Source organism: Somniosus microcephalus, chromosome 11, assembly GCF_052327205.1.
Source record: "Somniosus microcephalus isolate GS21.2 chromosome 11, FLI_Smic_1.0, whole genome shotgun sequence".
Lineage (NCBI taxonomy): Eukaryota > Metazoa > Chordata > Chondrichthyes > Squaliformes > Somniosidae > Somniosus > Somniosus microcephalus.
Window position 1 is genome coordinate 55,010,523 of NC_140997.1, and position 576,716 is coordinate 55,587,238.

Consider the following 576,716-nt stretch of genomic DNA (forward strand, 5'->3'; position numbering starts at 1 on the left):
GCTCTGCCACTGTTGGTGGAGTAAAAGAAGGGGGGTTGCACAGAAGGCGAGAGTCGGAGGACCAAATGGTATGGAGGGGCTCTATGGCTATAGAAGGTTGCAGAAGTAGTAAGGAGTGAGGCCATGGAAGGATTTGAGCATGATGATAAGGATTTTAAATTGGATGCACTGAGGGGTAAGTACACAGTGTAGGTTAGTGAGGACAGAGGTGGTGGGCAAGTGGGATTTAACTGGACAGGATGTGGACAGCTGTGTTTTGGCCAGGTTGGAGCTTATGGGTGGTAGAGAATGAAAGGCCAGCAATGGAAGCATTGGAGAAATCAAGTCTGGAGGTGACCGAAGCATAGATAAGGATTTCAGCACCAGGGGATCGGAGATAGGGGCGGAGGTGGGCAATGTTGCATAGGTGAAAATAAGGTGGACTTGGTGGTGGCGAGGATGTGGGCTATGAAATTCAACCCAGGGTTCATGCTAAACAAGTGGCCAGAGAGGGGAATTCTATCAGTGGCCAAGGAATTGAGTTTATGGTGAGCACAAAAAAATTATAGCTTCAGCGTTCCTCATGTTCAGCTGAAGGAAGTTGTGACTCAAACAAGTCTTGATGTCATACAGGCAGTCCAACATGATTGTGGAATCAAAAGTACTGGTGGAGATATAGACATGGAAGATGACCTTGTATCTGCAGATGATGTCACCGAGAGGTAGTGCATAAAGTAGAAGAGGGGGGCAATGATAGGTCCTTGGGGGACTCTTGAGGTGGTAGTGTGGGATTAGGAAGAGAAGCTATTGCTTCATCTAGATAGGTAGGAACGGAACCACAGATTTGGGGGGGGAGAAGAAAGTCAATTGTGTGGAGAGGACAAGGAGGGTATAACATACTGTAGAGTTTTTGTTTTAACATTCTTTACTCTTTAGGGTAATCAGAGGCAAAATCAACCAAGGCTTTAAACTTTTCTAATGATTGATTTTATTAACATTAAAATACAACAAGTTTTACAGATAGAGATTCATACAACCTTTAAGTCAGAAGTGCAGCTCGAAACTCCGAATGGACAAATCTTCTGCTTCGGGAGACCGAGAGGTTAATAACCCAGCGACATCCTACGTAGTGTTCCTCTGGTCTGTTTTGTGGACTGTCTCCTTCATTCACTTTAGAATGGCAGCTTTTATAACATTCTTGCTGACACAAACAAACTTTTCAGTAACTGTCCATTCTCTCTCTCCCATGGTGACACAAGACGGATGCTACCAAACAGCACCTGGTGTTTACGACGGTTTACCAGTCTTTCAAGGCCTCTTTATTTGTAGTCTTCCAGACAGTCTGAATAACACTTTTCAAATTTGGCCAACCTTTCCAGCATGCCGCCTTAGTCAGTTTAACAGCTCCTTTGTTAAATTAATACTTTAACCAAGCTCAGCTCCTTTTATGGGTAATTAATCCAGATTTCTAGTCAATCCTTTCGTTTCCTTAAAACTGGTATTGAAAAGTCCTACATCCTTCAATACCATGGTTACAGTCACAGAAGATGTCATTCATGACTTTGGCTAGGGTTGCTTTGGTGTTATAAGATGGGTGGAAGCCAGAATAAAGGGATTCAAACAGGGAGTTTTGAGAGAGATGGGCATAGAGTTGAGAGGCAATAGCGTGCCCAAGGGCCTGAGAGAAGAAAGGGAGATTAGGGAGGCCAGGGTATGTCAAGTGTGGGTGTTCTTGGTAGTGGATAATGAATAATAGGATAGAATCATGGAATCTTACAGCACAGGAGGCCATTCGGCCCATCATGCCTTTGAAAGAGCAGTCCCATACCCCAGCTTTTTCCCCCCAAACTCTGCAAATTAGTCTTCTTCAAGTATATGTCTAATTGCCTTTTAAAAATTTCTATGGAATCTGATTCCACCACTCTTGCAGGTAGTGTGGTCCAGATCTTAGCAACCCTCTGTGTGAAGAAATTTCTCCTCATTCTCCACCCCCCCCCACCCAGTTCTTTTGCCAATTATTTTAAATCTATGACCTCTGGTTAGCGACCCATTTGCCAGAGGAAATAGTTTCTCCCTACTTGCTCTATCAAAACCCCTCATAATTTTGAATACCTCTATTAGGTCTCCCCAGTTGGTAGCACATTCGCCTCTGAGTCAGAAGGTTGTGGGTTCACAGTCCCACTCTAGGGACTTGAGCACATAAAGTTAGGCTGACACTCCAGTGCAGTGCTGAGGGAGTGCTGCACTGTCGGAGGTGCCGTCTTTTTTTTCGAAGAAGAGCAGGGGAGTTATCCACGGTGTCCTGGCCTCAACCAACATAACACAAACAGATTATCTGGTCATTATCACATTGCTGTTTGTGGGAGCTTGCTGTGTGCAAATTGGCTGCCGCGTTTCCCACATTACAACAATGACTCCGCTTCAAAAGTACTTCATTGACTGTAAAATGCTTTGAGACGTCTGATGGTCATGAAAGGCGCTATATAAATACAAGTTTTTCTTTTTCTTTCTTAACCTTCTCTGGTCTCAGGTGGTGGTTTTGAAGGGGACAGGAGCAGTGCAAAGATTAATCGACACATAGAACAGACTTCTGGATCTGGTGGCTGAGATGAAAACCCTGGAATTATTTAAGTAGTATAGTTGGATGTAGTGATTAGGGAACTAGAGGGTATTTTTGAATGGATGAACTATGAGGGGCCAAATGTTCACCTTCATCTATCTTATAAATATCTAACTGCTGTACAATTTGTAGTCTTATTGAATCCAGTATATAAATCATAGCTAAATGCTTCGATTCTAGTACGAAGGATGACGATGTGAAATGTGCAACTGCAAACGCTGATTTTCATGGAATTCAGCAAAACTATGGCCAAAAAAACCCCACCTGGAAGCGTGCGCTTGTATAAGGGACAGGCTCCAACTCCCATGACGTTCGTTGCCGTCACGCCCCCGCGCGGTGTGCGACGGGAAGTGTACACTCACGGTGATGGGGGAACTACAGCTCCCAAGATGCTTTGCGTGCACGTTGCCGTACGTACTACGTGCGGCGGTTGCCGGTTGAGTGGCGGGCGGGCGCTGTCTCTCCTGAAAGTGGAGGCGCCGGGTCAGAGCGATACTACCCGTCCCATACAGAGAGCGGCAGATGGAGTGGTGCGCGCCTAGGACTCTGCTCGCACTGGCACTGCTGGCCGCGGCTTCACCGGGAGAGCTGGAGGTGGACGGAGGCTGGTGAGAGACCGAAACTGCGCGTCCGGTGGGGGGGGGGGGTTACTGGATCACCGAAGTGTAATGTATATACCTTTAAGGGGGGGAACTACTTGTTACAGCTCATGTATACTGCAGTAACCACACCTGTATATAGCACTGAGTAGTAATCTGTACAGTTCAGTTCCAGAGTGAGCCGCGTTGAGTAAACACTTGTACTGTTCCCCTGCCGTCTTGTGCCTTATTACTCTCGGGCACAACATTGGCGACGAGACAAATTCGATCCTACCTGCAACTCTGCATCACCTCCCAGGGATTCGTTCCTGGAGACCAGTAGATTGGAGGTCAAGGCCAGAGACACGGGCGTCGACCACGGGCAACCGCCCAGTCATCCAGCAGAGACTCGAGAATTGCGGGGGAGGCTGTTGAGAGCCAGGCTTGGCTTTCCAGTCGCGGTGGTCCAGCGAAATGGGCTGGCAACAGGTAGTGCGGAGACCCTTCCCGGACAGCGGCGGGCTAGAGCCCGACCGAGCGGCACAGCAAAGGGCCGAGCAGCGTCGACGGGGGAGAGAGGGCAGAGCGCACAGGGCGCAGCCGGTGTTCAGGGGCTGAGCAGCGTCGAGGAGAGGGAGAGAGACGCGCAGAAACCCGCGAGGCGCCGCCATTGCCACGAGGACCGCTGAGAGCGGCGTTGGCAGCAGCGCAGGAGAAGCACGCGAAACCTACAGGGCGCCGCCATTGCCACGAGGACCGCCGAGAGCGGCGTTGGCAGCAGCGGGGGAGGAAGGAAAGCGCGGGAAACGCCATTTTAAACCACACCCAAAATGCCGAAGAGTGGCAGTATCACCGCATTTGACAATGAAGTCGAAGATTGGACTACATATGTCTAACGCATAGAGGTATACTGCAAGGCAAATGAGGTGTCATGACAAGAAAGCGCCGGTATTGTTAAATTTAATGGGTGCAAAGACGTATGGCTTATTACGAAATCTAGTAACCCCAGCGAAGCCAGTGGAAAAGAGTTTTGGAGACATAGTGACGATACTACAGGAGCATTTAAACCCCACACCGCTGCTGATAGCAGAAAGATTCAAGTTTCACAAATGGAACCAGCATAAGGATGAAAGCAATGCTGAATATTTGACAGAACTGCGCAAACTATCGAAACACTGCCAGTTTGGAACAGGACTGGCAGATACCTTAAGGGACAAGTTTGTGTGTGGGCTTCAAAGTGAAGGAACCCAGAAACGGCTTTTATCTGAAAAGGACCTTACGCTGGACAAGGCTTTCAGCATTGCGGTATCATATGAAGCAGCAGCACGGGGCGCTGCAGCGCCCCAACAGAGACCGCAAGAATATGGCACAAACGAAATGTCATACAGAACAGAGAAGGCTATCGCTGCGGCAGAACAACACACGACCACAATGATTGCTGGTTCAAAGACAAAGTGTGCAGACAGTGTGGAAAAGTAGGACACATAGCACGAGTCTGCAGGTCGGGAAAGAAAACCAGTAATAAGAAATCTCCAAAAGAAAAGTACAAGAAGGTACATAAGGTGACGGAGAATAGTTCAGACGAACAAAAGAGTGATACCGACTCCGAAAACAAGGAGCTGAGTTGTCTGAAACGACATAATGTGATCAACACGGAGGATCACCGAACCATTTGGGTCACTCTCAAGATAGCAGGAGTCCAGGTAAAAATGGAATTGGATACAGGATCAGCCCTAACAGTCGTAAACCGACGGGATTACGAGCGGCTATTCTCACACATACATACCCTTGAGAGACACACACATTATTTTGAAGACGTACACTGGGCAAAAAGTCTACCCCAAAGGAAAAATAAGGGTGACCATTATATATAACGGTAAGGAAACACCAAAACTAGACCTGTATGTATTGCAAGATGGAGGACCACCATTACTGGGACGTGAATGGATCCGGAAAATACAGCTGGATTGGCATTCCATACAAGCACTAACTGTGGCTGCCAAAAAGGATGACGACGTCACACCTGGGCGACTGTCAAAGATCCTAACCGACGCGCAAGAAGTGTTCCAGCAAGGACTCGGAACACTAAAAGGCATGACGGCAACAATTAAAATCGAAGAAAACGCAAGCCCCAAATTTTTTAAGGCCAGACCTTATGCGAGCCGCCCAGCCGTCGAAGCAGAGCTGGAGAGTTTGGAACGTTCAGGAGTACTGTCCAAGGTAGACTGGAGTGAGTGGGCTACACCCATCGTCCCTGTGATGAAAAAGTCGTTGAGCAGCACGCCTGGGGAACCAAGGAAGGTTCGCATCTGTGGGGGACTTTAAGGTAACAGTGAACCCAGTCCTTCACACCGTGCAATATCCACTTCCGCGGATTGAAGATATTTTCGCCTCGCTATCTGGAGGGAAACGCTTCACTAAGATTGATCTGGCCCAGGCGTATCTGCAAATGGAGGTAGAAGAAGCATCAAAAAAATACCTCACAATCAACACCCATAAAGGTCTCTACCAATACAACCGGCTGGTATTCGGGGTAGCATCAGCTCCGGCTATTTGGCAAAGGGCAATGGAACAAGTGTAGAAGTGCCTTACTTCTTAGCTCTGGGTAATGACTCAATACACACTTGGATTCATCAGACGGACAGGCCTTTTATTTCACTTCTTGCAAGGGGAATCAGCACCTCTACTCAAGGGGTGAGGCTACTATTCCAATGATACAGCGTAAGCGTTCCATATTTATACAGTGTAACAAACAAGTTTGATTGACATTCCTTTGTTCCTCTATCAGGATACATGTTAGATTAATCATCAGGTAGAAATAACATATTGACAGAAGGATCCTGGACACATAAGTCAACCGTTAATCTATAACAGGGCATGAATCGTGTAACCGGAGGTCCTCTTTAATCATATATTGGGAGGCTAGCTTTGCTTACGGTCACAAGTTATCAGGTCATTGGTACATCAAAGGAACTCATTATTTCACTTCTACATTCTCATTAGGTGGGCAGACATCTGTTCTTGGCTGTAGTCCGAGTACGTGCAATAGCTCTAGTTACACATCGACACTTGCCCAGTGTCAAGTCTGAAAACTTTTACCCAGCAAGCACTTGAAATTAACCCCTTATATCATGTAGATTTCCTCAAGTCCTGCAAGGGATCCCAGGGACCCAGTGTTATTTGGACGACATCCTGGTCACGGGCGAAAATGACAGATCACCTCGCCAACCTGGAGCAGGTGCTCACTAGATTGAAGGAATATGGGCTCCGAGCTAACCGCCCCAAATGCGAGTTTAAAAAAAAACAGACCTCGTATTGTGGCCACGTTATCGATAAAGAGGGGTTACATAAGTCCCCAGAAAAGATTGAGGCAGTAGTCCAGCACCAGAAAACGTGTCACAACTGAGGTCGTTCCTCGGGCTGGTAAACTACTACCATAAGTTCTTGCCAAATTTGTCGACAATACTACACCCACTGAACACCCTACTGCAAACTAGGGTGCCATGGAAGTGGAGTGACGAATGTAAACGAGCTTTCCAGAAGAGCAAAACACTAATCACATCGAAAGAGGTATTGGCCCATTTCAACCCAGCACTACCAATTCGGTTGGCGTGTGATGCGTCGCCCTACGGCATTGGAGCGGTGCTGTCGCACAAATTCTCAGACGGCTCAGAGAGGCCAATAGCCTTTACGTCATGATCACTAACCTCAGCCGAGCGTAACTACGCCCAGATTGACAGGGAGGCCCTCAGCCTAGTGTGGGGAGTGAAAAAGTTCAATCACTATCTGCACGGGCAGAAATTCACCTTGCTGACTGACCACCAGCCTCTTGTCTCCATTTTTAATCCGAAGAAGGGCGTTCCGGTGATGACTGCGCAACGACTACAAAGATGGTCACTCTTTCTAGGGGCGCACCACTATGAGATTGAATATAAGGGCACGAAACAGCATGGAAATGCTGCTGGGCTATCACGCCTGCCACTGCCTACTGTGGAGGAAGCACCACCAGTGGATCCTATCGAAATATTTCATTCGACTATAGTTGAATACCTATCGGTAACTAACGCTCATATAGAACAGGAGACCCGAAATGACCCGACACTGTCTCGGGTATATGATTTGACAGTGAAGGGATGGCCAGCACGTGGCGACTCACTGTTGCCAGCATTCTCGACAAGAAGAGAACAGCTGTCAGTGTGCCAGGGGACCTTGATGTGTGGATCCCGAGTGGTAATTCCACCCAAGTTAAGGGATAGAGTGCTCAATGAGCTTCATGAGGGTCATCTGGGAGGGGTAAAAATGAAAAGCCTTGCCAGTGCTTATGTGTGGTGGCCGGGAATCGATAAACAAATCGAGGACCTGACCAAGAGCTGCTCAGGATGCCAGAAAGTCCAAAATGCACCACCACATGCCCCTCTACACCCATGGGAGTGGCCCTCATCTCCATGGCAACAGGTGCATATTGATTTTGCTGGTCCATTCATGGACTCAATGTTTTTAATAGCCGTGGATGCGCACTCGAAATGGCCGGAGGTCATCAAAATGTCCTCCACCACCACGGAGAAAACTATTGCAGTCCTACGGACCATTTTTGCCAGGACCACAGTTTGTGTCCGAAGAGTTCCGGAGGTTTATGAAAAAGAATGGGGTAAGGCATTACACATCCGCCCCGTATCATCCAGCCACAAATGGATTGGATGAGAGGTTCGTACAAACCTTTAAGAAGGCAATAAAGGCTATGTACAATGACAACATTCCGCTGCAGCACAAGGTGGACAATTTCCTGTTCGCCTACCGGAATGCGACACATGCAGTCACCAACCAGGCCCCAGCCATGATGTTCTTTAACCGAAGGTTAAGATCTCGCCTGGATTTGCTCAGACCAAACGTACGAAGAGATGTTGCGAGTAAGCAATTCCAGCACATCCATGAGAAGCCAACAAGTAGCTTCAATGTAGGGCAACCAGTCTTGGCCTGCGACTACCGAACAGAAAAATGGCAGCCAGGAACGATATGCACACGGCAGGGCCTACTAATGTACACAGTGGACGTTGGGGAGAACATTGTGAGACGCCATGCTGACCAGATCCTAGAGTCACAGGAACAAGTCAACCCCATGCCTCGCCCATACGTACCTGGTGAGGAACCCGACGTACAGGTCGCATCTACCCCAGAAACAGTAGCATCGGAAGCTGATGACCCAACCGACGACAGGGTGCCAGAATCGCCTCCGCACCGAGAGCGAGACACTTGGGAAAGGGGCTATCCAGAAAGGATCAGGAAGCCTCCCCAAAGACTGAATATATAAATGGACTATTTTCAGCTAACGTTGCATGTTAAGTGTTAATTGTAATTAGTTTGATATTTAATTGTTAAATGAGTGTTATGGTACTGTTAATCTAAAAGGGGAGGAATTGTAATGTATATACCTTTTTAAGGGGGGAACTACTTTTTACAGCTCATGTATACTGCAGTAACCACACCCGTATATAGCACTGAGTAGTAATCTGTATAGTTCAGTTCCCGAGTGAGCCACGTTGAGTAAACACCTGTTGTACCGTTCCCCTGCCGTCTTGTGTCTTATTACTCTCGGACACAACATTAAGGAGCCATGGGAAATGAGTTATAGCCCATGACGTGGCTGGCCTGGGAACATCAATGATAAAGTTGTCGTCCCCCCCCCCCCCCAGGATCTATCCTTCGCACCCTCCTGTTTCTCATCTACAGGTTGCCCCTCAGCGCATCATCCGAAAACACAGCATCACTTTCCACGTGTACGTTGACGGCACCCAACTCTACCTCACCACCACCTCTCTCGACCCCTCCACTGTCTAAATTGTATCACAGCTTGTCCGACATCTAGTACTGGATGAGCAGAAATGTCCTCACAACTAAATATTGGGAAGACCGAAACTATTGCCTTCAGTCCCTGCCATATAATCTGTTCCCTAGCCACTGACTCCATCCCTCCCTTGTGGAGTAACTTCAAATCATTCAACACAAATCTGAGATTGAGAGTCCAAACAGCCTTTATTTGCACCGGTGGGGAGACCTGCTTGCGCCTTCGTCAAGCTTCTCCAAATTGTTACAGCAGTTAGATATTTATACATACAGTTTGATGTGCTATACATTGTTCCCGCCTACCTTCTAGAATGTTCTGCGTTATAACATCAGTTTTATCTCTTATCAGCATTTGTTTACTGGCCCTTTGTCCTAGTCCTAAGAATCGTTGACTTCGTGTCTGCTTCCTGATCTACTTAATGTCCTTGGGATATTGGCCCAGAAATTCGGGTCGGGGGCTTCCCGCGGGTGCAAGCCCCCGACCTGCACTTACCTTGCGCGCCGGGAGTTGAGCTGTGGGCCCCGTGGAATTCCGATCCTGGGTCTGCTCCAACTGCCGGCGCGCAGTGCTTGCGTATCCCAGGGGCGCAGTTAGTTCGATGCGTCCCCTGGGATCACGTGGGCCATGGGATGCCCATTCATAAGTTTGACAGGAAGAGCTGTCAAAACTTAGAAATACTACGGGCCCCAAAACATCACTAAATCTTCAAATAAATTTTTTTTTAAATCACATTTTTTAAATAAACTATAAATTACATGAAATAACTATTTTAAACAATTTAAATTTTTGAGAAAAATAATTTTATTTTCTAAGGGCTAAAAATAAACTTACCTTTCTTTAAAGTATTTAAAAATAATAAACCTGTGGAAAAAATGTTTTAATTTTAATTAATTCACCACTTACCTTGTAAAAAGCAGGCCTTACGCCTTATTTTTAAATGTGTAACTTCTGGAGACTTACCCTCCCGGGAAAACCTGTATATAAAAAAAAAAAAGTAAGTTCGATGCGCACGCGCAGCCTCTCCTGCACACGCGTTCGAACTCTGAACCTCTTCGTTCAGGGGAACGGAAGTGTCGGTTTCCCGCGCATGTGCAGTGCATGCAGGAAACCGGCACTTCCATTAGGCCTACGGGTGAGTACCCCGTGCGTACTCACCTGGGGAGACCCGAATTTCTGGGCCATTGTTCGGCCGTCTGGTTTCTAGGGCGGTTACACATCTTGAGAATCCCCTTTGTCTTGCAACATTTGCATTTCTATGTTTTTGATTGTACCTTGTAGCCAGCCCAGTTACGTGATTATGTGAGGTAATGCTATGCACTGCCTTTCCTGACCATTTTGTATAGAGCCAAATTCCCAACATGCACCAGCACTCCACACCAACCCCCATACATCATCTTTCCCCCTTTCAATCCCCCTTTTGGCCCTAGGTCGCCATACGGGTACTTACAACTGACATGGATTCTCAAGTTCCCCAATTTCCGCCTTTTTCATGGCTCTTACTAATCTCTCTACCTTTTGCTTTCTACATTTGCGACAGCAGTTTAATAACAGGTATATCATGACTATCACCTGTAGGCATACCAGTATGTGTGATATTCTTGTGCAGGCACACCCTTGGATATTTAATAATAATAATAATTCAACTTTATTGTCATTGTACAACGAAATGTGATCTTGCAAGCTCCCATGAGTCCAGTACAAATAACATTAACATTAAACGTAAATAGCACCGTCCTGGGAGAAGCAAAGCCGCTGCGTCTGTGCGCGCCGCCATTCCATTTCCACCATTCCTCCTGTCCGACAATCTTCAGCCCAACGCCCGGGCCTGCTCACCAGCCGCCCCTCCCGGGGCTCCTTCCGTGACCTTCTCACCAACCACCCCTCCTCAGGGCTCCTTCTGCACCTGGTCTTCCCTGATGGTCACCCCTCCAGGTACTAACCAGGCCTGGCTCTGCTTAGCTTCCAAGCCTTGCCAGTGACCCTGTCCCTAGTCCCAGGAACAGGACTCCCAATTCCAGATTGTTTCATACCATGGAGCGTTGTCCAAGTTTTTGATCTCCCTCTCAGTTTTCTTGATTCCCCACTGTAACTTGTGGTACTGCTTAACCATATTGTCTGGTTTGTGGTTAATCTCAGATAAGTGCTCTGGAAGTTCTGGGATTTTAGGTCCTTCAGGTATTATGTAATTTCGCAATTCCCCTTTAATGTTTTCCGTGGCATTGAGGGATACTTGTGGTCTCTTATATATTGGCATGAAATGCTGGTGCCCAATTGTCTCGGGAGTTTGGGGGTAGAAGCAGAAGCTTGCATTGTAGATTGGGCACCCGAGAGGCCCATAACTGTACTGTTTATCTTTTGTGGTCACACAGTATTCCCCTCTGCCCCAGTATGCAACATGAGTTGGCTCGTTTCGGGCCTGTGATATTTCTACAGTACAATTTGTAGTCTTATTGAATCCACATCGTGCCTGTTCTCCAGTCCCTACTGGCTGCGGGCACATTACTGCGTTTTCATAGGATATACTCGGATCAGGCTTCGTAATTGACATGCCGTCATGTTGCCTGAGCTACTGGCCAAGTCTTTCAATTTCTTGTTGCTTATCCAGCTGGTTCATGTTAGCGCGGACTTGGCCTGTTAGCCATGACCCATAAGTGTGACACAACATTTCCGCCTTAGTTTGCCCTTCATTATACTCAGTGGAATTTATTAGACGGTTAGTGGTTTTTGCGTGGGCTTCTAGGATATGGGTAATTCCCAATAGGGTTTCCACCATGTGGGTCCCTAGCTGACTCTCTTGTTGAGCCTCAGTGTTTGTCTGCTTCAATACCTGTTTCAGTTTTTCACTCAGACTTTCGAGTTCCCTATCTACTGCCTTGATGTCTAAGGCATTAACTAGTGATGTCCCTGTGTTAAATACTGCTCCCGCATCTCCTAGCACACTTCTTTTCCTTCTAACCCTCCTTCTCCGAGTTCCCAACGCCTGGGTAGCTTGGTCTATAACATTTTGTATCAGGTTTTCTGGGCTTGTGGGCTGCACCACGCTGGGGGATATATTGTTGACAAATTCAATACCAACGGTACAAGCTCATGGCGCACATTATCATAATCTGCCATTGTCCACTAATGCCAGTCCTCCTTTTGGTGCTGGGGGTGCCTCTGGACATTCCAAGGGTTTTGGCGTGGTGGTGGCTGTGGTTTGTAACGTCGTTGGTTTTGTTGTAGATGATGCTGTAGGCGCTGGGGTAGTTGTTGTGTTTGGCTTGCAGGCCTTCCACCTGGGATTTTCTCCTGCTCCACCCCTGCAGGGTGTCTGCTCGTTTTCAGGGTTTCCGGGTAGAGCCAGCACCATTGTGGTATCGCCCCTCTTCCAGCAGGCCAACCACTGGCATTCGGTCTCGTTCCAGCCCTCGAGGCAGACCGGTTTCCCCTCTGTGCAGGGAATGCACATTGGTGTTTGGTGTATGAGCGTCCCGTTGTTACACCAGCGCGTGCCTCCCTCTGTGTTGCCGGTTAATGTTAAAGCTACAGCAAATATCAGTAGTAACTCCATCGTGGTGGTTTACCTGTGGGAACAGAATGTGGTCTTGGTCGTCACCAGGAGTTAGTGGCTATCTATAAAGCAGTTTCTTATGCACTATATTTTTTAAGCTGGGACCAGTGTTTCCACAGTCCTTTACCATTCATATCCACACATGCACACGTATCACTGGTCATTAACATTTTCTAGGGTCCTGTCCAACGCGGGCGACCCCTTCCTTAAACATTTTTAGATAGGCTATATTGTCTCGGGTAAGACCTGCCACTATTCCTGAATGTGCTTGGATGCTCTGGAATTTCCTTTCCCCATATTCATTAGCCGATTCTCCTTTGTTCTGTGTTACCCCCATTTATCTTGCATTTTTGCTTTACTAATCATTCGACATCCTTACTATTTTTTCTTTTTCTGGGCTATTATGAATTCATTAGCTCTCTTACTTAATTTGCAATACGATCGGGTTATTATTATCACTGCCTTCTCTCTGTTTTTCTTTTCGCCTTCCACCATTTTTTTTATTTGGCGGGGACAGCGTTGGGATCCCAATTACTTGCTAGCATTCTGGCTTATTCTTTTTCTTATTATTTTGGCCACATGTTCAGTCAGGGACCCTTCTGGTCCCCAATCCATCTCTTTATCCCCCATGGTTATTTGTTGTCAGCGGTATCTTCCCTTTTTTTTTCCCCAAGACTCTTCCCGAGTGAGACAGATACTTGCAACTTATACCGACTTTCGCAACATTACTCTATGTTACCGATTCAGTCTAGATAACACAGTGTTAGTAAGAGTCGAGTCCTTTCACCTGGGGTTGTTATCCATAGGCTGCGTGGAGTCTCGTTCAGACCTGCAGATTCGGATCTCTTTGGCAGCCGACATGTAGAAAACTTCTACATTGTCCTAACTATGGGCGGTAATTTTAAACATACTCACGCGGTTGACATGCTTCCGTCTGCCGTCTGCTGCAAGATCCTGCCGACTACGCCAATTGTTGTGGAGCAATTTCAAATCACTCAACACAAGTCCAAGATTGAGGGTCCAAACAGCCTTTATTCGCACCGGCAGGGAGACAGCCTGCTTCCGCCTTCGTCAAGCTTCTCCGAATTGTTTCAGCAGTTAGAAGATATTTATACATACAGTTTGATGTGCTATACATTGTTCCCGCCTACCTTCTAGAATGTTCTGCGTTATAACATCAGTTTTATCTCTTATCAGCATTTGTTTACTGGCCCTTTGTCCTAGTCCTAAGAATCGTTGACTTCGTGTCTGCTTCCTGATCTACTTAATGCCCTTGGGCCATTGTTCGGCCGTCTGGTTTCTAGGGCGGTTACACATCTTGAGAATCCCCTTTGTCTTGCAACATTTGCATTTCTATGTTTTTGATTGTACCTTGTAGCCAGCCCAGTTACGTGATTATGTGAGGTAATGCTATGCACTGCCTTTCCTGACCATTTTGTATAGAGCCAAATCCCCATCATGCACCAGCACTCCACACCAACCCCCATACATCATCTTTCCCCCTTTCACCCTGACAACTCTGAGGCTGAACCAGACTTTTCGCAACCTTGGTGTCCTATTTGACGCTGAGCTGAGCTACCAACCCCATATCTGCTTCATCACCAAGATCGCCTATTTCCATTTCCGTAACATCCCTTCCTCTGCCCCTGCCTTAGCTCACCTGCTGCTGAAGTCCTCATCCATGCCTTTGTTACCTCTAGACTTGACTATTCCAATGCTCTCCTAGCCAGCCTACCACCTTGTACTCTCTGTAAACCTCAGCTCATCCAAAACTCTACTGCCCGTATCCTAACTCGCACTAAGTCCTGTTCACCCATCACCCCTATGTTCGCTGACCTACATTGGCTGCCGGTCTGCCAACGCCTCGATTTAAAAATTCTCAGCCTTGTTTTCAGATCCCTTCATGGTCTCGCCCCATCCTACCTCTGTAACCTCCTCCAGTCCTACAACCCTCTGAGATCTTTGTTCTCCTTTTCTAGACTCTTGTGCATCCCCGATTTTCATCGCTCATCCATTGACAGGTGTGCCTTCAGCTGCCTAGGCCTAACCTCTGGAATTCCCGGCCTAAACCTCTCTACCTCTCTTCTCTCCCCCCTCCCCCCCCCCCGCCTTACGACACTCCTTAAAACCTACCTCTTTGATCAAGCTTTTGGTCACCTGTCCTAATATCTCCTTATGTGACTCGATGTCAAATTGTGTTTGATAATCGCTCCTGTGAAGTGCCTTGGGATATTTTAGTACGTTACATGCGCTATATAAATACAAGTTGTTGTTGTTGTACCATATTGGGTAAGAAAGCTGTCAAGATCAGAGAATTGTGAAGGCTGAGGTTCAAGATCAAGCAATCATACTGACAGACCCATTTAACCACATTGAATTATATTTAGTGTTAATAGGTCAAATTTTTATACCAAAATGAGTTAAATTCACTCCTAATAAATTAAATTATACAGGTGAGTAATTAAAACTGGAGACACAGAGAGATCTAAGGGTGGGAGTAGATTAATCTTTGGGAAATAAGTGTTAAATGGCAAGATTCTAAATGGAGTAGAGGAGCAGAGAAGTCTTGGTCTGCTGATATACCAATTGATAAAGGTGACAGCGCAAGTGGATAAGACCATAAACAATAACAACTTGTATTTATATAGCGCCTTTAATGTAGTACAATGTCCCAAGGCGCTTCACAGGAGTATTATAAGACAAAATCAATAAAAAACAAACAAAATTGCGCAGGCAGCGCAAGGAGCGCACGTCAACCCAAGCACCCCACCCACCGGCCCCTTCAACCACCGTCTGCCCCACCTGTGACAGAGACTGTAGGTCCCGCATTGGACTAATCAGTCACCTGCAAGCTCATTTTTAATGTGGAAGCAAGTCATCCTCGGTTCCGAGGGACTGCCTAAGAAGAGAAGAAGACAAAATATTTGACACTGAGCCACATAAGGATAAGTTAGGGCAGGTGACCAAAAGCTTGGTCAAAGAGGTAGGTTTTAAGGAGTGTCGTAAGGGGGGGGGGGGGGGGAGAGAGAAGAGAGGTAGAGAGGTTTAGGCAGGGAATTCCAGAGCTTGGGGCCTAAGCAACAGAAGGCACGGCCACCAATGGTTGAGTGATTATAATCAGGGATGCTCAAGGGGGCAGAATTAGAGGAGCGCAGATAGCTTGGTGGGGGTTGTGGGACTGGAGGAGATTACAGCGATGGGGGTGTGGTGAAGCCATGGAGGGATTTGTAAACAAGGATGAAAATTTTGAAATCAAGGCATTACTTAACTGGGAGCCAATGTAGGTCAGTAAGCACGGGTGATGGGTGAACAGGACTTGGTGCGAGTTAAGACACATGCGGTGCGAGTTGGGACACAGGCAGCCGAGTTTTGGATGACCTCAAGTTTACGTAGGGTAGAATGTGGGAGGCCAGCCAGGAGTGCGTTGGAATAGTCAAGTCTGGAGAAAAAATGGAAAAAGAAATGAACGGCTCGGGTCCGGAGCGGCAGCCAAAGTGCACACGCGAATGGACACACGGAAAAACTCAGGTTACATAGGCCTGGTTATGTAGTAATTAATGGGACACATATTTCCTGGTAGCAGGGAATAGGTTGGAGACAATTAGTAGGGAGGCCAGAGTCAAAGTCAGAGGTTCCATGGAGGGACAAAGCCAACGTAAGCAGGATGGGGCTGGTACGGAGCGTCAACGAACCGCTGTCCAAAGCAGGCGAGTGAAGTCCAGAAGCTATTTGAAGGGTAGAGAGTTCGAGGATGGAGGTTGTTGCTGTAGGAATGAGAGTTGGTAGTGGTACAATAAGATGATGGCGAAATTGACGGTCACCGTAGATCAAAGCGGCGGAGAAAAAGTAAAACCACAAGCCAGTGACCATCAAAGCTGAAAACCAGTGGAGTGAGCGGACAGCAAGTGAAACAGCAGCTGCTAGCTAGAAGCCAACAAAACTGACAAACCAGTAGAACCAGTTCATCAGAGACAGCCACAGTTTAAAAGTTATTTAAAAAAATATCTTTTAGCAGCAGAGATAGAGACACAGCAGGTAAGTCTTGCAGTGTAATCCAGTGTAGTCTAGATGTCCAGAGAAGTCCAGGAGATCGGAAACCAATTTGAGAAGAATTCCAGCAGCTTAAGACTTGAAGCAACTGAAAAGCAGAGCAGAGTCACCGCAACCGAGTCAAACAGTGTAGTCAGTAGAGCAGCATAGTCCTGTTGGCAGAGGAATCCAGGAGATGGAAGACAAATAACATGTGAAACAAAGGCTGGGGGAAAAAAATCCAATCTGCCAGGCCCGCTCCATCTACACATAGTGCAGATACATAGACCATCGACACCCCCACTTTACCTCACATCATGCAATCACCTGGAAGTGGGGAAAACTCAGGTCAATTTAGGAAAAACTTTTCAACAACTTGCATTTATATAGCACCTTTAAAGTAAGTGGGTTTTAAAGAGGTTCTTAAAGGAGGAGGGAGATGGAGAGGTTTAGGGAGGGAATTCCATTGTGGGGCCTAGGTGGCTGAAGTCACGGCCACCATTGGTTGGTGAAGGTAGGGGATACAAAGAGGCCAGAGAAGGTTCGCCTGGGGGGGGGGGGGGGGTGTTTGTGGGGCTGAAGGAGGCTTGGATGAGCTGAAGTTTATGGGGGCTGGAAGTTGGGAGGCTGGCCAGAAGAGCATTGGAATAGTCGAAACTGGAAGTGACAAAGGCATAGATGAGCTGGGGCAGAGGCAGGTGATGATGTGGAGGACTTCGTAGAGGAAAGGGAGATTGGAGATGGGGTGCAAAGACAGAAGGTTCAACAGTGGGTTTTTTGAGGGCGATGATGGTGGTTTTGAAAGGGAGTAGGACAGTAGGTGAGGAGAGGGAAGCATTTAAATTTGCAGCTAGCATGGGGCTGGTGGGAAGTAAGTTGGATGGTCAGCAGTTTAGTGGGAATGGGGTTAATGTAGCAGGAGGTGGGTCTTATGCATGTGATGAGCTCGGAGAGGGCGTGAGGCGTCAACTTAGATTATGTGCTCCAGTCTCTGGCGTGGAACTTGAACCAACAACCTGACTCAAGCAAGAGTGCGACCACTGAGCTGAGGAGCAAAGAATGCAGTGATTTGCCTACTGTGTGGCTCCAGTGTCAACTTATAATTAGAAAAAACATTCTCTGCAGGAGACTTTCTTGCCTCCACTTTTTCTTAGAATAAATTTACAATGATGTATAAACTATTTGTGTTTTCTGCTCTCAACCTACAGCCACCTAACTGCGAATGTACCAGCCAAGTCTCCAGGAGCTGTTTTTCATGATAGGTTCTGCAAATATTAAATGCTTCACTCTCATGCTTTACAAAATTGTCCGAACTATTTGATTGAATTACAGCCTGTAATTCTTTGCCAGTTGTCTATTGTGCAATTGCACAATAAAATGCTAAAAGATTTGATAAAACCAGAAAGATTCTGCTAACAGATCCTCACTGTATGATAGACCAGTTTCTTTGATGTCATATAGTTTTGGGTCCTATATCACAATCACTGATTAGTTCCTGTCTCAGTTTCGTAATGAAAGCTTCCATGCAGTATTCATATAATGGGCAGTAAGCCAAATTTTGCACAGATATATATGTGTGTGTGTGCTACTTGATGGCAAAGCATTCAATATACAATTTATGTTGTGTTTGGAGTTACCAAATAGCGTTCAATCCCATGGCTGCATCATGCTCACTAATGTAGTAAATTTTCATATTTATCAATTTGCCATTGTATATTCTCTTCAAATCCCGTGTCGTATAAACACAATAGAGGCACGTTTAAATTTATTTTATTTTAGTATATTGTAGTTGTAGAGTGAACTTTAACACCCTAATACTATATGAAACAGTTTTCACCTCTCCAGAAGAATTTGTCTTGTCACTTTGAAATGGCCATTAACAATGATTTACAATTAGAAATTATGAGCAAGTGTAACCCTAGTAGCTGTGTATTTTGATCGGTGTCCTGAAGTTAGTTCAGGTGTTTGAACTGTTGTGTTCTTGTGATTATTGGTTTGCTAACACTGGCATTGCTAATGTATGTCCCGTTTCAGGAATAGACTGTTTTGGTTCCTTTCTGAACTGTCAATTAAAAAATTTTTTTTTTTTTTTACAGTACCTGTGAGTCACAGTGCTAGAAATGTAGACTAGTGCTCTGGCAGATTATTATATAATAGTCCTTTGGAAACCTTGCCTGTGGCATTTCAGGAAACTGAGTTGATTATAAGAAAATACTCCCAGTCCCGAAGGCTGAATAAATTATACACGTACAGTTCTGTAAAATAACAGTGGTCTATATATCCATGTGAATGGTATAACTATTTTAAATATATGATGTATATAATTCAATATTTGGCAGTGAGTTAAGTGGCCAAAATTTGGTTTTGAGGTTCAGATGTCGCTTGGAAATCACTCACGGTTTGAGGTTCTTGAGTATCTAACTAAAGAAAGAAAAACTTGCATTTTTCTTCATGTCCTGAGGATGTCCCAAAGTGCTTCACAGTCAATGAATTACTTTTGAAGTCACTGCTGTTTTGTAAGCAAACCCAGATCATATTACAGCCTTCTGAGAATCTGTTGCCGATTTACCGTATTGAATGTTTTAATCATGTTTGCCAACTGTAATGTCCAATAACCTTGGATCCAACATTTTTGCACCTCATTTTTGCAGGCAGACAGACCACTCCACGCAGATGGTTGGCAAAGGGCCCTGCAATGTGGAAGTGAGAGACTCTTTGACTTATTCTGAATTTGTTCACCGGTACGTTTTTACAGCTAAGTACAGCACACCTTCCCATCCTCTCCCCTCTTGGAGTTTTGAGTACAGGCCCTATTGCAAAATCTGTTTCATCTGCTTCAGGCACCTCCATTTCATCTTTTTGACCTGGAATTTGCTGAAAACTTGCGCCATAGTAATGGTGCATCTACGGTGCACACGATTATTCTAGCGCAGATGTTCTCGAAAATTATGGCGTGAGTGACTTGCGCCACTCAATAATTTCCTGGGACTTTTGAACCACTCCGCTGTTGCCTCTTGCCGAAAACAGATAGAAAGCGATTATCATAGCTCTGCCCTCATTGAAACCTATCACGATCACGAAGTTGCCGCATATAAGCCATTCTTCACGCTGCTGCCACTTAGACTGAAAACGAATGGCACTGGAGACCTGGCAGTAGCGTGATTTATGGACTCGTGTTTGAGGAAGCAAGTTGGTTCATTTCCCAGAGGTTGGGAGTCTTTGTGGAGCTCGGCACAGGCCACACATAATTCTTGCCTATTTACCCAAATTAGCATGTAATTATCAGGAATCAATCTAAGCAGTCTACAGGCCGGATATTTCCCTTGATCAATACAGAGCTGTCGACTTGGGACATAGCCTTTGCGAGAGATATTCACGTCTCCTGACTCCATGAATCCAAGCAAAACCCTGCTCACAGACTGTCATTTTTATTTCGGCAGCCACTTAAAAGCTGCCCTTAAAAAGACCGTATATTTGATGCACGACCCGACACACCGACCTGAAATTAAAAGTCCGCCCAAATAAATAGTAGTTTTTATTAATCAGGAATTGAGGTACTAATTCAACCAAGATCCTCTGAAATTGGAAAAAAATTAGAAATGTTTCTGATGCTCCATTAGCAACGGGATCAATGCATTGGCCATTGACCGCGTCGCTTCTGATTCGCTGCTGTGCTCGCTGCGACATATTCCAATTAGTTCTCCAGAAAACTTTGGCATAAATTTGCCACTGGAGGGCCGGGGCACACAATGATCTCACTTACGGCAATTGTTGCCAAAGCCGCCACTGCAGCGAATGTTTGCTCTCTGGTGACTTGGGAAATGAACAACAAGGATGAGGAATTGAACGAAGGAGAATCATTTTTATATGCGAAATGGGTGAAAGGGCCATGTGGGGTCCACAGCTATTTGTGTTTGTATTTCTCGTGTCCTAGTTTCTCATGTTTGAAAATGGTTGTTCTTGGAACTGCTGTCTCGTTGATGGGTAAATCGTAAATGAGAAAACCAAGCTCAGTTCATACCAACAACTTAAAAAAAAAAAAAAAAAGCTAATTAATGGGAGCATTGATTTAAATTTTATATGTGCCGCCCCTTCTCGCACTCAGGAGCCAATGAAGACAAAATGTTTGGATGTTCCAATGCTAAAGTAAAATGTTCTTGTTTTACAGGTACGCCTTTTCTAAGCCAGTGATTATCCGAGGAATCACACAGAATGAGGTGAATGATCTTTGATGATGTGCTGTTTTCTGTCCAAACTTAACTGAGTGAGAAGCAATCTTGCTGCATCTTGAAATTCTCAGTATATTTCATGTTTGATAGATGTGTGCATTCAAAGCAAATAAGTGTTAGTACAGAATATATACTCCAACACTTAGAATCATAGGGGGAGAAATTCGGTATCGCCCCCTTTGGGGCGCAATTATCAGCTGGGCGCAAAGTTTAGCGCCTGGCGCTAATTATCGCCTCTGACTGCAAACTTGGCTTCTATCGCCCCTGTAGGTGATTGGAGCGCTAAATCAGGAGCTACACACCTCTCTCAAGGCGCTAACGCCGAGGAGCGAGGCATTACCTCAGAGCGCTGGTGAAGCTCGTGATGTCAGTCCGCAATGGAACACGGACACACTGGCACCAGCCAGTTCTTAAAGGGGATCTTGCTCTCCATCCACACCCTGCTCATTGCAGCCTTGAATCTCTGCCTGGAGAGACCTGTACATCAAATCTGCTGGAAAAACAATGGAGAGGCCCAGGGAAATAGTTCAGAGTGCAGCCCCCATAGGCTCTTCTAAATCGATGCAAGGAAGGTCAAATCAAAATGAACCTGCAACGTGCTGCTCAGTACCCAAAACTCCTTCACACAGCGTTGAATCTCTCCAGAAGTGTCTCCCTCTCTCTCAGAATGCGCGGTGCAAAAATGTCGCCGACAAAAAAAGGCAGGAAGCGGTCGCCTTTAAATAGTGCTCCCCCAGTCCCTTCCCGACTGCAAAACGTTCCTCTCAACCTGTCGTTGCTATCGGCAGGCGGAAAGGCAGGGGGCGCCACTCAGTGTCCGGTCTGGGGTGTTGCACGCTCAACTGACGCTACAACAAAATGTCTGATCAATTCCGCGAGCGGCGCAAACATCGCCGTGCCCAGGCCCTAGTTGCTTTGCAAAGCAACCACATTTTTCCCCCATAGAATGATACAGCACAGAAGGAGGCCATTCGGCCCATCCTGCCTGTGCCTGCTCTTTGGTAGACCTATCCAATTAGTCCCACTCCCCTGCTCTTTCCCCGTAGCCCTACAAATTTTTTCCCTTCAAGTAATTATCCAATTCACTTTTGAATGTTATTATTGAATCTGCTTCCACAACCCTTTCAGGCTGTGTATTCCACATCACAACAACTCGCTGTGTAAAAGAAATGTTTCCTCAGGTCGCCTCTGGTTCTTTTGCTAATTACCTTAAATCTGTGTCCTCTGGTTACCAACCCCTCTGCCACTGGAAACAGTTTCTCCTTATTTACTCTCTCAAAACCATTTGTAATTTTGAACACCTATATCAAATCTCCTAACCTTCTCTGCTCTAAGGAGAACAACCCCAGCTTCTCCAGTCTCTCCACATAACTGAAGTCCCTCATCCCTGGTACCATTCTAGTAAATCTCTTCTGTGCCCTCTCTAAGGCCTTGACATCCTTCCTAAAGTGTGGTGCCCAGAATTGAACACAATACACCAGCTGAAGCCTCACCAGTGTTTTGTAATGTACTCCTGGTCCCTGGCCAGGCATATGGAGTGAAAATCCCCTCTTTGGGGATCTGGATGATTTACTGGACTTGAATACCATTCTTTCAGTTCAGGGGCTTTTTGGAGCCCATTCAAGCTGTGCTCTTCCCTCTTTTATGTTGGTATCTAAAGTGAAATGAGTTTGATCGGTCAGTATGGTATGGCTATGAATTCCCAGCATTAAATTGCCATTCAGTTCAGCATTGACTCAGCAATTCAGAGTTTGAAGTAGAAATGTCACACTAATAGCATAATTGATAAATAATGGTTACCTCTCAACATTAGGCTTCATATCAGCGTGGTCAGCTTCTGCTGGTTAAGTGTACTATACAACTTGCTGTAGGATTTTGGCTCATATATTGGGGAGTTAAATAAAACAAATGGACACATAATGACCACAACAACACCATCCTACCCAGACTGCACAGCAAGAGATAAAGGAAACTGCATTTGAGTAGCGCTAATATCACATCTCTTAAACATCCCAAAGTTCTTCACGTACTGCACATTATTTCTGAAGTACAGTCACGGTTATGTAAGTGAACATGGCAACCATTTTGTGTACAACAAGCTCCCACAAATGTCAATGAGATGATTGACCAGTTAATCTGTTCTTGGTGGTGTTGCTTGAGGGATGAATGTTGGCTGGGACATGCTATGGGATCTTTAACATCCACCTGAACTACTGGAACCGGGAGAAACAGGAGCATCTCCCCACCCCTCCCCTGCCAGAGAGGACAATGCATTCTTGCAAGGTTGACTTCTCTGAAACACTAAAGACAGTTCTTTTTTTTTTCTTGTGTTTTCAAGAAAATGGCCTACAGTTTGTTTTCTGGGACTCATTCAAGATGCAGTCAAAGCCAGCCTAATACACCAGCCACCTGCTGACTGTTGCTGTGCTAAACAGAAACATATATAATTGTAGTCTGCTGTTGAGTGGAAGCACAGTTGTACACTGAATACCAGGGCTGTAATTTAATCTCGTGTTCAAGTTTTAAACTCGTACTCAAGCTTTAGTTATATGGTTCATGATGTAATTTGCACTCATCTTTTAAATTATAGTCTTCTTATTCACTCCCAAGCTCTCCATTATTCCACACGTCATGTGATGTTGAAATATGGGGATGTCATCATTATTAAACCAACAGCAGTTATTAGTGTCAGATACCCCGACTGGAAACCATGAAATGCCAACCCTTTCTGAAAGCTGTACTGTGACCTGGCATTTTGTGTGTTTGTATTTTGCAGCAATTCCGGGCTCTCTGCTCAAAGCAAAGTCTCCTGCAGGAGTTTGGAAATCGGCTGGTGAGACTGAGCACAGCAAACACTCACTCCTATCAGAAAGGTACACTTGCTTTCAGTAAACACATTCCATACCCCTTTCCAGGCTAAATATAATTCTAACCTTGTGCCCTTGCAGCTTCTCCAATGAATTAGTTCAATGCATTTTGCTTGCATCTCCCTTTTATTTTATATCTATAGAAGTTTTTCACCTATCATGCTTGCGTCAGCTCTTGGCTAAAGCAATCTAAAACCGATCTCACAGCCCCACTCGCTCCCCATAGCCCTGTAGATTCCTCTGCTTCAAATAGTTATCCAATTTTCCTTTGAAAGATACAATGGTCTCTATAAAAAACATAGAAACATAGAAGATAGGAGCAGGAGTAGGCCATTCGGCCCCTCGAGCCTGCTCCGCCATTCAATGAGATCATGGCTGATCATCCAAACTCAGGACCCTGTCCCTGCTTTCTCCCCATATCCCTTGATCCCTTTAGCCTTAAAAAATATATCCAACTCCTTCTTGAATATATTTAATGAATTGGCCTCACCTGCCTTCTGTGGTAGAGAATTCCACAGGTTCACCACTCTCTGGGTGAAGAAATTCCTCCTCCATCTCAGTCCTAAATGGCCTACCCCTTATCCTTAGACTGTGACCCCTGGTTCTGGACTCCCCTGCCATCGGGAATATCCTTCCTGCATCTAGTCTGTCTAGTCCTGCTAGAATTTTATAAGTTTCAAAGAGATCCCCTCTCATTCTTCTAAACTCCAGCGAGTATAAGCCCAATCGACCCAATCTCTCCTCATACGTCATTCCTACCATCCCAGGTATCAGTCTGGTGAATCTTTGCTGCACTCCCTCCATGGCAAGAACGTCCTTCCTCCAATAAGGCGACCAAAACTGCACACAATACTCAAGGTGTGGTCTCACCAAGGCCCTGTACAACTGCAGCAAGACATCCTTGTTCCTGTACTTGAATCCTCTTGCTATGAAGGCCAACATACCATTTGCCTTCGTAACTGCCTGCTGCACTTGCATGCTTACCTTCAGCGACTGGTGCACAAGGACACCCAGGTTGCACTTCCCCTTCTCCCAATCTATTGCCGTTCAAATAATAATCTGCCTTTCTGTTTTCGCCACCAAAGTGGATAACCTCGCATTTATCCACATTATACTGCATCTGCCATACAACTGCCCAATCACCCAACTTGTCCAAATCATACTGGAGTTTCTCGGCATCCTCCTCACAACACACACGCCCACCCAGCTTTGTGTCGTCTGCAAATTTGGAGATATTACATCTAGTTCCCTTGTCTAGATCATTAATATATATTGTGAATAGCTGGGGTCCAAGGACCGATCCCTGCGGTACCCCACTAGTCACTGCCTGCCACTCGGAAAAAGACCCGTTTATTCCAACTCTTTGCTTTCTGTCTGCCAACCAGTTCTCTATCCAAGTCACTAGCTTACCCCCAATCCCATGTGCCTTAACTTTACACACTAATCTCTTATGCGGGACCTTATCGAAAGCCTTCTGAAAGTCCAAATACACCACATCCACTGGTTCTCCCTTATCTATTTTACCAGTTACATCCTCAAAAAATTCCAGTAGATTAGTCAAGCACGATTTACCTTTTGTAAATCCATGTTAACTTTGTCCGATCCTGTCACTGTTTTCCAAGTGCTCTGCTATTACATCTTTTATAATGGACTCTAGCATTTCCCCCACTACCGATGTCAGGCTTACCGATCTATAATTCCCCGTTTTCTCTCTACCACCTTTTTTGAATAGTGGGGTAACATTAGCTACCCTCCAATCCATGGGAACTGTTCCAGAATCTATAGAATCTTGGAAGATGACCAGCAATGCATCTACTATTACTACTAAAACAAAATGCTTTTGGTCATTTATCTGCCTGCATTTTCAGGGAATTATGAATTTGAACCCCCAGGTGTCTTCATCCACACCCTTCAGCATTTTTCCACTAAGTGCATACTCTGATTCCTTGTTTTTCCTTCCAAAATGTATTGCCTCATTCTTTGGCAAGCCCCCTACTTTTGTGTTGTCAGCAAATTTTGAGCTTGTGCTCCCTATACCCAAGTCTAAATCATGTGTGTGTGTGTGTATATATATATATATATATAGACACCAAGATGCTTAATGCCTCATTGTCCAAAATCTGTACTGTGACGTATTCTTCTCTTCCTCCCCTTCCCCACCAATCACATACATCAATTCCTCCATGCAAGGTGCAAGCAATTCACAGTTCCCTGCCAGTGTTCTGGAAGGTTTGAGAATAGTGTTGGTCAGTGCTCACTCCATTCAGTGTCCCACTGGATGACCTGATTTTCGCACTGGTACAGTCATTGTGATAGCTATTGTCAGTAGACCCGTTTTCTTACTGAATTTATTGAAAGTGTATGTGCGAAACATTATGGCTAGAACAATATTTTGTTGCCTCTCCTGGGTTCCATCTGCTAATCATCATTCCTGTCTGGCCGCTATAATATATGGGCCCATTAGGACTTTATGAAGAGCGTTTCAGTCACCAGTGAGGAGCTACTATGAATTAAATGTGAACCAAAATATCTACCTAACGCTATGCAATATGTGTTCTAGTATATTTCTTAACTTCCTCCCCCCAAAATGTTGTAAGTATAAAACATTGAGTATCAATAGAATATCTGCATTTGTCATGAAATTAAATATAAACGCAATGGAAAGCACACCTGTGTCTTTTCCCCTGGCTCGCGCCCTCTCCACTCAGCATATCTGATCGACCTGCTTTATTTCCCAACTTTCATCCTCTCCTCAGCACAGAGCCTAGCTAATTGAAGCAGAGTGGAGGGAATGGCCCCAAGTCACCACCACTCAGGGTATGTGCATTGGTACTCCAGGTGAAGCAGCACACTGTCCTCTGTAACTGTTCTTTCTCTGTACTGGCATGTCTGTAACTAAATAGTTTCCCTTCTCTTCCTCACAGTTGATGTTCCTTTTAAAGAATATGTTGAGCACATGATGAAGCCTCAGTCTTTGGATTCTTTGGGTAGTGGTGAGTTTTTCTTGGATCATGTAACTCTGACTAAAACATTATTAATTCCAAAAGCCGTCCCTTCATACACACCAAGACCAAGAGGGGATACAGAGGAAACAACAGACAAAGAAAGATTAATGGGTCAACAGGTGGTGTCCTCGGATCTTTCTGTTCAAACAGGAGGTTTCTGCACTTTGGCTCGTCATATTTTGAAATTAATACATCGCATCAGTTGCCAGTTCCAGAATTATTGTTCAAACTTGGGACATTAAGTGAATCAATAACAAAAGAGAGTTTACATCTGGTACCATAACTTGCCTCAAAACTCCCTTTTAACAAGAACCATTTCAAATGAAGATGTAACGTATATTTTTGTATCACATTGAGCCATGCACAACTTGTAGCCTGGTTACCTGCTTCCGAACCTCCATCAATACCACTCCACTCTGATCGGCAGGAGTCAAAATGAGAGCAGCCTGAGCTGAGCCCCCTTCCGATTTTATTCTTGCATCTGTGGGGAGGCACTTGAGCCCCCCATGACAATGTGGCCAAGATCAGGAACTTATTGTGGGGGAACTGAAGCTGCATTCCACCAGTGTCGTGTTACATCAAATAGGTCTCCAGCACACTGCACCACCTACTATAGATGAACGTAGTGTTAACTAAACTATGTGTGTTCCCCACGAATCCCCTTATCATAAACCACTGAGGTGAACGTACGGTTACAGTGGGACAGCAGTGAGTCCAGTGATCGAGGCCTGCGCTCAGGAGCTGTTTAAATAGTATTTGTGATGTTTCCTGTTTGAACAGATACATTCTACTTCTTTGGAGATAACAATTTCACAGAGTGGGACTCACTCTTCAGAACATACATCCAGCCTCCATACCAGCTACCTGGGACCACAGGAGCTTACAGCTTTGGGATAGCAGGTTAGTCCATAGCTTCTGCACTGCTGATTCTGAAGAAGACAAACCTATTGCCGATAGATCATTTTTATGGCATGTGTAATAATTGCATATGTGCAAGCCAAAAATACACATTAATATAGTGGCCAGAACAGATGGATGTGGCAAGCAGAGAATTACTTTGATGGAGTAGTAAATCTGGATATAGTTTATACTGGACTGACTTCAAACTGGTGCAAGGCTGTGAGATTCAAGCTGGCAGGAATGGGTGCAGCAAAGCCCTGGGGATCAAACCAGTGGTGAAGAGAGGGCAAGGTCACTGGATCAGAGCCAATTGTGGGAGCAAGAACAGTGAGACCACTGGGTCTGAGCCATTAGACACAGGAAGACCCGAGACCTGGGCTGGTAACAGGAGCAGTAAAGCAGCAAGACTGATAATGTTAGAAAAGAGGTTAAAATATGAACTTTTAAAATTTAAAATCAAGCAGCTTCCAGAAAGCAAAGCTGGGAGCACGTGTCTGACAATGGAACCTGAATTGAAGCAGGGATGTGCACAAGATTGAAGCATGCTTAATAGTCAATAGATATATTTCAATCTTTTCCTAATCTCGAGAGATCAGGAGTGGCCAGTGACCACACAGCTGATTACAAGAGGCAATACTACAAGGACTGGTTGAAGCAAGAACCAAATGGCTTACTAGACAGTTCCAGCCTGCTTTATCTTCAGATAGTAGTTTTGTCTGGGATACCACGTATATGGAAGGCCAATCTTTGCTATGCAAAATAATGGAATCCCTACTAAAGGAGAAAATAGAATAACATCTAGAAACAAAAAATATAATAACGAATAGTCAACATGGATTTCAAAAGGGAAAGTCTTGCTTGATCAACCTCAGTGAATTTTTTGAAGAGGTAATAGAGAGTAGTAATGCAGTAGATGTAATTTATCTAGATTTTCAAAAGGCCTTCGATAAGGTACCCCATAATAGACTGATGACTAAGGTCAGAGAATGCGGAGTCAGGGGACAAGTAGCAGAATGGATAGCTAGCTGGCTTCAAGACAGAAAGTAGGATAAAGGGTAGCTATTCAGAGTGGCAGAAGGTGGGAAGTGGTGTTCCACAAGGATTAGTGCTGGGACCACTGTTGTTCACAATTTATATTGACGATTTAGACTTTGGAATCAGAAACACAATTTTTTAATTTACGGATGACACCAAATTGGGGGGATAGTCAATACTGAGGAGGACTGCAACAAATTACAGGAAGACATTAATAAACTTGCAGAATGGGCATATAATTGGCAAATGAATTTCAACACAGATAAATGTGAGGTATTACATTTTGGTAGGAAGAATAGGGAGGTCACTTATTACTTGGAGGGTGCGAGTCTAGGTGGGGTAGAGGAGCAAAGGGATCGCAGAGTACAAATACACAAATCATTATAAGTAGCAACACAGGTTAGCAAGGTCATAAAAAAAGCAAACCAATCACCTAGGGTTTATTTCTAGAGTGATAGAATTTAAAAGTAGGGAACTTATACTAAATTTGTATCGAACCTTGGTTAGACCACACTTGGAGTACTGCGTAAAGTTCTGGTTGCCATATTATAAAAAGGATATAGAGGCACTGGAGAGGGTGCAGAGAAGATTTACAAGGATGATACCAGAAATGCGAGGGTATACATATCAGGAAAGAATGAACAGGCTGGGTCTCTTTTCTCTTGAAAAAAGAAGGCTGAGGGGTGACCTAATAGAGGTCTTTAAAATTATGAACGGTTTTGATAGAGTGGATACAGAGAGAGTGTTTCCACTTGTGGGGAAGAGTATAACTAGAGGCCATCAATATAAGATAGTCACCGAGAAATCCAATCGGGAATTCAGAAGAAACTTCTTTACCCAGAGAGTGGTGAGAATGTGGAACTTGCTACCACAGGGAGTGGTTGAAGCAAATTGTATTGATGCATTTAAGGGGAGGTTAGGTAAGCAAGTGAAGGAGAAGGGAATAGAGGGTTATGCTGATTGAGTTAGATGAGGAAAGACGGGAGGAGGCTCGTGTGGAGCATAAACGCCGGCATGGACTGATTGGGCCGAATGGCCTGTTTCTATGCTGTATATCCTATGTAACAGACTCAAAGCCTCCAAAAAAGGAGGATGGAAAAATCAAGAGGGATGAATTCCCTCGGGCTACTCTTGCTCACATAGTAGCTGGTTTCAGAGAGTCGCAGGTAGAAACCTGGGAGAAGGTTGCTTGTTTGCATGCAGATGGTATGTGGAAACCAGAGAGTCACTCGGAGAAATTGCCCAATAAGGAGGGAGTCTCTTAATGACAAAAAAAGTGGTGAGACTTTAATCTGGGAGAGGCCTCATTACTTATGAAAATTATTTGCTATGTCAATCCTAACCTCTATTAAAGGACTAATTTTATCCTGGGAGCGAGGGAGCTTCATATTCAGTAATATTCTGCCGTCTTTACCAAGCATATCCATAAAGGGTATGAAGAAAGCACGTTTAAAATCTGTGTTATCGGGGTCAGCACGCATGGGCTTGTTGATGAACTTGTTCTCATCCTCTTGATTGTATATAATTTGGAATGGAATGAAAGAGAAACTAAGAAGTGTTTTTTTGGGGTTGGAAATTGGCTTTCAGGTGCAGGTACAGGAGTGCCATTCCACTGGCATGGAGCAGGATATTCCGAGGTTATATACGGACAAAAGGTGAGAATTTCAGTCCTCAATGGAATTCATTACCTGCAGAAGCAGAATAATCATAAACATTATTAGGAATAGAATCATACAGCACAGAAGAAGGCCATTCAGTCCGTCATGCTTGTGCCAGCTCTTCGAAAGAGCTATCAAATTAGGTCCCACTCTTTCCCTGTAGCCCAGCAAATTTTTCCTTTTCAGTGTTTATCCAATTCTCTTTTGAAAGTTACTATTACACCTGCTTCCATCACCCTTTCAGACAATACCTACCAGACTGTCATAACTCGTTAGGAAGACAGGTGACCGATGCAATTTATTACAGAGAAGTGTGAGGTGATGCATTTTAAGAGGAAAAAAGGATTGGGAGCATACACTCAATGGAAATATGCTGAAGGGTGTGAAAGAACAGAGTGACCGAGGGGTTTAAATGCATAATTTCTTGAAAGTGCCCGTGCAGGTATGCAAAGCCATAAAAAAAGACTAATAACATTTTGGGGTTTACATATAGAGTACAAGAGCAAAGAGGTTATGATAAATTTGTACAAGGCAATGGTTAGGCCACAGTTGGAGAACTATATGCAGTTTTGGGTACCCCATTATAGAAAGGACATTAAAGTCATAGAGTGTACAGCATAGTTTCAACAGGATGATATCAGGGTTGAAAATTAGTAGAGATGAGACTTGAGATACTTAAACTATTTCCACTAGAGCAGAGGATTTTAAAATTATGAAGGGTTTTGATAGTGAATGGGGCAAGACCATTTCTTCTGGTTTAGGGAGATAGTGACAAAGGGGTCATCAGTTTAAAAAGTAGAGAGGTTAGAAGAGATTTCCTTGCGCAGAGAGTTGTCCAAGTATGGAATGCTTTGCCACAGGGAGCACGAGGCAGAAACGACTGCAGCTTTTAGATAAACATTTACAGTAGAGGAAGATACAGAGCTATGGAGATAAATTGGGGCAGTGGGATTAGTTTTCCTTTGCTTATAACACAGCTGGCACAGACACAATGGGACGAATTGTCTCGTGTGCTGTAAATTTCTATGGTTCTAACTTATTTTCAAAGACCAATCAAAAGTTATTTTTTCAAAGGAAGAAATTCACTGATTATAAAGCCATTTGTTTCTGTTCTCCCCGTACAGCTAGTTCCACCCTAGATGACGCACCATGATAAGTGATTACTCAACCTTGCACCTGTATTTTCATTGTGTAATTTATGTAGAATCAGACGATGCATATTAAATAAAAAAATTAAGAGTTTGAACAGCTGTCTGAGTGTATACCACTTGCCTGGCATTTAAACTGTGGAATAATTTTTTAATTCTTTGGTTTTCTAGTTTGTCCTCCCCGCTCCCCAGTTCTTTTGCCTTCCACATTTGAGAGTCCTCACTGTTCAATCATGCGCACTGTTACAGTTCCAAAGGCAATGTTGTGATTAATAATGGAGTTAGTGACAGCTGTCAATAAATACTCCTAAGATGTGGCTTTATTCTCAAGTATTTAACTGACAATCGCACATCTCTACAAAAAAAATGTTTTTAAATGGTTGCAATTTTCCAGTAATGCATCATAACTCCTGTTGCCACCACATCATTTAATATTGGTTTATGGATAAGACTGAAATCTCATCCCATAATGTCTGTCAGATAGGTGCTTCTATGATTATGTTCAGCCACATTTCCTCTATGGTATAAATGTATGTTGTATCTTTTCCTTGGTGTTACGGCGTCAATTGTGTTAAATGAGGATGTAATGCCGATGTTTGACTACTAATTGTATGTTCCACATGGCCTGCTGATCACAAACTGAGATGTTAGTGTTTCTGAAGTTCAGACATTGGTTTCCAAGCTTCTGCTCCCAGCACCCCTTACTGCTTATTCAAAGGGTTTGTCCCCTTTGCTGGGAGGCAGTTGGCTAATGGGCTATTGATACATTCGTTTTGTATTGATCAGTTTTTGTGATAAACTAGTGGATTCTTAAATAGACACTGCAGCAAATGTCAGTAAGTTATACTGATACTGATATGAGCTTGTACAAGATATTTGTGATTCTGTTTTTCAGAAAGTTGTACACTTTAGACCTGCCTTTAGTGAAATGTACCTGAATACTAATTTATAAATACTCATGTTCTGGGTCAATCCATTTGTTCTAATTACTTCTTAAATATTTTGGACAGCGCTGGTTTCTTTACCCACCAGAAAAAACACCAGAGTTTCACCCGAACAGGACTACCCTCTCGTGGATGTTTGACACGTACCCACATTTATCAGAAGCGGACAAACCAATAGAGTGCACCATACACCCTGGAGAGGTGAGCTAAAACAATGTACATTTTATACAATGCAATTACAAACAATTAGCAAGGACAACAACAAAAACGTGTATTTATAAGACAGCCTTTAATGTACGCCTCCCTCTTTCTACCTTCCGTAAACTTGAGGTCATCCAAAATTCTGCTGCCCATGTTGTAACTTGTACCACATCCTGTTCACCCATCACCCCTGTGCTTGCTGACCTACATTGGCTACCGGTTAAGAAGCCTCGATTTTAGAATTCTCATGCTAGTTTTCAAATCCCTCCATGGCCGCACCCCTTCCTATCTCTGTAATCTCCTCCAGCCCCACAAGATATCAATGCTTCTCTAATTCTGGCCTCTTGAGCGTCCCTGATTTTAATCGCTCCACCATTAGCAGCCGTGCTTTCATCTGCCAAGGCTCTAAGCTCTGGTTTTTTTTTACCTCCGCCTCTACTTCTCTTTCCCTCTTTTAAGACGCTCCTTAAAACCTACCTCTTTGACCAAGTTTTTGGTCATCTGCCCTAATATCTCCTTATGTGACTCGGTGTCAAATTTTGTTTGATAACGCTCCTGGGAAGTGCCTTGGGACATTTTACTTCGTTAAAGGTGCTATATAAACACAAGTTGTTGTTGTTGTAGAAAAAACCATCGCAAGATGTTTTACAGAGATTCAAGGGGTAAAAATGGACGCTGAGTCAAAGGAGGAACTATTAAGAGGCGTGACCAAAAGCTTGGTCACAGAGATGGGCTCTAAGAAGGGTCTTAAGGGAGAGAATTCCAAAGTGTGGGAGCCTAGGCAACTGAGGAACAAAAAAGGGGTTGGTTGTGATGATTCCACAGTCGAATATCCTCTCAAAACTCAATGTCGAGGCATGTAGGTGAGATACTAGATTTCACTGATTTCAATTCTTAAAGGTTGACATCTCTGCTATCCTGTATCCAATAGTGCACTGGGCCTAAAGCCCACCTCATTTATAGTGTGTCATATTCTACCTACATTAAGACCTTTTCAGTGTTCATTGAAATTTGTTCTTCCTGTTGCAGGTGCTGTATTTTCCAGATCGCTGGTGGCATGCAACCCTTAATATCGACACCAGTGTCTTCATTTCCACATTTTTAGGATGAATTCAAAGAAAATTCATATGACTCACCATTTTCTTTCAACCCTCCCTGTATCTACACTGAATTGAGAGACCATAAACCTTCTTCCACTACAACTACCCTCATTTGGTATAGCAATGAACAGGACTGGAAGCGGCCATTGCAGTCCATCTGGCTGGGATTTGTTCATGGCATCAATATGGTTATGAAGGAGCTTTTCATAACCAAATATTTCCAAGAGTCTCTGCTCCCCTACCCCTGTTTTTTTTTTGAGGGGGATGGGAGAAAGAGAAGGAAAAAAACTCTCAAGTTCCAAGGGTCTTTGTGTTGTGGGCGGGAATGTTGGTCAGGGTGCTGCTTTGGGACAGGCCAAATCCTTTGACCACTAGAGAATCCATTGAAGACCACTGTTTGAAGCAAAGTTGCTGCTGATGAACATAAAGGTCACCTGAGACTTTTAAGAGATGTCAGCAATGTACACACAGATGGCATTGACTGAGTGAAGAAAATACCAGTCTCTATTAATGTTGGATTACTATTTCAATGCTGAAATCCAAAATGGTAATTCAGAGGTGTCCAAACTATGGCCTACAAGCCCTGCTTTTCCCTCCCACAAAACCATGAATAATTACTGCTAGCTGTGTATATGCTAACTAAATGATTCCTACTGTAACTAGAGTTGTTGCAGATATTATGCTGTCTCCTAGTTTATGAATATTTCCTGGAAGCATTGCCTTTGGACTTTTAGGAGATGAAATGCATCGACTTGCTGTTGGCGTAGTCACCACTTCCTGAGAAGGTTGTTAACAGGGAAACATTTCAAATAAGACATTGAAAATAAAGCATGGCTTTAGTTAGCAACAAGGCTAAATGCATGAGCCTAATAATGTACTTCAACAAAGGGCAGAAGATGAACTGTTCTCGTGCACTGTGCATTTCTTAACTTGCATTTATATAGCACCTTTCACGTAGCAAAATGTGCCAAGGCGCTTCATAATAGCATTATCAATCAAAATTTGACTTGAGCCATAGGAGATGATATCGGGACAGATGACCAAATGCTTTGACAGGTAGGTTTTAAGGAGCATCATAAAGGATGAGAGAGGCGGAGAGGTTTAAGGTGGGTGTTCCAGAACTTAGGCCCTAGGCAGCTGAAAGTACGGCTGCCAGTGGTGGAGCAATTAAAATTGGGGATGTGCAAGATGCCAAAATTGGAGCAGCGCAGAGATCGCAAAGGCTTGTATGGGTTGGAGATGGTTACAGAGACAAGGAGGGGTAAGGCCATGGAGGGATTTGAAGAGAAGACTGAGAATTTTAAAATTGAGGCATTGCCAGACTGGAAACCAGTGTAGGTCAGGAAGCGCAGGGCTGATGGGTGAATGGGACTTGGTGCGAGTAAAGATGGGCAGCAGAGTTTTGGATGAGCACAGATTTACGTAGGGTGGAAGATGTGAGGCCAGCCAGGAGGGCATTGCAATAGTCAAGTCTAGAGGTAACAAAGGCATGGATGAGGGTTTCAGCAGCAGATGTGCTGAGACGGGGTCGGAGTCACTATGTTACAAAGGTGAAAGTAGGCAGTCTTGGTGATGGAGCGGATATGTGGTCAGAAACTCATCTCGGGGTCAAACACAACACCAAGGTTGCGAACCGTCTGGTTCAGCTTCAAACAGTTGCCAGAGCGAGGGATGAAAACGGTGGCCAGGGAACGGAGTTTGTGGTAGGGACCGAAGACAATGGCTTCAGTCTTCCCACTATTTAGTTGGAGGAGATTTCTGCTCATTCAATACTGGATGTCAGGCAAGCAGTGTGACAAATCCGAAACATTGTAGGGGGCAAGAGAGGTGATGGTGAGATAGAGCGGAGTGTCGTCAACTTACATGTAGAACCCGACGACGTGTTTTCTGTGATGCCATTGAGGGGCAGCATGTAGATGAGAAATAGAAATACAAGTGACTGAAGTATCAGTAATTCATCAAATCAGTCATGCATGTTATTAACGTTTAATGACTAGTATTGTGCCTTTTACTAGATTAGTAAAAAAGTGACCCCTGACCTTGCCAAATTCTATGAAATACAACTATACACAAATTTTTCAACTATCCAAAACCTGCCCCCAATCAGATTCCAGAACACTGCACTCTGCCCACCTCACCTTCCCAACTGTCTTCAACACAAAATTAACTTAATAAATTCTCAAACTGAACCAACTCCCATGTTGACTTCTAAGTTCATGCCCTTATCACTATGAATTATCGATTAAACAACCCACCAAAACAAAAAGTTTGGACACCCTGCGATAAACAGTTGTAAAAACACAGTAATTTATTTATCTGCCAGACAGGTGACTGAAGTATGAGTAATTCATCAAATCAGAGTCATGTTATTACAGTAATTGCTAGAGGAAATCACATATACATTAAAGGAATAATTTACCAATCCTACTGCAATTGAATGGAGCACCGCTTGGAGATAAGACTACTCTAGCACCAGTTCTGACATTAACTCCCCACGTGGAGTAAATAAATGACTACATATTGTATTGTTTACAAGTTAATGCCTCATTCCAGGAAGGATCAAAATTAAGTGCTCAACTCCTAATAACAGTGAAATGGTGAGGGTGGGAAGAAGTCACTGTATTGAGTCATTTGTCCCTAATCTATAATCCCTGCATTGTGCAAATATGCCTGAAAAGCCACTTCTGTATACTTTATACAAATTAATGTGTAAAAGTTTAACTTTAAGCAGAGGCTCTTGGGAGAAAGTACAATTTTAGCACTACTGTCATTGCAATAATTTATTTAGTAGGAACTCATTTATTTTACAAGTGAGCAACCCTATGAGAAAAGTTAATGGACTGTGCAATACATGCTACCTTTATGCCTTCAAATGACTTCTCATATTACAACATAGCTTCCCCTCCCAACACAAAAGTGGAGGTGATTTACAGATTAACCAAGGTAACTATGGACCAGTGAGAATGTTAGATGGAAAAACGTGACTAGGCAGTTTTGAGATGTATGTTCTGCATGTTTAAAATGTTTCTTTCCCCTACATATTAGTACTGAATGTCATTGTCCTGTACTAATATTTGGCCAGACTCCAATAGTTGAATACAAGCAAAACATTTCCATGGCACTTTTCAAAGGCTCCCCTGCGTTGCTTTTATATTTCAGTTTCACATATCTCAGAGACACAAGGATGGCCACACTAGTGAACCAAGCAGATTCTGATGGACTATGGAGCCAGTTCTCAGACATTCACGTGATCCAGTCACTTTCTCAAGAGGAAGCTTGCAGTAAAAGTAAAAAATGTCGTAATAAAGATGCATTGGACCACCCCAGTGAAAAATTAATGTTTGTAAACATAGAAAGAAGCCTCATTCTCAGCATGTAGGGCTGTGTGACTCAGAGGAAACTAAGAATGCCAAAACTATGGTGTCTTAAAGTGGTCTGAGCGGGAAGATTAAATTCTCTTCTTGAAAGTTTCCTCTTTACTATTGAACTTGAGTCTAGACTCCTACCAATGTGGTTCTCTAACCCTTCAAGCATGCCACTCCAGCCACAACAAGGGTATAGCCTTTACTCTGCATCTTCTGTATCACAATAACGTGAACCTACTAGTAGGGGAAGCATAGGCAGCACCTCATATCATCACATTGGGACAGTACTGCATTATGACATTAACTTATTGAACAAATGTACAGTAATTAACTCCAAATAGAATTACTGTTCTGCAAAAGAGTACAAGTGAGGTAATAAATCTCACTAGAAAAAACAAGCATGAATGAAATCCAGACATCTTAGCATCTAAACATTTAGCAAGTCCAGACCGAGTCTTACACCCCCACCCCACAAATAGTATTTCACCAAGGTTTTCTAGCACCCTCTCTCAATATTCCTTTAATATGGAAGAGTAAAATCACATTACTCCATTTCTAATTTATACAGATCAACATTTGTCTGCTTGATACCACTCAGAGCATATCTGCACATTTGGGCCTTACGCCTCAGTCCATAGACTAAAGTAGAGTTTCAGCAGTTTAGTTATGCCCCCAGAGGGCAGAGTTCTTTCATACAAACAATAAGGAGCCCAGTGTAGACAGTGTGTGAGTGAGCGTGTGAATGTCCCCGATCACCGGCCCCGCAGGCAGCCCGGGAGAGTGCGGCTCGCCACAATATCAGGGCCAGGGAGCCAGTGTGTGGGTGAGCTTGTGAATGTCACTAATCACCAGCCCCGCGGGCAACCAAGGAGCAGCTCACCACAATATCAGGCCCAGTGTAGACAGTGTGTGAGCGTGTGAATGTCCCTGATCACTGGCCCCGCAGGCAGCCCAGGGGAGAGCGGCTTGCCACAGTATCAGGCCCAGGGAGCCCAGTATAGAAAGTGAGCGTGTGAATGTCCACGATATACCTGTCTTGGAGACGGTACAACAAAGGTTAACTAGACTGATTCCTGGGATGAGAGGGCTGAACTATGATGAGAGATTGTGTAGAATGGGTCTATATTCTCTGGAGTTTAGAAGAATGAGGGGTGATCTCATTGAAACATACAAGATTCTGAAGGGGATTGACAAGGTAGATGCTGAGAGGTTGCTTCCCCTGGCTGGAGTGTCTAGAACTAGGGTGCATAGGCTCAGGATAAAGAGTAGGCCATTTAAGACTGAGATGAGGAATTTCTTCACTCAAAGGTTATGAATCTTTGGAATTCTTTGCCCCACAGGGCTGTGAATGCTGAGTCTTTGAGTATATTCAAGGCTGAGATATAGATTTTTGGACTCTAGGGGAATCAAGGGCTATGGAGATCAGGCAGGAAAGGAGTTGAGGTCGATGAGCAGCCATGATCTTACTGAATGGCGGAGCAGGCTCGAAGGGCCGTATGGCCTTCTCTTATGTTCTTAATGACAGACAGGAAAAGATTCTCTGGTCCAGTCATCCTATCCCACACAATGCTGGTACCTTGTGTATCACAATATATATACACTCTTCACCCCACCAAAAACCATGTCCCAATGAAAACAGTCATATGACTTGAAGAATCCAATTTAATACAATGTAGCTCCTACATCACTCCTGAAATTGAGTCTTGGATAGGAAGAGAACTGAAGAATGTCTCCCTCCAGATCACTCTTGCACACCTTAGTGAATGGGTCAGCTTTATCAGAAGGCTGGGAGGTGATCTGCCTGCTTCTAGCTGGGGATGATAGAAGAGATGAAAGCAAACCCAAAAGGGAGTAACTATAAAAAAAAAAAATAGTACTTCTGGTTCCAAATACATTCTTCACATTCAAGAACAAAGAGAAAATCACAGTATTAAACACAAATTAATACCTCTCATAGATGTATAGAAGAAACTCCTGTTACTTTATTAGATCACATGGTTTTACTCCTAGTCAGATACTGATCAGGTAACATTGTCAATTAACAACTTCTGGAATTCATTACAGAATGTAAAACTTTCTAACCAGTATGACTAGTCAACACACTGTTAAACAAACATTGTCTCTTCAAGTCTTACAGACATGGTATTAAATCCAATCCAGAATAAGAGGTTTTCCCCCTCAGTCAGCTAATTAGATAGAAGTCTCAAATCCACAGCAAAAGGTGACTTAAAATGTCTCATTCAGAAAGTTTACATGTCTAGGATGCAATTCATGAAAGATTACTTTGGGGTATGTTTGAAGCTACAATAGAGCAATGGACTCGGTTAGTTTGTTCCATACTTGGCTGGGATTCACACTCAAATTCCTATTCTGGCCAAGTCTTCTGAAGATCGCCATCCCTAGACTGTGATCGGCAGTCAGAAAACTCGCTGTATGTTAGGCTGTCCTCCTTTCTGGACTATAAATAGTGTTGATGAAGCATGGTGGCAAGAGGTAAGTAAGAGGGATGAGTTTAGGGATTTCATTATTTTTTAAAGTGAAGCAGCCTGTTCTGGCTTTCAAAATATGGCCTTCCATGGTACAGAGCAATGCTGTGTGAATAAATCAACAAGTCAGACCAGTCACATTCTCTGGCTGCAGGAGGACCACAGAGAAATGACACACACTTTATGAACTGACATTGGTGCAGTGGAGTATTCTCTGTACAGTTTGAGGTACATAAAAGAGTAATTTGAGCCATGCTTTAGATTGCATCCAACCCAATCTACATACAGTATGAACTAGCACAGTGCAATGCGAACTGAGTTTTTACAACTGTTTAATTCTGTGTCTACTTAATAAAGCATACGCAAAACACAAAGGAGACCTCGCAGCTGGCTGGAAACCAATAGATCAACCATTTAATCTTCAAAGTGAAACTGAACAGAAATCATAACAGTTGCAAGTCTCCATTCATCCACACTATATGAATTAAAACAAAAAGTGTACATTTACTATATACAATGATCAACTGAAACCAAATAATATAACATGAAGCTGACAGAGCAACTGTATATGAAGTTAGAATATCCCATTCAACACAAAGCAGGTACACAAGACAGGAGTAATTTCTTATACTCGAGTTCCTGATCGTATTTAGGGATACCATACAGACATACACTGGCCATGGACTAATCAGGGATCAAAATTCCAGTGGAGGTGGAAGTAAACCAAAGCCATTACACCCCCAGGGTGGATGCTTGTAGATCATCTGACTCCACCCCATCACCTTCAATGCAGCTGGATGCCACCAGTGCTGAAACCCATAAATGGTTTGCTGTGGTAGGTCACCACTATCACCGTTTACAAGACCACAGATAAGCAGTTTGGGGGGTGGAGGGGGGGGATAAGAGACATCTCAATATTGGCAGTTACAGAGCTGAATAATTTACATACTAATCAAAATTCCAATTATTTATAATTTTATTAACATAATGAATACCCTCTTTAAAAAGGAACTTAACATCCTAGAAGCACGAATATTTCAATACTTGCATTCAGATGTGCTAGATATATTCTGATTTTCTGAAACGTATCAAAAGGAAATAAAATTGTTGGGAATCATGGTTACTAAGTGAAATACTGATATAAAGACGCCCGAGTCAGGGAGCTCCTGGGCTAATAGCACACTTCCTTTTTGAGAAACTTTTTAAAGATAGAAAAAAAAAACACTACATGGGGCAATTAATTAAGATTTGCAGTTTTCACCAACAGTTATCTTCCTATTTAAAAGAGGGATGAGAAAACCCCAAAGATCTATTGAATAGGTTACGCACCTTTGAAATCCAAGTTTTGCTTCAGTATTCACTGACTGTGTGCAGGCATTTTATTCACATTTGCTGCAAGTGATTAGTTTGTCCTTAATGGACAAACTACCCTGAATGGCTTATACTGGCCACATTACTGTAGGCAGACAGGCGAGTGTTGCTATAGTCGCTAATCTAAAATGATCCATGAAGGAAAAAGTCTCCAATTTCTAGTGAGGTCACAACTTCTAGAAACTTAAACACAGGCACTGTCCCCAATTCACAGGCTACTACCTCTTGTCCTTGGGGCTCCTGATCTATCACTAGCATGTCGTGCAGGCGTACATTGATTAATTAGGGACCCACAGAAATTTCAGGAAAGAGGGAAGCAAACCACTTGTCCAACTCTGCAGGTGACTGGTCAGATTAGGGTGTGGCCATGAAGAGCAGCTCCAGAAAAGTCTTTGGCCCACACCCCCTACCTGTAGACGCATACCACCTGTCTGGAGCGAACCCAAGACCTGAAATCAGTCATAAATTCTACAGCCTGATCCTACACTGTACTCTTGAGATACAGCAGCTGATGAGTGTAGTATTGACAGTGACCATGGAGAACTCTGCAATCTGGATCCCTGCTGGGTGAACCAACCTACCAGCTGAAAGACAAAGCATTATGGCAGCAAGGCAATCTAATGTGGGGGTTGGGGGAGCAAGGAATAGAATATGAACTGTGCATAAAACAAGTTTAAATCTGCCCTCTGAAATGTAAATGCAGGACACAAATTACATGTTCAGTCATATAGGCTGCTCAGTGCCCTTGATGTGAGGGACTTTCATTTTTCAATGAGATCAGATACCAATATTTCACAATCAAAAAACACATCTCAATAGCCTATAGAACAGAACTCAATTCAATTCATTCATCCTTCATACTTAAAGACAAAAATAGGCAAAGAAACCAAAACTGTGTGAAAGAGACTATCCTCACTGCACCAAGCATTACTAAAGAGCCAGTAACACTTTAATAATTGTTCTAGGTTCAGATTTTCTGTGGCAAATGAGATTTATATACATGCACGTAAAGAAATTTAAACACAAGCAAAATGATAAGTGTCCCTTCAGGTACAGAGCCACAGGCGTCCCCTGCACATCCCCTTTCTCTCCCTCGGTCTCCGTGGCTTGCTTACTCTCACTCATCTGGTTAGTACAAGTCATCGAGTTGCCGCTGCAGTGCAAATGTGCAAGTCCTGATGGTGTTAAATCCAGTTCAGTATTCTTCCACCCAGCCATTTTCTGATATAAATGCATCAATTACCTCCTTCATGGCCAGATTTGGAATCAGTTGTTCTTGGGTCAAAGGGCTTCGAGTCACAGGATCAAAGTGGCCAACCCGCTGAAAAAGGGAATATATAGATTAAATGCATGTGTTCAAGTACAGTAGATGGCCACAAATGTCACAGTTCATCAATTTTCCCTTTCCCTACCTGAAGGTGTTCCTCTATATCTTTCCTGTCATACGTGATCCCACTGGGTGTGATGCATGGCTCCCTCATCAACTCAAAGCTGATCTTTCCACAAAGGTAGTCGGGGATATCTCGCTTCTATACAGGACAGAGTGGATCACATTAGACACAGTATAGGAATAACAGAGGAATTTCTGTTAATTACAATATATATTATTTCCTAGTGACAAACTGTTAGTCACTCAATAAACAGTGATTGTCATAATAATTAATTTGTGAGTGTAGGTATTGTGTTGCAACGATATGTAGCAAACTGGGATTCGTTTACAGCTTTTAAATTCATCCCAAGTTCCCATTATTTACTACATAAATAAACAAAATCCTTTGATTAAATCAAATATGTAATAACTCCAATTATACATTATTTTGCCCATTTCACTCTGAAAGCAGAACTATTTAAAAACAAAGAGATTGGATGGATAGGCTTGAATTTATTTAACACCTTTCACTTCCAAAGAGCTTAACAGCCAATGAATTGCTTTTGAAGTATAGTCATTGTTGTTTTATAGGCAAATGCACCAGCCGATTTGTGCATAGCAAATTCCCACAAAAAACATTGAGACAAATGACCAGTTAATTTGTTTTGGTGGTGTTAATTGAGGGATGAATGTTGGCCAGGAAAGCAGAAAGACTCCCTGTTCTTTGTCAAAACAGAGCCATCTGATCTTTTATGTCCACCTGAGCATACAGATGGGGCCTTCTTTTAACATCTCATCCAAAAAGCAGCACTTCCAATGATATTTAACTCCCTCAGTACTGGTCAACATCAGGTCTACTTATGGGAGTGGTCATTAACACTGAACCCAAGTAGTATATCTAGCACAAAAAAAACCACAGCAATTGGTTCATGCCCATAATTTTCAACAGCATGAGGCTGCCGATCTCAGTTTGTTAAAGCGAGGTGGCTTGCACAGGCAAGATGCTTCCTGACAGAAAATTTTGGACTAGAGAGTGGGTAAAAAAAAAAAAAATCACCATTGCCAAAGACCGATCAGGTGGTCAACTGTGAGTCACGTAAGCAAAAAGAGGGAATTTAAAAAAAAATGTAGCTGGAGTCATTTGTTTTCATCAGAACAATTATGATTTAATATGGTGGCATCCTATTCATGGTCTCAGTCATAACAGTCACTATAGAACCATCTTAAATTGTGCACAATTAAATAGTCAGTGAGTCTGACAGAAATTTACAAGTAAAATTTAGCAATTAACCAAATTTGGCAAGACTACAGGAAAATAGGCAAATCTGGTCAAATTACACCAAATTTAGAAAGGGCTCAAAATCTGGGTGTTGGAAGCACATTTAAGATCAGATCATTTTAAACTATTGTAGTCACAAGAACTTCATACTACCAGTGGCAGGCGTATTGAATTATATCTAATTGGATTTTCATGTATCTACTGCTAGATTGAACAGCACAGAAAATGGAAGATCATGTTTCAGACAAACTTTAATACCTGAAGGCAAACTTGATGCACTCAGATCAAATAATGATGCACTTCCAATGGTACACAGCAGCTCAAATTTGGCATTTTGTATATTAATGGCTAGTGGCGACATTTGCATGATTATCTGCAAATAAAAATCTGTAGCTGCAATTTCTAATTATTTTGCTCATCCAAAGTTCAGAAAATGGGGATGAATAGGGTTTTCAGAAGCTGCTGCCCTACCGTAGCTTTAAGTAACAAAACCTCTGTTGGGATTCTGGGCCTTTAAATCAGTCTCCAGTTGCAAGTATAAATAGGCAACCTGCTTCCAGGTGTCTAGCAATGCAGGTGCTGATCTGGCTATTGGTCAAGCCTTCCTCCAATTTGTGAATTTTAGTCACAGCCTAGCCAACAGACGACAAACCACATCTTCGCCAAAAGCCCAGGCATGAACAAGATAAGGAATTAGCCATATGGTGCAGCAAAATACAGCACCACCACTGATAAAATGAAAGAACATAATGTGGTAATTAATTAAGTTTCCTTTCCTTTGTCATCTAGATTCCCCACTTTATTTTTCCCCCGTCACTGCCCCATTGATACATCTGTTGCCCGCCTCCTTTGTTTCCTTTCTCTGTTCCCCCTTCTAACCCCAAAAGGCAAAGAAAAACCTAAAAGCAGATTATTAAATACATACAAACATATGAAAAAGGACAGGAAAAGACAGTCAAACCTGTCCCAACCCGACATGGTGCAACCAACATGCACCATCAACTACCCACATCCCCACCTCCCCCTGCCAGGTAATCTCCTAGGCAAGGCAAACATAAATTGAGGGGAAAAAATAGACCAATTCTCTTTTCATCTACCCGGTTGGTGGTACACAGAATGTCTCAACTAATGCAGTGCTTCTCTTTACCTCTCATGCTGATCAGACCAGCTCCTAGACACTACTTTGTACAGTGTGAATGCATTTGGGGAATTGGGTACTATGAATAATAAATGTTTGATGCCAATAAAAACTATCAGTGTGTCTTGGATACATAATGGTTGGAAGCATCAACAAATCTCTAATTTCCCCATTCAGCAACCTACCTTTCTCTTTTCATCCACCTGGGAGAATAAGTCATCCATTTCATTCATGTACTTGTCCTGTGAAATACAAGCAAAATCAGTCGTTAAGCATGAACATAAGCACAGCAAATCATAATGGTCAGCTATACACTACCATACAAGGCACAGCTGCGGGATAGATTCGCTATGAAAAGGCAAAACAGAAAAAGCCATGTATTTCTGTGATTCATCAATTCAGAGGCATTTTACACACAAAAGGGAGAAAAAGAAATTGCTGCACATTCATAAGTAATATACTCATCAGCTTGTGCAGCATATCTTAAAGGTTGTTTTTCTTTCATTTGATTCCCTGCACTGTGGTCAAGCAAACAGTGGAAAAATCCAACTACGAGAAGAAAATGACAGGCAGGGACGCAGGTGAACGTCAGATTTGAAAGCCGGGGTATTGAAGCCAATGAGGCAGCCGACAAAAATCAAGCACTTCTGTCCAATACTTAATTTGGTTTGGGCTTCTTTAATTCTGTCACAAACAAGAGGGCTAAACCCAGCTTCACCACAGAAATCATACAATATACGATGATTGTTCAGTTGGTCACCAGACAGTTTGCTTGAGGGAGGAGCCAAGGATTAAAGTTAATATAGGCTGTGCAATAAGTTGTGTCTGATTGCGTGTTACAGTCACAATCTACATCTGATAATTGGAAGTGTTTTTTTGCACTAAAAAATGTGAATTATCCAATAATTTGAATTAAGTAATGTCCTTAACAAAAATGGGAATGATCAGATAATTTGAATTAAGGGACTTTAAAACCACTATTTAAAATTTATGAAGCTCCAGTTTGCTGTTGGACTGCTTACTTGTTCTTTTTCATCTTGTTACTTTAAACACCAGATTACACACACACACTCAGTTGTAGCAATGCAGGATCAGGACTTCAGTGAAACCTCATTCCATCCACAACCAGTAAGCGTGCACAGATCTTTTCATACTTCACAAAACCAGTATGAGAGCTCAGGTCTTTCCATACTAGACCATTCCAGTATGAGAGCGAGCTGCTGAACAGTCATTCCCTCATAACAACAGAAAATGCTGGAAAAACTCAGCAGGTCAGGCAACATCCGTGGAGAGAAATTTGAGTTGACGTTTCGGGTTTGACCCTTCTTCAAAACTGGAGAGAAAAGGAACTAGATCGAAGGCAGGGCTGCAATCGGACAAAAGAATAAAAGAACCAAAAGAAGTAAAAGAGATTAGAAGCTAGACGAGATGGTAATAGGCTGGGATTAGGTGTAAAGTGTACTGGCAGGGCAAAAGATAGCTGCCAGGTGTGAGAGAGAAACAAAAGGAAAGGGGGGGGGGGGGGGAAAGGAGTGGAAAAATATAAGTAAAAATGAAATAGGGGCCAAGGTTATGATCTGAAATTGTTGAACTCGATATTGAGACCGGAAGGCTGCAGAGTGCCTAATCGGAAGATGAGGTGCTGTTCCTCGAGTTTACGTTGAGCTTCCGTGGAACAGTACAAGAGGCCAAGGACGGTGAGGTCCGAGTGGGAATGGAGCGGTGAATTGAAATGACAGGCGACCGGAAGCTCGGGGCCACCCTTACGGACTGAACGGAGGTGTTCCGCAAAGCGGTCACCCAATCTGCGTTTGGTCTCCCCAATGTAGAGGAGACCGCATCGTGAGCAGCGAATACAGTATACTAGATTGCGAGAAGTACAAGTAAATCGCTGTTTCACCTGGAAGGGGTGTTTGGGGCCCTGGACAGTGGGGAGGGGGGAGGTATAGGGGCAGGTGTTACATCTCCTCCGCTTGCACGGGAAGGTGCCAGGCAAAGGGGAAGGGCTGTTTGGGGTGATAGAGGAGTGGACTAGGGTGTCTCGGAGAGAGCGGTCCCTGCGGAATGCTGAAAGGGGAGGGGAGGGGAAGATACGTTTGGTGGTGGGATCACTTTGGAGGTAGCGGAAATGCCGGAGGATGATCCGTTGAATGTGGAGGCTGGTGGGGTGAAAGGTGAGGACAAGGGGAACCCTATCGTGGTTCCGGGAGGGAGGGGCAGGGGTGAGGGCAGAGGTGCGGGAGATAGAACTGACACGGTCGAGGGCAGTGTCAACCACGGTAGAGGGGAATCTTGGGTTGCGGAAAAAGGAAGACATGTCTGAAGCACTGGTGTGGAAGGTGGCATCGTCGGAGCAGATACGGCGGAGGCGGAGAAACTGGGAGAATGGAATAGAGTCCCTCACATTTCTTATACCAAATTTCACCTTTGGTCACTACATTCCATGCATACCACCAATTCAGCATAGAACAAAGATACATACAAATGACAACAGAATAACAACAGACTAAACAAACAAGCACTTAACTCCTCATTTTATCACTGTCATAAATTTATTACCATAAACACACGCGACCTGCTTCCCGACATAATAGGCATGCAGGTCAGCCTTCTGATCCGTGCAGATACATTTGCTTTAAAATCCCTTTACACAATTTACAACCCTTGCTCAGCAGAAAGCTGTTTTAACTTTTAACTCATCGTGTGCTGGTCTCACAGACAGCTCAGAAAGAATAGCGAGGCACCCAGGTAATGTGAAGCCTCACTTCCACAACTGCCTTTACCAAATCACTGACATTGAGCTAGAGCCTTTGAAGAGAGAACCTCTGAAGAGAATTAACTAAGCCAGATAATGTCTGTAGTTAAGGAAACATCATCTAAAAAAAGCAATTCTATCATAGCTTTAGCAAAATAATTTATCACTATACAAATTAGCAAAGTTTAACCACTGTAAACATATATGTTTTGTTACTGCTACTGTTCACTTGTTGTATTACTGTACTATTTACTACATTTGTTTGGCAGCTAAAGCCCAAAACAAAGTCTAGAGCAGTGTCATTCTGCTGCCTTTCAAAGATTGGGAGGATCCCATGGAGGCATGGGATAAAATCTGTGTCTTAAGCATCAAAAAATGATTTTCTGTTTGTTATCCCAGAGATGCTACAACATATCAGAGCAAGTGAAAACATTCTCAGGGAAGTAGAGAGCTAGGGTTTACCTACGAGAGTAATCTGAAGCACTAAAGTCAAAAATATCTAAGAGTAAAAAACAGGTAAACGAACCCAAAAACACATTTCCCAACACTAAATGCAGTATTACTGCAATATAACATTCAATAAGGACTGAATTATATTTTAGACATTGGGTGAAGAAATAAAGATTCAAATGTACTAGCCACTCTGTTTCCTACATTACAACAGTGACTACACTTCAAAAGTACTTATTTAGCTGTAAAGTGCTTTGGGATGTCCCACGGTCGTCAAAGGTGCTATATAAATGCAAGTTTGTTCTTTCTTTAATCCCATGACTGAAATTGTATACTTTAGTCCAGTACATATCGCAACACTTTTGCCTTTGGTTTTCGATTAGTTTAAATAGCAAGGGTTTAACATAAAAACTGCTCCATTGTCACATACAAGTTACTGAGCTCGAGACATTCAGTCTGCATGAACCAGGCAAGGTTAATGATCACAAATTAGTTGAGAAAGGATTCTCTTTGATGAGGTATCATGATTAAAATATTGACGGATGCAGCATTCGTTATACTGGAATGAAGTTTTAGGGTGTTGCTCGCTTTGTTAAAATGAAGTAAATGCATGCGTTACTGGCCAGTGTCGGGAGCGGTGAGAGTGGAGTTTCAGTGAGTATTTAAACTCACTTTCGCGGGCTTTTTTTCTACACAGGCCATTGTCGGGAGCGGTGAGAGCAGAGGTTCAGTGAGTATTTAAACTCACTTTCGCGGACTTTTTTTCTTTTCCCCCAGAGGCTTACCAATCTCAGACCGGCGGCGGCGTTCCAGAGCGTCATGATTCAAAACGTGATGCGGGCAGGAGGAAGCAGTTGATTGGGTGAGTACTTATGCTACTCTATAGTTTGACAGTTAAGGTTCATAGTTTATAAAGTTTAGACGGTCTTAATTTTGTGGTTATAGTTTCTAAGGTCTCTGTTGTGTAGCGCGGAGTGCTAGGAAACAAGGGCCCTTGAGTATATCATTTAATTGTAGTATAATTGGTGGTATTGATTTAATTTTAATTAATTAATTAAAGGGTAAGTCATGTCAGGACAGCTCGGCCCCGTGGCATGCTCCTCCTTCCTGTCTCCCTGACAATGTGTGCAGGAAGTGTATCCAGCTGCAGCTACTGGCAGACCGCATTGCAGCGCTGGAGCTGCGAATGGATACATACTGGAGCATTCACGATGCTGAGAACATCGTGGATATCACGTTTAATCAGTTGGCCACACCGCAGGTAAAGGCTGCACAGGCAAGAAGGGAATGGGTGACCGCCAGGCAGAGTAGTAGGCGCAGGCAGGTAGTGCAGGAGTCCCCTGTGGCCATCCCCCTCTCAAACAGATATTCCACTTTGGATATTGTTGGGGAGGATGGCTTATCGGGGGGAAGGCAGCAGCAACCAACTTCCTGGCACCATCGGTGGTTCTGCTGCACGGGATGGGAGGAAAAAGAGCGGGAGAGCTGTAGTGATAGGGGATTCTATTGTAAGGGGAAATAGATAGGCGTTTCTGCGGCCGCAAACGAGACTCCAGGATGGTATGTTGCCTCCCTGGTGCAAGGGTCAAGGATGTCTCAGAGCGGCGGCAGGGCATTCTGGAGGGGGAGGGTGAACAGCTAGTTGTCGTGGTGCATATAGGTACCAACGATATAGGTAAAAAAATGGGACGAGGTCCTAAAAGCTGAATATAGGGAGTTAGGAGGTAAATTAAAAAATAGGACCTCAAAGGTAATAATCTCAGGATTGCTACCAATGCCACGTGCTAGTCAGAGTAGAAATAGAAGGATATTTCAGATGAATACGTGCAAGGGGCAGGGATTCAAATTCCTGGGACATTGGAACCGGTTCTGGGGGAGGTGGGACCAGTACAAACTGGACGGTTTGCACCTGGGCAGGACCGGGACCGATGTCCTAAGGGGAGTGTTTGCTAGTGCTGTTGGGGAGGGTTTAAACTAAAATGGCAGGGGGTTGGGAACCTGTGCAGGGAGACAGAGGAAAGAGAAGCAAGGATAGAAGCAAAAGACAGGAAGGAGAAAAGCAAAAGTGGAAGGCAGAGAAATCAAGGGTGTAAATCAAACATGGCCGCAGTAAACAATAATTCTAAAAGGTCTAAGAGTGTTAAAAAAACAAGCCTGAAGGCTTTGTGTCTTAATGTGAGGAGCATTCGTAATAAGGTGGATGAATTAGCTGTGCAAATAGATGTAAACGGATATGATATAATTGGGATTACGGAGACATGGCTCCAGGGTGACCAAGGCTGGGAATTCAACATCCAGGGGTATTCAATATTCAGGAAGGACAGGCGAAAAGGAAAAGGCGGTGGGGTAGCATTGCTGGTTAAAGAGGAGATTAACACAATAGTAAGGAAGGATATTAGCTCTGATGATGTAGAATCTGTATGGGTAGAGCTGAGAAATACCATGGGGCAGAAAACATTAGTGGGAGTTGTATACAGACCCCCAAACAGTAATGCTGAGGTTGGGGATGGCATTAAATGGGAAATTAGAGATGCATGCAATAAGGGCACAGCAGTTATCATGGGTGACTTTAATCTATATATAGATTGGTCTAACCAAATTAGTAACAATACTGTGGAGGAGGAATTCCTAGAGTGCATACGGTTTCCTGGACCAATATGTAGAGGAACCAACTAGAGATCAGGCCATCTTAGACTGGGTATTATGTAATGAGAAAGGATTAATTAGCAATCTTGTTGTGCGAGGCCCCTTGGGGAGGAGCGATCATAATATGATAGAATTCTTCATTAAGATGGAGAGTGAAATAGTTGATTCAGAGATTTGTGTACTGAATTTAAATAAAAGAAACTACGATGGTATGAGGCGCGAGTTGGCTAGGATGGATTGGGGATGTTACTTAAAGGGTTGACGGTGAATAGGCAATGGCAAACATTTAAAGATCGCATGGATGAACTACAGAATTTGTTCATCCCCGTTTGGCATAAAAATAAAACAAAAAAGGTGACTCAACATTGGCTAACAAGGAAAATTAGGGATAGCATAAGATCCAAGGAGAGGACATATAAATTGGCCAAAAATCTGAGATAGTAGATTGGCGGTTAGGATCAGACCAGCCATGATCTTATTGAATGGCGGAGCAGGCTCGAGGGGCCGATTGGCCTACTCCTGCTCCTATTTCTTATGTTCTTATGTTCTTAAACCAGAGGATTGGGAGCAGGTTAGGATTCAGCAAAGGAGGACAAAGGGCTGAATTAAGAGGGGGAAAATAGAGCATGAGAGTAAGCTTGCAGGTAACATAAAAACTGACCGTAAAAGCTTCTATAGATATGTGAAGAGAAAAAGATTGGTAAAGTCAAGCGTAGGTCCCTTGCAGTCAGAATCAGTGGAATTTATAACGGGGAACAATTAAATACATACTTTGGTTCTGCCTTCACAAAGGAGGACACAAATAAACTCCCAGGAGATGTTGGGGAACATAGTATGTCCTGTCTACAAAAAGCAGGACAAATCCGACCCGGCCAATTACCGTCCCATCAGTCTACTCTCAATCGTCAGCAAAGTGATGGAAGGTGTCGTTGACAGTGCTATCAAGCGGCACTTACTCAGCAATAACCTGCTAACTGACGCCCAGTTTGGGTTCCGCCAGGGCCACTCAGCTCCTGACCTCATTACAGCCTTGGTCCAAACATGGACAAAAGAGCTAAACTCAAGAGGTGAGGGGAGAGTGACTGCCCTTGACATCAAGGCAGCATTTGATCGAGTGTGGCATCAAGGAGCCCTAGCAAAACTGAAGTCAATGGGAATCAAGGGGAAAGCTCTCCATTGGTTGGAATCATACCTAGCACAAAGGAAGTTGGCTGTGGTTGTGGAAGGTCATTCATCTCAATCACATGACATCACTGCAGGAGTTCCTCAGGGCAGTGTCCTAGGCCCAACCATCTCCAGCTGTTTCATCAATGACCTTCCCTCCATCATAAAGGTCAGAAGTGGGGATGTTCGCTGATGATTGCACACTGTTCAGCACCATTCGAGACTCGTCAGATACTGACGCAGTCCGTGGCCATATGCAGCAAGACCTGGACAACATTCAGACTCGGGCTGACAAGTGGCAAGTAACATTCGCACCACACAAGTGCCAGGCAATGACCATCTCCAACAAGCGAGACTCTAACCATCTCCCCTTGACATTCAATGGCATTACCATCGCTGAATCCCCCACTATCAACATCCTGGGGGTTACCATTGATCAGAAACTGAACTGGACCAGCCATATAAATACTGTGGCTACAAGAGCAGGCCAGAGGATGGGAATTCTGCGGCGAGTGTCTCACCTCCTGACTCCCCAAAGCCTTTCCACCATCTACAAGGCACAAGTCAGGAGTGTGATGCAATACCCTCCACTTGCCTGGATGAGTGCAGCTCCAACAACACTCAAGAAGCTCGACACCATTCAGAATAAAGCAGCCCGCTTGATTGGCACTCCATCCACCACCTTCAACATTCACTCCCTCCACCACCGGCGCACTGTGGCTGCAGTGTGTACCATCTACAAGATGCACTGCAGCAACTCGCCAAAGCTCCTTCAACAGCACCTTCCAAACCCGCGACCTCTACCACTTAGAAGGACAAGGGCAGCAGATGCATGGGAACATCACCACCTACAAGTTGCCCTCCAAGCCACACACCATCCTGACTTGGACCTGTATCGCTGTTCCTTCACTGTCGCTGGGCCAAAATCCTGGAACTCCCTTCCTAACAGCATTGTGGGTGTACCTACACCATATGGACTGCAGCGGTTCAAGGCGGCGGCTCACCACCATCTTCTCAAGGGCAATTAGGGATGGGCACTAAATGCAGGCCTAGCCAGCGACGCCCACATCCCATCAATGAATAAAAAAAAACATAGGGTCTAATGAGAGGGAGGAACTGAATCAAATTAGTATTTGTAGGGAAATGGCGTTAGGGAAATTGACGGGATTGAAGGCCGATAAATCCCCAGGGCCTGATAATCTACATCCTAGGGTACTTAAGGAAGTGGCCCTAGAAATAGTAGATGCATTGCTGGTTATCTTCCAAAATTCTATCGACTCTGGAACAGTTCCCATGGATTGGAGGGTAGCTAATGTAACCCCACTATTTAAAAAAGAAAAAACGGGGAATTATAGACCAGTAAGCCTGACATCGGTAGTGGGGAAAATGCTAGAGTCCATTATAAAAGATGTAACAGCAGAGCACTTGGAAAACAGTGACAGGATCGGACAAAGTCAACATGGATTTACAAAAGGTAAATCATGCTTGACTAATCTACTGGAATTTTTTTGAGGATGTAACTGGTAGAATAGATAAGGGAGAACCAGTGGATGTGGTGTATTTGGACTTTCAGAAGGCTTTCGATGACGTCCCGCATAAGAGACTAGCGTGCAAAGTTAAAGCACATGGGTTTGGGGGCAAAGTATTGACTTGGATAGAAAACTGGTTGGCAGACAGGAAGCAAAGAGTTGGAATAAACGGGTCTTTTTCCGAGCGGAAGGCAGTGACTTGTGGGGTACCGCAGGGATCGGTGCTAGGACCCCAGTTATTCACAATATACAGGAAACTCCTTTTTAATCCGGCACCGACGGGACCGGCGTAGTGCCGGTTGATCAAAAAGTCTGGATTACAGAGAGGTATACTTACTAAGGTACGAGAGTCCCGTACATGGCCACAGATCCAGGCGTCCCTGTTGCATGGCAACAGGTGCAGGAACCCCAGTTACACGGCCACAGATCCAGAAACCCCGGTTACACAGCCACTAATATGAAGTAAAACTTACTTGAACCTACTCCTGAATTTTGCCGGTTAAGAGAGAGATTTCCGGTTATTTAGGTGCCGGTAAAAAGAGAGTTTCCTGTATATTAATGATCTAGACGAGGGAACTAGATGTAATATCTCCAAGTTTGCAGATGACACAAAGTTGGGTGGGCGTGTGTGCTGTGAGGAGGATGTAGAGAAACTCCAGTACGATTTGGACAGGTTGGGCGATTGGGCAGATGCATGGCAGATGCAGTATAATGTGGATAAATGCGAGGTTATCCACTTTGGTGGCAAAAACAGGAAGGCAGATTATTATCTGAATGGTAATAGATTGGGAAAAGGGGAAGCGGGAAAAGGGGAAGTGCAACGAGACCTGGGTGTCCTTGTGCACCAGTCGCTGAAAGTAAGCATGCAGGTGCAGCAGGCAGTTAAGAAGGCAAATGGTATGCTGGCCTTCATAGCAAGAGGATTCGAGTACAGGAGCAAGGATGTCTTGCTGCAGTTGTACAGGGCCTTGGTAAGACCACAGCTTGAGTATTGTGTGCAGTTTTGGTCGTCTTATCTGAGGAAGGATGTTCTTGCCATGGAGGGAGTGCAGCGAAGATTCACCAGACTGATACCTGGGATGGCAGGAATGACGTATGGAGAGAGATTGGGTCGATTAGGCTTATATCCGCTAGAGTTTAGAAGAATGAGAGGGGATCTCATTGAAACTTATAAAATTCTAACAGGACTAGACAGACTAGATGCAGGAAGGCTGTTCCCGATGGCAGGGGAGTCCAGAACCAGGGGTCACAGTCTAAGGATAAGGGGTAAGCCATTTAGGACTGAGATGAGGAGGAATTTCTTCACCCAGAGAGTGGTGAACCTGTGGAATTCTCTACCACAGAAGACAGTTGAGGCCAATTCATTAAATATATTCAAGAAGGAGTTGGATATATTTCTTAAGGCTAAGGGGATCAAGGGATATGGGGAGAAAGCAGGGACAGGGTACTGAATTTGGATGATCAGCCATGATCGCATTGAATGGCGGAGCAGGCTCGAGGGGCCGAATGGCCTACTCCTGCTCCTATCTTTTATGTTTCTATGTATCCCATTGCCCGTCAAGATTTAATATTTTGTTTGCTTGACTTCTTAAAAGAAATGTCTTTACATCAAAGAGAATCCATTGGGTGAATGCCCCAGTTCGAGCAAGAGTACACCCGGCTCTGTTAGCATTTGAAGCTCATGTGTAACATCTTATCCCAAAAGATACAGTTCAAGACTGTATTCAATTTACCAAGGAACATGTGAAAGTGCATCTCATTCATCGAACAAGCTGCTCCATTCCAACAACCCAAGAAAAATAATTAATGGAAGCATTCTGAAAAGGATATAACAACAACACTTCATGGACTAATTCCAGTCCTCTCATTCAATATCATGACTATGTTTTTGACCCTGTGAATAATTTTAATTGTAAATAAACCTAAACAATTATTTAGCCTGTATAAAATTATCTAAATATATGTTATTTACTGACACTTGAAGATAGTGGACATCATATATATCTTCCAAGAAGCAAATTGCTGTGATTAGGGTTAATTGTTAGACCTGGGGCACTTTGACTCAGTTCATTGCAGGCACAGTCTGGTTACAGAACCTGCCATGAAGCCATTAACACAAGAAAACTGTGTTGGAAAAACTGAACTATAATGCACGTGTCCAATTTTCCATTTATTAAAATAAACCAGAGAGAGAGAAAATCATTTCCCAAGCTATGAAACAAGGTGTGGATTCTGAAAAGGGAAATAATCTGTATAGAATAAAAGTGGTCCAGTGCTTAGAGTGAAACCACTCAAATAATCTCAACTATGAACCACAACATTCCTTCACCAGATTCAGGAAGACCCAAGATTGTACCATTATAGTGCTCAAGCAGTAAACACCGACAACAAGGAAAAGCAGGCCTTACATGTCTGGCTTCTATCTTTGCAATTTCCATTCGGGTTCGGGACTCATCCATGTTCTCTTCATGGAGTTTTCGTTTACATTGTTCCAATTCCCTGTTGGACGGAAAAAAAATAATACTGTAACTACCAGTAAATCCCCCACACACTAGAACCTGTCATAGTAACCTACTGCAAGAGTTTATTTCCAGTCACCAGAGCAGTAAAACTGCTTTGATTTTGGTGGGCTCCCTAGGTCAAAGATCCAGGGTCTTTCCTGCGTACTCTTACCATAATGCCACCGGGAGTTCATTAGAAGGACTCAAGACACTCCAGGTCCTGGCTTTGCACGGGAGATCCTACATAAAGGCAGCAAAGCCCCTACCCACTACTTACAAGATTAGCTATGCAAGGTGGGGTGGGACCAAGGACTCCTAATGCAAAGAATTCATACAATCAGAGTATCCAGGCTAGGATTATGGCATGGACCTGTGAAGATTTCACTCTAGCACTTTTCTAAAAAAAAACATTTAAAAAAAAGCAGCTCCCTTAAAAAGTGTTCAGAGGAGGTGTCACTTTACCCATCAGGGGTTGTGAACCCCCTGCTCCTAACCTGGCACAGTACGGTGCAGTTTGTGGCCTTCAGAGCAACAGGCAGGCAACCTAGTTTAAACCCTCATGACCTCACTCTTCCCAAATCTGTAGCCTCCTCCAGTACCACGACCCTAACACCACCCCCCTCCCCCGCAAAATATATTGCCTTGTGCATTCCCTCCATTTCTACCATCATTGGCGGCCATGTCTCCACGTAGGCCCAACGCTCTGGAATTCTCTTCCTAAACCCCTCCATCCCCTCTCCTCCCGCAGGACCTTCCTTAAAGCCTACTTCTTTGACCACCCCTCCTAATATCACTTCTTTCGGCTGTCTCTAGTTTTGTCTGATTATGCCTCTTAGTGCCTTGGGACGTTTTTTCTACATTAAAGGTGCTATATAGATGCATGTTGCTGTTGAGTTGCTTAAACAAGCTACAATGATATGATCTACTAGTGTAAGTACATTCCCGGCAGCAATTCATAATGCTTGAGGCTCCAACAGAACGTGTGAAATTAATGCCAGAAGAGCAGTGGGAAACCCAACTGAAATCTGAAGGGAAAAAACAAAATGCTGTTCGTGTGAGGTTCAAATTCACACTGTTATGGTCTGGCAGCAATGGTATGATTGAAATAAGACGCATACCATAAATCTGAAAATCAAATTACAAAAAAATGAATTTAATGCAGTTTGGGATTGCTGAGATGGATACTTCCATTAGCTGTAGGTTAGTACTATTGTAGTGGCATGTCTTTGGCAGCAGAATTGCTCATCTGATTCCACCACAAACAATCTGAGGAACGTGTTTTCTTTTTAAAGTCAGGAGCAATAGTTTCTCTACCCCATATTTAATGTAGTTTAGACGCCTACCTTTCATATGATCCATTTTCCAGGCAACAAGGATGACAAGAGCACCCAGAGAAGCCAAAAGGATTACAGTACTAGGATAGGAAGTGGAATTGTCACAAAGTGCTATATTTGGGGATAACATTGTTCATCAGTGTAGAGGAAGCTTTTCCATGCATGGAGCCACTGATGTACCTGTCCTGAGAGTGCACACTGCTGATAACAGGTGGTAAAAGTATTCCACCGCACCCCACCCCTTCCCAGTAATACCCCTAACCTTAATGTGCATGAAATTTAGCACGCTTTTTCAAAATATTTAGAAATTAAGCCTATTTAGTGGTTCTCTGGCCTGTGAACTGAGGCACTCAAAACTAACCACTCCATACCTTTCCTTTTCCGAGAGGATCAGTTTGGTGAGGTAGTCATGGAGGTCATTCTCCTGCTGAATTCTTCTGTCTTCGATGCTGTTCCATCGCTTCTTCTTCGCTATCCTCAGAGCACTTGGAATGTCATCCCCAAAATTCAGCCTTTGTTCTTTTGCTAAATTATAAGCTGGAAAAAGGGAGTTTGTATACAAGCTATAAAAACAGAATGCAACAAAAATTACCCTAGCTTCCCAAGAATGAGCAGTGCTCAAATAAGGGCAGCCATTACTTAATGGTTTTTACATTTTTCATACTTTTAACATACTATGAACTAAGGAACTGAATCCAGCTTTACTAAGATAAAGGTCTGTTCAGAACAACTACTAATTATAACTACTCTTTGGGATTAACAGCATCTCACCTCATGATCTCTCTTTAATTTTCATCAATAACAGCAGCCTGTTAAAGATCACAGTATCCCCTTTAAAATCTCAGGAACAGAATTTACAGCAGCATCAATTCAGAAGGTTTTTTTTTTTTTTTTTTAAATTGTAACTTGAGAATAGTCTCTCAAATTGAATACTTGCAGAATGGTTACTAAGTTCCTCCTCTTTTCTATTCACCACTTATCCGCTCATATGGACTCATGCCATGGAATATCTAAATAAGGAAAAAGTCAGTGTACATTTACGCACACAACATATGCGCACCTATGTACTTTCAAAAAAAATAATAAAGTATTTAGTAAAGCTCTTCACCAGCCCAACAGTGGTGTGGCTCCGTATGTCAAGAGCAGATTACAGCACCAGTGTCTTGGCATAAATAGGACTTTTTCCAGCTTGTATAGGGCACCCAACTGTCAGTGAAAAAGGATTTGCAAAGGCAATAAATTTAACCCTTAGACCACTTGAACTACTTGGCCCGGTCACCTAATTTAAAGCTTCAGTTCACACACAGAGGTAGATAAAACCCTATTACACCAAGAATACTATTAAAGTTTCCAAAGTAGCTTCATTATAACATTTTAAAAGTTTACTTCTATTTTGTTATATTTTTCCTCTGTATTCTCTTTGCTTCAACATTTGCTTTAAATATTACAAAAATGTCTTTCATTTTTTAAAACTTGTTTTTCTCCCATCATTCCACCCTCCTTCCTGGACCTGGGACCTGAATGGTTGGAAAACTGGTCTTTGAAACCGTTTTCCAGCTCATCAGAGGATTAAGCATCAACATCTGACTCGGTCACATCACTGAGTGACATGTTTTTGGAACTACCCTTCACGAGTGCAAAAAGCCCTGATGAGATAACTTGTCCTAAGGAGTGCTCACAGTGAAACAAGTTATGTTTTCATTCCTTTCTTACACTCCTCTACCAGACTGATGGGATAAACGTCTCTCCTCTTGGAGTGAAGCTGTTAGGTCCTTTATGAAATTACTTGGAGGCAATCTCAACCCAGCTCCGTTAAGCATTTAACCATAACTCAAAATTGCACGCATCTGGTAGTGTCATTCTCAGACAACCGCTGACGGTTGGGATAAAGAGTGTCACGGTGGTGTATTAGGGTTGTTCTTCTGAGGGTGAGCACATTACTGAGAGAGGACAACGAGCCCTGACATGAATCAGTCATTCATGAAAAAAAGACTTATGAAATAATACTGAGCGGCCTACGGGTGGCGCTGTCCAGAGAGAGTATAAATACTCAGGCATGGGCCCAGCTTGCGCAGGACATTCTTAACAGGAACTAGTGAAGGACACAACTAGACCTCCATGTTGTAAAACAGTTGATTAAAGCTTTGTTTAACGCTTAGACCAAGTGCCCAGTAGTTTTCTTACGTTAAGCCCTACGCTGCATCTGGCCTGTACACCACCCGAGCTTGGAAATGCTGGACCATTGGCACGATAAAGTGAGAACGTTTTTCACTCCCCAACACTGGTATCCTTATCCTTGTTGAGCACAGCTAACAGACTGCAAATATCCTAAGCAGAACTGTGTTTTGATTATCTCACTTAATCAAAAGGTCACAGTAGAAATATTCATTACAAAAAGCCAATGTATCTATATAAAAGTCTTGAGTTGGACAGTGAAGGCCCAATTGATTAAAAAATGTAATGGTTAAAGAAGCACTGATATGTTCTTATACTTGTGGAGAGCCAAATCTCAAGAAACTAAATGGTAACTGCTTTCTAAGGTCATTGCTAAGCAGCACTTAAATGGCAAGAATAGAAAGTTTCTTTGAAAACTTTAAAGCACTGAAATTGTTGCGAGGTCAACAATCAAGGACACAGATTCAGGTCACATGACCAGCTCTATACGGTGGTACAATTTGCACCCGCAATCATCCACATGCTGAGTTCCCAATCGCTAGCAGCTCTTAACCATAGGACCACAAAGATTAGCTCCCTCGTCATTCTTACTGACTCAGTTCAGTAAACACTTGTGCATTGATTGGCTATGAAGACCAAAAGCAGGACCCCTGACCTCGCTGCAGGTTGCCGATAGCTTCATCATAATTCTCCATTTCCAGTTGGCACTGCCCCAAGAAGAAGTGGGCTTTAACAGACTGGCTGTCTAACTCCAGGGCATGTTTACAGTCTGCCACCGCCTTGTCAAACTGCTGCATCTTCACATAACAGAGAGCGCGGTTTGTGTAGTACACAGCCACAGATGGGTTACGGTTCTGAAAAACAAAGCCAAGAGATGGAAGCAAATACCATGAGAGTAATGAGGTAAACTGGAAAGTTACAGCTCTAATCAGCAAACTAAACAGCACTACACAATGAAATCAGTGCTTCGCACATAAAGATCACTGTATTATATTAAAAAAGACAGTGAATTCCTTTGAAATCTTAATCAGAAAGAACCTGGTAATCGGTGATACTGTTTCTCATTCTGCTTTTTCAGGCAATGGCAGCAATAGAAGTATAAATTTAAAAAATCAAAGCAGAGGAAAATGTTGTATGGGTAACAGAGGATTAGATGGTAATCTAATCAAGGTTCCAATGACTGACAAACTAGTGTCTTACAACATCATGGAACCCCTCCAAATCATTGGGTCCCAGGTCAGTATGTTTCCTCTGTGTTTTTTGGGGGGAAAAGAGAAGAAAGAGAAAAGGTATGGGAAAGAAGCCTATTTTTTTTCCTGGGCTAAAGATTCCTTCATGTGTGGCTTATAAGTGAAAACCTTCCACTTCCATCCAGGAATTTTCTGTCAAGAATGCACTCTCTTACCCATTTCAAAAGGACCCTATGAACTTTTAGATACATCCCAGGAATTTGACCCAGTCATCCAATGATGATGTCTCTTGACTGCATTGCAAATTTGCAAAGACAATCTCCCAAAGTGCCCAACTGCTGTAAAATGTGCAAGAAAGGTCATGGCATCAGAAAATAGGCTGATAACCCGAGTCCCATGTGTAGTTTTTGTTTTGGATGCAGCCAGACATATGCTTTATCTAAGTTTGATGAAACTCCTGGATCAAGAACTTCTAAGAAACTAGTGAAAATGAGTTTAAAATCAGATCCTTCCCGATGACAGGGTTCTGAGCAACAAAGTCAATCCAAGGACTGAAGTCTATAACCACCGGGCATCTGCACCAGACATGATACAACCAGTTGTGATCTGGATGGCACTGTCTGAAAGGGTGGTGGAAGCACAATCAGTAGCAACATTCAAAAGAGAATTGGCTAAATACTTGGATAAAATTTAACAGGGCTAAACGGAAAGAGCAGGGGAGTGGGATTAACTGAATAACTCTACCAAAGAGCTGTCACAGGCACAATGGCCTACTTCTGTGCTGTATCATTCTATGATTCCAATTTTCCAAAGGTGGCCATTCTGAGTCTCCAACATTTACTGTATAAATCCAACCTAAAATGAGTAGTAAGTGAGGGATAACAAGTGCATATATTATACTTGGATCATCATAGGGCATTTGCTAATGTTCTGTATCCATGGCTACCCATGCTCATCATGTGAAACCATCTCAGAATTCCCCAAAATTTTTAATGGAAAAAAAAAAGTTCAAGTGGACAGGACCTGATACCACCTTTAAGACATCTTCCCTCTCCCTCCTCCTCCTCCGCACCGCACCCCCCACCCCAGGTAACAACTTCCTGTTTAGCAGACTGATCATAAACTGAAGACATAATTAAAGTTATATTTTATATTTGCCACCAATACTGCTACTTAATATATAAAAATCTGCATATTAAAAGCAATATTTAAAATAAAATGTATGCTAAGTTTCTTTCTCATTTAAGCAGATGTGGTAAGGAAAGGCAGATGGAATTTAATGCAGTAAAATGTAAGCTAAATGTAGCTTGATAAAGGAAATAAGAAATATTTATATATTTTAGTGGAGTCACTCACAGCGACATCCAGAAGAATATATCAACAGGTGGAAGGCACCAGTAATTTTTTTTTTAAACCAATGCCTCCTTTTAAATAGGGAGGACATGACAACCAAACTCAAACCTACCTCTTTTGGTCACCTGCCTTAACTTATCCTTATGTGGATCGGTGTCAATTTTTTTTTGTCTTAAAATACTCCTGTGAAGCGCCTTGGGACGTTTTACTACATTAAAGGAGCTATATAAATACAAGTTGTTGCTGTTGTTGACTATTAAATGCAGCGATAGTTATAAAGAATACATCATATGGTGACCGCCAGTCCCAATGAAGAGAAAAACACCAGAAACTAGTATTCAGGAGACCCATTTTGAAATAGGCCAACAAGGCATAGAATTGGGTGAAGTCCATTTGCACAAGGATATGGTAACAAATATTTCTGGAAAGATGGAAGAAAATAAAGATCTTTGTGTGTTTAGCAATCATTCACTAAACATATGTCGTCAATACATAATCACTCTTAGCAAGGCTACTCAAATCCTGGCAAACATCTCAAGGGCACTTGACTAGAAACAGAAACAAGTTTTTTTTTAAACCCTATATAATCCATCAGCAAGGACAGATTTGTAGTATTGTTTGGAGTTTTGAGCATTTTATCTTCAAAAAAGGGTATTGATGTTTTGGAGCGAATTCTCAAAAGAGTAACAAGGATGATCCCAGTACTCAAATGGTTATTACGATAATGCGGCAGAATGTATTTCCTTGGAGAAAAGACTGCGGGGATATGATCCAGGCCTTTAAAATGGATGATGTGAATGCAATCAGGTTATTTACCTTAAGCTGCGATCATAGGACTAGAGTGTACGACTGTAAAATTACCCAATCAAAAACAAGAGAAATAGACACACAGAAGATTGCAATTAGAAATAGTTAATGATTCACTGATCAACTCCTTAAAACAGAGCTAGATAAGGGCCCAGAAATTCGGGTCCCTACGCGCGAGTACGCACGGGGTACTCACGCGTAGGTCCAACGAAAGTGCTGGTTTCATGCATTTGATTTCACTTCATTTGACAAGGTGCCACACAAAAGATTATTGCTTAAGATAAAAAATCACGGGATTGGGGGTAATATTCTGGCATGGATAGAGGATTGGCTATCTAACAGAAGGCAGAGAGTTGGGATAAATGGTTCATTCTCAGACTGGCAATCAGTAACTAGTGGTGTTCTGCAGGGGTCAGTGCTGGGTCCCCAACTCTTTACAATCTGTATTAACGATTTGGAGGAAGGGATCGAGTGTAACATATCAAAGTTTGCAGATGATACCAAGATGGGAGGGAAAGTAGTGAGTGAGGAGGACATAAAAAACCTGCAAGGGGACATAGACAGGCTAAGTAAGTGGGCAGAGATTTGGCAGATGGAATACAATACTGGAAAGTGTGAGGTTATGCACTTTGGCAGGAAAAATCATAGAGCAAGTTATTATCTTAATGGCAAGAAACTGGAAAGTACTGAAGTACAAAGGGATCTGGGGGTCCTGGTGCACGAAACTCAAAAGGTTAGTATGCAGGTGCAGCAAGTGATTAAGAAGGCCAATGGAATGTTGGCTTTCATTGCTAGGGGGATAGAATATAAAAATAGGGAGGTATTGCTTCAGTTGTACAAGGTATTGGTGAGACCGCACCTGGAATACTGCATACAGTTTTGGTGTCCATACTTAAGAAAAGACATACTTGCTCTCGAGTCAGTACAAAGAAGGTTCACTCGGTTAATCCCGGGGATGAGGGGATGGACATATGAGGAGAGGTTGAGTAGATTGGGACTCTACTCATTGGAGTTCAGAAGAATGAGAGGCGATCTTATTGAAACATAAAAGATTGTGAAGGGGTTGGATCGGGTGGATGCGGGGAGGATGTTCCAGATGATGGGTGAAACTAGAACTAGGGGGCATAGTCTTAGAATAAGGGGCTGCTCTTTCAAAACTGAGATGAGGAGGAACTACTTCACTCAGAGGGTGGTAGGTCCATGGAATATGCTGCCCCAAAAAGCTGTAGAAGCTACATCATTACATAAATTTAAAACAGAAATAGACAGTTTCCTAGAAGTAAAGGGAATTAAGGGTTACGGGGAGCGGGCAGGAATTTGGACATGAGTCTAGGTTCAGATCGGACATGGCCCTGTGGGTAGCGGATCGGGCCCAGGGGCCGTGTAGCCTGATCCTGCTCCTATTTCGTGTGTCTAATTCTGTTAGATTCAGGAGATGGTTCTGTGATAGTAGATTGGCGGTTAGGATCAGATCAGCCATGATCTTATTGAATGGCGGAGCAGGCTCGAGGGGCCGATTGGCCTACTCCTGCTCCTATTTCTTATGTACTTCCGTTCCCCTGAAAGAAGGGGTTCAGAAGTCGAACGTGTGCGCCGGAGAGGCAGCGCGTGCGCATTGAACTTACGTTTTTGTTTCCAGGTTTCTCCGGGAGGGTAAGTCTCCAGCAGTTACACTTTTAAAAAGCAGGCGCAAGGCCTGCTTTTAACAAGGTAAGTGGTGAATTAATTAAAATTAAAACATTTTTTCCACAGGTTTATTATTTTTATAAATACTTTAAAGGGAAGTACATTTTCTAACGGGGCTAAAAATAAAATTAATTTTTTCGAAAATTTAAATTGTTTAAAATAGTTATTTCATGTAATTTAGTTATTTAAAAAATGTGATGTTTTTTAAAATTTATTTGAGGTTTTAGTGATGTTTTGGGGCTTATAGTATTTATAGGTTTGACAGCTCTTCTTGCCAAACTTATGAATGAAGCATTCCCTGCTACCATTGGCTCTCCATGGCCCACGTGATCCCAGGGGACGCATCGAACTAACTGCGCCCCTGGGATACGCAAGCACTGCATGCCGGCAGTTGGAGGAGGCCCAGGATCGGAATCCCATGCAGGCCCACAGCTCAACGGCCGGCGCGCTAGGCAAGTGCAGGTCGGGGGCTTGCACCCGCAGGAAGCCCCCGACCCGAATTTCTGGGCCAATATCTTATTTATGAAATGGACTGTGAGTTATAAGGATAATGTAGACTCAAATTATTAAAAACTCCATGCAACAATAAGCTGTTAATCCCACGGTCATGGAAATGTCATTTGATCAAATGGCCATTAGTCATTTCATTCTTTGTGATGCTCAACGTGCCAAATACATGTCAAACTGGTCAAATAAGACTTGGTCCAGATCTCTGGAACCAGATCTAGATCTGCAGCTGACAATTCCTATTTTCATACCAGACGTATTTTTTGGCCAGTGCTTCAATGATGGTCGCAAAGAAAGCCAATGGAGCTGGAAGGCGAAACGGGTTGACTGGGGTCGTTAGTGTCACGATAATGGTTGGTGCATTAAGTTGCCACAGAGAAAATCATTTGATGACAGCATTCATCTGAATAATTCCTTCCACAAACCTAATGTCAGAATCGTGTCAGCATTAGAATATTGAGGCATTATTATGTCTTGATGCAAGAGAAGGTTAACACAGAGTACTTCAGCTGATTCAAGATGGTGTCCATGGCGGTCGCAGGGTAAGCGCTCTCCGAGTCGGTCGGCCCACTCCCGCTACAGACGCTGTGCATCAGCGCTGATGAGTTCGGCAAGTCGGCGGGGGAGGCAGCAGAAGCAGCGATGGAGGCCATGACGACCCGCTGTAGCACGGCGGCCGGCAGCGCCTCGGCGGTCGAACCGGTAGGGGGGGGGGGAGGCGGCCAGCAGACCGAGGGCAGGAAAAGCAGGCCCTGGAAGGTCGGACACCGCGGGAGGCTCGGAGGTCAGACCGGGTGGAAGGAGAGCCAGGGAGAAGCAGGCCCCGGGACGTCGGTACCACGGCGGCTGAAGATTGTCAGGCAGGAGTGCGGGAAAGGCGCAGCGAGGCGAGAGCGGACCCTATTGTGATGGCGCCAATGAAGATGGCTGCCGTCCTTGCGGGCTCCGTGCGTACAAGGCAGCTAAGTGTCCTTTGCTGCTTGGTGCGCTCGGCTCGTTAAGAAAAAAGCATTTCACTGACTGGATTTCACTTGTTGTATTTGGTTATGTGACAAATAAAATTGAAATTGAAGTAGATGGCCTCAGAAAAAGACTGCAGTCCAAATACTGGAGTGATCTCCAGAGAACCAAGGTAGCTACTGTAATCTGGGAGTGTCCAATACACAGTCCAAATCAGGCTTGCCTCGCATTCTTAATCAGCCCACGGAGTTCTTCCTTTTGATCCTTCCACCAGTGGAAACAGCTGATCTGCTAACGGGTTTGTGGCAATGAAACAAAATTATCAGCAGGGTTACCAGCTTTGCCAGCACTGGACGAACATGCGGCTCCCACTCACAGCAGTGCTGCTTTCTTGCTTCAGTTGAATCCCACCTCCGGATTCTACTATGCAGCAGGTCCCTACTGAAGGGGGAAAGCAGTACTACAGGGAGTAAAAGCTACCCATTAATCCAGCACACTCCTGCTGACAAAAGTTGCTGGCACGGCCTACGATATTTTTTTTAAATTTTTTTTTAAATTCCCACAAATCTTCCAACAGATCAGCCGTTTCTCCTAGTGGATTTTGCAGGATTGAGCGCTTTTCATTAATAGTGCTCACTTCCCCCATCTGTGGCTCTGTACTGGGTGTAGAAATGGGACAATAGTCCAGATTGGATCAACTGAATGGCTCCGGTTCTCAAAGGCGGAGCGGAGAATAAGCAGCCCAGCCACCTACAGGTAGCCACCAACCATATCTCTGACTCCATCCCATGCACATTGGAGCATCATTGGCCTCTCTTCCTCTGCCCAGATGCAGTGGCCACCCACCTAAATGCCAAAGCTGCTGCTTCTACCCACTGCCCGAGTCCCTGCCTCAAACTCAGCCATTCACCCGCGCTCCAATACTGCTGCCTCCCACTCGTCACAGGAACATAGACAAAAAGAGAAAGACATAAATAGAGGAGTCAGAGAGGGAAAGACACTGAAAGAAAGAACCTTCATTTCTACAGCACCTTTCACACTCTCAGGACATCCCAAAGTGCTTTACAGCCAATGAATTACTTTGAATATCTACTCACTGTTGTTTTGCAGACAAATGCAGCAGCCAATTTGAACACAGTACAATGTTAGCAATGAGGGCAGTGGTTTCCACTTCACACCAATGCACCAAAGTAATAGTGTAAATGTACCCTTAAACAAACATGGCCCACTCGCTAGTTGTCTAACAAAGATCTGGCCCATTTCTTCTAATGGTACTAAGATTGATAGTCTTGAAGATTGGTAGTTTTGCAAAAAGTTAACCTTTCCTACAGAGGAAAGAACACCAATGAGATTACTGCAAGGGTAAAACTATATATTAAAGGGGAAGATTAATACAAAAAAGGATAGGCTCCCTTGAACTGTTCACCTGTTGACAACCTGGGCTATTCAGCAGTATGTGATGAATATATAAAGCAAAATCCTAACCTTTAATTTTGTCAGTTCAGACCATAAGGGCAAGCGTTTCAGGAATTAAAAAATTGGCAGTTAAAAGGGCTGAACCTGCCCTCTTATTGAAAAAATATATAATTTTGTTCTCAAATGTGAAGGACATTGAAGATGGAGAATGGAACAGTTGCCCATTTTTGCATTCAGTGTCAGCATCAAGCACAGCAAGGTCAGAGATCGCACAGGTGAAATGCAAAAGAAATAAGTTTTCCTTGGGCCACAGCAAATTGTAATCAATTGTGACAACTGCAGTTCCACGAGCATAATTTCTACTTAATCCAGTTTACAGAAAAATTACAGAAAGAGCAGACTATGCATCAACCCGCTGGTCACTGTTCAAGCATTACAAGACAATAAAAGTGCAGTGCTCATGGTGATAATCAATGCTCACTCAAGCCCAGGACCAAACTATTATTATATATTAAAATGAGTAAGTGGGCCACAATATTCTATTTCAAAATGTGTGTCAACTGCCCTTAATGTGACATTTTTCATGGTAAAAATGTCAACATATACATAGAATTTACAGCACAGAAACAGGCCATTCGGCCAACCTGGTCTGTGCAGGTGTTTAAGCTCCACACGAGCCTCCTCCCAACCCTATCTTTCTGTCCCTTTCTCCTTCTAGCTTCCCCTCAAGTGTATCTATGCTATTCACCTTAACTACTCCGTGATAGCAAGTTCCACATTCTAACCACTCTCTGAGTAAAGAAAATCCTCCTGAATTCCTCATTGGATTTATTGATGACTATCTTATATTTATGACCCAAGTGGAAACATCGTCTCTATGTCTACCCTATGAAGCCCCCTTCATAATTTAAAAAGGCCTCTATTAGATCACCCCTCGGCCTTCTGTTTTCTAAAGAGCCTGAGCTTGTTCAGTCTTTCCTGATAGTTACAATGTCTCAGTTCTTGTAATATCCTTGTAAATCTTTTTTGCACCTTCTACAGTGCCTCGATATCCTATTTATAATAGATCTTTTTGTAATTTACCTGCAATAGCTACTACACCTGTAGGTAGTACTGTGATAAAAGGTTTTCAATGTAAAATCTTCTACTTGTGACCAAACGTTACGTTACGTTACGCACAAACTATATCTTTGGGTGAGCAGAACAGGGTCAGCAAGAGTTGGAATAAAGTAAATAAATCTCTCCAAAAATCATGATGGTAAATCTCTCCAAAAAAACGGAGGCCAGTAATTCTCTCTAAAAATCAGGGTAGTAATCGTTTGTAAAACAAAAAAAATCACACCCAAAGTTTTGGAAAAATCAGCAGCACAAAACAATAATAAAATACCTAGCAGCAAAAAGGTGTTTAAAAACAGATGAAGTAAAAGTCGACAATAGCAAAAGGTGAAATAAATCTGAAGGAGTAAAAATCTAGGTCACTAAAAAAAAAATGTTTTCAGTTCAGGAGCAGCTCAAGGTGTGGTAAATGGGATGTAGTAAAAATGCTAATAAATTTAATGGTATTACCATCACCAAGTCCCCCACCATCAACATCCTGGGGGGTCACTACTGACCAAAATCTGAATGGGACCAGCCACATAAATGCCATGGTTACTTGTGCTGGTCAGAGGCTGGAAATTCTGCAGCAAGTGGCTCACTTCTGACTCCCCAAAACCTCGCCACCACCTTCAAGGCACAAGTCAGGCTGGTAATGAAATACTCTCCACTTGCCTGGACGGGTGCAGCTCCACCAACACTCAAGAAGCTCGACACAAACGCTTGATCGTGCCCCCCCACCCCGCCCAGGAGTCCGCAAATTCAACACTACAGGATATCAACTAGGTCTAATTATTTTCCATTCATATCTTTCATGCAAGAAGTACACCTCACATCCTTTTCGGCAAATTCTACAATTTATATGAGGAGGCTTTCATTAAAATAACTAGAGCGCCTGTCAACTAATTACTGAATATTGTAATACGGTAATGTTGATACTAGGCCCCTGGGAGTAGGTTTTTTTTAAAAACAAAAGAGCACTATCCCAGCGAGATCGTCGGCACTGGCTGCAGCTCATGACAGTAGCAGGTGGTTATGCCGAGTCATGTCAAACAAGGAGGCTAGCTGTTATACAACGCACATCTGGCTTTTCTTCGAAGGGCACAACTGCTTACATCAACTAAATAAGAGCAGCTGATGTTAAATGCAACAAAATCTGCTATAGTCACATGCATGACACAATCCACATATGATTCATCTGTCTCCCTGTATTCTAGAACTGCTTCTACCCAGTAATGTCCTAATTAGTTCAAACAAGGGGGAAGTTACCTTCCTCAATTCTATTTTAAACAAAAATGATCAGAAATGCATTTAAACCTCCCAAAGCTCTATAAATTTAAATGGCAGGGAAAGTCTAGTGGGAGACACGTCTCGCTCAAAGTACTTCCTCTTTTTATATTAGAAAATACTACTCTTCCCTGATGCTTGATATTTTTGTTTAATCACTGACATGGTGATCCTCGAGTTGAGTTACCCTAGCGATGTTCATTATGGGGGACACCCCCGTGCATCGCAGAGCAGCTCCATTACAAATGACGGGGGCATGGGAGGGATGGGGTGTGCGTTTAAAGCAATTGGAGGGTCTCTCCTAAGCCACCGGGCCCTGGGACACCACATTACTGGCTGGATTGTCTGTGTAATTGACGTCAGAGGAGCAATCTGGCAAGGAGGGAGATACTACTCGAGGGTCCCCAAACCAAAAAGGAAAATTGACATTTGAAAATAAAACACACTAGAGAAGCTTCAGGTAAAGGGATTATTTTCCAATATCCTCCCTCTAGACGTTCCTTCTCCTTTAATAGGAACGGGAGTCGGCCATTCAGCCCCTCGAGCCTGTTCTGCCATTCAATTAGATCATGGCTGATCTGTATCTTAACTCCATCCACCCACCTTGGTTCTGAAAACCTTAAAAAAAGACCAGCATTTATGTAGCGCCTTGGACGTCCCAAAGTGCTTTACAGCCAATGAAGTACTTTTGACGTGTAGTCACTGTTGTAATGTAGGAAATGCGGCAGCCAATTTGCACACAGCAAGCTCCCACAAACAGCAAAGTGATAATGACCAGATAATCTGTTTCTGTGATGTTGATTGAGGGATAAATATTGGCCAGGACACCAGAGATAACTCCCTGCACTTCTTCAAAATAGTGCCATGGGATCTTTTACGTCCACCTGAGAGCGCAGACGGGGCCTCGGTTTAAGATCTCATCCAAAGGACGGCACCTCAGACAGTGCAGCACTACTCCCTCACTACTGCATTGGAGTGTCAGCCTAGATTTTTGTGCTCAAATCTTGCCTGGATGAGTGCAGCTCCAACAACACCCAAGAAGCTCGACACCATCCAAGACAAAGCAGCCCGCTTGATTAACACCCCATCCACCACCTTAAACATTCACTCCCTCCACCACCGGCGCACCGTGGCTGCAGTGTGTACCATCTACAAGATGCACTGCAGCAACTCGCCAAGGCTACTTCGACAGCACCTCCCAAACCTGCGACCTCTACCCACTAGAAGGACAAGGGCAGCAGGCGCATGGGAACACCACCACCTCCAGGTTCCCCTCCAAGTCACACATCATCCTGACTTGGAAGTATATCATCGTTCCTTCATTGTCGCTGGGTCAAAATCCTGGAACTCCCTAACAGCACTATGGGAGTACCTTCACCACACAGACTGCAGCGGTTCAAGGCAGCAGCTCACCACCACCTTCTCAAGGGCTACTAGGGCAATAAATGCTGCCCATGCCGGCGATGTCCACATCCCATGAACGAATAAAAAAGTCTCTGGAGTGGGTCTTGAACCCACAACCTTCTGACTCAGAGGTGAGGGTGCTACCAACTGAGCCACTGGCTGACACTCAATACTGACACTTAATACCCTTGCCTAACAAAAGTTAAGATAATAAATGTTAACTGGTACATTTAATTCAACAGAATTAAATATATAGAAAATCTTCTTACCGAAGTTGATACTGGCCAATCAATATATATTATTTCTGATTCTGAAACTATATAAGCTATAATTATCATGCAACTCTGTGCTGGCATTTGATGCCAGTGCTATTGGTGATACAGGTACTACCTGTGAAAGGAATCACCAAGGATACTTCATGGCAGGTTGCCCGATATGGAATGTATCCAAGGAGATCATGGCAAGTTGTGCAAATCTTGCTAACACGTGTGATAAATCCATAATTAGTAGTTTGTCATCGGCCATGTGGGTAGTGTAAATTAAATAGCAGGAAACTTTATAGCTTTTTCAATTTCCATCCTGTGCCACTGTAAATGTGAAGGCTGATTTCATACCATCCACAACTTTGTGTGAACCATCTTTTGCCTCTCCCGCCAGAAGATTTTGTCCATCACATTGAAAATATCATAGCTAGGATGAACATTAGGTGCACAGACTCAAAGTCTTGCTGTATACTTTCATACTATATATTGTGTTTCTAGCTGTGACTTTCCACTCTAAATATTACCAGAATATAAGTAAAATTTCATCAGTGCCAGCATGCAGCCTTACCGATCTCCACCAGCAACAGGGGCACTCTCTCCGCTTCAGTTCCTTCCTGACCTGCCAATTTTAAAAAATATTTATATTTATAGTGCTAGTGAGCCACGGAGATAGAAGCTTAGACTGGCTCCGTGACAAATCATTCAACGCACAAAGTTTGAGAGCACTGATGAGACAGCATAGGGAAGAAGACCTAATCTTCATACCTAGATTATACAAATGAGATGCCACTGAATAACAATTTAATGGACCACACGTGCTATAAAACTTGACATACTGCAAGCTATATATTCCAGATACAGATCATCCATGATCGCACCAGAGCAGGATTAACAAGACATCTTATCAAAACACATCACATTTTTGTTCCTCCCCCGGCCAAGAAATTCAAAGGAGTTCACATGGTATTTGGCTGCCAAGTTTAGAAGACAAATAGGGTTAGACTTAAGGAGACAATTTAACTAAAATAGGCTCTGAATATAGCTTTTTAAAAACATTTTATAAAAAGGAAGAATTGAGAGAATCTGGGCTGCCACTTTCAGTGTGGGACGACATTATGTTGGGAGACACAGTAAGTTGTGTAGTTGGGAGCAGGAAGTTACAAAGGGACATAAACAGACTAAGTGAGTGGGTGGGTAAAACTATGGCAATGTGAGGTCATCCACTTTGGATCCAAGCAAGACAAATGAGAGTATTTTGTTAATGGTGAGACTTGGAGCTGTGGAGAGCAAAGGGATTTAGACACAAATCAGTAAAAAGCTAGTGCACAGGTACAAAGAGCAATCAAAAAAGCTAATGGAATGTTGGGCTTTATCTCAAGGGGGGGTTGGAATACAAAAGTGATGCTTCAGCTGTACAGAGCCTTGATCAGAGCCCATCTAGAGTACTGCATTCAGTGTTGGACACAGCACTTCAGGAAAGACATATTGGCCTTGGAGGGGTACAGCGCAGATTCACCAGAATGATACCAAGGGTAAAATTATGAAGATAGGTTGCATAAATTTGGTTTACATTCCTTTGAGTTTAGAAGGTGGAGGGTTGAGGATCAAAGGGTTGGATGTCCTATTCCTGTTCCTAAGCAAATGGTAGTAGTACATTCATAACCACCTCAAACCTAATCCTATTCCACAGGTTCCTATGGGACAGTAAAATGTACAAATGGCTTACTATCTCATCAGTGTAGATAATCCAGAGGGTGACAGGAGCATCTTAAAAAATAGACCAACATTTTAACAGTGATCTCTAGAGGGATGAGTGTTCAAAATAATCTTTAAGAAAAACGCTCAAATTCTGTATGTTAAAACATAGTGGTATTGCGATACTGTGGGCAAAGCAGAGGGAGGAAGATGTCCAACGCTTCAATTAAAAAGTTGAGACATCACAAAGCATCTTCAAACTTAACCGAATGGGAGAAAGAGAAGGCGTTGCAGCGTGAAAAAGAGTCAACAAAGAACTGATTTTTGTTATTCAATCTGTTCTAATTAAGAAGAAATTGCATCATTAGCTTGTCTCCAGAAATAAAGAGGCAGTGTCATCAAAAAATGTTGTGTACTTTGTTTCATGTGGAATGACCATGCATTGTTTGTAAAAAAGAGAATTGAGCAGAATTTGCATCTAATGTTCATATAGCCTAAAAGATTTATCAAAAACGTCATGACACTGTGCCCCTTAAGTGTAAATCTTTAAGACTGCACCCATGATTTTGGCATTCTGTCAATTACTGATTAACATGCATCACTGTAACAAAGACTCAGATACCCAACCACATGTGGAAATGATGCAAAATGAATCATTTCTCTTCTACATTATTGTGATCTAACACACATACATACCAACTGGCCAGCTAATAAACTATAGACTAAAACAATACTTCTGTCTTTGCAGGATTACAATAACAGTGTACATTAGTAGATCATATACCACAGCTACAGTATTAAAACAGCTGAGGGAAACAAGAGAGAGAGAGAATTTGGAGCCTGTTACTACAGGGTGACACAATAATGATTCCAATGACATTTTAAACAACCAAGAAAAAATCTTAGGTAGCTTATGATCGATCACACAAACCCCAACATACACATTTCATAGATGAACTCCAAAAACACTCAGCCTTCTATCACAGGCCCTACAATTATGCAACAAGTTCAAAAACATATCTTTAGATTGTCATCAACTTTGGACCAGGTGTAATGTAATTTATGTTGCAATTGATAGAGAAATATATTTCCCTATGAATATGTATTTTACATATGCACAGAATAAATGCTATACACGCTAAATTTTGATCCATCAGGTTTAGGTTGCAGCAGCACTGAATATGGCAGAGGAACAAACTGGTGGACTGTATATGGAATTAGCTAGAGCCTGAATACGATTGTTAATCCTGAACAAGTCACATGAACCATTGCTCTTTCATTCTGGTGCTTGATATTCATAAATCCCAAATACTAAAAGCAGGAATGACAAAGCAGAATGAATGAGAGGATGCCAGGCATTTCATGTGCTATTGCGCTTTGAGCTGTTATTGGGGAGTTTGTTTGAAGCCGAGCTGTTTGCTCGGTGGCGAGACTCTCACTCTGACACTGGCCGAGATACTCACTATGGCCTTGCTGTAGGAGGCCGCGGCTTCTTGATACTTTCTGCTGAGAAAGAGGCGATTCCCTTGCTCCTTCAGCTCCTGGGCAGTCAGGCTCTTCTCGGGGCTTCCGGACATGCTGTTTCTCCGGATCCCTGGTGAGTCACCACACACGCGGGAAAAAGCCGGCTTCCTGCCGCTGCTGACGGGCCTGCAGCGGGCGGACACTCCGAGGCTCTGCAGCGGGCCCAGGCCGGAGACGGGCCGAGTTAGGAGGAGGTCTCTCTAATCAGTTGCTCTCTTTGGCTAACCAGACTTTCGAGGCGGATGTCCCGGGATCTGGGCCCGGCTGTCCCTGCCGATTGGAACCACTTTCAGAGTCCAAAGCCGCGAGCGCTGTTTGTGTACAAGACGCACGTAAACAGCCACGCTCAATGACGTCTTCCATCGCCGCCCACCAGTGACGTCTTAAAGCCAGTGGCATCATCTCTATGTGCCGCCACAAGGTGAGATATTCAGTTCGGGTAAGGTGACGTCATCTTTCTGCACTGACAAGAGAAAGCGTTTAAACGCACACAGCGGATGCGACCGCACGGTGATGCTGGAGCACCGCCATCTTGCTAATGGAAGTGACGGCTTCACAGCCTCAGAGATTCAAAGTCAAATGAATGGAGGTGTACATGTGGACGCGTTTCGTGAATTGAATTAAATTAAATTATACAGGTAAAATTAATTATATGCATACATTTAGTAACAAAATAGTCAATGGTATGAATCTGCGAATGATTGGCACAAAAGGGGAGCCGGGCCGAAGCTCTGTTCGGGGCTCGGAATCTGGAAGTTTTGAGTTTGTCAGCGACTTTGGATCTGACGCAATTTTTGTAGTAAAGTGAATGCTCTGCAGTGTAGCAGCTCAAACGTCCATTCAACATCAAAGTTTGGTTTTATCTGAGGTCTGATTTTGTTTCCTAGGAGTTGACGCAAGTTTTGAACATACAGAACAACAACTTGTATTTATATAGCACCTTTTAACGTAGTAAAACGTCCCAAGGCGCTTCATAGGACGTTATCAAACATAATTTGACACCGAACCACATAAGGAGATATTAGGGCAGATGACCAAAAGCTTGGTCAAAGAGGTAGGTTTTAAGGAGTGTCTTAAAGGACGACAGAGAGGCGGACAGGTTTAAGGAGGGAATTCCAGAGCTTAGGGCCTAGGCAGCTGAAGGAACGACGGCCAATGGTTGAGCGATTTAAGATCAGGGATGCTCAAGAGGGCAGAATTGGAGGAGTGCAGATATCTCCGGGTGGGTGGTTGGAGGAAGAGATTACAGAGATAGGAAGGGATGTGGCAGTGGAGGGATTTGAAACAAGAATGAGAATTTTAAAATTGAGGCGTCGTTTAATCGGGAGCCAATGTAAGTCAGCGAGCACAGGGTGATGGGTGAACAGGATTTGGTGCGAGTTAGGACACGGGCAGCAGAGTTTTGGATGAGCTCAAGTTTACAGAGGGTAGAACATGGGAGGTCAGCCAAGATTGCATTGTAATAGTCAAGTCTAGAGGTAGCAAAGGCATGGATGAGCAGGATTGCATAAGTCATCTTCTGTCACTATGCAGATCCCGCGTTGTATGTTTAAGGAGAAATGTTTAATTTCCTGAGATTTTTTTTCATCCCAGGCAAATCTTTACAGTTCTAGGTCTCAGTGGGTATTAGTACAGCAATGTTTTAAGCATGTAAATCTAGTTCGGTATCATTTTAAATGACAAATTTCTGTAACCCTACAGGTTGAAGCTGCTTAGTGAGTGAAGCCATGTCTGGAAATGGAGGACTGTATAACTGTAAGGATCCTGCTGTATGGAGGTCTGTGTTTGCTCTTTATTGGGATGTGGTTGAAGCAAAGGCAACAGCATCCATAGGAGCGAAGGCAGGCAAACTGGCTGTGCTGGATAAATGGTGAGAGGTAGACCTTGCATAATTTAGAAGAGAGGACAGCAAAGGCAGAGAGACAACATCTGCTGAGGGAGACGGCTGTCTCTGGTTTATTCTGTCTTTCTCTTTCACTTGTTCTGCTGTTTTTTTTTATTCTGGCAAATTTATGCACTCAGGCCTGAGATTAAGACTTGTATATTTAGAAAACTGCAGTCCACTCATTTGAACCTGTGATTTTCAGTGTTTCCATTCGACCTTTTGCTTCATGCTTCCTCCATAGCCAGGTGTGATGGGTTAATAATTAAGGGTGACGGTGTGCTTCACAAAGAAGATACACTTTAACTTGCTTCAATACTTCCGTATGACCATCTTAGTTGGAACAGTATAATGCATTATTATAACACCTTTTTAAGATAGGAAAATATTTTACATTTCTATAGTGCTCACTATGTGTAAAGATACATCTCGAAGCATAGAGAGCAGGGGTAGTAAAAACAGAAAATGATGGAAATACTCAGCAGGTCAGGCAGCATCTGTGGAGAGAGAAACAGTTAACGTTACGGGTCGATGACCTTTCGTCAGAACTGGAAAAAGTTGGAGTTGTAACAGTTTAAGCAAGTAGAGGCAGGGAAAGGGGGAGGGGAGGAAAGAACAAAAGGGAAGGTCTGTGATAGGGAGAAGACAGGAGAGATTAAATGACAAAAGGTTTGATAGTACAAAGCAAAAGGAGATGGTAATGGGACAAGTAAAGAAACAAAAGATGGGCCTAGAAGAGGTATAAATGGGAATAGCAGAAACAACAACAGCTGTCATCTGAAAAAAATAGGGGCAGAGGTAGTGGTCTGAAATTGTTGAACTCGATGTTGAGTCCAGAGGTTGTAAAGTGCCCAATTGAAAGATAACGTGCTGTTCCTCAAGCTTACGTTGAGCTTAGTTGGAACAGTGTAAGAGACAGAGGATGGAGAGATCAGAGTGGGAGTGGAGTGGAGAATTAAAGTGACAGGCGACTGGAAGCTTGGGGTCACGCTTGCGTTTGGTCTCCCCAATGTAGAGGAGACCGCATTGTGAACAGCGAATACAGTATACTGAATTGCAAGAAGTACAAGTAAATCGCTGTTTCACCTGGAAGGAGTGTTTGAGGTCCTGGACAGTGCGAAGGGAGGAGTTAAAAGGGCAGGTGTTGCATCTCCTGCACTTGCACGGGACGGTGCCGTATGAAGGGGAAGGGGAAGGGGTGTTAGGGTGATTGAGGAGTGGACCAGGGTGTTGCGGAGGGAGCGGTCCCCTCAGAATGCTGCAAGGGGAGGGGAAGATGCGTTTTGTGGTGGGATCATACTGGTGGTGGCAGTTTCCCTTTTGCTCTGTCCTCTCCTCCCCCTTTCCCTGCCTCTGTACTTGGTTAAAATCTGTTCCATCTCTAACTTTTTCCAGTTCTGACGAAGGGTCATCAACCTAAAACGTTAACTTTGTTTCTCTCTCCACCGATGCTGCCTGATCTACTGAGTAGTTCCAGCATTTTCTGTTTTTTATTTCAGATTTCCAGCATCCGCAGTATTTTGCTTTTGTAGAGAGCAGGGGTTTGTGAGTGGCCAGTGAGTTTGGCGGGGTGGGAAATAATAGATTCAGGAAATAGCCAAATCACACTCAAAGAAGATGGTCATACGGAAGTCTTGAAGCAAACTAGAGAGATGGCAATGCAGATTACTGAAGATGTGAATTCCAGCGTATGGAGACAAGATGACTGAAGGAATGGTTGCCTATGGTAGAATAGAGGGAATGAGAAATAGGCTGGTATTGCTGAACCAGAGTTCATAACAGGACAAGGGACTGGAGGAGGTCATAGAGGTGGGGAGAAGCAAGGCAATGTGGGGTGGGGAGGATTTGAAGGTGAGGACAGGAATCTTAAAGTTGTTTTTCTACAATGCAAAAAGCCATTCGATTTTGGCGAGGACAGGGTTGATGGGGACGTGGGCCTTAGTGTGGATGAGCACACGAGCGGCCGATTTCTGAATGTATTGTACTTTATGAATGGTAGATGTGGGGAGGCTGACAGGGAGAGCATTAGAAAAGCCCAGCCAGGAGATGATGATAAAAGCTTTCAGCGTTATAGAGTAAGATGTAGAGTATATAAAGAAAGACTTGCGTTTATATGGCGCCTTTCATGACCACCGGATGTCCCAAAGCACTTTATTATTATTTTATTAGTTCATGGGATGGGGGCGTCGCTGGAGAAGGTGGTGGTGAGCCGCCTTCTTGAACCGCTGCAGTCCGTGTGGTGAAGGTACTCCCACTGTGCTGTTAGGGAGGGAGTTCCAGGATTTTGACCAGCGACGATGAAGGAACGGCGATATACTTCCAAGTCAGGATGCTGTGTGACTTGGAGGGGAACTTGGAGGTGGTGGTGTTCCCATGCGCCTGCTGCCCTTGTCCTTCTAGGTGGAAGAGGTCACAGGTTTGGGAGGTGCTGCTGAAGAAGCCTTGGCGAGTTGCTGCAATGCATCTTGTAGCTGGTACACACTGCAGCTACGGTACGCCGGTGGTGGAAGGAGTGAATGTTTAAGGTGGTGGATGGGGTGCCAATCAAGCGGGCTGCTTTGTCCTGGATGGTGTCGAGCTTCTTGAGTGTTGTTGGAGCTGTACTCATCCAGGCAAGTGGAGAGTATTCCATCACACTCCTTACTTGTGCATTGTAGATGGTGGAAAGGCTTTGGGGAGTCAGGAGGTGAGACACTCGCCGCAGAATACCTAGCCTCTGACCTGCTCTTGTAGCCACTGTATTTATGTGGCTGGTCCAGTTAAGTTCCTGGTGAATGGTAACCCCCAGGATGTTGATGGTGGGGGATTCGGCGAGGGTAATGCCGGTAAATGTTAAGGGGTGGTGGTTAGACTCTCGCTTGTTGGAGATAGTCATTACCTGGTACTTGTGCGGCGTGAATGTTACCTGCCACTTATCAGCCCAAGCCTGAACGTCGTCCAGGTCTTGTTGCATGCAGGTATGGACTGCTTCATTATCTGAGGAGTTGTGAATGACACTGAACACTGTGCAGTCACCAGTGAACATCCCCATTTCTGACCTTTATGTTGGAGGGAAGGCCATTGATGAAGCAGCTGAAGATGGTTGGACCTAGGAAACTTCCCTGAAGAACTCACTGCAGCGATGTCCTGGGGCTGTGATGATTGACCTCCAACCAGCACAACCATCTTCCTTTGTGCTAGGTATGACTCCAGCCAGTTCCCATTGACTTCAGTTTTACCAAGGCGCCTTGATGCTACATTCGGTCAAATACTGCCTTGATGTCAAGGGCAGTCACTCTCACCTCACCTCTGGAATTCAGCTCCTTTGTCCATGTTTGGACCAAGACTGTAATGAGGTCTGGAGCCAAACTGGGCATCAGTGAGCTGGTTATTGGTGAGTAAGTGCCGCTTGATAGCACTGTTGATGACACCTTCCATCATTTTGCTGATGATTGAGAGTAGCCAATGAAGTACTTTTGAAGTGTACTTTTGAACTGTTGTAATTAAAGCAAATTTACAAACAGCAATGATCTGTTTTTGTTATGTTGATTGAGGGATAAATATTGTCCAGGACACCAGGGATAACTCCCTTACTCTTCTTCACAATAGTGTTATGGAATCTTTTACGACCATCTGAGAGAGCAGACGGGGCCTCGGTTTAACGTCTCCTCCAATAGACGGCACCTCTGACAGTGTAGCACTCCCTCAGTACTACACTGGAGTGTCAGCCTAGATTTGTGCTCAAGCCTCTGGAGTGGGACTTGTACGCACAGCCTTTTGACTCAAAACATAGAAACATAGAAGATAGGAGCAGGAGTAGGCCATTCGGCCCCTCGAGCCTGCTCCGCCATTCAATGCGATCATGGCTGATCATCCAAATTCAGTAGCCTGTCCCTGCTATCTCCCCATATCCCTTGACTCCCTTAGCCTTAAGAAATATATCTAACTCCTTCTTGAATATATTTAATGAATTGGCCTCAACTGCCCTGTGTGGCAGAGAATTCCACAGGTTCACCACTCTCTGGGTGAAGAAATTCCTCCTCATCTCAGTCCTAAATGGCTTACCCCTTATCCTTAGACTGTGACCCCTGGTTCTGGACTCACCTGCCATCGGGAACAGCCTTCCTGAATCTAGTCTGTCTAGTCCTGTTAGAATTTTATAAGTTTCAATGAGATCCCCTCTCATTCTTCTAAACTCTAGCGAATATAAGCCTAATCAACCCAATCTCTCTTCATACGTCATTCCTGCCATCCCAGGTATCAGCCTGGTGAATCTTCGCTCCATGGCAAGAACATCCTTCCTCAGATAAGGTGACCAAAACTGCACACAGTACTCAAGGTGTGGTCTCACCAAGGCCCTGTACAACTGCAGCAAGACATCCTTGCTCCTGTACTCAAACTCTCTCACTATGAAGGCCAGCATACCATTTGCCTTCTTAACCACCTGCATGCTTACCTTCAGCGACTGGTGCACAAGGACACCCAGGTCTCATTGCACTTCCCCTTTTCCCAATCTATTGCCGTTCAGATAATAATCTGCCTTCCTGTTTTTGCCACCAAAGTGGATAACCTCGCATTTATCCACATTATACTGCGTCTGCCATGTTTCTGCCCAATCACCCAACCTGTCCAAATCGTACTGGAGTTTCTCGGCATCCTCCTTACAGCACACTCGCCCACCCAGCTTTGTGTCACCTGCAAACTTGGAGATATTACATCTAGTTCCCTCGTCTAGATCATTAATATATATTGTGAATAGCTGGGGTCCTAGCACCGATCCCTGCGGTACCCCACTAGTCACTGCCTGCCACTGGGAAAAAGCGAGAGTGCTACTCACTGCGCCACAGCTGACACTATGCCGGGGATGTAGTCATGGTGGCAGATTGCATGTCCAAGGAAGCTGAGTTCAATGTAAAGAAACACATCAAAATTCTCCACTTCTGTTCTGAGGTTGCTGCCAGAGAGATAGATGGAGTTGAAATTGGAAGCACATTAATGTCTGCAAGAGCTAAAGAGCGTGACTTCAGTTTTGCTGATATTAAGCTGAAGAGATTTAGACTCGGTCAGTTCTTAATGTTGGATTGGCCATTGTAGGTGATAGCAACAGCCAACCATGGATTCAGTGGAGGAGATAGTGAGGTAGAGGTGGATGTCATCATGTATGTGAAAGCTGACTCCGTGCTTTTAAATAACATCACCAAATGAAAGCATGTAAATGGAGAAAAGGGGGCCAAGGATGGAACACTGGGGTACCAACTATGACCATTTGGACATGGCAGGAAAAACCATTTTGCAGTGATGTAATATCAATAGCCTGATAGGTACGAGTGGAACCAGGAGAGCGGGGCCATGGCCAGTGTGTTGATAAGCTAATGATGTCGGTGAGCATGAAGCTGAGAAGGGCCAAAAAAAAAAGAAAGAATAACTTGCATTTATATGGCGCCCCTCAAGACATCCCAAATTACTTTTTGATTTATCAATGTTTTATAGACCAATGCATAAGCCAATTTGCACAAGCAAGCTTCCAGAAACAAGAGCCCCGATATTTACTCAGGATTGTGAAGAAAGTGGAGGATGGAGGATTTCCAGACGGGAAACCCAGAAGTAAGGGTTTCCCGGATGTCCTGCAAGATTTAACTGGAGGACGTCTTTTACATTTTTTCAGTAGGTTTCTTGCCCGACTGCCAGCCTGATTGACAGGCTGACTGCCTGTCAGGTGGGAAAGCAGACGAGAATCGGAAGGCAGGTAGGTGGGGCGGGGAGGAAGGATCGGAGGTCAGAGATTGTGGCAGGGGCAGTGATCCGGGGTGGGAGGGCTGGAGATCGGTTGGGGGGGGGGAGGTGGTTACAGAGGGTAGCTCGTCAGGCCTGGAGGAAACATTCCTGTTCCTCCTGGTGCACAAGCAGTGCTGTAAATGCACTTACCTCATGGATCCAGCCCACCTCGCCTCCTTTAACCTGCCGGAATTCCCAAGCCCCAGGAAACCCAGCCATCATTGGTTAAAAATTTTAAAATCTGTTAAAATGGAGGCACATAGCCTCCTTAAAAAAATGTCAGTGACCAACCCGCCTCCTGAGCATGGACTGCTCCCCCAACCCCCAACCCGTCTCCATTAAACCAAAAGTGGGCAGGTTGGGGTCGGGTATGAAATTTCTACATTTTTTACTTCCCAGCCATTCTTGAGGGTTTAAATCACCCCCAATAAATGACCAAATAATCTGTTTTGATGGTGTTAGTTGAGGGAAGACTTTTGCCAGCACACCAGCAGAACTCCCTACACTTTAATCAGAATCATAGAAAGTTACAGCACGGAAGGAGGCTATTTCAGCCCATCGTGACCGCGCCGGCCGACAAAGAGCTAATCCCACTTCCCAGCTATTGGTCCGCAGCCCTGCAGGTTACAGCATCCCAAGTGCACATCCAAGTACTTTTTAAATGTGGTTAGGGTTCCTGCCTCTACCACCCTTTCAGGCAGTGAGTTCCAGACCCCCACAACCCTCTCTGGGTGAAGAAGTTTCCCCTCAAATCCCCTCTAAATCTTCCCCCAATTACTTTAAATCTGTGCCCCCTGGTTTTTGACCCCTCTGCTAAGGGAAATAGGTCCTTTCTATCCACTTTATCTATGCCCCTCATAATTTTATACACCTCAATAAGGTCTCCCCTCAGCCTCCTCTGTTCCAAGGAAAACAGACCCAGCCTATCCAGTCTTTCCTCATAGTTAAGATTCTCTACTCCCGGCAACTTCCTTGTAAATCTCCTCTGTACCCGCTCTAGTGCAATCACATCTTTCCTGTAATGTGGTGACCAGAACTGCACGCAGTACTCTAGCTGAGGCCTAACTAGTGTGTTATACAATTGAATTATAACCCCCCTGCTCTTGTATTCTATGCCATGGCTAATAAAGGCAAGCATTCCATGTGCCTTCTTAACCATGTTATCTACTTGGCCTGCTACCTTCAGGGATCTGTGGACATGCACTCCAATGTCCCTTTGGTCCTCTACACTACTCAGTGTCCTACCATTTAATGTGTATTCTCTTTCCTTGTTAGCCCTCCCCAAATGCATTACCTCACACTTCTCCACATTGAATTCCATTTGCCACTGTTCTGCCCACCTGACCAATTTATTGATATCTTCCTGCAGTCTACAGCTTCCTTCTTCAGTATCAACCACACAGCCGATTTTAGTATCATCTGCAAACTTCTTAATTATACCCCCTATATTCAAGTCAAGATCGTTGAGATATATACTACAAAAAGCAATGGACCTAGTACTGAGCCCTGCGGAACCCCACTGGAAACAGCCTTCCAGTCACAAAAACACCCATCAACCATTACCCTCTGCTTCCTATCTCCGAGCCAGTTTTGAATTCAACTTGACACTTTGCCCTGGATCCCATGGGCTTTTAACTTAATGCTATGGGATCTTTTACATCAACCTAAAAAGATAGATAAGGCCTCGGTTTAATGTGTGTAGGAATGGTGTGTGACCTCTAGTAGGGATGGGGAAAAATTCATTAAAATACTTGCTCACTCACTATGCCAGGTATTTATGGGCAATGCTTAATGTTTTAATTCAGGTTTCAAGAAGAATTACCAGAAGCTGTCTGTAGTCGCATAGAGAAATTCCTGACACATGCCGAGCTGGTTCAATTGATGGAGTGGAAACTGACAGTAAGTGTGCTGGGCAGGGTGAGGTTTATATGTCAAATGTTTCAGAATGTTTGTGTATCACTACAAGACATTCAGGAGTGGGAACTCTGCTATTTCTTTCCTTCATCCATACCTAGAGGAACAGAGGTTAGTTGTGGTCGCTGGGCTGAGATCAAACTTGACACGTTTGGGTCTGTGGTTTTGTGTTTCGCTGGGGTGTTACCCCCTGACCAGGCCTTTGGAGGAGCTCTCTTTTCATGTTTAAACCCTGGAAAAGTACTCCACCCCCCCCCCTTCTACTAAGACACAGCACAATAGAGTAGCAGAGAAAATCCTGCCTTTTAGTTGTCACTAATGCTCTGTGGTGGGATTAAAACCTGATGTAACTTGTTTCCTGTCTTCAGGCTCTTTATCAGCACGGGGGAAATAACTATTATCTGTTCCTTCTCTTCTTGGTTCTCCCTAAACAGAGATGTCCTGAGGATGTCTCATGGTGCTATATAAATACAAAACTTGCATTTAGACTGGGAGGTTCCAAACCCCACAATCCCCAGGAAAACTGTAAACAGTATTTTGCATAGGTTAAAATGCTGCATTATTGTACGGATAACGTTTCCCAATGGACTTCCCTTCTGTCTTTGTGCAGTAACAAAACTGACTTCCCATTGCTTTTTTAGATTTCAAATGCCCACGGTCGCAGCTGTGTAAAGGCTAAAGACCATGTGGCAATACCCAGAGTTTACTCATTGGAGTCACTCCTGGTACTACAGACATACAAAAATGACGGGCAGAAAAAATAAATTACCACCTGATCCAACAAACCTGCCCCACAGATTTGTGACGTATGAAGAATCATGATTAGATACCCCCCTACCCAGCAGCAGCCATGTAATCTAGAGGGAGAGACCAAATCGAAACCCAAGGCCAATAAGGGAGAAAAAATTCTGGAAAATTCCTTTGGCAGTTGAGAACCAGTCTAGGAGACCACATTGACCATTCTTGTATTACCTGATATTTCACCTACCTTTTTATAAGATGTAATCTCAGCCCCAGCCAGTAACTGGTCCAGCTCGCTCTTGACGGTTTGCAGAGTCAGCAATTTGTTCCATAGGTCTTCTGGGAAAAGAAAAACTGCCTAACCTAATCTGGCCCTACCCTTGCATAACTTATATAGATGACCACTGGTCTTCCCGAATCCATCGATAGGAACACAACCTAGTGCTTTAACTATTTTATATACCTCAATCAAATTACCCATAAGTTTACCCATCTCTACATAGAAACATAGAAGATAGGAGCAGGAGTAGCCATTCGGCCCCTCGAGCCTGCTCCGCCATTCAATGCGATTATGGCTGATCATCCAAATTCAGTACCCTGTCCCTGCTTTCTCCCCATATCCCTTGATCCCTTTAGCCTTAAGAAATATATCCAACTCCTTCTTGAATATATTTAATAAATTGGCCTCTACTGCCTTCTGTGGTAGAGAATTCCACAGGTGAAGAAATTCCTCCTCATTTCTGTCCTAAATGGCTTACCCCTTATCCTTAGACTGTGACCCCTGGTTCTAGACTCCCCGACCATCGGGAACATCCTTCCTGCATCTAGTCTGTCCAGTCCTGTCAGAATTTTATAGGTTTCAATGAGATCCCCTCTCATTCTTCTAAACTCCAGTGAGTATAAGCCCAATCGACACAATCTCTCCTCATACGTCATTCCTGTCATCCCAGGTATCAGCCTGGTGAATCTTCGCTGAACTCCTTCCATGGCAAGAACGTCCTTCCTCAGATAAGGCGACCAAAACTGCACACAATACTCAAGATGTGGTCTCACCAAGGCCCTGTACAACTGCAGCAAGACATCCTTGTTCCTGTACTCAAACCCTCTCGCTACAAAGTCTAAAGTGAATAGACCCAGCTTTTTAAATTTCCCTTCGTAACTATGGTTTTTTAAGCTGGGAATCATTCTTGTGGCCCTCCTCTGAACCTTTTCCAAAGCCTCTATATCATCCAACATATGAGGGGACCAAAACTGGACACCATATTCTAAATGTAGTCTAACCAAAGTCTTGTACAATGACAAAATGGTTTGCTTTGTTTTATGTTGAATAGTCCTATTATTACAACCTAATACCCTGTTTGCTTTGGCTATGGATTCTTGGCATTGGTCATGAACCTTTAGAGAATGATATACTATAATGCTAAGATCCTTTTCTCTCCCATCCGATTTCAGTTCTGTCCCATGTAAACTCATCTTGGTTGAATACCAGTTGTCAGAGTTTGGCCCATTCCTCCATGCGCATCAATATCTGCTTCCAGAACTTCATTCTCCTCCACAGTATAAAAATGTGTAAGAGCTCTGCAATATCTTCACGTTCAGATATTATACCATTGCAATTAGACCTACCATTCTTGTGGGTAAGCCAGCATACTTTAGTAAAAGAGAGAATCTGGTTGTGCTAGGATACTTGGAAGGAAAGCCAATGTATCCTACGTATGTAGATATGGGAGGACACTGGGCTGAAGGAACATACAATGTCTCAGGATGTCTCTTTGTCTTGAAGATGAATGTACAGTATCTCTGGGTATAAAAACACCAGGGCAGAAACCTGCATTGTCTGTAGATGTAGCTGACGGTGCTATGGTCGAAGGCACTGTGCTGTATATTTGAGCATGGCTATCACAGGCGAGTGTAGATTTAACTCCATTTATGAGATGGCCCAGTTATTTACTAACTCTGTTGACCTTCAAATCTTTGAGCTTAAAAACCTCATTCAACTTGACTCCATTTTAATTTGACTTTTCACTCCCTTCCGCCCTACTACTTGTAGCGAGGCAAGTTCCGCCCAACACTGCAGCAGATGGTAATGAGTAATTCCTCGGACTTTGTGGAGTCATGCACACGGAAAGCTTTCAAGCTCCTTCCTGACGTACCAGCTGCAATCACAGAGATCAGTAAGCTGAAAGCATTAGGGCCCGCCACTGCATCAGGTAGGAAAGTTAAAAAAAACTTGTCAGATTACTTGCATTACTATTCATGCGGTACATTTGTATTCTAATGGAAGCTTTTCTTTTGCTCATGCTTAGCTGTGCTGGTGACTGGTGCTCCACAGGAAGTTGCATTCATGGCTGCTGAAGCGGTGGAGTCAATCCCAGGCTTGGCCCCCATTAAGTACACGCTTAAACACTATATCCTATACCTGGACAAAGTGAGGGTGTGTGCAAGACAACTCAACGAGAGTAAGTTTCTCCCATTTTCACAGATGTACACTATCATCACTTGCTGTGTGCCAAAGGAAATCCTGCTGGTGTGTGAATGTAATAATGCTGAGGATATGCCAAGAGTTAACGTTGCATACACTGGTCTGAACAGGTTGATGATGTGTGTACTAATCTATTAGGGAAATGTGTTAAAAGTATTCTCTTGCAAAGGCCCTACTCTGTATGTATAATGCACAAGGTGAATGCAGGGACTAGAGGAAGCGGTTGATGATTGAATGAGAGTTATGAGCAGACTGTTGTACTGTGATCAAATAAGTAAGGAAGCCTTACTTGAAGTCAAGTATGGTGCTGAAATTGATGGTCTCTTGTTTTGAGTGGTGTTCCGTGTATAGCTCCTGTTTCCCTGTATGACAACAGTGACCATGCTGTTCATTGGCTGGGAAGCACTTTGGAATGTCCTGAGGCTGTGAGCGGTGCTCTATAAATACAAGTTCCATCTTTCTTTAGCCACATCTCTGGCAGGTCAACCTGCTCCGATACGATGATATGGTTTTGTTGGATGAAGTGGTCTATTTGGGGAAAAGCAGGACTAAGCTTGGGATCTACCAGTGCTGTAGGCTTAGATCATACAATTATCAATTACACATATCAAGAGACTAGTTTTGACCAAGCACGCTGTCCTATCAGTTTCTTTCACTGAGACAGCTCACAGAGAGTTGACACTTCGGACAAAGTGAGGGAGAAATTTCAACAAGAATAAGTTTACTCCCATCTCTAGACTTACAATGTAAGTAGTGTTTATATAAGTAATGGTAGTAATTGGTGATGATTACAACCCTGTTCTTCACACGTGCACCTACCAGAACTCTACAGAATAGCAGTAAATAAATGAGGGGTTTCGCTATATGTACTGTAGCTGTTGTTTTGATGAATTTCAAAATTAACTGAATGTCATCTCTTGGTGCGATTTTATACTTTCCACTCTGAGACATTCAGTGGCTGTGCCCAGCGGTGCAGTCCTATTAACCACTGCCGTTGAAGGAAATGCATTATGCTGTGATGGCCTGTGTTTCAGTGTGATGTGACATGACAGTAACTTGCTTTTGCCAAGAGGTAACGGTGCATTCACCTTTTGCAGATGATTCGGTGAAGGACTGGACCCCTCACAGAATCGAACAGTGTCTTTGGACCTGGGCTGTGGCCCAAAGTATCAAACCCTTGTTGCTGAAGGGCATCGTGCTACATCAAAATGAAACAGTGAATAAAGAACAAGTCACGGCACCGAGACCTGTGAAAAGGCAGAAAACGCAATGATGAGTCAGTCAGTCCCTTATGAAAACAGCCGCATCGTGAGTGAGAGACATTATGTTCCAGCTTTACACATTTGGTTGGTGCAGCAAATGGTGCTGAGGGTTGAAACCATTCAGAAAAGGCAGACACTAGGGAGTGATATTGGGCCTGGAGGAAGGGCAAGCAACATCATCATCCTTCAGCATCATGCAGCATAAAAGCATTCTTGCTATTTATCTACTCTTGCATCTAGCATATCCGTCACACTTGAAAGTGTTGCATGTGCAAAGTTTATGTAACGTGTGTACCTGATTGGCTCATAAAATGGCAAAAGAAAATCCCAACTGAACAGATAGCCGACCTACCAATGAACAAGGAGCAGTTTAAAAAAGACTAAAGAAAGCCAGTCATTTCTTATCAAGGTTTCTTCTGACCTTGATAACCTGGCCTATCCTTAATGGGTGGAATTGGAGATTTATAACCAACTATACAGAAACTTTAGTACGATAGCAAAATACTGCAGATGCTGGAAATCCGAAATGACAACAGAAAATGCTGGAAAAACTCAGCAGGCCAGGCAACGTCCCTTAGGTTTTGACCTGAAACGTTGACTCTATTTCTCTCTCCACGGATGTTGCCTGGCCTGCTGAGTTTTTCCAGCATTTTCTGTTGTCATTTCTATACAGAAACTTTGTTCACCAACAATGTGTAACCACTAATTGACCTCACACTATGCCTATTGAGCAATTGGGCTTCTGGTCTTAAAGGGACAGGCCAGGTTAAAAATGGCTCCACCTTGGCAGAGAATAATACATTGCATGTTACATGGTATATGCTCCCGTCAGTGTCCTCCAGCTTACCTCAAACAATGTTATAGAAGATCCGCTTGTACAGGTAAAAAACCAGAGCGATGAAATAGTGAATCACAGGTAATGATTGGAAGATGTCTGGGTGAATTACATGTTTTCCAACATCATGAGTTGAATCATTTCCTGTTTCCCACTGCTTCCATTCTATGGATACTGCAAGCTTGTGTGCAAAAAGAAATTAAATTTCACAATGACAAATGTTGCTGAGATGATGTATGATATTGGCACTAATCTCTGGTTGAAAAATAAACCACCACAAATAAACTTCAGATTCTAAACTGGAGGGCGCAGAACATGCACATATGAAAATTTCAAGCTTTTGTCAGGCTGTAGATTTTTATCAGCAGTGTCATCAATACAATTTGATGAAAATATAGAGATCATTTTGAGCAGTTTTTTATATATTAAACCCAGCAGAGCCTGCTTATAATGGGAATGAACATTCTGCTTTATAGAGCAGTGAATTGTGAAAACTGATGGCCCCATTCACAAGATCTTTGCGCCAGGAATTTCCTCAGGGGTTCTGTCGATCAGTTGTCGATACTTTGGCGGAAACCCCGTTTACGTGTCTATCCAGGGTTTCTGTCACAGTCACGGCCGCCAATCGGGAGAACCCCCGATGAAATTCCTTTTTAAAAGGTTTCGCTTCAGTGAAACAATCACAAACTTGAAGTCTGGTGGGAGTGATTTGTTTTTCCTCAAGTACAGCTCAGCTTCAGGCGAAGCGTGTAATCTGGAAAAAATGAAGATTGCATCCCTTTGGATTAGACTCTTGGGGATGAACTTCTGCGGGAGTTCTCCCAGTTGTGTTTATGCTGTTTTCCTGAGACTTCCATGGCTCTTCCAACCAAAGTTACAGCGGGCGAGTGGGAGAAACCCTGTGGAAATTCACTGCCTTAGAAACACTCTCTGAGCATTGAGCAGTTTAGAGTTGAGCTGTTTACTGTGACTGAATTTGCTATTTTCTCCAAATTCCTGACCTGGGAACATTTTGCCATTCCAAATTATGCAATCCTCCTGTTACTTCTGCTTTGCTTTATAACACAACATTTTTCCCTTGTTTACTCAGTTGTACTACCACTTCATGCCTGCCATCTGTAAATTGATATTGCTCCATGTACCTGAGCTCACTGTAACACCACACTGCCACCATCGATGCACTCTGTCTGTAGTGGCGTTATAACTAAATGTCGTAGTTAATTGTGACTTTAAGTAACAGTGAATCATAGATCACACTTTTTTAGCTGAACTCTTAGAAAGTGATTTTTTTTTTTAAAACTACTGGCCTCTTCATCTCACTTGCATTGTGGTATTTTAAAAAATAAATTGGGGAGAATGTATGCATTCCTTTTCTAATAAAATATAGTTGAATAGAAAGAATAAGTGTGTGTTTCTGGTAAAACTACCACCCACAGCCAGACACCAGTGGAAAGTTTACAAGGTCAGTCATGTCCACCAACCTCATTCAATCCATTGTACAACATTAGATGTGAGAGTCATCCAAAGCGAAGCCTGCAGCAAGAGCTTTTTCAAGGATCAATGTCAGATGGTGGTATGGCCTATTAGTGCATTATAACAGAGCTTTCAACAACAGCGACAGCAACTTCCATTTATATAACACTTTTAACATCGTAAAACATCCCACGGGGCTTTGCAGGAATGCGATCAGACAAAAAACTGACACTTTCAGTAAAGAATACTGTACAAATGATTGTGCTTAAGTGAATATTCATTCTAAATGAATAGTAACTGGTAGTTTTCAATTTCTATCTCTATCTATTGTAATCAGCAGGAGAGAGCTTTTGACTTAGTGATACCATCCCCGTCTGAGTCGGAGGGTGTAAGGTTCAAACCCCGCTCCAGATAGTCCCAGTGCAATCCAGCTCTGAATTCTTGGTTGACATTCAGCAAGATACTCTCCTCCAGTGGGTGTGTGTGGCCCCCTTCATTGTATGAGCTGTGAGCCCATAAAACCCTAACACTGTCGGTTGGTATAAAGATGGTTATGGCCATTTACAACTGTTAAGAAGCCTGTGAATTTTTCCACTATTTCACACCCTTCTTCAGGGGAACATAAGAAATAGGAGCAGGAGTAGACCATACGCCCCCTCGAGCCTGCTCCACAATTCAATAAGATCATGGCTGATCTTCGACCTCCACTCCACTTTCCCGCCCAATCCCCATATCCCTTGATTCCCTTAGAGTCCAAAAATCTATCGATCTCCGCCTTGCATATACTCAATGACTGAGCATCCACAGTGCTCTGGAGTAGAGAATGCCAAAGATTCCCAACTCTGAGGAAATTTCTTTTCATCTCATGAAGGCAGTGGAGGCCAATTCATTAAATATATTCAAGGAGTTGGATATATTTCTTAAGGCTAAAGGGATCAAGGGATATGGGGAGAAAGCAGGGACAGGGTACTGAATTTGGATGATCAGCCTTGATCGCATTGAATGGCGGAGGAGGCTCGAGGGGCCGAATGGCCTACTCCTCCTCCTATCTTCTATGTTTCTATCTTGCTCCTAAATGGCCAACCCCTTATCCTGAGACTATGCCCCCTAGTTCTAGACTCTGCAGCCAGGGGAAACAATCTCTCAACATCTACCCTGTCAAGCCCTCTCAGAATCTTATATGTTTCAATGAGATCACCTCTCATTCTTCTAAACTCCTGAGCGTATAGGCCCATTATACCCAAACTCTCCTCAAAGGACAGCCCTCTCATCCCAGGAATCAATCTAGTGAACCTTTGTTGTACCCCCTCTAAGGCAAGTATATCCTTCCTTAGGTTCTTCAGGTGTGGTCTCACCAAAGCCCTGTACAATTTCAGCAAGACTTCCTTACTGTTAATCCAACACCCTTGCAATAAAGGCTAACATGCCATTTGCCTTCCTAATTGCTTGCTGTACCTGCATGTTAACTCTGTCTCCTGTACGAGGACACCCAAATCTCTCTGAACACCAACATTTAATAGCTCCTCGCCATTTAAAAAATATTCTGTTTTTCTGTTCTTCCTACCAAAGTGAATCACCTCACATTTCCCCACATTATACTCCGTCTGCCACCTTCTTGACCTGTCCATATCCCTTTGCAGATTCTTTGGCCGCGATTTTGCCGGCACTCAGGGTGGATTTGGAGGTGGGTCAGAGGTTAAAGTCATTTTGATTGACGGCGGGTTCCGCACCTGCCGTCAACCCACCTCCAAACAACCTTCCCAATTGTCGGGTCCCCGATTTGCAAACGGGCCCAACACCTAGCGGCGGGATATAATTGCAAAATACTGCAGATGCTGGAAATCTGAAATAACAACAGAAAATGCTGGAAATACTCAGCAGGCCAGGCAGCATCCGTGGAGAGAGAAACAGAGTTAACGTTTCAGGTCTGGGACCCTTCATCAGAACTGGAAAAAGCTGGAGATGTAACAGATATTAAGCAGGTGCAGAAACCGGGGGGGAGGGGTTAGGAGGGGAGGAGGAAATAGAAAGAACATCCTGTACTTTTGTAAGAGGCAGGAAAGATAAAATGTTGCAAATGGGAATGGCAAAAATCATACTGCATGAAAAATGGGGGCAGGGATAATTATCTGAAATTGTTGAGCTCAATGTTGAGTCCGGCAGGCCGCAAAGTGCCCAATCGAAAGATGAGGTGCTGTTCCTCGAGCTTACGTTGAGCTTCATTGGAACAATGCAATAGCCCGAGGACAGAGAGATCAGAGTGGGAGTGAAGCGGTGAATTAAAGTGACAGGCGACCGGAAGCTCAGGGTCACCCGCACGGACTGAACGGAGGTGTCCCGCAAAGCGGTCGCCCAATCTGCGTTTGGTCTCCCCAATGTAGAGGAGACCGCACCTAGCGGCGGGAAATGGATTAAAGCCAATTACCTGCCTATTACCAGGTACTTGTGAGTAGTTTTCAGGCTGTTTTTTGATTTTCTAGCTTCTGGGTCGGGTTTCACGATGTCTAGACAACACGCCAGGTAAGTGGTCTGGTCTAATGTTTGTGAAAAGATGACAGCTGCAGAAGTGGTGTGAAGGATGCGATGTTGCACATGGTGAGTTTAAGAGCAAAGAAAATGTTGGTTACTGCATTTTTAATACATATACAGATTTCTTTAGCTTACAAGTTTTTAAATCCAACTGTATGTCCAGTGCCACCTCATTGGGACAACCTCTCTCACCAGTGACAGATCGCTTCTGTCATCTCACCTGCAGCTGCCATCTATTCCAGCAACATCGGAGCCAATGAAACAATCAGACCTTGGTCCTCTGAATCCTTCCACAATAATCACCAACCTTCGGCGCCATCGCCTGATGCTGCCCTGAACACAGGGCACCAGCCCCTGACAAAATTGCTGGCCGGGAGCCCAGCGAAGGTATCACCATGGCCAGACTTTCTTCACTTGATGCTGTAAATTCTGGCTGCCACATGATGTGCCAGGTTGACACCATCCCACACCAGCACCGTGAAGCATCCCTTTAATGTCCAAGCCATTCCATGCACACACATCACTATAGCGGGGGGTGGGGGGAGTTATGACTGAACAACCACTGGAACTCAGTAACACACTTCTCAATGTGCGCTCAGATCTGTCCAATAAGGGGCACTTTTTGAAAAAGAGATTTCACTGCATGACAACACATTACCAGAAACTTCACATGGACATTGGCTAAACCTCTCAAGTGCCCACCCTTGTGTGTTGTTAGCTGGTATGCTTGCAGTAGAATGAGGGTGAGTGTGAGGGGTGGCTAGTGAGATGGGGAAGTGATAAAGTAGATAGAGGTGTCTTGGGTGGAGGTGCAAGGTAAGTTGGTGTCCTGGGGAGGTGTCTTCCGCCCTTGGAAGGGATGAGAACCTCCCTGAGTACTGTGGCTCCCTCCATAAGCATATGGAGGGAGTCATTGGAGAGCCTGGGTGCAAGAGTTCACCTTTGTGCAGTGAATGTCAGTGTTTTCAGCACCTCCATGCTGTCAAACACTGAAAAATCATCTGTCATAATAAAATTGTGCATGGTCCCTTTAAGGAAACTGGCAGATGACGCGTCATCAAATTACATCATCAGACCCGCTTCCTGTTAATTGGCCGTTGGCCTTAACAAGGCCAATCAAGGGAAAATCACGTCTGTAGAGCGGAGGCAGCTGGGGGCGGGACCGGAACCAGCTGACACGCACCCATCCCGACACCGAGGAGAAAATTGCGGCCTTTGTGTCCTCCTCACAGCTGACTTTCCCACCTAACTTTGTATCGTCAGCAAACTTGGATATATTACAATTCATCTAAGTCATTAATATTGATTGTAAATAGCTGAGGTCCCAGCACTGATCCTTGCAGCACCCCACTAGTAACAGCCTGCCAACCTGAAAATGACCCGTTTATTCCTACTCTGTTTTCTGTCCGTTAACCAATCCTCAATCTATGCAAATATATTACCCTCAATCCCATGAGCCCTTAGCTTGTGTAACAACCTTTCGTGTGGCACCTTATCGAATGCCTTTTGAAAGTCCAAATACTACATCCACTGGTTCCCCTTTATCTACCCTGCTAGTTACAAATTCAAAAAACTCGAATAGATTTGTTAAACACAATTTCCCTTTCATAAAACCATGTTAACTCTGCCTAATCATATGATTTTCTAAGTGCCCTGTTATCACTTCCATAATAATTTTCCTGACAACTGATGTCAAGCTAACTGGCCTGCAGTTCCCTGTTTTCTCTCTCTCCTGTGGCAGTGGGAAGATACAAAAAACAACAAACAAAATCCTAGTCAGCACTTTTTTTTGTCAGGATCCACGTTAAAGTCCAAATTACAGGCTTGTATGTCACATGACTTGAGTTATTTTTCTGGATTAAAGGCTGCCACTGAAACTTAAAAATAATGACATGGTGGCTTGGCTGCCGCTCCTAGATAGGTTCCTCGGCCGCGAAATTCGACATCCTTAGCATCGGCTGTTATGGCCGGTTTGAAGGAAGAAATGGCGCTCGCCACACTTCCACCCACTTCCGGCGTGGCCAGCGCGGGTCGCCATCTTGGGAAGGGCACTAGCACGGCCGTTGCCTGCGTGAGTCAGAAGAAATAAAATGCCAATTTGGACATCGCCGTTCCACTGTAAGCCCTCTTCTAAACACACACAGCTGAAGGTGCATTCAGCTCCACGCCGCCCCAGCACTACTTAAAAGGGACACAATACAACTTTGAGGTAAGTTGCTTTTTCCTTTTGTGCTGGTTCCTGTGCAGTTTATTTGAGTAGTGGCTTGGTGTAAGACATTGAAAAAGTTGTTAAAGTGTGCATGAGTGCTGCTGGACATTGGAAAGGTGTTGGCTGCTGCTGGGAGGCCGATGGGTACACCACTTGGTCCCAGTCATGTGGGCTTTACTTGTCGTCCCCCTCGCACTGCAGCATGACAGGGAGATGGAGCAGAGGCAACAAAGACAAGCTGCTCACAGAAGGAGGAGGAGGGGGAAGAGGGATCTCAGCAGGGGGCCTTACCCACCAAGGGTCTTCAGGGAGCACTTCTCCTACCTGCACCTAAGCCAGGAGTAGTGTGTTCAGAGGCTCCGCTTCACCAAGGAGGTGGTCACAGAACTCTACCACTTGGAACCAGACCTGCAGCCTCAGAGCAGAGCGATGATGGCTCTGCTAGTGACCCTCAAGATGACAGTGGCCCTGAAGTTTTTCACCAGCAGGTCTTCCAGGCTGGAGCAGGCGACAAAGCAAACATCTCGCAGTCCGCCAGCCATCGCTGCATCCGGGAGGTCACAGTGGCTCTGTATTCCAGGAGAAGGGACTTCATTGTCTTCTGTCAAAACAGAGAGAAGCAGGAGGAGCGTGCACGTGGCTTTGCCAGGATATCAGGCTTCCACATCGTGCAGGGTGCCATCGACTGCACAAATGTGGCTTTGCAGGCGCCGCATATCAATACTGAAATGTACTGTAACCGCAAAGGCTACCACTCACTTAATGTGCAGTTGCTGTGTGACCATGCCCAGCATATCATGATGGTGAATGCCCGGTATCCTGGCCGCAGTCATGATGCCTTCATCCTGCACCAGTCCGCTCTGCCAGCCACCACGTTGAACCCAAGGGTGGCTGCTCGGCGACAAGGGATATCCACTCTGCACCTGGCTGATGATGACCCCTCCACAACCCCACCACTTGTGGCCAGCAATTATATAATTACAGCCATGTTGCCACGAGGAACCTCATCGAGCAGAACATCAGGGTGCTGAAGCAATGGTTCTGCTGCCTTGGCCACTCGGGAGGAGCTCGCCAGTGGTCGCCAGAGCAGGTGTCCCAATTCGTGGTGATCTGCTGCATCCTCCACAACTTGGCCATCATGAGGGCACAGCCCTTGCCACCACAGGTTCTGGAGGAGGAGGCAGCCTGCAAATTCCCATTCCAGACGGGCTGTCCGGGAGCGCATCATTGTACTCCGATTCCCCTGATGTAAAACCCAGATCCCTGTTGCTCAACACTTCCCCACCTTACCATCCCTCTGTCACAGAACATCACAGCATCCTCTTGGACGCAATGCTGAAATAAAAGCCAGCACAAAGCAAACATTCCAAACATAATTTATATAAATGAATAATTCCAATATATTACAAAGTCAACTAATCACCTTTGTGCATTCCCTTAGTGTCTGTCTTTCGTGTTCCTTTGCCGATTCTAGTGCTTCTACGCAGTGCTACCCCAGTGGCTGCAGCATGGCTGGTAGAAGGCTGCTGACTTTCATTGGGGGAGACTGCAGATGGCCTTGCAGGACGACCTCGAGCAGCTCTGAGCTTAGACAGCCCGGCTGTAGACTGCACCACCTCGGCAGCACTCTGGGTTGGCTGGCTGACAGGCAACTGCAATCGCACTGGCAGCATAGCAGTGGTGGGAGCATAAATGCTTTCATCCTGAGAGAGGACAGCAGGTTCTTGCTCCACGGAGCCACTGCCAATCCCCCGGGGTGGTGGCTCTGCATTCCTAGCCATCTGTTGGAGCACAGATTGCTGGACTGCTGTGAAACCCTGGAAGCCCCTTTCCACACTTGTAAACCCAGCCACGATGGCAGCAGTCTGAGCTTGCGCGGCAGTACTCAGACATTGCATCGCTTCCACTTGTGCTGCAATGGAAACTGAAACATCACCCATCAGACCCTGCATCATGGTTGGGTCCATAAGTGATAATCCATAATCCTGGAGTTGCCCATCACTTCCATCCTGGAAATCATGGGCTCCAAGCTCTGCGCAAAGCCCCATGCAATGTTAGAGCTGGACTCCTCCATGCTCCTTGACAGTGACAACAGGCTCTCTGGCAGGCCTGCCATTGCACCAAGTATTTCTGTGTGCATGCCCATTACCCTTCTTCTGAAGGCCGCCCCATCATAATCCTCATCTGAGACCTCTGCAGCAGAACACTTGTGCAACCTTGCTCTCCGGAGAGTGGCACCTGCACTACCATTTCCCTCTGCTCTGGCTGCAGGCCACTCATGTCTGGTGACTCACCATGTGCAGATCCCGTCCCCATACTACCCACTAAAGTACACGCAGTACCATTTTCTGAGCTGGTGCCTGTGAGTGTCAGATCGAGTAACAGAGCCTCGTCTTCTCCATCACTCTCCTCCTCTACTTCTTGCTGCACAGGCTGGGCTGCTGGCAGTCCTTGGGTATCTGAAAGGAGAAAGGCACAAGGGTCTGGTTGTGTTGAGGGGAGAGGGGTGGGAAGCAAGATGTCCATGCTTACACCATCAGCAGCTTGTAAGTGAGAAGAGATTGTGGGATGAGGGGTGAGTGGGATGTGAGAAGAATGATTAGGTAGGAGCATACCGTCAGCATCAATGCTTTCAGCCTCGCCCAGCACCATGGGGGTTAGGTTGTGCAGCTGTGCTTGCCCCCTCCCCCACTCCCACCCACCTGCATGTTCCTGTTCTCTCCTGTTATGAGCCACCTTGGCCTGCAAGGGAAAGGGAAGTGTGTGAGTGAGTGTGGGTACAATGTGTTTGGGTGATGTGCCTGTCATGGTTGAATAGCTGGCATTGTGTGCAAGGTGTGAGACGTGGGTATGAATCTTGCAGCAGTGGTAAGTGTGTGAGGGTGAGGTGAAGCTTTGATTGTCAGGTATGAGTTGTTATAACTAGAGATTGTTGGTAGGTGAGTGATGGGAGTGTGGTGCATTGAGCAGTGTGTGAGGCTAGTGGTGCAGTTGGTGGGATATTGCATTTGAAGATACACTCACTGACCTTGACCACTCGAGTGAGGTCATTAAACTTTTTCTGGTACTGGATCCAGTTCCTGGGGGCAAGACTTAGCACTGATGGCTTCTGTGATTTTCTCCCACTGCCTTCGCATAGTGTGTCTGGAAGGCCACCTGCCCCCCTGCGGGTAGAGGACCTGTCTCCTTCTATGGACCCCCTGCGCCAAGGCCTCCAGTGCTACATCTGAGAACCGATGTGCCCTTTCTCTCCCCTGTTGAGACATATTGCTCCAGCCCCAGCCACAATGCTGTATGGTAGTTCTGTATCAGAGCACCTCCCATTTAAGAAGTGCAGAACAGCCTTTGACTCTGCAGGCAACCTTTAAATAGAGAGCAGACTGCACAGAATATTGGGACCCTGTTGAGCACTGAGCCAACCAGCAGCACATTTAGCACTGAGTTCAGCGCTGCAATCATGGTAATGAGCAGGTAGCACGAATTTCGCATGCTGCCTGCATTACTTTCAACAGACGAAGGCAGATCACACATCGCAATCCCCACGCCCGTTTTCGGGCGTAATCGAATTTTGCCCCCCTTGTGTTTTCCAGTTGGCCTGAGTCTGTTTGCTTAGCTCCTAGTAACTTGCGAAGAGTCTGATTTATTTCAAAGCACCCATTCGATATTAACTAATAAATTATTTTGTGTTCTCATTTATGAGAAATCTTTTATAAATCAGAATGTAATTACCCTGATTGGATTAGCATCGAGGTGAAAATCTTTATGGCAATGATGTAGCTCAAACTGGAGTAGCGGGGAGAGAGACACCGGGGAGAGACACACCGGGGGGTGTTTTCTGCTGTGCGGTGATCTTATTGTGAAAGATTGGAGTAGATTACAAAGTGGGCAACATTTTTTTTATTTTCTAACGTACAACTCTTACCTAAGACAGTGCTTCCCTCCAGTGCAGAGCAGTTCTACCAGCCCTATCAGAACTGAAATTGATGCTCGTAAAGATTCCTGCAAGCTCACTTCCTCCTAGCTGATCTGCTTGCAGCTGTAGCTTCACGTGCTCCTTCCACTTGTTTATGCCCATTTTGAAAAAGTGCCCCTTTAAAATTTCAGACGGCACTAGAAGCACTTTAAAATCGAGTAACTTGCCAAAAACCACTATAAACTACAAGCAAAATGACTGCCAAAGCTTTGCAGCATTCTAAATACGATCAGGTGAATATCCCTTTAAGTAGCATTGTAGAGCCCATGATTTGTTCAAGGCTTATTGGAGGGTAATTATTTGAAGATGTTTCACACAGAGTATGTTGCCCTCTATTTGACCTCTATTGACCCACTTAAATTTTTTTAACGTCATATACCTTTTATAATTCCTTTGCAGACAGTCATGTCAATCAATCTGTGATCATGGGAGCAATCGCTCCAACACTTGCAGCATCAAATCACAATAGCACAAAGACAATCCCATGCAGAACGTAAACTTTGTGGCCTGGAGTTTCCGCTAGGTTGTGCTGGTTTTTTCAGTGCAATTCACCCAAAATCGGCCAAACCAGCGCAGAGGATCGAGGAATTTCAAGCGCAGATTACTTCCAGCGCAAAGCGAGTTTCCGCGATCTGTTAACAAAACATCGCACTGGAAGCTGGCCCCGCCCACACAACTGGCCACGCCCCCAGATCGAATTCATCACCATGGTCAGTCAGAATCAGGGGAATTTATAATGGGGAACAAAGAAATGGCAGACCAATTAAATACATATTTTGGTTCTGTCTTCACAAAGGAGGACACAAATAACCACCCAGAAATGTCGGGGAACATAGGGTCTGATGAAAGGGAGGAACTGAAAGAAATCAGTATTTGTAGGGAAATGGTGTTAGGGAAATTGATGGGATTAAAGGCCGATAAATCCACAGGGCCTGATAATCTACATCCTAGGGTACTTAAGGAAGTGGCCCTAGAAATAGTTGATGCTTTGCTGATCATCTTCCAGCATTCAATGGAATCTGGAACAGTACCCATGGATTGGAGGGTAGCTAATGTTACCCCACTATTCAAAAAAGGTGGTAGAGAGAAAACAGGGAATTACAGATTGGTAAGCCTGACATCGGTAGTGGGGAAAATGCTGGAGTCCATTATAAAAGATGTAATAGCAGAGCACTTGGAAAACAGTGACAGGATCGGACAAAGTCAACATGGATTTACAAAAGGTAAATCATGCTTGACTAATCTACTGGAATTTTTTGAGGATGTAACTGGTAAAATAGATAAGGGAGAACCAGTGGATGTGGTGTATTTGGACTTTCAGAAGGCTTTCGATAAGGTCCCGCATAAAAGGTTAGCATGTAACGTTAAGGCACATGGGATTGGGGGCAAGGTACTGACTTGGATAGAGAACTGGTTGGCAGACAGAAAGCAAAGAGTTGGAATAAACGGGTCTTTTTCCGAGTGGCAGGCAGTGACTAGTGGGGTACTGCAGGGATTGGTCCTTGGACCCCAGCTATTCACAATATATATTAATGATCTAGACAAGGGAACTAGATGTAATATCTCCAAATTTGCAGACGACACAAAGCTGGGTGGGCGTGTGTGCTGTGAGGAGGATGCCGAGAAACTCCAGGATGATTTGGACAGGTTGGGTGATTGGGCAAAAGCATAGCAGATGCAATATAACGTGGATAAATGCGAGGTTATCCACTTTGGTGGCAAAAACAGGAAGGCAGATTATTATCTGAATGGCAATAGATTGGGAGAAGGGGAAGTGCAACGAGACCTGGGTGTCCTTGTGCACCAGTCGCTGAAGGTAAGCATGCAGGTGCAGCAGGCGGTTAAGAAGGCAAATGGCATGTTGGCCTTCGTAGCGCGAGGGTTTGAGTACAGGAACAAGGATGTCTTGCTGCAGCTATACAGGGCCTTGGTGAGACCACATCTTGAGTATTGTGTGCAGTTTTGGTCACCTTATCTGAGGAACGATGTTCTTGCCATGGAAGGAGTTCAGCGAAGATTCACCAGGCTGATACCTGGGATGGCAGGAATGACATATGAGGAGAGATTGGGTCGATTGGGCTTGTACTCACTGGAGTTTAGAAGAATGAGAGGGGATCTCATTGAAACTTATAAAATTCTGACAGGACTGGACAGACTAGATGCGGGAAGGATGTTCCCGATGGTCGGGGAGTCCAGAACCAGGGGTCACAGTCTAAGGATAAGGGGTAGGCCATTTAGGACAGCAATGAGGAGGAATTTCTTCACCCAGAGAGTGGTGAACCTGTGGAATTCTCTACCACAGAAGGCAGTAGAGGCCAATACATTAAATATATTCAAGAAGGAGTTAGATATATTTCTTAAGGCTAAAGGGATCAAGGGGTATGGGGAGAAAGCAGGGACAGGGTACTGAATTTGGATGATCAGCCATGATCGCATTGAATGGCGGAGCAGGCTCGAGGGGCCGAATGGCCTACTCCAGCTCCTATCTTCTATGTTTCTATGGTGAGTTTCTGCTAATTGCGCCCGTTTGCGGGCCTTCGAGGAGGCTCGTAACATTAAGCTGAGGTTTTTTTTAGGTGCAAATACACTAATACGCACCTTCTAAAAGCTTTTAGATATTAAAAAATATTTAATTTACTAAGAAACTGACTACTGTACACCAATGAAACTAGTAAATGGTTCTGTGTAGTTTTTAAGTAATTTTCAGTTATTTAAAATCAGGTTACTGACAGGTGGCGGACTAGACACTGATTAAAAATGCTAGTTTTTTGTGATAAGCCCATTTTCAGCTGTATTAATAAAACTGCACCAGGTTACCACTCTTAAATATATCAAGTAACATTTTTAAATGCAAATTTTTAGATAAAAAATTACGCTCTAAAACGCTGCCCGATTGCGCTGGTTCATGGAAGATTTTATGTTCGGCGATATGCAAATGAGTTTGAGCAGAAACCTGAGCCAAAGAATCATTTCTGAAAACTGACGCAATTTTGAACGCAATTTACGCCCAAATTGCCAATTGCGCCCAAAGCGGAAACTCTACCCCACATTGTCTAACATACAAGCACCCAACACATTTTAAAACCACCGTTGTATACAAATCAATTGAGAACTAGATCAAAAAACCTTTATCTTAATTCCTGGTATAAAAAAGTCTATCTTTTCTCGCAGCCAGACCATCCCAAAACTTCCATCTTGTAACCAAGTTGCTGTTCCATTTTAAAATATATTTAGATATGAGTGAATTTCTCATAGTGCTCCTCATGGTAAGTCACAGGATATGCTGCTTCACAGGAACAGGAACATTATACCACATAATACAAAATGTACTACCCTGCTGCTAAACTGTAGACTATTAAGTATAATTGCTTTGCATTGTTGAAATCAATGTTCGGGTTAATTGCAGGTCAAGCTGGTTTTCTTTTCAGTGCGATTGCTAAGGTAATTAGAAGTTTTACACATTCTGATTCAAGGGTCAGTAAACGATAGTCTGTTGCTACGGGAGTTTCTCTGTAATTTATCTGTAGATTCCAACTAATTGGCTTTCTTTCTCTTTTGAAATACTTTATTTTGAAGTATGATACAGAAAAAACTTTGATACAAAAGCTAAATACAGTACTCCGGATGCTGGAAATCTGAAATACAAAAGGAAAACTGCTGGAATCGCTCAGTAGGTCAGGCAGCGTCTGCGGAGAGAGAAACAGTGATTGCAATGGGCAAAACATACTGGCCACACAGGCCAGCAGATTTTCTATGGCATTGCTCAGCGTGAATCAACGGTAATGCTATTCCAGGGAGAGGGCTGGTCGCTGGAGTGTGAAAGTGGGAGAGGAGTGGACATCTCCAGTGAAAGAATTTGAAAAGAGGTTTGTAAGTCATCAGCCCAAAAACAGTGAAACGAGTTGTTTCTTTGATTCGTTCCTGGAAAATTATATATTTGTTCCTTGCTCATTCCATTAGATAAATATTCCACAGATCGATAAATAAATCTATTTGTATGAACAAATCATTGTTTTTGATTTTCAGTCTAAAATAAAAGAAAGGCAGCTGATGTGAGTGAATAGAATACTTTCCTAATTATAAAGATTCCACTTGGAAATTTGACATTCTTTTAAATTTCATTTGTCACACATGTTACATGCTGCAAAGAAGCCGTGAATGTTGTAACCTAAACTGTGGTCAGGAAAACTACCTCAGAAAGAGCTGAAGAGTTAAATGTTTTACCATGGCAGGTACCTTGGAAAGAATCCAAATGTTCATGCAGTACCATGTTTTGAGGTTCTTATGTAGATTAAAATTACAGACTTCTGGGCATTTCTATCACTGGACTGAAAGAGGCTTACAAATTGCAAGTTCTGACATGTGTGATTGTTTGTTATACTCAGAAAGGAAGGATCTTTAATTGAGATGGGCACTTCTACTGCTATTGATCCCACCCACTGGAAAGTGCGTCAGCATGCATTTCTGATCAAATGGGACCTCCACCCATTTTTCAACACCAGCTGCCCAAATAATGTGATACGGTGAGGAAAATCCTTTTTAGTAGGACCATATTAGGCTAGTGTAAAGGCCTGCCAGAAGAACATACTCAACACTGAAATGGTGCAGATCTGGTTATGTGGATCTGAACAAGATTTTTCAGTCCCCTAGCATATCTTCGTTCCTATGCCACTGACCTTAGCAACTAGAAAATACACCCTCACACATCATTAGGAATGCATGTTGCCAATGCAATCTACCCAACAATCCAAAGTGATTTTTTGTGCTAATTAATTTAATTGTTAATTACTTTGAATTAAGCAAAGTGGGAAATTAGCGTAAAAAAATTAAATCATCAGCTAATTTGAATTAAACGACTTTGAATTAAGACTAGACTGCATCATTGATCACTCATGTACAACCTCAGCTTATTTTCTAGCCTTCTTTTAGGCTCTCTGTGTTGTTCATTTTATGCCCTAGTAAGAAAAAAAGATTTAACTTTGTCTCCTGTAACATCTCTTTATCAACACATCTGAATACCGACCACAACTACTTTTATTAGTCACTATTGCAGATCGCAGATCACTTGGTCGCAGATAAGGCCATCTCTGACCACTTCCTCGTATCGCTCTCCACCCACATCCCCCTTCCACCCACCATCCCCCCCCCCAACACTGCTTCCTTCGGTGTCCGCCCCGGAAAAAAAATTCTCCCAGCTCTCTTCCAGCTGCAGTTATGAAATCCCAACTGTTCAGTCTTTGGCCCTCCATTCACCCACGATATTTCTGCAGCTACTGATCTGCTCAACCACACCCTCACCACCACCTTTAATGTCCTAGTTCCTATTAAAACAATTACTCGCTCTCACCCTGGCTGTTCTCCCTGGTACGGCCCTTATCTTCGCTCCCTTAAGTCCAAGGGACACAGACTTGAACGGATATGGCGGACAACTGGTTTAGCCATTCACCGCCAGATCTGGCTGGACCACATAAAGCATGATCAGGTCCTGCTCTCGTCTGCCAAAATTGCTCACTATTCCAGAATTATTCTGGAATGCAAAGATAAACCACGGCTTCTATTCTCCGCTGCTAACCGTCTTCTTAAACTCCTCCACCCTTACCTCCAACAAGTGTGAGGAGCTCATGGACTTCTTTGTCTCTGGGATTGAGACTATCTGTTCAGCTGCCTCGGCCACTTCCCTTCCTTCCCCTAGCCCACATGGCGAAACTTCCTCCAAGGTTCCCCCCTGCTCTAGCCCTGAACTCACATCTTTCTCCAGTTTCTCTCCAATCTCCCCTCAAACTACCGCCCCATCTCCAACCTCCCTTTCCTCTCCAAAGTCCTTGAACGTATTGTCGCCTCCCAAATCCATGCCCATCTTTCCCACAACTCCGAGTTTGAATCCCTCCAATCAGGTTTCTGCCCTGCCACAGTACCGAAACGGCTCTCATCAAAGTCACAAATGACATCCTTTGTGACGGTGACAAAGGTAAACTATCCCTCCTCGTCCTTCTTGACTTGTCTGCAACCTTTGACATGGTTGACCACTCCATCCTTCTCCAACGCCTCTCCACCGTCGTCCAGCTGGGTGGGACTGCACTCTACTGGTTCCATTCTTATCTATCTAATCGTAGCAAGTGAATCACCTGCAATGGCTTCTGTTCCTTCTCCCGCATCGTTACCTCTGGTGTCCCACAAGGATCTATCCTTGGCCCCCTCCTATTTCTCATCTACAAGGTGCCCTTTGGCGACATCATCCGAAAACACAGCGTCAGTTTCCACATGTACGTTGACGACACCCAGCTCTACCTCTTCTCTCGACCCCTCCACGGTCTCTAAATTGTCAGACTGCTCCAGTTCTGGATGAGCAGAAATTTTCTCCAATTAAATATTGGGAAGACCAAAGCCATTGTTTTCAGTCCCCGCCACAAACTCCGTTCCCTAGCCACTGACTCCATCCCTCTCCCTAACATCTGTCTGAGGCTGAACCACACTGTTCGCAACCTTGGTGTCATATTTGACCCTGAAATGAGCTATCGACCACATATCCGCAGCATAACTAAGACCGCCTATTTCCACCTCCGTAACATAGCCCGTCTCCACCCCTGCCTCAGCTCATCTGTTGCTGAAACCCCCATCCATGCCTGTGTTACCTCTAGACTTGACTATTCCAACGCACTCTGGCTGGCCTCCCATTCTACCCTATGCAAACTTGAGGTCATCCAAAACTCGGCTGCCCGTTTCCTAACTCGCACCAAGTCCCGTTTACCCATCACTCCTGTGCTCGCTGACCTACATTGGCTCCCAGTTAAGCAATGCCTCAATTTCAAAATTCTCATCCTTGTTTTCAAATCCCTCCATGGACTTATCCCTCCCTATCTCTATAACCTCCTCCAGCTCCACAACCCCACCCCCCCCAAGATATCTGCGCTCCACTAATTCTGCCCTCTTGAACATCCCTGATTATATAATCGCTCAACCTTTGGTGGCCGTGCCTTCTGTTGCCTAGGCGCTAAGCTCTGGAATTCCCTGCCTAAACCTCTCCACCTCTCTTTCCTCCTTTAAGATGCTCCTTAAAACCTACCTCTTTGACCAAGCTTTTGGTCACCTGCCCTAGTTTCTCCTTATGTGGCTTGGTGACAAATCTTTTGTCTTATAATACTCCTGTGAAGCACCTTGGGGCATTTTACGTCTGTTTTACGTTTGTTGTTGTTGAATCCCCACCGCAACTACTTTTATTAGTCACTTTTGAAACCATTTTATACAGAAGCCATACTGCGTATTACTGTTAATACCTAATGCCTTGTTTACCTTCTCCACACCCTGATGGTTACTGTTTATTCCTTAATTGTCCTCCAAGACCTTAAATATGTTGTACACATAACTTATCATCTGGTTCATCATTCCTTATTTTTCACATGTCCTCTAACAATCTTTCGAGACGCTGTCTACAATGTGAATTTTCATTTTTCACTGATGTAGCACATTTAGCTAATGATGTAACAAAGAACCTTTCTTTCCTTCTTTATTTTCTTAACACAATCCAAATCTCCTTTCAGTAATACCATCTGTTCTTTTAACAAACATTTTTCTTAACATTTTATTCACATCAAAGGTATAGTTTCATCGGAGTCTGTTTCTTGAATTATATATATCCTAATTCTCTGATCTTTTTATATCATTAACTGCATGGCTTTTACTATCATGCCTTCGATCAATCCCTTAATAACCTCTCACTGAATAGTTGATTAATGTAAATACAATACTGCTGTTCAGGTTTCTTTGTACTAATTATGTTTCAATTGAATCCCTTTGCTAGTCTCTATGAAAAGAGTCCTTTGTGTTGAGTTGCTAAACCAATCTCGCTCCTCAGCATCTTTTGTTCCGTTCCAATTTTCTTTTTCCCATTCTGTCTAATATTTCTACCTTTTCCAGCTAATTTTCTCCCCTTTCCTCATCCTCTCTTGAAGACATTGGAGAAAACTTTCAATTTCGGCAGGGGCCATAAAACCGGTGGTATCGGATCAGCCGGCCATTATACACCTCGCTCGGAGTTTAATAGAAAGGAAAATCGGGTGGGATGTATAACGAGCGGCCGATCCAATATCGCCCGTTTTAACGTCCCTGCCAAAGTTGAACGTTAACCTCATTGTCTCCTTGTGGCGTCTGGTAGCTCACCCAATTGACCATTCTCCATGTATGAGCCTGGATAATGTGCATCAGCAAGCTATTTGACAGCAAGGGGCATCAGGAATAAGCCTTATCTTGTTCACACATATGCCCTTCTAGCAGCGGTCGTTACTTGGCAATCAGGAATAGAAACCAATCTATTTGCCCCTCCCTAACCTAAAGGCACTGAGGCCAATTTGTACCGCCACTCTCTGAGATCAGCTAGCTCAGCATTGTTTGGGAATTAAACCTGGAGGCAGAGCTGGACACCACGTTTTGCAGTGTCAACGTGACTCAGTTGATACCACTCTCACCTGTGGCACTATTCAAAGAAAAATGGGGAATTCTTCTGTCAACCAACACCACCAAAAAGCAGAATAACTGGTTATTTGTCTCATTGCTGTCCTTTGGGCATTGCTTTGTGTTACATTTTCCATTACCCAATTACAGTGGCTGCATTTCATTGGGAGTTCCTGTGAGACTTGACAAAGTGCAAGTTATTTTCTTTTCTTTTATGCATCCTCTATGCTCTTACTGTTCCTCTTTCCTTAGCACCTACTTCCCATACCAGTTCTTTCCTTACCAGCCCAGATTACCCACTCTAATCTCTGAAGTGGGGCTTTAACCCACAACCGTCTGTATTAGAGGTGAGAGTTGTATTACTGAGCCAATAGTGGCACTGTCACTCTGAGAGACTTGAGCATATAATCTAGGCTGACACTGAGGGAGTGCTGCACTGTCTGAGGTGTTATCTTTCAGATGAGACATTAAACCGAAGTCCCATCTGCCCTGCCAGATGGATGTAAAAGATTCCATTGTACTATTTTGAAGAAGAGCAGGGGAGTTCTCCCCGGTGCCCTGGTCAATATTTATCCCTCAACCAACATCACTAAAAACAGATTATCTGGTCATTATCACATTGCTGTTTGTGAAACCTTGTGGTGTGCAAATTGGCTGCTGTGTTTCCTACATTAAAACAGTGACTACACTTCAAAAGTACTTAATTGGTTGAGGTTGTGAAAGGCGCTATATGTGTCTGTTGTGCTCAAATGCCTTGGATACTTATTCCCCATATTATCCTGAGGACTACCCCGTGCCTGATGCCTTCTTCATCCCCCAATACAGCCGGTGGAGTATCAAGGCTCCACGTTTAGTTAAATTAGTGGAGCTCCGCTTAATACAACGAGAACACATGAATTGCTACGAGCCTGTTCGAAATGGACATTCAGGATAGGCCTGGGAATGGTGGTATTTTGTTACTGGGTGACCACCCTTCATTTGTCCTGCTTTTTTTCCCCTGTCTTCAATGGTCAGATCATGCAAGTCCAATGTCTGTAAGTTCTTAAAAAAAAAGGCATCAATTTTCAGGCTGCTGGTAGTCCTTCACCAGCTGCTGGCGGCCACCATTGTAGTCGCCAACATCCTACGGCATCATGTGCCACACACCGAGTGGAACACTGAAATATGTGAATGAGTTAACGTTGCATTATCACGAGATATGATGAGGGCATGGCCACTGGCCCATTCACCTTAGCACTGGCAGCACTGTGCCAGAAAACAAAATGGGCCCTATTAAGTGACAAGTTTAATGTCATGTCTCGATCCCTTTCACCTTCACTTTTAGCTATATCTAATTATACTATGGCATCCATATGTTCTTCCAATACGTAGTACCTTGCACTTGTCTGTATTGAATTTCTTCTGTCACTGTTCTGCTCATTTGCAGATTCCATCAAACTTTTTTTTTAATGTTCCTAGCTGCTTCCTCATACTCAACTTCCCCATCTCCCAGTTTAGCATCATCTGCCAATTTAGCCAATTTTCATATGACTTTTGAGTCTTAGTCATTAATGTATGTTAAGAATGGGAGGTGTCCCACCACCACCCTGGCCTTTCCAATCAGAACCTCCCTCCCATTTCGCCATCACTCCCCTAACAAGTTACATTGCGAAAATCCCACTACTTTAAGTCCAAGTATCAGCTTTTCAAAAGGAACTGAACAAAGGCTTTTTGGAAATCTAAGTATATCATACGATATGGTTTTTCACTGTCCATTTGGGATACCACTTCCTCAAAAGCCAAGAAGGTTGGTTTAGACAGAATCTTCCTCTTCTTGAAGCCATGTTAGTCGTTACTAAATTATCACTGGTCAGGTACTCCTCGAGTTTTCTCCTTATAATTGATTCTACTATTTCACTAGTTATTGATGAAAGGTTGATGCATCTGTAGTTTCCTGGATTAGATTTGTCTCCTTTTTTGAGTACGGGTACTATGTTAGCTTATTCAGAGTCTAGTGGGACCTCCCTTGTATTCAGTTTTGTATGAAGTACCAATGGAAATTTTTTAAATAGTATTTCCACTAGTATGGCATTGTGATCACTAAGGATGTAGATTTCCAGTGAAATAGCTAATAATGGTCATCTTTATCCCTAGTAATCACAACGCCATACCAGTGGAAATATCTTTTTTTCTATCCACAGGTACCTCTTCATACAAAACTGATAAATCAACATCTTCTTTCAAACATATACAAACAGACCTTTGTGATCAAGATCAATATTTATTGAGACATTTTGGCTTGAAAACATCCGTATGAAATTTAACATGTTAGACTTAACCAGTTTAACCAGACTTAATAGGTCAAAGTAAGGACGGTGTAGGTCATTGCCCACAATATAATTCTTGTCACTTCATTTTTTTTCAATATACCTTCACATCCCATTTGATGAAATGCACATAAATTACAGTGAGGTTCTTAAGAAAATGGAGAGCGAGTAAAATGAATTTTATGTGAGTTTAAATTTGGGCTTTCTAACCTATTCCCATTTAGACCATCATACCAGATATGGATGGTCCTAGCTGGACAAGCAGCAGGAAGCTTACCAGTGCTGGGTTCTTGTAGCCAGTAACACTCCAGCTGTATTCCTATGCACACTTGGTGGTTCCTAAGCCTTGGCTTGTTCCAACCTGCACCTAAATTCTCTGGGCTTAGGCAAGTGGGGTGCATCCCCTTGGGGAAGTAAGTGTGCCCTCCCCATCAGGTTAAACAGAAGCTCCACTTATACAGATGTTTCAGTGGCTTGGCTTGGAGATTCTTTAGCACTGTTGGATTTCCACAACATCTGGCTCACCAAAAAAATATTTTCAATCTTCCATCTATACTCTCAAAATCCCATAATTTGCAAGTGTGTGGTGTTTACTCATTGTCTAGTCGTTGAGATACAAATCCTGCCAATCACAATGATGATAAAAATCGGTAGTCACAAGGTCAGTTTTAACAGTTGTTCATTAAAGGTCCATTTCATGTTTCTTCATTCACAAAGAGGTTCCGTAGCCAACTAAACCTCTCTGTTGGGACAGGTTCCAAAGCTGTCTGCTGAGGTGTGGCTGCCTACGGTGGAGGTGGGATCTGCACCCCCAGGAGATCATATGCAAAAATGTTCCAGAAAATTGCGAATATGACAAAGATGGCGTACGAGAAAACCATGACCCACCAGGCGCACTGCTGGTGGAGATTCTCCTCGTAGCTGCGCAAGATGATGAGTCCCATACTGATTCCCACCACTGCACCAGCCAGATGTGCCATGAAGCTGGGCTGGGGCCCAGAAGAGGGTAGTGGAGGGGAAAAGCGGAGCCATACTGCACGTCCAACCTCAGAGCTCACTGCCAAAAGGAAAGAGAACACAAGTTTAAAAATTCAAAACATGGAACAAAATAACTAGACAATCTAAGCTACAACACTGTCCTTTTGTTACCTATATAAATTTTCCAAACAAAACATGAATTACATTATTGCAGTCCTTTCCATGTGAATATGAAGGGGATTGGCACCTTGGAATTTTAACAAGAGCAGACAGGAATCAATCTGGTTAGTTGAGGCTCTGTACAATGGGAATGAATGGGATGCTGTTTTTTCTTTGTCATCCAATGCCTGGATCAGGGTATATGTTCACCTGAAGTTGACTGTATTGTCAAGCCTACTGTACCAGAAGGGGGAGGGGGGAAGATTTTGAGGTGTCCCGCTCGGTGGAAACAGGGTGATAGCACCCCGAACATAGTGGGCTATGACTTACCGCCCCTTTCCATCGATGGTATGGCCGACCTATATTCCCAAGGACCCACTGCTGGGAGGTCGGAGCGCCCACCTGAGTCAGGCCGTACGATCTTTTAATATGCAAATTGGGGTGTGACGATGGACTTAGGACTTAAGTGTGTGGAGCGTGTACCATACACACAGTTTCTGCTGGTGCAGCCGAAGAGGAGCCCAGAAGGTAAGTTTTAATTTATTTCTGTGGGTCAAGGAGGAGCAGGAGTCCTCTCTGGGCTTCACAAAAACAACCTGGGTCCTGCTGCACCAGTTCCTCCCTGACCTACCTTTTTCTGGACCCAAGCTGGGGGTGGTAAACCAGCACCCTGGGCCAGCCCTATGTTAATGTGGGCTGGCCCACAAAATGGACCGGGTCTCCCATCGCCACTACTGGGCAGCCAGCCAATGCGCTCTGCCAGCCAGCCCTCCGAAAACCACGTGGGGAAAAATCTACCCCAGGGACCTTCTATGTGCCAGTGTTTACTGTCTTTCATTTTGTGCTTGCCAATCAGAATATATGTAAGAAGTCACACAACACCAGGTTATAGTCCAACAGTTTTATTTGAAATCACAAGCTTTCGGAGCGCTGCTCCTTCGTCAGGTGACGAAGGAGCAGCGCTCCGAAAGCTTGTGATTTCAAATAAAACTGTTGGACTATAACCTGGTGTTGTGTGACTTCTTACATTTGTCCACCCCAGTCCAACACCGGCATCTCCACACCATGGCTACAATCAGAATATAAACAGTCAAAATAATTACTTAGCCTAAAGAACCAAAGAGCCCTGGTCCTGATAATGAGTGAGCACTCGTGTAAGCCTGTGTAGAACAAGGTACTCTCAATAGTTTCAATGTTCACTCATTATTGTGGTTATAGTTATTTGCCATATTAGATATAGGGAGGTAAATAATTACTGCAGGGTACAAAGCCCTTATAAAATCACGGTACTTACTGCAGACAAGTGCCAAGATCATTCGGAGCAGTTTATAGGGACACCTCATTCCCGCCCAGTTCTGAAAGATAATAGTTAACATGCTGTAACATTCTCTGGGTCCGTTATTCTCTAGTTATTCTGTAAATTCAAGGTTCAAGCCCCAGTCAAGGATTTGAGCACATAATCTAGCACTGAGATAATGTTGGAAGTGCAATCTTTCAGATAAGACATTAAACCAAGGCCCCCATCTGCCCTCTCAGGTGGACATAAAAGATCCCTTAGTGCTATTAGAAGAACAGCAGGGGAGTTCTCCCGGTAACGTGGCCAACATTCCTCTCTTAACCAACACAACCAAAAGCAGATTAACTGGTTATTTACCCTTGTTCCTCTGCACAAATTGGCTGCCACATTTGCCTACAAAACAACAATGACTACATTTCAAAAGTAATTAATTGGCTGTAAAGCAATTCAAGACGCCCTGAAGACATGAAAGACCTGAAATAAATGCAAATCCTTTCTGTTCCTGTCCATCGCAGTGACATAAAATTTGTTTATCACTGCAGTTCAAAATATGGTACAACAAACTTCCTGTTGACATTAAGGAAAACTTAATGAAAGTGGAATAAGATCAGCCTCACACACTGTAGCTTTATGTATCATCTAAAATAATTTGGGTGGGTTGTGTTTCCACGATATAACACACACCTGGGTTTTAATGGGAAATTTGCAGTTTGTGCTGATATCTGAAAACGTTGGCCCAGATTTTGCGATAGGAATAATGGTGAGACTGTAAGCGTTCACCGTTATAACGGAGTAAATTGGACAGCAACTTCCGGCGTCCGCACATCCGCAGTTAAACGTGAAAATCCGGAAGTTGCTGTCAGAGATACCCCGCTCCTCCACAGGGTGTGCTGTAACAGTCCTCGCCGATAGACTCGGCACTGAAATCAATGCAATGGCATGAAGTCGGAGTACATACCCACTAGTTCCCCACTAAAGATGCCAGAAAAAGTTAGGGCTGGTGCATTCAGGAGCAAGTGATTTTTTAACACATGATAAGTGACAATTACTGCCAAACAACCTCTCTGGCCCTGATTTAATTTTACAAGTGTGGAGTTTCATTCCTTCATAAGTTAATTAGTGTTAAAGACTTTAAAAAATAAAAATTTATTTTTTACATTTTCTGTCTGTCTCTTTTATCTCTCCTTTTCCCATCTGTCTTTCCTAATCTTTATTTCACTCTCCGTGCATGATTTAAACCTAATTTATACTTCCTGCTTTACACTTCCTGGTTTAAACTCTGTGGCCGGGATTTTGCTCACCTCGGCGGGTCCAGGGTGGGCGACGTCGGTGGCGGGTCCCGACCCTGCTGCTGACTCCATCCCGCTGTCCAGTCCAATTAGAGGAAGTGGGTCTGGTGATGTCAGTTCATGACGCGTCATCAGCTGGTTTCCTTAAAGGCACCATGGCCAACTTTATTTTGACATTTGTGCTGTCAGTGTTCTACAGCATTGAGGTGCTGCAAACACTGACAATGACTTCACAGAGGTGCAGGGCTGCACCCAGGTTCTCCCATGACTCCCTCCATAAGCATATGGAGGGAGTCATGGGAGAGCTTGGGTGCAGAGCACGTAGACTGGTCCTCTTCCCTTCCGATGGGCGGAAGACACCTCCCTAGGAGACCAACACAGCATGCTGAATCTGTTGTAGAATTGCAGTGAGGAACAACTTGTGGTTGAGGAAAATGATTTCTTTCAGGTGGGAGCTTTTACTGTACATTTGAAGCTGTCAAGTAATCAGCTGTATCAATGGCCACTGAACCCCCGCCTCAGGTTAACAGCCGTGGTCGCTGAACAGCATGGTTCCCGTGGCCATGAAGTTAAAGTGAAAAGGTAAGTTAAAAAAGCCTGTTAATGATCTGTCAACTAGATGTTAATGAGATTAACTGGGTCCCCCACCGCTGCCTGTTGGGTCTGCTCAGCGCTGACAGACCCAACACTGGGAAAGGTGCGTGGCGGCGGGTTGACAGCGGGTCTCGAACCGCTGTCAAAAAAAAACACTTCCCGATCCACCATCGATCCTGCCTGCTGACCCGCCGGAAAATTCCGGCCTGCGTGTCTCACTGAGGATTCCTCAATCTGATTGGTTGAAAAGCCTCGCTGTTGCTCTCCCTGCTCACACATGCCACAGATCCCCTGAAGAGGGCGCAGCGCTGGATCAGACGCCGGATGACACCACGTTGCCGCTCAAAGGCCCCTGAAATCTTTGTGGGCAGATGTCAGCGAGGTGAATGGAAAACACCATTCCTTTGCCATTGACTGCAAAATCCGTGCCAAAGTGTTGCTGCCTTGTTACATACTTAAACCGTTGAATTATATCCTGTGGTCTGGATTTTGTGGTCAGCGGCAAATGAACAATGCCAGTTGGTCGTTACACTTACACTTGTCCACAGACTTTCTACGGGCTTTTACACTGGAACCTGCAGTGATTAGAAATCCAGAACAATGCAGCACCCACTACAGGGGATCTGGGACCTGTATGAACAGGGCAAGCAACAGCATGTCTCCTTAACCAATCAGATTGAAGAACTGAGACATGCCGAGTCCGAACCAGGAAGTGTCAGTTAGAATACAATGTCAAATAATGTACTGAAAACAAAATAAAGAGAGGGAAAGAAAGATGGGATTAAGAGAGAGAGAGATAAAAGGAAAAATTTAATTTAATTTTTTTTACTTATTAAAATCTCCAACAATAATTAAAATCTGAAGGAATGAGTCTCCACACATTTAAAAGTTAATTTTCAGTGCCAAAATGTTTGACATTAATTAAGACTTATCACGCCATTAAAAATTGACTTATCCTGGAATGGACAAGCCCTAACTTTTTCTGGCGAGTTTAGTGGGTATCTATCACGTAAGTACAGCAACTTCCCGCCGTTCCACATACTCAAGATACTGTTATATCGCAGCGTCTGGAGGAGCAGGGCAACTCGGGCAGCAACTTCCTGATTTCTCAGTTTAGCTACACGTGTGGTCGCTGGAATTTGCTAACATTTGTCTTACAATTTCTGAAAATAAACTTGTTATTAAAATTTTTAGACGGAAAATGGTAATGACAAGTCAAGGAAACACCAAAAACCTTTGTTTGTTTAGCATTAATCATTACATTTTCTGGTTTAATGTACACGTCTATATATATAAATAAAAGGATATGTCTGTCTGTCTGTCTCTCTGTCCGGCTATACAATCAAAAGTTATAGAGCGTACCTACACGTGTGTTACATCAAAAGAAAGCTTACGATTCCAGAACGGTCGTAAGCATATTTACGTTTTGGTGAGACAAAAATTGTGCCCGCAGTATCCAAAAAACTTTCAAAATTCCACTCATTATCTGCTCATTAGCATTGGGTGACGTCGAGGTCGACCAATCGTACGGTCGAGCGACTCGACGGTCGACAAATCGCTGCATGGCGGGGGCAGGTTCCTGGCACGTGCGGGCGGGCCCTCCTAGAGTCGAGTGACGGATATTGACCAATCCTACGCTTCGGTGACCTGACGGTCGACCAATCGGTGCGTGTGTGGGCGGGCCTTATCGTTCTGAACCGAGGTGAGTTGCCGCTATCTTGATTCCAAACTTTTCATTTCTTTTTCCCGCTTCCTGCGTCTTTAAAAAAAAAGTTGCTTTTAAAACACATAGTTTTTAAAAAAAGTTAATTACTTTCTAAATCTTTTATCTAATCTCATTAATTTTCCTTCCTTTCCCGTTTTTGCAGGTAGGCCTCGAAGCCTGGGCGTCTGTTGCCAGCCATGCTGAACCCTAGGCAATTGTTTTGTGGCACCTCACCCCCCACCCCCCCGCTGGGCCTGATTCCGAACCAGCGACCAGCCATCTTGGTAAAGGCTGGCTGGGCTCACTGCAAGCTCCTCGCGCTTCATTCGCGCTGGCGCTGCACGGCGCACGCGCACCTCCACACAGAGCGCGGCCAGAGGGAAGCGAGCAGGTTAGCGGGGGGGGGGGGCAGCGGGGCTCGGGAGGGGAGCGGAGAGGGTTACCCCGGCAACTGGGCTCGCCAGCTGCAATCGGCCGTCTCAAGCCGCTCAGGCCCAGTCCCGGTCCCGGAGATCGGGAGGCGGAGAGGGGAGGAGGGTTACCAAGGCAACCGGGCCCGGCCAGCCGCAATCGGCCATCTCAAGCCGCCTCAGGCCCGGCCTCGGGAGGGCGGGGCTCGGGCTGACCGGGGCGCTGCGCTCGGCATGTCAGTGCGTGGGGCGGCACGGAGCTCAGCTCCCCCCTCCCTTTCTCTCCCCCTCCCCTCCTCTCCACCCCCTCTCCCTCTCGCTCACTACCCCCTCCCCTCCCCTCCCCCCTTCCCCTCTCCCTCTCCCCCCACCCCTCTCCCCCTCCCCCTTTCCCTCCCCCCTCCCCTTCCCCCCTCCCCCTCCCCTCCCCTCCCCCCTTTCCCCCCTCCCCTCCCCTTTTCCCCTCCCCCTTCCCTTTTCCCCTCCCCCTCCCCCCCTTTTCCCCCCCTTCCCCCCAGTCGCGCTCTCTCTTCCCCCCAGTCGCGCTCTCTCTTCCCCCCAGTCACTCTCTCTCTTCCCCCCAGTCGCTCTCTCTCTCTCTTCCAACAACAACATGCCCTCAAAAGACCCTCGGCACCGCCGGGCACTTCAGCTAGTTTAAAATAAATGGGTTAAAAATTAACACTAAAATAGTGGAGAGAAGAATTTCAGACAGGCATGTTAAGATTTTGTATGCTGATGTCCTGCAGCCTAACTTCATGGTCTAGATGTTGGCGAATTGCAGAATCAGCTTTTTTTGACAGAACTTTTGATGGCACAAAACTGGTTGACAAAACATCAACTCCATTTAAAAAGATTCGAAGATTGATTTTTCATATTTATCAATCAAGGCAACAAAGAAAAAACAACAATGTTAAACTCCTTTAAACAAGGCATTTGAATGTAAATACTTTGAATGCAATGTGCTGTGGAACTGTTTGATTTTTGTTGCAAGTTAATCAGTTAAAGAAGCATTTTTCACAAAGTCTGGACCCTTAATTCGCTCTGTAAAATCATGTGCCGAAATCTAGGTGCTGCTATTGGTCGAGCTGTTGCCTAATTTACATCTCACCAAATCAACGCCGGCTGCCAGTGTCATTTCAGTAAAAAGCCTAGTTCCGGCTTCAGCCACCAGATGGCACCAACATGCTGTTGGCCTGCTGCAACTGACCAACAAGCTTAGACAAGTCAAATAATTAGAAGCTGCATCTGACCTGAAACTGTTATGTATACAACCCAAAGGTGGAACCAAACGACGGAATGACCCCTGCTGCCAAGTATTGTGCCCTCCCCACTGTAAATATTCTCTTTTGCTCCTTCCTTGCTTTCTGGATAATGTCCTTGAGTTAGCTGTGCAATTTCTTGAACAACTTTATTTTTGTAAGTATTTCACTGTTACCAGTTTGCTGGGAATCCAAGTCTTGAAAGTTTTCTTTGTTTTAATTTATCATTCATTAACCCTACCTTAGCTCCTCTGAAGTTTATAATTTACATTTGCAGTGTCTTAAATTAGATTTCAGACGACTATTTAACAGTGCAAGAAGGCGTGGGATTGGCTAGCATATTAAACAATATTCAACTTCCAGCAAGTCATGACTTTGACACCACAGGAAGGAACATTTGAGTTTACAGTGACTCAAAAATTGATATTTTCGTCATATGCACTGTGCTGAGACTAACACATGTATCAGTCAGGAGCTATGTGTAATGACAACAGGTTTGTATGGGAGGTGAATCATTTATACAGCTGCTGTACCTGTCTGAAATGCTGAACACATGGATACCAGTTCCTCTACCAACAACACAGGCTTCCTGCTGTCAGATTACAACAGCTGTTTGCTGTGGTGGATGTACAACTTACCCAGTTTACAGCAGCTACAGAAGTTACTCACAAATCTTCCTCCAAACAAAAGGTGTTGCCATGGGAGCCTGTATGGGTCCTAGCTAGGCTTGCCTTTTCGTGGGATATGTGGAACATTCTTTGTTCCAGTCCTACTCAGGTCCTTCCCTCACCTCTTTGTACATTGATGACTGCAACAGTGCTGTTTCCTGCTCTCGCCCCGAACTAGAAAATGTCATTAACTTTGCTTCCACCCTTCCCTTGCCTTCACATGGTCCATCTCTGACTTTCCTTCCCTTCCTCGACTTCTCTGTCTCCATTTCTGGAGATAGGCTATCGACCAATATCTACTATAAGCCCACTGACTCCCACAGCTACCTGGACTACACTTCCTCCCATCCGACTTCCTGTAAGGACTCTATTCCATTCTCCCAGTTTCTCTGTCTCTGTCGCATCTGTTCAGCCGATGACACCTTCCATACCAGTGCTTCCGATATATCTTCCTTTTTCCTCAACCAAGGATTCCCCTCCACCGTGGTTGACAGAACCCTCGACCGTGTCCATCCCATTTCCTGCACTTCAGCTCTCAACCCCGTCCCATCCCTCCCACCCTCCACCTCACCTTCCACCCCACCAGCCTCCACATTCAACGGATCATCCTCCACCATTTCCGCCACCTCCAGCGCGATCCCACCACCAAACGCATCTTCCCCTCACCTCCCCTCTCAGCATTCCGAAGGGACCACTCCCTCCGCGACACCCTGGTCCACTCCTCTATCACCTCCAATTCCCACTCCCTTCCCAACACCTGCCCTTTTACCTCCTCCCTTCTCACTGTCCAGGGCCCCAGACACTCCTTCCAGGTGAAACATCGATTTACTTGTACTTCTTGCAATTTAGTACACTGTATTCGCTGCTCAGGATGCGGTCTCCTCTACATTGGGGAGACCAAACGCAGATTAGGTGACCGCTTTGCGGAACACCTCCATTCAGTCCGCAAGTGGGACCCTGAGCTTCCGGTCACCTGTCACTTTAATTCTCCGGAGCACTCCCACTCTGATCTCGGCCTCTTACACTGTTCCAATGAAGCTCAACGTAAACTTGAGGAACAGCACCTCATCTTCCTATTAGAGACTTTACAGCCTTCTGGACTCAACACTGAGTTCAACAATCTCAGATCACAACCTCTGCCCCATTTTTTCAGATGGCAGCTGTTGCTGATGATTCTGCTATTCCCATTTACACCTCCTCTAAACCCAACTTTTGTTACTTTACTTATGCCATTACCATCTCCTTTCGCCTTGCACCATCATCCCTTTTGTCATTTAATCTCTCCTGCCCTTCACCCTATCATAGACCTTCCCTTTTGTCCTTTCCTCTCCTCCCCACCTTTCCCTGCCTGTACCTGCTTAAAACCTGTTACATCTGTAATCTTTTCCAGTTCTGATGAAAGGTCACTGACCTGAAACGTTAACTCTGTTTCTCTCTCCACAGATGCTGCCTGACCTGCTGAGTATTTCCAGCATTTTCTGTTTTTATTTCAGATTTCCAGCAAACACAGTATTTTGCTTTTGGACAGAAGTTGCACACAAGCCATGCACTACTAGACAAATAATGAGTGTTACCTTTTACTGGGGAGGTGCTCTACATGTACAAGAATTGGGATGAAGATAAAACGCAACCAAACATTGCCAGGCATGATGAATTATTAGATTTGTTAATATAATATGGGCAGAACCGTGATCAGCAGTTTCCCTGTCTCGCTGGGTTAACTGTTTCAGTAAGGGGTCAGCTCACACGCTGTGATATTGAAAATAATATTATTACAGTAATGGGACTACTCAAACATTAACAAGTTTACTACTGTAACAGTAACCTAGCACTTCTAAATGAAACACTTAAAACACAATTCTGCATCAAAGCAGGAAAGTAATCACCCAAGCTGCTCTCACCCTGTCGTCCCATTGTATTCCTCCTATTTGTTCCATTATACTTTTTATTTGAACTTTCAATTGAACTTTTTTTTTACCTATTCTATCCTGATTCTATTATTGTAACACTTTCCCCAGTTTCTTTTTCTTCTGCCTCCTTGCCCTTACTGTCCATTTTGGAGGTAGGGACAATATTTTTTTTTAATTTTGCTGGATGAATTCTAGCTTTAAAGACCAGTTTGCAACCAATGAAAAGGCCAGATTAACATGGGTGTCAGCAACCCTGCAATCCAACAGAGCCAAAAGGATAAACTCAATCACAGAGCTGCAAGGGTTAACTGTACCAGCTTTCAGATTCTTTCACTTGTACCTACGCTTGGTGTCACATTGTCATTACATTTTGATTTATCTTGTATTCTTTGTTGGAGTCCTGCACTGTGGGCTTTCGCCCTTTGCCTGAATTTCTCAAGATAACACCAATCCACTTTTGGGTTCAAAAAAAGGAAGGTAACTCTAAGTGATATTACAATAAGTCAAAAGTCCTCAACCCCAAATGAGCTAGTTAACTATTTTAAAGGATATAGAATTATAGAATCATAAAATAGTGCAGCGCAGAAGGAGGCCATTCGGCCCATCGAGTCTGCGCCGGCTCTTTCGAAGAGCAATCCAGTTAGTCCCACTCCCCCGCTCTTTCCCCATATCTCTGCAATCTTTTCTCCTTCAAGTAGTTATCCAATTCCCTTTTGAAAGCGATCATTGAATCGGCCTCCACCACCCTATCAGGCTGCATTCCAAATCCTAACCACTCGTTGCATAAAACGTTTTTCCTCACGTCGCCTCTGATTCTTTTGGCAATCACGTTAAATCTGTGCCCTCTGGTTATCGACCCTTCAGCCATTGGAAACAGTTTCTCTTTTTTTTTACTCTATCTAAACCCTTCATGATATATATATTCTCCAAGAATTGTAAACAAAGCTTACATAAGTAGTTTCAATCTGGTACGGTAGCATAGTGGTTACATTACTTGACTAATAATCCAGAGTCCTGGACTAATGATCTGGAGTTGTGAGTTCATATCCCACCACAGTCGCTGGGGAATTTAAATTCAGTTAAATAAATAAATCTGGAATGAAAAGCTTTGTGCTATCCGGCACCGACGGGACCGAGCTGTTGCCGGTCCCTCAAAACTGCCGGACAAACCAGCGTTAATGTTGAAGCATACGGAGCTTTTCATCTCCGTATCTGACAAACACTGTTGCTTAGCAACAGCTTCTAAACAGTCGGCCCGTACCTTGGAAGCGTCTCTCTGAAGCTGTTGCTAAGCTACAGAGACTTTGCAGAGCCTGACTTGAAAAAAACGCCACGAGAAGGAAAAAAACCTAACAAAACGGCTCCTGATTTTTGCCGGTGGCTCGAGCTTGCTGGACATTTAGCCTCCGGATAACACAAAGTTACCTGTATCAGTAATGGTGACCATATAACTACAAGATTGTCATAAAAACCCATCTGGTTCACTAATGTCTTTTAGGGAAGGAACCTACTGTCTGAGCCAGACTGGATAACTTAAATGGCCTAGCAAGCCACTCAGTGGTATCAAACCGCTACAAAAAAAGTATACGAATAATAAAACCGGACAGACCACCCGGCATTGACCTAGGCATTGGATTGACTAGACAAAGGCACATCCAGCCCAGTCAAGCCTGTAGAGTCCTCCTCACTAATATCTGGGGACTTGTGCCAAAATTGGGAGAGCTGTCCCACAGACTAGTCAAGCAACAGCCTGACATAGTCATACTCACAGAATCATACCTTTCAGCCAACGTCCCAGACTCACAGATGCCGGTCTTCAGTCAATTCGATTCACTCCACGTGATGTCAAGAAACAGCTGAGCGCACTGGATACAGAAAAGACTATGGGCCCCGACAACTTGTGCTCCAGAACTAGCCAAGCTGATCCAATACAGGTTGAACACTGGTTTCCGCCAAAGTGGAAAATTGCTCAGATATATCCTGTCCACAAAAAGTAGGACAAATCCAATCCAGCCACTTACCGCCCCATCAGCCTACTCTCAATCATCAGCAAAGTGATGGAAGGTGTCGTCGACAGTGCTACCAAGCAGCACTTAGTCATCAATAACCTGCTAACCGATGCCCAGTTTGGGTTCCGCCAGGATCACTCGGCTCCAGACCTCATTACAGCCTTGGTCCAAACATGGACAAAAGAGTTGAAGAGATTTTAACTCCAGCACCTCATTTCCATAATGTAGATCTTACTCCACCAGCACCCAGTGGGATTCACTGCCTGGTTGGCAAGTGTGAGCTGAAATTTGGGCGGCAGGTGGAGGCCGTCTGGGACCCGACAGAATGGTCTCCGATAGTCAGGTAAGTGGGTCAGGTAGCAACATAGGAACAGGAGTAGACCATTCAGCCCCTTGAGCCTGTTCTGCCATTTAGTTAGACCATGGCTGATCACTACCTCAACTACCTCAACTCCATTTAGCCGCCTTTGCTCCATATCCCTTGATACCCTTACCTAACAAAAATCTATGATCTCAGTCTTGAAAATTTCAATTGACCTAGCATTCACAGCCTTTTGGGGGGAAGAGTTCCAGATTTCAACTGTATGAAGAAATGCTTCCTGTTTTCACTCCTAAATGGCCTAGCTCGAATGTTAAAATTATGCCCCCTTGTTCTGGATTTCCCCACCACAGGAAATATTTCTCCCTATCTAACCTATCAAATCTCTATCATTTTAAAGACCTCAATTAGATCACCCCTCAACCTTCTAAACTCAAGGGAATAGTTTATGCAAGTTTATGCAACCTGTCTTCATATTTTAACCCTTTAAGCTCTGGTATCATTCTGGTGAATCAGTGCTGAATCCCCCTCTAAGGCCAATATATCTTTCCTGGGGTTTGTTACCCAACACTGGTCCTGTTTGGGGAGTACCAGGAACTAGGAGTTAAATTCAAAAACAGGATCACAAGGGTTTTAATCTCTGAATTATTACCTGAGCAAATTGGCATAGGTAAAGCTGATTAGGGAGGTGAACACGTGGCTAAAGAAGTGGTGTGGGAAAGAGTGGTTCCATTTCATGGGGCACTGGCACCAGTAGTGGGACTGGAAGGAACTGTACCATTGGGACGGGCTCCACCGGTCTGGGACCAGGGTCCTAGCGGAAAGGATAAATAGGGCAGTCACAAGGACTTTAAACTAGTAAATGGGGGGGAGACCTCAGGTGGAAATTGTAGTACAAATAATAGTTCAAAAACAAACAAAAGGGAAGAGAGTAGAGTAACAGTCAGAAATTGTGGTTTAGGCACTACAGGTAAAGGGAAAACTAAAAGATGTAAAGTGATTAAACCAGGAGAGAGAAACAAGAAACATGTGAGTAAAATATTAGAGCTGAAGGACAGGTTAGGGTGTGTGGCCCAAATAAGCGTTCTTTATACAAATGCACAGAGTATAAAGATTAAATTTAATGAACTGCAGGCGCGAATTCAAATTGTAGGGTATGACATGGTAGCCATTACTAAGACATGGCTGCAAGATGGTCAGTACTGGAAACTAAATATACCAGGATATAAAGTCTACAGGAAAGATAGAGAAAATGGTAGAGGGGGAGGTGTCGCCTTAGTGATTAAGGTTGAAATCACTTCAATGATGAGAGGATATAACGAGAGGTAAGCAGGCAGTGGAGACTTTTAGGGTAGAATTAAGAAATAGGAAAGAATTTAGGACTGTAGTGGGAGTTGTGTATAGGCCTCCTGGTAGCAGCTGTGAAGTGCTAGATTGTATAAATGCAGAGATTAGACAAGCGTGTAGCAAAGGCAGAGCGGTTTTAATGGGGGATTTTAACTTTCATATAGATTGGGAAAAGCAGACTAGCACCTGTCAGAAAGGTAGTGAATTTCTTGAGTGTGTCCGGGATAGTTATCTACAACAATATGTCCTAGTAGCAACAAGGGGGCAAGCCATATTAGATTTAGTAATGAGTAATGAGCCAGATTTAGTTAACAGTCTAATGGTGCGTGAATATTTATCCAATAGTGATCAGAACATGATCGAGTTCAATGTAATGTTTGAAAGGGAAAAACCCGAAACAGCTGCTAAGATTCTAGGTTTAGGTAAGGCCAACTTCAACAGGATGAGATGGCGACTGTCCATAGAAAACTGGGCAAATCTATTAATGGGTAAAATAACAGAAGATCAGTGGGAGAATTTCAAAAAAAGTGAAAGCATAAAATTACAAAGGGATATTGATAGATTAAGTGAATGGGCAAAACTGTGGCAAATGTGAGGTCATCCACTTTGGACCTAAAAAGGATAGAACAGGGTACTTTCTAAATGGTGAAAAGTTAAATACAGTGGAGGTCCAAAGAGACTTGGGGGTCCAGGTACATAGATCATTAAAATGTCATGAACAGGTACAGAAAATAATCCAAAAGGCCTTTATATCTAGAGGACTAGAATACAAGGGGGTAGAAGTTATGCTGCAGCTATAGTTAGACCACACCTGGAGTACTGTGAGCAGTTCTGGGCACCACACCTTAGGAAGGATATATTGGCCTTGGAGGGAGTGCAGCGTAGGTTTACCAGAATGATACCCGGACTCCAAGGGTTAAATTACGAGGAGAGGTTACACAAATTAGAGTTGTATTCCCTAGAATTTAGAAGGTTAAGGGGTGGTTTGATCAACATTTTCAAGATATTAAGGGGAATAGAGAGAAACTATTTCTGCTGGTTGGGGAGTCTAGGACTAGGGGGTAGAGTCTAAAAATTAGAGCCAGAAGGGCAGGCAAGCAATGAGTTTCCATACACCTGCCAGTAACAAGCTGGAACTAGCCACTGGGAGGTGTGAGAGTAAACTGAGTAATTTGCCTTCAGGATGTCCTCTGCATGTACAGGAATTGGGGTGATGTTTCCTTTTCCTAATAGTTATGGGCCAAAGGCGGGTATATGGAGTTAGGTCACAGATCAGCCATGATCTCATTGAATGGCAGAACAGGCTCGAGGGGCTCAATGGCCTACTCCTGTTCCTATGAGCAAGAACCCTGTCTGTCTGATTTCCTAAAACTGACCACCGTACACCAGATAGGGACTGACCAAAGCAAGCCTGGGGCAGGGGAGGCCCAAGGTTTACTGATGGGGCCCAGTGGAGTGCTCCTGCTCCTCCTGACCCACAAGGAAATTTCAAGTACATTTTAAAAACCTACCTTACTCACCCTAATGCAGCTCCCTACAGCTTTGGCCTGGCAGGGGAGCCACCACTTCTGCCCCACTCATGCCTCATGTAAAAATAACAGTCAGGCCTTGATGACGTTATCGGAGCCCCATCAGTATATTTAAAGAAGGACCCCGTCAGCTTGGGGCGGGTGTCCTTGCTGCCCGAGATTTAAAATTGCATTCGGCCAGATCGGGGCGGGAACGGAGTGGGGAAGTCACCCCACTCTATTTTAACTACCTTCCCACCCAGTTTCCTCTGGGTGGGAGTGGGGAGTGGGGGGGGGGGGGGATTTTAACTATTAGGAAGAGGAAACATCACCCCAATTCCTGTACATGCAGAGGACATCCTAAAGGCAAATTACTCAGGTTACTCTCACACCTCCCAGTGGCTAGTTACAGCTTGTTACTGGCAGGCATATGGAAACTCATTGCTTGCCTGCCCTTCTGGCCAGGAAATGGTGAAAGGAGTGGGGAGGAACCTAAAGAAAGAGAAAAATATACTCCTGGATTTTGTAACTGAAGCGATTTCTTCTCTGATTATCTCACTAACAGAAACTGCTCCTGACCTGTGGCAATAACACTCTGCATCCATCTGCACTGCCATGGTGCAGTCCTGCCTTCCTCTGACAACCTGGCAGAGATTGGGAACTCACTATGGGAGTGTAGACCCTCTGCAAGGCACAACACCGGATTCAGGATTTGTACTTTGCCAAAAAAAAGCACATGCTGCTGGAGTGCATAACCTTTGACCTTCAATGTAGCTCAATATTACTGTGGTTTATTTGTATTGTTTTGTATAACTGCTATAGGAATAATAACACAAATAAAACTATTACCATGACAACATTGGCCAAGTGTGCGGAACAGAGTGCGTAGACGCCACCAGAGGCTCCTACCAAGGGTGCCCTCATGTCAGTGATAGAAACGGTCAAGGAGCCTGCAACACAAAAACAGAATGGTACATAAGTAATTAGATTCACGGAATTCCTCTGTGTAAATCCAATCAGCCAGGACAGCATTTTTAATATACCAGGGAGCCGATTCTTTGAGCAGAAAGCATCCATGTTCCACCTACAAATTAAGTTTGTGACCTGTTCGAGTCAGGACCCAGCTTTAGCATCCTCAGCACCTACAGAATTATGCCAGTGACATTTCCAACTTTCAAAGTTCCCTTTTGACTTCTGACTCATTTGTTTTATTTCTTATGCTGCGTGCTTTAGTGTACAGAACTCTTATCTGGGTCACTGTCCCCAGCCTGCCCACATATCCTACTGGTCTTTTTCTCACACTTTTTAACTAAGTGGATTTTCCCCTCCCACCCTAAACTAGTTTAAATCTTTCCCCACTGCCCGAATTACCCTTTCTGCAAGGACAGGGGAGCCTCTCCGGTTTAGGTGAAGGCCATCTCATCCGTACAGCCTTCCCTGATGCTACGTCTGGTTTCCTGGTGGCTAGTGTTGAACCTACATCTGGTTCCCTGATAGCTAGTGTTGGATTTGTGTCTGGTTACCCAAGGGCTATTGTTGGGTTTGTGTTTGGTTCTCTGGTGACTAGTGTTGGGTCTATGTCTTATTTTTGCATGTTTGCAGTTCCCTCTCATTCTAATTTTGAGAATGCATCTAATGGCTATTAGAAGGTCTGAGGCCAGTACCCTTGTGGCTAATGTTCTCTAATTTCTTGCCAGTCATGTTAAGTCTGTAACCAGTTCCTTACTGGGTACTGTTCACTTAGTGAGGAAGATCTTGACTATGTGATAGTGTCCAACGGGCGATAGTAAGTCGGCAGAACGTTTTACATCTGTCCCGATTTTTATTTCCATTCCATTTCCATCACACAAAGTCAAGATGTACCCAGGTGACCTCCAAACTACCCAAGCTGTGGTTGTTTATCCTTCTTAATCCAATATTTATGGGTCTTTGTATCATTATCAAATCCTACAATTCTGTTTTCTGAAAGAATAAGGACACCCTTTGAGCTGGAGACCTCTAGTGGGCATGAATCAATACGACAGCAAAACCCTTACATCACGACTGAACTCAACCGGATGTTTCCGATGTATTGGAAAATTCATTGTGGATCTTTATTTTTTTTCTTCATTACTTCCCACTAAGATGTGCCTCAGTTAATATTCACTAACTGTGCACATTACAAGCCTTCGCTATTTAACCCTCTATTCACCCAATGTGCTTATTGGGAGTACCTATGGTGTGGAGATGCCGGAGTTGGACTGGGGTGGACAAATGTAAGAAATCACACAACACCAGGTTATAGTCCAACAGCTTTATTTGAAATCACAAGCTTTCGGAGCGCTGCTCCTTCTTCAGGTGAAGTGGAGAAATGCATAAAGACACAGCTTATATAGTCAGAGAATCATGTCAGATGTTTACAGGTAACCTTTCCAACCTGCTGTGATTTCCAGCCAAAAAAAATGTTTTTTGTCTGTTTTTTTGTTTTTCATACAGACCCCAGCATCTGCAATATTTGACCCCTTGTGACCCCACCTCATTGTTCTTTGATGTAATGTTTCCCTGACTGACCTGTTTGGACACCATTCACACCTTTGACTGCTGTGATTATCTCTCTGCCGAGTTGTGATAAATGGCAGTTGGAAAGGTTACCTGTAAACATCTGACATGATTCTCTGACTATATAAGCTGTGTCTTTATGCATTTCTCCACTTCACCTGAAGGAGCAGCGCTCCGAAAGCTTGTGATTTCAAATAAAGCTGTTGGACTATAACCTGGTGTTGTGTGATTTCTTACATTTGGGAGTACCTAGGCAAGGAGATGCCTTTGCAAAACATTTACTTAGTAACAGTGATTCTAATATCAGCGCTGTGTGTTTACAGCTTGTTACTATTTTTAATTTCAGATTGGTTAATCAGTGGGTTAGAAGTACAGTACACCTCAGGGCAGTTTCATGATGTAAAAAAAAGTTAAAACTAGCATACTGCTCTTGCAAAATATGTCCAGCATTCCAATCAGTAAGATTGTGGGTGCATCGTCTGCTGGTTTCATTAAAATGCCTCGCAAGTTTTAGCAAAATATTCACCGACCCTTGTCCCCAAGGTGTCTTGTGAAAAACAGGTGTTCTTTTGGTGTGAGACACCCACAGAGTGAAAAGGAGAATTTTGCTATAATGTTTCTGGTCTGCTCCAATTAATCCCAAAAAGATGAATAATTTGTGGAGTTTCTTTGAATGATAATGAGGTTGCTTTAAGCATGGCCAGAGGTCATAGTCTTCATGAGATAATTTTTATTAAAGTGAGGAGAGATAAAGAAATGTCTCAGGAATAAGCTGAATCAAAGTTCTAATAAAGAAAATGCTATTAACTCGTTCTATACTGAGAACTCCAGTTGGGTAAAATTTCCACTGGTAATTCCCAGAAGGATGTCAAATGGTGATGGGGGCGCCACAACAGTATAGAGGGAATTACTCCAGGCAATGGCAAACCAGTTAAATGATTAAGGTCCAAAAAGGGGAAAAGACAGTGGGGTAGATCTTGATTTGGTGCGATAGTGTAAAACGGGTGATAGCGAGTCGGCAGCCCGCTTTACATCTCTCCCCGATTTTTATTTCCATTGACTTCAATGTTCATTTTGTACACTAACAAAATACTCTCAATGAGGAAAGAGTGGAACTGTAATGCACAGTTTCTATCACTAACCAGTCACAGGTTGGTTTGACAGGGGATAAGGAAAGTTTCTCCATTGAAATTCTCAGAAAGCAATCAGACAGGCACAGGGAATTTCCTCGCGGCTGATCCTGCTCCACCACCATAACACTGCCGGTAGTGCAGCAAGCTGCCTTTCCGGCAAATTTACAGCAGTGGGGCAGCACCTGCCATGAGGCAATTCCAGCAGCCGACGGCTGAGACTGAAGATAGCCAGCAGCTTGAGCGCCAGGGAGGCGGGTCAGATGGTGCGGGGCTGCGCATTGAGACTACGATACCACAAATACAAAGTAACTTTTCTCTGGTTTGCCAGCAGCAGCGCCTGGGAGATCAATCATCAATTCTGAGAGACTCCCAGTCAATCCAGGAGGGATGGCAACCCTATGATACATCCTATTGGGCCTATGAAGATCCTGGGCTACAGATACAAATTTGCCCCAAGTGAAAGGGTAGCGAAGCTGACCTTATGTTTGGACTGAACTTATGTGCTATTGTAGGAATGGCTAGATTCCTAACTAAAGGACTGAGGTCGAGTCAGTCTATCAAACAAACGATGTTTAATACTAATCAACAGAGTTTAAAACGAAAACACAGGAGAACTACATTACAGGTCTGTACTCTTTGCTGGCTCCACGAGGACTGGCTAGGGCGGCTCCCCAGCCTGACGTCATGACGTCATCACGTTTTCCCACCGCTGGAGGATCACGTGACCAACGTGATGATGTCATCGCGTTTGGTCTCATTCTTAAAGGGACCGCGCTATGTACATGCAATGATATGAACAAAGATATGTTGTATCCGTGTGTTAATAGAGACACGGAAGGCAGGAGTAGGTTTCACAGGTGTTTACTGAACAAAGTCTGGAGGTGAACTAACAGATACAAGACAATATACAGGCTTATATAGCCCGAGTGGCCATTACCAGCATTACAGTACACAGGGGGCTCTTAAAGGCACATACACCACAATTCCTCCCCTTTTAGACAACCAGTACATAATATTTTAAGTAATCATTAACATGTTACAAGAACAATAATCTACACATTGCTGCAGTTAATCAATTATAAGTCAGTCTTTCTGGAGGCTTCCTGACTCGGTCCGGAAAACGCCTCGGTGGTGTAGTAGTTTTCGGTGGTGTAGTAGGTTCTTTTGGCAAGGCTGATTCGGCTTGAATGCCAGTGTCGGGTTCATCTGGTTCCAGTATCACTGGATCGGAGGTAGATACTATGGGTATCTCTACTTCATCATTAGGCGTATAGAGTTGTGGTGTAGGTTGTCCCTTTTCGGATGACGCTATGATCTGGTCAGCATGGTGCCTTATTATGCTTTCTCCAATGTCCACGGTATACATCAGCGGTCCTAGTCGTGTGCAAATAGTTCCAGGCTGCCATTTCTCGGTACGGTAGTCCCGGGCCAAAACTTGTTGACCTATCCGGAAGGTTCTCGTTGGCCTTTCATTCATGCCTTGAAATTGCCGGTTCTCCACGTCCCTTCTGATGTTTGGCTTGATCAAATCCAGCCAGCAGCTTAGGCTTCTATTGAAGAACATCATGGCGGGAGTTTGGTTTGTAACCACATGTGTTGCATTCCTGTATGCAAACAAGAAGTTATCTACCTTATGCTGAAGTTTTATGTCTTCATTACCCATGGCCTTTATGGCCTTCTTGAAGGTCTGGACAAACCTTTCAGCCAATCCATTGGTGGCGGGATGGTATGGGGCGGATGTGTAGTGCTTAACCCCATTGTTTTTTAAGAACTTCCTGAATTCTTCGGACACAAATTGCGGTCCATTATCAGAACAGATCTGTTCAGGCAGCCCATTCCTGGCAAATATGGTCCTTAATACTGTGATGGTTTTTTCCGTGGTGGTGGAGGACATCTTTATTACCTCCGGCCACTTGGAGTGTGCATCAACCGCGATTAAGAACATTGAGTCCATAAATGGACCAGCAAAGTTGATGTGTACCCTTTGCCATGGAGATGAGGGCCACTCCCATGGATGTAGAGGGGCTTGTGGTGGGGCGTTTTGGACCTTCTGGCATCCTAGGCAGCTCTTGGTCATTTCTTCGATGTCTCCATCGATACCTGGCCACCACACAAATGCTCTGGCTAGGTTCTTCATTTTCACTCCACCCAGATGCCCCTCGTGAAGCTCCTTTAGCACTTTATCCTGGAGTTTGGGTGGAATCACCACTCTGGATCCACACATCAAGGTTCCTCGGCACACTGACAGCTGTTCTCTTCTTTGCGAGAATGCTGGCAACAGTGGTTCGCCATGTGCTGGCCATCCCTTCACCGTTAAATCGTAGACTCGAGAGAGAGTCGGGTCATTTCTCGTTTCCTTTTCAATGGCAGAATTTGTTACTGGTAGACATTCCACTATGGTTGAGTGGAACATCTCCACTGGGTCTACTGTAGTCCCCTTGAAGTCCCCACAGATGCAAATTTTTCTCTGTTCTTCAGATTTATCATTATTTAACGTTTTCTTCATGACCGGGACGATGAGTGTTGCCCACTCGCTCCAATCTATCTTGGATAACACGCCTGTCTTTTCCAAATTCTCCAGCTCTGCCTCGACTGCTGGACAAATTGCGTATGGCACCGGCCTTGCCTTAAAAAAACTTGGGAATTGCTGCATCTTCCACCTTTATTGAGGCGGTGACGCCTTTCAAGGTTCCTAGTTCCTGTTGGAACACTTCTTTGGCGTTGGCCAAGATGTCTTTTAATCGTTCAGGTATGATGTCATCATCATTTTTTTTCTTACTGGTCACCGTCAGTGCCTGAATGGAGTGCCAGTCCAAACGTATCTTCCTGATCCATTCACGTCCCAACAGCGGTGGACCACCATCTTGCAGAACGTATAAATACAACTTCTGTATTTCCTTGCCGTTGTATACAACAGGCACCTTTATTTTCCCTTTGGGGTATACTTTCTGCCCCATATATGTTTTCAAGATAATGGATGTGTCTTTCAAAGGTATATGCGGAAATAGCCGCTCGTAATCCCGTCTACTTATGACGGTCAGAGCTGATCCTGTATCTAGCTCTATTTTAACTGGGGACCCCGCTATCGTGAGGGTAACCCAAATGGTCTGGTAATCTTCTTTGGCAATTACATTATGTAATTTGAGAGAGCTTAGTCTCTTGTTTCCGGAGTCGCTATCGCTCTTCTGGTCTTTGGAGCTACTGTCCGTCATCATTTGTACCTTTCTGTACTTTTCTTTATTGATTTTTTTTCTGTCAGTGGATTTTTTGTTTCCAGATCGGCATACACGTGTAATGTGTCCCATCTTTCTGCATTGCCTGCATGCTTTGTCCTTGAACCAGCAGTCCCTCTGGTCATGGGTGGATCTGCCGCAGCGATAACATCTTTCGAAACCCCGTGTCATTTCATGGGTGCCGAAGTCCTGTGGCTTTTGCTGTATCTTTGCAGCTCCTCTTGCTGCTGCTTCATATGATACAGCCACATTGAAAGCCTTGTCCGGTGTCAAATCTTTCTCAGAAAGTAGCTTTTTTTGTGTTCCTTCACTTAGGAGACCGCAGACGAATTTGTCTCGTAGAGAATCTGCCAGTCCTGTCCCGAATTGGCAGTGTAGGGTATCAACAATCTCCTTAAAATCCTTGTCCATCGGTTTGGCTGGAGTGATTAAGTTTCGTAACAGCCCGTATGTCCTTGCGCCCATTAGATTTAGAAGTACCGATGCCTTATCATCTTTTATTTCATTTGCTGTGCAATATTTCTCCACTCTTTCCACATATGTGGTCCAATTCTCTATATCGTTATTGAAAGCATTAATATTGCCAGCCTTAGGCATTTTGGGGGGGAAAATGGCGCCTCCCGCGCTTTCCCGCCGCTGCTGCTGCTGACAATGCTGTTTTCCGCGGTTTTTATTTACAGGTGGAGACTCGTTCCCGCCGGACTCTCTGGGACTTTTCCCTCCCTCTGCTTGTCCGAACGCCGACCTGCTTTGCAGCGCCGGCCGTCTCCCGAGTGCTCCCCCCCTCTGTCTGTGTTTGCCTCCGCCTTCGCTGCTCGGCCCCGCTGCAGAGCCAGCCGATGGAGCCCCAGCCCGCCGCCCAGGAAGGATTATTGCAGTACCTGCCACCAGCTCGGCTAGCTGGTGAAACCACAGTTTTTGTTTTTTTTTCTTGCTTTTCTTTGACTTTCGTCTGAGGAATCGATCTTCTTGAGGTGCTGCCGAATTGCAGGTAAGTCCGTTTCCACTTCGTTGCCACTGTTGTATCCGTGTGTTAATGGAGACACGGAAGGCAGGAGTAGGTTTCACAGGTGTTTACTGAACAAAGTCTGGGGGTGAACTAACAGATACAAGACAATATACAGGCTTATATAGCCCGAGTGGCCATTACCGGCATTACAGTACACAGGGGGCTCTTAAAGGCACATACACCACAAGATACAGATTCATTCTGTAGCTAATAATTTGTTAAAGATAATTATGTACATTGGATCAGAGTCCCCCTGGTGGCTCCGCCACATGCGCCCCCCCAGAATTGTCTTTAACAGTAAAAGTCAATCGACTAGGAGGTCTGACAAGCCTGTCAGAGCGACTCCTGTATTCTTGGAGTGGACGTTGTTTAACAGCGGGCGGGCTGGCGGATGGAAGCCTTCAGTCTGGCGTGGATGCAGCGGGAGGTCGACCACGTCGTGGTGGCTGTGCGGTCTCTACTGGCCGGTCGATGTCCAGGTGTGCCGGTTTGAGACGGTCAATGGATATGTGGTCGGGTTTGCCACCGATGTCGACAGAGAAACTCTTGTCGCCTGTCTCCAGTACGCGAAAAGGGCCTATGTAAGGGACCTTGAGCGGATCCCTATGGGCATCATGACGAATGAATACAAATTCAGCATTCTTTAGCTCCACTGGTACGTGTGAAGATGGAAGGCCGTGATGTGAAGTTGGGATAGGCGCAAAAGCCCTGGCTGTTTCCCGGTGGCTGCTGAGTTGGTCGGCTGCGGACCACGGCTCAGTTGGAAGCGGCAGGAAATCTCCCGGTACGCGGAGTGGCTGGCCGTACACGAGCTCCGCGGCGGACGATTGCAGGTCCTCTTTGGGTGCTGTGCGGAGACCCAACATGACCCACGGAAGCTTATCCACCCATCCGGCGCCTTGGAGGCTGGCCCTCAGCGATGCCTTTAACGATCTGTGGAAACGTTCGCACAAACCATTTGCTTGCGGGTGATAGGCCATGGTGCGGTGAAGCTTGGTGCCGAGACCCTGGGCCACAGCGTTCCAGAGCTCGGAAGAGAACTGTGGACCGCGGTCTAAAGAAATGTCCGCCGGAACACCGAAACGTGCGATCCATGAGGAGAGGAATGCTCTGGCGACATCAGCGGATGTAGTGGACGCCAGAGGAACTGCCTCTGGCCATCTAGTAGTACGATCGACCATGGTGAGGATGTGTGTGAACCCCTGCGATGGTGGAAGCGGCCCGACGAGGTCCACGTTGACATGGTCGAATCGACGTTCTGGTACTGCGAACGTGGCCAATGGGGCCTTAACGTGACGTTGCACCTTAGATGTTTGGCAGACGACGCAGGTGTTAGCCCAGTCGCGGATATCCTTACGCATTCCTCTCCAGACGAACTTAGCCGACATTAACTTTTGAGGTGCCTTCACGCCAGGATGCGAAAGCCCATGTATGCCATCGAAAACTTTGCGGCGCCAGGAACGATCGGGCGGGGATCTCCCATGGAGCCATCGCAGAGTAACGAGGTGCCTACAGCGTGGAATAGCACATCGGTCGGTTGGAGGCTAGAGCTGTCGGTGCGATACGCCTGTGTTTCAGGGTCGGATGCCTGATCGGTAGCCATGAGGGCATAATCGATGCCCAGCTGGACCGCCCATACGGTCGCGCGAGAAAGGCAATCAGCTACCAAGTTGTCCTTGCCAGCTACGTGTTGGACATCTGTCGTGAATTCTGAAATGAAAGTTAGCTGTCGCTGCTGTCGAGCCGACCACGGTTCGGCGGTCTTGGCCATGGCGAAGGTCAGTGGTTTGTGATCTACAAACGCAGTGAAGGGACGTCCTTCTAACAAAAAACGGAAATGGCGGATAGCCAGGAACAGCGCCAGCAACTCCCGGTCGAAAGTGCTGTATTTGCGTTCATTGCGCCGGAGTTGGCGGCTGAAAAATGCCAGTGGTTGCCACGTCCCGTTGACCCACTGTTCCTGCACAGCGCCTATGGCATAGTCGGAAGCGTCGGTGGTAAGGGCGATGGTGGCACCTGGCAGAGGGTGCGCCAACATAGTTGCATTGGCTAGAGCGGTTTTAGTGTTGTCGAAAGCATTGTCCATTTCGACCGTCCAGGCTATTGTATCCTTTCTGGCCTTGCCTTTGAGGGCCTCGTAGAGGGGCTACATGAGTCGTGCTGCCTTGGGCACAAAGCGGTGGTGGAAATTCACCATGCCCAGGAATTCTTGAAGAGCCTTGGTGGACTGCGGCCTTGGGAATGTCGTAATTGCTTCGACCTTTGACTGCAGCGGAATTGCGCCCTCCGAAGTAATGCGGTGGCCCAAGAAGTCAATCTGTTGTAGGCCGAACTGACACTTGGCCGGGTTGATTATGAGGTCATGTTGGCTGAGGTGCTGAAAGAGGGTGCAGAGATGGCATACATGTTCCTCTTTGGTAGAGCTGGCTATCAGGATGTCGTCAAAGTAGACAAATAAAAAGGGAAGATCCTGCAGGACCGAGTCCATTAGTCGTTGAAAAGCCTGTGCGGCGTTCTTGAGCCCAAATGGCATCCGTAGAAACTCGAACAGTCCAAAGGGAGTGATGACAGCCATTTTCTGGACGTCCTGAGGGTGTACGGGAACTTGGTGGTAGCCACGGACGAGGTCGACCTTGGAGAAGATTGAGTTTCCCGCCAAATGGGTGGAGAAATCCTGTATATGTGGGATCGGGTACCGATCGGGAGTAGCGGTGTCATTAAGGCGTCGGTAGTCCCCGCATGGCCACCATCCACCGCCGGGCTTCGGGACGATGTGGCGAGGCGAGGACCAGGGACTATTCGACCGGTGAATAATCCCCAGCCGTTCCATCGTGGCAAACTCTGCCTTCGCAGCCGCGAGCTTACCGGGTTCCAGGCGCTGAGCTCGCGCGTAAACCGGAGAGCCAGTCATAGTAATGTGGTGTTCGACACCATGCTTAGTGGCCGAGGAGGAGAAAGTGGGCTTGGTCAGCTCCGGGAATTCACCTAATAGGCGAGTGAACTCGTCCGGCGAGGACAACGCGCAGGAGACAGTGTGCGATGTTGTGGAACTGCGGAAGCAAGGGACGGAGTGGAAGGTAGCCGCGTTGACCAATCGACGATTTCTTACATCCACCAAGAAGCTGTTGGCACATAAGAAGTCCGCGCCGAGGATGGCTTGCGAAACCTTGGCTGTAATAAATTCCCACTGAAACAGTTGCCCGCCGAAGCACACCTGGACCCGCCGTTTGCCAAAGGTACAAATGGCCCCGCCATTAGCTGCCTCGAGGGAGAGGCCGTGCCTCCCAGACTGAATGTCGAGTGCTGAGGCAGAAAGGATGCTACACTGCGCCCCGGTGTCACATAAAAAGTGCCGGCCTGAGAGGGAATCTGTAGAGGAGCTTTCCGGAATTTCCAATCGCCATCGCAGCTGCGGAACATCCCTCAGACTCGGTCCTCCTTTTCTGGAGTTGCTGCTGGTGTTGATGTCGGGTTTTTTTTAGGCGCAAAACTGCAGGGAGGCCGGCAACCTCTGGCTTTCGCGCTGAAACGGGCGTGGTAAAAGCACAAGCCGGGGGATGGAGGCGTCGGGGCGGTGTTCACGGGGGAGGGGTGCCTCGTGGCGGCACGCCTCATGGCGGCGCAGGATCGCTGCGTGACCGCATAAATTGTATCTGCTTCTGCAGCAAGTGCTGCGCAATCTGTGGCTTCCGATCTGGCGAGGGCAGCCTGAACCTGCTCGGGTAGTTGACTCAGGAATAACTCCCGAAAGAGGAAACATTGTGGTTCTGAGCCAAGGAGCGTGAGCATCTGGCTCATTAACTCAGATGGCTTGGAATCGCCAAGCCCGGGCAAAGCGAGTAGCCGGCGGGCACGCTCCGCCTTTGTGAGCCCGAAGACCTGTATTAACCGCGCTTTGAGAGTACTATACTTGCTGTCAACTGGGGGTTTTCGAGCAGGCTGATGATCCATGAGGCCGTGGAACTGTCGAGTGCGGAGACCACGTAAAGGTAACGGGTCTGATCCGCAACTATGTTTCGGAGATCGAATTGTGCTTCTGCTTGGACGAACCAGGAGGCCGCCTGTTGTTCCCAAAACTGTGGGAGCTTCAAAGCCACGGAGTTCGCTTCCATGTTTCATCGCGCTTCGCTTCTTCTGCGAAAATTGTTCATGAAAATTCGGGGTCACCACTGTAGGAATGGCTAGATTCCTAACTAAAGGACTGAGGTCGAGTCAGTCTATCAAACAAACGATGTTTAATACTAATCAACAGAGTTTAAAACGAAAACACAGGAGAACTACATTACAGGTCTGTACTCTTTGCTGGCTCCACGAGGACTGGCTAGGGCGGCTCCCCAGCCTGACGTCATCACGTTTTCCCACCGCTGGAGGATCACGTGATCAACGTGATGACATCATCGCGTTTGGTCTCATTCTTAAAGCGCTATGTACATGCAATGATATGAACAAAGATACAGATTCATTCTGTAGCTAATAATTTGTTAAAGATAATTATGTACATTAGATCAGAGTCCCCCTGGTGGCTCCGCCACACTATCATATAAATGGTGCTGAAGGATTATCAGTTTGTTTTTTAAGCAGCCGATTAATAGCATGTAAACTATTACTGTGTTCAATGCCTATATTTTCTGATTTTCTTTCAATGGTGGTATTACCCATTTATTTTAAACAGGTTAACACCAGCATTAAAATAACACCAATCAGAAAATCTAGAGTGAACTTTTTGAAATATACGTATTCATTCTTGGGATGTGGGCATCGCTGGAAAGGCCGTCATTTATTGCCCTGAAAAGGTGGTGGTGGTCATACTCCGAGTAGTTTGATAGAACTCTTCACACGACAGTTAAGAGTCAACCACGTTAGTGTGGGACTGGAGTCACATATAGGCCAGACCGCATAAGGATGGCATGTTTCCATCCCTAAAGGACATGAGTGAACCAGTGGGTTCTTAAGATAATCCGACAGCTTCATGGTCACTTTTACTGACACCAGCTTTTTATTTCCAGATTTATTTTAACTGAATTCTAATTCTCAAAGTGCCATGGTGGGATATGTATATTCTCTGGAATCCAGGCCTCTAGATTACTCATCGCGTAGCATAACCACTCCACACTGTACCTGAATTGTCGTCAACATTCCAAGCCAAGGAACTTACACTAGCCTGATACAAAACCAGTTACCTCAGTTTGTTCTAAAGATGGAAGATTAATCAGTCCCAGCTTCAGGTCACTAAGGTTCAAATATTTGATTAAATCGTTGAATGGAAAATATTCATGTGCGAGAAACATGCAGTTTTAATTTAATGGGTCGGTCAGGCAACGGGCACTCATCCTGCTGTCGGGTCAATCATTAATTGAATAAAAGCAAAAGTTCATTTTTTGCTACGATTGTTCCCTCTGTTGGATAACTACATGACAACTCAGGAAACGTCACAAAAGCGTTATTTTTCTTTCTTCATAAAATTAAGCATGTGCAGTTTTATTTGTTGGCACTGGTCTTAAGCATCAGGCTTAAGTTCAAGGAAGCGACTTTAACCCTACCCGCCTAGCAGAAACCGAGCGGTGGGCTGTTAAAATCGCCAGGTTACTTAGCTGCCTTGGAGATGCTGGGAGGTGGCAGTTCCCGATTTTAACCTATTCAACTGAGCAGGCACCCAAAGGTGGCAGGGTCCTTACTTACATATGCACGTCAGGTCCCGATGAAGTCACCGGGACCCAACTGCAATTTTAACTCACAAGGAAAGCTTAGGCCTTTCCTGCAATGGACTTGCCCCCACCCTCCCCGATCGCGAGACTCCAGCAGGACAGCCCCGGCAGCCGATCCCACCATCTACCTAGTCTCAGCGTGTGCCCCTTGAGCCGTGCGATTTTCCACCGCTTCCCAGCCAGAACAGGTGGGACGTCAGCTGGCGGGATTTAAGTGAGGCCGGGAGTTAAAATACCCTGGGCCTAAGTTCTAGAGCAGCTGGTGAGTTTCTAACTCCCACCACTACCCATCCACCTAAAACTGGCCCGGAGTTAAAATTAGGTCCCAAGCCTAGCAGCTGCAGCTACTGTCTGAACATCTCGCACTCACTTGGCTAGCCGAGTCACCCCAACCCTGTCTGAATTCCCAATGTTAGGGGGATTTCCATGTTGGGGGCACCTGCACAAGTTGTGGTGCAGCTGGGGCACCCGCTAGGTGTGGAGGCAGAAGATTGGTGGAGGAGACAAGTCTATGGAGAGAATAGCTGGAAGCTGCAGGTGAAGAGTAAGGCCACTATCCTTAGGGCAGTCAATTGCTTTGTGACCGGCTGCTGTAAGGAAACCAGCCTTTCCATACTTTGGTCGGCCCCACTTCCACCGCCCAGCAGTGCTACACGCCCAATTCATACAGGCACACAGTATTTTGGGGGCATCAGAGGCGGAGCTGAAATTTAACTGGACTGCATTATTTCACTGGTCTCATCTCCTTCTCTGACGTCAGCTGCAAATGGGCCAATCAGCCATCGTAACTTCGGCAGAAGATAGACAGAAACCCTCTCTATGCTGGTTTTCCATCAATGTTATGGTGGCCGATTGAGAGAACACCCTGATGAAATTCTCGCAAATCGTGTTTTGCAACAAGAGCTACCTGCTCTGTGCACTGCCACTGAGCAGCCTACAGTAGCAATGGCATCGGCAGAGGAGACCTGAGGTACAGAGTCAGCAAACACATTTGGAGCATCTTTCACAAACGGTGGCATTGATGAGATTGAAACAATAAGGTCCACTGTCCAAGACTCAACAAAAGGCCAGTTTCGACGCACATGGAAACATTCTATGAAAAGGCATCAAGAAGGGATTCAAACCACTTGTACTAATGCAACGGTCTCTAGTCTGGTTGCTTTTAGTTCCACTGAGAGTGCCGTATGGATCTTACTCCATTGTTGAAGGCTTGATTCCAGGAGTTAACACAAGGCTGAGATCACATCCCTGATATTGACAAGGGTGGGAAACCGAGTTGGGGGGGGGGGGGGGGGGAAACTGAGCTTCGAACGGGAAACCCAGGAATCAAAGTTTCACCGCATGCTGTTGAGTTTTGACTCCACAGCGTGCGTATGTTTTTTGACAGGATCCCCGCTCAGGCTGACTTCCGATTGAAAGGCTTGGCTCCCAGTCGGGCGGGGAACACTCGGGAGCAGGCCGTAAGTAGGGAGCCTACAGCTGCTAGTGGGAGCGTGGGGGTGGGGGGGTTCAATCCCCAACCCCAGGGGGAGGTCCAATCCCAGGGACGCAGGTAAGCTTGTGGGGGAAGCACTCCTGCTCTTTCTGGCCTACAAGCAGTGCTGTATGGGCACTTACCTTTTCCCTGAAGCTGTCCTTGCCTCCCTTGATCTGTTGGGTTTCCCAAGGCCTGGAAAACCTGGCAGGCCAGGGTTAAACCTGTAAGGGAAGTTAAATGTGAGGCTCCCAGCCTCATTATAATATGGCTAACCCGCCTCCTGGGAATGGGTTGGCTACCCACCCCCTGTCCCGCCTCTATTAAACCCGGAAGTGGGCAGGTTGGGGTCGAGTTTGAGATTTTAAAAGTTTTTACATTTCACCTGACGCCAATCCACCCATTTTTGGGGATTAAAATTCACCCCTGTGGCAAAGCCATCGAGAGACTCTTGCAGTAATGTATATAATTGCCTTTAACAGGGGCTTGTTACCTTTAAGTGTTTGCTCTGTATAAACAGCGCGGGTTCGGTAAAATGGCGATCCAGCGCGATGATGTCATCACGCAGGTCACGTGACGTTCCCAACGGCAGGAAACGTGATGTCATGACGTCAGAGGGGAGAGGCGTTCCCTCTCAGCCCTCGTGGAACCAGTTGGTGTACAGACCTGTATAGAGTTTCTCCTGCGTTTTTGTTTGTAACTTTTACTAGTGCATTAAACCACGTTTGGTTAACTGCTAGTTTCAGTCTCAGTACTTTCGTTAGGAGTTCAAGCACTCCTACATTGGTGACCCCGAATCCTCGTGGACGTTCTTCGCGGCGGGAACGGAACGCAGGGCCATGATGGAAGCCAACACAGTGGCTTTGAAGCTCCCCCAATTTTGGGAACAACAGGCGGCCTCCTGGTTCATACAAGCGGAGGCGCAGTTCGAGCTCCGCAATGTCGTGCAGGATCAGACCCGTTATCTTTACATGGTCTCCGCACTCGACGGTGTCGAGGATAATCAGCCTACTGGAGAACCCCCCGGCCACCGACAAGTATGTCGCCATTAAGGCACGGCTAATGCAGGTATTCGGCCTTACGAAGGCAGAGCGCGCACGCCGCCTACTCATGCTGCCCGGGTTAGGAGACTCCAAACCTTCGGAGTTGATGAGCCAGATGCTCACACTCCTGAGGTCTGAACCACAATGTTTCCTGTTCCGCGAACTGTTCCTCAGTCAACTGCCCGAACAGGTGCAGGCGGCCCTCGCCAGATCGGACGCCGGGGATTGCATAGCGCTCGCCGAAGAGGCGGATAAAATATACGCGGTCCGACAACAATACTGTGCCGTTGCGAGACGCACCGCCCCAAAGGGCCCTACCTCGACGCCTCCAACAACTGGTTTCTGTTATTACCACGTTCGGTTTGGCGTGAAGGCCAGAAGCTGCCGTCCACCTTGCAGTTTCGTGCCCAAAACACCAAACAAGCAACTGCGCGTCAAGAACACCGACTCCGGGGCGTGCCCCGCGGCCACGATGGCGATCCCGGGAAACTACTTTATTTAACCGACTCCATCTCGGGCCGTCGTTTTTTGTGCGACACAGAGGCGCAGTGCAGCATCCTTCCCGCGTCAGTCCTCGACCTTCGGTCCGGCAGGCGTGGTTCTCCCCTCCAAGCTGCCAACGGGGGTGCAATTCGTACTTGCGGGACACAGCTTCAGTGGCCAACGCTTTATATGGGATTTTGTCACCACCAAAATTTCACAGGCACTCCTAGGCGCCGACTGTTTATGCGCCAATGGCCTGTTGGTTGATTTTAAAAATCGTCGGCTCGTTCACGCCGCCACGTTCGACTGTATTCCCTGTGTGCGCGGCACGGTCGCACCGCACTCGGTCTCCTGCACCCGGCCACCCCCCGACATTTTCTCCCGCCTCCTCGGGGACTTTCCAGAGCTGACTAAGCCCACCTTCTCAGCTTCGACCGCCAAACATAGGGTGGAGCACCATATGACGACGACCGGCTCTCCCGTCTACGCCAGGGCATGGCGGCTAGAGCCCAGCAAGCTCGCGGCTGCTAAGGCGTAGTTCGCCGCCATGGAAAAGTTGGGGATTATTCGCCGGTCGAATAGTCTCTAATCCTCGCCTCTCCACATTGTCCCTAAGCCCGGGGGTGGATGGCGGCCCTGCGGCGACTACCGCCGCCTCAATGATGTCACGACCCCCGACCAGTACCCCATACCGCACATACAGGATTTCTCCGCACATTTGGCAGGGAATGCGATCTTCTCCAAGGTCGACCTCGTCCGTGGGTACCATCAGGTACCGGTGCATCCCCAGGACGTCCAAAAGACAGCGGTCATCACCCCTTTTGGCCTGTTTGAGTTCCTCCGCATGCCTTTTGGACATAAACGCGGCGCAGGCATTCCAACGCCTAATGGATTCGGTGCTGTGGAATCTCAAATTTTTGTTCGTCTATCTGGATGACATACTGATCGCCAGCGCCACAAAGGAGGACCATCTCAAGCATTGCGCATTCTCTTTCGTCGCCTTCAGCAGCACGGCCTCATTGTCAACCCGGCCAAATGCCAGTTCGGCCTGCAGCAAATCGACTTCTTAGGCCACCACATCACTTCAGAGGGGGCAATGCCGCTTCGGGCTAAGGTGGAGGTGATCGCCGCATTCCTGTGGCCGCAGTCCGTGAAGGCACTCCAGGAGTTCCTGGGTATGGTAAATTTTTACCATCGTTTTGTTCCCAGGGCTGCACAGCTCATGTGGCCGCTCTACGAGGCCCTCAGAAGGAAGCCGGGAAAGGAGCCCGTAGTTTGGACGCCGGAAATGGACCGCGCTTTTGGGGACATGAAGACCGCCCTCGCGAATGCGACAATGTTGGCACACCCCCTGCCAGGAGCCACCATCGCTCTCACGACTTACGCGTCGGACTACGCCATAGGGGCCGTCCAAGAGCAATGGGTCGACGGCACGTGGCAACCACTGGCGTTTTTTAGCCGCCAGCTGCGACGGCACGAACGCCAGTACAGTACCTTTGACAGGGAGCTGTTGCCGTTGTTTTTGGCCATTCGCCATTTTTGTTTTCTGCTCGAAGGGCGCCACTTCACTGCGTTTGTCGACCACAAACCGCTGACATTCGCGATGGCCAAGACTGCCGAACCGTGGTCGGCGCGACAGCTTACATTTATTTCTGAATTTATCACCGACATCCGGCACATGGCCGGCAAGGACGACGTGGTAGCGGACTGCCTTTCCCGCGCCACCGTCCAAGCCGTGCAGTTGGGGATTGATTATGCGAGAATGGCGGCCGACCAAGCTGCCGACCCGGACACTCAAGCCTTTCGTTCTGACTCCGGCGGGCACCACTTTACTCTGTGACGTCTCCTTGGGAGACCCCCATCCGATTGTTCCGTCCACCTGGCGTCGGAAAGTTTTCGACACCATACACGGACTTTCGCATCCTGGCGTGAGGGCATCGCAGAAGTTGCTAGCATCCAAATTTGTCTGGAGGGGGATGCGCAAGGACATCCGCGACTGGGCGAACACATGTGTGGTTTGTCAACGAGCCAAAATACGACGACACGTCAGGGCCCCCTTGGCCACCTTCGAGGTACCGGAACGTCGGTTCGACCACGTCCACGTCGACCTTGTGGGGCCACTCCCGCCGTCGCGGGGTTTCACACACCTTCTGACGATGGTAGATCGCACCACGAGATGGCCAGAGGTGGTTCCTCTGACGTCTACCACCTCTGCGGATGTCGCTCGAGCCTTTATCTCGTCATGGGTAGCACGCTTTGGGGTTCCGATGGATATTTCGTCCGACCGCGGTCCACAATTCTCATCTGAGCTTTGGAACGCGGTGGCCTCAGCCTTAGGCACCAAACTCCATCGCACCACGGCCTACCACCCGCAGGCGAATGGGCTGTGAGCGTTTTCATCGTTCATTGAAGGCGTCGCTCAGGGCCAGCCTCCTGGACGTGGCATGGGTCGATAAACTGCTTTGGGTTATGCTGGGGTTGCACACGGCGCCAAAGGAGGACCTGCAGGCTTCGGCCGCGGAAATGGTTCACGACCAGCCGCTCCAGGTATCAGGCGAATTCCTGCCGCCCCCTACACAGCCGTGGTCTGCAGCCACTCAGCGGGAAGCCCACCGGGAAGCGGCCCAGTGCTTCCAGCCAGTTCCGACGTCACAACACGGTTTTCCTGCCTCCCACATTTCAGTGGAGTTGATGAAGGCCAAATTCGTGTTCGTTCGTCAAGACGCCCATCGCAGCCCGCTCCAGCCTCCGTATACGGGTCCTTTCCGGGTTTTACAGACAGGGGCTAAGACTTTTTTGGTCGACCTCGGAGGCAGGCTGGACCACATCTCCGTCAATCGCCTCAAGCCCACGCACTTGGACCTTGAACAGCCAGTCGAGCCCGCTCAGCCACCGCGTAGGGGTCGACCGCTGGCTGCTGCCGCACCTGACCAGGCCGCTATCCCCTCCAGCTCACCAGCTGCTCAGCGTTTTCCTCTCCGGGAATTTAGGAGTTGTTCAAACAGGCTTGTCTGACCTCCTCTGCGATTGACTTTCCTTATTAAAGACAATTCTGGGGGGGCGTATGTGGCAAAGCCACCAAGAGACTCTTGCAGTAATGTATATAATTGCCTTTAACAGGGGCTTGTTACCTTTAAGTGTTTGCTCTGTATAAACAGCGCGGGTTCGGTAAAATGGCGATCCAGCGCGATAACGTCATCACGCAGGTCACGTGACATTCCCAACGGCGGGAAACATGACGTCATGACGTCAGAGGGGAGAGGCGTTCCCTCTCTGTCCTCGTGGAACCAGTTGGTGTACAGACCTGTATAGAGTTTCTCCTGCGTTTTTGTTTGTAACTTTTACTAGTGCATTAGACCACGTTTGGTTAACTGCTAGTTTCAGTCTCAGTACTTTCGTTAGGAGTTCAAGCGCTCCTACACCCCCACAATTCTGTTCAGAGACAGCCGTCTTACACACTGGCCCAAAATTCCACAAGGGATCTCCCTGTTTTCCCACCGTAACTCCAGCAGTAAACCAGCAGAATGCCAAGAGAAACAAAGGGGAAAATTTTGCCGGGGTGGGGGGGGGGGGGGGACAGCGGGTGCGATCGGTGGCGGGTCAGGTGGAAAAATGTTTTCCCGCCGCCACGCACCTTTCCCAAATGTCAGGTCTGTCATCGCTGAGCAGATCCAACACACAGTGGTGGGGGAGGCAACTCAGGTCATTATGACCTTGTTAACAGAGGATTAAGAATTATTTTCAGCTCACCTTCAGAGTTTACCAGATCGCCCATGGGGTCTACGCTGCTCGGGGATCACGTCAGGTAAGCAGGGCGGGAGTTGAATGGCCATGGAATCATCTCATTACGTGACAGCTGCAAATGTGCTATAAAAGCTCCCATCTCACAGCTGTTCACTTTCCAAGCTCAGAAGCTGTTGCTTAATGCATTTGGAAGACAGATTGAGCTTTATGCAGCTTGCAAGTGTTTGGAGCAAACTCTCTATCCAGTGTCACCTCATTGGAACAACCTCGCTCACCACTGACAGATCGTTTGTCATCTGAAGTTCACCTGCCATCTATTACATCAACCTGGGTATGGTTTATACTGTCACACCTTGGTCCTCAGAATCCCACCACGATCAGCCCCAACAACACCAACCTTCTCCGCAATCACCTGATGCTGCACAGGACAGAGAGCATCAGCACATTGCTGCCCAGGACACCAGGGATGTCTTCACCATGGCCAGATTTACCTCACTTGATGCTGTACACCCTGGCTACCACATGATGCACCAGGTTAGCACCAACACCATAAAGCATCCCTACAATGCCTAAGCCATTCCTTTCACACTCATCACCATTGCGGGGAGTACCGTTATGTCTCACCATTCACTGCAACTCACTAAGCCACTTCCAAAGGTTCACACAAATCTGTCCAAGAACGCAAAGTGTTGAAAATAAAGATTTCAATCTTTGACAGCACATTAACAGAAACTTTACAAGAACATCGCATAAAACACACAAGTGGCTACCCATGTGTGTTGTTAGTTGGTATGATTGGACTAGGATGAGGGTGAGTGTGAGGGGTGGCTAGTGAGATGGGGAAGTGATAATGTAGATAGAGAGGAATGGATGGAGGTGCAAGGTAAGTTGGTGTGAGTAAGGATGTGCAGGAGTAGGGTAGGGAAGGCAGAGTGCTGGGGATGTTATGAGTGGCACAGCAGGATGAGGTTGAGTGTGGCTTTGCAGTAACGTTGTGATCTAATGAGATAATTGAAAGGTTTGCGCCACTGCAGCCTGGTCCTCCTGATGACATCCCTGCTTGTGCCTGTTAGATCCGTGATTCAGAGGGTATGCGGTTCTTCAATAACCACACGGATGCTGTAACTTAACAATAAACAGGTATTTACTGGAGGAGGGTAGTCTCAAGACTGGGGGTACAGAGGCATGCGCAAAGCTTATATACAGGTGTGGTCACTGCCGGTACTACAGTATACAGGAGCTGTAAAAGTAGTTCTGTCTTAAAGGCACATACACTACAATTCCTCCCCTTTTAGATTAGTAGTACCCCCTAATATTCAAATAACAATTAACACATTAACATGTACATTAAACAACAATAGTCCATTTATAGATTCAGTCTTTGGGGCGGCTTCCTGACCCTTTCGGGATAGCACCTTTCCTGAGGTTCTTGTTCTTGGTGCAGAGGCGATTCTGACCCCTTTTCATCGGGTAGTTCATCGGGTTCCACTGCTACTGGTTCTGAGGTAGATGCTACCGGTATGTCGGGTTCATCCCCAGGTACTCGAGACATGGGGTTGACGCGTTCCTGTGACGCTAACATCTGATCGACGTGGCGTCTCACAATGTTCTCCCCGACATCCACTGTGTACATTAATGGCCCCTGCCTTGTGCATATCGTTCCGGGTTGCCATTTCTCTGTTCGATAGTCACGGGCCAAGACTGGTTGCCCTACATTGAAGCTCCTTGTCGGCTTCTCATTGATGTGCTGGAATTGTTTGTCCTCAACATTTCTTCGCACATTTGGTCTGAGCAAGTCCAGACGAGATCTCAACCTTCGGTTAAAGAACATCATGGCCGGGGTCTGGTTGGTAACTGCATGTGTCACGTTCCGGTAGGCTAATAAGAAATTGTCCATCTTATGCTGTAGTGGAATTTCATCATCGCACATGGCCTTTATCGCCTTCTTAAAGGTTTGTACGAACCTCTCAGCCAATCCATTTGTGGCTGGATAATATGGGGCGGATGTGTAATGCCTTACCCCATTCCTTCTCATAAATTTTTGAAACTCTTCGGACACAAACTGTGGTCCATTATCAGAGCAAATCTGCTCTGGCAAACCGTTTCTGGCAAATATGGTCCGTAGGACTGCAATCGTTTTCTCTGTAGTGGTTGAAGACATTTTTATCACCTCAGGTCACTTTGAATGAGCATCCACTGCTATTAAGAACATTGAGTCCATGAATGGACCAGCGAAATCAATATGCACCCGTTGCCATGGAGAGGAGGGCCACTCCCATGGGTGTAGAGGGGCATGTGGTGGTGCATTTTGGACCTTCTGGCATCCTAAGCAGCTCTTAGTAGGTCTTCGATTTGTTGATCGATTCCCGGCCACCACACATAAGCCCTAGCAAGGCTTTTCATTTTCACTCCCCCCAGATGACCTTCATGTAGCTCATTTAGCACACTCCCCCTTAACTTGGGTGGAATCACCACTCTGGATCCACACATCACTGTCCCCTGGCATACTGACAGCTGTTCTCTTCTGGATGAGAATGCTGGCAACAGTGAGTCGCCATGTGTTGGCCATCCCCTCACCGTCAAATCATATACCCGAGACAGCGTCGGATCATTGCGGGTCTCCTCTTTATCCGCGTTCGTTACTGGCAATCGTTCAATTATTGACGAATAAAATATCTCGATAGGGTTCGCTGCTGGTGCTTCCTCCACAGTAGGCAGTGGCAGGCGCGATAGCCCATCAGCGTTCCCATGCTGTTTCGTGCCTTTATATTCTATTTCATATTGATTCGCCCCTAGAAACAGGGACCATCTTTATAACCGTTGTGCAGTCATCACTGGAACGCCCTTCTTAGGATTAAAGATGGAGACAAGTGGTTGGTGGTCAGTCAGCAAGGTGAACTTCTACCCATGCAGATAGTGGTTGAATATTTTTACTCCCATACTAGGCTGAGGGCCTCCCTGTCAATCTGGGCGTAGTTGCGCTCGGCTGAGGTTAGTGACCGAGACGCAAAGGCTACTGGCCTCTCCAACCCGTCTGGGAATTTGTGCGACAGCACCGCTCCAATACCATAGGGTGATGCATCACATGCCAACTGAATTGGTAGTGCTGGGTTGAAATGGGCCAACACCTCTTTTGATGTGATCAATTCTTTACACTTCTGGAAAGCTCGTCTACGGTCGTCATCCCACTTCCATGGTACCCGTGTTTGCAGCAGGGTGTTCAGTGGGTGTAATACCATGGACAAATTTGGTAAGAACTTGTGGTAGTAGTTTACCAGCCCGAGGAACGACCTCAGTTGTGACACATTTTCCGGTGCTGGAGCCTTGACTACTGCCTCAATCTTTTCAGGGGACTTATGTAACCCCTCTTCATCGATGACGTGGCCACAATACGAGATCTGTTTCTGGAAAAACTCGCACTTGTGGCGATTAGCTCGCAGCCCATACTCCTTTAATCTGGTGAGCACCTTCTCCAAGTTGGTGAGGTGATCACTGTCATTTTCGCCCGTGACCAAGATGTCATCCAAATAACACTGGGTCCCTGGAATCCCTTGCAGGACCTGATCCATTGCCCTTTGCCAGATAGCCGGAGCCGAGGCTACTCCGAACACCAGCCGCTTGTATTGATAGAGACCTTTATGAGTGTTAATCGTAAGGTATTGTTTCGAAGCTTCTTCTACCTCCATTTGCAAGTACGCCTGGGCTAGATCAATTTTGGTGAAGCGTTTACCTCCAGATAGCGAGGCGAAAATATCCTCAATTCGTGGAAGCGGATATTGTACCATGTGAAGGACTGGGTTCACTGTCACCTTAAAATCCCCACAGATGCGGACCTTCTTTGGTTCCCCAGGCGTATTACTCAACGGCCTCTTCATTACAGGAACGATGGGTGTAGCCCACTCGCTCCAGTCCACTTTGGACAGTACTCCTGAACGTTCCAACCCTTCCAGCTCTGCTTCAACAGCTGGTCTGATCGCATAAGGCACTGGTCTGGCCTTAAGAAACTTTGGGCTTGCATTTTCCTCTATTTTAATCGTTGCTGTTATGCCTTTTAGTGTTCCTAGTCCCTCCTGGAACGCTTCTTTTGCGTCAGTTAGCATTTTTGACAGTCGTCCAGGTGTGACGTCGTCATCCTTTTTGGCCTCAACCTTCAGTGCCTGTATGGAATGCCAATCTAATTGTATCTTTCGGATCCATTCACGTCCTAGCAGTGGTGGTCCTCCATCTGACAATACATATAAAGGCCAGGAAATACGTAAAATGGATATATATGTCACTTTCACCCTTATTTTTCCTTTGGGGTAGACTTTTTGCCCCGTATATGTCTTCAAGACAATCTCTGTAGCTTTCAAGGGTATATGTGAAAATAGCCGCTTGTAGTCCCTTTGGTTTATGACTGTTAGGGCTGATCCTGTGTCCAATTCCATTTTCACTTGGACTCCGTCTATCTTGAGTGTAACCCAGATAGTCTGGTGATCCTCCATTTTGGTTACCTTATGTAGTTTCAGACAACCCAGCTCCTTGCTTCCGGAGTCTGTGTCACTTTTCTGTTCGTCTGAACCACTGTCCATCACCTGGTGTACCTTTTTGTACTTCTCCTGTGGAGATTTCTTACTGTTGGTTTTCTTCCCAGACCTGCAGACTCTTGCTATGTGTCCTGTTTTCCACACTGTCTGCACACTTGGTCCTTGAACCAACAATCCTTCTGGTCGTGTGTCGATAGCACCTCCCTGTTCCATAGGACATTTCATTGGTGCCATATTCTTGCGGTCTCCGTTGTATCTCTGCAGCGCCCCTTGCGGCTGCTTCGTGTGATACGCTGGACAAGGCTTTCAGTATGGCAGTAAGATCCTTTTCTGATAGAAGCCGTTTCTGGGTTCCTTCACTTTGTAGCCCACACACAAACTTGTCCCTTAACGTATCTGCTAGTCCCGCTCCAAACTGGCAGTGTTTCGATAGCTTGCGCAGTTCCGTTAGGTACTCAGCATTGCTTTCATCTTTGTGTTGGTTCCTTTTATGGAACTTAAATCGTTCTGCTATCAGCAGCGGTGTGGGGTTTAAGTGGTCCTGTAGGATTTCTACTATGCTTTCGAAATTCTTGTTCACCGGCTTCTCTGGGGTTATTAGATTTCGCAGTAACCCATAAGTTTTTGCACCCATGGAATTTAACAAAACCAGTGCTTTACTAGCATCTGGCACTTCATTCGCCCTGCAGTACACCTCAATACGTTCCACATGTCGCCCAATCTTCGACTTCATTGTCGAACATAGAGATACTGCCACTCTTCGGCATCCCTGGGTGTGATTTAACTGTCAAAAATGGCGTCTCCCGCGCTTCCCCTTCTTCTCCGCTGGCACAAAATGGCGTCTCCCGCGCTTTCCTTCCTTCCCGCGCTCGCCCTTCTTCTCCACTGCGGCTTCTAAAAATGGCGTCTCCCGCGCTCTTCCTTCTTCTCCGCGGCTCAATGGCCTCTCCCGCGCTCTCCCTTCTTCTCCCCGCGGACCCTGTTCAGCCCGTGAGCCTTGGCTGTGCTCTGCGCGTTCTTCTTTTAATTTTTTTTATTTTTTTTTCTCGACACCGCTCGGTCTTGAACCCGGCTGTTGCTTTACTCTCTCTCCGTTTTTTTTTTTTTTCCTCGACGCCGCTCGGTTTTCAACCCCCGGCTGCGCCCTGTGCGCTTCACCCTCTGTCTTACCCCGTCGACGCTGCTCGGCTTTCTCTCCGCCGTCGGTTGGCTCCAGCCGCCGCTGCCCAGGAAGGGTCTGCGCTGGACCTGTCGTCAGTCTCTTGCTGATCGTCGTGGCTGGGGAACCAAGCCCGGCTCTCCACAGCCTCCCCTGCGATGTTCACTCTCTGCCTGACGACTGGGCGGTTGCTCGTGGTTGACACCCGTGTTCCTGGCCTCGACTTTTTTTTTTAGTTGCAGGTAGATTCGAATCGACACTCGTTGCCACTGTTAGATCCGTGATTCAGAGGGTATGCTGTTCTTCAATAACCACACGGATGCTGTAACTTAACAATAAACAGATATTTACTGGAGGAGGGTAGTCTCAAGACTGGGGGTACAGAGGCATGCGCAAAGCTTATATACAGGTGTGGTCACTGCCGGTACTACAGTATACAGGAGCTGTAAAAGTAGTTCTGTCTTAAAGGCACATACACTACAGTGCCCTCCTGTGCAATGTGTAACCAGGCTGCGTTGATCTCCTGGGGAGATCGCTTCCGCCCATTGGAAGGGAAAAGAACCTCCCTGCGTACTGTGATTCCATCCATAAGCATATGGAGGGAGTCATGGGAGAGCCTGGGTGCAGCCCTGCACCTTTGTGCAGTGCTTGTCAGTGTTTGCAGCACCTCAATGCTGTAGAACACTGACAGCACAAATGTCAAACTAAATTTGCGCATGGTCCCTTTAAGGAAACCGGCTGATGACGTGTCATCGAATGACATCATCAGACCCGCTTCCTTCAATTGGCGGGCTTAACAAGCCCAGTCGGGAAAATCATTTTGGACAGCGGGCTAGAGCCGGCAGCGAGGCTGGGATCCGCCACCAATGTCGCCGGCCACGGACCCGCCGAGGTTGGTAAAATCCAGCCCAAAGTAAAGAGAGAACACTTGCAGAATTTCAGGGTCACTGTTCCTTGCTGAAGTCCATGTAGGTTACACATCAGTGGTAGTCATGTTCCAGCAGGTAATACCAAGGCCTGTATGACTGCCTCCTATGGCCTTGAACTTTTTGTGTTCATGGTCTCTGCTCTTCTTCCTCCAAAGTGCGGAGCATTTGAACTTGATACAACTTCTGTACTGCAGAGTCCACTGTATGACTCCTCCTTGGGTATTATCTGTTGCTCCGGTCATCACTGGAACTCTGCCTTCTCCCTCCAGTGCTTTAACACCAAATTTAAATGGAGTGAATTAATATAGTGTGGCAATTAAGTCAATCCTTAGTAAATTCGTTAACTGCTGTTAAATAATCAATTAACAACAAAAAAGTGTTAATATCTAGGAGCTGGTTTAGGAGCCTAGGCAAAAGATAACACCCACTCAATTAATGTAAAAATCACAAAATTACTTCTGCATAATCTGCAATTAGCCTGTGTGTTAGCTGTAACGCACAGAGCAAATTAAACACCATAGATAGATACAGCATGCTCCTGATAATATCCATATCCGCAACCCCTTACTGTCAGGCATTCTGCGGAGAGACTGTACCCGATATGAATAAACACAATATGCTGCCAGACCATGTGTGTGATCAGAGCATGGAACGCCTCCTCACAGTTTCTCTAGTTGGCTTGTTCTTGGCTTGCCAGGTGATGCAAGCCTAATCAATTGGATTTGACAGTACACCCATCATCAGACTGATTAAATGTGATGGAATAAAGCAGCAATTCTGTCCAAAATGTCAGAATGGAAATACCTTCAGGTGTCAGTCATGGCTCAGCACGCCTCAGAGTCAGTAGATTGTGGGTTCAAGCCCCACTCCAGGGACTTGAGCACAAAATCTAGGCGGACACTCCAATGCCGCACCGAGAGAGTGCTGCACTTTTGGAGGTGCCGTCTTTCGGATGAGAAGTTAAACTGCTCTCTGTCTGCTCTCTGAGGTGAACGTAAAAGAAGAACAGTAGGGGAGTTATCCCCGTCGTCCTGGACAATATTTATCCCTCAACATCAATAAAACAGATTACCTGGTCATTTGCTGTTTGTGGAAGCTTGCTGTGCGCAAATTAGCTGCCGCGTTTCCAACATTACAAGAGTGACCATACTTCAAAAGTACTTCATTGGCTGTAAAGCACTTTAGGGCGTTCTGAGGTCATGAAAGGCGCTATATAAAAGTTTTTTCTTTTTTTCTTAAAGCTTAAATCTTAAAGCAGTAAATGTGGGCAAATCCCTACTTTTAGCACTTTAATATTGTTATAATTTAACACCAAATTATCCTACTGGAAAAGTTTTAAAAAAAAACTTATTTGCTTTCAATGTATCACCACACTTCACGTGACTACAGCATTCTTTGTTTCTTCATTCCTTCCATTTGTAAAAATAGCAAGCTAGCTCATTCACATTGACCTGCTAAACATACTGAAAATGAACTTTCAAAAAATGTCTGCCTGTATTACAAAAATGTATTTTTAATCTTCCACTTCAGAAACACTATAATGGGGGGGGGGGGGGTGTAATATTGGTCAGTAAGGGTAATAAACTATGTCACTAGGTCACTTAAGGCAAAGGGTTCTTTTAATAGTCAATCAGCTCTTGGCTAAAAATTGCTCCTCAAAAGAAATAATCATCAGACTGTAGTCATAAAACTAGAAAACATGAATCTAAAATTAACAAGCCCCCAGCAAAACTTGAGATTAAAAGGATTTTTTCCCCCCACACAGATTTGCAGAGATGTGGAACAGAGTCTTGAATAAAGCAATTAATGTTTCATTGATCAACATTTTTACTTTTTATCTTGCCAATTTTCAGTCGGTGCCGTTATTTCTCTCCCTTTCTTTCTGCTTCCTACTTCCCAATGGCCACTGAATGCCTTCCAGTACCTTGCCAAAGTGTTCATTGCTCCTCCACAAGCCTTGACAACGAAGGTCAGTAAGACTATTTGACCATAAGCACATCATGGCCAAACGCGATCCTTTTGTCATCCAATGCCCTAACAGTTCCAACAGGACTCTGGATTGTAATTTAGGGGCAGGAACCCTGGCTGATTTTCCCCCCTTTAATCAAGGCCTCTGATGCCAGTGGTAGTACCCCTACCACACTCTGGTTGAAATCAGATAACTCAGCAGAGACTGGGGATCATATCTGTGACCTATATAGCTCAGCTACTCATGGGTAAACCTACTAAGCCATCAGGAAGCCAGTTAGCATCTTTAGAAAATAACTGGACCAAGAACTGGTTGGGAATCAAGTTGAGGATTGTAAGAATAGCTTCTGATAGAGATAATTGAAAACTGTGTGGAACGTGGAAATGACAAGGCGGCAACTAGCCTCAGATGTATCCATAGGATGTAAAGTTAGACAGATAGGGCGGAACTTTCAAAGGCTCGGCGCCACCTGTAGCGCCTCACACATACAGCAGGTTACTTATCAGAAAATTATGGGCCTTTTACCTGTAATTTCAGGCCATTAATATTAATGAGTGGATAATTCCTGGCAACACAACCACAATTTACTGATGAGCCACCTAATTCATGCAAGGCCCTACCAGTGGTGAGGCTTTGGAAAGTTCTGCCCATACTTGGAATTTTCTTGATTTACCATTGAAGGACAAGGAAAAAGTTTGCAGAACTTATAAGTGGGTTGATTAGAATCCACGATAGAGCAGACTGTGCAGCATCTGTGAAAGGAAGGGCTTGATGGGCTGAATGGCCTGTTCACATTCTGTGCTTTCTTATGCTCTTATTTTACTTCACATCCATGGCACAGTGAAACACTGCTAGGAAGGATTCTGTCTGTTGTTGCTTGATTAACTATTAAGTTATTTCTATATTTTTCCTTTATCCCTCTTCTATTCTCCAGAGTGCAGCTGACCTTAAGATCTCTGAGGGGGGGGGGGGAATTTTAACCGAAACCTGAAAACTGACAGGATCAGGTCGAGCTTGAATTCAATGGACGGTAAAATCAGGCAGGGTGTAAAACGGGCAGCCTACCTGATTCATTCAGTTTCCTGCTGGGCGGGTTAGGTCAAAATTACACCCAGATCTGTCAATGTTACTCTCTAACCAATCCCCAGTGGTTTTTGCACACTACCATTAGGGGATGTCCTAGCCTCCAGCTCAGTGCTTGCCCCTCATGGCACAGCATAGATTTTGTTCCCAACCCATGTGGAATCAAGGAAGACATCACACCTTACTGTTCTGTGGCTGCATCACCAACCATGGCTTGTCAGAGCACATCTTTTATGGACTCATGAATTGCTGAAAGAGGGGTTCTGTTCTTAGCAGTTGCTCACATATATAATAAAATGTGTTCCTGTTCATTGGTTCAAGAGATCCGTTTGCTTTAGCATTTCCAATTTGGGTTTTCTGTGGCTCTGTAGACACAAAACTTGGTACAGGGACATAGAAAGACCAATGGGTGTCTCCACAGTAGGTGACGCATAATACTCCCACATATTCTTACAAATCAAATTGCATGTCTCAAGTTTATTCTCAATCTCTTTCCAGCATAATTAGTTTTGAGTATGGAAGTGGCCAATCTACTAAAATCCCCAATCAACAGCAAACCACAGGAGAGGGGTGCTTTCAATGAAAAGAGAGGAGAGGGGTGCTTTCACTCTAGCTCATCCAATCATTCCATTAAGTAAGTGCACATTAAACACTTATTCCTATTAGAGGGATAATAAACTTCACCTTTGATAATCAGATGCTGCTTTTTAGGCAGCCCTAAAAGCTGCATTCTGAACCAGAGGACCTTGAACAAATCCAATTTTAAGTGGGTCAATCCATCAAAGAGAACAGAAACGCTTAACATGAAACACTATTCTGTTGCCTTTATCATAAGGCCACTCCTACCCTCTCTATAACAGATAAACACTTTGGGGACGAAATTAGTCCGAGCCTATTTTCGGGCGCTGCGCGAGTACCGCATGCCCAAACAGAGCAGCCCGGGGCAGTCCCGGAATTGGGTCTCTGGCCTTATTAACATCTTCGGGTCGAGCTGCCAACGCCTGCGGTGTCTCCTCAGGCACCAGACCCATGAAATAAAAATGAATTGTGGGACACCAGCACCAGCCCTCCAGTAAATTCCAGGAAACGGGTTGGATCGGGTAACCGGGGGGCCGATCGCCAGAACTGTAGAGTCGGCGGGCAGGAGCACTCCTGTTCCTCCGGACTCCACAGAAAGGGATTTTTTTGAATACATTTTTTAAATACTTTGTTAATAACCGCAGGGGCCGCTGAAGAATCCTGAGTGGAGCAGGCCCAATGCCTCCCCTACTCATCGGTAACAAATTTTGCAGAAGCGTCCTTCAACGGGTGATAGGCCTCTCATTAACATATTTAAGGGGTCTAACGCGGACGCCTAAAAAATGGTCCTCACACATTTAGCAGAGGGACCAATGCCTGCAGAGATTGGGCACAGGACGTCCCATTGCTAAACTGGTATGCTTTTGTAACCGATAAACAGAAACAATGCATACCAATTTCTACCCCTTTGTGTTTAACGTATTAAATGTAACATCAAAGCACTAGATCTGGTGAATTCTACTGAAGGTTCATATTTTAAATGTTCAGAGGCTCAATATTCATGTCGTCGTGATACTCAATTCTAATGCCATATCACCATTAGGCTCCAAGGGACCGGATGTCCACTTATCATTCAACAACCAGGAACCACTCATCAACATTGTATCTTGTCCTTTGTGTGCTGTACATTTCAATAGCATTTTATTTGCATTATGTGTGTTTTGACAGAATCCTATGTGCATTGTCACATTACTGACAACAAATTTGATAATACAGGTGTGAAAATACTGCGCGGTCACATTCTGTCCCCCAACCATAAATCATGGCGTTAAACTACCAACATTTCAGAATCAGCTAGCTTTCAGTGCATTGATATCACAAGACCAAAGCACATGAAGCCTGATGCCCACAACAACCATAAACATTATGATCACACCCGTTAAAAACCGTTTGGTGCAATGTTACAATTTAAAAGTTTAAAACAGATTCCCACTATTTTTGTTCAGACTATAACGATAATGGTGGTGAAATAAATAAAACATTCTAACACCCACAAATTATTTAACTTTGATATTCAGGAATTCAACTGTGAGCCACTATATTTAATCCATTTGTATAGTATTTCTAAATGATTCTAATCATGCTCTGTTTCACTGGTGTTCTCTACACAATGCACTGTGTTGCTGAGTCTATGTAACCTGACCATTTGTAAATCTACATTTTGGCAATGAGAGCAGCCTCGTGAACCTCATTGAAATAAAACACCTTTGTAGAAATGGAATGATTTAATGTCTGGTGGAGCACTGACTAATGGAAGAGGGATTTGGATATAAATTTCTTGTCTGTTCTTAGGTTATCCAGTCAATGTCTGTCCATTATTGATGATTTACAGTAATTTTACAGCAAACATCCACAAATTATGTTGCGTCACTGTTCCCCAGTCAGACCATTACAGTTTTAGGCTAGTTTAGAGACACAAATCAATATGACAGGCTACACTCATAGCACTACATATACATACATACATATATATCAGCCACTACAGCTTTAATTGGGAGAATAGCAATTGATTTAATAAAGGATACAACAATGATTAAATATTCAATCAGTAATTAGGTACATCAGGAGCAAAACTGGAATGTTTCTTACTTCTCGCCAGTTGCCATTATTATTTGTGTGCAGGATCCAAGTTGGCCATACATAGTTTTCAGAGTTTAAAAAGAAAGACTTGCATTTATATAGCACCTTTCACAACCTTGGGATGCCCCAAAGTGCTTTGCAACCAATGAAGTACGTTTGAAGCGTAGTCACTGTTTAAGCAGCAGTGATTACGACTCCACTTGTTGATATGTCTCTCCCAGCATAGCACAAACTCCAGTGATACTTAACTTTCCAGATAGCAAAAATACACCCAAATGTATAAATAGAATATAAAGAAAAAGTAAAAGTTGCTAAATTTGAAACAGGCAAATTAATAAACATAACTAAGCATAATAATTTTTTTCTACATAACACTGCACTAAAATCAGTGCCATTAATTTTTCAATGTCCTGTAACTGAAGATTGTGAATAATGCCATCAAATCACTAGCACTTTATAGGTCAAATTCCATTTCTGCGCACAGTACCCACCCTAACTCGTGTAGTCTTATCACAACCTACCCTACTCAGGACATTCAAATTCCATTAATAACAACTTGCATTTAGCCCCTCCAAACTCAGAATCATCTAGTTAACTTAACCTTTGCTCAGAATTAACCAGCGCATCTAACCTCTCCTCAGTATCACTCAGGCCCTCTTTGTAATCTGCCCTCAGGGTTACCTCGCTCCTACACTTCCACAAAGGAATAGTGAGGTTCCCCCTCTTGCACTCCCTCCCCCCACATACACGCATACCCTTAGATCACCATTCAACATTATCTATAATTTCTCTTGCTACTATATCATGTAGTGATCTAGATGTGCATGTGGAGATTCAGAAGGCCAGGATTAATAATGTAAACTGTCACATAGCTAACTCAAACAATTATATTCCAGGCTTGTACTGTACCATTAGAATAATACCAGACAAAGGCATCATTTACAGCAGAGGATGAGATACTGAACATGGTTTTTGGAGCTAGACAGAGAATACTAAACAGTGGAACTGTAGGAGACCCACTTGTAACTACATTATCTTTATACCATGACTTTGGTAATACACACACACGGGTGATATAACATCACAAATATCACTACTTTTAATTACAAAAACAAGCCGGTTTCATTAAGTTGTAATAATGATGTTGGCCGTTAGCAAAAAGTATTGGGAGGTATTTTGGCAGGTTTATATTAAGGCCTGTTTACAATGGAGCTTTGATATCCTTATGTTATGTCACTTCTTCCATATGAATTTGTTTAACTTTACATTCAAAGTAATTCCTCTATCCCGAGATAGAGATGCTTGTAATTAATTTTCTCCTGCATCAGATATAATGTCTGCTCCAGCGCAAACCTACCCTTGACAGCCAACACATTCAGCAGAGCTTTCAGAGCAGGTAGTTCCCCCTCAAGAGGCCTCAGTAGAATAACACAGCCACATTACAGCAACTATTTTACACTGCTTTTATTAACTCCCATCAAACCTGTGCTGAGGTTGCTTCAGTTTCATCTCATGCAATGTACCAATGCAAGATCTGTAGAAACTGAAATCAACCCATCAACAGATATGGGATGAGACACAGCTAATCATCACCATAAAGTCACCTCACAATGAGATGGAAGATGGAAGAGAATAGCTGCCAAAACACCATCGCATTAACAACACTACCCATGCATGGCAAATATCATCCACCATATGAAGGGATTCTCAGTCTTTGCACAGCAGTTTCACACTAAATAAACTCTTCCAGACAGTAATTTCCCATTGATTATTTTATTATATCATTTTATTAATAGCTTTTTTGCATTTTAATTTTTTTTTAAATAGCAAAAATGACAAGATTATAATGACAAACAGAATGCCACATAGTTCACAGCAGAATACGAAGAAAGAAAGAGTTGCATTTATATAGCGTCTTTCACGACCACCGGACCAGAAATAGCTTAATGAGTAAATGGCCTGGATAACTTGTAAATGGCTTTGATGCTGACAGGGTGTGAAGCCATTTATTTATGAAATATATTTTGAGTCTCTGGCCTAGAAATTCAATCACACAATGTCTGTATTTAGGGCACTAAATGGCTTCCTAAGCTTCCAATATAGCGGGCAGGAAGCGAATGCTCATTACGAGCAACAAGTGTGGCACCCGCCATATTGGTACACTCCAAAAAAAAAAGGCATGAGGAGACCGTGCCCAAAACATGCATTAGGCCCCTTTGCATATGTTGCGTTCAGGAAAAGGTGATTACATGTGGCTCAACAGGCGATCCTTTAAGGGACCGCTGCAGGCCACAACTAAAAAGATAAGATATACTTACCCGAATATGGAGCTGGGAGGTGCTACAGTGCTCCACCCAACTCCACATTAAACTATGTGGGCAACTGCTGGCCACCGCTTCCTCTCCAACCCCACCCATCATGACTTTGAACATCCAGATCAACACTTACACCCTCCCATATCACAGCCGCCGCTACCCTCCCTCCTGACCCCAGCCAAGGCTACCCTCCCACCCTCCCTCCAGCCCCCAGACACCGCTACCCTCCCTCCCTCCAGCCCCCAGACACCGCTACCCTCCCTCCCTCCAGCCCCCAGACACCGCAACCCTCCCTCCCTCCCTCCCTCCAGCCCCCAGACACCGCTACCCTCCCTCCCTCCAGCCCCCACTACCCTCCCTCCCTCCAGCCCCCAGACACCGCTACCCTCCCTCCCTCCAGACCCCAGCCACTGCTATCCTCCCCCCTCCAGACCCCAGACACCGCTACCCTCCCTCCCTCCAGACCCCAGCCACTGCTATCCTCCCCCCTCCAGACCCCAGCTACCGCTTCCCTCCCGACCCCAGCCACCGAATCCCTCCCTCCCTCCTGACCCCAGCCAACACTACCTTCCCTCCCGACCACAGCCATTGTTACCCTCCCTCCCGACCCCAGCCGCCGCTACCCTTCCTCCCGACCCCAGCCGCCGCTACCCTCCCTCCCGACCCCAGCCGCCGCTACCCACCCTCGCTCCTGACCCCAGACAGTGCTACCATCCCTCCCTCCTGACCCTCCCTCCCTTCTGACCACAGACAGTGCTACCCTCCCTCCCGACACCAGACAGTGCTACCCTCCCTCCCTCCCAACCCGACAGTGCTACCCTCCCTTCCTCCCGACCCCAGACAGTGCTACCCTCCCTCCCTCCCTCCCGACCCCAGACAGTGCTACCCTCCCTCCCTCCCGACCCCCGACAGTGCTACCCTCCCTCCCTCCCGACCCCCCGACCCCAGACAGTGCTACCCTCCCTCCCTCCCGACCCCCGACAGTGCTACCCTCCCTCCCTCCCGACCCCAGACAGTGCTACCCTCCCTCCCTCCCGACCCCAGACAGTGCTACCCTCCCTCCCTCCCGACCCCAGACAGTGCTACCCTCCCTCCCTCCCAACTCCAGACAGTGCTACCCTCCCGACCCCAGACAGTGCTACCCTCCCTCCCTCCCGACCCCAGACAGTGCTACCCCCCTCCTTCCCGACCCCAGACAGTGCTACCCTCCCTCCCTCCCGACCCCAGACAGTGCTACCCTCCCTCCCGACCCCAGACAGTGCTACCCTCCCTCCCGACCCCAGACAGTGTTACCCTCCCTCCCGACCCCACAGTGCTACCCTCCCTCCCTCCCGACCCCAGACAGTGCTACCCTCCCTCCCGACCCCAGACAGTGTTACCCTCCCTCCCGACCGACCCCAGACAGTGCTACCCTCCCTCCCTCCCGACCCCAGACAGTGCTACCCTCCCTCCCTCCCGACCGACCCCAGACAGTGCTACCCTCCCTCCCTCCCGACCCCAGACAGTGCTACCCTCCCAACCCGACAGTGCTACCCTCCCTCCCTCCCGACCCCAGACAGTGCTACCCTCCCTCCCTCCCGACCCCCCGACCCCAGACAGTGCTACCCTCCCTCCCTCCCTCCCGACCCCAGACAGTGCTACCCTCCCTCCCTCCCTCCCGACCCCAGACAGTGCTACCCTCCCTCCCGACCCCAGACAGTGCTACCCTCCCTTCTTCCCGACCCCAGACAGTGCTACCCTCCCTCCCTCCCGACCGCAGACAGTGCTACCCTCCCTCCCGACCCCAGACAGTGCTACCCTCCCTCCCTCCCGACCCCAGACAGTGCTACCCTCCCTCCCTCCCGACCCCAGACAGTGCTACCCTCCCTCCCGACCCCAGACAGTGCTACACTCCCTCCCGACCCCAGACAGTGCTACCCTCCCTCCCTCCCGACCCCAGACAGTGCTACCCTCCCTCCCGACCCCAGACAGTGCTACCCTCCCTCCCGACCCCAGACAGTGCTACCCTCCCTCCCTCCCGACCCCAGACAGTGCTACCCTCCCTCCCTCCTGACCCCAGACAGTGCTACCCTCCCTCCCGACCCCAGACAGTGCTACCCTCCCTCCCTCCCGACCCCAGACAGTGCTACCCTCCCTCCCTCCCGACCCCAGACAGTGCTACCCTCCCTCCCTCCCGACCCCAGAAAGTGCTACCCTCCCTCCCTCCCGACCCCAGACAGTGCTACCCTCCCTCCCTCCCGACCCTCCCTCCCGACCCCAGACAGTGCTACCCTCCCTCCCTCCCGACCCCAGACAGTGCTACCCTCCCTCCCGACCGACCCCAGACAGTGCTACCCTCCCACCCGACCGACCCCAGACAGTGCTACCCTCCCTCCCGACCGACCCCAGACAGTGCTACCCTCCCTCCCGACCGACCCCAGACAGTGCTACCCTCCCTCCCGACCGACCCCGGACAGTGCTACCCTCCCGACCCCAGACAGTGCTACCCTCCCTCCTTCCCGACCCCAGACAGTGCTACCCTCCCTCCCTCCCGACCCCAGACAGTGCTACCCTCCCTCCCTCCCGACCCCAGACAGTGCTACCCTCCCTCCCGACCCCAGACAGTGCTACCCTCCCTCCCTCCCGACCCCAGACAGTGCTACCCTCCCTCCCTCCCGACCCCAGACAGTGCTACCCTCCCTCCCTCCCTCCCGACCCCAGACAGTGCTACCCTCCCTCCCTCCCGACCCCCCGACCCAAGACAGTGCTACCCTCCCTCCCTCCCGACCCCAGACAGTGCTACCCTCCCTCCCTCCCGACCCCAGACAGTGCTACCCTCCCTCCCTCCCGACCCCAGACAGTGCTACCCTCCCTCCCTCCCGACCCCAGACAGTGCTACCCTCCCTCCCGACCGACCCCAGACAGTGCTACCCTCCCGACCCCAGACAGTGCTACCCTCCCTCCTTCCCGACCCCAGACAGTGCTACCCTCCCTCCCTCCCGACCCCAGACAGTGCTACCCTCCCTCCCGACCCCAGACAGTGCTACCCTCCCTCCCGACCCCAGACAGTGTTACCCTCCCTCCCGACCGACCCCAGACAGTGCTACCCTCCCTCCCTCCCGACCCCAGACAGTGCTACCCTCCCTCCCGACCCCAGACAGTGTTACCCTCCCTCCCGACCGACCCCAGACAGTGCTACCCTCCCGACCGACCGACCCCAGACAGTGCTACCCTCCCTCCCTCCCGACCCCAGACAGTGCTACCCTCCCTCCCTCCCGACCCCAGACAGTGCTACCCTCCCTCCCTCCCTCCCGACCCCAGACAGTGCTACCCTCCCTCCCTCCCTCCCCCAGACAGTGCTACCCTCCCTCCCTCCCTCCCGACCCCAGACAGTGCTACCCTCCCAACCCGACAGTGCTACCCTCCCTCCCGACCCCAGACAGTGCTACCCTCCCAACCCGACAGTGCTACCCTCCCTCCCTCCCGACCCCAGACAGTGCTACCCTCCCTTCTTCCCAACCCCAGACAGTGCTACCCTCCCTCCCTCCCGACCCCAGACAGTGCTACCCTCCCTCCCGACCCCAGACAGTGCTACCCTCCCTCCCTCCCTCCCGACCCCAGACAGTGCTACCCTCCCTCCCTCCCGACCCCAGACAGTGCTACCCTCCCTCCCGACCCCAGACAGTGCTACCCTCCCTCCCTCCCAACCCCAGACAGTGCTACCCTCCCTCCCTCCCTCCCGACCCCAGACAGTGCTACCCTCCCTCCCTCCCGACCCCCCGACCCAAGACAGTGCTACCCTCCCTCCCTCCCTCCCGACCCCAGACAGTGTTACCCTCCCTCCCTCCCGACCCCAGACAGTGCTACCCTCCCTCCCTCCCGACCCCAGACAGTGCTACCATCCCTCCCGACCCCAGACAGTGCTACCCTCCCTCCCGACCCCAGACAGTGCTACCCTCCCTCCCTCCCGACCCCAGACAGTGCTACCCTCCCTCCCGACCCCAGACAGTGCTACCCTCCCTCCCGACCGACCCCAGACAGTGCTACCCTCCCTCCCGACCGACCCCAGACAGTGCTACCCTCCCTCCCGACCGACCCCAGACAGTGCTACCCTCCCTCCCTCCCGACCCCAGACAGTGCTACCCTCCCTCCTTCCCGACCCCAGACAGTGCTACCCTCCCTCCCGACCCCAGACAGTGCTACCCTCCCTCCCTCCCGACCCCAGACAGTGCTACCCTCCCTCCCTCCCGACCCCAGACAGTGCTACCCTCCCTCCTGACCCCAGACATTGCTACCCTCCCTCCCTCCCGACCCCAGACAGTGCTACCCTCCCTCCCGACCCCAGACAGTGCTACCCTCCCTCCCTCCCGACCCCAGACAGTGCTACCCTCCCTCCCGACCCCAGACAATGCTACCCTCCCTCCCTCCCGACCCCCCGACCCAAGACAGTGCTACCCTCCCTCCCTCCCTCCCGACCCCAGACAGTGCTACCCTCCCGACCCCAGACAGTGCTACCCTCCCTCCCTCCCGACCCCAGACAGTGCTACCCTCCCTCCCTCCCGACCCCAGACAGTGCTACCCTCCCTCCCGACCGACCCCAGACAGCGCTACCCTCCCTCCCGACCGACCCCAGACAGTGCTACCCTCCCTCCCGACCCCAGACAGTGCTACCCTCCCTCCCTCCCGACCCCAGACAGTGCTACCCTCCCTCCCTCCCGACCCCAGACAGTGCTACCCTCCCTCCCTCCCGACCCCAGACAGTGCTACCCTCCCTCCCTCCCGACCCCAGACAGTGCTACCCTCCCTCCCTCCCGACCCCAGACAGTGTTACCCTCCCTCCCTCCCGACCCCAGACAGTGCTACCCTCCCTCCGGACCGACCGACCGCAGACAGTGCTACCCTCCCTCCCGACCGACCCCAGACAGTGCTACCCTCCCGACCGACCCCAGACAGTGCTACCCTCCCTCCCGACCGACCCCAGACAGTGCTACCCTCCCTCCCTCCCGACCCCAGACAGTGCTACCCTCCCTCCCTCCCGACCCCAGACAGTGCTACCCTCCCTCCCGACCCCAGACAGTGCTACCCTCCCTCCCTCCCGACCCCAGACAGTGTTACCCTCCCTCCCGACCGACCCCAGACAGTGCTACCCTCCCTCCGGACCGACCGACCGCAGACAGTGCTACCCTCCCTCCCGACCGACCCCAGACAGTGCTACCCTCCCTCCCGACCGACCCCAGACAGTGCTACCCTCCCTCCCGACCCCAGACAGTGCTACCCTCCCTCCCTCCCGACCCCAGACAGTGCTACCCTCCCTCCCTCCCGACCCCAGACAGTGCTACCCTCCCTCCCTCCCTCGCGACCCCAGACAGTGCTACCCTCCCTCCCTCCCTCCCGACCCCAGACAGTGCTACCCTCCCAACCCGACAGTGCTACCCTCCCTCCCTCCCGACCCCAGACAGTGCTACCCTCCCAACCCGACAGTGCTACCCTCCCTCCCTCCCGACCCCAGACAGTGCTACCCTCCCTTCTTCCCAACCCCAGACAGTGCTACCCTCCCTCCCTCCCGACCCCAGACAGTGCTACCCTCCCTCCCGACCCCAGACAGTGCTACCCTCCCTCCCTCCCGACCCCAGACAGTGCTACCCTCCCTCCCTCCCGACCCCAGACAGTGCTACCCTCCCTCCCGACCCCAGACAGTGCTACCCTCCCTCCCGACCCCAGACAGTGCTACCCTCCCTCCCAACCCCAGACAGTGCTACCCTCCCTCCCGACCCCAGACAGTGCTACCCTCCCTCCCTCCCGACCCCCCGACCCAAGACAGTGCTACCCTCCCTCCCTCCCTCCCGACCCCAGACAGTGTTACCCTCCCTCCCTCCCGACCCCAGACAGTGCTACCCTCCCTCCCTCCCGACCCCAGACAGTGCTACCCTCCCTCCCTCCCGACCCCAGACAGTGCTACCCTCCCTCCCTCCCGACCCCAGACAGTGCTACCCTCCCTCCCTCCCGACCCCAGACAGTGCTACCCTCCCTCCCGACCCCAGACAGTGCTACCCTCCCTCCCGACCGACCCCAGACAGTGCTACCCTCCCTCCCGACCCCAGACAGTGCTACCCTCCCGACCGACCCCAGACAGTGCTACCCTCCCTCCCTCCCGACCCCAGACAGTGCTGCCCTCCCTCCTTCCCGACCCCAGACAGTGCTACCCTCCCTCCCGACCCCAGACAGTGCTACCCTCCCTCCCTCCCGACCCCAGACAGTGCTACCCTCCCTCCCTCCCGACCCCAGACAGTGCTACCCTCCCTCCCGACCCCAGACAGTGCTACCCTCCCTCCCTCCCGACCCCAGACAGTGCTACCCTCCCTCCCGACCCCAGACAGTGCTACCCTCCCTCCCTCCCGACCCCAGACAGTGCTACCCTCCCTCCCGACCCCAGACAGTGCTACCCTCCCTCCCTCCCGACCCCCCGACCCAAGACAGTGCTACCCTCCCTCCCTCCCTCCCGACCCCAGACAGTGCTACCCTCCCGACCCCAGACAGTGCTACCCTCCCTCCCTCCCGACCCCAGACAGTGCTACCCTCCCTCCCTCCCGACCCCAGACAGCGCTACCCTCCCTCCCGACCGACCCCAGACAGCGCTACCCTCCCTCCCTCCCGACCCCAGACAGCGCTACCCTCCCTCCCTCCCGACCCCAGACAGCGCTACCCTCCCTCCCTCCCGACCCCAGACAGCGCTACCCTCCCTCCCTCCCGACCCCAGACAGTGCTACCCTCCCTCCCTCCCGACCCCAGACAGTGCTACCCTCCTTCCCTCCCGACCCCAGACAGTGTTACCCTCCCTCCCTCCCGACCCCAGACAGTGCTACCCTCCCTCCGGACCGACCGACCGCAGACAGTGCTACCCTCCCTCCCGACCGACCCCAGACAGTGCTACCCTCCCTCCCGACCCCAGACAGTGCTACCCTCCCTCCCGACCGACCCCAGACAGTGCTACCCTCCCTCCCTCCCGACCCCAGACATTGCTACCCTCCCTCCCTCCCGACCCCAGACAGTGCTACCCTCCCTCCCGACCCCAGACAGTGCTACCCTCCCTCCCTCCCGACCCCAGACAGTGTTACCCTCCCTCCCGACCGACCCCAGACAGTGCTACCCTCCCTCCGGACCGACCGACCGCAGACAGTGCTACCCTCCCGACCGACCGACACCAGACAGTGCTACCCTCCCTCCCGACCGACCCCAGACAGTGCTACCCTCCCTCCCGACCGACCCCAGACAGTGCTACCCTCCCTCCCTCCTGACCCCAGACAGTGCTACCCTCCCGACCCCAGACAGTGCTACCCTCCCGACCCCAGACAGTGCTACCCTCCCTCCCGACCCCAGACAGTGCTACCCTCCCTCCCTCCCAACCCCAGAGAGAGCTACCCTCCCTCCCTCCCGACCCCAGACAGTGCTACCCTCCCTCCCGACCGACCCCAGACAGTGCTACCCTCCCTCCGGACCGACCGACCACAGACAGTGCTACCCTCCCTCCCGACCGACCGCAGACAGTGCTACCCTCCCTCCCGACCGACCCCAGACAGTGCTACCCTCCCTCCCTCCCAACCCCAGACAGTGCTACCCTCCCTCCCTCCCGACCCCAGACAGTGCTACCCTCCCTCCCTCCCGACCCCAGACAGTGTTACCCTCCCTCCCGACCGACCCCAGACAGTGCTACCCTCCCTCCGGACCGACCGACCGCAGACAGTGCTACCCTCCCTCCCGACCGACCCCAGACAGTGCTACCCTCCCTCCCTCCCGACCCCAGACAGTGCTACCCTCCCTCCCGACCGACCCCAGACAGTGCTACCCTCCCTCCCTCCTGACCCCAGACAGTGCTACCCTCCCTCCCGACCCCAGACAGTGCTACCCTCCCTCCCTCCCAACCCCAGACAGTGCTACCCTCCCTCCCTCCCAACCCCAGACAGTGCTACCCTCCCTCCCGACCCCAGACAGTGCTACCCTCCCTCCCTCCCAACCCCAGACAGTGCTACCCTCCCTCCCTCCCAACCCCACAGTGCTACCCTCCCTCCCGACCCCAGACAGTGCTACCCTCCCGACCCCAGACAGTGCTACCCCAGACAGTGCTACCCTCCCTCCCGACCCCAGACAGTGCTACCCTCCCTCCCTCCCGACCCGACAGTGCTACCCTCCCTCCCGACCCGACAGTGCTACCCTCCCTCCCGACCCGACAGTGCTACCCTCCCTCCCTCCCGACCCCAGACAGTGCTACCCTCCCTCCCTCCCGACCCCAGACAGTACTACCCTCCCTCCCTCCCGACCCCAGACAGTGTTACCCTCCCTCCCGACCCCAGACAGTGCTACCCTCCCTCCCGACCCCAGACAGTGCTACCCTCCTGACCCCAGACAGTGCTACCCTCCCGACCCCAGACAGTGCTACCCTCCCTCCCGACCCCAGACAGTGCTACCCTCCCTCCCGACCCCAGACAGTGCTACCCTCCCTCCCTCCCGACCCGACAGTGCTACCCTCCCTCCCTCCCTCCCGTGCTACCCTCCCTCCCTCCCGACCCGACCCGACAGTGCTACCCTCCCTCCCGACCCGACAGTGCTACCCTCCCTCCCGACCCCAGACAGTGCTACCCTCCCTCCCTCCCGACCCCAGACAGCGCTACCCTCCCTCCCGACCGACCCCAGACAGCGCTACCCTCCCTCCCGACCGACCCCAGACAGCGCTACCCTCCCTCCCTCCCGACCCCAGACAGCGCTACCCTCCCTCCCTCCCGACCCCAGACAGTGCTACCCTCCCTCCCTCCCGACCCCAGACAGTGCTACCCTCCCTCCCTCCCGACCCCAGACAGTGCTACCCTCCCTCCCTCCCGACCCCAGACAGTGCTACCCTCCCTCCCTCCCGACCCCAGACAGTGTTACCCTCCCTCCCTCCCGACCCCAGACAGTGCTACCCTCCCTCCGGACCGACCGACCGCAGACAGTGCTACCCTCCCTCCCGACCGACGACAGTGCTACCCTCCCTCCCGACCCCAGACAGTGTTACCCTCCCTCCCGACCGACCCCAGACAGTGCTACCCTCCCTCCCTCCCGACCCCAGACAGTGCTACCCTCCCTCCCTCCCGACCCCAGACAGTGCTACCCTCCCTCCCGACCCCAGACAGTGCTACCCTCCCTCCCTCCCGACCCCAGACAGTGTTACCCTCCCTCCCGACCGACCCCAGACAGTGCTACCCTCCCTCCGGACCGACCGACCGCAGACAGTGCTACCCTCCCTCCCGACCGACCCCAGACAGTGCTACCCTCCCTCCCGACCGACCCCAGACAGTGCTACCCTCCCTCCCGACCGACCCCAGACAGTGCTACCCTCCCTCCCTCCTGACCCCAGACAGTGCTACCCTCCCGACCCCAGACAGTGCTACCCTCCCTCCCGACCCCAGACAGTGCTACCCTCCCTCCCTCCCAACCCCAGAGAGAGCTACCCTCCCTCCCTCCCGACCCCAGACAGTGCTACCCTCCCTCCCGACCGACCCCAGACAGTGCTACCCTCCCTCCGGACCGACCGACCGCAGACAGTGCTACCCTCCCTCCCGACCGACCGCAGACAGTGCTACCCTCCCTCCCGACCGACCCCAGACAGTGCTACCCTCCCTCCCGACCGACCCCAGACAGTGCTACCCTCCCTCCCGACCGACCCCAGACAGTGCTACCCTCCCTCCCTCCCGACCCCAGACAGTGCTACCCTCCCTCCCTCCCGACCCCAGACAGTGCTACCCTCCCTCCCTCCCGACCCCAGACAGTGCTACCCTCCCTCCCTCCCGACCCCAGACAGTGCTACCCTCCCTCCCTCCCGACCCCAGACAGTGTTACCCTCCCTCCCGACCGACCCCAGACAGTGCTACCCTCCCTCCGGACCGACCGACCGCAGACAGTGCTACCCTCCCTCCCGACCGACCCCAGACAGTGCTACCCTCCCTCCCGACCGACCCCAGACAGTGCTACCCTCCCTCCCGACCGACCCCAGACAGTGCTACCTGTGGTAAACCACTGTTATAGTTATCACTGTATATTGTTCTCACTGTCACATCACTACACGAGGTCGCCTCTTGTCGCACTGTTATACCTGGGCTGACCACCTCCGACTCCGCCCATTACCTGCCCAGGTATAAAGGTAGCTGACTGGCTAGTATTCCTCCCTGTTGGATCGGATCACCCACGAGGGTGGGCTCTGTTATTTAGCCAATAAAAACCTTCAGTTACGTTCTTAACTCGTCGCCTTTTATTGGACTAATTGATAGGCATATCAATTTTATTGACTAAATTTTAAAGATGTCTGATAATGAACAGCAACAGCAAGGAGCTCACCCAGCAGCACAGCAACAGCAGCCTCCAGACAACGGGCCACACCAGCCGGCTTGGCTGCAAGCCTTGAAACCACCATACCTGGATCTAAACCCACAGGCACCAAACGCAGCCCTCAACTTCAAACACTGGCTGGACTGCTTCGAATCCTACCTGGAAGAATCCGGCGCCCCGCAGAGATCCAAACTAAGACTTCTGAACGCCCAAGCGAGCCCGAGAGTATACGCACTCATACAGGACACGACTACGTACGAGGCCGCTATCAACCTACTGAAACAGCAGTACCGCAGCCCGGTAAATTACATGTACACCAGGCACCTCCTAAGATCCCGCCCGCAACAGCCAGGAGAGTCTGTAGCTGAATTTTTACGGGCGCTAAGAGCACTCGGCAGGAACTGTGACTTTAAAGCGGTGACGGCTGTTGAAAATACGGAAGATAATATCCGCGATGCCTTTGTGAAAGGCCTACGGTCCGACTACTCACGGCAAAGACTGCTTGAAGCTAAAGACCTCGACCTGGACAAAGCTGAAGCCCTCGCTCTCTCCCTGGAGGTGGCCCATCAGGACCAGGAGGCGTTTTCCAGGTACTGCTCGCGACCCTGGGACTCGGGCCCGACCCCTACCGCAATACCCTTCGCAGCGCCGCCCCCGGGACCTACCTCAGCGTCGGCGTCCCGGACCCGACCGGGCCCGCCACCCCCGGTACCGGCTCCGACATCGGGCACCCGCGATCGGGCCGCCGGCTGCTTCTTTTGCGGCCAGGAGAAGCACCCGAGGTCGCGCTGCCCAGCCAGGAACTCTACCTGCACAACCTGCAGGAAGAAAGGCCACTTCTCTAAGGCCTGCAGGAGCGGATCTTCAGAGGCCAGCAGTGCCTCATGCGAACTGTGGGGGCGGCCATCTTCTTTCATGGCAACTGAGGCCAGTATCCCCACACGTGAGTCATGGGGGCGGCCATCTTTGATCAAGGCAACCGACCCCAATAGTGCCTCATGTGAGTTATGGGGGCAGCCATCTTCTCCGCCATTTTGTCCTACCTCGTGGGAGACGCCATTTTACCCACCACGCCCGACTGCCACCGGGCCCCCGGACCCGACGACCGCCTCGCCCGCAGACGACAACGACTCACTTACCTACACGCTAGCCTCCGTCACTCTGGATCAAGCCCGCCCACACCACCTGTCCAAGTCGATGATGGACATCAAAGTAAACGGCCACGCCACGACCTGCCTGTTCGACAGCGGAAGCACGGAGAGCTTCATCCACCCAGACACGGTGAGCCACTACTCCCTCCCTGTCCTGCCAACGCGCAACCGAATCTCGATGGCATCGAGGTCCCACGCCACGGACATTAGCGGCTACTGTGCTGTGACCTTGTCGGTTAAGGGTACAGAGTATAAAAACTTTAAACTCCTCGTCCTCCCCCAGCTCTGCGCTGCCGTCCTACTAGGGCTGGACTTCCAATCCCACCTCCAAAGTGTAACCCTAGCATACGGTGGACCCCTCCCCCCACTCACAGTCGACAACCAGCGAAGGTTAAACCGCCCACCGCGTAACACCTGCAGCCTATCCACCCTCAAGGTGCCGCCACCTTCCCTGTTCGCTAACCTCACCCCCGACTGCAAACCCGTCGCTACCAAGAGCAGGCGGTACAGCGCTGGGGACAGAGCTTTCATTAGCTCTGAGGTGCAGCGTCTCCTGAAGGAGGGCATCATCGAGGGGAGCAACAGCCCCTGGCGTGCCCAGGTCGTGGTCGTTAAGACCGGCGATAAAAATCGCCTGGCCATCGACTACAGCCAGACCATAAACAGATACACCCAGCTGGACGCATACCCCCTTCCCCGCATATCTGACATGGTCAATCAGATTGCACAATACCGCGTATTCTCGACCATCGACCTTAAGTCGGCCTACCACCAACTCCCTATCCACCCCGAGGACCGCCAGTACACCGCCTTCGAGGCGAATGGGCGCCTATACCACTTCCTTAGGGTCCCCTTCGGTGTCACCAACGGGGTCTCGGTCTTCCAAAGGGAGATGGACCGGATGGTTGACCAGAACGGACTGCAGGCCACATTCCCCTACCTAGATAACGTCACCATCTGCGGCCGCGACCGGCAGGACCACGACGTGAATCTGGAGAAATTCCTCCGTACGGCCCAACGGCTGAACCTCACCTACAATAAGGAGAAATGCGTGTTTAACACAGCGCGCCTTGCCATCCTTGGCTGTGTAGTAGAGAACGGAGTCATCGGCCCCGACCCCGAAAGAATGCGCCCCCTCATGGAGCTACCCCTCCCCCACTGTCCAAAAGCACTTAGGAGAACCCTGGGGCTTTTCGCCTACTATGCCCAATGGGTACCCAATTATGCGGACAAAGCCAGACCCCTCCTGAAAACCACATCCTTCCCCCTCACGGAAGAGGCGTGCGCGGCCTTCTCCCTCATTAAGGGAGACATAGCCAAGGCCACAATGCACGCAGTGGATGAGTCAATCCCCTTCCAAGTGGAGAGCGATGCATCCGACTTCGCCCTAGCCGCTACCCTTAACCAGGAGGGTAGGCCGGTAGCCTTCTTCTCAAGGACCCTACAGGGCCCCGAGACCCGACACTCGTCGGTCGAGAAGGAAGCCCAGGCAATTGTGGAGGCAGTACGGCGCTGGAGGCACTACTTGGCAGGCAAACGATTTACCCTCCTCACCGACCAACGCTCGGTTGCCTTCATGTTTAATAACAAGCTGAGGGGCAAGATCAAGAACGACAAAATCTTGAGGTGGAGAATCGAGCTTTCCACCTATGATTATGAGATCTTGTACCGGCCCGGTAAACTGAACGACCCCCCAGATGCTCTTTCACGCATTACATGCGCCAGCGCGCAAAGTGATAGACTTCAGACCCTCCACAATGACCTCTGCCACCCCGGAGTCACCAGACTCTACCATTTCATTAAGGCCCGCAACCTGCCATACTCCATCGAGGAGGTCAGGACCATGACCAGGAACTGCCAGATCTGTGCTGAGTGCAAACCGCACTTCTATAAGCCGGACAGAGCAAGCCTGATCAAGGCCACCCGCCCCTTCGAGCGTCTGAGCATCGACTTCAAGGGGCCCCTACCGTCATCCGACCGTAATGTGTACTTCCTCAACATCGTTGATGAGTACTCCCGTTTCCCCTTTGCCTTCCCCTGCCCAGACATGACCAGTAACACGGTCATTAAATGCCTGAACAAACTCTTCGCCTTGTTCGGGTTCCCGAACTATATACATAGTGACCGGGGCGCCTCCTTCATGAGCGAGGAACTCCGTCAGTTCCTATTGGAGAGGGGTATTGCAGCAAGCAGGACCACCAGCTACAACCCCCGAGGGAACGGCCAGGTGGAAAGAGAGAACGCGACGGTATGGAAGGCCACCCTCTTAGCCTTAAAGTCTAAGGGCCTCCCAACCTCCCGCTGGCAAGAGGTCCTCCCGATTGCGCTGCACTCCATCCGGTCACTACTTTGCACTGCCATTAACACCACCCCCCATGCCCGAATGTTTGTCTTCCCCAGGAAGTCGACTACGGGAACCACCCTACCAACCTGGCTGACCTCTCCGGGACCCGTCTTGCTGCGAAAGCACGTGAGGGCCCATAAAACGGACCCCCTGGTCGAGAAGGTGAACCTCCTGCACGCCAACCCCCAGTACGCCTATGTGGCTTACCCAGACGGACGGGAGGACACTGTCTCCTTACGAGACCTCGCACCCTCACCCCCCCCTCCCAACCCCCCGAGTCCAGCCGAGGTAGACGGCATGCCGGAACCCCACGAGCCTTTGCCGACTACGCAGACACCAGCTTTAACACCGGATAATGTAACACCGCCGCTGCGACGATCGGAGAGGCTAACGAAGCCTCCGGACAGACTGACATACCAGAGCTGGTAATACACTTCACCCCGCCGGACTCTAATCTAAACAAGGGGTGAATGTGGTAAACCACTGTTATAGTTATCACTGTATATTGTTCTCACTGTTCTCACTGTCACATCACTACACGAGGTCGCCTCTTGTCGCACTGTTATACCTGGGCTGACCACCTCCGACTCCGCCCATTACCTGCCCAGGTATAAAGGTAGCTGACTGGCTAGTATTCCTCCCTGTTGGATCGGATCACCCACGAGGGTGGGCTCTGTTATTTAGCCAATAAAAACCTTCAGTTACGTTCTTAACTCGTCGCCTTTTATTGGACTAATTGATAGGCATATCACTACCCTCCCTCCCTCCTGACCCCAGACAGTGCTACCCTCCCTCCCGACCCCAGACAGTGCTACCCTCCCTCCCTCCCAACCCCAGACAGTGCTACCCTCCCTCCCTCCCAACACCAGACAGTGCTACCCTCCCTCCCGACCCCAGACAGTGCTACCCTCCCTCCCTCCCAACCCCAGACAGTGCTACCCTCCCTCCCTCCCAATCCCACAGTGCTACCCTCCCTCCCGACCCCAGACAGTGCTACCCTCCCGACCCCAGACAGTGCTACCCCAGACAGTGCTACCCTCCCTCCCGACCCCAGACAGTGCTACCCTCCCTCCCTCCCTCCCGACCCGACAGTGCTACCCTCCCTCCCGACCCGACAGTGCTACCCTCCCTCCCGACCCGACAGTGCTACCCTCCCGACCCCAGACAGTGCTACCCTCCCTCCCTCCCGACCCCAGACAGTACTACCCTCCCTCCCTCCCGACCCCAGACAGTGCTACCCTCCCTCCCGACCCCAGACAGTGCTACCCTCCCTCCCTCCCAACCCCACAGTGCTACCCTCCCTCCCGACCCCAGACAGTGCTACCCTCCCGACCCCAGACAGTGCTACCCCAGACAGTGCTACCCTCCCTCCCGACCCCAGACAGTGCTACCCTCCCTCCCTCCCGACCCGACAGTGCTACCCTCCCTCCCGACCCGACAGTGCTACCCTCCCTCCCGACCCGACAGTGCTACCCTCCCGACCCCAGACAGTGCTACCCTCCCTCCCTCCCGACCCCAGACAGTACTACCCTCCCTCCCTCCCGACCCCAGACAGTGCTACCCTCCCTCCCGACCCCAGACAGTGCTACCCTCCCTCCCGACCCCAGACAGTGCTACCCTCCTGACCCCAGACAGTGCTACCCTCCCGACCCCAGACAGTGCTACCCTCCCTCCCGACCCCAGACAGTGCTACCCTCCCTCCCTCCCGACCCCAGACAGTACTACCCTCCCTCCCTCCCGACCCCAGACAGTGCTACCCTCCCTCCCGACCCCAGACAGTGCTACCCTCCCTCCCGACCCCAGACAGTGCTACCCTCCTGACCCCAGACAGTGCTACCCTCCCGACCCCAGACAGTGCTACCCTCCCTCCCGACCCCAGACAGTGCTACCCTCCCTCCCTCCCGACCCGACAGTGCTACCCTCCCTCCCTCCCTCCCGTGCTACCCTCCCTCCCTCCCGACCCGACCCGACAGTGCTACCCTCCCTCCCGACCCGACAGTGCTACCCTCCCTCCCGACCCCAGACAGTGCTACCCTCCCTCCCTCCCGACCCCAGACAGTGCTACCCTCCCTCCCGACCGACCCCAGACAGTGCTACCCTCCCTCCCTCCCGACCCCAGACAGTGCTACCCTCCCTCCCTCCCGACCCCAGACAGTGCTACCCTCCCTCCCTCCCTCCCGACCCCAGACAGTGCTACCCTCCCTCCCGACCGACCCCAGACAGTGCTACCCTCCCTCCCGACCGACCCCAGACAGTGCTACCCTCCCTCCGGACCGACCGACCCCAGACAGTGCTACCCTCCCTCCCGACCGACCCCAGACAGTGCTACCCTCCCTCCCGACCGACCCCAGACAGTGCTACCCTCCCTCCCTCCTGACCCCAGACAGTGCTACCCTCCCTCCCTCCTGACCCCAGACAGTGCTACCCTCCTGACCCCAGACAGTGCTACCCTCCTGACCCCAGACAGTGCTACCCTCCTGACCCCAGACAGTGCTACCCTCCTGACCCCAGACAGTGCTACCCTCCTGACCCCAGACAGTGTTACCCTCCCTCCCTCCCGACCCCAGACAGTGCTACCCTCCCTCCCTCCCGACCCCAGACAGTGCTACCCTCCCTCCCTCCCGACCCCAGACAGTGCTACCCTCCCTCCCGACCGACCCCAGACAGTGCTACCCTCCCTCCCGACCGACCCCAGACAGTGCTACCCTCCCTCCGGACCGACCGACCGACCCCAGACAGTGCTACCCTCCCTCCCGACCGACCCCAGACAGTGCTACCCTCCCTCCCGACCGACCCCAGACAGTGCTACCCTCCCTCCCGACCGACCCCAGACAGTGCTACCCTCCCTCCCTCCTGACCCCAGACAGTGCTACCCTCCCTCCCTCCCTCCTGACCCCAGACAGTGCTACCCTCCTGACCCCAGACAGTGCTACCCTCCTGACCCCAGACAGTGCTACCCTCCTGACCCCAGACAGTGCTACCCTCCTGACCCCAGACAGTGCTACCCTCCTGACCCCAGACAGTGCTACCCTCCCTCCTGACCCCAGCCACTGCTATACTCCATCTAGGCCTCTATGTCCTGTGCACCTCAAGGAAAACAATTTCATTGATTACGGTACTAGAAGACAATGAAAGATTCATATTTCCATGTTGCTGACATATTGGTTAGTGTCACGGATCACTGCAAGATAGCATTTAGAATAATGGTCTACAGAATCTCATTGGTCACACTTGAGAAAATAGCCCATGAGCGGACTAATTAAATGAAGCGGCACTGGCCTGTAAACGATTAAACCCATTAAAGTCGGCAGGAGTATTAGAACAGATTCAATTAATTTCCCCACACTGTTCCTCGGGCATATGTTAGCTCCATCAGCATACAGTGGACAGTTAAAATCAATAAATGACGCGTTCAAAAAAAGATAAACGTTATGTGCAGCTGCCTGCACTTCATTGGCATTCGCGCAACTATTCTTTTGGGCTTTTGCATTTGGGGATAAACCGCCCCCACAACACAGATACACTCACACGTGATCACCTCCTACATATGCTCTCCCTGCACTACAATACAATACAATAGCCAGAGTCCCAAAATACAGCACTGCTGACACACACACCACATATACTCGCTGTTCCGAGGTGATAATTTTGTCCTGAAGCTTAAATACTCTGCAAATAAACGTGTGTGACAGTCCTGTCAGTTCCTTGAGTACAGTGTGTCTAAGGAGTGTGAGGAACACGGCGAGAGGCTGAAAGGAGATTCCTGGCCTTGGCGAGTGTCGCAGGTGGCGCTGTGATGTTGCGGGAAGCAGTTGTGTCAGTTAACAGGTTCAATGCTTTTAATGATTATGTCTTCAGAGCCGGGTCTGAGAATGTATCATTATTAAAGCCGTGCAGCCAGTGGGCTAATTAACCAAGGAGGCAAGCTCTGCGTCAGCCGTGGCCGTGTGGCTGAAGATAGTTAAATGTCGTACAGCATTAAACTGTACCCAAACTGAACCAAAAGCAAATTTATCTCTCTTATTAGTCTCAGGTAAATACTGGCCAAATGTTGAAATATGACCTCACGCACACTTAAGCTGGAGAAATGAGGCTCTGGCAAGCATTAAATAATTACACTAACGATTATTCTCCTGTGTAATTGAAAGGCTTTGCATTTCAGGAAGCGTGGAGGCACTTAGTATCTACAAACAGCATGCGCACTGCCTCGAAACAGAAAGTATAAATCAAATAGACCACTTGTATTGATCGGAGCGAGGAGGCTTGCCTGCAACTGCAGAATATTATGAAATGAATGGAGCTTTTATTCTCCGATTAAGTTCAGCTGCAACAGTCGGTTGTTGGGTCTCCAACAGAAACGGAGTTCCCGTCGGCTCGCAAGGAATGGCAGCAGGAAGCCTGTCTGGTGAAAACAAATCATTGAGGGCTTATTCGGGATGCGGGGAAGCAACGAGTGATCAAAAAAATGTTGTTCCTGGTTTAATTGCTGCACACTACTAATTCATATACCAATTAAACATGAATAACACTTGTTTTTAAACAAAGACATCCATTCAGGCAATATTGAATGTGTCAGATATGTGCCTTACAGATTGAATATTCAAACATTTTATTTTTTGTGTATAACAATGCAATGATATTGACTTCTGTCTTCAGGCTTTGAATATCTGCACGCCCTCTTTATGGTGGAATCAATTTTTCAACTGTAATTTATAGTTTTGCCTCATCCTATTTAGAACTTGCAGTGTCAACCTGTCGGTATGAGAAATACAATGCAGCTATCGGGGTAACTATCTCTCGAATTATCCCTCTCTTCTGTACGGAAATGCCTGACCTTCTGTTCAGTGACCTTCTGTTCAGTGCCCTCCCTCCCCCGATGTCACAGCCGAGAATTAACTCTGTGGGAAATGACTGGTGTCAAACCTACAACAGTACACTGGTATCGTCACTGGAGTCCATATGATACAATATTAACCTGAAGGTTACAGACGTGACTGAGACTCTGTTGGAATGACTGAAGCTGAAGAATAATTGCAACACAGAAGGTCCTTTCTGTAACCCATGAGGCAATGGTTTACCCTATAGCTTGAAGTCAGCATTTATTTTAAGTCCCTTGACTTAAATTTATTCCTAAAATGCTGCAGAGAACAAGGAGAGACAGGACAAGAGACTTAAAAGAAGCCAAACTTTGCACATCCCAATTCCTCGGTCTGCCTCAATTGTATGTTCTAAAGTCAAAATTGTGTAATGTGATAAAATGCCTCAGGAAAACTTTCCACCCGTTTTCTACCAGTTACAGCCTTTACTTTGTGCCCAAAATAGGCAAAGGTCTCCTCTATCGCTCACTGAACATTAACACTGCTGATGTCAATTGTCCAAGAATGTTCAATACTTCCCATAGGTAACTTACTTCTTTCAGTCCAAAGGTACAATATAAAGGTGCAGTAATGCACTGTGTGTGTACTGAATACAGTCATATTGCAAAACTACAGAAGTAAGGGGAAATGATACCAAAAAAACTTCAGCCTAAATTTGTGCATTAATTCTCGAGCTAAATATATCTAAAAGCAGGAAATACATGCACCCTTTTTCAGCAACCTATGGCTTATGCTTGATGATGCCAGCTAGCAATTGTTTCTAATCTTACTTTCCACTGATGTCACTTGCTGAAGATTATTTCCTGTTAATGCCACTTACTAAAAATTGTTGCTTGCTGCTGTCACCCACTGATGTCAATTAACTGGCAATTGTGTTTGGCTATTCACATTTAGTATCTGACTCAACCTTATTCCTCTTTTTAGATGTCAGAAAATTCTCCTTAGGATTGTAATATATGGGGGTAGAACAAATGAAGGACAGAGGTACAATGAGTTGCTAGTCCATGAGCTTGCTTTACTAGGCCAGAGCGAACTGACCATGCTCATACTAAACTATGTGATAATACATTACACCGCGTTCCCCTTAAAAAAAATGTACGTATTCCCCTTTCAAATACAACAAAACTATGGTCCCACCTTTCCCAGCATCACATGTACCACATAACAAAAACTCCTGGCTTTTTTTCTTTTAAATGAACTACAAATCCAGTTTAATAACAGGTTTGCAGAGCTTTCCTGATCTCCTTACTGAAGGTTTTGGTGTTTAACCAATTTTCAGGCTGATTTGTTTTAGTTCCGAACTCAAAGATGATCCTGTTTCTATCTCAGATTTGTTTGAGCCTGGTACCTCAGTTACTGAAGTCTGAACTGAGTCAAACTCATGTATGTGTTCATGATCAAGTGGTTCAAGATCACTGTCCAATTCAGGCCTTTAAATAAAGCTTCTTGCAATTGATTTCATACTGATGATCCCTGGATGTTCAGTATGAAGTTTGGCCAGAATTCTATCTCTCAAAGAAGTAGGTACCACCACTCTATTTCCCCACTTGATACAACCTTGCTCACAAGACAATTCAGTACGACGGTTATGGAATGGTTTCAATTCTGTGTCCAGACACTGATCAGTCCATCCATTCAAGGTGTTTTTATACACTCTTTCAGTACTGAGTCCTTTTGAGTCTCATCTGCAATCTCAGTTGCATTTACAGGAAAGTCTTTGTCAACTGCACCTAGCGAGAAAATAGCACCTTCACTCCCAACATATGAATCTTCATGTGAAAACCTGGACAAGGCATCTGCAATTGCGTTTTGCTTTGAAATGCGATATTCAATCGTGTAGTCATATTGTGACAACACTGCCCAATGTTGCATTCTTGATGCGACCATTGCAGGGATGGCAGATTTGTGCCCCAATATTGCTAGGAGCGGTTTGTGATCAGTTATCAGGGTAAACTTTCTGCCGATCAGGAACTGTTGAAATTTCTTGATTCCAAACACTATGGTGAGTGCTTCCTTTTCAATTTGCACGTAGTTTCTTTCGCTCTTTGTGAGGGTTCGCGATGCGAACATGATTGGTTTCTCTTGGCCATCATCCATTACGTAGCTTATGACAGCTCCCATACCATAACTGGAAGCAACACACGCTAACTTAAGCTCATGCTCTGTGTCATAGTGCACAAGTAGAGCATTGCGAGAGAGACTTCTCTTATAAGCGTCGTAAGCTTCCTGTTGTGCTTTTGTCCACTTCCACTGGACATCCTTCCTGAGGAGCTCGTGCAATGGAATGAACATGGTCGCTAATTCAGGTAAGAAACGTGAGTAGTACTGGACCATTCCAAGGAAAGATCTTAACTCAGACATGTTCTGTGGCTTTGGAGCAATGATGACAGCATCGACCTTTTCCTTCACTGGTTGCAAGCCATTTGCATCAACTTTCAGACCAAGGTACACAACCTCGAGCTGCACAAAAGCACATTTGCTCATTTTCAATTTGACATTGTGGGCCTTCAACCTTTGAAGCACTAAATCTAACACTTCTAGATTTTCTTCCTCGCTGCTTGATGTGATCAGCACATCATCTTGATTGCATAAGCAATTTAGAATTCCTTGCAAAATCTTATCCATCGTAGCCTGGAAAATTTTGGGGGAGGACTTTAAACCATACGGAAGCTTGGTGTATAAGTACAGTCTCTTGTGTGTATTGATGGTGAGATACTGTTGACTCTCTTTGTTAACATTCAGCTGAGCGTAAGCGTGCGAAAGGCCAAGCTTGGAGAAGATCTTTGACCCAGAGAGGGTTGCATAAAGTTCTTGTGATGTAGGTAACGGGTACTGCTCATCGTCAACTGCTTGGTTGATAGTAACTTTGTAGTCACCACACAAGCGTACAGTTTTGTCTGCTTTGGGCACTACCACAATCGGGGTAGCCCATTCACTTTTGTCAGTTTTTACTAGCACTCCGCTCTCTCTGAGTTTCGATCCCTGAACCTAAATGGTGGCCTCAATATTGGGCCTCGGGCTTCATTTCCATGAAATGGGTGAGCTGTGGTGCGGAAGAGGCAGCTCACACGGCGGAGCGTGGTTGAAGCAACACTAGCAGCGGCCCTTCAGGTAAATGAGGAAGGGGGGCGATCAGTAGCCAGGGGAAGGAATCGGTAGCTGGGTGGGTGGGAAATGGGAGCTGGGGGAGGAGGGAACCGGAAGCCGGAGCTGTGGTGGGCTGTCTGTCGTAGTTTAGAAACACAATTGCAAGATTGTATTAAGGGAACAACTAAGCTGCAATGAATGCCTTAACCCTCCTGTCCATTTTCTGTGGCAGGAATCCAACACCCACCACCTGTTCCTTCAGTGGGGAATCATTAAATTTTCTGGCAGCACTCAAGTCAGCCACTCTCAGCAAGATATGGAGCTAAGAGCAGCAGGTGCTGAATTCTCTGGTCTTGCAAACCATATCTGCTGGGTTTTCTTCTGAGAATGGGAAACCCAAACCTGCAGTGTTTGACTGACTACCTGCTGCTGCAATGGGAGCATTTGTAATTAAGCCCATTATCACTCTATAGCACTTTTCCCAAGCCAGATCCAAAGATCAGACACAGCCTATTACATTTGCCTCATGTTTCTACATGGATAATTTCCTTTATCTCCTTATGGTGTGTCACCATGCCATCCAGCCTTTTTCAAGACCTTATAGATCACTTTTCCTCTACTCATGTTACAGGAAATCAAGTATTCTTGGTATGTTAATCTCGTGCCTTGAGCTCCACAAATTCCCGATGGCGGGGGAGTCCAGAACCAGGGATCACAGTCTAAAGATAAGGGGTAAGCCATTAAGGACTGAGATGAGGAGGAATTTCTTCACCCAGAGAGTGGTGAACCAGTGGAATTCTCTGCCACACAAGGCAGTTGAGGCCAATTCATTAAATATATTCAAGAAGGAGTTAGATATATTTCTTAAGGCTAAAGGGATCAAGGGATATGGGGAGAAAGCAGGGGCAGGGTACTGAATTTGGATGATCAGCCATGATCTCATTAAATGGCGGGACATTTGGATAAACATAATTATAATTTAATAGGACAAAGTCAGCATGGTTTTATGAAGGGAAAGTCATGTTTGACAAATTTGCTTGAGTTCTTTGAGGAAGTAACATACAGGGTGTTAAAGGGGAACCAGTGGACGTAGTGTATTTAGACTTCCAAAAGGCATTTGACAAGGTGCCACACAAAAGATTATTGCTCAAGATAAAAAATCATGGGATTGGGGGTAATATTCTAGCATGGGTGGAGGATTGGCTATCTAACAGAAAGCAGAGAGTTGGGATAAATGGCTCATTCTCAGACTGGCAATCAGTAACTAGTGGTGTTCTGCAGGGGTCAGTGCTGGTCCCCAACTCTTTACAATCTATATTAATGATTTGGAGGAGGGGACCGAGTGTAACATATCAAAGTTTGCAGATGATACAAAGATAGGAAGGAAAGTAGTGAGTGAGGAGGACATAAAAAACCTGCAAAGGGACATAGACAGGCTAAGTAAGTGGGCAGAGATTTGGCAGATGGAATACAATACTGGAAAGTGTGAGGTTATGCACTTTGGCAGGAAAAATCATAGAGCAAGTTATTATCTTAATGGCAAGAAACTGGAAAGTACTGTAGTACAAAGGGATCTGGGGGTCCTGGTGCACGAAACTCAAAAAGTTAGTATGCAGGTGCAGCAAGTGATCAAGAAGGCCAATGGAATGTTGGCTTTTATTGCTAGGGGGATAGAATATAAAAACAGGGAGGTATTGTTGCAGTTGTACAAGGTATTGGTGAGACCGCACCTGGAATACTGCATACAGTTTTGGTGTCCATACTTAAGAAAAGACATACTTGCTCTCGAGTCAGTACAAAGAAGGTTCACTCAGTTAATCCTGGGGATGAGGGGGTGGACATATGAGGAGAGGTTGAGTAGATTGGGACTCTACTCATTGGAGTTCAGAAGAATGAGAGGTGATCTTATTGAAACATATAAGATTGTGAAGGAACTTGATTGGGTGGATGTGGTGAGGATGTTCCCAATGATGGGTGAAACTAGAACTAGGGGGCATAGTCTTAGAATAAGGGGCTGCTCTTTCAAAACTGAGATGAGGAGAAACTTCTTCACTCCGAGGGTAGTAGGTCTGTGGAATTTGCTGCCCCAGAAAGCTGTGGAAGCTACATCATTAAATACATTTAAAACAGAAATAGACAGTTTCTTAGAAGTAAAGGGAATTAGGGGTTACGGGGAGCGGGCAGGAAATTGGACATGAGTCTATGTTCGGAACGGTCATGGCCCTGTGGGTAACGGAGCAGGCCCAGGGACCGTGAAGCCTGGTTCTGCTCCTACTTCTTGTGTTCTAATTATGTGTTAGATTTCAGGAGATGGTTCTATTCCTGTTCCTGGCTGGGGTGGAGATCACCTTTTACAGAAGGTAAGTACTGTAGAAAATATAGGGACAGTGATCTCCTGGACGAGTTTCGATCGCCTAGATGGGTCGGAGCGGAGTTTCCCAGATTTTTTTTCTCCCAAATTGGCCATTGGGTTTTTTATCTGGTTTTTCGCCTCTCCCAGGAGATCACATGGGTTCGGGAGGGATGTAGAGTGATAATAGATTTGAGGTTAGGATCAGATCAGCCATGATCTTATTGAATGGTGGAGCAGGCTCGAGGGGCCGATTGGCCTACTCCTGCTCCTATTTCTTATGTTCTTATGTTCTTATGTAACAGGCTTGAGGGGCCGAATGGCCTACGCCTGCTCCTATCTTCTATGTTTCTATGTTTTCCTATGAAGAGCAGGATCCTGTGGGATATTAGCCCACCGCTGGATGCTCTGACATCCTGCTTTTCCAATAATAAACAACAAACAGCAGCACCAAGGACAGACACCAGTACAACCTCTCACGGCAAGATGAACTCCCAGATAATCTGCTTGACCAACGGTAACAATATAGGTGTAAATTTTCACATCGGCTGGGTGGGCGGGTGGTAGGACAGACACTTGAGCTGCCTGTCCGAAGTCCTTGCCACAAGACTTGAGTTGTTTTGAACCTCATTTGATTATTGCCAGGCCTCGCAGGCAGCTCCTCGAGGGTGGTGGGGGATGGGGCGGAGTCAAATGTTGTATCTTAAAAAGGGAAGGGGAGGCAATTGTGGGAGAGAGGGCATGGTTGGGCCATTAGGAGGAATATTGGCCCTGAAATTGCGGTGTCTGTGATGGAGTACTCTTGAGAGTATGCCGTCGTATTCCCTTTGAAATGCCCGCGCAAGTTCCGGATTTCATCAAGCACATGTGTAAAATCCGTAACTTGTGGCCTGTCAATGTACACATTGACAGGCCATCTGCGGGGGTCCAAAAAAGCAATCGCTGGCACAGAGTTTGGTTATTTGCCCAGCGACTGGCCAGCAATTGCCCATGTAAGTCTTACGGTTGATGCAAGCAGGTGTAGGGCCTGCTTGCATTAGCGTAAGGGGATATCAAAGGCTTAAATTAAATATTTTTAGATCCTAAAATATGCACATACACTTTATTAAATGAGCTTATGCAAATACTGGCCTGGATTACAGTCTTAAAGATGTATAAAATTATCAAAAAAATTAATTTTTATTGAGGTTGGTGCAATGAAGGAATTTATAAATAAAATTCCAATTCTGTTAATTGTATAAATATTAGATTTGAGATTCCATTGCATATCATTAGGGGATTTCCTTTGTAAATGATTGCAATAGAATTCTCCTTTTTCATTGGAGGACCAGGCCCATGTGATCTCAGTATGCTTCCGAACTGCCTGCATCCCTAGGATCCGTAGGCCATTACACTGCCTTCCACCTCGAGGCCTGAGACCGCAACTTTTTGCAGCGTGGCCACCAGGAGGAGAATTGTTTCTCAGGTCGGAGGCATACTTCGGAGGTACGCCTCCGACCGCAATTTCTAGGCCATTCATGCCCGACAAAAATAATTTCAATACTTACCTGGGCTGTTTTCTGAGCAGCCAGCAGCACTCCCTTTAAGGGCCATTGGTAGACCACTCAACGCCTGGTACAAATGGGCAGCACATGCTCCACCCATTAGTACCTCAAAATTGTGCCATGGTCCTACATATGTCATAGGAATTCGATGAGCATATTGCAAGTAGGCTCCTGCCTGCAAGAGGCAGGCACTTGGGCCACCCATATGAAGGCCCAACAAAAATGGCAGCAGCCACACTGGGAGCAGGAACCGGGTGGTAAGTGGCACATTGACATTATCGGCGTGCTACCACCCTCTTCCTGTCAGATGGAGGCCGTGAAAACCAGTCCCATTATCTGCATTGCAGCCAGCAGCTAGAGTTTGCTGGGAACCAACTTCCAATTATTTCTCAATAAATGAGAAGTATTGACATCACCACTGTTATTCATGCCGTGAGAATTCCAACATAGACCAGACATGGAGCCTCCTGATAGCTGCAATGAGAGTCACTGCTGACACAAATTCTGCGTGAAAATAGAATAAAATATTACACATAAAACTTAAACAGCATATATTAGAAATAATAAGGTACCAGAGGCCTATAGCAAGGCTGTAATCTAATCTCAGAGGCCAAGATGAGGCTTATAATTGCTTTGCTCTCTTGGTTTAATTACATCATCTGAAGCAGTCCTGTAATCACTTCCCGGTGTCAATTACTCTAAATATAAACCACCTGATTAGACTATAACATGGAACCAATGCTAGATATTCATTATTAATCTATATATATGTATAGGAATACAATATAGTACCACTAAAATTGATTAAAAGCAAGCGTTTTTAGTAAAACCTTATTCTTCTGTCAGCTAATCCAACTACAATCTAGCATAATAATTATATGAAGTACACAGTCTTCCTGTCTTGTAATATACAGCTGTAAGGAAAACTTAGTATACTTAATAATACCAGTAAAGCATTAAAACAACTGCAGCAGTGACAGCAGAGGCAGTCTCCAGTGAAACTCAACCCTCGATACTCCAAAAATGATGGAATTGAAACGCTCTATAAATTATACATTAAATAAGTGATGGCTGGGATAAAATCAGAAAATGCTGCAAAGGTAGCATAGTCAGCCAGCATCAGAATAAGATGGCGTAATGATTCAGGTTGTGCCTTTCATCAGAACAATGACTGAAATTGGGTTCAAAGTTATAGCACACTCAAGATCCAAATAACTGTGGAATGTTCACAAGCTGTCTCTGATAGTTTAAAATATCATCTGAGCCTACCAAGTACATTGAATAATTGCAATATACTTCCAGGCTTTTATTTATTTATAATACACACCCATGTAGCTTCCTCAGTGATTTGATGTGTAAGTGCACACTCCAGTATGATACTGAGCCACACAGACCAAGAAGGTCCCAAGTTTGGTCCCAGGGCTTGCTGATTTAGATGATCTCAGCTGGGGTAGAAGTAGGGTTGCTATAATAGGCCTCACCATTCCCATGCAAGGAAAAGTGAACAATCAGCCAGGGTTCCTGCTCCTTGTTGCTGGGAATTCAGGTATGTGCGGACGTTGAATGATAGCAGGATGGGCTTGGCTGTCCCCTACAGTTGAATAGTCTGCTGACACTCAGGTGGGTCACTTTGACCGATGGGGAAGATGCACAATGGGCAGTTGATCTGATGTAGCCCATTTTACACTATCATACAAAGTCAAAATAACCTTCTCACTTTCCAGACACATAGGGGTAGATCTTGACGTTTTGCGATAATGTAAGATTGAGAGAGATGTAAAACAGGCTGCCGACTCACTAGCACCCGTTTTACACTATTGCACAATGTCAAGATCTACCCCATACAGGAAGAATGGTAAATTGGGAAATTACAGGAAGTTTGTTGATGGCATGGAACATACTTCAGCTTGAGTCAACACCTTCCGGCGGGGGGGGGGGGGAAAGTGGAAGGAAATGGAAATAAATACACATACACAGAAAGGACCACTCCTTTTACTCAGTCACACAGTCTTCACATAATGTGACTTGAACCGTGTCAAGTGTGGCTGAAATTAAAGTTCCTCTATTGATGAAGACACCCACTCAAATTAACAGTTGATTCTTGCACAGCTTTGAAGCAGCTGGAGACATGACGGCCTTTGTGGCAAAGACAGTTTCTCTTAAGAACTATAATCAGTGTCTGACAAGGCAAGATTTTAGTTGAGAACACAGCCGAAGGGCAGAGAGCGCATTTAAATGTGCCAGCAGAATTTAAATGAGAATAATGAACAGCAAAGGATGTGATTGTGCGGAATATTTCAACAGAACCAAATTTGACAGGTTATACTGTGTGGGAAAAGCAGAGCTGGCTATACCAGGCTTTAATAAGGCAGCATCAGATGCTATAGAAAAAGTTGATTATTCTTCCAAATCAAGGACTCTGATCATTTAATATATTAAAACAAGAAACTCTTCTGCCTTGATTAAACAGGTTTCCGATAGTATATTATGTTTCCTACTCTAAACCCAGGATTCAAAAGCAAGCATACGAAAATAAAGAAAGCCAGAATCCTTAAAAGTGAAATACAAACTGAAAGGATTGCCTGGGTTGCTCTTTGTATGTTTCAAATACATCATTGCAAATGGCACTCAGACACACTTACTTCCATGTTGAGAGCTTCTTTTTTATATTGGCTCCGGTGCCCGAGAACAGGGAGGCATTAGCTAAGCAGCTCTGGCACTAGGGAGGGATTGAGTGTTCTTATTCATTTTTAATAAATGTTAAGGAGAGATACCATGGGAACCAAACACTTTCTGGTTGAATGCACCCATTACAAGTACCTTTCTACTGGTTATGAGCATCTTCTGAAAGTTGGAACAAATGCACCTGCTAAGAAAGGAGCAGCACCATAATTTCTAATCTTGTAATAACATGCTTTTATAAAGGAGCTGGATGATTGTTCGGCTATGAAAGAGAGCGACAAGGCTATACAAATAAGTTGCGGTAAAAACGTAATTCCACGAATCCGTGCTTGAAAGGACTGCAGCCTCAGAGAATCAACGCTACAAGTGTGTTATAGCCCTACCTCTGATTTGTGGTTCCTTTGAGTGTGACTCCTCACTGAACGTGTAGGATTACTGTTGCCGATATTAGCGGATGAATGTTTAATGCATCGTAAGACATCCTGTCCTACATTTTAAATAAATGGGTTAATGCCTGCATTAAAATAGTGGACAGAAGAATCTCATACAAACACGTTAAGCATTTCTCCACTAATATCAGAAATAGTAGTTTCTAGGCTTATAGCCTCAGTCCTGTTCTGTTCAGATCGCTGAAGTGTCACCGGTACAGTATAAGTGGACAGTATTTAGTAATTTAGACTCATATCCTGCAATTTTCACTCAATTGCCTTTGGATGTCAGGAATAAATGTTAGTGTTTTCCCTTTCTCAGAAGGAGCTGGCTTGATGTCTAATTACCATCGTTCCTCTGGAAGTGATCACAATATGGATACTCTACACACCATGCAATGATGGTGGAGACTTTCCTACTTGTCAATTCTATCCATTTTGTGGATCAGGGCTTTTCAAGTAGCATGTGTATGAATCCATGCCTTAATAAGGGCTGTCTGAAGCACTAGCTTGAGAGGCTTATGAAAATGCTAAGTGGGATTCCCCTGATGTACTGCAATCTCATATGAAACCACAACTGGCATGCTGATAGGGTTAGATGAAGAGGGGTGGGGGGAGGCTTGTGTGGAGTGTAGACCAGTTGGGCCGAATGGCTTGGCTCTGCTCCATAGACTCAATGTAATTCGTTGTAATGTATTTAATTAACTTATTAAAAAAATCTGCAAAAAAAATCCATTGCATCTTTAATTGTCCAGTTAGTTTTGTTGGCTAAGATTTATATAAGAATATAAGAAATAGGAGCAGGAATAGGCCACTTGGCCCCTCGAGCCTGCTTCACCATTCAATAAGATCATGGCTGATCTAGGGCTCAAAGCCACTTCCCAGCCGCTCCCCGTAACCCTTCACTCCCTTATCTTGCAAAAATTTGTCTATCTCCACTTTGAATGTATTTAATGACCCAGCCTCCACAGCTCTCTGGGGCAGAGAATTCCACAAATGTACGACCCTCTGAGAGAAGAAGGTGCTCCTCATTTCAGTTCTAAAAGGGCGACCCTTTATTCTGAAACTATGCCCCTGAGTTCTAGATTTCCCCATGAGGGGAAACATCCTCCCTGCATCTACCTTGTTGAGCCCCCTCAGTACCTTATATGTTTCGATAAGATCACCTCTCATTCTTCTAAATTCCAATGAGTATTGGCCCAGCCTGCTCAACCTTTCCTCATAAGTCAAACCCTTCAACTCTGGAATTAACTTAGTGAATCGTCTCTGAACTGCCTCCAATGCAAGTATATCCTTCCTTAAATAAGGAGACCAAAACTGTACGCAGTACTCAAGGTGTGGTCTCACCAATACCTTGTACAGTTATAGCAGGACTTCCCTGCTTTTATACCCCAACCCCCTTGAAATAAAGGCCAACATTCAATTTGCCTTTTTGATTACTTGCTGTACCTGCATGCTAACTTTTGTGTTTCATGCACAAGGACCCCCAGGTCCCTCTGAACTGTAGCATTTTGTAATCTCTCTCCATTTAAATAATAGTTTGCTTTTTTATTTTTCCTGCCAAAGTGGATAACCTCGCACTTTCCCACATTATACTTCATCTGCCAAATGTTTGCCCACTTCTCTAGCCTGTCTATATCCCTTTGCAGATTCTTTGAGTCTTCTGCACAACTTGCTTTTCCACCCATCTTTGTATCATCCGCAAACTTGGCTACATTACACTCGATCCCTTCATCCATTAAGTTGCCTAATTTCCTCATGAGCAGTTTTAGCTGGGTTTAATTTTTTTTAAATTTCATATTAAGTTTTTCATATTCTTATGGGGTGGGAGAGAGGAATTATTCTTATGGGGTGGGAGATAGGAAAACACACCGCAAATATATCTTCAACACAATATTGAATTGACCTGTGTTGCTTACTGCTTGTGGGACAATATCAGCTGTTCTGGTTAAAGCTGGTTAGCTGTTGCCTTCAGAATGTTGGCTCTGAATTTCAGCAAGCTTCTCTCAATCTCCCACCGTAATTTAGGCAAAAGATTAGCTGAATTCCTGGAAAAAACAGTATAAATGGCTGTTTTTAACCATTTTTGACAATTCTCCTGGAGTTCCGCCAGTCTCCCACTGGAGGACCCCATGGACATTCCAGGTGAGTATATTTAATTAAGACATAAGCAAATGATTGTGTGATAATCATTGATTATCTTGTCATCATCATCATCTGGCATGGGGTAGCTGACATTCATTTTAATGCAGCTTAAGTGTTACAGGGAGCCATCTTTCGGATGAGACGTTAAACCAAGGCCCCATCTGCCTTCTCAGGTGGACGTTAAAGTTCCCACAGCGCTAAAAGAAAGACTTACATTTATATAGCACCTTTCACGACCACCGGACGTCTCAAAGCACTTTACAGCCAATGAAGTACTTTTTTGGAGTGTAGTCACTGTTGTAATTTGGGAAACGCAGCAGCCAATTTGCGCACAGCAAGCTCCCACAAACAGCAATGTGATAATGACCAGATAATCTGTATTTGTTATGTTGATTGAGGGATAAATATTGGCCAGGACACCGGGGATAACTATTGGAAGAAGAGAAGAGGAGTTCTCCCCTGTGTCCAGGCCAATATTTATCCTTCAACCAACACCTAAAGCCGATGGTGAGGTCTTTTATTTCATTGCTGTTTGTTGGACCTTGCCGTGTGCAAATTCACTGTCGTGTTTCCTACTGTACAACAGCGACTACACTTTAAAAGTGCTTCATTAGCTGTAAAGCACTTTGGGACGTCCTGAGGTTGTGAAAGGCGCTATATCAATGCAAGTCTTTGTTTTTTCTTTCTATGTTTGAATTACAGTTTGGACTGCCTCAGATTTGGCTAGACTCTATCGGCAAGCTTTGCCAGTGTTCTGCCAGGTCGCTACATAGAACACTTTGTAACAGTAGGGGAGAGTTTCCACAGGGGTTCTCCTGCTTGTCCCTCATAAGAAGAACATAAGAAACAGGAGCAGGAGTGGGCCATTCGGCCCCTCGAGCCTGCTCTGCCATTCAACAAAATCATGGCTGATCTTCTACCTCATCTCCCCTTTCCTGCACTATCCCCATATCCCTTGATTCCCTTAATATTCAAAAATCTATCGATCTCGGTCTTGAATATACTCAACGACTGAGCCTCCACAGCCCTCTGGGGTAGAGAATTCCAAAGATTCACCACCCTCTGAGTGAAGAAATTTCTCCTCATCTCAGTCCTAAATGGCCGACCCCTTATTCTGAGACTGTGATCCCTGGTTCTAGACTCCCCAGCCAGGTGAAACATCCTCCCTGCATCTAACCTGTCAAGTCCTGTAAGAATTTTGTATGTTTCAGTGAGATCACCTCTCATTCTTCTAAACTATAGAGAATGTAGGCCTAGTCTACTCAATCCCTCCTCATAGGACAACCCCCCATCCCAGGAACCAGTCTGGTGAGCCTTCGCTGCACTCCCTCTATGGTAAGTATATCCTTCCTTAGGTAAGGAGACCAAAACTGTACACAATACTCCAGGTGTGGTTTCACCAGAGCCCTATATAATTCTTCATTCTTATGCTCAAATCCTCTTATAATAAAGGCCAACATACCATTTGCTTTCTTAATTGCTTGCTGTACCTGCATGTTAACTTTCAGTGATTCATGTACAAGGACACCCAGGTCCCTCTGAACACCAACATTTCCCAATCTCTCACAATTTAAAAAATACTCTGCTTTTCTATTTTTCCTACCAAAGTGAATAACTTCACATTTCTCCACATAATATTCCATTTGCCATGTTCTTGCCCACTCACTTAGCCTGCCTATATCCCCTTGAAGTTTCTTTGCATCCTCCTCACAACTTACATTCCCACCTAGCTTTGTATCATCAGCAAACTTGGATACATTACATTTGGTCCCCTCATCCAAATCATTGATGTAGATTGTGAATAGCTGAGGCCCAAGCACTGATCCTTGCGGTACCCCATTAGTTACAGCCTGCCAACCCGAAAATGACCAGTTTATTCCTACTCTCTGTTTTCTGTCCGTTAACCAATCCTCAATCTATGCTAGTATATCACTCCCAATCCCATGAGCTCTAATTTTGTTTAATAACCTCTTGTGTGTCACCTTATCGAATGCCTTCTGAAAATCCAAATACACCACATCCACTGGTTCCCCCTTATCTATTCTGCTAGTTACAACCTCAAAAAAACTCTAACAGATTCGTCAAACATGATTTCCCTTTCATTAATCCGTGTTGACTCTGCCCAATTCTATTATTATTTTCTAAGTGCCCTGTTACCACGTCCTTAATAGTAAATTCTACTGGTGTCAGGCTAACTGGTCTGTAATTCCCCATTTTCTCTCTCCCTCCATTCGTAAATAGTGGGGTTACATTTGCTACCTTCCAATCTGCGGGAACTGTTCTAGAATCTATGGAATTTTGGAAGATGACAGCCACCTCTTTCAAAACCCTAGGATGTGAGCCATCAGGTCCAGGGATTTATCGGCTTTCAGTCCCATTAATTTCCCCAGTACTAATATTTTACTGATACTAATTTCTTTCAGTTCCTCATTCTCGCTAGACCCTTGGTTCTCCACTATTTCCGGGAGGTTTTTTGCGTCTTCTTCCGTGAAGACAGACACTAAAGCCGCGAATTTAATGGAGGAGGCGGGTTGGAGTCGGGTTGCCTGGTGGGCAGGTTCTGGTCCTGCTGCCAGTTTCAGCCGCTCCCCAATATAGATTTTGAGTTAAGTGGCCTCATTAAGGCCGCCGTGCGCGCTACCCAGCCCAATTAGTGGGAGCGGGTCTGCTGCTCGCCTCTGCTGACATCACTCATTCATTTGTTTTTAATGTAGCCCTAGCTTCTCATTTGGTTTCTGCTGCTCTGGGAATTGTCCAGCTCATGATGACTACTGCAAGGACAAAGGCTTCACCAAGATTTGCTGAAGACTCCCTCCAAGCTCTTGTGGAGGGTGTAAGAGGGCGTAGGGACATGCTGTTCCCTCGCGATGGCCGGAGGAAGCCTCCTCAGCAAACAAAGGCAGGCTGGCTGCGAATTGCTGAGGAGTTCAGCGCTAGATCTGTTTGCTCACGCACATGGGTCCAGTGCCGGAAACGCTTCAATGATCTTCTGTGCTCATCCAAAGTGAGTATCACATCACACTTCACTTCAATCTGCTTCCCTTCTCCTCTCATCACCAGCACTCTGCATTGTCAGCCTGGTCCGCCGCATCCCACCTTACCCTTACTTCCCTTGCACCCTTACCTAGCCCTCTCGCTATGTACAGAATCACTTCACCATCCTACTATGCACCCCTCACACTTGCTCTCACTGTTATGCAATGACAACAACTAACAACGCACAGGGAGGCTCCTTCCTCTTGGCACCTCACTCCATCTTGGTCTCCCTCTAAGCTTTTATGTTATGGATTCTTCATAGTCACTCCATCGATCTCGATGAAACTCAACTTGTGTCCCTCCTTGCAGGAAAAGATAGCCCACAATATGAGGGAGAGAGCGAAGACAGGAGGAGGGCCACCATCACTTGCGACGCTGACAAGCACTGAGGAGGCTGCTCACGAGATAGTTGGAGGTGGCGAGGAGCTGGAAGTGGGGGACAGAGAGATGGGTGCATTAGATGAAGCTAGTGACAGAATACATTTTAAACCCTCTCTTTAATATTTCATGATTGACTGAAATGGCAAATGATGTTCATAGAGATTGACTTTTGATCATCTGCACAATAGGATGTGTCTGCTACTTAAATATCGATGTCTAACTCATGCCTTTATTCTCCCACAGGACCATTGGTAACCCTCCTCCCCACTGTCCAGGAGGAAGAGTCGGACGAATCCTCAGAGGAACCTGCAGCCTCTGAGGGAGCAGCATCACCAGAACTCAGCGCACCCGGCACAAGCGCAGAGACGCACACCTCCATGGGTCCATTGCCACATAGAGTAGTGTTGTCACCTGGTGTATCACAGCTCACAAGTGAGCATCAGCAGATGGTGGAGACAGCCACAGCAGTGGAGAGTCCTCGTCGGAGGTCGCAGGACTCTCCTAGCTCTGCTCAGCTGCATGCAGACACTGTGCCTCTGGGGCCATCCAGAAAGAGAGCAGTGCTGGAACTTCAGCAACAAGTGCAGGAGTCTCTGACAGGTTTTGCATCCATGGTAACTGCGAGTGTGCAGAGAATGGAGGAGTCCATCTCAAACATGAGCACTGCCATGGCGGAGGCAATGGTGCATGAACGTGCTGAAATGGAGAGGGTGGCAACCTCCTTGGAAGACATAACTGGCTAGACTCAACAGAGCATGGTGACTCTTCTAAATAGATGGTCTGCTATGGAGGATAAATAGGCATCTATTGAGGAGAGACACCAGAGGTACATGGACGTCCCCGTTATGAGGACCGTCAGTACAGAGACAGCTCCTCATGGCCCCACTGAGGTGCAGCAAGGTGCTCTCCAGCCACTTGCTAGCAGTGAAGTGCAGGTGACCCATGAGAGGGATGTTGGTGGCCGACAACAAAGAAGTGTGGGCTCCTCTCCAAGCGGTCACACCACCATGCCACTGCAGAGCCCTCGGTCAGAGCCCCAGATTCCCCACCCAAATGAAATGGCCATCTCAGCCCCTGCACAGCCGCAGGAAGAGCAGACTGTGGAGGAGACCTCCCAGGCTCCCAAACCCAGAGGACACCCGCCAAAGGCGTTTAAGCAGGCGCAGCGTCAAAGTGAACAAGATGCCTCTACATCTGCTGAAGCAGCAGGGAAAGCACCATGTAGAAGCACGCGTAAGAGGAAGTTAACACACAAATAGTCACAAGGATAGTCACTTGGGTGTTTTATTGTGTGAAAAAGTACTGCTTGTCATCCAGATTGTGATTGCATTAAACAAAAGTGATGGCAAAGATTTGAAGTATTGGCCTATGTGTGCTGAGAAATGGAAGTTGCACAGTGAGGGCTCAGGGCTACTTGCATTTGTAATGATGGTGGTGAGAGTGATAGGAAAGCATCGTTTATTGGACAGATGATGTATGGGGTGTTAAGCAGCTCGTTCTGACATTCATCTTCATCTGCCAGCCACCTGTGGTTGAAGCGTAAGCCTACGTGAATCTGGCATGGATGAGTGCATCCCTTGCCTGATGGCCAGCAATGTGGTCGCCTGCTGCTGGATTGGCCACATGCGGCTCCGCAAAGCATCGCACCCCATCCTCCTCCTCCTCGTCCTCCTCCTCTTCTTCCGAGGAGGCTCTGCACTGAGCCACTTGTACCTCAGGCAGCGCTAAGCCACGCTGCTGTGCGATGTTGTGCAGGGCACAGCAGACCACGATGATTCTGGACAACCTGGCTGGTGCATACTGCAGGGCTCCACCAGATCTGTCGAGGCATCGGAATCGCATTTTGTGCAAGCCGATGGTTTGATCTATGATGCTTCTGGTCGAAATGTAGCTCACTTTGTACCGCTCCTCAGCCTCGTTTGATGGCCTCCACATCGGTGTCATGAGCCATTTTTTCAGGGGGTAGCCCTTGTCGCCAAGTGGCCATCTGGAAAGTTGGGTAGGCGGATTGAAGAGCTGATGCACAGTTGACTGCCGCAGGATGAAGGAGTCAGGCAACTGGCAGGGTACTTTGCGCAAACAAGCATGATGATCTTCCTGTGGTTACACACCAGTTGGACGTTAAAGGAGTGGAATCCCTTGTGGTTGACAAATACAGTTGGGTTGTGATGGGGTGCCCTAATGGCCACATTTGTGCCGTCTATGACGCCTTGCACCCTTGGGAAGCCTGCCATATTTACAAAGCCAACCGCACACGCGGTCGCACTTGCTTCATCCGTGGAGAAGTGGATGTAATTGTGTGACTTTGCAAAGAGGTCATTGGTAACCTGCGTGATGCAGGTGTGTGCAGCCGACTGGGAGATGCCGCTGATATCTGCAGCTGATCCCTGGAAGGAGCCCAAAGCAAAGAAGTTGAGTGCGGTGGTGACTTAGACAGCCACTGGTAAGGAGTGTCCACCCGCTCCTCTGGGCTCCAGGTATTGGTGCAGCATTGCGCAGATGTCAGTGACTACCTCTCACGAAAGTCTCAGCCTCCTTTGGCACTGCTGCTCACTCATGTTGAGGAAGCTCATCCTCTGCCCGTAAACCCTGTGTTGGGGGTATCTCCTGCAGCGAGGTGCAGCCCTGCGCTGATGCCCTCTGCCCTGTGCATCATCAGGTGGCTGAGGAGAAGGTTGGCGCTCCTGGTGTTGGCGCTGCTGCTATGCCTGGTTGTGCTGCTGCCACGGCTGCTGTTCCTCCGAATCTGATGACCAGGATGAGAGGATATAAATGGTTCCCATACCGCTGGAATATATCTCAGTCGAGGAACAGAGGTTGTTTGCGCTCAGCCAAAGTGACCAGAGGGTATTCCAAAGAGGTCACACCGCAGATGGATTTCAGCTTGAACACTCACAAGATAAGTAGAGCTGCAAAATGTGTCCCAAAACCTCAAAGCACTAAGTTGTGGCAGCTGAAACTCAGAGATGTTGCAGGACTGCTTTTAAGCTGTTCGAGCAGCTGCCAACAATTCAGGTCCTTGCTAAACCTGGCACAATGCAGCTGGCGTGTTTGCCTTGTGAAGGAATATACTATATAACCTTTTTAGAAAAATATACTATATAGCCTTTTTAGAAAAATACACTATCTTATGAAAGAATTCTGGCCTCGTTGAGATAAGACAATGGTTGACTCTGAAGAGTACCTTATAAGGAACTCTACCTTATAAATTCTTTAAAACATGACCAACTGGGTTTGGAAATTTAGAAACCTAACTATGAAATAGCTATGAAAGAATTCTGGCTATTCAAATAGGACAAGTTGTTGACCCTGAATAAATAACCTTATGAAACAGAAGAATGGGTGGCTCCGAGTAGCTGGCCTTTTGGGAACAGAACAATGGTCAACCATGGATAAGTGATTTAAATTAAACCTCGTAAAGATGGCACACGAAATAAGGGACATCTGCCTTCACACCTATATGGTAAAAACTCCCAATAACTATTGCCAATGTAGCAGTAAGAATTGCAAGAGGTCAGCAGAAAGATGAATAGTGATAATTAACTTGGATCAGCAGAAACCTTATGGGATACAACTGAAAAAGGAAGTCTCAAATAGGATATCAGACTCGCTTTAATCGGGCAAAGCGATTCTCGACTACAGAGGCGGCTCTGTGGTCTTCCACTCTTTGTACCTCGGGGATCGAAGGTAATTTGATATTGATGGATATCCTGTATAGAAAATTTTAAGAACTGTAATACTGTAGTGAAGTTAAGATTTAAAAGTAAGATTCTCTGTTAAAAAGATCATACTTTTTCTCTTTTTAGAACTGTTAACGTTGCGATTGACTGATTCACCAACTGTAAATTGCATGTCGGTTCTTTTAATAAATCTCTATATATTTTTAGAATTGTCTCACATAAGTCTCATAAGTATATCAATAACTCGCAAACCCAATCTCTGTGCAGTCTTTGGTAGAGAGGTACATTTCTGAAGGAGATCTCCGGACCCTCATAATATCCGAGACATTACAGTCTGGCTAAACTTATTAAAAGTGCTATCTGGAGGACGGTAACATTCTCGAGTTGCTCCTTTTCTTTAGGGAGAGATAGCCCGGACTTTTAGACCCAGTTAAGCATCTTTAGGATTCGGCTACCTCAAACTTTAGTTGAAAGTGAACATCTGAGAGATACACCTGATCCGGGATAGCCCCGAAGGGGTTAGGGCTAGTAAATATCATTTCAGTCTGACGACAGGCAACACGCAGAAAAAGCTGCAAAATCACAACAGCCAGTTAAAATAAGATTATCAAGGCAGTTAGCAAGCTGTTAACTGCCTCTCCCACCGTTTGGTGTCGGGTCAGATCAGGAATCGCTAACCCGACACTTGCCAAAGTACCGTGGAGGCGGGATGACAGCGGGTTCGCAATCCGCCATCAATCTTTTAGATTTTCACTACTGACCTGCCTCCAAACCCGCCCTCTGACCTCTATTAAATTCATGGCCAAAGTATTTGTTTAATTTCTTTGCCATTTCCTTATTCCCCATTATAATTTCTCCTGTCTCAGCCTATAAGGGACCCATGTTTACTTTCACTAATCTTTTCCTTTTTACATACCTATAGATGCTTTTACAGTCTGTTTTTATGTCTCTTGCTAGTTTACTCTCATATTCTATTTTCCCTTTGTTTATCAATTTCTTGGTTCTCCTCTGCTGAATTCTAAAATTCTCCCAATACTCAGGCTTACTATTTTGGCAACATTATAAGCCTCTTCCTTTGATCTAATGCTATCTTTAACTTCTCTTGTTAGCTATGGTTGGACCACTTTTCCCATGGGGTTTTTGTGCCTTAAAGGAATGTATATTTGTTGTAAATTATGTATTAATTCAATAATGCTAGCCATTGCTTGTCTACCGTCATACCTTTTAATGTAGTTTCCCAATCTACCGACGTAATTTGCTTTGTTTAGACTTAAGACCCTAGTTTCAGATTTAATTAAATCACTTTCAAACTTAATATAAAATTCTATCATATTATGGTCACTCTTCCCTAAAGACCCCTTTACTGCAAGGTTATTAATTAACCCTTTCTCATTGCACAATACTAGATCTAAAATAGCCTGTTCCCTAGATGGTTCCTCAACATACTGATCTAGAAAACTATCTTGTATACACTCCATGAATTCGTCCTCCACATAATGTCGCCAGAAGAGCCATGGAAACCCCAAAAAAGTGCATAAAGGCTGCTTACACCATTTTTCTGGGGTTTCTGTGATACCTCTGCTGAAGTTACTGCAGACAAACACCAGAAACCCTACAGAAATTACCCCCAGTGTGATGCTGCTGCTCCTAGGGGTTTGAGGAGTGAAAGAAAAATCAACAACCTGCAAAGGACATTGGTCTATATGGAACAGCAGTGATAATGGTAACAGAGGAGCCTAAGCACATATGCAGTTGGCTTATTGCATGTAAAATTATCTATGGAATCAGCAGAAAATAATTTATGAACCAAAGGCCAGGTGGGTTATATTCTGCCTGATGATGTGAGATGAATTATTGCTAACTGCTTGGGAAATCACCAATTCTACTTATACCACATGTCCGATACCGTGTGTTACACTAATTGGTGCTGGTAACAGTCATGACCTCACATGACCCAAAAGTTATGCAACATAATTAGTGTTACGTCTGCTTTACTAAATAAACAGCTGAAAATAAACATTATACAATTCACTTAGGTAGAGCTGTGGAAGAGACCATAGAGACATAGAAGATAGGAGCAGGAGATTTGGCCCCTCAAGCCTGTTCCACCATTTAATGAGATCATGGCTGATCATCCAAATTCAGTAGCCTGTCCCTACTTTCTCCCCATATCCCTTGATCCCTTTAGCCTTAAGAAATATATCTAACTCCTTCTTGAATATATTTAATAAGTTGGCCTCCACTGCCTTCTGTGGTAGAGAATTCCACAAGTTCACCACTCTCTGGGTGAAGAAATTCCTCCTCATCTCAGTCCTAAATGGCTTACCCCTTATCCTTAGACTGTGACCCCTGGTTCTGGACTCCCCCGCCATCGGGAACATCCTTCCTGCATCTAGTCTGTCTAGTCCTGTTAAAATTTTATAAGTTTCAATGAGATCCCCTCTCATTCTTCTAAACTCTAGCGAATATAAGCCTAATCGACGCAATCTCTCTTCATACGTCATTCCTGCCATCCCAGGTATCAGTCTGGTGAATCGTCGCTGCACTCCCTCCATGGCAAGAACATCCTTCCTCAGATAAGGTGACCAAAACTGCACACAATACTCAAGGTGTGGTCTCACCAAGGCCCTGTACAACTGCAGCAAGACATCCTTGCTCCTGTACTCGAATCCTCTCGCTATGAAGGCCTTCTTAACCGCCTGCTGCACACACGCCCACCCAGCTTTGTATCGTCTGCAAACTTGGAGATATTACATCTAGTTCCCTCGTCTAGATCATTAATAAATATTGTGAATAGCTGGTGTCCTAGCACCGATCCCTGCAGTACCCCACTAGTCACTGCCTGCCACTCGGAAAAAGACCCGTTTATTCCAACTCTTTGCTTCCTGTCTGCCAACCAGTTCTCTATCCAAGTCAGTACTTTACCCCCAATCCCATGTGATTTAACTTTGCACGCCAATCTCTTATGCGGAACCTTATCGAAAGCCATCTGAAAGTCCAAATACACCACATCCACTGGTTCTCCCTTATCTATTCTACCAGTTACATCCTCAAAAAATTCCAGTAGATTAGTCAAGCATTTGTAAATCCATGTTGACTTTGTCCGATCCTGCCACTGTTTTCCAAGTGCTCTGCTATTACATCTTTTATAATGGACTCTAGCATTTCCCCCACTACCGATGTCAGGCTTACCAGTCTATAATTCCCCATTTTCTCTCTACCACCTTTTTTAAATAGTGGGGTTACATTAGCTACCCTCCAATCCATGGGAACTATTCCAGAGTCTATAGAATTTTGGAAGATGACCAGCAATGCATCTACTATTTCTAGGGCCACCTCCTTAAGTACCCTAGGATGTAGATTATCAGGCCCTGGGGATTAATTGGCCTACAAATACTGATTTCATTCAATTCCTCCCTCTCATTAGACCCTATGTTCCCTGACATCTTTGGAAGGTTATTTGTGTACTCCTTTGTGAAGGCAGAACCAAAGTATGAATTTAATTGGTCTGCCATTTCTTTGTTCCCCATTATAAATTCCCCTGATTCTGACTGCAAGGGACCTATGCTTGACTTCACCAATCTTTTTCTCTTCACATATCTATAGAAGCTTTTACAGTCAGTTTTTATGTTCCCTGCAAGCTTACTCTCATATTCTATTTTCCCCCTCTTAATTAATCCCTTTGTCCTCCTTTGCTGAATCCTAAACTGCTCCATGTCAAATTGACACATATTACAACAGAAACAACTACATCCAGAGCCATATTCAGTCACAATCATAGTAATAGCCCCAGACATAGTTATTCTAGTCAATAGTTGTGGAATTGTATGTGGTGAAAGCTATGAAGTTTTTTTACTGTGCGTTAGGACTCATTATGTTGTGAGTAAAGTGCGAGGTCCATTTCTTTCAGCTTGAGCCATGGTAGAACACTATGGGTGAATTTGAGGTTCAGACATATGTAGCCTGTGTGAAGATGCCCAACTAGAAAAGTAAAGAGTGTGGCTGTATTGTCAATCAGCAAATTACTGGAATTGGTATGTAAGATGGAGCCAAGTCTAAGCATGTCATTGAGATAAATATGCCCAGCATGGAATAACTGTGTGGTTAGCAAACATGATTCTGTTCCACTCCACTTGAAACATCTGCTTTTGTTTGTACTTTACATAGGAATATAGGAACAGGAGTAGGCCAATCAGCATCCCGAGCCTGTTCTGTTATTCAATTAGATCATGGCTGACCTGTACCTCAACTCCATTTACCCACCTTTTCTCCATATTTCTTGGTACCCTTACCTAACAAAAATTCATCGATCTCAGTTTAGAAATTCTAACTGACCACAGCCTTTTGGGGGGGGAGAGAGTCCCCGATTTCCACTACCATTTGTAAGAAAAAATGCTTCCTGATTTGACTCCTAACTGGCCTAGCTCTAATTCTAAGATTATGCCCCTTAGTGAAATTCCCTTGTTTGTAAGTGTTCCCAGAACTCAATATCAACCTGCCAACAAAAGACGAACTAGAAACTCTATGGCCTCTAATACAGCCTCACCTGAGTTATCGTGTAATATATATCAATGTTCAGCTCAGGATTGTGATGGAATCCTCACCACTCGCTTGGATGAGTGCAGCCTCAATAACACTCAAGAAGCTCAACACCTTCCTGGACAAAACACTCCACTTGATCAGTGCCCCGCCCCTGAACTCATTACCCAACACCTCCCCCACCCCCACAGGTGCACTTGGCTATCTACAAGATGCACTGCAGCAACTCTCCACGCTTACTTTGGCAGCACCTCCCAACTTCAGAATCTAAGACAGACAAGGGCAGCAATGTCATGGGAACACCATCACCTGAAAGTTTTCCTCCAAGTTATGAACTACTGTGGCTTGGATATGTACTGTCAGTCCTTCATTATTGTTGGGTTAAAATCCTGGAATTCCCTACCTAACACTTTCATAGGAGAACCATCACCATAAGGACTACAGCGATTCAAAGAGAAGGGCCACCACCACCTTCTCAGGGCAACATAGAGATGGACAATAAATGCGGCCTAGCCAACATCACAAGAACAAATAAGAAAAATGTCAGTCTCACCTGAGCAATACTGTTATGTGTATTTATACTTGTGTATGTGAGCCTTACCTGAATGAAACTGTAGTGTGTAGATTCACCAAAGGGCTGTCTCACCTGCTAGCACACCTGCCAGGTACAACAGTCCAATTCGCATAATCCCATGGACCATCTCGAGTGGCACTCCAATCATCAGCTGCAAGAAAGCATTGAACCCCAGCTGCTCCAACCTGTAGTAACCACAAGAGCCTGTGTTAAAGTCAAACTAACTTGCTTTTAGAGGATTTATAAACATTATAAACATTAGCATTCAATGAGCTCAACTCCCAATTATGTTTTATTTTTATTAAAAGCCCATTGTTCTATACCTGCTACAACTTTATGAAATCAGCTAAGCATGATCCCACTGATATGCAACATTTTGCAGCAGAATAAAAATATTTATAACAAATGAAAATCAGCATGCCTTTTCGAAATCCAAACAATACTTGAGCATCTTTTTTTTTTAATTCATTGATGGGATGCAGGCGTCGCTGGCTGGCTAGGCCTGCATTTAGTGCCCATCCCTAATTGCCCTTGAGAAAATGGTGGTGAGCTGCCTTCTTGAACCGCTGCAGTCCATATGGTGTAGGTACACCCACAATGCTGTTAGGAAGGGAGTTCCAGGATTTTGGCCCAGTGACAGTGAAGGAACGGCGATACAGGTCCAAGTCAGGATGGTGTGTGGCTTGGAGGGGAACTTGTAGGTGGTGATGTTCCCATGCGTCTGCTGCCCTTGTCCTTCTAAGTGGTAGAGGTCGCGGGTTTGGAAGGTGCTGTTGAAGGAGCTTTGGTGAGTTGCTGCAGTGCATCTTGTAGATGGTACACACTGCAGCCACAGTGCGCCGGTGGTGGAGGGAGTGAATGTTGAAGGTGGATGGAGTGCCAATCAAGCGGGCTGCTTTATCCTGAATGGTGTCGAGCTTCTTGAGTGTTGTGGAGCTGCACTCATCCAGGCAAGTGGAGAGTATTCCATCACACTCCTGACTTGTGCCTTGTAGATGGTGGAAAGGCTTTGGGGAGTCAGGAGGTGAGACACTCGCCGCAGAATTCCCAGCCTCTGGCCTGCTCTTGTAGCCACAGTATTTATATGGCTGGTCCAGTTCAGTTTCTGATCAATGGTAACCCCCCGGATGTTGATAGTGGGGGATTCAGCGATGGTAATGCCATTGAATGTCAAGGGGAGATGGTTAGAGTCTCGCTTGTTGGAGCTGGTCATTGCCTGGCACTTGTGTGGTGCGAATGTTACTTGCCACTTGTCAGCCCAAGTCTGAATGTTGTCCAGGTCTTGCTGCATATGGACATGGACTGCGTCAGTATCTGACGAGTCTCGAATGGTGCTGAACAGTGTGCAATCATCAGCGAACATCCCCACTTCTGACCTTATGATGGAGGGAAGGTCATTGATGAAACAGCTGAAGATGGTTGGGCCTAGGACACTGCCCTGAGGAACTCCTGCAGTGATGTCATGTGATTGAGATGAATGACCTCCAACAACCACAGCCAACTTCCTTTGTGCTAGGTATGATTCCAACCAATGGAGAGTTTTCCCCTTGATTCCCATTGACTTCAGTTTTGCTAGGGCTCCTTGATGCCACACTCGATCAAATGCTGCCTTGATGTCAAGGGCAGTCACTCTCACCTCACCTCTTGAGTTCAGCTCTTTTGTCCATGTTTGGACCAAGGCTGTAATGAGGTCAGGAGCTGGGTGGCCCTGGCGGAACCCAAACTGGGCGTCAGTTAGCAGGTTATTGCTGAGTAAGTGCCGCTTGATAGCACTGTCGACAACACCTTCCATCACTTTGCTGATGATTGAGAGTAGACTGATGGGACGGTAATTGGCCAGGTCGGATTTGTCCTGCTTTTTGTAGACAGGACATACTTGGGCAATTTTCCACATTGCCGGGTAGATGCCAGTGTTGTAGCTGTACTGGAACAGCTTGGCTAGGGGCGCAGCTAGTTCTGGAGCACAAGTCTTCAGTACTATTGCCGGAATGTTTTCAGGGCCCATAGCCTTTGCAGTATCCAGTGTCTTCAGCCGTTTCTTGACATCACGTGGAGTGAATTGAATGGGCTGAAGACTGGCATCTGTGATGCTGGGGACCTCAGGAGGAGGCCGAGATGGATCATCCACTCGGCACTTCTGGCTGAAGATAGTTGCAAATGCTTCAGCCTTGTCTTTTGCACTCACGTGCTGGGCTCCACCATCATTGAGGATGGGGATATTTTTGGAGCCTCCTCCTCCTGTTAACTGTTTAATTGTCCACCACCACTCACGACTGGATGTGGCAGGACTGCAGAGCTTTGATTTGATCCGATGGTTGTGAGATTGCTTAGCTCTGTCTATCGCATGTTGCTTCCGTTGTTTGGCATGCAAGTAGTCCTGTGTTGTAGCCTCACCAGGTTGACACTTCATTTTTCGGTATGCCTGGTGCTGTTCCCGCATGCTCTCCTGCACTCTTCGTTAAACCAGGGTTAATCTCCTGGCTTGATGGTAATGGTAGAGTGAGGGATATGCCGGGCCATGAGGTCACAGATTGTGGTTGAATACAATTCTGCTGCTGCTGATGGCCCACAGCGCCTCATGGATGCCCAGTTTTGAGTTGCCAGATGTGTTCGAAATCTGTCCCATTTAGCACGGTGGTAGTGCCACACAACACGGTGGAGGGTATCCTCAACATGAAGACGGGACTTCGTCTCCACAAGGACTGTGCGGTGGTCACTTCTACCAATGCTGTCATGGACAGATGCATCTGCAACAGGTAGACTGGTGAGGACGAGATCAAGTAGGTTTTTCCCTCTTGTTGGTTCCTTCACCACCTGTCGCAGACCCAGTCTGGCAGCTATGTCCTTTAGGACTCAGCCAGCTCGGTCAGTTATGGTGCTACCGAGCCACTCTTGGTGATGGACATTGAAGTCCCCCACCCAGAGGACATTTTGTGCCCTTGCTACTCTCAGCGCTTCTTCCAATTGGTGTTCAACATGAAGGAGTACTGATTCATCAGCTGAGGGAGGGCGGTAGGTGGTAATTAGCAGGAGGTTTCCTTGCCCATGTTTGACTTGATGCCATGAGACCTCATGGGGTCCTGAGTCAATGTTGAGGACTCCCAGGGCTACTCCCTCCCGATTGTATACCACAGTGCCACCACCTCTGGTGGGTCTGTCCTGCCGGTGGGACAGGACATACCCAGGGATGGTGATAGTGGTGTCTGGGACATTGGTTGTAAGGTATGATTCGGTAATTATGATTATGTCAGGCTGTTGCTTGACTAGTCTGTGGGACAGCTCTCCCAATTTTAGCACAAGCCCACAGTGCTCCTTTCCTGTAGCCCCTGCATTGGGGAAACGTGTATCAGGTATTGGGCCCAGATTGGCCAGTACTTTGTCCCCAGTAACAGAGCCCAAGGCCACTTCAAGCCTTAGCCTAAACTGTGCGCCCAGTGCTGGCATCTGTGCTACACCAGCCCAATGCCACTCTCCCACATGCTAACTGGCCAATCCCACCAGATTAGAACATAAGAAATAGGAGCAGGAGTAGGCCAATCGGCCCCTCGAGCCTGCTCCGCCATTCAATAAGATCATGGCTGATCTGATCCTAACCGCCAATCTACTATCACAGAACCATCTCCTGAATCTAACAGAATTAGACACACGAAATAGCAGCAGGATCAGGCTACATGGCCCCTGGGCCCGCTCCGCTACCCACAGGGCCATGTCCGATCCGAACCTAGACTCATGTCCAAATTCCTGCCCGCTCCCCGTAACCCTTAATTCCCTTTACTTCTAGGAAACTGTCTATTTCTGTTTTAAATTTATGTAATGATGTAGCTTCTACAGCTTTTTGGAGCAGCATATTCCAGGGACCTACCACCCTCTGAGTGAAGTAGTTCCTCCTCATCTCAGTTTTGAAAGAGCAGCCCCTTATTCTAAGACTATGCCCCCTAGTTCTAGTTTCACCCATCATCGGGAACATCCTCCCCGCATCCACCCGATCCAACCCCTTCACAATCATATATGTTTCAATAAGATCGCCTCTCATTCTTCTGAACTCCAATGAGTAGAGTCCCAATCTACTCAACCTCTCCTCATATGTCCATCCCCTCATCCCTGGGATTAACCGAGTGAACCTTCTTTGTACTGACTCGAGAGCAAGTATGTCTTTTCTTAAGTATGGACACCAAAACTGTATGCAGTATTCCAGGTGCGGTCTCACCAATACCTTGTACAACTGAAGCAATACCTCCCTATTTTTATATTCTATCCCCCTAGCAATGAAAGCCAACATTCCATTGGCCTTCTTAATCACTTGCTGCACCTGCATACTAACCTTTTGAGTTTCGTGCACCAGGACCCCCAGGTCCCTTTGTACTTCAGTACTTTCCAGTTTCTTACCATTAAGATAATAACTTGCTCTACGATTTTTCCTGCCAAAGTGCATAACCTCACACTTTCCAGTATTGTATTCCATCTGCCAAATCTCTGCCAACTTACTTAGCCTGTCTATGTCCCCTTGCAGGTTTTTTATGTCCTCCTCACTCACTACTTTCCCTCCCATCTTAGTATCATCTGCAAACTTTGATATGTTACACTCGGTCCCCTCCTCCAAATCATTAATATAGATTGTAAAGAGTTGGGGACCCAGCACTGACCCCTGCGGAACACCACTAGTTACTGATTGCCAGTCTGAGAATGAACCATTTTTCCCAACTCTCTGCCTTCTGTTAGATAGCCAATCCTCTATCCATGCCAGAATATTACCCCCAATCCTGTGATTTTTTATCTTAAGCAATAATCTTTTGTGTGGCACCTTGTCAAATGCCTTTTGGAAGTCTAAATACACTACGTCCACTGGTTCCCCTTTATCCACCCTATATGTTACTTCCTCAAAGAACTCCAGCAAATTTGTCAAACATGACTTCCCCTTCATAAAACCATGCTGACTTTGTCCTATTAAATTATGATTATCCAAATGTCCTGTTACTGTCTCCTTAATAATGGACTCCAAAATTTTACCTACCACAGATGTTAGGCTAACCGGTCTATAGTTTCCAGCCTTCTGTCTACTGCCCTTTTTAAATAAGGGTGTTACATTAGCAGTTTTCCAGTCTGCCAGGACCTTTGCTGAGTCCAGTGTGACATCAATTCGAATCAATCAATCCTAACATCAGTCATCGTCTCTTTCCCCTACAACTAGTAGGTTGTACCAAGACCATGTTATTTACGTTGGGGAGGGAAATGTCATTGAATAACAGCTTTGTAGCTCTTTAACCACTGTATACCTGAATGTAGAATCTGGGACAGCACAGACAGAGGTCCTGGTACTAGCAGTGCCACTCACCCCCAACAGAAAATGTTAGAGTTTGAAGCAAACAGTTAAATGGCTCTGGATTGGATGTCTCAGTGGGTCTGGGAAATCGTTAAGCCACAACAGGGACTGTGTATGGACCAATCTGAGATAAAAATCACAAAAAGTGGAGGCAGAAAATAGATGATGTGGTTCTCACAAACCAATCAGAATGCTATAAAGCAACAAACGTCCTTCGAAATATTATAAGCAGCTAGTTGGAAGAATTAATCGTGTTTCCAACAAGTCAATTTGATTGGTAGGTTGAGGCACACGTTGTGTGCACAGAACAATCAAATTGCTAGATGATTATACAGTTTCAAATACTCAACGGGCCAGATTTTGCTGGAGCGGGGCATTTCGCAGCGAGCCCTGTTAGTTAGACTTGTTCGTGCACGTTTAGGTTTCAAAAAATTTTGCCCACAAGGTTGCTGGAAGTGTGAGCTGATAATGGCATGGCGAGGGCAACAGGGCATCTGGGACGTTGGTGAACGATGCAACCAACAGCATATCTCCTTAATTAATGAGACGTAAGGATTAAGAAATAAACAGAGGAAGGACTGAGAAGGAAGGTGAATTAGAGTGGGCGAATTCAATGTCAAATCAGATACAGAAAGAGAAATAAAGAGAAGGAAATAAAGATCGGATTAAGAGAGAGAAAAAAAAGACAGAAAGGAAAAGTAAGGAAAAAAAAGTAAAAAGTTAAAATTTGACATTTAAAAATCTCCAAAAACAATTCACAATATGAAGGAATGTGACTCCACACTTATTTCTGGGCAACAGTGATTGATCGGCAGTCATTAACAATTAGCAGGTCATTAAAAGGGTACTTACGCTGTTAATTACTAGACTTAACTTTCTGTGGCCAGTTTAATGGGCAAATAATGTGCAAACTTCATGAAAATCACAGGGAAGTTAAGTGCGAGGTGCCGTTTCAACAAAGCTAATGGCAGAGCAGTGCAAATCGGCCAGCAACTTGTGGTGATTCGCAATTCACAGAGTATCTCTTCCTTGCAACATGTTGCTAGCTGATTTGTGCATTAATAACACATGCGTCGTTCAGATGCTGTTATTTGTTCAACAAAATCTGGCCCAACATGTTTAACCATATCTATGGAGGAAGAATTGGTCTGGTCTTTAAAAGATAGTGGGCAAACAACAGGAAACTTTCAAAAAGGAGATGATTAGACAGGACATAGTCCCACACGAAGTGAAGCTGGAGTTTCTTGGATCAATAAGAAACTAAAATTAAAAAGAGATTTACAAAAGAGACATATGACAAATCTAGGGCTAATATTACAAAATAAAATAAGCAGAGTATAGAAACTAGAGAGGGGAAGAGAAAAAGATTAGAAAAGCTGAGAGGGAGTTATGAAGGAAGATTGCCAGGGAAAATGAAAGGATATAGTAAAGGATTTTCTAAACACATTAAAAATAAAAGAATTGTTAAAGAATCGGTAGGGCTGAGTAGAGGAGTAAAAGGAAATCTTACGAAGGAAGTACTATGAGTACTTTGCGTCTGTTAATACAGAAGTATGCGATGATGGAATAAAAAGATAATAGAGGAGAAGGTAGAACAATTAGATAGGATACTGTAGATAAGGAAATCATAAAAAATTGTTGGTGGAACTCACAGTGGAGAAGGCATTGGGTCCCAATGGCATGCATTGTAAAATGCTGAGGGAAGTCAGAAAGTTTAGGCCACAATCTTTTCTGCGTCCTTGGGTATGGAACCTTTGCCAGAGAACTGGAGAGTTGCCAATGTAACACCTCAATTCAAAAAGGGAGATAGGGATAAACCAGGTAATTACAAACCAGTCAGTTTAACATCAGTAGTGGGTAAGATTCTAGTGGCATAATATGGGATTAAATTAATACTCAATTAGAAAGACTTAATTAAGGACAGCCAGCACAAATTTGTTAAAGGCATGCCATGTCTGACAAATATAATGGAGTTCTTTGATGAAAAATAGTGTATTGATAAAGGAAATGTGATGGATATTGTGTATATGGATTTTCAAAAGGCATTTGATTAGGTGACAAGACGTTTATTGCTAAAAGTAAGATCTACAGTATTAAAGAGAATTTGGCAACATGTCTAGGTACTTGGCTCAAGGACAGCCACCAGCGAGCAGTGGTTAATGGATGTTTTTTGGATTGATGGGATGTTAACAATGGTGTCGCCCAGGGGTCAGCGTCAATATATATCAATGATATGGACATGGGTATAGGGAGCACAATAGCAATATTTGTAGATGAAACTCAAATAGATAGTGTGGTTAATTGTACAGAGGGCTGGAAGAACTTCAGGAGGACATCGACAGGTTCATAGGTTGGGCAGATTAATGGTGGAGGAAGTTTTTTGCATTTTTATAGGGATGCAGACCAGGGCGCAGGTCTGGAACCTCAGGTAGGCCCTATTTCTGCTACCGAGCTGACCTGTATGCTAGGTTCATCTCAGCATCCAGGTCGCTCGGCATTAGAGAGGGCAGGGCTCAGGAAATTCCCGGCATGGGGGCCAACTTTAGGAAGGATGATAAGGTGATGGCGAGGGCAGAGAGAACATTTACTAAGATGATAGAGAAGTTATAAGGGAACACTATAAAAACTGAGGCGCTTTTCATTATAACAGAGAAGGTTAAGAGGGAACATAGGAACAGGAGTAGGCCATTCCCTCTTGAGTCTGTTCCGCCATTCAATGAGATTATGGCTGATCTGCAACCTAACTCCATATACCTGCCTTTGGCCCATATCCCTTAATAACTTTGGTTAACAGAAAGCTATCAATCTCAGATTTAAAATTAACAATTGATCTAGCATCAATTGCCGTTTGCGGAAGAGAGTTCCATTAACCACTGCTCGCTGGTGGCTGTCCTTGAGCCAAGTACCTAGACAGTTTGGCAAATTCCCTTTAATACTGTCGACCTTACTTTTATCAATAAATGTCTTGTCACCTAATCAAATGCCTTTTGAAAATTTTGAAAATCCATATATACAATATCCATCACATTTCCTTTATCAATACACTATTTTTCATCAAAGAACTCCATTATATTTGTCAGACATGGCATGCCTTTAACAAATTAATTGTGTGCAGAAGTGTTTCCTAATTTCACTCCTGAAAGGTCTGGCTCTAATTTTTAGACTATGCCCCCTAGTCCTAGAATCCCTAACCAGCGGAAATAGTTTCTCTCTATCGATCTGATATAGGTGTTCAAATTTATGTGGTGTTTTGATAAGGTTACTAGGGAAAAACTATTTCCATTGGTTGGTGAGTCAGTAAGTAATGGGTCACAAATTTAAGATCATCACCAAAAGAATGAAATGAAAGCTTAGGAGAATTTTTTTTTGCAGAGGTTTGTTAGGATTTGGAATACCCTAGCAGAAACAGTGTTGGAAACAGAATCCATGATTGCTTTTAAAATGGAAGTGGATAAATATTAGATTTTTAAAAATGGTATGGGGAAACGGCAGGAGAAAAAGACTAAGTGGAAAGCTCTTTCAAAATCTGACATAGGTATGACATCCCGAATGGTTTTCTTCTGTGCTACAAAATTCAATGATTTTAATGGCAACTCATGGGAGACAGGAACAAAAGAGAAAAAACTTAAAACTCACAGTTTGTGAAGTCATCAAACCCCTTGTGTTAATCCATTTGAGCTGTTCTATACTCAGTGTAGTTTGCTAAAGACCTCTATCTTTTTGTAAGCATTGTAATTAATCCTTTTTAACAATACCTCATTCAGCAGACTTAGAAAGCATAGGTATAATTGGAACAAAATCAATCAATGATACTTGATGACATTTATTTGCTCAATTCATGCTATTGGATCTGACCTCAGTTGGGATTGTGGGGGAGCTATTTGGGTCAGGGGGGCGTGGGCAGGGGGGAATCACCCAGCATTTGATCCTCCTCATCACTAGCCCATGATAGCTAGTCAGGTTTGGACTTGCACATTCTTTGCAAGTGTTGAATAGTCAATCAGTCTATCATCTGTCACAGCCCATGTTCACACATGAAGAATGGTGACTTGAGTGAGACACAGGGGGGATTATACCTCGGCGTGAATCATTGCATTCAGCAGAGGCCAAGAGAAAAGTGGACAAATAAATTTCATCAGAGTTGCCAAGTGGTTCTAATTTTTACAGGCTGAGATACCCATGCACTTACTCGTACCTTTCCACCCTTCTCATTGCCATGCTGCGGTTGACTAGAGGCTAAAAGCATATATTTTATGTAGATTTTCCCCTGCAGTAACATGATGAGATTCTACTCTTGTTATGTCATGAATGATGATTGAAATTCATAAAGCCACAGGCAGAATTCTCCATTTATTTTAGTGGAGCAGAACTTCACCGTGTTGAAGAGAGCTGGACCTGTTTCTGGCTGGCGTGGAGGTCACCTCGTAAAAGAGGTAAGGACCTTGTAACGTTAATCAAGGCTGGTGTGTTCTCCTCGACTAGTTTCAATGGCCTAAGAGATCGGAGAAGAATTTTCCAGATTTTTTTCCCCCTAATTAGTCTGGGTTTTTATCTATTTTTTCACCTCTCCCAGGAGATTACCTGGCTCCATGGTGGGCTGGGGAGTGTATGTATTGTGCGGCATAAGGAATCACAATTGTATGGGATAGACTGGATGGACCAGTAGGTCTTTTCCTGTCCATCATTTTTTGAATGTTTTTATGTTGCTACTGGTAAAATGTTTGATCTCCGACAATTTACATTCAATAGTTTTAAAGCACAAAACATGAGCAGAAGGAAAGTCCGAGAGACACTGTTAAGTGTACTCTTTATTTATAACTTTGAGGTTTATGTAGAAATTCAAAATGCAGTCATCTTTTTAAGATATGTGCTGAATATGGCTGACCGTACATAGTTAATACAAAGCATCCTTTCTCATTGGTCGATGAAAGTGATTTACCATGAAGCAGTGCAACAGCATTTTACCCTTTGACACCACCAACTAAGTCCACTATTTTGATTTTATACAGGGAATTCATAAAACAGTCCGTGTCAATTCATATAATCGTCCATGGCTCTCTTCATGACTGTCACACTATTTTCCAATGTAAGGTGGAGGTCCTCAGCAAGTAACGTTATATGAAATATCCCTCCTGTCCTCTAGAAGAGCTGGCCATCAGCATCAAGAGATTCCACTATGGACCTCAAACAAACAAGGTAAACCTATCATAATTCATTTCTCCCATTGGGGAGGGGAAATGTCTCAAATGTCAAAAAGTTTTCCATTAAATAGTTAAATGTTTAAACTCCAAGGCCTAGAAATTCAGTTGGGCGCGCCAGCCGTTAGCGCCTTAGGAGGAGTAGATCTCGAGCGCTAGGCGCTTATCGCCCGGGCGCAGCGCGATCTGCGCCTCTCCCCAACTTCAGGACACATTTAGCGCCGGCGCAAAGTCTTAGCGCGCGCCCTGCTGCGCGCGCAGATCATGACGTCATTTAATAGTGCAACGCCCTTTGTGCGCCCCAAACCGGAACTTCACTCGCGCCGGCCCATTGTGCGCCGGGCGGCCCGAGCGACTGTGAAGTGGAACGGTACACAGGCCAGCCGGGCCGTGGGGAGCGCAAATTAAAGGGCACTTACCCAGCAGTATAAAGGCCAGCCATTTTGCAGCATTCACTCTTGAGCAACGGTTTTTTGGACAGAGACCAAGGAGGAGAGTTTACTGGTTTGGACCAACACTTGGACAGGTATTTTTGGCTCAGGCCAGAGCTTACCAATTATCTTTGCCTTCATTCAGAGCTCAGTGTTTGCCAGCATATAATGGGGGCTGCATTGGGTGGCAACGCAGAATTTCAGCCTTATGCCAGAAGGGCTTACAGACGCCGTGAGAGAGTGGCAGCCCTGGCTAGACGCAGAGGGGGCAACAGGCGTCGGCCTTACCCACGCAGGGTATACCGCCAGCAGACCTCCTATCTGACCATGTCTGCCGCGATGTGTGTTAGGAGGCTGCGATTCCGAAGGGAGGTGGTTGCAGACATCTGCCGGCTGCTTCAGAGAGATCTGCAGCCACAGCTGATGCGCAGGACGTCTCTGTCGGTGGCAGTGAAGGTGACGGTGGCTCTCAACTTCTATGCCTCCGGCTCCTTCTAATCCGCTACTGGGGACATCGCTAACATCTCCCAGTTCGCCGTGCATTGCTGCATCCGCCAGGTGACCGAAGCCCTTTTCAGAAGGAGACATCAATTCATCTCCTTCCCCATGACCCTGGACAAGCAGCAGCAGCGTGCAGTGGGGTTTGCAAGAATAGCGGGCTTCCCCATGGTGCAGGGCGCCATTGACTGCACGCATGTGGCTTTGCGGGCACCTCTTGAGCATGCCGAGGAGTACCGCAACCGGAAGGGCTACCATTCCCTCAATGTACAGCTGGTGTGTGACCACAGGCAGCGCATCCTAGCTGTCAATGCCCGCTTTCCAGGCAGCAGCCACGATGCCTTTATCCTGCGACAGACAACTGTGGCTGACATGTTCCAGGCACAGCCTCCCCCAAGAGGATGGCTTATCGGGGACAAAGGCTATCCTTTGTGTACCTGGCTCATGACCCCGCTCCGCGCGCCCACGACCCCTGCTGAAGAGGCATACAACGAGAGCCATCAAGCGACGAGGAACCTCATAGAACAAACAATCGGCGTGCTCAAGCAATGGTTCCGCTGTCTCGATCGCTCCGGGGGAGCCCTCCAGTATTCGCAGGATCGAGTCTCCCAATTCGTCGTCGTTTGCTGCATGCTGCACAACCTGGCTATCCGCAGGACTCAGGCACTGCCACCTCACGTTGGACCACCACCTCAGGAGGAGGAGCAGGAGGAGCATGAGGACGATGAGAACGAGGAGTACCAGCCCAGGAGGGACGCACAAGGTCCAAGGGCCGCCCGTCGGCGGCTTATTGAACGTCACTTCTAGGCCCCCTGTCAGGGAATGGCTTGTGCCAATGATAGAACATGATTGCAGCCGCTCCGCAAGCCCTCAGCCGGTTAAGGCAACAAACACTTCAAAGATCAAACATGGACAATGTGAATAAATAAAATGCTTTATTGTACAAACTCTGGGCCCTTCCCACATGAAAACCAAAAACAGACGAAACCCCCAAAAAACACTCAAACACATTACTCGCTCCCACAACCTGGAGAGGATTAACAAAATAGGGCAACTAAAATGGCCGTCATTCTCGGCCTTCGTCAAAAACAAACATCACATCATCGGCCTTCAAAAAACAAACATCCAATTCTCGGCCTCAAGAAACAAACACAAATGGCCACACATTCGACTATTTGGCCCGCTAGGGCGATGCCTTGGCCATCTTTGGGTGGCCCCTGCCCGCCCTGCTGCTCCGCCTCAAAGTAAGGCCATTGGCTGCTGCAAGGCTGGGGGCAGGCTCCTGAGGGGCACATGTCGTGACGGCAGATGCCCTTGGGGGTCGGCCTAGTCAAGGTCTGGCCGTCGAGCGGTCGGCTGTTGATTGCTGCAGCTGTGGCTGGCCAGCATCAGTCGCTGCAGCAGCTCCTGGCAGCTCCACTGGGGGAGTGGCAGTGGCGGCTGGAGGAATGGCGGCAAGCTGGCGGATGGCAGGCGCTCGCTGGTCGCCTGAGACACTGGCACTCGCCCGGGCCAGCACTGCAGCATGCGCACCAATCTGCCGAGGGACAGACCGCTGTGCTGTTGCAGCGCGCCGGGTGCCCTGGCGATGCCTGGCTGACACAGCGAGTGTGGCAGCAGTGAGTGCCCGTGTTGACCTGTTCACTGACCGCAGCAGAGCAGCCAGTGACTGGACGGCACCACTAATCACCTGGCCAGTCGCTGACAGATCTGCCCGGTATTCCGCCCGACTGGTGGCCTCTAAGGGCCCGAACTCGGCCACACTCCGAGAGAGGGAATCAATGGGCTCAGGCAACCGTGCCACTGCCGCCATGAGCTCTGTGTGCCGGCGCTCCGAGTCCGCGGAAAAGTCTTCGAGGCGTTCCATCTCCTCGGCGAAGAGCATCTCCTGACTGGAGGCCGGACTCTCCCTCTGGGGAGAAGGCCGCCGAGCTGGCCGACCCTTCCTGCGTTGCTGGAGGCCGCTGGGCCCAGCAATTGGACTCCCCTCCGACGCATCCCCCCTCTGGGGAGAAGGCCGCCGAGCTTCCACCCCCCTCCCGCCCTTCTGCAGTACGCAGGTCCCAGGAGCTCCCCTCCCCTTCGACACTTCTGCCACGCTGCCCTCCAGGGAAGACGTGTCCCCTACATTGGCCTGGGTGGCCGCGGCTGAGGGTTCCCCTGATGGGCCGCCTTCCTCTTGCTCCTCCTCCTGCTCCTCCTCGGAGGGTCTGTCACAAGCAAGTTGAGGGACCTCCTCTTGACCATCTGAAAGCAGGAAGGCACAAGAGTAGCTTTAGAGTGAGGAGAGGGCGTCAGTGCGGGATGCATGAGTGGTGGCATTCAGCGCATTGGTCGGACAGTGGCAAAGGATGTAGATCTGATGCGCAAGTGGGACAAGAGAGGTGCAAAAGGTGATGTCCTTACCATTGCTGGCCAGAACAGGGTCGGCATCTCCACATGCAACGGGCCCAATCACCCGGCCACCCATGAGGCGCTCTACGCGATGTTGCAGGTTGGTGAGTGGCTGGATATGGGGTCGTCCTCCCCCGGTCGCAGTCCGGCTCTTGCGATTATTCGCCAGCTTGGCCTGCAAGAGAAAGGACGGCCTCTAAGTACAGTGTGTCGCCGTGATCTTGTGTGCACTGCCTCCCATGGTGGAATAGCCTGGCCAGTGTGTCGCCATGATCTTGTGTGCACTGCCTCCCATGGTGGAATAGCCTGGCCAGTGTGTTAAGTGCAGAATGTGCAATTGATGCTCATGCCTGTGCCATAGCTGCTGGATGAAGGCTGGCCATTAGAGCTTTCAGGTCCCTTTGCCCATAATGTGAGGTGCACATGCAAGGATGAGGAGGTCATTGGAAAGGGTACTCACCCTGACAATGCGTGTGAGGTCATTTAACTTTTTGCGGCATTGGGCACCGGTCCTGGGGACGTCGCTGTTGGCTGACAGCTTGCTGGCGACATGCCTCCAGGCTCTCCTGTAGATGCGGACCGTCGCCTTCTTGCCATTGTCCGGGTACAAAACATGGCGCTTCTTCTCCACAGCAGCAAGCAGGACACTCAGATCACGCGCTGAGAAGCGCTGCGCACGTTCACGGGCCTTCTCCATGTCTTCAGGCGCTATTTGGGTCCAGCAGCAGTGTTCAGGCCTAGCTGGAGGGCTCCACTATCCAGGGCGTGGCAGCAGACACAGTCGACCCTTCCCCCTTAAGAGCTGGCCGGCGCCAGGGTGTCTGCTGTCAATCACGAGATGGCCGCACCTGCGCTGCGCCCGGCCTCGGCGCTATCGATCACCACCTCCGGCTTAGCGCCCAAAGAGAGGCGTCCAGCAGAAGTTTTAGCGCTCGCCCGAACTAGTAGGGCGAAGCTAATGAATATCGGAGAAGTGGCCTAGATTTGGCGGCGGCCGCAAACTTTAGCGGACGCCCCACTTTAGCGCCCCAAAAGTGGCGTCAATGAATTTCTAGGCCCAAGTCCTTGAAAACTCTTGCATTATCCCAAGGGCTTAATTCTAGCTGATAGTTATTGACATGGGCTGGAATTTTCCCTTCTGAGTTGGGTTGGGTGCGTGCGGGCCACGTAGCAGGTTGGTAGCGCGATGTCTTGATCAGCCCACTCTTCAGAGCTACTTTAGCGTAATGGCCCCTATTAAACCAGGCATGCGCACTTCCCGGCCCTATTAAAGTGTGCAGGGTCTGATGACGTCATCAATGACTCATTTCCAGCGCCCATATTTAAAGCAGCCTTGCACACAACTCAATTGAAAGTTGGTAAAGGAGCATTGGAAAGGATGGAGTTATTGTGCAAAATGAGAACTATGAATACCCAAAGGCAAAGGGCTGCACCTCGTTTTACAGATGCCTCACTGCATATTCTGGTCGAGGCAGTAAGAGTGTGCAGGGAGGTTCTTTTCCCAGCAGATGGACGCAAGTGACCTCCCCAAGAGACCAAAAGGGCCTGGCTGGAAATGGCAGAGGGGGTCAGCAGCAGGGAGGTCATGAGGAGGACCTAGATCCAGTGCAGGAAGAGATTCAATGATCTCATGAGATCAGGAACGGCGAGCGCAATGCCACACTCAACTTCATCCTGATGTGCCTGTCACCACATCCCCATCACTCTGCCTTCCCAAGCCTACTCATGCACATCATTCCTCACACCAACATACCTTCCAGATCCACCCATCCCTCTCTCTCTAAGTACATACTCATATCCCCATCTGACTAACCACATGTCACACTCACCCTCATTCTAATGCAATCATAGCAAGTAACACCACAGAAGGAGGCCATTTGGCATTGGAACCCCATTCTCTCATAGTCACCCTCTACAGATGTAAGCAATCCATTCCTTACACTCATTCCATCACTCTCACTCAAACTTCTCTTCTTTCCCTCCTTGCAGGAGAAAAGAGCCCAGAACAACAGAGAGAGGAAGAGAACCGGAGGTGGCCCTCCAGTCTTCGCGTACCTAACAGCAGCAGAGGAGGGGCTCTGGAGATTTCATGAGTGAGAGAGACGTTGGCGGTGGGAGACTGAGAGAGGGGGACACCCCAGCAACCTGGTGACAGAATCACATCTCATAAAGCCACATGGCATATAACAGTTACTCATACGGTGATTGATGTCAGCAGCCAGTGAAATGTCATCATGTGCATAATGGTAACATTGTAGGAATGGTCAAATTCCTATCTAGAGATTGAGTTCGACGCAGGCAATCAATCAAAAAGGTTTTTAATGTCAAACTAACGAGTTTAAACAGATTGATGCAAGAGAACTATGAATACAGGTCTTACCAGGTCGGAAGCTCCACGAGAACTGCCTGGCCGGTCCCGTGGATGGCGTCATGACGTCATCACGTTTTTCCCGCGTTTGGGTGATCACGTGATTAGCGGCATGACGTCATCGCGTTCGCCCGCGCTCTTAAAGGGACCGCGAGCTGTACATGCAAACAGTATACAATGGTACAGATTTAGTCTGTAGCTAACACATCGTTAAAGGGAATTATGTACAGTTGTTCAGAGTCCCTCAGTGGCTCTGCCACATGCACCCCCCCAGAATTGTCTTTAACGGAAAAAGTCAAACGGTGAGGGGGTCTGACAAGCCTGTCAGAACGACTCCTGTATTCCCGAAGCGGAAGCTGTTGGACGGCGGGTGGTCTGGTGGGTGGTTGCTCTTGTTCTGGCGTGATGACAGTGGGCGGCCGGCCCCGTCTTGGTGGCTGTGCGGTCTCGACGGGACGGTCAAAGTCCAGGTGTGCCGGCTTCAAACGGTCGACCGAAATGTGGTCCGGTTTACCACCGACATCCACCTTGAAGGTTTTGTCTCCTGTCTCTAACACGGGGCCTTGAGCGGATCGCGGTGGGCATCGTGGCGGATGAACACATAGTCGGCTTGTTTCAGCTCCGCTGGAACGTGAGAGCCCTGAACCCCGTGATGCGATGTGGGAACCGGCGCGAAACATCTGGCTGCTTCCTGGTGGCTGATAAGCTGGCGTGAGGCGGACCATGGCTCCGTTGGTGTTGGCAGGAAATCTCCTGGCACTCGCAGCGGTTGACCATAAACGAGCTCTGCCGCGGAAGAGTGAAGATCTTCCTTGGGGGCCGTGCGAAGGCCTAACAGGACCCACGGCAGCTTGTCTGCCCATCCAGCATCTTGGAGGCTGGCCCTCAGTGCGGCCTTAAGCGATCTGTGAAAACATTCGCACAGACCGTTCGCTTGTGGGTGGTAGGCTGTGGTGCGGTGTAATTTGACACCGAGTCCTTGAGCCACCGCATTCCAGAGTGCGGAGGAAAACTGTGGTCCCTGGTCTGAAGAGATGTCAGCAGGCACTCCAAAATGGGAGACCCATGAGGAGATGAACGCCCTGGCCACGTCCGCCGAAGTGGTAGATGACAGGGGAACCGCCTCTGGCCATCTGTTGGTGCGATCTACTATGGTCAGGATATGCGTGAAACCCTGTGAAGGTGGAAGTGGTCCTACCAGGTCCACATTAACATGGTCAAACCGCTGCTCAAGAACGGCAAAGGTAGCCAATGGAGCCTTGACGTGGCGCTGTACCTTGGCCTTTTGGCAGACCACGCAGGTGTTGGCCGAGTCGCGGACATCTTTATGCATGCCCCACCAAATGAACTTAGATGACATTAGCTTCTGAGAAGCCTTCATGCCCGAGTGTGACAACCCATGTATGGCGTCAAACACCTTGCGGCGCCAGGCGACCGGCACAATAGGGCAAGGGTCCCGAACAGAGACGTCACACAGCAACGTGGTACCAGCCGAATGGAACCTGACGTCGGCCAACTGGAGGCTAGAGGTGTTGGTGCGGTAAGCCTGCACTTCTGGGTCTGAGACTTGGTCTGCTGCCATGAGGGCGTAGTCGATGCCCAGCTGGACCGCATGCATGGTCGCACGGGAGAGGCAATCTGCCACCAGGTTGTCTTTACCGGCCACGTGCTGAATATTTGTGGTAAATTCAGAGATGTATGTCAGCTGACGTTGTTGTCGAGATGACCACGGTTCGGCGGTCTTGGCCATGGCAAACGTCAGTGGCTTATGGTCGACGAAGGCTGTGAAAGTACGTCCTTCCAACAAGAAATGGAAATGGCGGATGGCCAGAAAAAGGGCCAGTAACTGTCTAAAGTACTGTACGCCCGCTCGTTACGCCGCAGTTGACGGCTGAAGAATGCCAACGCCTGCCACGTCCCGTTCGCCCACTGCTTCTGAACGGCGCCGATTGCGTAATCTGACGCATCGGTGGTGAGGGCGATGGTGGCTCCTGGTAGCGGGTGCGCCAGCATGGTCGTGTTGGCCAAGGCACTCTTGGTGTCGGTGAATGCCCGGTCCATGTCAACCATCCAGCTCACCGGATCCTTGCCAGACTTGCCCTTGAGGGCCTCGTACAGGGGCTGCATGAGTGCTGCCTTAGGCACGAAACGGTGGTAAAAATACCACCCTGAGGAACTCCTGCAGGGCCTTTATGTTCTGCGGGCGAGGAAAGGATGTCACCACCTCTACCTTCGCTTGCAAAGGAACCGCCCCCTCTGAGGTAATGCGATGTCCCAGGAAATCGATTTGGTGCAGACCAAACTGGCACTTGGCTGGGTTGATAATCAGGCCGTGTTGGCTGAGGCGTCGAAAGAGGGTGCGGAGGTGAGAGATGTGTTCCTCCTTATTATGACTGGCGATGAGGATATCGTCTAAGTAGACGAAAAGGAACTTGAGGTCCTGCAGCACTGAGTCCATGAGGTGCTGGAAAGCCTGGGCGGCGTTCTTCAACCCAAACGGCATCCTTAAAAATTCGAAGAGACCGAAAGTGGTGATGACTGCGGTCTTTTGGACGTCTTGCGGGTGCACCGGGACCTGGTGGTAGCCTCGGACAAGGTCAACCTTGGAAAAAACGGTGTTTCCTGCCAAATGGGCAAAGAAATCCTGGATGTGGGGGATCGGCTATCGATCAGGAGTGGTGGCGTCGTTTAGTCGCCGATAGTCGCCGCAGGGCCGCCATGTTTCGGTACGATGTGCAGAGGCGAAGACCAGGGACTATTCGACCTGCGAATAATCCCTAAGCGTTCCATTGTTGTGAATTCCGCCTTCGCGACCGCTAGCTTGCCAGGTTCAAGGCGCCGGGCCTGCGCGTGGACCGGGGGGCCGGTGGTGGTGATGTGGCGTTCCACACCATGCTTCGTGGCCGGGGAGGAGAACGTGGGCCTGGTCAGGTCTGGAAATTCGTCTAGCAGGCGAGCAAACACATTCGGACTCGGGAAAGCGCAGGAGACGGTGCGCGACATGGTGTTGCTACGGTGGCAAGGGATAGAGTGAAACGTGGCCGCGTTGATCAGCCGCCGGTTCCTTACATCGACCAGGAGGCCGTTGGCGCACAGGAAATCGGCACCGAGAATGGCTTGCGAAACCTTGGCCATAACAAATTCCCAGAAAAACCGCTGGCCGCCGAAGCACACCTGGACCTGCCGTCTGCTGAAGGTCCGAATAGCTCCGCCATTAGCCGCTTCGAGGGGAAGGCCGTGCCTGCCAGCCTGTACATCAAGGGCTGACGTAGGTAGAATGCTGCACTGCGCTCCGGTGTCGCAGAGGAATCGACGACCGGAGAGGGCATCTGTGATGAAGAGCAGCTTGCCTGCATTGCCGATTACCATCGCGGCCGCGGGGCACCCGTTAGACCCGTTCTTCATTGGACGGAGTTGTCGTTTTCTTTTTAGAGAAGCTGCAGGGAGGGCGGCAACATCTCGCCTTCGCGCCAAACCGCACATAGTAGAAGCACAGACCCGTGGGCTGAGGAGCTGGGGCGGCGTCTGTGGGGGATGGGCGCCTCATGGCAGCGCAGTACTGTTGCGTAACTGCGAATATTTTGTCTGCCTCGGCAGCGAGCGCTGCGCAGTCTTCGACCTCGGATCTCGCCAAAGCCGCTTGCACTTGCTCCAGTAATTGGCTGAGGAATAACTCTCTGAAGAGAAAGCATTCCGGTTCGGAGCCGAGGAGTGTGAGCATTTGGCTCATCAGCTCGGAAGGTTTGGAGTCCCCGAGCCCGGGCATAACGAGCAGCCGACGGGCGCGCTCTGATTTCATGAGCCCGAAAACCTGTAGCAACCGCGCCTTGAGGGTCTCATACTTGCTGTCAGTTGGGATATTCCCGAGAAGACTGACGATCCGCGAGGCGGTAGAGCCGTCGAGTGCGGAGACCACGTATAAGTATCGGGTCTGATCCTCAACGATGCCTCTCAGGGCGAACTGGGCTTCGACTTGGATGAACCACAAGGTTGCTTGTTGCTCCCAGAACTGCGGCAGCTTCAACGAAACAACATTCGCCTCCATGCTGTGTTCCTTTTGCGAAATCCGTTCACAAAAGTCGGGGTCACCAATGTAGGAATGGTCAAATTCCTATCTAGAGATTGAGTTCGACGCAGGCAATCAATCAAAAAGGTTTTTAATGTCAAACTAACGAGTTTAAACAGATTGATGCAAGAGAACTATGAATACAGGTCTTACCAGGTCGGAAGCTCCACGAGAACTGCCTGGGCGGTCCCGTGGATGGCGTCATGACGTCATCACGTTTTTCCCGCGTTTGGGTGATCACGTGATTAGCGGCATGACGTCATCGCGTTCGCCCGCGCTCTTAAAGGGACCGCGAGCTGTACATGCAAACAGTATACAATGGTACAGATTTAGTCTGTAGCTAACACATCATTAAAGGGAATTATGTACAGTTGTTCAGAGTCCCTCAGTGGCTCTGCCACATGCACCCCCCCAGAATTGTCTTTAACGGAAAAAGTCAAACGGTGAGGGGGTCTGACAAGCCTGTCAGAACGACTCCTGTATTCCCGAAGCGGAAGCTGTTGGACGGCGGGCGGTCTGGTGGGTGGTTGCTCTTGTTCTGGTGCGATGACAGTGGGCAGCCGGCCCCGTCTCGGTGGCTGTGCGGTCTCGACGGGACGGTCAAGGTCCAGGTGTGCCGGCTTCAAACGGTCGACCGAAATGTGGTCCGGTTTACCACCGACATCCACCTTGAAGGTTTTGTCTCCTGTCTCTAACACGCGGAAAGGACCAGTGTATGGGGCCTTGAGCGGATCGCGGTGGGCATCGTGGCGGATGAACACATAGTCGGCTTGTTTCAGCTCCGCTGGAACGTGAGAGCCCTGAACCCCGTGATGCGATGTGGGAACCGGCGCGAAACATCTGGCTGCTTCCTGGTGGCTGATAAGCTGGCGTGAGGCGGACCATGGCTCCGTTGGTGTTGGCAGGAAATCTCCTGGCACTCGCAGCGGTTGACCATAAACGAGCTCTGCCGCGGAAGAGTGAAGATCTTCCTTGGGGGCCGTGCGAAGGCCTAACAGGACCCACGGCAGCTTGTCTGCCCATCCAGCGTCTTGGAGGCTGGCCCTCAGTGCGGCCTTAAGCGATCTGTGAAAACATTCGCACAGACCGTTCGCTTGTGGGTGGTAGGCTGTGGTGCGGTGTAATTTGACACCGAGTCCGTGAGCCACTGCATTCCAGAGTGCGGAGGAAAACTGTGGTCCCCGGTCTGAAGAGATGTCAGCAGGCACTCCAAAATGGGAGACCCATGAGGAGATGAACGCCCTGGCCACGTCCGCCGAAGTAGTAGATGACAGGGGAACCGCCTCTGGCCATCTGTTGGTGCGATCTACTATGGTCAGGATATGCGTGAAACCCTGTGAAGGTGGATGTGGTCCTACCAGGTCCACATTAACATGGTCAAACCGCCGCTCAAGAACTGCAAAGGTAGCCAATGGAGCCTTGACGTGGCGCTGTACCTTGGTCTTTTGGCAGACCACGCAGGTGTTGGCCGAGTCGCGGACATCTTTATGCATGCCCCACCAAATGAACTTAGATGACATTAGCTTCTGAGAAGCCTTCATGCCCGAGTGTGACAACCCATGTATGGCGTCAAACACCTTGCGGCGCCAGGCGACCGGCACAATAGGGCAAGGGTCCCGAACAGAGACATCACACAGCAACGTGGTACCAGCCGAATGGAACCTGACGTCGGCCAACTGGAGGCTAGAGGTGTTGGTGCGGTAAGCCTGCACTTCTGGGTCTGAGACTTGGTCTGCTGCCATGAGGGCGTAGTCGATGCCCAGCTGGACCGCATGCATGGTCGCACAGGAGAGGCAATCTGCCACCAGGTTGTCTTTACCGGCCACGTGCTGAATATTTGTGGTAAATTCAGAGATGTATGTCAGCTGACGTTGTTGTCGAGATGACCACGGTTCGGCGGTCTTGGCCATGGCAAACGTCAGTGGCTTATGGTCGACAAAGGCTGTGAAAGTACGTCCTTCCAACAAGAAATGGAAATGGCGGATGGCCAGAAAAAGGGCCAGTAACTGTCTAAAGTACTGTACGCCCACTCGTTACGCCTCAGTTGATGGCTGAAGAATGCCAACGCCTGCCACGTCCCGTTCGCCCACTGCTTCTGAACGGCGCCGATTGCGTAATCTGACGCGTCGGTGGTGAGGGCGATGGTGGCTCCTGGTAGTGGGTGCGCCAGCATGGTCGTGTTGGCCAAGGCACTCTTGGTGTCGGTGAATGCCCGGTCCATGTCAACCATCCAGCTCACCGGATCCTTGCCAGACTTGCCCTTGAGGGCCTCGTACAGGGGCTGCATGAGTGCTGCCTTAGGCACGAAACGGTGGTAAAAATACCACCCCGAGGAACTCCTGCAGGGCCTTTATGTTCTGCGGGCGAGGAAAGGATGTCACCACCTCTACCTTCGCTTGCAAAGGAACCGCCCCCTCTGAGGTAATGCGATGTCCCAGGAAATCGATTTGGTGCAGACCAAACTGGCACTTGGCTGGGTTGATAATCAGGCCGTGTTGGCTGAGGCGTCGAAAGAAGGTGCGGAGGTGAGAGATGTGTTCCTCCTTATTATGACTGGCGATGAGGATATCGTCTAAGTAGACGAAAAGGAACTTGAGGTCCTGCAGCACTGAGTCCATGAGGTGCTGGAAAGCCTGGGCGGCGTTCTTCAACCCAAACGGCATCCTTAAAAATTCGAAGAGACCGAAAGTGGTGATGACTGCGGTCTTTTGGACGTCTTGCGGGTGCACCGGGACCTGGTGGTAGCCTCGGACAAGGTCAACCTTGGAAAAAACGGTGTTTCCTGCCAAATGGGCAAAGAAATCCTGGATGTGGGGGATCGGCTATCGATCAGGAGTGGTGGCGTCGTTTAGTCGCCGATAGTCGCCGCAGGGCCGCCATGTTTCGGTACGATGTGCAGAGGCGAAGACCAGGGACTATTCGACCTGCGAATAATCCCTAAGCGTTCCATTGTTGTGAATTCCGCCTTCGCGACCGCTAGCTTGCCAGGTTCGAGGCGCCGGGCCCGCGCGTGGACCGGGGGGCCGGTGGTGGTGATGTGGCGTTCCACACCATGCTTCGTGGCCGGGGAGGAGAACGTGGGCCTGGTCAGGTCTGGAAATTCGTCTAGCAGGCGAGCAAACACATTCGGACTCGGGAAAGCGCAGGAGACGGTGCGCGACATGGTGTTGCTACGGTGGCAAGGGATAGAGTGAAACGTGGCCGCGTTGATCAGCCGCCGGTTCCTTACATCGACCAGGAGGCCATTGGCGCACAGGAAATCGGCACCGAGAATGGCTTGCGAAACCTTGGCCGTAACAAATTCCCAGAAAAACCGCTGGCCGCCGAAGCACACCTGGACCCGCCGTCTGCTGAAGGTCCGAATAGCTCCGCCATTAGCCACTTCGAGGGGAAGGCCGTGCCTGCCAGCCTGTACATCAAGGGCTGACGTGGGTAGAATGCTGCACTGCGCTCCGGTGTCGCAGAGGAATCGACGACCGGAGAGGGCATCTGTGATGAAGAGCAGCTTGCCTGCATTGCCGATTACCATCGCGGCCACGGGGCACCCATTAGACCCGTTCTTCATTGGACGGAGTTGTCGTTTTCTTTTTAGAGAAGCTGCAGGGAGGGCGGCAACATCTCGCCTTCGCGCCAAACCGCACATGGTAGAAGCATAGCCCCGTGGGCTGAGGAGCTGGGGCGGCGTCTGTGGGGGATGGGCGCCTCATGGCAGCGCAGTACTGTTGCGTAACTGCGAATATTTTGTCTGCCTCGGCAGCGAGCGCTGCGCAGTCTTCGACCTCGGATCTCGCCAAAGCCGCTTGCACTTGCTCCGGTAATTGGCTGAGGAATAACTCTCTGAAGAGAAAGCATTCCGGTTCGGAGCCGAGGAGTGTGAGCATTTGGCTCATCAGCTTGGAAGGTTTGGTGTCCCCGAGCCCGGGCATAACGAGCAGCCGACGGGCGCGCTCTGATTTCATGAGCCCGAAAACCTGTAGCAACCGCGCCTTGAGGGTCTCATACTTGCTGTCAGTTGGGATATTCCCGAGAAGACTGACGATCCGCGAGGCGGTAGAGCCGTCGAGTGCGGAGACCACGTATAAGTATCGGGTCTGATCCTCAATGATGCCTCTCAGGGCGAACTGGGCTTCGACTTGGATGAACCACAAGGTTGCTTGTTGCTCCCAGAACTGCGGCAGCTTCAACGAAACGACATTCGCCTCCATGCTGTGTTCCTTTTGCGAAATCCGTTCACAAAAGTCGGGGTCACCAATGTAGGAATGGTCAAATTCCTATCTAGAGATTGAGTTCGACGCAGGCAATCAATCAAAAAGGTTTTTAATGTCAAACTAACGAGTTTAAACAGATTGATGCAAGAGAACTATGAATACAGGTCTTAACAGATCGGAAGCTCCACGAAGACTGCCTGGGCGGTCCCGTGGATGGCGTCATGACGTCATCACATTTTTCCCGCGTTTGGGTGATCACGTGATTAGCGGCATGACGTCATCGCGTTCGCCCGTGCTCTTAAAGGGATCGCGCGCTGTACGTGCAAACAGTATATACAATGGTACAGATTTAGTCTGTAGCTAACACACCGTTAAAGGGAATTATGTACAGTTGCTCAGAGTCCCTCAGTGGCTCTGCCACAACATTACCCATTCTTATTATAACACTTCTAATTCATCTCTCTACTCTCCCACAGGTCCATCAACTGCCCCCCCTTCCCCCCACTGTCCAGTCGGAGGAGGATGACGACTCTTCAGAGGAACCTCCAGCCTCTGAGGGTGCAGCATCAGCAGCTCCAAGTGCAGCGAGCACCAGCGCAGATATGCACAGCTCGGTGGGTCCTTTGTGCCATAGAGTAGAGTTGTCACCTGGTGTCTCACAATTCACAAGTGAGCAAGAGCAGATGGTGTTGACAGGGACAGCAGTGGATGTAAACGTACATTTTGACCTTCATCACCCCACTGCTTTACAGCAAGGTGCTCTCCAGCTCCTTGCTATCATGGAGGTGCGGGTGGCCCATGAGAGGGATGATAGTGAGAGGGGACATGGAAGTGGGAGCTCTTCTCAAAGTGCTCCCACTTCTCCCCCGTTGTCTTCCCCTCAGTCAGAGCCCCACATGCTTCCTCGGATCCCTATGACCAAGTCTGCCCCTGCAGAGTCACAGGAGTGTTATGTTCATTAATAACTAGTCATTTTTATTAAGAACAGCTAGCTTTTGCTAGACACTTTATTGAGCACACGTGGACTAGGTACAGTATCTGTAGAGGCCTCCATCTTGACTGCTGCCTTGTGGGTAGCCTAGTGCATCGTGGGTAGCCCACTCTTACATACATACAGCACCACCTAGTGTACCATTCCAGAATGACAGGTTACTGATCATTACATCCCCCTTTATTTGAGGTTAAACAAAATCAGTATCAATCAATATCAATCAATAACAACATAAACATCTTCAACAGTCAATACATTTTCAATGTAGTTTTCTTTGTACTCAAAGATTAAGTCTATCAGGCTTTTTTCCTTCACGTGTGGATCTTCTCAGCACAGGTAAGTCTGATGTGTTTTCATGAGAGCCTGTATGTGTATTTGCGTTAGATTGTTCTGGTGGTGAGTGACAAGATTCAGTTGCGGCATTGTCATCGATTTGCTCTTCGATAGTCTCTTGTGTTTTTAGGAGAGAACGGCGGTTCCTCCTGAGAATCTGTCCTTCCTCAGTTCTAACAGTGTATGACCTTGGTCCTACTTCCTCAAGAACTGTAGCTTTCCTGTTCCATGCATCTGGATCCTCAATCCTGACAACATCATCCCTTGTCAATGGTTTCAGAGTTTTGGATGACTTGTCATAGTATGATTTCTGTTTCAGCTTTAACAGTTGAAGTCTCTGTCTCAGTTCCTTACTCTGCTTTTCTTCTGCACAGCAAGGTAGTGTGGTACGCAACTTGCGACCCATTAGGAGTTCAGCAGGTGAAGAACCAGAGTCTAAAGGTGAGGCTCGGTAGCTCAGCAGGGCGAGATAAGGATCAGACTTGCTTTCTGTCGCTTTCTTCAGTAGCTGCTTGAGAACTTGAACACCTTTCTCTGCCTTACCATTCGACTGAGCATACAAAGGATTGGATGTGGTATTGAAAGTCATAATGTGCTGCAAACTGTTGCCACTCCTTACAGTTGAAGCACGGACCATTGTCGCTAACGGCAATCCTGGGAATTCCATGTCTGGCGAAGATGGATTTCACATGCATTATGACACTGCTTGCTGTGGTGCTTGAGAGCAGCGCCATCTCAGGATAGTTAGAATAGTAGTCAATCATTATTAGATAGTCTTTACCATTTAAATGAAAAAGGTCCATACCAACCTTTTGCCATGGTGCTGTTGGTATGTCAGCTACTATCATTGGTTCCTTTGCTTGTTTGTTTTGGTGTTTCTGACATGTCTCACATTTGCCTATCATGTTCTCAATGTCCTTATTTATGCCAGGCCAATAAACAGTGTCTCTTGCTCTCCTTTTGCATTTTTCAATTCCGAGGTGTCCCTCATGAATCTTTTTGAGCATGTCTTGACGTAGAGTCTGTGGAATGACTATTCTGTTCTGTTTTAGTAATAGTCCACTTGCGACACTCAATTCTGACCTTATGTGAAAATATTTTGGACAGGAACCTTTTGGCCAACCATGATGAATGTTCTCTATTACTGTTTGTAATACTGTATCTTTTACTGTTTCTTCTGCTATTTGCTTTGATTTTGTGTCTGACATGGGCAGCGCAGCAGTGACCATACTCACATGAACATCCATGTCTTCTTCAGTAGAGCTCACGACTCATTGTGGGTGCTCGGGATAGTGCATCTGCTAACACTATGTATTTGCCTGGTGTGTAGATCAGTTCAAAGTCATATCTTTGCAGCTTCATCATGAGTCGTTGAATCCTTGGAGACATCTCATTCAGGTTATTTTTTATGATGGCAACCAGTGGGCTGTGGTCTGTCTCAACTGTGAAGGTGGGAAGTCCATATATGTAGCCATGAAACTTTTCTAGTCCAACTACCAAGCCTAGACATTCCTTTTCAATCTGGGCGTATCGACACTCAGTATCAGTCATAGACCTGGAGGCATAGGCAACAGGCTTCCAATCTTCACCCTCTGCTTGTAGCAAGACCGCACCTAGGCCATCTTTTGATGCATCCGTTGACACTTTGATTCTTTTTGTTGGGTCAAAGAAGGTGAGTACAGGTGTGGTTGTCAGCACTGTTTTGAGGTTTATCCACTCTTGTTCATGTCTTTCTGTCCATGCGAACTCATTTGTTTTACGTAGCAGGTCTCGCAGACAGGCTGTCTTGGCTGACAAGTTAGGAATGAACTTTCCAATGAAGTTTATCATCTCCATGATGCGTAGCACTCCTTTTTTGTCAGTGGGTTGGGGCATTTTGAGTATGGCGTTTACTTTTTCCATTTCTGGCTCTATTCCTTTACCAGATAGATTATTTCCTAGGAAAGTGACTTCCTGGATGCCAAACTGACACTTGGCTTTGTTGAGCTTCAGTCCATTCTGGCGTATGCTCTGTAGCACTTTAGTCAGTCTCTCATTGTGTTCTTTCAGTGTGGAGCCCCAGATGATGATGTCATCAACATAGACCCGAACTCCTTCCAGACCTTCAATTATGTGTTCCATTGCTCTATGAAACATTTCAGATGCAGATATTATCCCGAAAGGCATTCTGAGGAAACAATATCTGCCAAATGGTGTGTTGAAGGTACAGTATTTGGTGCTCTCTTCATCCAGTTTTAGTTGCCAAAATCCTTGTGAGGCATCGAGCTTTGTAAAGTATCTGGCACCTGACATTTCACTGGTGATTTCTTCTCGCTTGGGAATCTGGTAGTGTTCACGTTTTATGTTTGCATTTAAGTCCTTTGGATCCATGCATATTCTTAGATCATTGTTCTTTTTCTTTACACATACCATGGAGTTAACCCAGTCTGTTGGCTCTTCGACTTTCCTGATGACTCCTAGTGTGGTCATTCTGTCCAGTTCATTCTTGAGCCGGTCACGCAGGGGTGCTGGAACTCTTCGTGGAGCATGTACCACTGGCTGAGCATCCTCCTTTAGCTGGATCTTATAAGTGAATGGTAGAACTCCAAGTCCTTTGAACACATCCTGGAAATTATTCACTACAGAATCCATCGAGTCATCTGGTCTGCTTATGGCACAGTTTATACGGTAAACTCTCTTGATCAGTTCTAAGTCCTCACAAGCTTTGTCACCCAGTAATGAATCAAGTCCTTCAGCCACAATAGAAAACATGAGATGATGCACTTTGTCTTTGACTGTCACTTTAAGTCTGCATACACCTAAGCTATCTATTTTCTGTCCATTATAGTCCTTCAGTAGTACTGACTTTTTCTGTATTTTGGGCTTTTCTTTCATATTGTTAATGTCACTCATACTGATTAAGTTTGTTTTTGCCCCAGTGTCTAGTTTCAATGTAACTAATGCTCCATTTACCTGCAGTGGGATCATCCATTTGTCCTCTTTTACTGCATTAACTTTATGTTCAGCATTGTTAATTCCTGAGGGCTGCATATTTTCTGTATCCTTTTTGATATTGTCACATGACACCATTCCTACAAAACATGTCTCACTTAAATCAGTGTCCTCAATCACATTAACTCGTTGCCCTTTCTTTGTTTTTACTTTTGAAAAGCATTGTTTGGCAAAGTGATTCTTTCCATTACACTTTGTGCACATGTTTCCAAACGCTGGGCATTGTCTTAACTGGTGTTTGTAACCACAGCGTTTACAATTAAAAATTTCTTCCTCCGATTGCTTTTCATTTCTGTTCTGCCCATGTTTCTTCCCCTTGTAGGACACAGCACCGACAGCAGCATTATCACTCATTGCAATCGCATCATTATTGATTTCACTGAAAGTCTTTGCGTGCTTTCGAGCTAGCTCGCTGGCTTGGCATATTTTCACAGCAATTTCCAATGTTAGTTCGGTTTCTCTCAACAGACGTTCCCTGACTTTTTTTATCATGAATACCAAACACAATCTGGTCACGAATCATGGATGCTTTCAGCTCAGAGAAATTACATGTCTGTGCTTTCAGTTTCAGATCAGTCATAAAGCTATCAAAAGTCTCCTTTTGCTGCTGTGTCCGAGAACGGAAGATGTACCTCTCATAGGTTTCATTCTTTTTGGGAGAACAATGTGTATCAAACTTCTTTAGTACATCGTCTAATTTTTCTCTGTTCTCCTCTGGATTAAATACAAATGTATTAAATACCTCTATCGCCTGTGGGCCTGCAACCGTGAGCAGCAACACTATTTTCCTTGCATCTGGCTTCGTACCGTGCCCGATGGCAGCAATGTAGAGTTCGAATTGTTGTTTAACAGTCTGGCAATTGTAGTCGATATTTCCTGTGAGTTTCAAACGCTCTGGTGGCTTCAAATTCTCCATGTCGCGTTGCACAATATTCAGCAGATCTTACCAATCCTGGTACCATGTTATGTTCATCAATGGTGTGGAGATGCCGGAGTTGGACTGGGGAAAGCTGTTGGACTATAACCTGGTGTTGTGTGACTTCTTATGTTCATTAATAACTAGTCGTTTTTATTAAGAACAGCTAGCTTTTGCTAGACACTTTATTGAGCACATGTGGACTAGGTACAGTATCTGTAGAGGCCTCCATCTTGACTGCTGCCTTGTGGGTAGCCTAGTGCATCGTGGGTAGCCCACTCTTATATACATACAGCACCACCTAGTGTACCATTCCAGAATGACAGGTTACTGATCATTAAAAGGAGGAGCAGACTTTGGCGGGGCCATCACAGGCTTCAAAACCCAGAGGACGTCCACCAAAAGTGTCTGACGAGTTGCAGGGAAGTGTGCAACCTGCAACTACCTCTGCTGAAGCCATAGGGGTTGCATCTCGTAGAAGGACACGGAAAAGAAAAATGACACAAAAGTAGGTGCACAAGGGTACGCACATGGGTATATCAAAAAATGTTAGTGGTAAGTTTCAGTTGTTTTGATGACACATAAATGTTTTTGTTTGCACCACTTTCAGGTCTTGTCCATTTTCCCTCAAACCTTGGAAGTGGCTTTGTCACTTGGAGTGAATGGTGAGACATTACTTAACCTCGAGCACTGGGGCTTTGGTTGAGAGGAATGGCTTGGTCATTGTAGAGATGCTTTATGATGTTGTTGTGGGGGGTGGGGGGGGGTGTGTGCGAACTTAGTACAGCATGTGGCACTGATGTGGCTGCATTGGAGCAAGTTAACTAAATCTGGCCATGATGAGGCCATCCCAGGCCTCCTGGGCAGCAATGTGCATTTCTGCTGATGCCATCTGCACCTCAGGTTCCTCCTCCTCTTTCTCGTCTTCCTCCTGCTCCTCCTCTAAGAGGCTGTGTGCTGTGCACCATGCTCCTCTTGTACCTCCAATCCTCGCTGCTGTGCTGTGTTGTGCAGGGCACAGCAGACAATGATAATTCTGGAGACCCTGGCTGGTACGTACTGAAAGGCTCCTCCAGATCTGTCAAGGCATCTGAAGCACATCTTCAGCATGCCTATTGCTTGCTCTGTGACACATCTGGTGGAGATGTGGCTCTCATTATAACACTCCTCGGCCTCGGTACTTGGCCTCCTCAGGGGTGTCATGAGCCACGTCTTCAGTGGATAACCCTTGTCTCCAAGCAGACGGCAGGTAAGTCTGTTTGTAGGTATGAAGAGCTGAAGGAGGGTGGACTGGTGCAGCACGAAAGAGTCAGGATACCTGCCAGGGAATCTGGCACACACATGCATGATCATCTTTTTATGGTTGCAGACGAGCTGCACATTGAAGGAGTGGAAGCCTTTGCGGTTCACAAACACTCCTGGGGTGATGAGCGGGTGCCTTCATGGCCACATGTGTACAGTTGATGATGCCCTGCACCTGTGGGAAGTCAGCCAGAGCCGCAAAGCCGAGCGCCCGCTCAGTAACACTGGCTTCGTCAGTGGCAAAGTTGATATAATTGGCTGACTTGTGAAACATGGTATCAGTCACCTGGGTGATGTTTCTGTGGGCAGCCGACTGCAAGATCCTGCAAATGTCTGCTGCAGATCCCTGGAAGGAACCTGACGTGAAGAAGTTGAGGGCGGTGGTGACTTTGACCGCCACTGGCAAGGATGTCCACCAGGTCCTCTGGCCAGCAGGTCTTGTTCCAGCAAGGTACAAATGTCTGCGACTGAACCTGAGCCTCCTGAAGCACTGCTGCTCAGTCATGTTGAGGAAGCTCATCCTCTGCCTGTATACCCTGTGTTGGGGGTATCGCCTCCGGCATGTTGCAGCCCTGTGTAGACCCCCCTCTCTCCTGTGGAGCATCAGGTCATTGAGGAGAAGGCTGCTGTTGTGGTTGCTGCTGCTGCTGGTGGGGCTCATCTTGGTCCGATTCTGAGCACTAAGCTGATGTAGTAGATGGCAGGTAAAGTGGGGATCAGAGGTTCAATCCCTCAGTGTTGTGATAGTGAGTAGCAATGTGTTGAGAGCGGCTTCCGAGGTTTCAAAAGTGACCTGCAAGCTGCAGACACTGAAATCTGTGGGCAAAATGGAGTGAGCAAGAACCTTTCCATGAGACAAGTAATGAGGTGTAATGGTATAGTATTTATGTGCTTTTCCCAGCTCTCAATGAATGAGCTCGCCAATGGTCACTGAGCTTCCACCTCCCCTTCACAGGCGAGGCACCTGACCTCCGTGAATCCCGTGCTCTTGCAGTAAAATTCAGAAGCTGGCGTTAAAATCACTCTTAAGGGTCTGTAAACAAGCACTAAATGATTTCAATGAGGTCGCCTGGCTCTGTGGATCAGGTCCATGTTGCGCCTTCAAAGCCGCCCAAGTTAAATGCTCGAGGCGGCGGGATGACAGCGGGTTTCCGACGCGCTCGCTATTTCCGGCATTTTTACTGCCAACCCGCCCCCAAACCCGCATGCGCGGCAACGGGAAAATTCCGGCCATGGTTACCAGGTATATGGAATAGCACAAATACCAAACAGGCCTGTTTTGTACTGACTATGGCTTTATTGGTAACATTTTTGACAAGAGGAATTTCACCCCCCACCCCACCCCCCATAATATGGGCTGTAGACATGAAGGGCTTGAAGTCAATTCTCGGGGCGGAAACACAGCAGAGCAAGTAACGTGCCCGCATGGGGGTGGCAGCAGGCAGGCTCAGCCAATTTTAATGGCTGGGCCTCATTATCATGCCACTTGCTGACTTCCCAACCAAAACAGCCAGGAAAGTTGGCAGGAACCAGGTGCCCAGCCGTTAAAGCCGGGCGGCACAAGGCCACTTCTGGGAAGCCAAGGGTACAGTCCCCAGCGCAATATAAGCATTCCTGCTCCTCTTGGCCCACAAGGAAACTAAAAAAAATGTTTTAAACTTAATTCGCTAGGCCTCGCCTGGCCCTGGCTGCTGTTCTCGACGGGTTTGGCCTAGCGGGGAAGCCACCACTGCTCCCCTGCTCAGGCCCCAAGTTAAAAATGGCAAATCGGGCCCAGATGTCAACATCTGCATATTTAAAGAGGACCACACCAGTTTGAGGCATTTGTCCTTGCCGGTTGCAATTTAAAATTGCAGTTGGCCAGGTTGGGATGGGATAGGGGTGGGTAAGTCCCCCACTCCATTTTAACTGCCCCCCTCTGCCTGGTTTCCGCCAGGAGGAGTAAAAATCGAGCCCAAAGTATTTTTATGAAAGATATTCTTTATTATTTATATACAGGGGTAAATTTTATGAATCAGCACTGCCAGTGCAGAGGCTGATATGATGGAAGGGCACATCAAGGAATTTGGACACACAAAAGCCAGCCCAAATTAATGGATGAACAATCATGTGGGATGTGCGGACCTCCGTGTCTCTCTAGATTTATAATATATACTATTAGAAATAAACAACATCATCTCTGTGCAGGATACCTGGCCAACAGTGTGCATATTGTGAAAGCTGCAGAGCAAATTGAATGTTCAGTGTTATGTCTGTTGAGTTTCCATGTACAAGGTAATTGTTTGAAAGCAGATACAGAGCATGTTTGGAAGTATTTCCCTCTTGAGAACAAAGATTGTTTCCAATGGAACTATAATGTTGATGCATTGTGATGCTGTTTCAGCCCATCTACTGCCAGTAGAAGGATTTTCAATTACAAACTGTTAAAGTTGCAATCAATCATTGCCTGAACTTTACAGAAACACAGTCAGGATGTTTTTGGAGTGCGAACAATTCTGTACAAGTGAAAACCTCCAATAGGCTCAACATGAACAATTCTTCAGGCTATTCACCCCACATGCACATTGTTTATTTGTCTCATACATGTTGTCCCTTTCTCACCTATACACTGATCCCCTGTTGACTACACACTGTTGATTCATTCCATATGCCCTCTGCATTTATCACACACAAAGGCCAGAATTTTGCCGGCACTCAGAGGGCGGGTTCGGAGGCGGGTCTGCTGTCAAAATCGGAAAGATTGACAGCGGGTCGGGATCCCGTTGTCAACCCGCCTCCATGTCAGTTTCCCAAGTGTTGGGTCTGTCTGCGCTTTATAATCCAGCAGCATTGGTACCCTTGAAAAAAATCTCACCTTGGGCCTTAGAATCCCACCACGATCAGCCCCAACACCAACATCACCAGGCACACCAGCATCATCAATAACAACACCAACCTGCTCCACAATCATCCAATGCTGCATAGGACACAGGGCATCAGCACCCGAGCACATTTCTGCCCGGGAGGCCAGGGATGGCCTCAACATGACCAGATTTACTTCACTTGATGCTGTACACCCTGGCTGCCACATGATACACCAGGTTGGCACCACCCCACACCAACACCATAAAGCATCCCTGCAATGTCCAAGCCATTCTTTTCACACTCATCACCATTGCGGGGGGTACCATTATGTCTCACCATTCACTGCAACTCACTAAGCCACTTCCAAAGGTGCACAGAAATCTGTCCAAGAAGACAAAGTGTGGAAAATAAAGATTTCAATGTCTGGCAACACATCAACAGAAACTTTACATGAACATTGGCAAAAACACCCAAGTGCCTACCCTTGTGTGTTGTTAGTTGGTGTGATTGGACTAGGATGAGGGTGAGTGTGAGGGGTGGCTGGTGAGATGGGGAAGTGATAATGTAGATAGAGAGGGATGGGTGGAGGTGTGAGTAAGGTTGTGCAGGAGTAGGGTAGAGAAGGCAGAGTGATGGGGATCTGATGAGTGGCACAGCAGGATGAGGTTGAATGTGGATTGCAGTAATGTTTCGTGAGCTACTGAGATCATTGAAAGGTTTGCACCACTGCAGCCTGGTCCTCCTGATGACATCCCTTTTTTGTGACCTCCTGTGCAATATGCAACCAGGCTGCGTTGGTGTCCTGGGGAGGTCTCTTCCGCCCATTGGAAGGGAAGAGAACCTCTCTGCGTGCTGTGACTCCCTCCATAAGCATATAGAGGGATTCATGGGAGAGCCTGGGTGCAGCCCTGCACCTTTGTGCAGTGCTTGTCAGTGTTTGCAGCACCTCAATGCTGTAGAACACTGACAGCACAACTGTCAAAATGAATGTGGACATGGTCCCTTTTAAGGAAACTGGTTGAAGATGTGTCATCAAATGATGTCATCAGATCCACTTCCTTTTAATAGGCCGGGAACCTCGCAGGGTGGGCTTAACAAGCCCAATCAACAGAAAATTCTCACAGAGCGGGATGGAACCAGGAGCGGGGTCGCAACCCCGCCACTTACCTCGACCGCACTGAGCCCTCCTCAGTAGGCGAAATCGCGGCCTTAGGATGTGTGAAAAAGAGGAACCTAAGAAATATATGTAAATGTGGGTCCTGTGCCTGCTTGAGGAGTTTCCTGCCATATTCGAATTCTGAGCACTGCATTCGCCCAGTCTAAAACGCACCGGTAAATCCTTGGGCAGGGACAGTCAGGAGGGAAGTTGTACCTGCATTACTGAAAGGGATCCTCAGCTGCAGTTAGATAAGAACCTAGTTAGTTGTTTTAGCCTGTTAGTGGGTTCTTTTGCCTATTTCTGGCAGTGTTGGCTGCTGTAGATGAATACAAAAAATATTGCAAGTTATTTTTTGGAGCTGCAGGACAATCTCTGTCCAGGGGCTTCTGCACACACTTCCTCTGGTAACACGGACTGTTCATACAGCCATTGTGGCTGAAGGAGGAAGGTCAGTAAGAGTGGAGGGACCTATAGCTGGGAGAAATGGGCGGAGGATGGGAGGGTGCCCGAGGCCTTAGCTCACATGCGTTTACAGGACCAGAACATCAGACCTACAAGTTAAGTGAGGAGCAGTGTGACAGGCAGCTCCATTTCACCAAGGACGCTGTGACAGAGCTTATCTTCATTGACTTCAATGAAAATAAAAATGGGGAGAGATTTAAAATGGGCTGCCGATTCGTGTTACACTATCGCACAAAGTGAAGATCTACCCCTCACTGTCTGGCTATTTGTGGTTTCTGGTGGAATTACAGTAGATTTGCTGGTGTCCCAAAGTACTTTGAATGAAATCCTTTAACTGTAGGCATGATTTTCATTTATCCGGCTATAACTACTGTATAATCAGGGTTTTGGTATTTTGCACTATTCATAAGAACATAAGAACATAAGAAATAGGAGCAGGAGTAGGCCAATCGGCCCCTCGAGCCTGCTCCGCCATTCAATAAGATCATGGCTGATCTGATCCTAACCGCCAATCCACTATCACAGAACCATCTCCTGAATCTAACAGAATTAGACACACGAAATAGGAGCAGCATCAGGCTACACGGCCCCTGGCCCGCTCCGCTACCCACAGGGCCATGACCGATCCGAACCTAGACTCATGTCCAAATTCCTGCCCGCTCCCCGTAACCCTTAATTCCCTTTACTTCTAGGAAACTGTCTATTTCTGTTTTAAATTTATGTAATGATGTAGCTTCTACAGCTTTTTGGAGCAGCATATTCCATGGACCTACCACCCTCTGAGTGAAGTAGTTCCTCCTCATCTCAGTTTTGAAAGAGCTGCCCCTTATTCTAAGACTATGCCCCCTAGTTCTAGTTTCACCCATCATCGGGAACATCCTCCCCGCATCCACCCGATCCAACCCCTTCACAATCTTATATGTTTCAATAAGATCGCCTCTCATTCTTCTGAACTCCAATGAGTAGAGTCCCAATCTACTCAACCTCTCCTCATATGTCCATCCTGTTGTGTATGTACCTTTAAGGGAATAACTGGTCTCAGACTGCAGTACCGGCAGTGACCACCCCTGTATAAAAGGCCCTAGCAGGCTTCTGTAGTTTCAGTATCCAAGTTGTCTCCATTCAGTAAAGACTTGTTATAATCAACTCCTGCAGTCCGTGTCTCAATTATACACGGACATAATACTGGCGACGAGTAAGAAACGAACTTACCTGCAACTCGGCAGCACCTCAGACGACGTTATTGAAGGTCGGAGCCAGAAGAAAGAAAAAAAAATATTCCAAAGAAACTCGAGAAACGGGCGTCGACCGTGGGCAACCGCCCTCCAAATCATTGAATTGAAAAATTGCAGGAGAGACTGTCGAGAGCCAGGCTTGGTTCTCCAGTCTGTGGTTTCCCAGCTAATCGGGCTGGTGGCAGGTAGTGCACTGATCCTTCCTGGGCTGCGGCGGGCTAGAGCTTGATCGGGTGGCTCTGCAACGGGGCCGGGCAGCGAGTCGGGAAGCAAAGAGAGAGAGGGTGGAGCACACAGGGCGCGGCCGGTGCTTCGAAGCCGGGGAGCGTTCGGACCTAAGAAGAGGGAGGGAAGTGTCCCAGAGGGTCCGCTCCACGACGGGAACGGTTCTTCAATTAACGGAGCAAATATTGAAGCGCGATAGAAAAATAAAAATACCGCGGAGAACAGCGTTGGCAGCAGCGGCAGCAGGCGCCATCTTAACTCGGCGGGGAAGAACAAAAGCGCGGGAGGCGCCATTTTGATCCATCGGGGACGAAGGAAAACCGCGGGAGGTGCCATTTTAGATTTTTAAGATGCCAAAGACTGGCGATATCACTGCCTTCGATAATGCAATAGAAGACTGGACCACGTATGTGGAAAGAGTCGAGGTATATTGCGAGGCAAACGAAATAGCCGATGAGAAAAAGGCATCGGTATTGCTAAATTTAATGGGCGCAAGAACGTACGGCCTATTGCGGGACCTGATTACTCCAGCCAAACCGAAGGCGAAGAGTTTTAACAAAATTGTTGCTATCCTACAGGAACACCTAAATCCTACACCGCTGCTGATAGCAGAAAGATTTAAATTCCACAGGAGAAGTCAGCATAAAAATGAGAGCAATGCTGATTACCTTACGGAACTACGCAAGCTATCAAAGCACTGCCAGTTCGGAGCAGGACTGGCAGATACCTTACGGGACAAATTTGTCTGTGGACTCCTGAGTGAAGGAACCCAGAAGAGGTTACTCTCAGAGAAAGAGCTGACACTAGATAAGGCTTTCAGCGTGGCAGTATCGTACGAAGCAGCAGCAAGGGGAGCTGCGGAAATACAACAAAAGCCACAGGAATACGGCACCCACGAAATGACACGGGGATTTGCAAAATGTTATCGCTGCGGCAGAACAAACCATGACCAGAAGGACTGCTGGTCCAAGGACAAAATATGCAGGCAATGCGGAAAGATGGGACACATTGCACGAGTTTGCAGGTCTGGGAAGAAGATCAACGACAACAAAAAGGCTACTAAGGAACCGTACAGTAAAGTACAAAAGATGACGGACAGTAGTTCCGAAGACCGGATGAGCGATAGTGAATCCGGGAACAGGAGACTAAGCTGTCTCAAACTTCACAACGTAATCGCAAAAGAGGATCGCCGAACCATTTGGGTCACCCTCACGATAGCAGGGTCCCAAGTCAAAATGGAACTGGATACAGGATCAGCTCTAACCGTCATGAATCGACGAGACTGTGAGCGGCTATTCTCACACATACCCTTGAGAGAGACATCCATTGTCTTGAGGACGTATACGGGGCAAAAAGTATACCCCAGAGGAAAAATAAGGGTGCCTGTCGAATACAACGGCAAGAAAATACGGAAATTGTATCTCTACATTCTGCAAGATGGTGGACCACCGTTATTGGGACGTGAATGGATCAGAAGGATAAGTTTAGACTGGCACTCCATTCAGGCACTGACGGTGGCTGGTAAAAAGGATGACGATGTCACTCCTGGACGATTGTCAACAATCTTAGCTGACGCCAAAGAGGTATTTCAACAAGAACTGGCACTCTTAAAGGCGTAACCGCCTCGATAAAAATAGAGGAGAATGCAATTCCCAAGTTTTTCAAAGCAAGACCGGTACCATATGCAATTCGCCCAGCCGTCGAGGCAGAGCTGGAGAATCTGGAGAATGCAGGCGTGTTATCTAAGGTAGACTGGAGCGAGTGGGCGACACCCATCGTTCCTGTCATGAAGAAAATGTTAAACAATAAGTCTGAGGAGCCAAGGAAGGTTCGCATCTGTGGGGACTTTAAGGTGACGGTGAACCCAGTCCTTCACACAGTACAATATCCTCTTCCAAGGATAGAAGATATCTTCGCCTCACTATCTGGAGGGAAGCGTTTTACAAAAATTGACCTGGCACAAGCATATTTGCAGATGGAGGTTGAAGAATCCTCTAGGAAGTATCTCACGATAAACACTCGCAAAGGTCTTTACCAGTATAATCGACTGGTATTCGGAGTAGCATCAGCTCCGGCGATATGGCAAAGAGCGATGGAACAAGTCCTGCAAGGGATTCCGGGGACTCAGTGTTACTTGGACGACATCCTAGTGACAGGTGAAGATGACAGTGAACACCTTGCCAACCTAGAGCAGGTGCTCACTAGACTACGTGAACATGGGCTACGAGCCAATCGCCCCAAGTGCGAGTTTTTTAAGAAACAGATATCGTATTGTGGTCACGTGATTGATGAAGAGGGGTTGCATAAGTCCCCTGACAAAATTGAAGCGGTAGTTAAGGCTCCAGCGCCTGAAAATGTGTCGCAACTGAGGTCATTCCTCGGATTGGTGAATTACTACCATAAGTTTTTGCCGAATTTGTCCACAATTCTGCATCCACTGAACGCCCTACTACGAACGGGAGTAGCATGGAAATGGAGCGATGAATGTAAGCGGGCCTTTCAGAAGAGTAAGGACCTAATCACTTCAAGAGAAGTATTGGCTCACTACAACCCATCACTACCGATAAGATTGGCGTGTGATGCGTCTCCCTACGGCATTGGGGCGGTACTGACACACAAATTCCTTGATGGTTCAGAGAGGCCGATAGCTTTTGCGTCACGCTCGTTAACTTCAGCCAAGCATAACTACGCCCAGATCGACAGAGAGGCCCTCAGCCTGGTGTGGGGGGTGAAGAAGTTCAATCACTACCTGCACGGTCAGAAATTTACTCTACTAACTGATCATCAACCTCTCATCTCCATTTTCAACCCTCAGAAGGGCGTACCGATAATGACGGCACAACGGCTACAGAGGTGGTCCCTTTTCCTAGGGGCACACCAATATGACATCGAGCACAAAGGAACTAAACAGCATGGGAATGCTAATGGATTGTCGCGCCTACCATTGCCGACGGTGGAAGAAGAACTGGCAGTGGATCCAGTGGAGTTATTCCACTCGACTATAGTCGAATGTCTCCCTGTGACAAATGCAAACATAGAAAAGGAAACATGAAATGACCCGACACTCTCCTGGGTCTATGATTTAACGGTGAAGGGATGGCCAGCACATGGCGAACCACTGCTGCCAGCATTCTCACCGAGAAGAGAACAGCTGTCAGTGTGCAGAGGAGCCTTGATGTGTGGATCCAGAGTAGTAATTCCACCCAAATTGAAGGATAGAGTGCTCAATGAGCTTCATGAGGGTCATCTGGGAGGGGTAAAAATGAAGAACTTAGCCAGAGCGTTTGTGTGGTGGCCGGGAATCGATAGAGAAATCGAAGAGATGACCAAGAGCTGTACAGGATGCCAGAAGGTCCAAAACGCCCCACCACAAGCCCCTCTACATCCATGGGAGTGGCCCTCATCGCCATGGCAAAGGGTGCACATTGATTTTGCTGGTCCCTTTATGGACTCGATATTTTTAATTGCGGTGGATGCACATTCAAAGTGGCCAGAGGTAATAAAAATGTCCTCAACCACCACACAAAAAACTATCACAGTCTTACGAACCATATTCGCCAGGAATGGGCTGCCTGAACAGATTTGCTCTGACAATGGACCACAGTTTGTGTCTGAAGAGATCCGGAGGTTCATAAAGAACAATGGTGTTAAGCATTACACATCCGCCCCATATCATCCAGCCACTAATGGATTGGCCGAGCGGTTTGTTCAAACATTCAAGAAGGCTATCAAGGCAATGTGTAATGAAGATATACCCCTACAACACAAGGTGGATAACTTCTTGTTTGCCTACCGGAATGCGACACATGCGGTTACCAACCAAACTCCAGCCATGATGTTCTTCAATCGAAGACTACAATGCCGCTTGGATTTGGTTAAGCCAAACGTCAGAAGAGATGTGGAGAACAGGCAGTTTCAGACTATGAATGAAAGGCCGACCAGGAGTTTTAAGATAGGTCAACCAGTTTTGGCCCGGGACTACCGCACAGAGAAATGGCAGCCAGGAACGATCTGTACACGGCAAGGACCTCTAATGTATACCGTGGACGTTGGGGAGAGCATTGTAAGACGCCATGCTGACCAGATTCTAGAGTCACTGGAAAACGTCAACTCCACACCACGATCTGATACACCTGACGATGAAACCGAAGTACCAATTGCATCTACCGCAGAATCGGTGATATTGGAAGCAGACGAACCAAACAACGACATTGATCCCGACTCAACCTTGCCAGAAGAACCTGATATCCCAAAGAGGCGTTATCCAGACAGAATCAGGAAGCCTCCTCAAAGACTGAACTTATAATTGCTTAACCTCAACCAATGTATCTATCAACCGTAATTGTAATTGTAATTAGTTATTATTTAGTTGTTAAATGAATGTTATGTACGGTTTATCTAAAAGGGGAGGAGTTGTTGTGTATGTACCTTTAAGGGAATAACTGGTCTCAGACTGCAGTACCGGCAGTGACCACCCCTGTATAAAAGGCCCTAGCAGGCTTCTGTAATTTCAGTTTCCAAGTTGTCTCCATTCAGTAAAGACTTGTTATAATCAACTCCTGCAGTCCGTGTCTCAATTATACATGGACATAATACATCCCCTCATCCCCGGGATTAACCGAGTGAACCTTCTTTGTACTGACTCGAGAGCAAGTATGTCTTTTCTTAACTATGGACACCAAAACTGTACGCAGTATTCCAGGTGCGGTCTCACCAATACCTTGTACAACTGAAGCAATACCTCCCTATTGTTATATTCTATCCCCCTAGCAATGAAAGCCAACATTCCATTGGCCTTCTTAATCACTTGCTGCACCTGCATACTAACCTTTTGAGTTTCGTGCACCAGGACCCCCAGATCCCTTTGTACTTCAGTACTTTCCAGTTTCTTGCCATTAAGATAATGGGCCAGAAATTCCAGGCCAGAAGCGTGAGTACGGTCGGCTTACTCACGCTTCTGGCCGTTGGAAATGCCGGCGTTCAGCATGAACAGCGCATGCGGGGAACGCCGGCATTTCCAGACCTCGAGCGCGTGCGACTGCACAGGCAGCGCTTGCGCAGTGAACTTCGTGGATTTCATTCATGAAATCCGTGAGGTTAAGTCCTTAGAAGTTACACTTGAAAAAAGCAAGTGTAAAGTTGTTCATTGGCTGCAGAGGAAGATATATTTTATCGTGGAGCTTTTGAAATGCAGTATTTTTGTTTGGGAAAGGGAGGGAAGTTATTTTAAGAAATTTTAAGTAAGTTTAAAAGTTTAAATTTTTTTTTTTAAAAGGGTTTTCAGAACGGTAGGTAGAAGGAGCAATTGTGGCTGTGTGAATGGAATGTGAGAATGAGTTATGTATGTATGTCCACATATATTCCTTTACGTATATGTATGTATGTTTTATATTCCTTTACTAATGTGTATGAATGTATGTTTTTAATTATGATTTTCCAATAAGTTACTTTCTCTGAAAGTCATAATTAAATAATACATTCATACACATAAGTAAAGGAATATATACATAACACGCAAAGGAATATATACAGACATACATACTTTCAGAAGCTCCACGATAAGAAATATCTTCCTCCGCAGCCTCTGTAGCAACTGTACCCATGCTTTTTTCATGTGTAAGTTGTAATGACTGGACCTCACTGAAAGCATTAATGAAAGCGGCGAATTATACTGCGCACGCGCTGCCTGTGCAGTCGCACGCGTTCTGCCTCTGAACTCCTTCGTTCAGAGGACAGGAAATGCCGGTTTTCCCCACATGCACTGTGCATGCTGAAAACCGGCATTTCATCCGGCCAGATGCGTAAGTACCCCGACCGTACTAGCGCATTTGGAAGGGAATTATTGGGCCAACATTTTACATGTCAATAAAATAAAAAATTTAACAATTGCACGACTTGCCCCCTCGCATCTGCGACTGAGGGTCCAAGGAGGTGCATTGCGCAAGAGGTCATCATCGGACGTATCCTCACACTGTTCCCTTTGGGGAACTGTATGAAGTGGTGGAAGGATTTATGGCCGTGATTAACGCTCATTCCGTGACCGTGACCATCTTTGAACCAGCCATTAGGGTGGTTAGTCCTATGGCGGGAGGGTTTTACGGGCTCCCACAACCCATCTGAGGGGGGGGGGGGCCACCAACTCCCACGGACGCAAGTATCCCGCTGGATGTCCACCCAGACTTTAAAGTTGGAGCTCCGACTCCACTTGCCGGGACTGTCTGGAGTGGGGTTCAAAACCCTACTCCTTCTGGCCCAGCGGCGGGGATGCTTACTGCTACGCAAAAGGCCCACTCCGCACAAAAGGTGACACCCATACGTTTCCTGCGCCTTTTCCCTCCCCGTGACTGGAGCCCTATGCTGCCATTTCACGTTGCTAATCGGATTGGGCCTTTGTCATAGCGGTAGGATCCCCGCCGCTGGGCCAGATCAGGGTAGGGTTTCGAACCCCGCTCCAGACAGTCCCGGCAAGTGGAGTCGGAGCTCCGGCTCTAAATTCTGGGTTGACATCCAGTGGGATATTTGCGTCCGTGGGTGTGGGTGGCCCCCCCTCCTTGTATAGCTTGTGGGAGCCCGTAAAACCCTCCCGCCATAGGACTAACCGCCCTAATGGCTGGTTCAAAGATGGTTACGGTCACGGAATGAGCGTTAATCACGGCCATAAATCCTTCCACCACTTCATACAGTTCCCCAAAGGGAACAGTGTGAAGACACGTATGACGACGACATTGCTAAATAAATAAATGGAATTAAAAAAATTCTTTTAGGGCTTTTAAAAGTCTTTAAATTGCTTTAATTCTCTTTAAAACTACTTCAGATTACTCAAAATAATGTAAACATTTAAAAAAGTTTATAAAAGTTACCAAAATCTTAAAAAAACTTCCAAAAACCTATTTAAACTGCTGCTTTGCATGTAAAAAAGCAAAGCAGCTTGACAGAAACATTGGGGGCGTGTCCAGTGAAACTGAGACCTCAAGGGGCGTGTCTCACTTACACTGCACGCTCCTGGCTCCGCGCTGGCTGCACTCCTGGGCGGCGTGACGTCATACGCTGCCCGGGATTCTTCTTTCAGTTTCTGCAAGTGCAGGCGTCCCTGGAGCTGATCGGCAGGAGCGCGGGGTAAGTGCAAATACGGGGCTTGCATGCGCTGCAAGCCCCGTTCTGGAATTTCTGGCCCAATAACTTGCTCTACGATTTTTCCTGCCAAAGTGCATAACCTCACACTTTCCAGTATTGTATTCCATCTGCCAAATCTCTGCCCACTTACTTAGCCTGTCTATGTCCCCTTGCAGGTTTTTTATGTCCTCCTCACTCACTACTTTCCCTCCCATCTTAGTATCATCTGCAAACTTTGATATGTTACACTCGGTCCCCTCCTCCAAATCGTTAATATAGATTGTAAAGAGTTGGGGACCCAGCACTGACCCCTGCGGAACACCACTAGTTACTGATTGCCAGTCTGAGAATGAACCATTTATCCCAACTCTCTGCCTTCTGTTAGATAGCCAATCCTCTATCCATGCCAGAATATTATCCCCAATCCCGTGATTTTTTATCTTAAGCAATAATCTTTTGTGTGGCACCTTGTCAAATGCCTTTTGGAAGTCTAAATACACTACGTCCACTGGTTCCCCTTTATCCACCCTATATGTTACTTCCTCAAAGAACTCCAGCAAATTTGTCAAACATGACTTCCCCTTCATAAAACCATGCTGACTTTGTCCTATTAAATTATGATTATCCAAATGTCCTGTTACTGTCTCCTTAATAATGGACTCTAAAATTTTACCTACCACAGATGTTAGGCTAACCGGTCTATAGTTTCCAGCCTTCTGTCTACTGCCCTTTTTAAATAAGGGTGTTACATTAGCAGTTTTCCAGTCTGCCGGGACCTTTGCCGAGTCCAGGGAGTTTTGGAAAATTATTACCAATGCATCCACAATCCCTACCGACACTTCCCTCAAGACCCTAGGATGTAAGCCATCAGGTCCAGGTGATTTATCCGCCTTGAGTCCCATTATTTTACCGAGTACCACTTCCTTAGTGATTTTGATCGTGTTTAGCTCCTCCCCCCCTTTAGCCCCTTGTTTGTCCAGTGTTGGGATATTCTTAGTGTCTTCTACTGTAAAGACTGATATAAAATATTCATTCAGTGTTTTTGCCATCTCCATATTTCCCACCATTAATTTCCTGGTCTCATCCTCTAAGGGACCAACATTTACTTTAGCCACCCTTTTTCTTTTTATATAACTATAAAAACTCTTACTATCTGTTTTTATATTTTTTGCTAATTTACTTTCATAATCTATCTTCCCTTTCTTAATCAATCTTTTTGTTATTTTTTGCTGTCTTTTAAAGTTTTCCCAACCCTCTATCCTCCCACTAGATTTGGCGACCTTATATGCCCTTGTTTTTAGTCAAATACTATCGTTAATTTCTTTACTTAGCCACGGATGGCTGTCTTTTCTTTTACACCCTTTTCTTCTCAGTGGAATATATTTTTTTTGGAAGTTGTAAAATAACTCCTTAAATGTACACCACTGATCATGTATCGTCTTACCCTTTAATCTATTTTCCCAATCCACTCTACTCAATTCCGCTCTCATACCTTCATAGTCTCCTTTATTCAAGCTTAGCACGCTTGTTTGAGATCCAACCTTCTCACCCTCTAATTGAATATGGAATTCAACCATGTTACGGTCACTCATTCCAAGGGGATCCTTTACTAGGACATTTTTAATTAATCCTGTCTCGTTACACAGGACCAGATCTAAGGTTGCTTGCCCCCTGGTCGGTTCAGTTACATACTGCTCAAGAAACCCATCCCTAATACACTCAATGAACTCATCCTCAAGGCAGCCCTGCCCAATTTGATTTGTCCAATTAATATGATAGTTAAAATCCCCCATAATTATAGATGTTCCCTTATTACAAGCCTCAACTATTTCCTGATTGATACTCCGTCCAACAGAGTTGCCACTGTTCAGAGGCCTATAGACTACGCCCACTAGTGTTTTTTTCCCCTTATTATCAATCCAAGATACAGATCAAAATCGGTCCAACCTACCCAGCATGCATAAACATATAGGTGAAGAACCTCCAGACGTGAGCCCTATGTCCAGGATGATAGACCAGAGGACTCTTCATGTAGTCTGGGTGATAGGTCTGTAGAACCCACTTATTTAGCATGGCTCCATAGCAGATAAATATAATAATCTGAAAAAGAAATATCATTGAGAACTTTAGCATTCCACTCACTCATTCTGCTCACACAGAAAACCTCTACAAATTAAACCAGCAGTTTATAAAACTCAGGTAAAAAGAGACATGACAAATTGATAAGAGTAGGACAATAACTTTGTAAAAATAAATTGAAACAAAATTAAAAGAAAAAATTTGCAGTATCACTGGATTATTTTCCTTTGTGAGTTACTTTATATATTTACATTTTTCTTCATCCCATGCACCACTCTCTGAGATTTGCTCTGAGGCCTCACCCATTACTATTTTGTAAACTGAATGTTCTGTACACTGCGTCCACAAATGGACCTGTTTGCAGGACAATCTCTGTCCAGGGGCTTCTGCACACACTTCCCCTGGCAACATGGACTGTTCGTATGGCCATTGTGGTTGGAGGAGGAAGGGCAGTAAGATTGGAGGGACCTGCAGCTGCTGGGAGAAATGGGCGGAGGATGGGAGGGTGCCCGAGGCCTTAGTTCACATGTGTCTACAGGACCAGAACATCAGACCTACAAGTTAAGTGAGGAGCAGTGTGACAGGCAGCTCCGTTTCACCAGGGAGGCTGTGACAGAGCTTATCTCCATTGACTTCAATGCTGATGGGCTCAATTGGCAATTTCCTGCCTGCTCAGATAGAGTAAAAAAGAGCAGGGAGTTCTCCCTATGTTTTAGCCAACATTCCTACCTCAACCAGCATTGCCAAAAACAGCTTAACCAGTCAACCATCTCATTTGCTGCTTGTGGAACCTTGCTGTGCCCACATTGGCTGCCGCATTCCCCTATATAAAAACATTGGAGGTCATTTTGACTTTGGGAAATAGTGTAAAACGGGCAATATCGGCTCGGCCGCTATTCAATGTAAATGAAAATCAGGAGAGTTGTGCAACTGGTAGCTAAATCACTATCGGCCATTTTATGCTATCATCCAAAGTCAAAATTAACCTTGGTGAATGAACTTCCAAATAAATCCATTGGTTGTAAAGCACTTTGGGATGTCCTGAGGACACAATGACATGCTTTGTAAGACCAAGTTCTTTCTTTACTTCTGCATCTCCTCACATTGTTACAGCAATTCATTGTCAGGAAAAAAAACTGCATCACAATTCCATTTATCCTGTTCTAGTTAGGTACTTAATTTAGTCAGCAAATAATTTCAATAAAATATTAACTAAATTTTAATCAGTGAGGTCAATTCAACAAAATATGCAGCCAAAACAATGACACTTTTTAATGAAGGATTAAAGCGCTGTTCAATAAAAATCCAGTGAATCTCTTTTGTGCCGTTCACATGCCAGGGATAGAGGCAGTGGGATTTCTGAGTGGTTGACTTTGTTGTTTTCTTCCTATTTATTTTAATTCTTCTGTTCCACTTTTAATGACTCACACTTCATTTAATGCAGCCTCTAGTTTGTTGTCTGCCCATGTTAACAGTAATATCTGTTATTCTTATACCAAAATAGTTTTTCCAATTTAAGAATAAAAAGAACTTGATAGGATAAACTCAGTGATGCCACACTGCAAGCGAGAGAGCCTCATTGAAAGGGAACATGGATTGAAGACGGAGCTACAACTTTATCCCTGATTCTCCGACCTATGCTCCCTTTGAGTGCAGTCCCACACTCTAATAGCAATAGATGTGTCAACAACATGTCAGTACTGTAAAGTAAATATGGCATTTATCAAGAGATAGACCTGTTTTTATTTAAAATTCTTGTACTAGAATATTTTCTGGCTCCACAGTCACAGCTTCAATGACCTTAGAGTGCTGACAGGTGTAGGGAGATTCCAAAGTCCTTGGGTTGGCCAAGATTTCAGCTGATATACTGAAATGCCAAAACAACCCCTAATATTAAAATTATTAACGCTGCTCAAATGTCAGTGATGATTTTACTATTGTAATATTAATCCTGCACTATAAACTAAACTCTTAAAATCAGTTTTACATTAAAAAACTGTAATGTTGTTTGGCCTGTCTTCCAATTTTCTCCCATTTTCCCTCCTTTTCCACAGCAGCACAGTAACTCTGTAGAGATGACAACAAAATCTATCAGACATTTAGCCACTGGACATTTCACTCAGACTTCTTTGCCAACAGTCTGTTCATTAGAACAGGGGAAAAAAATGATTGTAAGACAAGTTGTTGGCAGGAACCTGGCCCTATTTACATTATTTGTAACCAATCTATATATGAAAAAAACTCTTAAAAGGGAATTCCAGTCCTTTAATCACACTATCTTACCTGATTGATTGGCAGTTACTAACCACCATTATAAAGCGGTTACCAACAAACAGCTGTGTGTGTGGGAAGAGGAGGATTCTCCCAGGACGTCACTCTTGTATGGCTCTGTGATGAGAGCACTTATATAATCAACCACAGGCTGATTTCTCACATATAATTGCCTTTTGGTATGGATCTTAGGATTGTATGAAATGATGGCAAAAGGCGAAGGGGTTGAGACTGGTCTTCGCCAGTTGCGAATCAGCAGCCCGTTTTACACCATTTTCTTTTCCTATGAGTCCATTTCGCGCTACCGGGAAAGACTAATTTCACCCCTACCTCATAAATTTTGTATTTAAAGCATGGGTGGATTTTTTACTTTACATACAGAATAGCGAGAAGATTACAAGAATTTATAGCAATGCCCTTTTGGAGTTATTTCCTGGAGTTTGCTGTTATCAGTTTTGAGCTTAGAATGCAAGAGTGACTATAAGGAACAAAGACAGAACCAATTTTTTGGCAGAACTGTACCAAACCTGATATTGACCTGAACGATCGTGAGGACTGTCATGAAGAGAGGCGGTGGGCAACCTCGATACTGGCTGTAGTACCAGCGCCTGTCCACCTCACACGGCAGGATTTCGTATGCTACATGCCTCACCAAACGTTTGTAGAAAGTAAGGCCAGGTTCGTCGAGCAAGAATTCACGTGGCAGGTTCCTGTGTCCATTGGATATCGCTCGTCGGAAGCTGCTTGAGCGCTTGCTGCTCATCTGCAACAAGAGATGAAGGGGGCCTGTGAAAATAGCGGACACAAAATCACAAAGAAACATCAGAAAAATCAGCACCAGACTGACGTGCAGGCACGCATGCACACACCAGACTGACGCACGCATGTGCAGAGCAGACTGACGCACGCATGCGCATTGCAGACTGACACACGCACTTGCACAGCAGGCTGACACACACAGACACACATCAGATTAAGGCACACACACCAGACTGACACACACACACATGCACACCAGACTGATGCACTCATGTACACAGCAGACTGACATACTTATGTGCACACCAGGCATGCGCACAGCATACCGACACATAAACACACACGTGCATACCAGACTGACATGTGCATGCACTCACCAGACTGTTGTTCATGTGTGCTAATCAGGCTGACACCCACATGAACACGTAAATGCCAGATCAATACACAAATGTACACATGCAGATGCAAACCAGATTAATGCAAACATCTGTTTAACTCTCATCCCCCCCCCCCACCCCCACACATGCGTAAACACACACATACTCCAAACCAATATTGGAAATATTTTCTGAGTAGAACTTTTCTAGACTCATCTGAATTAGCTTTTCATTTGACAGAAACTATTAATCAAACTCTCCACTGGCCCAAGGTATCAACATCAACCAGGAGCACTGAGCAGGACCACATGTTCCACCACCGCCTCTTATCCTGACAGCCAATGCTTCCCTCATACATACTGCACAGGGAGCATGGACTTAGGGTGTTGGCCTAAACCTACTTCATGACACATCAATCAGCTCAATCTCTGAACAGTGTGGCTAGTTTTGCTATTCAGAGAATGAGTGGATGCCAAATTGGTAACAATCAGAACAGACTTAAGCAGTTTAAGTAAAGGGGAAAAGTTAAATATTGGGATTCTGTTGGTTTAAGAAGAGTAAAACAAGGTTACACTGCAGTAGGAGTAAATTGGCACAGCAGGCAGTGGAAACCAGTGACTCATTTGGCTGTAAACAAACACAGTATAAAAAGACCAGTGCTAGTGCGCGCAAGCACTGAGTGCGAGTCAGCAGAGAGTGCTGTGAGTTTGGGTAAGTGTGAGTTAGGGTAAGTGGGGTGTTAGGTGCTCTTTTCAAACTTTAACTCTGTGGGTTGTAGTTAATAAGGCCTTTCTGGTGCAGAGTAACTGTTGGTAAACCATTCAACTGGTGTAATTAGAGGGATTGATTTAATTTAAATCCAATTAATTAAAGGGGATACTAGCATCTAAAATCGGGCAGAGGGTGTCCATAACTAACAATAAAAAATTTAATTAATTACATAGAATGGCGCAGGTGATGTGTTACTGTTGCGAGATGTGGGAGCCGGTGGACCCCATTGAGGCTCACGGTGATTACGTCTGTGACAAGTGTCTGCTGCTACAGGAACTCCAGCTCCATGTTGATGAGCTGGAGTCTGAGCTTCAGACACTGCGACACATCAGGGAGGGGGAGAAGTACCTGGACTCTGTGTTTCAGGAGGTGGTCACACCTATGAAGTTAATTAATTCAGATGTAGCCCATGGTCAGGGACAGGATGGTGTGACTATGAGTGAGGCAGGTACAGGGATCCAGGAGGTAGTGTTGGAGGAGCCGCAGCCCTTGCTCTTGTCCAACCGGTTCGAGGTTCTTACTCCCTGTGAGGACAGGAGCAGGGACTGCAGGGAGGATGAGCAACCTAGCCACAGCACCGTGGAATGGGGGGCCATTCAAGAGGGGGGAGTAAATAGAAATGTTGTAGTGGTAGGGGATAGTATTATTAGGGGGATAGATAGAGTTCTCTGCAGCCGAGAGCGAGAGTCCCGAAGGCTGTGTTGCCTACCCGGTGCCAGGGTTAAGGACATCTCCTCTGGGCTGGAAAGAAACTTGCAGTGGGAGGGGGTGGATCCAGTTGTCATGGTCCATGTTGGTACAAACGACGTAGATAGGACTAGGAAGCCAGTTCTGTTAAAGGAGTTTGAGCAGCTAGGGGTCAAATTAAAAAACAGAACCTCAAGGGTAATAATCTCTGGATTATTACCTGAGCCACGAGCGAATTTGGCTAGGACAAATAAAATTAGAGAGTTAAATGCATGGCTCAAAGACTGGTGTGGGAGAAATGGGTTTTGCTTCCTGGGACACTGGCACCAGTACTGGGGCAGGAGGGAGCTGTTCCGTTGGGACGGGCTTCACTTGGCCAGTGCTGGGACTAGAGACCTGGCGGATCATATAACTAGGGCTCTAGAGAGGGCTTTAAACTAACTAGTGGGGAGGAGGTTCCTAGAGAGCAAATAATAAAAATGACAACAGAGAAGGTCACAGACTTAGGTAGCAGTGGGGAAATTAAAAACCAGAGCGTGTCAGGAAGGGGCAGAAGGTATGGAGTAAAAGGTAAAGTAATAAAAAGGGCAAAAGCAGGAACTAAGTGTCACAAAACATATTTGAAAGTTCTCTATCTGAATGCACGTAGCATTCGTAACAAAATAGACGAGTTAATGGCACAAATAACTACATATGTGTATGATCTTGTGGCCATTACAGAAACATGGCTGCAGGAGGACAATGCCTGGGAATTAAACATACCAGGTTATTTAACGATCAGGAAGGACAGGCAGGAAGGAAGGGGAGGTGGGGTGGCTATGTTAATAAAGGAAGGAATCACTGTAATACAGAGAAATGATATTGGGTCAAAAGATCAGGATAATGAGACAGTTTGGGTGGAGATAAGGAATAATAAGGGGGAAAAAACATTAGTGGGTGTAGTCTATAGGCCTCCAAACAGTTGCAACTCTGTTGGACGGAGTATCAATCAGGAAATAGTTGAGGCTTGTAATAAGGGAACATCTATAATTATGGGGGATTTTAACTATCATATTAATTGGACAAATCAAATTGGGCAGGGCTGCCTTGAGGATGAGTTCATTGAGTGTATTAGGGATGGGTTTCTTGAGCAGTATGTAACTGAACCGACCAGGGGGCAAGCAACCTTAGATCTGGTCCTGTGTAACGAGACAGGATTAATTAAAAATGTCCTAGTAAAGGATCCCCTTGGAATGAGTGACCGTAACATGGTTGAATTCCATATTCAATTAGAGGGTGAGAAGGTTGGATCTCAAACAAGCGTGCTAAGCTTGAATAAAGGAGACTATGAAGGTATGAGAGCGGAATTGAGTAGAGTGGATTGGGAAAATAGATTAAAGGGTAAGACGATACATGATCAGTGGTGTACATTTAAGGAGTTATTTTACAACTTCCAAAAAAAATATATTCCACTGAGAAGAAAAGGGTGTAAAAGAAAAGACAGCCATCCGTGGCTAAGTAAAGAAATTAACGATAGTATTCGACTAAAAACAAGGGCATATAAGGTCGCCAAATCTAGTGGGAGGATAGAGGGTTGGGAAAACTTTAAAAGACAGCAAAAAATAACAAAAAGATTGATTAAGAAAGGGAAGATAGATTATGAAAGTAAATTAGCAAAAAATATAAAAACAGATAGTAAGAGTTTTTATAGTTATATAAAAAGAAAAAGGGTGGCTAAAGTAAATGTTGGTCCCTTAGAGGATGAGACCAGGAAATTAATGGTGGGAAATATGGAGATGGCAAAAACACTGAATGAATATTTTATATCAGTCTTTACAGTAGAAGACACTAAGAATATCCCAACACTGGACAAACAAGGGGCTAAAGGGGGGGAGGAGCTAAACACGATCAAAATCACTAAGGAAGTGGTACTCGGTAAAATAATGGGACTCAAGGCGGATAAATCACCTGGACCTGATGGCTTACATCCTAGGGTCTTGAGGGAAGTGTCGGTAGGGATTGTGGATGCATTGGTAATAATTTTCCAAAACTCCCTGGACTCGGCAAAGGTCCCGGCAGACTGGAAAACTGCTAATGTAACACCCTTATTTAAAAAGGGCAGTAGACAGAAGGCTGGAAACTATAGACCGGTTAGCCTAACATCTGTGGTAGGTAAAATTTTGGAGTCCATTATTAAGGAGACAGTAACAGGACATTTGGATAATCATAATTTAATAGGACAAAGTCAGCATGGTTTTATGAAGGGGAAGTCATGTTTGACAAATTTGCTGGAGTTCTTTGAGGAAGTAACATATAGGGTGGATAAAGGGGAACCAGTGGACGTAGTGTATTTAGACTTCCAAAAGGCATTTGACAAGGTGCCACACAAAAGATTATTGCTTAAGATAAAAAATCACGGGATTGGGGATAATATTCTGGCATGGATAGAGGATTGGCTATCTAACAGAAGGCAGAGAGTTGGGATAAATGGTTCATTCTCAGACTGGCAATCAGTAACTAGTGGTGTTCCGCAGGAGTCAGTGCTGGGTCCCCAACTCTTTACAATCTATATTAACGATTTGGAGGAGGGGACCGAGTGTAACATATCAAAGTTTGCAGATGATACTAAGATGGGAGGGAAAGTAGTGAGTGAGGAGGACATAAAAAACCTGCAAGGGGACATAGACAGGCTAAGTAAGTGGGCAGAGATTTGGCAGATGGAATACAATACACTTTGGCAGGAAAAATCGTAGGGCAAGTTATTATCTTAATGGCAAGAAACTGGAAAGTACTGAAGTACAAAGGGATCTGGGGGTCCTGGTGCACGAAACTCAAAAGGTTAGTATGCAGGTGCAGCAAGTGATTAAGAAGGCCAATGGAATGTTGGCTTTCATTGCTAGGGGGATAGAATATAAAAATAGGGAGGTATTGCTTCAGTTGTACAAGGTATTGGTGAGACCGCACCTGGAATACTGCATACAGTTTTGGTGTCCATACTTAAGAAAAGACATACTTGCTCTCGAGTCAGTACAAAGAAGGTTCACTCGGTTAATCCCGGGGATGAGGGGATGGACATATGAGGAGAGGTTGAGTAGATTGGGACTCTACTCATTGGAGTTCAGAAGAATGAGAGGCGATCTTATTGAAACATATAAGATTGTGAAGGGGTTGGATCGGGTGGATGCGGGGAGGATGTTCCCGATGATGGGTGAAACTAGAACTAGGGGGCATAGTCTTAGAATAAGGGGCTGCTCTTTCAAAACTGAGATGAGGAGGAACTACTTCACTCAGAGGGTGGTAGGTCCATGGAATATGCTGCCCCAAAAAGCTGTAGAAGCTACATCATTACATAAATTTAAAACAGAAATAGACAGTTTCCTAGAAGTAAAGGGAATTAAGGGTTACGGGGAGCGGGCAGGAATTTGGACATGAGTCTAGGTTCGGATCGGACATGGCCCTGTGGGTAGCGGAGCGGGCCCAGGGGCCATGTAGCCTGATCCTACTCCTATTTCGTGTGTCTAATTCTGTTAGATTCAGGAGATGGTTCTGTGATAGTAGATTGGCGGTTAGGATCAGATCAGCCATGATCTTATTGAATGGCGGAGCAGGCTCGAGGGGCCGATTGGCCTACTCCTGCTCCTATTTCTTATGTTCTTATGTTCAGACAATTTCACAATTATGAGTTTCGTAAACAAGTGGAGAGGGACTCATTTGGATGCCATGTATTACTGTTGTTAAAACTTCCCTATTCTTTCTGTTCAACATCTCATAGGGTTGCAGAAGTCTTTCATAGGGATAAGGCCTCATTACCTAGAGATAATACAAATAATCTTTGACAGCTGGAGTTACCAACAGAGAGACGGCTAAATCCTTGCTTCAAGAGTCAAGCTAGCCAAATTGAGGCACGAGATTGTCTCTTGAGTGGGGAAGTTTCTTTACACTTTTCCACAATTTCCTTTAACATCCACGTTTGATCCCAAGGTCTTGGAGGAAAACATAAACATAATCATGATAGCTTCATACTGGCCAAGAAACATTTGGTTCTCAAACACCTTGGCCCCGATTTTCTGCCAGCCGTCGGGCGGGTTTTCAGGCAGGCGGGGGCCGAAAATCGCAGAATTAGGGGGCTGTGACCCCCCCCCCGCCTGATTCCCTGCCCCGTCCGACTTTCGGACCACCGTTTGTCTGCGAACCGACTCAGTCCCGCCCACCGCTGGCGGGACTGGCCGTCGGGACCCTAATCAGCAATTATTGGCATGTTTAATGCCATTTTCACAGAAATCACAGAAACCCCACAGTGCAGATAGAGGCCATTTCGGCCCATCGAGCCTGCACCGACACATGTCCCACCCAATCCCCATAACCCCTACACCAACACCAACACATATCCCACCCTATCCCCATAACCCCACGTATTTAATCCCCCCTAACACTAAGGGTCAATTTATCATAGCCAATCAACCTAACCCGCACATCTTTGGACTGTGGGAGGAAACCAGAGCACCCGGAGGAAACCCACGCAAACACGGGGAGAATGTGCAAACTCCACACAGACAGTCACCCGAGGCCGGATTCGAACCCGGGTCCCTGGTGCTGTGAGGCAACAGTGCTAACCACTATGCCACCGTGCTGCCCGTAGGGGCCCTTGCTATTTTCAAGGGTTCCCCATGCTAAACACGCCTGCGGGGAACCCCGCTGATGAAACCTGGCGTGAAGCATCCCAGCTTGCTTGCTCTCAGCTGCAGGTCATTCGGGAAAGCTGAGATTTAAACGGAGAGCATTTGCATGTTGAAGGACCTTGCTGTTGCAGGCTTGGGGTTACTTGTTCAAGGCTTAGGCACAGCTGTGGAAGGATGGAGCCTCACACACTTCTCCAATGTGAGCTCCTGGGATGCCCCTCTCACCACCCTCACTCAGCGCTTCCTCAGCGGAGGCATCTAGCAGAAGCATGGGACGCCTTTTTCTCCTGCCCTTCTTGCCATTAGAGGATCTCCAGCAGCAGAGGCGGCAGCAGCAGAACCAGGAACAGCAGGATCAGAAACAGGAGCACCAGGCTGCTGCTCACTCACCTGAAGTTGCACAGGCCAGAAGGGGCTAGCGCTTGGAAGTGGCTTGAGAGCACCTTGCTGCACATTAGGGGGCCATGGGGACCCGTATCTGCACTGGCAGTCCTGCTAAGAAGGACTTCCATGAAGGTCTGGTTTCTCTGTTCACTAGATGACCATCGCTCCTCAAGAGATGTCATTCTCTTATGAGCACTCACCATGTTTTCCATACCATGACGACTTATCTCCTCCATGGAGGTTGCCAACCTTTCCATGGGGATGCGTTCATGCGCCAATGACTCCACAAAGGCTCGGCTCATGGTCGCTATGGACTCCTCCATTCGCTCCACACTCGCAGCGACCCTGGAGACAAAGCCTGCCAGAGACTCCTGCATCTGTGCATGGAGATCCATCACATCTTCTCTTGCGGATGGACCCAGAGGCAGAGGGTCGACATGCAGCGCAGCTGAGCTGAGCTGGCAGAGTCCTGCACCCTCCGACGAGGACTCTCCACTGCTGTCCCTGTCTCCAGAATCTGCTGAGGCTCACTTGTGAGCTGTGAAACACCAGGTGACAACACTACTCTATGTCCCGAAGGTCCCCCCGAGGTGTGAGTGTCTGCGCTGGTGCTGGGTGCGCTTACTTCTGCTGATGCTGCGCCCTCAGAGGTTGGAGCTTCCTCTGAGGAGTCTGGCTGCACAGCCTCTTCCTCCTCCACAGTGAGGACGGGGGCTCTGGATGGTACTGTGGGGGAGTAAAGGAAAGGGTTAGGGATGTAATGCCAAGGTTCTTCTGGTGACTCCCAGCGAGTTGGCATCTGCTGACACCTGCATCCATGCAGCCTTGGTGTCAGTGGGAGGCCTCTTCCTCCCTGACCTAGGGAAGAGGACCTCCCTGTGGGCCCTAACCCCATCCAATAATGCCTGCAGTGAAGCTTCGGCGAATTTGGAGGCAGCTCGGGGTCTGGCACTGGCCACAGCTGCTGTAGGCTCCTCTGCCATCCTGCATGGTTCGTTTGGAAGCCTTCAGAGGATGCAGTGCTTGCTGTGGACCTTGAAAGCACCATGAATGATGACATCATACTGTGGGGCTTTCTGACTGGAAATGGACAATTAGCAAGGCTGCCCACACGCTGGAACTTAATTGGCCACTTGAGGGAAAATTGCGTGCAGTTGGCTGACCCAGTTTTTTCGGGTCGGAACCCCACATTCGGGGAACCCGCCCATTTCCCGCACAATCCACAAAATCGGGCCCCTTGAATTGGAACACCAGATTGTATGCACACAAGAACTCTATTCTTTCTGATGTAGGGCTAGATATGCTCAATGCTTTTCAAAGCCTCCATTTAATTGGTTGGATCTTGAGAGGATTATAGTTAGACAAGGGTTCCTGCTTCCTTAAGTTGCAGATATCTTATGGTGTCACACAGGGCATACTAAGTCAAACTGTTATTTGCAAATGTCAGAATAACAAACACAACCCTCCAGGGTGTCACATTCCAGCTCTCCTTACATAACTGCAATCATTAGCTGCTCAGCGTCTATCAACCATGTTTTTGAGGATTCATGTGGTAGCTTTCACTATCTATCACCTGCCGCTGGCAAGAAATTCAGTTGGAGAGCATCCAATGGTTTCCAGCTTGCAAATTAAACTGCCAGTAAAGCCATTCTGGGATCTGAATTTTACTTTATACTAGCTATTGTCAGAAAATTGTAAACCAAAGTCTCTTGTGATTTTAAGTTTCTTACTTAGAACTGTATGCTATTATTTATGCTCACAGGATTAGTGGGCTTAATATTCCGTTGGCAGCACCACCTTGTATTATTAGCACTTGGATGGGATAGTCTAATGCACACAGACCACAAACAGTGGTCTTTTGATTTTGGAGTCAGATCAGCTGGGAGTTTTCAGGCCAGAATTTGAATTTTTGGTGACAGCGTAACTCTGGAGAGTTCAGATCTACGGCAGGACGTGATGAACAAACTGGGGGTCCTTTTTAATTGGGCTATCTGGGTGGAATCTCCCGTTGCAGGAGCCGCCCAGTTTTCATTCCATTGGTTTTGTCCAAGTGGCAAAGTTGAAAGTGTCCCCTTGTGGGGTCGATTTTAAGTTTGGCCGGACTTTGGATGGGCAGCGGGCGGTGCGATCACGCCACCCGCCCGATGTCCCTGCCGAGAGACCTGAACCATTTTGAGGGCCCGGCCTCAGTTCGGTTGCTCCAGTGATCCAGTCCAGACAGGGAGGTGGAAATTCCAGCGGCTCTGATGCGGAACTGCTGGAAATGTTATCCCTGGGAGGGGAGGAGGCAATCGGCGGTGAGGGTGGGCGCAGACAGGCAGGAGCGCACCGTAAGATATTTGTGGGGCCAGTAGGAGAAGTCACGTTCCACAAAAATAAAATAAAATAAAAACTTTTCTTAAGCAGCCTGCAGAGTCCCTTTAAATACCACTGGTCAGGCCGCTCAATGCCTGCTATCAATGGGTACTGCACACACTCTACCAATTGGTACCTAAAAATTGGGTTGAGGTCCTATATACATCATAGGACTCTGATATGCATATTGTAATGAAGCTCCCACAGGCGGGCGTATGAGCTGCCCTACTCAGGACCCTAAATAAGATGATGGCAAGTGGCTCGTGAGCATAAACGGGGCGGCAAGGTCATTGCTGCGATTTTGAGGCCACTACTGTCCCGTTTACACCAGGAAAAGCGAGTTAATAGTGCTCCCCTGGTGTAGTAAAGAATGAGGTAGACCCAAGTCATTAAGCATCAGACCTGGACCCCCGCACAACCCCCCCACCCACCACCTACCAAAAAAAAAATGTCATTAATGATGTACAGTATAGTCACTTATAGAACTGCCTCTATACCACTGTCCATTTATAAGTAAAGTTTGGCTGGTTGAGAAATAAAATGTATCTCATATTCTTTAAATTTGGCATGATGCAGCAGGAAAAGTTAGGGTAACATCATGAAGCTACCTGCAAAGCTTTTCTCTGACAATATCTGCAAGGTAGTTACATTGAGTATTTTACATGATTTCACAACGCATTACTATCTTAATCTGACAACCTAAACTGACACGCATTATGGTGTTACAGTGCTCTGTGCCAGCGCAATATTAAGTCACACTGTTTCCCATCTCTCTTTTATGAATATACAAACATACAAAATTGACGGGCAGGAAAAGACCAGCTGGTCCATCAAGCCTGTCCCACACTCATGATGGCCAAAGCATGATGACTAAACCCTTCCTCCCTCCCTCTCCCCCCACCCCCTCCCCACAAATTTTTGATAATTCTTTTGTATTGGTTTATCCATTCTTCAGAAAGACTGACTGGTGTAGTGGGTTAGCACATTGTCCTTTCACCTCTGGGACTCGAGTCTGAATCCAGACCAGACTAATGGGATGAAATGAGAACTATTTCTTATAAAGGAGGATAGTTTCTGATCCTTGCTGATCTACAGGGAGGATAGTTTCTGATCTGTGTGGATCCAGTGTACAAGGAGAATAGTCTCTGATCCCTGCTGATCTACAGGGAGGATAATCTCTGATTCCTGTGGATTCAGTGTACAAGGAGGATAGTCTCTAATCCCTGCTGATCTAAAGGGAGGATAGTTTCTGATCCCTGCTGGTCCAGTGTACAAGGAGGAAAGTCTCGGATCCTTGTTAATCAAGTCCCACTCCAGAGACATGAGCACAAAATCTAGGCCGACACTGCAATGCAGTACTGAGGGAGTGCTGCACTGTCGGAGGTGGCGTCTTTAGGATGAGACGTTAAAACCGAGGCCACATCTGCCCTCTCAGGTGGACGTAAAAGATCCCATGGCATGATTTCAAAGAAGAGCAGGGAAGTTCTTTCTGGACAATATTTATCCCTCTGTTATCACTAAAACAGATTATCTGGTCATTATCGCATTGCTGTTTGTGGGACCTTTCTGTGTGCAAATTGGCTGCCGCATTTCTGACAATACAACAGGGACTACACTTCAGAAGTATTTAATTGGTGGTAAAGTCCTCTGGGACGTCCTGTCGTAAATGGCGCTATATAAATCCAAGTCCTTTCACTGTCAGTATGGTATGTAGAATCCTAGCAATGCTGATATACTGGTGGGAGGAGTAGATTTTGTTTCTGCAGGTCTTCCAGGGTAGAATATGATTATTTTAATGGGGAATGAATGCTCTCTACTTTTTGTCACTTCTTGAACCCTGGTTGTTGTTTCTATGTTCACAAAAATATCACCTACAACCTAAATATTCCACACGCTAATAGCACGCAATGTAGAAAATGTGAGTTCTGCGGCCCCCCTCTGTGTTGAATCCTTTCAAAACCAAAACAGCTTTAATAAGAGTGCTGAAATAAAATTCATCTGCTATTTTTGCAGGGAGGAGAGAGGAAAGTAAGGAGCAGGTTTACATGGTTATGATGAATCCAGCAGGGGGTGGGGGAGAGTAATCACTCAGCTCATTCAGTATGTGCCTTATCAACACACTTTCTAATTAGCTTGCCAGTATTTCCATGGCAACAGCCCACGGCTCTGCAGCTGTAACTATGGAAATCACGCCTGATCAATTGGAACACATGCTCTGAACTGATGCACTTAAATTATCTCTAGCATGATAATTGATGTCTGCATGCATCCACTTTCTTCAGCCTTTACAATATTGGTATATACCAGAAACACGTAAATACAGAGGTTGGCATGCAGTTAACACCCTGGGGGAGTCTGCAGTCAAATCAAATTCTCCTGTACAATCAGACAGTTAAAGACAGCAGGCTTCAGTTATGGTGAAATGCTCTGATCTGCCTCAATATGTTCCTCTATGTATTTGTTTTAACAAATCTATAATTATTTACAAAACACATTTACAAATTCATGAAAACTAACGAACATAGGAGAATATAAGTCCAGAGGTCAGTTTTCATTATTTTATATCATCTTCCTATGCTCCACAATAAACCACAGGTTGTGGGGAGACAACAAGGGGACTTGGGCATCGATAGACCAGAGTGACTTCAGCACAAGCACACCCTCCCTCCTTGTGTGGAACAAATTTGCCTCTTCTCAACCTCTGCCCTTCAACAGGTCTCATCAGGTTTGGAACTCACTCTTTGGAAAAATGGCAAATGCCTGCCCATGTAGCACCAGGCCACAGCACAGTGTATTGGAGCCTTAGTGCACTGGGTCTTCCTGCCTGTTAATGCTAGGCGGCTAACTGTTGAATCTTGAATTCATTATGTTACTGAGGGAGAACACTGCTGGCAGGCGCATTATATGGTGTATAAAATCATGGGTAGATGGGTGAATTATAGATGTAAATGTTGTATTATGTTTAAAGGGCATTATGTTTCAGTTTAGTTAAAATAAAACTGCTTACATCAGAGGCCTCTTGTACAAATTGCCATCACATGTAAGACATCACTCTATACTTGCAGGGCTCGTAGATAAATATGATTGGATAGTCAATCGAAATCTACACGGTGTGGTGTATGTAACCTGTTCCACCTTAAGAGAATTTAAGCCTGTTCCACCTTAAGAGATGTACTACTTTCTCTGGCTGCTGTATACGTAATACCGGTGGTGACCACCGGTATATAAGTACTGTGTAGTGATATTGCTGTTAGTATAGCCCTGACCTCCAACTAGTAAAGACCTGTTGAAACGTTATTCTTGTAGTCTGTGTCAGTAATTAATCTTAAATACAACTAGAACACACAGACTTAACACACGGTGTACATAATTAAAGGAACATTTGCTAGTAAATGATTGCCGAGTCTTCCCAATGGTGGGTTTTGGCAAATCCATCAAGTTTGCTTGGGGGTTGCCCCGGCTGCACAAGGCTCGCCTAGCGGGAGCCAGTGGCACTATCAGCACAAACCCAATTCAAAAACAGCTTATGAGAGAGACAGAAATAGAGATAAAGGGGGGCGATTTTAGCCCTGCAGGTAAAATGCCCCGGTGAATTAACCGATGAATTCCCACCTGCTTTGCGCCAATCCTAATTTTAACCTACTCTTCTGAGCAGGTGGCAAAGGCACCCACCTGAACCTGGCGGTGTCCATCTTTAAATGTGCATATTGGGGTCGGATGACGTCATTAGGCCCTGACTACAATTTCTTTCTTTCTTTACAGCAATGTTTTTATTGGATCACGCAGCTAAATAAGGGATGTCGGATGCCACCAATTTTCCTGAGCCTTCAGCCTGCCTCTACTGGCCATAATGTAGCCTTTGGCTTGCTGGCCTTCATGGACCTTCGTCATATAGAAATTCAGAGCTGAAATTGCAAGCCACCGCGACCAGCACAAAACCTCACCAGAGATAAGTGAGGGTTGCAGAATCTGGGCTGCAATGTTGTAGCCTTTTCTCTGACCCATGCTTGCAATGGCAGTGGAGCCTCACAATTCCTGCCATTTGAAGTAATGAATCCAACTTTGAGAGAACTCTGCATTTGCTTTATTGTTGCTTCCAATGGTCTGAAATCCATACTGCAGCAGAGTCAGCTTCCTGGAGCACCAGTGCCTGAAGAAGCTCAGGGTCACCAGGGAGGCTGCAACAGAGGTTTGCCATCTGGTCCATGAAGACCTGCAGGGACAGTCAACTATCTACAATACACGACCGGTGGCAGTAACAGTAATCACTGCCCTTAACTTTCATGTCACAGAAAACATCTCAGTTTTCAGCCACTTTGCCATGTTCTGTTCCTTCAAGGAGGTAACTGAAGCCTTGTATTGCCGAGCATCTCACTGCATGCACCTCAGCAAGAACTAGGAGGAGACCAGCCACTGTAAGCAGAGAGGGTTTCATTATCTAGCTCTTTCACTGAGCACTGCAATTGGACCCTAACATTTCCTTTTGGCCATATTTTCAATCACAGAATGGCTATTTTGCTTCTCTGTTTAGTTTTAGCTGTATATTGCATATGTTTTATTTATTTTGTTTTTTGACAACTAACATTTTATTTTCTATGCAATAAAAACAACAGGCTGTAAGGTATAGTAATACTGAATTAATATTATTAAGATGTGCAGTGCATGTGTTTTGCTAGTACTTTGCCCCTTATGTGTTGTGATTTTCTCCGTACTGCTTATGGACAGCTAACTGAAAAGAATTACATAGAAATATATTCCCTTTTCCTTCAATCTCTTATCTACCCTTTTATTAAATGATGAGGTAGTCTTTGCTTCAATCACTAACTCCAGGAGTGCATTCCAGCTTCCCAACCCTCTGTGTAAAAATGTTTCTTCTGCTCTCTGTCCTAAATCCCTTACCTTTAATCTTGTATTTATGTAACCTCATTCTAGATTCCTCAACCACTGGAAACAGTCTGTTTCAATCTACTCTGTCCCATTACATTGGTTACATTGGTAACCCTTCAGTCTTCTGTCAGAACTTCCATATCCGAGGGTTCTTGAAGGATTGTAGTCAGAGCCTCTGTTATTTCGTCTCTGATTCCCTCAGCATTTTTCCATCAGGGCCCAGTGCCTTTTACATTTTGAGCCACACCAATTTTTCAGTACTAAAAGAAAGAAAAAAATTGCATTCAAATAGTGCCTTTCACAATCTCAGTACGTCCCAAAGCATTTTACAGCCAATTAAGTACTTTTGAAGTGTAGTCACTGTTGTAATGTAGGAAATGCAGCAGCCAATTTGCACACAGCAAGCTCCCACAAACAGCAATGTAATAATGACCAGATAATCTGGCTGGAATTTTCTGTATCTGGGCGAGTCAGGTGCGGGCAGTCACCGTGGCAGGTCGCGACCCCGTTCCTCATTCCATCCCGCGCCTGAGATCGACTTTCCGTTTAAGGCAGCCCTGCACGTTCCCCGGCCCTACTAAATGGTGCGGGTCTGATGACGTCATTGATGACACATCTTCAGCTGGGATATTTAAAGAAGCCATGGCCACATTGCATTTGAAGGTTCATCTAGGATTGTGCAGGCACTGCACTGGGCCATTGGAGAGTTAGAAAGACTAGCAAACATGACTGCACAGAGGCAGAGGGCTGCACCCAGGTTCGCGAATGACTCCCTCCATATGCTTGTGGAATGAGCGAGAGCATGCAGGGAGGTCCTCTTCCCTTCTGATGGGCGGAAAAAACCTCCCGAGCAGACCAAAGGAGCCTGGCTGAAGATAGCAGAGGAGGTCAACAGCAGGGATGTTGTTAGGAGGACTTGGGTGCAGTACCCGAAAAGTTTCAATGATCTTGTTAGATCAGGAAAGGTGAGTGCAAAGCCACATTCAATTTCATCCTGCTGTGCCTCTCATCACATCCCCATCACTCTGCCTTCCCAACCCTACTCCTGCACATCCTCACTCACACTAACATATCTTGCACATCCACTCATCCCTCTCTCTCTATCTACATTATCACATCCCCATCTGACTAGCCACCCCTCACACTCACCCTCATCCTAATTCAATCATACCAACTAACAACACACAAGGAGGCCATTTGGCTTTGGCACCCCACTCCATCATAGTCTCCCTCTAAAGGTGTAACCCATCCATTCCTTATACTCATTCCATCACTCTCACTCAACCTTCTCTTCTTTCCCTCCTTGCAGGAGAAGAGAGCCCACAATAAGAGGGAGAGGGAGAGAACCGGAGGTGGCCCTCCATCATTGGCCACCTTAGCAGCAGAGGAGGTCACCCTGGAAGTATCAGGAGTCACAGAGCAGCTGGAGGTGGGAGATGGAGAGAAGGGGACATCTCAGCAACCTGGTGACAGAATTACATCTCATACAGCCACATGGCATACAGCAGTCACTCATATGGGGACTGACGTCACCAGCCAATGAATGTTCATCATGTGTATAATGGTATCTGCACCCAGCACCAGCGCAGATACGCACACCTGGGTGGGTGCCACGTGAGATAGAGTAGTGTTGTCACCCGATGAATCACAAGTCACAAGTGAGCAAGAGCAGATGGTGAAGACAGGAACAGCGGTGGAGACTCCTCGTCAGAGGGCGCAGGATGCTCCCAGCTCCACTCAGCTACATGCAGACGCTGAGCCTCGGGGGCCATCCAGAAAGAGGGTGATCCTGGAGGTGCAGCAAGAAGTGCAGGAGGCTTTGACAGGTTTTGCAACCGTGATGTCTGCAAATACAGTCACACCCCGAGCAACGGTGGGAGCAAGACCAGCGGCGAGAGTGGCGGGGATAAAAAGAGCAGCGACCCGAGGCCCGAGAGCAATGGCGAGAGTGGGACCAGCGGCAAGAGCGGTGGGGAGAGAGAAATAAAAATCAAGGACTGACATCACAGGATAGCAGGTAGGTGATTGGTTGGTGAATATTACAGCTTTTTGTCTTTCTCTAAGCTAGTGCAGTGGTTTAAACGAAGAGCTGGGGAACTATAATTATTACGTTAGTAAATAATAACTTAACTAGATAAACAAATTAATTAATATAACTATAAATAATTGTTTGATTAAAAACTTTAACTAATTAAATAAGCAAATCAATAAAAAAGTCTAGGCAGGGCAAGCTATGTGTCGGGACTGTAGTATGTGGGAATTTGTGGACAGCAAATCTGTCCTGGATTCCCACATCTGCAGGACGTGCCTCTGCCTCTTGTCACTTCGGCTCAGAGTCATTGAGCTGGAGTGCAAGTTAGGGACACTCCGAAACATAAGGGAGTGGGAGGAATTTCTAGATAGTTTTCTCCAGAATACAGTCGCACCCCAGAGGAAAGCACAGGTTCAGGAAAGGGAGGATGTGACTTTTAGGGAGCCGGGTAGCGGGGACTTAGGAGAGGTTTAGAAGGATGTCCCACAGACACTGGTCCTATCCAACATGATGTACTCGCTACCTGTGAGGACAAGGAGAAAGACTGTGGGGAGGACAGCCACAATGACCAAGGCACCGTGGCTCAGAAGGCTGTCCAAAGGAGGGAAGAGCAGAATAGAAGTGTGGTAGTGATAGGGGATTCTATAATTAGGGGGATAGATTGCGTCTTCTGTAGCCAAGAACGAGAATCCCGAAGGGTGTGCTGCCTACCGGATCCCAGGGTAAGGGATATCTCATAGTGGCTGGAGAGGAATTTGGAAAGGGAGGAGGTAAATCCAGTTGTTGTGGTCCATGTCGGATCAAACAACATAGATAGGAAAAGGGTGGAGGTCCTGCTGAGGGAGCATCAGGAGGTAGGAGCTAAATTAAAAAGCAGGACCTCGAGGGAAATAATCTCTGGATTATTTCCCAAGTCACGTGCAAATTGGCATAGAAGCAGTCAGATCAGGAGAATTAACACATGGCTAAAGGGCTGGTGTGGAAAAGAGGGGTTCCTTTTCCTGGGACACTGGTACCAGTACTGGGACAGGAAGGAGCTGTACGATGGGACAGGCTCCACCTGAACCGAGATGGGACCCGTGTCCTAGTGGAAAGGGTAAATAGGGAGGTGGCAAAGGCTTTAAGCTAGTAAGACAGGGGGAGGGGCTACAAGAATTGAAACCAATCTAAATATAAACAAAACAGGAAAGAAGAGCATAGGAAAGACTAAAGTAAGGGAGGACATTGATGGCCAGGGAATAAATAGAGTTATAGAACAGGAGTTTAAAAAGATGGCTAAAAATAAAGTGAGAGGAACTGCGATTAAAATGACTTAAACTGTCTGTACAGCAATGCACACAGTGTCTGTAATAAAACAGGGGAACTGGAGGCAATCATGCATTGCAAGGAACCAGGCATAGTGGGGATTACTGAGACATGGCTACAGAAAAATCAAGACTGGGAATTAAACATTGCAGGGTATAACATATTTAGAAAAGATAGAGAGGGAAAAGGGGGAGGTGGAGTAGCTGTACTTATTGGGGATAACATAATGGTAGTAGAAAAAAGTGAAACAGCTATCAGCAAGACAGAAATAGAATCCATGTGGATAGAGATAAAAGATAATAAAGGATCAAACACACTAATAGGGCTAGTCTACAGACCACCTAATAGCGGAAGGGAGGTGGAGGAAGAAATATGCAAACAAATTAGGGAAATGAGTAAAAAACAGAATAATAATCATGGGGGATTTCAACTACCCTGATATTAATTGGCCAGAAGAGGTAGATAAAGGGGGTAAGGGAATAGAGTTCCTACAATGTGTACAGGACTCCTTTCTAACCCAATATGTAAAAAGCCCAGCAAGGGAGGATTTGCTATTAGATCTAGTAATGAGGAATGAACCAGAGCAGATAAGAGAAGTAAAAGTAGGGGACCATCCAGGCAATAGTGACCATAATATAATACGCTTTAAGATAATAATTGAGAAGGACATAAGTATGATAAAGACCTGGGAAATAGATTGGAGAAAAGTTGATTTTGAGGGGCTGAGAATAGAACTTGGGAGAATAAAATGGACAAAATTTTGGCAAACAATGACTTAGTCAGCAATGGGAAACATCTAAAATGGTATTCAACAGAGTCCAGGAAAAATATATTCCGCTAAAAAACAAGAACAAGCTAAACACTAATGAGACACCATGGACGAATAAAGCCATGAAGGAAAAATTAAGGGTAAGGAAAGAGGCATGCATTAAGTACATGGAGAGCAGGAGAGAGCATGACAAGGGAGAATATGAAGAGATTAAGAGAGAAGTCAAAAGAACAATTAGGTAGACAAAGAGGAACTATGAAATTAAATTATCAAGGAACATAAAACAAAATAATAAAATATTTTATTGCCACATAAATAAAAAAAGGAATGTCAGGATGGGAATAAGGCCACTAAGGGATGGACAGGATAATATCACAGGCAGCGATAGAGAGATGGCAGAAATATTGTTACTTTGCTTCAGTATTTACCAGGGAGACAGAGCAGGTGAACATGACATCAGATGATGAGATTAGAAATGAGATAACTGCATTTAAAATAAAAAGAGAAGAAATATTAAATAAACTAATCAAACTCAAAAAGGATAAAACCCCTGGTCCGGACGGATTACATCCGTGCATTTAAAAAAAATCTAGGGACGAGATAGCAGAGGCATTACTACACATATTTAATAATTCATTAGAACAAGGTGTAGTGCCAGAGGACTGGCGGATAGCCAATCTAATACCTATATTTAAGAAGGGAGATAGAACATGTCCAGGGAACTATAGACCAGTCAGCTTAACATCGGTGGTAGGAAAAATAATGGAATCCTTACTAAAGGAGAAAATAGAAGAATATCTAGAAACCAAAAATATAATATTGGCCCAGAAATTCGGGTCAAGGGCTTCCCGCGGGTGTAAGCCCCTGACCTGCACTTACCTTGCGCGCCGGCCGTTGTGCTGTGGGCCCCCGTGGAATTCCGATCCTGGGCCTGCTCCAACTGCCGGCGCGTAGTGCTTGCGTATCCCAGGGGTGCAGTTAGTTCGATGCGTCCCCTGGGATCACGTGGGCCATGGGGAGCCAATCGGAGCAGGGAATGCTTCATTCATAAGTTTGACAGGAAGGGCTGTCAAACTTATAAATACTATAAGCCCAAAAACATCACTAAATCTTCAAATAAATTTTTTAAAAATCATATTTTTTAAATAAACTATAAATTACACAAAATAACTATTTTAAACAATAATTTAAATTTTTGGAAAAAATTATTTTATTTTCTAATGGGGCAAAAAATAAACTTACCTTTCTTTAAAGTATTTAAAAATAATAAACCTGTGGAAAAAATGTTTTAATTTTAATTAATTCACCACTTACCTTGTAAAAAGCAGGCCTTGCGACTGCTTTTTACATGTCTAACTTCTGGAGACTTACCCTCCCGGGAAAACCTGCAAAAAAAATGTAAGTTCGATGCGCACGCGCAGCCTCTCCCGCGCACGCATTCGAACTCTGAAACTCTTCTTTCAGGGGAACGGAAGTGCTGGTTTCCCGCGCATGCGCAGTGCATGCAGGAAACTTGCACTTCCATTGGGCATACGGGTGAGTACACCGTGCGTACTCACCCGTGGAGACCTGAATTTCTGGGCCAATGAATAGTCAACATGGATTTCAAAAGGGAAAGTCTTGCTTGACCAACCTCATTGAATTTTTGAAGAGGTAACAGAGAGAAAGTAGACAAGGGTAATGCAGTAAATGTAATTTATCTAGATTTTCAAAAGGCCTTCGATAAGGTACCACATAAATAAATCTGGAATAATTACTAGTAACCATGAAACTATCAGATTGTCATAAAAACCCATCTGGTTCACTAATGTCCTTTAGGGAAGGGAATCTGCCGTCCTTGCCTGGTTTGGCCTATGTGTGACTCCAGACCCACAGCAATGTGGTTGACTCTTAACTGCCTTCTGAAATGGCCTAGCAAGCCACTCAGTTGTAACAAACTGCTACAAAACACAATAATAAGAATGAAATGGACCACCTGGCATCAACCTCGGCACCGGCTACAGACACGGCAATGGCACATCCAGCCCTGTCAATCCTGCAAAGTCCTCCTCACCAACATCTGGGGACTTGTGCCAAAATTGGGAGAGCTGTCACACAGACTAGTCAAGCAACAGCCTGACATAGTCATACTCACAGAATCATACCTTTCAGCAATGTCCCAAACTCCTCCATCACTATCCCTGGGTATGTCCTGTCCCATTGGCAGAACAGACCCATCAGGGATGGTGGCACAGTGGTATACAGTCGGGAAGGAGTGGCCCTGGGAGTCCTTAACATTGACTCCGGACCCCATGAGGTCTCATGGCTTTAGGTCAAGCATGGGCAAGGAAACCTCCTGCTGATTACCACCTACCGCCCTCCCTCAGCTAATGAATCAGTACTCTTCCATGTTGAACACCACTTGGAAGAAGCACTGAGAGTAGCAAGGGCACAGAATGTACTCTAGGTGGGGGACGTCAATGTCCATCACCAAGAGTGGCTCAGTAGCACCACTACTGACCAAGCTCGCCGAGTCCTGAAGGACATAACTGCCAGTCTGGGCCTGCGACAGGTGGTGAGAGAACCAACATGAGGGAAAACCTACTTGATCTCGTCCTCACCAATCTACCTGTTGCAGATGCACCTGTCCATGACAGTATTGGTAGCAGTGATCACCGCACAGTCATTGTGGAGATGAAGTCCCATCTTCACACTGAGGATACCCTCCATTGTGTTGTGTGGCACTACCACCGTGCTAAATAGGATAGATTGAGAACAGATCTAGCAGCTCAAAACTGGGCATCCATGAGGCACTGTGGGCCATCAGCAGCAGCAGAATTGTATTCCTCCACAATCTGTAACATCATGGCCCGGCATATCTCTCACTCTAGCATTACCATCAAGCCAGGGGACCAACCCTGGTTCAATTAGGAGTGTAGAAGAGCATGCCAGGAGCAGCACCAGGTGTACCTAAAAATGAGGTGCCAACCTGGGGAAGCTGCAACACAGGACTACATGCATGCTAAAAAGCAAAGCAGCATGCTATAGACAGGGCTAAGTGATCCCACAATCAAGGGATCCGATCAAAGCTTTGCACTCCTGGCACATCCAGTCGTGAACGATGGTGGACCATTAAACAACTAACGGGAGGAGGAGGCTCCATGAATATCCCCATCCTCAATGATGGTGGAGCCCATCACATGAGTGCAAAAGACAAGGCTGAAGCGTTTGCAACCATCTTCAGCCAGAAATGCCGAGTGGTTCATCAATATCGGCCTACTCCTGAGGTTCCCAGCACCACAGAAGCCAGTTCGATTCACTCCACGTGATATCAAGAAACAGCTGAGCGCACTGGATACAGCAAAGGCGTTGGGCCCTGACAACATCCCAGCTATTGTGCTGAAGACTTGTGCTCCAGAACTAGGCTCGCCTCTAGCCAAGCTGTTCCAGTACAGCTACAACACTGGTGTCTATCCAACAATGTGGAAAACTGCCCAGGTATGTCCTGTCCACAAAAAGCAGGACAAATCCAACCCGGCCAATTACCGCCCCATCAGTCCACTCTGAATCATCAGCAAAGTGATGGAAGGTGTCATCAACAGTGCTATCAAGCGGCACTTACTCACCAATAACCTGCTCACTGATGCCCAGTTTGGGTTCCGCCAAGACCATTCGGCTCCTGACCTCATTACAGCCTTGGTCCAAACATGGACAAAGGAGCTAAATTCCAGAAGTGAGGCGAGAGTGACTGCCTTTGACATCAAGGCAGCATTTGACCGAGTGTAGTATCAAGGAGCCCTAGTAAAACTGAAGCCAATGGGAATCGGGGGGAAAACTCTCCACTGGCTAGAGTCATACCTAGCACAAAGGAAGATGGTTGTGGTGGATGAAGGTCAATCATCACAGCCCAGGGACATCGCTGCAGGTGTTCCTTAGGGCAGTGTCCTAGGCCCAACCATCTTCAGCTGCTTCATCAATGACCTTCCCTCCAACATAGGGTCAGAAATGGGGATGTTCGCTGATGACTGCACAGCGTTCAGCGCCATTCACAACTCCTCAGATAATGAATCAGTCCATGCCCACATGCAATAAGACCTGGACGATGTTCAGGCTTGGGCTGATAAGTGGCAGGTAACATTCACGCCACAGAAGTGCCAGGCAATTGCTATCTCCAACAAGCGAGAGTCTAACCACTTCCCCATGACATTCAACGGCATTGCCATTGCCGAATCCCCCACCATCAACATCCTGGGGGTCACCATTGGCCAGAAACTTAACTGGACCAGCCACATAAATACTGTGGCAACAAGAGCAGGTCAGAGGCTAGGTATTCTGCGGCGAGTGTCTCACTCCTGACTCCCCAAAGCCTTTCCACCAGCTACAAGGCACAAGGAAGGAGTGTGATGGAATACTTGCCACTTGCCTGGATGAGTGCAGCTCCAACAACATTCAAGAAGCTCGACACCATCCAGGACAAAGCAGCCCGCTTGATTGGCACCCCATCCACCACCTTAAACATTCACTCCTTCCACCACCAACGTAACATGGCTGCAGTGTGTACCATCTACAAGATGCACTGCAGCAACTCGCCAAGGATTCTTCAGCAGCACCTCCCAAACCCACGACCTCTTCCACCTAGAAGGACAAGGGCAGCAGGTGCACCACCACCTCCAAGTTCCCCTCCAAGTCACACACTATCCTGACATAGAAGTATATCGCCGATCCTTCATCGTCGCTGGGTCAAAATCCTGGAACTCTCTACCTAACAGCACTGTGGGAGTACCTTCACCACACGAACCTCAGCAGTTCAAGAAGGCGGCTTACCACCACCTTCTCGAGGGCAATTAGGGATGGGCAAGAAATACTGGCCTCCCCAGCGACGCCCACACCCCATAAACGAATTTTTAAAAAGGGATACAAAATTGGCTAAGTGACAGGAAACAGAGAGTCGTGGTGAACAGTTGTTTTTCAGACTGGAGGAAGATATACAGTGAAGGTGAAGGTGGCAGGGCAGGTTGAGAAAGCGGTTAAAAAAGTATACGGGATACTGGGCTTCATAAATAGAGGGATATAGTACAAAAGCAAGGAAGTTATGATGAACCTTTGTAAAACACTGGTTCAGCCTCAACTAGAGTATTTTGTCCAATTCTGGACATCGCACTTTAGGAAGGATGTGAAGGTCTTAGAGAGGGTGCAGAAAAGATTTACGAGAATGATTTCAGGGATGAGGGACTTTAGTTACGTGGATAGACTAGAGAAGCTGGGGTTGTTCTCCTAAGAGCAGAGAAGGGTGAGAGGAGATTTGATAGAGGTGTTCAAAATCATGAGGTGTCTAGACAGAGTAGAGAGAAACTGTTCCCATTGGCGGACGGGTTGAGAACCAGAGGACACAGATTGAAGGTGATTGGCAAAAGAACCAAAGACGACATGAGGAAAAACATTTTTACGCAGTGAGTGGTTAGGATCTGGAATGCACAGCATGAAAGGGTGGTGGAGGCAGACCAAATTTTTGGTTTTCAAGGGGAATTGGATAAGTACTGAGGGGGAAAAAATTGGAGGGCTACGGGGAAAGGGCGAGGGACTGGGAGTGGGAATAGCTGAAATGCTCTTGCAGAGTGCCGGCACGGGCTCGACAGGCTGAATGACCTGGTTCTGTGCTGTAACCATTCTATGATTCTTTGATTCTACATTAATAAACTTGCAGAATGGGCATATAATTGGCAAATGAATTTTAACGTAGATAAATGTGAGGTATTACATTTTGGTAGGAAGAATAGGGAAGTCACTTATTACTTGGAGGGTGCGAGTCTGGGTGGGGTAGAGGAGCAAAGGGATCGCAGAGTACAAATACACAAATCAGTAAAAGTAGCGACACAGGTTAACAACGCCATAAAAAAAAGCAAACCAAGCACTAGAGATCATTTCTACAGCGATAGAATTGAAAAGTAATGAAGTTATATTAAACTTGTATCGAACCTTGGTTAGACCACACTTGGAGTACTGTGTACAATTCTGGTCGCCATATTATAAAAAGGATATAGAGGCACTGGAGAGGGTGCAGAGAAGATTTACAAGGATGATACCAGAAATGCGAGGGTGTACCTATCAGGAAAGGTTGAACAGGCTGGGTCTCTTTTCTCTTGAAAAGAAAAGGCCGAGGGGTGACCTGATAGAGGTCTTTAAAATTATGAAAGGTTTTGATAGAGTGGATACAGAGAGAGTGTTTCCACTTGTAGGGAAGAGCATAACTAGAGAACATCAATATAAGATAGTCACCAAGAAATCAAACAGGGAATTCAGAAGAAACTTCTTTACCCAGAGAATGGTGAGAATGTGGAACTCGCTACCACAGGGAGTGGTTGAAGCGAATCATATAGATACATTTAAGGGGAGGTTAGATAAGCATATGAGGGAAAAGGGAATAGAGGGTTATGCTGATGGAGTTAGATGAGGAAAGACAGGAGGAGGCTCAAGTGGAGCATAAACGCTGGCATGGACTGGTTGGGCCGAATGGCCTGTTTCTGTGCTGTACATCCTGTGTAATCCTATGTAAATGTGCAGAGAATGGAGGGGTCCCTCTCCAACATGAACACCACCATGTCACAGGCGATGGCGACTGTAGGCTCTTCCAGGGATAGGATGACCACCTGCATTGAGCAGCTAATGCACCACTCACAGGAGCACATAGGCCCCGATTTTCTGGCCGCCGTCGGGCGGCTTTTCATGCGGCCGGGGGCCGAAAATCAGCAAAAAAGTGGGTCGGGACCCCCCCCCCGCCTGATTCCCCGCCCCGTCCGACTTTCGGACTGCCGTTTCCCTGCGCCCCGCTTCAGTCCCGGCCGCCACTGGCGGGACTGGTTGTCGGAGCACTAACAAGCAATTATCTGCTTGTTGAAGTTGATTTTCCTGTGCCGTTGCGACTTTGGGGCTTTCCCCACCTCAAACCCGCCTGCGGGGAACCCCGCTGCTGAGAGCTGGCATGAAGCTTGCTAGCTGTCAGCTGCAGGTAAGGAGAAGCTGCGATTTAAAGGGCCAGCACTTGTATGTTGAAGGACCTTGTTGTTGCAGGTTTGGGGCTACTTCTTCAAGGCTTAGGCACAGCTGTGGAAGGTTGGAGCCTCACACACTTCACCAATGCGATCTCCTGGGAAGCCCCTCTCGCCACCCTCACTCAGCGCTTCCTCAGCGGAGGCATCTACGAGAAGCGTGGGACGCCTTTTTTTCCTGCCCTTCTTGCCATTAGAGGATCTCCAGCAGCAGAGGCGGCAGCAGCAGAACCAGGAACAGCAGGATGAGCACCAGGAGCACCAGGCTGCTGCTCACTCACCTGAAGTTGCACAGGCCAGAAGGGGCCAGCGCTTGGAAGTGGCTTGAGAGCACCTTGCTGCGCTTTAGGGGGCCATGGGGACCCGTATCTGCACTGGCAGTCCTACTCAGAAGGACTTCCATGAGGATCTGGTTTCTCTGTTCAACAGATGGCCAACGCTCCTCAAGAGATGTCACTCTCTTATGAGCACTCACCATGTTTTCCGTACCCTGGCGAGTTATCTCCTGCATGGAGGTTACCAACCTTTCCATGGTGATGCGTTCATGCGTCAATGACTCCACAAAGGCTCTGCTCATGGTCGCTATGGACTCCTCCATTCGCTCCACACTCGCAGCGACCCTGGAGACAAAACCTGCCAGAGACTCCTGCATCTGTGCATGGAGATCCATCACCTCTTCTCTTGCGGATGGACCCAGAGGCAGAGGGTCGACATGCAGCGCAGCTGAGCTGAGCTGGCAGATTTCTGCGCCCTCCGACGAGGACTCTCCACTGCTGTCCCTGTCTCCAGAATCTGCTGAGGCTCACTTGTGAGCTGTGAAACACCAGGTGACAACACTACTCTATGTCCCGAAGGTCCCCCCGAGGTGTGAGTGTCTGCGCTGGTGCTGGGTGCGCTTACTTCTGCTGATGCTGCGCCCTCAGAGGTTGGAGCTTCCTCTGAGGAGTCTGGCTGCACAGCCTCTTCCTCCTCCACAGTGAGGACGGGGGCTCTGGATGGTACTGTGGGGGAATAAAGGAAGGAGATAGAGATGTAATGCCAAGGTTCTTCTGGTGACTCCCAGCGAGTTGGCATCTGCTGACACCTGCATCCATGCAGCATTGGTCTCAGTGGGAGGCCTCTTCCTCCCTGACCTAGGGAAGAGGACCTCCCTGTGGGCCCTAACCCCATCCAATAATGCCTGCAGTGAAGCCTTGTTGATTTTGAAGGCAGCTCGGGGTCTGGCACTGGCCACAGCTGCTGCAGGCTCCTCTGCCATCCTGTATGGTTCATTTGGAAGCCTTCAGAGGATGCAGTGCTTGCTATGGACCTTGAAAGCACCACGAATGATGACATCATACTGTGGGGATTTCTGACTCGAATTGGACAATTAGCAAGGCTTCCCACATGCTGGGAATTAATTGGCCAATTGAGGGAAAATTGCGTGGAGCTGGCTGACACTTTTTTATGTGTGTCAGAAACCCCACATTCGGAGAAACCCCACATTCGGGGAAACCCGACCGTTTCCCACACAAGCCGAAAATCGTCTCTATGGAGAATAGATGACAATTTATGGAGAATAGATGGCAGATGCTCATAGACCTCCTGTCTAGGAGGGATGTCAACGTAGACTTAGGTCCTCATGGCCCCACTGCTGTGCTGCAAGGTGCTCTCCAGCTCCTTGTTAGCAGGGAAGTGCAGGTGACCCATGAGAGGGATGGTGGTGAGAGGGGACATGGAAGTGTGACTCCTTTCAAAGTGCTCACACTTCTCCCCCGTTGCCCACCCCCCACCTCAGTCAGGGCCCCAGATGTCACCTTGGATCGTGATGGCCGAATCTGCCCCTGCACAGTCGTAGGAGGAGCAGACTTTGGTGGGGCCATCACAGGCTCCAAAACCCAGAGGACGTCCACCAAACGTGTCTATGCAGTCACAGCAGGGAAGTGAGCATGCTGCGTCTACCTCTGTTGAAGCCACAGGGGTAGCAGCTCATAGAAGTATGCGTAAGAGAAAGATGACACACAAGTAGATGCACAAGGGTAAGCAGTTGGATGTTTTAATAATTGTTTGTGTGAAGTTTCCGTTAATATGATGTCACAGATAAAAATTCTTATTTTCACCACTTTCCAGCCATGCCAATTGTGTCTGCAACTTTGGAAGTGACTTAGTGAGTTGGAGTGAATGGTGAGACGTAACGTTATCTCCAGCAATGGTGGTCAGTGTGAAAGGAATGGCTTGGTCATTGTAGAGATGCTTTATGGTGTTGCTGTGGGGTGGTGCCAACCTGGCACAGCATGTGGCAGCCATATGGGTGTAATGCCTGAAGTTAAGTAAATCTAGACGTGATGAGCCCATCCCTGGCCTCCCGGGCAGCAATGTGCTCGGGTGCTGGTGGGATCTGGACCGCAGGTTCCTCCTCTTCCTCCTCCTCATCTTCCAGCTGATGCTCCTCCTCAGCTGATGCTCCTCCTCCTCCTCCTCTGAAGAGGCTTTACGCTCTGAACCTTGCTCCTCTTGCAGCGCTAATCCTCACTGCTGCGCTACGTTGTGCAGGGCGCAGCAGACCACGACGATTCTGCAGACCCTGGCTGGTGCGTACTGAAGGGCTCCTCCAGATCTGTCAAGGCATCTAAAGCACATTTTCAGCATGCCTATTGTCTGCTATATGACACATCTGGTGGAAATGTGGCTTTCATTATTTCTCTCCTTGGCCTCAGTACTTGGCCAAGATGTCATGAGCCACATCTTCAGTGGATAGCCCTCGTCTCGAAGCAGCCAGCCAGAAAGTCTGTTTGGAGGAGCAAAAAGCTGAGAGAGGGTGGACTGGCGCAGGACGAAAGATTCATGGCAGCTGCCAGGGAATTTGGCGCACACATGCATGATGATCTTCCAACGTTGGAAATGAGCTACACATTGAGGAAATGAAAGCCCTTGCGGTTGACAAAGACTCCTGGGTGATGATGGGGGTGCCCTGATGGCCACATGTGTGCAGTCGATGGCGCCCTACACCCATGGGAAGCCAGCCAGAGTGGCAAAGCCGAATGCTCGTTCAGTAACACTGGCTTCATCAGTGGCAAAGTTGATATAATTGGCTGACTTGTCAAAAAGGGCATCGGTGACGTGTGTGCTGCATCTGTGGGCGGCCAACTGCGAGATGCCGCAAATATACACTGCAGATCCCTGGAAGGAGCCTGAGGCGAAGCAGTTGAGGGCACTGGTGACTTTGACAACCACTGGTAAGGAGTGATCACCCACGCCTCTGGGCTGCAGGTCTTGCTCCACCAATATGCAAATGTCTGCGATGACCTGGCACGATAGCCTGAGCCTCCGTTGGCACTGCTGCTCAGTCATAAGAACATAAGAAATAGGAGCAGGAGTAGGCCATTCGGCCCTTCGAGCCTGCTCCACCATTCAGTGAGATCATGGCTGATCTTCTGCCTCAACTCCATTCACCGGCCCTATCACCATATCCTGTGATGCCCTTACTAGTCAGAAATCTATCGACTTCTGTTTTGAATATACCCAATGACTGAGCCTCCACAGCCCTCTGGGGTAGAGAATTCCAAAGATTCACCACCCTCTGTATGAAGAAATTTCTTCTCATCTCAGTCCTGAATGGCCTACCCTTTATCTTGAGACTGTGGCCCCTGGTTCTAGACTCCCCAGCCAAGGGAAACATTCTCCCAGCATCCACCCTATCAAGCCCTGTAATAACTTTGTATGCTTCAATGAGATCCCCTCTCATTCTTCTGAATTCAAGAGAATACAGGCCTAGTTTACTCAATCCCTTCTCATACGACAGTCCCGCCATCCCAGGAATCTATCTCGTGAACCTTCGTTGCACTCCCTCTATGGCAAGTATATACTTCCTTGGGTAAGGATAGCAAAATTGTACACAGTACTCCAGGTGTGGTCTCACCAAGGCCTTATATAATTGGAGTAAGACTTCTTTACTCCTGTACTCAAATCCATGTTGAGGAAGCTCATCCTCTGCCTGTATACCCTGTGTTGGGGGTATCGCCTCTGGCACGGTGCAGCCCTGTGCTGATGCCCACTGTCCTGTGCAGCATCAGATTGGTGAGGAGAAGATTGGTGGTGTTGTTGTTGGTGTGCCTGGTGCTGCTGGTGTTGGGCGCATCAAGGTCCGATTCTGAGGACCAAGGTGAGACAGTATTAACGGCACCCATGCTTATGTGATAGATGGCAGGTCAAGTAGAGATGACAGAAGCAATCGGTCAATGGAGCGATAGGTGGTACCAATGAGGTGGCAGTGGTTCCTGACTTTGCTGAAAAGACTTGCAACCTCTAGAAAGCTAAATCTTGGCTGACAATGCACTCAGCAACAGTATCTGCCTTAGGAAAGTAACCAGGTGTCAGGTGGGAGTCTTTATCGTGCTTTCGACGTCAGAAAATTCTGGCCTCTGTATTTTTAGTGATGTTGGTTGGGGGATAAATATTGGCCATGACACTGGGGAGAACCCTTCTGTTCTTCTTCAAAATCATGCTATGGGATCTTTTACATCCACCTGAGAGGGCAGATGGGCCTCAGTTCAACCTTCCATCTGAAAAACGGCACTTCTGACAGTGCAGCACTCCCTCAGTGCTTCACTGGAGTGTCAGCCTAGATTTTTATGCTTGTCTCTGTATAGTTAACCTATCTAATTGCTGCACCTCCTTCTCTTGTACCATTTCATTCCCACTGCCACACTCTTCTGTAAAAACTGAGGCAAAATACTCATTCAGTATCGCCACCTTTATCCTCCATAAGATTTGCTTTTTGTTGCTAATTAATTGTACCATTTTTATCCGGTGGAAACAGGGTGGTAGTGACCCTAAAATCACAGTGCCAATCTTCCCGCCCTGTTCCTGCACTGATTCCGCCCTCGCCATTTGGCGCAGGGCCTTCCGCTGGACGGCATAGGTGCCCGCCTGAATCAGACAGAACCCTCACTACAGCATGCAAATCGGGATGCTATGACATAAGTAGTAACCCGATACAATTTCTTGAGGGACAAGTGGGTGGACTGTGCCAACTACGCCCAGTTGTACTGGGTGGTGAAGCAGAAAAGGCCAGAAAAGATAAGTATAGAACATTTTTATGGGCTGAGGCGGAGCAGGAGTGGTCATTCAGGCTCCACAAGAGTTGTGTGGGCCGCTACCGCCTCGGGCTCCCCTCTCCGCAATCAGTCCCCTCCACCCCCAGATTCACCTGCCTGCCAGTTGGCTTGACATCCAGGCCACCCAATATCGCGCTGGCTTAGAGCCAGTGAGGTGCAGCGATACATCCTTTCAGGGTGTGTAAATTGCCGGCGCCATGAAAACGAGGCCCAGTCCTCAAAATAGCTGCCTACCCATTCCATACTGGGAGTGAAAATCTTCCCCTATATATCTATTAAATACTTTACTATTTCCCTTTATGTTCCTGCCTGTCTTTCTTCATAACCTTCCTCGACTTTTCTAATCTTTTTTGCTTGCACTCCCTTCCACTTTATTTTCTTTTGTATTATTAGTCTTAGATTTGGCGTATGCTTCTTTTTTAAGTCTCATTTTAATTTGAATTTCTCTATTTATCCAGGAACTCTAGCTTTTGCTGCACCCCATTTACTTGCTGTGGGAATATGTCTAGTTTGTAGCCTAATTAATCCCTTGTTTAAGTGTTTCCCATTGTTTGTCCTCTTATCTGTCAATTTTTCCTTCCAATTTATCCAGGCTAGTTAAATTTTTACCTCATTGAAATGTTCTTGTTCCAATCAAGTATCTTTATCTTCGACTGTTCCCTCTCCGTTGCAACTTTTAAAACGAATCTAGTTGTGTTACAGTTGCTGTTTCTTAGATGTTCCCCTATCATTACCTTACCTATTTGACCCCATTCATTTCCTAGTTAGATCCAGCACTGCCTGCTTCATGGTTGGATTAAAAACATACTGGCCCCGATTTTCTGCCAGCCGTCAGGCGGGTTTTCAGGCGGGCGGGGGCCGAAATTCGCAGAAATAGGGGGTCACGACCCCCTCCCCCCCCTGCCTGATTCCCCGCCCCGTCCGACTTTCGGACCGCCGTTTCTCCGCGACCCGAATCAGTCCCGCCCGCTGCTGGCGGGACTGGCCGTCGGGACCCTAATCACCAATTATTGGCATGTTTAATGTCATTTTCAGGGGCCGTTGTGATTTTGTGGGGTTCTCCATGCTAAACACGCCTGTGGGGAACCACGCTGATGAAACCTGGCGTGAAGCTTGCCGGCTTGCTGTCAGCTGCAGGTCATTCGGGAAAGCTGCGATTTAATCGGAGAGCATTTGTATGGTGAAGGACCTTGTTGCTGCAGGCTTGGGGCTACTTCTTCAAGGCTTAGGCACAGCTGTGGAAGGTTGGAGCTGTGATGAAATATTTCCATTCATCACTGCCTGTGACTGAGATCGGTTTCAGTGTCATTTCCCTTCCCCCAGACCTCATTGTATTGTGTACTGGAATGTGCTGTATTGTATACTGGAATGTGCTGTGTGTAGGGCTCCGCCCATACCTGGCCCCGTTTGTAAGCTAGCTTCAGTCTAGCCACAGCCTCCAGAAGGACGACATCTCTCTCGCTTACGTGTTTCGTTCTAAGTTAATAAAAGCCTTGTTTTGTTCTGCTACCTTCGAGTCTCGGAATTATTGAGGCACATCAATTTTATTAACTTATTTTCAACACTATGGATCAACTCCTGAAACCCGAACGTTTGGATTTGGATCAACATGCTCCGGACGCATCAGCACGCTTCGGACACTGGTTTGAGTGTATGGAATTCTTCCTGGACAATTCCGCAGCCGTCAAAGACGCTACGGACGCTGCAAGGATGAGACTCAGAATTCTGCGGAATTGGGTAAGCCACCGGGTTTACCCCCTCATCCAAGACGCCGAGACGTACCTGGCCGCCTGCGACATCTTAAAGGCGCATTACCAGCAGCCTACGAATAAGGTGTATGCTAGGCACCTGCTCGCCACCCGCGCACAGCGACCTGGGGAATCGGTGGAGGAGTTCCTAAGCACCCTGAAAATGCTTGGCAAAGACTGCAAGTGCCGAGATGTAAAAGCCGCAGTGTACACTGACGAGCTTGTTCGCGATGCCTTCATCACAGGCCTCAGCTCCACTTACATCCGGCAAAGACTGCTGGAAAAAACGGGGTTGGACCTGAAACAGGCTGCGGACACCGCGCGATCCCTGGATGTGGCCCAGAGAAACTCGGACGCCTACTCTTCAGCCCGCGCCGTCCACGCCGCCACGTGTGCACCGAGGGCGCCGCCATCTTGGAAGGCATCTTCCCCGCCCGACAGCCCGACACCGGCTGGGCCCCGCTCTCCCCACAGAAGCCCTACGACAGCCGCGACACGTCAGGGACCCAACTGCTACTTCTGCGGGCAGCCAAAGCACACCAGAAACCTGTGCCCGGCGAAAGGCACCACCTGCTTTAAGTGCGGTAAGAAGGGGCACTTCGGGAAGGTGTGCAGAGGGAACCCCGCCGGAAAACCAACCGCCGGAAAACCCGCCACCGCCGCGTGTGCGCCGTGGGAGCGGCCATCTTGGACGCCATCTTGCCCGACCTCGTGGGGTCCGCCATCTTGTGAGCAGACAGCATGGACGCCATCTTGTATCGATCAGGGCCCTACAGTGGCATCGGTCACAGTGGACCAGACCAGGCCGCACCCGCTATCCAGATCAATGGTGGACATCGAGGTAAACGGGTGCCGGGTTAAATGCTTAATTGACAGTGGAAGCACGGAGAGCTTTATCCACCCAGAACTGGCACAACAACTCTCCCTAAAGGTGGTCCCTACTCAGGGTACCATCTCTATGGCTGACAAAACCCAGACATCGACCATTCTGGGTTACTGCACGGTACAATTGTGCGTTAACGGAACTGTATATGATAATTTTAAAGTATTAATCATGAAGAACCTATGTGCGAGCGTGATCTTGGGCCTGGATTTCCAGTGCAACCACCAAAGCATCACGCTCAAGTACGGTGGGTCCCAGCCGCCCCTCACAGTGTGCGGTCTGGCTACCCTGAAGGTAAAGCCGCCTTCGCTATTCGCGAACCTTACCCCTAACTGCCGGCCAATAGCGACCAAAAGCAGGAGGTACAGCTGGGAGGACAGGCGGTTTATCGCGACCGAGGTAGACAGGCTCCTGAAAGAGCGCATTATTGAACGCAGCAACAGCCCGTGGCGCGCCCAAGTGGTAGTGGTAAGGGGTAGCGAGAAGAAACGGATGGTGATCGACTATAGTCAAACGATCAACAGGTACACCCTACTAGACGCCTACCCGCTACCCCGCATATCAGAAATGGTGAACCAAATCGCCCAATACCGGGTGTTCTCTACCATCAACCTCAAGGCAGCGTACCACCAGCTCCCTATCAGACCAGAGGACCGCCCGTACACCGCCTTCGAGGCGAACGGACGCCTCTACCAATTCCTCAGAGTCCCCTTTGGGGTGACGAATGGGGTCTCGGTCTTCCAGAGGGAGATGGACCGCATGGTCGATGACCACCACTTGCAGGCAACCTTCCCCTACCTCGACAACGTCACCATCTGCGGTCACAACCAGCAGGATCACGACTCGAACCTCGAGAGGTTCCTGGAAACCGCACAAAAACTCAACCTCACCTACAACGAGGACAAGTGCGTTTACAACACCACGTGCCTCTGCATACTAGGCAGCGTGGTGGAGAATGGGGAAATCGGACCAGACCCCGACCGATTGCGCCCCCTACGGGAGCTGCCCCTGCCCAACACTCCCAAAGCCCTGAAAAGGTGCCTGGGGTTATTTTCTTATTATTCCCAATGGGTCCCCAACTACTCCGACAAAGCCCGCCCCCTCTTGAAAGCATCCTCTTTCCCACTCTCTGCTGAGGCCCACGCTGCCTTCAAAAGCATTAAGCAGGATATTGAGCGGGCCACGCTACAGGCAGTGGACGAGAACACTCCATTTCAAGTGGAAAGTGATGCGTCTGACTTCGCCTTGGTGGCCACCCTCAACCAGGCGGGGCGGCCTGTAGCTTTCTTCTTGAGGACCCTCCAAGGGCCCGAGATCAGACACTCCTCCGTGGAAAAGGAGGCCCAAGCCATCGTGGAGGCAGTGCGCCACTGGCGCCACTACCTAGCCGGCAAACGCTTCACCCTACTTACCAACCAGCGGTCGGTAGCGTTTATGTTCAATAATAAACAGAGGGGGAAGATTAAAAATGATAAGATTCTTAGGTGGCGGATTGAGCTCTCCACCTTCGAGTACGACATCATTTACCGGCCAGGGGCCCTTAACGAATCCCCTGACGCCCTCTCACGAGGGATGTGTGCCAGCGCCACCGGGGATCGGCTACAGACCCTCCACAACGACCTCTGCCACCCAGGGGTCACGCGGCTGTTCCACTTCATAAAGTCCCGTAACTTACCCTACTCGATTGAGGAAGTTCGGTCCCTGACCAGGAACTGCCGCACTTGCGCTGAGTGCAAGCCTCGGCTCTACCGCCCAGATAGAGCCCACTTAATCAAAGCTACACGGCCCTTTGAGCGGCTCAGCTTAGATTTCAAGGGCCCCCTCCCATCCGTCGACCGCAATGTTTACTTCCTGAACATTGTGGACGAATACTCCCAGTTCCCATTCGCCTTCCCCTGCCCAGACATGACCAGCGCCACGGTCATTAAATGCCTCAATAGCCTGTTCTGCCTGTTCGGTATGCCGAGCTACATCCATATGGATAGGGGGGCGTCCTTCATGAGTGAAGAGCTACGCCAGTACATGCTGTCCAGGGGGATCGCCACGAGCCGTACCACCAGCTACAACCCCCGGGGTAACGGCCAAGTGGAGCGAGAGAACGGGACAGTATGGAAAGCAGTCACTCTAGCTCTAAGGACCAAGGGCCTCCCTATCTCCCGCTGGCAGGAAGTCCTCTCGGATGTGCTCCATTCGATACGGTCGCTATTGTGTACGGCCACTAATACCACGCCTCATGAACGAATGTTTGTCTTTCCCCGGAAATCCACCTCAGGCGTATCCATGCCGTCATGGCTCTCCACCCCAGGTCCGGTACTCGTGCGAAGGCATGTGAGGGGCCACAAGACGGACCCTCTCGTGGAGCCAGTACACCTACTCCACGCCAACCCCCAATACGCATATGTCCGGCACGCCGACGGAAGGGAGGACACCGTGTCCATAAAAGACGTCGCCCCAGCCGGCATCGACAACAACCACGGCAATAGCGGCAACGACGATCACAGCAACTCTTACCCACCCACTACTCTTTCATCACCCCCGGAAGAACACCGACCAACGGCACCCCCACCAACTACCCCTTCAACAACCTTGGCGGCACCCCCGGCAGAGACCCATGAGGCTACCGGGGACACCCAGCCGACACCCGCGGCACCGCAACAGCCACGTCGGTCGCAGAGGACTATCAAACCCCCGAACAGACTAAATCTATAGAAGGGGTGAATGTGATGAAATATTTCCATTCATCACTGCCTGTGACTGAGATCGGTTTCAGTGTCATTTCCCTTCCCCCAGACCTCATTGTATTGTGTACTGGAATGTGCTGTATTGTATACTGGAATGTGCTGTGTGTAGGGCTCCGCCCATACCTGGCCCCGTTTGTAAGCTAGCTTCAGTCTAGCCACAGCCTCCAGAAGGACGACATCTCTCTCGCTTACGTGTTTCGTTCTAAGTTAATAAAAGCCTTGTTTTGTTCTGCTACCTTCGAGTCTCGGAATTATTGAGGCACATCAGGAGCCTCACACACTTCTCCAATGTGATCTCCTGGGAAGCCCCTCTCGCCACCCTCACTCAGCGCTTCCTCAGCGGAGGCATCTACAAGAAGCATGGGACGCCTTTTTTTCCTTGCCATTAGAAGATCTCCAGCAGCAGAGGTGGCAGCAGCAGAACCAGGAACAGCAGGATGAGCACCAGGAGCACCAGGCTGCTGCTCACTCACCTGAAGCTGCACAGGCCAGAAGGGGCCAGTGCTTGGAAGTGGCTTGAGAGCACCTTGCTGCGTTTTAGGGGGCCATGGGGACCCGTTTCTGCACTGGCAGTCCTACTCAGAAGGACTTCTATGAAGGTCTGGTTTCTCTGTTCAATAGATGGCCAACGCTCCTCAAGAGATGACATTCTCTTATGAGCACTCACCATGTTTTCCATACCCTGGCGAGTTATCTCCTCCATGGAGGTTGCCAACCTTTCCATGGTGATGCGTTCATGTGCCAATGACTCCACAAAGGTCATGGTCGCTATGGACTCCTCCATTCGCTCCACACTCGCAGCGACCCTGGAGACAAAACCTGCCAGAGACTCCTGCATCTGTGCATGGAGATCCATAACCTCTTCTCTTGCGGATGGACCCAGAGGCAGAGGGTCGACATGCAGCGCAGCTGAGCTGAGCTGGCAGAGTCCTGCGCCCTCCGACAAGGACTCTCCACTGCTGTCCCTGTCTCCAGAATCTGCTGAGGCTCACTTGTGAGCTGTGAAACACCAGGTGACAACACTACTCTATGTCCCGAAGGTCCCCCCGAGGTGTGAGTGTCTGCGCTGGTGCTGGGTGCGCTTACTTTTGCTGACGCTGCGCCCTCAGAGGTTGGAGCTTCCTCTGAGGAGTCTGGCTGCACAGCCTCTTCCTCCTCCACAGTGGGGACGGGGGCTTTGGATGGTCCTGTGGGGGAGTAGAGGAAGGAGTTAGAGATGTGATGCCAAGGTTACACGCACATTCGAGTTGACATCTGCTGACACCTGCATCCATGCAGCCTTGGTCTCAGTGGGAGGCATCTTCCTGCCTGACCTAGGGAAGAGGACCTCCCTGTGGGCCCTAACCCCATCCAATAATGCCTGCAGTGAAGCTTCATCAAATTTGGAGGCAGCTCGGGGTCTGGCACTGGACACAGCTGCTGCAGGCTCCTCTGCCATCCTGTATGGTTCCTTTGGAAGCCAACAGAGGAAGCAATGCTTGCTGTGGACCTTGAAAGCACCACGAATGATGACATCATACTGTGGGGCTTTCTGACTAGAAATGGACAATTAGCAAGGTTGTCCACACGCTGGAAATTAATTGGCCACTTGAGGGAAAATTGCATGCAGCTGGCTGACACATTTTTTTGCGGGTCAGAACCCCACATTCGGGGAATCCGACCATTTCCCACACAATCCACAAAATCGGGCCCACTGATCTAGAACGTAAGCCCGTCTGCTAGTTTTTCATTGCCACTTACAAATTCCCATTTCTCATTGGTAGCACTTAGGAATGCCACGTACCACTTCGATTTCATTACAGGATCCATTAAAAGATCCAAAAACATGCTTTACGTCTGTGATTTCTGAACTGATGAACATTAGGCCCAAGATATCATGTACAGCTTTGAGTACAAAGCTCCATTGTTGCAGTTTTGCAGTGAATATTTTACTATTCTTTCACTGACATTTAATTTTCTCTTCCCAAAGATTTGGGAATAAAAGCTAACTCTCAGCAGTAGCAGATTGTATATAATGGCTATAAAAATAAATGCTACAGACTTCAGAGAATAGAGGGAAGCAACAGAATGATTTTAAATGAGCTGTTTCTTTTACAACACAATATTCTTCCACCTATGTGCTGCCGCCAACCGCCCCCTGAAATTGTGGTAAAAAAATATACAGCCATTGGCTGCTCTGTTGCTAAGGTCCCTGCATAGCAACCTATTGGATTATTTCAACAGTCCAACATGCTGACATGACTACAAATAATGTAGCAACCAGGCAGAGAACAAATAATCATAATTACAGGACATGCTCCTCTGAATCCCACACACTGTCCCCTGTTAAAGCCAATAAAATGAATTGTTTTGTTTAAAGAGTCACTGAATAAAAAGGACAGCTGATCTGTGAATACCATCTGGGTCAGCGCTGAATACCATTCACTGAGACTGCCAACAGCTTGAGGTGGAGCACATCCTTGCAAAGGTTCTGGAGCTTGTATAAAATGAATTTATGAGAGATCATCCTCAGAGAAGTGATTCGATAGCGGAACAGCCTTTGGGCGAAGGATTTAATTGCAAACTCTCTGACACTAATTGGCACAGGAGCTTTTGTGTGAAGTTATTGTGATGTGACTAAATTTGTGTAAAATGTATTGTTTTTTTAATGTTTGTGATTAAATCAAACCATTACATTTGGGTGCAATGATGCAAAGACAGAGCGTGGCAGTCATGAGATAATCATTTTAGGGGTAGGAAAGTCTGGCGTTATAGTGTCTGTTAAAAGTGTTCCCTAATCACTCTCTGGAAAAAATGCGATTATAGCAACAGGTGTTACCAATTTTTAAAATGTGTTGATTTTTCTAGGCTCACAAAGACATACCATTTTGGATTTCCTTCCCTCTTCAGTCATTCCACCAACAGCAGATGTGGAGATAAGCATCTGAGTCCCAGATTTGCTCCATTCATTTCAGTGGCGATGGAACTTTGGACCAGCCTTGCAGCAGATTCTGTGCTGACTGATCCCAGAAGACACTCTACTAGCTGAGTATGCAATTGTATGCATTCAGTGGTATTGAGTGGTTCTGGATCAGTTCTCTGGGCAACATGAAGTTACAGACTGAATGAACATGCATCAAGCTTCTCCTGGGCTCAAGCTGACCTTCCCCATTACTGACACCACCGGATCGGCTAAAACAGAGCCTACAAAATCAACATGTGTTGACATATTTTTAGAACTTTCAGAGAGTGACTGGAGGTATAACGGTATTAGTATACATTGAAGCATAGACTAGAGATCATGGTGTTCCCGTGAGTACTAGGAAAATCAACCACGTACTTTATTGATTACACAACCAGTTCGAACCAGTTTTACAGTCACCGTGTGTTGAGGTTGTGTATATTTGTAAGAAAGTTAGCCCGGCTGAAATAAAGAGGACATAGAGTAATGACGATCCTACTCAGCAGGCTGTGAATGGATGCACTGTTAGAGGATGTACCTTAAGCAGAAAGTACTCTTCCATTTGAGGGATTAGGTCAGCACATGTTACTGATTCAGATAGCAATCATTAAACTAATCACCAGAGCAATTTATTTCACTCATTAGTGGTTAGTTTCCTAGATTAACATATTACAGCTACCCCAAATGTTGGAAAATTCCAAAACTAATTATTGTCCAGGGTTTGTTGAAAAATCCTTTAATGACAATAAAAGTAACTGACAACTTAATCCCACAAAACAACAACAACAACTTGTATTTATATAGTGCCTTTAACGTAGTAAAACATCCCAAGGTGCTTCACAGGAGTATTTTAAGACAAAAAATTTGACACCGATCCACATAAGGATAAATTAGGGCAGGTGACCAAAAGCTTGGTCAAAGAGGTGGGTTTTAAGGAGCGTTTTAAAGGAGGAACGAGAGGTAGCGAGGCAGAGAGGTTTGGGTAGGGAATTCCAGAGCTTAGGGCCTTGGCAACAGAAGGCACAGCCACCAATGGTTGAGCGATTATAATCAGGGATGCTCGAGAGGTAACCAGCTGAGACCTTATTTTATTGGCTAGATGCAGTACAATTGAAAATATAAATAGCTCTGAACACAAGATTCTTGTTTCATGACAGCAAAGAAGGATCACTGTGGTCCCCTGATAATACATGGGCGACTTAAAGGAGCATTATTGTGTCACCAACTATATCTGCCTCTCAAAGATTTGTAGTTTGATTGCCATCCAAGAGAAAAAAAACAAAATGCACTGGCAACGTTTGTGGTGTGACAGGGGGAGGGAAGCCCTCTGGTGTCATATACTATACAGGATAATGGCCTGTATTTTCCGATCCCTACGGGTGTGTACGAGCTGTGTAGACACCCGTAGGGACCTCACAAGTGCCGGTTTCAGGCATGCGAAGTGCATGCGCTGAAAACCAGCACTTCCGATTGTTGCGTCCGTGTATAATAAGACACAGACTGCGGAGAACGGTACAACAGGTGTTTACTCAACGTGGCTCACACTGCAACTGATCTGTACAGATTACTACTCAGTGCTATATACAGGTGTGGTCACTGCCAGTACTGCAGTATACATGAGCTGTAAAACATAGTTCCCCACTTAAAGGTATATACATTATAATTCCTCCCCTTTTAGAATAACAGTACCATAACACTCATTTAACAATTAAATATCAAACTAATTACAATTAACACTTTTAACATGCAACATTAGCTGAAAATAGTCTATTTATATATTCAGTCTTTGGGGAGGCTTCCTGATCCTTTCTGGATAGCGCCTTTCCCGAGTGTCTTGCTCTTGGTGGGGATGGCAATTCTGGCCCACTGTCGTCGGTTGGTTCATCAGCTTCCGATGCTACTGTTTCTGGGGTAGATGCGACCTGTACGTCGGGTTCATCACCAGGTACGTATGGGCGAGGCATGGGGTTGACTTGTTCCTGTGACTCTAGGATCTGGTCAGCATGGCGTCTCACGATGCTCTCCCCAACGTCCACTGTGTACATTAGTGGGCCCTGCTGTGTGCATATCGTTCCTGGCTGCCATTTTTCTGTTTGGTAGTCGCGGGCCAAGACTGGTTGCCCTACATTGAAGCTCCTTGTTGGCTTCTCATGGATGTGCTGGAATTGCTTACTCTCAACATCTCTTCGTACGTTTGGTCTGAGCAAATCCAGGCGAGATCTTAACCTTCGGTTAAAGAACATCATGGCTGGGGCCTGGTTGGTGACTGCATGTGTCGCATTCCGGTAGGCGAACAGGAAATTGTCCACCTTGTGCTGCAACGGAATGTTGTCATTGTACATAGCCTTTATTGCCTTCTTAAAGGTTTGTACGAACCTCTCAGCCAATCCATTTGTGGCTGGATGATACGGGGCGGATGTGTAATGCCTTACCCCATTCTTTTTCAAGAACCTCCGGAACTCTTCGGACACAAACTGTGGTCCGTTGTCGGAGCAAGTCTGTTCTGGCAAGCCATTCCTGGCAAAAATGGTCCGTAGGACTGCAATAGTTTTCTCCGTGGTGGTGGAGGACATTTTGATGACCTCAGGCCATTTCGAGTGCGCATCCACGGCTATTAAAAACATTGAGTCCATGAATGGACCAGCAAAATCAATATGCACCCGTTGCCATGGAGATGAGGGCCACTCCCATGGGTGTAGAGGGGCCTGTGGTGGTGCATTTTGGACTTTCTGGCATCCTGAGCAGCTCTTGGTCAGGTCCTCGATTTGTTTATCGATTCCCGGTCACCACACATAAGCCCTGGCTAGGCTTTTCATTTTTACCCCTCCCAGATGACCGTCATGAATCTCATTGAGCACTCTATCCCTTAACTTGGGTGGAATTACCACTCGGGATCCACACATCAAGGTCCCCCGGCACACTGACAGCTGTTCTCTCCTTGTCGAGAATGCTGGCAACAGTGAGTCGCCATGTGCTGGCCATCCCTTCACCGTCAAATCATATACCCGAGACATTGTCGGGTCATTTCGGGTTTCCTTTTCGATACAAGCGTTAGTTACCGGTAGGTATTCAACGATAGTCGAATAGAATATTTCGACAGGATCCACTGCTGGTGCTTCCTCCGCAGTAGGCAGTGGCAGGTGTGATAGCCCATCAGCATTTCCATGCTGTTTCGTGCCCTTATATTCAATCTCATAGTGGTGCGCCCCTAGAAAAAGTGACCATCTTTGTAGTTGTTGCGCAGTCATCACTGGAACGCCCTTCTTCGGATTAAAAATGGAGACAAGAGGCTGGTGATCAGTCATCAAGGTGAATTTCTGCCCGTGCAGATAGTGATTGAACTTTTTCACTCCCCACACTAGGCTGAGGGCCTCCCTGTCAATCTGGGCGTAGTTACGCTTGGCTGAGGTTAGTGATCGTGATGCAAAGGCTAGTGGCCTCTCTGAGCCGTCCGAGAATTTGTGCGACAGCACCGCTCCAATGCCGTAGGGTGACGCATCACATGCCAACTGAATTGGTAATGCTGGGTTGTAATGGGCCAATATCTCTTTGGATGTGATTAGTGTTTTGCTCTTCTGGAAAGCTCGTCTACATTCGTCACGCCACTTCCATGGCACCCCAGTTTGCAGTAGGGTGTTCAGTGGGTGTAGTATTGTAGACAAATTTGGCAAGAACTTATGGTAGTAGTTTACCAGCCCGAGGAACGACCTCAGTTGTGACACATTTTCCGGTGCTGGAGCCTTGACTACTGCCTCAATCTTCTCTGGGGACTTATGTAACCCCTCTTTATCGATAACATGGCCACAATACGAGATCTGTTTTCTAAAAAACTCGCATTTGGGGCGGTTAGCTCGGAGCCCATATTCCTGCAATCTAGTGAGCACCTGCTCCAGGTTGGCAAGGTGATCACTGTCATTTTCGCCCGCGACCAGGATGTCGTCCAAATAACACTGGGTCCCTGGGATCCCTTGCAGGACTTGTTCCATTGCCCTCTGCCAAATAGCCGGAGCTGATGCTACCCCGAATACCAGCTGGTTATATTGGTAGAGACCTTTATGGGTGTTGATTGTGAGGTATTTTTTTGATGCTTCTTCTACCTCCATTTGCAGATACGCCTGGGTCAGATCAATCTTAGTGAAGCGTTTCCCTCCAGATAACGAGGCGAAAATATCTTCAATCCGCGGAAGTGGATATTGTACGGTGTGAAGGACCGGGTTCACTGTTACCTTAAAGTCCCCACAGATGCGAACCTTCTTTGGTTCCCCAGGCGTGCTGCTCAACGACTTTTTCATCACAGGGACAATGGGTGTAGCCCACTCGCTCCAGTCTACCTTGGACAGTACACCTGAACGTTCCAGACTCTCCAGCTCTGCTTCGACGGCTGGGCGGATCGCATAAGGTACCGGTCTGGCCTTAAAAAATTTTGGGCTTGTGTTTTCTTCAATTTTAATCATCGCTGTCATGCCTTTTAGTATTCCGAGTCCTTGCTGGAACACTTCTTTCGCGTCAGTTAAAGATCTTTGACAGTCGCCCGGGTGTGACGTCGTCATCCTTTTTGTCAGCCACAGTCAGTGCCTGTATGGAATGCCAATCCAGTTGTATTTTCCGGATCCATTCATGTCCCAGTAATGGTGGTCCTCCATCTTGCAATACATACAGGTCTAGTTTTGGTGTTTCCTTACCGTTATATATAACGGTCACCCTTATTTTTCCTTTGGGGTAGACTTTTTGCCCCGTGTACGTCTTCAAAATAATTTTTGTGTCTCTCAAGGGTATGTGTGAGAATAGCCGCTCGTAGTCCCGTAGTTTCAGACAACTCAGTTCCCTGCTTTCGGAGTCGTTATCACTCTTTTGTTCGTCTGAACTATTCTCTGTTATCTTATGTACCTTCTTGTACTTTCCTTTGGTCGGTTTCTTATTGCTGGTTTTCTTTCCCGACCTGCAGACTCGTGCTATGTGTCCTACTTTTCCACACTGTCTGCACACTTTGTCTTTGAACCAGCAATCATTCTGGTCGTGTGTTGTTCTGCCGCAGCGATAGCACTTCTCTGTTCCATATGACATTTCGTTTGTGCCATATTCTTGCGGCCTCTGTTGTATCTCTGCAGCGCCCCGTGCTGCTGCTTCATATGATACCGCAATGCTGAAAGCCTTTTCCAGCGTAAGGTCCTTTTCAGATAAAAGCCGTTTCTGGGTTCCTTCACTTTGAAGCCCACACACAAACTTGTCCCTTAAGGTATCTGCCAGTCCCGCTCCAAACTGGCAGTGTTTCGATAGTTTGCGCAGTTCTGTTAAATAATCAGCATTGCTTTCATCCTTATGCTGGTTCCGTTTGTGAAACTTGAATCTTTCTGCTATCAGCAGCGGTGTGGGGTTTAAATGTTCCTTTAGTATCGTTACTATGTCTTCAAAATTCTTTTCCATTGGCTTCGTTGGGGTTACTAGATTTCGTAATAAACCATACGTCTTTGCACCCATTAAATCTAACAATACCGATGCTTTCTTGTCATCTGACACCCCATTTGCCTTGCAGAACACCTCTATTCGTTCGACATATGTAGTCCAATCTTCGACTTCATTGTCAAATGTGGTGATACTGCCACTCTTCGGCATTTTGGGTGTGGTTTAAAATGGCGTCTCCCAATGGCTTAAAATGGCGTCTCCCGCGCTTTCCTTCCTCCCCCGCTGCTGCCGACGCTGCTCCCGGTGGTCTCATGGTAATGGCGGCGCCCTGTAGGTTTCGCGCACTTCTCCTGCGCTGCTGCCAACGCCGCACTCGGCGGCCCTCGTGGCAATGGCGGCGCCTCGCGGGTTTCTGCGCGTCTCTCTCTCCCTCTCTCTGATGCTGTTCGGCCCCCGAACACCGGCTGCGCCCTGTGCACTCTGCCCTCTCTCTCTCTCCCCCGTCGACGCTGCTCGGCCCTTTGCTGTGCCGCTCGGTCGGGCTCTAGCCCGCCGTTGTCCGGGAAGGGTCTGCGCACTACCTGTTGCCAGCCCGTTTTGCTGGACCACCTCGACTGGAAAGCCAAGCCTGGCTCTCGACAGCCTCCCCCGCAATTCTCGAGTCTCTGCTGGATGACTGGGCGGTTGCCCGTGGTCGACGCCCGAGTCTCTGGCCTTGACCTCCAATCCACTGATCTCCAGGAACGAATCCCCGGGAGGTGATGCAGAGTTGCAGGTAGGTTCGAACCTGCCTCGTCGCCAATGTTGCGTCCGTGTATAATAAGACACAGACTGTGGAGAACGGTACAACAGGTGTTTACTCAACGTGGCTCACACTGCAACTGATCTGTACAGATTACTACTCAGTGTTATATACAGGTGTGGTCACTGCCGGTACTGCAGTATACATGAGCTGTAAAACATAGTTCCCCCCTTAAAGGTATATACATTACACCGATCTGTCAAGAATCCTCTTGACAGATCCTGCGTCTGCCCTGGAGAAAGGCCTCTGTGGGTGGAGTGTTCTGCTTTCTGCAGAACCTCCGTCCGCTGAAATCTTATGCCTAGTAATTTACCAGCATAAGACTTTTAAAAAGTTTTTAAAATTTTTTCACTCATTTATAATTTTAAAATAATTTTTAAAAAGGTAAGTTTATTTTTAGCCCTGTAAAAAACTTAATTTTTGTTTAAAATATTTAATTTAATGTAATTTTAACTAATTTTAAAAATGTTAAGTTTTTTTAAATGTATTTAATATTTTGATGTGTTTTTGGAGTGATCTCCATTCATACTTTTGATGGATCTAAGCTGAGAGACCTGTCAAAAGTATGAAGGGGGATTCCCTTCTTTCATTGGTTCCCCATGGCCCACGTGATCCCAGGGACGTTTGCGAACCACATGCGCCCCTGGGATACCTGGGCCCTGCGCATTTCGTAGAGCAGAGGCCCAGGAGCGGAAATGTCCGGACTTCCGGAGTCCTCAGGTAAGGGCGTCAATTTTTTCCAGATCGGAGGCCTCCACACGCAGGAAGCCTCCGATCGGAAAATACTGGTTAATATTGTTCTCGTCATGTTCAGACCAGGGGAAATGCATCTGCGAAATACAACTAATCAGGTGTAGAATTGTATAGATTGAAATATTAGATTAACTTGCTGGAATACTCCCTCAATTACATTTTGGTTCAGAAAGAAATTTTTACTGGTTTTTCCCTGGTCGGAAATCAATTGGTGTTCACCTCCGTTGGGAGATTAAAGTCGGGGAGAATCTATGAGTGTGCACATTGTACATAGTCTGTTGGAATCATGAGGCTTGATCTGCTCATTCCATACTTTATGATCTTGTGTATGTTTTGAAGCCAGCTGCTGTAAACATACAGCACACATTGGGCAAAAGCTGACACTGTATTCCTCATTCATGTGCTCCTAGCTCACACCATCTCTGAATTCATATGTTAATCACTGCATCTATCACAACACTTCGAATATATGACCCCAAAATTCCAGGATTTAAAAAATTTAATCTGGGTATGTGGCCGTCGCTAGCAATGCCAGCACTTATTGCCCATCCCTAATTGCCCTTGAGAAGGTGGTGGTGAGCCACTTTCTTGAACCGCTGCAGTCCGTGTGGTGAAGGTACTCCCACAGTGCTGTTAGGGAGGGAGTTCCAGGATTTTGACCCAGCGACAATGAAGGAACGGTGATGTATGTCCAAGTCAGGATGGTGTGGGACTTGGAGGGGAACTTGGAGGTGACGGTGTTCCCATGTGCCTGCTACCCTTGTCCTTCTAGGTGGTAGAGGTCACGGGTTTGGAGGTGCTGTTGAAAAGCCTTTGCAAGTTGCTGCAGTGCATCCTGTAGATAGTAAACACTGCAGCCACGGTACATCGGTGGTGCAGGGAGTGGATGTTTAAGCTGGTGGATGGGGTGCCAATCAAGCAGGCTGCTTTGTCCTGGATGGTGTTGAGCTTCTTGAGTATGTTGCAGCTGCACTCAACCAGGCAAATAGAGAATATTCCATCACACTCCTGACTTGTGCCTTGTTGGTGGTGGAGAAACTTGGAGAGTCAAGAGGTGAGCCACTCGCTGCAGAATACCCAGCCTCTGTTCTGCTCGAGTAGCCACAGCATTTATGTGGCTGGTCCAGTTGAGTTTCTGGTCAATGTTGGCCCCCAGGATGTTGGTGTTGGGGAACTCAGTGATGATAATGCCATTGAATGTCAAGAGGAGGTGGTTAGACACTCTCTTGTTGAAGATGGTCATTGCCTGGCAGTTGTGTGGCGCGAATGTTACTTGCCACTTATCAGCCCAAGCCTGGATGTTGTCCAAGTCTTGCTGCATGTGGGCATGGACTGTGTCATTATCTGAGGAATTATGAATGGAACTGAACACTGTGCAATCATCGGGAGGGAAGGTCATTGATGTAGCAGCTGAGGGTAGTTAGACCTAGGATGCTGCCCTGAGGAACTCCTGCAGTAATGTCCTGGAGCTGAGATGATTGGCCTCCAATGGCCAAAACCATCTAATTTTGTGCTAGGTATGACTCCAGCCACTGGAGACTTTCCCCCCTGATCCCCATTGACTTAAGTTTACTAGGGTTCCTTGGTGCCACACTCAGTCAAAAGCTGTCTTGATGTCGAGAGTAGTCACTCTCACCTCGCCTCTGGAATTGCTCTCCAACGGTGTGAGTGTGGCAGAGCAGAACTCCCATCTGCTCATGGACCTCAACATTCCAAATTGGAGTACGGGGTTATTTAAATCCTTGGGGCAGGTGGCCCACAACTGCAAAGGTGCACTGGAGGTGCCTTCCCATCAGCACACCGGTAAATTAGAGCAGCACCATGTTTCTCTGATAGCAGATTGAAGACCCTGGAAAGGCCAAAGAGGAAAGACTGTGGGATTGATCACCTTTGCCTGCATCTGTGGTACTTTTTACGTCCTTATTACAACCCAAAGGAACTCACACCAACTCCCAGCTAGCGAGTGTCCCATTGGGGCCTTATAAGGGTGTATTGGGCTGAATTTCCAACATAGCCAGGGAACTCCCCAGACACGCATGCTTGGCATAGGTGGAAGACATGCCCACTCCTCTCTATCCAGAATTTCTTACACAAGTTAAATGGGCCAGAATCCTGGGTTTCACGCCATATTTCACCACCCCCCCAGCAGATGATGTGTCTGCTTTCCCACCCTTTCCAGCCCGTGAAATTGCAGGGTCTGTGGGTATAATAACACTAAAAGGACAAGCTGTCTTGGTGATGGTGAAGCTTGTTGTCACTCTTTTGGCACCTCTGACAGGTTCAAATAGGAGATGTACTACACTGGGAAGTCTCTTTTTATCCAACCTTGATGCAAGGTTATTAATTTTATGAAGGAATCTTGAGATGCATCACGTGCTCACAATTGATAAATTGTATTTATGGAGGATTTCTATTTCAGTAAAGTTCAGCTACTCTTCCAAACAGGGATTTCAAATTCCTTCGTTGCTGCCGTGTCTATCCCCTGAATAAAGCAGTATGCAGCTTCTATACGAGATGTGTATGATATCTGGATGCTATCTGTATCACCATCAGCCTTTACACAGTGCCAGCTGCACTTGTTTAAAATGTCAAGTGCACTTCATACAATTAGCCTATAATGTAGTTTTCCTTCCAGTGTGCTTAACTATCATTGTGTTGCTCCCAGTAGGCTTTTGGGGATTTATTCTAAAAAGCATTATTATTATTTTAAAGTATAAAACTAGTATAAAATTAGTCCGAGTTAAACTCTGCCAGATGTTAGTGGGTTTGCTGATGCATGTTAAATGATTCTGGAGAATAAGGCATACTCAGATGTTCTAACGTGACATCAAGAACACGGAAGGAAAATGGCAGCTGAACACTTAGCAGTTAAAACAGCTGTAAAAAAAAAAATCACAGTACCTGAGGGAGAGCGCCAGTGAGGATCACACAGATCCATAAGGAACAAATATAGAAACAAACCTCACAATTCCCAATGGAACAGAAAATCTATTGCTTCTGTGATGCAGGTCTGAATTATTAATGATGCAAGAGAAAAAGGAAACAAAGTTCTCAGCACTGAGGGTAGGTTAACACTGTTACCTCAAGATGGGGCTGATCAATTCCCAGGAATTGCTAGAATACTCAAGTTTTTTTAATCAAATTAGTTAGGAGACGATAATATGATGCAATTAAGTACAATAATTGCAATATACAGCACTGAGACCATAGAATAAAACCAATTGAGAGCAGGCTTACTACACTGGGAAGTCTCTTTTTATCCAACCTTGATGCAAGGTTATTAATTTTATGAAGGAATCTTGAGATGCATCACGTGCTCACAATTGATAAATTGTATTTATGGAGGGTTTCTATTTCAGTAAAGTTCAGCTATTCTTCCAAACAGGGATTTCAAATTCCTTCGTTGCTTCATTTTAATTAGTGATGACTGATGATAGCATAAAGTAACATTCAGACTGCACTGACTAGATTAATCTCCAACAGTGTCAACAGCTTCCAAATCTCGTATATCTCTGGTATTGAGCACTTAAGGCCTACCTGTGTCCATGGTACTGACCACTCCCAGATTGAATGTGGCTGTCGTACTGACCACTCCCAGGTTGGATGTGAGTGTGATTCTCACTCCCAGGTTGGATGCGAGTGTGATTCTCACTCCCAGGTTGGATGCGAGTGTGATTCTCACTCCCAGGTTGGATGCGAGTGTGATTCTCACTCCCAGGTTGGATGCGAGTGTGATTCTCACTCCCAGGTTGGATGCGAGTGTGATTCTCACTCCCAGGTTGGATGCGAGTGTGATTCTCACTCCCAGGTTGGATGCGAGTGTGATTCTCACTCCCAGGTTGGATGCGAGTGTGATTCTCACTCCCAGGTTGGATGCGAGTGTGATTCTCACTCCCAGGTTGGATGCGAGTGTGATTCTCACTCCCAGGTTGGATGCGAGTGTGATTCTCACTCCCAGGTTGGATGCGCGTGTGATTCTCACTCCCAGGTTGGATGCGAGTGTGATTCTCACTCCCAGGTTGGATGTGAGTGTGATTCTCACTCCCAGGTTGGATGTGAGTGTGATTCTCACTCCCAGGTTGGATGTGAGTGTGATTCTCACTCCCAGGTTGGATGTGAGTGTGATTCTCACTCCCAGGTTGGATGTGAGTGTGATTCTCACTCCCAGGTTGGATGTGCATGTGATTCTCACTCCCAGGTTGGATATGAGTGTGATTCTCACTCCCAGGTTGGATGCGAGTGATTCTCACTCCCAGGTTGGATATGAGTGTGATTCTCACTCCCAGGTTGGATGTGAGTGTGATTCTCACTCCCAGGTTGGATGTGAGTGTGATTCTCACTCCCAGGTTGGATGTGAGTGTGATTCTCACTCCCAGGTTGGATGTGAGTGTGATTCTCACTCCCAGGTTGGATGTGAGTGTGATTCTCACTCCCAGGTTGGATGTGAGTGTGATTCTCACTCCTAGGTTGGATGTGCGTGTGATTCTCACTCCCAGGTTGGATATGAGTGTGATTCTCACTCCCAGGTTGGATGCGCCTGTACTACCGACCACTCTCAGGACACATGTGCCTATTGTACTGACTGCTCAAAGCACACAGCTGTTCATTCCCTGGACCAGTCTCAAGTTCAATGTGGACCTTGATATTCTTACGTGGCAAGGGTGCAAATTTGGGTACAAACTCATTACTTGCATTTGTGTTTAAATTAGCCATTTCTTCTATACATTGGGACAGATACAGACAGCTGTAATTATGGTGCTCCTATATAGTCCAGGGTTATACACCCCAGATGTAATTCTGACCCTGTTGTAGAATTGCCATCGACACACACTAGCACCCTCTGCTGGGTACCAGACACAACTTCAATCACTGCTCCAAGGAGGATTAGGAACTGGAAATGTCTCCATCCCTCTCCCTCGTTGGAGCCAGCGAGCTGGGAGGATGGCTGTGCTGTCTCCCTACCCTCTGATCTAGTATTTTTTAACTATTTATATGATGCTGTTAGCACTTACTACTTTTATGTGTATAGATAAGTTAATTTGGATTTTATGTAGTCAGGTGTGTTTTGGCGATTTGATACCTAAGTTTTAGAATAATGCCTTTAGCAACCCTGTCTGTGGGTTTTAAAAGCACAACATCCACCATTCCTCACCAGAAATGAATTTCCCAATCTCGCGGGTGGTGGGAGGATGCCAACAGTGAAGGCTAAGCACCCCCTTACAGGAAAAGTTATCCGCAGGACACTAATCATTCGCTGAAAAACAACATTGGCAAAACATTGGGAGCAGATCGCCCATCCATCCTCTCGGGCAGAGGTAATGTTCGATGTGAAGAGAGGGGCAGGAGAAGGAAACATTTTTTTTAGAAATGTCAAAAAAAGATGAAAAGGACATATGGCAACAGAAAGACTTCTTAAGCCAACACTCGAAAAACCAAGGACTACACTAAACACCACATCAAGTCACAGAGACTGGCAAAAGGAAGACACTGTTAGGCAGTGCACTGTACACGTGAACACCGCAGCAGTCAACAACTAAGTCAAGAGCACTTGCTTGGGTCAGGAAGATCTGCAGAAGGATTAGTGGAGTATCAGCACCTTCCCTGTGTAACATGCCGGTTTATTGCAGTGTCTGCAAGAACAATGCAATTCATTACTCAGAATAATGCAGCACGACAGAACCACAAGGCATATTCCTATAGAGGTAAGAGAGATAGGCAAACAATAATTGGAATATACAGCGAGGAAGCATTGAAATAAACCATCTGAGAGAGTTGTCAAAACCAAATAAAGCCTCCTTTCCTCCATCCTGGTGAAAGTTTAATTTTCAGAGAATATATAATTTGAGAAAAAGACAAATAATATGACTGTGAGAGACTAACGATTCTTGTAAAACAAATGTGTGTGTGTGTGTTGGGCACTTGTGATAGAATACTAGATTTTGAGGCATGGATTATCTTGCGAACAAAACCACTCAAGAGAAAGCAATAAGAACTAATATATTTCACCATTAACATATAAGTTGTAGTTGGGGAGGGGGGTGCGGCGGGAGATCGCACAACATAACACATCACCAAAAACATATATTGAGAGGAGGGATTTATTGGAGCTCAGATTCCTGCCACCCGCTGTATTTGCATTGTGGTTGATGACTCATCCTCTGACACTTTTCCAACCTACTCCGGGGGTTCCACAGTCTGCTGTCCTTTCTCCTACTTTGTTCCATCTTCATATCAATGACTTCCTCATCATCGGACCCTGTACACTCTTTTGCTAATAATGTTACTGAGCATTCATCGACATCCTTCAGATTGCACTCTCAGTGCACACAATCTCCATACCTCTCACCGTAGGGGAATGATTAGGTCTGAATGAGGTGGTCCAGTTATGAATTCACAGCAGTTTACTCTTTGGTGTGCATTACATCCAAACCATTACTTGCATCGTGCGTGTTTTTTCTGACACTGATTTGGACTACACAATTAGACGGATTTATAATGGCAAATAGTAGTCAAATTTTGGCAGATTTCAAGAAAATCCAACCTTTGTTTACGAGTAACAGTAAAGGACATGTTGTTAAATGACAATAGCTCTTTAATGCCCATAGCCTTGATAGTCTGTAATTAAAATAAATGTTTTTGCCAATATCTGATCAGTGAGACTAGGTGCTGCTATGGGTTTAGCATTGGCCTCCAATCTCTGGGATTTGGATTCAAATCAAGCCCAGACTGATGGCCATTTCAATCTAATTTCTAACAGCCCACAGCATAAAACTTTCATTAGTTTGTCAATCTCACTCAGAAGTCATAGGATGGCTAGTATGGGAAATGGAAAATTTATACACTGGTGAAATAAGGGTGCTTATCTAAGGCTGGAGCTGAGGCACATTATTAGGGAAGAGCAGATAAAGCTTTACTCTGTGTCTAATCGTACTACACCTGACTTAGGAGTGCTTGATGACTGTAGGCTTCTCGCGCCTCTCAATGAGATCAAATACACATAACAAAATCTGATCAATGCAAACTAATGAAATGGCTAATCTCCAACAAATAAATATCTCTCCAGATTGACTGAAAATCCTTATTTTTCATTATTAAATGTTAACAACAATTTTGTCAAGAATAGATAGGATTTACAAACAAGTTTAAGCAATCATTTATCTAAGCAGATTCTGACCCTAAGAATGAGCTATATTAGGATTGTTTTCAACATTAAGATTTACTTGCTCACTTGCTGATGGTGTGCCATTGGCTGCCGTACAGAATATCTAATTTTTGATGGATTTGAATCAAAACCCAAACATATTGACAGAAATGGGGCCCCATTTGTTTTTACTAACGGAATAATACCATGTAAAGGAGGTTTGCAACTCCCTAGTTTAGTGCAGCAATGTGGTATCAAGGAACTGAGTTTCACTATGCAACAATAGTATGTAAAGCAGTTCTGCAGTCTGCCAGATCTAGGATTATTGCCTTGCAAAATCCGCTCGGGGGGAGATTAGAAGCTGTAAGTCCCCCTTCCCCTGCACTACTCTGCATCTAATTTATGAAACTGCAATAGTTGCACAGAAACAGAAGACAGAATTTTCTGGGGTATCAGCGGGTGGGATCGGTGGCGGGTCGGGTGGGAAAGTGGTTTTTTTTGACAGCAGGTTGGGAACCCGCTGTTAACCTGCCGCAACGCGCCTTTCCCAATGTTGGGTCTGTCAGTGCTGAGCAGACTCGACAGGTAGCGGCGGGCAACCCAATTAAACTAATTACATTGTACTTACCAGACCCTTAACAGGCTTTTTTACCTTACTTTTTAACTTTAACTTCATGGCCACAGGGACCACCTTGATCATGTCTGTCAACCTGAGGTGGGAGTTCAGTGGCCATTGCACCAGCTGATTACGTGACAGCTTCAAATATACAGTAAAAGCTCCCACCTGAAAGAGATCATTTTCCTCAGCCCCAAGCTGTTCCTCACTGCATTTCTACAACAGATTCACCATGCTGCAAGTCTTTCCACAAGTCACCATCCAGTCTCACCTCACTACCTCTCTCACTATTGACAGATCACTTCCGTCATCTGTACTTCACCTGCCATCTATTTCATCAGCCTGGGTACCGTTTATACTGTCTCACCTTGGTCCTCAGAATCCCACCACAATCAGCCCAAAACTAGCAGCACCAGGCACACCAGCAGCACCAACAACAACACCAACCTTCTGCGCAATCACCTGATGCTGCACAGGACAGAGAGCATCTGCACCTGAGCACATTGCTGCCCAGGAGGCTAGGGATGCCCTCACCATGGCTAGATTTACTTCACTTGACGCTGTACACCCTGGCTGCCACATGATGCACCAGGTTGGTACCACCCCACACCGACACCATAAAGCATCCCTACAATGTCCAAGCCATTCCTTTCACACTCATCACCATTGCGGGGGATACTGTTATGTCTCACCATTCACTGCAACTCACTAAGCCACTTCCAAAGGTGCACACAAATCTGTCCAAGACCAGAAAGTGTTAAAAATAAAGATTTCAATGTTTGACATCACATTAATAGAAACTTTACATAAACATTGGATAAAACACCCAAGTGGCTACCCGTATGTGTTGTTAGTTGGTATGATTTCACTCGGATGAGGGTGAGTGTGAAGAGTGGCTAGTGAGATGGGGATGTGATAATATAAATAGAGAGAGGGGGATGGGTGGAGGTACAAGGTAGGTTGGTGTGAGTAAGGATGTGCAGGATGTGATGAGAGGCACAGCAGGATGGGGTTGCGTGTGGCTTTGTACTAACGTTTCCTAATCTAATGAGATTATTGAAACAATTACGCCACTGCACCCAGGTCCTCCTGACCACATCCCTGCTTGTGACCTCCTATGTAATGTGCAACCAGGCTGTTTTGGTCTCCTGGGGAGGTGTCTTCCACCCATCAGAAGGGAAGAGGACTTCCCTGCGTGCTTTGACTCCCTCCATAAGCATATGGAGGGAGTCGTGGGAGAACCTGGGTGCAGCTCTCTGCCTCTGTGCAGTGCTTGTCAATGTTTGCAGCACGTCAATGTTGTAGAACACTGACAACACAAATGTCAAAAGAAAGCTGGCCATGGTCGCTTTAAGGAAACCGGCTGATGACGTGTCATGAATGACGTCACCAGACCTGCTTCCTCTAATTGGCCCAGGAAACGCGCTGGGTGGGCTTCACAAGCCCTAGCAATGTAACTGGAGCCAGCAGCGGGCTGCGACCTGCCACTGACATCACCAGTGCCTTTGCTCCTCCATAGTAACCATGTTAAAGCTGACAGCAATGGGAAGCTAGAGCTTGAGTGCAGGAGAACAGATTAGCAACTCAACTGTGCTGCATTCAATAACTTAAATTTAATCATTTGAATTTTTATGATATTGAAGATGGGAGTCAATGCATTTAAAGCTTTTGCCTTGGTTTTCGTGCAATTGGTCTTTTCATTTATTGCCTGAGGAGAGCATTGGTCGGTAAATTGGTAACTAGTGTGTAAAAATTTAAGATCCTCACCAAAACAGCAAAGGGAGAGGTTTGGAGAATTTATTTTTAATGTTAAGGCGTGGAATGCCGTACCAGAAACGACAGTAGAAACGGAATCCTAAATACAACAACAATTTGCATTTATATAACGTCATTAATGTAATGAAATGTCCCAAAGTGCTTCACAAGAGCGTTATCAAACAAAATTTGACACAGAGCTATTGAAGGTGATATTAGGACAGGTGACCGAAAGCTTGCATACGGTCAGTTTTCTAGGGCCTGAAGCAGCTAAATCAGCGGTCTTTAAAGGGACCGCTGCAGGCTGCCACCAAAAAGGCAAGTTTAAAAATATTTACTTGCCTGAATGTGGAGTCTGGAGGAACAGGAGTACTCTTCCTTGCTCCACATTGCAACTGCAGGCTCCCCCTTCCTGATCGCCTCCCCCTGCAGACTTACCATAGGCCCGGCACCAACGTCCCTGCCATCCGACTTTCCTCCTCTTTGCAACCGGCACATTGTCTCTTGGGGTGCGACTAGTGTGCCCAGCACACTGGTCACATCCTGATAATGCAAGAGGACCAATTGTGTGTGGTCTTCTTGCACATCAGTTTTGGCGTGGCGCTCATTACCCAATTTCTAGGCCTGAGTTTGCAGCAAACCCATGGAAATCTGGCAGGAAGAAGGCCTGGGGTAGACCTGCAGGCCAGAGGGCTTTTAAAAGGCACACAGATTTTAAAGGTAAGTGCATTAGGCTTTTTAAAGGCATTATTTGTATTTTTTTGTCCTGTGCTCCTTTTATTACCACCAGAGGGTTTGCCTTTGAGCTGATGTGTTCAGAGGAAGAGGAGGAGCTGCAGAGGAATGCTGTGTGCCCTCCTGCTGGCATTCGCACACCCCACATCTGCTAAGAGAAGTGGCTTACATCACTTTGGCAGATATTGTTGGTAGAGGCTGCTCTTCCCAAAGATAGCTGTGTCTGTAGACCGCTGGTGGCATCACAATATGTGAATATCTGACCAACACTTATGCTGGATGGGTCTTCAGAAGCAACACAGTCACAGCATGCCATGCTTAACATGGTACTGCATAAAAGAAAGCTTACCAGGGTGATTAGGAGCCAACATAAAATGTTGGAAATGCACAGCATCCATTCATCATTTGAAAGAGAAAAATGGATTAGTGTTTAGGGTATAGACCCTTGATCAGAACCTGGAGCCTCTTCCCAGACTGTAACCAGTCACTAGAGGTTCTGCAAGAGCAATGTGGAGCTATTCCCCCCCATAGGCACAAATACTGGGTGGAGGTGATAAGAAGGTCATGTTACCTCCCCATAAATTTTTTTGACAGGAGTTATGTCCCCATCTTCCTGTCTTCCTACCCAAGCTCCAAAAGCTGGAATTGCCCTGATATCCCTCCAACTTCTTGTTAGAACTGCGACCAGCCACTGGGGGTTGTGAAAGACAAGCTGGGGCTATTTTCCCTTCCCTCCCTGTTAAGAGTGTGTTCCCCTGCTCAGCAACCTCCTGCTCTCCCTTCGAAAATGGCTTGGCTGAGATCTGGAAATTATCCAGAAATACATAATTCATTGCAAGCATCCATTCTCCTACTCAGCAGAGTGCCAGTGCATTACCGTGCCTCTCTAACCAGACTGATTTCTTTCTTTGTTTTTGTGAAATTGCTGTGCTCTAAGTGTAGTGAAGGAAATGGTTGGGCTGGAATCAGTTCTCAAAGCTGACAACAAAATCACTGGTAATATGGAAGAAAATGGAATTGTTTGAAGTGGATTTCTTACTGACGTAAAGTAAAGATCTTGAGCTTCATGTTAGGAACAAGAGATTCATTTAAAGAAAAACAACTCATTAGCCTAGATTTTTCAAATAGGAACATGTGTTCTTGGCTCCAACACAGGCAGAGCTGCTAAACTCACAACTGTACACAATTTTAATGTATTGCTATTTCAAGCTACCTTGGGGATCAAGGCTTCTGCAGCCATGGACCATGGCATTCTTGCAGCTTCCCAGATCACCAGCTGGACCCAGATACAATGAGATGCATGTCTCCACGAGAGTTACCATTGCACACACCACTGGCATGCTGAAGCTATGCTTCCGGTTCTGTTGAGAAATGGAAGGTAGGAAGAAGGTTCGAGAGAGTTAGTCTAGCAACAATTGATTGGATCAATTGCGGTACAAAGACAGGAAGTCGCTCATGATGAAAGGCAAGTCCAGGCATGAAGGAAAATTACTGAAGGGGAAGCACCATATGAAGTCATGTGGCAAAAGGGAGCCAATAGGGGAGAACAAGGGACTTGGGTGGAACTCATTAATGTGTAAATAGGCTGCGATGTTTAGTTTTTAGTAGTAAATTACCAGAAGAGGTGCGTGGTGTAATAGCCAAAGGGTATCCGAATCTGAAGAGCGTGACTACGCTTGATTGTACTCTGCTTTGTAACTTCTCTTCTTGCCGAGTTTAATAAAGTCGAAACAAGAAAACACTGATGTCTAAGACGCATGCTTAATTCAACTTTGTAATTAACAAATAATTCAACAGGTTCCTGGATCAATCTGTGGTGTCCTGCAATAGAGCTTCTAGAATTTCTTATGTTGTACAACCTTGCCCCAAAAAGAAACATTATTGTGGAGGCCATGGTGGAGGCAAACTCCCAGGTGTAGCAAAGAGACTATCAAGAAGTGTCAGAGCAAGATGTTTCTGGTGTCTGCAGCTTGCCCATAATATTTTAATGAGGATGACCCTAGAAATTACAGAGGGTTTAGGGTTGAGCACATCAAGCGAGCGTCCAATTGAAAAATCTAGACATCAGTATATCAGAGATAGAAAGAAAAATATCAAAGCTGTAAATCTGAAATAAAAACAGAAAAAGCACAGCGGGTCAGTCAGCACCTGACACAGGTTAATATTTTAGATCGTGAAATCTTAAGCTATATTTGTTTCTCAGATGTCAACTATGCATTTTCCAGCATTTTCAATATTTTCTCACGCTACAGGGTAATTTTATACATTAACATGCACGGAGCAGAGCTTTGGGCAAAGATCAAACTATCACAATGTATGCATAAGCACCACACACACATATACACATTCACACATCCATAGTGATTTTTTTTTTTAATTTAATGATCTTTCAGACTTCAGCTTTTTTAGTATGTCGCTATGCAGTGGCCAAACAAAATCAAGGAAAACTCACTCACAGGGTGTAAACTAGCCAAGGGAGGGAGAGAATGGAGGTCTACATCTTCACTGGGAATAAAAATCAGGAGAGATGTTAAACAGGCTAACGGAACTGATTCACATTAAATTCTCAGCGAGTAAACATATTTAAAATTCAGCAAACAGCTTGTGATCAGTACTGCATAGGATGGTTATTTTTAGTGTGTTGTACACACAGGTGGTGGAGAAGATATATTGCAATGTCTCCTGTCTATAAGGAGACTATGCTGATTAGCCACTCTAGATAAGAAAATGGAAGCTAGGGTAGTTACAAGCAAGGCTCACGTGGTACTTTGAGGAATCCAATACCCGTACCAAAATTTTGGGCGCGAAATTCGGTTACGCCCCGTTTGGGGACAGTAACCGAGTTAACGCCAGACATTTAGCGCCCGGCGTGGAAGTACTGCCCCAGCCGCTAAATTCGGCTTACCACCCCACACAGATAGTGGAATGCAATCTCAAGCACTCCACCTCCTGTTGGGGCAGTAACCAAGGCGATGTCGGGGCGTGATCGGCAGCGCTCAGCGAACGCTCAGCGAGTGCTGCCGCGTTTCAACGCTCCTTCCCTTCAGTTAAAGGGGAGGACCACTGCACACTCTGCAGGGCCTCCGATGGCCCCAACTAGGCTACCAGGAGGTCGGCCAAAAAAAGAAAATGGCGGCGCGGGTCGCGGCCACACCTCCCCTTTAAATACAGCCCCGCGAGCGGAGGTCAGCCCGGTTCACGACCCACGAGGCTGGCACGTGCGGCAGCCTTGCCGAGCGCAACCGAATATCTGCCGAGGGGCGGTAAGGGGACACGACGGGGCGCTAAGAGGTAACATCGCCAGTGGAGCAGCAGCCCAGGGCGCTACTGGTGGAGGCACATCGCTATCAGGTAGCACCTCAGCAACGCCATGCCAAATTTCTCGGGAGGCACTTTTCTCGCCCCCTGGGCAATAAACCTTTTGCGCCCCCGAAGGCGCTAACGGCACGCACAAAGGAGCCGAATTTCTAGCCCATAATGTTCAAATAACCTACAGAATATGGTAAACTATTGTCTGTTTCACTCTTCTATATCTTATGAGGTCTAATTACATTGCAGAAAATAATTTAAGTGTTGCATTTGAGAAATAAACCTAGTGGTATATTAGGCCTGGTTTTAAATGACCAACACTCAGCACTGGACACCAAAGAGTGGATACTTGTTGCTAACCAATCCCATGAATTAGTTGACGTAAGAAAACTACTAGGCACTTGGTCTGAGTATTAAACAAGCTTTAATCAACTGGTTTTCAACATGGAGACTGACGTAATAAAGGCTCACTACGCACTTGGTTGTACATAAAGCAAGGCTTTAATCGACTTGTAACAAAACATGGAGGTCTAGTTAGTAGTCACTAGCTTCCTGTTTCCAGACTGTCTCTGGCCAAGGTGGGCCCACGTCCGAGTATTTATACTCCTCGGGCGGCACCCTCAGCTGGCCATTCAATAGTACTTCCTGAGTTACTTCTTGCAAGAGTTGCGATTTATGACAGAGACCTAGTTGTGTCCTTCACTAGTTCCTGTTAAAGAATGTCCTGAGCAAGCTGGGCCCATGCCCGAGTATTTATACTCTCCCTGGACAGCACCACCAGCAGGCCGCCCAGTATCATTTCATAAGTCATTTCCACATGAATGACAAGATTCATGTCACTAGTGACTCCTTTTTTCCAGTTCCTATGGATACGTGCATCTTGCCATCCATAAATATGGAGATCTGATTTAAGTGTTAACAACTGTTGTAATCATGGCATTGCAGAGAATTGGCAGCCAAGCTCGAATCTCTGTGATGTAGGGATGACCTCTGGTGTTAATGGCTTTGGACTGTATTATGTTAGAGCAAGAGATGAGTTTATTCTGCTTCCTGCCAAGTAGTGCTACAGTATTCTATCAAATGGCGAATGTATGTTTTGTGGGTATCATCTATAATCAGGAGAGTTGAACTTTCTCAAGGGTACCCATTCTTCCAGCAGCTATTTCTCCTTGTTGTTTTAAAATAGAATCATAGAATCATACAGCACAGAAGGAAGCTATTTGGCCCATCGTGCCTGTGCCGGCTCTCTGAAAGAGCTACCAATTAGTCCCACTACCTGCTCTTTTCACATATACCTGCAATTTTTCCATTTTAAGTAGAGATCCAATTCATTTTTAAATATCTTACATGTGACAAGAGCTGGATGTTTGTAACTTGGTATCCTTATGGAGGAGAGATGGGTGACAGCATAATGCCAAAAACAAATATTACCCCTGGTGGGCCTCTGATACCTGGTGCCTACAATAGCCTGTGTATCTATACTTCTTGGTAATCTATTTGGGAATATGGCATGAACTTCTTCAAAGAACTGAATCAGTGTAACCTCTGTAATCAAAGTGAATATTCATCAATAAACTTAAAATGACCAAATGTAGGTCAGTGTAGACGATGGGATTGAATTTCCACAGGTGTTCTTCTGATCATCCATCATAACATTATAACAGACAGTTGGGAGAACCCCCATGGAAATTGAACCCCTATGAATGTAGTCTAGCACTCAACCTTTTGTGTGTGTGTGAGTGTGTGTGTATGCGCATGTGTAAGAGAAATAGACAGGCAGATGTACAATTTGCATTTACATAAATGTCCCAAGGCGCTTCACAGAGGCATAATCAGACAAAAATGGACACCAAGACAAAGAAGGAGGGGTGACCAAAAGGTTGCTGAAAGAGGTGGGTTTTAAGGAGAACCTTAAAGCAGGACAGGAAAATGGAGAGGGTGGAAGGGTTTAGGGAGAGAATTCCAGACCACAAGGCCTAGACAGCTGAAAACATGGCCACCAATGGTGGGCAAATGGAGGGGGGAATGTACAAAAGCCCAGGGTCGGAGGAATGAAGATTTCGAGGGGAGTTGTAGGGCTGAAGGAGGTTACAAAGATAGGGAGGAATGAGGACATGAAGGGATTTAAACACAAGGATGATAATTTTGTATTGGAGGCTTAGGGGGTCCGGGAGCCAATCGAGGTCAGCGAAGATAAGGGTGATGGGTGAGCGGGATTTGGTGTGGGATAGGACACGGGCAGCAGGGTTTTGGATGAGCTGAAGTTTATGGAGGGTGGAGGATGGGATAGCACAGGAATTGGCAAGTCTGGAGCTGACAAAGGCATGGATGCGGGTTTCAGCGGCAGATGGGCTGAGGCACAACAGTTTAAAAGATTTAGGTCACCCAAATGAAGATCGATTCTGGAAAACTATCAATAAAACAACACAAGAACTTCTGCAAACAAATCTTATAAAATTCAACCCTACCCTCCTCAATACAGAACTGACAATAGGTTCAGGACTTAGAATGGAATTTAACAAAAGTTAGGTACATAGCAGACTCTCCATATTTAATCTATAGGGTCTTCACTTTTCTTCCTTGGGCTTGGATTTTTTTTTGACAGAGGTTTGAGGACAGATGACTGATTTGCTTGCTTTACTGAACATTGTTTGATTACTCAGTACCAGCTGAGTAGACTCTGAGTGGTGCGTGAGCTAAAACAGACAGTCCACGTTTCACAGACTCCATTACAAACAGATAATGAACGAGTCAGTTTGAAATAGGATGAATTACACGTGGCAGAATGTCTGACAATGTGGTAAGTAAGATAAGAAAATATTTGAAAAAGAATATAGTTTCACTTCATGCTGCATTATCTGATGCAGGAGGCCACTGTGATTTGAGCTGATTCTGAGTTACCACGTCGATTAACCCTCTGTTATCATTAGGATGCTCCCTCTTCAGATGACACTTGTTTGAACAGAAAGGCTAATGAATAAAGAAATGTGTTCTGACCTTCAGACTGTGTTTCAGATCTGAACAAGTTCCTATGAATCAATCATGTGGTTTACAACATCCTTGGTCAGCAGTCACTTCCCGCCCATTAACATGTCGCCGTTCCGAGTGGGAAGTCAACCATTGGCATGTTAATGAGGCCTGGGAATTAAAATAGCCCAGGCCTGATTTCTGTACCAGCGGGTGAATTTCCAACTCATCTCACCACACACCTGGCCGGAATTAAAATCGGGGCCTTAAATTTAACACGACTAGCCTTTAATAAGTCTACGTTGGCTGTCCTTGATTAACACATGCGCTTGTAAAGCTCACTAATTTTATCCTGAATTATGGATTCTAAGTTTACTCACAACTGACGTTAGACTGGTCCATAATTAGCCAGTTTATCCTTTTCTCTCCCTTCTTGAACAAATGTTTGACATCAGCTACTCTACAGTCCAAAGGCACAATTGCATATTTAAGGATTGAAATACTGTGGCCAGAGCCTATGTAATCTCTTATAATAAAAACAGAAAATGCTGGAAATACTCAGCAGGTCAGGCAGCATCTGTGGAGAGAGAAACAGAGTTAACGTTTCAGGCTGTGACCTTTCATCAGAACTGGAAAATGTTACAGATGTAACAGGTTTTAAGCAAGTACAGAGGCAGGAAAAGGGGGAAGGAGGGAGGAAAGAAGAAAAGGGAAGGTCTGTGATAAGGTGGAAGACATGAAAGATTAAATGATCAGCCCAATCATTACCAGCACCTGCTATCTGAAAAAAGTGGAAGCAGTGGTTATGATCTGAAATTGTTGAGCTCGATGTTGAGTCTGGAAGGTTGTAAATTGCCTAATCAAGCTTCCGTTGAGCTTCATTGGAACAGTGTAGGAGGCCGAGGACAGAGAGGTCAGACTGGGAGTTATCTCTTTTCTGACTTCTTTCAATGGCCTAGGGTGAACGCCAGAAGGAACCGGTAACAACTTTCCTGAGTTCAGTTCTTCTTTTCAGAAGCAATTTCTTTTCTATAGCTATCTCTTAACAATTGTCCCATATCCTCCTCTAGTACACCTACATTCTCATTTCCACTATCATTTGTAAAATATGTAATGGCTCTGAAATTCCACAGGGCTTCTCCTGGTCTCCCACCGTAACTTCGACAGGAGATGAAGGGAATCCTGAAAGAAATTATTTAAATGTCCATTTTTAGCCCTTTACACCTTTTCTATGGCAGTTCCATGAGTGAACGTTAGCATAATGGTTTTGTTACTGAACTAGTAATCCAGAGGCCTGGACTAATGATCCAGAGATGTGAGGTCAAATCCCACCACGGGAGGTTTAGTTAAATAAATCTGGAATAAAAAGCTAGTATCAGTAGTGGTGACCTTGAAACTATTGAATTGTCGTAAAAACCCATCTGGTTCACTAATGTCCGTTAGGGAAGGAAATCTGCCATCCTTACCTGGTCTGGCCTATATGTGACTCCAAACCCACAGCAATGTGGTTGACTCATCACTGCCTTCTGAAATGGCCTAGCAAACCACTACAAAAAGCAATAATAAGAATAAAACTGGATGGACCACCCGGCACCGGCTTTGGACACGAAAATGGCACACCCAGCCCAGTCAAACCTGCAAAGTCCTCCTCACTAACATCTGAGGACTTGTGCCAAAATTGGGAGAGCTGTCCCACAGACTAGTCAAGCAACAGCCGGACATAGTAATACTCACAGAATCATACCTTTCAGCCAACGTCCCAGACTCCTCCATCACCATCCTTGGGTATGTCCTGTCCCATCGACATGACAGACCCACCAGAGGAGGCGGCACAGTGATATACAGTCGGGGGGGAGTGGCCTTGGGAATCCTCAACATTGACTCCGGACCCCATGAAGGCTTCAGGTCAAGCATGGGCAAGGAAACTTCCTGCTAATTACCACCTACCGCCCTCCCGCAGCTGATGAATCAGTACTCCTCCATGTTGAACACCACTTGGTAGAAGCACTGAGAGCAGCAAGGGCACAGAATGTACTCTGGGTGGGGGACTTCAATGTTCATCACCAAGAGTGTCTCGGTAGCACCACTACTGACCGAGCTGGTTGAGTCCTGAAGGACACAGCTGCCAGACTGGGCAGGTGATGGGGGAACCAACATGAGGGAAAAACCTAATTGACCTCGTCCTCACCAATTTACCTGTCGCAGATTCATCTGCCCATGACAGCATTGGTAGCAATGACCACCGCACAGTCCTTGCGGAGACGAAGTCCCGTCTTCACACTGAGGCCACCCTCCATTGTGTTGTGTGGCACTACCACCGTGCTAAATGGGATAGATTCAGAACAGAGCTAACATCTCAAAACTGGGCATCCATGAGACGGCCATCAGCAGCAGCAGAATTCTACTCCACCACAATCTGTAACCTCATGGACCAGCATATCCCTCACGCTACCATTACCAGCAAACCAGGGGACTAACCCTGGTTTAATGAAGAGTGTAGATGAGCATGCCAGGAGCAGCATTAGGCGTACCTAAAGATGAGGTGCCAACCTGGGGAAGCTGCAACACAGGACTATATGCATGTTAAACAGCGGAAGCAGCATGCTATAGACAGAGCTAAGCGATCCCACAATCAATGGATCAGATCAAAGCTCTGCAGTCCTGCCACATCCAGTCGTGAATGGTGGTGGACCATTAAACAGCTAACGGGAGGAGGAGGCTCCATGAATATCTCCATTCTCAGTGATGGCGGAGTCCAACAGGCGAGTGCAAAAGACAAGGCAGAAGCGTTTGCAACCATCTTCAGCCAGAGGTGCCAAGTGGATGATCCATATCGGCCTCCTCCCGAGGTCCCCACCATCACAGAAGCCAGCCTTCAGCCAAGTGAATTCACTCTACGTGATATCAAGAAACAGCTGAGCGCACTGGATACAGCAAAGACGATGGGCCCCGACAACATCCCGGACATCCCGGCTATCATGCCAAATACTTGTGCTCCAGAATTAGCCGCGCCTCTAGCCAAACTGTTCCAGTACAGCTATAACACTAGCATCTACCCAACAATGTGGAACACTGCCCAGGTATGTCCTGTCCACAAAAAGCAGGACAAATCCAATCCGGCCAATTACCGCCCCATCAGTCTACTCTCAATCATCAGCAAAGTGATGGAAGGTGTTGTCGACAGTGCTATCAAGCAGCACTTACTCACCAATAACTGTAGTGTATGTACTTTGCAGAAGGAACTATATTCTGCAGCCCCTGTATACTGCAGTACCAGTAGTGACCACCCCTGTATATAAGCCTGTGTAGTAACTTTGCATAGTAGTTCCAGTTTTGTCTCCACTCAGTAAACACCTGTTGTAACCTACTCCTGCAGTCCGTGTCTCAATTACACACGGACATAATACTGGCGACGAGCAGATCCGAACTTACCTACAGTTCTGCACCACCTCATGGGGATCCATCCCTGAAGCAAAGTTGTTGGAGGTCGAGGCCAGAAAGAAGAAAGAAAAAAAAAACAAACAGAAGAAACGGGCGTCGACCGTGGACAACCGCCTCTGATTCATCGGAGTAGAAGATTTGCAGGAGAGGCTGTCGAGAGCGGGGCTTGGTTATCCTGTCTATGGTGTTCCAGCTAATCGGGCTGGTGGCAGGTAGTACACTGATCCTTCCTGGGCTGCGGCGGGCTAGAGCTCGATCGGGTGGCTTTTCAACGGGGCCGAGCAGCGTTGTCGGGAAGAGGAGAGAGAGAGAGAGGGTGGAGCACACAGGGCGCGGCCGGTGCTACGAAGCCGGGCAGCGTACAGACCCGAGAAGGGGGAGGAAAGTGTCCCGGAGGGTTTGCTCTGACGACAGGAAAATAAAAGAAATTAGAAGCGCAGAAAGCCGCGAGGAGCTGCAGTTTGCCACGGGGACCGCGGAGAGCGGCGTTAGCAGCAGCGCAGGGGGGGAAGTGCGCGAAGACCATAGGGCGTCGCCATCAAGGCATAAAAATGCCAGTAACAGCGCTAGCAGCAGCGGAGAAGACAGAAAGCGTGGGAGGCGCCATCTTAATCCAGCGGGGAAGAAGGCAAAGCGCGGGAGGCGGCATTTTGTTCAATCGGGGAAGAAGGCAAAGCGCGGGAGCCGCCATCTTAGATTTCCAAGATGCCGAAGACTGGCAATATCACTGCCTTCGATAATGCAATAGAAGACTGGACCACGTATGTGGAAAGAGTCGAAGTATATTGCAAGGCAAATGAAGTAGCTGATGAGAAAAAGGCATCGGTACTACTAAACTTAATGGGCGCAAGAACGTACGGCCTATTGCGGAACCTGATCACTCCAGCCAAACCGATGGCGAAGAGTTTTAATGAAATTGTTGATATCCTACAGGAACACCTAAATCCTACACCGCTGCTGATAGCAGAAAGATTTAAATTCCACAAGAGAAATCAGCATAAAGAGGAGAGCAATGCTGATTACCTTACGGAACTACGCAAGCTATCACAGCACTGCCAGTTCGGAGCAGGACTGGCAGATACCCTACGGACAAATTTGTCTGTGGACTCCTGAGTGAAGGAACCCAGAAGAGGTTACTCTCAGAGAAAGAGCTGACGCTAGATAAGGCTTTCAGCGTGGCAGTATCGTACGAAGCAGCAGCAAGGGGAGCTGCGGAAATACAGCAAAAGCCACAAGAATACGGCACCCATGAAATGACACGGGGATTTGAAAAATGTTATCGTTGCGGCAGAACAACCCATGACCAGAAGGACTGCTGGTCCAAGGACAAAATATGCAGGCAATGTGGAAAGATGGGACACATTGCACGAGTTTGCAGGTCTGGAAAGAAGACTAACGACAACAAAAAGGCTACTAAGGAACAGTACAGGACAGTACAAAAGATGACGGACAGTAGTTCCGAAGACCAGAAGAGTGATAGTGAATCCGGGAACAAGAGACTAAGCTGTCTCAAACTTCACAACATAATCGCAAAAGAGGATCACCGAACCATTTGGGTCACCCTCACGATAGCAGGGTCCCAAGTCAAAATGGAATTGGATACAGGATCAGCTCTGACCGTCATGAATCGACGAGACTACGAGCGGCTATTCTCACACATACCCTTGAAAGAGACATCCATTGTCTTGAAGACGTATACGGGGCAGAAAGTATACCCCAGAGGAAAAATAAGGGTGCCTGTCGAATACAACGGCAAGGAAATACAGAAATTGTATCTGTACATACTGCAAGATGGTGGACCACCGTTATTGGGACGTGAATGGATCAGAAAGATAAGTTTAGACTGGCACTCCATTCAGGCACTGACTGTGGCTGGTAAAAAGGATGACGACGTCACACCTGGACAATTGGCAAAAATCTTAGCTAACGCCAAAGAGGTATTTCAACAAGAACTGGGAACTCTTAAAGGCGTAACCGCCTCGATAAAAATAGAAGAGGATGCAATTCCCAAGTTTTTCAAAGCAAGACCGGTACCGTATGCAATTCGCCCAGCCGTCGAGGCAGAGCTGGAGAATCTGGAGAATGTAGGCGTGTTATCTAAGGTAGACTGGAGCGAGTGGGCGACACCCATCGTTCCTGTCATGAAGAAAACGTTAAATAATAAGCCTGAGGAGCCAAGGAAGGTCCGCATCTGTGGGGACTTCAAGGTGACGGTGAACCCAGTCCTTCACACAGTGCAGTATCCTCTCCCGAGGATAGAAGATATTTTCACCTCACTATCTGGAGGGAAGCGTTTTACAAAAATTGACCTAGCACAAGCATATTTGCAGATGGAGGTTGAAGAATCCTCTTGGAAGTATCTCACGATAAACACTCACAAAAGTCTTTACCAGTATAATCGACTGGTATTCGGAGTAGCATCAGCTCCGGCGATATGGCAAAGAGCGATGGAACAAGTCCTGCAAGGGATTCCGGGGACTCAGTGTTACTTGGACGACATCCTAGAGACAGGTGAAGATGACAGTGAACACCTTGCCAACCTAGAGCAGGTGCTCACTAGACTAAGAGAACATGGGCTACGAGCCAATCGCCCCAAGTGCGAGTTTTTTAAGAAACAGATATCGTATTGTGGCCACGTGATTGATGAAGAGGGGTTACATAAGTCCCCTGACAATATTGAAGCGGTAGTTAAGGCTCCAACGCCTGAAAATGTGTCGCAACTGAGGTCATTCCTCGGATTGGTGAATTACTACCATAAGTTTTTGCCGAATTTGTTGACAATTCTGCACCCACTGAACGCCCTACTACAAACTGGAGTAGCATGGAAATGGAGCGATGAATGTAAGCGGGCCTTTCAGAAGAGTAAAGACCTAATCACTTCAAGAGAAGTATTGGCTCACTACAACCCATCACTACCGATAAGACTGGCGTGTGATGCGTCTCCCTACGGCATTGGAGCGGTACTGTCACATAAATTCCTTGATGGTTCAGAGAGACCGATAGCTTTTGCGTCACGCTTGTTAACTTCGGCCGAGCGTAACTACGCCCAGATTGACAGAGAGGCCCTCAGCCTGGTGTGGGGGGTGAAGAAGTTCAATCACTACCTGCACGGTCAGAAATTTACTCTACTAACTGATCATCAACCTCTTGTCTCCATTTTTAACCCTCAGAAGGGCGTACCGATAATGACAGCACAACGGCTACAGAGGTGGTCCCTTTTCCTAGGGGCACACAAATATGACATCGAGTACAAAGGAACTAAACAGCATGGGAATGCTGATGGATTGTCGCGCCTACCATTGCCGACGGTGGAAGAAACACCTGCAGTGGATCCTGTGGAGATATTCCACTCGACCATAGTCGAATGTCTACCTGTGACGAATGCAAACATAGAAAAGGAAACACGAAATGACCCGACACTCTCCAGGGTCTATGATTTAACGGTGAAGGGATGGCCAGCACATGGCGAACCACTGTTGCCAGCATTCTCGCCGAGAAGAGAACAGCTGTCAGTGTGCAGAGGAACCTTGATGTGTGGATCCAGAGTAGTAATTCCACCCAAATTGAAGGATAGAGTGCTCAATGAGCTTCATGAGGGTCATCTGGGAGGAGTAAAAATGAAGAACTTAGCCAGAGCGTTTGTGTGGTGGCCGGGAATCGATAGAGAAATCGAAGAGATGACCAAGAGCTGTACAGGATGCCAGAAGGTCCAAAACGCCCCACCACAAGCCCCTCTACATCCATGGGAGTGGCCCTCATCTCCATGGCAAAGGGTACACATTGATTTTGCTGGTCCATTTATGGACTCGATGTTTCTAATTGCGGTGGATGCACATTCAAAGTGGCCAGAGGTAATAAAAATGTCCTCAACCACCACAGAAAAAACTGTCACAGTCTTACGAACCATATTCGCCAGAAATGGGCTGCCTGAACAGATTTGCTCTGACAATGGACCACAGTTTGTGTCTGAAGAGTTCCGGAGGTTCTTAAAGAACAATGGTGTTAAGCATTACACATCCGCCCCATATCATCCAGCCACCAATGGATTGGCTGAGAGGTTTGTTCAAACATTCAAGAAGGCTATCAAGGCAATGTGTAATGAAGACATACCCCTACAACACAAGGTGGATAACTTCTTGTTTGCCTACCGGAATGCGACACATGCGGTTACCAACCAAACTCCAGCCATGATGTTCTTCAATCGAAGACTACGATGCCGCTTGGATTTGGTTAAGCCAAACTTCAGAAGAGATGTGGAGAACAGGCAGTTTCAGAATATGAATGAAAGGCCGACCAGGAGTTTTAAGATAGGTCAACCGGTTTTGGCCCGGGACTACCGCACAGAGAAATGGCAGCCAGGAACGATCTGCACACGGCAAGGACCTCTAATGTATACCGTGGACGTTGGAGAGAGCATTGTAAAACGCTATGCTGACCAGATTCTAGAGTCAGTGGAAAATGTCAATTCCACACCTCGATCCGATACACCTGGTGATGAAACCGAAGTACCAATTGCATCTACCCCAGAATCGGTGATATTGGAAGCAGACGAACCAAACAACAACGTTGATCCCGAATCAACTTTGCCAGAAGAACCTGATACCCCAAAGAGGCGTTATCCAGACAGAATCAGGAAGCCTCCTCAAAGACTGAACTTATAATTGCTTAACTTCAGCTAATGTATCTAGCAACTGTAATTGTAAATATGTTATTTAATTATTAATCGAATGTTATGTACTGTTTAGCTAAAAGGGGAGTAATTGTAGTGTATGTACTTTGCAGAAGGAACTATATTCTGCAGCCCCTGTATACTGCAGTACCAGTAGTGACCACCCCTGTATATAAGCTTGTGTAGTAACTTTGCACAGTAGTTCCAGTTTTGTCTCCACTCAGTAAACACCTGTTGTAACCTACTCCTGCAGTCCGTGTCTCAATTACACACGGACATAATAATAACCTGCTCACTAATGCTCAGTTTGGGTTCCGGCAGGACCACTAGGCTCCAGACCTTATTACAGCCTTGGACCAAACATGGACAAAAGAACTGAATTCCAGAAGTGAGGTGAGAGCGACTGCCCTTGACATCAAGGCAGCATTTGACCGAGTGTGGCATCAAGGAGCCTAGTAAAACTGAAGTCAATGGGAATGAGGGGGAAAACTCTTCACTGGCTGGAGTCATACCTAGCACAAATAAAGATGGTTGTGGCTGTTGGAGGTCAATCATCTCAGCCCCAGGACAGCGCTGCAGGAGTTCCTCAAGGCAGTGTCCTAGGCCCAACCATCTTCAGCTGCTTCATCAATGACCTTCCCTCCATCATAAGGTCAGAGTGAGGATGTTCGCTGATGATTGCACAGTGTTCAGTGCCATTCACAACTCCTCAGATAATGAAGCAGTCCATGCCCGCATGCAGCAAGACCTGGACAACATTCAGGCTTGTGCTGAGAAGTGGCAAGTAACATTCAGGCCACACAAGTGCTAAGCAATGACTATCTCCAACAAGCGAGAGTCTAACCACTGCCCCTTGGTATTCAACGACATTACATCGCCAAAACCCTCACCATCAACATCCTGGGGGTCACCATTGACCAGAAATTTAACTGGACCAGCCACATAAATACTGTAGCAACAAGAGCAGGTCAGAGGCTGGGTATTCTGCGGCGAATGTCTCATCTCCTGACTCCCCAAAGCCTTTCCACCCTCTACAAGGCACAAGTAAGGAGTGTGATGGAATTCTCTTCACTTGCCTGGATGAGTGCAGCTCCAACATTTCTCAAGAAGCTCGACACCATCCAGGACAAAGCAGCCTGCTTGATTGGCACCCCATCCACCACCTTAAACATTCAGGCCTAGAAATTGAGTTTTGGCGCAGCCAGGGCTTTAGCGCCGGAAGTTAGTGCCGGCGCTAAGTCCCCCTGCGCATGCCAAAAATTCAGTAGCGCCGCGCCCAAACGGCTGCCAGCGCTACTGGAGGGTTTCAGCGCCTCCCAATGGGCGCTAACTGCCCCATTGCGGCGCTGTTCCGGCGCTGCGGCACCCGATGCGGTGCGGCAGGCTGGGGACGTGCAGGCCTCCTCCTCCCGTTAAGGAGGAGCTGCCTGCACCCGGCCGCGGCCCGCGCAAATCAGCTTAAAAATGAGCCCGGCACCTTGGACAAGTGCCGGGCTTGCATCTGTTCCGGGGGGGGGGGGGGGAGAAGTCCGGGGAGGGAGCTGCGGGCAGGCGGCCGGCGGGAAAGTGGCCGGCCGCCGCGGGGCCTTTAATGCGCCGGCGCAAACTGGAGTAAGGCACCTCTGACAGAACGTTGCTTGCGGCTGCCACGGGCGAGGCGGCCGCAACTCAATTTCGGAGTTCGGGCGGGTTACCACGGCAACCGGGACGCTGCGCACACTGATGACGTCATCGGTGCCGGCGCAGCGATACCGGTGCAACGCCGATTTAGGGCCCCAGGGAATTTTTAAACTGGCCATAACTCTGGCGCTAGTCCCTCTAGCGCCTCAAAAGTGGCGCTAAGGCAACTGAATTTCTAGGCCTCACTCCTTCCACCACTGACGTACTGTGGTTGCAGTGTGTACCATCTACAAGATGCACTGCAGCAACTCACCAAGATTTTTTCGACAGCACCTCCCAAACCTGCGACCTCTACCACCTAGAAGGACAAGGGCAACAGGCGCATGGGAACAAAATCACCTCCAAGTCACACACCATCCTGACTTGGAAATATATAGCCATCCCTTCATTGTCACCGGGTCAAAATCCCTCCCTAACAGCACTGTGGGAGTACCTTCACCACATGGACTGCAGCGATTCAAGAAGGCGCCGCACCACCACCACCTTCTCAAGGGCAATTAGGAATGGGCAATAAATGCTGGCCTAGCCAACGACGCCCACATCCCAGGAACGAATATTTAAAAAAATACAACAGGAGACGAGGAAACCCTGCAGAATTTCAAGGTCAATATCTCTGCCATACATTGATCCTCCAAAGTATGACTCCCTCCCTCCCCCCTTCATTGCTGTCTGGTTTTACCCTCTCTTTAACTATTATTTTATTATATGCTGATAGAAGCACTTACTTTTTCCTTTTATATTGTAGGAGTCGCTGGAAATCAACAGACTGCGAGACTTTCGTAGCAGCAAAGAAAAACGCGTGTTAGCTTTATTAACTCTCCGCATGGACTGAGGGACTTGGCCTCATTGCAGGGCTATGACGTCATCACACATTCGACGACTCTTAAAGGGACCCTGCCCCGATAACCCAACCAAGTTCCGTACATAACGTGGAGCGATAACAACATTGGCTATACATAGTGAATTGTGTTACTGTCCCTATGTGGTCTCTGCCACATACGTCCCCCCAGAATTCACTAGAACTGGCAATGTCAGTCGTTGAGGGGCTCAGATCACACGGCCGAAATGGCTCCTTAAGTCCGGGGCAGGGACCCGGGGGGTCGCAGGAGGGTTCCCGGGCGCTCGGTGGTGGACTGAGGGTGCAGAAGCCGGAGGTCGGCCCCGCCGCGGGGGCTGAGCCAACCCAACAGGTCAGTCCAGATCCAGGTGGGCCGGCTTAAGACGGTCCACGGAAATGTAGTCCGGCTTACCGCCGACATCCACCGCGAAGGCCTTGTCCCCGGCTTCCAGGACGCGGAATGGTCCGTCGTAGGGTGGGTGAAGAGGTCTCCGGTGGGCGTCGTGGCGGACGAAAACGTACTCCGCCGGACGAAGGTCGGGCGGAACATGGGACTGAGGGAGACCGTGCTGCGACGTGGGCACCGGCGCGAAAACCTTGGCGTTGTCCAGGAGAGCGGACCGCTGACGGGCTGCGGACCAAGGGTCCGTGGCATTGGGGACGAAATCCCCGGGAACCCACTGCGGCTGCCCGTAGACGAGCTCGGCGGACGAGGACTGGAGGTCCTCCTTGGGGGCGGTCCTGAGTCCCAGCATGACCCATGAGAGTCTGTCGATCCAACAGTCGTACCGGAGGCTGGCCCGGAGCGCGGCCTTCATGGAGCGATGAAACCGTTCACACAGCCCGTTAGCCTGAGGGTGATATGCGGTGATGCGGTGGAGTCTCAACCCGAGGCCTTGGGCGACAGCGTTCCAGAGCTCCGACGTGAACTGGGGCCCCCGGTCGGAGGAGACATCAGATGGGGCGCCGAACCGGGCGACCCAAGTGCTGATGAACACCCGAGCCACATCGGCGGACGTTGTTGACGATAGCGAAACAGCTTCCGGCCATCGGGTGGTTCTGTCGACCATCGTGAGGAGGTGGGTGAACCCGCGGGAGGGCGGCAGGGGCCCCACCAGGTTCACGTTAACATGGTCAAACCGCCTCTCGGGCACCGCGAAAGGCGCCAACGGGGCCTTAGTATGACGATGCACTTTCAAGTGCTGGCATACCACGCAGGTATTGGCCCAGTTGCGAACGTCCTTCTTGAGCCCATGCCAGACGAACTTAGACGCCACCAGCTTCTGTGATGGCTTCCTGCCCGGGTGGGAAAGGCTATGGACGGCGTCGAAAACCTTCCGTCTCCACCCGTCGGGCACGACCGATGTGGCTGCCCAGCGGAGACGTCACACAGGAGCATGGTGCCGGCATCGTCAAACGCGACGTCCGCTAACTGAAGGCCCATGACAGCTGTTCTGTAGACCTGGACGTCCGGGTCGGAGGCCTGGTTGGCCGCCATGCGGGTGTAGTCGATGCCGAGGTGTACGGCGCTGGCGACGGCCCGGGAGAGACAGTCGGCGACGGGGTTGTCTTTCCCAGCCACATGCTGGATGTCCGTCGTGAACTCGGAGACGAAGGAAAGCTGGCGCTGCTGACGGGCCGACCACGGCTCGGAAACTTTGGCCATGGTGAAGGTCAACGGCTTGTGGTCCACGAATGCCGTGAACGGGCGGGCCTCCAGCAGGAAACGGAAGTGTCGGACGGCGAGGTAGAGGCCGAGAAGCTCGCGATCGAAGGTGCTGTACTTCTGCTCGTTGGGGCGATGCTGCCGGCTGAAGAAGGCGAGCGGCTGCCAGGTGCCATTGACCCACTGTTTGTGGACGGCGCCGACAGCATAGTCCGAAGCGTCAGTGGTGAGAGCGATCGGCGCATCGGGCAACGGGTGCGCCAGCATGGTCACGTTAGCCAGGGCCCTTTTCGTGTCCGTGAAAGAATTGGCCATCTCCTCGGACCAGTCGACGGCGAGCTTGGCGGGCTTGCCTTTGAGGGCCTCGTAAAGGGGCCGCATAAGCTGGGCTGCCCGGGGAACGAAGCGATGATAAAAGTTCACCATGCCCAAAAATTCCTGCAGGGCCTTCACGGTGAGGGGTCGCGGAAAATCCTTCACGGCCTCCACTTTCGACGGCAGTGGCACCGCCCCGTCCTTCGTGATGCGGTGCCGAGAAAGTCGATCGAGGACAGCCCAAACTGGCACTTGGCCGGATTGACGATTAGGCTGTGCTGGCTGAGGCGTTCGAAGAGAGTCCAGAGGTGGGACACATGCTCCGTCCTGGAGGCGCTGGCGATGAGAATGTCGTCCAGGTAGACGAACAGGAATGGTAGGTCCCGTAACACGGTGTCCATTAGGCGTTGAAAAGCCTGAGCGGCGTTTTTGAGACCGAATGGCATGCGGAGGAACTCGAACAGCCCGAACGGGGTGATCACCGCGGTTTTCAGGACGTCCTGCGGCCGGACGGGGACCTGGTGGTAACCCCGAACGAGGTCCACTTTAGAGAAAACAACTTTCCCGGCCAGGCGGGCGGAAAAGTCCTGGATGTGTGGAATCGGGTAGCGGTCGGGGGTCGTAGCGTCGTTGAGGCGCCGGTAATCGCTGCACGGGCAGCCAACCGCTGCCTGGTTTCGGTGCGATGTGGAGGAGCGAGGCCCACGGACTGTTCGACCGGCGAATGATGCCGAGGCGCTCCATCGTATCGAACTCAGCTTTAGCGATGGCGAGTTTCCCCGGGTCGAGGCGCCGAGCGCGGGTGTAGACAGGCGGACAGGTGGTCAGGATGTGGTGTTCTACCCCGTGCTTGGTGGTGGCGGACGAGAAAGTGGGCTTCGTGAGGTCCGGGAACCCGGCGAGGAGGCGGGAAAACTCGTCGGAGGCCGAGAGTGCACTGGACAACTTCGTCGTGCCGGAACCACTGAGCGAACATGGGAGCGAACTGAAAGTCTCAGCATTGGCGAGACGTCGGTTATTGACGTCCACCAAAAGGCCACTGGCGCAGAGGAAGTCAGCGCCAAGAAGGGTGGGGTGGACACTTTCGCTGTAACAAAGTCCCAAGCGAAACGCTGCCCGCCAAAACACAGCGCCACGCTCCGTTTCCCGAAGGTACGGATGGAACTGCTGTTGGCGGCTTCGAGGGCGGGGCCGTGGTTCCCCCCCTGTATGTCTACGGTTGACACGGGCAGGACGCTCACCTGGGCACCCGTGTCGCAGAGGAAACGACGTCCAGAGTCAGTGTCCGTAATGAATAACAGATTACCTGAACGGCCGACAGCCATGGTAGCTAATGAGTGGGCCTTCGCGTTTCCCGACGTGGTAAAGCTGCACGGGGGCCGGCACTTCTTAGCTTTGGGGCCGAACTGCGTGTGGTAGAAGCACATGCTTGGGGGCTGCCGCCGTTGGGCTGTGGCGGTGGGGGCAGGGCCCCGCATGGCCGCGCAGTACTGTTGCCCGGCGGAGAAAAATTTGTCGGCCTCCTTGGCCAGGTCGCGGAAATCACTAATATGAGAGTTGGCTAAAGCCAACCGTACCTGCCCTGGCAGCTGTTGTAGGAACAGTTCTCTGAAGAGGAAGCACGGCTTGTGCTTGCCCAAGGGGGTTAACATGTGGTCCATCAGTTCTGAGGGCTTGGAGTCACCAAGCCCGGGTAGAGAGAGAAGCTGGCGTGCGCGCTCGGGTTCAGTTAGTCCAAAAGTCTCTAGGAGGTGCATTCTCAGCGTCGCAATTTGTGGTGCTCCGGGGGGTCCTCGAGCAGGCTCACGACTCTGGCTGCGGTGGAGCTGCCGAGAGCAGAGACGACGTAATAAAACTTCGTGTCGTCCGCGGTGATGTCCTGGAGTGCAAACTGAGCCTCGGCCTGGGCGAACCAAGCGGCAGCCTGTCGTTCCCAAAACTCCGGTAATTTGAGAGAAACGGCGTTCGTCGCCATCTCGGATAAAGTCTTTGGAAACGTCCAAAAGAGAAACGGGGTCACCAATGTAGGAGTCGCTGCAAATCAACAGACTGCGAGACTTTCGTAGCAGCAAAGAAAAACGCGTGTTAGCTTTATTAACTCTCCGCATGGACTGAGGGACTCGGCCTCGTCGCAGGGCTATGACGTCATCACACAATCGACGACTTTTAAAGGGACCCTGCCCCGATAACCCAACCAAGTTCCGTACATAACGTGGAGCGATAACAACATTGGCTATACATAGTGAATTGTGTTACTGTCCCTATGTGGTCTCTGCCACAATATTAAATTTCATAGACCTTCTAATTTCCCTTTTTCACCTCCCCACTACACTTTCTATATTCCTCATTATTATCTTTAGTAGTTAGCTCTAATTTGATCATCTGACTCCCTTCGAAGTTTCAGTTCAGCTTTAATCTTTCTATATATCCACAGAGCCCTATGTGCCCCTCTCTGATGAGCCCCCTTTTTGCCTTCTAGGAATACAGTTGTTCTGTACTCAATCCATCTCACATTTCAAACACTCTGATTGTTGGCCTGTTTATTAATACAATCTCAAGTACATCCTATCTCCGGTGGTCTACTGGGAAGAGTTTGGCCAAACCTTAGCAATCTGATGGAGGGGGTGGGATGGGGGGGACGGGGGGGAGGGGAGAATGTAACCAAGTCCCAAGCATATAATGGTGGAAATCTATATTATCCTAAGATGTCTAAATGGATGGATATACTCATGTTTCTCAGGGTCTGAGAAGGACTGCAGACTGAGCTTGTTTTTGGAGGCCAGTATCCCAAACGTATCAGTCTCTGAAATTGAAACCTCAAACCAAAACAAAACATTTATTCTTACTGCTGAAGGGAAAGAAGTTAAAAGGGCTACACAGAGACACTGATTAAGCTGTCATTCATCTGCTAAATCCTTGTGCACACAACAATTCAGTGATTTTGTCACTTCCTTTAATGGCTCTGCACTCCAGGTGGTCCTTGTTCTGACAAACGTGCAGAATCTCCATCAGTGCCCACTGACTTTCATTGATCCCATTAGAGGGCTTGAGGAGAATAACAAGGATTTATTCAATCTTATTTCAGTAACTGAGACAGTGTTGAGACACGTGAACAGTATCTGAAAATATTTCATTTTTGTTTTATCACGTTCAGCGTATAGAGAAACGGCCTGGTTGACTTGCCTCCACAGTCGAAATACACTAGGTTGGATACTCCTCCACAATCCCACCTGAAATCGAGCATAATGGTGGCAGAGAATGACAGAAAATTCAGGCAGTGAGGTCTACCACCACCTCATCATAGCAACCAAGATTTCCCTCCCCCAGCCCCAACTGAGAGCAGTGCTGGCCACTCCTTCTCCACCCGCTGCATACAAATGACAATAAGGGCACAATCCCTGGGCTCCCAAAAGTTTTCCCTCTTGTCCACCCACTTATTGCCACTTCCTGGGGCCTCCTCTCCCTCCAATTCGGGCCCAGCACTTACCCGCTGAAGGCCGCAGTCTCTGCTGAGGCCACCAGTGGGAGCCTTGATGCCAACTTTGGGACGCTTCTGCCCTTTAAGGTGACTTGCCATCTCTACTGGTACTGCAATGGTGACCTGCTGCAGGACCATCAGGATTGTCCTCTATGTACTGGCAGGCTTGAAAATGATCCTCGATCCAGGGAAATGGGTCAGGTTCAGGGTGGATTCAGAGGGGTGGATGGAAGTCCCGCCTAACTGAAATTCATCCCCAAAGAGGAGAATTCTGGCCATCTTATCTTCATGATAGCTGCACATGTCATTTTTTCAGGAGTAGGAATTTGAGATGAATACTTTTTTTGACTTCCGTAACCTGGAGACAAAGAGGCCAATTGTTGCACTCACAGAGCTACTCTGGTTGAGATCAGCTAACTCAGCACCACTGAAGGATCAAACTGGGACCTTGCTCATCAGTAACTTAATACAACAAATTGCATTTATATAATGCCTTTATTGTAGAAAAAGCACCTCAACACACATCAGAGAGGCAGAAAGAAAACAGATGGCTATCAAAAGAAGGACTGCTTAGGAGGGGTGACCAAAAGCTTGGTCAAAAAGGTTGGTGTTTTAAGGAGGGCCTTAAAAGAGGCAAAAAATGGTAGGGAGATAGAAATGCAGAGGTATTTACAGAGGAAATTCGAGACTCTGACCTAAGGGACTGAAGAAATCGCTGCCAATAAGGGAGTGAAAAATGGATGGGTTGCACAAGAGGCCAGAGTCAGAAGAACAGAGGGTTCAGGGGGACGGCTGGTAGGGCTGGAAGAGATTACACAACTAGGGAGCGGCAAGGCCATAGGAGGGGTTTAAGCACAAGGATAAAAAAATTAAATTTGAGATGTTGGAGATCTGGGAGCCAATGTAGGTCAGTAAGGATGGGGTGGGGTGTAACTTGGTACAGAATAGGACATGGGCAGCAGAGTTTTGTATTAATTGGTACAAGGTGGAGGAGAGTTTGGGAGGCCAGGTAGGAGACCAACAGTACCACACTCTTATTCATTAAGCCATCAGGAGAATGGCTTTATTAATGTATTTTATTTTCTCCCATTTTTCTCTGGAATGGACAACAATCAGGAATTGAAACCCTGGAATGGACAACAATCAGGAGTTTAAACCCTGGAATGGACAACAATCAGGAGTTTAAACCCTGTCCACCAGAAGGGCTGGAATCTTGCCCAGAATCTAGTTACGCCAGGTCCAATGGATTTCCTACATTTGGAGTTCCCATGCCTACAGCCCTCAAAGAAATTGGTAGAGGAACACCTGACAAGACCAGGCACAGCTTGCCAATAACCAGCAGTAAAAGAAAAACATATGGGGGGAGAAATTGGGTGAGTAGCGCCACTTGTTAGCGCCTAAAGAGGCAGGCAGTGGCTGTAGCGCCACTGGCTGCGCCTCCCGCGATATTGAGTTGGGGCGATAATGGTGGCGTTAGCCTTTTGCGCTGCGCTGCCACCGATGACATCATCGGTGTGCGCAGCGCCCCATTCGCGCCCCGTTCACAATATTTGGTAGCGAACGCCACAGTTGCGCCGTTCGCTACCCGTGCCCGGTTCACGGGCCTTACTGTGCCGGCAGCAGCGCAAGTTAAGGTGGAGGTGCGGGGTGGTCGCCTTTTTCGGCAGCCGCCTGCCAGCACCTCCATCCCCGGCCTCCTAACCCCCCCCCGCGGCATTGCCAGCTGTTTCCTGAGAGCCCGGGCTCATTTGCCGGCACTCGCGAGCGGGGATCGCGCTGTTGCAGGCACCTCCCCCTTAACAGTGGGAGGAAGGCCTGCAGTACCGCAGCGTGCTGTGCCGCAGCGTGTGGCGCTGCGGCACGTTGCGCTGCGATATTCAGTTTCAGCGCCCTAAGAGGGACGCGGAGCACCTCGAGCCTCACCCCGTGTCCCTCGAGGGGCAATGAAACTGAATATCTGACGATCGCTGAAGCCTCGAACGCTGCGCTAAATCCTGCGCTCAGGCAACTTTTGCGCCACTTTGGCGCCCCAACCCAATTTCTAGGCCATGGCTTTTTTTAAATGATTTTCAAAAGGGCCCCTTAACAATCTTCTGTTTTCGGGGGCCCACACAACCCTTCTGCCCCCCCTCCCATCTGTCACTCGTCGCTGGCCGGTTGGGTGGCTAACATGCACTCCAGTAGTGTGGACACCTGCCATTCAGATAATTGTTAGTGGACCTCTCCTGACTCTGTGAATTTTGGCAGAGTCAGTGGTGGAGGTCCAGGTGGCACATCCCTACACTTACATTGGGGTGTGCTGCCCCCATAGATTTCCAGGCCTTAGATTCAAGCTAGAGTGCTGGGTAAAGCAATTCTCACTGGCTGATTGTGAAGTTTCTGTATGGCTGAATATCACAGAACAAGACAAGAAGGGCGAGTAGAAATGCAAACTTGGGACAATTACAGAAGTGAGTAAAGTAACTGTAAATATATTGCCATAGGAAACACAGTTTATGCGCTTCTCAGTACTGGATTACACCTGCCAACAAAACCCCAGATGTAATTTGCTTGGCCAAAGCAAGGCTTTACATAAATTACTGATTTGAAGCCATTCTGATTCTGAAACAGTGTTGCAACATGCATCCATATATTCTACATTTCTGTATTGTGAATAGCATCACACAATCCCATGTTGCGTCCTATGTAAATGTCATTCTCCATGGACACGCAGCCTGATCCCACAGAGACACACAGTCACACTATTGCTGCAATTATACATGTGTCTGCACTTATCCCAACCAGTAACCACAGTATAACAGTAATGTTTATTTCTATATCGAGGCAGTGTTTCCATATCAGCAGCGGCCCTCAGGTAAGTGCTGGGTGGGGGTAGTGGCAGAAGAGGACAGAGGGAGACAGGCCGATTACAGGCGGCAATGGTCAGCAGGAGTGCTGTGGAGCTGGGAGGACTTAAAAGCAAATCACACAAGATTGTCTGTAATCCTCTGAACCCCTTAACTGGATTACACTATCTCTTCCCTGAGTTATCTTCATTGCTGGTTCTGGGAGAGTATGTGTGGCTTTTAGAGATTCTAATAAACATTTGGGTGTGTATGGGACCTTTCACTCTACAATAGAAATGAGGCACAAGGAATATGATGGTTATAACCAAGGGGAACCCAGTTAAACATGTGACATAAGATAGAATGGTGGTTTACTACAGCTTTGGTGCATAGCATCACCGAGTAGTCCTGGAGATAAAAAGGTAACTTGGGTGTCACTGAATGTAAAGTAACCAGCTGATCAAAAACATACTCACCAACAATTTCAACAGTTAAGCAGCGTATGGGTGAGGAAAGACAGAACAACAGAAGACGTGCCAACTACAGTACATTGTAACTATAGTTGCCAAGTGCAGTAGGTCAAATTATGATCATTGAATGTCATGAATGTGCAGGGTTCTAAATAGGATAGTGTTATTGGTAGGCCTGTTACACTGAAGTTCCACTGGACTAATAATAACTTATCACACAAGTCTTGCTATTTTTTAATACTGTAAGTCTGAGGGAAATTTCATTATTGTTGAGTCCTACTTTATGGTGCTGTTTTTTCTAGTGCTACAGGATAGAGATTACCAGCCTAAAGTTCCTGGAGCCTGGTGGTGGAGAGACAGCACAATATGGGCAGGAGCATTTCCTAGCGTCTATCATTGCTAAAGCCTTCAGGAAGGGATTTAAAATGTTAGTTTGAATTACGGACACCGGCCTAGTAGAAAACCAGCCAAATTTTTTACTTTGTCCTACCGCTCCCAGAGGGCCGCAAACCCATTTATTCTGCGGCTAGACAACATTTTGAATTCTCTCCTCCCTCTCCACCAAAGGCAGTTGCCACATCAGTGCCCTAAAGTGCCCCTCAGTCTGCTAGAGCTCGTGTCTTTTTGCTGTCTACGCCTTTGATGTCAGTGTTCCTTTTGTTTCTAGCAGCACTCACATCAGCATCTTATCTCCAGTTTGTGCCCCCAGTTTGGAGATGAACTCTTCCGGTGGGTGCCCCAGAAGCTGGAGATAACAGTGCTGCAACTGTTATAAAGTTAGCTGCTAGTTTCGTCAGCATCCGATCCCTACTCTGAATGTGACAAAGAATGTTCGCAAATAGGAGTTTGAATTCTTTATAAGTCATTGGATGGAATCTTCTGAGACCCAGCAAGGCCTCAGACGCCGCAAGTAGCTTATTGGAAAACCACAGGTGCTTTGCCTGAGATTCTCTGCTGATTAATGTCAGTGGAGGGAAAATCACATTGAACTCTCCATTTTCCAACATCACCTGCGGCGTGCAAGGTCCCAGGTGGTGGCACGGGGACTCAGAAAGTTCTGTCAAGTATTACGCCTGACCAGTCAGTGAGTTGGTGTGAGCCGTGGCTCAGTGGGTAGCACTCTCATCTCTGAGACAGAAGGTTGTGGGTTCAAGTCCCACTCCAGAGACTTGAGCACAAAATCTAGGCTGACACTCCAGCGCAGTACTGAGGGAGTGCTGCACTGTCAGAGGTGCCGTCTTTCAGATGAGACGTTAAACCGAGGCCCCGTCTGCCCTCTCAGGTGGATGTAAAAGATCCCATGGTGCTATTTCAAAGACGAGCAGAGGAATTCTCCCTGGAGTCTGGAGCAATATTTATCCCTCAACCAAATTCACTAAAACAGATGATCTGGTCATTATCACATTGCTGTTTGTGGGGCCTTGCTGTGCGCAAATTGGCTGCCGCATTTCCTAGTTTACAACAGTGACTACAATTCAAAAGTACTTCATTGGTTGTAAGCACTTTGGGACGTCCTGATGTCGTAAAAGGCACTATATAAATGCAAGTCTTTTTAAAGATTCTCTGGTTGGGCAACATGGTATGTGTCTTTGTGAAGATTTCCTCGGTTCAGTCTTTCTGACAAAGCCATGAAAACATTCTTTTATAACAATATCGCGCAAAATATTGAACAGAGGGAAATGCTACCATGTTGCTATTTCTGACAAAAAGAATTCTAACCCCCCTGCCACTTCATTAATGAAGCCCAGAGATACTCTCAACATGTGGAGAGATGCTGGTCATCTAATGTCTCCAGCAGGAAGCAAAACTTCACCACACAGCATCAAGTCGCAAAGATTAAGATATAATCACAAAGATTTTCCTGCGCTGGTTGAATATTTTGCCATGTAAACGGCTTGAGGTGCAGACTGGAAGGTAATCTGGGGTGGAGCAATGACCAGGCGCGTGTTGCAAATCATCAGTATTAAGGGCAAAACAAGAGAGGCAAATCGTTACCACAGCACTAGATACCCGTTTTTCAAAAAAGTGTTCTCCTTTTGTGCAAGGAATGAGCCACAGCCTGAGTAGGGTAGTGCTCCAGGCATTGAGGGAAGGGAGAGAAAGGAATATTTTAAAATCTATCCAACATTTTGGCACTGAGTATATCAGACCTGTCAGTCCTCCCTCTATTTTATACCCAGTATTTAAAATGGAAATCAGCTGCAGTAATTATTTTCTGCCAGTGGAGTGCAAAGTCCAAGCTTTAGATGTTCCTGTGATTATATGACTTATTGACTTATATACCTCTCAATTCTACAGCATGGGAGGAAGCCCTAAGAAGGCACTCTCAGCACTATTCTAAAATTATAGATTGCGGTTGGTGAGAAGGTCATGGAAGGAGCCCCGGGAGGGGCGGCTGGTGAGCAGGCCCGGGCGTTGGGCTGAAAATTGTCGGACAGGAGGAATGGTGGAAATGGAATGGCGGCGCGCACAGACGCAGCGGCTTTGCTTCTCCCAGGACGGTGCTATTTACGTTTAATGTTAATGTTATTTGTACTGGACTCATGGGAGCTTGCAAGATCACATTTTGTTGTTCATGTACTTGTGCATTGTACAATGACAATAAAGTTGAATTATTATTATTAATTATTATTACAATAGAATTAGAGAAACATACAGAACAGTACAGAGCAACAGTACAGGACAGAGCCAGAGAATAGCATAGGACCACCAAACAGTGCACAGTCAGATTACGGTACAGATCCAGAGAGTAATACAGAGCCAGAGAACGGAACAGGGCCAGAGTATAGCATTGAGGCAGAAAACAGGTCAGAGCTAGAGAATAGCACTGAACCACAGAACAGCATGAGCCACAGAATAGTACAGGGCCACAGAAGAGAATATAGAGCCTCGGAATAATAGAGGCTCAGAATGGTACAGAGCCTCAGAATAGTGCAGAGCCTCAGAATAGTACACTGCCACAGAATAGTACACTGCCACAGAATAATACAGAACTGCAGGACAGATCATCATTCAGTGCATCCTCTGCACAAACCAAAATATTGGTCCTCCTTACACAAATGTGCCTGAGAACTACAAGTCCATTAATGACTGGTTGTGTTGCCTAATTTTCCTGGACAAGTGCCTACAACACAACATTTGTAATAGTAGCACAGGCAACATTATGTTCTAACTTGGCAAAGTATATGGAAGAATCCTGGCACAACCCAATGTGCTCCGGATACTGAGTTTATAAAGCCAGTGACTCATAGTGAAGTGATTAACAACAGTGTTACGTTTAAATAAAAAGAGATTGAGCCCATCATTAGTCATCTAATTTATACAGAAGCACTGCGCCTCTTATTAAATCAATTATAGCTCAGAAATTAAGGAGAAAAGACAGCAGAAGTGAAGTTGTAATGAAGGGGTTGATAGTATTTAACGCTGATGGAAGATTTTCCACTTCACTACCTCAGCATTGGAAAACCCAGGAAATATTTTTTAATTAGCATTATGGCCCTCACACTAATCAGTTAGGGGGAGGGGCAGCTGAAATCACAGCCAGCTCTGTGAATTTGTAGCCTGGACATCAATAAAAAGATCTCCCTAATACAGAGGGCTCTGTTGCTATCTGTCTCTGGTAGGATCACATCAGCTGCTGTAAAAAACGGTCCAGCAAGCAATCAGCAAGGATTTCAATCCAGCTCAATGGAGGCTTCCCTTAAACTACTTTCACTAATAGCCATCTCCTTGCCCACATATCTCAGAAATTCCATCAACAGCTTCCTGAATCTTACAAACAAGCATACGTAGACAGAGACATACAGGGACAGGACTGCCAAAGTAATTTTACAGCCCAATTACCAGGTGGAAAATGGCTCTCTGGACAGTAAGGGTACTTTTAGCAGTGTTAGTGACATGCTGTGTATTCCAATATGAGTTTAGCACAGCAATAAATGTTTATTGTGCCCGAGCTAAAAGCAGGCAAATCCAATCACCTTAAGTAACTTCAGATATTTGAAGCTCCTTATACTGTACCAACATATAAGTCACATTCCAACTAGGTTTTAATACAACTGATGCATCTAAGTCAGTACATTTATCTTCATTTTTCTAAATGCGTGTGAGAATTTCCAATATAAAATAAGCATTTTTTTCCCAGTTTTCTCCCCATCTCTCCTGATGGTGCCAACACTTACCGAACATACTGATAGCCCTTGGGTTACTTCAACTAAATGCCTTATATGTGAGTTTTACACCAGAAATACTCATTAACGTTTGCTCAATAGTCCCAAGCAGGAACCTGCCTGAGAGCTTCCCTCATAGACCCGTCATGAGACAACCCAGCTGCTTATTTTCAACAATAGCACATGAGCCAGATATACACACTTAAAAATAAAATACTAACAGAAATCCAATAATGAACTTAGTTTTTACTTAGCATTGGAAACAGTACCATGAGGTAGATTGCCAACTATTTTTTGAACTAGATTGTCAACATTCCCATAAACCAGTTGTCTAAAATTTGGTTGTAAATCAGATGCTGCCAGTTTCATTAACCCTGTGCCACTCATTTTTCCAAGAGGGCAAATGAGAGACCTGCCTTCACAAAACCATATATCAGCTATGGGTTCTTGACAGTGATGGACTCCATAACTTTCCTTGCCACTCATTGTCCTTTTCAATCTTTAGCAATGTCCAAGGTGGGAATATTCTTGTAACAGTTAGGTACTAAATTTTCCAATTTCAGATGCCTGCTATTTGGGAACAAGGATCAAGGGAATCTAGAGTGTCAGCTGTGGCTCAGTTGGTAGTACACTTGCCTCTGAGTCAGAAGGTTGTGGGTTGTGAGCACATAAAGCTAGGCTGAAACTCCAGTACAGTGCTGAGGGAGTGCTGCACCGTCGGATGAAACATTAAACTGAGGCCCCGTCTGCTCTCTCAGATGGACGTAAAAGATCCCATGGCACGATTTCGAAGAAGAGCAGGGGAGTTATCCCTGGTGTCCTGTCCAATATTTATCCCTCAACCAACATAACAAAAACAGATTATCTGATCATTATCACATTGCTGTTTGCAAATTGGCTGCTGTGTTTCCCACATTACGACACTGACTACACTTCAAAAGTACTTCATTGGCTGTGAAGCGCTTTGAGACGTCCGGTGGTTGTGAAAGGCACTATATAAATGCAAGTCTTTCTTTTTCTTTTAGAGGCATGGGACTGTTTGCTGCTGGTTGATTGTAACTGAGATACAGCTCTGTGGAGTCATGGCTCCAGCCCATCCTGTTTGGCAGAGAATGTGTGTAGTACAGAGAAACTACACAAACCGAAATAGGGACAAATTTATCCCACTCAAAAAAGGTTGCCTATACAAAAGTGAATATTGTATGAAAAAATTCTGTTTACTTTTTTTGATCTCTTTCCTTCAATTGTTGTTCATGAAATCTTTGCTGCTTTTTCCTACATTACAACAGCGACTACACTTCAAAAGTACTTTATTGGTTGTAAAGCGCTTTAGGATGTCCCGAGGTCGTGAAAGTTCTTTCTTTCTGTCAGCCCACATGTTTGTACTGTGCATTCATCTTCTCTCGGATGTGTACCTGCAGACGTTTCATTCACCGGATGTTAGAGGCATTTCAATTGGCAGTCAGTCCATGTGAGTGGGCAATAGACTATAGAGGCTATTCTACTGGCCAATCAACCAGTGAAACTGACCAGAAATGCCACTCTGTTAGCCCATCACCCTGTGTCACTCTGATCTAGTTGGCCAATAAAATTGTCTCTCCATTGTGTTGGCTATTCAGTCCATGATGTGATGAGCTAACTAATCAATTAAATAGGCTCCCACTGTTTTGAGCAGGATTTGGGAGTATTCAGCTGCCCACCCTCCAACCCATGCTCCTCAAAACAGTGTTGACCATATTGGGACCAGGATATGACAACAATAGCAGCACCAGAGGCAGGATCAGCAATGGAAGTGGAGTCAGCAGCAGGTTCCACAAGGGCAAAACTGCAGGAAACAAAACTGGACCAAGGGCGACAACAGAGGCTAGCAAGTTGGCCTGTGGGTTAAAAATTGAGTACTGCTGACTTAGACACTGAGAGTTAGCAGGGTATTCAATCACAGAACATATCACGGTCGAGTTCCACACCTGACATCCACACACCCACAACTTTTCAATAGAGGACAGTGCATGGTGATGAGGGTCAGGAACCCTATTAGATTTTCCCCTCTTGGATCCAGGGACACTGAGGCCAAATGAGATGGCCTAACTGCTATGATGGAGTAACTCAGCACAGACTGGGGATCGAATCTGGAACCTTCTTGGTCTGTAGGACTCAGTAACAAATTGGGTGACACATTTCACCATGAACCATGCAGAAAACCACACTGGTGCATAATGTGCATCCTGGACAATATGAATGATTTACCAAAAATTGTTAATTATGTGTAAAGCCATGTTTACACCACATTGTGGTAATGCACTTCTGAAGGGGCACATAGAAAAGTAGAGATTTCATCATTTTTGTAAAGAAAACAATATGTGATTTAACTGGCATAATCCATGAGTCTTGCAAGTTTTTACTAAATAAATATAATTAGCAAGTTTAAACATGAGACTTTTTGAACATTATTATGATGCTTTATTTATGGAGTCAATGTAAAAAGAAACATTTACCAGAGCATTTACCAGATTCAGAAGACTCAGATAAGTAATTGTTTTTTAAGAATTCAAAATCCAAGGGGCAAATTTTAACTTGGAACGCATTTCCAGTGGGAAACTGCTCTAGTGAGTTGACTTCCACCTGAGAGTCAGCAGAAGCCCACGGCGATTTTAACCGCCAGGTTTCATTGAAATGCCGCCGGTTCACTTCACACCTGGAACAGGAGCGAATCGGGTATAGTGCGGCTGTCATTGGCCGCCAGCTGGCTCCAGGTAAGTGGTAGGTAGCGAGGGAAGTGGAAGGGTCCGGGGGGAGGGGAGGCTGCGTCTTTCCTTTGTGGGGCCAGGAGAAGAAACATTTATCTGAAGGGCCTCTTCTGTCTTCAGACCAGCTGCAGGCCTGCTTCTGCCTGGCAGGAAAGCTATGGCAGAGTCCCCCGCTCAGGCCCCAGTCAAAACCACATCGGGGTCAATAGGACACCAATTTGCATACATTTATGAGGTTCCTGCCTGCTTTAGGCGGGCGCCTCATCTGCCTGCAAAACCTTGCTGGTTAATACTGAAAAAGGTCGGGATCTGCTCATTTTTAACTGCTTACCTGCTGGTGGGTGGGGTTGAAATCAACCCCTATAGATCATTTTAGGAGCTATGCATCTTCAATTCTCCACTAAAGGACTTTATTTGTCATACACTATTTTAAATTTACCCACATATTTTAATTTGCACCAGCTATTTTCTGATATGGGCTGACGATGGGCCAACGTACCTTGCTGACGTACAGAGTTGTAAAATTTAAGTTATCATGTAAAATCGCTTTGCAATTACGTAACAGTTGCAGTGTAAATGTGCCCTGAATCCAGAATTAGGGCCCCACTTGACACTGGAGAAAAGCAGAGTTAAGACTCCCTAAGAAGATACTAAACTTAAAGTTTAAATGCACCCAAACTGATTCCCATGGTGTTGTTCACAGGAAGTCTGACATTTGGAGAGTAGGTGTGATGTTTTGCACAGCCCCATTGGGAGCCAACTCCCACATTGCCACTAGTATAAGGGAGCACGGATTTGCTAAAGACAAGTCATGTTTGAGAATTGTTTTTGGAAGAAGTGACCAGTTGGCTAGATAAAGTGAATGCGCCAGCTATAGTGGCCCTGAAATTCTGCGGAGCATTCCCAGTCTTCCACCTTAAGTTTGGCACTGACCTACAGAAGCCCCAGAGAAACTGCATAAACCACCTTTTTTTCCCGTTTACACCATTTCTCTGAGGGTTATGATCAATGTTCCCTCTAATCTGCAGGGTACCGCGCAGACCACTCATAAGCTCTTCCATTTGAAATACCGCGCATGTGCAGAAATTTAAAGGGACCGCGCATTGAAATAAACAGGCCACGCACAACAAAAATAATTTAGAGGGAACATTGGTTACGGTGGGAGAATTTCAGCACCAGATTTTCAGAAGGCATTTAATAAGTTATCTCGCATTGTTAGAAAATATAGGTGTATGGTATAAGAGGAAATATAAAAGCATGAATAGAAATTTGATTAATGGACAGGAAGTAAGAGATAGTCAATGGACTGGATATAGTTTGGGAGCGGGGGGGCGGAGCTGTTTTGAGGTTGGAAACCCGGAAGGACGGGTTTCGCTCAGGTCCTGCCGCATTTAACGGCAGGACCTGATTAACATTTTTTTGTCTCCGTTTCCCAGCTGCAGCCGGACAGATTGAGAGGCTGGCTGGCTGTGGGGTGAGTAGACCTTTGGCACTGGGCCACAGCTGGGAAGCAGAGAGGAGGGAGGGAGGAATCGGAGGCCACGTGGGGAGATCAGAAGGGTCGGTGGTGGAGAAGATTGGATGCCTCCCTGGAGGGGGGGAGGCAGAGAGAAATCATTAGGGTTGCGGGGGGGAAATCGGAAGACTCAGGGAGATCGGATGGCTCCTTGGGGGAGGGGGCGCGGGAGATCGGTAGGGTGGGGAGGGAGATCGGAGGCCTCGGTGGGAGGGGTGGTGGGAGATTGGAAGCCGCAGGGAGATCGGAAGGATCGGGGAGGAGATTGGAAGGGTCAATAGTGAAGGAGATAGGAGGCCTCGGGGGGGGGCGGAGATCGGAAAGGTCGGGGGGAGATCAGAAGAGTCAGAGAGGAGACCTGAGGTCTCGGGGGAGGGGGGGGTGGGGGGGGGAGATCAGAAGAGTCGGGGGGGGAGATCAGAAGAGTCGGGGGGGGGAGATTGGAAGGTTGGGGTAGAGATCGGAAGGTCGAGGGGAGATCAGAAGAGTCAGAGAGGAGACCTGAGGTCTCGGGGGAGGTGGGTGGTGGGGGGGGAGATCAGAAGAGTCGGGGGGGGGAGATTGGAAGGTTGGGGTGGAGATCGGAAGAATCAGGGTGTCTGATCACAGGGGTGGGTGAAGCAGGTAAACTGGATCCAGCAGGTAAGTGGAAAGGCTCTTATTGCCTGGGTCCAGCAGTCCTCGCCTTCATTTAGCCGACAGGTATCCCGAGGCCCGGGATACCCAACAGGCCAAAGTTAAATTTAAAATGGTGGTTAATTCTGAGGTATGCAGCCTCATTGTAATATTTAAATGACCAACCCGCCCCCTGCGAGTGGGTTGATTGTACTCCCCCCCCACCACCCGTTCCACCTCCATTAAAACCGGAAGTGGGCGGGTTGGGGGCAGGTTTCAGACGTTTCACATTTTTACATGCCACCCGACCCAAACCCACCTGTTTTTGGGGGGTTAAAATTCCCCCCAATGGGTGTTGTTCACACTGGGGAAAGGCTGAAAGTGGTGTATCCCAGGGGTCAGTGATGGGTCCACTTTTATTCACATTTATATAGATAATTTTGATATAAGGCACACAATCTCAATATTTGCTTGTGGCACAAAAGTAGAGGGTTTGGCAAATGGTGAGGAAGACTTTAAAAGATGCCAGGAAGACATAGATAGGTTAGTGGAATCAGCAGATGGAATGGCAGATGCAATTTAACAACAAAAGCAACTTGTACGCATATATCTATATATCACGCTGTTAGCATAGGTAAACGTCCCAAAACACTTCATCGAGGTGTAAAGAAAAAGGTTGGATAAGTGTGAGGTAATGGGACAAAAAACAGGGAATGTGAGTCAATGGAATGGCACTAAAGAGTGTGGATGAACACTGAGACCTCGGGGTTCAAATACATAATTCCCTAAAAGTGCAAGCACAGGTAGATAAAGCCATAAAAATGGCCAATAGCATTTTGGGTTTTATAAATAGGAACATAGAGCATAAGAATAAAGAGCAATGTTAAATGTGTACAAACCGTTGGTCAGGCTACAGTTAGCGCATTATGTGAAGTTTTAAGTGCCCATTACAGATAGGACATTAAAGCCATAGAGAGCGTATAGTGCAGATTCACCAGGTGGTGCCTGGGATGGGAAACTATAGCTATGAGAAAAGACTTGTGACACTAAGATTATTTCAACTGGAGCAGAGAAGGCTAAGAGGATATTAAATAAAAGTTTGTTAAATTATGAAAGGTTTTGATTGAGTGAATGAGGAAATATTATTTCCTCTGGTTGGGGAATCAGAGATGAGGGGTCATCAATATAAAAGTCTCACTAAGAGAATAAGGAGAGAGATTAGGAAAAGTTTCTTTATGCAGAAGGTTGTTGGAATGTGGAATGCTTTGCCACAGGAGGCATTTTTTAAAGGGAAATTGGGTAAATATTTGAAGCAGAGGAAGTTGAGAGTACAGGCAGGTGCGATTAGTTTTGTAGCACTCTAATAAAGAGCCGGCACCAACACAATGAGCCAAATGATGTCCTTCTGTGCTGTAATGTTCTATCTAGCCTAACTTTGCGGAGTAAATGCTGGGAGCTGGCTAACAGATACCAGTATCCTGGAATCCCATCTGACCAAGTGTCAGTAAAAAAGCAGATTAATTTATAACAGAAGTGAACTAACCACTAATGGATTGAAATATTCAGCAGCAGTGACTCAGTAAATGTATGCAGTTACTGTCTTAACAAGTTGTAAATTTTCATCATTAGTGCTTCCGATGTACTGGGAGTGTATATTAGGGCTGATTCCCTGATCGGATGTTCCCAGCAGTCCTCACAGGGATCAACAGAAAAATCACAGTCGATAACCCCTGATTTTCTGCCCGTTTAAATGAATCAAGTGCCACGGCCTGCAATTTCCCAACCAGCGCTTTCAATGGAATGCTGGCTTGCACAGGGCGATCCCGATCAGGGAATCAGCCCTAGAGAGAATTAGGGTGCACCCAATTCATAGGCCCATGATATTCCACTTGTGAATTTGGCAAAGCTTGAAATCTCCAACAGTGCATTCCTAGTGTACAAGGCTGATAAAACTTTACTATAGTGTTTTTTCTGCGCAGTACTCTGAACATCTGCCTGAGAGACAGTTTCTGTAACACATAAAAAATCATAGTCAGTCACACACAAACACACTCATGTAATCAGTCACACACACATTCAGACACACATGTAATCAGTCACTCACACACACATGTAGTCACACACACAATCAGTCACACACACACATTCACACACACATTCATATAAACATGTAATCAGTCAGACACACATTCACAAACACATGTAATCAATCACACACACATGTAGTCAGTCACACATATTTTCACAAAGATATGTAATCAGTCCCACACATTCACACACATGTAATCAATCACACAAACATTCATACACACATGTAATCAGTCCCACACATTCACACACACATGTAATCAGTCACACAAACATTCACACACATGTCATCAGTCACACACAGATTCACACACAGTTTGGGGAAGCTTTTAGAAATGATAATCCGGGACAAAATTAACAGTCACTTGGACAAGTGTGGATCTGTTGAAGGCAAATCGTGTTTAACTAACTTGATTGAATTTTTTGATGAGGTAACAGAGAGGGTTGATGAGGGCAATGCAGTCGATGTGGTGTACATGGACCTCCAAAAGGCTTTTGGTAAAGTGCCACATAATAGGCTTACCAGCAAAGTTGAAGCCCATGGAATAAAAGGGACAGTGGCAGTATGGAAATGAAATTGGCTAAGTGACAGGAAACAGAGAGTAGTGGTGAACGGTTGTTTCTTGGACTGGAGGAGAGTATACAGTGGTATTCCCCAGGGGTCGGTACTAGGACCACTGCTTTTCTTGATGTATATTAGTGATGTAACGGCTTCAGCGGCACTTCCCTCTGCTCGCCGCCTGAGGGCGGTTTTTGAGGCTTCGGTGCACTGCTGCCGTGCCTTCTGGGCCCCTCTCCTCACCTGTTTCTCGAGTAATTGATCTCATCAGAGTAATTAGGCTAGTTAATAAAGTTGTTTGGTTTTGTCCTTGTCTCGTTTCTGTGCCTCTGGCCTCACTTGTGTGTTGTTAAAGTATTTTGTCTCCTGTCTCATTTGAATAATTGTCACATGACCACTCTGGCCTGTATTTAAGATTCCTGTTTCCTGTCCTCTTTGCTCAGTCCTGGGTTCGCCTGCCTGCAGGTAGCAGCTCTCTCGAGTCCCTCTGTGTTTTCAAGTCTCAAGGAATCTCCTTTCGAGTGTTACCATGTCTCTGTTTTCGAGTGTCAAGTGAAGCATCTTTCGAGTTCTACCTGGTCTCGAGTCCTTGGATAGGTTTCCTGCGCTTGGGTCCTCTACTGAAACCCTAGCAAAACGGCCCTGTGAATGCACGGCCCTGTGATAAGTGACTTAGGTGAACAGGGCACTATTTCAAAATTTGCGGATGACACAAAACTTGGAAGTATAATGAACAGTGACGAGGATAGGGATAGACTTCAAGAGGACATAGATGGGCTGGTGAAATGGGTGGGCACGGGGCAGATGAAGTTTAATGCAGAAAAGTGCAAAGTGATACATTTTGGTAGGAAGAATGAGGGGAGGCAATATAAACTAAAGGGTACAATTCTAAAGTGGGTGCAGGAACAGAGAGACCTGGGGATATACGTGCACAAATCGTTGAAGGTGGCAGGGCAGGTTGAGAAAGTGGTTAAAAAAGCTGTCGGGATCCTGGGCTTTATAAATAGAGGTATAGGCAAAATTTGGCTCCTTTGCGCCCGTCGTTAGCGCCTATGGGGGGGCGCTAACGGGGCACAAAGGGCTTATCGCCCGGGCGGGGGGCGATTGCCTCCTGAGAAATGCGGCAGGGCGCTAGGCGATAGCGCCGTGCCCCCACTGGTAGCGCTCCAGGTTCTGCGCCGCTGGCGATGACATAATTCGCGGGCAGTGTGAGCGCCAGCCTCGCAGGTCATGAGCCGGGCCGACCTCCGCTCACGGGGCGCTAATTAAAGGGAGGTGCAGCCACGACCCGCGCCACCATTCTTTTTTTTGGCTGACCTCCAGGTCAGCCCACCGTGGCGGCCCTTGGCGTGGACCGTGGCCGCCATCGCACAGCCCGGCACCTCGTCTCAGTGCCGGGCTGCAGCCATGACACCACGCCGCCTTGGTGGGTTAGTGTGGTCCATTGGAGGCCCTGCGGAGCTCGCAGCGTCCCTCCCCTTTAACAGAAGGGGAGGGGCGCTGAAACATGTCAGTGCTATGCGGAGTGGCCGGGTAGCGCTCCGGCGCTACTGCGCTTTGTGCCCCCGACACTGCCCCGAGAGGAAATGGAGTGTCTGAGATAGTGCTCCGTGATACACTATCAATTCCTCATAAAAGACAGAGGCCTAGAAATTGAGTGGGCTTAGCGCCCATTTTGCGGCGCTAGAGGGCATTGCGCTGGACTTACAGCCGGTTTTGAAATTGACTAGGGCCCAACATCGGCGTTACACCGGTAGCGCTGCGCCGGCACCGATGACGTCATCGGTGTGCGCAGCGTCCCGGTTGCCGTGGTGACGGGCCCCAGCGCCGAAATTCAGTTGCGGCCGCCTCGCCCGTGGCAGCCGCAACTAAGACTCTGGCAACAGAGTCTTGCACGACTTTGCGCCGGCGCATAAAGGTGGAGCGGCGGCCGGCCGCTTTCCCGCCGGCCGCCTGCCCGCACCTCCCTCCCCGGACTCCCCCACCACCCCCCCCCCCCCGCGGAACAGATGCTTCTCGGCTGCGAGCCCGGCACTTCCCCGAGGTGCCGGGCTCATTTTTGTGGCGAATTAACCGGCCAGCGGGCGGGTGCAGGCAGCTCCTCCTTAACTGAAGGAGGAGGCCTGCACTTCCCGAGCCTGCCGCACCACATCGGGCGCCGCAGCGCCGGAATAGCGCCGCAATGCGGCGCGTAGCGCCAGTTTTCAGGCGCAAACAGCCTTCAGTAGCGCCGGCAGCCATTTGGGCGCGTCGCTACTGAATTTTTGGCGCGCACAGCGCGACTTAACACCGGCGCTAAATTTCCGGCGTTAAGCCCCGGCGCAGCGCAATCTCAATTTCTAGGCCAGAGAGTTAATTAACAGGCTTTTATTAGCAAAGAACAGAGCATGCCTCTCGTGGTTGCCTGGTATCCAAAAGGGCAGGGGGCTGCAGAGCAGTCACCTTTATACCCGGGCATGTGGGTGGAGCCAGGGGTGGAGTCAGCTGAGGCATGCATAGGCACAACAGTGTGCAACAACAACAACAACAATAACAAACAGTGGTTTACCACACTCCGCTTCCTCGCCGGAGCGGTAAACCAACTTTAGCGGCCGGGGCGGTACTTGCGCACCAGGCGCTAAATCTCCAGCGATAATTTGTTACCACTCCCAAACGGGGCATAACCGAATTTCACCCTCATAGAGTACAAAAGCAAGGAAGTTATGATTAATCTTTATAAAACACTGGTTTGGTCACAACTGGAGTATTGTGTCCAATTCTGGGCACTGCACTTTAGGAAGGATGTGAAAGCTTTCGAGAGGGTGCAGAAAAGATTTACAAGAATGGTTCCAGGGATGAGGGAACCATTAGTTATGAGGATCGACTGGAGAGGCTGGAGTTGTTCTCCTTAGAGCAGAGAAGATTGAGAGGAGATTTGATAGAGGTGTTCAAAATCATGAGGGGTCTAGACAGAGTAGATAGAGAGAAACTGTTTCCAATTGGTGGAATGGTCGTGAACCAGAGGACACAGGTTTAAGGTGATTGGCTGAAGAGCCAAAGGCGACATGAGGAAAAACTTTTTTACGCAGCGAGTGATTATGATCTGGAATTCACTGCCTGAAAGGGTGGCGGAGGCAGATTCAATCGTGGCTTTCAAAAGGGAATTAATTAAGTACTTGAAGGAGAAAAATTGCAGGGCTATGGAGAAAGGGCAGGGGATTGGGACTAGCAGAAGTACTCTTGCAGAGAGCCGGCACGGGCTCAATGGGCCGAATGGCCCCCTACTGTGCTGCAAAGATTCTATGATTCTAAGATGTAATCAGTGACACAAACATTCATACACACATGTAATCGGTCCCACACAGATTCACACACAGATTGGGGAAGCTTTTAGAAATGATAATCCAGGACAAAATTAACAGTCACACAAACATTCACACACATGTAATCAGTCACACACATTCATACACACATGTAATCAGTTGCAGAAACATTCACACACACAATCAGTTGCACACACATTTCCACACACATGTAGTCAGTCACACACACAGACACATGACATGCACTCACACGTGCTTTTATAGAAGATAGAACTTGCATTCACTTAGTGACTTTCATGACCTCAGATCATCCCAAAGTGCTTCGCAACCAATGGTGTATTTAGAAGCGTAGTCATTGATGTAATGTAGGGAAACATGGCAATTTGCGCACAGCAAGGTCCCACAAACAGCAATGAGCTTAATGACTAGATAATCTGTTTTTGGTGGTGATGATTGAGGAATACATTTTGGCCAGGACACTCTTATGTTGTTTTTCAGCTGCTGACTCCTGTAGCGCAGGTCCCCCGTTGCCGAGGGCAACATCAATATAAGCTTGCTGCTTATTTTTTGAACTTACAGCAAGGAAGGCTCATTTTCCACTGGGTTTTCTGTACATCAATACCTAGTAAATGCACTATAGTGATTGCAGCAATGTGTTTCAGTGCTGATGTCATGATTGTTGCTTCCAGATGTCATCAAGTACAAATGTATCTATTAACTCTATATTGATGTCATGACTGATACCACAATAAGTAAGCACACTGGCTAAAATATTGCGACCAGCCTGCACATGCACTTCACCTGTGAACTGGTAGTGTAATTTAAAAGCAAATCCAAGGGAGTGGCAGTATAATGTAGAAGACTCTGTGAAGAGACACAAAATTACGTACAGATAAATGTTTATTCAGACACAAGAAACATATGCCTGGAATTTCAAGGGGTTCTCCCGAACTCCGGCTGTATCTTCGTTGGGAGATTGAGTTTATTCAGGAGATCAGGGAACCCCTGCAGAAATTCTACATCATACAATTAAACACAGACATGCAGTTAGACAACAATGCATCACACAGAGACATACAGCTGCATACAGAGATAGATAAGCATGCAGCCATGCAGGCATACAGAGAAACTCAGGCAAACAGTTACACAGACACTTGCCATCACACAGAAACACACTCACCTGGAATTTCCGTGAGGGTTCTCCTGATCTCCTGCCATAACTTTGATAGGAGATCGCTGGAAATCCCAGAAAAATTTTGTAAACAGCATTTACGCAATTTCTCCAGGGTTTCCGCCAATCTTCTGTCAAAGATACACAGGAGAACAGGGAACCCCTGCAGAAATTCTACCCCAGTGACATATGGATGTACAATACACAGGGACAGTAACAAATGTGCAGCGATGCAAATGCACATATGCATGTATTTTCAAGAACAAATTCACACAGTCACTCAAACAGTCACTTATAACAGAGACCAGACAGTACATGTTTTGCTTTTGTATTTAATATAATCCTTCCCCCACTGCCCAGTTTTAAGTAGAATGCAGCATGCAGTTGTAAGCCCAATTTTATTAAAACAAGCATATGGTCTGGCAGGTAATTAATTTGTCTTACACAATGTACTGTATGTTACTCTACAGGAAATCTATTGGTTATATAATGCAACGCATGGTTTAACAGTGCAAGAATCAGTACACATTGAGACCCTGTGGTCCTCATGTGGCCCAAAGCCTAACTTTTCTACCTTCAGTTCATATTAAATGTGTCACTTCCCAGAGGCAGCAAGAATAGATAGTTCACGTTTCTATATTTATTTTATTTCTTCCAGCATGCTTTCTCTGAGAGAGGAGACCTGCTTTTCTCCCCCCTCCCCACCCAAGGAGCTATTAATCAGTATTCCACTTCCATGGGTGATTAACCCCTGAAAAATATCATATTCTGTGCCTCACACATTTCCATAGTAACCACATTGTAGTGTGTGTTGCAGTGGCTGTAATTATTTAATGAAAAACAATTGGTTCAGTAAATAGTAAATGGAAAAGGCAACAGAAACATGCAAGCAAAAACTGAAAGAACTGAAAGGTAATTTTACATATTGCAAGAAGAATGATAGCAAGAAGGAACAAATGACAATGAGTCAGTGTAGTGTCCTTTCACCACTGGCAGTAGGCCCCAGGGTAGTGACAGTAATGGCCCTGAATGTTGTAAATGGAGGAAGAGGGCCTAGTAGAGGGCTCTACTCTCTCCAATCCTTTACCTGCTGAAGGCAGTCAAGGAATTGCTGAAACTAAGGCAAGAAAGACACCTTCGCCTTGAATTTCCATGGGGAATCTCTTGTCCCTTCATCGTAACCCCAGGGGGGAAACGGTGATGTTGCAGCAGGAGACAAGAAGAACCACTGTAGAATTTCAGGGCTAATGCAATTAATTACAGTGCACCTGAAGGAATAAATGGGCTGGAGGCAGCATTATTACCGATCCAGAAGTACTATCATTTTCACTTAGATACGGAACCAAGGCTAGTAAATGGAGTTGAGATGCAGATCAGCCATGATCTCATTTAATGGTGGAACAGGCTCGAGGGACTGAATGGCCTACTCCTGTTCCTATGTTCCTATTATTATCTTGTTCTAGTTTATACAGGGCAATTGCTTCTGCTACTACCATGCTGTAAAATACTCCATGAATGAGTGGAGCATGTGTGGTGCAGAGCTGCAGAATTATACAATAAAATACCCTAGGCTTCAGTGTCCAGAATATCCGTAGTGTCACTTAATTTTAATTTTGAAATATTTTTCCACTTGCTCCTTCGTCCTGGTTTGGAAATGACTCTGTGTTTTGTATGCATCACATGACGCCATTTCCACTATGAGGCGCCCAATAAAATTCTAGTGCTCTGGCGTAAAGGCACGTTGAAAGCAGATAATTATGGTCTCATGAATACTTTATTCAACTCCGTGAAATGGTGCTTTGCAGCACCGAATAAAATAGGTAAATCAGTGTCTGGAGGCAGTGAAGGACTTGATGCATCAGCTCAGTGTAATTAAATACGAACAGAGGAAAGGTGACCTTCTGATAAAAGCTATTCAGGGAAAGAAGAAGTTTTGGTTGGAAAATATTCCTTTATCTCTGGAGGAATTGATTGTGTTACTCATAGTATGTATCTTTCCTCTTAACATAACAGGCAGGTACATAGTATGGCCAGCCCGATAAAGTGGGAGCAGTCCTGAATTCTGATATAACACACATTAATACAGACTGCATAGCTCATAAGAAACCCCCCCAGAATTATCCCCAGAATGGAGTGAGTTTTTGGCTTACTGGTAGCATTCCTGTCTGTAAGTCAGAAGGCTTAGGGTTCAAACACTGCTCCAGACACTCCTGCCAAATGGAGACTGGAGCTCTGGCTTTGAATTCTGGGTTAACATCCACTCAGGTCCAACAGTGGGTGTTGGTGGGTTGTGGGAGTCCATAAAATCCTCCCGCTCTTTGAAAGAGCTGTCCCCCAATTGAGTCCCACAACCCAGCTTTTTCCCCACAAACCTGCAAATTAGTTCTCTTCAAGTACATGTCCAAATGCCTTTTGAAAGTTCCTATGGAATCTGATTCCACCATCCTTTCAGGTAGTGCGTTCCAGATCTTAACAACCCTCTGTGTGAAATAATTTCTCCTCATGTCCCCTCTAGTTCATTTGCCAATTATTTTAAATCTATGACCTCTGGTTACCGATCCACCTGCCAGAGGAAACAGTTTCTCCCCACTTGCTCCAACAAAACCCTGCAAAATTTTGAATACCTCTATTAGGTCTCCCCTTAACCAGCAAGAGAGAGAGAGATAAAAGGGAATGAAAGGAAAAGAAAAAAAGTTTACTTTTTATTTTTCAAAATCTCCAACAATAATTAAAATCTGAAGGAATGAGACTCCACATTTATAAAAGTTAATTTTCAGTGCCAGAGAGGTTGTTTGGCAATAATTAAGACTTATCACGCTATTAAAAGGGTACTTACACTGGAATGGACAAGCCCTAACTTTTCTGACAAGTATATCAGGTAACTTCATGCCTTTCAATGTATTTGAATGGTGAGTCTCTCGGCGAGATATCATTATTGCGCAGCTTCTGGAGGAGCAGGGCATCTCAGACAGTCAAATTTTTACGTAAGTAATGGTGAGCACTGTTAACCTCACCGTTATTTCTACCGCAAAATAAGGCCTGTAAAATTTATATTTAATCTGCTTTTTGAGAGATATGCAAAGCACACAAGTCCCAGACCAGGTGAGGATGGCAGATTTCTTTCTCTAAAGGACATTAGTGAATCAGATGAGTTTTTACAACAATCCAATACTGGCTTTTATATTCCAGATTTTATTTAATTAACTGGATTTAAATTCCCCAGCTGCCGTGGTGGGATTTGAACGCACGTCTCCAGATCATTAGTCCAGGCCTCTGGATTACTAGTCCAGTAACCACTATGCTACCATTTCTGTGCAATGGAATACTCTCCACTTGCCTGGATGGACGCAACTGCTACAACACTCATAAAGCTTGACACCATCCAGGACAAAGCAGTCCGCTTGATCGGCACCTCATCCACCAGCTTAAACATGCAATCCCTCCACCACCGGTGCATCGTGGGTTGTAGTGTGTACTATCTACAGAAGGCACTGCAGAAACTCGACAAGGCTTCTTTTGCAGGACCTCCCAAACTCATGACCTCCAGCACCTAGAAGGACAAGGGAAGCATGTGGGTGGGAACACCATCACCTTCAAGTTCCCCTCCAAGTCATACACCATTCTGACTTTGACCTATAACATTGTTCCTTCATCGTTGCTGCGTCAAAATCCTGGAACTTCCTACACTGTGGGAGTACCTTCACCACATGGACTGCAGCGGTTCAAGAAGAAGGCTAACCATCACCTTCTCAAGGGTAACTAGGGATGGGCAATAAATGCTGTCCTTGCTAGCGACGCCCATATCCCGAGAATGTATTTTTAAAAATTTGCATACTAAAAGGTCATTGGGTTTGAAACTAGGTAACTTCTGTAACAACACAACCAATCAATGACTCAACAGAACAGGCACATTTAACTAAATGGCCTGCCGGCTTGGAGAGAGATATCCCTGAGTGGTTAGTACAGTCGATTTAGGTTAGGGACAGGGACAAATAGCTAACCTACACAATAAATTAAAATACCTGCTGAGATGCACCTCTTCAGTAACCACGAGAAGCTGTCAATGCCAGGTTAGCTGGTGTGTAATATTAGGAAATGTGTTGGGGGAGGGAGTGGGGGAAGTTATTGCAAGGAATTCAAAAGAACTGGGTCAAGGAACCAAACATTAAGAAGCTATGTAGCTATTCTTGAATAACTGGGCTGCAGGCAAAAAGCATAAGGCACAAGGTCATATTGGATTAAAAAAATAATTGAGGTGTCAAAATCTTGCACTTAAAATGCTTTCTGCATATAAAAATAGAGGATACTTTCTGAAGACCCGTGGTACTTGATTTAAATCCGATGAGTGGACTAGTCTAATAACTCACGAGCAGCTAAGTCCAATTCAGCATGCTGCTGTAGAGGCAGTAGAGGCGGCAGAGAATAAAGAGAGCGGGACCCGAGAACAGCGCAGACCTACAAGGAGTCAGCGGTAGAGGCGGCAGAGAATAAAGAGAGCGGGACCCGAGGACAGTGCGGACCTGCGAGGAGTCGGCGGTAGAGAATAAAGAGAGTGGGACCCGAGGACAGCGTGGACCTCTGGGAGGAGGGGGGGGGTGGAGAAATCGAAGTGTGACATCACAGGAAAGCAGGTAAGTAATTGGTTGGTGAGTATTTCTCTCTTTTTTCTAAACTTGGGCATTGGTTTAAATTAAGAGCCGGATTAAAAACTAAACATAGATAATTGATATTTCAAAGATTGAAAACCTAATTAATTAAATAAAATATAAAATATATGGCTGGGCAGGTGATGTGTGGCAGCTGTTGCATGTGGGAGCTGGTGGACACTAGTGTGATCCACAGCGACAACATCGGCAGTAAGTGTTGGTGGCCCGAGGAACTTCGGCTCCAATTTGATGAGCTGGAGTCCGAGCTTCAGACACTGCGATACATCAGGGAGGGGGAGAGTTACCTGGACACTGTGTTCCAGGAGGCAGTCACAACCCTTAGGCTAAATAATTCAAATTTGGTCTGTTGTCAGGGACAAGAGGGTGTGACTACGAGTGAGGCAGGTACGGGGATCCAGAAGGTAGCATTGGAGGAGCCTCAGCCCTTGCACTTGTCCAACAGATACGAGGTTCTTACTCGCTGTGTGGACGAGAGCAGGGACTGCAAGGAGGATGAGCTAACTGACCACAACATTCAAGTTGGGGGAGTAAAAAGAAATGTAGTAGTGGTAGAGGACATTATAGTTAAGGGGAGAGATACTGTTCTCTGCAGCTGAGAGCGTGAGTCCCGAAGGCTGTGTTGCCTGCCCGGTGCCAGGGTTAAGGACATCTCCTCTGGGCTGAAGAGGATCTTGGAGTGGGAGGGGAAAGGTCCAGTTGTCATGGTCCACGTAGGTACCAATGACATAGGTAGAACAGAGAAAGAGGTTCTGTTGAGGGAGTATGAGCAGCTAAATTAAAAAGCAGAACCACAAAGGTAATAATCTCTGGATTACTACCTGAGCCACGAGCAAATTTGCATAGGGTAAATAAGATCAAAGAGATGAATGTGTGGCTCAAAGACTGGTGTGGGAGAAATGGGTTTGATTCATGGGGCACTGGCGCCAGTACTGGGGTAAGAGGGAGCTGTTTCGTTGGGACGGACTTTACTTGAACCATGCTGGGACTAGTGTCCTGGTGATTCAAATAACTAGGGCTGTAGTGAGGGCTTTAAACTAAATAGTGGGGGGGGGGGCTCAGATGAGCAGGAATTTAAAAAGTCAAAGAGAAAGGAGAAAGCAATAGAGCAGGGTAGCGATGGGGGTAATGGTAACCAGAGTGTGCCAGGAAGGGACAGAACGTATAAAAGTAAGAGTGCATCAGAAAGTGGGGTCAAAGCATGGAAAAATAGTAAAAAGACAAAATTAAAAGCATTAAAAGCATTTGTAACAAGATAGATGAGTTGCCGGCACGAATAGATATAAATGGGTATGATCTGATAGCCATTACAGAGACGTGGTTGCAAGGTGACCAAGGCTGGGAACTGAATATTCAGGGGTATTTGACATTTCGGAAGGATAGACAGAAAGGAAAAGGAGGTGGGGTAGCTCTGTTAATAAAGGGTGAGATCAGTGCAGTAGTGGGAAATGATATTGGCTCAGAAGAGCAAGATGTAGAATCAGTTTGGGTGGAGATAAGAAATAAAAAGGGAAAGAAGTCACTGGTGGGTGTAGTCTATAAGCCCCCTAACAGTAGCCACACTGTTGGACAGAGTATAAATCAGGAAATAATGGAGGCTTGTAAGAAAGGACCCTTGAGTATATCATTTAATTGTAGTGTAATTAGTGGTATTGATTTGATTTAATTTAATTTGAATTAATTAAAGGGTAAGCCATGGCAGCACAGCTTGGCCCCGTGGCATGCTCCTCCTGCACTATGTGGGAAATCAGGAACACTTTCTGTGTCCCTGACGACCATGTGTACGGGAACTGTATCCAGCTGCAGCTACTGGCAGACCGCATTGCGACGCTGGAGCTGTGAATGGATACATTTGCGATGCTGAGGACATCGTTAATAGCACGTTTATGGAGTTGGTCACACCGCAGGTAAAGGCTGCACAGGCAGGAAGGGAATGGGTGACCGCCAGGCAGAGTAGTAGGCGCAGGCAGGTAGTGCAGGGGTCCCCTGTGGCCATCCCCCTCTCAAACAGATATACCATTTTGGATATTGTTGGGGGAGATGGCTTATCGGGGGAAGGCAGCAGTAGCCAACTTCCTGGCACCATGGGTGGTTCTGCTGCACAGGACGGGAGAAAAAAGAACGGGAGAGCTATAGTGATAGGGGATTCTATTGTAAGGGGAATAGATAGGCATTTCTGCGGCCGCAAACGAGACTCCAGGATGGTATGTTGCCTCCCTGGAGCAAGGGTCAAGGATGTCTGAGAGAGGCTGCAGGGCATTCTGGAGGGGGACGGTGAACAGTCAGCTGTCGTGGTGCATATAGGTATCAACGATATAGGTAAAAAATGGGATGAGGTCCTAAAAGCTGAATATAGGGAGTTAGGAGGTAAATTAAAAAATAGGACCTCAAAGGTAGTAATCTCAGGATTGCTACCAGTGCCACATGCTAGTCAGAGTAGAAATAGAAGGATACTTCAGATGAATACATGGCTAGAGGAATGGTGCAAGGGGGAGGGATTCAAATTCCTTGGACATTGGAACCGGTTCTGGGGGAGGTGGGACCAGTACAAACTGGACGGCTTGCACCTGGGTAGGACCAGGGCCGATGTCCTAGGGGGAGTGTTTGCTAGTGCTGTTGGGGAGGGTTTAAACTAAAATGGCAGGGGGTTGGGAACCTGTACAGGGAGACAGAGGAAAGGGAAGCAAGGATAGAAGCAAAAGACAGGAAGGAGAAAAGCAAAAGTGGAAGGCAGAGAAATCAAGGGTGTAAATCAATCAGGGACACAGTAAATAATAATTCTAAAAGGACTAAGAGTGTTAAAAAAACAAGCCTGAAGGCTTTGTGTCTTAATGCAAGGAGCATTCGTAATAAGGTGGATGAATTAGCTACGCAAATAGGTGAAAACGGATATAATATAATTGGGATTACAGAGACATGGCTCCAGGGTGACCAAGGCTGGGAATTCAACATCCAGGGGTATTCAATATTCAGGAAGGACAGGCAAAAAGGAAAAGGAGGTGGAGTAGCATTGCTGGTTAAAGAGGAGGTTAACACAATAGTAAGGAAGGATATTAGCTTTGATGATGTGGAATCTGTATGGGTAGAGCTGAGAAATACCAAGGGGCAGAAAACATTAGTGGGAGTTGTATACAGACCCCCAAACAGTAATGCTGAGGTTGGGGATGGCATTAATCAGGAAATTAGAGATGCGTGCAATAAGGTTACAGCAGTTTTCATGGGTGACTTTAATCTACGTATAGATTGGGCTAAACAAATTAGTAACAATGCTGTGGAGGAGGAATTCCTAGAGTATATATGGGATGGTTTCCTGGACCAATATATCGAGGAACCAACTAGAGATCAGGCCATCTTAGACTGGGTATTATGTAATGAGAAAGGATTGATTAGCAATCTTGTGCGAGGCCCCTTAGGGAGGAGCGATCATAATATGTTAGAATTCGTCATTAAGATGGAGCGTGAAGTAGCTGACTCAGAGACTAGGGTCCTGAATTTAAATAAAGGAAACTACGATGGTATGAGGTGCGAGTTGGCTAGGATGGATTGAGGAACGTTACTTAAAGGGCTGACGGTGGATAGGCAATGACAAACATTTATAGATCGCATGGATGAACTACAGAATTTGTTCATCCCGATCTGGAATAAAAATAAAACAAAAAAGGTGGCGCAACCGTGGCTAACAAGGGAAATTAGGGATAGCATAAGATCCAAGGAGAGGACATATAAATTGGCCAGAAAAAGCAGCAAACCTGAGGATTAGGAGCAGTTTAGGATTCAGTAAAGGAGGACAAAAGGATTAATTAAGAGGGGGAAAATAGAGTATGAGAGTAAGCTTGCTGGTAACATAAAAACTGACTGTAAAAGCTTCTATAGATATGTGAAGAGAAAAAGATTGGTGAAGTTAAGCGTAGGTCCCTTGCAGTCAGAATTAGGGGAATTTATAATGGGGAACAAAGAAATGGCAAACCAATTAAATACATACTTTGGTTCTGTCTTCACAAAGGAGGACACAAATAACCTCCCAGAGATGTCGGGGAACATAGGGTCTAATGAGAGGGAGGAACTGAATGAAATCAGCATTTGTAGGGAAATGGTGTTCGGGAAATTGACGGGATTGAAGGCCGATAAATCCCCAGGGCCTGATAATCCACATCCTAGGGTATTTAAGGAGGTGGCCCTAGAAATAGTAGATGCATTGCTGGTCATCTTCCAAAATTCTATAGATTCTGGCACAGTTCCCATGGATTGGAGGGTAGCTAATGTAACCCCACTATTTAAAAAAGGTGGTAGAGAGAAAACGGGGAATTATAGACTGGTAAGCCTGACATCGGTAGTGGGGAAAATGCTAGAATCCATTATAAAAGATGTAATAGCAGAGCACTTGGAAAACTGACAGGATCGGACAAAGTCAACATGGATTTACAAAAGGTAAATCGTGCTTGACTAATCTACTGGAATTTTTTGAGGATGTAACTGGTAGAATAGATAAGGGAGAACCAGTGGATGTGGTGTATTTGGACTTTCAGAAGGCTTTCGATAAGGTCCCGCATAAGAGATTAGCATGTAAAGTTAAAGCACATGGGATTGGGGGCAAGGTACTGACTTGGATACAGAACTGGCTGGCAGACAGGAAGCAAAGAGTTGGAATAAATGGCTCTTTTTCCGAGTGGCAGGCAGTGACTAGTAGGGTATCGCAGGGATCGGTGCTAGGACCCCAGCTATTCACAATATATATTAATGATCTAGATGAGGGAACTAGATGTAATGGCCCAGAAATTCGGCTCTCCCCGGCTGAGTACGCACGGGGTACTCACCCATAGGCCGAATGGAATTGCTGGTTTCCTGCATGCGCTGCGCATGCGCGGGAAACCGTCACTTCCGATCCTCTGAACGAAGGGGTTCAGAGGTCGAACGCGCGCGCAGGGGAGGCTGCGCGTGCGCTTTGAACTTAGGTTTTTTTCACAGGTTTTCCCGGGAGGGTAAGCCTGCAGGATTTACACATTTAAAAAGCAGGCGTAAGGCCTACTTTTTACAAGGTAAGTGGTCAATTAATTAAAATTAAAACATTTTTCCACAGGTTTATTATTTTTAAATACTTTAAAGCAAGGTAAGTTTATTTTTAGCCCCGTTTTTTTATAAAATTATTTTTTTCAAAAATTTAAATTATTGTTTAAAATAGTTATTTAATGTAATTTATAGTTTATTTAAAAAGTGTGATTTAAAAAAAAATTATTTGAAGGTTTACTGCTATTTTGGGGCCCGTAGTATTCATAAGTTTTCACAGGTCTTCCTGTCAATCTTATGAATGGGCTTTTCCCTTCTCCGATTGGCTGCCCATGGCTCACGTGATCCCAGGGGACGCATCGCACTAACTACGCCGCTGGGACACGCAAGCACAGCGCGCCGACAGCTGGGCCAGGCCCCGGAGCGGAATTCCACGGGAGCCCAGAGCTCAACTGCCGGCGCGCAAGGTAAGTGCAGGTCGGGGGCTTGCACCTGCAGGAAGCCCCCGATCCGAATTTCTGGACCAATATCTCCAAGTTTGCAGACGACACAAAGCTGGGTGGGCGTGTGTGCTGTGAGGAGGATGCTGAGAAACTCCAGTATGATTTGGACAGGTTGGGTGATTGGGCAGATGTATGGCAGATGCAGTATAATGTGGATAAATGCGAGGTTATCCACTTCGGAGGCAAAAACAGGAAGGCAGATTATTATCTGAACGGCAATAGATTCGGAGAAGGGGAAGTGCAACGAGACCTGGGTGTCCTTGTGCACCAGTCGCTGAAGGTAAGCATGCAGGTGCAGCAGGCGGTTAAGAAGGCAAATGGTATGTTGGCCTTCGTAGCGAAAGGATTCGAGTACAGGAACAAGGATGTCTTGCTGCAGTTGTACAGGGCCTTGGTGAGACCACACCTTGAGTACTGTGTGCAGTTTTTGTCGCCTTATCTGAGGAAGGATGTTCTTGCCATGGAGGGAGTGCAGCGAAGATTCACCAGACTGATACCTGGGATGGCAGGAATGACGTATGAGGAGAGATTGGGTCGATTGGGCTTATACTCGCTGGAGTTTAGAAGAATGAGAGGGGATCTCATTGAAACTTATAAAATTCTAACAGGACTAGACAGACTAGATGCAGGGAGGATGTTCCCAATGGCGGGGAGTCCAGAACCAGGTGTCACGGTCTAAAGATAAGGGGTAAGCCATTTAGGACTGAGCTGAGGAATTTCTTCACCCAGAGAATGGTGAACCTGTGGAATTCTCTACCTCAGAAGGCAGTTGAGGCCAATTCATTAAATATATTCAAGAAGGAATTAGATATATTTCTTAAGGCTAAAGGGATCAAGGGATATGGGGAGAAGGCAGGGACAGGGTATTGAGTTTGGATGATCAGCCATGATCTCATTGAATGGCGGAGCAGGCTCGAGGGGCCGAATGGCCTACTCCTGCTCCTATCTTCTATGTTTCTATGTTTCTATGAAAGCAGGGATAGGGTACTGAATTTGGATGATCAGCCATGATCTCATGAAATGGCGGAGCAGGCTCGAGAGGCTGAATCACCTACTCCTGTTCCTATCTTCTATGTTTCTATGTTTCTAACTAAGAAAGTAAAGGATTGTATCAAATTGAAAACAAAGGCATACAATTTGCCAAGATTAGTGGAAGGCCAGAGGATTGGGAAATTTTTAAAAACCAGCAAAGGACGACTAAAATAATAATAAAAAGAGAGAAGATGGATTATGAGAGTAAACTAGCAAAAAATATAAAAACAGATAGTAAGAGCTTCTACAGGTATATAAAAAGGGATCGAGTAGCTAAAGTAAATGTTGGTCCCTTAGAGGATAAGACTGGGGAATTAATAATAGAGAACAGGGAAATGGCGGAGACTTTGAACAAATATTTTGTATCAGTCTTCACGATAGAAGACACTAAAACCATTCCAATAACACATAACCAAGGGGCTATAGGGAGGGGGGAACTTAAAACAATTACCATCACTAAAGAAAAAGTATTTGGTAAAATAATGGGACTAAAGGTGGACAAGTCCCCTGGACCTGATGGTCTGCATCCTAGGGTCTTAAAAGAAGTGGCTGCAGAGATAGTGGATGCATTGGTTGCAATCTACCAAAATTCCCTGGATTCTGGAGAGGTCCCAGCAAATTGGAAAACCGTAAACGTAACATCCCTATTTAAGAAGGGAGGGAGACAGAAAGCAGGAAGCTATAGACCAGTTAGCCTAACATCTGTCATTGGGAAAATGCTGCAGTCCATTATTAAGGAAGCAGTAGCAGGACATTTAGAAAATCATAATATAGTCAAGCAGAGTCAGCATGGTTTTATGAAAGAGAAATCATGTTTGACAAATTTGCTGGAGTTCTTTGAGGATGTAACGAGCAGGGAGGATAAAGAGGAACCAGTGGGTGTGGTGTATTTAGATTTCCAGAAGGCATTCGATAAGGTGCCACATAAAAGGTTACTGCACACGATAAGAGCTCACGGGGTTGGGGGTAATATATTAGCATGGTTGGAGGATTGGCTAACTAACAGAAAACAGAGTCGGGATAAATGGGTCCATTTTCCAGTTGGCAAACGGTAACTAGTGGGGTGCCACAGGGATCAGTGCTGGGGCCTCAACTATTTACAATCTATATTAATGACTTGGATGAAGGGACCGAGTGTAATGTAGCCAAATTTGCTGATGATACAAAGATAGGTGGGTTAGCAAGTTGTGAAGAGGACACAAAGGGCTGCATTTTCTCAATGGAGACCTGCTGGAGGCGGGACTTCTGGTTTCCGGGTTTCAGTCCCGCCCCCAGTGACATCTGGCCAACCCACGCTATTTTCCCTTGATTGGCCTTGTTAAGCCCACCCCACGGGGTTTTGAGAAGCTGTCAAACACTGACAATCTCGGTTCTAAGGTGAGCCCTTGCACGCAGGCTCACCAAGACCTCTCTCCTCAGCAGAAAGCAAATGGCTGCTGTGCCATTCTGTCATCTCTGCCGTTGCGATGAGGCACCTTCAGATCCTCAAAGGTTGATGCCTGCAGAAAGAAGCAAAGGTAAGGAAACTCTTTTCAACACTTTACACTCACCTCTCATACTTACTTGTCCACACCTGCACCCATCACTCACCTCTACAGCTGACATTTCGACCCCTCTCACCTCCGCAGACCCACTGCTCGCCTCGCTGACCCTGGTGAGGTTCGCAACTGTTGGGAAGCCCGAAATTGCATCTGTAAAATGGGGAAAAACCTCAAACAAAACTGCCTGTTAACTATCTGTTAACAGGCAGTTAATTGGCTCTAATCCCCTTCCCGCCTCGAGGAGACGGGTCCCAGCGCGACTCAGGGACCTGCCTCCCGGGAAGATGGCACAGAGGCGGGTTGGGAGTGAGGTCGGTACCCGCTCCCAGTTTCTGTCATTTTCCCAGCAGTCCCGCCTCCATACCCGCCTCCCCAGGGCTGGGAAAATACACCCCCCAGAGAATCTGCAAAGGGATATAGACAGGCTAAGTGAGTGGGCAAAAATTTGGCAGATGGAATATAATGTGGGCAAGTGTGAGGTTATCCACTTTGGCAGGAAAAATATAAAAGCAAATTATTATTTAAATGGAGAGAGATCACAAAATGTTGCAGTACAGAGGGACCTGGGGGTCCTTGTGCATGAAACACAAAAAGTTAGCATGCAGGTACAGCAAGAAATCAGGAAGGCAAATGGAATGTTGGCCTTTATTGCAAGGGGGCTGGAGTATAAAAGCAGGGAAGTCCTGCTACAACTGTACAGGGTATTGGTGAGACCACACCTGGAGTACTGCATACAGTTTTGGTCTCCTTATTTAAGGAGGGATATACTTGCATTGGAGGCAGTTCAGAGAAGGTTCACGAGGTTGATTCCTGAGATGAAGGGGTTGACTTATGAAGAAAGGCTGAGCAGATTGGGCCTATACTCATTGGAGTTTAGAAGAATGAGAGGTGATCTTATTGAAACATATAAGATACTGAGGTGGCTCGACACTAATGGGGGAATCTAGAACTAGGAGGCATAGTTTCAGAATAAGGGGTCACCCATTTAAAACTGAGATGAGGAGGAATTTCTTCTCTCAGAGGGTCATAAATCTGTGGAATTCTCTGCCCCAGAGAGCTGTGGAGGCTGGGTCATTGAATATATTTAAGGTGGAGATAGACAGACTTTTGAACGATAAGGAAGTGATGGGTTATGGCAGGGAAATGGAGCTGAGCCCAAGATCAGATCAGCCATGATCTCATTAAATGGCGGAACAGGCTCGAGGGGTCAAAGGGCCTACTCCTGCTCCTATTTCTTATGTTTTTATGTTCTTATGTAAACAGCCACTTACACCATTTCTCCAGGGTTCCTACCAATCTCATACCATAGTTATGGTGGGATATAGGGAGAAGGGCCTGCAGAGATTAGACGCCAATACATTTAATGATGCACTTTGTTCCTTTGTGGTTTGTTTGCAGTGCAGTTTGAGGCAACCCAAGTGCCTCAGAAATGCGTCAGGGTCCTTTTTGCGTCATGGGTAACTTGATTAGCAATTTACAAATAGGCTCCTGCCTGAAACAGGCAGGCCCCTGGGCTACCCATACGGAGACCCCGATCAAAATGGCTGCAGGCGGGAACAGAGTGGGAATGGGGCAGTAAAGTATTTTGCTGCATTTTCTGTGACACTACTGCCCCATTCCTGCTGGGCGGAGGGAGTGAAAATTGGGGACATGGAATTTTGTGCTGTGGGTGAGTGTATTTCAGTAACAGTAATGCAAATACTCGAGCTCATTTTCCCTCACTCTCGTTCCTCCTGGTCCACAAGGAAACAAAAAGGATTAAAAATGACTTTGTTTTCTGGGCCTTCTCTGGTTCCAGATCCGCTTGCCGTCAGATTTTAGTTAAAGTTCTTTGTTAAAATTGTGTCAGGGTCCTAATTGTGTCATAAGTCCCCGATTTTAATGTATTCATGGATCCCCCCATCTGTCGGCAGCGGACGCAGTGCAAATGCAACACATAGTTTAGCACTGAGCATTACAGACAAGGAGGCCTGGGTATTCTTTCTCCCACCATATGTGCGGAGGGGCAGATCTTTGACCTGCATATGAGATCCCAGCATATCCCTGTCCCATTTTCATGGGGCGGGGCTAATTTTCTATACAAGGCGTGTGTGGAGCGCTCTCCTCACTCCTGACAGGCTTACTGCCACTGCCCTCCCCAGTCTGTAGTGCATAAAATGTTGCAACTGCTTATATGGGCAGGTGACTTGAGTAAATCATTATCACAGAGGCAGCAGCAGGAATACTCAAGAATGTCAGTAGGAGGAGCAGCCTCGGGGGTTTCAGCTGTGGTATGAGCCCCAGATTCTCAGATGAAATAAGAGCAAGAAGGAAACATCTCCTAGGGACAACGGCCAGGAAGCCAGAGAAGAGGGTAGTGCATAAGTTATAAAAGGAGGTGGCTCAGGCAGTCAATGCCACCTCCACCACCCACCAAATGACCACACAGTGCCAAGAAAGATTTTATGACCTTATGAGGATGACCAAGGTGAGTGAAGACCCATGTACCCAAATACATCCTGAGACAAGTTAGCAGCATGACTCACCTGCATGCCTACCATAGCCTCATGACCTGCAACAATACTCCGTTACCACGGTACCACTATGCCTTCTCCCAGTGCCTGAGATCAAGAGTGGTAGTGTGTGGTAATGCTGTACATTTAAATGATCATTCTTACTGGTAGTGTCATTGAGGAGGTTGTCAAACAGAGCCTTTAATGCCACATAGGTTCCATCCAACCCTGGACCTGGGGGATTCCTGTTGCTTGATAAAAGTCAAGTCCTTGCTCTCTCTGCTTTGCTGGGTCCATAGGGAAGGATATAAACCACGATGGTCACCTAAGCAGTGCATCTTAACCTGCGAAATGTGGTGATACCAGATTACCGCCCTTATGGTTCAGGCAAAAATATGCTCCACTGTACCTTAAACACTTCAGTTCAAAAGGTATCTCCTGGTTAGTTTTCACTGAGAGCTTATGTGGAAATGGTAGTATAAATAATAGCTCAGAAACAAATGAAAGGAAGAGAGTGGAGTAATAATCAGAAATTGAACTTTAGGCACTACAGGTAAAGGGAAAACTAATAGATGTAAAGTAAGGACTAGGGCAGCAGGCGGATGGAAACATCACCACCTCCAAGGTCCCCTCCAAGTCACACACTATCCTGGCGTAGAAGTATATCGCCGTTCCTTCATTGTCACTGGGTCAAAATCCTGGAACTCCCTACCTAACAGCACTGTGGGAGTGCCTTCACCGCACGGACTGTAGCGGTTCAAGAAGGCGGCTCACCACCACCTTCTCAAAGGCAATTAGGAATGGGCAATAAATGCTGGCCTCGCCAGCAATGCCCACATCCCATAAACTAATAAAAAAAAATTAAACCAGGAGAGTGAAAAAAGAAACAAGTGAGTAAAACATTAGAGCAGAAGGACAGATTAGGGTGTCTGGCCCAAATAAGCAATCTTTATACAAACGCACAAAAAATAAGGAACAAATTGAATGCATTACAGGCACAAATTCAAAATCATGAGGGGTCAAAATCACAGGTGTTCAAAATCATGAGGGGTCTAGACAGGGTAGATAGAGAGAAACTGTTCCCATTGGCAGAAGGGTCGAGAACCAGAGGACACAGATTTAAGGTGATTGGCAGAAGAACCGAAGGCGACATGAGGGAAAACATTTTTACGCAGCGAGTGGTTAGGATCTGGAATTTACTGTGAAAGGGTGGTGGAGGCAGATTCAATTGTGACATTCAAAAGGGAGTTGGATAAGTATCTGAAGGAAAAAAAATTGCTTGCCTACGGGGAAAGGGCGGGGGAGTGGGACTAACTGAAATGCTCTTGCTGGCATGGGCTCAACGGGCCAAATGGCCTCCTTCTGTGCTGTCATCATTCTATGATTCTGTGATTCACTGCTGCTACTGTGAACACAGTATATTCACCAATTACCTCACAGGAATACTGACAACAACCAGAACTTCTCTCTTTGTCATTAATTATATGTTTTTAACCATAAGCATTGCATCTGCATAAGTTTGCATCACTTCTCACTGACTTTTACATATGATAGATATTAAATATTACAAAGATCTTTAATTTTTATGAAACTGCACAGTGTTTAGGTATTTTTACAGTAACAGCAACTCTCATAGTAGAGCAAAGTATTCTTAATGATGGTTTTTATCTCCCAGAGATGTGTACAGCTTTTGTGTCTGATCTTGTAGCTGTTCGAAAGTGGCTGGTGAGGTTTCCCTGTACAATCCAATTGATATATTGTGTATTACAAAGGGAGATGACTGCGGTTTGTTTCTACTCCTGGTCTTACATCTCTCATCCTGTCCCCACACACAAACCTTAGAACTGAACACCGCTGATCATGCTCCACACTTCATTGCCAAGAAAACACTTCTCTCTCCCTCAGATGGGTATTTGCTGACTTTGATTTTGTGAATTACTGATCAGTACTTTAAAAACATCTTTAATAGTATTATGCACGATGGGAGAAGCTGTTTAATATGTACCCACTATTGTATCATCCTGTATTTACAACTACCTGTACTACATCTCACATGTCATGGCCCCTGGGTAGACCGGGGCCTGAAGTGCAGTTTCTGATTTTTGAACAACTGGGCAGAGCATTTGCCGCACAAACTACGCCTATTTGCTATCCAATTTTGGTTAGGGTGCTACAACCAGCGTTGGACCCCAATTTACATATGCGGAATACCTAAAACCTGTTTCAGACATGTGTCCTGCATACCTAGAATTCGGCAGCCTGCACACTACCGGGTGAGATCGAGTGCGGAAGATCGCGACCCAAAATTCATCCCCCACAACGGCGTTTTAACACCAAAATTATGGGTGCAACAATGTTCAATTTTTCCTCCATGGACTGTAGTTCTAGTCTACCTGGTGGTAAGCCCAAGCAGTATGAAGGGGGCTGCTGCAAGGGCCATGATATTATTGTATTTTTGATACTCTATACAAAATACTCTAGCAATATACAATGCACTGTAATTCACTCTATTTAGAACGTACACAAGGTGGGAGAACTTGGTGGTGCAATGGTTTAACACATTGTCCTTCTACTTCTGAGACCAGCATACAAATCCAGGCCAGAATGATGGGCTGGAAGTTTCCTCTTGGTAACGTCTGTAAGAGCCATACATGAAATAAATTAGGCTAGACTCAAACCAGTTCCTACCAGGTGCAAATAAGAGTGCAAATAGGAGCACAGAGCACCACAGGTGAGGCCTGCAGAGAGTTAAACAGAGCGGCGGTGGCAGAATCAGCAGGGATAAAAGGAGCGGGGAAGAGGGAGAGAGAGCAAAAGGTATTAAGGAGTGATGTCACAGGACAGCAGGTAGGTGATTGATTGGTGAGTATTACAACATTTTTTTTCTCTAAGCTAGGCAGTGGTTTAAACCAAGAGCTCGGGGACTACAACTATTACTTTCTTAAATTAACAACTTAACTAGATAAACTAATTAATTAATATAACTATAAATAATCATTTGATTAAAAACTTTAACTAATTAAATTAATTCAGGCTATCAATAAGCAAATAAATAAAAAAGACTAGAGATGGCAGGGCAGGCTATGTGTCGGGACGGTAGTATGTGGGAGTTTGTGGATAGCGAGACTGTGCCAGATTCCTACATCTGCAGGAAATGTCTCTGCCTTCAGTCACTTGGCTCAGAGTTATTGAGCTGGAGTCCGAGTTAGAGACACACCGAAACATAAGGGAGGGGGAGGAATTTCTAGATAGTTTTATCCAGAAAACAGTCGCACCCCAGAGGAAAGCACAGGTTCAGGAAAGGGAGGGTGTGACTGTTAGAGAGCCGGGTAGCAAGGACTTAGGAGATTAGAAATGAGATAGCTGCATTTAAAATAAAGAGGAGAAATATCAAATAAACTAATCAAACTCAAAGAGGATAAACCCCCTGGTCTGGATGGATTACATTCGTGCATTTAAAAAGAATCTAGGGACGAGATAGCAGAGGCATTACTACACATATTTAATAATTTGTTAGAACAAGGTGTAGTGCCAGAGGACTGGCGGATAGCAAATTTAATACCTATATTTAAGAAAGGAGATAGAACCTGTCCAGGGAACTATAGACCAGTCAGCTTAACATCGGTGGTAGGAAAAATAATGGAATCCCTACTAAAGGGGAAAATAGAAGAACATCTAGAAACCAAAAATATAATAATGAATAGTCAGCATGGATTTCAAAAGGGAAAGTCTTGCTTGACCAACCTCATTGAATTTTTTGAAGAGGGAACAGAGAGGGTAGACAAAAGTAATGCAGTAGATGTCATTTATCTAGATTTTCAATAAGCCTTCGATAAGGTACCACATAATAGACTAAAGAATAAGGTTACAGAATGCGGATTTAGGGGCTAAGTAGCAGAATGGATAACTAGCTGGCTTCAAGACAGAAAGCAGAGAGTGGGGGTAAAGGGTAGCTATTCAGAGTGGCCGAAGGTGGGATGTTGTGTTCCACAAGGATCAGTGCTGGAACCACTGTTGTTCACAATTTATATTAACAATTTAGACTTTGGAATCAAAAACACAATTTCTAAATTTGCAGATGACACCAAATTGGGGGGATAGTCAATACTGAGGAGGACTGCAACAAATTACAAGAAGACATTGATAAACTTGCAGAATGGGCATATAATTGGCAAATGAAATTCAATACAGATAAATGTGAGGTATTACATTTTGGTAAGAAAAATAGGGAGGTCACATATTACTTGGAAAATACAAATCTAAATGGGGTAGAGGAGCAAAGGGATCTCGGAGTACAAATACACAAATCACTGAAAGTAGCGACACAGGTTAACAAGGCCATAAACAAAACCAAGAACTAGGGTTTATTTCTAGAGGGATTGAATTGAAAAGTAGAGAAGTTATGCTAAACTTGTATTAAACCTTGGTTAGACCACACTTGGAGTACTGCATACAATTCTGGTCGCCATATTATAAAAAGGATATAGAGGCACTGGAGAGGGTGCAAAAAAGATTTACAAGGATGATACCAGAAATGCGAGGGTATACCCATCAGGAAAGGATGCAAAGATTGGTGGGGGGAATTTTCCCAGCCCTGGGGAAGCAGGTATGGAGGCGGGACTGCCGGGAAAATGGCAGAAACTGGGAGCGGGTACCGAACCCGCTCCCAACCCGCCTCCATGCCATCTTCCCAGGAGGCGGGTCCTCGACTCACGCAGGGACCCGTTTCCTCAAGGCAGGAAGGGGATTAGAGCTAATTAACAGGCAGTTTTGAGGCTGATCCCCATTTTACCCCTGCAAGTGCGGGCTTCCCGACGGCTGCGAACCTCACCAGGGTCAGCGAGGCGAGCAGTGGGTCTGCGGGGGTAAGAGAGATGAAAAGTCTGCTGTAGAGGTGAGTGATGGGTGCAAGTGTGGAGAGGTAAGTATGAGAGATGAGTGTAAAGTGTTGGAAAAAGTTTCCTTACCTTTGTTTCTTCCTGCAGGCTTCAACCCTTGGGGATCCGGAGGTGCCTCATCTCAATGGCAGTGATGACAGAATGGCTGCTGCATTCTCAGATGCAGCAGCCATCTGATTTCTGCTGAGGAAAGAGGTTTTGGTGAGCCTTCTGTGCAAAGGCTCACCTTAGAACAGAGATTATCAGTGTTTGACAGCTGACAATTCATCAGTCAAAAATGTTTCGACAGATGAAACATCATACGCTGTCGTCCTGTCACTGGCTTTCCCTTAATCGGCTGGCAAGGTCAATCAACGGAAAATAGCGTGGCTTAGCCAGACATCGTTGGGGGCGGGACTGACACCCGAAAACCAGCAGTCCCGCCCCCAACGCGCCCCCATTGACAAAATCCTGCCCTGGGTCTCTTTTCTCTTGAAAAGAGAAGGCTGAGGAGAGACCTAATAGAGATCTTTAAAATTATGAACGGTTTTGATAGAGTAGACACGGAGAGAATGTTTCCACTTGTGGGAAAGAGCAAAACTAGAGGCTATCAATATAAGATAGTCACAAAGAAATCAAATAGGGAATTCAGAAGAAACTTCTTTACCCAGAGAGTGGTGAGAATGTGGAACTCGCTACCACAGGGAGTGGTTGAAGCAAATAGTATAGATGCATTTAAGGGGAGGCTAGATAAGCATATGAGGGAGAAGGGAATAGAGGGTTATGCTGATAAGAGTTAGATGAGGAAAGACAGGAGGAAGCTCGAGTGGAGCATAAACGCCGGCATCGACTGGTTGGGCTGAATGGTCTGTGTCTGTGCTGTGCATCCTTTGTAATCCTAAGTTCTACAGGGAGCTTTTTTTTACATCTAGCTGCTGCATCATTTGGGAGTCCGTAATGCTGATGCAAGGGTGAAAACCTGTTCCATTCTCCATCATTAACATTCTTGACCTTAATCAACACAAAAATCTAAAAATGGTTCTATTGTGCAAATTCAGTGAAATCGTGCTCCCAGAATGGAACCTTGGTAGATGGGAGCACAATCGGCGAATCGGGGCTACAGTGTTATCGCCTTTATCTCTAACTTGCGCTCCTGTCTAGTGAGCCTCTGTTCCAGGAGCTCAGCCTTGCTTAATTCGCCTTTATATTTCCTGCAGCAATACTACATACAAGCTGTTTTGTTGCCCTGTACCTTCTGGAAATGATGCCCCTGTGAATTATATGTCCTTACACCACAATGTGCAAATTATTTTCTGTAATCTTGCACATACCATCAGAGGGGTGAAATTGAACTTTGGCGGGTGTGAAAAGCTGGCGGACGGTTTGCTAGCGCCCATTTTACGTCCCTGCCGAAGTTGAATTTCATCCTCAAATGCCCGAAATGTAGTTAAATCCATGAGGTAATACACCCAGCTGACTTCATTAACCTTAGCTGCCTGTGTAGGCATCTCTCCATGCAGCATTTTACATGTTGATCGCCACCAGTAAAATGTTAACAGAAAATTCTGTTCCTAAACTATCAAGACCCACAGTGCAGCAAGGCCCCCCGAGAAATTAATGGAAGCTTCGTACCAAATCAGTTGAAAATCATTGGACTGAATGTTTCTGCTAGAGTGACAGACAGCATGTGGAGTTGCACAATACCCCATTTAGCATCGTAAACAAAAATCAAATTCAACCAATCAATTCACTAGAACAATCAACCATTCTCTTGACTTTAAAATGACACCAATGCACTTGTGATGAACTAAGCATTAGAGACACGGACAATACAAATTGTACCATCCATAAATCCAGTCTCACATCATAGTATCCTGTATCATCTCTCATGTTTGCATTACTATACAGCCTAGTATCTCTATATCCAGCTCACAGTGGTATCAGTGTACAGTCCTGTCTCACAAAGGCATTAGTTGCTAATGTATAGCCTAGTATCTCTGTATCCTATCACACATTGGCATTCCTGTACAGCCTAACATCTCTGTATCCTGTCACATATTGTACTAAAGTATAACTTAGTATCCCTATAACATGTCTCACATTGGCACTGTGTCGAATTTTCTGCATAATCTTGTTACTCACCAGGTTGACGAGCTCGTGGTAGCAGATCTGGCCCTGCTCATTGCTCTGTACAAGAGCAAACAGCATCTCAAGTTTGGTGGGGTCCAGCTGTAATTCATGGCTCTGAAGCAGATTGGAAAAGTGCTCCACAGCAATGAAACCAGTATTCTCTGGATCCAGCTGCAAGACATACCAAGGAAGGACAATTAGAGCATTTTCAATCATTACTGTTTGTTACTTTGTTTATTTAAGCCCACCATCCCACCAATTATAAGTTATTATTTCCCTCCAACTTTAGCCCATCAACATAATACATTAATTCTTCAACAAAAAGAAAAAACACATGACCTGTTCCAAAGCCTCTGTCAATGACATTTCTATTAGAGCCCACATTCGGGTTGACTTACCCTCCAATTTTCCCTTCTTCCTTAGGGGATGCACTACACTTTCATTTGGCACCTCCCCAGATGGCCAACTGAAAATGGGGTCTCACCCTGTGGGAAATCATGGCAAAAACCAACATCCTTCTTAATGGTGTGGTACATCAGTGGGGATTTCTGCCCCACTTCCAGCGAAGTAATGCCAGCAGAGAACCAGCAACTCTGAAGAGTCTCCCGGCCATAATCGCATTCTTTTGTATAATTACATTTGCAAATATTTTAAATGTATTTCTCAGGTCTGAATATGTGAACTCACCTAAGTGAGCAATAATATTGTTCAGCAACTGAATACTTTCCTAGCACATCTTAGTACTTAGAGCAACATCTACAATAAGAAAACATCTTTGTTAAGGATACTTTAAAGATCTTTTTTATGCTATGTTGAGCCATCAATTTTTTCCATAGTTCTTTTAATATCAAGGTTTCATTGATTTTAGGATTCAAGCTTCCAAGATTTTGGAGTTTCCGCTCAGAGACCATAAAAAGCACCTATTCATTAACAAAAATCAGATGCAGAACTCCTCCCCAGAGCAATTAATCAGCCAAATTATGGGATAATGGATGGCTATATCTACTATATCACCAGAGATACAGACACAACACCCACCACTACAAAATACGAGCACATACTTAATCACTAGATCACCAAGGAATACAAATACCTTACCATCGCTCCCCCGCCCCCCTTAGACCTCTAAGAATTAAGAACACAATCTTTCTCCTATGAGACCACCAGGTACAAGACCCTCTCCAACTCGGCTATAATGCTCTGCAGACACAAACTCCGATCTCCACTAGACCTCAAGAAAGAATGGTTACATAATCTAGCCTTAGCCCAGTATGGAGTACGGACACAACTCCTATCACAACTAAACCGCAGAAACTAATTTGTATTATTTTAACAAACAACCGTGTGATTGTAATATTGAGCAATACAAACCAGTAAGGTCCCAGATTGAACAAGTGTAATGTATTGAATTAACCAATGATAATTGGGGTGGTGGTTGGGCATTTTAATTGACCTCAGCATCTCAAGGCTAGAAAGGCAGAAAAAAAATCAGACAGTGTTCTTGCATCTGGCCACTATCCAGTATCTCTGCTGGAATTGTGTAATATGAAATTCCCTCCCTAAACCTCTCCACCTCTCTACCACTCTTTCCTCCTTTAAGACGCTATTAAAACCTACCTCTTTGACCAAGCTTTTGGCCATCTGCCCTACTGTCTCTTTATTTGGCTCCTGTGAAGCCCTTTTGGAACGTTTTACTACATTAAAGGCACTATATAAATGCAAGTTGTTGTTGTAGATGTCAGGTACGGATAGTATAGAGCTCAGATGTGATAGCCTCTGTGATAGAATAGCCTTACTGGTTTTGTCCAAGCTTACATGGGAAGAATGACCACTTAAGCGAAATACCAAATATCACCTCATGAAATCCCAGCCCAGTATGAGTCTCCATCTTCAGGAAAGGAGAAGGCAAGAAAGTTAGGGGATAAAATGCCCAAACAAATCTCATTTTGGTGCTGTAGGTCTAGCTATTCTCATGTTCATTCATCAATTACCATGACGACAAATAGCTCTTGACAAGAAACACAAAGTGCCACCCACGTGAGAGTCATTTTCTCCTATTATTGTTTTTATTTTATTTTTCGCAGTCTAAATTTTTCTATACCCACCGTGACAACATTTGTGCAAGTGTAGTTCAGTGCAGCAAAGCATGGAGGAACTCTACTTTGTATGGTCAGCTTGAAAAGGAATGGTCTGAAATCAGGCATGCAAGACCTGTAAAATCTAATGATGTAATGGATTTCCCCTTGGCAGAAATTTGGTCCATATGTGTGTTTGTTTTGTCCAAGATGGGGCTGGTTTACAATCTGGTTTGTTGGCTGGTTTAGCTGGATTATGTGTTCAGGTGCCGTCTGCTTATTGTCATGATTTGCTGACGTAGGACCTGGAATATGTTCAGCTCCGAATGTTAGCTTGGCTCACATTTGGACTGAGATACAAGCCTTTCTGCACAAAGTATTAACAGACATTTGGGATGTCATGCACACTAGTTTCTTCCGCCTAGGCGCTCGTATGGCTGCTCTGCAAAACCCTGTACAGTTTGACTAGGAACCTCTTTGGCAGGACAGCAGCTCTCTGGTCAGCATCATGCCTGTAGTAGTGTGAAGTGCAAAATACACATCATTTGAAATGACAACAGGCGGCTTCAAGTGAGACAACACAAAGTTTTGCTGTTCCCTGGGGCAATTCAAACAGCAGAAGTTGACAACATGATGTAGTTTTTTCTACTATGATTAACATAACAATGATCATTGCTATTGTGTTGTTCCTGTTGATTTAAAAAAAACACGTTTATAATATTGCTTTCAGCAGATTTCACATTGTGTATTTCTGAATTTTTGTGGGAGAATTGTTCTTAAATCCGACTATAACCTGGTGTTGTGTGACTTCTTACATTTGTCCACCCCAGTCCAACTCCGGCATCTCCACACCATAAATCCGATTAGCAAGGCTTTCTCTTATCACTGCCAGGACATATCTTATCTTCTTTCTGGCTGCTAGAATTCCACACTTCTTTAAAATATCAATATGTATGCTGTTCTATGTAGCCAAGTTATGAAGCCTGCAATATAAAAGTGTTACACGCTTATGTAGTACTTGTGGGAGAGCCCATCCAGAGTGATGTACACATCAAAATCCTTGTTTCAGGAGGCCAAATGTATAAACAATGCTGTTTCTGGTTACTTAGAATTACATAGAAGTTACAGCACAGAAACAGGCCATTCGGCCCAACCGGTCTATGCCGGTTTTTATGCTCCACACGAGCCTCCTCCTGGCCTGCTTCATCTAACTCTATCAGCATATCATTCTACTCTTTTCCCCCTCATGTACTTATATAGCCTCCCCTTAAATGCAACTATGCTAATCACCTCACCCACTCCATGTGGTAGGAAGTTCCACATTCTAACCACTCTCTGGGTATGATTGAAGAAAATCATGGCCAAACTCAAGGACAGGGATTGGATTTGGTTATTTAAGGTTGAGGTTGTCACCTGAGATGCTGCCCATTTGGATGGGTTTAAAAAATATGAAAATAAAATCATTGTGCTGCAGAGCTTTAAGAGTTTGTTCCAACAAAATTAGATGTGCATATCACCAATTCATTTTGTAAACTCATGAAGAATATCTTAGGGTAAATAATTATATTACTGTGATCTAACGCAACTAACATGATTAATAACTATTAAAAAATGAAACTGATATACCAAAGATAAAATGCAAATAATTACAGAAGTTATTCAAGATATTTTGTTACCTCTGTACTCTTCTATTTGAGGGTAGTGAAAAGGTGTCCTCAGGGATGGTTTCTGGTCATAACCAGACTACCTAAGGATTCATGCGTTCATTTAGTCCTCTTGTTGAAAGAGCCAATCCGACATCAACTGACTCCAAATGAAAGCATTGAGATTAGAGATTGGAAAACTTGAAGCTACCTTAAGAATTTGATGTTTGGTATTTGAAATTAGCTGCGTATTCAGGAAGTAGAAACCTTTGCAGTTGCTTGATATAGTCTATAGAATTGTATCTGGATGATCTGATTTCAGTGTAAGTGCAAACCACCACTATGAAAATATGTCTGGCAGATTGCACCTTGTGATTTCAGAAGAAAGGGCTAAAGGTAGAGCCATCAAAGGAAAAGCTATCGAAGATAATACAAGAAAGATGAAGGAATTGTGTCTTTGAACAATTGAAGAAACACGATTTCCATTGCCCAGTTGAAGGTATGGAAGTGATCAAGGGGACTAGAAGTTGTGAACACTGAGTGGATGGAATTTGAAAAGGGAAATCATTAGCAAAACAGTGGCTAAGGTTGGATGTTGAGCCAAGGAGGTCATTGTATAAAGCGAGCACAGAGTCATGGGAAACCCCTGAGATGATGGAAAAAAGAAACAGTGAATGGGCCTGTTACAGTTAAGCGTTTTTTTCCAACATCTGCTGTTGTGTTCACACCTAAACAAAAATATCAATAAGCAGAAGAGTCATTTATAAACTTGAGTCTTGTTCACCTCAATGTACAGGTTTAGCATGTCCAGGTCTAACAGTTAATTCCTAAATATATGGTTGAAAAGTTATCCTTACCAAAGGGGCCAATACAAACAGATCACATCATGGGCTTTGGAGAGATCCAAAGCAATGACAGAGGAATCACCAAAGTGTTCAAGGGTAGAGTTCCAGAGATGTGTAAAATAGAAAAGATGCATAAATCATAAAGGATTCTCCCTCCTCCTCCATATTCCTCTTCCTCTGTTTTGTCCACAGGCACCTTTACCTTGTGGATTGGTTCCCGGGAGAGAGATACCCAAACAGAGACCAGCAAGCTTTGTGTGCCACTCTCCTCTGTTTTTACTGCAATCTGGTACCACTTGTCCTGGAAATCCGTGGAAGGTTGATTCAGGAGGGGGTTCAGGGCAGGTCCGGGAAATGTCAATATCTGCACTCAAATTAATAGACAGGTGCAACTGAAGTAAGAGGAAAGTAGATAATTCTTCAGAAGTTTTCAAATACAAAAAAATTATAGAGATGATTCTGTGAACGTGTGTGGTTCTATCACAAAGCAAATCCAAAGGAGATTTTGCGGACTCCCACCAGATGGAAATGGGGCGCTGTCACCCCGAAAATGGTGGAGAATGGCTTTCCGCCCAGTTCCCACCATCACTGTGGTCACCACAATTTTCCCCCGGGCCTAATGCTCAGTGGCCAGAGCCCCAAGTCAGGGGGTTGGCTTTGTAATACTTTCTGAATGCAGGCAAGGCCAGCCAATATTGCAGCGCCCGGAGTTGGCGGGCTGCCCCAGGACAGCCCTCTGTCTGAATGCTGATGAGGCCCTGCCTTCAAAATGGACCCGGTGCCCGCCGGGACTCTCAGGCGGCCAGCGGTTGCACTCTGTCAGCTAGACGCTCAAAGTCCGCACCAAAGGGCAATGTACCCCGGAATGTCAGGACACAGGCACACACACACACACCTGGGGTGGATTTTAACTCATAGCAGGTTTCCAGCAGGACACTGCACTGACATGTTAATTTTCGGCCCGCCTATGACAGAATAAGGCCACGGCGATTTTAAACCCTTGGCCTCATTAACCTCCCACTTAACTTCCTCCCAGAACTCTGGTAAGTGCAGAGATGAGGGCTCCTTTCAGGCGCATCTTGCTGTGGGATAAAAGGGGTAGTCCAAGGCAGGGGCAGGGGTGGTTTGAACTTCCGTTGTGGGGCCCAGGGGAGCACTCCTCTTCCACCTATCCACCACAAAGGAAAGTAAAAAAACCTACCTTGAATGGCCTCTTCTGTTTCCAATCCTCTTCTGACAAGCTATCACTTGGCGGGACAGCCCCAGCCGCTTCCCCACTCAGGCCGGAGTTAAAATTACAGTTAGGGCACGTATGAACCCAGGTCCACAATTTAAAGGACACTGCCAGCTTTGGGCGGGCTCTCCACAAGTGCCAGCAAATATCAGAAATGGTGAGATCCGGGTGGGACATTAATGGGTAAGTTACACGGTGGATTTTAACTGCCTCCCCACCTGGTTTCAGCCAGGCAGGATTTTTAAAATCCACCTCACAGAACCAGATCAAATCAGAGCACTTAATCTGATGACAAATTACAAGACCCACAAAAATTCTGCAGTGTTGTCAGGTCACTGGAGGCCAATGTTCCCGCTAAGCTGCACGGCCACGCAGCAGTCTGGAGGTCCCGCACAGGCCGCTCACCGGCTTTTAAATGGAAGAAACCACCCATGCGCGGAAATATGAATGGGCTGCACAACCACTTAAAGGGACCACATACCCAAAAAGAATTGGAGGGAATATTCCTGGAGGTTGCATCCTTGTATGTGTAAGTGCCATCAAAGCCATGCCACTGCCTTCAATGGCACTTGCTCAAGGTAATAGTGACTTATGATGCACAGTATCAACAACCAAAGCAAAAGGAACAAGTAATATGAGAGATGTGAACTCACAAATGTCCCAAGAGCAGAGAGTGCCGAGATAGTGGTATCTAACGCTAATTCAATTATAACTAAAATACCTCAAATGGAGGTGGAGCTTATTTTATGAAACTAATATCTTTCTTACATTACTCAAATCTGCCCCAAATAACTGTCTTAATTGGTGTTTTAGACAATGGAGTTGAAATCCAGCTGTGTAATATGAGCAGCAAATGCATTAATATGTTCTTATGAAATTTCTTTGCCCACTAATTTAACAAAAGGATTAAGCTGTTTATTTCAAGACAGATGATTTTATATCAACAAATTAACATGTTTGCTACTGATATCAAACAACACGATTTTGATGCAAAAGTATGATATCAATTATGGCTTACTTAAATAAAATTTGGCCAATGCATAGTAGCAGTAATTACAGTAAGTGTGGGATTTCCACCAGTGATAACATACCACAATCAACAGGAAATGTGCAGTAATCACAGCACAGAGGACAGTCTAGGCAGAAATTATTAAAATATTGGGACTTGCCTACTTAATCCACAAGTGTCACTACTAAAATAAGTCTCATATATTGAAATTTACTAGTTTGCAAACGTACTTGATGCAAAAGCTTCTGTATTTCCTTGTAATGTCTGAAAATCTAATGAAAAATATTACTAAAACCATAGAAATAGTAGTATGGTGCCATGTTGGTTATATTCAATGGAGGAGGCACACCTCCTGCCTACTCTGTTTCACACACCATGTAATGTTCCAATTTACAAACAACTGAAACCTATGCACGGGCTATTAATAAAACATCAGAACAACTCTTCTCTCTCACGTACAAACATACTTCCCTGTAGATTTTTCAGTCATTAATTAACAGATTTCTTTATTTTCCTTCTCGTATATGTATGCACTAACTTTTTCCATGTAAAATACAGGAATTCCCATAGATCTCATTATAAATCAAACATAATAATAGCAACTAACCAGAGGGACTGTTGAATATCCCTGATGGTTACTGTGTGTTTGAGTTTGACACTTTCAATGCCATAGGCTACTGTATTGTGAGGACGTCATTTAGGAACAAACAACTTTTTGTAGAAATACATTTTTTCTACTTATAATTAACAATTTGTAGAGGTAGATAGGTTGGTCCATTACAAAGTGTTTGTGACTGTTACATTATTTACATTTACTGAGGTTTGAAGCATTACATTTTCTGAAGTTATATCAACAAGTCATGCCATCATTTTAAAGACTGTTGGATGATAATTAATGACTGGAAAATCAGGAGTGCTGTAAACTTGTCCCACTGACTGCCCAATTCGCCAATCAGCACTACTATCTAGTGAGACTCCGCAACTACAGTTTCTAGTTTGCTGACAGACCCACTGCAAAAAACTGTCCTTAATTTGATGCAAATTTACATTCTCACTCAAAAAGGCCACAAGGATGGATAATAGAGGAAATGTAAATATCATTGTGGTACAAAAAAGAGGCCTTTTTGTGAAGTTGAGGTTAACGCACATTCTTGGACTTTGCTTGGCACCTAACCTGTGTTGCACCTGAGCTGAGCTTGACCAAAATAGACAAAGTGTTCCATTCTCCAGCACAGATGTCCCTCAATCTGAACAGCACAAAAATGAACCATGATTTTTAAAAGTAATGAATAAATAAAATAAAGCAATGATCTCAGTACTACATCATAGTGTCCCATTAAAAGGCATCAGACTGTAACGAGTGCAATAGCTTAACAGCACTGTGTCTATTTTAGTTATGTTGGACCTTAATGGCATTCTGACAGTAACACCCATAAAGAGCAATGATATACATTACCAGCAGTGATTACTACTGTTGCTATGCTGTTCTGCATAAGTGTTGGTAACAATGGCCCTGTACACAAAAATGAAAGTGAAAGACTGTTATGATTATGTTTCAGGAAAAAAATGCTCTCGAAGATTGTGATATTCATCGGTATATGAATCGGCTTCCTATATCAATCATACTCATCTGATTCTTCACCAAAGCATTACAGTGATAGTATATCCACAATGCCTCTGACTCAAACCTGGCCTTGATTTCATACCGCTCACATATCACACTAATCATACAGGAATTTTACCCTATTTGTACAGGAGCCATACACGAGCTGTAAAAGATCCAACCTGAGTGAGTTTTAACTTTTGTCTACTGTGTGCTTCAGATTTTTTTTTAATAGCGCACGTATAGATTGATTACTTGTGGTTCCTTTGTAATGAATTATTTCTGAGCCTAGCATTTGTTTTGACTCCAAAGTCATGTGATGCACTCCTGATGCATGCATATATGCAAACAATGAAGGACACATTTCTCCCTTGCTATTATTCTCATGGTTAATAATGACTAATTAGAGGAAAATTCTTATACCGCGTAAATTTAATTGTAAATCTTCCCATCACAATTACTTAAGTGCCAGGGCAAGTGATTGAAAAAACTGTATATATTATAGCATAAGAATCCGAGCAATGTAAAACAATTAAATCCTTGCCCATCGACCTTCCAGCAAGTGCCATATGCCCACATTGCAATATAGTAACTCTGTATCACAGACTACACATCAGCCTTCAGCCATTGCAAGTCTACACAAAATAAAACACTTTGGGGGAGAAATTCATTAGCCCCCAGAAGTGGGCGCTAACTTTGGAAAAGTTTGAGATTTAGTGCCAGGCGCTAATGAATCTCGCTGCACACAAAATTAAGTGTCATCACTCAAAGAAAGGATGGGAGCGCTAAATCAAGCGCTAACAGCCTAGCTCAGTGGCGCTACACTCAAAGCGCTAACCAATATCAGGTGCAGTCTAATCACAAGTCATCATTCCCACAGGCTCTTTCCAGTTCTTAAAGGGGAGGTTCATTCATGCTGCAGAATCTCATTCTCAGCATTGCTGCCTGTTAACCTGTGTCAGCAAGCCAACCCCAAGGAGCCGGACGACTCAACCAGCTATATTCATGGCAGATCCACGCCCCAGGGAGAGAGCCCGCAGATTTTCGTACCAAGCATTGGAGGAGTTGGTGTCCGCTGTGGGGAGACGGAGGGCGGTGCTGTACTCGGCAAGAGGCAGGAGGCCCTCGCCGCAAGTCTTCCATGCCATGTGGTGGGAGGTAGCCCAGCGGGTCTCAGGCAGCACTGTGGTCCCCAGGACCCATACACAGTGCAGGAAGAAATTTAACGACCTCACTCGAGTGGTCAAGGTGAGTCAATGCCACAGCAAATGCTACATACCACCGTCTGAACCTCAGTCTGCACACACTGCCCAAAGCACCACACCCCCAGCACTCACCCACCAACAATCTCTACCTACCAACACTCACACCCACATCTCACACCTTGCACACAATGACAGCTATTCAACTATGGCAGGCACATCACCCAAACACATTACCCCACACTCACTCACACACTTACCTTTCTCTTGCAGGCCAAGGTGGCTCACAACAGGAGGGAGCAGGCGCGCACAGGCAGGGGACAAACTGACATCCAACCACTGTCTGCGCTGGAGAATAGAGTGCTGCAAATCATTGGGCGCCAGGTGGTGGGCGCCATGGCCACTGGCCACGTTGACCCCCTTGGGGACAACAACGGTATGTTCCCTACTCCCTATTCTCACATCCCACTTCCCCCTCACCCCACAAGCCTTTCGCACTTTCCAGCTAATCGTGCTGTATGCATGCACTTCTCCCTTCCTGCCCCCCTCCCCTCACCTTAACCCGACTCCTGTGCCTTTATGCTTTCAGATAATGAGCAAGCACCTGAGCAGCCTGTCCCTGAGGGCACCGTTGAAAGCGATGCGGGAGAAGAGGAGGAGGAAGGACACACCGTGTCACTGCATGTCTCACCTGAAGGCAACAGCTCAGATACTGGCACTACGCCTTCTTTAGAGGCTAGTATAGTAGTGGGATCTACACAGGATGATGCACTGGGAATGAAGGGGCTGCAGCAAGGCCAGGGGGAAAGGGTAGCTCGGGGGCCAGCTCCTCAGAGGGCGAGTTCGCACGTGAGTTCTGCTGCACAAGACTCAGATGTGGACCTCAATGGGGAGGCCTTTAGAAGAAGGGTGATGGGCATGCACACGGAGATGATAGGTGCAATTGCAAGGGTCCCTGAGAGCCTCTCGGCAACTATAAGGAACATTGCACAAAGCTCTGCGCACACCATGGAGACCATCATTTCCAGTCTGCAAAGGATGGTAGACTCCCAGAGAGACCGTGGTGATCCAGACCTGATGCCACGTGTGATGGGCGATCTGGCAGCTTCCATTGCAGCATAGGCAGAAGTGACGCGATATCTTAGTGCTGTAATGCAATCTATTGTTGGTGCCATTCAATCTCAGACTGCTCTCATGCAGTCTCAGCTTGATGCCATGCAAGCTCTGACTGCTCCCATCGTGGCTGGGTCTACCAACATCAACCGGGGCTTTCACGGTGTCGCAGCAGGCCAGCAATCTATGCTGCAACAGATTGCTAGGGATGCTGAGGTGCTGCCCTGGGGGAGTAGAAGTGGATCAGTGGAACTGCTGTCCTCTCTCATGATGATAGCATTCCTACTCCCACCACTGCCTCTCTGCCATTGCCCTTGTCGCTGCCTGTCATCCAGCCAGCCCAGATTGCTGCCGCCCGTGCTGAGGTGGTGCTGTTTACAGCTGGGCCTTCCAGGTCGAGCTGCTCGAGGTCGTCCTGCAAGGCCATCTGAAGTCTCCCGCACGGACACTCAGCAGCCTTCCACCAGCCCTGCTGAAGACACTGGGCCAACACTTCATAGGAGCACTAGAGTAAGCAAAGGCACAGTAACGCGAGGCACTAAGGGATTGCACAAGGGTGAATAGTAAATATTGTTGTTGTAAAGATGTGTTCACTGATTATTGATAAATTTATTAATTCACTTTGGATAATTTTGTACTCTCATTTCAGCTGTGCACTGTGATATGGCCTGCGACAGGGATGGAATGATGGGGATGTGGTGAGCAATGGGGATCTGGGGTTGAATTTACTAGAACCGCAGTCTGATGAGGCAGTCATGGACTGACCTTCCGGAAGGCCGATTGAGTGGCTGCCTCCTCTCTCGCTCCTGTTCCTTGTTATGCGGTGCCCGCAAAGCCATGTGGGTGCAGTCAATGGCGCCCTGCACCATAGGGAATCCCGCTATCCTGGCAAAGCCACATGCATGCTCATCCTGCTTCACTCTGGTAATGGGGAAGGAAATGTAGTCCCTTCTCCTACTGTAGAGAGCTTCTGTGATCTCCCTGATGCAGCGATGGATGGCGAACTGCGAGATGTTACCTATATTTTCTGTTGCAGACTGGAAGGATCCGCTGGCGAAGAAATTGAAGGCGACGGTGACCTTGACTGCCACTGAGCGAGCCATCTTCATCCTGATCTGAGGCTCGAGGTCTGGTTGCAGGAGGTGGTTGAGTTCTGTGACCACCTCCTTGCTGAACCTGATGACCCTCCTCCTCCCTCTGGCAACATGTTCCAATCTTTCTCGCTGCCTGCGCTCCCTCTGCCATAGTTCCTGGAGGGCGAGGTCTGTTGTGTCCGTGTATAATAAGACACAGACTGCAGGAGAACGGTACAACAGGTGTTTACTCAACATGGCTCACACGGGAACTGAGCTGTACAGATTACTACTCAGTGCTATATACAGGTGTGGTGACTGCCGGTATTGCAGTATACATGAGCTGTAAAAGATAGTTCCCCCCTTAAAGGTATATACATTACAATTCCTCCCCTTTTAGATTAACAGTACCATAACACTCATTTAACAATTAAATATCAAACTAATTACAATTAACACTTTTAACATGCAACATTAGCTGAAAATATTCTATTTATATATTCAGTCTTTGGGGAGGCTTCCTGATCCTTTCTGGATAGCGCCTTTCCCGAGTGTCTTGCTCTTGGTGCGGAGGCGATTCTGGCCCCCTGTCGTCGGTTGGTTCATCAGCTTCCGATGCTACTGTTTCTGGGGTAGATGCGACCTGTACGTCGGGTTCATCACCAGGTACGTATGGGCGAGGCATGGGGTTGACTTGTTCCTGTGACTCTAGGATCTGGTCAGCATGGTGTCTCACGATGCTCTCCCCAACGTCCACTGTGTACATTAGTGGGCCCTGCCGTGTGCATATCGTTCCTGGCTGCCATTTTTCTGTTCGGTAGTCGCGGGCCAAGACTGGTTGCCCTACATTGAAGCTCCTGGTTGGCTTCTCATGGATGTGCTGGAATTGCTTACTCTCAACATCTCTTCGTACGTTTGGTCTGAGCAAATCCAGGCGAGACCTTAACCTTCGGTTAAAGAACATCATGGCTGGGGCCTGGTTGGTGACTGCATGTGTCGCATTCCGGTAGGCGAACAGGAAATTGTCCACCTTGTGCTGCAGCGGAATGTTGTCATTGTACATAGCCTTTATTGCCTTCTTAAAGGTTTGTACCAACCTCTCAGCCAATCCATTTGTGGCTGGATGATACGGGGCGGATGTGTAATGCCTTACCCCATTCTTTTTCAAGAACCTCCGGAACTCTTCGGACACAAACTGTGGTCCGTTGTCGGAGCAAATCTGTTCTGGCAAGCCATTCCTGGCAAAAATGGTCCGTAGGACTGCAATAGTTTTCTCCGTGGTGGTGGAGGACATTTTGATGACCTCAGGCCATTTTGAGTGCGCATCCACGGCTATTAAAAACATTGAGTCCATGAATGGACCAGCAAAATCAATATGCCCCCATTGCCATGGTGATGAGGGCCATTCCCATGGGTGTAGAGGGGCCTGTGGTGGTGCATTTTGGACTTTCTGGCATCCTGAGCAACTCTTGGTCAGGTCCTCGATTTGTTTATCGATTCCCGGCCACCACACATAAGCCCTGGCTAGGCTTTTCATTTTTACCCCTCCCAGATGACCCTCATGAAGCTCATTGAGCACTCTATCCCTTAACTTGGGTGGAATTACCACTCGGGATCCACACATCAAGGTCCCCCGGCACACTGATAGCTGTTCTCTCCTTGTCGAGAATGCTGGCAACAGTGAGTCGCCATGTGCTGGCCATCCCTTCACCGTCAAATCATATACCCGAGAAAGTGTCGGGTCATTTCGGGTTTCCTTTTCGATACAAGCGTTAGTTACCGGTAGGTATTCAACTATAGTCGAATGGAATATTTCGACAGGATCCACTGCTGGTGCTTCCTCCGCAGTAGGCAGTGGCAGGCGTGATAGCCCATCAGCATTTCCATGCTGTTTCGTGCCCTTATATTCAATCTCATAGTGGTGTGCCCCTAGAAAAAGTGACCATCTTTGTAGTCGTTGCGCAGTCATCACCGGAACGCCCTTCTTCGGATTAAAAATGGAGACAATACGCTGGTGATCAGTCAGCAAGGTGAATTTCTGCCTGTGCAGATAGTGATTGAACTTTTTCACTCCCCACACTAGGCTGAGGGCCTCCTTGTCAATCTGGGCGTAGTTACGCTCGGCTGAGGTTAGTGATCGTGACGCAAAGGCTATTGGCCTCTCTGAGCCGTCCGAGGATTTGTGCGACAGCACCGCTCCAATGCCGTAGGGTGACGCATCACATGCCAACCGAATTGGTAATGCTGGGTTGTAATGGGCCAATACCTCTTTCGATGTGATTAGTGTTTTGCTCTTCTGGAAAGCTCGTCTACATTCGTCACTCCACTTCCATGGCACCCCAGTTTGCAGTAGGGTGTTCAGTGGGTGTAATATTGTAGACAAATTTGGCAAGAACTTATGGTAGTAGTTTATCAGCCCGAGGAACGACCTCAGTTGTGACACATTTTCCGGTGCTGGAGCCTTGACTACTGCCTCAATCTTCTCTGGGGACTTATGTAACCCCTCTTTATCGATAACGTGGCCACAATACGAGATCTGTTTTCTAAAAACTCGCATTTGGGGCGGTTAGCTCGGAGCCCATATTCCTGCAATCTAGTGAGCACCAGCTCCAGGTTGGCAAGGTGATCATTGTCATTTTCGCCCGTGACCAGGATGTCGTCCAAATAACACTGGGTCCCTGGGATCCCTTGCAGGACTTGTTCCATTGCCCTCTGCCAAATAGCCGGAGCTGATGCTACCCCGAATACCAGCCGGTTGTATTGGTAGAGACCTTTATGGGTGTTGATTGTGAGGTATTTTTTTGATGCTTCTTCTACCTCCATTTGCAGATACGCCTGGGTCAGATCAATCTTAGTGAAGCGTTTCCCTCCAGATAGCGAGGCGAAAATATCTTCAATCCGCGGAAGTGGATATTGTACGGTGTGAAGGACCGGGTTCACTGTTACCTTAAAGTCCCCACAGATGCGAACCTTCCTTGGTTCCCCAGGTGTGCTGCTCAACGACTTTTTCATCACAGGGACGATGGGTGTAGCCCACTCGCTCCAGTCTACCTTGGACAGTACACCTGAACGTTCCAGACTCTCCAGCTCTGCTTCGACGGCTGGGCGGATCGCATAAGGTACTGGTCTGGGCTTAAAAAATTTGGGGCTTGCATTTTCTTCAATATTAATCGTCGCTGTCATGCCTTTTAGTGTTCCGAGTCCTTGCTGGAACACTTCTTACGCGTCAGTTAGGATCTTTGACAGTCGCCCAGGTGTGACGTCGTCATCCTTTTTGTCAGCCACAGTCAGTGCCTGTATGGAATGCCAATCCAGTTGTATTTTCCGGATCCATTCACGTCCCAGTAATGGTGGTCCTCCATCTTGTAATACATACAGGTCTAGTTTTGGTGTTTCCTTACCGTTATATATAACGGTCACCCTTATTTTTCCTTTGGGGTAGACTTTTTGCCCCGTGTACGTCTTCAAAATAATTTTTGTGTCTCTCAAGAGTATGTGTGAGAATAGCCGCTCGTAGTCCCGTCGGTTTATGACTGTTAGGGCTGATCCTGTGTCCAATTCCATCTTTACCTGGACTCCTGCTATCTTGAGAGTGACCCAAATGGTTCGGTGATCCTCCGTTGTGATCACATTATGTAGTTTCAGACAACTCAGTTCCCTGCTTTCGGAGTCGTTATCACTCTTTTGTTCATCTGAACTATTCTCCGTCATCTTATGTACCTTCTTGTGCTTTTCTTTGGTAGGTTTCTTATTGCTGGTTTTCTCTCCCGACCTGCAGACTCGTGCTATGTGTCCTACTTTTCCACACTGTCTGCACACTTTGTCTTTGAACCAGCAATCATTCTGGTCGTGTGTTGTTCTGCCGCAGCGATAGCACTTCTCTGTTCCATATGACATTTCGTTTGTGCCATATTCTTGCGGTCTCTGTTGTATCTCTGCAGCGCCCCGTGCTGCTGCTTCATATGATACCGCAATGCTGAAAGCCCTTTCCAGCGTAAGGTCCTTTTCAGATAAAAGCCATTTCTGGGTTCCTTCACTTTGAAGCCCACACACAAACTTGTCCCTTAAGGTATCTGCCAGTCCCGCTCCAAACTGGCAGTGTTTTGATAGTTTGCGCAGTTCTGTTAAATAATCAGCATTGCTTTCATCCTTATGCTGGTTCCGTTTGTGAAACTTGAATCTTTCTGCTATCAGCAGCGGTGTGGGGTTTAAATGTTCCTGTAGTATCGTTACTATGTCTTCAAAACTCTTTTCCATTGGCTTCGTTGGGGTTACTAGATTTCGTAATAAACCATACGTCTTTGCACCCATTAAATTTAACAATACCGACGCTTTCTTGTCATCTGACACCTCATTTGCCTTGCAGTATACCTCTATTCGTTCGACATATGTAGTCCAATCTTCGACTTCATTGTCAAATGCGGTGCTACTGCCACTCTTTGGCATTTTGGGTGTGGTTTAAAATGGCGTCTCCCAATGGCTTAAAATGGCGTCTCCTGCACTTTCCTTCCTCCCCCGCTGCTGCCAACGCCAACGATGGTTCTCGTGGCAATGTCGGCGCCCTGTAGGTTTCGCGCGCTTCTCCTGTGCTGCTGCCAATGCCGCTCTCGGCGGTCCTCGTGGCGATGGCGGTGCCTCGCGGATTTCTGCGCGTCTCTCTCTCCCTCTCTTCGATGCTGCTCGGCCCCTGAACACCGGCTGTGCCCTGTGCGCTCTGCCCTCTCTCTCTCTCCCCCGTCGACGCTGCTCGGCCCTTTGCTGTGCCGCTCGGTCAGGCTCTAGCCCGCCGCTGTCTGGGCGGTTGCCCGTGGTCGACGCCCGAGTCTCTGGCCTTGACCTCCAATCCACTGATCTCCAGGAACGAATCCCCGGGAGGTGATGCAGAGTTGCAGGTAGGTTCGAACTTGCCTTGTCGCCAATGTTGTGTCCATGTATAATAAGACACAGACTGCAGGAGAATGGTACAACAGGTGTTTACTCAACGTGGCTCACACGGGAACTGATCTGTACAGATTACTACTCAGTGCTATATACAGGTGTGGTCACTGCCGGTACTGCAGTATACATGAGCTGTGAAAGATTGTTCCCCCCTTAAAGGTATATACATTACAAGGTCGACTGCCAGTACAGCCCCCATTAAAGTAACAAAGCAATTTGATATGTTGTGAGAATAAGTGTAACTAATTTTTAGTAGCCACAACACTCCAGAGACTAAACAACCTTTAAATGACTGATTTAAACTGTTGCACAATGTCAAACTGACAAGGAAGCAGTGAAACAGCACTAGCCTGAGACCTCTGACTCATTACTCATGATCCCTTTAAGTAGCGCCCCTGGAGCTGGCTACCGACCAACTTGACGCCTCCTCTCCCCATCGCTGTCGGGGCGAGGCGCAACGGCAGGGGGCGATACTCAATTTGGCAGATCAGGCGTCCAGTGAGCGTTGCATGTTCACTGACGTCACAATCTGCCTGGCGCTGAAGTCCCTGGCACTAACTCGTAGCGGTGGCGCTACAGGGGGGCCGAATTTGGCGTGCAGCGCTGGATTTGCCTCGCCGCGGCACTACTGCCTCAGAGCCCCGTTAGCACACCTGCCAGATGCTAACTGGAGGCGCTAAGGTACCGAATTTCTCCCCCTTTGTTGTTTTAAATTTTAAGGGAGAACAAACTGGTAAGTTAATTGAATGAGTGTGGTACAAATAAGATATATGGCAGGATTTAGTGATTTACCAAAATATACTCGGCCACTGTCTTGGGCCTACAAACCTCAATCACCCTTCTGTAATCATCAGTTATGTTCCCAACACATTTCAGTCGTTTACTTTTTAATAAATCACCCAGTTTCATCATGGATCCTCTAAAAATAACCCAAGTGCAGGCTCTCTACTGCGTGGCCCTGAACTGATTCATTTCCTTACCTCTTGCAGGTTCATTAAGCTGCTCCTTGCTCTCTCGGCTGGTCTCAGTTATTAACTAGGAAAGAACAGGCATTTCAGTTTGTCCTCCTGTGTCAGGCCACTAGCCTCCAAGCTTGTCACATTACAATCAGCTATTAACTTGTTAAAAATAAGACAGTGCCATTGATGAATTGATAGAAAAAGTTGCTACAAAATTATAATATATACAGGGGAATTATTTTATAGCAAAATTCTAACCTCTTGGTGAAATGGGCAGAAACATGGCAGATGGTGTTCAATTCGGAGAAGTGTGAAGTGATATACTTTGGGAGGACTGTTATGGAAAGACAGTATTGTGGTGAAACCACCAATGAACTCCTGTACAAATGAATAACTGTCTTTAAAGCAATGTTACAGCACCTATGTCCGTTTGCTGAGTGTAAACAAGCTTTCTGTAAAAACCCTGAAACAACGCGATGACGTCATCACGTTGGTCACGTGGTGCCCCGAGTGGCGGGAAACGTGATGACGTCATGACATCAGAGGTGGGAGGTTCTGAGTTCAGACCTCGTGGAACAAGCTACTATATAGACCTGTTTGCTGTTGCTCCTGCATGTTTTTGTTTTGTTCACCAGTTTAATTAAATTCGGTTCATTACTGAACTGATTCAACCTCAGTGATTTAGATAGGAATCCGTTGATTCCTACATTGGTGACCCTGAAGCTTCGCAGACGATTTTCGCGGAGGCAAGCTTGAGAACAAGATGGATGTAAATGCAGCGAGTTTGAAGCTCCCTCAATTTTGGGAACAACAGGCAGCCTCCTGGTTCGTTCAAGCGGAGGCTCAGTTCCAACTGCGAAACATAGTGCTGGATCAGACCCGTTACCTGTGTGTGGTCTCCACACTGGACAGCTCGACGGCTTCCCACATTATCAGCCTGCTGGAGACCCCGCCCGTGGAGAACAAGTACAAAACGCTCAAGGCGCGCCTCATGCAAGTATTCGGTCTCACAAAGGCGGAGAGCGCACGACGCTTGCTCGCACTCCCCGGGTTAGGCGATGCTAAGCCTTCCGAGTTGATGAGCCACATGCTCACCCTCCTCGGGTCTGAGCCGCAGTGTTTTATATTTCGTGAACTGTTCCTGAGCCAGCTCCCTGAGCAGGTACAAGCAGCCCTGGCCAGGTCGACGGCTACGGACGGTGTGGCGCTCGCGGCCAAAGTCGCCACCATTTACGCGGTGATGCAACAGTATTGCGCCACCTCGACGCGCCCCGCCTCCAAGAACCCCGCCTCGGCACCTCCACAGACCGGCCTTTGCTACTACCAGGCCCGTTTCGGTCAGAATGCTAGATGCTGCCAACCCCCGTGTAAATTCGTGCCGCCAGCACCGAGAAAGCAGCAACACCAATTGCGCGACCAGAAGGGAAGCCCCGAGGTCGGTTTCGCCTCCACAATGACAGTTGGTGATTCCGGGAAATTGTTGTACATCACCGACTCCATTTCGGGCCGGCGTTTCTTATGCGAGACGGGCGCTCAGTGCAGCATCCTCCCCGCTTCGGTTCTCGACGTCCGATCTGGGCGGCGCGGTCCTCCACTACAGGCCGCCAATGGCAGCGCCATCCGTACGTACGCGAAGCGGCGTATCCGATTGTGTCTCGGCGGCCAACTCTTCCACTGGGAGTTTATCACCGCCACGATACCACTGGCAATCCTCGGTGCCGATTTTTTCTGCACGCATGACCTACTGGTCGACGTACGTAATCACCGCCTGATCCATGCCACCTCACGAGCCCCCATCCCCTGTTTTCGGGGCTCCGGCACGACCCACGCGGTTGCCCGCACCGAGTCGCCGCCCGACGAGTTCGCCCGCCTGCTCAAGGAATTTCCGGCGCTCGCTCGACCCACTTTCCCTGCAACGACCGCCAAACACGGTGTTGAACACCACATTGCGATGACCGGCCCCCCGGTTTACGCCCGGGCTCGGCGATTAGAGGCCAGTAAACTCGAGGCCGCGAAGGCGGAATTCGCCACTATGGAGCGATTGGGCATCTTTCGCCGATCTGATAGTCCCTGGTCGTCTCTGCTACACATCGTGCCAAAGCCCGGCGGTAGGTGGTGGCCTTGTGGTGATTATCGGCGCCTCAACGAGGTCACAACTCCAGACCGGTACCCGATACCGTATATTCAAGATTTTTCCGCCCATTTGGCCGGCACGTCGTGGTTCTCCAAGATCGACCTCGTCCACGGATACCACCAGGTGCCCGTCCACCCTCAGGACGTCCAGAAAACGGCAGTCATTACCCCATTTGGCCTTTTTGAATTTTTACGGATGCCTTTCGGGCTTAAAAATGCGGCGCAGGCATTCCAACGCCTCATGGATTTGGTGCTCCGGGATCTCAAATTCCTTTTCGTATACCTCGATGACACCCTCGTCGCCAGCACGTCAAAGGAAGAACACCTACGTCACCTGCGCGTCTTTTTCCGCCGTCTCCAGGAACATGGCCTTATAGTTAACCCAAACAAGTGCCACTTTGGACTGAGGCAGATCGATTTTCTGGGCCACCGCATCACCGCGGAAGGGGCACTGCCACTCAGGGCGAAAGTGGCAGCTGTCGCGGCGTTCCCACGGCCGCAATCCGTCAAGGCGCTCCAAGAATTCCTCGGCATGGTAAACTTTTACCATCGCTTTGTCCCCCGGGCCGCCCAGCTCATACGGCCGCTCTACGAGGCACTCCGAGGGAAACCGGGGAAAGAACCGGTGATCTGGTCGTCGGTCATGGACCGCGCATTTGGGGACACGAAGGAGGCCCTCGCCAATGCGACGATGTTAGCGCACCCGCTGCCCGGTGCCACCATCGTGCTCACGATAGATGCGTCGGACTACGCCGTCGGCGCCGTGCAAGAGCAATGGGTCGACAGGGCATGGCAACCTCTGACGTTTTTTAGCCGCCAGTTACGTAGTAACGAACGTAGCTATAGCACATTTGACCGAGAGCTGTTGGCGTTGTTCCTGGCCATCTGCCACTTTTGTTTTTTATTGGAAGGACACCAATTCGTCGCTTTCGTGGATCACAAGCCCCTGACATTTGCCATGGCCAAGACGACTGAGCCGTGGTCGGCCCGACAGCAGCGGCAACTCACTTTCATCTCCGAGTTTACCACCGACATCCGCCATGTGGCCGGCAAAGACAACGTGGTTGCCGACTGCCTTTCGCGTGCGGCCGTCCAACTGGGTCTCGACTATTCACTAATGGCGGTCGACCAAGCGGCTGACCCGGAGACGCACGCTTTCCGTTCCGATTCGTCCGGCCTGCGGCCAGTGGACGTACTTTTCCACTCAGACGGCACATCCTTGCTCTGCGATGTCTCCCTGGGAGACCCACGCCCGATCGTTCCGTCATCCTGGCGCAGGGAAGTCTTCGATATCATGCACAACCTCGCCCACCCGGGTGTGCGGGCTTCACAGAAGTTGTTAGCATCCAAGTTTGTCTGGAGGGGAATGCGAAAAGATGTGCGCGACTGGGCCAACACCTGTGTCGTGTGCCAGAGAGCGAAGGTGCAGCGCCACGTTAAAGCTCCTGTCGCCGTTTTCGAGGTACCGGAGCGGCGATTCGATCATGTTCATATCGACTTCGTGGGCCCACTACCACCATCACAAGGGTTCACGTATCTGCTGACGATTGTCGACTGTACCACCAGATGGCCGGAGGCCATTCCATTGACGTCCACCACCTCCGCGGACGTCGCCCGGGCTTTTCTTTCATCCTGGGTTGCCCGTTTCGGCGTGCCGTCGGACATTTCATCGGACCGCGGGCCGCAGTTCTCCTCTGCTTTGTGGAACGCCGTGGCTTCAGAACTGGGCGCCAAGCTCCATCGCACCACAGCTTACCACCCGCAGGCCAATGGGTTATGCGAACGCTTCCATTGTTCTTTGAAGGCATCGCTCCGGGCCACCCTCCAAGGGACTGCGTGGATGGATAAGTTGCCATGGGTAATGCTCGGGTTGCGCACGGCACCTAAAGAGGACCTGCAGGCGTCGGCCGCCGAACTGGTCTATGACCAGCCGCTCAGGGTCCCCGGCGAGTTTCTCCCGTCGCCGACGCGTCCGTGGTCCGCCACTGAACAACTGGAGGCTCACCGAGCCGCGGCACACGCTTTCCGGCCCATTCCGACTTCACAGCATGGACTGCCTGCGTCACATGTTCCGCCAACGCTCATGAGGGCTAAATTCATTTTTGTACGGCACGATGCCCACCGTAGTCCCCTCATGCCTCCATACACGGGCCCCTTCCGAGTACTGAAGGCGGGCGTCAAGAGTTTTCTGGTAGACGTCGGCGGGACGCCCGACTACATTTCCGTGGACCGCCTCAAGGCTGCACACCTGGACCTCGGCCAGCCAGTCGAAACAGCGCAGCCGCCGCATCGTGGGCGACCGCCTGCGGCCGCTACGCCTGGCCCATCGGCCCCGCGGCCCGGCTCCTCTCCTGCACCGTCCATTCCTCTCCGGGAATACCGGAGTCGCTCCGACAGGATTGTCCGACCTCCTCTGCGATTGACTTTGATGATTAAAGACACTTCTGGGGGGGCGCATGTGGTAAAACCACCAATGAACTCCTGTACAAATGAATAACTGTCTTTAAAGCAATGTTACAGCACCTATGTCCATTTGCTGAGTGTAAACAAGCTTTCTGTAAAAACCCTGAAACAACGCGATGACGTCATCACGCTGGTCACGTGGTGCCCCGAGTGGCGGCAAACGTGATGACGTCATGACATCAGAGGTGGGAGGTTCTGAGTCCAGACCTCGTGGAACAAGCTACTATATAGACCTGTTTGCTGTTGCTCCTGCATGTTTTTGTTTTGTTCACCAGTTTAATTAAATTCGGTTAATTTACTGAACTGACTCGACCTCAGTGATTTAAATAGGAATCCGTTGATTCCTACAGTATACTATAAATGGCAGGATTTTGAAAAGTGCAGATGAGCAGAGTGACCCTGTGTCCACATACACAAATCCTTAAAGGTGTTGGGCAAGTTGATAAGATGGTTAAAAAAGCATCTGGGTTTATAAATAGAGGATTAGAATATAAAAGCAAAGAGATCATGCTAGCACTTTATAAATCACAGGTTAGGCCTCAGCTGGAGTATTCTGGACAATTCTGGGCACCACACTTCAGGAAAGATATAAAGGCATTAGAAATGGTACAGAGGAGATTTACCAGGATGTTTCCAGGGATGAGGGACTTCAGTTATGAGGAGAGGTTGGAAAAATTAGGACTGTTCTCTTTGGAACAGAGAAGGTTAAGAGGTGACCTAATAGAGGTTTTCAAGATGATGAGAGGTTTTGATAGAGTAGATAGAGAAAAAGTATTCCTTCTGGCAAGTGAGTCAATAACTAGAGGCCATGGCCGTGAAATTCAACACCTTAGCACCAGTAGTTCAGGCCTTTTAAAAAATAAAATGGCGGCCGCCTCACTTCCAACATGGCCCACACTGTTCGCCATCTTGGGGAGGGTGATAGCGTGGGCGATACGTGCGTATGCCTGCAGTATGCAGAGTAGGCAGATTGTGACGTTAGTCAGTGTGTAACGCTGATCTGATGCACGACCTGCCATTTTGGACATCGCCGCTCCATTCCACGCCCACTCCTAAACATGCACAGCTGAGGGATCCCCTTAAAGGGATGCATCCAACTTGCAGGTAAGTTGATTATTTCTCTTGTACTGGCTCTTGCAGAGTTTGTAGGAGTACTGGGTTGCTGGAAGACATTTCAAAAGTTGTTAAAGTGTGCAGGGAGTGCTGCTGGACGTTGGGAAGGTGTTGGCTGTTGCTGGAAGGCCTCTGAGTTCACCACTTGGTCCCAGTCACGGGGGCTCTAGTTGCAGCCCCCCCTCGCACTGCAGCTTGACAGGGAGATGGAGCAGAGGCAGCAAAGAAGACGAGCTGCTCGCAGAGGGAGGATGAGGGGGAGGAGGGCTCTCAGCAGGGGGCCTTACCCACCTAGGGTCTTCAGGGAGCACTTCTCCTACCTGCACCTAAGCCAGGAGCAGTGTGTTCGCCGGCTCCGCTTCACCGAGGAGGTGGTCACAGAATTCTGCCACCTCTTGGAACCAGACTTACAGCCTCAGAGCAGAGCGACACCGGCTCTGCCAGTGGCCCTCAAGGTGACTGTGGCCCTGAATTTATCGCCAGCAGATCCTTCCAGGCTAAAACAGGCGACATAGCAAACATCTCACAGTTCACCGTCCAGCGCTGTATCCAGGAGGTCACAGAGGCTCTGTAGTCTATGAGATGGGACTTCATTATCAGAAAGAAGCAGGAGGAGCACGTGGCTTTGGCAGGATATCGGGCTTCCCCGTGGTGCAGTGCGCCATCAACTGCACACATGTGGCTTTGCGGGCACCGCATCTCAATGGTGGGATGTTCCTTAACCACAAAGGGTACCACTCACTTAATGTGCAGTTGGTGTGCGACCACGGCCAGCACATCATGATGGTGAATGCTCGGTATCCTGGCAGCAGTCATCGAAGCGGGTGTCCCAATTCGTAATGATCTGCTGCATCCTCCACAACTTGGCCATCATGAGGGCGCAACTCTTGCCACCATGGGTTCCACAACCACCTCAGGAGGAGGAGGATGAGGACGAAGGGAGGATGCAGCCTGTAAATCCACGTTTTGGACGGGTTGTCTGTGAGCACATCCTCAGACTCTGCTTCCCCTCAATGAAACCCCAGATCCCCGTTGCTCAACACTTCATCAGCTTACCATCCCTCTGTCACGGAACATCACAGCGTCCTCTTGGCCACAATGCTGAAATGAAAGCCACCACAAAACGAACATTCCAAACATAATTTATGAATGATTCATTCCAATACGACATAACAAAATCAACTAATCACCCTTGTGCATTCCCTTAGTGCCTGTCTTTCGTGCGCCTTTGCCTATCCTAGTGCTCCTACAAAGTGCTACCCCACAGTAGCTGCAGCATGGCTGGTGGAAGGCCGCTGACCATCAGTGGGTTAGACTGCAGATGGCCTTGCAGGATGACCTCGAGCAGCTCTGGGCCTAGAAAGCCCGGCAGTGGACTGCACTACCTCAGCATGGGCGGCTGGCTCACAGGCAACAGCAAGGGCACTGGAGGAGTGGCAGTGGTGGAAGTACGAATGCTGTCATCCTGAGAGAGGACAGCAGGTTTGTGCTCAATGAAGCAACTGGCACTTCCCCGGGGCGGTGCCTCTGCAATCCTAGTACTGTAATCTGTTGGAGGACAGATGGCTGTACTGCTGCGAGACCCTGCAAGCCCCTTTCCACACTGGTAAATGCAGCCCCGATGGCAGCAAGCTGAACCTGCATGAGAGCAGTCTGAGCTTCCACTGCAGCACTCAGACGTTGGGTCGCTTCTGCTTGTGCTACAATGGAGGCTGAGGCATCACCCATAGACCCTGCATCATGGTTGGGTCCACAAGTTTTCTAATGGAATTGCTCATCACTTCCATCCTGGAAATCATGGGTTCCAAGCTCTCTGCAAGGTGGTGGAAGCTGATTCTATAAATAATTTTAAAAGGGAGTTGGACAAGTACTTGAGGATGAGGAACTTACTGGGTTACAGACAAAAAGTGGGGATGTGGGACTAACCATGACTGCTCTTTCTAAGAGCCAGCACAGGCACGACAGGCTGAATGGCCTCCTTCTGTGCTGTAAGTTTCTATGATTCTCTTAACTAACCCCATTATAGCTAAACCATCTGATGTTAGGGTTAAATATAATAATTACCCACCACAAGATGAATTCCAAAAATTAGGATTAAACCTGATAAAACCTGGGAACATCTACATCCGCTTGCTGCAGTTCAGGTGTGACACATGCAATTGCTTTTCCTGTTTGGTGCATGGAGCACTTCATCTTCTCTGCTAACTTTTGGGTCGCATTGACATAGGCTGCACCTTCAGTCAGCTGTGTCACGTACAGATGGCTGAAAAATGTTCCACGGGTGAAGTGGTGATAGAATGTAACAAATGTTTTTTTTTTAATGTTGTCCTTCCAAACTTGCTTTGTCGGTTAAAGCCAACGTTTTCAGGTTACAACCATCGGGTTTCATTGACCTGCAAAAGCCCATCTTTGCTCAGAGCTGAACTGATCCCATTTTTTTGACCCGAATTCATGAAAAAAAAGCGGAAAAATCGAAGTCTAATACGTGCCCCACTCTATCATCACAATATTGTAAAACCAGGCTTATCCAATGCTGTTGTATTGGCAGGAATCGTCCAACCCTCCTAGTTGAGGATTGCAATCTCAATCTCACAATTCCCACAGTGAAAAGTGGTGCAGAAAATCCTGGCTATGTCTTCATCAAGTTTAAAGCTAAAAGGAGTTCATTTGCACAGATCCCGCCAGCTGAAGATGCGGATTCACAGTAAAAGCTGTCTAAAGACAGAACATGGATTAAGCAGGAGGCAGCCTAGTGAAGAGAGACATGAAGAAAGGAATAAACATTTTAAAAAACAGTGATCTCATCCAGCTGTGAGAATGTGGTGTGTAGGAAGAGAGTCAATCTAGAAAAATCATTTAGCATTCTTTCCTAATGGCAGTGAAAGGAGGTTTATGTATTTGTTCTTAGTTGCTGTGATTAGTCTGAATTTTATGAGGCATTGGCAAGTGTTCTCATTACTGACTGAGGTAGGGGTACTTTTTGTTACAGGAAGAAGGTATGTTAAGGGCCCCGATTTTCACCTTTGTGGTTGCAGGTGGACATTCAGGGAAATTAACTTGCATAAACTCACCCTACCCATTGTGCACTTGTCACTAATATGAATGTGTCAGAATTCCTGCATCTAGCTAGGTCAAGACTATTGATGTGTGTACACAAGATTGTCATCTTCAGTAATTATTTGTTCATTCTGACCGACCAACACTCCCAGGTTGGGTGAGGGTCTTGTGCATGAGATTCAACTCTCCGCCCTCCCCCCTCGGGAGCACAGTCTCACACCTCCATGGATTACGCCAGTAATTCACAGCTTCAGTCCAATGTCTCTGCTGCTTTCTTTCACTCTCCAGCAGTAACTGAAGAATATCAATGACAGTCACTGCATCAGCAGTAACATGTTAATGAAATTGCCCACCTCCACCCCACCTCGGTCTGTCTCCACTAAAACCCTCATATATGCCTTTGTCACCTCCAGACCAAATTACTCCAACACTCTCCTGGTTGACTCCCAAACTCCACGGTCTGTAAACTTCAGTTCAACCAAAACTCTGCCACCCGTATCCTATCCTGCACAAAGTCCTGCTCACCCGTTATCCCATCCTTACTAGCTTCCAGTCCCCAACACCTCAAATTTAAAATTGTCACCTTAAATCCCATCAAGCTCTCACTCTTCCCTATTTCTCAATTTCAATTTTATTTGTCACATAACCAAATACAACAAGTGAAATCCAGTCAGTGAAATGCTTTTTTCTTAACGAGCCGAGCCGAGCGCACCAATCAGCAAAGGACACTTAGCTGCCTGGTATGCACGGAGCCCGCAAGGACGGCAGTTCGGACCAGGGAGCGAGGTGAGGCGGAGCCCGGTATAAAAACCGGCGCGAGCACCGAGGCCCGACCAGTTCGGACCAGGGAGCGAGGTGAGGCGGAGCCCGGTATAAAAACCGGCGCGAGCACCGAGGCCCGACCAGTTCGGACCAGGGAGCGAGGTGAGGCAGAGCCCGGTATAAAAACCGGCGCAAGCACCGAGGCCCGACCAGTTCGGACCAGGGAGCGAGGTGAGGCGGAGCCCGGTATAAAAACTGGCGCGAGCACCAAGGCCCGACCAGTTCAGACCAACTCAGCAGCGGGGAGAGAGGTAAAAAGTAATCAGAGTGTGACGTCACCAGGGAGCAGGTAAGTGATTGGTTGGTGAGTATTTCTCTTTTTTAAACTTTAACTCTGTGGTTTATAGTTGCTAAGGTCTTTCTGGTGTAGCGGGGACTGTTGGTAAACCATACAAGTGCCTTAGAGTTTATCTTTAATTGGTGATAGTGAATTAATTTAAATTAATTAAAGGGTAAATCATGCCAGGAGAGCCCAGCCCCGTGTTATGCTCCTCTTGCTCTATGTGGGAATTCAGGGACACTGCCGGTGTCCCTGATGACCACGTGTACCAGAAATGCATCCAGCTGCGGCTACTAGCAGACCGCATTGCGGCGCTGGAGCTGCGGATGGATGGGCTTTGGAGCATTCACGATGCTGAGAGGGTCGTGGATAACACGTTTGATGAGGTGGTCACACCGCAGGTAAGGGCTGCACAGGCAGAAGGGAAATGGGTGACCATCAGGCAGCGCAGTAGAGGCAGGCAGGTAGTGCAGGGGACCCCTGTGGCCATCCCCCTCTCAAACAGGTATACCGATTTGGATACTGTTGAGGGGGATGACTTACCAGAGGAAGGCAGCAGCAGCTAACTTCCCGGCACCAGGGGTGCTTCTGCTGCTCAGGAAGGGAGGAAAAAGAGTGGGAGAGCAATAGTGGTAGGGGATTCTATCGTAAGGGGAACAGATAGGCGTTTCTGTGGCCGTAGACATGACTCCAGGATGGTTTGTTGCCTCCCTGCCAGGGTCAAGGATGTCACTGAATGGCTGCAGGGCATTCTGAAGGGGGAGGGTGAACAGTCAGAGGTCGTGGTTCACATTGGGACCAATGACATGGGTAGGAAGAGGGATGCGGTCCTGCAGCAAGAATTTAGGGAGCTAGGTAGCAGATTAAAGAGCAGGACCTCAAAGGTTGTAATCTCTGGATTACTCCCGGTGCCACGTGCTAGTGAGTATAGGAATAGGAGGATAGAGCAGATGAATGCGTGGCTAAAGAGTTGGTGCAGGAGGGAGGGCTTTAGTTTCCTGGATCACTGGGCCTGCTTCTGGGGAAGGTGGGACTTGTACAAGTCGGACGGGTTGCACCTGAACCAGAGCGGGACAAATATCCTTGCGGGGAGGTTTGCTAGCACTGTTCGGGGGGGTTTAAACTAAAATGGCAGGGGGTTGGGAACCTGAGCAGGGAGACAGAGGAAAGGGAAACAGGGATAAAAGCAAAACATAGGAAGGAGAAAAACAAAAGCGGCAGTCAGAGAAATCAACGGTTTAAATCAAACGTGGCCACAGTAAATAATAATTCTAATAGGTCTAAGAGCGTTAAAAAAACAAGCCTGAAGGCTTTGTGTCTTAATGCGAGGAGCATTTGTAATAAGGTGGACGAATTGGCTGCGCAAATAGAGGTAAACTAATATGATTTGGTTGGGATTACAGAAACGTGGCTCAAGGATGGCCAAGACTGGGAACTCAACATCCAGGGGTATTCGATATTCAGGAAAGATAGGCAAAAAGGAAAGGGAGGTGGGGTAGCATTACTGGTTAAAGAAGGGATTAATACAATTGTAATGAAGGATATTAGCTCTGATGATGTGGAATCTGTATGGGTAGAATTGAGAAATACTGAGGGGAAAAAACCATTAGTGGGAGTGGTATATAGACCTCCCAACAGTAAGGCAGAGGTTGGGGATGGCATTAAAAGCGAAATTAAAGAAGCGTGCAATAAGGGCACAGCAGTCATCATGGGTGACTTTAATCTACATATAGATTGGGCTAACCAAATTAGTAACAACACTGTGGAGGAGGAATTCCTGGAGTGTGTACGGGATGGTTTCCTGTACCAATATGTCGAGGAACCAACCAGAGATCAGGCCATCTTAGACTGGGTATTATGTAACGAGAAAGGATTAATTAGCAATCTTGTTGTACGAGGCCCCTTGGGTCTGAGCGATCATAATATGATCGAATTCTTCATTAAGATGGAGAATGAAGTAGTTGACTCAGAGACTAGGGTCCTCAATTTAAATAAAGGAAACTACGATGGTCTGAGGAGCGAGTTGGGTAGGATTGATTGGGGAATGGCACTCAAAGGGTTGACGGTGGATAGGCAATGGCAAACATTCAAAGACCGAATGGATGAGCTACAGAATTTGTTCATCCCAGTTTGGCATAAAAATAAAACAAAAAAGGTGACTCAACCGTGGCTAACAAGGGAAATTAGGGATAGCATAAGATCCAAGGAAATGACATATAAACTGGCCAGAAAAAGCAATAATCCTGAGGATTGGGAGCAGTTTAGCATTCAACAAAGGAGGACAAAGGGATTAATTAAGAAAGGGAAAATAGAATATGAGAGTAAGCTAGCCGGGAACATAAAAACTGACTGTAAAAGCTTTTATAGATATGTGAAGAGAAAAAGATTGGTGAAGTCAAGCATAGGTCCCTTACAGTCAGAATCAGGGGAATTTATAATGGGAAACAAAGAAATGGCAGACCAACTAAATTCATACTTTGGTTCTGTCTTCACAAAGGAGGACACAAATAACCTCCCAGAGATGCCGGGGAACATAGGGTCTGATGAAAGGGTGGAACTGAAAGAAATCAGTATTTGTAGGGAAATGGTGTTAGGAAAATTGATGGGACTGAAGGCCGATAAATCCCCAGGGCCTGATAATCTACATCCCAGGGTACTTAAGGAAGTGGCCCTAGAAATAGTAGATGCATTGCTGGTCATCTTCCAGAACTCGATAGACTCTGGAACAGTACCCATGGATTAGAGGGTAGCTAATGTTACCCCACTATTCAAGGTGGTAGAGAAAAAGCGGGGAATTATAGACCGGTAAGCCTGACATCGGTAGTGGGGAAAATGCTAGAATCTATTATAAAAGATGTAATAGCAGAGCACTTGGTAAGCAGTGACAGGATCGGACAAAGTCAACATGGATTTACAAAAGGTAAATCATGCTTGACTAATCTACTGGAATTTTTTGAGGATGTAACTGGTAAAATAGATAAGGGAGAACCAGTGGATGTGGTGTATTTGGACTTTCAGAAGGCTTTCGATAAGGTCCCACATAAGAGATTAGCGTGCAAAATTAAGGCACATGGGATTGGGGGCAAGGTATTGACTTGGATAGAGAACTGGTTGGTGGACAGAAAGCAAAGAGTTGGAATAAACGGGTCGTTTTCCGAGTGGCAGGCAGTGACTAGTGGGGTACCGCAAGGATCGGTCCTAGGGCCCCAGCTATTCACAATATATATTAATGATCTGGACGAGGGAATTGGATGTAATATCTCCAAATTTGCAGACGACACAAAGCTGGGTGGGAGGGTAAGCTGTGAGGAGGATGTCGTGAAACTCCAGTACGATTTGGACAGATTGGGTGATTGGGCAGAAACATGGCAAATGCACTATAATGTGGATAAATGTGAGGTTATCCACTTTGGTGGCAAAAGCAGGAAGGCAGATTATTATTTGAATGGCAATAGATTGGGAGAAGGGGAAGTGCAAAGAGACCTGGGTGTTCTTGTGCACCAGTCGCTGAAGGTAAGCATGCAGGTGCAGCAGGCGGTTAAGAAGGCAAATGGTATGTTGGCCTTCGTAGCAAGAGGGTTCGAGTACAGGAACAAGGATGTCTTGCTACAGTTGTACAGGGCCTTGGTGAGACCGCACCTTGAGTATTGTGTGCAGTTTTGGTCGCCTTACCTGAGGAAGGACGTTCTTGCCATGGAAGGAGTGCAGCGAAGATTCACCAGGCTGATACCTGGGATGGCAGGAATGACGTATGAGGAGAGATTGTGTCGATTGGGATTATACTCACTGGAGTTTAGAAGATTGAGTGGGGATCTCATCGAAACCTATAAAATTCTGTCAGGCCTGGACAGACTAGATGCAGGAAGGATGTTTATGATGGCCGGGGAGTCCAGAACCAGGGGTCATAGTCTAAGGATAAGGGGTAAGCCATTTAGGGCTGAAATGAGGAGGAATTTCTTCACCCAGAGAGTGGTGAACCTGTGGAATTCTCTGCCACAGAGGGCGGTGGAGGCCAGTTCATTAAATATATTCAAAAAAGAGTTGGATATATTTCTTAAGGCTAAAGGGATCAAGGGATATAGGGAGAAGGCAGGGACAGGGTACTGAATTTGGATGATCAGCCATGATCTCATTGAATGGCGGAGCAGGCTCGAAGGGCCGAATGGCCTACTCCTGCTCCTATCTTCTATGTTTCTATGTTTCATCGGCGCCATCACAATAGGGTCCGCTCTCGCCTCGCTCCGCCTTTCCCGCACTCCTGCCTGACAATCTTCTGTAACCTCTTCCAGCTCTACAAGCTGCTTCTAACTCTCCATTCCTCTGACTCTGATCACTTGTGCAACCCTCTCCCTTCGCCTGACCATCGGCGGTCGTACCTTCAGCTGCCTAGGCCCCACACTCTGGAATTCTCTCACTAAGTACCCTCTACTTCTCCACATTCCTTTCCTCCTTAAAGTCCACCTCTTTGACCAAGCTTTTGGTCAGACCTCCTAATCGCTCCTTTGTTGATTAGAAACAGGAATTGCTAGGTGGAAAAAAGACCAAAGTCCATCAAATATGCCTTATACCATCCTTTCAAATAAAACTGTTGGACTATAACCTGGTGTTGTGTGACTTCTTACATTTATACCATCCTGGTTGTCACATGATACAATAATAATGGAGTTGTTCACTAATTATGGCAATCAATCTCTATCAATTAGTCTACAACAGCCCCAGACATGAGGCGAGGGAAACCTCTACCGGTGGAATCTTTGAGAACCATAGGTCCAAAGTTACCTGTTTCTTCCAAGCACGCTACACATACTACATGACTCAAATTACTCATATACCTTATCCCAAAATATTATTTTCTGAAAGAAATCTACCTGATTCGCATCTGAATGAATCAACGCTATCTGCTTCCACCATCTCCCTCGGGAGCCTATTCCATAGATTTATCACTCGCTCACTGAAATAACGGAATAGATTTTGACTTTTGGGCAATGGAAGAGAAGAAATAGGAGTCCCGATGCAGCTCGCCAGATTGAACACTGAAAATCGGCCAGAGCTGCAGCCAGCAAGGTAAGATACAGTCGGGGTCACTGCGCAGGCTCCCACTAGTTCCTACCTAAAATTGTAATTGAGGTCCTATTTATGTTATAAGACCTCAATTTCCATATTAAAAGGGGCCTATCGCCTGAATCAGGTGGGCGCTTTGGACACCCAGCGGTAGGCCCCTTTTAAAATGGAGCCAGCCGCATTGCCGGTGTTAATGGGATGATAAGGCTACTTACTCCATTCTGAGGCCGTTACCGCCCCATTAATGCCAGGCGAGGGCACGCAAAATTGACCCCAATGTTTCCGCAGATTAGTTTTAACTTTACCCCCTTTCAAGCACAGGCCGTGTCCTTTGATTCTGTTGTTCTGGACAAGGTGAAACAGCTCATCATCATCTACCTTATCGCTTTAGAATCCCCAAAACAGCAATCATAAAACCTCTCACCATCTCTTTTCCTGTGAGAGCATGCCCAAATTACTCATTATAATAAGCTCATCATAATCCATTCCCTCCACTCCCTCAATCATTCTGGTTGCCCACTTTTGTATCCTTCAAGAGCTGCAATATCCTTTCTGTACTGCGGTGACCAGAACTGTGCACAGTATTGTAAGTGCAGTCACACCAATGATTTATAAAGTGGCATGATTACCTCACTATTTTGGCTTAATATTGACCCTTTAATACATCCCAACATCTGAATTGTTTCACTCACTGCCACCAGGCATTGTTGCAATAGCTTCAATTTATTGTTGACCAGGACCTCTTTCATGTTCCATACACATCATTTTCTTTCAATTTAAGTAATAGTCCCTTCCCGGATTTTTTGTCCCCAATGCAGTTTGCATTTCTCTTGATTGAATTTAACTTGCCACCTGTCTGCCCAATTCCCAAGTATATTAAAATCCTCCTGTATCCTATCCTATTCATCTGCAAATTTAGCCACTGTGATTGGGACTCCTAGCTTCAGTTCAACATCCATTTTTTTTCTTTACGCCTCTGTAAAGTACCTTGGGATATTTTTTTCTATGTTAAAGATGCTATATAATTGCAAGTTGTTGTTTTTGTTGACCTCAGATAGCTAAGCCTTTCTCTGAAAAACAACTTGCCGGCCTGGACTTTCCTCCATGAGTGCAACCCAGAAGTTGCACTGGAATATACCCGAAGCTGTGCCCATTTTACCGATGTCTTTACCAATGTTAAAAAACGCCCACGCATCCTCCCAACTCATTAGAATATGCCCAGAATCAAAATGGGTGTAAATTAGCACAAATCAGCGGAAAGCAGTGGAAACAATCAGGGGCCAAGTAAACGCCAAACCCACACCAGTATATTTCTTCTTTGAGTTTCAACTCATTTAACCATCATTCATGCATATCAGGCACAGTATTTTTAAGAACCTGCAATTGAGGTAGCTTTTCAATTTTTAATGTGACTTATATTTTACCTTAGAAATTCATTAAAAGAAACGGACAATACAGAGCAGGTCTCAGTAAGGATAATGGGGGAGAAATTCGGTATCGCCCCGTTTGGGGCGCAATTATCGGCCGGGGGCAAAGTTTAGCGCCTGGCGCTAATTATCGCCTCCGACTGCAAACTTGGCTTCTATCACCCCTGGAGGTGATTGAAGCGTGAAATCAGGTGCTGCACACCTCTCTTAAGGTGCTAACGCCGAGGAGCGAGGCGCTACCTCAGAGCGCTGGCGAAGCTCATGGGATGTCAGTCAGCAATGGAACACAGACACACTGGCGCCGGCCAGTTCTTAAAGGGGAGGGTCGATCTTGCTCTCCATCCACACCCTGCTCATTGCAGCCTTGAATCTCGGCCTGTACATCAAATCTGCTGGAAAGAACAATGGAGAGGCCCAGGGAAAGAGCTCAGAGTGCAACCCCCATTGTCTCTTCTAAATCGATGCAAGGAAAGTCAAATCAAAATGAACCTGCAAAGTGCTGCTCAGTATCCAAAACTCCTTCATACAACGTTGAATCTCTCCAGAAGTCTCTCTCTCTCAGAATGCGTGGTGCAAAAATGTCACCGACAAAAAAAGGCAGGAAGCAGTCGCCTTTAAATAGCGCTCCCCCAGTCCCTTCCCGACTGCAAAACGCTTCCCTCAACCTGTCGTTGCTATCGGCAGGCGGAAAGGCAGGGGGCGCCACTCAATATCCGGTCTGGGACACTACCGGGACGTTGCACGCTCGACTGACGTCACGATCTGCCGGCGCAGGAGATCGTGGTGGTAGTGTTTCGCGCCGCCGCAAAATGTCTGGTCAATTTCGCGAGTGGCGCAAACATTGCCGTGCCTGGGCGATAGTTACTTTGCGCCCCATTAGCGCCCTCTTAGGACGCTAACAGGAGGCGTAAAGCAGCCAAATTTTCCCCCCAATATTTTTTTAAAACGCTCAAAAAATTGCAATTAAAAGACAAGAAAAATGATTTTGTTTCCTTTTGCGTCTGAAAATCTAGACACGATGTTGGGGGACCAACGAACAAGCGCAGTTAGAGGATACTCGCATTTGAGAGTCAGAGGCATGTCCAGTTTTGTGGGTGGAGATTCATTCGGATGGAAGGTTTGATGAACAGACGTAAAGGATCGCAGAGACTTGGGCGTATTGTAGTTACGTGCGGAACTCACTTAAGCCTAAGATTTGGCGATTTGTTAAGTCATGTAATTTGTTTGCGCGCAGATTACGTGTGTATCTGGGTGCAAATGCGGAGTAAACTCTAGGCCATCATGTTTAATGAAAATGATGTCTTTGCCTTGGGTATGTGGCTACAAATCTCACACCTAGGATTTGCCCAGTGCTGTCAGCTCTGTTTAAAATGTCTCTTCTTTGTGTCACATGGTCCAGACTCCAGCGCTACAGAGAAAAACCCAGCAGGCATAATGGCAACATTTAAAAGTTGTAGTGGGAAATATATTATAACAAAACTTAACTTTTTCGCTTATTTTTAAATAACAGAGACATTTTGACGTGTCAAGGCTCTAACATATTCTTGGGGTTTGAAAAACAGAAAAACAATCACATTTTTTATTACAATTCACCTTGCAAGCCCACGACCTCCACCATCTAGAAGGACAAGGGCAGCAGGTATGTGGGAACACCATCGCCTCCAAGTCACACACCATCCCTACTTGGACATACATCGCTGTTCCTTAATCGTTGCTGCGTCAAAATCTTGGAACTCCTTACCTAACAACATTGTTGGAATACTGTCACCACATGGACTGCAGTGGTTCATGAAAGCAGCCCACCACCACCTTCTCAAGGGAAACTAGGGATGCTGGCCTTGCCTGTGATGTCCATGTCCCAAGAATTTATATAAAAAAGTGACACAAATTCCAATGATCACTTCCTATTCATTCCTATTATACAGAATTACAATGAACCAAGTCACTTCCCCAACATTTCCATTATAAAAGATTTCAATAGGCCAAATTATTTCCCATATACTTTCCCTGTATAGAATTTCTTTGGACTAAATCAAACCTCATTCACTCCCATTACATAGAAATCCAATTAACCAAATCACTTCTCATTCATTCCCATTCCATAGAACTACAATTGGCCAAATGGCTTTTCATTCATTCCTATTATACAAAATTCCTGATTGAGGTATAGCTATTAATGGCATAACTCTGATTGGAGTACAAATTTCCCCCAATTACCCGCCTATGTAATAGTTTACTGAAAAATATCAGTCCAGAGCATGTCAGTCATTTTTCACACATTGACAGCTCTTGTAAGAATTGTATGGTGCATAATCAGGCATTCAAAAATAGATTCAGTTGTAGGATCAGTGATTAAATTAACCAAGATACATATATTACAAATTCCTTTTAAAAAGAGCAATCTCAAGAAGTCACGTTTCAAGCATAACATTTCTTGGAAAATCAGTAATTTTTTTTATCACAATGATTGTATTAATGAATCTTTTAGAGCAATGTTTCTAACACACTTTAATCTATAACTAAGAGATTCAAAAAATAATTTTACTTATGGCTTGGTTAGTCTAATTTGTAATTGCTATGTCTTGTTAAATAATCCTTAGCATGACCCTCTTTTAAAAGATAATATAAAACAGGAATGTATAATACACTGTACAGATTGTAAGGTAACATCAAGGCAACAGCACAGTCATGTTATGGGAATTTAGAGCTAACAGGGCTGAGTTAAAAGAAATGGGCATCATGGTTATAGACAGAGCAGGTTTTTATTAATTTCTGTTCAATTCCCAGAAAACCGTACCTATTAGTTAATGTAGAAGTTACTTTATAATTGAATAAGACCAGCGCCAAAATAGTATTATTGTAAGAGTTTGTGACTCTCCATCCTACTCTTAGTGAGTATCTGCAGTTGACTGCTCTCCTGTCCTAAATCTTCTCCATCACTCTGTTGCTGCACGGCATTCTCTGTTGCTTTCTCTTTCCGATTCCTTTCCTTTCTTTCTTATCCTCACCCCTTATTTCTCACGCCCTTCCTAAGTTATTTTCATTCCGTGTATCAAAGGCTCTTTCCCCTTCTTTTCATTTTTAGCGGTTTTTCCTTTTATCATTTTCTAATTCAGGACTTCTCTCCTCTCTTTATCCTCTCCCTTTCTGAGTAAAGTGCTGTTAGGTTAATAACCTGCTCTCTGACTTCCCTCTTACTTTCGATTTTTCTGAGTCACATCTTGCTTTCCTACATTTTTGCATTCGCTTCCCCCAGCTCCAGTGTTCACATTGCCCTGATATTAGCTAATTATTCAACCAGACAGATAAAATGTAAGATGTGGCTTGTGATTCATTAATATGAGATGGCATTCAGAGTAATGAAAGATAGGAACTCTGGAATGAGATGATCCAAGCGTGGGAGGGTGACTAAAGACATACTGACCTGCTCCTGTATGAGCTGAAGCAGAGAGCTCCTATCCATATACAACCTTGAGCTTGCTGCACACACACCAGGCAAGAATTCTCTGCCTCTCCCAGCACTCAGACAGAAGCACAAGCACTCACAGGCACTGAGGAGAGCTTGCAAGGCAGTACCGATCCAGGCCCTCTCTGCACAACGTCCTTCAACAGCCAACATCTACACCACAGAATGCCAAAAAGCTCCTAGAAGAGATGCAGCCAATCATGTCCAAACAAATTGAGAGTGAGTGACATGGCTCGAACGTTCACTGTAGGATTTTTCACACAGCCTGCTGCCTCAACAGCTCCCTCTGATGAGAGACAGAGGGCCCTGCTCGAACGTAATTACACTTACAGCACTGATACAGGGACCCTACAGCCACACTGCTGCTCTGCAGAGAAACGGAGAGGTATACAGCATCTTAAAGAATATTAACCCTTTCCAAGCTTCAACATGCCTTTCACATGATTCCTCTAAGAGATTGCTGGCATTACATTATTTATTTGATCAATTTTAGAAACAATTATGTAAAAATCCTAAAATTTATATTTAAAAAATAAATAAATGGTTCTTGTCTCCTTTTCCCTCTTTTTGGAGTTTCTCTGCATCAAAACCTAGTCAAGAAGGAAACCAGGTGACCTATTCCCTGTCCTCTATGAATGCCTCTTCATCGGAATTAATCATTAGGTGCAAACGCGCATCCTATTGTTACACGTACAGGGTTTGGGGGACAATGCTTTGTGCCATTCACAGGACGGGGAGGCCTTTCAGCCCATCACACGTAGCCCTTCAACTGCAATAATCCATTCTAAATGCCATTTTGCCATCAATAACTTAAATTTAAAATCATTCCAAGCCAGAGCAATTGTTTATCAATACTAGGTATCCTGTGTGTTTACACAAGCTAACAAAGGCTTATAGTAGTATCAGCTTCATTTCAATGTGACCTAGAGTAACGCCTGTCGAGAATACTACTGCAGCAGGAGTTCTCTTCCTTAAGTAGGCTAGGCATCTCTCACATTCTTTGCTTTTGTAGTTACCATGCGCTTCCTCTGAGGTAAGCTCGAAGGTAAGTACAGAAGACAATTGTAGTGTCTTTTTGTATATGATAGGAGAGATAAAAACATGTGGAACACGAAGCAACTGTAATAAGGATAAATCTGACCTCATTACTGTTAATTATAGCTGCACCCTGTAGTTATAGACAGAAAAAATATGGGGTAAAAAGCAACTTGTTCAGTACATAATGGAAACAGGTTATTAGGTTATTCAATTGGTTTTCAGAACAGGCTGCATGTTGTGTTGTGAACTATACACAGATACGTAATGCTGTACAACGCCTGAATATTACACACATTCTGGAATAGTATCACCAGGTTCCACTTTGGTATGAACTTATAAATGGCATTTTGACCCAGCAAGTACCTTCTTTTCCATATTCATGTAAGTACACTGCTTTATTACAGCATCTACAGAATAACTTAAAATGGTAACCACCATACGTCCTCAAGCCTGGGACTCAAGTCTCAGGCCTGACACTATTACATTCAGTTCAAGGGGTGGAGTCTTCATGCAAAAGTGTTTGGTAAACCTCGTTTCAGTTGCTTATAAACATAGCAGAACACATTATGGCATCACTTGCACATGACCCCTCATGATGGAAATGAAACTTTTAACAGTGATTAATTTCAAATATTTTATAAATATTATGAAATATTGCACTCCTAACTACTGATGTTTTATCCAAGCTTTTACAAAATAATTTAGGAGCACCAATTCTTGACAATGATAATGTATGATCATTGGCGTGATATTAGTTATGTCTTTTGTTTGACATCACTCATATATTTCTAGGTAATATGATTATTACTTAATGAGTGAGTTTGGTAGTAAAGGGAGTAAGAGCTTGCATTGATATAGCACATTCCACAACCACAGCCAATGAAGTACTTTTGAAGCATTGCTGGTGTTGTAATGCAGGGAAACAAAGCAGCCAATTTGCACACAGGATTTAAACCCACAACCTTTGGGCTCAGAGGCAAGAGTGCTACCACTGAGCCACAGCTGACATACAAGGGCTAGACACTACTTGTGAAGTAGTCTTAGGGTACGGTAACATAGTAGTAATGTTACTGGACTAGTAATCCAGAGGCCTGGACCAATAACCCGGAGACATGGGGCTAGAATTTCCCAGGGCCGTGGAGGCGGGAATGGAGGCGTGTGGGGTGTTAAAATCGCAAAATCGGGGGGCACGAACCCATCCCACCCCCAACCCGCCTCCATGCCCGTTTTCCAGGAGGCGGGTACCCGACCTGTGCTGGGAGCCGTATCCCCGAGGCGGGAAGGGGATTAGTGCCAATTAACTGCCTGTTAGCAGGTAATTAACAGGCAGTTTTTAGCCTAATCCCTATTTTTATCCCTGAAGTGTGGGCTGCCCGACAGCTCCAAACCACGCCAAGTTAGCGAGGCGGACTGTCGGGCTGAAAGGCTTGGAGGGTTCGAGATGTCCGGTGTTCAGGTGAGTGATGGGTGCATGAGTGCAGAGGTAAGTGTGTTTGGTGTGTGTAAAGTGTTTAAATAAGTTTTACTTACCTTTACACTAATGCAGGCTTCCTTCCTTCAAGTCTCAGGAGTCCCTCATCTCACCGGCACAGAAAGCAGAATGGCCGCGAGCTGTCAAAAGTTGCAGCATTCTACTTTCTGTTTTGGAGAGATCTCTAAATCAGCCAGAGAGGAAGGACTTAACTTAAGAGTACAGATTGTCAGTGTTTGACAGCTTCAAAGAGCTGTCAAACGTTGATATTTCATCTGTCAAAAGCTCTTGACAGATGAAATGTCAATCTGGGACATCACCTGTTGCCGGGTGGCCCTTAATTGGCCTGCTGAGCCTGCTGGGCGGGCTCAACAAGGTCAATCAAGGGAAAATCGAGTGGGTGGGCCACAACTCGATGGAGGCGGGACTACAACCCCAAAAGTGGGAGTCCCGCCTCCTACTGGCTTCCATTGATAAATTCCAGCCCATGAGTTCAAATCCCACCACGGCAGGTGGGGAATTTAAATTCAGTTAATTAAATAAATTTGGAATTAAAAAGCTAGTATCAGTAATGGTGACCATTACAGCCGTAAAAACCCATCTGGTTCACTAATGTCCTTTAGGGAAGGAAATCTGCCATCCTTACCTGGTCTGGCCTATATGTGACTCCAGATACAATGGCCCCGATTTTCGGCTTGTGTGGGAAATGGTCGGATTTCCCCGAATGTGGGGTTTCTGACACACATAAAAAGTGTCAGCCAGCCCCACGCAATTTTCCCTCAATTGGCCAATTAATTCCCAGCATGTGGGAAGCCTTGCTAATTGTCTAAATAGAGTCAGAAATCCCCACAGTATGATGTCATCATTCGTGGTGCTTTCAAGGTCCATAGCAAGCACTGCATCCTCTGAAGGCTTCCAAATGAACCATACAGGATGGCAGAGGAGCCTGCAGCAGCTGTGGCCAGTGCCAGACCCTGAGCTGCCTTCAAATTCGACGAAGCTTCACTGCAGGCATTATTGGATGGGGTTAGGGCCCACAGGGAGGTCCTCTTCCCTAGGTCAGGCAAGAAGAGGCCTCCCACTGAGACCAAGGCTGCATGGATGCAGGTGTCAGCAGATGCCAACTCGCTGGGAGTCACCAGAAGAACCTTGGCATTACATCTCTATCTCCTTCCTTTACTCCCCCACAGTACCATCCAGAGCCCCTGTCCTCACTGTGGAGGAGGAAGAGGCTGTGCAGCCAGACTCCTCAGAGGAAGCTCCAACCTCTGAGGGCACAGCACCAGCGCAGACACTCACACCTCGGGGGGACCTTTGGGACATAGAGTAGTGTTGTCACCTGGTGTTTCGCAGCTCACAAGTGAGCCTCAGCAGATTCTGGAGACAGGGACAGCAGTGGAGAGTCCTCGTCGGAGGGCGCAGAAATCTGCCAGCTCAGCTCAGCTGCGCTGCATGTCGACCCTCTGCCTCTGGGTCCATCCGCAAGAGAAGAGGTGATGGATCTCCATGCACAGATGCAGGAGTCTCTGGCAGGTTTTGTCTCCAGGGTCGCTGTGAGTGTGGAGCAAATGGAGGAGTCCAGAGCGACCATGAGCAGAGCCTTTGTGGAGTCATTGGTGCATGAACGCAGCACCATGGAAAGGTTGGCAACCTCCATGGAGGAGATAACTCGCCAGCATACGGAAAACATGGTGAGTGTTCATAAGAGAATGACATCTCTTGAGGAGCATTGGCCATCTGTTGAACAGAGAAACCAGATCTTCATGGAAGTCCTTCTGAGTAGGACTGCCAGTGCAGAAACGGGTTCCACTGGCCCCCTAAAGCGCAGAAAGGTGCTCTCAAGCCACTTCCAAGCGCTGGCCCCTTCTGGCTTGTGCAGCTTCAGGTGAGTGAGCAGCAGCCTGGTGCTCCTGGTAATCATCCTGCTGTTCCTGGTTCTGCTGCTGCCACCTCTGCTGTTGGAGATCCTCTAATGCCAGGAAGGGAAGGTGCCAAAGGTCTCCCATGCTTCTAGCAGATGCCTCAGTTGAGGAGGTCCTGAGTTAGGGTGGTGAGAGGGGCTTCCCAGGAGCTCACACTGAAGAAGTGTGTGAGGCTCCAACTTTCTGCAGCTGCTCCTAAGGCTTCAAAAAGTTCCCCCAAGCCTTGATCAACAAGGTCCTGCAGCCTGCAAATGCTGCCTCTTTAAATATCTTCAGCCCTCAGCGACCTGCTGCTGCAAGCAAGCAAGCCAGCTGTTTTCACGCCAGCTCTCATCGGCGGGGTTCTCCGCAGGCGGGTTTCAGGTGGGGAAAGCCCCAAAGTCGCAACGGCGCGGGAAAATCCACTTCAACAAGCAGATAATTGCTTGTTAGTACTCCGATGACCATTCCCGCCAGCGGCGGGCGGGACTGAAGCGGGGCGCGTGAAAACGGCAGTCCGAAAGTCGGACGGGGCGGGGAATCAGGCAGGGGGGTCCCGACCCGCCTTTTCTGCGATTTTCGGACCACGGCCGCATGAAAAGCCGCCCGACGGCTGCCCGAAAATCGGGGCCAATGTGGTTGACTCTCAACTGCCCTCTGAAATGGCCTAGCAAGCCACTCCATTGTACCAAACCACTAAAAAGAAGTATGCTAAGACTGAAACAGGACGGACCACCCGGCATTGACCTAGGCACCGGACAAGACAAAGGCAAACACAGCCCAGTCGACCCTGCAAAGTCCTCCTCACTAACATCTGGGGACTTGTGCCAAAATTGGGAGAGCTGTCCCATAGACTAGTCAAGCAACAGCCTGACATAGTCATACTCACAGAATCATACCTTTCAGCCAATGTCCCAGACTCCTCCATCAACATCCCTGGGTATGTCCTGTCCCACCGGCAGGACAGACCTACCAGGGGTGACGGCACAGTGGTACACAGTCAGGAAGGAGTTGCCCTGGGAGTCCTCAACATTGACTCTGGACCCCATGAAGTTTCATGGCATCAGGTGAAACATTGGAAAGGAAACCTCCTGCTGATTATCACCTACCGCCCTCCCTCAGCTGATGAATCAGTACTCCTCCATGTTGAACACCACTTGCAAGAAGCACTGAGAGTAGCAAGGGCACAGAACATACCCTGGGTGGGGGCTTAATGTCCATCACCAAGAGTGGCTCAGTAGCACCACTACTGACTGAGCTGGCCAAACCCTGAAGGACATAGCTGCCAGATTGGGCCTGCGGCAGGTGGTAAGAGAACCAACAAGAGGGAAAAACCTACTTGACCTCATTCTCACCAATCTACCTGTCGCAAATGCATCTGTCCATGACAGTATTGGTAGGAGTGACCACTGCACAGTTCTTGTGGAGACAAAGTCCCATCTTCACACTGAGGACACTCTCCATCGTGTTATGTGGCACCACCACCGTGTTAAATGGGATAGATTCAGAACATATCTAGCAGCTCAAAACTGAGCATCCATGAGGCACTGTGGGCCATCAGCAGCAGCAGCAGAATTTCATTCCACCACAATCTGTAACCTCATAGCCCGGCATATCCCTCACTCTACCATTACCACCAAGCCAGGGGACCAACACTAACTCAATGAGGAGTGTAGAAGAACATGCCAGGAGCAACACCAGGCGTACCAAAAAATGAAGTGCCCACCTGGTGAAGCTACAACACAGGACTACATACATGCTAAACAGCGGAAAAAGCATGCTAAAGGCAGAACTAAGTGATCCCACAACCAACGGATCAGATCAAAACCTGCCACATCCAGTCGTGAATGGTGGTGAACAATTAAACAACTCACGGGAGAAGGAGGCTCCATTAATTTTCCCATCCTAAATGATGGCGGAGCCCAGCACGTGAGTGCAAAAGACAAGGCTGAAGCATTCACAACCATCTTCAGCCAGAAGTGCCAAGTGGATGATGCATCTCGGCCTCCTCCTGTGGTCCCCACCATCACAGAAGCCATTCTTCAGCCAATTCAATTCACTCCACATTATATCAAGAAACGGCTGAGTGCACTGGATACAGTAAAGGCTATGGGCCCCGACAACAGCCCAGCTGTCATCTTGTGATCCAGAACTAGCCGTACCTTTAGCCAAGTTGTTCCAGTCAACTACAACACTGGCATCTATCCAACAATGTGGAAAATTACCCAGGTATGTCCCATCCACAAAATGCAGGACAAATCCAATCCAGGCAATTACCGCCCCATCAGTCTACTCTCAATCATCAGCAAAGTGATGGAAGGTGTTGTCAACAGTGCTGTCAAGAAGCACTTACTCACTAATAACCTGCTCAGCGATGCTCAGTTTGGGTTCCACCAGGACCAATTGGCTCCAGACGTCATTACAGCCTGAGTCCAAACATGGACAAAAGAGCTGAATTCCAGAGGCGAGGTGAGAGTGACTGCCCTTGACATCAAGGCAGCATTTCACCAAGTGTGGCATCAAGGAACCCTAGTAAAACTGAAGTCAATGGAAATCAGGGGGAAAACTTTCCACTGGCTGGAGTGATTCCTAGAAAAAAGGAAGATGGTTGTGGTTATTGAAGGTTAATCATTTCAGCCCAGGACATTGCTGCAGGAGTTCCTCAGGGCAGTGTCCTAGGCCCAACCATCTCCAGCTGCTTCATCAATGACCTTCCCTCTATCATAGCACCAGAAGTGGGGATGTTCGCTGATGATTGCACAGTGTTCAGTTCCATTCGCAACTCCTCAGATAATGAAGCAGTCTGTGCCTGCGTGCAGCAAGACCTGGAGTTTAACCACCTCCCCATGACATTCAATGGGATTACCATCGCCGAATCCCCCACCATCAACATCCTGGGGGTCACCAGTTACCAGAAACTTAACTGGACCAGCCACATAAATACTGGTCAGAGGCTGGGTATTCTGTGGAGCGTGTCTCACCATCTGATTCCCCAAAGCCTTTCCACCATCTACAAGGCACAAGTCAGGAGTGTGATGGAATACTCTCCACTTGCCTGGATGAGTGCAGCTCCAAACCACTCAAGAAGCGCAACACCATCCAGGACAAAGCAGCCCATTTGATTGGCACCCCATCCACCACCTTAAACCTTCACTCCCTCCACCACCGGCGCACCGTGGCTGCAGTGCATACCATCTACAAGATGCACTGCAGCCACTTGCCAAGGCTTCTTCGACAGCACCTCCCAAACCCATGACCTAGAAGGACAAGGGCAGCAGGCGCATGGGAACACCATCACCTCCAAGTTCACCTCCAAGTCACACACCATCCTGACTTAGAAATATATCGCTGTTCCTTCATGGTCGCTGGGTCAAAATCTTGGAACTCCCTCCCTAACAGCACTGTGGGAGTACCTTTATCACAGGAACTGTAGCGGTTCAAGAAGACAGCTCACCACAACCTTCTCAAGGGCAATTAGGGATGGGCAATAAATGCTGGCCTTGCCAGCAATGCCCACATCCCATGATGAATTATTTTTTAAATGAGGTAAAATTCCACTATTCAGACCACAGGGATTTGAAAGGGTAACTGAATGGTTATGGTACTTGACTAGACTTCTAGAGATTCTGAGTTCAAATCCCCAAACGCAAATTGAAATTCGGAATCTCTGGTGATTTGTGGGTTGGCAGCAGATAAAATAACCATAAAAGCTACCTGATTGTTGTAAAGACCCAACTGGTTCACAATGTCCATCAGGGAAGGGAACCTGCCACCCCTACCTGCTCTGGCCTACAAGTGAATCCAGTCCGACTTTACATGATTGACTCTTAATGCCCTCAGAGCACCTAGGGATGGACAATAAACGTGTCCTTGCTGGCATCACCCACATCCTGAGAACAAATTTTTAAAAAGGACAACTCATAATTAGCCATCGCTTGCTGAGCCAGAATTGATAGACCCGTACAAATTTTCCACATCCTTCTGTGCTCTCAGCTGGCTTAAACTTTCTGCTCATAATGAGCGTGTGCTTCCTGCCTGCCATATTGGTGATTTAGGAGCCCATCTAACTCCTGAAAAATGGGCACAGTGCAGCAGAATCTTTAGGCCTCTGTGTTTTAAATATCTGTAACACTGTTTTCCATTGGTAAGTGTAGATATAAACCTGTGCCAATGTGACAAGCCTGAGCCTCGAGGTTACAATTAGATGAGGAGACTCAAGCCAGCAAGCTGCAGCTCCCAGCATGCAGCTATGCATGCAAATTTTAGAAATGTTTATGATTGAAAGCAAGACTGGCCATTTACAAAGCATGCCAGGACTTGCTATTTGTAAGCCCTGTTTTCTCCAATGGAAAGTTACTGAGAATGAAATACTCCAGAAAAAAAGTTTTAAAGTAACCAGAATGTGTTTTTGTATAAAAGATCAAACACAAGGTAAAGCATCTGTGACAATTCCGCCCCTCCCCCCCCGCCACCCACCCCCGCCCCGGTTCCTCTTGCTTTTACTTAGTTTCAAATAGAGGTTTTAATGGCCTAGCAACATAGCAACATAGAAGATAGGAGCAGGAGTAGGCCATTCGGCCCCTCGAGCCTGCTCCGCCATTTAATGAGATCATGGCTGATCATCCAAATTCAGTACCCTGTCCCTGCTTTCTCACCATATCCCTTGATCCCTTTAGCCTTAAGAAATATATCCAACTCCTTCTTGAATATATTTAATGAATTGGCCTCTACTGCCTTCTGTGGTAGAGAATTCCACAGGTTCACCACTCTCTGGGTGAAGAAATTCCTCCTCATCTCTGTCCTAAATGGCTTAACCCTTATCTTTCGACTGTGACCCACTCAGTTGTATCAAATAAAAAGACCAGTACTAGTGCGAGCAGCACTGAGTGCGAGTAGCAGAGAGTGCTGTGAGAGTTTGGCCTCAGGATTAGCAGACATCGCGGAGGCGGAGCAGCGAGGCGAGGCCCAGTTGAGGCAGCAGTGGGTGTCGATTCAAGTCGGAGCAGCGAGGCGAGGCCCAGTCGAGGCAGCAGCGGGTGTCGAGTCGAGTCGGAGCAGTGAGGCGAGGCAGCCTAAACAGGCTCCACAGGCAACATTCCAAGGGGAGGTCAGAATTCAAAAGTGACATCACAGCCAAGCTGGTAGGTGATTGGCTGGTTGGTGAGTACTTTTCCTTCCCTTTTAAACCTTTATAAGTTGGTAAGTTCAATTAAATAGAGGTGTGATATTCATCATCTAGAATCGGGGCAGAGGGTATTTAAAAATAATATTAATAAATTTAATTAATTACATAGAATGGAAGAGCAGGTGATATGTTACTGCTGCAATATGTGGGGGCTGGTGGACACCATTGGTATTCACAGTGATCACATTTGCAGTAAGTGCTGATGCTCGAGGAGCTCCGGCTCCGTGTTGATGAGCTAGAGTCCGAGTTTCAAACACTGCGACACATCAGGGAGGGGGAGAGTTACCTGGACTCTGTGTTCCAGGAAGTAGTCACACCAATTAGATTAACTAATTCAGATGTAGTCCGTGGTCAAGGACAGGAGGGTGTGACTATGAGTGAGGCAGGTACGGGGATCCAGGAGGTAGTGTTGGAGGAGCCGCAGCCCTTGCTCTTGTCCAACAGGTTCGAGGCTCTTACTCCCTGTGAGGATGGGAACGGGGACTGCAGGGAGGATGAACAACCTGGCCACAGCACCGTGGAACAAGGGGCCATTCAAGTCGGGGGAGTAAAAATAAATGTTGTAGTGGTAGGGGATAGTATCATTAGGGGGATAGATAGGGTTCTTTGCAGCCGAGAGCGAGAGTCCCGAAGGTTGTGTTGCCTGCCCGGTGCCAGGGTTAAGGACATCTCCTCTGGGCTGGAGAGAAACTTGGAGTGGGAGGGGGAGGATCCAGTTGTCGTGGTCCATGTTGGTACCAATGACATAGATAGGACAAGGAAAGAGGTTCTGCTGAGGGAGTATGAGCAGCTAGGGGCCAAATTAAAAAGCAGAACCACAAGGGTAATAATCTCTGGATTACTACCTGAGCCACGAGCAAATTTGGCTAGGGTAAATAAAATCAGAGAGTTAAATGCGTGGCTCAAAGACTGGTGTGGGAGAAATGGGTTTTGCTTCTTGGGACACTGGCACCAGTACTGGGACAGGAGAGAGCTGTTCCGTTGGGACGGACTTCACTTGGCCAGTGTTGGGACTAGAATCCTGGTGAATTGAATAACTAGGGCTGTAGAGAGGGCTTTAAACTAATTAGTGGGGGGGAGGTTTCAAGAGAGCGAAAAATAAAAATGTCAACAGAGAAGGCAATAGAGCAAGGTAGCAGTGGGGGAATTAAAAACCAGAGCGTGTCAGGAAGGGACAGAATATATAAAGATAAAGGTAAAGTAGTAAAGGGGGTAAAAGCAGGAATAAACTGTCACAAAACATATTTAAAAGTTCTTTATCTGAATACACGCAGCATTCGTAACAAAATAGATGGGTTGATGGTACAAATAACTACACATGGGTATGATCTGGTGGCCATTACGGAGACATGGCTGCAGGGTGACCATGACTGGGAACTAAACATCCAGGGGTATTTGACTATTAGGAAGGACAGACAGGAAGGAAAGGGAGGTGGGGTGGCTGTGTTAATAAAGGATGGAATCACTGCAATAGTGAGAAATGATATTGGGTCCAAGGATCAGGATAGTGGAACAGTTTGGGTGGAGATAAGGAATAATAAGGGGAAAAAGTCACTAGTGGGCGTAGTCTATAGGCCTCCTAACAGTTGCAACTCTATTGGTCGGAGTATAAATCAGGAAATAGTTGGGGCTTGTAATAAGGGAACAGCTATAATCATGGGAGATTTTAACTTTCATATTGACTGGACAAATCAAATTGGGCAGGGCAGCCTTGAGGAAGAGTTCATAGAGTGCATTAGGGACGGGTTCCTTGAGCAGTATGTTACTGAACCAACCAGGGGGCAGGCAATCTTAGATCTGCTCCTGTGTGATGAGACAGGATTAATAAAAAATGTCCTAGTAAAGGATCCCCTTGGAATGAGTGACCATAACATGGTTGAATTCCAAATTCAGTTGGAGGGTGAGAGAGTTGGATCTCAAACCAGCGTACTAAGCTTAAATAAAGGAAACTATGAAGGTATGAGAGCAGAGTTGACTAAAGTGGACTGGGAAAATAGATTAAGGTGTAAGACGGTACATGAGCAGTGGTGTACATTCAAGGAGCTATTTCACAACTTTCAAGAAAAATATATTCCACTGAGGAAAAAGGGGCGTAAAAGAAAAGACAGCCATCCGTGGCTAAGTAAAGTAATAAAGGATAGTATCTCACTGAAAACAAGGGCATATAAAGTAGCCAAATCTAGTGGGAGGATAGAAGATTGGGAAGCATTTAAAAGCCAGCAAAGAATAACTAAAAGATTAATTAAGAACGGGAAGATAGATTGTGAAAGTAAACTAGCAAAAAATATAAAAACAGATAGCAAGAGTTTCTACAGTTATATAAAAAGAAAAAGGGTGGCTAAAATGAATGTTGGTCCCTTAGAGGACAAGACCGGGAAATTAGTGGTGGGGAACATGGAGATGGCAGAAACGCTGAACAAATATTTTGTATCAGTCTTTACAGTAGAGGACACTAAAAATATCCCAACACTGGACAAACAGGGGGCTATAGGGGGGGGAGGAGCTCAACACGATTAAAATCACTAAGGAGATGGTACTCGATAAGGTAATGGGACTTAAGGCGGATAAATCCCCTGGACCTGATGGCTTACATCCTAGGGTCTTGAGAGAAGTAGCGGTAGGGATTGCGGATGCATTGGTGGTAATTTTCCAAAACTCCCTGGATTCAGGAAAGGTCCCAGCAGATTGGAAAACTGCTAATGTAATGCCCTTATTTAAAAAGGGAGGTAGACAAAAGGCTGGAAACTATAGACCAGTTAGCCTAACATCTGTGGTTGGTAAAATGTTGGAGTCCATTATTAAGGAAGCAGTAACAGGACATTTGGATAAGCATAATTTTAATCAGACAGAGTCAGCATGGTTTTATGAAGGGGAAGTCATGTTTGACAAATTTGCTCGAATTCTTTGAGGATGTAACAAACAGGGTGGATAAAGAGGAACCAGTGGATGTGGTGTATTTGGACTTCCAAAAGGCATTTGACAAGGTGCCACACAAAAGATTACTGCACAAGATAAAAAATCACGGGATTGGGGGTAATATACTGGCATGGGTGGAAGATTGGCTATCTAACAGAAAACAGAGAGTTGGGATAAATGGTTCATTCTCGGGTTGGCAATCAGTAACTAGTGGTGTTCCGCAGGGGTCAGTGCTGGGACCCCAACTCTTTACAATCTATATTAACGATTTGGAGGAGGGGACCAGGTGCAACATATCCAAGTTTGCCGACGATACAAAGATGGGAGGGAAAGCAGTGAGTGAGGAGGACATAAAAAACCTGCAAAAGGACATAGACAGGCTAAGTGAGTGGGCAGAAATTTGGCAGATGGAATATAATGTTGGAAAGTGTGAGGTTATGCACTTTGGCAGAAAAAATCAAAGAGCAAGTTATTATCTAAATGGAGAGAAACTGCAAAGTGCTACAGTACAAAGGGATCTGGGGGTCCAGGTACATGAAACACAGAAGGTTAGTATGCAGGTACAGCAGGTGATCAGGAAGGCCAATGGAATCTTGGCTTTTATTGCAAGGGGGATGGAGTATAAAAGCAGGGAAGTCTTGCTTCAGTTATACAGGGTACTGGTGAGGCCACACCTGGAATATTGCGTACAGTTTTGGTTTCCATATTTAAGAAAATATATACTTGCTCTCGAGGCAGTTTAGAGAAGGTTCACTCGGTTGATTCCGGAGATGAGGGGGTTGACTTATGAGGAAAGGTTGAGTAGGTTGGGCCTCTACTCATTGGAATTCAGAAGAATGAGAGGCGATCTTATCGAAACATATAAGATTGTGAGGGGGCTTGATTGGGTGGATGCGGGGAGGATGTTTCCACTGGTGGGTGAGACTAGAACTAGGGGGCATAATCTTAGAATAAGGGGCTGCCGTTTCAAAACTGAGATGAGGAGAAACTTCTTCACTCAGAGGGTAGTAAATCTATGGAATTTGCTACCTCAGAGAGCTGTGGAAGCTGCGACATTAAATAAATTTAAAAAGGAGATAGACAGTTTCCTAGCTGATAAGAGAATTAGGGGTTACGGGGAGCGGGCAGGGAAGTGGATGTGAGTCTAGGTTCGGATCAGCCATGATCCTATTGAATGGCGGAGCAGGCCCGAGGGGCCGTATGGCCTACTCCTGCTCCTACTTCTTATGTTCTTATTAAACAGCTTACGACAAAGTCAGTGCTGTGGGAGTACCTTCACACGGACTGCAGCGGTTCAAGAAGGCGGCTCACCACGACCTTCTCAAGGGCAATTAGGGGGACGCCCACATCCTGTGAATGAATAAATTAAAAAAAACACAAGACTCAAATTCCAGATTGCACCTTCATTAAAAGTCAGCAGCCCAGAAATGCTAATGTTTAGATTACAAAGCTGTTGAGAGTTGATGTACCACAAAAACACTTCCTGTATTCCCATCGGGGCAGGCTGCGGGAAGAAGGCTACTTGTTTCTGATCAGAAAAATCAATTAAATGAAAGGTGCTTTGTATGAGGTGTGAATGGAGTGCGTCTAATATGTGTGTGTTGAAATTGGGTTAATTTGCCCAAACTATTTACAGTCCTTTTCAAATCCCACATGTGGTCATCCTTACGCCTTAAAGATTGTTGGTATTGCTTAGTCAATCACCTTTACGTGACAGACTGGCCTTAAAAGCAAGTGCCTGCTCTTCACAAGAATTATTAAATATATAAAAACAGTGCATTTCTTGTGTTGACTGTACAATTTATCTTGCCAGGGAATGTGAGGATAAATGAGGTTCTGTAAGCTTGCACTTACATCATTCATACAAGGACTGTGCTCTATTTTCTCTGAGGAATGGAGTTGCTTTTTTCTAAGAAAAAAACCACAAGTTCTGACTGTCTGACTGTTTACAGACTTTCAATATTTCACTTATATTGTTTGCATCTAAATAATTCTATTAATGATTTAGCCTGTTATGAAAAGTTTGGCTGGATTTTATCCATCTTTTGAAGTTGACATTAGACACAGTGGAATTATACATATTATTATCCAGTAACAAGTTTACAACACAAAGGAAGGATTATTTGTCCTGCAACACAGTATTTCCCATAAACCAAACATAGAAGGTTAAGGTTCAGATAATAGGTTTACACACAGAAGTTGCCTTTTGTAGCGAGAATGAATTAAACAGTGACAGTTGATAGTAACTAAAATGGGATTAATGCACTCACAAACCAAGGAGACTGAAATTAAATTGAAGCAAAGAGCAGTAAAAAAAAGTACACAGGCTTAGAAAGATGTGGATTGGGAGCTAGAATTAGCCCCTCTGGTAGAAAAAAAGGATAAAGATGTACATAACAGTTAGAAGTACTTAAACTGGAGGCTGCAAAGGAACCGCACAAGCACTAGGAAGAAAGAGAATGGGGTTGCAGAATTAGGTACGGAGATAAGTGAACGTATGCTGATGCCAGTTTCTAGAGGTAGTTTCAAATGATTTATGCGCGTGATTATTAGAAAACATATATAAAAAAATTAAGGGGTCATTTTCAAATTTGTGCTGCTGGTGTGGAGTTTCACCCGCTGGGAATGCATATTGAGAATTTAGGCATATGCCCCCCACTTTTTTTCACCCATTATAATTGATGGATGGAAAGCTGTGGGGTGCGTGCCAGAACTCCCAATGCGCACGCCCAGCAGGCAAAACTCCGCGCCGAGAGTATGTTCGTAAAATTACCTCATGAGTCAAATAGCTAAAAATGGCAACCATTATATAGCTTTGAGGAACCAGCAAGTGCATGGGAGGGTAGAACCACTCGCATCAGTCAACCAGAGGGTGATCCACCTGACTGGGGAATCGGCCACAGCACTGTGAACAGGGAGCTACATCACAGAATACATCTCAAAAGGGTGATAACAGGGACTTATGAGCCCTCACAGCACCGGTGGGGCCTCCTACATAGGCGGCTTGACAGAAAATAATAGACGATGAACTGGTATGGTCCTGCCAGTGGCCAGGGTCTAGTAAAGTTTTACAGGTGGTGTTCCTATTATAATAAGGTGTGGAGACCCAATTGTTGGTCCAAATGGGAGTCTGCAGCACAGCCAGGGAGTCTAAATACTGTCACAAAACCCGAGTATTGCACATCAACCTAACCTTGGCAAAGCCATCTTGGTTCACAGTCCCAGTACTCATAAATAACCAGCCCACTTCCATTTTATGGTATTCAGAATGTACTCTCTTCTAGGTAATGTAGTGATCCTGAGGGATTCGGTTGTGGGAAGGTGTAGTGGTGGTCTCCCCACTAGGGGAAGAGGAAAGGGAAGTTGGCTATGTAAGGAAAAACTCAGCAAATTCTGGAGAGAGACAGAGAGAGTGGGCGTGATAGAGACAGAAAGAGAGGCAGAAGGCGAGTGCTGTTGCAATGGCTGACTTGTATTATTACCAGTTAGGATTAAATACACTTTGTCCTATATACATGACCATGCTTGGAGCTCTGTCTAGAAGCTGAAGATCATGTTATCCGGTGCTTACGTGGGTGTTCATAGTAAGCTCGCAGCTGGTAGAGGCAGATTAATACCTGAAAGGGAGAAAGATTCTTGTTCATGTTTTTATAGGGAAAACGTGAGTTCCTTTAGCTAAGGTGTTACTAGACTTTCCATCCTGGTTGGCCGAATGCATAGTACAAACTGTGAACAGATTAAACCTCCATGTAATACTGAAATACTGAGGGACAAATTTAAGTATGAGGCAGAGACCGCATACATATTTACCCAGAGTCAGGCAAGGGATGCAAAGTAAAGCCAGACCCAGGCTGGACCAGCAGCAGAAGCAGTCTGCAGTAGATCAGAGCATTTAATTTCACAATCCCCAAACATGAGCCACTGCCCAAGTTGTATCGTGAGGATGATCCTGCTGCCACAACAGCACTAAACCTTATAAAAGCTTGCCAGGGAGCAGTGTACAATCGACCAGGGGAGCCTGTGTAGGTTGAACTGCACCAAACTAGCTGAGACTTAGGAGAGTGATCCCACTCTAGGGGTTCTAATAGCTCAGGCCACATGGGGCATCAGTGGCTCACCACCTGAGCAAGAGGTGTAGTATTATTATGAGGAAGGGCTTTTGATTTGACAATGGAGATCAGAACCAGCTGAAGCACAGGAAGTATTCCAGCAGATACTCTGGGCATACTTCAAATACTTTTGAAAAACAGCAAAATAAATGTAGTTAGAGACAAAGACAGAAGCATTCTATCAGATGGCCAGCTTAAATGCCACTGATGCATATTGGATCGGGCTTCTCCATGGGCGTCCAGAGTGCATGCCAGAACTATGGAAAACACTGAATAACCTATTCAAATTAGGTAGACCATTTTCCAATTCTGGTCTGCCCCAGCACCTGACTCGCCATGTGCTAAACTTGCCCAGCAACTCATGGTGCTAATAGGCAGGAAGGACCCTTCATTAGCATTATTTAAAGGGATGGCGGGGCGGCGAGTTTAAAAGAGGCGCCAGAGACCAGGTAGGCCTCAGAGCGGCCAGAGCGGCGGCGGCGGGAATCTCGGTGGAACGGCGAGTTTAAAAGAGGCGCCAGAGACCAGGTAGGCTTACCAGTCTCAGAGAGAGGGAGAGAAGTAAAAAGTAATCGAAGTGTGACGTCACCAGAAAGCAGGTAAGTGATTGGTTGGTGAGTATTTCTCTCTTTTTAAACTTTAACTCTGTGGTTTATAGTTTCTAAGGCCTCTGTGGTGTAGCGGGGACTGTTGGTAAACCAGGGCCCTTAAATATACCATTTAACTGTAGTGTAATTGGTGGGATTGATTTGATTTAATTTAATTTCAATTAATTAAAGGGTAAGTCATGACAGGAGAGCCCGGCCCCGTGGTATGCTCCTCCTGCGCTATGTGGGAACTCAGGGACACTTCCTGTGTCCCTGACAACTATGTGTGCAGGAAGTGTGTCCAGCTGCAGCTACTGGCAGACTGCATTGCGGCGCTGGAGCTGCGATTGGATACATACTGGACCATTCGCGATGCTGAGGACGTCGTGGATATCACGTTTAAGCAGTTGGTCACACCGCAGGCAAAGGTTGGACAGGCAGAAAGGGAAGGGGTGACCAACAGAGAGAGTACTAGGCGCAGGCAGGTAGTGCAGGGGTCCCCTGTGGACATCTCCCTCTCAAACAGATACACCACTTTGAGTACTGTTGGGGGGGATGGCTTACCAGAGGAAGGCAGCAGCAGCCAACTTCCTGGCACCAGGGGTGGCTCTGCTGCACAGGACGGGAGGAAAAAGAGGGGTCGATTTTATAGTAATAGGGGATTCTATTGTAAGGGGAATAGATAGGCGTTTCTGCAGCCGCAAACGAGACTCCAGGACGGTGCAAGGGTCAAGGATGTCTTAGAGCGGCTGCAGAACATTTTGGAAGGGGAGGGTGAACAGCCAGTTGTCGTGGTGCATATGGGTACCAATGATATAGGTAAAAAACGGGATGAGGTCCTAAAAGCTGAATATAGGGAGTTAGGAGGTAAATTTAAAAATAGGACCTCAAAGGTAGTAATCTCAGGATTACTACCAGTGCCACGTGCTAGTCAGAGTAGAAATAGAAGGATATTTCAGATGAATACGTGGCTAGAGGAATGGTGCGAGGGGGAGGGATTCAAATTCCTGGGACATTGGAACCAGTTCTGGGGGAGGTGGGACCAGTTCAAACCGGACGGTTTGTACCTGGGCAGGGCCGGGACCGATGTCCATGGGGGAGTGTTTGGTAGTGCTCTGAGGGAGGGTTTAAACTAAAATGGCAGGGGGTTCGGAACCTGAGCAGGGGGACAGAGGAAAGGGAAACAAGGATAAAAGCAAAAGATAGAAAGGAGAAAAACAAAAGTGGCAGTCAGAGAAATCAACGGTTTAAATCAAACGTGGCCACAGTAAATAATAATTCTAATAGGTCTAAGAGCGTTAAAAAAGCAAGCCTGAAGGCTTTGTGTCTTAATGCGAGGAGCATTCGTAATAAGGTGGATGAATTAGCTGCGCAAATAGAGGTAAACGAATATGATTTGATTGGGATTACGGAAACATGGCTCCAGGGTGGCCAAGGCTGGGAACTCAACATCCAGGGGTATTCAATATTCAGGAAAGATAGGTAAAATGGAAAAGGAGGTGGTGTAGCATTGCTGGTTAAAGAAGGGATTAACACAATTGTAAGGAAGGATATTAGCTCTGATGATGTGGGATCTGTATGGGTAGAACTGAGAAATACCAAGGGGCAGAAAACGTTAGTGGGAGTAGTATATAGACCTCCAAACAGTAATGCGGAGGTTGGGGGTGGCATTAAAAGGGAAATTAGAGAAGCATGCAATAAGGGCACTGCAGTCATCATGGGTGACTTTAATCTACATATAGATTGGGCTAACCAAATTAGTAACAATACTGTGGAGGAGGAATTCCTGGAGTGTTTATGGGATGGTTTCCTGGACCAATATGTCGAGGAACCAACCAGAGATCAGGCCATCTTAGACTGGGTATTATGTAACGAGAAAGGATTAATTAGCAATCTTGTTGTACGAGGCTCCTTGGGTCGGAGTGATCATAATATGATCGAATTCTTCATTAAGATGGAGAATGAAGTAGTTGACTCAGAGACTAGGGTCCTGAATTTAAATAAAGGAAACTACGATGGTCTGAGGCGCGAGTTGGGTAGGATTGATTGGGGAATGTCACTCAAAGGGTTGACGGTGGATAGGCAATGGCAAACATTCAAAGACCACATGGATGAACTACAGAATTTGTTCATCCCTGTTTGGCATAAAAATAAAGCAATAAAGGTGACTCAACCGTGGCTAACAAGGGAAATTAGGGATAGCATAAGATCCAAGGAGAGGACATATAAATTGGCCAGAAAAAGCAGTAAACCTGAGGATTGGGAGCAGTTTAGGATTCAACAAAGGAGGACAAAGGGATTAATTAAGAAGGGGAAAATAGAATATGAGAGTAAGCTTGATGGGAACATAAAAACTGACTGTAAAAGCTTTTATAGATATGTGAAGAGAAAAAGATTGGTGAAGTCAAGCGTAGGTCCCTTGCAGTGAGAATCAGGGGAATTTATAATGGGGAACAAAGAAATGGCTGACCAATTAAATACATATTTTGGTTCTGTCTTCACAAAAGAGAACACAAATAACCTCCCAGAGATGTCAGGGAACATAGGGTCTGATGAAAGGGAGGAACTGAAAGAAATCAGTATTTGTAGGGAAATGGTGTTAGGGAAATTGACGGGATTGAAGGCCGATAAATCCCCAGGGCCTGATAATCTACATCCTAGGGTACTTAAGGAAGTGGCCTAGAAATAGTAGATGCATTGCTGATCATCTTCCAACATTCGATGGAATCTGGAACAGTACCCATGGATTGGAGGGTAGCTAATGTTACTCCACTATTCAAAAAAGATGGTAGAGAGAAAATGGGGAATTACAGACCGGTAAGCCTGACATCGGTAGTGGGGAAAATGCTAGAGTCCATTATAAAAGATGTAATAGTAGAGCACTTGGAAAACAGTGACAGGATCGGACAAAGTCAACATGGATTTACAAAAGGTAAATCGTGTTTGACTAATCTACTGGAATTTTTTGAGGATGTAATTGGTAAAATAGATAAGAGAGAACCAGTGGATGTGGTGTATTTGGACTTTCAAAAGGCTTTCGATAAGGTCCCGCATAAGAGATTAGCGTGTAAACTTAAGGCACATGGGATTGGGGGCAAGGTATTAACTTGGATAGAGAACTGGTTGGCAGACAGAAAGCAAAGAGTTGGAATAAACGGCTCTTTTTCCGAGTGGCAGGCAGTGACTAGTAGGGTACCGCAGGGATCGGTCCTTGGACCCCAGCTATTCACAATATATATTAATGATCTAGACAAGGGAACTAGATGTAATATCTCCAAATTTGCAGATGACACGAAGCTCGGTGGGCGTGTGTGCTGTGAGAAGGATGCAGAGAAACTCCAGGATGATTTGGACAGGTTGGGTGATTGGGCAGAAGCATGGCAGATGCAATATAACATGGATAAATGTGAGGTTATCCACTTTGGTGGCAAAAACAGGAAGGCAGATTATTATCTGAATGGCAATAGATTGGGAGAAGGGGAAGTGCAACGAGACCTGGGTGTCCTTGTGCACCAGTTGCTGAAGGTAAGCATGCAGGTGCAGCAGGCGGTTAAGAAGGCAAATGGTATGTTGGCCTTTGTGGCGAGAGGATTTGAGTACAGGAACAAGGATGTCTTGCTGCAGTTGTACAGGGCCTTGGTGAGACCACATCTTGAGTATTGTGTGCAGTTTTGGTCGCCTTATCTGAGGAAGGATGTTCTTGCCATGGAAGGAGTTCGGCGAAGATTCACCAGGCTGATACCTGGGATGGCAGGAATGACGTATGAGGAGAGATTGGGTCGATTGGGCTTGTACTCGCTGGAGTTTAGAAGAATGAGAGGGGATCTCATTGAAACTTATAAAATTCTGACAGGACTGGACAGACTAGATGCAGGAAGGATGTTCCCGATGGTCGGGGAGTCCAGAACCAGGGGTCACAGTCTAAGGATAAGGGGTATGCCATTTAGGACAGAAATGAGGAGGAATTTCTTCACCCAGAGAGTGGTGAACCTGTGGAATTCTCTACCACAGAAGGCAGTAGAGGCCAATTCATTAAATATATTCAAGAAGGAGTTGGATATATTTCTTAAGGCTAAAGGGATCAAGGGGTATGGGGAGAAAGCAGGGACCGGGTACTGAATTTGGATGCTCAGCCATGATCGCATTGAATGGCGGAGCAGGCTCGAGGGGCCGAATGGTCTACTCCTGCTCCTATCTTCTATGTTTCTATGTTTTTGGATCATGCAGTACTTACAGCTAAGTTGTTGGTTTGTCATTTCAAGCTGCTGCTTAACTTCTGAGTGCTTCATGGCCTGTTTTCTGACTCTGGAAAGTTAAGTTTGACTGCTGAGGAGAAGATTTTACTGATGTTGCACTGTTGTTGTCTGCCTTATAAACAGTTTGGCTGCAGTCATCGGTGGGCTGCCTTCAGGGCTGGAGGATGAGGGAGAGCAACTAAGAAAACAGCAAAGAGCAGGAGCAGCTGCGACAAGAGGGAGGAGGAGGAAGGCATTGCACAGGAGGCCAAACCCACTGCAAGTATTCAGGGAGCACTTGTTCTACATGAACTTCACTGAGGAGCAATGTCTGAGGCACCTTCACTTCACAAAGAAAGCTATCGTCAAGCTATATTACCTGTTGCAGCCAGAACTCGAGCCTCGCACCAGGGCACGAATAGCACTGCCTGTGGCTGTCAAGGTGACCATAGCCCTTAACTTTTATGCCATGGGCTCCTTTCATGCTGCAGCAGGTGACATCAGCAACATACCACAGTTCACTGCTGTATCAGGGAGGTCGCCAAGGCTCTCTACACCAGGAGGAACACCTGTATGTCATTCCTGATGGACAGAGTGAAGCAGGACAAGAGTGCATTAGGCATCACTCGCACTGCAGGCTTCCCCAGGCTGCAATGTGTCATAGACTGCAACTATATTGCCTTGCGTGCTCCCCATCACCAACCTGATATCTTTATCAATCGAAAGGGATTCCACTCCCTTGATGTCCGGCTAGTTTGCGACCACAGGCAGCGCATCATGCAGATCCGTGCCCGGTATCTCGGCAGCAATCATGACTCTTTCACCCTGCGCCAGTCCTCTGTGCTGCCTTTATTCCAACTAGGCCGTCAAGTTGCAGGCTGGCTACTGGGTGACAAGGAATATCCCAATCAGACATGGCTCATGATTCCTGTTAGGAATCCAGAAACAGCTGTAGAGCTGGCCTACAATGAGAGCCATTCTGCCATAAGAAACGGGATCAAACAATCAGCGTGCTCAAGCAACGGTTCCGCTGCCTGGAACATTCTGGAGGAGCTTTGCAGTACACCCTTAAGGGGGTATCCAGATTTGTGGTCATCTGCAGCATGCTACATAATGAGGGATCAGCCTTTACCACCACCTGGGCAACAAGACGTGTAGCATGAGGAGGAGGAGCATGAAGAAGAGAAGGAGAGGCACTGAACACCAGTATCCCTAGCTGCCATAGCCCTTGGACAGCAGCTTATCGAAGAGTGTTTCACCTAAACCATCCCTCCCATCCCCAATACACTAACAGTCCCACAATCCTTACCACCGCCCTTACAACCACCATCTGACTGCATAATCCTTCAGTCTACCTTTACAAGTCTTTCCCAAACTTCACTACACATATAAACAGCAACACCAAATCCAGAACAAAAATCAAATTTATCAACAACTCAATTCCATCTATATCTAACAGTGAATAAAAATAATTATAAATCACCCTTGTGCAAGCCCTTAGTGCCTGCCTTGTGTGCTCGTGTTCCTACAAAGTGCTTCCCCAGTGGCTACAGCTTGGGAGGTGAAAGGTCGCTGAGATTTCATTGAGGATACTTCAGGTGGCTGTGGTGGGCGACCTCGAGCAGCTCTGGGCCTTGAGGGTCCGGCTGCAGACTGCAGCATCTCGGGGTAGGTCGGAGCGGTCTAATTGGCATGAACTAGGGAACTTGCAGAGTGGGTGGCGAGGCAGCAGGCATGCTGTCGTCCTGAGAGAGTTCAGCAGGTGCCTCTTCCATGGAGCGAAGACCACTAGCCTGGGACTGCACCTCAGCACTCCTGTGGCTCTGCGCGAGAACAGACTGCAGGAGTGATGTTACATTCTGGAAACCCCTGACAACAGTAGTCCCCAAAACCAAGATGGCAGTTGTAAATGCTGTCAGGAGAGGCTCCATGACAGTAGGTGCCCCTATCGTGTTGATGGATCTGACCGCTCGGTCCATGTTGAACAGAATGGTCTTCATGCTCTGTGCAAAGTCTTGACACAAGTTGGAGCTGGACTCCTCCGAGTTCAGTGACACTGTGTGCAAGCTCACTGGCAGGCTGCCCAGTGCACCTAGCATTTCCTGGCATGTGCCAATCAGTCTTTTGCGGCAAGCTGGGCCTTCAAAGTCAGCATCTAAGTCTTCTGCAGTAGAGCTAGTGTGCGATCTCACCCTCTGGCAAGCTGGCACCTGTGGTGTCATATCCCCGTCAAATCTCCTGCACACTTGTGGCCAGTAATTCACCACGTGAAGAGGCCTCCTCTGGCCTAGCTTCTAAAGTACGCGTGGTGCCACTATCTGAACTGGTGCTTGCGAGGGGGAGATCCAGTGACACTGCACTTTCAGGAAGTCTGGCCTCCTATTCCTCAATGAGCAGAGGGACGTATACATTTTCAGCACCTGAAATTAAAGTGAGGGACAAGAGTTAGCTTTTAGTGAAGAAAGGGAGAAGTGCCTGGTGAAAGCATCTGCAGTTTGCCATGCAGAGTGTGTAGGGTGATGTAAAAAGACTACTGAGCACTTGGTTTGAGTATAAAAGAAGGCTTTAATCAACTGTTTCAAAACCATGAGATTTCTAATTACATCACTAGTTCCTGGTTACAGAAACATCTTGAGCAAGCTGGGCCCGCGCCCGAGTATTTATACTCCTTGGACGGAACCACCATCTGGCCGCCCAGTGTTACTTCATGAGTCGTGATAAGATTCATGACATCCTTCCCGCCTGAAAGTTTTGGAAGTCCGACGACTTCCTTCTAGTGGATTAGGCGGACCACGAATAGGCGCAGTCTTTTAGATCTTCGCTGGTGGCTGGAAGGCACGTCTCCTCAGACCGTGTCTTGGTCCCTGGGTCGCTTGGTCCGTACTGGTAGATCGACGGGGCCCGTGTCACCTTGATTGACCTGTGGAAGACTGGGGAGATCGTGACTCCGGGTGCGGGTCCCCACAGGCGCAGAGCTGGCGTCGTCTTGGTTGGTAGCCGGGGATTGACCGGCGTCCTGGCTTCGGGTGGCCATCCCATGGGAAGTGCTCGGCTCCCCGAGTTGATCCGGTGGAGTAGCCGGCAGATCCCTTGATGTCCCAGGTAGGGCATCATCCTCAAAGGAGTGCAGAGCATCGGTATCATTACCATGGGTTCCTCTACCAGTTGAGTCCGTGGGACTGGTAGGACAGGGAGCCAGATCTCGGAGTGAAACGGTGGACTCCCGGCCATCTGGGTACCGCACGTGCATGTAAGTGGGATTAACGTCCGTTAGTTCCACCTCGTCGACGTGGGGATCGTTTTTGGAAGATCGGACGAATCTTCGGAGCAGCACGGGGCCAGGAGCTGCCAACCATGATGGTAGGGACGTCCCATGAGTGGAGCTACGCTGAAACCTGAAGAATCGCTCGTGAGGAGTGACATTGGTGGACGTAGAAAGAAGAGACCTGACAGAATGCAATGCGTCAGGGAGCATAGTTTCCCACTGCTGCTCTGGTAGGTTGCGTGACCTCAGTGCAAGATGAACAGCATTCCAAATGATAGCATTGTATCTCTCAACCTGTCCGTTACTGATGGGATGATACGGTGTCATTTTGCTGGTGGCGATTCCCCGTTGGGAAAGGTAACTTTTGAGTTCGCTTGACATGAAGGAGGCACCCCGATCAGAGTGGGTGAAATTGGCCCTCCACAAAGGGAAAAGACCTGATCGAGGCATTTGAAATAAGCATATTGGGACAGGGGAAAGCAAAGGGAAAGCGTGAATATTCGTCCATCATAGTACAGGAAACTTTCGATTTACCTGCACCTAAATAACTGGAAATCTCGGTTAACCGGCAAAATTCAGGAGTAGGTTAAGGTAAGTTTTACTTCATATTACTTGCCTTCCGCCTTCCTCAATCTGTTGCTGTGCAATTGGGTGTGGCTGCAGCTGTTGCTAAGCTACAGAGACGCTTGGAACTTGTGGCCATTGTTCTGCACCTGTTGCTAAGCAACAGGGTTTGTTGCTTTATACGGAGCTCTCAGCTCTCCGTATCTTTTACTATAGCTCTCGGTTATCCGGAATTTTTGATGAACCAGCACCACGTCGGTCCCGTTGGTGCCGGATAAAAAAAAGGTGTTTCGCGTTGAGGAAGGCAATGGCCCTTTAAAGTCAATGCTGAGTCACTGCATAGGCTGCATAGCGTGTATGAGTGAGCCATCTGATGGACAGAAGAATTGCGGTTTTAATTCCGCACAGATTCTACAGGTGGAGCAAGTTCTTTTCACATCTTCCGTAGAAAATGGGAGATTTTTAGATCGCACAAAGTGCAACATACAGGTAACGCCAGGATGGCATAAGTCAGTATGAAGGTCCGCAAGAGTCAAAGTTGACATAGAAGAGCAGAATGCACGCGTGAGGGTATCCGGGGCCACATTCTCTTTGCCGGGTCGATAATGTATGGTGTAGCCAAAGGCAGCCAATTCCATCCTCCAGAGTTGTATTTTGTTATTCTTGATCTTAGTGCACTTCCGGTTATTCAGCATAAAGGCCACGGAGCGCTGATCGGTTATAAGCGTGAAATGGCGACGAGCGAGGAAATTACTCCATTTACGTACTGCTTCGATGATAGCCGTAGCCTCCTTCTTGACAGGAGGATAATGGAGCTCGCCACCCTGCAAAGTTCTGGACAGAAATGCAATGGGTCGACCACCTTGATTCGAGGTAGCCGAGATCGCCACATCCAATGCATCTCACTCGACCACGAAAGTGAGATTTTCGTTGATGGAACGAAGCATGGCTTTTTCCAGTTGTCGCTTGAGGAGGTTGAAAGCTGAAATAGCCGTTACCTCCAACGGAAATGACTTTGCATGAAGCAGGGGCTGGATCTTGTCGGAGAAGTGGGGTATCCATTTCGCATAATAGGCGAACATGCCGAGTGCCCGACGAAGAGAGCCGAGATTCGTAGGGGGAGGGAGCTCCTGAAGCGGACGAAGTCACTCCGGATCCGGTTTGATGACACCGTTGCCCACCCAGTAGCCAAGGATGTTGACTGATGGTACTGATTTTACAGATTTGGACTCATTTAGGGTTAAGTTGCGACAACGGAGAACGTTAAAAACATTTCTGGAGGTTGGCATCATGCTCCTTCTGGTCATGACCAGCAATGGTGATATTATCCAGATATGGAAAAGTGTCCGTTAAGTTCTCCTGTTTGACTAGGCTATCCATTGCCCATTGAAAGACGGCCACCCCATTGGTGACCCCAAATGGAAGGCGACAAAACTGATAAAGCCGACCATTGGCCTCAAAGGCCGTATACTTTTTGTCAGAGTCCTTTAACGGTACTTGATGATATGCGCTCTTTAAATCAAAAGTTGAAAATACTTTGTAGTTGGCAAGGTAATCGATGCAAAGACGTTTCTTGTGTTGCTTCAGAGGATTTTTAACAACGACGACTTGAGCCCGCCAGGAAGATGAACATGGCTCAATGATACCGTCAGCTAGAAGGCGAGAGATTTCTGCCTCGATAAAGGACCGATCATCTTGGCTGAAACATCGTGATTTAGTGACTATGGGCTTACATCAGGGGAAAGATTGGCAAACAAGGAGGGCTCGTCGAGCGAAGCTGCCAAAAGCGCACAAAACGGTACTTTGGAAATAGTAAGCTCCGGCTTTGACCCTCCAAACTCAAAAGTGAGTCTTTTGTGTTGTTTCTGGAAATCCTGTCCCAGGAGCACATCACTGCATAGGTTTTTGAGCACCCCGAGCCGGGTGGAGAAATAAGTGCGGCCATTGAGAATAAGGTCGACAAGACAAAGGCCAGAAGAATTGGTGGTCAGTGTCGTCAGAGCCATTGCAATTTCCCTGTCCGAGGGGTAAATACACAGTTTTAACTTACTGACAGCCCGCTCACTAATGAAACTGTCAGAGCTGCATGAGTCGATTAGTGCACTCAAAATGTGTCCATTTACTGAAACCTTCATGGCTGCATGGGACAGACTTTGGGGGAAAACAGCTGTGATGGGAGCAGGGGCAGTTTTACCCTTGACAGCTCTAACCTTAGTAGTGGTTCTTGGGGGAGGAGCAGTTTTATAGATAGCAGCTGTAACCTTAGTAGTGGCTCTTGGGGGAGGAGCAGTTTTATAGACAGCAGCTGCAAAACTAACAGGGGCTCTCGACTGGGATACCTTACAAAAGTGGCCTTTCTTACTAACAGAGGCGCTTGACTGGCACACCTTAGAAAAGTGACCTTTCCTACTGCAACGATTGCAGGTTGCGTTATGAGCAGGACAAAATTTCTTATAGTGGAATGCACCTCCACAGAAGAAACACTTCCTTCCAGATTGCCAAGATGCCGCTAGGGCAGGGTCGTCATCAGTGAAGGCTTCTAGGGTAGGGTTGTCATCCGCTAGGTTAGAGTCATCATCAGTGAGGGCTTCTGCCCGAGACCTATCGAAGGAATCATTAAAAGTGATAGCAGCAGCCCGTGCACATGGTAAAAGATAGGTATCTGCATTCCTCTTTGCTAAGTCCAGGGAACATGCCTGGTCATAGGCAGCCTGTAACTCGAGGGTTTTATTCTCCAACAGATGCTGGCGTATGAAGGGAGACGTAATTCCGTTAATAAAAGAATCACAAATTAGCTCCTTCTGGTACTGCTCAGCCGTGACAGCTTTAAGATTACAATCCTTGCTGAGCCTGCGAAGCTTTTGAAGGAAATCGTCAAGTGATTCCCCGGGTTGTTGTCGAGTACTGGCCAGTAGATGCCGAGCAAAAATTTCATTTGGGGCCTTAACATATAGTCGCTGTAATATTAGGATAGCAGAGTCATAGTCTACACGGTCTTCGATATAGTCAAACACATGAGGAGATACATAATTGGCAAGTATCTCTAATTTATCAGGAACATTCTCACCACACACCCTGAGGAAGTTGCTGAAGGTATGATACCAGTGTTTCCATACCTTAGCAGTTGTAGGTAAATTCGGGTGCAGGTCAAGACGGGCGGGTCTGAGTAGTTTGTCCATGATGGATTGATTACTACGTCGGCATTCCCTTCTACAGTTGAAGTCGTAACTGGCTGTTCCTGAAATTACTCAGAGCGTGGAGCCGATACACAGTTGATTAAATTGATGTAAAAAGACTACTGAGCACTTCGTTTGAGTATAAAACAGGGCTTTAATCAACTGTTTCAAAACCATGAGATTTCTAGTTACATCACTAGTTCCTGGTTACAGAAACATCCTGAGCAAGCTGGGCCCACACCCGAGTATTTATACTCCTTGGACGGCACCACCAGCTGGCCGCCCAGTGTTACTTCATGAGTCATGATAAGATTCATGACATAGGGCGAGATAGAAGTAATAAGGGAAAAAGAGGATAAAGTGTGAAGAAACCTGCATGATGTATTCCCCCAGTGTTGCCAGTCGGCATGGCCATGACTCAGCACCTGCCTGTGATGGCCAGCACACTTTCTTCAAGGGGGAGAGGTTGTGCATGCAGTTTGGCCTCCTCCGCTGGTAGCCTGATGTCTGGAGATTTGTGCCACCTTCTCCTGCAAGAAAGAAGGGAATATGTTAGTGATAGTCTTGTGAGGCATTTAGAGAATGTGCCTATCATGGGAGAATAGTTGGCATGCAGTGTGTCAGGCGTGAGTAATGGGGAAGTGTGGGTTGCAATAATGGTGAGTGTGTGAGTCTGAGGAGAAGGAGTTGTAGTGAAGTGTGATGCAGTGTGATACAGTGATTGTAAGAGTGAAAGGAAGCAGGGGAGGGGAGTATTTTGAGTAGTGAGGCTGGAGGTGGTGTGAGCAGAGCGTAAAAGAGCAATAATCTTACCGTGACCTCTCTGGTGAGGTCACTGAACTTTTGCAGCATTGTAGCCATGTCCTTGGAGTTAAACCCTTGACATTGACCTCCTCAGCGGTCTCTTCCCACTGGCGGGGGAGGGCTTTCTGCCCTCTGGGGAGAAGAGGATCTCCCTTCTCCTGTCCACTGCCTGCACCAAGGCCTCCAAGGCAGCATCAGGGAACCTTGGTGCCCTCTCAGTGCTTGCTGCACCCATTTCTCACAAGCTTTCCCTGTTGTCTGCAACCAGAATGCACCTTCCCTTTAAGAGGTGCTGGCTGCCTTTAAATGACATTAGATATGCCCGCTATCTGGCCCAAACAGGTGTGCAGCCAATGGTAGCACTGGCTACATGAAAATGAGCAGGCAGAATGAATATTATGTGCTGCCTGGGATAAATACCAACAGGCGCATGCAGTGTGCGCCATGTCCCCAATGCACCCATTTTTGGGTACGATCGAATTTCTAGTACGAAATGCACACAGATGTAAGATTTTATAAATAGATATCAGGTTATACACAAATCAGAGGGAAGAGTTCTTATATTCACTATTTGTTGCAACTCAAACAATTCAGCTACAAATAGCAAACTAAGCAAAGCTTCCTCTGTGGTAGTACATATTTATTAAGGGTTCAGAATGAGAGGGAGTAGTATATAACCTGCAATCTAATAGAAGAGGTGAAGCAACACTAACTGCGATAGATAAATGCATTCTTGGATTGTGTGTACAGCCTATGAAAAAACAAATAAAAATCTATTTTTACTTAAGTGGTTTATTATTTGGATGTTTTGTAGGGTGCACCAGGACCATGGAAGAGAAAGATTCCATGCATTCAAATAAATAATAATTAACTTTCTAGCATTAATCAAATCAGGCTCTTCCTGACATCATTTAAACAGAGCAGGTTGCAGCTAGGGGTTTGTTACAGAAGGAGTATTTTACATGAATTTTTTGGGAGACCATATTAACATTAACATATCAATCCACGAGTGATTAAGGAGAGGTGTAATGCACATCCTGAAGGGTGAGGGTAATTTGCTTCACAACATCATGAGTTGTAATTACTTCACTATATGTCCCACCATTATCAATGCCTTATGTTAACGTGACACAGAAATAAACAAAGAGAAATGAATAATTTAAACATCCAATTTGCCTTACCATCCTCACCTGTATGACAGTTTGTGGAACTACTTGAAACTTAGTACCAGTTTACATCTCACTCCATTGCTGCACAATGTCACTTACTGTTCCATCGATGCAGAAATATGTACCTACACCAAAAGTTGACAGGAAAGTGTGAGAAAAACATGACAGCATGAAGTAAGATTTTGTAGATAGGAAATGCGCACAGGTGTAAGACTTTTAATAGGTTACAGATAGATATCATGTTATACATATAACAACACAGGGAAGAGTTCCCATGTTCACTGTTGCAAACTCAAACAATTTAGCTACAAATAGCAAACTGAGCAAATCTTCCTTTGTGGTATTAAAAAAATTAAATTACTAAATATTTGTCTTTCTGTCTTGTGATTATTCTATGTGAACCAAATGGAATCATAAAATGATACAGCAAAGAAGGAGGTCATTCGGCCAACCGTGCTTGTGCCAGCTCTTTGGTAGGACTATCCAGCTAGTCCCACACACCTACTCATAGAAACATAGATAGAAACATAGAAGATAGGAGCAGGAGTAGGCCATTCGGCCCTTCGAGCCTGCTCCGCCATTCAATGCGATCATGGCTGATCATCCAAATTCAGTACCCGGTCCCTGCTTTCTCCCCATACCCCTTGATCCCTTTAGCCTTAAGAAATATATCCAACTCCTTCTTGAATATATTTAATGAATTGGCCTCTACTGCCTTCTGTGGTAGAGAATTCCACAGGTTCACCACTCTCTGGGTGAAGAAATTCCTCCTCATTTCTGTCCTAAATGGCATACCCCTTATCCTTAGACTGTGACCCCTGGTTCTGGACTCCCCGACCATCGGGAACATCCTTCCTGCATCTAGTCTGTCCAGTCCTGTCAGAATTTTATAAGTTTCAATGAGATCCCCTCTCATTCTTCTAAACTCCAGCGAGTATAAGCCCAATCGACCCAATCTCTCCTCATACGTCATTCCTGCCATCCCAGGTATCAGCCTGAACTCCCTCCATGGCAAGAACATCCTTCCTCAGATAAGGCGACCAAAACTGCACACAACACTCAAGATGTGGTCTCACCAAGGCCCTGTACAACTGCAGCAAGGCATCCTTGTTCCTGTACTCAAACCCTCTCGCTACGAAGGCCAACATACCATTTGCCTTCTTAACCGCCTGCTGCACCTGCATGCTAACCTTCAGCGACTGGTGCACAAGGACACCCAGGTCTCGTTGCACTTCCCCTTCTCCCAATCTATTGCCATTCAGATAATAATCTGCCTTCCTGTTTTTGACACCAAATTGGATAACCTCGCATTTATCCACGTTATATTGCATCTGCCATGCTTCTGCCCAATCACCCAACCTATCCAAATCATCCTGGAGTTTCTCGGCATCCTCCTCACAGCACACACGCCCACCCAGCTTTGTGTCGTCTGCAAACTTGGAGATATTACATTTAGTTCGCTTATCTAGATCATTAATATATATTGTGAATAGCTGGGGTCCAAGGACCGATCCCTGCGGTACCCCACTAGTCACTGCCTGCCACTCGGAAAAAGACCCGTTTATTCCAACTCTTTGCTTTCTGTCTGCCAACCAGTTCTCTATCCAAGTTAATACCTTGCCCCCAATCCCATGTGCCTTAAGTTTACACGCTAATCTCTTATGCGGGACCTTATCGAAAGCCTTTTGAAAGTCCAAATACACCACATCCACTGGTTCTCTCATCTATTTTACCAGTTACATCCTCAAAAAATTCCAGTAGATTAGTCAAGCACGATTTACCTTTTGTAAATCCATGTTGACTTTGTCCGATCCTGTCACTGTTTTCCAAGTGCTCTGCTATTACATCTTTTATAATGGACTCTAGCATTTTCCCCACTACCGATGTCAGGCTTACCGGTCTGTAATTCCCCGTTTTCTCTCTACCACCTTTTTTGAATAGTGGGGTAACATTAGCTACCCTCCAATCCATGGGTACTGTTCCAGATTCCATCAAATGTTGGAAGATGATCAGCAATGCATCTACTATTTCTAGGGCCACTTCCTTAAGTACCCTAGGATGTAGATTATCAGGCCCTGGGGATTTATCGGCCTTCAATCCCGTCAATTTCCCTAACACCATTTCCCTACAAATACTGATTTCTTTCAGTTCCTCCCTTTCATCAGACCCTATGTTCCCCGACATCTCTGGGAGGTTATTTGTGTCCTCCTTTGTGAAGACAGAACCAAAATATGTATTTAATTGGTCTGCCATTTCTTTGTTCCCCATTATAAATTCCCCTGATTCTGACTGCAAGGGACCTATGCTTGACTTCACCAATCTTTTTCGCTTCACATATCTATAAAAGCTTTTACAGTCAGTTTTTATGTTCCCTGAAAGCTTACTCTCATATTCTATTTTCCCCTTCTTAATTAATCCCTTTGTCCTCCTTCGTTGAATCCTAAACTGCTCCCAATCCTCAGGTTTACTGCTTTTTCTGGCCATTTTATATGTCCTCTCCTTGGATCTTATGCTATTCCTAATTTCCCTTGTTAGCCACAGTTGAGTCACCTTTTTTGTTTTATTTTTATACTCTTTCCCCATAGCCCTGTAAATTTTTTCCCTTCAAGCATTTATCCAATTCTCTTTTGAATGTTACTATTGAATCTGCTTCCATTGCCCTTTCAGACAGCGCATTCCAGATCACAACAACTTGCTGTGTAAAAAAATGATTCCTCATGTCGCCTCTGGTTCTTTTGTCAATCACCTTAAATATCATTTCTCATTGAGCCACAGTATTACATTCTCATGGCTGTTGACCAATGAGGTGAGAGATGTGACATAAGCCCAAAGAATTGGAGTGGAGATTTTAGTAAATAGAAGCTAACTGGGAATGTGGAGGCACCATATTTAGTTTTTATTTTAACATCAGTATCAGCAGCCCGGAAAAATGCTTGTCATCCTGAACAGCCTTGAAACCCACATCTTAAACAATAGCAAAGCAGGTACATTTTATATGGGCAACATAATATATTCTACCTTTCTTGACTGTGTTATAAACATTTAAATTGACTCGGTGCTGGGCCTGCCACTCTCCTCAGCCTCAGCACAGAGCCTACTTCTCTCCCCATGTAAGCTTCAGCTTTGACACTCTCCCTGCCCTCAGCGACAGGCCTGCCACTCTCCCCAGCCTTAGTGCCAGGATGGCCCCTATACACTCCCGGTCCAGAACTTTGGCACTCAGTGTTCTGTTACCTGGCCCTAGTGCCCAGTTCCTGGGTTCTGTTCAACCTCAGCCTGCCTTCCAATCCCAGACCAAGGGGTCATCACCAGCTGAGATTAAATTGCTGTGTTAGAGCAGGGGTTTTTGATTCCAGTAGAATGCTGACAGAATTTTTTTTGAAGTGGCTGAAGTTGTTTTTTGAAGAACAATTTTAATTAAAAATTCTGAAGCATTGACTAGGTTTTTTTCATGAGGTGTTTAACACTGCAGCAAAAGGGAAATAATATTCAAGATGTTGCTGCCTGATGATAAATGAAAGCAATATTTGTTTTATTACTTTTATTGATTGAATGCTTTTTTGTACCATTAAAAAAAGTTTTAATTATTTTGTTACTATATTGCTTTATTTTTACAACATGAAATGCAAAAAGAATTGTAATCTGGGTTTGTCTCCTATATCTCCCCTTTCCCACACTACAACCACCCCCACTGCAACATTTTTAAAAATTCATTTATGGGATGTGGGTGTCGCTGGCAAGGCCAGCATTTATTGCCCATCCCTAATTGCCCTTGAGAAGGTGGTGGTGAGCCGTCTTCTTGAACCGCTGCAGTCCGTGTGGTGAAGGTACTCCCACAGTGCTGTTAGGGAGGGAATTCCAGGATTTTGACCCAGCGACGATGAAGGATCGGCGATATACTTCCAAGTCAGGATGGTGTTTGACTTGGAGGGGAACTTGGAGGTGGTGGTGTTCCCATGCGCCTGCTCCCCTTGTCCTTCTAGGTGGTAGAGGTCGCGGGTTTGGGAGGTGCTGCTGAAGAAGCCTTGGCGAGTTGCTGCAGTGCATCTTGTAGATGGTGCACACTGCAGCCACGGTACGCCGGTGGTGGAAGGAGTGAATGTTTAAGGTGGTGGATGGGGTGCCAATCAAGCGGGCTGCTTTGTCCTGGATGGTGTCAAGCTTCTTGAGTGTTGTTGGAGTTGCACTCATCCAGGCAAGTGGAGAGTATTTCATCACACTCCTTACTTGTGCCTTGTAGATGGTAGAAAGGCTTTGGGGAGTCAGGAGGTGAGACACTCACCGCAGAATACCTAGCCTCTGACCTGCTCTTGTTGCCATCGTATTTATGTGGCTGGTCCAGTTAAGGTTCTGGTCAATGGTGACCCCCAGGATGTTGATGGTGGGGGATTCGGCGATGGTAATTGTGGTGTATGTGCCTTTAAGAGCCCCCTGTGTACTGTAATGCCGGTAATGGCCACTTGGGCTATATAAGCCTGTATAGTGTCTTGTATCTGTTAGTTCACCTCCAGACTTTGTTCAGTAAACACCTGTGAAACCAACTCCTGCATTCCGTGTCTCCATTAGCACACGGATACAACAGTGGCAACGAATTGGAAACGGACTTACCTGCAATTCGGCAGCACCTCAAGGAGATCAATTCCTCAGACGAAAGTCGAAGAAAAACAAGAAAGAAAAAAAAACTGTGGTTTCACCAGCTAGCCGAGCTGGTGGCAGGTACTGCAATAATCCTTCCTGGGCGGCGGGCTGGGGCTCCATCGGCTGGCTCTGCAGCGGGGCCGAGCAGCGAAGTCGGAGGCAAACAGAGACAGAGGGGGGGAGCACTCGGGAGACGGCCGGCGCTGCAAAGCAGGTCGGCGTTCGGACCAAGCAGAGGGAGGGGAAAGTCCCAGAGAGTCCGGCGGGAACGAGTCTCCATCTATTGAAAAAAAAACCTATGTAAATAAAAACCACGGAGAACAGCGTTGTCAGCAGCAGCAGCGGCGGGAAAGCGCGGGAAGCGCCATTTTTTTCTGCAGGGAAGAAAGGAAAGCGCGGGAGGCGCCATTTTTTTTTCAGGATGCCTAAGGCTGGCAATATTAATGCTTTCGATAGCGATATAGAGGATTGGACCACATATGTGGAAAAAGTGGAGGTATATTGCACAGCAAATGAAATAGAAGATGATAAAAAGGCATCAGTACTTCTAAATCTAATGCGCGCAAGGACATACGGGCTGTTACGAAACTTAATCACTCCAGCCAAACCAAAGGACAAGAATTTTAAGGAGATTGTTGATACCCTACAGGAGCACTTAAACCCAACACCGCTGCTGATAGCGGAACGATTCAAATTCTTCAAGAGGAATCAGCACAAGAATGAAAGTAACGCTGATTACCTCACCGAATTAAGGAAGCTGTCAAAGCACTGCCAATTTGGGGCAGGACTGGCAGATTCTCTTCGAGACAAATTAGTCTGCGGTCTCCTAAGTGAAAGAACATAGAAAAGGCTACTTTCTGAGAAAGATTTGACACTGGACAAGGCTTTCAGTATGGCTGTATCATACGAAGCAGCCGCAAGAGGAGATGCAGAGATACAGCAAAAGACACAGGACTTCGGCACCCATGAAATGACACAGGGTTTCGAGAGATGTTATCGCTGCTGCAGATCCACCCATGACCAGAGGGACTGCTGGTTCAAGGACAAAGCATGCAGGCAATGCGGAAAGATTGGACACATTGCACGTGTATGCCGATCTGGACACAAAAAATCCACGGTCAGGAAAAAAATCAATAAGGAAAAGTACAGAAAGGTACAAATGATGACGGACAGTAGCTCCGAAGACCAGAAGAGCGATAGCGACTCCGGAAACAAGAGACTAAGCTGTCTCAAATTACATAATGTAATTGCCAAAGAAGATTACCAGACCATTTGGGTTACCCTCACGATAGCGGGGTCCCCAGTTAAAATGGAGCTAGATACAGGATCAGTTCTGACCGTCATAAGTCGACGGGATTACGAGCGGCTATTTCCGCATATACCTTTGAAAGACACATCCATTATCTTGAAAACATATACGGGGCAGAAAGTATACCCCAAAGGGAAAATAAAGGTGCCTGTTGTATACAACGGCAAGGAAATACAGAAGTTGTATTTATACATTCTGCAAGATGGTGGTCCACCACTGTTGGGACGTGAATGGATCAGGAAGATACGTTTAGACTGGCACTCCATTCAGGCACTGACAGTGACCAGTAAGAAAAAAAATGATGATGACGTCATACCTGAACGATTAAAAGACATCTTGGCCAACGCCAAGGAAGTGTTTCAACAGGAACTAGGAACCTTGAAAGGCGTCACCGCCTCAATAAAAGTGGAAGATGCGGCAATTCCCAAGTTTTTTAAGGCAAGGCCGGTGCCATACGCCATTCGTCCAGCAGTCGAGGCAGAGCTGGAGAATTTGGAAAAGACAGGCGTATTATCCAAGATAGACTGGAGCGAGTGGGCAACACCCATCGTCCCGGTCATGAAGAAAACGTTGAATAATGATAAATCTGAAGAACAGAGAAAAATTCGCATCTGTGGGGACTTCAAAGTGACTGTAAACCCGGTCCTTCACATGGTACAGTATCCTCTTCCGAGGATAGAAGATGTTTTCGCCTCACTATCCGGAGGGAAACGTTTCACCAAAATTGACTTGGCACAGGCATATCTACAGATGGAGGTTGAAGAGGCCTCTAAAAAGTATCTCACGATAAATACACACAAAGGCCTGTACCAGTACAATCGACTGGTTTTCGGAGTAGCATCAGCTCCAGCTATCTGGCAAAGAGCTATGGAGCAAGTCCTCCAAGGGATTCCGGGGACTCAATGCTACCTAGACGACATCCTTGTAACAGGAGAAAACGACAACGAGCACCTTGCCAATTTGGAGCAGGTGCTCACTAGGCTGAGAGAACGGGGCCTACGAGCAAATCGCCCCAAGTGCGAATTTTTCCAGAAACAAATATCATATTGTGGCCACATAATTAACGAGGAAGGGTTGCATAAGTCACCTGAAAAAATTGAAGCGGTCATAAAAGCCCCAGCACCTGAAAATGTCTCACAATTAAGGTCGTTCCTGGGATTGATAAATTACTATCATAAATTTTTACCGAACTTATCAACTCTTCTGCACCCTCTTAACGAACTGCTACAAACGGGAGTAATTTGGAAATTGATCGAAGACTGTAAACGTGCCTTCCATAACTGCAAAGGCTTGATCACGTCCAAGGAAGTTTTGGCTCATTACAACCCATCACTGCCAATCAGACTGGCGTGCGATGCGTCCCCTTACGGCGTAGGAGCGGTATTATCGCATAGATTCCCTGATGGCTCGGAGCGGCCGATAGCTTTTGCGTCACGCTCATTGAACTCAGCTGAGCATAACTATGCCCAGATCGACAGGGAAGCACTCAGCCTGTTATGGGGAGTGAAGAAATTCAACTATTACCTACACGGACAAAAATTTACCTTGTTGACTGACCATCAACCCCTCGTCTCCATATTCAACCCTAAAAAGTGTGTTCCCATTATGACAGCGCAAAGGCTACAGAGGTGGTCCCTTTTCCTAGGGGCACACCAATATGACATAGAATACAAAGGATCAAAACAGCATGGGAATGCTGATGGTTTATCGCGCCTACCGTTGCCAACGGTAGAAGAGGCACCTACAGTGGACCCAGTGGAGATGTTCCACTCAACCATAGTGGAATGTCTGCCAGTAACAAATTCTGCCATTGAAAAGGAAACGAGAAATGACCCGACTCTCTCACGAGTCTACGATTTAACAGTGAAGGGATGGCCAGTACATGGCGAACCACTGTTGCCAGCATTCTCGCAAAGAAGAGAACAGCTGTCAGTGTGCCGAGGAACCTTGATGTGTGGATCCAGAGTGGTGATTCCACCCAAACTCCAGGATAAAGTGCTAAAGGAGCTTCACGAGGGGCATCTGGGTGGAGTGAAAATGAAGAACCTAGCCAGAGCGTTTGTGTGGTGGCCAGGTATCGATGGAGACATCGAAGAAATGACCAAGAGCTGCCTAGGATGCCAGAAGGTCCAAAACGCCCCACCACAAGCCCCTCTACATCCATGGGAGTGGCCCTCATCTCCACGGCAAAGGGTACACATCGACTTTGCTGGTCCATTTATGGACTCAATGTTCTTAATCGCGGTTGATGCACACTCCAAGTGGCCGGAGGTAATAAAGATGTCCTCCACCACCACGGAAAAAACCATTACAGTATTAAGGACCATATTTGCCAGGAATGGACTGCCTGAACAGATCTGTTCTGATAATGGACCGCAATTTGTGTCCGAAGAATTCAGGAAGTTCTTAAAAAACAATGGGGTTAAGCACTACACGTACGCCCATACCATCCCGCCACCAATGGATTGGCTGAAAGGTTTGTCCAGACCTTCAAGAAGGCCATAAAGGCCATGGGTAATGAAGACATAAATCTACAACATAAGGTAGATAACTTCTTGTTTGCATACAGGAATGCAACACATGTGGTTACAAACCAAACTCCCGCCATGATGTTCTTCAATAGAAGCCTAAGATGCCGGCTGGATTTGATCAAGCCAAACATCAGAAGGGACGTGGAGAACCGGCAATTTCAAGGCATGAATGAAAGGCCAACTAAAACCTTCCAGATAGGTCAACAAGTTTTGGCCCGGGACTACCGTACCGAGAAATGGCAGCCTGGAACTATTTGCACACGACTAGGACCGCTGATGTATACCGTGGACATTGGGGAAAGCATAATAAGGCGCCATGCTGACCAGATCATAGAGTCATCCAAAAAGGGACAACCTACACCACAACTCTATACGCCTAATGATGAAGCAGAGATACCCATAGTATCTACCTCCGATCCGGTGATACTGGAACCAGATGAACCCGACACTAGCATTCAAGCCGAATCGACCTTGCCAAAAGAACCTACTACACCACCAAAAACTACTACACCACCGAGGCGTTATCCGGACCGAGTCAGGAAGCCTCCAGAGAGACTGACTTATAATTGATTAACTGCAGCAAATGTGTAGATTATTGTTCTTGTAATATGTTAATTCATGATTACTTAAAATGTTATGTACTGGTTGTCTAAAAGGGGAGGAATTGTGGTGTATGTGCCTTTAAGAGCCCCCTGTGTACTGTAATGCCGGTAATGGCCACTCGGGCTATATAAGCCTGTATAGTGTCTTGTATCTGTTAGTTCACCTCCAGACTTTGTTCAGTAAACACCTGTGAAACCAACTCCTGCATTGCGTGTCTCCATTAACACACGGATACAACAGTAATGCCGTTCAATGTCAAGGGGCGGTGGTTCGACTCTCGCTTGTTGGAGATAGTCATTGCCTGGTATTATGTCCGTGTATAATTGAGACACGGACAGTAGGAGTTGATTATAACAAGTCTTTACTGAATGGAGACAATCGGGAAACTGAAACTACAGAAGGCTGCTAGCGCCTTTTATACAGGGGTGGTCACTGCTGGTACTGCAGTCTGAGACCAGTTATTCCCTTAAAGGTACATACACAACAATTCCTCCCCTTTTAGATAAACAGTACATAACATTCATTTAACAACTAAATGATAACTAATTACAATCACAATTACGGTTGATAGATACATTGGTTGAGGTTAAGCAATTATAAGTTCAGTCTTTGAGGAGGCTTCCTGATTCTGTTTGGATAACGCCTCTTTGGGGTATCAGGTTCTTCTGGCAAGGTTGAGTCGGGATCAATGTCGTTGGTTGGTTCATCTGCTTCCAATATCACCGATTCTGCGGTAGATGCAATTGGTACGTCGGTTTCATCGCCAGGTGTATCAGATCGTGGTGTGGAGTTGATGTTTTCCAGTGACTCTAGAATCTGGTCAGCATGGCGTCTTACAATGCTCTCTCCAACGTCCACGGTATACATGAGAGGTCCTTGCCGTGTACAAATCGTTCCTGGCTGCCATTTCTCTGTGCGGTAGTCCCGGGCCAAAACTGGTTGACCTATCTTAAAACTCCTGGTCGGCCTTTCATTCATATTCTGAAACTGCCTGTTCTCCACATCTCTTCGGACGTTTGGCTTAACCAAATCCAAGCGGCATCGTAGTCTTCGATTGAAGAACATCATGGCTGGAGTTTGGTTGGTAACCGCATGTGTCGCATTCCGGTAGGCAAACAAGAAGTTGTCCACCTTGTGTTGTAGGGGTATATCTTCATTACACATTGCCTTGATAGCCTTCTTGAATGTTTGAACAAATCTCTCGGCCAATCCATTAGTGGCTGGATGATATGGGGCAGATGTGTAATGCTTAACACCATTGTTCTTTAAGAACCTCCGGAACTCTTCAGACACAAACTGTGGTCCATTGTCAGAGCAAATCTGTTCAGGCAGCCCATTCCTGGCGAATATGGTTCGTAAGACTGTGATAGTTTTTTCTGTGGTGGTTGAGGACATTTTTATTACCTCTGGCCACTTTGAATGTGCATCCACCGCAATTAAAAACATCGAGTCCATGAAGGGACCAGCAAAATCAATGTGCACTCTTTGCCCTGGAGATGAGGACCACTCCCATGGATGTAGAGGGGCTTGTGGTGGGGCGTTTTGGACCTTCTGGCATCCTGTACAGCTCTTGGTCATCTCTTCGATTTCTCTATCGATTCCCGGCCACCACACAAACGTTCTGGCTAAGTTCTTCATTTTTACCCCTCCCAGATGACCATCATGAAGCTCATTGAGCACTCTATCCTTCAATTTGGGTGGAATTACTACTCTGGATCCACACATCAAGGCTCCTCTGCACACTGACAGCTGTTCTCTTCTCGGCGAGAATGCTGGCAGCAGTGGTTCGCCATGTGCTGGCCATCCCTTCACCGTTAAATCATAGACCCGGGATAGTGTCGGGTCATTTCATGTTTCCTTCTCTATGTTTGCATTCGTCACAGGGAGACATTCGACAATGGTCGAGTGGAATATCTCCATTGGATACACTGCAAGTTCTTCTTCCATCGTCGGCAACGGTAGGCGCGACAATCCATCAGCATTCCCATGCTGTTTAGTTCCTTTGTACTCGATGTCATATTGGTGTGCCCCTAGGAAAAGGGACCACCTCTGTAGCCGTTGTGCTGTCATTATCGGTACGCCCTTCTGAGGGTTGAAAATGGAGACAAGAGGTTGATGATCAGTTAGTAGAGTAAATTTTTGACCGTGCAGGTAGTGATTGAACTTCTTCACCCCCCACACTAAGCTGAGGGCCTCTCTGTCAATCTGGGCGTAGTTACGCTCGGCTGAAGTTAACGAGCGTGACGCAAAAGCTATCGGCCTCTCTAAACCATCAAGGAATTTATGTGACAGTACCGCCCCAATGCCGTAGGGAGACGCATCACACGCCAGTCTTATCGGTAGTGATGGGTTGTAGTGAGCCAATACTTCTCTTGAAGTGATTAAGTCCTTACTCTTCTGAAAGGCCCGCTTACAGTCATTGCTCCATTTCTATGCTACTCCCGTTCGTAGTAGGGCGTTCAGTGGGTGCAGAATTGTGGACAAATTCGGTAAAAACTTATGGTAGTAATTCACCAATCCGAGGAATGACCTCAGTTGCGACACATTTTCAGGTGCTGGGGCCTTAACAACCGCTTCAATTTTGTCAGGGGACTTATGTAACCCCTCTTCATCAATCACGTGGCCACAATACGATATCTGTTTCTTAAAAAACTTGCACTTGGGGCGGTTGGCTCGTAGCCCATGTTCCCGTAGTCTAGTGAGCACCTGTTCTAGGTTGTTAAGGTGTTCACTGTCATCTTCACCTGTCACTAGGATGTCGGCCAAGCAACACTGAGTCCCCGGAATCCCTTGCAGGACTTGTTCCATCGCTCTTTGCCATATCGCCGGAGCTGATGCTACTCTGAATACCAATCGATGATACTGGTAAAGACCTTTGTGAGTGTTTATCGTGAGATACTTCCTAGAGGATTCTTCAACCTCCATCTGCAAATACGCTTGTGCTAGGTCAATTTTTGTAAAACGCTTCCCTCCAGATAGTGAGGCGAAGATGTCTTCTATCCTTGGAAGAGGATATTGTACTGTGTGAAGGACTGGGTTCACCGTCACCTTGAAGTCCCCACAGATGCGAACCTTCCTTGGCTCCTCAGACTTATTGTTTAACGTTTTCTTCATGACAGGAACGATGGGTGTCGCCCACTCGCTCCAGTCTACCTTAGACAACACGCCTGCATTCTCCAGATTCTCCAGCTCTGCCTCGACGGCTGGGCGAATTGCATATGGTACCGGTCTTGCTTTGAAAAACTTGGGAATTGCATTCTCTTCTATTTTTATCGAGGCGGTTACGCCTTTAAGAGTGCCCAGTTCTTGTTGAAATACCTCTTTGGCGTTAGCTAAGATTGTTGACAATCGTCCAGGAGTGACGTCGTCATCTTTTTTACCATCCACCGTCATTGCCTGAATGGAGTGCCAATCTAAGCTTATCTTTCTGGTCCATTCACGTCCCAATAACGGTGGTCCACCATCTTGCAGTATGTAGAGATACAATTTCCATATTTTCTTGCCGTTGTATTCGACAGGCACCCTTATTTTTCCTCTGGGGTATACTTTTTGCCCCGTATATGTCGTCAAGACGATGGATGTCTCTCTCAAGGGTATGTGTGAGAATAGCCGCTCGTAGTCTCGTCGATTCATGATGGTTAGCGCTGATCCTGTATCCAATTCCATTTTAACTTGGGACCCTGCTATCGTGAGGGTGACCCAAATGGTTCGGTGATCCTCTTTTGCGATTACATTGTGAAGTTTGAGACAGCTTAGTCTCTTGTTCCCGGATTCACTATCGCTCATCTGGTCTTCGGAACTACTGTCCATCATCTTTTGTACTTTCTTGTACGGTTCCTTAGTAGCCTTTTTGTTGCCGTTGGTCTTCTTCCCAGACCTGCAAACTCGTGCAATGTGTCCCATCTTTCCGCATTGCCTGCATATTTTGTCCTTGGACCAGCAGTCCTTCTGGTCATAGTTAGTTCTGCCGCAGCGGTAACATTTTGCAAATCCCCGTGTCATTTCGTGGGTGCCGTATTCCTGTGGCTTTTGTTGTATTTCCGCAGCTCCCCTGGCTGCTGCTTCGTACGATACTGCCACACTGAAAGCCTTATCTAGCGTCAGCTCTTTCTCTGAGAGTAACCTCTTCTGGGTTCCTTCACTCAGGAGTCCACAGACAAATTTGTCCCGTAGGGTATCTGCCAGTCCTGCTCCGAGCTGGCAGTGCTTTGATAGCTTGCGTAGTTCCGTAAGATACTCAGCATTGCTCTCATCTTTATGCTGAGTTCTCCTGTGGAATTTAAATCTTTCTGCTATCAGCAGCGGTGCAGGGTTTAGGTGTTCCTGTAGGATAGCAACAATTTCGTTAAAACTCTTCGCCTTCGGTTTGGCTGGAGTAATCAGGTCCCGCAATAGGCCGTACGTTCTTGCGCCCATTAAGTTTAGCAGTACCGATGCCTTTTTCTCATCGGCTATTTCGTTTGCCTCGCAATATACCTCGACTCTTTCCACATACGTGGTCCAGTCCTCTATTGCATTATCAAAGGCAGTGATACAGCCAGTCTTCGGCATCTTGGAAATCTAAAATGGCGCCTCCCGCGCTTTGCCTTCTTCCCCGATTTAACAAAATGGCGCCTCCTGCGCTTTGCCTTCTTCCCCGCTGGATTAAGATGGCACCTCCCGCGCTTTTCCTTCTTCCCCGCTGGATTAAGATGGCGCCTCCCGTGCTTTGCCTTCTTCCCCGCTGTTGCTAGCGCTGCTTTCCACGGTTTCCGTTGCAACCTGCAGCTCCTCGCGGTTTTCTGCGCGTTTAATATTTTTTTATTTTATTATTTTTCCATCGTGGAACAACCCTGTGGGACCCTTGCCTCCCTCTTCTCGGGTCCGTACGCTGCCCGGCTTCGTAGCACCGGCCACGCCCTGTGTGCTCCACCCTCTCTCTCTCTCCTCTTCCCGACAACGCTGCTCGGCCCCATTGCAAGCCACCCACTCGAGTTGTAGACCGCCGCAGCCCAGGAAGGATCAGTGTACTACCTACCACCAGCCCGATTAGCTGAAGCACCGTCGACAGGAACCAAGCCCCGCTCTCGACAGCTTCTCCTGTAATCTTCAACTCCGCTGACTCAGGGGCGGATGCCCACGGTCGACGCCCGTTTCTACTGCTTCTTTCTTCCTTCTGGCCTCGACCTCTGCTCACTTCGCTTCAGGAACGGATCCCATGAGGTGGTGCAGACTGTAGGTAAGTTCGTATCTGCTCGTCACCAATATTATGTCCGTGTATAATTGAGACACGGACAGCAGGAGTTGATTATAACAAGTCTTTACTGAATGGAGACAAATCGGGAAACTGAAACTACAGAAGGCTGCTAGCGCCTTTTATACAGGGGTGGTCACTGCCGGTACTGCAGTCTGAGTCCAGTTATTCCCTTAAAGGTACATACACAACACCTGGCACTTCTGTGGCGCAAATGTTACCTGCCACTTATCAGCCCAAGCCTGAACGTCGTCTTGCGGGACTGCTTCATTTTCTGAGGAGTTGTGAACTCAGCGAACATCCCCACTTCTGACCTTATGTTGGAGGGAAGGTCATTGATGAAGCAGCTGAAGATGGTTGGGCCTAGGACACTGCCCTGAGGAACTCCTGCAGCGATGTCCTGTGACTGTGATGATTGACCTTCATCCACCACAACCATCTTCCTTTATGCTAGGTATGACTCCAGCCAGTGGAGAGTTTTCCCCCCCGATTCCCATTGACTTCAGTTTTACTAGGGTTCCTCGATGCCACACTCGGTCAAATGCTGCCTTGATGTCAAGGGCAGTCACTCTCACCTCACCTCTGGAATTCAGCTCCTTTGTCCATGTTTGGACCAAGGATGTAATGAGGTCGGGAGCTGAGTGGTCCTGGCGGAACCCAAACTGGGCATCAGTGAGCAGGTTATTGGTGAGTAAGGCGGCTCACCACTACCTTCTCAAGGGCAATTAGGGATGGGCAATAAATGCTGGCCTTGCCAACGATGCTCACATCCCATAAAAACGAATTTAAAAAAAATCAGCAGGAGATTTCCTTGCCCATGCTTGACCTGAAGCCATGAGACTTCATGGGGTCCGGAGTCAATGTTGATGACTCCCAGAGCCACTCCTTCCCGACTGTACAACTGAGTGGCTTGCTAGGCCATTTCAGAGGGCAGTTAAGAGTCAACCACATTGCTGTGGGTCTGGAGTCACATATTGACCAGGCCAGGTTAGGACGGCAGATATCCTTCCCTAAAGGACATTAGTTTTTATGACAATCCGATAGTTTCATGGTTACCATTGCTGATACTAGCTTTTTATTCCAGATTTATTTAATAAATTGAATTTAAATTCCCCAGCTGCCATGGTGACTCACGTCTCTGGATCATTCGTCCAGGCCTCTGGATTACTAGCCCAGTGACATTACCACTATGCTACCATTTTCAACATGACAGTCCATAATAACTGCTTTTGCCTGTGCTTATCATTATTACCATACACTTCCTTTCATAGGTATGTGTCAAACCCACCATTTCTTTTGATTGGTGCACTCCCATTCTCCCCACTTTTTAACTGGACATACCATGCATGTTTGTCATATGGAGTTTATTTCTCTAAATTCATATTCTGCCTTTGAGCTGGCTAAAATGTCATTGCCGTCTGGAGCCAGACATGTCTTGCCATTTGGTGACTTCTGAAGTAGGCTTTAAATGAGGCCTTTACAATTATTATTAACAAGACTTCAACGGCAGATTTCTTTTGGCAGGGTTTTTTTGCCACTCTCCATACGTACATTTTAGGCTCAGTGAAACGGAGATTAGGGATAATAATAGAATCTTTTGCTCCCCAAATTAGTTACACCTATTTTTCTTAGCCAGTAGCACCCAAGACAAAATATACTCATTGTCGTTAAATCACTAAACATTGTTGATGAGAAGGTGAGCCAGGATTCAGGCATGTATACCAGCTGGGTGTGGAAGGTCAACAGATAACACTAATGATTTTAGTAAGTCTGAAATCTACAGTCATAAGTATATTAAAATATATTAGCCACAAGTCCATGCAATCCAAAGTTAATTATTTGACTCATATAAACAGAAAATATAATTGGGCAGGAATTTGTTGGAGTAGAGCATCTCACGGCATGTCCGGTTAGTTAAACGTTTTCATGCACCCTTCAGCTCAAAATATTTTGCCCTGTAAGTTGCTGGAAGTGTGAGCTGATAACAGCGTAGCGTGGGCAACGGGGCATCTGGGACCTTGGTGAATGACGCGACCAACAGTATATCTCCTTAACCAATGAGATTTAAGGATTGAATATTAAACAGAGGAAGGATTGAGAAGGAGGGTGAATTAGAGTGGGTGAATTCAATGTCAAATCAGGTTTAGAAAGAGAAATAAAGAGAGGGAAAGAAAGATTGGATTAAGAGAGAGAGAGAGAGAGAGAGAGGAGACAGAAAAGTAAGAAAAAAATCTAATTTTAAATTTGACATTTATAAGATCGCCAACAATTCACTGCCTGAAGGAATGAGATGCCACACTTTTAATTGATCACGTTCTGAGCCAAAGGTTGATTGGCAGTCATTAGCACATCGTTAAAAGGGTACTTACGCTATTAACTGCCAGACTCAACTTCCTGTGACGCGTTTAATAGGCAATTAATGCGCAAATGCAGCAATTTCATGAAACTCACATGGAGGTTAAGTGCAAGATGCCGTTTTTGCAAAGCTAACGATGACTTGTGGTGACTCGCATTTCACAAGCTATCTCTTCCTCGCCACAAGTTGCTGGCCAATTTACATATTAAGAACAGAGTGCGTCATTCTCATGCCATTATTTAGAATTTCTCTTATTTGGAAGGAGGAGAGTATGCCAGGGGATCTCAGCGATGCCGCAATTGTGGCCATCTTCAAGAAAGGTGACAAGTCCGATTGCAGTAATTACAGAGGAGTCTCCCTGCTGTCTGCCACAGGGAAAGTCATCGCAAGAATCCTCCTCAATCGCCTTCTCCCAGTGGCTGAAGAGCTCCTCCCAGAGTCGTGATGCGGATTCCGCCCACTAAGTGGCACAATGGACATGATCTTCACCGCGTGTCAACTACAAGAGAAATGCAGGGAACAGCACCAACCGCTGTACATGGCCTTCTTTGACCTCACAAAGGCCTTCGACACTGTCAACTGTGAGAGATTATGGAGTGTCCTCCTCAAATTCGGCTACCCTCAAAAGTTTTGTCACCATCCTCCGCCTGTTTCATGATGACATGCAAGCCATGATCCTGACCAACGGATCCACCACAGACCCAATTCACGTACGGACTGGGGTCAAGCAAGGCTGTGGCATCGCACCAACGCTCTTCTCAATCTTCCTGGCTGCAATGCTCCATCTCACCCTCAGTAAGCTTCTCGCTGGAGTGGAACTAATCTACAGAACAAACGGGAAACTGTTCAACTTCTGTCGCCTCCAGTCCAGAGCCAAGGTCGTCCCATCCTCTGGCATCGAATTACAGTATGCAGACGACGCTTGTGTCTGCGCACTCTCTGAGGTCGAACTCCAAACCATCGTCAACACCTTCACTGAAGCATACGAGAGCATGGCCTTACACTAAAAATCCATAAGACAAAGGTCCTCTACCAACCTGCCCCCGCCAAACAGTACTGCACCTCCATTATCAAAATCCATGATGAGGCCTTGGACAACGTGGACCACTTTCCATACCTCGGGGGCCTACTCTCAACAAGGGCAGACATCGATGACAAAGTCCAACACCACCTTCAGAGTGCCAGTGCAGCCTTCGGTCGCCTGAGGAAGAGAGTGTTTGAAGACCAGGACCTCAAACCCAGCACCAAGCTCATGGTCTACAGAGCAGTAGTGATACCGGCCCTCCTGTATGCTTCAGAGACAAGGACCATGTACAGCAGGCACCTCAAAGCACTGGAGAGGTACCACCAACGCTGCCTCCACAAGATCCTGCAAATCCATTGGCAGGATAGGCGCACCAACGTCAGTGTTCTCGCTCAGGCCAACATCCCCAGCATCAAAGCTTTGACCACGCTCGATCAGCTCCGATGGACGGGCCACATCATCTGCATGCCCAATACGAGACTCCCAAAGCAAGAGCTCTACTCGGAGTTCTGACACTGCAAGAGAGCCCCAGGTGGGCAGAGGAAACACTTCAAGGACACCCTCAAAGCCTCCGTGAAAAAGTGCAACATCCCCACCGACACCTGGGAATCCCTGGCCCAAAACCGCACAAAGTGGAGGAGAAGCATCCGGGATGGCGCCGAACACCTCAAGTCTCTTCGCCGGGAGCAAGCGGAAGCCAAGCGCAGACAGCGGAAGGATTGCATGTCAACCCAAGCACCCCACCCACCTGCCCCTTCAACCACCGTCTGCTCCACCTGTGACAGAGACTGTAGGTCCCACATTGGACTCATCAGTCACCTAAGAATTCTTTTTTAGTGTGGAAGCAAGTCATCCTCGGTTCCGAGGGACTACCTAAGAGCCTAAGAGATTCAGCAAATTTCAGCCCTATGTATTTGACACTTTCTGTCAATCTTGTAATTTACAATCCGTCTTCACATTCCTTCTATTAAACTATTCTGCTTTTATTCAGTTAAGCATCTGTATAGCCCACACTATTTTCCGTCACCATGCTTCATCCAAACATAACTTTCCTAAAACATAAAAAACTACCAGCATCCAGGGTCATCAACTACTGTGATTGTGGATCAAGAATTGGAGAGCTACAAGATCCCACCATCACAAACATCTTTACTTCTTTAGCTGTCAAAAATGAGAGATGGCTAGAATCCAGCAGGAAGACCATTGAAGACTAAGAAACTGCAAGAGATCAGCCAGAAGAAAGCTATAAAATAAAAAGGACATTTTAATCACTTTAGTCAGGAAATGGTTTTTAATTTCCAAAAGACTTCCTGATGCTAGAAGAGGCAAGAAAATCCAAACACAATGCTGTCATCGATCTAATGCCCAGATTGTGTGGAAAGGCATGCACGATACTATCCATCTTGGCTTCAACTATATGAATAACACCCTGTTACTGTTACAAATAACAGTATGTGTTAGCTTGTCCAGAGGTGAGGGGCTGTAGCAGACTGAATACTGAATGAAAATCACATTTACAACACTCCAAAAGTCTGTTTAAGAATAGAGTGAGTTGATATTTTCCCTTTGCAGGGCTGTAAATTCTGTATTACAATGGTTAGCGGTGTTTTTAGATCATGATCACAGCTGACCAAAAGTTTATTCTGAAGTCCATTCTCTGTCTCAAGTTCTGCATTGGCAGCAGTACAGTAGAATAGGGAGAATGGCTAAACAGGCAAAAATTGGCTAAATATATTTCTCTGCCTTGGCAAGGAGCTGCCAATCAACTCTTGCCTCCAGAGAAAAAGGATGTCAAGAGGTATCTTTCGCGGTGCAATCAAATAAAGTTGTCAATCATAGTAAACGTCAGATATAAGACTGGTTTCCCAAAAGCCTATTAGCCATCCTGCTGTTTTGATCTCAAAACTTTCAAGTAATTTTCCAGAGGAGGACTACAAGACGAGTACTCATATTGCAAAGCATGCAAGCAAGGTGACAAGCTTACAAATTGCCATGTTTAATAGATAAAGCATCAGGAAATGCTCTGGCGAGGCATTAATACTAACAAATTTGTAATTCAAATGTTAGCATATTGAAGACATTTTGGTCCCAAAATTCCCTGTCTTTGGAAGTTGTAAAGAAGACTCAATTCCAGCAGAGAAGATGAAATTTAGGATGGGACCAAGTACCATTGGGTAAGTAAAAAAAAAAGTAATAGGGCTTATGAGAGACAAATTTCCAGGACTTGATCGTTTCCACCCCATGGTATTAAAAGAAATCAGTGAGGAAATTGCAAATGCATTAATCATAATTTTCCAAAGCTCTCTAGATTCAGGAATTCTACATTTGGATTGGAAAATTGAAAATCTCACTCCATTATTTAAGAAGTGAGGGAAGGAGAAACCAGTTAACTACAGACCTGTCAATTTAACATTGATTGTGAGAAAGTTACTGGGATCTATTGTCAGAGACAGAGGCCAGAATTTTCACCTTTGTGTCGGATTGGGTGCATGAGGGTAGCGTAGTGGGTCGGGAACGCAATGTTCTGAGCAACGCGATGCTCAGAGCAACTTTCACTTAATGGCCCCAATTGAAAGAGTCATGCGTGTTTCCCGGCCCTATTAAATAGTGCAGGTCTGATGATGTAATCGATGACTCGTTTCCAGCGCCCATATTTAAAGCAGCCTTGCACACAACTCACTTGAAGGTTTCCAGGGGACGGTGGAAGGTGTCAAAGAAAGGCCACAGTACAGCTAAAACTTTGGAAGGGTGGATATGCAAAGGCAGAGGGCTGCACATGATTATCTGATTCTTCGCTGCATACTCTTGTGGAGGCTGTCAGAGCATCCTCTTCCCTGCTGACAGGCAAAGGAGACCTCCACAAGAAACAAAAAGAGCCTGGCTCGATATTGCTGAGGAGGTCAGCAGCAGGGATGTGCTGAGGAGGGCCTGGATACAGTGCAGGAAATGCTTCAATGAGCTCATGAGGTCAGAAATAGTGAATGCAATGCCACACTCACCCTCATCCTAGAAACATAGAAACATAGAAGATAGGAGCAGGAGTAGGCCATTCGGCCCTTCGAGCCTGCTCCGCCATTCAACGAGATCATGGCTGATCATCCAAACTCTAGCACCCGGTCCCTACACCGACAGCCATCCCACCCAAGCCCTATCCCCGTAACCCTGTAACCCCACGTATTTAATCCCCCCTAACACTAAGGGTCAATTTTTATCATGGCCAATCAACCTAACCCGCACATCTTTGGACTGTGGGAGGAAACCGGAGCACCCGGAGGAAACCCACGCAAACATGGGGAGAATGTGCAAACTCCACACAGACAGTCACCCGAGGCCGGATTTGAACCCGGGTCCCTGGCGCTGTGAGGCAACAGTGCTAACCACTATGCCACCGTGCTGCCACTTCATCCTGAAGTGCCTGTCAACACATTCCCATCACTCTGCCTTCCCAAGCCTACTCCTTGCACGTCCACCCATCCCTCTCTCTCTATGTACATACTCACATCTCCATTCTGACTAACCACCCCTAACACTCACCCTCACCCTAATGCAATCATAGCAAGTAACACCACAGAAGGAGGCCATTTGGCATTGGCACCCCACTCCCTCATAGTCACCCTCTACAGATGTAACCCATCCATTCCTTATTCATTCCATCACTCTCACTCAAACTTCTCTTCTTTTCCTCCATGCAGGAGAAGATAGCCCACAACAACAGAGGGAGGGAGAGAACCTGTGGTGGCCCTCCAGTAATTGCACATCTCACAGCAGCAGAGGAGGTGGCTCTGGAAATTTCAGGAGCTTGAGAGATGCTGGTGGTGGGAGATGGAGAGAGGGTGACATCCCAGCAACCTGGTGACAGAATCACATCTCATACAGCCACATGGCATACAACAGTCACCCATAAGGTGACTGATGTCAGCAGCCAGTGAAATGTCATCATGTGCATAATGACAACGTTATCCATTCTTATTATAACACTTCTAATTCATCTCTTTACTCTCCCATCAAATGCACCCCCCCCCCTCACTGTCCAGTCGGAGGAGGAAGATGACTCCTCAGAGGCACCTCCCGCCTCACGATTCAAAAAGTTTGACAATTAAGGTTAATAGTTTATAAAGTTTAGAAAGTCTTAATTTTTGTAGTTTATAATTTCAAAGGTCTCTGTTGTGTAGCAGGTAGTGCTAGTAAACAAGGGCTCTTGAGTATATCATTTAATTGTTGTGTAATTAGTGGTATTGATTTGATTTAATTTAATTTGAATTAATTAAAGGGTAAGTCATGGCAGCACAGCTCGGCCCCATGGCATGCTCCTCCTGCACTATGTGGGAAATCAGGGACACTTTCTGTGTCCCTGACGACCATGTGTGCGGGAAGTGTATCCGGCTGCAGCTACTGACAGACCGCATTGCGGCGCTGGAGCTGCGAATGGATACATACTGGAGCATTTGCGATGCTGAGCTTGTCGTGGATAGCACGTTTAGGGAGTTTGTCACACCGCAGGTAAAGGCTGCACAGACAGGAAGGGAATGGGTGACCGCCAGGCAGAGTAGTAGGCGCAGGCAGGTAGTGCAGGGGTCCCCTGTGGCCATCCCCCTCTCAAACAGATATACCGCTTTGGGTATTGTTGGGGGAGATGGCTTATCGGGAGAAGGCAGCAGCAGCCAACTTCCTGGCACCATGGGTGGCTCTGCTGCACAGGACGGGAGGAAAAAGAGCGGGAGAGCTATAGTGATAGGGGATTCTATTGTAAGGGGAATAGACAGGTGTTTCTATGGCCGCAAACGAGACTCCAGGATGGTATGTTGCCTCCCTGGTGCAAGGGTCAAAGATGTCTTGGAGCAGCTGCAGGGCATTCTGGAGGGGGAGGGTGAACAGCCAGTTGCCGTGGTGCATATAGGTACCAACGATGTAGCTAAAAAATGGGATGAGGTCCTAAAAGCTGAATATAGGGAGTTAGGAGGTAAATTTAAAAATAGGACCTCAAAGGTAGTAATCTCAGAATTGCTACCAGTGCCATGTGCTAATCAGAGTAGAAATAGAAGGATATTTCAGATGAATACGTGGCTAGATGAATGGTGCAAGGGGGAGGGATTCAAATTCCTGGGACATTGGAACCAGTTCTGGGGGAGGTGCGACCAGTACAAACTGGACGGTTTGCTCCTAGGCAGGACCGGGACCGATGTCCTAGGGGGAGTGTTTGCTAGTGCTGTTAGGGAGGGTTTAAACTAAAATGGCAGGGGATTGGGAACCTGTGCAGGGAGACAGAGGAAAGAGAAGCAAGGATAGAAGCAAAAGACAGGAAGAAGAAAAGCAAAAGTGGAAGGCAGAGAAATCAAGGGTGTAAATCAATCAGGGCCACAGTAAATAATAATTCTAAAAGGATTAAGTGTGTTAAAAAAACAAGCCTGAAGGCTTTGTTTCTTAATGCGAGGAGCATTCGTAATAAGGTGGATGAATTCGCTGCACAAATAGATGTAAATGGATATGATATAATTGGGATTACAGAGACATGGCTCCAGGATGACCAAGGCTAGGAATTCAACATCCAGGGGTATTCAATATTCAGGAAGGACAGGCAAAAAGGAAAAGGAGGTGGGGTAGCATTGCTGGTTAAAGAGGATATTAACACAGTAGTAAGGAAGGATATTAGCTCTGATGATGTGGAATCTGTATGGGTAGAGCTGAGAAATACCAAGGGGCAGAAAACATTAGTGGGAGTTGTATACAGACCCCCAAACAGTAATGCTGAGGTTGGGGATGGCATTAAACGGGAAATTAGAGATGTGTGCAATAAGGGCACAGCAGTTATCATGGGTGATTTTAATCTACATATAGAATGGGCTAGCCAAATTAGTAACAATACTGTGGAGGAGGAATTCCTAGGGTGATACGGGATGGTTTCCTGGACCAGTATGTCAAGGAATCAACTAGAGATCAGGCCATCTTAGACTGGGTATTATGTAATGAGAAAGGATTAATTAGCAATCTTGTTGTGGGAGGAGCGATCATAATGTGATAGAATTCTTCATTAAGATGGAGAGTGAAGTAGTTGACTCAGAAACTAGGGCCCTGAATTTAAATAAAGGAAACTACAATGGTATGAGGCACGAGTTGGTTAGGATGGATTGGGGAACGTGACTTAAAGGGTTGACGGTGGATAGGCAATGGCAAACATTTAAAGATCGCATGGATGAACTGCAGAATTTGTTCATCCCTGTTTGGCATAAAAATAAAACAAAAAAGGTGACTCAACCGTGGCTAACAAGGGAAATTAGGGATAGCATAAGATCCAAGGAGAGGACATATAAATTGGCCAGAAAAAGCAGCAAACCTGAGGATTGGGAGCAGTTTCGGATTCATCAAAGGAGGAGAAAGGGATTAATTAAGAGGGGGAAAATAGAGTATGAGAGTAAGCTTGTAGGGAACATAAAAACTGACTGTAAAAGCTTCTATAGATATGTAAAGAGGAAAAGATTGGTGAAGTCCCTTGCAGTCAGAATCAGGGGAATTTATAATGGGGAACAAAGAAATGGATGACCAATTAAATACATACTTTGGTTCTGTCTTCACAAAGGAGAACACAAATAACCTCCCAGAGATGTCAGGGAACATAGGCCCAGAAATTCGGGTCGGGGGCTTCCCGCAGGTGCAAGCCCCCGACCTACACTTACCTAGTGCGCCAGCAGTTGACCTCTTGGCCTGCGTGGAATTCCTCTCCGAGGCCTGTCCCAGAGGCCGGCACGCTATGCTGGCGTGTCCCAGGGGCGTAGTTAGTGCGATGCGTCCCCTGGGATTACGTGAGCAACAGGCAGCCAATCGGAGCAGGGAATGCTCCATTCATAAGTCTTGACAGATAGACCTGTCAAAACGTATAAATGCTGAGGCTGTAAAACTGTACTTTACCTTCAAATAAATTTTAAAAATCACACTTTGTAAATAAACTATAAATGACATTAAAAAACTATTTTAAACAAAAATTTAAATTTTTGAAAAAAATAATTTTATAAAAAAATGGGGCTAAAAATAAACTTAGCTTGCTTTAAAGTATTTAAAAGTAAAAAACCTGTGGAAAAAATGTTTTAATTTTAAATAATTGACCACTTACCTTTGAAAATGAAGTCCTTACGGCTGCTTTTCACATTTCTAAAATGTACAGACTTACCCACACGTTAAAACCTGTAAAACAAAAAAGGAAGTTCAACGCGCACGCGCAGGCTCCCGCGCGCACGCGTTCGACCTCTGAACCCCTTGGTTCAGAGGATCGGAAGTGCCGGTTTCCCGCGCATGCGTAGTGCATGCAAGATTCCGGCACTTCCATCGGGTCCACGCGTGAGTACTCTGGGCCATTGAGTCTAATGAGAGGGAGGAACTGAATGAAATCAGTATTTGTAGGGAAATGGTGTTAGGGAAATTGACGGGATTGAAGGCCGATAAATCCCTAGGGCCTAATAATCTACATCCTAGGGTAGTTAAGGAAGTGGCCCTAGATATAGTAGATGCATTGCTGGTCATCTTCCAAAATTCTATGGACTCTAGATCGGTTCCCATGGATTGGAGGGTAGCTAATGTAACCCCACTATTTTAAAAAGGTGGTAGAGAGAAAACGGGGAATTATAGACCGGTAAGCCTAACATCAGTAGTAGAGAAAATGCTAGAGTCCATTATAAAAGATGTAATAGCAGAGCACTTGGAAAACAGTGACAGGATCAGACAAAGTCAACATGGATGTACAAAAGGTAAATCATGCTTGAATAACCTACTGGAATTTTTGAGGATGTGACTGGTAGAATAGATAAGGGAGAACCAGTGGATGTGGTGTATTTGGACTTTCAGAAGGCTTTCGATAAGGTCCCACATAAGAGATTAGCGTGCAAAGTTAAAGCACATGGGATTGGGGGTAAGGTACTGACTTGGATAGAGAACTGGTTGGCAGACAGGAAGCAAAGAGTTGGAATAAATGGGTCTTTTTCCGAGTGGCAGGCAGTGACTAGTGGGGTACCGCAGGGATCGGTGCTAGGATCCCAGCTATTCACAATATATATTAATGATCTAGACGAGGGAACTAGATGTAATATCTCCAAGTTTGCAGACGACACAAAGCTGGGTTGGCGTGTGTGCTGTGAGGAGGATGCAGAGAAACTCCAGTATGATTTGGGCAGGTTGGGCGAGTGGGCAGATGCATGGCAGGTGCAGTATAATGTGGATAAATGCGAGGTTATCCACTTCGGTGGCAAAAACAGGAAGGCAGATTATTATCTGAACGGTAATAGATTGGGAAAAGGGGAAGTGCAACAAGACCTGGGTGTCCTTGTGCACCAGTCGCTGAAGGTAAGCATGCAGGTGCAGCAGGCGGTTAAGAAGGCAAATGGTATGTTGGTCTTCATAGTGAGAGGATTCAAGTACAGGAGCATGGATGTCTTGCTGCAGCTGTACAGGGCCTTGGTGAGACCACATCTTGAGTTTTGTGTGCAGTTTTGGTCGCCTTATCTGAGGAAGGATGTTCTTGCCATGGAGGGAGTGCAGCGAAGATTCACCAGACTGATACCTGGGATGGCAGGAATGACGTATGAAGAGAGATTGGGTCGATTAGGCTTATATTCGCTAGAGTTTAGAAGAATGAGAGGGGGATCTCATTGAAACTTATAAAATTCTAACAGGACTAGACAGACTAGATGCAGGAAGGATGTTCCCGATGGCGGGAGAGTCTAGAACCAGGGGTCACAGGCTAAGCATAAGGGGTAAGCCATTTAGGACTGAGATGAGGAGGAATTTCTTCACCCAGAGAGTGGTGAACCTGTGGAATTCTCTACCACAGAAGACAGTTGAGGCCAATTCATTAAATATATTCAAGAAGGAGTTAGATATATTTCTTAAGGCTAAAGGGATCAAGGGATATGGGGAGAAAGCAGGGACAGGCTACTGAATTTGGATGATCAGCCATGATCTCATTAAATGGCAGAGCAGGCTCGAGGGGCCAAATGGCCTACTCCTGCGCCTATGTTTCTATGTGCTCTTCCATGGAAAGGATGGCCACCTGTATGGAGCAGCAAACGTGCCACTCACATAAGCACATGCTAGCTGTGGACAACAGATGGCAGGCGCTCATAGACCTCCTCTAAGGAGGGATGTAAACATTGACTTGGGCCTTCATCGCCCACTGCTGTGCAGCAAGGTGCTCGCCAGCTCCTTACTAGCAGGGAAGTACGAGTGGCCCATGAGAGGGATGATGCTTAGAGGGAACATGGAAGTGGGGGCTCCTCTCAATGCGCTCTCACTTCTCCCCCGTTGCCTCCCCCTCAGTCAGAGCCACAGATGCTGCCTCGGATCGCGATAGCCGAGTCTGGCCCTACACAGTCACAGGAGGAGCAGACTTTGGCGGGGCCATCACAGGCTCCAAGACCCAGAGGATGTCCGCCAAAAGTGTCTACACAGTCGCAGCAGGGAAGTGAGCAGACTGCAACAACCTCTGCTGAAATCACAAGGGTAGAACCTCGTAGAACCACTCGCAAAAGAAAATTGACACAAAGCAGATGCACAAGGGTATGCTCATGGGTGTATCAAAAAATGTTAGTGCTAAGTTTCAGTTGTTTTGATTGCAAATATAAATGTTTTTCTTTGCACCACTTTCAGGTCTTGTCCATTTTTGCCTCAAACCTTGGAAGTTGCTTTGTCACTTGGAGTGAATGGTGACACATTTTTAACCTCGAGAGGAACGGCTTGGTTATTATCGGGATGCTTTATGAAGTTGTTGTGGGGCGGGGGGGGCGGTGGGGAACTTAGTAGAGCATGTGGCAGGCATGTGGCTGCATTGGAGCAAGTTAAATAAATCTGGCCATGATGAGGCCATCCCAGGCAACCAGGGCAGCAATGTGCGCCACTGCTGGTGCCATCTGCATCTCAGGTTCCTCCTGCTCCTCCTCCTGCAGAGAGGCTGTGTGCTCTGCGCCTTGCTCCTCCTGCAGCTCCAATCCTCGCTGCTGTGCTAAGTTGTGCAGTGCGCAGCAGACGACAATGATTCTGGAGACCCTGGCTAGTGCAAACTGAAGGGCTCCTCCAGATCTGTAAAGGCATCTGAAGTGCTTCTTCAGCATGCCTATTGCTTGTTCTATGACACATCTGGTAGAGATGTGGATCTCATTATAACGCTCCTCGGCCTCAGTACTTGGCCTCCTCAGGGGTGTAATGAGCCACGTCTTCAGTGGATAGTCCTTGTCTCCAAGCAGCCAGCCGGTAAGTCTATTTGGAGGTGTGAAGAACTGAGGGAGGGTGGACTGGCGCAGCATGAAAGAGTCATGATACCTGCCAGGGAATCTGGCGCACACATGCATGATCATCTTTTTATGGTTGCAGATGAGCTGCACATTGAGGGAGTGGAAGCCTTTGGAGTGATGATGGGGTGCCTTCATGGCAACGTGAATGCAGCTGATAGATACCCTGCACTTGTAGGAAGCCAGCCAGAGCTGCAAAGTTGAGCGCCCGCTCAGCTACATTGGCCTCATCAGTGGCAAAGTTAACATAATTGGCTGACTTCTGAAACATGGAATCAGTCACCTGGGTGATGCACCTGTGGGCGGCCGACTGCGAGATCCTGCAACTGTCTACTGCAGATCCCTGGATGGAGCCTGAGGTGAAGAAGTTGAGGGTGGTGGTGACTTTGACAGACACTGGTAAGGAGTGTCCACCAGGACCTCTGGGCAGCAAGTCTTCTTCCAGCAAGCTACAAATGTTTGCAACAATCTGGAGCAATAGCCTGAGCCTCCTGAAGCACTGCTACTCAGTCATGTCCAGGAAGCTCATCTTCTGCCTGTATACTCTGTGTTGGGGGTATCACCTCCGGAGCTCTGTGGTGCCCCCCTCTCTCCTGTGGAGCATGAGCTTGTTGAGGAGAAGGCTGCTGTTGTGGTTGCTGCTGTTGTGGTTGATGTTGTTCGAAGTGGGGCTCATCTTGGTCTGACTCTGAGAACCAAGGTGAGACAGTATAAGCAGCACCCATGCTGATGTCATAGATGGCAGTTAAGTTAGCGATCAGAGGGCCAATTCCTCAATGTTCTAATACTGACTAGCAATGAGCTCAGAGTGGCTTCCGAGGTTGCAGAAATTATCTGCAAACTCCAGAAACTTAAATTTGAGCACAAAATGGAGTCAGCAAGGGCCTTTCCCTTAGGCAACTAATGAGGTGTAAGGCATGTGTATTTATGTGGTATTCCCAGCTGTCAATTAATGCCCTCCCACAATGACCACTGAGCTTCTGCCTCCCCCTTCACAAGGTTCCCGAGTTGCGTGCTTCCTGAGCTTGTGCAGTGAAATTCAGAAGCTGCAGTTAAAAACCCTCTTAAGGGTCTGATAACAAACATTTAATGAGTTGAATTAGGTTGCTCGCCTCTGCGATCGGGTCCGTGGTGCACTGGGAAACACGCCCCAGTTAAAGGCGCGAGGAGATGAGATGATGGCGGGTTCCCAATGCGCTGCCTATTTCCACAATTTTAACAGCCAAACCCGCCGCACTGCAACGGGAAAATTCCGGCCAAAGCGACTGAGCACTTAGACAAGTATCAGCTCATCAAAGAGTCAGCATGGATTTGTGAAGAATAAGTCATGTCTGACTAAACTACTTGAATTTTTTGACTTCACTAGCACGGTGGATAAGGGAGTGTCTATGGATGTTGTCTATGCGGTCTTCCAGAAAGCATTTGATAAGATTCTGCACAAGAGGTTATTAGCAAAAATGAAAGTGCACGGAATTGGAGGTAACTCAATCCTCCAAAAGGCTGTGGCTGTTGGGTCAATTAAAATTTTAAGACAGAGATCGATAGATTTTTGTTGGGTAAAGGTATCAAGGAATGTGGAACAAAGGCGGGTAAATGGAGTTGAGGTACAGATCAGCCATGATCTAACTGAATAACCAAGTAGGCTCAAGGGGCTGAATGCCTACTCCTGTTATTACATCTCGGCTCCTTTTTTTTAAAGTGGGGAAATTCCGACCACAATGGGAGCAGGTACTTCTTGTGCTCACTCCATCCCACTGTGACATCACTCAAAGAAGTGGGACTGATACAATGGTGTCCCACCAGTTCCAGCTTAACTAGGGCTATGGGAAAGTACACCAGTATGCAGCAGGTGTACTTACTTTAACAATGTGGTGGTGGGGGCCTAATGCTGGCTCCCCAGTGGCATCCAATCACATAGCAAAGAATATTTCCAGCTGCATATTTTCTTTTCTTTAAATCATCTTCAGTCGTAACAGGCTGCTCCCCTAAATCAAGGTTCTTCCCTGAAATTCCTGGGTCATTGCAGGGCAGATGCCCAAACACTGCCATAAATGGTGCAGACATCCACCCATTTTATGTTAATAACCCCATCCCCAGGATTTGGGATGGAGTTATGACCGGTTCAGACTGGCAGCTGGAAAACCCACCCCCACTGTAATTGCAGTGGCAGAGCAGGGCTCCAAGATTTTCTGGCTCTTTTCTCATTGCAGCAGATCATGGGTGGATTTGACTCTAGGGACAAATACACTGACTTGATAAACATGCAGCTGCCAGACTGATTGTTGTATTTTTTTAAATGGAAACCTAATTTAACCAGAGAATTGCCATAAAGAAAAAATAAACAATGGACACATTCTCCATTTTTGTCACAGGTATATGTTTCTACATATATGCAATTGATAGTACCCAGGATCCTTGGACATATACAATGGCCAACAAGTGTTGCTGTTCTCCCACTTCCTGTTGCTAGGTTCTTTAGACATGCATGTGTCGACGTGCTTGCTTTACCAATGCTAGTTCAACCTGCTGTGTACATTTCCATTATGGTAGCTGTACTGATTCCCGTGCAATCATGAGAATGTGTCTGGAAAGTAATACTTGCCTGAATGTTGATCGTTTCGGTCATTTGAACTATTCTGGGCAAGCAGTGTAAGGACAGAATTAATTTCTAAATCACTCTACAGACGACAACAAATGTCAGCCAAGATTCATCTGCTGAACTGAAAATACCTGGAGTAATTTAGTTCAGGTGGAACAAGGTCATTCTTATGACTCTAATAAATTCTATTTGTCAGATTCAGCTTTTTCCACCTTGGACCATCTTCTTGGAACTGCAACTGCTGGTTTTTTTTGGTATATTGTAACTACTGAGCAATTTATGCATTCTGCAACTGACCACAAGAATGTGTGCCAAGATGTAGCTCTGTATTCCCTGCCTCCATGTAATGGTAACTTCTCCAGCCAGCTATCCAAAATCAGGATCTTACAAAGAATCACAGGCATAAATCAATATTTTACCACTTAACATGCAACACATTGATAAACCAACCCAGTTTGGCACTGGGTTACCTTGTTTCATTCTTAATCGCTAAAAATGTTTGTCAAAAAGTTATGTAGCATTTGAAATAAAATATTAATATTTTCACATAAATATGCAATATTCAATTTGATGAATATACAAATGAAGATCTGTTCTAAATCTTTCCTCTTCCATCCTATTAAGATGTGTTCTTGAAGCTTTCTTTCCCACACTGTACCAAATGTTCCTACAATCTGTTTTGTATGCTGTGCTGTGTAAAATAAAAGTGCAAAAAAATTCTGCATTGATTTTGGCAAAGGGATGAACATTTTCCAAGGAATAAAAATCATTGCCTTCAGCAGCATTTATGGTAGGCGGTGTTTTAAATTAACAAACTAATTTAAATGTAATGTTAATTTAAATAACCCCTTTTATGAAGAGATATAGATGTTGTTAGATCCAGATGGAGATTCTATTTCAGTTTAGGTTTATTTTCTTTGGCTGTAAGAAATATTGTTTCATGATTCAAGCAACAGAGTCTGCAGCTGTGGAAACTAACTAGTATATTTAATGGAAACTATGAGTGGTTTGGGATAGCTTATCTAATCAAAGTTGCTAGGCCATTTGCATTGTTACTACAGTAAAATTTAGAATTGAACTGCTCTAGGCATTGTATTAACGTGTCAAACACTTTGTTTAATGTTACTACTATATGATTTTGCTGTTGAGTTATATAAAAAAATAAAATTCATATTCAGCATCCTGCATCCTCATATCAAGATTTACAAATTAAAATTAAGTGTTTGTATATATTTATTTCTGAAACTATAATTATTATAATTATCACTTTGGGTAGAAAGCAAACTAATGGTAAAATATGATTTATTTTCATGGATTTAAATTATCCAGGAGTAAAATGTATTGAAATACTCCAAAAATAATTAAACAGTCATAACGTTATTTTCACTACTTTTAAATATATCTCACTGCAAACAATGACTTTTTAATTAAAATTTTGTGGACTGATTTGTGAAATAAATTACTTCCAACAATACAACACCGGTTACATAGTTAGTCCCCAGTCCTGAGTCAATTACTGTACTACCAAAGCATTCCCATGTTACTGGTTTTAATTGAATAAACTAGTTTGAACCAAACATTTGTTTGAATTTTTAACTCATTTGAATTTTGACTCTGTACGATGTGTTTATTTGTGTTTTTAACCAGCTTTTGGCCAGTGCAGGATATGAAGGTACCAGCTGGCATTTTAATGAATATTTATAATATGTTGTAGGAATTAACGAATTCCAACGAATAACAGAGATCGACACAAGAGAACAACTAAACAGGTCTTTACTCAACGGAATGCCACAAGGGCTGTCTGGGCAGCCCCATGGTTTGCGACGTGACGTCATCGCGTTTGCCCGCGTTTTCCCGCGCTCTTAAAGGGGCCACGCCCCGTACATGCAAACTCTATATACAAAACACAGTAATACCTAACACAATGGTACAGGTTTAGGCTGGTGTTAGAACATCGTTAAAGAGAATTATATACAGTTAGCCAGAGTCATTCAGTGGTTCTGCCACATGCGCCCCCCCAGAATTCACTTTAATGGACAAAGTCAAACGGTGAGGGGGTCTGACGAGCCTGTCAGAACGACTCCTGTACTCTCGAGGTGGAGGCTGCTGGTCGGCTGGCGGTCTGTCGCACTCGGTCTGCCGTAACGACGATGGGTGGCCGACCCCGTCTCGGCGGTTGTGCTGTCTCGACGGGGCGGTTGAGGTCTAAATGTGCTGGCTTTAAGCGGTTGACTGAAATGTGGTCCGGTTTACCACCGACATCTACCGTGAAGGTTTTGTCCCCTGCTTCCAACACACGGAAGGGACCGATATATGGGGCCTTGAGCAGATCCCTATGTGCGTCACGGTGAATAAAAACGTATTCAGCCTTGTGAAGCTCCGTGGGAACGTGTGACCTCTGCAACCCGCGGTGCGAAGTGGGCACCGGTGCGAAACATCTGGCAGCCTCTTGGTGACTAGCAAGCTGGGCAGACGCGGACCATGGCTCCGTCGATATTGGTAGGAAGTCCCCTGGGACTCGCAGCGGCTGACCATACACAAGCTCCGCTGATGAAGAGTGAAGGTCTTCTTTGGGGGCCGTGCGACGGCCCAACAGGACCCACGGTAGCTTGTCTGCCCATTCAGCGTCCTGGAGGCTGGCCCTCAGGGCGGCTTTCATTGACCGGTGGAAGCGTTCGCAGAGGCCATTCGCCTGTGGGTGGTAGGCTGTGGTGTGGTGTAATTTGACACCGAGTCCTTGGGCCACTGCATTCCAGAGTTCGGAGGAAAACTGCGGTCCCCTGTCTGATGAAATATCTGCGGGCACTCCGAAACGTGCGATCCAGGAGGAAATGAACACCCTGGCCACGTCCGCCGAAGTAGTGGATGACAGGGGGACCGCCTCCGGCCATCTGGTGGTGCGGTCAACCATGGTCAGGATGTGTGAAAAACCATGGGAGGGTGGGAGTGGTCCTACCAGGTCCACGTTGACATGGTCAAAACGTCGCTCTGGAACTGTGAAGGTGGCCAACGGAGCTTTGATGTGGCGCTGTACCTTGGCCTTTTGGCAGACCACGCAGGTGTTGGCCCAGTCGCGGACATCTTTATGCATGCCATGCCATATGAATTTCGCTGACATCAGTTTCTGAGAGGCCTTCATTCCTGGGTGTGACAACCCATGTATGGCGTCGAACACTTTGCAGTGCCAGACGACCGGCACGACAGGGCGAGGATCCTGTACGGAGATGTCACACAACAGCGTGGTACCTGCCGAATGGAACTTGACGTCGGCCAACTGGAGGCCAGTGATGGCCGTTCTGTAAGCTTGGACTTCCGGGTCTGAGGCTTGGTCCGCTGCCATGAGGGCGTAGTCAATGCCCAAATGAACCATATTGACAATCGCGCGGGAGAGGCAGTCTGCCACCAGGTTGTCCTTACCGGCCACATGCTGTATATCCGTGGTGAATTCGGATATGTAGGTCAGTTGACGCTGCTGTCGGGCTGACCACGGTTCGGCGGTCTTGGCCATTGCAAAGGTTAGCAGCTTATGGTCCACAAAGGCGGTGAAAGGACGTCCTTCCAGTAGGAACCGAAAATGGCGGATGGCCAGAAAAAGGGCGAGCAACTCCCGGTCAAACGTGCTGTATGCTCTCTCGCTCTGCCGTAGTTGACGGCTGAAGAATGCCAACAGCTGCCACGTCCCATTCACCCACTGCTGTTGCACGGCACCGACTGCGTAGTCCGACGCGTTGGTGGTGAGGGTGATGGTGGCTCCTGGCAGCGGGTGCGCCAGCATAGTCGCGTTGGCTAAGGCGCTTTTGGTGTCGGCGAATGCTCGGGCCATGTCATCCGTCCAGTCTACCGGGTTCTTGCCAGTCTTGCCCTTGAGGGCCTCATACAGGGGCTGCATGAGTAGTGCTGCCTTAGGCACGAAACGGTGGTAAAAGTTTACCATGCCTAGGAATTCCTGCAGGGCCTTTACGTTCTGCGGGCGTGGAAAGGATGTCACCGCCTCTACTTTCGAAGGTAAAGGAACCGCTCCCTCTGAGGTGATGCGATGCCCCAGGAAGTCAATTTGGTGCAGGCCAAACTGACACTTGGCCGGGTTGATAATCAGGCCGTGTTGGCTGAGGCATCGAAAAAGGGTGCGTAGGTGACAGGTATGTTCTTCCTTAGTAGGACTGGCAATTAGAATATCATCCAGGTAGACGAAGAGGAACTTGAGGTCCCGCAGCACGGAGTCCATCAGGCGTTGGAAAGCCTGGGCGGCGTTCTTTAACCCAAACGGCATTCGTAAAAACTCGAAGAGGCCAAATGGGGTGATGACTGCGGTGTTCTGAACGTCTTGTGGATGAACTGGGACCTGGTGGTAGCCCCGGACGAGGTCGACTTTTGAGAACACGGTGTTCCCTGCCAAATGGGCAGAGAAATCCTGGATGTGGGGGATCGGGTACCGATCAGGAGTGGTGGCGTCATTGAGGCGTCGATAGTCGCCGCATGGCCGCCGCCAGGCTTCGGGACGATATGGAGGGGTGAAGACCAGGGACTATTCGACCGGCGAATAATCCCTAACCGTTCCATGGTTGCGAACTTCGCCTTTGCAACCGCTAGCTTGCCAGATTCCAGGCGCCGGGCCAGCGCGTAGACCGGGGGCAGTTGTTGGTGATGTGGTGTTCCATACCATGTTTCGTGGCTGTGGAGGAGAACGTGGGTCTTGTCAGGTCGGGGAATTTGCCGAGCAGGCGAGCAAACTCATCAGGAGTCGGGAACGCACAGGAGATGGTGCGCGACGTAGTGTTACTGCGGTAACACGGAGAATTAAAAGTTGCTGCGTTGATCAGCCGCCGGTTCCTAACGTCAACCAGGAGGCTGTTGGCGCACAGGAAATCCACGCCGAGGAGGGGCTGGGAAACTCTGGCCGTAACAAACTCCCAGTGAAAACGTTGCCCCCCGAGGCACACCTCCACTCGCCGTCTGCCGAATGTCCGAATTGTTCCACCATTGGCCGCTTCAAGGGCGGGGCCGTGATTCCCCGTCTGCACATCGAGGGCGGACGCGGGTAAAATGCTGCACTGCGCCCTGGTGTCGCACAGAAAACGACGACCGGAAAGAGTATCAGTGATGAACAGCAATTTTCCCGCGTTGCCGATCGCCATCGCGGCCGCGGGGTGCCTGTTAGACCCGTTCCTCGGTGGTAGCAGTGTCAGTTGTTGTTTGTTTTTTTTGGGAAAACTGCAGGGAGGGCGGCAACGCTTCGCCTTCGCGCCGAACTGCATGTGGTAGAAACACAGCCCAGCAGGCTGACGAGCTGGGGCGGCGTCTGCGGGGGATGGGTGCCTCGTGGCGGTGCAGTACTGCCGAGTTACAGCGAAAATTTTGTCAGCCTCCGCAGCGAGTGTTGCGCAGTCTTCAATTTCAGATCTGGCCAGGGCAGCTTGTACCTGTTCAGGCAGTTCGCTGAGGAAAATCTCGCGGAATAGGAAACATTCCCGTTCTGAGCCCAGGAGTGTGAGCATTTGGCTCATCAACTCTGAAGGCTTGGAGTCCCCGAACCCGGGCATAGCGAGTAATCGACGGGCGCGCTCCGATTTTGTGAGCCCGAAAACCTGCAGTAACCGCGCTTTGAGGGTTTCATACTTGCATTCCGTTGAGGGGTTTTCGAGGAGGCTGACGATCCGAGAGGCGGTAGAGCTGTCGAGTGCGGAGACCACATAAAGGTACTTGGTCTGATCCGCATCGATGTTCCTCAGGGCGAACTGAGCCTCGACCTGAATAAACCACGAGGGTGCTTGCTGCTCCCAGAACTGCGGTAGCTTTAGCGAAATGGCGTTTGCTTCCATGCTGTGCTCTTCTTATGTGAAAACGTTCACAAAAACGGGGTCACCAATGTAAGAATTAACGAATTCCAATGAATAACGGAGATCGACACAAGAGTACAACTAAACAGGTCTTTACTCAACGGAGATGCCACGAGGACTGCCTGGGCAGCCCCGTGGTTTGCGACGTGACGTCATCGCGTTTGCCCGCATTTTCCCGCGCTCTTAAAGGGGCCACGCCCCGTACATGCAAACTCTATATACAAAACACAGTAATGCCTAACACAATGGTACAGGTTTAGGCTGGTGTTAGAACATCGTTAAAGAGAATTATATACAGTTAGCCAGAGTCATTCAGTGGTTCTGCCACGATGTCATGAAATGTTACTGAGCGATGCTCAAAGACTTTTGCAATGAATGTTTGAAATTTGTCTACACTATTTGATAAACTTTGATGGTTGTTCATGGACAATGGACTATGCAGATTTACAATTATTCATAACCATTTAGTCAATCCTTGAATATTCAGAAATTTATAATTGAACATACAGTATATGGCATCCACAAAATACACAAACTATGTTCTGAACTCTGATAGATGATCATAAAAAATTGACGATGACAATTCATTGAATTTTCAGACATTCAAGGATGGTTCATAATTATTTTAGCAATCCCAAAGTGCTTTGATGTGGCTGAGTCAAAATGTCCCTAAGTAGTGTAGGAATAGAATTAAACACTGTTTATATCTATCTATATAGCTTAGCTGATATAAAAGGGTATGTCCTTTCTGAGCAATCTTATTGGTTAGTAGAGTTCACATGACCATTTTATTTTTGTTGCTTTTGAGCAATCTCATTGGTTGCAGCCAATCATGATTAATCATGTACATTAATACGGCTCTGGACCAATGCCAGTAAAAACCAAGGCCAAGTTTGGGGGGGGGGGGCGGGTAGGGATTCAGTAGGTTTCTGCTTATAGAATACTGGCTTATTGTTATCTGGTAATCATGGTTTTGAGCACTGTGACTGATCGGTAGGAATTATTTGCCTGGAAACCACATCTGTCCATGGTGACCACTGTTCATTGGTCCTCAGTAACCATGTGACTGTAATAAGAAAAGACATCACAATGATAAACTAACATTACAGAGCACTTTCAATTGATTTTTCTTAGGACTGCAAAGATACCTCTTCAAAATTGTGTTACTGGGATCATAAACAGAATATAAATTGGGACATGTTCTTCCAATTTATTCTAAAATGCATTGAGAAATGAGAACAGAAATTGCAAGGCTTCACTGATAGCACAGAGCCTCCCTGGATATGAGTGTGGGGCACAGAATCAGGGGTAAAAATATGCAACTCTACCTCCAACCCACGCTTGAATCTAGCAATTCTCACTACAGGCAATTTCTGTTCCATGTATCACAGATGGGTGAGCAATGAAATAGAAAGAAATAATAAATATTTCAAATCATAGGAGGGAATTTTTCGGGGGGTCAGTGGGCGCGTTTGGTGGCGGGTTGAGTGGGGAAAAAAATTTTGACAGTGGATCAGGACCCCCGCTGACAACCCACCACAAAACGCGCCCGCTGACCCCCAAAAAAATTCCCTCCTGTGATTTCCAAATGTCGGGTCTGTCAGCGCTGAACAGACCTGACACGCAGCAGCGGGGGAGGCAATTCAGGTCATTATGACCTTGTTAATAGTCCATTAAGAAGTATTTTGAGCTCACCTTTACATTTTATGAGGTCGCCCATGGGGTCCACGCTGCTCGGGGATCACGTCAAGTAAGCAGGTCGGGAGTTGTATGACCATTGAATCATCTCATTACTTGACAGCTGCAAATGTGCTATACAAGCTCCCATCTCACAGATGTCCACTTTCCAAGCTCAGAAGCTGTTGCTTACTGCATTTGGAAGACAGATTGAGCTTAATGCAGGTTACATGTGTTTGGAGTAAACTCTCTATCCAGTGTCACCTCATTGGAATAACCTCTCTCACCATTGACAGATCGCTTCTGTCATCTCAAGTTCAACTGCCATCTATTACATCAGCATCGGTGCCCTTGAAGCTATCTCACCTTGATCCTCAGAATCCCACTACAATCAGCCCCAACACCAGCAGCACCAGGCACAACAACAACAACAACACCAACCTTCTCCGCATTCAACTGATGCTGCACAGGACAGAGGGCATTAGCACCCAACTACATTGCTGCCCTGGATGCCAGGGATGGCCTCACCATGGCCAGATTTACTTCACTTGATGCTGTACACCAGGGCTGCCACATGATGCACCAGGTTGGCACCACCGCACACCAACAACATAAAGCATCCCTGCAATGACCAAGCCATTCCTTTCACATTCATCGCCATTGCGGGGGTACCGTTATGTCTCACCAGTCACTGCAACTCACTAAGCCATTTCCAAAGATGCACACAAATCTGTCCAAGAACGCAAAGTGTTGAAAATAAAGGTTTCAATGTTTGATACTTTATTAACAGAAACTTTACATGAACATTGCATAAAACACCCAAGTGCCTACCCTTGTGTGTTGTTAGTTGGTATAATTGGACTAGGATGAGGGTGAATGTGAGGGCTGGCTAGTGAGATGGGGAAGTGATAATGTAGATAGAGAGGGATAGGTGGAGGTGCAAGGTAAGTTGGTGTGAGTAAGGATTGCAAAAGTAGGGTAGGGAAGGCAGAGTGATGGGGATGTGATGAGTGGCACAGCAGGATGAGGCTGAGATCATTGAAAGGTTTGCGCCACTGCAGCCTGGTCCTCCTGACAACATCCCTGCTCGTGTCCTCCTGTGCAACCAGGCTGCGTTGGTCTCCTGGGGAGGTCTCCTCCGCCCATTGGAAGGGAAGAGAACCTCTCTGCGTGCTGTGACTCCCTCCATAAGCATATGGAGGGAGTCATGGGGGAGCCTGGGTGCAGCCGTGCACCTCTGTGCAGTGCTTGTCAGTGTTTGCAGCACCTCAATGCTGTAGAACACTGATGGCACAACTGTCAAAATCAATTTGCACATGGTCCCTTTAAGGAAACTGGCTGATGACGCATCATCAAATGACGTTATCAGACCCGCTTCCTTCAATTGGCCGGCTAATGCACTGGGCAGGCTTAACAAGGCCAATCAGGGGAAAATAATTTTGGATAGCGGGCTGGTGCCAGCAGCAAGGCTGGGATCCACCACCGACATCGCCCACCTCGGACCCGCCGAGATAGGGGAAATCGCGGCCATAGAAATTACAGCACAAAAGCAGCTCATTCAGCCAGCACAATACATATAATATAGAAAATATACTTTAAAAAAATATTGACCGTGAGAATACCATTCATGTAGAATTAAAGATTGTTGGGAGTGAGTAATACGGCTGTAATTTATTCAAAGCTTTCAGTTTACATCATATACTGAGAACAAAGCTGAAGTGCTTTATGAATGTCATTTGAATTGCACAATTAAATTAGTGATTTACTTGTTCACTACCAACTATGATTATAGTTCCAAGAAAATTAAATTAAAAGGGATGTTGAAATAACATTGAATGAAGATTGTAAGTGGCTGTTTTTCTGTCATCATTACAGGAAGATATAGTAAGAAAATTATTTTAAAATGCTAATACATACATATATAAAGGAATTAAGAGAGTAGTGCAGATTATAAGATTAGCACTGGTAAGAATTAGACCCACACACTTCGGAGGATATATGCCTGTTGTTGGCAGGCTCAATCATGTCAGGTGCTACTCAAGTACCATTTTTGTCTCATAAATCAATTTTGTGACCATTTTAAAGCCAATCACATTTAACATCAATTGCAGCATATTTTATTGTGTGTATCTCAAAATTCATTGCAAGTACTGGAGCTGAAGTTGTGAGGTGATGGTTATGCAGTTGTGTATTTCCGTATGCCAGTACTTGTTTGATTTATAATTGAGGGGAAAAGTATCCAGGAAATTGGTATAAACCTACTGGAGGGTTTCAACTCCTGTATCAAAGAGGAGCTGCCTCGAGACTCTTGGCCTTGAGTTCATATTTTACAAACTTGGAGCCAGTTCAGTCCTCACAGCAAACACAAATTTGATTTGTAGCCAAATTGGCTCCTTCCTGTTTTCGGGAAAAGATACCTCAGGTGTAACTCAAGGCATTTTCATCTCAGGTGTTACCCAAGTATTACTCAGGTGATGCTGTCACACAGGTGTGACAAAAATCGTGAAACGAAAAGTATAATAAGTATGTGCAGTTGCAAGATTTTAAATGTATTATAGAGATGTAGCTATTGGAGAAGAATTTAAACCCCTTATACCTTCATTATAATGCCACAATTCTGGGCTGCATAGAGTCTTAGGCCTAGAAATTCGGTGGCGCCCCAAATCGCCTGGGTACCAGAAGTTCCGCCCCGGAAGGAGCCGATTGCGCCAGCTCGATATTCAGTTTCAGCGCCCCAAACGGAAGCTGGGCATTGCTCGAGGCGCCCCGCATCCGTCTTGGGGCGCTGAAGCTGAATATTGCAGCGCAACGTGCCGTGGTACTGCAGGCCATCCTCCCCTTCTTAAAGGGGAGGGGCCTGCACCAGTGCGATCAGAGATCGCGAGTGCCGGCAAAAGAGCCTGGCACCGAGGAGAGGTGCCGGGCTCTTGGGACACAGTCGGCACTGCCCAGGGGGGGGGGTGCTCAGGGGGCCCGGGACGGCGGCGCAGGAGGTGCTGCCAGGAGGCCAGCAAAAAAAATGGCTGCCCCGCAGCTCCCCTTTAATTAGCGCCACTACCGCCGCAGGTCGGCCCCCCTGAACCAGTCGCAGATTGCGACCGGTGTTACAGCGGGGGGCGCGACCCAATATCGCGATCGGGGCAGTAGCGGGGCGCTGCACACACTGATGACGTCATCGGTGGCGGCACAGCGCTACAGGCTAACGCCGCCATTAGCGCCCCGCTAAATTTTGCGGGGAGCGTGGCCAGTGACGCTAAAGCCACTAAGTACCCTCTTTGGGTGCTAACTGGTGGCGCAGCCCACCGAATTTCTAGGCCTTAGAGTTATACAGCACAGAAAGAGGTCCAACGTGTCTGTGCCGGCCATCAAGCCCTGTCTATTCTAATCCCATTTTCCAGCACTTGGTCCGTAGCCTTGTATGCTATGGCGTTTCAAGTGCTCATCTAAATGCTTCTTGAATGTTGTGAGGGTTCCTGCCTCCACCCTTTCAGGCAGTGAGTTCCAGATTCCAACCACCCTCTGGGTGAAAAGGTTTTTTCTCAAATCCCCTCTAAACATCCTGCCCCTTACCTTGAAACTATGCCCCCTGGTTATTGACCCCTCTACTAAGGGAAAAAGTTCCTTTCTATCTATCCTATCTATACCCCTCGTAATTTTGTACATCTCAATCAGGTCCCCCCTCAGCCTTCTCTGCTCTAAGGAAAACAACCCCAGCCTGTCCAGTCTCTCTTCATAGCTGAAGCGCTCCAGCCCAGTTAACATCCTGGTGAATCTCCTCTGCACCCTCTCCAATGCAATCGCATCCTTCCTATAGTGTGGCAACCAAAACTGCACACAGTATTCCAGCTGTGGCCTAACTAGCGTTTTTGTACAGCTCCATCATAGCCTCCCTGCTCTTATATTCTATGCCTCGGCTAATGAAGGCAAGTATCCCATATGCCTTTTAACCACCTTATCTACCTGTCCTGCTGCCTTCAGGGATCTATGTACATGCACACCAAGGTCCCTCTGTCCTTCCTAGGGTCCTACCATTCATTGTGTATTCCCTTGCCTTGTTAGTCCTCCCAAAATGCATCACCTCACACTTTTCAGGGTTAAATTCCATTTGCCACTGTTCTGCCCATCTAACCAACCTGTCTATATCGTCCTGTAGCCTGAGGCTTCCCTCCTCGCTATAGTGACACCACTATTCCCAGCCAAGATGGAGATGATTGGGTAATTCCCCCGTCAAGCACGTCTGGACACCGCACTGCTGTAAGTGACGGGGATTGATTTTATGCACATAATTTGTATTATGTAACTATCCTCCACTCACTGCATTTTGCTGGAGAAATCACACTGCTTTTATCGAGAGATGTTGCTGTAGTTTCGGTCATGAGTTCTGTTTGCTGTAGTTTGTAGATACTCTTTTTAAATAGTATCTGTAGACTGTTTACTGTAGTGCACTGTTTAAATAGACTCTGTTTGCTGCATAAATAGACTTTGTTTGTGGTAAAATAGACTGTTTGCTGTGAGTCCTGCCCCACCTCCAACTCATTAGCTAACACAGTGGTGTCAATAGGCACTCTGACAATTCTGGTGATGAGGATATCACAGAATATTTTCCCAATGTTGACAGTTCTGAGTCCGAGTGTAGCATTACAGCACCCCCATAAATATGTGCATAATACCATAATATCTTACCCTCCTACAAGTGTATACAGTGCTATCCCATAAATGTGTGTAGAGCATTGTATCCTACCCAAAGTATGTGTTATTACTGCATCACACCCAATATTTATGATTACTGTACCCTCCCCAACTGTATCACACCACCTGGTGTAATGATAGCACAATTAGTCAGTTATGTTATTTTCTATCAATTACAATTTTTAATTAAATGGTTGAATTAATTGGCACAAGCCTAGCTATATGAAAATCTCATAGGAAAGCAGTTTTGCCAACATTAATGCAGCGTCACCTAGGACTTTATTATTTAATTCCCCCAGGTATTTAATGTGAATTCCTAATAAAGTATTTGGCCTTTGTGAATCTCAGAGGTATAAGATTAGTGCATTCATGTTAAATACATGTTAAGACTTTTCACAATGTTATACAGGCTCACTTAACAGGCATAAGATGTCTGTGATGAAATATTCCATTCATCACTGCCTGTGACTGTGGTTGGTTTCAGGTTCCCCCTTACCATTGTATTGCCTGTGACTGTGGTTGGTTTCAGGTTTCTCCTCACCATTGTATTGTGTATTGGAATGTATGGAATGTGTTGTGTGTAGGGCTCCGCCCATACCTGGCCTCTATGTAAGCCAGCTCAGTCTGGCCTCACAGCCAGTACTGCAGACCTCCAGGGAAGATACCTCTCTCCACTGCGTGTTATCTTCTAAGTTAATAAAAGCCTTGTTTTGTTTCGCTAACATCGAGTCTCAGGATTATTGAGGCACATCAATGTCCTCACAGTAAAGTACTTTCCAAGACACTTTATCATATTTAGAAACCAAGAGGTTGTAATGATGAGCTCAGCAATTTTTGAACACTTTTGCTATCTAAACTTCAGCATTTCTCTTTAGAAATCCATTAACTGTACAGCCAAGTTCTGGTTCCTGCCACTTTCTTTCATTTATGTACTAATATTTAAAAAGAATAAGTCAGAATTGGGAAACTACAGGCCCATTAGTTTGACTTCAGTTACAGCCAAATTGCTAGAAGGGATCATTTAGAGATACACTGTATGGCACCTTGAAAGAGAAGAGGTTACTAAGGCAGTTTTCTGGAAAAGAAGGCCCTGTCTCACAAATGTGGTTGAATTTTTTGAAGAAATTGCAAAGTTGGTGGATGTTGGAAGCTCAGTTGATAGTGGTGGAAATTTTAAATCTCTGTTCCTGGCAGAAACCGAGCGTGTGGAGCAGTTAAAATGAAGTGTGTGAAATACCGTTCCATTCCCACTCAGCTGCAATTTTAAAATGTCTGATTTTTCAAGCGTATGTGGTGCCCACCTGAGTCAGGCGGGAGCCTCATACATTTATGTAAACCAGGGTCCTATTACGTTAATAGGATCGTGGCGCAATCTCTGCTGGGCACCCACAGCATCAGCCCCGCCAGATGAAAGCTGGTCAGCCAACCAAAAGAGCCCTTCCCAGGTACATTGTAGAGCCACGGGGTGCAGGAGTACTCTTCCAGACCCCACAAGGAAAGTGTAGCTCTCCCCTGCCCAGACTCATCCCCCCTTCACAAAGCACTGACTGCCCCGCAACTCTCATCTCCTCTCCAATCCCCACACTTACCTTGGGCCAGGTGGGCGGCCTCTGTGCTACCTGACTTCCCACCGCTTCCCACAGACTGCCCGACCATTTTGGTTGGGGAGTTGGTCAGTGACATGTTAATGAGCCCTGGCCATTAAAATTGGCTAGGCCTCCCGCTGCCGCTCACAGACAGGCCGGCCATTCTCCTGCAGAGGAATTAAAATTTCCACCTGTATATCTAGACTTTGAAAAGACTTTGATAAATTGCTGCACAAAAGGTTGATGAGCAAAGTTGAGCCTCTTGGGATTCATGGGCAGATTTTGGGTTGGATAACAAACCAGTTGCATTCATGTAGACAGAAAATAGTTGTTAACGGTAGTGGTTCTGTGTGGGGACCAGTCACTGATGGGAGTCCCACAGGGATCGTGTTAAGACCATTGCTCTTCACCAACTTTATTAATAATCTGGATGACGGTATCGAGAAACTAGCTGCAAGTTTACAGATTAAATGAAGATACGTGCAGCTATAAGGATCTTGGATGAAAAAAATAAATTGGATCTAGATGCAATGTGGAATGGGTCATATCTGGCAAATGTCTTTCAATGTAGATAAATGTGGAAGAATACATTTGGGTAGGGGCAACTACAAGCATGTATATACCATGCATGCTCAAGGCTGCTGAACAGAAGAAGGACCTGAGAGTTATAGTGCATAATACATTGAAAGTTCATGGCCAGTGCCGCGAGGCTATTGTGAAAGCAAATAGGGTCTTAAAATGTTTTGCCAGGTCAATTAAATATAAAACAAGAAATGCTATCCTTTCTCTGTATAAGGCCTTGGTCAGACCACATCTAGAATACTATGTTCAGCTTTGATTCCCTCGCATGCTTGGTGATATTAAGACTCTGGAAAAGGTTCAGAGGAAGGCCACCAAATTGATATCGAGTTTAAGGGCCCACCGTTACCAGGATAGGCTAAGTGAGCTGGGGCTATTTACTTTAGAAAAGTGTAGACTTCGAGGAGATTTGATTAAGTCTTTAAAATAGTGAAAGGAATAGACTCAGTTCAAGTGGCTAGACTTTTCGAGCTGGATGTTAGGGAGGATCAGGGGACACATGTATAATTTATGTAAGCAAAAACCTAGGTCAGCTGCTAGGAGGTACTTCTTTTCACAGAGTAATCGACCTCTGGAATATGTTGGAAAATATACAGAAAAGATTTACAAGGATGTTATCAGAATTGAGAGGATGCAACTATCAGGAAAGATCGAGAAGACTAAGAGAAGACCTGATTGAGGTCTTTAAAATTATGAAGTGGTACAATAGAGTGGATGTGGAGAAATTGTCTCCACTTGTGGGTGAGTCCAGAGCAAGGTGACATAAATATAACGTAGCCACTAACGGGTCAAATAAAGAATTTTGGAGGAATTAATTTAGACAGTGGTGAGAATATGGAACTCTGGAGTGGTTGAAGCAGCTAGGATTGATGCATTTAAGAGGAGGCATGATGCATACATGATGGAGAAGGGAATAGAGAGATACAGGGGCAGGGTAGGAAGAGATAATTAGGGTGGGAGTTGGCACAAGTAAAGTATAAACATTGGCATAGACTAGTTGGGCCGAATGGCCTGTTTCTGTGCTGTAGATTCTATGTAATGTAATTCTATGTAAAAGTTGCCGGCATGTGCAATGAGTGTGGATTCACTACAAGCATTCTATAGGGAGCTGGATGAGTTCCTGACCGTGGCTAACATATCTACATATAAAAAGTTACTAAGTCATCAAGGGTTGTGTCACCCAGTCACAGTGGATTCCTGGAGCTCACTTGATCACCTTCAGGGTTCATAAAGGGTTTCTCAGTTTTTTCCTTAAACTTCACAGTTTTTTTCCTTAAATTGACCTTTTTTTCCCCCCCTCTCCCAAGTGGCTGCATGTGGGGGAGGGGGACTGGGGGTGGTGGTGACAATATAGGGCAGGTTCAATCGATCAGCTGGTCTTTACCCATCCTTCTTTCTCGTAGGTTCATATTTCTTCTCAAATTGCATAGGATGTTACAAATGTATTTTTATCCTTGTTAAAAAAAGTATGAAAAATAGATTTACAAAGTTTGCATTGTTGCAGATGTAGCATCTGCTACAGTACTGAGCAATGTGGTAGCTCTGCAGTCAAGTTTGTAGAGCAGGCTATTTCCAAGAACTAAGGATGGAGCCTGAAAAATCCTTTCTAAAGTGACAAAGCTCTAAAAAGGGGAGTATAGTTTGTTGCACTGGATTCTTCCCTCCTGCTCTTCCTGTAATAGAGCGATAAAGGTACTGGCCCTGAATTTGCGGTCAGAGGCGTACCTCCGGAGTACACCTCCGACCTGCGAAATATTTCCGAACTTACCTCCTGGCTCCAAAGCTACGGAGAGTTCGGGTCCTGGGCCTCTAGGCGTATGCCTGCGTAAAGGCCCACAGATCCCAGGAACGCAGGCAGTTCGGAAGCGTCCCTGGGATCACGTGGGCCAGCTCCTCCAATGAGAAAGGAGGATTCCATTTACAAATGGAATGCACGCGGAAACCCGGAACTTGCGGGACCTTTCAGAAGGCGTACGCTGAGCTTAGGCCATCATCAGGACCGCAAATTCCAGGCCATTGTTCTAGGCCTCCAATGTGGTCTGTAGATAAACCCGCTGTGTGGCAAACAGGAAGGAACCATAGGTATTATCTTCATAGATTATTTCTAGAGACTTCTTCAGCATAATATTACTAAAATCTGGCATCTTATATTTCCAGTATAAAAGAAAGACTTGCATTTATATAGCGCCTTTCACGACCTCAGGACATCCCAAAGCACTTTACAGCTAATGGAAGTACATTTTGAAGTGTAGTCACTGTTCGCAACCTTAGTGTCATATTTGACCCAGAGATGAGCTTCTGATCCGCGCCATCACTAAAACCACCTATTTCCACCTCCGGAAGATCACCCAACTCCACCCCTGCCTCAGCTCATTTGCTGCTGAAACCCTCATCCATGCCTTTGTTATGCTGACAGAATTAGAGTTATGCTGACAGAATTAGATGAGGAAAGACGGGAGGAGGCTCGAGTGGAGCATGAACACCGGCATGGACTGGTTGGGCCGCGTGGCCTGTTTCTATGCCGTATATCCTATGTAATCTTATGTTACCACTAGACTTGACGCAAATTCCTGGCCAGCCTCCCACGTTCTACCCACCGTAAACTTGAGGTTATACAAAACTCTGCTGCCCATGTCCTAACTCGCATCAAGTTCTGTTCGCCCATCACCCCTGTGCTTGCTGACCTTTATTGGCTCCCGGTTAAGCAACGGCTCGATTTTAAAATTCGCACCCTTGTTTTCAAATCCCTCCATGTCCTCGCCCCTCCCCATCTCTGTAATCACCTCCAGCTCCACAACCCTCCAAGATGTCTGCGCTCCTCTAATTCTGGCCTGCTGAGCATCCCCAATTTTAAATTGCTCCACCATTGTTGGCCGTGCCTTCAGCTGCCAAGACCCTAAGCTCTTTAATTCACTCCCTAAACCTCTCCGCATCTCTTTACTCTTTTAAGACGCTCCTTAAAAACTACCTCCATCTACCCTAATATCTCATGTGGCTCGGTGTCAAATTTTGTTTTATAACGCTCCTGTAAAGCGCCTTGGGACGTTCGTTAAAGGCACTATATAAATACAAGTTGTTGTTGTAATGTAGGAGACGTGGCAACAAATTTGCGCACAGCAAGCTCCCACAAACAGCAATGTGATAATGACCAGATAATCTGTTTTAGTGATGTTAATTGAGGGATAAATATTGGCCAGGGCACCGGGATTAGCTCCCCTACTCTTCTTCAAAATAGTGCCATAGGATCTTTTACATCTACCTGAGAGGGCAGACGGGGCCTCGGTTTAACGTCTCATCCGAAAGATGGCACCTCCGACAATGCAGCATTCCCTCAGTACTGCACTGGAGTGTCAGCCTAGATTTTTGTGCTCAAGTCTCTGATATTCAAGTATGGATATTAAACATTTTATTATGACATCCTTATAATCTTTAATGTATTATTTAAAACCATATTGCTCTGTGCCAAATTACATTGTCAAATATTCAAAAGTATGGTGACCTTTATAAGGATTATTCCCATTAAAATTATCAAATTCTGCAGACTGAATATGGTCTCTTTTTCACTCCATATATAAAAGATGAGGGCCATCATCTTTTACATGGGTAGAAGTCCCATTGTTTCCGTGCCTCAGGCCATTGATGTGGCCTATCTTCCCTCTTGTCACCCATTTTAAATTGTATTGATAATGAGAATGCTCAACATCCCTTAGTATTTTGCAATTTTATTTATTCTTAAGCAGTTTTTTTCCCCACTTACGATACCCAGATGGTGCTAGCTAGCTGGCATATTGGTTTAGCAGTTCATTAACTTCAACATTTCTCTTCAGAAATCCATCCACTAAACAGCAAGGTTTTGGCTCCCTGAAATGGCTTTCTAGTTCCTGCCACTTTCTTCAATTTGCTGGTGTTAAGAGTCACGTGTTCATCAAAGTTCAGGATCAATTGGCAAAGGAAGCTATGTAAAGGTCTGCACAATGTCCTCAAAATACTGTAACACTAGACATTCCACAGTACAACTCCCACCCACCTGGTAAAATGGAAAAGAGTGCACTCAATCATATTTTTTGTCCAGAAGCTGAGTATAGTGTACACAGATTTGTACACTTTGTTTATCAGCTGCAAGGGATACCCAAACCCAATCTTTTCAAATAAATTAAACACTTAAGAGACTACATAATTACATAGATTAATTGGTTATATTACTTCGTATTGGGAAAGCAGAAAAAAATCCTCTATTAAATAAATAAAACTAAATTTACCAGATTGTAGAAAATGAGAAATATTGTTTTCTATCTCAGAAGCCTAATCTTTTCTTACCCATAAATTCTGATGAAAGTCAGTTTATTAAGAGTATGTAAATGAAATGGTCTTTCAAATTGGAGTATAAGCAAAATACCACTCTGTTGGAATCTCTAGTTAATCTATTTAGGTGAACACACTTGGTTAAGGAATACATTTCCTTCAAACATTATTATTGTATCTGCAGCTATAATTGTTCACTATCAGCGCTTCAGTTTTTACACCAGCCGCTCTCTTCTTACAGTAGTAAAATTGAATTGTTTGGATGCTCTGACCTGTATTGACCAACCGTCATAGGTGTAATATAGCCGATGAAATATAAGCAGAAGGAAACGAAGCATTCTGAAAAACCTATCAGCACCAAGAGTAGAAACTCCTCAGGCTCGCCCAGTAAATAGCAGCATTTATTTCTGCCTTTTGAAGATAAGCTCCAGTCAAATGCCCTTCTCTCCATCTTCAATCCCAATCAAATGGCAAAAATACATAGAAGCTGGTTGAGAAAGCAATTCAAATCAAACAGGATTATTTTTTCTATTTGTTTAAATACACCACTTCACAGTTACAATTAGCCATTGGGAGAGTTTGCTCTCAGCAAATCTTCCTGGTTAGTCAGTGGGCAATCAATCAGTTTTCATCCATCTATCTTTATTAGTTTAGCCGGGGGGGGTTATGAAGCCTGAATGAGTCTTTCATGTGCATTTTCAGAAACAACCCAACTAGTAGAGAGCAAAGGAAGAAATATTAGGGCTGATTTTACCTCCCCACACCCGACAAAAATGGGGCATTCGGGGGTTAAAATAGTGGTAGCATCCTGCCCTTTGGCTTGGCGCCACACTCACGCTGGACAGTATTTTAGAGCCCGGGTTTTGGAAAGTGTGTGAGGCCCTCACCTGCCCACTATATTCAGAAGTCCAGGTCTGATAACGGAATTTAGACCTTATGACGTGCATCTCGCCAGCAACTGCTGGCACCAAGAAGCAACAGACACAGAAAAAGGTAAGCTAATTTTTATTTTTTTTAAAGATTTCCTTGGGTCAGAAGTGCTCCTCAAGGAAACTTAGGGCCACCCCTGCTCCAGGATTCCCTCACCCACGTGAGCGCCTCTGGAACCACCGGCCCCCCACCAGAGTTACTTTTGTCTGGGACCATTCCCATGTGTCCTGGTGGCAACTTTCTGTTGCACTCGCTCGCACCACGTGATTAACGTCAGGTTTAGGCGGAAGCTAGACTTAACTTATTTAAATGAGTCCTGGGAGTTAAAATGGCTCAGGCCTTATGGCGGCGAGCCTGAGCAAGCCTGATGCTTGCCCCGCCTTCTCCACGCTTGGCTTTGCCCCTAGCTAAAAATGGGGACGTTATTTTTTTTCCCCCTCCTTACTCTTCTGCCTAAAAATGATACATTTGTTCATGTCATTTGGAGGACAGAGTGATAGCTATATTATTTTCATAATCATATGGATACTGACTGAATTTGTGATGTAGTAGGTTTCATCTTTTAAATTACACTGCTGAGTAGAGATTAGGAGTGCTGGAGGGTAAAGTGCTATGAATTTATTGATTTAAAAGAACGTTTGCCATCTAACTGGTGAAGTGTCTTGCCAGACACTTTTTAAGGTTTACTTATTGGAGGTACAGTGGAATTTACTTTTAACCATCACTGGTTGTAGTAATCAGTCGGACTTAAGGAACAGATTTACTTTCCATAGCTATTTTCCATTTATACTAATGTTTCTGCACTTGGTTATAATGATCAATGGGTGTTGTAGGGATTGGTTTTGAACTGATTTTCCTTTGATATTTCTGTTAGGAAGAAATTTCACAGCTCGTGGGAATGCCTATTAAAGGCAACTTGAACCGGTTGACCTGCCTTGGATATAAAAGCAGCCTCAGCTTTATTTTTTCCTTCTGATCACAAGCCTTTGCCTCTGCTGGATGACGACATCCCATCACCAACTGAAATGACACTTGCAGAATTAGCATGCTGGTAAACCTTGTATATGCTGAGATTCGTGGAAATCTCATGGACCCTGATATTATAAGTGAAATAAAATGAGTGACAAAAGATGAGACTGGAGGAAACACTTATTATACCAACATGGCAAGAGTTAGAAAAAGGCCCATCAACTCCTTACAACATCTTGGAAACAGGGAAAGAGCTGTCTCAGAAACACGGGAATTCACATGTAATGATTAACTGAATGTAATCATATTCTAAAAATAGCAGGGACCCTTTGAGGGGGTGGAAGTGTGGTGAGCAGAATTTCTGCCTGCTGGTTTGCCTTGCCATTGACCTCACCCCACACCCTTGAGGCAGGGTCATTTAAGTTATATGGGCAAGTATCCATAGGTGTAGCAGCACATCAAAGGTTCCCGCCCAACTGAGCAGGCAGAAATTGTAGTTGCATCCCGCTGCTTTAAAAAGGGGTACTTGAGGCCTGAACTGGGGGAAAATGTAAAAATTCCCCTTGGGGAGCACAGGAGCAGCCTTGTAAAAATCATCAATCCTTCTGTGGTAACCTGGGAATATCCTCAGATTATGCACCCAAAATCATTCTTTCTGTTTCAGCTATCTGGTTCTGAGATATTTATAGTATTTGTACCTCCTCTTGAAGAGTTTTTAATAAAAAGGTGGTGACATCTGGAGAGATGTCATCTATTGGGGGGAGGGGTACTCTGTGGAGAGAGGAGTCTGATGGATATGGTTAATCAAGGTCTTAATCTCACAATGTTTTTGCCTACAGTGTTGGTACAAGGAGCTATGTGGGAACTCCTGGAATTAAGTACAGTGCAGGGCAGGGTAGAGGTTCAAATGGAAGTGGAGTCCTTTGTCCACCTGTTTGTCTGACTCTTTGCTGGCCAAGCAGTATGTTATTTCAATGTGTTCAAAGAAAAGTGTATTTTAACCTTTGATAAATCTCAGTGGCACACTTTTTAGGAAATGCTCGAACTGTCCTACTATTGTGCTTTCTCTCCTTTGATGATCAGTTGACTGCCTAGGTTATACTGCTTTTACTCCATTCTGTTACTGGGCAATGTTATATCAATCCTCTATTACCAGCTGTGATTAGCTGTAGGTCATATAATTCCTGCCTGTTTAGATGCACTGTTATGTGTTGTATTGCAGAGGTGTCGAAGCTTTTCATCTTTGTAGACCACATACCTCCTGACCTCCCTTCCTGGCTTGGTGTTGTTTTCCTCACACCTATCTGTTCACGGCTTTGGGATGTTCTTCATGTTAAGGCACTATATAAATGCAACTTGTTGTTACTGTCATTGTTACAAATTAATCAATCATCATCAGGCTACCATATTTTCTGTAACATGTCATTGCTGCATTTACATATCTTTGCTAGCCACAGTATTACCTAAATTTTCTACTTAAAGTACAATAACCACCACAACTCACATTTATCTAAGGTCTTTAATGCATTAAAATATCCTTTGAAGCTTCACGGGGTTAATTCAAACACCAAATAAGGGTTGGGAGAAGAGTTAGTGAAGATGTGGTTGAAGAAGTAGATTTTGAGGACCTCTGAATATAGAGATATAGCTTAGAAAGAGAATTACATAAGAACATAAGAAATAGGAGCAGGAGTAGGCCATTCGGCCCTTTGAGCCTGCTCCGCCATTCAATGAGACCATGGCTGATCTTCAGCATCAACTCCATTCACCGGCCCTATCGCCATATCCCTTGATGCCTTTACTAGTCAGAAATCTATCAACTTCTGTTTTGAATATAACCAATGACTGAGCCTCCACAGCCCTCTGCGGTAGAGAATTCCAAAGATTCGCCACCCTCTGTGTGAAGAAATTTCTTCTCAGCTCAGTCCTGAATGGCCTACCCTTTATCCTGAGGCTGTGGCCCCTGGTTCTAGACTCCCCAGCCAAGGGAAACATTCTCCCAGCATCCACTCTATCAAGCCCTGTAATAATTTTGTATGCTTCAATGAGATCCCCTCTCATTCTTCTGAATTCAAGAGAATACAGGCCTAGTTTACTCAATCTCTTCTCATACGACAGTCCCGCCAACCCAGGAATCAATCTCGTGAACCTTTGTTGCACTCCCTCTATGGCAAGTATATCTTTCCTTAGGTAAGGAGACCAAAATTGTACACAGTACTCCAGGTGTGGACTCACCAAGGCCCTATATAATTGGAGTAAGACTTCTTTACTCCTGTACTCAAATCCTCTTGTAATGAAGGCCAGCATACCATTTGCCTTCCTAATGGCTTGCTGCACCAAGAATTCCAGAGTATAAGGACATGTTAACTGACAGCTCTGTCATCAATAGCAAAAGAATAGACTTGAGTCGGAAGAGTGTGATCTGGGACATGGGGCTGGAGGAGGTTGCATGGGTAGGTAAGCATAAGGCAATGGGGGAGAATTACAAAGAATGAGAATTTTGAAATTTAAAAACTGGGGTATAGTGAGCTGGTGGAGTCAGTGAAGATCATGTGATAGGTGAATAGTACTTAGTACGAGATGGGGTGCGGGCAGTAGAGTTCTAGATAAGTTGGAGCTTCTGTGCATGCAGCTCAGAAAGTTGGAGAGTGTTACAAAAGTTGAAACTGGAAGAGATGAAGATGTAGATGTCGTGGATTACATATGGAAGCTGACCCCATGCTTAAAAATGTTGTCAAGAGGCAAGCTGTATATAAGGAGTGGAGGTGACCAGAAATGTAGACTTGAGACGCACTAACGGTGACCAGGTAGGTACAGGAAGAAGAGTCATTGCAGAACATGTGCTTGCTATATGGGGATGACCAAGGAGAGAAGGAGGAAGAGGAGGATGGAGTGGTTGATCGTATTGAAGGTCGCGGGAAGATTGTGGAGGATGAGCATTGTAGTTAGAAGCCCAGAGACCATTTTTCATCGGCACTGCTATAAGGGCTAAAAACCGTGACATTAAAATGTACATTAATTAAATTGTTTCACATTTTCTCTTATTGGGATTCCTAGCAATAGTGTACTGTCCATGCTTCTGAGCTAGCTGGGAACCTTGGAGGGCAAACAGGGGTGTAGCTAATCCCTGGTGTTTTCAAAAGGCCTAAGGAACAAATTAACTCTAAAATCTCATGGCTATGCATGCCAAATATATTCCTTCACACTGTTTAATGAAAAATAATTTACATTTTATTATATATTTAAAATTAGATGCTATGTATATGATTAATTGAATATTTTATGAATACATTCAAAACCAACACGGTTAATCAAATAATCAAGAGAGAAATATATTTTTTACTGTGGGACACTATGGGCCATAGGTCCTGTAAAAGAAATGTCCCAAGTTATTGCAGACTGATAAGTCCTTAACAGACTCTACAAAATAGTTCTAATCAGAGCACTATCAGATGAGTCCCAGTCTCCTTTCACAATGGAATTCAACTGCTCAGTGGATAAATTTTTCTAGTTTCTTGATGGAATGTAATTGTGTGGATCACTCTGACGGTGGAGGGGTAGGGGAGGAAGACGACAGTACCAGAGAACCGCATCTCCTGTCAAGCAGACTGAGAAATAGCATTGGCAATAGGATTAGCGGCGTCTGCGGTTCAGATTGCACGACCCTTCTGGCTGAAGAAGTGCTGGTAAATTAAAACAAACTGATTATCTGCACGAACATTTTTGTATCTTTCTGCACATGCGCACCGTCAGCCCCGCCCCATTTTTGCGCACGCGCACCCGATCATCATCTTCGCATGCGCGCTTTCACCAAGGCCGCTCATGCGCAGTGGAAATCAGAGGGGGCAGAGAGGGGGTATAGGAGGGAGGGGGGAGAGAGGGAATCGGAGGGGAGAGAGGGAATCGGAGGGAGGGGGGAGAGAGGGAATCGGAGGGAGGGGGAGAGGGAGAATCGGAGGGAGGGAGGGGGAGAGGGAGAATCGGAGGGAGGGAGGGGGGAGAGGGAGAATCGGAGGTAGGGAGGGGGGAGAGGGAGAATCGGAGGTAGGGAGGGGGGAGAGGGAGAATCGGAGGGAGGGAGAGGGAGAATCGGAGGGAGGGAGAGGGAGAATCGGAGGGAGGGAGGGGGAGAGGGAGAATCGGAGGGAGGGAGGGGGAGAGGGAGAATCGGAGGGAGGGAGGGGGAGAGGGAGAATCGGAGGGAGGGAGGGGGGAGAGGGAGAATCGGAGGGAGGGAGGGAGGGGAGAATCGGAGGGAGGGAAGGGAGAATCGGAGGGAGGGAGAGGGAGAATCGGAGGGAGGGAGGGGGGAGAGGGAGAATCGGAGGGAGGGAGGGGGAGAGGGAGAATCGGAGGGAGGGGGGAGAGGGAGAATCGGAGGGAGGGGGGAGAGGGAGAATCGGAGGGAGGGAGGGGGAGAGGGGGAATCAGAGGGAGGGGGTGAGTGGGAATCGGAGAGGGAGGGGGAGAGGGGGAATCGGAGAGGGAGGGGAAGTCGGGGGGAGAGGGAGAATCGGAGGGAGGGGGGAGAGGGAGAATCGGAGGGAGGGGGAGAGGGAATCGGAGGGAGGGGAGAGGGAGAATCGGAGGGAGGGGGGAGAGGGAGAATCGGAGGGAGGGGGAGAGGGAATCGGAGGGAGGGGAGAGGGAGTCGGAGGGAGGGGGGAGATGGAGAATCGGGGGGAGAGGGAATCCGAGGGGGAGAGGGAGAATCGGAGGGAGGGGGGAGAGGGAGAATCGGAGGGAGAGGGGAGAGGGAGAATCGGAGGGAGGGGGGAGAGGGAGAATCGGAGGGAGGGAGGGGGAGAGGGAGAATCGGAGGGAGGGAGGGGGGAGAGGGAGAATCGGAGGGGGGAGAGGGAGAATCGGAGGGAGGGAAGGGAGAATCGGAGGGAGGGAGGGAGAGGGAATCGGAGGGAGGGAGGGGGGGAGGGAGAAACGGAGGGAGGGAGGGGGGAGAGGGAGAATCGGAGGGGGGAGAGGGAGAATCGGAGGGAGGGGGAGAGTGGGAATCGGAGAGGGAGGGGGAGAGGGAATCGGAGAGGGAGGGGGAGTCGGAGGGAGGGGGAGAGGGAGAATCGGAGGGAGGGGGGAGAGGGAGAATCGGAGGGAGGGGGAGAGGGAATCGGAGGGAGGGGAGAGGGAGTCGGAGGGAGAGGGGGAGTCGGAGGGAGGGGGGAGATGGAGAATCGGGGGGAGAGGGAATCCGAGGGGGAGAGGGAGAATCGGAGGGAGGGGGGAGAGGGAGAATCGGAGGGAGGGGGGAGAGGGAGAATCGGAGGGAGGGAGGGGGGAGAGGGAGAATCGGAGGGAGGGAGGGGGGAGAGGGAGAATCGGAGGGGGGAGAGGGAGAATCGGAGGGAGGGAAGGGAGAATCGGAGGGAGGGAGGGAGAGGGAATCGGAGGGAGGGAGGGGGGAGGGAGAATCGGAGGGGGGAGAGGGAGAATCGGAGGGGGGAGAGGGAGAATCGGAGGGAGGGGGAGAGTGGGAATCGGAGAGGGAGGGGGAGAGGGAATCGGAGAGGGAGGGGGGAATCGGAGAGGGAGGGGGAGTCGGAGGGAGGGGGAGAGGGAGAATCGGAGGGAGGGGGAGAGGGAGAATCGGAGGGAGGGGGAGAGGGAATCGGAGGGAGGGGAGAGGGAGTCGGCAGGAGAGGGGGAGTCGGAGGGAGGGGGGAGTCGGGGGGAGGGGGGAGAGGGAGAATCAGGGAGGGGAGAGTGGGAATCGGAGGGAGGGGAGAGGGAGTCGGAGGGAGGGGGAGATGGAGAATCGGGGGGAGAGGGAATCGGAGGGGGGAGAGGGAATCGGAGGGTGGGAGAGGGAGAATCGGAGGGAGGGGGAGAGGGAATCGGAGGGAGGGGGAGAGGGAATTGGGAGAGGGAATGGGGGAGGGGGTAGAGGGTATCGGAGAGAGGGGGCATCGGAGGGGGGTATCGGAGGGAGGGGAATCGGAGGGAGTGGGAGAGGGAATCGGAAGGAGGGGGAGAGGGAGAATCGGGGGAATCGGAGGGAGGGGTAGAGGGAATTGGGGGGGAGAGGTGGTATCGGAGGAGGGGGAGAGGGGGTATCGGAGGGAGGGGGGAGAGGGGTATCGGAGGGAGGGGGAGAGGGAATCGGGGGGGAGGCGGGTATCGGAGGGAGGGGGGAGAGGGAATCGGAGGGAGGGGGAGAGGGAATCGGAGGGAGGGGAGAGGAGGGGAATCGGAGGGAGGGGAGAGGGGGAATCGGAGGGAGGGGGGAGAGGGGGAATCGGAGAGAGGGAATCGGAGGGAGGGGGAGAGGGGGGAATCGGAGGGAGGGGGGAATCGGGGGGAGGGGGAGAGGGAATCGGGGGGAGGAGATCGACGTGGGGAGGGAGAATCGGGGGGATGGGGAAGAGACGGAATCGGAGGGGGAGGGATCAGGGAGGGGGGAATCAGAGGGGAGAAGGGAAATCGGAGGAAGGGGGAGAGGGAATCAGGAGGGAGAGGAATTGGAGAGGGGAGGTAATCGGAGGAGGGGAGGGGAATCAGAGGGGAGAGGGGAAATCGGAGGAAGGGGGAGAGGAATCAGAAGGGAGAGGAATTGAGGGGGGAGAGAGGGGAGAGGGAATCGGAGGGAGGGGAGTGAGAGGGAATCAGAGGGGAGGGGGAGTGAGAGGAAATCGGAGGGAAAGGGAGAGGGAATCGGAGGGGGGGAGTGAGGAAATCGGAGGGAAGGGAGAGGAAATCGGCGAGATGAGAGGGGGGAATCGGAGGGGGTAGAGAAGAAGTCCGAGGGGGGTGGGGGGGGAGAGAGAGAGGGAATCGAAGGGAGGAGAGGGGGAATCGGAGGAGGAGAGGGAATTGGAGGGAGAGGGAAACGGAGAGAGCGGAGGGGAGGAAATCGGGAGGGGGGGAGGGAGGAATTCGGAGTGAGGAGAGGGAATCGGAGAAGAGAGGGAATCAGAGGGAGGGGGAGAGGGAATCGGAGGGAGGGGTGAGGGGATCGGAGGGAGGGGTGAGGGGGATCGGAGGGAGGGGTGAGGGGATCGGATGGAGGGGGAGAGGGAATCGAAGGGGGGGAAGAGAGAAAATCGGAGGGGGTGGGGGAGGAAATCGGAGAGGGGTGGGGGAGGAAATCGGAGAGGGGTGGGGGAGGAAATCGGAGAGGGGTGGGGGAGGAAATCGGAGGGGGGTGGGGGAGGAAATCGGAGGGGGTGGGGAGGAAATCGGAGGGGGTGGGGGAGGAAATCGGAGGGGGGTGGGGGAGGAAATCGGAGGGGGTGGGGGAGGAAATCGGAGGGGGGTGGGGGAGGAAATCGGAGGGGGGTGGGGGAGGAAATCGGAGGGGGTGGGGGAGGAAATCGGAGGGGGGTGGGGGAGGAAATCGGAGGGGGGTGGGGGAGGAAATCGGAGGGGTGGGGGAGGAAATCGGAGGAGGGTAGAGTGGAAATCAGAGGGATGGGAGAGAGGGAATCAGAGGGGAGAGAGGGAATCGGGGGGGGGGGGCGGGGGAGAGAGGGACCCGGAGGGAGGGGGAAAGGGAGTCGGAGAGAGGGGGAGTTAGAGGGCGGGGGAGAGAGGTCAGGAACTGTGGGGGTGGAGGGGTAAAGTGTACGGAGTGCAGTGGGGAAGGGGGAAGAATGTGATTGAGGCCTAAAGGGAGGGGGGAATGAGTGCGAGAATGTGATCCAGATGGTAAGACGGATCACGTTTTTCTTACCCCACCCCTTTACACCCACACCACGTTCTCTCTCTCTTCCCCCTAAACCTGGTTGATTTCTCTGAAAGCTCGGTGCGTGTGGCAAGTGACATCATTGGACTGGACGAAATCCGTTAGTTACATCACTGTCACTTTGATAGCAAAATACTGCGGATGCTGGAAATCGAAATAACAACAGAAAATGCTGGAAAAATTCAGCAGGTCAGGCAATATCCGTGGAGAGAGAAACAGTTAACGTTTCAGGTCGAAACCCTTCTTCAGAAGAAGGGTTTCAACCTGAAACGTTAACACTGTCACTTTTCGCTTTATACCCAATAAACCTGTTAACAATCTGTGACTCACACACAACACCCCATCTGTGGGGTGGAATGTCAGGAACCTGGTGAGGGGGACAAGGTCATGAATCCAGGGGGAAGGAAATTGGGCAGGAGGAGAAGGTCAGGAACCCAGCAGGGGTGTGAAGGAGGTCAGAAACTTGGGCAGGGGGGAGAAGGTCAAGAACTCGGGTGGGGGGGAGGTCAGGAACTCGGACTGGTGGAGGGAGGTCAGGAACTCGGGTGGGGGGGAGGAGGTCAGGAACTCGGACTGGTCGGGGGGGGAAGGTCAGGCACTTGGGCGGGGGGACAATGTCATTAACTTGGGCAGGGGTAGTAGATCAGGAACTTGGGCGGGTGGGTGCAGGAACTTGTTTGGGGGGTGGGAGAAGGTCTTAACCCGCAAGGGTGAGCCCTGTCCCAAGTGAGCTCTGTTGTGTCTGGAGTAGGCAGTCAGAATGGCTTGAATTACATTTTGCAAAGTAATTAATTACGTAGGCAGGGAGGATCTAATTACACGTTCCAGAGAAACTGCTGGGTATGTCTGTCCTCCAAGGGGACCAATCAGCAATCAGGACTTCTCATCCAAGGGGAACAATCAGAGCTTTTGGTGTTGCGAATAAACACATCCAAATTAAAAAGCAGATATGGGCATGAGGGGAGGAGGAAGGAAAAGGACTGTCATAAATCTCAACATCGAGGAACTACCTATGAAATAACACTGGACGGCCAGCTGGTGGCGCCATCCAAGGAGTATAAATACTCGGGCGTGGGCCCCAGCTTGCCAGGGACATTTTGTAAAGACAAGGGAGCTAGTGGATACAACTAGTTCTGAAATAAGTTGATTAAAGCCTTGCTTTATGCTCAAACCAAGTGCGTAGTGAGTTTTATTACGTCAATTTAATCAACTTGATATCGACTCCATGCTTTGGGTGATTTCGGGAACAGCCAGCTACGACTCGAACCGTAGATGGGAACTCAGACAAGTAATCGATCCATCATGGAGAAACTACTCAGCCCCGCCCGTCTTGACCTGGACCCGAATTCACTTATAGCTGCTAAGGTATGGAAACACTGGTATCGTACTTTTAGCAACTTCCTCAGGGTGTGTGGTGAAAATGTTCCTGATAAATTAGAGATACTTGCTAATTACGTATCCCCTCATGTATTTGATTATATCGAAGATGGTGTAGACTATGACGCTGCTATCCAAATACTACAGCAGCTATATGTCAAGTCCCCAAATGAAATTTTTTCTCAGCATCTACTGGCCACAACTCGACAACAACCCGGGGAATCACTTGACAAATTCCTTCAGAAACTTCGCAAGCTCAGCAAGGATTGTAATCTTAAAGCTGTTACAGCTGAGCAGTACCAGGAGGAGTTAATTCGTGATTCCTTTATTAACGGGATTGCGTCTCCCTTCATACGTCAGCGTCTGTTGGAGAATAAAACTCTCAAGTTACAGGCTGCCTATGACCAGGCATGTTCTCTGGACTTAGCAAAGAGGAATGCAGACACCTATCTTTCACCACGTGCACGGCTGCTGCTATCTCTTTTAGTGACTCTTTCAACAGGCCTCGGGCAGAAGCCCTCACGGATGACGACTCCAACCCGGCTGATGACAACTCTACCCTAGAAACTTACACTGATGACGACCCCGCCCTAGCGGCATCTTTGCAATCTGGAAGGAAGTGTTTCTTCTGTGGAGGAGCGTTCCATTATAGGAAATTTTGTCCTGCTCGTAACGCGACCTGCAATCATTGCAGCAAGAAAGGTCACTTTTCTAAGGTATGCCAGTCAAGAGCCGCTGTTAGTAAGAAAGGCCACTTTTCTAAGGTATACCGGTCGAGCGCTCCTGTTAGTTTTGTAGCTACTATCTATAAAACTGCTCCTCCCCCAAGAGCCACTACAAAGGTTACAGCTGCAGTCTATAAAACTGCTCCTCCCCAAGAACCACTACTAAAGTTACAGCTGTCAAGGGTAAAACTGCCCCGCCTCCTATCACAGCTGTTTTTCCCCAAAGTTTGTCCCATGTAGCCATGAAGATTTCGATAAATGGACACTTTTGAGTGCACTAATCGACTCATGCAGCTCTGACAGCTTCATTAGTGAGCGGGCCGTCAGTAAGTTAAAACTGCGTATTTACCCCTCGGACAGGAAAATTGCAATGGCTCTGACGACACTGACCACCAATTCTTCCGGCTTTTGTCTTGTCAACCTTATTCTCAATGGCCGCACTTATTTCTCCACCCGGCTCGGGGTGCTCAAAAACCTACGCAGTGATGTGCTCCTGGGACAGGATTTCCAGAAACAACACAAAAGACTCACTTTCGAGTTTGGAGGGTCAAAGCCGGAGCTTACTATTTCCAAAGTACTGTTTTGTGTCCTTTTGGCGGCTTCGCTCGACGAGCCCTCCTTGTTTGCCAATCTTTCCCCCCGATGTAAGCCCATAAGCACTAAATCACGACGTTTCAGCCGAGATGATCGAGCCTTTATCGAGGCAGAAATCTCTCGCCTTCTAGCTGACGGTATCATTGAGCCATGTTCATCTTCCTGGCGGGCTCAAGTCGTCGTTGTTAAAAATCCTCTGAAGCAACACAAGAAACGTCTTTGCATCGATTACTCGCAAACTATTAACCAGTATACCAACCTGGATGCCTACCCACTACCACGCATCGATGACATGGTCAATAACCTTGCCAACTACAAGGTATTTTCAACTTTTGATTTAAAGAGCGCATATCATCAAGTACCGTTAAAGGACTCTGACAAAAAGTATACGGCCTTTGAGGCTTTACCAGTTTTGTCGCCTTCCATTTCGGGTCACCAATGGGGTGGCCGTCTTTCAACGGGCAATGGATAGCCTAGTCAAACAGGAGAACTTAACGGACACTTTTCCATATCTAGATAATATCACCATTGGCATCATGCTCCTTCTGGTCATGACCAGCAATCTCCAGAAATTTTTTGACGTTCTCCGTCGTCGCAACTTAACCTTAAATGAGTCCAAATCTGTGAAATCAGTACCATCAGTCAACATCCTTGGCTACTGGGTGGGCAACGGTATCATCAAACCTGATCCGGAGCGACTTCGTCCGCTTCAGGAGCTCCCTCCCCCTACGAATCTCGGCTCTCTTCGTCGGGCACTCGGCATGTTTGCCTATTATGCGAAATGGATACCCCACTTCTCCGACAAGATCCAGCCCCTGCTTTACGCAGTCATTTCCATTGGAGGCAACGGCTATTTCAGCTTTCAACCTCCTCAAGCGACAACTGGAAAAAGCCACGCTTCGTTCCATTGATGAAAATCTTCCTTTCGTGGTCGAGTGCGATGCATCGGATGTGGCGATCTCTGCTACCTTGAATCAAGGTGGTCGACCCGTTGCATTATTGTCCAGAACTTTGCAGGGTAGCGAGCTCCATTATCCTCCTGTCGAGAAGGAGGCTACGGCCATCATTGAAGCGGTACGCAAATGGAGTCATTTTCTCGCTCGTCGCCATTTCACACTTATAACCGATCAGCGCTCCGTGGCCTTTATGCTGGATAACCGGAAACGCACTAAGATCAAGAACAACAAAATACAACTCTGGAGGATGGAATTGGCTGCCTTTGGATACACTATACATTATCGACCCGGCAAAGAGAATGTGGCCCCGGATACCCTCACGCAGGCATTCTGCTCTTCTATGTCAACTTCAACTCTGGCAGATCTTCATACTGACTTATGCCATCCTGGCGTTACCCGTATGTTGCACTTTGTGCAATCTAAAAATCTTCCATTTTCTACGGAAGATGTGAAAAGAACGTGCTCCTCCTGTAAAATTTGTGCGGAGTTAAAACCGCAATTCTTCCATCCATCGGATGGCTCGCTCATACACGCTATGCAGCGACTCAGCATTGACTTTAAAGGCCATTGCCTTCCTCAACGCGGAACACCTACTTACTGACTTTGGTGGGCGAATATTCATGCTTTCCCCTGTCCCAATATGCTTACTTCCACGGTGATAAAATGCCTTGATCAAGTCTTTTCCCTTTGCGGTATGGCCAATTTCATCCACTCTGATCGGGGTCCCTCCTTCATGTCAAGCGAACTCAAAAGTTATCTCTCCCAACGGGGAATCGCCACAAGTAAAACGACACCATAACATCCCATCGGTAACGGACAGGTTGAGAGATACAATGCTATCATTTGGAATGCTGTTCGTCTTGTGCTGAGGTCACGCAATCTACCAGACCAGCAGTGGGAAACTATGCTCCCTGACACGTTGCATTCCATCAGGTCTCTCCTTTCTACTTCTACCAATGTCACACCTCATGAGTGATTCTTCAGCTTCCAGCGTCGCTCCACCCATGGGACGTCTCTACCGTCATGGTTGGCAGCTCCTGGCCCCGTGCTGCTCCGAAGATTCGTCCGATCGTCAAAAACCGATCTTCTAGTCGATGAGGTAGAACTTACAGACGTCAACCCCACGTGTGGTACCCGGATGGCCGGGAGTCCACCATCTCGCTCAGGGACCTGGCTCCCTGTCCGGCCGGTTCCACGGACCCGACTGATGGAGGGACCCGCGGGGATGAGGCCGACTCTCTGCGCTCCCCCCCCCACCGAGGATGACGCCCTACCTGGGACATCGAGGGATCTGCCGGCTGTCCCACCGGATCCACTCAGGGAGCCGAGCGCTCCCCGTGGGATGGCCACCCCAGGCCAGGACGCCGGTCAATCTCCGGCTAACCAACGGGACGAAGCCAGTTCTGCACCTGTGGGGACCCGCACCCGGAGTCACGATCTCCCCAGCCTCCCTCGGGTTGATCAGAGCAACACAGGCCCTGTCGATCCACCGGCACGGATCAAGCGGCCCAGGGACCAATACACGGTCCGGGGAGATGTGCCTTCTGGCCACAAACAAAAATCTAAGACTGCGGCTATTTGTGGTCTGCCTAATCCGTTAAGAGGAATTCGTCAGATTTCCAAATCTTTTTGGCAGGAAGAATGTCATAAATCTCATCATCGAGGAACTACCTATGAAATAACACTGGACAGCCAGCTGGTGGCGCCGTCCAAGGAGTATAAATACTCGGGCGTGGGCCCCAGCTTGCCAGGGACATTTTGTAAGACAAGGAGCTAGTGGATACAACTAGACTTCCATGTTCTGAAACAAGTTGATTAAAGCCTTGCTTTATGCTCAAACCAAGTGTGTAGTGAGTTTTATTACGCCAAGGACTATTACTTTCTTTTAGGTGTTGTAATAATTCTTCAATTAAAGAGAAATTCACTCCGCTTACAAGGGCAAAGCAACTAATCCAACCAGAAAAACACTAGAATTATAAAGGCAATTGGCCACAAACCATGTGACCTTGCTTGCATTATACAGGAGCACCCTCAGGTGGTCATCTTCAGTTCTTTTTTTTGTCGATTTTCTCCCGTCCATTCTGTTCTAAACGTATTGACTGCTTGTGGGGTTTTGATTACATGGCACCATTTTGTTTTCTGGTACCTCATCCAAGTGGCTATTAATTATGTGTGTGTTTTGACACTATCCAATTGCATCAGTGGAAGCCCAATCCTAACTTTGTGTCTACATGTGTACAGTTTCCATCTGGATTGAGCATTCAGGAGCAGGGGCTTGACTTTTTCTTACTCCCTAACCCAAGGGCACCGAGGCCAATAGTAGCCCCTCCTTCCAGGCCAGAATCAGCTAACTCAATACATACTTAGGTTTGAGTTTTGTTCTTTTTAGCAGTAAGAGGAACCACAAGCAAAATGTGTTGAAATTCATTCTCTTAATAATAATGGGGACCTCAATAATCAAAAAGAAATCTCTAACCCTGGCTTTCTTTCCTCCAAAGTTTTATATATAATTGTATTCTTGTTAACAACTTTTTATATATATATATGAATCATAATCTCTTAAAGGCTTCCCCTTCATAGAGAAATATTTCTTGTGGCAAATAACCTTAATCTTGCAGCCTTAAGTTCAAAACTTATAACCAAGGTAACTCAAAACTCTCTATCCAGAATTTTCTTTCCCCTACAAACCTCTGGTTTTTAAAACACAAGCTTGTTATCATTTAATTACTATTTCCTGATTTACCTAATTTTGGTTGTGTCTGCACTATTTACCTCATCATAATCCTTCACAACCTGCAACTCCTCGTCTCCAGTAACATCCTAGTGAATGCACCATTTCAATTGCTTTTATATCCTTCCTGTAATAGTGTCCAAAACTGCACACAGTACTCCAACTAAGTCTAAGGGCTTATAAAGTTCAACGTTACCTCCTTACTTTTGTATTCTATGCCTTTAGATATAAACCAGGGATTCCGTCTGCCTTTTTCATGGTCCTATCTACTTGCGCTGTTACGTTTACTGACCTATGTATCTGCTTGCCAAGGTCCCTCTGGTCCTCTACTACTTTTACCAATTAAGGTGTATTTCTTTTCCCTATTCTTCCTTTCAAAATGTATTACTTCCCATTTTTCTACTTTGAATTACTTCTACCACCCATCCGTCCATTCTCCTAGCCTATTTACATCCTTCTGCAGTCACAATTTGCCATATACCCCAATTTAGTGTCATTAGCAAACTTCAATATTGTTCCCTAAATTCCTAAGTTCAGATCATTTATGTACGTGGCTCAAACACAATCCGCAGGTCCAAGAAACTTCCTTTTACTGTTACTCCAAAAGCAAAATACTGCAGATGCTGGAAATCTGAAATAAAAAACAGAAAATGCTGGAATACTCAGCAGGTCAGGCAGCATCTGTTTTTATTTTACTGCTACTCTTCGCTTTCTGCCCTCCAACCATTCTTGTGTCTATGTGGCCACATTCTCCTTAATGCCATGTGTCATTATCTTTGCCTTAAGTTTCTTGTGTGTTATTTTATCAAATATTTTTTTGAAAATCTATATAAACTGCACTGCATTTCCTTTATCTATCTCTTTTTTATTACTTCAAAATATTCCATAAAGTTCACCAAGCATGATCGGCCTTCAGCGATCCCTGCTAACTGGCGCTCATAACTCACGTTTCTTCAAGTACTTATTGTGTGTATAGGTTCTAGTAGTTTATCAACAATTGATGTAAGACTAACTGCCCTTTAATTTCCTGACTTAGCTCTTGTCTCCTTTTTTGATGAGTGTCCTTTGAGTCTTCTGACATAATTTTCTTTGCCAAAAAAATTGGAAAATTATAGTCAGAGTCTCTGCTATTTCTTCCCTCAGGACCCTTGGATGCTAATTATTGGGTCTTGGTGATCCATCTACCTTAAATTTAAGTATCATATCTCTTTAAATAATAATCCAGTAATTGTTCTACACTCACCTCTGGTTGTTCTACAATCTCAATATCCAACTTGTATGTGGCAACTGAGGCAAAATACTTATTTAGTATCGCTGCTATTTCCTTACTCTCCCTATGAGCTTGTCTCCTTCATATCTTAGTGACCCTACCAATTTTTCTGCCTATCCTCTTGCTACTAATGTGCCAATAGAAATTATTTTAATTGACCTTTATGTTTTTTCCATTAGTAAATGTAAAAATTCTGATGGGTTCAATAAAAGGTCTACAGTTACAAAACAAGATCCAAGGTCAGCATCATTTTAAATAAAAACAGCCACAAAGGCAACATATCCATATCATCTTGGCCCTGTTATTGGAACCAATTTAGGTTCAGTATTTAGAGCTCAGATTTTTAAATATTTAAATTGTATTTTGCTAAAACAATTTTGACTAGAAATAAACACCAGAAATGGGGGAAAGGAAAAAGAAAACTGAAACCATATTAAAACTGGGGGAAGAATAAAAACTGATTATAATCGAGGGGATGGGGGATTAGAAACCTAAAACTAATTATAATCAGGGGACTAGAAACTTAAAACCATAATTATAACAGGGGAAAATAGATCCTAAAGCACTAATTATAATACAAGTTAAAAATTATGATTTCCTACATTATAGCATGGTGTGATGTTGCCATTGTTTCAAACAATTGCATTGTTCTCAATGGAGATTTTTCTTAAGTTATTGAGAAAATTGTGCGTTGATTTAAGAAATTCATGTAGAAAAATTTTGTCTGGTATTTTAACAGAATTGTTAACTTGTGGAGTCTTTGCACTGCCACAAAATAAAAACATCTGCAGTCCTTGGCACACACCTACCTGATAATGCAAGTGTTTTCACAAGTTCTGACTCCGCAGGGAGCGAGTTGTGGCCTTGACTTATGTACTGCAAGGTTATATGCAGCCAACCTGCAACAAAGGCATTGCACTGCCAATGACAATCAAGGTGCCCAGGGCCTCCAACATTTATGGCTGAGGTTAATTTTGGTCTAGCACTGCACTCTCAGCTAATATGTTGGCCACACATATGTCCAACAGGTAAGTGAAGCATCAATCAGTATGTCTACCACTTTCAACTCCTTTCCTACTGAAGAGGAACAGGGTCATAGAATCATAGAAATTTACGGCACAGAAGGAGGCCATTCGGCCGATCGTGTCCATGCTGGTCGAAAAAGAGCTATTCACCCTAATCCCACTTTCCAGCTCTTGGTCCGTAGCCTTGTAGGTTACAGCACTTCAAGTGCATATCTAAGTACTTTTTAAATGTGATGAGGGTTTCTGCCTCTACCACCCTTTCAGGCAGTGAACTCCAGACCCCCACCACCCTCTAAAATTCTCCAGTCCTGGCAACATCCTCGTAAATCTCCTCTGTACCCTCTCTAGTGCAAGCACATCTTTTCTGTAATGTGGTGACCAGAACTGCACGCAGTACTGTAGCTGTGGCCTAACTAGTGTTTTATACAGTTCAAGCATAATCTCCCTGCTCTTACATTCTATGCTTCGGCTAATAAAGGAAAGTATCCCGTATGCATTCTTAACCACCTCATCTACCTGTCCTGCTACCTTCAGGGATCTGTGGACATGCACTCCAAGGCTTCTCTGTTCCTCTACACTTCTCAGTGTCCTACCATTTATTATGTATTTCCTTGCCTTGTTAGCCCTCCCCAAATGCACTACCTAAATTCCATTTGCCACTTTTCTGCCCACCTGACTAGTCTGCAGCTTTCTTCCTCACCATCAACCACAAGGCCAATTTTTGTATCATCTGCAAACTTCTTAATCACGCCTCCTACATTGAAGTCTAAATTATTGATATATACCACAAAAAGCAAGGGACCCAGCACTGAGTCCTGCGGAACTCCACTGGAAACAGCCTTCCAGTCACAAAAACACCCATCGACCTTTGCTTCCTGCCACTGAGCCAATTTTGGATCCAACTTGCTACTTTCCTTGGATCCCCTGGGCTTTTACTTTTCTGGTCAGTCTACCATGTGGGACCCTGTCAAAAGCCTTGCTAAAATCCATGTAGACTACACCAAACGCGCTACCCTCATCAACCCTCCTTGTTACCTCCTCAAAAAATTTAATCAAGTTAGTCAGGCACGACCTTCCCTTAACAAATCCATACTGACTGTCCTTTATTAATCCGTGCCTTTCTAAATGACGATTAGTACTGTGATGTGCCTCAATAAAGCCGAGACTCGATGTTAGCGAAACAAAACAAGGCTTTTATTGACTTAGAAGGTAACACACAGAGGAGAATGTATCTTCCATCCAGAGGTCTGCCGTACTGGATGTGCTGCAGGCTGGGCCAGCTTACATAGGAGCCAGGTATGGGCGGAGCCCTACACACAGTACAATACAATGGAAATGAAACTGAAACCAACCACAGTCACAGGCAGAGAAATACTGATGAGTGATGAATGGAATATTTCATCACATTCACCCCTTCTATAGATTTAGTCTGTTCGGGGGTTTGATAGTCCTCTGCGACCGACGTGGCTGTTGTGGTGCCGCGGGTGTCGGCTGGGTCTCTGCCGGGGGTGCCGCCAGGGTTGTTGAAGGGGTAGTTGGTGGGGGTACCGTTGGTCGATGTTCTTCCGGGGGTGATGAAAGAGTAGTGGGTGGGTAAGAGTTGCTGTGGTCGTTGTTGCTGCTGTTGTCGTGGTTGTTGTCGTTACCGGCTGGGGCGACGTCTTTTATGGACACGGTGTCCTCCCTTCCGTCGGCGTGCCGGACATACGCGTATTGGGGGTTGGCGTGGAGTAGGTGCACTGACTCCACGAGAGGGTCCGTCTTGTGGCCCCTCACATGCCTTCGCACGAATACCGGACCTGGGGTGGAGAGCCATGACGGCATGGATACGCCTGAGGTGGATTTCCGGGGAAAGACAAACATTCGCTCGTGAGGCGTGGCATTAGTGGCAGTACACAATAGCGACCGTATCGAATGGAGCACATCTGGGAGGACTTCCTGCCAGCGGGAGATAGGGAGGCCTTTGGTCCTTAGAGCTAGAGTGACTGCTTTTCATACTGTCCCGTTCTCTCGCTCCACTTGACCGTTACCCCGGGGGTTGTAGCTGGTGGTACGGCTCGTGGCGATCCCCCTGGACAGCATGTACTGGCGTAGCTCTTCACTCATGAAGGACGCCCCCCTATCCGTATGGATGTAGCTCGGCATACCGAACAGGCAGAACAGGCTGTTGAGGCATTTAATGACCGTGGCGCTGGTCATGTCTGGGCAGGGGAAGGCGAATGGGAAACGAGAGTATTCGTCCACAATGTTCAGGAAGTAAACATTGCGGTCGACGGACGGGAGGGGGCCCTTGAAATCTAAGCTGAGCCGCTCAAAGGGCCGTGTAGCTTTGATTAAGTGGGCTCTATCTGGGTGGTAGAACTGAGGCTTGCACTCAGCGCAAGTGCGGCAGTTCCTGGTCAGAGACCGAACTTCCTCAATCGAGTAGGGTAAGTTGCGGGACTTTATGAAGTGGAACAGCCGTGTGACCCCTGGGTGGCAGAGGTCATTGTGGAGGGTCTGTAGCCGATCCCCGGTGGCGCTGGCACACATCCCTCGTGAGAGGGCATCAGGGGATTCGTTAAGGGCCCCTGGCCAGTAAATGATGTCATACTCGAAGGTGGAGAGTTCGATCCGCCACCTAAGAATCTTATCATTTTTGATCTTCCCCCTCTGTTTATTATTGAACATAAACGCTACCGACCGCTGGTCGGTAAGTAGGGTGAAGCGTTTGCCGGCTAGGTAGTGGCGCCAGTGGCGCACTGCCTCCACGATGGCTTGGGCCTCCTTTTCCACGGAGGAGTGTCTGATCTCGGGCCCTTGGAGGGTCCTCAAGAAGAAAGCTACGGGCCGCCCCGCCTGGTTGAGGGTGGCCGCCAAGGCAAAGTCAGACGCATCACTTTCCACTTGAAATGGAGTGTTCTCGTCCACTGCCTGTAGCGTGGCCCGCTCAATATCCTGCTTAATGCTTTTGAAGGCGGCGTGGGCCTCAGCGGAGAGCGGAAAAGAGGATGCTTTCAAGAGGGGGCGGGCTTTGTCGGAGTAGTTGGGGACCCATTGGGAATAATAAGAAAATAACCCCAGGCACCTTTTCAGGGCTTTGGGAGTGTTGGGCAGGGGCAGCTCCCGTAGGGGGCGCAATCGGTCGGGGTCTGGTCCGATTTCCCCATTCTCCACCACGCTGCCTAGTATACAGAGGCGCGTGGTGTTGAAAACGCACTTGTCCTCGTTGTAGGTGAGGTTGAGTTTTTGTGCGGTTTTCAGGAACCTCTCGAGGTTCAAGTCGTGATCCTGCTGGTTGTGACCGCAGATGGTGACGTTGTCGAGGTAGGGGAAGGTTGCCTGCAAGTGGTGGTCATCGACCATGCGGTCCATCTCCCTCTGGAAGACCGAGACCCCATTCGTCACCCCAAAGGGGACTCTGAGGAATTGGTAGAGGCGTCCGTTCGCCTCGAAGGCGGTGTACGGGCGGTCCTCTGGTCTGATAGGGAGCTGGTGGTACGCTGACTTGAGGTCGATGGTGGAGAACACCCGGTATTGGGCGATTTGGTTCACCATTTCTGATATGTGGGGTAGCGGGTAGGCGTCTAGTTGGGTGTACCTGTTGATCGTTTGGCTATAGTCGATCACCATCCGTTTCTTCTCGCTACCCCTTACCACCACCACTTGGGCGCGCCACGGGCTATTGCTGCGTTCAATAATGCGCTCTTTCAGGAGCCTGTCTACCTCGGTCGCGATAAACCGCCTGTCCTCCCAGCTGTACCTCCTGCTTTTGGTCGCTATTGGCCGGCAGTTAGGGGTAAGGTTCGCGAATAGCGAAGGCGGCTTTACCTTCAGGGTAGCCAGACCGCACACTGTGAGGGGCGGCTGGGACCCACCGTAATTGAGCGTGATGCTTTGGTGGTAGCACTGGAAATCCAGGCCCAAGATCACGCTCGCACATAGATTCTTCATGATTAATACTTTAAAATTATCGTATACAGTTCCGTTAATGGATAATTGTACCGTGCAGTAACCCATAATGGTCGATGTCTGGGTTTTATCAGCCATAGAGATGGTACCCCAAGTAGGGACCACCTTTAGGGAGAGTTGTTGTACCAGTTCAGGGTGGATAAAACTCTCCGTGCTTCCACTGTCAATTAAACATTTAACCCTGCACCCGTTTACCTCGATGTCCACCATTGATTTGGATAGCGGGTGCGGCCTGGTCTGGTCCACTGTGACCGATGCCACTGTAGGGCCCTGATCGAGACAAGATGGCGTCCACGCTGTCTGCTCACAAGATGGCGGACCCCACGAGGTCGGGCAAGATGGCGTCCAAGATGGCCGCTCCCACGGCGCACACGCGGCGGTGGCGGGTTTTCCGGCGGGGTTCCCTCTGCACACCTTCCCGAAGTGCCCCTTCTTACCGCACTTAAAGCAGGTGGTGCCTTTCGCCGGGCACAGGTTTCTGGTGTGCTTCGGCTGCCCGCAGAAGTAGCAGTTGGGTCCCCGACGCGTCGCGGCTGTCGTAGGGCTTCTGGGGGGAGAGCGGGGCCCCGACGGTGTTGGGCTGCCGGGCGGGGAAGATGCCTTCCAAGATGGCGGCGCCCTTGGTGCACACGTGGCGGCGTGGACGGCGCGGGCTGAAGAGTAGGCGTCCGAGTTTCTCTGGGCCACATCCAGGGATCGTGCTGTGTCCGCAGCCTGTTTCAGGTCCAATCCCGTTTTTTCCAGCAGTCTCTGCCGGATGTAAGTGGAGCTGAGGCCTGTGCTAAAGGCATCGCGAACAAGCTCGTCAGTGTACACTGCGGCTTTTACATCTTGGCACTTGCAGTCTTTGCCAAGCGTTTTCAGGGTGCCTAGGAACTCCTCCACCGATTCCCCAGGTCGCTGTGCGCGAGTAGCGAGCAGGTGCCTAGCATACACCTCATTCGTAGGCTGCTGGTAATGCGCCTTTAAGATGTCGCAGGCGGCCGGGTACGTGTCGGCGTCTTGGATGAGGGGGTAAACCCGGTGGCTTACCCAATTCCGCAGAATTCCGAGTTTCATACTCGCAGCGTCCGTACCGTCTTTGACGGCTGCGGAATTGTCCAGGAAGAATTCCATACACATAAACCAGTGTCCGAAGCATGCTGGTCCAAATCCAAACGTTCGGGTTTCAAGAGTTGATCCATTGTGTTGAAAATTAAGTCAATAAAATTGATGTGCCTCAATAAATCCGAGACTCGATGTTAGCGAAACAAAACAAGGCTTTTATTGACTTAGAAGGTAACACACAGAGGAGAATGTATCTTCCATCCAGAGGTCTGCCATACTGGATGTGCTGCAGGCTGGGCCAGCTTACATAGGAGCCAGGTATGGGCGGAGCCCTACACACAGTACAATACAATGGAAATGAAACTGAAACCAACCACAGTCACAGGCAGAGAAATACTGATGAGTGATGAATGGAATATTTCATCACATACTGTCCCTCAGAAATTTTTCACCTAATTTGCCCACCACCGAGGTTAGGCTGACTGGCCTGTAATTACTCGGTCCATCCCTTTCTCCTTTTTTAAACAATGATACAACGTTAGCAGTTCTCCAGTCCTCCGGCACCACGCCTGTAGCCAGAGAAGTTTGGAAAATGATGGTCAGAGCCTCCGCTATTTCCTCCCTTGCTTCTCTTAACAGCCTGGGACACATTTCATCCAGGCCTGGTGATTTATCTACTTTCAAAGATGCTAAACCCCCTAATACTTCCTCTTTCACTGTTTATCTCATCTAATAGTTCACACTCCTCCTTAACTACAATGTCTGTATCGCCCCTCTCTTTTCTGAAGACAGACACAAAGTATTCATTAAGAACCATACCCACATCTTCCACCTCCACATTCAAATTACCTTTTTAGTCTCTAATGGGCCCTACTGTTTCTTTAATTATCCCCTTGCTCTTTATGTATTTACTAGCTGGAGTGCCCGGCGGTGCCAGTGCACAGTCTGTGCCAGAGAGAGGAAGAGGCCCGAGTGACCCGAACTGAGCTCCGGCCCGCCGCCGAACATGAACAAACACCCTCCTCACCTGTAAATCAGTCCTACCCAAGCTACTCCGAAAGCGGCCATGGTGCCCCGGGCCTCCGACCCGAAGAGCTCGGCAGTGACATCCTGCAGAGCGGAGAGGCCGGGGTGACAGGAGAGAGGGGAGAAAATGGAGAGGAGGAGCAGGAGGGTGAGGGTGCGACTGGGGCCCATGGTCGGACAGAGGCAGAGTTAGCAACACGCCCAAACTAACAATGGCCGCAGCTTGCTTTTCCCGTTGCCGCACTAACGGCAGTTTGAAGGATTAGGCCACGCCCACACACGCCATGAAACGCCCCCCCGTGATGCAGCACGCTCCCCCCGTAGGATTGGTCAACCTTCACGTCACTCAATGCTAATGAGCAGATTCCCCCGTATGATTGGCCAACCGCTAATGAGCGGATTTTTGAATGTTTTTTGTATACTGTCCGAACAATTTTTGTCTGACCAAAAAGTAAATACGTCTATCACACTCCCCTAATCATAAGCTTTCCTTTGATATAACATATGTGTAGGTACGCTCTATAACTTTTGAGTGATGCCCGGACATACACACAGACAGACACCACGATCCTTTTTTTATATATATAGATAGATAAAACATCTTTGAGTTTTCCTTCATTTTACTTGCCAATATTTTTTCATTTCCTCTCTTCGCTTTCCGAATTTCCTTTTTAATTTCACCCCTGCACTTTCTATACTCCTCTAGGCTTTCTGCAGTATTTAGCTCTTGGTATCTGACATAAGCTTCCCTTTTTTGCCTTATCCTACCCTGTATGCCACTTGATAGCCAGGGGGCTCTAGATTTGGGAATCCCACCTTTTTTCTTAGTGGGAACATATTTGCTCTGGACCCTCACTATCTCCTCCTTGAATACCTCCTACTGCACTGACACTGATTTACCTTCAAGTAGCTGTTTCCAGTCCACTTTTGCTAAATCACATCTCTGCTTAGTAAAATTGGACTTTCCCCAATCGAGAACTTCAAGAGCTTGACATTGGCTGCCAATTTCACTGCGCTGTTGCTTTTGAGAAGGTACAGGGGCACCCATACGGCCGGCAGGTTCCTGCACCTCCTCTACAACTTGCTCTTCCTCACCACTGCACTCTGCCTTAACTGATGCTACCTCATCAAACTGACTAACTATAAGATCTAGAATATGTATCACTGTGGTGCTTGCCTTGCTCTGGACCAATGGCAGTACTCACAGGCTCCTCTTTCAGGCCTACAATGACAGACGAGAAACAAATATTAAAATGCTGTCATACCTTCAAACATAGCTTGCATTGCAAGATACTGTGTATGGTCATGGTGTGGTTGAGTGAGAAGCGAGAAAGGACACAAAGCAGGATGGTACTAGCCTTGATCTTGGGGGTTAACCCACTGTTTCATCTTTTCCTAATCCTCCAAGTTCTAATATGCTAAAATGTCCAGAGTGGCCTCCTCCAAGGGAGTCAATGGCCTGTGATTTGAGAGTCTTTCCCCAGTAGGGATCAGTAGAATAGTCATGAGATGCTTAAGTTGAAGGAGCACATATACAGTGGCAGACATGTGCCCACCTGTGTTAGTAAGTAACCTTGCATCATGCAGCTAAGTTGTGCTATGATGAATTGATGTGTGAAGCCTTGAATGTGTACTTGACTGTAGTGTGGGTATACATGAGATGTAATGAAAGAGCTGTAAGACTGAGTGACGTTTACCATGGGTAAGGAGGCGCAGGCTAGAATACTCAATGAGTACTTTGTATCGGTATTTACTAAAGAGGTGGATGCTGACAAAATATCGGTAGAAGTGGAAAAGTTAGAAGCAATGGAAGGGGTGAAAATTGATAGACAGGATGTACAGGAAACTCTTTCGTATCCGGCACTGACGGGACCGGGATGGTGCCGGTTGATTAAAAATTCCGGATAGCGGAGAGGTATATCTACCGAGGCTATTTTTAACAAACACAAATCAAAAAATCAAAAAATGTGCAGTATAATTGGGTACTCACCTACAGAATGTTGTGTTAAATGGATGGTGGAAGATGCTTGATTAAGTACAGTACTGCCAGTTGAGGGTAATCCATAACTCTTTAATTACTTAACAGTAAAACAAAACTTATAAACGACTGTATACTGTAGTTGACTGTACACTTATTCCAAGTCAGTTGGTTCATCAGGAATATCCATGCCAGCTGGGTCATCAGGATCATGCACTTCAACAGATTCTTCAGGCACTTCCACTGCTTCAACTCTTTTGGAAGCTTTCTTAAACAGGTCCCGGATGTCTGCTTGCTTAGTGGACTCTTGCCTTTTTTGTGGAAAGGTGGAATGCAAAATATGGAGTTGCATAACTTCTTGGGCAGAGTAACAAGGCTGCCTTTCAGCAAATTGGAGGATTAAAGCAAATCCTTCTGCAGCTTTAGCCCAAGAAATCATCATCTCTTCAGAAAGCTCACCCTCTTCACTTTCCATCTCACTTTCCTTTTCTTTCTTTGGATTCAAAAGAGTCTCAATTATTTTATCATCACTTAGCACATGCACAACAGCAACTTCTCTATCTGCATCAACCCACTGCTCAATATCACTTTCACTGTGGTTACGTAGAGGGTTTGCAGGGCCTACGTTTTTCACCATGCCAGCCATTTCCATTACTGTACTCCTCTTGGGACGAGCATTGAACCCATGAAATTCCTCCTCTGAAGAAGAACCTTCGGCAAACATTACAGAAGGCCACAATTTGCACCAGGCTTGCCTCAAAGTGTGACCTTTCACCAAGTTCCAGGAACATGCAACATTAAAGATGGCATCTTTAAGATTGTATTCCTTCTGAAATGCGTGAATATTGTCATCTTGGTTTATCAGTTTACATAGGAAGTCTTTCTTGTAATGACACTTGAGATTTTGGATAACGCCCTGGTCCATGGGTTGTATGAGAAAAGTTACATTTGGTGACAAATAAATGGTGAAAATATTTCCCGAAACCAACTCGGATTCATGCGGAAGGGCTCTACAATTATCAAGCAATAAAATGCATTTGCTATCTTCAGGTTTCCCTATTTTATGGAAATGTTCCCTCACAGATGGAACAAAAATATGATGGAACCAATACAAAAAGATTTCCTTATCCATCCAAGCATTTCTTTGAGCTTTGTACTCGTCAGGTAAGTGCCTCACATTTTTAAATGCACGGGGATTTTTATACTTTCCAATAACAGGAAGTTTAACCCAGTGTGATCCAGCAGCGTTTGCGCATGTTAGCACAGATACACGATCTTTATTTTTCTTGTAACCTGAAGCATTAGCCTCACTAGCCCCAGCAAGCATTGATTCTGGCAAAAACCTCCAAAATACGCCAGTTTCATCGGCCTTGTATATCTGTGCTGGCGACAAATCATGTTGCTGCACAATCCGATTGAAATAATCGCAGTATTCTTTGGCGGCGTCGTGATCAGCTGATTTCTTCTCCCCGGAAATATCGAGTCGTCGTATCCTGTGCCGTAACTTGAAGCACGTTAGCCACCCCTCGGAGAAAGCACACTTGTCAGTAAGCTCCATCTTTACGTAGAAATCCTTTGCTTTCTTGATTAGCATATGTCCGGAAAGTGGAACATCCTCTGAACGCTTAAGAGAAAACCACTTAAAGCACGGTATCCAGCGCTACAAGCTTAGGCTTATGAAGCGTACGTCGTTTCTCTACACTCTTAGATGTCTCCGAGCTTGAATAAAACTTGAGCAGCTTATCCTTCTGCGATTTGATGTCGTAGATTGTTGACGAACCGATTTTGAATTCATTCATAATGTTGATACGTTTCTCTCCCCTTTCTAGTCTTTGGCATATCTCGATTTTCTGTTTTAAAGTTAACACCACTCTCTTCCTTTTGCTTTGACCAACTTTTGGGAATTCCATAATGCAAGATGGGGGAGATAATCCACGATAAAAATGGAGAGACACACAGAAAAATGGCGGATCGGAAGAGACTACCGGCAGCGCGGGAGAGTCAGACTCCTGTTATTGAGGTGTTCGGATCGGAAGAGACTTCCAACAGCACCAAGAAGCCGAGTAGTGGCAGTTTGGAGAACTACCCCACTGACTAACTCGGTCACCGCGGGAGACTCGGACTCGGCAACATTTCCTATATTGAAGTGTTGTTTTCGGAGTATGAATTTTGCCGGTTATTAGAGAATTCGGGATATTTAGGTGCCATTTAAACAAGTTTCCTGTACTAGAAAGGCTGGGTATGCTTAGAGTGGGTAAGTCACCTGGTCCAGATGGCTTGCATCCCAGGTTGCTAAGGGAATTGGGGGAGGAGATAGTGGAAGGGCTTGCCATAATTTTCCAATCTTCCCTAGATGCGGGGGAGGTGCCTGAGGATTGGAAAGTGGCAAATATGACACCATTGTTCAAAGGATGTAAGGACAATCCTAGTAACTACAGGCCGGTCAGTTTAACATCAGTGGTGGGTATAGTTTTAGAAACAATAATAAAGGAAAAATTAATGGGTACTTGGAGAAGTTTAAGCTAATTAAGGAGAGCCAACATGGATTTGTAAAAGGCAGATCATGTTTGACTAATCTAATTGAATTTTTTGATGAAGTAACAGGGAGGATTGTTGAATGGAATGCAATGGATGTTGTCTACATGGATTTTAGGAAGGCATTTGACAAAGTACCACATAGAAGGCTGGTTAACAAAATTGAGGTTCATGGAATAGGTGGGTCAGTGGCTGCTTGGATAAGGAATTGGCTTCAGGACAGAAAACAGCAAGTTGTGGTAAATGGCTGTTTTTCAGACAGGAGGATGGTAGACCGTGGTGTTCCCCAAGGGTCAGTGCTGGGGTCACTTTTTTTATATATATGTATAAATGACCTGGATATTGGAATACAAAGTAGAATTTCTAAATTTGCCGATGACACCAAATTTGTAGGGGGTGGGGCGGGTGGCAAACAGTGAGGATGATACCAATCGACCGCAACAGGACATAGAAAGGCTAGCAGAATGGGCAGACAAGTGGCAGATGGAATGTAATGCAGTGTGAGGTGATGCATTTTGGCAGAAGGAACAGGGAGAGGCAATATACGCTTAATGGCACAGTTTTAAAGAGTGTGCAGGGACAGAGGGACCTGGGAGTTGATGTGCATAGGTCCCTGAAGGTGGCAGGACATATTAAAAGAGTGGTTAGCAAAGCATATGGGATATTGGGTTTCATAAATAGAGGTATTGAGTACAAAAGTAGAGAAGTTATGCTGAACTTTTATAAAGCACTGGTTAGGCCAGAACTGGAGTATTATGTCCAGTTCTGGTCACCACACTTTAGGAAGGATGTGAAGGCCCTTGAGAGGGTGCAGAGATTTACTAGAATGGCTCCGGGGATGCGGGATCTTAACTACAAGGACAGGTTGGAGAAGCTGGATTTGTTTTCATTACAACAAAGGAGGTTGAGGAGCGATTTGATATAGGTGTACAAGATTATGATGGGTTTGGATAGGCTAGACGGGGAAAGGCTGTTCCCACTAGTTGATGGTACAAGAACTAGGGGACACAGATTCAAGGTTTTGGGCAAGAGATACGGGGGGATGTGAGGAAAAACTTTTTTACGCAGCGAGTGGTGAGGACCTGGAACTCGCTGCCGACGGAAGTGATGGAAGCGGAGACACTCAATGTTTTCAAGGGGAGACTGGATAGGCATTTGAGGAAAATAAACTTGCAGGGCTACAGGGATAGAGCAGGGGAATGGGACTGACTGGATTGCTCTAGAGAGCCGGCACAGACTCGATGGGCCGAATGGTCTCCTTCTGTGCCGTTATGACGCTATGTGGACCAAGCTAACAGACAACTTTTGTATTCCAATCTTGGGCCTTTGACATGGTATATGGTACTGTTCTCCCACCGGAAGCCCCCGACCCGAATTTCTGGGCCAGTGGCCCAGAAATTCGGGTCGGTGGCTTCCCGCGGGTGCAAGCCCCCGACCTGCACTTACCTAGCGCGCCGGCCGTTGAGCTGTGGGCCCGCGTGGAATTCCGATCCTGGGCCTCCTTCAACTGCCGGCGCACAGTGCTTGCGTATCCCAGGAGCGCAGATAGTTCGATGGATCACGTGGGCCATGGAGAGCCAATGGTAGCAGGGAATGCTTCATTCATAAGTTTGACAGGAAGAGCTGTCAAAACCTATAAATACTATAAGCCCCAAAACATCACTAAAACTTCAAATAAATTTTTTTTTTAATCACATTTTTAAAATAACTATAAATTACATGAAATAACTATTTTAAACAATAATTTAAATTTTTGAAAAAATTAAATTACATTTTCTAACGGGGCTAAAAATAAACTTACCTTTCTTTAAAGTATTTAAAAATAATAAACCTGTGGAAAAATGTTTTAATTTTAATTAATTCACCACTTACCTTGTTAAAAGCAGGCCTTGCGCCTGCTTTTTATATGTGTAACTCTTGGAGACTTACTCTCCCGGAAAAACCTGGAAAAAAAAACGTAAATTCAATGCGCATGCGCTGCCTCTCCGGCGCACGCGTTCCACCTCTGAACCCCTTCTTTCAAGGGAACAGAAGTTCTGGTTTCCCACGCATGCGCGAAACTGGCACTTCCATTGGGCTTACGGGTGAGTACCCCATGCGTTCTCACCTGTGGAGACCCGAATTTCTGGGCCAGTATTTCTGGCGCCGAGTTGGACTATTTGCCCAACAATGGCCCAACAATTGCCCACAAAACTCTTACGGCTGGTAAAAACAGGCGTAGGGCCTGCTTTCATCAGCATAAGGGTATATATAAGCCTTCAATTAAACATTTAAAAATAAAAAATTATGCACATACCCTTTAAATTAGTTTATGCAAATATTGGCCTGGATTAAGATGTTTGAAATTATTTATCAAAAAATTAAATTTTTATTGAGGTTGGTGCAGTGAAGGGACTGATGAATAAAATTGCAATTCAGTACATTTATATTTATTAAAATTATGTACATTGTATAATTATTTGGGGATTCCATTGCATATCATTAGGGGATTCCCTTAGTAAATGACTGCAATGGAATCCTCCTTTGTGATTGGAGGACCGACCCCACGTGATCCCAGGAACGCTTCCGAACTGCCTGCATCCCCGAGATCCATGGGCCTTTACGCTGCCATACGCCTGGAGACCCGAGACCGCAACTCTTCACAGCCAGGGCACCTGGAGGTAAGTTCGTAAAGGTTTCACGGGTCAACGGCGTACTTCGGAGGTACACTTCCGACCGCAATTTGTAGCTCATTGTGCTTTGCATTGGTTGTCCTTTAAAGAATATCAGTGTAAAAGGCATTAGAGTGTAAGGGGCAGCAGATTGTAAACAGTTACAACTTTTTCAATGGTACATGCAATAGAAATCTGAAATATTCCCTTCAACTGATTTTATAGCGTGTTTGCATATAACTAAAGGAAGCAGGAAAGCTTTGGAGCCAGTAATAAAGGATGTTTCAAAATGTTATAGAAATACAACAAGCTTATAGGATTGTGTCCAACTGAATATGTATTACTGCTTATTCGTCTCTAATGATAGAGCCAGAGAATGTGTCACCTCTATTATAACACACAGCAACTGTTTCTATCAAAGATTTGGAATGCAGGCATGAACCTGGAGGGTCAATTTTCTCCAGTAGAGTTGCTTTTTCTTCCTTCTCCAGAGCCATTTTTGTTGAAATATGTATGTGTCAGGGCTGGGGTGGTGGGGGATGGATCATAGAAACATAGAAGATAGGAGCAGGAGTAGGCCATTCGGCTCCTTGAGCCTGCTCCGCCATTCAATGAGATGATGGCTGATCATCCAAACTCAGTACCCTGTCCCTGCCTTCTCCCCATATCCCTTGATCCCTTTAGCCTTAAGAAATATATCTAACTCCTTCTTGAATATATTTAATGAATTGGCCTCAACTGCCTTCTGTGGTAGAGAATTCCACAGGTTCACCACTCTCTGGGTGAAGAAATTCCTCCTCATCTCTGTCCTAAATGGCTTACCCCTTATCCTTAGATTGTGACCCCTGGTTCTGGACTCTCACGCCATCGGGAACATCCTTCCTGCATCTAGTCTGTCTAGTCCTGTTAGAATTTTATAAGTTTCAATGAGATCCCCTCTCATTCTTCTAAACTCCAGCGAGTATAAGCCCAATTGGCCCAATCTCCTCATACGTCATTCCTGCCATCCCAGATATCAGTCTAGTGAATCTTCACTGCACTCCCTCCATGGCAAGAACATCCTTCCTCAGATAAGGCGACCAAAACTGCACACACTACTCAAGGTATGGTCTCACCAAGGCCCTGTATTTCACCAAGGGATCAGAGTGTCCTGGAATGATTACAAAGCAGAAGTTTCATGACACTGCAAGAGCAAGCTTGAGTGGTTTAGAACAGTTAACTGAAACCTAAAATAAGATTATAGCCTTAAAATTGCTGCCAGGTATTTACTACTTGTTATAGAGTATATAGGGGTGGCATTGGGAGTGTATAAGTTGATAACGAAAGACTTCTAGGTTAAGATTGTATAGCTGAATTATATCTCAAAATGATTGATGCAAATGAATGAACAGTCAGATTACTTGAAATAATAGCTCAGTTTAAGATATTTAAGGTTGAATATAGCTCACCTAAATTAGAAAGTTTTGGACAAGGTTATTTGGAAGTTGTGGAAGATTATTGTATTTGTTAAGTTAAAATACAGATACATAGTATAACAGTATTTAAATATGCACAAGGGAAAGATAGGCTTTAGTGAAATGCATAGATTGCCATTGAGCCTGGTGGAAGGATTACTACAGATGACTTTCCAGGCAAGGATATACTTGCCTTAGAAGCGGTGCAATGAAGGTTCACTAGATTGATTCCTCGGATGAGAGGGTTGTCCTATGAGAAGAGATTGAGCCTATACTCTCTGGAGTTTAGAAGAATGAGAGGTGATCTCATTGAAACATATAAGATTCTGAGGGGAATTGACAGGGTAGATGCTGAGTGGTTGTTTCCCCTGGCTGGAGAGTCTAGAACTAGGGGGCATAGTCTCAGGATAAGGGGTTGGTCATTTAAGACTGAGATGAGGAGGAATTTCTTCATTCAGAGGGTTGTGAATCTTTGGAATTCTCTACTCCAAAGGGCTGTGGATGCTGAATCATTGAGTATATTCAAGGGTGAAATAGGTAGATTTTTGGACACTAGGGAAATCAAGGGACATGGAGATCAGGCAGAAAAGTGGAGTTGAGGTCGAAGATCAGCCATGATCTTATTGAATGGCGGAGCAGGATCGAGGGGCTGTATGGCTCGCTGATGCTTCTAATTCTTATGTTCTTGTGTTCCAGAAACAGGTTAGAAATTAGAAACAGCACACCACCAAAACTGAACTGTTGCAATACACTAATCTGCTAGCTAGTGAAAGAGATTGTGTATCACTATACTATCATCCAAATTGCAAACTTAACACTCGGGAGCCAATAATACATCAATGAAATGGAATTGCAAGTATACTGTATGACTCAAACTGAAATTGTGTGACACTATAGGGCCAATAATGCAGTGGCACCGGGTCTCCATATAATCGGACACACAAGCCTTTTATGTGCTACTGTCATAGGAAATCCTGCCCCCCACAAATTCGATGCTCTCCCAGTATATCCTTAGCAATGTGCTGGGAGCAAACTCAAACATTTCCATGAGCTGACCTTTCATTATAGGGCGTAATGACCTCATTTGTGGGCAGGCACGCAGTGGACCTCTGGATCAGCAGTCCCAACACTGCCAGCTGCATTAGTATTATCGGCCCCTATGTGAATCAGATTGAAATGAACTGAATCCATATGGTCTTAACATCTGATAATACAAACTACTACATTTTGCATATATTATTATGATATACAAACTGACAATATTAGTTCATAAAATTCCTTACATCCATAGAAAATGCCATAAAAAGGAAAATTAGATTATACAGTAGGTTTCTTTATATAGGGACACTGAATACAAATGCATGGAACAAGACATTGGTGAGGCCACAATTGGGAGTACTGTGTGCTGCTCTGGACACCCCATTAGAGGAACAATATGAAATCCATGGAAAGGGTATAGCTAACAGCCACTAGGATGATACCAGATCAGAGGTTATAGTTATGAAGGAAGGCTTCCAAAACTCTCTTTTCCCCACTAGAACAGAGAATGGTAAAGGGAGGGGTTCTGACCCAGACTCTGTGCAACTAAACCATCATTTCCTCACTCTTGTATTCCAACTCACTTGAGATAAACGCCAATATTCCATTAGCCTTTTTGATTACTTTTTGTACCTGTACTAGCTTATAATGTTTTGTGTACATGGACACCTAAATCCTTTTACAATAGCAAAATACTGCAGATGCTGGAAATCTGAAACAACAGAAAATGCTGGAAACACTCAGCCGGTCCGGCAGCATCCGTGGAGAGAGAAACAGAGTTAATGTTTCAGGTCTGTGACGAAGGGTCCACGGATGCTGCCTGACCTGCTGAGTGTTACCTAAATCCTTTTGCTCCTCCACAGCTCCTAGTCTCTCACCATTAAGAAAATATTCTGATTTGTCTTTCTTAGATCCACAGTGGATGATCGCATACTTACCCACATTTGAATTCCAACTGCCCATCTGGGGAAGTCAGAAGACATGTTTTCATATGAATCATTATTAGAACATGAAAGAGCAGATTTTCTTGTCTTATGCTTGGGTGTAAATAATTGCCTAGGCAGACCGCAGAGAGGAAATTTTGGCTGGCCCTTCACAAGCGTGTGATCCTCCCTGCTCAATTTCCATCCATATGCTCTGCTCAGGCAGTTATTTACACCTAGGTGTAAAAGAGGAAAATTTGTCCCTAAATGTTTTCCCACATATGCAAAATGAGGCAGAGATAACATCATTTAAAAGAGAATTTGATAAATATTTTAAAAGAATATGAAAGAATATGGGGAAAGGGCATAGAAATTATTAGATAGTTCTAGCTTAAGAGCTAGTACTGGCACAATGGGCTGAATGATCCCCTTTTATGCTGTCACTTCCATGAATTGCAGAGAATCATAGAATGACACAGCACAGGAGGCCAGTTGGCCCAACTATCCCAACTAGTCCCACTCCCCTGCTCTTTCCCCGTAGCCCTGCTAATTTTTTTCCTTTCAAGTATTTATCCAATTCCCTTTTGAAAGTTACTATTGAATCTGTTTCCACCACCCTTTCAGGCAGTGCATTCCAGATCACAACAACTCGCTGTATAAAAAAATGTTTCCTCATGTCACCTCTGGTTCTTTTGCCAATCACCTTAAATCTGTGTCCTCTGGTTACCATCCCTTCTGCCGCTGAAAACAGTTTCTCCTCATTTACTCTAGCAAAACCGTTCATGATTTTGAACACCTCAATCAAATCTCCTCTTAAACTTCTCTGCTCTAAGGAGAACAACCCCAGCTTCTCTAGTCTCTCCACATAATTGAAGTCCCTCATCCCTGGTACCATTCTGGTAAATCTCTTCTGGCTCTCATGTGCTTCCTAAAGTGTGGTGCCCAGTATTACTCCAGCTGAGGCCTAACCAGTGTTTTATAAAGGTTTAACATAAATTCCTTGCTTTTGTACTCTATGCTTCTATTAATAAAGCCAAGGATCCCATATGCTTTTTTAACAGCCTTCTCAACTTGTCCTGCCACCTTCAAAGATTTGTGTACAAACTATCTAACTGAATACCAATAAACCTAGAATCTTGTTGCTTGTGGTGTTTTAACGTGCAGTAATATGGAGCTAGAATTCATCACCTTTTCTGTGTTTCTTTAAGATTCGGTAGATAGACCTCTCTTCCTCCAACTCCTTGAAAATTGTATCATTTACTTTATATTGCCTCTCCTCATTCTTCCTACCAAAATGTATCATTTCACACTTCTCTACATTAAATTTCATCTGCCATGTGTCTGCCCATTTCACCAATCTGTCTAGGCCCTCCTGAAATCTGTTACTATCCTCATTATTTAGAACAGTTATGAGTCATCTGCAAACTTTGAAATTATATCCTGTATACCCGTCCAGGTCATTGATATATATCAAAAAGATTTCTTAATAATCAACTGTTGATTACTGCATGATAATCTTTCAATGTGGATATCATCATGCATCAACAAAATGTATTGGCATTTCCGAAAGAAACCTTTAATCACAGCTGACATTCACAAAACCTGATCAAAAACGGAATAAATACAATCCCATGAACTTCATAAAAATAATAACCAAGATGAATTGGGCTTACAGTCCTACACAGTCCTCATAAATGTTAACACTAAAAATCCAATTAAATGAGCATTTTCATAGTTATTAAATGATATTTTCTGCCACCAAATGTAATAAAGTGGTACCTGAGGTGCTGTGAGACATGCTCCAACACACTCTCAAAAATAAAGTTCGAACCACAGTATGCTGACAGTCAGTGACCATACCCTAAAATCACTGTCAGCATTAAAAATTAACAATATATATTATAAAAAAATAATACCTACTTTCGAAGCAGTAATCAAATGTTGCTTTTCAGATAATGGTTATAAACCATTCATCTACACTCTCATGGCTTGTAATATTGTCTAAAGCCCTCAATTAGATTACAACCTAGTAATCACTCTGAAGTATCCTTTCATTATCTTTTGACAATTGTACATGCCCAAGCTCGGCAGATTAGAGTTTAATCAAACATGGTATACAACAAATTACTATGATTAAATAACATCTGCCACAGGAGGAAAAAAGCTGTTTGTAGGTTGTTGGTTTAGTTCCTAAAGAAACCAAAAGAAGTTTTGTAGTTTGTTGACTGATTTTCTTTTCCTCCAATTGTAACTATTTTAAATGATTTATTGCTCTAGATTTATTATTTCCCCCCCCCCCCATCAGCAGGTCCCTCGTCTATCAACTTAGAAGGACAGGCAATGAATTAGGAAAAGCAATGCTCCCCCAATATTAAAATTACGGGTGGGGTGCAATGCAATGAACAGCTTTGTCTCGCTCATGTGGGCTCTTTGCAACCTGTCCACTTGCCCATTGATCATTACAGTCTTCCAGAGTGTGGGAAATTTGATTCCAGTGATTTTAATGTGCCCACGTTGATGGTGATAACTCCCTGATAAAATCCCCAGGCCCAAAATTCCAAGTCCAGCAACATAAGTGCAGTGGCGTAGGAATTCAACTTGGCCAATCGTCCTGATGCAAACTCGATCAGAAATCCTGAGGCAGCTAATTTATATATTACTGAGCAGTACAAAGGCACATATCCTGGGAGGCCCAGAAATACATAGTGGGGAAAGAGGGAGGGCAAAAGCACTTAAGGACACTGCATGCTGCATTTAAAGAGATAGGATGCTCTTAAAGCAAAACCAGCATGCAGCAATTTGAAACCATGGATCAAAAGGGAACTAGGAAGCAGAGAGCCTCAAACCTCTCAAGAATGACATGAATATTGTTCGAATTGAAGTAAGGCACAGGACAATAGGACTCAGTAGGACTGAGTGCCAGAGACCTGCCAATGCAGCAGCCAAAATCATGTGCAAGAAAGTGGCGCAAGTAGTCAGTGGCAACTTGCTAACCCCCCATGATTCCCCTCCAATGCAGAGCAAAGTTTGATGACCTCACAGGTTAGAAAAGGCAAGTCTTAATGCTGCAAGCTGCTGTAGTGTATGTAACCTGTACCACCTTAAGAGGATACCTTAAGGTGATGGACTACTTTTTGATGGCTCCTGTACAAACACAGACTCAACAGCTGCCATTAACATTTATTTAGTACATTTGAGACAGGAGCTATATTTTCCCTAAAAGTGCATTCACAAATCTAAGAGTATTACCCTGTGCACTCAATGATCTGTAGTGACATCTGCACAGGGAAGACTTCAATTAAAAATGGATACAGAATTGTACAATACAAACATGGCTACTGAAATCTAACTATTTCTGTGAGAGTTCCATAAGAAAAATGAAAAGATTTCTCAAACAACTGTCTAACCCAACAGTCTATGTCTAATAACCAGCAAAGGTTGCACACAATTCCCAAGAAGCACAGGCTACAAAAGGAAAATCAGCAGGAGGAAGAAACAAAGCAAATCCTGGGAACTCACTAATATTGCAGGGGATGGACACATAGGAGGGTCTGCACCCACAGATAGAAACACAGAAGATAGGAGCAGGAGTAGGCCATTCGGCCCCTCGAGCCTGCTCTGCCATTTAATGAGATCATGGCTGATCATCCAAATTCAGTACCCTGTCCCTGCTTTCTCCCCATATCCCTTGATCCCTTTAGCTTTAAGAAATATATCTAACTCCTTCGAATATATTTAATGAAATGGCCTCAATTGCCTTCTGTGGTGGAGAATTTCACAGGTTCACCACTCTCTGGGTGAAGAAATTCCTCCTCATCTCTGTCCTAAATGGCCTACCCCTTATCCTTAGACTGTGACCCCTGGTTCTGGACTCCCCGACCATCGGGAACATCCTCCCTGCATCTAGTCTGTCCAGTCCTGTCAGAATTTTATAAGTTTCAATGAGATCCCCTCTCAATCTTCTAAACTCCAGCGAGTACAAGCCCAATCGTCCCAATCTCTCCTCATACGTCATTCCTGCCATCCCAGGTATCAGCCTGGTGAATCTTCGCTGAACTCCTTCCATGGCAAGAACATCCTTCCTCAGATAAGGCGACCAAAACTGCACACAATACTCAAGGTGTGGTCTCACCAAGGCCCTGTACAACTGCAGCAAGACATCCTTGCTCCTGTACTCGAATCCTCTCGCTATGAAGGCCAATATACCATTTGCCACCTTAACCGCCTGCTGCACCTGCATGCTTACCTTCAGCGACTGGTGCACAAGGACACCCAGGTCTCGTTGCACTTCCCCTTCTCCCAATCTATTGCCATTCAGATAATAATCTGCCTTCCTGTTTTTGCCACCAAAGTGGATAACCTCGCATTTATCCACATTATACTGCATCTGCCCAATCACCGAACCCGTCCAAATCATACTGGAGTTTCTCTGCATCCTCCTCATAGCACACACGCCCACCCAGCTTTGTGTCGTCTAGATCATTAATATATATTGTGAATAGCTGGGGTCCTAGCACCGATCCCTGCGGTACCCCACTAGTCACTGCCTGCCACTTGGAAAAAGACCCGTTTATACCAACTCTTTGCTTCCTGTCTGCCAACCAGTTCTCTATCGAAGTCAGTACCTTATCCCCAATCCCATGATTTGGTTTGTGCCAAGTCCTAATAGTCAAAGATCAGAAATAGTTTCTGTTTTTTGAGGCTCATACTCTGAGGAGACCCTTGCATGAGCCTAACAGGAAGGGTAAAAACTCATGTAAAATAATAGAGCAGTAATAGATGGGGACTTCAATTACCCTAATATAGACTGGGGGGGGGGCAACAGTGTAAAGGGCAAGGGGGGTGAAGAATTCCTAAAATGTGTACAGAAGAGCTTTCTTAATCAGTATGTTGCTAGCCCAACGAGGAAGGAAGCAGTGTTGGATCGAATTCCAGGGAATGAAGTAGGGCAAGTGGAGTGTGTTTCAGTGGGAGAACATCTGGGTAATAGTAATCATAATATAATTAGGTTTAAAGTAGTTATAGAATGGGACAAAATTAAATCAAAGGTGAAAATAACCAAGTGGAAGAGAGACAATTTCAGTGATTTGAGAAGGGATCTTGCGCAGGTGGGCTGAAAACAAAGATTGGCCAATAAAACAATAAATGAGCAATGGCAGGCCTTCAATTCAGAGATAGTTTGGGTACAAACCAAGCATATTCCCATAAGGAGGAAAGATAAGGCATCCAAAGTTAGTGCTCCCTGAATGACAAAGGAAATAAGAGGTTAAAATGAAACAGAAAAAGGTTTATGACAAACGTCAGGTACAGAATACAGTAGAAAACCAGGCAGAATACAGAGTGTAGGGGGAAATTGAAAAAGGGCACAAGGGCAAAGAGAGAATGAGAATATATTAGCAGGATCCCAAAAATCTTTTATAAACATATAAAAAGTAAAAGGATAGTTAAAGGAATGGTGGATGATGAGGTACCTGAGTGGAGGTTTGGGGATATGTCAGACCCTGGCTGGTCCTACTGTGAAAACACAAATATTTGCAGAGCATCAGAACTATAAAAAGGCCCTGCAAAGACTCTTTGAAGCTGTGCAGCAGATGGCATGGATGGTGACAAAGCTCAATCCCATCCTCTGTGGCAGTATCAGAAAGTGCTACTGCAATGCATAGGTTTCAAAAGTGAGTAGCAGCTCCAGGAACTTCTGCACATGTCCCACAGAGGTCTCCTGACACACAATTCCATTGATTATATTAATGAATGATCTTCAATCATCTGAGGCTATACACCCTGGTGATTGAGGATCTGTAGGAGGATCTACATCTTCCATGGTATTTCCTTATGAGCCTGACTTCCTGGTTTCCTGCTGATCTTCCTCCTCTTAAGAAACTGAATTTTAACAGAATGCAGATTTGGAGTAGCATCTGTGCATTCTACCTCCATAGTTTTGGATATTGATTAGTCATTTGTTTGGAATTTTTTAATAAAACTCTGCCTTCATGGAAAAAAAGAAACAGTCTCATGGAAAACTTCTAAATGAAATATAGGGGGTCTCCAAAATAAACACGCTAAAAACAGTAAACCAATCCAAAGCAGTTACAAGCCTCTAACAGCACAATAAAACAAAGCAATTCACCTTTAAGATGTCAGCATCAGTCTTCCTTGAATGCTGTTCCAAGTTACTCCTAATTTATAGCAGCATAAGTAAGATTGGCATACAGCATAAATGGCAGAATTTAAGACATGTTAACATCCAGGCTTAAACCCATTATTTGTAAGGCTGCACTTTAGTTAAGGCAAACATGTATTATGCTCTCCCTCACTTCTAGCACAATTTAGAGCAGAACTTAAAAGGTGGCGTAAAACCAGTGTGCCCTCTCTTAATCCCAAATTCTGACCTCCCTCCATAGGGTAGATCCTACAGCCAGTTGAGGTGACATGACCATATAATGGAGAAATATCTCATAAATTTTGTACTGTTGTGTTGTGGCAGAGCCACCAAGGGGACTCTGATCTTATGTACATAATTATCTTTAACTAATTGTTAGCTACAGAATGAATCTGTATCTCTGTTCATATTATCATATGTACATAGCGCGGTCCCTTTAAGACTGAGACCCAACGCGATGACGTCATCACGTTGATCCTCCAGCGGCGGGAAAACGTGATGACATCATGACGTCCGACCAGGGGGGGGCTCTATTCAGTCCTCGTGGAGCTAGCAACCAGTACAGACCTGTTATCCAGCTTTCCATTGTTTTAGTGTTAAACTCTGTTTATTAGTATTAAACATCGTTTGTTTAATAGACTGACTCGATCTCAGTCCTTTTAGTTAGAAATCTAGTCGTTCCTACAGTGGTGACCCCGAATTTTCGTGGACAGAAACGTAACGAAACATGGAAGCACACGCCGTGGCTTTGAAGCTCCCACAGTTTTGGGAACAACATGCTGCCTCCTGGTTCGTCCAAGCAGAAGCACAATTCGAACTCCGTAACATCACCACGGATCAGACCCGCTACCGCCACGTGGTCTCCGCACTCGACAGCTCCACGGCCACACGGATCATCAGCCTGCTCGAAAAACCCCCAGAGGCCAGCAAGTATGATGCTCTTAAAGCGCGGTTAATACAGGTCTTCGGACTCACGAAGGCAGAGCGGGCCCGCCAGCTGCTCGCTATGCCCGGCCTGGGCGATTCCAAGCCATCTGAGTTAATGAGCCAGATGCTCACGCTCCTGGGCTCCGAACCCCAATGCTTCCTTTTTCAGGAGTTATTCCTGAGTCAACTCCCCGAACAGGTTCAAGCCGCTCTCGTTAGATCGGACACCGCGGATTGCGCAGCACTGGCTGCAGAAGCAGACGTGGTTTATGCGGTCACGCAGCAATACTGCTCCGCCACGAGACAACCCTCCTCCGCGGACGCCGCCCCGACGCCTCCATCCCCCGGCTTGTTTCTACCATGCCCGTTTCGGCGCGAAAGCCAGAAGCTGCCGCCCTCCTTGCAGCTTCGCGCCTAAAAAAAAAAAGCAACCCCGGCAGCAGCCCCAGAAAAGGAGGATCGAGTTTAAGGTACAGGCCGCAGCCGTGATGGCGATTGGGAATTCCGGGAAGCTCCTCTACATTACCGATTCCCTTTTGGGCCGGCGCTTTTTATGCGACACCGGGGCGTAGTGCAGCATCCTTCCCGCCTCAGCACTTGACATCCAGTCTGGGAGGCACGGTCCCACCCTCGAGGCAGCTAATGGCGGGGCCATTCGTACCTTTTGGCAAACGGCAGGTCTGGGTGTGCTTCGGCGGACAACGGTTTCTGTGGGAATTTATCACAGCCAGTTTCACAAGCCATCCTCGGCGCGGATTTCTTATGCGCCAACAGCCTCTTGGTAGATGTCCGAAACCGTCGACTGGTCAACGTGGCTATATTCCATTCCGTGCTTCTGCAGTTCCGCACCGGCCCATACTGTCTCCTGTGCGTTATCCTCGCCAGACGAATTCACCCGCCTACTAAGTGAATTCCCAGAGCTGACCAAGCCCACTTTCTCCACCTCGGCAGCTAAGCATGGTGTCCAACACCACATTACTACGACCGGCTCCCCAGTGTATGCACGAGCTCGGCGACTGGAACCCGGTAAGCTCGCGGCAGTGAAGGCCGAGTTTGCCACGATGGAGCGGCTGGGGATTATTCGCCGGTCGAATAGTCCCTGGTCCTCACCCCTACATATCGTTCCAAAGCCTGGCGGCCATGTGGGGACTACCGTCGACTGAATGATGCAATGACGCCCGATCGATACCCGGTCCCGCACATTCAAGACTTTTCTGCCCATTTGGCGGGAAACTCAATCTTCTCCAAGGTCGACCTCGTCCGGGGCTACCATCAGGTCCCCATACACCAGCAGGACATCCAAAAAACTGTGGTTATTACTCCCTTTGGACTGTTCGATTTCCTCAGAATGCCTTTTGGGCTCAAGAACGCCGCGCAAGCCTTTCAACGACTCATGGACTCGGTCCTGCGGGATCTTCAGTTTTTATTTGTCTATCTGGACGATATCCTGATAGCCAGCTCCACCAAAGCGGAGCACGTCGACCATCCCCGCACCCTTTTTCGGCGCCTCAGCCAGCATGGCCTCATAATCAACCCGGCCAAATGCCAGTTCGGCCTACATCAGATTGACTTCTTGGGCCACCGCATTGCCCAGGAGGGTGCAATCCCGCTGCAGTCAAAGGCCAAAGCAATTTCGGCATTCCCGAAGCCACAGTCCACCAAAGCCCTCCAAGAATTCCTGGGCATGGTGAACTTCTATCACCGCTTTGTGCCGAAGGCAGCACAACTCATGCAGCCCCTCTACGAGGCCCTCAAAGGCAAGATGGGAAAGGATGCAATAACCTGGACGGCGGCAATGGACGACGCTTTCGACAACACAAAAACCGCTCTAGCCAATGCAACTATGTTGGCGCACCCTCTGCCAGGAGCCACCATCGCCCTCACCACGGACGCTTCCGACTATGCCATAGGCGCCATGCAAGCACAGTGGGTCAACGGGTCGTGACAGCCACTGGCGTTCTTCAGCCGCCAACTCCGGCGCAACGAACGCAAATATAGTACTTTTGACCGTGAGTTGCTGGCACTGTTCCTGGCCATTCGCCATTTTCGTTTCCTGTTGGAGGGACGTCCCTTCACCGCGTTTGTAGATCACAAACCACTGACTTTTGCAATGGCCAAGACTGCCGAACCGTGGTCGGCCCGACAGCAGAGACAGCTAACTTACATTTCGGAATTCACGACAGACATCCAGCACGTAGCTGGCAAGGACAATTTGGTAGCCGATTGCCTTTCTCGCACAGTCCAGTTGGGCATCGATTATGCCCTCATGGCCACCGACCAAGCATCGGACCCTGAAACGCAGTCGTATCGCGCCGACACCTCTAGCCTCCAACTGGCCGATGTGCAATTCCACGCAGCAGGCACCTCGTTGCTCTGCGATGTCTCCATGGGGGACCCTCACCTGATCGTTCCAGCTGCCTGGCGCCGCCAAGTCTTCGATGTCATCCATGGGCTTTCGCACCCGGGTGTGAAAGCATCCCAAAAATTGCTGTCGGCTAAGTTCGTCTGGAGAGGAATGTGTAAGGATATCCACGGCTGGGCTAACGCCTGCATCATCTGTCAAAAGTCTAAGGTGCAGCGCCACGTCAGGGCCCCATTGGCCATGTTCGCTGTACCAGAACGGCGATTCGACCACGTCAACGTGGATCTCGTCAGACCGCTGCCACCGTCCCAGGGTTTCACACACATTCTAACCATGGTCGATCGTACTACCAGATGGCCCGAGGCAGTACCTTTGGCGTCTACTACGTCTGCCGATGTAGCCAGAGCGTTCCTCTCCTCGTGGGTCGCGCGTTCCGGCGGATATTTCTTCAGACCGCGGTCCACAATTCTCGTCCGAGCTCTGGAACGCTGTGGCCCAGGGTCTTGGCACCAAACTCCACTGCACTACGGCCTATCACCCACAGGCAAACGGCTTGTGCGAACGTTTCCACCGATCGTTAAAGGCATCGCTGAGAGCCAGCCTCCAAGGCGCCGGCTGGGTGGATAAGCTTCCATGGGTCATGTTGGGGCTGCGCACGGCACCCAAAGAGGACCTGCAATCATCTGCCGCAGAGCTCGTGTACGGTCAGCCGTTCCACGTACCGGGAGATTTCCTGCCGCTTCCCACCGCGGCATGGTCTGCGGCCGACCAACTCAGCAACCACCGGGAAATGACCAAGGCTTTCGCGCCCATTCCGACTTCGCATCACGGCCTGCCATCTTCGCACATTCCAGCGGAGCTAAAAAATGTTGAATTCGTATTCATTCGGCATGATGCCCATAGGGATCCGCTCAAGGCTCCCTACACAGGACCTTTCCGCGTAATAGAGCCCGGCGACAAGAGTTTCTCGGTTGACATCGGTGGTAAACCGGACCACATCTCCATTGATCATCTCAAACTGGCGCATCTGGACATCGACCGGCCAGTAGAGACTGCACAGCCGCCACGCCGTGGCCACCCTCCAGCTGCACCCGCACCAGTCCGAAGGCTCCCATCCACCAGCCCGCCCGCTATTCAACAACGTTCACTCCGAGAATACAGGAGTCGCTCTGACAGGCTTGTCAGACCTCCTAGTCGATTGACTTTTACTGTTAAAGACAATTCTGGGGGGCGCATGTGGCAGAGCCACCAAGGGGACTCTGATCTGATGTACATAATTATCTTTAACTAATTGTTAGCTACAGAATGAATCTGTATCTCTGTTCATATTATCACATGTACATAGCGCGGTCCCTTTAAGACTGAGACCCAACGCGATGGCGTCATCACGTTGATCCTCCAGCGGCGGGAAAACGTCATGACGTCCGACCAGGGGGTGCTCCAGTCAGTCCTCGTGGAGCTAGCAACCAGTACAGACCAGTTATCCAGCTTTCCATTGTTTGTGTTAAACTCTGTTTATTAGTATTAAACATCGTTTGTTTAATAGACTGACTCGATCTCAGTCCTTTAGTTAGGAATCTAGCCGTTCCTACAGTGTATTCATTAAGATTATTGTGCTGATGATTGCCTTTATGTAGCCTGTAGCCATTCATGTGACCTTTCATAGTAGGCTGATAAGATTCTGTTAAGCTGGCCAGTATTTTTCCGATAACTGGATAAAATATCAGTGTGCAGCAATAAATTTGATTTTCATTATCCAGGAAGTAAGCATTATGCCTTCATTGTACAGCATCATACAGCATAATGGTGCCTCCATTATTTGAGGAAGAAACACTGGATGCATGGCTAGTAGAACACGGCTATTGCCTGCATTCATGGCTGTTGATCTTACTAATTAACCCCCTAACGGCACAAGGAGCACCTCAGACTGGACACTTCAGCATCTGTTTGCAGTTCCTTGCTTACCACCAGCATCTTCAAGAAAAGCCTGTTGTGCAGTTAAAAAGTATATGTAATAAGGCAATGGTTGTGTACAATGATTCTGCTGGTATCTCCCAGAGGGTACAGGAGTTCCCAAATTAGGTTTGGGCCATTGTTAATGGGCCTCACTAGAAACGCGAGTAAAATTAACAAGTACCTTCACCTTCCTTCTCAGAACAGCAAATGTCTTCTCATTTGCACTCAGATGTGAGGGACCTGGTGACCTCTTTCCATGTAGCTTGCATCTGTAATTTTACTGGCAGGTGGTCTTCACCCCCAAGTAGACCAACCATCCTTTGGTGAACCTCATGCAGCAACCCCGCCAACCCTTTCAGCATCAAAAGTAGCAGTGTTGTTCACGTTTCTCCTGTACCATTGTGGGCAATGTCAACACCTCTGTCACCACCATAACTTGCCTTTAATGGTGATGTGAAGTCCTTTAACAGTTCCTGCCTCATAGAAACATTGAAAAATAGGAGCAGGAGTAGGCCATTCGGCCCTTCGAGCCTGCTCCGCCATTCAATATGATCATGGCTGACCCTCTATCTCAATACCATATTCCTGCTCTCTCCCCATACCCCTTAATGCCTTTTGTGTCTAGAAATCTATCTATCTCCTTCTTAATTATATTCAGTGACTTGGCCTCCACAGCCTTCTGTGGTAGAGAATTCCACAGGTTCACCACCCTCTGAGTGAAGAAATTTCTCCTCATCTCAGTCCTAAAGGTCCTACCCCGTAGCCTGAGACTGTGCCCCCTCGTTCTAGACCTCCCAGCCAGGGGAAACATTCTCCCTGCATCCAGTCTGTCTAGCCCTGTCAGAATTTTATACGTTTCAATGAGATCCCCTCTCATTCTTCTAAACTCTAGTGAATACAGGCCTAGTCGACCCAATCTCTCCTCATACGACAGTCCTGTCATCCCAGGAATCAGTCTGGTGAACCTTCGCTGCACTCCCTCTATGGCAAGTATATCCTTTCTTAGGTAAGGAGACCAAAACTGCACACAGTACTCCAGGTGTGGTCTCACCAAGGCCCTGTATAACTGTAGTAAGTGTAAGATTCGCAAAATTCTACAGATTCCCTCAAACCAAGAAGATTACTGTTTTAAAGAATATTGGGCCATAAAGGGGTTTAAAGTGAAAACCCCAGGATTTTGGTTATTTTAAAAAGGACATGTCCAGGCCTGTGGAAGGCTGCGACAAAGGGGTTGGGATGAGCCTCTGTAAAACAAACAGTTTGAGTATTGGCATAGGCCAAACTGTCTGGGAATGTTCTGGACTGTCTCAGTCATTCCACATAAATGATAATAGGCCTACGAAGAGCAGTTCCTGCCAAAATTACAGAGCCATCAAGAATATGCATAATGCAGTACATGCCACTGATCAACAAAAGGGACCCTGACCCCAGCAGGAAAAGACAAAACTCACTAATCGGACCAAAGATTAAACAGTCATTAACCGCTAATTTAGGTTTCGACGGACCATCCCGAAACTAGTTTACACCAACTTAAGTCAATTAAAAATAGATGGGACCAGCTCGGAACCCGTTAAAGAATTTAAAACTATTAAAGTTAACGAGCCCGCCAAAAATGTCAATGGGCCAGAGAAGATTTGGCGGGCAGATAAGCAAGGCCTCAAACGGTATAATTGAGGCCTGCTTTTTCAGTTGAAACATTCATCTTCATTATCACACATTAGCTTCGGGACAATCAATTGATGGAAGGACAACAGAAGGAGAACGGAAGGAAAGGAGAAGGGAATCACGGCAACCAAGGGCCCCAAGAAACAAACAACCAACAATATTACCAACAACTAGGTAATACTGGGCCACCGCGACCAACAAGAAACCAACCTGGAAGAAACTGAAGATTCGCAAGTTTGTTTCCACTCTGCAAGCTATCCTGACTTACCCCATGCTAAGATTTGATGAAAAAGACTCTAAACCCTATACCTAACCAAAGGAAATTGGGTACTTACCCGATCGATCCAATACGCACCCGACCGCATCAGCGGATACACGAAGACTGAAAAACCAACGCAGGTGAAGTCTTCTACCATGTCCAGGGTACGGCAGGCCCCAACCGCCATACCTAGAGAACCCCGAAATCGCGAACCTCTACAACTGTCAAGAAAGTCGTTTGGTGAGCATTTTTCCCTGGTCCTCTGGAGTCCAACCTAGTTAGTGTAGTGGGATTGGGGGGGGGGTTGGGTGAAGTATTTTGTCTATTGTCATTCTCCCTCGTATATTCCGAAGTGTTCCCCCTTTTAGAGTGATAAGATTATTGTGTTGTGTATATTTTCCTGTCTCAAATAAAAATCCAAGTTCTTTTCACCAACTCAGTTGTCTGGTGCAATTTCATTACAACCCCCAAATAAGTCCAAAGTCCAGAACCAAGGGAGTGGGAGTGATTCGAACCGCTCAGGGAGTTAGAGGCAAAGCTGACCACACACACCACCCCTTACATAAGACATCCTTGCTCCTGTACTCAAATCCTCTTACAATGAAGGCCAACATACCATTTGCCTTCCTAACTGCTTGCTGCACCTGCATGTTTGCTTTCAGTGACTGGTGTACAAGGACACCCAGGTCCCTCTGTACATCAACATTTCCCAATCTATCACTATTTAAATAATACTCTGCCTTTCTGTTTTTCCTACTGAAGTGGATAACTTCACATTTATCCACGTTATACTGCATCTGCCATGTATTTGCCCACTCACTCAACTTGTCTAAATCGCCTTGAAGCCTCTTTGCATCCTCCTCACAACCCCAACTTAGTTTCGTGTCGTCAGCAAACTTGGAAATATTACATTTGGTTCCCTCATCCAAATCATTGATACATATTGTGAATAGCTGGGGCCCAAGCACTGATCCCTGCGGTACCCCACTAGTCACCGCCTGCCACCCTGAAAAAGACCCATTTATTCCTACTCTCTGTTTCCTGTCTGTTAACCAATTTTCAATCTATGCCAGTATATTACCCCCAATTTCATGTGCTTTAATTTTGCACACTAACCTCTTATGTGGGACTTTATCAAAGGCCTTCTGAAAATCCAAATACACTACATCCACTGGTTTTCCCTTATCTATTCTACTAGTTACATCCTCAAAAAACTCCAGTAGGTTTGTGAAACACGATTTCCCTTTCATAAATCCATTTCACTTTGTCTAATCCCATTGATATTTTCTAAGTGTTCTGTTATCACATCCTTTATAATAGACTCTAGCATTTTCTTACAACTGATGTCAAGCTAACCGGTCTGTAGTTCCGTTTTCTCTCCCTCCTTTTTTAAATAGCGGGGTTACATTTTCCACCCTCCAATTTGCAGGAATTGTTCCATAATCTATAGAATTTTGGAAGATGACAACCAATGCATCCACTATTTCCATGGCTACCTCTTTCAGTACTCTGGGATGCAGATTATCAGGCCCTGGGGATTTATCGGCTTTCAGTCCCATTAATTTCTCCAGCACTATATTTTTACTAATACTAATTTCCTTTAATTCCTCCTTCTCACTCGACCCTTGGTTCCCTAGCATTTCTGGGAAGTTATTTGTGTCCCCTTCTGTGAAGACAGAACCAAAGAACTCATCAGATTTTACACTCCATAGCTAAGTGTGCTTCAGGCCAAGCTCTCTGGGCAAGCTTTTCATATGCCAGCTTACCATTCAAATTTGGGGACGGACTCAGTGTGGTACACACCTTCAGCTATCAGCATCAACGAGCCTGCACCAAGGGCCAGCTCAAGTTCATTTTTGTCAAACTTATAATATCAAGATATTGTGTAATGAATAAATGACATCTGTGTTACACATTTTCAATTAAATGTTTATATATTTTGTATAATATATGTATAAATAAATAAAACATATTGGGCCATATTTTGTTCTCAGTGGGGAAAAAAACTTCGCCAGCCGTTTATTACACTTACAGACTTTCTATGGGATTTTGCACTGGAACTTACTGTAAATTAGAAAACCTAAATGGCACGGCGCTCTCCATAGGGTATCTAAGACCTTGTGTGAACAGAGCAAGCAACTGTGTATCTCCTTCACCAATCAGACTGATGAATTGTTAATGAGCAGCGCAGAGTCTGAACCAGGAAGTGCCAGTTAGAATATTTAATTCAACGTCAAATCAAGTACAGAAAGCTAAAGAAAGATGGGATTAAGAGAGCCAAAAAGAGACAAAGAAAAAGTTTTTTCAAAATTACATTTATTTGTTTAAATCTCCAAAAATAATTAAAATCTGAAGGAATGAGACTCCACACTTGTAAAAGTTAATTTTCAGTGCTAGAGAGGTTGTTTGTCAGTAATTAAGACTTACCATGCCATCAAAAATGTACTTACACTGGAATGGACAAGCCCTAACTTTTACTGGCAAGTTTAGTGGGTATCTATCACATAAGTACAGCAACTTCACGCCATTTCATGTATTTCAATGCCGAGTGTCTCGACGAGATACCGGTATAGCGCAGCTTCTGGAGGAGCAGGGCATCTTGGACAGCAACATCCTGATTTCTGCGTTTAACTGCACATGTGCGGCCACCGGGAGTTGCTATCCGATTTACACTTTAATAACAGTGAGCACTATTAGCTTCACCGTTATTTCTACAGCAAAATCCGGCCCATTGACAGTTCAGTGGTGTGAATATGACTATATGCACAATCTGTGATAACATTAAAATGTAAAGCAAGCTATTTTAGCAATCTCATTCTGTATAAAATTGAATGTATGTTTTAATAATACAGTAATAATAATCACATACTTTTAATTAAGTCAATAGTAAGTGTGGGGAGAGTGTTTCAGTTTATAAGATGGGATGGAAGGAAAGACAGAATAGAGACACAGAGGAGACACTACTGTCAAGACCAGTTAAGATGAGGTAGGTCCATATTTAAAGGATCCAAACCTTCAAATAATTGCTTCCCCTTTTTCCATGTCCAAAACAGCTTTGTAAGTACCAGTTATCCACAACTGATTACACATAAATCTTCTGAACTCCTTGATTCGATTACTGTAATGAAATCTGTTTGTTCTTGCCTGTATTCGTTCTTGCCTATATTCGTTTTGCACTCATGTATATTACCCTCCCCCACACGGTGTATAGTTTCACTTCCTCTTTCCTGACTAACCTGTATGACTCATTCCTGCGAGCCAGTCAGTGTGTTGAGATGTTAGCTCTGATCTTAGTGATTAAAAGCCAACTTGTTAAAGTCTATAACTTCTAGTTTTGTGGTTATTGAAGGCACATCCATTTTAATCACTAAAGAATACTAGGATGGATCGACTCCTAAAACCAGAGCGTCTGGACTTGGATCCACATTCTGCTGAAGCATCAAATCAATTTGGACACTGGCTCAAATGCTTCGAACTCTTCGCGAGGGCCTCATCCGCTAGCGAGGTAGATAAACTGAGTCTACTGACTACTCGCGTTAATCATCGGATTTATTCGTTCATCCGGGACGCCACCTCTTACACGGAGGCCATCACTATCCTGAAGGCCCAATACCAGAGGCCAGTAAACGAAGTGTACGCCAGACATCTGCTGGCTACACGCAGGCAGCGACCTGAGGAATCAATGGACGATTTCTTACAGGGCCTAAAGGACTTGGTCCGGGACTGTAACTGCAAGGCCGTGACGGCCAACGTGTACTCTGACGAATTGGTCCGCGATTCCTTCATCACAGGCCTCAAATCGAATTATATCCGGCAGAGACTGCTGGAGAAGGAGGTCCTGGACTTAAAAAAGGCAGTGGCCACTGCGCGATCGCTGGACGTGGCCCAGAAAAACTCTGACTCTTATTCTTCCGGCCATGCGGCCCTCACCGCCTCGTGCGCGCCGAGCGGGCCGCCATCTTGGAATCAGCCATCTTCCCCATCCAGGTCTCAGACCAGCTCTACACCGCCGGAGTCCCCACACAGAAGTTCACCCAGGAGTCCTACTACAGCGGCAATGTCTCGAGGCCCGAAATGCTACTTCTGCGGCCAGGCCAAGCACCCCAGACAACGATGCCCAGCGAAGGACGCTACATGCTTCAAATGTAAGAAAAAGGGGCATTTTAGCAAAGTCTGCAGGGGGAATCCGATTTCCAACTCCGTCACCGCCTCATGCATGCCGTGCGGGCCGCCATCTTTTCCCGACTCAACGGCCGCCCAGGGCCCAACAGTGGCTTCGATCACGGTGGATCAATCCAGGCCACACCCGTTGACAAAATCCATGATGGACATACAGGTAAACGGGAATTTAACGAAATGTTTAATTGACTGTGGGAGTACCGAGAGTTTTATCCACCCTAGCCTGGTACGGCGGCACTCATTAACGGTAACCCCTACATGGAGCAGAATTGCTATGGCTGCTAAGCCCCACACTTCGGACATTTTGGGCTACTGTGTGGTAACACTGACTGTAAAAGGCACGGACTACAAGGATTTTAAACTCCTCGTGATGCCAGAACTCTGTGTTAATGTAATCTTGGGCCTGGACTTCCAGTGCCACCACGAAAGTGTCACGCTAGCATATGGCGGGTCCCAGCCGCCACTCACAGTCTGTGGCCTATCAACCTTAAAAATCAGCCCGCCCTCTTTATTCGCTAATCTCGCTCCGAACTGTAGGCCCATAGCGACCAAAAGTAGACGGTACAGTCTGGAAGACAGACACTTTATCAAGGCGGAAGTGGACAGACTCCTGCGGGAAGGCATTATTGAATGCAGTACCAGTCCGTGGCGTGCCCAAGTAGTCATAGTTAAAAATAGCGAAAAGAAACGGATGGTAATTGACTACAGCCAGACTGTTAATATTTATACCCAGCTGGACGCCTACCCTTTACCCCGCATATCAGAAATGGTCAACCAGATCGCGCAATACCGAGTCTTCTCGACTATCGACCTCAAATCCGCGTATCACCAGCTCCCCATTAGAACGGAGGACTGCCCATACACCGCCTTTGAGGCGAACGGACGCCTCTACCATTTTCTCAGAGTGCCCTTCGGGGTAACAAATGGGGTCTCGGTCTTCCAACGTGAGATGGACCGCATGGTTGACGAGAATAAACTACAAGCTACCTACCCCTATCTGGACAATGTCACTATCTGCGGGCACAACCAGCAAGACCACGATCTAAATCTTGCGAGATTTTTAAAAACTGCCCTAAAGCTGAATCTAACCTACAACGAAGACAAATGTGTCTTCAACACAACCCGTCTCTGTATCCTCGGCTGTGTGGTGGAAGATGGGGTAATTGGACCGGACCCTGACCGATTACGCCCCCTAAAGGAACTGCCCCTGCCACACAATCCCAAAGCTTTAAAAAGGTGCCTGGGATTTTTTTCGTATTATGCCCAATGGGTGCCCAATTACTCTGATAAGGCCCGACCCCTCATTAAATCAACGTCCTTCCCACTATCAGCTGAAGCTCGGGAGGCTTTCACCAGTATCAAACAGGACATTAAAAGGGCTGCACTGTGTGCAGTGGACGAAAGCATTCCCTTTCAAGTCGAAAGCGATGCGTCAGACTTTGCTTTAGCTGCGACCCTCAATCAGGCTGGGAGACCTGTGGCCTTCTTCTCCCGAACCCTTCAGGGACCTGAAATCAGGCACTCTTCTGTCGAGAAGGAGGCACAGGCTATAGTGGAAGCAGTGCGGCACTGGAGACACTACCTAGCCGGCAAACGTTTCACCCTGCTCACCGACCAGCGGTCAGTGGCTTTCATGTTTAATAACAAAGGGGGAAAATCAAGAATGACAAAATACTCAGGTGGAGGATCGAACTATCCACGTTCGACTATGATATTATGTACAGGCCGGGAGCCCTTAATGAACCCCCAGACGCCCTATCGCGGGGAATGTGTGCCAGCATTCATACGGACAAATTACAGGGTCTCCACAACGACCTGTCACCCAGGGGTCACCCGACTATACCATTTTATAAAGTCCCGCAATCTGCCCCACTCCATCGAGGAGGTCAGGGCAATGACCAGAGCCTGCCGCATCTGTGCGGAATGTGATATACCTATCAATTCCTCCAATAAAAGGCGAAGAGTTACGAAGGTGACTAAAGGTTTTTATTGACTAAATAACAGAGCCCACTCTCGTGGGTGATCCGATCCAAGCAGGAGGAATACCAGTCAGTCGCTCACCTTTATACCTGGCCTGGTGGGTGGAGCCAAGGCGGAGTCGGCAGTGGTCATCCCAGGTATAGCAGTGTGGCAAGAGGCGACCTCGTACCGTGATACAATAGTGGTCAGTGATACAGTTATAACGAACAGTGGTGAACAGTGCTAACTACTAACAGTGATACGATAGTGAACGTGGTTTACCACATTCACCCCTTGTTTAGAATTAAGTCCGGCGGGGTGAAGTGTACTACCAATTCTGGTAGGTCAGTCTGTCCGGAGGCTTCGTAAGCCTCTCCGATCGCCGCAGCGGTGGTGTTGCCTTATCCGGTGCTGGTGCCTTATCCGGTGTTGATGCTGGTGTTTGCGTGGTCGACGAGGGCTCGTGGGGTTCCGGCATGCCGTCTACCTGGGCTGGGGTTGGGGGGGGTGGTGGCGGTGTTTCCGGATCGGCTGAGGGTGCGAGGTCTCGTAGGGAGACAGTGTCCTCCCGCCCGTCTGGGTATGCCACGTAGGCGTACTGGGGGTTGGCGTGCAGGAGGTTCACCCTCTCGACCAGGGGGTCCGTTTTATGGGCCCTCACGTGTTTCCGCAGCCAGACCGGCCCCGGGGCGGTCAGCCAGGTTGGTAGAGTGGTTCCCGTAGTCGACTTCCTGGGGAAAACGAACATTCGTTCATGGGGGGTGGTGTTAGTGGCCGTGCAAAGTAATGACCGGATGGAGTGCAGCGCTGTCGGGAGGACTTCTTGCCAGCGGGAGGTTGGGAGGCCCTTAGACTTTAAGGCTAAGAGGACGGCCTTCCATACCGTCGCGTTCTCTCTTTCCACCTGACCGTTACCTCTGGGGTTGTAGCTGGTGGTCCTGCTTGCTGCAATACCTCTCTCTAGGAGGAATTGCCGGAGTTCCTCGCTCATGAAGGAGGAGCCCCGGTCGCTGTGTATATAGTTCGGGAACCCGAACAAGGCGAAGAGGGCATTCAGGCACTTAATGACCGTGCTACTGGTCATGTCGGGGCAGGGGAAGGCAAAGGGGAAACGGGAGTACTCATCAACGATGTTGAGGAAGTACACATTACGGTCAGAGGACGGGAGGGGCCCCTTAAAGTCGATGCTCAGGCGCTCGAAGGGGCGGGTGGCCTTGATCAGGCTTGCTCGGTCCGGCCTATAGAAGTGCGGTTTGCACTCCGCACAGGTCTGGCAGTTCCTGGTCATGGTCCTGACCACCTCGATGGAGTAGGTCAGGTTGCGGGCCTTAATGAAATGGTAGAGTCTGGTGACTCCGGGGTGGCAGAGCTGGTCGTGGAGGGTCTGAAGCCTATCGATATGCGCGCTGGCGCATGTCATTCGTGAAAGGGCATCAGGGGATTCGTTCAGCTTGCCTGGCCGGTACAAGATCTCATAATCGTAGGTGGAGAGCTCGATTCTCCATCTCAAAATCTTGTCATTCTTGATTTTGCCCTTCAGCTTGTTATTAAACATGAAAGCCACCGAACGCTGGTCGGTGAGGAGGGTAAATCGTTTGCCTGCCAGGTAGTGCCTCCAGCGCCGTACTGCCTCCACGATCGCCTGGGCCTCTTTCTCGACCGACGAATGTCGGATCTCGGGGCCCTGTAGGGTCCTTGAGAAGAAGGCCACTGGCCTCCCCTCCTGGTTTAGGGTGGCGGCTAAGGCGAAGTCGGATGCGTCGCTCTCCACCTGGAAGGGGATGGACTCGTCCACTGCGTGCATCGTGGCCTTGGCTATGTCTCCCTTAATGAGGGAGAAGGCCGCGCACGCCTCCTCCGTGAGGGGGAAGGAAGTGGCTTTCAGGAGGGGTCTGGCTTTGTCCGCGTAATTGGGTACCCATTGGGCATAGTAGGCGAAAAGCCCCAGGGTTCTCCTAAGTGCTTTAGGGCAGTGGGGGAGGGGTAGCTCCATGAGGGGGCGCATTCTTTCTGGGTCGGGGCCGATGATTCCGTTCTCCACTACGCAGCCGAGGATGGCAAGGCGCGTGGTGTTAAACACGCATTTCTCCTTATTGTAGGTGAGGTTCAGCTGTTGGGCCGTACGGAGGAATTTCTCCAGATTCGCGTCATGTTCCTGCCGGTCGCGGCCGCAGATACTGACGTTATCTAGGTAGGGGAATGTAGCCTGCAGTTCGTTCTGGTCAACCATCTGGTCCATCTCCCTTTGGAAGACCGAGACCCCATTAGTGACACCGAAGGGGACCCTAAGGAAGTGGTATAGGCGCCCATTCGCCTCGAAGGCGGTATACTGGCGGTCCTCAGGGTGGATAGGGAGTTGGTGGTAGGCCGACTTCAGGTCGATGGTCGAGAATACTTTATACTGTGCAATCTGATTGACCATGTCAGATATGCGGGGGAGGGGGTATGCGTCCAGCTGGGTATATCTGTTTATGGTCTGGCTGTAGTCGATGACCAGGCGGTTTTTATCGCCGGTCTTTACGACTACGACCTGGGCACGCCAGGGGCTGCTGCTCCCCTCGATAATGCCCTCTTTCAGGAGGCGCCGCACCTCAGAGCTAATGAAGGCTCTGTCCCCGGCGCTATACCGCCTGCTCTTGGTAGCGACGGGTTTGCAGTCAGGGGTAAGGTTAGCAAACAGAGAGGGTGGCGGGACCTTGAGGGTGGAGAGGCTGCAGGTGTTACGCGGTGGGCGGTTTAACGTTTGCTGGTTGTTGACTGTGAGTGGGGGGAGGGGTCCACCGTATGCTAGGGTTACGCTTTGGAGGTGGGATTGGAAGTCCAGCCCTAGTAGGACGGCAGCGCAGAGATGGGGGAGGACGAGGAGTTTAAAGTTTTTATACTCCGTGCCCTTAACCGACAGGGTCACGACACAGTAGCCGCTGATGTCCGTGGCGTGGGACCTCGATGCCATCGAGATTCGGCTGCGCGTTGGTAGGACAGAGAGGGAGTAGTGGCTCACCGTGTCTGGGTGGATGAAGCTCTCCGTGCTTCCGCTGTCGAACAGGCAGGTCGTGGCGTGGCCGTTCACTTTGATGTCCATCATTGACTTGGACAGATGGTGCGGGCGGGCTTGGTCCAGGGTGACGGAAGCTAGTGTGTAGCTGAGCGAGTCGTTGTCATCTGCGGGCGAGGCGGTCGGGCGTGGTGAGTAAAATGGCGTCTCCCACGAGGTAGGGCAAAATGACGGAGAAGATGGCTGCCCCCGTAGCTCACATGAGGCACTATTGGGGTCGGTTGCCTTAATCAAAGATGGCCGCCCCCATGACTCATGTGTGGGGATGCTGGCCTCAGTTGCCCTAAACAAAGATGGCCGCCCCCATGACTCATGTGTGGGGATGCTGGCCTCAGTTGCCCTAAACGAAGATGGCCGCCCCCATAGTTCGCATGCGGCACTGCTGGCCTCTGAGGATCCGCTCCTGCAGGCCTTGGAGAAGTGGCCTTTCTTCAGGCAGGTTCTGCATATGGAGTTCTTGGCTGGGCAGCGCGACCTCGGGTGCTTCTCCTGGCCACAAAAAAAACAGCCGGCGGCCCGATCGCGGATGCCCGATGTCGGGGCCGGTGCCAGGGGTGGCGGGGCCGGTCGGGTCCGGGACGCCGACGCAGAGGTAGGTCCCGGGGGCGGCGCTGGGAAGGGTGCTGTGGTAGGGGTCGGGCCCGAGTCCCAGGGTCGCGAGCAGTACCTGGTGAATGCTTCCTGATCTTGGTGGGCCACTTCCAGGGAGATAGCGAGGGCTTCAGCTTTTTCCATGCTGAGGTCTTTAGCTTCCAGCAGTCTTTGCCGTGAGTACTCGGACCGTAGGCCTTTCAGGAATGCGTCGCGGATATTATCTTCAGTATTTTCGGCTGCCGACACCGATTTAAAGTCACAGTTCCTGGCGAGTGCATATAGCGCCTGTGAGAATTCGGCTACTGATTCTCCTGGCTGTTGCGGCCGTGATCTTAGGAGGTGCCTAGCGTACATGTAGTTTACCGGGGTCCGGTACTTCTGTTTCAGCAGGTTGATGGCGGTCTCGTAGGTAGTCATGTCCTCGATGAGAGTGTATACTCTCGGGCTCAGTTGCGCCTGCAGGACACTTAGTTTGGATGCCTGAGGGACGCTGGATTCTCTCAGGTATGATTCGAAGCAGACCAGCCAGTGTTTAAAGTCTGCGGCTGAGTTTGCTGCTCATGGGTTCAGGTCCAGGTACGGCGGTCTGAGGGCTCGCAGCCAAGCTGGCTGGTGTGGCTGTGCTCCTGGGAGCTGCGCTGGTGGCTCCTCCGCCGGTTGTGACTCGTTGTCGGACATCATTAAATTTAGTCAATAAAATTGATATACCTATCAATTCCTCCAATAAAAGGCGAAGAGTTACGAAGGTGACTAAAGGTTTTTATTGACTAAATAACAGAGCCCACTCTCGTGGGTGATCCGATCCAAGCAGGAGGAATACCAGTCAGTCGCTCACCTTTATACCTGGCCTGGTGGGTGGAGCCAAGGCGGAGTCGGCAGTGGTCATCCCAGGTATAGCAGTGTGGCAAGAGGCGACCTCGTACCGTGATACAATAGTGGTCAGTGATACAGTTATAACGAACAGTGGTGAACAGTGCTAACTACTAACAGTGATACGATAGTGAACGTGGTTTACCACAGAATGCAAGCCTCGTTTCTACAGGCCTGACCGTGCACACCTTATCAAAGCCACACGGCCATTCGAGCGCCTAAGTCTGGACTTCAAGGGACCCCTTCCCTCTGCCGACCGTAACGTATACTTCCTCAATATCATCGATGAATATTCCCGCTGCCCCTTCGCCATTCCCTGCCCAGACATGACCAGTGCCACGGTCATCAAGTGTCTCGGTAATCTATTCTGCATGTTTGGCATGCCGAACTACATACACAGCGATAGGGGGACGTCATTTATGAGTGACGAACTGCGCCAGTTCTTGCTCTCAAAGGGGATAGCCACTAGCAGAACCACTAGCTACAACCCCCGGGGTAATGGGCAAGTGGAAAGGGAGAATGCTACCGTTTGGAAGGCTGTCACGTTAGCCTTAAAGTCAAAAGGCCTTCCGACCTCCCGCTGGCAGGAAGTCCTCCCAGACGTGCTCCACTCCATAAGGTCTCTGTTATGTACAGCCACTAACGCTACCCCTCACGAAAAGATGTTCGTTTTCCCCCGGAAATCGACCTCGGGCATATCTCTACCCGCGTGGCTGACGTCCCCGGGGACAGTACTATTGCGGAAGCACGTGAAAGGCCATAAAACGGACCCCCTTGTGGAAAAGGTACAGCTCCTCCATGCAAACCCTCAGTACGCCTATATCGAATACTCTGACGGGCGAGAGGACACTGTTTCCATAAAAGACCTCGCTCCCTCGGGGAGCGGAGAGAACGATGAGAGACTACCCGAGGAAGACCTACACAAAGAGACAGGACGCCCAGAGGTATCAATACCCAACTTTAACCTGGAGGACACTGCAGATAACCTGGAAGACACTGCGGAGGCCCGGACAGCGGAGGAACCAGAATCCACTCCCCTAGAATCACCCCAACCGGCTTTGCGCCGATCACTGAGAACCGCAAAACCTCCTGACAGACTCACTTATACCAACTTTTAAGAAACATCACCCCGATGGACTAAATCTAAAGAAGGGGTGAATGTAATGAAATCTGTTTGTTCTTGCCTGTATTCGTTCTTGCCTGTATTCGTTTTGCACTCATGTATATTACCCTCCCCCACACGGTGTATAGTTTCACTTCCTCTTTCCTGACTAACCTGTATGACTCATTCCTGCGAGCCAGTCAGTGTGTTGAGATGTTAGCTCTGATCTTAGTGATTAAAAGCCAACTTGTTAAAGTCTATAACTTCTAGTTTTGTGGTTATTGAAGGCACATCAATTACATACTTGTTTTCTGCTAGTGGGTTCACCAGTCCACAATTTTCCACCCATTAAGTGAATGGGTGAAAAATCACAGGCTGGTAAGCGAAAATGTAGTCATAATCACAACCAGGTATCCATTACTCTCCAAATTAACAGAAACATTGTCAGGAGCTCCAGGTCAAGAAGTGTATACTTCACAATCAGAACAATGCAGACCCAGAGATACCAAATTGTTCTATTTAATATAGAGACTCCAAATTTTCATTTAAATGTGTCTGTCCTGGCTTTCTCACAGTTCCTGAGTTTCAGTGGAAACTACCTAACCACCCTGTCAATGATCCACCCCTTTCCTGTTGTTAAATCTGTTTATGTACAGGAGAAGGTTTCATCTCCACTTTCTTTCCATTCCTCCTTCAGATTTCCCCTCCTCCCCCCTCGGTCTCAGCAAGGGAACAGATGTTGAACAATATTAGGAAGTGGATCTTCTATCCTATGCCAGGTTTCCCTCCTATACAGACCTGCTATTTCACCAAATTTGACTCATCTGTTTCTCACTACTAGTTAGTCATGGTTACCAGTGATTGGTCTGAATTGGAGCTAGGAGATTTGAACTAAAGTAAGTGATGTCATTCAGAAGCCTGCATTTTCACTGCATTTGGGGTGTTTTTATTTAAAACTGCAGTAATTAGGCAGATCATTTTATGTGCTGTATGTACAGACATACTTAGGATTTGTCATGCATCAATCACTTGCTGTAATCACAACCCTTTCTCTACACTCAGTGCAGGTTTCATCCCCCCCAAAAAATCCAAGGTTTTGATAGAGTGGATACAGAGAGAATATTTCCACTTGTGGGAAGAGCTTAACTAGAGGCCATCAATATAAGATAGTCACCAAGAATCCGATAGGGAATTCAGGAGAAACTTCTTTACCCAAAGAGTGGAGAGAATGTGGAACTCGCTACCACAGGGAGTGGTTGAAGCAAATAGTATAGAAGCATTTAAGGGGCAGCTAGACAAGCATATGAGGGAGAAGGGAATAGAGGGTTACGCTGATAGATATAGATGAGGAAAGACAGGAGGAGGCTCGAGTGGAGCATAAACGCCAGCATGGACTGGTTGGGCCGAATGGCCTGTTTGTGTGCCATATATTCTATGTAATAAATCCTATGTAAAACAGTTCTCAAAACATAACTGCAAACATTAGCTAGAATCAAATTAAAAAATTGAGACTGGGAATTTGTGACAAAGATTGGTATTTTTCCCCCTCTTTAGATGATTGAGAGAATACATTGCCATTGTGGTACTGAGCCATAAAAAACAGCCAACTTTAATCGCTAGTTTAGTCCATTCCAAATTCACGGGTCTCATCTGGGTTGATGGTGGACACTACACACTTTCAATATGTCCTCTGGCAAAAATGATTTCCAGTAACTCCTGCTCAAAATGCGTGTGTATGGATGTCAGATGAGGGTAGAATCACGCTTGATCTGATGCCGCCGCCGCCCCCACCACTCCTCCCTCCCACCCTCCCCTCCAGAGTTGGCCAGTCTATTGATGTTCTAGATTCAACAACTGCAGAATGGTCTGGGGCAAGGTATCAGGGGGTAGTGGTGGGACCATCAGGATTGCTACCCTGTGACATATCCAGAGGACCTGATGTGGAGCAGAGTAGAGAGGCAGGAATCATGTCTTGAGTTCTGGTTATTTTCTGTGCTGTTGAAAATTCACTTTAAAAAAATCAATAGACAACTAAAGTCTAAACCTCAAGAGGCACAGAGATGGAAAATGGGCTCCTGTTTAAAAAAATTCAGGCATATATTTTAGGTTTGAGGTGGTAACGCCAGGAACTGTAGCCCAGCATAACTCACGGAAGGTGGGGCGATTTTGAGGACAAATATAAAGAAATTCAATTAAATTTTGAAACAAGAACATTGTTCAGTCCACCTCCTTCAGACTGGCAACCAAGGTCACTGCTCACCTGCGCCTTGAGCGAGCTCCCCGCCCTGTGACGGCGGCTGGAAGTCACGTGCTCGCCCCTCAGTGGCTGGAGGCGCTGCGTCAAGGAGGCTGCGCGCTCCCGTCCGTTGTACGTGACGCCATGCGCGTTCCCGTCAGCGTTGCCATGTGCTGCGTCAAGGAGTCTGCGCGCTCCCGTCCGTTGTACGTGACGCCGTGCGCGTTCCCGTCAGCGTTGCCATGTGCTGCGTCAAGGAGTCTGCGCGCTCCCGGCCGTTGTACGTGACGCTGCGAGCGCTACCGCTACCCTATTTTATGTGCGGCTCCCTTCGATGTCCCTCGTCTAGTGGAAAGGCGCACGGAAGGCAAGATGATCTGCGTGGCGTTGGCCGTCTTTGCCTTCATGTTCCAGATGGGTGAGAGAGGGAATAGCCGGGGAAGGGCATTTTCCAGCCCGGGGGTGGGAGGGAAAGTGAGATGGCCTGTGTCGGAGGGAGCTTAGGGCTGTCTGGGAGGAGCCGTTCCCCACTCAGTAGGGGGGTTAGGCATAGCCACATCAGTGAGCAACTGAGTCAGTGTAGCTATACTCTGTGCAATACATTCAATATTTTGCACTGCATGGCAATGTAATGATTTCACATGAATTCATTAACAGAACAAAGGGGTGTAACCTTAAAATTAGAGCTCGGCCATTCAACGGTAATGTAAGAAATCACTTCTTCACACAAAGGGTAGTGGAAATAATGGAACTCTTTCCTCCCACCCCCTTCCCTCCTCAAAAAAAGCTGTTGAGGCCAGGTTAAGTGAAAATTTCAAAACTGAGATTGATAGGTTATTATTAGGCAAGGGTATTACGGGTTACGGATCCAAAGCAGGTAAGTGGAATTAAGATACATCATCTAATTAAATGGTGGAACAGGCTTGAGTGGCTGAATTGCCTACTCCTGTTCCTATATTCTAATGGGCCAGAATTTGTGGTGGGTATGATGGCGCACTCTGACATACCGTCTTTGGAATGGCAAGCAAATTCAGGATTTCTGTGCTAAATCCCAAACTTGCAATCTGTCAAGTTACGACTTGACAGATCATCCGCTCCGCCTTCGAAATCCCAATTGCTGGTGCAGTTGGGATAATTGCCCACCAACTGCCTAGCAAGTATATATGAAAATGTTATGGCTGATGCAAACAGGCACAGGGCCTGTTTGTATCAGTGTAAGGGGATACCTCAAAAGATCCAAAGCATCGATCGGCATGTATTTAGCTCACATAAAGTGAAATTGTTAGTTTGTTTTGTCTACACATTTTATTGAAATCCTGATGTTGAAGCTTGGTGCTGTCATTTCGCCAGTTTTTTTGTGTGGGGTAATCTGAATTCAACCAATACTAAATCCCAAATACATAAAGAAAGAAATGTTAAACCTAATTATATATTTATATCTTATTTCCTGATAACACTTTTAAAGTCACTGTATGGTGCTGATGTCATTGAACGTGCCCGTTCTGAGAGTGAATTGAGCGGGTCAGGTGTCAGTCTGCACCCTCCTTTCCCCTCTGTCGCCTTAATTCCCCTTGTATTAGTTATCATGTCCACCTTAACACTAACTTTATTCCCTTGTACCTGTTATCATATCCCATTGAACAATTAACTGTAAAAGCCTGATGCTGTTTCCCACATATCTTGTCAAGAGGAAACTCGATGCTTCCACTGATTGGAGCACCAAGCCCATGTGATCCCAGATACAGTTCCGCATATGCTGCGCCCTGGGATCCGTGGGCCATTACATTGCCCTCGAGTACACCGCCGACTGCAAAATGCTGGCCAACACCTATAGTGTGTGGGGAAGCCAGATCACTGCAGGTAGAATAGGCCAAAATAGAAACTTAATAGCCAGCAACTAAATAAGCACACCACAAGCATTGTCACAGCTCTATTCCATTGATAAGTGAACAGAGTATGTTAGCCATGGCTCATTGGTAGCACTCTCGCCTGAGTCAATAGGTTGTGGGTTCAAGTTTCCCTCTAGCGACTTGAGCACAAAATTTAGGCTGACACTTCAGTGCTGTACTGAAGGAATGCTGCACTGTCAGGTGCCATCTTTCAGATGTCCCGTCTGCCTTCTCCGGTGGATGTAAAATATACCATAGCACTATTTTGAAGAACAGGGGCGTTCTCCCTGGTGTCTGGCCAATATTTATCCTCAACTAACCTCTCTAAAACAGATTATCTGGCCATTATCACATTGGTGTTTGTGGGACCTTACTCTGTGCAAATTGGTTGTCACGTTTCCTACATTGCAACAGTGACTGCACTTCATTGGCTGTAAAGTGCTTTGGGACATTCTGAGGTCATGAAAGGCACGAGATAAATGCAAGTCTTTCTTTTCAAATCTCTGCATTTTCTGTTTATTTTTTAGTAATTACTGGAATACATGAGCGCACCTTCATAGCTATCAAACCAGATGGAGTTCAGCGTCGTCTGGTTGGAGAAATCATACGGAGATTTGAGCAGAAGGGATTTAAACTGGTTGGAATGAAAATAATGCAGGTATAGTACCTAGTGTGTGTTCCTAGATGTAGTGATGTATAGGTACCTAGCATCGAATGTCTAGGTGTAATTCAGTACAAGTGGGTACCTTTTATGTATGGATATAGTAACATGCAGGTACTTGGTGGGAATAAAGGGATCATTTAAAGTGGGCAAAATTTCTCTTCAAAGCAATGTGTGGTATTTTTCTAATTCATTAAGTTGGGTGAAACATATAGTTGGTGACTGCAAATATGGTAGTGTGGGCTCTAAGGTTAAACAGATATTTAATAAGTTTGCCTGATTTACCTTTAGAGGCAGGAAAAACTTGAAGAACCTTTTGTCCAGGGGTGAAATAGCTGGTTAAGGTCCATAATAAGATGGTTTGCATATGTTCTATAGAAGGTTTGATGGGCCAGAAGGTTTTTATTGAATTATGTCTTATATAACCGACTGGACTGTATGTAGCACTGTTCTGATCTTCATAATGGCATTTCCCAGCTTTAAATGCTTCAGTGAATTCATTCCTGTAAGTTCTCTTGCAAACCAAAGTGTTTTCTTATTACACATAGGGCATGTAATAATGAGTAGTAGCTCTTGCTAAGACCTGGAGAGAAACCAGGTACTGTATATTGTGCATTAATAAAAAAATATATATATAAATTTCAACTTTGGCGCATCGTTCAAGAATATAACAACGTTCAGATATTTTGAGGTAAATTCCATATTATACCCCAATGTTTGATACGACAAAGTCTAATAAATTAACTAATGGTATACTGTGTGTTTTTTTAATCTAGGCTTCAGAAGACTTACTAAAAGATCACTACATTGAACTCAAGGACCGGCCTTTCTATAATAGATTGGTGAAATACATGAGCTCTGGCCCTTTAGTCGCTATGGTATGTTAGAGCAGCCAGATATACAGTATGTTCCTTTAATCCAGTTTTATAAGTTGTCTTTTTCCCACTTGTGTTACGTCTATGCAACATGGCAAGATAAAAAGAGCAGCTGACCGACTTGTTCCCAGTTGTCGGTGTTGTCACTCAGTTGTTAGTCAACTCCTAGGAGGTGCACAAGGTGATCTGATTTGTCATCCCTGACTTAACTGTTCTGAGGATGGGGCAGAGGTGTCATGACCTCTTACCGCCTCTCATTGATAGTTTTTTCTCAATCCCAACCACACTATGTAACAAATTGTAGGAACCAAGTCCTATTATTAATGGCACAGCATCCTCGTGTGTATTAGGGATGTACACTGTTGCGGAACAGGACGTCACTTTTAAATGATGTTCGATATAGGAACACTAGTATTGAATGTTAAAAATTGATAAAGAATAAAGGAATGATCGGTTTTTGGGGAGCAACTTTTTGGGAACAATGGTGAGCAAACTTTTCTGAATAATTAAAGGGGACCTTGAGTGTTAAAGATAAGTACAGAAAGTGATCCATTTTTACCCTTACATCAATCCTCTACAATTAATTTTTCCCTCTGAGTGTCTTTTAAAGGTTTTTAATAGGGCTGCATGGAGGAACCTTTTGCACATCCATTTTAAACGAGTATTTACATCGAACGGTAAAATAAATACCTTGCAGAGCAACCATTCCACAGCATTGAGAACAGTGGCTGGAATATTTATGATTTGTTTAATGACCAGTTATTGGAAGGACTAAATAATTAATTACAGACTCCGAGGAAGAACCTATCACTCCTTGAACCTACAGGTGGATCTGTTCCACGCCTCTGCTAATGTCAACACGAATAGCTCCTAACCAAGAATTTCATCACTCGTACAAACCGGAAAGCCTCATTGCTGGTTTGTACTGAATTACCTGATCAGCACAGACAAGGAACGTGTGACCTTCTTGCCTTTACGAGTGATGAACTGCATGATTAGGAGCTGCAATTGACTCAGTGCCCTTGAGCTGGGAAGAGGAAAATCAGTCAAGATTCTTGCCCCAGATTACTGTCCAGCGATCCATGTTGGAAAGTACATTGTGGGACAGTGGGTGAAGACAAGATTAGGCCTGGTTGATGCCTTCCATGGTTTCACAACTTGCTGGCACTCCCTGTCTAGACTCACTGTTAAGAATGGGCCACTTGGCCTGTAGAGCATACCCCAGCAAACAATCAGCATCTTGAGAGGAAGGGAGAAAATGTGGGAAATTGTGAGTGGGGAAACATTGTGGACTCGATAACAGTAATACAGCGTGCTTTGACCTTGAGTTGTACAACAGTAGCTTAACACCTCATAATCCGTGAAATAAGTCATTGAGTATTTCATCTACCTCATTACAGATTCATTTATCTTTGCACTTAAATACACATTTTCAGTATATAATACAGGAAACTTTGTGTTATCCGGAGGCTAAGTGTCTGGCAAGCTCGAGCCACCGGCAAAAATCAGGAGCCGTTTTGTTAGGTTTTTCTTCTCGTGGCTCTTTTTTCAACAGTCAGGCTCTGGAAAGTCTCTCTGAAGCTGTTGCTAAGCTACAGAGACGCTTCCAAGGTACGGGCCGACTGTTTAGAAGCTGTTGCTAAGCAACAGTGCTTGTCAGATACGGAGATGAAAAGCTCCATATGCTTCAACATTAACGCTGGTGTGTCCGACAGTTTTGAGGGAACGGCAACAGCTCGGTCCCGTCGGTGCCGGATAGCACAAAGTTTCCTGTACTTTGTGCAAAGTTTACAGTCAACTACAAAGCTGACATCTGTTTGTTGTCGGAATCCAGTTTAAAAAATGTGTGTGTATGTATGCCACAAAATGTTTGTAGTTTAAAATAACAAAGTGGCACTCTCCATCATCATCATCTTTACAAACTACTCTACTGAATCACTGCTGTGAAGGAACACCTTGTGGGCGCAGCAACTTTATTTTGATAAGCTGGCCCTCTTTTATTTTGCAAGCTGATGCCACAAGGCTCTGTTACTGACTGTTACCTCAACGTTTCAGGTGTGGCAAGGATTGGATGTTGTTAAAACCACTCGGGCCATGCTGGGAGAGACCAATCCTGCAGATTCTGTGCCAGGCACCATCAGAGGGGACCTCTGTGTTGAAGTGGGCAGGTAGGTATTTTCTTGGCTGGTTTTAAAAATAGATTTTAGTGGAAATTGAGAATTGTTTGTTGAATAGAATTCTTATGGCAGACCTTAATGCGTCTGATTTTAAATCTTTTAAAACAAGCTAAACAATTCATTTATAAACATATAAAACATTTTGTGTATAACGTTAGATAGGAGTGGTTTCTGCAGAAAATCACATGTTTTATTCATGCTTTTCTGATCCCTGCAAGTACATGCTTGCCACTTGGTAGGTCCTATAAAGTTATCCCATCATAGTTGGGTGCTCCATTTGAGTTACCCAAAAGATACCCTGTAAGAGTGAGATCATTTATTAAGTGGTATTGCATCATAATGAAGCTCCCCTTTGAGCCCCACACAGGGTATCCCATCATCGGGAGATGTTCCTATGAAATAATTAGCAAGACAGTATCTCTGGTCCTGAGGAAAGTGGCTAACATTGTTCTCAAGTAGTGTCAGGCTGCTTTGAATTATGAGCAACCCTGCTATAGGAACCTGTTCCTGCACGATCAGGAGGAAAGTACACAACTACCAGTGCTACTGACTCAAACCAGTGTCCATCTGACCAGCACTCTTACCTGTAGCACCAGCCCAAACTTGCAAACACGTGGCTGAGATAGAGATGTTATCAAGTGTGGGGTCTAACTGTTTAATTAATTTTAACTAGAAATGGAAGTTTGAAATGATGATGGATGATCTGGAAATAGAGGGAATATAAATTTCTTCTACTCTTACTTTTGGTACAGAATACTTCTGTAATCCTCAGCATTGAACGCAGTGATGCAGCTTGAATCTCGAGCATTTAACCCAGTTTTTTTGTTTTGGTGTGTGATGCAGGAATGTAATCCATGGCAGTGATTCGGTGGAGAGTGCCATACGTGAAATCTCCCTCTGGTTCCACCCGGAAGAGCTGGTCTGCTGGAACGACTGTGCTGATGACTGGATTTATGAGTAAACCAGTCCTTTGACTGACTTCACTCAGGAACAAGCCCATCAATACTGAAGTGCCATCGTTATAATGTCCATGCTGTGACTGCAACGGACCTCTGGACCATGGAGTTTTTTTTTCCCTTTATGCAATTCCTTTAAAAACTATGTTGCCTCAATGCTGGGGCTCAACTGTATCGAGCGCAAGAATCCGATTGAAATTTACCAAGAAAAAAAAGTTTGTGTTTCAAGTGATTCTAGATCTGAAACATATGCTGTTAGTCCTGCTTCCCCCATCTTCTGTTTTTATTTGGTTTCCAGCATCCCCAGGTTTTTTTTTTCTTTTTACCTGAAATCTACTTTAATCTGTTGCAGGTGTGACATGGACACACAGTAATACCGGGGTGATGCTTTTATGTGAGAACCATCCAACTTAACTTGACACAAATGAAAATTTAAAAACACTTCAATCCTTGGTTGTAATGAGATGGGGCTGTAACTGCCCACACACCACCAACTATTTCACAGTGTCTGGTTATCAAAGTCAGACTGTAAAGTTCTATTTAATCACTTTATCAATGTCTAGGGTTCTGCACAGAGCAGGCTGTGTGCAGGAAGATCGGGAGAAGTTGGTAGTTTCTCATAGACAAGCCCGTTCTTGTAGAGTCAATGATGAGAGTAACTGTAGGAGTGAATTAAACATTGATGATGGTCAAGTTGATTCTTGCTGCTTGAAGTTGATGATGCTTTAGAATTTTTTTTAATGCAGTCCACCTCCAACAGTGCAGCTGAAGCGTGCTTAGATTTGGTGTGATGAATGATCATTCAGATTGGGTAGAATGTTCAGTGGCAGGTGAAATTCAGTAATTATTTTTACCTCAATCTGGTCACTGCTGCAATATTGATATTAAACATGTGGTTGTAAATAGCAAGATTGTTTAACAATTTATGAAACAATTAGCGTGACAGTATCTCTGGTCCCGAAAGGGCAGGTTAAACAATGAATTAGACCAACTTCCTAAATATATTATGCTGAATGTGATGCAAGAGATCAACTCTTACTAACCAGGTTGTATGTTGTGTAGGTTTGTATTGTAGACTGATTGTTAGAAATTGAAGCTAAAATGTTAGTGAAATGGGAAAAACTGTTACATGAAGCTAAAATTTTATAATGAAATGCGAAAAATTGTTTCATTCCATTCCTAGCATCCACTTATAGTTTTTGTTGCTGGAGCTTTTGGACAGTGGTCTTGTCACAGTGTGTCCAAGATTAGTCCAAGCAGATTTATTTCCGTGTCACCTCAGTGTTACATGAATTTGAAAGCTCCTTATTCATTATTATAATAATACCAGGGAAATTCAAAGAATTTGTACTGTACCTACACTGTCTATACAAGACAGGTCAATGTACTTGAATTTGCTTTTTTATGAATTATATTAAAGATAGACCAGTTCACACAGACAGCTTGTTTGATTAATCCTGAATGTAACTGGTGAACTGTAAAGGTAATGTTGCTGGATAGCTATTGAGGTTAGTGAATCAAACTATAGGACAAGGCCATTGCGATAGATTACTACAAACTTAGCCACATAACACGAAAGCACAGATTTCCTAGACTAGAGCACTGCGTATTAATACTCTGCTTTGGATATACACAAAGCCTATTCATTTTGTAGTGCAACGAGTTTATTCTTGGAAGAGAATGGTTAAATTTTGTGGCTGGGATTGAAAATTCCACTGGCACAAGTTCCAGGGTAGAAAAAAAATCAAAATCTAGATTCCAAAATCTTCTCCACTAGAATTTAGCTATTCACATTGTATTGTATTGTTGTAGTGACCAAGTTTTGCCACTGGCGGTCATTAGAGTTAAGTATCACACTGGCAGCCACTAATGATCGAAATTGAGTATGACAGACCCTGATGCAGCCCTAGATGTCTTGTGTTCAGATCTGAACAAAGCTTTTTTTCCCCTATTTTTACTGCATTTAAAAAAAGAAAAAAATTTTTTTTTTATTTTTCTTCTGCGCACCATTCTTTCCGTATGCACAAAAAACCTCCAGCCAAGTGGACAGGTAGCAAACCTACGAAGGGTCTTTCCCTGTGGGGGAATGCCCCAACCTCTGCATTGCACCTGCTCCCAACGACGCGACCCAGATCGTACCGTCAGGAATCACAGATGTAAACCCCTTCTACGTTATAGGATGGTGCAGTGTGTTGAAGCTGTAACACCGTGCACCATCTAAAGGCCTGAACCTTCTGAACGCCTCAGGTTCTCAACTAGTGTGTCATTAAAACAATTCCCAGCCCCCTTCCTGCTGTGGATACATCTGCTTTTGGTGTTTAAAGAATTTCATTATTAAAGTTGGAATACTTTTTTTGAATCAAGCAATTATGGAATGGTTACTGGAAGATTTTCATCACATGTACCATGGCTTTATTTATATTCACATTTGATAATTGATACTAAAACCAAAAGGAACTTTGTAAATCCATGTCTCGATTGCTGCCTTTAGTGCGAGGTTGGCATGCTGCATGTTTTTGCAGGATACTCCCGAGTTTACATGGGCGCGGAGGGTATCTGAATGGCCTTTTTTCTGACCTGTCATTCAGAATGTTTCAATTTTGCTGCTGGGGTTGAAAATGTCACTGGTCTGTCCAAGTATCCTTCACTGTACTATGTATTGAGGAAGCTCATTGTATGTCCCTGGTGGGCTGTGATTAAAACACGTATTGCACTCCATGAGAGGTGGGCTTGATTGTATTTTGTTTGCCAGTAGTCGTAAGAAAATAAGTAGACAGCTCAAACAGAAACGAGTTAAAAATTTTGCCTTTTTTAAAGCAGAATTTGCTCAAAATTCAGTTTGTATAGTTGTCTGGATATTTTACCTTGCCATGGTACAGTATGTAGAATTTAATTGTCATTCCAAGAATCATGACTACAGCCAAAGGCTAAAACTTCAGATAACTGAAAATAAAAAGTTTTGTGACTCTAGTAATCAAATCTGTATAGGACTGCATCAAGTGACAGATAATAGAGATGGGTAAGTGCTGTCTATATTAAGCCAGCACAATAACTCAGAAAATAATTCAAATAAGCTGGTATTTGCCAAAGCTGACCTGAAACGTCCTGTGTTAGTAATGCACAGACCATGACCATCACATTGAGTTGGGTTGGTAAGCAGTGGTAATATACCTCATGCCACAGAACTATGTATGTGTGCATTGGTAATTTAGTTTCTTTTGCATAGAGGCAGCTTCCAGCTACAACAATGAACAATTTGAAACGTGGCACATGTTTCAATTGGTTAATGAATACTGCAAGAAGTGATTATGATGTGAATATGTTTATTACATATGGAACAATTACATGTTAGTTAAGTTAATTACATTGCACAGGGAAAATAGCTCAGAACATATCCTTACACCAGCCAATCTTCTCTGTACACCCAACCCGACCTTTTCATTATACACCAGGCAGCGTTTTGTACAGGAGTTTACACTGCAGAATCTCGAGACCGAAATACACAAGAGATACTTTACATGACAAGAGAAGAACCTCAAATTGCTACTGGCAGAGGACATGGTCTGGATGCCCAGAGGAGCCATAATCTACTTTATGGACCATGAAAAATGATCACCTACTCAAAAGAGGAACCAGATATAAGTTTCAAATATAATGCATTCTTGTAGCCTGAGGAAAAATCAGACACTTGCTGATTTCCAAACCAGCATCATTCATCCCACCTCACTGTGAACCTGTAATGTGAGTTCTTCTGAAGAACAGCAGGCACATTTTCTCCAATCTCGGTCAGTGATTTTGTTTCCCCTCTGAGCTCCACTACCATACTTTACTGCCAGCTCCATTCAAAATTTGCTCATTCCTACTTTACATCTTTGCCAGAACGATGAAAATGACTGAACTGATCAGCTTTCTTCTTGTTACTGGTCAAAATGACCTTGGTATTACCTGCATTACACTGAGGAAGAAAGGTGTAGGTGTGGAATACTCTTGAGGGTGGCATGTTATCATATGGACATACATATACTGAAGAATTACAGTATGTAAAGGCTTTGATTTCACTAACAACATTTATAACATGTATTCCAGGATATGTACATGGTCAAATTAAAAGAGAATCTCTGTCACTCCACAGCTGACTCAGACATACCCACAGAAGATGTGTGGCGGTCATAGTAATCACTCAGTTATTATGTGCAGTTCTTAATATTTTCACATGGCTCAGACAGAAACTGATAAAACTCACTGTCCCCATCAATTAACATAATTAATTAAATGCTTTGTCTTTCAATCTTGCTCCATGTTGTCTCCTAAATTTTACTGCCTCTGTGCTGTCCTTCAGCCTGGAGGCAAGGATGCAAACTTCTCCACAGCCACTATCCGTGCATTGGTCAGCAGTCATCCGTGCATTGGTCAGCAGTCCTCTTTAATCTTGTTCCGCCTCTTCCTGCCTCCCAGGCTGGCACACCATCTAACTCACAATGTTTAAGGTTGTGAAAGAAAGTACGGACCAAGAAATGCCAGTTGCTCCCTTGAACCCAATTTTTTCTTCTTAACAGACTGTTCACAATTTGCACTTTGATACCCTCTTCAATTTATTTAATCTGAGGAAGGTGACTAAGACCTATACTAAAACTACCAGCCTTTCTAGTCCAAAACTAGTTTTATATTGCTAAAACTACTGGGGCACACTATCACCACAAAAATAGTAAGGACTGCATTGTAGATATCCTAGGAAGTATTTTTGAATACCTTGGCATGTAACTATTGCGCTTGCCAGTCCTCCCTGACCAAAAGCACTTTTGGATTTGCTCTGCTTTTACTTAAGAGACCATTTCACTTTTCTAAAGGACAACTGGGAGCAAGTAAAAAGAAACTTCAAAGCACATGGTATCTCACTCAATGTTTCAATACTGGAATATCACAAAGGTTCACAATGCATATTTCTGTATCGTGGTGAAAATGTAGATGACAAATAGGTCGCTGATGAATACTGAAATTTCTTTCTACACTTCCTTTTGGTCACTGAATGTCCATCCAGTGGGCTCAAAGCCCAGGTGAACTCAAGATATTTGCTGCAGTCTTACACATAACCTACAGCTACCCATTCATAGATCTAGCCAGAAAAGGAACCCTTCCATAAAATTGTACAGCCTGAGTCCAAGATCTTGTTTTTATTTCAATGCTACAATAGACCTCAAAGTAATTCTATTTATCCCAACAGAAATATAACCACTTAAAAAACAAAGAGATGTATATTTCACAAAGGAAATTCACTGATCAAAATGGTTAATTGAAGGAGGCAGCCATTTTTTTTTTAGCCCTGTCATCTTGTTCCAGAATTTTTGCAAAACCCAATGACATCCTGAAATGAATGATGAATGCATCCTGTTGAAATTCCATAGTTTCCTATCTCTGTTCAAATATCGTTACACATTAAAGCAGGTAATAGCAGGCTCCACCAAACCCTTAAAAAGAGTGCCAACTAGAACGCTGACAGCTACAAATGAACTCTGGTAAAAATTCACTCAGAGCCATGCGCAGAAACCCTTTCTGAAGGAGAATGTGCTTCTTCCCCCTAAAGAAATAACATCCTCACTGGCACTGCCTATAATTGGTGGGTTAAAAGGGTTTTGAAAAGTGGTTACACTTCCCTGTTATTGAACATCAGTGACATCCTTGAACATAAGGAACAGAGCCACGTCTATTCTCAGTCTCCGCGTCTCTATGTCTCCACTTTATTGCGCCCATAATATTGTTTTTGAAAACATTTACCCATCTTTCTAGCCCTCTTACACTACCTGTCATTTGGGTTCCATTGCAGTGGCAGGACCTCATGGGAAACTCAGTTGAGTGAAGTTACGCTGCAGGTGGCTGTATAAGTGGGAACATTATTAGCAATGATTTTTTGATAAAACATTTTGGGGGGAGGTAAGGTTTGACTTATGAAAGAAATAAATTAAATCCTATTTTTAAACATAAATAAACTTTTAAGTGATGGGTATATGAACAGACATGAAAAGTTGCCTTATGATATTACTTCCTCCAACACCTGGCATGCATCCTTAGAGTCAGTTCAATGTTTTAAGAACATGTTAATTATAAAGGCAAGTGCTTGTAACAGCAACACATTTTCTTAAAAGGTGAATAAGGATTCAGTCTCCAAAAAGCCGGTGCTAGCTATTCCTAAATGATTTTCACATTTCATTTCATTTTTAAATTGAATCCAAAAGATGGTGCTGAACTGTCCGTTGCAAATTTCAACAAATGACCAATTCCAAAGTGGAGATACCATGGAAATGCGACAGAATTTCTAGATTTTGAGAGGCTTTCTTCATGGACAAGTACAATGCAGGGAATTTTATACATACAGATGGTGTGCAGGTGTTTGAGGGTGAGTGTTGTGGTAGTGACATCTCATTCGGGAACATATGACACCTGCCAGACAATGATATGACTTCGTTCAGCTTTGGAGAGGGCCGGTCTGATTCCATCTGGCAAACTTTCATCTGTCTCATCATCCTCGCCATCACCTGTACAGAAAGAGTTATTGAGTGAAAGAGAAATATGTACAGATAGAGAGAAACACATAGGGACAAAGAGGAGGCTGGGGGTGGGTGGATTCTAATTCCAACCCACGCAGGACAGAAGTAGATGAAAATCAATCTCTCTTTCCTATTAAGAGTCTTAACTCTGAACAGGCTTAGCCAAGTTCCTTGTGGACATAAGTCATTGCACAAAACTACCCTGAAAGTTAGTGCCGTTTATGCTAAGTCGCCAAATCTCTCCGAGAGAAGTAATACTGATTTCATGAGAAATAGGCATTCTGGGTCTGAGGTTTAGGTACACTTACTGAGTAATGTAACGAGGAGTTTTGTAGTGCATCTGACTCACACTATTGCTAATTGAAAACAGAATGTACACTCAGTACAGTCAACCCCACCTTAATAATTACAAAAATACGCAATACCCTCTATCGCCCTCCAACACTCAGCACTAATGCAGGCTGCAGCTTTTTTTAAAGATGGCAATTTATAAAATGATCAATGTTGTAGACTGTGAGAAACCTGAGAATGACACTAAAATTCCTCAAATTCAGCCTAAAGCGCAACGATCCATGATCGTGTTGAGCAACAGTTGCCAATAGCTCAGAATGTAACAGTTCAGGATTTTCATTCTGGTAGGCCAATGATCATGGAGCCGAGTTCCTTGGGGTGGATGTTAAGTGAGTTTGGCCTGGAAATCCCCGCACCCACTGTGCCGCCAGAACTAACAGTGCAGGGATTTCCGGCCTCCCATCTATCTGGGTGTTGATCTCATCCCAAATCCTGGGGAGAGGGTAATTATCATGAAAGGGGTAGGTGTCCACACGGGGTGGGGAGATCCAGAATTTCAGAACATTATCTTTACAGGTTGTAAACTCTGCCAAGAAGGCAGCTGATACCAAGTGTGCAAGACATTCTGAAAGTAGAAATTATTATGGCCTGAAAATTATGGGTTAACACCTCAGTTAAAATAGTATTGATAGGAATGGGATACAAACATCCATATGATAACATTGCCAACAGTAATTTCTAGCTTTATATTATGATAATTAGGCCTTTTGTTTAAAAAAATAGGTGAAGTGTTACAATTACATGGAAAATGTAAGTATGACAAAATGTGAAAGAGTGTTAGCATGTGTTGTGTGCAAGATGGAGTGCGAAGGATAGTGCAAATTGGGCAAGTTGGCAGGAAAAAGTGAACAGGATGGTCTGAGTAGGATGAGTTATTACATTAAAGTGAACAGGATTGTGTAAGCAGGATGAGTTAATAGATAGGTAAGAACAGATGGGGTGAGGAGAATAAATGCTTTGTTAATCAAAGGATTTTTCTATGCTACCTTAGGTAACCTGAGTCTGACTTACCAATCCTAAAGTCAATGTAGCCCTCTCCTCCGCTGAGCACTAAAACAGGCTGCAGCTTCCGCTCCTCCTGCTCAGGTGCTGTGGGTCCTGGATTCTCTGTAGGGCTGTCCAACACACTGCCATTCAAAGTTGCAAGAACATTGCCTACCAGAACAAGAAACAAACACCACTAAATACAGTGACAGAAAACAGTCCTCAAATTCAGCCTAAAGCACAACGATCCATGATTGTGTTGAGTAACAGTTGCCAATAGCTCAGAATGTAACAGTTCAGGATTTTCATTCTGGTAGGCCAATGATCATAGAGCCAAGTTCCTTGGGGTGGATGTTAAGTGAGTTTGGCCTGGAAATCCCCACACCCACTGTGCCACCAGAACTAACAGTGCAGGGATTTCCGGCCTCCCGTCTATCTGGGTGCTGATCTCATCCCAAATCCTGGGGGGAGGGTAATTATCATGAAAGGGGTAGGTGTCCACACCACTTACACGGGGTGGGGAGATCCAGAATTTCAGAACATTATCCGTCGCATTGTACTGAATAGCTCAACTTTCCCATAAGGAGAAAAAATCAGAGGAACTGAGACATTCAAAAATGCTTTTAGATATTACAACACGTGACCATCACCATGAAAAAGAATAATTTTCTAGTCAGGTTACTTACCTGGCACAGACGCAAAGAATTTGACAGCATCCCTGTGCCCATGAAAGCAGAGCTGGGCTTGAGCCATGGAGCAATATGGGATGAAGCTGCCAATCGAGGCCTTGTCACTGCTCTCATCGGCGTATACGCGAATCACTCCACCAGGACGGTTTCCTTCACTGCCAGTTGGAGAGGTCTTATTGGCTGCAACAAGTACAACAGTGATACCATTTCAGAATTAGACCAACTTTTCGCAAAGTTGAAAGCACAGCGATTCACAGTACACTGAAACCTGTTTTGATAACTCAACTTTAGAAATGTAAATTGCCATTAACATTGAGAATGCCTGGGTATCACTTCGAAATTTTAACAAATATCCCATTTCATCCTTGGAATTTCAAAAATTCAGCAACTCTTTCACAAATGTTATGAATACTTCAATAACATCAATCTTCAGTGATGCGGCAAAGAATAGCCTGGATTTTTCAATCCTCCTTAAAAATGAAAATTGTGCTCTGGGACTGGAGAGCAGCCAATGTAACATCCTTTTTCAAGAAAGGAGAGAAGGATAAACTGGGTAACTACAGACCAGTTAGTCTAACATCAGATATGGGCAACCTCTTGGAATTCATTAAGATAAAATTAGCGAGCATTTAGGACAGCCAGCACGGGCTCGTTAAAGGCAAGTTGGGCCTAACAAATTTAATAGTCTTTTGAAGTAGTGGATAGTTAAAGGGAATGCAGTGGATGTAGTGAATTTTCAGAAGGAGTTTGATAAGGTGTCTGACAAGAAGCTTGTTACAAATATTCAGACATATGGTATAAGAGGAAATGTAGCAATGTGGATAGAAATTTGGTTAATGGCCAGGAAACGGTTGGGGTAAATGAGTGTTGCTTGGAGTGGGATGGGTTGGAAGTGGTGTAAATATGGGGTCATATTTTGTTGTGACAGGCATTTTGATATAACGCAGTTTATTAATTTAAAGCTTCTTGTAGGTAAAATTAGGTTAAACGCAATAAGTAAACCAGTGTGTGCATTACAAGACTAATGCCATCAATAAGATAATGGTAACTAGCTCCCGTAAATCACTCAATTGATTCTGTCTCAGTGACACTGGAATATACAGGTTTCATTGTAGTGTTAAACCCATAATGGGCACTGTGATCCAAAACAGCTCAGCTCAAACTAACGTGCAACATGCAAGCAGATGGTAGAGAAACCCCAGAGAACCCTGTGTGCTGTACAGCGACTTCACAATGAACATCACTCTTTATACAGTACTGCATGCAGTCAGTTGAGGAAGCATCTCCAAGCCTCACGTGGACAATGGGTGACTCAAATCTCCTTACATTTTAGCATTTGTATCACACAAAACCACTTAACAACTATCTAAAAATGTCTGAAAGTTGCAATATTATTGTGAGCTTTCATTATTTTTACAATTTTTTTTTTTTGGGGGGGGGGGGGGGGGGTTAGGTAGTACCTGGTAGATATATCTGGGAATGCTTTAGATAAAATAAAGTCTAAAAGACAAATACTATCTTGATGCTCTAGCATCTTCTAGTAGTGGAGACTGGAAAAAGTTTTTTTTTTTTTTTTTTAAATCTGCATTTTCATTCTACTTCACAAAACTGCAATTTAGTAAGTGATCCAAACCTCTAATCAATTCTATTTGTTTTCTAAAGTTTGGAGATGCTCCCTTACAAAGCACTATCAAACCTTAAAAGAGCACAAACCGCAGTTGACACTACAACCATGATTTCCCCCTCAGCCTGCACCAGTGGAGTGTGCAGAGTGTCTGTGGCCAGCAAATCCACTTGTGCCCTAGATTCTGATCTCCCACCTCTCTTCCCCTTCATTCCTGTATTATGCATCTTGAAAACATTGCACTAAGAGGAGGATAGTGCAGCGGGTATGATGAATACACCCGCCTATGAAATATGAAAATAATATTTTAAAACTTCCTACCAGGCTAGAATGTATTCTTGTGGGCAAAAGTTCTCACCTTGCACCAAGGAGCCATTCCACAGACACCAATGCACATCACATCAGAGAGCAGCTCTATGGGGAATCCAGGACTAACCTAGCTACTGCTGAAGAACACAGGTGTGCCCAACCGCTGCTGGTTTTTTCTGACTCGGACACATTCTGATTGGCATCCAGAATGGCCCTGCTGTATATGAAGAAACACTTGAATGTTTGGGGATAACTGGATAACCCCAACTACTGGCACATGTGGTATTGGGATCAATACACCAAGGGAAAATACTACCCAATGAAAGGGAAAAAATTACCCAATGAATGGGAAAATACTACCCAATGAATGGGAAAATACTACCCAATGAAAGGGAAAATCCACTGCACACAATCCAGTCTACCAAAGGAGAGAGTCCCGCTGGGCAGGGGTCAAATTATTAAACCCTGTGATGTGACACTATTAATTCTGAACACTCAGTATTACTAATTATTAACTTTTCAAATTTTCCAAACATGAAACAGGCCTCTCTACATTATATTTATAGACTTGATACATTTTTTGCGCTCATCTGTGTGAGGGACATCAGTGCTGGTATATTAGACACTTTTTGGACCTAACATCATCACCAAACAATCTCATTCATTACGTAGTATGTTCCATTTGGTATATTGGTCCCAATATCAGAAGTGCCAGTAGTTAAGGGTCATTTGCCTGCAGTTATCCCCAAGCATGCAAGTTTCCCTCTGTGTCTAGTAGCGCCGTCCTGGATGCCAATTGGAAGGTGTCCGAGTCAGAAAAAATCAGGTGTAGAATCAGCCAGATCCAGTGCTCAGCCCTCTCAGATTGGCCTTTTCTCATACTGGACTTTTACCTTTGTTCCTGCGTTTTACCCCAAGCTTCAGAAGAGCACCTCATTCTGCTCGTGTGAACTTTTCCATTTCTCACACCAGCCATCCTTATGACCTCTCTGAGACTGACCAATTTAGTGCCAATTTGTGCTAAAACTGGACAGTTTTAAGAACTAGCCGAGACTGCTTACAAAAGCATTTCACATATGATCCTTATAGCTAGCTAAAAAAAGATTTCAATTACAATGTGTAGGCTGGAATGAAACCGAGGTTCCAGGGTGAAGGCACAGTGTCAGACAATTGGTCACAGTCCTCAGTGTGGTTTTATATTATCAACTATCTGAGCATTGAATGTAGTAAAATTATGAATCCCTCTTTACAGTTTTTAAAGTTCAGAGATATCAGCTACTACTAAATAATTATAATGTCCGCATTTATATAGTGCCTTATCACATTGAAGCAGCACAACTAACTTTTTTTGAACTGTTTTGACTGAAAAGGAGCCACAAATAACAATGAGATAAATGACCTGGCAACATGGTTTATTTTTTGATGATACTAGTTGAATGAGAGTTTCCTATTTCTCTTCAAATAGGGGATAAGAGCTTTAATGTTCATCCAAACCACTGAAGCAGGCAGATAGTACCTTGGTTCAACATCTTAACCAAAGAATGGCCTGAATGGCAATGCTGCACTCTCGTTGTACCACCATGTCAGAGACCATCCATATGGGGCTCAAACCCACAATCTTCTGATCCCGAGGCGAAAGCACTGCCCACCGAGCCAAGCTGATGCTCTGCCAGCAACCTCCCTCCCCCCACCCCCGAGAAATAAACTCTCAAAAAGGAAATAATGACAATGGCTTAAATCTGTGTAGAGTGAGGTGCTGCAGCTGGTAGTTGACTAAAGTCACCTTGCTGAGATTCTGGAGAGGGACAAGAAAAACAAAGTTCATTAAGACGGAGCTACTGAAGGGCAACGTCAACTTAAGACCTCATTGAAGTACCGACTAAACTTGCCTCACGAAGCAAGCACCTCATAGAGATGATACTGGGAAAACCACTAGAACATACCACACACCACAATTCTAAGGTTTCCTTTTTAAACCAGATCCTATTAAGTAGCTGTCATCATGAGAAATACATCAATGGATCACCTTTTACGGAATACTTAAGGCTAGTATTAATTTTACATATATTAGCACTGTTAGAGAAAAAGCTGGAAAATGTACCAGTAGCTTTGTGAGTTGCATCTCAAAGATGATTTCAGTACACTGATAAAGATTAGACAGAGTCATTAAGCTTCAGGATGAGTAATGCAATATTGAGTTAGAAGTTAAACGGTATTGACTACATTTCTGCTTCAAAGAATGTCTTAAGCCATCCACTTGTTAAATGTTTCACTGCCATAACCTTTTTCACAGCTATTCTTCCTGCCCTTTACACATCCATCTGTGTCATGGACCTTTATCCGGCCAGGCAGTGAGGTGACCTGTTTACAAGCCTCTGCCTGTATTACCGCTGGGTATACAAACAGCAGCCTAGGGTTAGCCAGCATTGATTGATTTTCTCCCTACAGAGAAGTTCTCCTCCTCTGCTTGGTGCCTCTCCCAAATACCCAGGAACTCCATGTAAGAAATTGGGTGCCAGGGAACTGCGAGAGTAAATTCATGTCCTAAAACTCTACAACATGGTTCAACAGAACTACCATCTAAAGCACCATGTATGGCCACCATTTAATTTACTTGTAGGTCACTCTACAAAATGGAGATCGTTTTAACCACAAAAGGACCATGGACCACTTCACTCAACCACAAGGGAGACGTACAGGTATATTTCCCTGTGGCAATCCTTTATGCCCTCTTATTTCGCATCTACATGCTGCCCTTCAGCGACATCATCCGAAAACATGACGTCAGGTTCCACACGTATGCTGACGATACCCAGCTCTGCCTCACCACCACCTCTCTCAAACCCCCCACTGTCTCTTATTTATCACACTGCTTGTCCAACATCCAGTACTGGATGAGCAGAAATTTCCTCCAACGAAATATTGGGAAGACCGAAGCCATTGCCTTCAGTCCCTGCCACAAACACCGTTCCCTAGCCACCAACTCCATCCCTCTCCCTGGCAACTGTGAGGCTGAACCAGACTGTTCACATCCTTGGTGTCGTACTTGACCCCGAGAGGAGCTTCTGACCACATATCCGCTTTATCATCAAGATCGCCTACTTCCACCTCCGTAACATTATCCGACTCCGCCCCTGGCTTAGCTTATCTTCTGCTGAAGCCCTCATCCATGCCTTTGTTACCTCTAGACTTGACTATTCCAACGTTCTCCTGGCTGGCCTTCCACATTCTACCCTACATAAACTTGAGGTCATCCAAAACTCAGCTGCCTTTATTCTAATTCGCACCAAGTCCTGTTCACCCACCACCCCTGTGGTTGCTGACCTACATTGGCTCCCAGTCCGGCAATGCCTCGATTTTAAAATTCTCATCCTTGCTTTCAAATCCCATCATGGCCTCAATCCTCCCTCTGTAACCGCCTCCAGCCCTGCAACCCTCCGAAATCTCCTCCAATTCTGGCATCTTGCACATCCCCATTTTAATCGCTCCACCATTGGCGGCCGTGCTTTCAGCTGACGAGGCACGAAGCTCTGGAATTCCTTCCCTAAACCTCTCTGCCTGTCTACTTCTCCTCCTTTAAGATGTTCCTTAAAACATGCCTCTTTGACCAAGTTTTTGGGCATCTGTCCTAATATCTCCTTATGTGGCTCAGTGTCAAATTTTGTCTTATAATGCTCATGTGAAGTGTCCTGGGAAGTTTTACTATGTTAAAGACGCTATATAACTGCAAGTTGTTGTTGGCTTCTAATGTGAAAGAACTAGACAGTGCAAATATCAAAACAGGCTTCCCCTCATTATACGCTTTTTAAAAAAAATACAAAACTCCCATTAACAACAGGATAAAAATGTACATAATAGTCCCGCTATTCAGCCGGTGAGAAAAGGCTGTCTGAACTACTGACAATTTCACTCAGGCAGAAAAAAGGTGGTCTGGACTAAGGCTACTCAATTACGCCAGAAGGGAGAGATGGACTACAGACTATTCTATTCAGTCGCGAAGGTGGATAGATGCAGACAATGGACTGCTCCACTCAGCCTTAGTTTTGGATTATTTTATAACCACACTGCTCCACTCAGCTAGTAGAATGGTTCAAACCAGACACTTCTTCATAGCTACTGTAGGTGCTACTCTATAATTAGTTATAAGAGCTGTGTTGGGTGACCTGATCATAACAATTGTTCGCTCTCCTAGAAATGGAGCTTCTGCCATAGTAGGGGACTCTACCTGGCAGCCTTGTGAAACACACACACAAGTTGGTGAATTCAAATGACAGCCATGCGTGAACTCAGATCCACGATCATCTGGTTGGGAGATATGCATTCTAAATTCCGTTACTGGCTCAGACCCATTGCCATCTGGCTGGGAAATGCACACTCTACTACATGTCTGCTCTTTTCACGTACAGTTAGAATCCTCTGGACCACACATTATAGTAAAACACTATCTGGCTTTCAGCAGCTTGCTAAGAAAAATGGTTTATTGCATCTCTTAGAGAAATCAAATTGAGTCGGGGTTTGACCAACTTGATTGCCTTCTCCATTTTTAAAATATTCACATTATCATCAATAACTACAATGATTTTGTAATTTCTAATGTTATACATATTAGAGTGAACTACAAAAACATAAAAGAGAACCACAAATTGCTTCCTGATTTAGACTAACTTCATTTCAATTTAAGCCTTTATGTTATGGGTCAGTGTTTGGATCAACTGGCACCATCTGAACAAGGAGAGCTATAACTTAGTCAGGTCAATGCTGGAAATGTTTTCACTAATTCCTAAAAAGAATTTGATAGCATTTTCCAAATTAAGTCGAAGGAAAAATGTAATTTCACATTTAAATTCCGAGGATGGAATCCTATGATTTTTTTTTTCCCCAAAGGACCACATGGTAAAAAAGAATGCAGGATTTACTGGTTTGGTTTGTATGAAGAACACATCACAAAAATATATGAGTGCACAATCCACAACTTGACAAATGAGAAGCAAGCAGGATGTGTAAGGCATGATGGAAAAGACAGCCAAAACAAAGCAGTCAGCTCTTGAACTTACCCCTGAACCCCAGCAGTTGACCTCGGTGCAAAACTACAGCTGGAGGAGGGAAGGCAGAAGAAAAAAAGTTTCAGAGAGGAAAGGGTGGAGGGAGGGAAAGAAGAGCAGACAACACAGGGCCCTTAATGGGAGAACCCACGGGAGAGGAATGAAACTAAAAAGGACAGGCACACTAATCTCACCGATTACAAACTTTACTCTGTAACCCGCTCTCTGCTAAAGTAAATATGTGCTTCTTAAATAACCAATTGACAAGATGCATTTTTGGTTACAATTATCTAATTGGACATTTATTTTTAAAACAGACAAGTTGTCCAATATAACCAGTGAATTTAAATCACATGGTCATGTACTACAAGGTACAGATATCTCTGGTCTGCGCTGGCTTAGCTGATCTCAGCTCAGGCAGTGATGGAGGTACTACAACCGGCCTCAGAACCCTTAGGATAAGGAGGGGGAAACAGCCAGGATTTCCAGTCCTGATCACTGTCCAGCAGCTCTTGCTAGAACTCTGCTTATGTTGCGGTTTGGTGAGGGCAGAATCGGGCTTGTCTGTGATTTCCCTCCCCCACCCTCCAACAGCCAACTAGCCTGCTGCCATGTGCCTTTCAGGCTCACACATGCCAGTTAGGTCATGCACCAGAGTGCCCATGGCGCCATACACCAGGAAGGAGTCAATATCTTCGGGAGAGGAAGAGGGGTAGGGAAGGGAGAAAACTGGCAGAAAGGGGATAAAAAGAAACATATTACAGAGCGCAGTCAAGTCTGTGAACAATGCAAACTTGGTACAAGCACACAATTCCATTGTAATACTTCCATTCTCTTTCACGCCAAATATTGATCCAGACATAAAATTCCAGTATCCCATCCTCAAAACCTGATCCAACCATACAATTCATATATACCATTCCCACTATTAATAAACATTAATTCAAGTCAACACTTCCAATCTAGAATTCCCAGTGTGGATGTTGTATTTAAGGGTGTGCACAAGATGGTGCTGTAAGCTTTCTAGCTTTAACGGCCTGCTTCTATTCTGAATTTTATTTAGAACAACTGCACTACTAAGGCCAGGTCTCTGTCCTGACCATTTTCACCTTTGATTCTTTAAACCTTGTAATACATGCTCTACTTGGATTTGTTCTTAAAAAAACAATTGCCAACTGGTTCCCAATAAAACTATAGTAATTATGTTCTTCGGTGTGTAAATTGTCCCCAGAATGATGAGAAACGAAGGAGATCTCACAGAAAACCGTGAACTAGTCAGCAGTAAGGTTTCACAGAGTATATTTGTTAGATAAAATACCAGACACCAGCGAGTATGTTGAAGTTTGGATTAGGATGGCATTCATGAATTGCTCAACCCTCACTCTGATGGTTTACCCATCAGCTGAATCCTTTGATTAGGTGCAGTCTTATATCTCTATTTCATTTCCCCCATTGGTTTATAATACATATATATAGCACTGTGTAATCCCCGTGCATTCTGAAAATTACAGCCTTCTAAACTATACATTTATGTATCAGAAGATGCAGATTATTTGCCTGTACTGTTGCACCTGATATCCAATGGCTATTGATCCCTGCTGCCAATGACATTACCCAGCCATTTTCCTTCATTACTGATGCACTCAGCTCCAGGGCCATCATCTCACTTATTTTTCCACAGATGGAGACAAGGAAATACCTTGCATATATTATCTGGAATAACAGCCCTGCCTCTCTCTGTAGGTGAAGTATACTTCAGTGTCTCCAAGAGTATTTTCAGTTGACAATACAGTTTTCCAAAGAGCTTTTTACAATTCTTTTAGTTTTATTTCAAGAGACTGTTGAATATCTGTATGGTGGGCCTGGATATCTAACTATGCATTCATGGGTGTTCTCATCACCTCGCTGCCTTCCTTGAATATTACTGATCTAAGACAATCTTCACCTTTAACATTAAACTTATAATTGATCCAATTGCAGCACACTTGACATTTACTCGTATGGTGCTGGTAAACAGATACAAACAGAAGAATTCTTGACAAATGAAGGATACCTTCATCCCAGTTTATCCAGATTGAGCTGTACTATGAATAAATCGATTGTAGACCTGTCACTCAGAAATATTCTCTGCTTTGTTCAGGCAACAAAAGGGTGGGATCTGAAGAATTTCACATCAAACATGCCAAAGGCAGACCATTTATCAGTCACCATCAGTCATGGTTAGTGCAAGCAGTTCACATTTCAAGCAACAACTATCACAAAGCATCCCTTTGTTAAAATAGCTTCACATTATGTAGAAGGAATCCA

General features: G+C 46.5%; 6 protein-coding genes and 1 long non-coding RNA gene across 19 annotated transcripts in view; 4 read left to right on the plus strand and 3 right to left on the minus strand.

The window, feature by feature from the left end:
• Positions 1-2,929: 2,929 nt before the first annotated feature.
• jmjd8 (jumonji domain containing 8) lies at positions 2,930-48,771 on the plus strand. Of its 7 annotated transcripts, none has more exons than XM_086000689.1 (9): positions 2,930-3,207; positions 19,250-19,339; positions 20,767-20,815; positions 23,604-23,700; positions 26,619-26,687; positions 27,480-27,599; positions 30,222-30,289; positions 32,473-32,585; positions 48,676-48,755. In XM_086000689.1, exons 1-8 carry the CDS (start codon positions 3,122-3,124, stop codon positions 32,560-32,562), a joined length of 669 nt encoding a protein of 222 aa, XP_085856815.1. In that variant the 5' UTR covers positions 2,930-3,121; the 3' UTR covers positions 32,563-32,585; positions 48,676-48,755. The 7 variants fall into 7 exon arrangements, with proteins under 7 accessions (XP_085856815.1, XP_085856814.1, XP_085856810.1 ...); XM_086000688.1 differs by lacking the exon at positions 48,676-48,755 and adding an exon at positions 36,845-39,646; XM_086000684.1 differs by having other exon boundaries at positions 2,931-3,207; positions 32,451-32,585; positions 48,676-48,771.
• On the minus strand, positions 39,929-74,818 carry stub1 (STIP1 homology and U-Box containing protein 1). Of its 2 annotated transcripts, XM_086000681.1 has the most exons (8): positions 74,374-74,818; positions 71,784-71,834; positions 59,903-60,101; positions 57,444-57,609; positions 55,646-55,736; positions 44,879-44,935; positions 42,320-42,436; positions 39,929-42,228 (listed from the first exon to the last, which is right to left on the minus strand). In XM_086000681.1, exons 1-8 carry the CDS (start codon positions 74,485-74,487, stop codon positions 42,103-42,105), a joined length of 921 nt encoding a protein of 306 aa, XP_085856807.1. In that variant the 5' UTR covers positions 74,488-74,818; the 3' UTR covers positions 39,929-42,102. The 2 variants fall into 2 exon arrangements, with proteins under 2 accessions (XP_085856807.1, XP_085856808.1); XM_086000682.1 differs by lacking the exon at positions 71,784-71,834 and having other exon boundaries at positions 74,374-74,816.
• A 28-nt stretch (positions 74,819-74,846) lies between these two features.
• Positions 74,847-90,708, plus strand: LOC147110579 (uncharacterized). Of its 3 annotated transcripts, none has more exons than XM_086000691.1 (6): positions 74,847-75,072; positions 76,136-76,304; positions 83,876-83,969; positions 86,776-86,935; positions 87,032-87,184; positions 88,305-90,708. In XM_086000691.1, the coding sequence occupies exons 2-6, from the start codon at positions 76,162-76,164 to the stop codon at positions 88,478-88,480; spliced, it is 726 nt and encodes a 241-aa protein (XP_085856817.1). In that variant the 5' UTR covers positions 74,847-75,072; positions 76,136-76,161; the 3' UTR covers positions 88,481-90,708. The 3 variants fall into 3 exon arrangements, with proteins under 3 accessions (XP_085856817.1, XP_085856819.1, XP_085856818.1); XM_086000693.1 differs by having other exon boundaries at positions 76,136-76,211; XM_086000692.1 differs by lacking the exon at positions 74,847-75,072 and adding an exon at positions 81,786-81,899 and having other exon boundaries at positions 76,215-76,304.
• A 19,465-nt stretch (positions 90,709-110,173) lies between these two features.
• rhbdl1 (rhomboid, veinlet-like 1 (Drosophila)) lies at positions 110,174-410,806 on the minus strand. 2 transcript variants are annotated; one of them, XM_086000695.1, is made up of 8 exons: positions 410,418-410,806; positions 372,956-373,114; positions 252,794-253,018; positions 249,857-250,005; positions 203,924-204,036; positions 126,547-126,647; positions 112,674-112,734; positions 110,174-111,299 (listed from the first exon to the last, which is right to left on the minus strand). In XM_086000695.1, exons 1-8 carry the CDS (start codon positions 410,610-410,612, stop codon positions 111,028-111,030), a joined length of 1,275 nt encoding a protein of 424 aa, XP_085856821.1. In that variant the 5' UTR covers positions 410,613-410,806; the 3' UTR covers positions 110,174-111,027. The 2 variants fall into 2 exon arrangements, with proteins under 2 accessions (XP_085856821.1, XP_085856820.1); XM_086000694.1 differs by lacking the exon at positions 410,418-410,806 and having other exon boundaries at positions 372,956-373,187.
• LOC147110581 (uncharacterized) lies at positions 177,880-180,610 on the plus strand. Its single transcript, XR_015079947.1, has 2 exons — positions 177,880-178,561; positions 178,691-180,610. It is a non-coding gene; the product is annotated as an uncharacterized LOC147110581 (long non-coding RNA).
• A 141,762-nt stretch (positions 410,807-552,568) lies between the features above and the next one.
• nme3 (NME/NM23 nucleoside diphosphate kinase 3) lies at positions 552,569-561,586 on the plus strand. 2 transcript variants are annotated; one of them, XM_086000696.1, is made up of 5 exons: positions 552,569-552,728; positions 554,727-554,857; positions 555,637-555,738; positions 557,791-557,903; positions 558,756-561,586. In XM_086000696.1, the coding sequence occupies exons 1-5, from the start codon at positions 552,683-552,685 to the stop codon at positions 558,871-558,873; spliced, it is 510 nt and encodes a 169-aa protein (XP_085856822.1). In that variant the 5' UTR covers positions 552,569-552,682; the 3' UTR covers positions 558,874-561,586. The 2 variants fall into 2 exon arrangements, with proteins under 2 accessions (XP_085856822.1, XP_085856823.1); XM_086000697.1 differs by having other exon boundaries at positions 552,569-552,677.
• Positions 561,587-562,174: 588 nt separating this feature from the next.
• mapk8ip3 (mitogen-activated protein kinase 8 interacting protein 3) overlaps positions 562,175-576,716 on the minus strand; it is a 263,435-nt gene continuing 248,893 nt past the window's right edge. For both annotated transcript variants that reach the window (XM_086000700.1, XM_086000698.1), the window contains exons 29-32: positions 574,422-574,460; positions 567,432-567,614; positions 566,773-566,916; positions 562,175-565,398 (exon numbers count right to left, since the gene is read on the minus strand). In XM_086000700.1, coding sequence (XP_085856826.1) covers positions 565,283-565,398; positions 566,773-566,916; positions 567,432-567,614; positions 574,422-574,460 — 482 coding nt within the window. In that variant the 3' untranslated portion in view covers positions 562,175-565,282. The remainder of the gene's footprint in view (positions 565,399-566,772; positions 566,917-567,431; positions 567,615-574,421; positions 574,461-576,716) is intronic.

Bases quoted from the DNA above. Each gene is read 5' to 3' on its own strand.
- rhbdl1 (XM_086000695.1), bottom strand. From the start codon at position 410,612: ATGTTGGCTGTTGAAGGACGTTGTGCAGAGAGGGCCTGGATCGGTACT. The intron at 112,735-126,546 runs GTAATAGTTTTA...ATTATCTTTCAG, and splicing joins ACTTGGCCAATGTTGTCATG to AACTGGGCGGGAATGAGGTG. The intron at 111,300-112,673 runs GTAAGTACCGTG...TCCTTTTGGCAG, and splicing joins GATCTTGGCACTTGTCTGCA to TGAGCTCTGAGGTTGGACGT.
- jmjd8 (XM_086000684.1), top strand. From the start codon at position 3,122: ATGGAGTGGTGCGCGCCTAGGACTCTGCTCGCACTGGCACTGCTGGCC. The intron at 19,340-20,766 runs GTACGTTTTTAC...CTTGTTTTACAG, and splicing joins TATTCTGAATTTGTTCACCG to GTACGCCTTTTCTAAGCCAG. The intron at 26,688-27,479 runs GTGAGTTTTTCT...CTGTTTGAACAG, and splicing joins TTTGGATTCTTTGGGTAGTG to ATACATTCTACTTCTTTGGA.
- nme3 (XM_086000696.1), top strand. From the start codon at position 552,683: ATGATCTGCGTGGCGTTGGCCGTCTTTGCCTTCATGTTCCAGATGG. The intron at 554,858-555,636 runs GTATAGTACCTA...TTTTTAATCTAG, and splicing joins TTGGAATGAAAATAATGCAG to GCTTCAGAAGACTTACTAAA. The intron at 555,739-557,790 runs GTATGTTAGAGC...TCAACGTTTCAG, and splicing joins CTGGCCCTTTAGTCGCTATG to GTGTGGCAAGGATTGGATGT.
- stub1 (XM_086000681.1), bottom strand. From the start codon at position 74,487: ATGTCCGGAAGCCCCGAGAAGAGCCTGACTGCCCAGGAGCTGAAGGAG. The intron at 44,936-55,645 runs GTAAGGCCTGCT...TGTATTTCACAG, and splicing joins CAAAGATAGAAGCCAGACAT to GACAAGTACATGAATGAAAT. The intron at 42,437-44,878 runs GTAGGTTGCTGA...TGTCCTGTATAG, and splicing joins AGGTGGATGAAAAGAGAAAG to AAGCGAGATATCCCCGACTA.
- LOC147110579 (XM_086000691.1), top strand. From the start codon at position 76,162: ATGTCTGGAAATGGAGGACTGTATAACTGTAAGGATCCTGCTGTATGG. The intron at 76,305-83,875 runs GTGAGAGGTAGA...GTTTTAATTCAG, and splicing joins CTGGCTGTGCTGGATAAATG to GTTTCAAGAAGAATTACCAG. The intron at 83,970-86,775 runs GTAAGTGTGCTG...TACTACTTGTAG, and splicing joins TGATGGAGTGGAAACTGACA to CGAGGCAAGTTCCGCCCAAC.